General features: G+C 35.1%; 8 protein-coding genes, 2 non-coding genes and 5 pseudogenes across 26 annotated transcripts; 6 read left to right on the forward strand and 9 right to left on the reverse strand.

Moving 5' to 3' along the window:
- Positions 1–90,444: 90,444 nt before the first annotated feature.
- Positions 90,445–90,777, forward strand: LOC118600427 (60S ribosomal protein L27-like). The gene has a single exon (XM_036218194.1). The coding sequence runs from the start codon at positions 90,445–90,447 to the stop codon at positions 90,775–90,777; it is 333 nt and encodes a 110-aa protein (XP_036074087.1).
- A 5,879-nt stretch (positions 90,778–96,656) lies between these two features.
- Positions 96,657–141,968, forward strand: MIS18BP1 (MIS18 binding protein 1). Of its 7 annotated transcripts, none has more exons than XM_036238377.1 (18): positions 96,658–97,035; positions 99,196–99,390; positions 100,781–101,415; positions 105,236–105,343; positions 105,619–106,103; positions 108,397–108,470; positions 110,103–110,233; positions 112,994–113,081; positions 114,450–114,604; positions 117,277–117,428; positions 117,887–117,986; positions 119,929–120,778; positions 127,893–128,065; positions 128,791–128,951; positions 130,863–131,008; positions 133,612–133,699; positions 140,805–140,856; positions 141,035–141,968. In XM_036238377.1, the coding sequence occupies exons 3-18, from the start codon at positions 100,872–100,874 to the stop codon at positions 141,133–141,135; spliced, it is 3,408 nt and encodes a 1,135-aa protein (XP_036094270.1). In that variant the 5' UTR covers positions 96,658–97,035; positions 99,196–99,390; positions 100,781–100,871; the 3' UTR covers positions 141,136–141,968. The 7 variants fall into 7 exon arrangements, with proteins under 7 accessions (XP_036094273.1, XP_036094270.1, XP_036094271.1 ...); XM_036238378.1 differs by having other exon boundaries at positions 99,196–99,366; XM_036238376.1 differs by lacking the exon at positions 99,196–99,390.
- Positions 105,038–105,156, reverse strand: LOC118600505 (annotated as a pseudogene).
- On the reverse strand, positions 116,841–116,959 carry LOC118600773 (annotated as a pseudogene).
- Positions 141,969–143,767: 1,799 nt separating the features above from the next.
- On the reverse strand, positions 143,768–188,297 carry FANCM (FA complementation group M). Of its 2 annotated transcripts, none has more exons than XM_036238375.1 (23): positions 187,672–188,297; positions 187,383–187,555; positions 184,743–184,820; positions 183,567–183,686; positions 180,813–180,944; positions 179,032–179,164; positions 178,578–178,703; positions 178,005–178,085; positions 175,351–175,535; positions 171,310–171,516; positions 170,522–170,735; positions 166,818–166,975; positions 165,637–165,792; positions 162,080–163,985; positions 157,756–157,847; positions 157,583–157,651; positions 154,819–154,944; positions 153,916–154,072; positions 151,799–151,902; positions 150,518–151,072; positions 146,661–147,036; positions 144,776–145,067; positions 143,768–144,281 (listed from the first exon to the last, which is right to left on the reverse strand). In XM_036238375.1, exons 1-23 carry the CDS (start codon positions 188,189–188,191, stop codon positions 144,143–144,145), a joined length of 6,099 nt encoding a protein of 2,032 aa, XP_036094268.1. In that variant the 5' UTR covers positions 188,192–188,297; the 3' UTR covers positions 143,768–144,142. The 2 variants fall into 2 exon arrangements, with proteins under 2 accessions (XP_036094268.1, XP_036094267.1); XM_036238374.1 differs by having other exon boundaries at positions 183,567–183,725.
- On the reverse strand, positions 161,242–161,360 carry LOC118601361. The gene has a single exon (XR_004950286.1). It is a non-coding gene; the product is annotated as a 5S ribosomal RNA (ribosomal RNA).
- A 1,297-nt stretch (positions 188,298–189,594) lies between the features above and the next one.
- Positions 189,595–202,388, forward strand: FKBP3 (FKBP prolyl isomerase 3). Its single transcript, XM_016154642.2, has 7 exons — positions 189,595–189,749; positions 192,023–192,124; positions 192,713–192,820; positions 198,622–198,757; positions 199,237–199,304; positions 200,745–200,842; positions 202,043–202,388. The coding sequence occupies exons 1-7, from the start codon at positions 189,642–189,644 to the stop codon at positions 202,095–202,097; spliced, it is 675 nt and encodes a 224-aa protein (XP_016010128.2). The 5' UTR covers positions 189,595–189,641; the 3' UTR covers positions 202,098–202,388.
- Positions 202,389–202,698: 310 nt separating this feature from the next.
- Positions 202,699–232,079, reverse strand: PRPF39 (pre-mRNA processing factor 39). Of its 6 annotated transcripts, none has more exons than XM_016154638.2 (14): positions 231,945–232,079; positions 221,360–221,706; positions 220,800–220,925; positions 220,033–220,151; positions 215,566–215,733; positions 211,032–211,197; positions 210,460–210,567; positions 208,897–209,061; positions 208,458–208,584; positions 207,837–208,105; positions 206,800–206,984; positions 204,045–204,119; positions 203,710–203,830; positions 202,699–203,437 (listed from the first exon to the last, which is right to left on the reverse strand). In XM_016154638.2, exons 2-14 carry the CDS (start codon positions 221,675–221,677, stop codon positions 203,381–203,383), a joined length of 2,004 nt encoding a protein of 667 aa, XP_016010124.2. In that variant the 5' UTR covers positions 221,678–221,706; positions 231,945–232,079; the 3' UTR covers positions 202,699–203,380. The 6 variants fall into 6 exon arrangements, with proteins under 6 accessions (XP_016010124.2, XP_016010126.1, XP_016010125.1 ...); XM_016154640.2 differs by lacking the exons at positions 221,360–221,706; positions 231,945–232,079 and adding exons at positions 220,280–220,442; positions 220,546–220,614 and having other exon boundaries at positions 220,800–220,926; XM_016154639.2 differs by lacking the exons at positions 221,360–221,706; positions 231,945–232,079 and adding an exon at positions 220,280–220,614 and having other exon boundaries at positions 220,800–220,926.
- Positions 207,700–207,779, reverse strand: LOC118601171. The gene has a single exon (XR_004950254.1). It is a non-coding gene; the product is annotated as a small nucleolar RNA SNORD127 (small nucleolar RNA).
- Positions 232,080–236,948: 4,869 nt separating the features above from the next.
- On the reverse strand, positions 236,949–305,895 carry TOGARAM1 (TOG array regulator of axonemal microtubules 1). 2 transcript variants are annotated; one of them, XM_016154632.2, is made up of 22 exons: positions 303,622–305,895; positions 292,434–292,590; positions 289,611–289,742; positions 283,483–283,788; positions 282,114–282,373; positions 279,960–280,192; positions 277,357–277,457; positions 265,910–266,062; positions 262,364–262,462; positions 260,976–261,151; positions 260,326–260,479; positions 260,022–260,156; positions 259,402–259,555; positions 253,533–253,638; positions 253,014–253,249; positions 252,446–252,604; positions 249,042–249,168; positions 247,711–247,829; positions 242,866–243,055; positions 240,901–241,120; positions 238,806–238,892; positions 236,949–238,081 (listed from the first exon to the last, which is right to left on the reverse strand). In XM_016154632.2, the coding sequence occupies exons 1-22, from the start codon at positions 305,665–305,667 to the stop codon at positions 237,828–237,830; spliced, it is 5,604 nt and encodes a 1,867-aa protein (XP_016010118.2). In that variant the 5' UTR covers positions 305,668–305,895; the 3' UTR covers positions 236,949–237,827. The 2 variants fall into 2 exon arrangements, with proteins under 2 accessions (XP_016010118.2, XP_016010119.2); XM_016154633.2 differs by lacking the exon at positions 238,806–238,892.
- Positions 305,896–306,117: 222 nt separating this feature from the next.
- On the forward strand, positions 306,118–332,584 carry KLHL28 (kelch like family member 28). Of its 2 annotated transcripts, none has more exons than XM_016154634.2 (5): positions 306,118–306,247; positions 317,966–318,864; positions 324,462–324,905; positions 326,735–326,943; positions 328,101–328,737. In XM_016154634.2, exons 2-5 carry the CDS (start codon positions 317,966–317,968, stop codon positions 328,262–328,264), a joined length of 1,716 nt encoding a protein of 571 aa, XP_016010120.1. In that variant the 5' UTR covers positions 306,118–306,247; the 3' UTR covers positions 328,265–328,737. The 2 variants fall into 2 exon arrangements, with proteins under 2 accessions (XP_016010120.1, XP_036073854.1); XM_036217961.1 differs by lacking the exon at positions 306,118–306,247 and adding an exon at positions 312,810–314,658 and having other exon boundaries at positions 328,101–332,584.
- Positions 332,585–338,601: 6,017 nt separating this feature from the next.
- CUNH14orf28 (chromosome unknown C14orf28 homolog) lies at positions 338,602–347,979 on the reverse strand. Of its 3 annotated transcripts, XM_016154630.2 has the most exons (6): positions 347,732–347,842; positions 344,295–344,819; positions 342,622–342,711; positions 342,280–342,366; positions 341,366–341,500; positions 338,602–340,563 (listed from the first exon to the last, which is right to left on the reverse strand). In XM_016154630.2, exons 2-6 carry the CDS (start codon positions 344,816–344,818, stop codon positions 340,380–340,382), a joined length of 1,020 nt encoding a protein of 339 aa, XP_016010116.1. In that variant the 5' UTR covers position 344,819; positions 347,732–347,842; the 3' UTR covers positions 338,602–340,379. The 3 variants fall into 3 exon arrangements, with proteins under 3 accessions (XP_016010116.1, XP_016010117.1, XP_016010115.1); XM_016154631.2 differs by lacking the exon at positions 342,280–342,366 and having other exon boundaries at positions 347,732–347,979; XM_016154629.2 differs by lacking the exon at positions 347,732–347,842 and having other exon boundaries at positions 344,295–345,092.
- A 15,082-nt stretch (positions 347,980–363,061) lies between these two features.
- On the forward strand, positions 363,062–363,184 carry LOC118601465 (annotated as a pseudogene).
- Positions 363,185–444,299: 81,115 nt separating this feature from the next.
- Positions 444,300–444,418, reverse strand: LOC118601400 (annotated as a pseudogene).
- A 63,336-nt stretch (positions 444,419–507,754) lies between these two features.
- Positions 507,755–520,324, forward strand: LOC107515628 (annotated as a pseudogene).
- The last annotated feature ends 40,519 nt before the right edge of the window (positions 520,325–560,843 follow it).

The following is a 560,843-nucleotide window of genomic DNA, read 5'->3' on the forward strand; positions in this document are numbered from 1 at the left end:
TGCCACCTTCCTGTAGCTAGAAGCTGATGAAGGACTGCTCTGAGTTGACCCAGCTGCTACTACTACGCTGCTCCGATGGGTGGGAAATGGGGAGGAGTGGCGAGGAGGGGGAAGCAAGTTGGCATGTCTGTAGTTCTGCTTTCCTTTGTGGGTGTAACAGCAATACTCAGACCACTTCAGCTGAAAAGTTTTGTTTGTTTGTTTGTTCTTCCCCCAGCCATTTTGTGATCTGCTTGAGAGAGGGTTTTTGCTGCCCGGTGGACCACAGCGGGGTGGGGTAGTGAGAGTCCCTGCCTGCAGGATTCTTCATTTGACACTGGTGGGCTTTGGAGTGCTGCAATGTTGTGTTTGTTTTTTGTTTTTTGGTTTTTTTTTCGTTTTTTTGTTTTTTGTTTTTTTTGCAGTTTCTCTACCCGTGACCCTGGGCCCAACCAACCTCAATGTGTGCCTGCCACCCAGGTTCAATTGTTGTCTCTGCCCCTCTAGGCTGGTCTAGTCTGGGGTGTTCCCGCCCCCACCCTCTCCCCAGACCTTTCATTGATATCGCATCTGCTGGGGCTGAGGTGATTGTGGACTGGCTTCTGGCTCTGTCCTTCCCTCTCATCCTATCTCGCATTTTTACACCATACTCCCACCTTCACATGTCTTAATGAGCAGATCTCTCAGACGTGTTTGTGTATTGAGCAGGGAATCTTTTGTTAATTTAAAGCTGTCAAACTTGTAACTTGTAACTTTAAGCGGAGAGACTTGGAGGTCCTCTCAGTGGCTGAGACAGGAGGCTTTAAAATTGGACTGCCTGAGTCAAATCCTGCTTCCAGCACTTACACAGCTGTGACTTTTGACAAGTTTCATAACCCCTTTGAACCACCACGTCCTCATTTTTTAATGTACATTTTTAAAATAATAGTACATATAGATTTATACATATACAAAACAGAACTCTTGATTCTTCCTCTTGCCCCTTTCTAAAAACGTACCTCTCCCAGTCTTCCTGGTTCAGTGTCTCTACCACCCACCCAGTTGCTCAACCAAACTCTAGTTCACTACTTTCCCTCAGATCTCACAACTAATTTATCAGTCATTTCTATCTTCAAAAAAATAGCATCTCGATCTTACCACTTGTTATAGACTAAATGTTTGTGTCCCCCTAAAATTCACATATCAAAACTTAATCCTCAGTACAATGATATTTGGAGATGAGACCTTCGGGAGTGATTAAGTCATGAAGGTGGAGCTCTCGTGAATGAGATTAGTGCACTTATAAAAGAGACTGCAGAGAGCTGCCTCACCTCTGTCACCATGGAAGGACACAGAGAGAAGATAGCCACCTATGAATAAGGAGCAGGTCCTCCCTCTCCAAATGCAAAATCTGCTGGCACCACAATCTTGAACTTTCCAGCCTCCAGGACTGGTAGGAATAATCTTCTGTTGTTTGTAAGCCACACAGTCTATGGCATTCGGTTACAGCAGCCCAAATGGACTGATACCACTTCTGAATATTTTCACTGCTAAAGCACCGTGCATGCCCCTTTTATCAATCCTAGGCTACTGCAACTGCTTTTTAACATTTAATTCTTCCTTCACTCTCAGTGCCTAGACTCTTTTCTTCATACAACAGAAAAAAGTGATCTTTTAAAGGCAAAACGCAGATCATATCCAACCTTACTTTTAACTCTCAAATAAAATCCCATTATATACAGAATAAAATTAGTCTCTTTATCATTGTCTGTGAGACCCTAATGACCAAATCCTTATTTACCTCTTTGAGATGATCTCTGGACTTCTTTCTTCCTAGAAACACTCAAAACTCTATATTGTCTCAGCTTTCGTATTGGCCACTTTCAACTATCACCCTTTGCCTAGAATGCTCTTCTAATTCTTTCCTAGTCTGCTTTCTTCTCATTATTCAGTTCTCCATTCAGATGTCACTTCCACAGACAGTCCTTTCCTGATCATTCAACTAAATTTCGTATCTCTCTCAGTCTCAGCTATTTTTAAACTATTTGGCCTTGAGACCCTTTTGCACTTTTAATAATTATTAAAAACCTCAAAGAGCTTTTGTTGTATGGATTATATCTATTAATATGTAATTTAGAAATTAAACCTGAGACATTTTTTAAATTATATGTTTGTTGAGTCATTTTAAAACCATAAAGGTCCAAAGTAATAACTTACCATATGGAAAATAACTACAAACAAAAAAACTGGGTAAGCGTAGGGACATTGTTTTACAGTTTTAAAGACCTCTTTAATGTCTGCTTAATAAAATAAACTGGAGTCTCATATTTGCTTCTGTATTAAATCTGATATAAAATGTTCCTTTAGTTAGTAGTATCTTAATAAAACCCAGCCTCATACAGAACTATAGCTGGAAAAGGAAGGAATATTCTAATTTTTCTTAGATAATTGTAGATATAATCTGATGCTATACATAACTCAACAAGTGGAAGTTTCTTAAAGGTTAATTGCAATAGTAATCTGAAATTTTTATGTTACATTAAAATTTATTGATCTGTCTTACACTTTGAATTTGATACCGTAACATCATACACTGGTCATTTAGAAAATGCTGGTTCACTGAGTTATAACAGATTTAAATGTTGACTGTTATATTTTATTATACAATATCAAAAACACACTTATTACTATCACCATCAATATCATCATAAATGTCTTTAAGTACTGGAAAGTTTTCAATCTCATGGCGGTCAATGAAAATTTTCCAAAATTATAATTTTTTTCTTGAGATCTCAAATTTTATCCTTAGCAACAAATACTATCAGTTATTTTCCTTAAAGAGATGGATTCATTTTGCCCATATTCTAGAAAATATCTGCCAAAAAAAAGCAATCCGAATAGCTATAGTTTTTCTGTCACTTGTCTTTTAAGAAAAATAAAATTCAAACAGGGTTATTCAGCTCACAATTCAAACAATCGCCCAAGTGTTTTCCTCAAGACAACCATCAAATGGCAAATTTCTTTATGAGTATTTTATATTTAGTCATATAGAATATTTTAAAAGTATGTATTCACAGGTTATTGTTTTATAAAATTAATAAATGTACTGTTTTGTCAGTGAAGTGAAATGGGCAATTTTTTTTTTTTTGCTGCTGGTACCTGGAAGTGAAAAATACAATGACTTACTTAAAAGTTTGGTGACATTGCCTCAATTTGTGCTAACACACAGCAGGTTTTTAAACATTGCTAATGCAACACTATTACTGAAAATGTCAACAGAAGAGTAAAAATGGTAAATTACATCTTAGTGTAATTATGAAAATAATTTTAACCTCACAGACCTCCTAAAGGTTTTCAGAGATCTCCAAGGATCCACATTCTACACTTTTAGAACCATTGTAGTAAACTATAAGAGACTAGAGACAGTTTGATGTGGGGACATGGGGGGAGAATATCTATAAAATTACATGCTTGAGACAATAGGGAAATTTTAATATAGTCTGTATTATATGTTATTATTGAATTGTTAATTTTATTAGATGTGATCAAGGTATTTTGGTTATGTAAGCAATCGTTCTCATTTTCAGGAGATAAATGCTAAAGTATATATGAAAAAAGTGTCATAATATCTATAACTTACTTTCAGATGGTATGAAAAAATAGTGAGTGTGTGTGTGTGTGTGTGTGTGTGTGTGTGTGTGTTGTATGTATGTCTGGAGAAAGAGAGAGAGAAAGGAGAGAAGGAAGGAAGGAGCTGGAGGAGTTAGGGACATGCCACTCCAAAACATGCTGCTTTGGCACAGTGATTAATTTTTGAGCTAAAAGCACTTGAAAAATAAGTACCAAAAGAACAGCTGACTTCCCCATTCCTTCCTGAAAGCAGGAAATGGAAATCCCATGTGACAGATGCCCTCCTTATATCAAGAGGAAAAAAACAAGAAAATTCTTATCACCAGAGATGGGAAGTTGAGACTAGAGTAATACGTACAAGCAGACTTTGTTAAATTACATTTATTTTCCTTAGTTTCCCATATATTTTAGTTACTTTTCTACATTTGCCACTCTTTCTTCAACCTAATGTATAAGCCCTTAGGCCTAATCACTTTTGGGATCTTCATTTTCCTACGAGAATTCCCATAGACATGTAAAATTTTATTCAATATAATTTGTATGCTTTTGCTACTGTTAATCTGTTTTATGTCGGTTTAATTCTTAGACCAGTCACAGAACCCAGAAGAGTAAAATGAAGTTTTTTCTCTTCCTTACAGAAGGAAAGAAGGAAAGGAAGGAGGGAGGAAGGAAGGATCATACACCACATCTAAGTGGAGGTTTTACAGGTGTTCATTGTGCTATTATTTCAACCTTTCTGGGTCTTTGAAATTTTTCTTAACTAAAAATGGGGAAGACAAATCAAGGCTTGGTTAAGTTTGTAGCATTCATCAGACACTGAAAAGGTTTATGTCCCAAAAAAGGCTGTAAAGTATTCACCCTCTACAGAAAAATATAGGCTATACTTGATCATATAGTACATGATTATTGTTGTTGCCATTATTATTTTTTTAATATAATACATTTTCTGCTTTGTTCAATATGTGTGATATATTTCATAGTTGAAATATAATTTAAAAATAGCAATACAGTGAATGGTTACATGTAGAAATCATAAAAGCAAATAGGTCCTTTAAGCTTGGGATAAAATTTTTAGTGACTGCTGCATACATTGATTCAAAAAGTATAGATCAAACAATTTAGATTTTTTAAAAAAAAATCAAAAGAAAAAAACAAAAAAAACCAAAATAAATAAGTTAATAAATAAAATTATGTGTGCAGAAAAACTATCGTCAATGACTCAAAGGACCGCTAGAAACAACAATGACACTGATATCAAAGCTGCATGAAGAGTCTGAATAAAAGAGTTTTATAAAATTAGAGGAAAAACATTTTTAAATAAGTTATTTCAAATGTATGTGTAACTAAATTGATATTTTTAAAAATAGACTTTGGAATATTTCATCTGTATCCCTAGAAGTTTATATACCCACATTTCTATTTGAGGTTGGCAGTATTTATATATATATATAAAGGCTTTATAAACTAACTTTTGGGACCCCACCAATATAATCTAGTTAGTGTGGCGGGAAAAGAGCATAGTTTAAATAAGTCAGAGTAAATCTATATGATGGACTATCATGTAGCCATTAGAAACTATGGAGAAATTCATATTTGTTGATATAAACACCCATATATTGGTAAGTGGAAAAAGCAGTACCTTGCACCATGTATGATAGAGGATTATTTATATAAATTTATTATATACATAAATATATAAATAGATTTCTGGAAGGATTTCTGAGGGATTAACCTGACAGATTCTCTTTTTCTACTATGAAGATATCACAGGCAAGGAAAGGACATAAAAGTTAACAGTAGTTACCTCCTTGTGATATATTAGGTGACTTACATTTCTTGCTGTATTTTTCTGTATTACAATTTTTTAAATGACCCTGCATCATTTTACAAAAGTGATATTTTTTCAAAGAGAAAATAAAATTGCATATCTTTCAGATACTTAGATTCTTACATAACTAAAAATTCTCAAAGACAGGAGAACATTTGCATCATGGTAAATATCACTGACCTTAATTTTCGTGACCTTTATATTTGTTTGCAACATCAAAGAGAAGAGAGAAAAAATAAAATCTCCTATGTCCTAACACTCCACTGAAGGATCTTTAAATGCATGAGATTTTGGTCCAGTGAAGCTCCACATGAATCTGCTGCATTACTTCAAAATGCTCTTAATATCGTTATACCCTGTGCTCACTCCCTGATTTATTTGGCAAATACCAATTGACTTCCTACTATATTAGACATTGTGACACTTTCCACCATGCATATACCATGATTGCTGCTTTGATGCCGTGTTCTCAAATAATCACAATTCAATGCAGGAAATCATAGTATCCTATGAGAGAATTTACATGCTGTAGAAGTTCCAAAGAGAAGATCATTTCCAATCCCGCTGAGCAGAGGCATTTGAGGGAGGTAGCGGTAGCTGAGCCAGACTGAGAAGGATTAGAATTATTCCAGGACACTCCTGATGCACACACAAAGAAAAGATTTCCCAGCAGAGAAGGAATGAAATGCAGTTCATGTATTCAGCTGTGTAAGAAATATACCCTTATTTTCTAGAATTTTTTATTCCAAGCCCTTGCACCATCGGACTAACAGAAAACTCAAAGTTAGTACTACCCTTTTTCCAAATTTGTGTGAGTGTTGTAGGTGTGCTGGTTAAACTTGAGTGGTCAGTCCACATAAGTGGGTTGCCTCTGCAACAGCCATTATATCTGATGACATACCCCCTTCAGTTTTTATGGCTCTCTGCCATTTCTATTTCACTATTGTGGAAGATAAATCTTTTATAATGCTGTCAGGTTCCATCTGCATAAAAGTAACGGGCAGATACTTCCTCCCTAGACTCTTGAAGCTGCTCTAATGGCATCAGCAGCCAGCAGACCCCAGATCCCTCTTTCCTAGATCCCACAGGCCTCTGCCCCTTTCCCTTCTTCCTAACCTGAGGGAAGTTCTTTCTAGTCTCTTTGACTAGGTTAAAGCCTTGCTCTCTTCCCAGCTTCTGGTGAAGCACTTGTTCTATTCCCATAAATTCTCTTCACAAAAATATATTAGGATTTTGAAACAAAGTTCAGAGACATTTACAACATGTCTATTTCTTGTCCAGGTACATGTCTCCTCCGAGGCAATGGGCCCCAAATCGACTGCTTGCTTGAATAGGGAGATGAGAAAGGGAAAAATACTGTGAGAAAAAACACGGGAGAACATTTCAAATATAATGCAAGCCATAATATTTCTAAAAGCTTTCAGTTAAGTCCATGCACCTCAAGTAAAAATAAAGGCTCAGCTATATATCAAGAAAACCTTCCCCTGAGGGATTAACCTGACAGATTCTCTTTTTCTACTGTGAAGATATCACAGGCAAGGAAAGGACTCATCTATCTGAAAGCACACAAAAAAGCAACTTACTCACGCATCAGTCTTGACTTCAAGTTATGTTGTTATTGTTACAGTTATGGGAGAAGTGAGCCCAATAAATCATTAAGTCACATTCTCTAGGAAGGTTCAGAATAAAAGTCATAAAAACTTGAGCTATATCAGTATTAAATTACCTCCTTACGGTATCACCAGGAGGTCCTAGAACTAGTATCCCCAACTGTGGCCACTAAGCAAATTCAGCTACAGGAAAGAGCCCATGTTGACAGAGAAAAAGCTTTATGTAGAGAATGCACCGTTAGCACCACCTAGTGGTAGAGTTGAATAAAATCCTGAAATTTGGGTCTCCTGTTGGTGAAATATGAGCAGTGAGGGGACTCCAGGGAAAAGCACAGGTACATCTCCACATGGTCCAACCAGGGAAACAGAGAGCTTGGCAGCTGGCAGCCTAAAAATAGCACCAAATCTGATTTTCATAATGCTCAAGCATTAGAACCTACCTCACCATAAGTTTCCTCTGAGGTTTTTCTAACTTCGTACAATTTATATTCTTCAATGTCATTTCATTCCTGAAATTACTAAAATTACTCTGTGTCTACTTCAGTGTCCAGATTTACCAATCAGAATCTCCTTACCAACACTAATATCACAGATAAAGAAGGTATCAAGCTGGGAATATATATGTTCTCAGATCCCCGTTGCAAAATATCAGTCTGAGACCTCTGATATGCCCCATCTACTTGCTACAAGAATTTAAAAAACTACAGGCAATCATGGTAGAATTTTGTAGCTGGAAGAACACTCATCATTTTACTGATGAGAAAACTGAAATCTGAAAAAGTTTTTATATTCCCAGTTTGACATACCTAATTAATGATACAGTTCAAGCCAGGCTTTTAAATTTCCAGTTAGGTACCACAGTACCTCACTTCCCTCTGGAACATTTTCAGCATTGAAACCAGCGTGGCCTAGTGGAGTGAGAACAGGTTCAAAAAAATTTGCTGTGAGGCTTGGCCCAGGTCCTAAATATAAGTTTGCAGGATGGGATAACATTTAATTTGCAATCAACAAAGCTTGCCTCCTAATGAAGTTTTCATCATTAGGCAATGTTTCACACTGCTTTTCAGCCCTACAGTTATTGGACCATGTACCACTAAATTGTATTTGATGTTGTTTTGTTAGTTTATATAGTGTTCAGCACCCAGGCATGTTCCCACGTGTATCTCCCTTCTTCTCCTGTTCCCAGCACATCCTGGATTGGAGTATACTGTTAGTTTGTTGTCAGGAGCTTATGATTATCATCTTAGATGTATTTTTCCATAAGTCCGACTTCTTGCTTCAGAGGAGAAAATTCTGCAAATGTAATTATTGATTTTCATCTTGCAGAGGACATAATTACAGATTATCTCTTACATGAAGAAAGCATCATAAGAAGAACAATATTTTGCTAATATCATTATACTATATACACAATGCTAAGGCAAAATCTCATATCTTAATAATATTTATTTTCTGATATCTATTGTTCACCCTCCTCTAAAAGTCTTCATACCAAAAGAAAATAATATTTTACATATTTTTTAACCAACCTTTCATAAATGTAGGTGGCTTTCTAATGTTTGAGAACAAAGTTGATTTTTATTATATTTTAATTAAAAATAATAAAATAAATATTTTAAAGCTAGTTGTCCTTTTGCTCTTACTTATAATTTGTTTTTTCAGTTTCTAATTGTTCTTTTTCTGAACTAACTAATGCTTAGCTTTACCATTTTGCCTCAGGTAAAGCTCATTTGAAATTCTACTTATTTTCTGTTTCTAATCACACATTCAGAAAAACAGACGTAGTTCAAAAGAAAAATATTGAGTCCAATATTACAATCACTGAAACTTCCTAAAAAATAAATGCTTTATGCTCTCTATAAACATGAGTACAGGGCCTTTTACACCAGGGTGAAGGGTGAAAATTTACAAGTCATGATCCTGACAGCCCTGAAGCTAATGAGGGCAAGAATTCATGCTGATGTAAGCCAGTCAGCATGGTACTTTCCTATAGTCAAGAGTCATTATTAAATCTCAGTTGTTATAGCTGGAGACTTAATAGCCTCACCCCAAGCCATTTTTATTTATTTTCCTGGATTTTGTTAGAATTTTCTCTGCTGTGAAGAGAAATTGCCAATTAGTCAAATGCGACTTAAGCCTTCCTCTACTGGTCTAGTGAATAGGGTTTCCTGGCTATGTGCCTCTCATCCCCTCAAGTGTTTCTGGGCACAATTTCTTTCACCCAAGGACCCTCAGCATCACCTCTCTATAGCCCCACCTGAAGAAATGAAGATGATGATAGACTGAATTATTAATTTGTAACTCTCCTATAATTGAGGTCACATTGAAGAATGAGAAAATATTTGGCTAAAAAAAAAAAAATCAGATTTCTAAGTACCCTGGTCTTTCCAGTACATACTATGTGTTCTCAAATTAAGCTAAATAAATGCCATTTTCATGAAGCTCGTACAGAGTCTACAGCAGCTTTAAAAGCATTGTTGGCCTTCTTTGCCTCACCACCCACCCCGCCCTCACCAGCACCACCACTACCACGTAAAATTCCGAGAGATTCAGGCTCTTATGAACAAACACTTCACATGACGAAATTTACTAAATTCCAATTCCTGTTCATTTTCCACGTGGACAAAAATAACTGCCAGAGGGATCACAAATTTAGAAGTCAACAGTTAGAAATTTCTTAGAAACAGAGGAAGATCATGAAAGAAACTGAAAATGTTGCTAGTATTTCATCTCTGTCTCCATGGTAAAATGAGTAGTTTCTGAATCAGTTGGTGGAAGCAGAGGAAGCTGGGCATCAAATTTCCTGTGTATTTGATTCACCCATGCAGTCTAAACATTGAGTACAGCAGAGAACAAGAAGTAAGAGAAGGGACACGTATGGTTCCAAATGAAGAATGCTAACCTCTGTTTGCTGGTATAAAGGGAATTTCAAGATATCTTTTTGGCACAGTATAGAACCCAGTTTGAATACAAAGTAGAAATGTTCAAAAGAAAGATGCTTTAGGCTATATCTAGAAAACTCTTCATAGGTAGCATATGTTTGTAGTTAATGTAATCTATCCAAACAGGAGAGCTCTGTTTCATCAGACAAGTGTCTGTTCTCATGACCCAGCCACTAAGCTAGCAGGGAACATCTCTGTTAAAAGAGGAGGAGAAAGCTTTATGCCTGTTCAGAAAAGATATTTTCCTCTGGACAGAAAGGAAAAGAACACGAGAAGGAGAAAGCGTCCTTACTAAGCCAGTCACCTCTGACTCGCTATCTCTGCAGGTGAATTTCTTCCCTTCTTTGCCTCTCTTTGTTTCTCACATCCCTCTGCACTTCTTCACTTGTCATCTCTTTGAACTTTTGATGAATTTGCATATGTCTCAGTAGTGATTTGGCTGCACCGTGATTAAGGACATACTGAAATATTTACTATAGCCTCTTCTGATAAAGAAAACATTTGGGAAGTAAATCACACATGTCCATGAGGGACATTTTATCATAACAGCCAATGTAAAGTTGTAAATCTAGACCTGCAGAGAGACTCCAATTGCCTTATCACATCTGAAGCCTTATATTTGAGAGATACAGCCAAGTAATAACTCTTCGAACCTAGAGACTCACCAATTCGTCAGCTAATTAGTTTCAGTTATAGATCAAGTATTTATTAAGCTGGACTTTGTATTAGGCATAGGATAAAACAGAAGAAAAGGCAGATGTGGGCCTAACTCTTAGAACTTAAGAGTCTAGGGCAAGTGTGCTCTGCAGCTACTACAGAGGTCTCTCTTCACAGGCTTCTATTAAAACACAGGCCACTCAGGCTGTGCCTACTAGAGGAGATAAGTAAGGGCTGAAATCCACCTTGTAATCTGCTTCCCAAAACCCAGCACAGAGGGGACACCTTTTAAAAAGTCACACAAATGCAGCACCAGGAGCCACAGCCCTGCATTAAAGTGCAGTTTCCCCTTCCATACAAGTTATTGCACCTTTCCTTGCCCTGGGGTTACCCAGTTCGGCAGAGGTACACTTACTTGTTAGACCTTGGCCCTGACCCTATGGACTAGAGCTAAGTTGAATTAATGTAGACAAGAGTATTCAACTTACAGAAGAATGCAAAACTTTATATGTTAAGTAGGACAGTAATAGTGCAGCCAGTCTCAGATTTCTTAGAGGTTTTGACCTAAGCCACTGTGTCTTAGCTGTCATTTTATTTTAAAGTCTCATTCCAGCTTTTCTCTCTGAGCTAATAAGCCCTCTGAAGTCCAGAGTTCTTTGTCCAGAATGCATTCACTTTATTATGTATTTTCTCTCCTAATTAGGGCAAGAACCTTTCTCCAACTGACTTACAACCTCCCAGACTTGTAATTAGTAAATATGCAACAAAGCAAAACATGAACAATGGCTATAAAAGAAGCCAAGTTTGAGTGAATGATCAGTACATAAAGATAAGTACTTTACAGACTTTCATACAGTTCATCTGCTGCTAGCAAGTTCTGCAGATTATAGGGGATGGAAATGGCACATTTTATTGCTTGTCTGCTGCCTCCATTGCGAAGATAAACCCTTAATTGGCACGCCTTTAACATCCACTGGCATTGTATGTTATGGTCTGATAGAAATAATCTATCCAGGCTTTGGGGCATAGTTGTTTTATAAATCCTTACTAATAGTGGAGAGAAAGACCTGACAATACACATGTTCTTATTTTGATATTAAAATTTTACACTGGCTTTAGTCAAAACAAATTCTAATCCTGTCACTTGAAAATGAAATCCTTAACATTCTTTCATTTGTAAAGGTTAGTGGTAAAAGCTCCTGAAAGTTAGTTTTACGTATAGCTCTCTGGTGGCTTACTGATGGTTCTTTCATGAATTGTTTGAAATCTGTTGAGCCCATAAAGATATTCCATCCAAAAAATTCTGGAGTATTTTGTGTTTTAACCTAAATCTTGGATTGCCTCCCACTGCCCTGTGATTGAAAAACAACTAGAAACTGCCTGAATCCAGTTTTCATCTATGATTAAACACCAGTTTCATATAGACAAGCAAGCAGCAGTTGGACACATGGATTAAATGGTGCCTAATAACCATTAATCTTTCTGATTTTTTCATCAAATAAATTACCCTTGTCATTCTTTCAACACAACTTTGCCTCACTGCCACAACAAGCTTTAAATGGTATCATATGAAGTTGTTCTATCTTTAGGAAACTATTCCATCCACCGACCAATAAAAAAAACCTTAGTCTTATATATAAGGAAAAGAGTCTTGAGAAGGATGTAAATTATGGCATAAGTTAAGCTTAAATGTATTCCTATTATCTAGAGCAGCCCCCTCAAAGATGAGACCCTCCCGCGCCCCCCCCCCATAAAACCAATTAAAAACTTTTCTCATGACCCTTCTTCAGTCCCTACCCAGTTTCAAGCAACCACAAAGTAAAGTCTGGACCCAAACTTATGGAACACCTGCTTTCTCTTCCTCAGCAGGTGGTCTCTCTGGTCCTTCAAGAGTTGCTTGACTCATTTTCTTCTCCTAAATCCTTTACCTGACCCACCAACTCCTCTTTCAGCCTGGATAAGGTGTGGCCGTATCTTAGCACTTGCCACAGATTCATAAACATCTGTTTAGTGGTCTTTTTCTCCACTAGAAAATGAATTCCTAGAGGCTAACAACTACATGTCGAGTCTCTATATTCCTAGTGCCAGCCATACAGCCCAGAACATACTCAATGCTCAATAAATGTTTGTTGAACTTAAGAAACAGGAATATAAGGATAGAGCAGTGCATTTCCTCCAGTGAAAGACTAGTTGGGAATTCCTGCTCTACCCTGCTCTCTGCATGAGCTTCCTGAAGAACTAGCTGACTCACTACAAAAGGTGGGCTTCCCTTCAAATTTTCAATCATTTTCAACAACTTCCACAGCATAGTTATTTCAGTTTCAAGACGAACATGCAGAAATGCAGCACGTTCTTTTAGTTCATTCAATAGTTATACCTCTCACATGCCAGGCTATCCAAAAGAGCCACGGAAGGAGCTAGCTAGCTACAGTACTAGTTACCAATTAACCATTTATCTGTAGATTTCTCAAACCCTCTATATCATTTTCTCATTATCTGGCTTCCATACTCTGAAAGTCCTAAGAATTTTGCTTATTTGGCATGCAGATAAAATTGTCATTTCAGTTCCTTTGTCATTCATGTTAACCAAAAGAATTATATGTTTCAAAAATATTGCTTCCTAACTATTTGCTTTCATTTAACCACAATGTATCCTTACTTTGTGAAGCTCTCGAATGAGTCTGCAATTCAACCTCTGAGCATAAATCTACCCTCATGAAAATGAGCAATCTTTATGTTTCTGAAAATTGCATTCTTTTACTTCTTTAATGAAAAAAGATGCATATATTGCCTTTGACTAGATTGATGAAAATTTAGCAACTCTAAAAAGCTGAATCTTAATGTGTCTGTCTTACAAACCCACACGGGCCTTGGATCTCAGTTTGAATCACTAAGGTAAGCTGCTCGTGAGCTGAAACAGCAGGAATCATCTCTCCATCTGCTGCACGGCACCCCGGAGATGCCATGAGCCCAAGAAAAATAAAGACAGGAAGGGAAAGAACTGTTCTCTGTTTACTTTGTAACTTAAATACCTGGAACAAATCAAACCTAAGATTCTAGCTGCAGTGGTAAAGGTAGAATCACCAGCATCCTTAGACACCGGAAGAGGGGAAGTGTGGGGAGAAGAGTAAAATCAAGCACAAGGCAATTCTATCAGTGTAATGTTAAAAACCTAAAGTAATAAGTTAATCTTTAGGAAGACCTCTTTTTTAAGGGCTTTTTCTCCCTTACTGGGCTATAAAATCATCCTTCCTGAGAATCTCTGCAAGTGGACCAAATCGTGAGAAAAATATATTCGATTTCATGTGATGTGAACATATCACTTGACACGTTCCTCAACCAGATCATTACACTACACAAAAGTAAAATCCTAGATATCACATGTTCACATTACAAAAAAAAATCAGCCTGCTGACTCCTTAACCAAGGTTGACAAACTCTCAGTGCTAAAGCCCATGGCTATTAGAACTGCAACTACCCACCGGTATCCCTTCTTTTGGTTATTTTATTCTTAGCTGGCAGAGTTACTCTGTCAGCATGAAAGCATCAGTCAAACTTTTGATTGACCAAAAAAACATCGATTAATATGGACACAAGAAGAATTCTGTTAAAACTGCAGCATCTTCCTTCAGTCAGTGCAAGCACACAGAGCCAAACTGTGGTAACCAGCTTAAGCAGCTTGTTATTTTTAATTACATCCCTTCCATAGTTAAGTCTCTCCTTAGGAACAGTGGATTATCATTCGACATCTTCTGAATAAGAGAGGTGTGCACACGATCCAGCAGGGAGCCAAGAGGGCTCTCAGTGCCTCTCATGTTAGACTTGCTGATCAATTCACTGTGGCTAAAATGAAAGTCAAGGTACACAGTGGGTCTTAGGATCTTAATTTTAGGCAAACAGCATTACCCAGACAACATAACATAACACATCACAAATTTAAATGCAGGGGTGCTGAGAACTTACATTTCAAAGCCCATGGGCTCTTAGCAAACTGTACGTTTCCAAGTGAACTCTAAATGCTTTTGATATGTTGTTATCAACATTTGGAAAGCTCACATGCCTCTCCCTATCTTTTTTTGGTTGTTTTAAATGTCAGTGTTATATAGGTTTAGGGCAACGGTTCACAACAAGGGGTCAATTTTATCTCCTAGGGGATATTTGACAATATCTGGAGACATTTTTAGTTGTTACGATAGAGGGGGAAGGGGCAGAGAGGGGAGGAGTAGGTAGAGACCAGGGATGGTGTTAAACATCCTGCAATGCACAGGATGGTCCCCACAACAAAGAATTATCTGGCCCAAAGTGTCAATACTACCATGATTAAGAGAAGAGTGGGTGATGTGGTTCCATAGTATAGTGGTTAGCATGTCTGTTTTACACATAGAAGGTCCTGGGTCCCAGTGGACCCACGGTCCATGGTCTATGGCCATACCACCCTGAACAAGACTGATGTTCGATCTCAGAAGTGAGATCAGCTAAGCAGGGTCAAGCCTGGATAGTACTTGAATGGGAGACCACCTGGAAGACCAGGTGCTGTAGGCATAAATAATAATAAATAATAAATAAAAAGAGAGAGAGAGAGAGGAGTGGGGAGGGAGGAAAAGAGAGAGAGAGAAATAAGAGGGAAAGAAGTAAATACTTTATTTTTAAAAAATATTTTCATCCAATTAATATCTATTTCCTAGTTTCAAAACTTACATAACACTAATAAAACTTTTCATGAATATTAGCAGCCTTCTGCACTGCTTTTTTCCCTCTTTAGTTTCTCTTCCTAAACATTTCATTGTTTCATCTGGCTCTTATTTCTAAATAACTTATCTCAATAGTTGTCATTTCAGCAAACTTAGATACTATTATTGACACTTTATTTTGCAATGGGGAAATTTAGTACTATTTTTAACACCTCACTCCTTCAATTCCCTAATTTTATCCTTTTTTTTTCCTATTTTCCATTTATTTCTGGCTTTCTTAATTTTATTTCCAATCTTTTTATTGAACTTTAATTTTTATTCCCAAAGGATTTTTCTTGATATCTTTTTCAATAGCAACTTGTTTTTGTTTCATGGCTATATCTCCTTACATTCCCCTAAAGTTAAAAACTACATTATTTTTCAAATTTTCTTTTGCTCACCATGTTGTTTCTGTTTCCTCTAAGATCTATTTTTTGTTTGTTATGGTCCCTCTCTTTAATACAGAAACATTTACTTAAATATCTGGTGATCTTTTGCTGGCTGTTTATGTTTAAATATAATAAGCTAGAAGACATGCATGCATGATTAGGGCTTGTCCCCCAAGGACTTCATAGAGCACAATCTGGTGGCAATCAAACTATCGATGGTAGTTCCAGCTGCAGGTATCTGTGTCAGTCAGGATAGGCTATGCCTAACAAACATCCACTAAGTTTCTGTGATTCGACACACTAGGGCTGTGTATCTACTGCAGGTCATGTGGTCTGCCGGCAGTTGTGCTCCTTGTGGTGGCTTAAGCATCTAGGCTGCTTCCAGGTTGCAGTTTCTTTGTGCCAACACACAGTTTCCATGGTCACCACTGAAGAGTGACCCCTATTGCTACCCTTCACAGCCCATTAGCCAGAAGCAGTCATCATCTGAGTCCATCTAAGTGCAAGGGGGTGGGGAGTATATAAATATTTCCTGAGGATCCATTTAACTCCTCCATTGGCCTGATTCACGTGTCAAATCTCAAAAATAAGTAATGCATGCAAAAATTATGCTTTGAATATTAGGAATGTTTAAAACATTCAACAGAAATATATTTGCCTTTATTCTCACCCAATATGACATTTTTTTTTCTTTTTGTTCTTTATGAATGGGATTGCTCAGAAGAGGGGAGAAAGGAGAAGAAATCTGTTCCTCTTTCTTTTTTATCTTTATTTGTATCTCTATGCATGAAATTGCCTTTAGAAATTCAAATCAATACAGAGATGTGATTAATGTGACTGGATAATTAATAATCCATCAAACAGATTATTAAAAAAGAGGGAAATTATGTTTTTTTAAGTTTTCAAGCATATATTTTTATATTTTAATGACTACATTTACAAAATTCACTACCTTTAAGACAGAGGAGTAGACATCTATTCCAGTTATATATTTCTTAATAAATCACTCAAAACTTAAGTGTCCATGATGGTTAGTTTTATGTGTCTACTTGACTGGGCCATGGGTGTCCAGATATTTGGTTAAACATTATTCTAGATGTGTCTGTAAGGATGTTTCTAGATGAGATTAATATCTGAATCCTAGATTGAGTAAAGCAGATTGTCCCTTCCAGTGTGGGTGGGCCTCATCCAATTCATTGAAGACCTAAAGAAAACAAAAAGGCAGGGTAAGGGAGAATTTGTTTTCTCGGTCTGACTACCTTTAAGCTGAGACATCTGTCAGTCTTCTGCATTTGGAACCAGACTTACACTGGATTTCCTACATGTTGCTTCTCCATGCACCTGTATGGACTTCCTCACCATCTGGCAAACATTCCAAGAGAACAAAACAGAGATGTGTTGTGCATTTATGACCTAACTTCAGAGCCATCTAGCCTCACTTCTGCCATACTCTGCTGGCCAAGGCAGTCACAAAGGTCAAGCCAGCTTCAAAGGCAGAGGACATAAACTCCATCTCTTGAGAGGGGAGTGAAAAGGTTCTAGGAAAGCATGTGAGATGGAAATACCGTTGCCTAATATAGGGAAACAAGACTTTACCATTACAGTTCTGACTAACCACTCATACAGAAATTTACTAATGAACAGACTTCATTATCATTTATGCAGCCTCACCATGTCCTGCTGAAGGAAATATCCTCCAAGGATCAAAAACTCAGCAATTCAGGGGAAACACAAAGCCAAAACTCACGAAAAGTAAGCTGCAGCATGTAATATTCAAAAGGTAGCAATATTATTCATAATCTTTTCACTCTGGCAGTATCTAGGGGCATAGGGAAAGGGAAAGACAAACATGTGTGGACCCCAAGTATAGATAATGACTTCCTCAGGACAGATATTTAGCCAGCTGTTTATAACCATTATCCATTCTGACTGGGATGTTCTCTGTTTTGATTGTTTGGTGCCCATGCGACAGCAGGTGACAAATATTTTCAATAGCACCCTTGGTGCTACTATAACAGATGAGAGGAGAACCTGAGTCTCCAGCCTATTTGGGGAGCTGCAAATAATATACTAGAGCTGTAGCCTAGAATGTAAAGTAGAGAGTGACAATGGAGAAGACTGGAGAAATAAACTGTAGTCAGGTCATAAGGGTCTTTGATGTTATTTTGGAAGAGTTATTAAAGAGATTTCAATCAAAACAGCAAGCCAATCATACTGGCCACTATTTACATGGCCATATCCATTCTATTAAATCAAAAGATCTCTCTGAAAAGAGATCATTTCTGAATTTGCTTTATACCCCTAGGACCTAACACAATGCTTGGCTCAGTAAATGTTTATTGAAAGAAGAAAGAAAAAGAAAGAAAGAAAGAGAGAGAGAGAGAGAGAGAGAGAGAGAGAGAGAGAGAGAGAGAGAGAGAGAAAGAAAGAAAGAAAGAAAGAAAGAAAGAAAGAAAGAAAGAAAGAAAGAAAGAAAGAAAGAAGAAAGGGATTTCAGAACAACGTGCAGGTTCTATAATACATTATTTTATGCAGCAGAGTAGACATTAAGATCATAGACATAAAGATCACAGTTTCCTCATCTATAAAATAGGGATTATACCACTATCATCCAGTTCCTGTGAGGATTAAATGGATAAATGTATAAAAAAGAACCCAGAAGGTAACTGGAATCTAGCAAGGACTTACTACATGTTAGTCATTAGTGTAATCATCCTATCTTTTCTCCCATATTGTTCTCTCTGCCTGATGACTCCCCTCCCCAGCATATCCTTCCTTTATTTTTTATCTAGCCAGAATCTTGTCTTCTTTTAAAACTTATGTAGGATTTTATCTCCTCTGGGAATCTTCTCTGACTTCCCTCCATCCCTTGTGATTCAGGTGGTATTCTTTTTCACCTTTCTCATAGAACTTTATACCTTCTCTCCCACAGTACATATCATATACAGCAAGTGTCTATTTACTTGCCCAACTCTTGCACTAGACCATGAGCTTGATAAAAACAGGAGCTATGCATTTTACTCCCAGAACATAACAATAGACATACAGGTACTTTGTACTCAATAAATGATCACTTAAAGGAGAAATACTGTCTCTTAAAGTATCATAAATGTGGTGGACTCACAACTGTTTCTTGATGATGTGATGAGGTCAAATAGGTGATTTACTGTGCCCTATAATGGCATTTGGAGTAGATTAAATTAATTCTAGATTGAATTAAATGGTGCCACCTAGAACAGAAAGAAATTAAGTAGCCAGCTATTATATTTCATTTTAGTCTATATGGAGGAGTTGTGTGTAGCATGTGGTATCAAGACTCTTCATGAAAAAACTGTTGTTTCAATACATTTACAGCTCTACTTTATAGCTAAATTCAATGAGTAAGCAAAGAAGGTTAAAACAAATGAAGTAGGATAAAGATGAACAGTATACTCTTAGTCCCCAAAGCTATTTCTTTCCAGGCTTTCTATTATTACTATTGTTGTTGTTGTTGTTATTGTTATTGCTATTGTTATTATTATCATTATTATTATTTTAAAAGTTTATTGCCACCCTGAACATGCCCTATCTTGTCTGATCTTGGAAGCTAAGCAGGGTCAGGCCTTGTTAGTACTTGGATGGAAGACCACCTAGGAATACCTAGGTGCTGTAGGCGTTAAAAACAAACAAATAACAAAAAAAAATTCAATGGCTTAAAAGTTTACTGCTTTATTCTCCATTCTAGTTAGCACAAGAGAATTAAGACTATGAATCTTTGCTTTAATTTCCACACTGAAATTGAAAGTTTTCCACAAATGAAACCTGAAGAAAATTGCAGATTTGGTTTATGTAATTTAAAGTTTGATTTGTATTTTACGAAGACAAATTCTTCCCTAAAAACAGCATGGAATCCTAAGATAATGGTTTAAAATATCTATTTATAATTGAGAAGGCAGACAGACTCTTAATCATAACATGGCTTAATTATAGTAGCGTAAGCATAATTAGCACTGTTGTAATATATTAGTAATTCATAAGATAAATCATCATGCTTTGGTTTTCAAAATAGAAAGAGTTCTACACATTATTGTATGAATACTTGTTTTAAATCATTATTCTTCTGAATCTCATCTGCTGATAACTAAACATTAAATTTTTTATTTCTTTCTCTACACATTAATTTTAATATCTCAAAGTTAAAGTAGAAAAGCCAAAAAATACCAACCTATTAGCCATTTTAATTTGCATTATTCATCGGGCACCAACTTTCATTATCTAGTCACCAATTTTTAAATTTATTTCAAATAGTTCTCAAAACTTTTATCCTTGTCATTGAAGAATGAGCAGAAATCAACATTATGAATTTATGCCTAAGGTGTGGTGAGGTGTAGTGAGAAAGACAGAGAATGCCTTGAGATTATACAAGTTAATGGTTAAAAAAGTACTTCATAGTCGTTTTTAATTCTCCAGAAAAAAATATCATTTGGTATTACTATAACAATGCCTTGCTTTTATTTCTCAGTTTAGTGTTTAGAATTCATTTTTAAAGTAGCATAATTTTCTTTTAGCCATCATTCTTTAGAAAAGGGACCATGAAAGCAAAACATCATTATTTTTAATGTCACCTGCTTGCAATAGTATTTTCCCTTTATTACTTTGCCATTGACTGTAGAGTGCATTCCAGTAATAAGCTCTAGGCCAGACATAATTGCTGGAGAAAGATGGCTATTTTAAATTCTTTTTTGAATATGACTTTTGCCACAAATCTTAGGCATTCTCCACCCCTCATCCTTTTTTTAAAAAAATAAAAATAAAAGGAGAGCTTGGGAAAGAACAATTTGACATTGTTGTATCAGAAGCCAAAAAATCTCTATAAAACTAAATAAGGCATTAAAACAAACTCCAGGATTATCTAAGTTCCAGTAAATCCAAGCCAAGTGGGTTTAAGGAACTTGAATTCTCCTGAAAGTTGACTTAGTTCTCCAATTCACTTTCAGATTGTAGGGAAACACACATTGGGAGAGTTTGCACATTTAAGCCTTGAGAAATTCAACATAAAAGTCCATTTATGAGGTCATTTTATGAGAACAGAGATGTAATCATCTCATTGTGGGGGAGTTTTCATTTTCAGCCTGCCTCACTGTGGAACCACTCATCAGCTGCAGAACAGCTCTGCATTCAGCCTTATGTACAGGCTCATCACAAGTATCTCTCAGATCAACATTAATGAGACATTTGCCTCTGCCAGGACTTCGAGAATCCAGTCTCTGTGACACAGCACTGAAATAATTTGCTATTGTGAAAAGCCCTGGAGAATCAAAGGAGAAAAACTGATTTAAAATTCCATTTGAAATTAATTACATAAATTACAAAACTTATGGAGATTAACCCAATTAGATATTTTCTTTGACTTTTTCCCCAGAGTAATATAATATGGTCTAGCCTAATTCTTCTGTGTATTTCATTATAGGGTAATACCTTTCATTTATTGTAAAAAAATTTTTTTTTTAATTTAATTTAATTGCATCACAAGGTACAAATATTCAATTAAATATTTTCATTTAAAAAACAAATTGAAATGTCCAATGTTATTGGTCTTTCTTTTACTTAATCTCCTCCTAAACAATCTAATGGCTTCTTCTTGACAGTACCACTCTCAACATCAGTCATAACAATGGAGGTCTAGCTTACATGTGTGAGGGAGAGCATCATTTAAAGCTGACATAGTTATATCATCGACCTTGAGCTGCTCCTGAAAAAAATGAATTGCCTTACTGAGGCAGTCAAGTAGAAAGCAGAAACCATCATTTTGTAAAGGTTTTCAAGGTAGAAATCCTCAGGGACAATATTTTGTCAATGTCTAAGTCTTGATTAACTGTCCTAATTCATTATGATTAATGATTTTTAAAACTCTGGGACACCAAGATTTTTTATATGTTGTATTATATGAACCTTGTAAGTGGGATGTTCTTCAAATGAACATCATAACCTGCACACAAAACACATCAACAACTGTAACAGATAATTATGCCACCCAGTATAAAAGACATTTATAGGTAAGGGCTCTCACTCATTTAAATAGAAATGTCAATTTCTCATTCAAAATGCATACCTCATCATATGGGGAATTTTTCCTTTATCAACAAATGACACCCCATTCTTTTTGTTTCCACAAGTGACTATTACTGTTAGAAAACCCACTGATTATTCATTTTTGTCAAGCTCAGATTTGTCATATCACTTAAAAATCTTTATTTCTTAACTGTTGATGACCAGAAAATATGAAATAGAAGAAATGAATACGAATGCATATGGACTGTTAAATCTGCATATTCTTAGTGATAATGAAGTTCAAGTTGCAATATCCAATGCAAATTATATAACATTTGGTGGACTGCTACTATCTAAAACGAATAATACAAAGGCTTCCATTATTAATCAAAATAGTATCAATCACAAATATTTGCCACACAAATTGTAAAAGTGGTAGAAAAGTTGTATTGAAGTATCAAAGTCTTTCTCTGCGCGATGGAGAGATTGTGAACCGAAATCTTTCTTCAAAACCCAGGATGGTCTTCAAACAGATGCCAAAGATGACTGCACTGTGGTGGACTACTTGGACTTCCACTTTAGTCTCATTTACCCTCAAAGCCAATGTACCTCATTCAGGTCTACAAACATCCAGGAAAGCAGACATGCCTCACACTTCCAGATTCTCCCTATGTGTGTCAACAACATGCAACTCAAACTCTTGACTTATTTATTTCTCTCTGTCTTTAGGATAAAGTCATATCATGACACACGACCAAAACTAGCCAAGCACCAAAGCACTACCTCGCTGACACAACTGCCTTAAAGGATTTGTTCCAAAAGTACACACTAACTTTACAGGAAAAAGGGTATGTCACACTTAAGATGAAATTGTTATGATCATATGATCACACAAACCCCTCAGAGGTTACCAAAGTTAAAGAATAAAGACAGGAAATAAAGCCCTCATTCTACTAACCTCCTTCTCTTAACAAACTTGAATAACTCTAGCTAGTGAAACAATTATAAATTATAATTTTGATCAGTCAAGAAATTTAAATATATATTACCTCTTCTCTAAAGTTTGTGCATTTCATTCTAGATACAGAATTCAACATTTCAACTATTTTTTCTTCTTCCAGAAAAAAATGATATGTTAAATTTCATGTGGTCGATATGTGTTTAAGATAGCTTTTAAAAGAATACTATAGGAGGCCTTTATTCATGGAAAATAAAATTGTTCCAGAGAATACATTGGATGGCCATTAGATTTTTTTCCATACATATCTTTTCCATGTTAAGCTTACTTGATGATGTAGCTCAGCTCTTAATAATGTAAAAATTTTTTTGGCATCAATTTTTAAAAGATACAAATTAATTCACAGGGGAAAGAAATGAATCACAGACACATGATCTTTAGGGCGTTGATAGGTGGTCATTAATCATTCCAGAAAGGTTAAAACAATAGCCCCCAGTAAAAATCTGCAACATTTTCTTTAGCATAGGTCTGTGATAGACAAAAAATCCATTCTATTTCTGCCCTTGTTAATAAAATGCACTACTTATGCCTCTAAAAAGCTTAACATCTAGTGACTGACTCTATACTGTAAATCAAGAGAAAATGTACAGAAGTGAAGCTTGGGGAGCAGATAACCTTGAGATGTTTATTCTTTGGATTATCTCACTCTTAAAGTAGTATAATTTTGAAGAAAAACCCCTACTAAATAAATGTCTCTCCCTTTGTGCAAAAACAAGATTATCATGTTTATATCACTTAGCTATTGCTGATTAACAGACATTTAAAAAATACTGGAAAATTAGACATTTTTTTCTTTTGTTTCTTACCTTATTTGTAACAACAGCATCACCAAGCCTTGCTTGTTGATATATGTGTGTGTATATATACATACATATATATGTGTGTATATATATACATACATATATATATGTGTGTATATATATACATACATATATATGTGTGTGTATATACATACATATATATATACACACACATATATATATACACATATATACACACATATATATATATATTTCCTTCCCCTACTGGTATGAGTATACACAGCACCTTCCACACCACACCCATACAGACCTCAGTACCTTTGTACCTCTTTGAGGAAGAACTTCTTTCCAAACCCACTTTCACAGAGAATTCATCTGTCTCTTCATTGATTCAATTATCGCAATATTGAAGATCACTAAATTTGCCTCTCCTACACTGACTACAACTAAGTTTCAACCCAATGTCTTCAGAACATCTCCTCTTATCTTGAACTCATCCCACCAGTCCTTTGCTGCCAGTTCAAACAGTGATTCTCTGCCACTTCTGAGATTTAGATAACAAAGGACACTTTTACCAATTCCCCTCTACCCTGATGATTTATCCTTGGGGAAGCCTGGATCTATATCTTGACTGCAACTTTGTGAAAGACCCTGACAAAGAACCACCCAGCTAGGCCTTTCCTGGATTTATCGCCCTGAGAAAGTATGTAAAATAATAAGTAGTTGTTGTTTTAAGCTGCTCATTTTAGGAATAATTGCTATGCAGTAATATGTAATAATTACAACATCCCTTCATTCTCTAAAGTGTTTTAATCTGGATAAAAAATCATAAAGTCACCTATATAAAGCTGACATCTAATTCATGAATTTAGAGATTTTTCTCTTCTATTGCCAGTTGGAGCTTTCACTATGACATTAACATGCAGACACAAGGTTATCAGGATGGGAACATTTGATAGTGCCCACAGTCTAAATCTGTAGACTCAGAATCATGAAAGACAGTTTAGTAGAGTAATTAAGAATATTGGAGTTTTGAATAAAATTTGCCTGGATTTGAATTCTGGCCCCACCTTTTACTGGTCTTAAAGAGTTAACTTTTCTCTGCCTCAGTTTTATCATGTAAAAAATGGGAATAATAATAATAGTACCTCTCTCGTATGATTTTTTTTTTTTTTGAGGATTAAATATGTGTAAAGTTCTTACAATGATGCTTGGTATATGTAAATATTCAATAAGAGTTGCCCATTATTTTTGCAGTAAGAAATTAAGTCGATATTTTTCCTTTGTTCCATTTTTACACAAATAAATATTTCTTTTCCAATAGCATTCTCAATGATTTCTTCCTTAAATATTTGTATGTTCTTAATGTGTGCCAGGAATATAAAGTACTTTATAATTTAAAAAATCTTGATAAGACTAACCCTGAAATTACAACCATATTTTCTATGACAGATCAATCTACTGGGAGAGGAAAACATTAAAATCTAAATGAGATTTGCTAATAATTATTGGTATTTCCTACCCTGGGCATTTTTCTTCAACAGTTAACTTGAACATTATGTTATCAATAACTTCCAAGTGAACTCAATTGTGGTGCTAAAGTCACTTTCTAAGTCTTTAGAACAAGAACTAAAGCAGAGGCAACATGTCTAGGTTAAGAACCTGGTTATTAAGGTTAATTAATTTTTTTTTGTTCTGGGATATTATACCAGATATTAAGCAGATCTATCTATATCCTAATATAGGGCAAAAAGAAAAACGATAGTGAATGGTACTGTATTAGAATTAAGTTAACCAAGCAAATCAGAGAAACAATTTTTACTTATGATAAACATTAAAGGCAACAACAACAAAAAAAAACATTGACATTAGAATTATTTGGGAGTAACTAAAACTATTCTTTTTTACCCTGTGCATATTACATAAGACGTGAGCTCATTAAAGCTGCAGAAGGTGATGGCTGTCTCAAATATAGCAATAACCATCATATCATAGTCAGAGTGGTAATTCAGAAGTCAACTTAAAACCACAGAGTCCACTCATGATTCAGTACCATTGTTATGTTGATATGCTGAAGAGAGAGAAAGAAATTGGGATTGAGGGAAAGAGAAAGAGTAAGCAGACACTATACCTCCTTTCTCTTAATTGATTGTTCAAACTCATGAACAAGGAAGTCAGAAGGTGACTATGTGAATAATGAAAACAACTGTAAACCTCCAATTTAAGTCAAGCAAGAAACAATGAACAAGTAGAAACAGATATAAAGCATTTCACCGATGTCTATCATGATTCATTACTTACATTCATCCAATTTCCATAATGATCTTGACAAGCAAGCCCTGTTACTAAGGATAAAGAAAAGAAACTGCTTGACCAGGATACATTAAATTGCTTTCCTTCTTCCTCCTTTCAGTTGTAGTGGGGAAACAAGTTAGTTGTTACTTTCTGTTTTTTTTACCCTTGTTGATAATATATCGTCCCATTATTTGTAAGCCTAGATTTTTTTTTCTCCTTTCAGTTTTAAAACAAACCTCCTGCCAGTTGAAGCTGACTTTGCCTTGCTAAAGGCTGTGTAATTCCTCTAGGCAATAGAATATCTCATTAGTCACTTGAATGTTGTTTTCCTTAGCGGAGTGCTGTCACCTAATTTTTTTCTTGCTCGTCTATTCCCCTCCAGTTCAGGGACCACTATTGATTTACCCTAAGTTAAGTCAATTTACTCCCAGATTTTTCTAGCTGTGATTTGGGAATATTCATTCAGGTACACGGAACACCCTCCGTGAATCACATTTACATGTGTCTTTAATCTTAGACCTTTAAGCATCTGCTAGAGTTATTCTTGTTTCTCTCTTGTTTCTGCAACACAGAAACAAAACATTATTTAATGGAGAAGTAAACTATAAATCTTCTCTTTGTTTAGAACAGGTCATAAAATAGATATTCCCACATAAAGAGAATGTTTGTGTGTTTATAAACTGCATAAAAGAAAAAGTATTCAATCTTATGAAACTGCAAACTAACTTTATTCCTAGATTGTGTTTTCTAATCAAACTAAGTTACTTTACTAGTCTGTTTTAAATTGCCTAGTTTTTCTGTCTGAATTTCCTGGACTTTGTGATAATATAGCTGGTCCTTAGACTGAATTTATAATTGCATGCACAAATTCAATAAAATTAGTTCTTGCCCATCAAACATCTCTACTGGTTATCACAAGCTATATAGAATTGAAACCAGGGCATATCAACACAGATATGATACCTTGGGCCTTTGCATTTCCTTCTCACATGCACATTACAATTATTGCATTCATATAACAAATATATATGGAGTGCCTGGTATGTGCTAGATAGTAAAAAGAAAATGTCCTTCCTCTCCAGGCAAATACAATTTTTGTAATGTTATTTTATTTCTAATCTTAACCCAGTGGTTTTCCAACTTTCTTAGCTAGATTACTATTTTTTTTTCAATCTAATATGACTTAATATATGTAACATATAGAAAATGAAAAGCCGAGTTAGCAGTAGGCTCAGTGGAAGGCCAGCCAATCTGAAGCCCTGATATTCAGCCTCCAAAGCAGATGATGAGGCACCTCTGAGAATCTTGGGGCCTCATGGCTCCCTGTTGGGACATAGCTAATCTGCTTATTTTTTAGTTTAAAAAAAAAAAAAAAAAAAACAAAGAACAAAAAAAAACAAAAAAAAGCAAACATGAGTTAGAAGCACTGTCAACTTGCCCCGAGTCATCAGCCAGCCAAAAAGATACCCAGAATTATCCATGTCTCCTGACAATCAGGTTCTGGATTCTTTCCAGGGAACCATACCCACTTCTTACTTGGAGTAATGCTGATACTTTGTCAGAAATATTTCTGCTTCTAAATATTTACCTTTTAAGGTTTGATGAGTTCTTAAGATAGATTTGATTACATCCTAGAAGCAAAAAAAAAAAAAAAAAAAAAAAAAAAAAAAAAAAAAAGGTTCCAGAATTGTTCATCTCTGATGTTAGACGTTAAGTCGATTTTTAAGTCGATTTTTAAAAGCCTTACCTCGCCCATAAAGGAGATAGATGAAAAGACAGTAAGTAGTTCATCAGCTCCTCATCAGTTAAAGCCTTAACCACACAGGAAAGATTTATTCACATTCAAATCACTGAAAGACATTCCAATTACTAATACCTCTCCTAGCAAATAGCAATCTTACATACCTCCAGAAAAATAAAAAAAAAAATGAAATAGTAAACGCTGTTGCATGGCCAAGGCTTCTATTTTTCCCAGACTATTCCTCTTCTGTTGCTTTGCTCTTTCATACTATTGCCCCTAGACACTTCTCACATCCTCTTTCAATACCTAGAGCGAAGATGTTTTGTCACAGTCTTTGCCCCTGTTTGCTTATGTCATGTTGCCCCACTACTAATAATACATTCCCATTGTTAAGAATATAGTGTCAGCTGGGACACAGCAGTCAGGGCAGGAATAACTCCTCCCATGACATCATTGCTCATTATTGATCACGGCTATGCATATACCTGAACTACTCGAAAAACAAATCTCTAGCTCTTAATAAAAATAAAACATTCTCTGTCACCTCATCAATTAGTAAATATTCATAGCCAAGAGTCTAGCACTTTTTTAAAAAGTCACTTTCAATCTTTTATTGAAAATAAAACAACTGTTACCCTATGCTACGCTGGTAAAACATTAAAATCAAGCCCCTGAGGTATACTGCTTTTATATCTCACATATTGAGATGTGACCCTTACCATTATAGACTGATTAAAAGTGAAATTTTATGGCAACCCAGCATGCAGTCTGCTGTTAAAGATTTTTTTAAAAATGAAAAGAGTGAATAATAATGAATTACAAAGGCAGTTGTAGCTATCAAAACATGCTTAATTTAAAAGCATTTCCCATGGTCATGGTTCAAGATGTTGATGCTCATGGCAAAATTAGTGTACAACTCACCTGCATTAAATTCCTTAATTATTCAATTATTTCCATGTAGACTGTTTAAAGAGGCCAAATGACTTTAAGAATAATTGCTTTCTATTTTGTTTTTAATATACACTTAATTCTTTGAAACAGCCAATCAAGTATATTAACATATTTCTTCAAAAAAGAACTTAGCTTAATGTTAGACAGGAAATATGTTTTGGAAGTCTTCCCAACAATATTCAGAAGTCATGTACCTTGACACCCTTGATTTGTTATCCTCATTGCGCAATTATGTGAGGTAAGGGCTAGCTTGTTAGTTTTCATATTTGTATAAAATAAGTAATTAAATCATTTCACTCTATTAATGATTTTGTTTTAGAATTGCACACTTAATTTTTCATGATTTTGCTACTCCTACTGGTTTAATTACATCTTTGTTTAATGTACAAATCAGGTCTCTCTAAATGTTAGGATGTGGAAAATGAAGATATGTAAGTTTCTATTATAACAGTTCAAACAGACCTAACCTATGTTAAGTGAAGTAGCCTTATAAAAGAAAAAGATTAGTCATCCAAATGCTTTGAAAATACCATAGACCTTTCTTTGTCACACACAAGGATATATCTTAAGACCATGAATCCCAAATCTGTGAATATACTAAAGCATATAATTCCCTCCATGTAATTCAATGAAATACAACTGGAAACTTTAGATGATTACTTCAGACTCTTAATGATTCCATCAATATAAGACTAGAGTCCTTTGTAAAACTATTAAAATGAATTCTGCCTCTAAAATAAACTCACCACTACATTACTTCATGTCATTACTGTAATAATGTGACACAAAATTAACTGATTCTCTACATTCTGATAGTTTAAATTGGGCCCTGCCCAGACAAGCATAGACAAGTGCTTCTGTGGGAGCTGAAGTCCATTTACTGGCTGAATATGACATATGAAGCTATATCAGGCCAGGATTAGCCCAGCCTTTTTCTAATTCTCACAAAAGCTCTATACATCTACTAATGACCCTACTTTTATTAACTCTGGACAAGCCAAAGTTGAATAATAAATCATATAGTTAGAGCTCAGATTATCTTTCCTAGTCAACCTGTTAGCATTATTGTTTAGAAGGAAACATCAAGTACCTGGAATCCTAGCCTAAGAGAAGATGACTGCTGACAGACTTACTGCAATGTAAGGATTCAGAACAACGAAGGCAGGCAAATGCTTCTATTGTTCCACTTCTCCTTCCAACCCAAAGGGAGGAATACCTCTGGTATTCCTCTCTTGAGTAATTTCTGGAGTACCAGGTAACATAGCGCACTGACCTATACTTGAAGAGGATGGCAGAACTAGAATAGAGCCTGGTATATTCTCTGGGATGGAGTTTCTCAAAAAAGATGTTGCTAAATACAGACCAGATTATATCTGATCTATTTGAAAAAATTGACTGGTGAAGGAATAAGAATATAAGAACAAGAGGGTCTTCTCAGGCACCCATGATACTGGCCAAAAAGATAAAAGTATGAAAAGCAGAAAACAAGGAGTCCTTCTGCAAGGCTTGGATACCACAAGAGACAGGATAGCTGGAGAATTAGAATAAGCACAGAAAACCTGAAATGCAGTGAAGCTGGGACAGATCATCTCTGTCCACACTTGACCCAAGCCCTTTTGGCAGCAGGATTGAAAAACAAAGAGCTAACCCTGCTAAAGAAACTGTGCCAAACCTCAAGGAGACCAGGAAGGACAATACTAAAAGGAGCTTCCCTCCTCTTTCTGTTCAGTGGAGAGGGTGTCTATGAGCAGTATGGGTACTGGGATGTCCAGGGCAGATTTCCAGGTGTGGCCCTCTAGGGGCTGCCAAGTATACCGGGCCACAGGCCCAAGGTTGTTAAATCACTATGCCAGGAAAGATGATATCGGTCATATTAGAAGGCAAGTCAGGAACTTAAGCTGGATTTCTTGAGGACCGATTCCCAGGTTCTGGGTCCAGGCTGTGATCAAGGAGGAATGGGAGAAGAGGGAGACTAAGGGTGGCAAGGCAAATTTTCTGATCTTTTTCAAGTAACTCTACCCCCAGAGACAAATGGGAGACATCTCTGTAAGCATTCAGATATAGAAGTCTCAAAAGAGCATTGAATGAATGCCAAAGGTTTCAAATGGTGAAGGGAATACAATTAGGAATGAAAAATAAGAGCTCTATTTTCCTGGGCTTTTTTGAAGAGGTAGCTAAGTACGAATGAAGTTTCTAAGTAATGTTTTTATCTATGGGTCACTGTATTAAAATGCAGGGGCCAAATCTTTCTCCCTGAGTCTCCGAGATATTACTGAAAACCAATTGATCCAGAGGTTCTAGAATTTGCTTAATTGGGAATATACATTTTCTTTGATAAAATTAGAAAAATATTTTTGAAATTTCTGCCTGAAATAGGTCTATGTGGCATATAAGGGCCTGACTAGATGGACTGGTTAGCTATTTGGTCTAGATGTATGGAATAGTGAAAATCTCTACATTTAATCATTTCTATGATGGTGCAACATTCCCTTTATATTCAATTTAGCACCCTCTCCTTGAATTAATTTGGCTCTATCCACACATATCCTCTCCTATTTTTATGAAATTATGCTATTAACAAAGAGTTCAATAGACTAATATTTTAATACACAGGACAGAAATGCAACTCCCATTCATGATATGCATATGTACCTGTTTACCTCCCAGGTAATCTTCTCTTTTCTTATTAATAAGTCAATACAGTAACAGCTGATCTCCTAATTCCTTCTGCTTCTATGATGGTTAGATATTTTACAATGGGCATATTTTATAGTCAGTCTCTGACTCATGACGATTCGTTCAATTTACAACTTTTTTACTTTACAAGGGTGCAAAAGCAGTACACATTGAGTAAAAAACATACTTCAGATTTGGTCTTTTCCCAAGCTAGCAATATGTGGTACCGAATTCTCCTATGATGGAGGGCAGCAAAAGTGAGCCACAGCTATTTAGCCATGCAATCACAAGGGTAAACAACCCATACTCTACAGTATATTGATTGTGTTAGATTAGTGGTACCCAACATTATTAGCACCAGAGACTGGTGCGCCTATGAGAATGTAATGCCTGATGATTTGAAGTGGAGCTGAGGTGGTGATGCTAGCGCTGGGAAAGGCTGCAATATAGATGAGGCTTCACTGGCTGCCTGCTGCTCACCTCCTGCTGTGTGGCCGTATTCCTAACAGGTTACAGACAGTTATCCTGGTCCAAAGGTTTGGGAACTCTGTGATAGATGATTTTGTCCAACTGCAGGCTAACGTAAGTATTCTGAACACATTTACAATAGGCTAGTCTAAGCTATGATGTTCAGAAGGTTAGGTGTATTAAATGCATTTCAGCTTACAATATTTTCTAATTAAAATGAGTTTATTGGCACATAACCCCATCATAAGCCAAAGAGCATCTGTACGTTTATAATCAGAAAAGAATCAAAGATATTTCAATTTTAACTCTAAGGACTTTAGAGAAGCAATCACCTTAGAAAAGCAAAAAACCTTTGCTAGGAAGCAAAGACAAAATCTGCCTAGTCGAAAGTTCATAACTTATATCTGTGCAGCTACATAAAATTCAATGACATATCAATATTATCAGGAAAAGTTGCTGATTCCTTCTTTATGGTAATAGACAAATAATAATAATGGTCATTAGTAAGATATCTAGTATAGGTCTCACTATCTTCAATTCTTATTTAACCCCAAATGGTAGACTTTATTCCCCCCATTTTTAGCAGCAGAAATTGAGACTCAGCTGTTGTGGATTTTGGCCCATGTACCCGGAAGAACCAAGCAGCACTGAGCAAGCTAAGAATCAAGGGAGGTTTATTTACAGCAGCGGGCTCAGAGGAGTCATTCTCCAGAGTCTGAGACCCGAAAAAGGCAGGCAGGTAGATTTATACATTGATTACTCCCACTTACCTGGCGGTCTTTTGTTTCACATGTGCGGGAAAGGTAGGGTTCCAGGAAGAGGAAGTTGGAAAAATTCCTCTGGGACAGGGTGGTCATCTTTTCTTTACATTTCCCCTATCACAGCAACATGAAGGGACTTACCTGCTGTTGCTCAGCCAGTTATGGACAGAGCAAGGATTTGAACTAAGTTTATCTAACTTATACTCTATCCATAATGTCACCATGCCTCACCGTGTGTTGATATATTATATAAGAAATTCTCTGAGTACTCCAGGCCCTCTTCTATGAGGCTCCCAAGAAAAGAAGCAGTTTCATACAAAAACTCAAGAATTAGAGTAGAATTAAATTTTTTAAGTGTCATATTGAAAGCTAAACCTCAATGACACAATGCCTTCAAAAATATTTTCTAGAATTTATTTATTATTTCTTAAAACTATTTGCCAGAATTCTATAGCAGTTAAACAATCAAGTATGAAGATAGAATATATTTGCAACCTTTTTGTAGGCCTTCTTGAGAAGATGCAATAGATGAAATATTTGATGTTTGAACATATTAAGAGAAGATAAAAGTACATAAAAAAACAAAACAAAAAAGACAATTATTAATATCCAGGTAAAAAAAATTGTGCATACATGTCTACTTAATGGTTCAACTTTTGATTATATATACAAAGTCATAGCAGTGTAAACACTGAATTTTGAAGTAACCAAAATTACAATATAGCTCTACTGAGACGATGAAGGACAAGAAATATATGAGAGTTTATGTACATACTAGTGACCACATATATTGAGGGTAGGGTATGGGGAAAAGAAGCTCAATACTTCATTGAAAAAAGTTATAATCTCTCATAGGAAAATATAAGGTAAACACTGGACACGCTGAGAGAAGTTTTAAAATTAAGCCTTTTTTGGGAGAGGGCTCTTGGGCGAGGTTCACTGGTCCCGAGAGGAGAGGGGCCAGAGAAGTCACGCCCCGGGACAGGAGGGCATAGTTTTTATAGGGTTATGTGGGGGTAGGGTATAGAATGGGGAGTGTCAGTTGAGCATCTGGGTTGGGGTAGTGGGCCTCTGGATTTAGGGTGGGCCTTTATCAGTTGGGCATCAGGATTCCGATGTCAGGCTGGGAGGTCTCCAGGTAGACATCTGGCTGGCCCTCCCCCGCCGACCTAACAGGAGAAAGTAAATAGATAATGCCTAAAATTGAAAAATTAAAAAGTAACGATATAAGCTTATTCAGTGATGAATGATCAACAATGATTAAATTGCTGAACACGGTTGTCTAAGAAAGCAGTTGGGAAGCAAGAGGATAGGAGAGTCTTCCCTTTTTTGAAACAAGCCTTGGTTTATCCAAGGCCAGCACTCCCAGAAAAGGCCCCAAGGCTTTCTCAGGAGCAGGTGCCCGCCCCTAGCTCCCGCCTGCTAGCCACCTGAGGCCCACGGACCAATCCACGGGTGCCAGGACTACACTCGTGGCACCAAACTGCTGCACCAATCAAAGAGCCCCATGCTATGCTTTTGCCTTTTTTGAATCTTCCCCTTCCTGAACGCAACCCTTAAAACCCTGCCCCAACCCCACCCAGGTGCGACTTCTCTGGCCAATGTGCTTGACCTGAGAACCTTGCCCAGGACCACTTGCCTTTCAATAAAGGACGCCTGTTACTTCTGAGTCAGACTCTGTCTCTTGAGTGGCTGAACCTTACATTCTACTATTTGACTTTTTAATTGGTGCGATTAAAAACAAAAACAAAACTGATCTAAGGAAGGAAGGAAGGAAGGAAAAGAAAGAGTGGTTGCTCTCAAGATGTCTATGATTAAATAGAAGACATAAAATGGTAATTGGTTAAGTAATATTAGAGACATGTACAAGATGTAGGGAGTATGGGGCATAAGATACAATCATTCTTCTTTGGGCAAAAAGAGGTGGTGAGAAGCTGCACATATTAAGTCATCTTTGGTTAAAACTTTAAATTTTTACTTAGTAGTTTTCCAGTCAGAATAAGAGGGAAAAGATATTCTCATTAAGCCAGGGAAAATGGCATTATCAAAGGTGTGGAAGCATGAAAGTACTATCAATCCTCAGGAAGTCTGTGTCATTAATTACTATGGCTAGGCTATATTGTAAACCAGATGAATGGCAGGATAGGACTAGAGAGTTTATTTCGGTATAGATTGCAAACAGCCTTATATATCAATCTATAGAAAAATATCCTTAAAGTCACAAATCCAAGCGAATATAGTGAATGATGTCACCATCTCTCCAGGGTTTTAGTCCATAATCTAGGTGTCATTATTAACACTTTCCTGTCTCTTAACCCACATTTCTCATCTGTCACCAACTGGCACTCCCTCTTAGTGAAAAAAATCCTGTGGGCAAGAGAGCTGGGAGCTTTCGCACGATGCATTATCTATACAACAGTACGCAGCAGCCTTGTCCACCTTAGTCTAAATTCTTACCTTCTCCTACCTGTTCTCTCACAAAAGCTTCCTAACTAGTCTCTACGGATGATTTCTTCCCTTCTGGATGATTTCTTCCCTTCCGTTCTCCACTGATAGCCAGAGTGAGCTCATCAAAATGCAAATCAGACCATGTCAACCTTCCTGTTTAGAATAGTCCTGTAGTGACTTTTCATTTCTCTTAAAATGAAAATCAGCATTCATAACATACTCTTCAAAACTGCGTGGTCAGATCTGAGCATCATCTCCATGATGTCCCCCGGTGACATGGGGCCATTTCCTTCCTCCAGCCACAATTGTCAAGGGTGGAAAATTTTCAAATGGCCAACTTCTGCTTCCATTGTTTAATGTTAAACAGGGTGTAGTTCTAGGAGATATTCTGTGCAAAGATATGTTAATGGCCAGCCTCTGCTTCTGTAAACCTGCTTGCTTGCTGGAGGGGGCTTTGGAGCTTTTTAAGCTATCCCTTCTGGAGGCTCAGGACTGATCTCTTCTAACCTTGCGTGGTAGAGAGTCAGTTGCTGGCCAGCTAATAAATCCTCACAATTCATCTCAATTGGCTGCGTGGGTCTTAGATTTGATCGCATCACAACAAGAACTTCTCTGACTACTGCAGGCCCATCTTTTATGAGGCTCTTAATTCTCTCTGGTTCCTATTTGTATCTTTTTAAAAATCAGTGCTATGGTGAGAACACGCTGAAGAGTTGGATAAAAAATGCAAAACCTATTCAATAAGTAGTCTCCTCTTCCATTTCCTTTCAAGTGAAAAAAAAGTGTCATCCTCACAAAGCTTCTAGCCATCAGTAGGTCAGATAATCCATCTGTTTTTTTAATTAAACAGACTGAATCCTGCTTTACTTGAATTGGACACTTTCCAATGTTTCGAAAGTTTTTCTATCCACAGAGCAGCTTATCTGTTTTTTAAAAATTTCAGGAATGGTATCTAATTTTCACTTTTACTAAAAGTAGATCATTATTTATTTGCCAAGTTATTTATTTCCTTAACCCATTTTTAAACCAGATGCTATATCTCCTGAAAAATAATAATTAATATTTTAATTTAACTATGGGTGTTTAAATGCAATTATGTATTTTCTTTTTACATGAGTAGCAAGAGCAAAGTTACAAAGTTACCAGTAAATAGTTAGTAGGAAAATTATTTTATTCTATTAAAAATAAGTCGTCCAACAGCTGTCATGTTCATAAAGAAATTAATTGCCTACCTTCACTCATTCATTTGTACAACAAAAGTTTATATTAAATATTAAATACTTGTCAGGCATTCAACTTAACTAGAGAAAAAAAAAGATGAAAGTTATAATACCTGCCTTCAAGGAGCTCAGAGTCTAGTCAAGAAGAAAGAAAATTAATACATCTTGATAGGTACCAAGACAGAATTGAATTTAGTCTTACCAGGTAAAAATAAAGAGAATTCTCTTAACAAAGAAGAGGGCAATTAGGCTGAGGTAATTGCATAAATGTTTGAACATTGAAGGGCTGTAAAAACTGTTAAAGATGAAAGTGAAGGCTGAAAAGTGAGTAGGATTTTTTTATTTTAACTTGAATACCATGCTGAAGAGTTGGGATTTTATCTTGAAATGAAGAGAAAAGGTCGTTTAAAAAAGAATGTGACATCAAATTCCTCATGTGACATCAAATTCCTCATTTAAAAAAATTACCTTGGCAGCGATACGGAAGATGAACTTGAAGGGAGAAAAACTTTCCCTAAAATCTAAAAACAATAACTCCTAAAATAGAAGACAGCTTCATATTACCATAAAAATAAAAGGAATATTACACCTAAGCTATCTAGAGAGGTGTGAAATACTCTTCCTTGCAATAAAAATTATTCATTATAAAGATTCAAGGACCCCAGCTATTTAAAGATTAAGATCTTAGTCTCAAAATTATCAACAGTTAATATCTGACTTTATTTTTAATGAGACCAAGACAGACTTAACATTTCCCTAGGCTTCCCTAAAGCTTAGATAGGTTTCTTACAGAATTTAGGCCCCTAAACCTCCTTTTCCTTAGAGCATTTACTTTAGAAAATTTGCAATTGTAAATTCTCTCTCTGCCCCTTTGAGGTGTAAATCTTCTTCCAGCCTCTTTGCCAGTTTTACAACCAAGAAATGTTTTTCTCAAGGATATAAAGGCCATTCCTTGAAATTTGATCTGTCTCTCTGGGAGGGTAGGATCCCAACTTCTACAAGGGCCAATTAGCAAACACAGATGACCTAATCACACTGATCACCCTCTCCTCTAAAATCCTTCAGTACTTTTCCACTAGCTCACCCCAATGTTTAAAAAACTCTCTCACCTTTTGTTTCAGTGGAGTTGAGTTCAATTTTTCTTCCCTATGGCTCTGCCTAGGGCATCCGTCCATAACTTTTTCATCTTAACTAATTCCTTTTCATCTTTCACATTTCAGCAGCTTAAATGTCACTTCCTCTAGGAAGTCTTTCTATGCTACCAGCCCTGTAAGTCTAGGTCTAGTAGCTTCCATCAGTTAATCTTGTGTAGTCGTTGTTATGGGCTAAATGTTTGTGTCCAACCCCTTCCCCCCACCTCGAATTCATATGTTGAAACTCTACTCTCCACGTGATATTAGGAGTTGGGGCCATTAGGAGGTAATTAGGATTAGGCGAGGTCGAGGTCGCTTGTAAATTCTTAATATTTTAGCAGGAAATAAAATGGGACATCTCTTGCAGAGTTAATCTTTTTAGTAAACTTAGTTAAATTTTCTTCCCTCCTTTCTTTGGAAAAAAAGCCTTCTCCCTCAAATCTTGATAATTGCCCTGTGACTCAGATCCTCTGACTATAGATAAGGGTCATCAGCTTATTGTTAAGCAGAAATGGTGTTAAGCCAGGCAGGGCCCTTAGAGTCTGGGGTGGGGGTACAGGGGCGGCTTTAAGCCAAAGGTCTTTCTTTTTACCTTTAAGAAACATATTGTTATGGGTGGACAATTTTCCAGTAAGCCAGCATTAAGTATTTACTTCTGATTCTGTTAACCAGGGTGTGGTAATCTGATCAAGGAGATGCTATTAACCAGGCTAATCTGATCAAGGATATGCTAACGACCAACAGTTAACCAGGGTGTGGTGATCTGCTCAGGGATGTGCTTGTGGCTATATAAACTGCCTCTTCTGGGAGTGCAGGGCTGATCCCTTCTAACCCTGTGTGGTAGAGAGTCAGTCGCAGGCTGGCTAATAAAGGCTCACAATTCATCTCAATAGGCGCTGTGGTCTTGGATTTGATCGCACCACAACAATATTAACTAAGCCTGTTGCCCTTTGTTCACTTAATAGGCAAATCAATAATAGAAATTAATAGATGAATGATTTAAATAATGAGTTTTACTTTCTTTTCCTGTCTAGGGACTGAGGTCGCACTTCAGCAGGAAACCCAAGTCCCCACCCTGACTGAGACAGAAAGAAACTCTGACCGTTCTCAGCAGGAAGCAGATATGGAAGCTCCCATCCCTCAACATCCATACTAATAAGGGGGTTTATGGCTCTTAGAAAAGAGGTAGGCAAGAGAGTTAGTTAGGCGGTTTCTAGTCTGCCTGCAATGACACTGAGGTCATCCTATTTTACAAGGGGTCTGCCCTAATCTGCCCACAAGTAAGCAAGCCAGAAGGCATTTTTTAATACAAAGAAACCAGTGGAGATTTAGGTACCAGTCTAAGCCTGTCACTCGCACTTGCACAATGAAGACCCCAATGACCTTCAACTCACCTGAGTCTCATTATACCAGATTATAATACTATGCATATGCCCGGAAGTTCATTAATATCATTATAATAGACTGAATTCTGGGAACATGCACAGAAAGCAAAATGATGACTTACTGAGTCCTGTCAATCTTAGTTGTCAATCAAGGAAGCCCACTCCTCTAAGAAAAGTAGCCACCCACAGCAAAAAAAGTATTAAAACCCTGAAGTCTTTGTTATCAGGCCTTTTGAGCCACACTTCTCTTGCTCGGACCTGCTTTTATATTTGGAAATGTACTTTCCTTTTAATGAAACTTTCCTTTTCTACTGTATTTCAGTGTCTTGCTCAATTCTTTGTTCGAGACATCAAGAGCCTGGACAACATGCCAGGAGAGGACCCCACTCCCTGGTAACAGCAAGAGCAGAGCCCTCTTAAATGGGATTAGTGCCTTATAAGAGTTATGAGAGAGCTTGCTTCTCCTCTGCTCTCTGCCATGTGAAGATACAATGATAAATCAGCAGTTTGCTTGCTACCTGGGAGAGGACCCTCACCGAAACTGTATTTGTTACATTTCGTTATTTGCCCATTTAGTTGTCTATCTCCTACTAAATTAAGAACTCCTTGAGGATAAGGAGCATATTAGTTGTGTTCTTTATAGTACATAGAATATTCATAAATATTTGTTGAATGCAGTAATAAATGATTATGAAAGTGGTCCAAACTTCCATTCAAGCCAAAGAATCGATTAGGCTTCTGAACTTTCAAAACAGGATGTTGACCAGGTCATTTTCCTTGTCTGTTTTCATGCTATGTAGTCCTGCATTCAATCCTTAATAAAAAGCATTCTATGCCTTGTCAAAAGCCACAACCTCAGATTGTCTCTTTTCTTTCTTTAGAAACTTAGCCAAGAGAATTCAAGACAAATTGCCATAGGAGTAACAATCTATCTTTTCCTTTACATGCTCTAAACCATCTATAGAATCTAAGGAGACCAAGCCCTGCACCAAGAGAAGAGGGTCCTTTGGCGTAGAATATAGAAAGAATTCAACACACAGACCAAAGTTAGAGTCAAAAGGAAAGCTTATTAGAAAAGGGATAACACTCCACTGCAGAGTGTGGTCTCACAGAGGCAGAGAAGGACACTGAGTCGGTGAGAGAGACAGTAAGGGCTCTGAGAAGTACCCAGAGTGTTCAAGGAATTCAGTTTATATGTCATCCATTAATTCCCATTTCTTTGATATGGGCATACAGTGAGGAAGGAAAAGGGTGTGTAGCCTGAAAAGATAAAAATATGTGGAGCGAAAGGCCTGCTGGCAGTTTTCAGGCTTTAATTCATAGATTCCCCATTGTTTTAGCCATAGGGAATGACTCTTGGTGCCTGTTTCCCCTTCACAGCTGTAGGGAATAGGCTGGTAGCAATTCCAGCAGAAATCTTCCTTGGTTCTGAAGGTGTCCTCCTGGTCTGGCTGCAGAGCTGATCAACACATTGCAGTCTCTGAATATGACTTGATTAACATTTTCAATTCTCTTGCCTCCTTCCTACATTATTACTATAAAAATAAAAAGATGCATCCTGTTGAACCACCAAAAGTCTACATTATTTGTACCATACTACTTTAGCCCCTCAAAGATTCACCTGAGGCCACTACACAGGAAAACTCCATGGGCATTATTCCGTGTGAAAGGCACACTCCCTCCCACCAGGCTCCTCTCACATACTTTATAACATTTAAATTTTATATTGACTAGCAACCTGTGGAGTAACAAAGCAGGGGTCCTGAATCACTTCCTTTGAGTTGCTCTTTTTGTTAAGCCTCTGGCTTTTATAAATAGCTGGAAACAAACACAAGAAATTCACTCCTGAATTTTCAATATGCAATATACGATAATCAGCATCCTCTATATGAATTTCCACAAAGAAATGTATTTTTAATTTAGTATTTGCACAAATCCAAAGCTAGCTTCTTCAAAGAAAAGTAGTAAAACAGAACACTATCAAGTCTATAGGACTAGTAAGTCAAATTCCAAAGTAATCTTTGAGTTATAGTACTATGTATCTTTTGGGAACGTCTAACTTCCATGATGCTGGATTCCTGATATAAGGGCCTAATGTTTCACTTGCTTGGGAAGAAAGTACACTCCCCACCTATGCCTCATTGCTTTCTTCCCCCTTAGAAAGCCAAGTTGGAACTAGAGTAAACTTGGGGGAAAGGAGTATACTTTGATCTAACTAGGGGGAAAAGAAGTCCTCCAAAACTAACTTAACTCACCAGTACTAGAGACTCTACTAGGTCTTAAGTAAAAGCTCAGGTTAGGGGGAAGAAAAAAATTCTCTATCTATCTATGTACCTATCTGTCATTTATACACCTTTTTCTTATCTTGTCCCCAATATATATATTTCCCCTGAAGGGCAGCAATGCAATGGTATGATGGATTGAATATTTGGTACCCTGCTTTATTTCCACAGAAATGCCCATTTTGACAGATTTAGGAATAACTAACTATGTTTCAAAAGAAGAAATTAATGAGATTTTAAATACTGAAACATATTATAAAGCTATAATTGTTAAAATGTGGCATTTCTGAAGAGGAATTTTCCACTAAAATGGCTAACCTTGTATTAGATTTGTTCTGCTTCTATAAACATGCTTGCTGCATAGGCCAAAGGGCAAAGTAATCTCAAAATCAACTGAAGACTCACCATAGCCTTTGATTGTTCTATCTCATGCTCTGTAATTGCCTGTAACACATAGCAACTCCCATGATCTGTAATCAGCTGAAGACAAATCAACCAATCAGCCCATGCCAACTGTAACAGCTGTAACAGTACAGATATGAAAGCAAAATTGCCCCTAAGCTCAGGGCCCAGATCTCCACAGCACTAGCTTCTTTGGGACTACAGGCGTAATACGCCTGAGTTCTCCAACTCTCCGAGTGGTGCTTGGTTTCTCGCCAGTCTTGTTTCGCAACATTTCTGCAACATTTCCGCAACATTTCCAGAAAGATAAATTGAACAGAATAGTTTTAAGCAAGAGAGTGGCTTAATCAGATTTGCATTTTGAAAGATAATGTGGAGAATGGATTAGAATAGGTTAAAAGTGGACACTGGCATACACTTTGTAAGCTTCTGTGGTAATCCAGGGAGAAAGTAATAGGGGCGTCAATAATGGAATTAGCAGAGGGAATGGAGATAAATGTACCGATTTGAGATATTTAAAAATTAGAATCATCATATCTGGTTAGTTGATGAGATAATATAGTTAAGAGAGGGGGAAAAAAATGAGAATAGTGCTGAGCTTCCTAAATTTACCACCTGGTGGATAATGGTGCCATTCACAGAGATTAGAAAGATAATAAGAATAAAAAGTCTAGAAGGAAGGTATTTAATAAGATTTATGATTTTTTAATGTAAGATAGCTGCATGATAAATAGAAATAAAGTATTGTTGGTTTTGACTTAAGTGAGAATTGTGGCATGGAAATACAGATTTGAGAGTCAGCATTATATAGGTAATTATATAGGTAATTCTTAAAGCCATAATAGTGCTGAATAACATCCAAGATACTGTGTAGAATAAGAAAAGATGTATGGCAAAATTTTGATCATTACCTAAACAATGATATAGACCGGTCAAAAGAGACTTGGAAGGGAAAAAACTGAGAAATAGGATGAAAAATGGGAGAGTGACATATCAAAGCAACTAGCAGAAGAAGGATTCTCCAGAAAGAAGTGAGTATGATATTGGGTGAACAGTGTCAAATGCTACTGACAGATCAAGTAAAAATAAAAAAGGACTAAAAAATGTCCACTGGACTCAGCAAAAAGAAAGTCAGGACCTTAACAGGAGTAATTTAGTAAAATGAAAGGATGGTGTCAGGCCAGAGATTGAGAAATAAATGCAAGTGAGGGAACAGTAAAAGAGAATATAGACAACAGTTTCAAGAGTTTAAATTGTAAAGAAGAGAAAAAAAGGAGGAGAAAAAAGGCAATATTAGAAGAAGTTGCACATTACAGGGAGATTTTATTGATATTATTGTTTCTTTATTTATAGTATAGAAATAATAATGTGATTCCTGAAACTAAATGATAAAAGACATTATGACTTCTACCTTGCTCTCCTGAATAAGTATCTCTGAAGGAAGCCAGTTGTCATGTTGTGAGGACACTCAAGCAACCCTCTGCAGAGGTCCATGTGGCAAAGAACATTTATCCTGCACACAGCTAGCAAGGAACTGAGGCCTCCTGCCAATAGTCATGTAAGTAAGCCATCTTAGAACAGATTTTCCAGCCCCAATTAAGATTTCAGATGACTGTCAGCTGAGGCTGACATCTTGACCTCAACCCCAGGAGAGATTCTGAGATAAAATCACCAGGTTTAGCCACTCCAAGATTCCTGACCCACAAAAACTGTGTGAAATACAAAATGTATGTTGTTTTAAGCTGGTAAATTGTTGTACACCAACAGATACAACTAATACAGAGGTGGTAGATTTAAAATGGAGTGGTTAAAAATACAAAAGAAGGAGGAGATCATTGATATACAAGGTGTCCGGGGAGGTAGAAGAAAGTGTTCCTTAAGTGAAATGGTCAGCTTCCAGTAGGAGAAAGGATGCCTATTTCATTTCATAGGAGGGAAATAAAAATATATGAGGTCAAACTATTGATCAGTAGCAGTGAATGAGGAAGTGTGCATCTGATTTTCTCAGTTTTCTCTGATAAGAAAAAAGTGGGGTTATCTGCTAAGATTGATGAAGGAAGTGAAGAGGTTTGAAGTTTGAAGACAATAAAGAAATTTTACACAACTGCTGTAGAAACTAGAAAAGAGGTGACTAGGGAAATATAGAAGGATTTCTCAATAGCATTGAGAGGCCACTTGATGCCAGTTGAGATCACAAATTTTTCATGTAACCAATCTGTGAATTTTCTCTAAAATACAGGTGTGCTACAGGATTACACTTCAACTTAAGAGAAAGTTGACTATACTGTGGTCTAACCATAGCTTGCTGATTAAAACTGGCAGGTGTGATTGAAGAGAAGAACAGGGCTTTACATATGAAAGAGATGAGAAATGGTGTACCGAAGGAAATTCAGACTAATCCCCCAACCATTATTGAATAGAACTATGGCTATGTAACAAGTTTTTTAAAATAGCAACCAATTGAATAATACAAGAAATTACTAGACATATTTTCTGAGTATTATTAACAATTTATTATTTCTTATTTCTCCATTTAAATATCTTTCCCTTCTCTTCCAGTCTCGCCTATTCCTTTAATAGTCAATTTAATAGAATCTAATGGAACTCTCCCAAAAATAACCAAAATTACCCTCCTTCATGCTTATATGTAATAAACTGCATTCTTCAGAATTGCCTCATCAGATATGTTTTACCCATTGAACACAATATATACCTAAACTTAATCTAACAAATAACTTGGAAATAATTGCTATGATCTAACTTACAAACTTTCTTTCTAAAATAAATAAATACCCATCATTGGAATTCAAATAGCAGAGCAGCAGTATACAAACCAACTTCAATCTAACTAGTTTTAATTTGCCTCTTTAAATACTTTATTTTAATTCCAAGATAAACCAGATTTAGAAAGATTTATACAATCCCACCATGCATTAGCTGAACAATAAGCAATGATATCCTAAATATGAATATAGCTCCCCTGGATTAATAATATTCATTAAAGGATAAACTGTTTCATGCAGATAAAATTTTTTAGGCCCCAAGGTATGAAATGCAATATTTTTTAGCCATGACTATTTTTAAAGAAGCATCTTTCTGAAAATACTTTGGGCTTTATTTCAGTAAACAATACACACACTAAATGCAAACAGATACACTGCCAAGTCATTATTCCCACCCTTATTAAGGCAAATAGTCAACACCATAGACTAACCTGAAGCTCTATAAATAATGAGAGTGTTAAATTGAATCCAATGAATAATTCATGAAACCTAATTCTTCCAGTTTCTTTGGCAGTTCTCTCACAGCCCTCTGAAACAATACAGAATGATTACAAAGATGTATCATCTTTGTAATTGTTGGGGTATATGCCTTATCTATTAAACTAGCTCATTTATTTAAAAAATAATAATCATCTCATGGCTACTCTGCATTCTAAATTTTGTTTTTGTAGGATAATGTGATGCAAATGTACCTTTCAGGAGATTAAAAATGAGATAATGTCCAGGGGATGTCTGTTTCACACTTGAGACCTGATTTAGGGATAAAGTGGAGCTCCAAGAGTAAAATGGTACAGTTTATGACTCTCTGAGACATTGTGTTACATTCCTGGTCCAGCCCTTCATCAACATAAAGGAATATAGATAGTGTCATCAAAAAGGGTCCTGGGAGTTAAGTGAGCTGAGACACTGGTTCTATTTTTGGCTCTGCCATTGACTTGATTTGACCTCAGCCACAAAACTTGTCTAGACTCTCTTCTCTTACTTTACCACATTAGAATATGAACTGGAATATCTATGAGATTTCCTCCATTCTTCATATCCGGCCATCTATATCACCAACAAACTAATCTCCCAGGTTCCAACCATATTCTACTAGATTATAAGAATCATGAAGGCAGAGATATGTCTGTTTTGTTCACCAAGGTATTCTCAGCACCTAGCGTATTACCTGATCCATTGTAGTATTTCAATAAATATTTATTGATGACACAAATGAACCTACTCTAATTGAGAAACATAATACCAATCCCAAGTTTGTATTCTTTCATATACTATTTGATACACCAGAAGTTCAGAAAAGCCAAAACCCCAAGTTACTGACAGCAGCTAAAGATAAGAGAATTATTACATTCAGTAACAAGTATCTTAGTATTTGGTTTTCTCACCAAACTATCAGAGCAACATATTTTCCAAAGTTTTTTGTGAAGCAAGGATTGCAACATATTTTTCTATTACTCAGGTATCTAGGTTTAGGACTAACATTCTGAATAATCAACTCTCCTTTTTTATAGTAACCGTATTGTAAAGGAAAAAATATTCAACCTCTCCTAATACACACACATGTACATATATGCACACTTAAGTCTATCTCTCCTCAAAACACAAACTCAAAGACCAGACATACTGAAAAGAAATTTAAAGCAGATACCATGGAAGATTCTAGAACAGAATACCTTCTGTGGCTTCTGCCAACTTCATGCTTACCTGAGTCTATTTTGCATTTTATCTCCATTGTTTGATTCAACATCTGTTCTATGGAATTTTAGCATTGTATCCAAGAATTAAGGATTAATAGTCTCACCCCTTCCAGGAATCCTTCCTGACTTAGAACAGCAGTAAATGAGAAAACGATTTCCAGTTTTAGATTCCAATATAGCTGAAATGTTTTCAAGCCAACTATTATAACCACTCAAAATATGGAAGAAAGACATGTGCACTGTCCTATATTGTGCTTTGTAAAATAAAGATACAATATGAAAGATTTTAACATAAGCCATTAAATATAACAGATAACCTCAGAACCACTTAATGAAATAATTGTGGTGTCCCTTGTAACAGACATCCAATATTTATTCTTCCACCATCCCATTCAATTGTAGAAATAGTGTTTCAGGAATTTATCTAAGCTCATATTTGCCAGCAATGGTGAGATAATTGTTATCAATTAGATATAAAAAGAAAAGTGCTAGAAGAATCTAGAAACATTATTCTTTCTTTCTAAGACAGAAGCAAAAATCTGCCGTCTCTCTATAGCTTGATTTGAATAAGAAAATATCCTAAATTGCAGCCAGTTAAAATGACAAAGGGAACCAGCCTTAGTTTGAAGCTTGATACTACTAATAGCATAATAGAAAAACAGAAAGAGCCTAGGTCCATGACATTAATGAGCTACTAAAACAGTTAAAGCTGCGGTCTACTCTACTTCTGGATTTTCTTCTACCTGAGATTATAAATTTCCTTATTGTTTAAATTAGTTATTATGGCTTTGTTACTTGTAGCCTAAAGAATACTAATATACTTAGTTATCTGTTTGTAGAAGTCATCTACTATGCAATTTAAAATAAATATATAATTAAGGTGATTTAAAATGATTTAACAAAACAGAATTTAAAAATTAATAGTAAACCAGTGAAGCTTTCAGCCATAAATAACATTTAAAAATTACACGCGATAGCCCACTCTAGCACATAGTATCCTAAACAAATATTTCCTATTTGATTAATCCAGTTTTTTATTTGATTGTTCACAAGGCATTATTTTAGAAAAGTTAAACATAAAAGGCATCCTAAGCATAAAACTTTACATGTCTGTCTGTCACTGCAGAAAGAACTTTATGGAAGTAAGAGATGGAACAGGCCTGTGTGGTTTGCCTCTTTGCCAAGGCATGAGTTTCTTACGACATATTTTTTCATTAAAATTATACAAAGGGTCTCAATCCTAAGGCTTTAGTGAATAAATTGACTTCTAGCTGGGATTAAAATGAGATTTTACCCCTAAGGAATAGTACTACAAATGTAATCAAGTGAATTACTGAGAGATTTCACCCAAGTCTATAAGACTCCTGGTCTGTTCCAGGGTGATAATTTCTAAATACAGAAAATGGAGAAAGGGTAAATGTTGTATATCTGTATGAGAAAACTGGAAACTCAAAAGAGAAATTAAATTCGACAGAAAGGGTTGCTAAATGCTCTCAGCTTCCACAACAGCCACAGAGTGATATAAATTTCGTGTGGAAGTAGACTTTCTAAAAGATCATTCCTATTATAAGGGCCATAAAACCACCTCAATAATCTAAATTCAGCTTGACTTCCTTACACACATTAATCATACTAAAATAGACTTCACAGTGTCTTAAAATATGTTTATTCTTCCATGTTTTTGTTTTTACCAACTGCTTTGCTTGGGGTGAACTCCTCTTCCCCCACCTGCCTCATCTCTTCCAGCCTTTTTTCCTTCCTCCCCTCTATTCTTTTCTCACCAATTCCTCTTGCCTTCCCAATTCCCACTCATCATTTCAAGTCTAATTCAAGTCTGACTTTCTGCAGAAATTCTTCCCTGAGCTTTCCTCTCTGAATTCCTACGAAGGAAAGTCCATGCCACACAATTCCAACAAGTTCTAATTTAATGAGGTAAAATGGCGTAATAAGCAGTCTTTAAGAGCAAACAAGAATTCCAAGGCCAGCTCTGACCCGCACTAAAATAGTACTGATTATTATTATTAATAGCAAAAACAATGAATAATTTTTAAAAACTGATTCTGCTATTTAGTAATTTTATGATCTTGAGCAAGACATTTAACTTACGAAAACCTCAGTTTCCCTATCTGTAAAATGAAAAACATCTTTCCCATTAACCTCATGAAGTTGTGCTAATTGAAATGAGAAATTGTGTGTGATAGTGCTTGTAGTAATTATACAAATGTCTACAGTGATAGAATCTGAGAACCATTAAATATATTAATAAAAAAATTATCAATAACATGGGGAATGGTTATATTGACACATAAAATGAACAGAAAAAAACAGACAATTGTTCAACTATATAATTAAAAACTGCATAAAAAGTGCATTTTACATCAGAGTCTAACGACATGTACCAAATCTGTAACAGTTTTCAGGGCAGGGACTAGAGTGAGGATAGTGAGAGGTGCCTAAGGCAAAAAAATTTAAGGAGGCACTCCCTTATTCCCTGCAAATGCAAGGTTAGCCTCCTTACATTTTGTGCACAAGATAATATTCTGGATACCCAGATAAAGTTGTAATGCTGGGGCAACTCTGACTTGAACAGAAAACAAACAGGAAGGGAGCAGTCACGTGTCCCTACCTCCTGTCTTCCCGTCTCCTGCTAACGTCCCCACTGGCAGAGCCTAATAACTGGAGAGTGGCTGGTGAGTCCCAGTCTCAGTATTACCAGTTACAGAGCATCAATTTCCAGCTGAAAAACAAGAGCTAGATAAATGCCACAGCAATTAACTTAAACTTCCATTAGGAAGGTGATGTCTTGACTTTTTCTTCTAATCAAATTGTTTATAAATTCTGACCAAAAGCAAAGTCCCAATGCCCAGCTAGAAGAGAACATAAAGCAAAGGCACCTATCATAAATTTCAGCACAGAGAAGGCTTGAGATAGAAGGCATTGTTTTAGTCAATATATGATTTCATGAATTAAGAATGATCAGTTTTCCAAAGAAATAATTCAATGACAATGCTGGTAATATAATGGTGTGGTGGACAGCATGAGTGTTGAAACCAAATCACCCAATTTTAACTTGCAGCTCGAATTTTGAAGCTGGTGATTTAAAAAACAAATGTCTTAATTTCTTTGTGCTTTAGTGTTCTCATCTATAACACAAATATAATAATAGCATGTACCTGATAGTGCTACTGTGAATAAATGAGTTAATCTACATGCAGTGATTAGGGTAGTGCATAGAACAAAATAAATACTTACTAAATCTTGGTCACTATTGGTGGCTGATGATTTAAATTCTTCCTTTAGTTTAAAAAAGTATAAATGTCTTAGTGTTATCTACTGATTGGCTTTTTATGCTAGTGTATAAATTAAAAATATGAGGGCAGATTTGGAAGGAAAACATGAGGAATTGGGGTGGAGATTTAGGAAAATATGAGAGTATTAGGTTTATAAAAAATAAATGGTAGCAATAATATACTGTAAAGTCCACAATATTTTGCTCATGGTTATATCCCTTGCATAGTTTCTGACATATAATAAATCTCACTAATTATCTATGGAATAAATTACTTAAATAAATTTATTAAGAAGCATTGAAAGTAAACTTAATGTAAGTGACATTTCTGCCTCAGTTTAATCTAGAAAGAGGTTGCTTGATGCTTGAAATGAGTCTCTAACAGGTGCTATGTATCATTGTAGGTTGATTGGTTTAAATGTGGAACAGGACTTTCTCTCCCTTCCACTAAATGAAACAATAAAAAGTATTTGGAAGAAGTCTAATTGTTACCTAGAGTGACATAAAGCCTCAAAAGATAAATAAAAGGTGTTAAGAAATGCACTGGAAGAGACACAATTCATAATCATGAAATAATTAGAGACTGTCATCAAAGAGCCTACAGCAAAGAACTAAAGTGCCTGAAATAAAGTAAGTGCCATAGAAGTTTAGAGGTAGAAGAGGCAAATCATCTACCTTATTGAAGCTATAAGGATCCATCTCTCCTCCCTCACACAATGGCTCCAGAGGTCCTGGGTTAATATAAATTAAGGCAGAGATAATTTGACTTATCTTTGATAATTTTTTGATCTTTCAAATAGGCCATGACAAGACTCCTTGATCCCACAGGACATGCCTCACAAATCTTAAATGCATAGATAAAAGGAAATCAGTCTTCACCATTCCACCTTAGCTTTGTTTTTAGACAAAGTAACTGATCATAAGAAAATGAGCCTCCAGATCTCAGCTAACTCGTTTTCAATTAGTAAAGTGTTTTTCAAACTGTACTTTGCAACTGTTTAGTGGATCATGAAATCACAGTTTTTTAAATTACATTATATATTTGTATTCAGGTTTATATGTATTGGGTCATGGTATAAAATTCTTTCTTACTATGGGCCTTGAGCAAAAATGTTTGAAAAATGTTGGTTTAACCTGTTAACAGGAAATGAGATGAAAAAGGAAATCTACCATATTGACACCTAGCCATACAATGCCATATTGATATAATTTTCAGCAAATGAGAGGAGGGGATAGGTCATGTGATTTGCCAGACCTCCTTATAATATCAGAACAGTATCAATTATTAGCATGATTATTTATATTATCATAGAAGCATCTGGAGAGAACTCCAGACTTATATGTTGGGTTTACTCTCTCTTACCATTTACTATACCATGGTTGTCATTTTCCCAGGTTTGTAAATAAAAGCATATGCCTATGGGTGCTGAAGACTTTATATGTCTATGTATAAAAGAGGTAGATGTTAAAGTCATACATCTATGTACAGGACATGTAAATGTAAAATGGTATTTCTTATTAATATGGGCGATACTGAATCTGCTCATAATAAACTTTGTTAAGGTGACTTTATCTGGTAGAACACATGCAGCATAGGCAATCACCTTATAGAGTGTGGGGGAGAATGCCCTAAAGAAACAAGCTGCAAGTTAAGATAAGCTGTCTGTGAGCACCAGACAAGGGCCTGCAGCCAGGTAGCCAATAGGACAGCTGACAAGGAACACACAGATCAATGTATGCGTGAAAGGGCTTCCTTCTTTATTCCTATCCTGCTGTTACTTGCTTATGTATCCTAGAAAGTTCAGCCCCGCTAGTGCCAAAAGTGCCCTGAACATTAATCCAGGAATAGGTAGAACAGTTACCTTCATCACCATTAATGCTTATTATTTTATCATTCCTCTTTTATCCCTTTTTTAGATGAAATGCATTATATCTTATATGGTATATATTCTAAACTGACAAATTCATAAGAATGATTGTTGGCTATACTTCCAGGCTGTGTGTATACAGTTATTTAGGCATCTTCATAATAAAATCATTTCATCATTCACACAACCTCTAAATCTAAAAGAAATGGAAAGGCTAAGGGAAGACAACAGAACTTCCCACAGAACAGAATAAATCAATTTTGCATTAGCTTCACCTCTTTATCCACAAATACGGTCATTATAGTACCTAGAATTGACATAAATAGGAGAAAGAAATGCATGAGGGAGAAGAGACTGGGTAGAAGTACTATTAAATTCCATTTTCATAGCTCTTAAGAATATCACTAAAGCACATATACATTATAACGTTTAATCCAGACTACGTTTTGGTGTTGAAGACAATTCATCTTCATTTTTCAAATAAGGAATAAAGGTTCAAAAAGGTAAAAACAAAGCCAGGATGCAAACACAGTCCATCTTATCCTTCCATATACCTATCACACTGCTCCTCTGTTTTTCCCAACTCTTGTGAATTTGTTTTTATTGAGATATAGGGGTTGGGAAATGTCATGTGTGGGTGATTCTATCCCACCAGGGTACTACTCATTCTAATCTTTTGGGGATAGCTTTTGTAGCTTTTTTTCTTGGAGCTACTGCTCTTGCTGCCAGAAGCCTCTTCAGGTCCACTGCTGGTTAGCTTCTCCTCAGAAAAGAACTTCCTCTTTTTCTTGTAGACAATCTCATCTCCTGCCTTTTTTGGGTCACTGTCTGGTTCCTCTTTGGAGAAAGATATCTTCCTCTTTGGAAGACTTCCACTGCCAGCTGTCTCTCCAAGATCACTACTAACCAGCTCCTCCTTGAAAAAAGATTTCTTTTTCTTGGGTTTGGATAAAGAGACAGGTGGGTCTTCCATTCCATTCACCTGAGGAGACTCCTAGAGCTTTTGCCTTTTCTTCTTTTGGGGACTTTCACTAGTCTCCTCTCACTCTTCCAGTGTACCAAGTCTGTTTTCTGAAGATGCAAGAGCAATTGCAGATAATTACTTCTTTTCCTTCTTCAAGCATTTCTTCTCCTATTTCTCCAGCTTCCTAATCTCAGCAGCCACTTCCTCTGCCTGAACCATTGCCCCCTTCATGACCTCTAGGTTCTTTCATGGAATATCTCTGGTCTCATAGACAATCAGACACTTGACTTGTTCTTGAAACTTCTCTCTAAATACACTTGTGTGCACCTCAGAGAAGCAACCAATTCGTGCATCCATACTTCATTTGTTTGCCAGGTATCAGGAGATGCAGGCTTTGTTATTGGCATCCGGCTGGACAATGAAGGTATAGTAGAAAATGAGTCCATATTTTGTTACCCCTTGTCTTCAGAGCTATGAACAGGACCGTTTTAGCCCCAAGGATCTGCAATGCAGATGCTAGATACTTAGCTGGATTGGTGAGGCTGCCAGCATGCACGCTGCTCCTCTGTTGACTCAAGATGCTCAGGACTTGTTTGAACTGAATGAGTTTAAATGACTTTTTTTTTAAGTGTAGGGTGGAATATTATCTCAATCTCTTTTGACCTTACATAACTGCAGTTCTATACAATGTTGCAAAGACCTCATTAACATCTGCTTTGTTCACAGGTCTCTGCTACTAATTATTGTGTTCCATGGCTATCCAAAGCAGTAGAGACAACTATCTCGAACTGAACAAGTACTCTACTTGCCCCCATTCCCTCAGAGCAAACCTAATTTCTATATCTGAGCCTAAGAATTAACTAGATACGATATTCAAAATTCAAGGTAAAAATCAAGAAATTTTGTTGTGTTTATTCTACCTGTGAAATATAAATACAGGATAACCAAAGAGCCCAAGTTAGGGTAGTCTGAGGATGTTCACCCAATTTACATGGGTGTGTTTACTGAGAAAATCAGTGTAGATGTGGAAGGAAACAGCTTCCCCAGCAACTCTTCCCAATCTCTTATGTCCAAAAAAAAAAAAAAAAAAAAAAAGATGGAAAATATGTTAAAACTATTGAAAGGAGATCATTTTGATGGATATGATGGATATAGCATTTTGTTTTAAAAAATTATTGAACATCTCTAATACGTGTGAAAGGCTGTGCCTGCCACAACCACCAAAAAACAGCAATAGTGGTAGAGCTTCAGAGACCCCAGAACCTGGCAAATGAACAAGTTATTACTTGTCCTTTTTTTCCCCGAGTCTGGTTAATCTCTGTTTTTCTTTTTTGTTTTGTTTTAATAAAATTATTGGGGTGATATTAGTTTATAAAATAAAATAGGTTTCAAGTGTACAATTCAGTAATACGTCATAGGTATATTGTATTGTGTGTTCATCACTTGAAGTTAAATTTCCTTCCGACACCAAATGTTTGACTCCCTTTTCCCTTATCTACCCCCTCCTCCCACTTCCCTATCTACTGTCTGTGTCCATAAGTCTGCTTGATTGTCATGTATGTTTGTTGCTTTCAGTTTTATATCCCACATATGAGTGAAATCATATGGTTATCAACCTTTTTTGACTTATTTCACTTAACGTGATAATCTCAAGATCCATCCACATCATTGCTAATGGCAGTATTCCATCTTTTTCTTATGGCTAAGTAATATTCTATTGTATATATGTACCACATCTTCTTTATTCAATCATCTATTGAAGGACACTTCAGTTGCTTCCATGTCTTGGCCACCATTAATAATGCTGCTATGAATATAGGAGTGTGTATATCTTTGTGGATAAATGTTTTCATGTTTTGGGGGTTAATACCCAGAAGGGGGATTACTGGGCCATATGGTAATTCTATTCTTAGCTTTTTGAGGAAACTCCATACTGTTTTTCATGGTGGCTGTGCCGCTTTACAGTCCCATCAGCAGCGTATGAGGGTTCCTTTTTCCCTCATAACCTCTCCAACAGTTATTACTTGTCCTATTGATGATAGCCATTCTAACAGGTATGAAGTGCTATCTCGTTGTGGTTTTGATTTTCATTTCCTTAACAGCTAGCAAAGTAGAGCATCTTTTCATGTCTGTTGAACATTTGCATGTCTTCTGGGAGAAGTGTTTGTTCAGGTCCTCTGTCCATTTTTACTTTGGGTTGTTCATTTTTTATCATTGAGTTGTAGGAGCTCTTCATATATTTTGGATATTAAGTCCTTATCGGAGGCATTGTTTGCAAATATCTTCTCCCATTTGATAGTTGCCTTTTTGTCTTGTCGATGGGGTTTTTGTTTTTGTTTTTGCTGAGCAGAGGCTTTTTAGTTTGATATAGTCTCATTCATTTATTTTTGCTTTTACTTCCCCTGCCTTTGAAGTCAGATTTATAAAATCCTCTCTAAATCCAAGATTTATGCATTTAGTTCCTATGTTATCTTCTATCCAATTTATTGTTTCAGGTTTTATATTCAGGTCTTTGATCCACTTTGAGTTAATTTTGGTGTGGTGATAGATAACAGTTTCATTTCATTCTTTTGAAGGTGGCTTTCCAGTTTCCCCAGCACCATTTATTGAAGAGGCTTTCCTTTCCCCCATCATATGTTTTTGGCTCCTTTGTCAAAAATGATTTGCCCATCTATATGGGGTCTTTTTTCTGGACTCTCAATTTTGTTCCAATAGTCTGTGTGTCTGTTTTTCTGCCAATATCATGCTATTTTGATTACTGTTGTTTTGTAGTATAATTTGAAGTCATACAGAGTGATGTCTCTGGCCTTATTCTTTTTTCCTCAGGATTGCTTTGGCTATTCAGGGTCTTTTGTGCTTCCATTCTGATTTTTTTGTTCTATTTCTTTAAAAAATGCTGTCGGGATTTTGATGAGGATTGCATTACATCTGTATAATGCTTTAGGTAATAAGGTAATTTTAACTATATTGATTTTTCCAATCCAAGAACATGGAATATCTTTCCATTTCTTTGTGTCTTCTTCAATTTCTTTTAATAATGTCTTACAGTGTTCAGTGTATGGGTTCTTCACATGTTTCATTACGTTTAAACCAATAATTGTTATTTAATATCTTATATCGATACTCTTTTGCTTTCTTCCTCATAACAAGCTATAAATCTGACTCAGAACTAAAAGTTCCTAATTGAAACCATTTATTTCCACATAAGTATCACAGAAATAACAACTGTGAATTTCCCCTTGCCTTGATTTAATAGGTAACATCTTCAAAGGGTTTTTAAATTATGTTCAGTTATCTCATTTTATGGAGAGGTTTTCTGCTTATTTCTTTGTTTTTGTGTTTGTTTGTTTTTGCTTTGATATATTCAGGTTTGTTGTTGTTATCATTTGTTTTATTTTACAATTAGAATTCTATCTTATAGAGTTTAATAATGGAAAAAAATTCCAAAGAATGACATCATGAGATTATATTTAACACACAAACATACACACACACATGCACACCCTCTCATCTCTCTCTCTCTCTCTCTCTCTCTCTCTCTCTTTCTCTTTCTCCCCCTCCTCTCCATAATTCATATCTAAATTCAAAATAGTCAGGATCCAAAGGAAAAAAATGTAAAAAAGACATCAGAAAGTAAAATAGACTTATTGCAATTAACAAAGGATTTATCTTTTCTTTCTTATGTTGATATTTTTATCATATTAGCGATTATTCATTCTATAATATTATTTAGTCTTTATACTACTATCGTTTGAAAACAGTTCTTATTGTGCATCCCAAACAAGTCTTTTATTTTAATCATTTCAAATGAATTAGGAAGACAATGCTTAAAGTTATCCAGGGGTAAACTTTTTGTCAAGTGAATATTTGTAGTAATGCAAAAAATTGAAATTTCATATATTGGGTTTCATGTTGGCTGTGTCCATAACTGACATGGGTCATTTTGAAGTTCCATATTCACAACCAAGTGCTATATTGCAAATAAGATTGACTGTGCGCCCATCAACATTACATGTTAAAATGGCTGAAAACACCACATAACTGTCTTGATCTATCTCATTATTGCTCATTCCAAATAATCCAGTAATGCTACAGTGCAGATGCAACAATGACTTTCAAAACTGTAGTGTCTGGTTCTAATAGATAGTATTTCTCACAATAGAAACTGATGATCTAAGTTAGTATGAAAAGACACAACCTAGTGGTCTGAGATACCACTGTCTCTTTTTAACCTCAGTCTATCATCCAATAACATTATGTTCCATAAGTAAACCGAGACTGAGATTTATGCATACGGACAATTGCTTAGCATTTCTATAACAGAACATGACATGATGATATGCATAAAATTTCTCTGATTTATAAGGCTAAACTTAGAGAGTAATTCTAATCAAGCTTAGGTAAAGTGAATATAACCTAGCCACACCTTATTAACTGAAAGTCTCAAGGAAAACAGCCACTCATTTTCTTTCCTAGTTCTTTCCAGAGAGGTGATGACAAACAATATAAAGAAAAGGGAATTGGCCATCAATCTCTCCCCTGGGGAAGTCCTGAGCAGTCTAAAAAGATGATGATTTTTATGCTTTAAATTCTGTTTTCCCAGTGGCTTAAGGGAAAGTAGAGAGAGAAACTATAAAGCAGAATAAGAGGGAGCATTTCAGGAGAAGATGGGAAAATTCAGAATTCATAAAATGGTTTTCTGTGTCTCTAGGTCAAGTTCAGATTAATAGAAATTTATCTTAAATTAGACAGAAAGGGAGGCTCCAACTCCAAAGGAGAATACTCCTTCCGTTGTCCAGCTCTTCTCAAGGTCATGGCACATGCATAGTCCACGGGGCCATCAATGAAGCAACAACCCAGAGCTCATCTGCATGGGGAGTCAGGGCTCTGACTTGTACCTGAACTTGCCTCAGCACCCCAACCATTTGTCTCCCAATCTGAACTGAGCTAGACCGGTATTTCTTACTAAGTAGCAGTCTCATTTCCCCAACTGGTGCCTAAATCACAGACACCAGATAAATGACAAATGTCTTCTTTCTCTCTGTTCTGCAGACATGACATACATTTCAATAATTTCATAAGAACCTTTCAACCTGTCTTTCAGTGAGACATAATTATAAATTTGACAAACAGTTCTAATCAAATAGATTAGACTCTCAAACTTTTTGTTCAAATAAGGAATCCAACGAGTTTTAATTTTTTCCTCTGCATATAAGATTTGAAGGAAGTACCAAAAATTCCTTTCTGATTTAACCTTCTTAAGCTTTTCAATTTTCAATTATTTTTATCTTTCGGGAAACAGAAGTGTTGGTTTACATATTATTTTCAGAACAACAAATTATTATGTAAGATGAGAAACAGAACTGCAGATTTTTTAGAGGTTACATGTTACTTTCCCAGAACCTAGCAACGATACATAAAATCCAGGTATCTTACAAGACTCTTTTGTTAGAAATAAAATTTGTAAGGATAATTTGATGACAAAAATAAAAATGTGTGTATGTTTCTACAGATGTAGAGGAAGAGGGAATATTTTATCCTTATTATCTTGCTGAAATTGTCATTAGCAGCTAAAAGTCCCTACAGTTTTATTGATAATACCAGAATTTCAATCATTTGTATCAAGATAAAAACAAAGACTAGGATGAGAAGCTTAAAACATGAAAAATGGAAAAAGGAAAGGGCCAAATAAGATTATTAGTAAGTGAAAATTTGGGCATGTAATGTTTTGCATCTTCATCTGACAACTTAATAACATTACAGTTAAAGAAATAATAATAATTGCTCCCTATTACATGAGAGAATTATGATAATTTGCACAAATATCTAAAGCTTCAAAAATCTGACTTAACTACAACATTCAAAGTTAACATTAATTCTAGACATTTCTTTCATTAAAAAGATGGTAAAAATATATAAGTACTCTTATTTAAAATTTCAATTAAATGAAATTTTAATTCCTTAAAGGGATTTTGCCTTATACAAAAGAAACTTAAGAATTTGTAAACAATTCTTAGACTCAAGACCCTTTCTAGATGCATAAAATATTCAATCTTGCATAATTTTTAATTGTGACATTGAAATACTAAACAGAGCATTAACATCTATTATCCTTTATAAATTAATATTTTCCAGGACTACACATACTGTCAGTTCTATAAGAGCACTTTAGGGCAGTATTTAAGGTTTTGGTTTCAGTTGTTAACCCATATTAAAAGGTAAGTGTTTAATTCTGCCTAATCTACCTTTCATAACCAATGAAGCATGTGTCAAACCAAGGAAACATATTTGCTTAATATAAAAGGGGAGTATTTTTTAATATAGTAGGACAACTTCTTACATAATTTCAAAATCAATAAGATGTTCTAAATTCCCAATGCTGTGCTATAAGGAATTATCACCATAATGTGCTTTTTGGCCCATTTCTTTCCTATTCAAAAAAAAGCAACAAGTCCTCTATCCAACTTTCAGAGAACAAGTCAGCTCTGCATAAAAAGTGTAATTAACACAATATTGAGGTACTCTGAAACAGAGTGTTGTTGACATCATTAAAAAGTTAAATGAAAAGAGCTGATACCAAAAGGTGGTGAAGAGCCTGGCTGTGAAGTCAGAAATTCAGAAAGAGCTTAACTAAATATTAGCACCAACTTACTAACTATATGACTTTGGGTAAGTTTATTTAACCCTCTTAAGCTTCAGTTTTTTCATCTGTAAAATGAGCATAACAATAATAACCTATATCATAGGGCTTCTGTGAGAATTATGAGATAATGCAGGTATAACATTGACCCAGCACCTGGTCCCTATGGAGTGATTAGTAGATGTTTTACTTCTATTACATTAAAATTCTAAGCAGTCATCTGAGCATTTCTAAGTTTAGTGTAATTCTAAGATAATAAGCATATTTGAATTTGTCTATATCTCCAATCAATTGGCAGCAGCTGCATGCAGCATTGTATTAAGAATAACCAGTGACAACTTTCAGTCAAGATGGAGGAGTAGGTAAACTCTGTGCTCACCTCCTCCCATGGTCACATCAAAATCACAAGTAAATTATAGAATGGCCATCATTGAGAACTGCCTGAAAACCAGCTGAACAGAACTATAACTAAGGATATGAATTAGAAGCCATGTCTAGACTGGTGGAGGTGGGGGGCAGAGGTGTGGACAGGGAAGGTCCTACACCCATGCTGTGTCAACTAAGAAATGGAAGGGATATCTTGACTGCAGAAGTTCCCTACACCAGGCTTCCCAGCCCAGGGCACAAGTGCCAGAAAGAGTTCCCATAACATCTGCCTGTTAAAACCAGTAGAAATTGTTCCCCAGAAACACAAAGGGCTGCTAGAAACGGATATGTTGCTCATAAAGGGCCTGCGCACAAACTTACTTACTCACAAACTCAATCACTCTAAGCTCCAGCAACAGGGGCAGCAGCTCAAAAAGCACCTGGGACATGTGGAGAGGAATTAAATCAATTAACTTCAGGGTGAAGACTTGAATGGCAGAGGTTGGGGCAACTCTCTCTGGGGATGGAAGTGCTGGCAGGCACCATTGTTTTTGGTTGAGTTTTCCTCCCACCCAGCCAGCCAAATCTGTGATCTCCGTTAACCTGGCTAACATTGTTGTGGTAATAGGAGATAGAAAACATAAAAAAAGAACCAGTCAGAACTGAAGAATACAATAACTGAAATGAAAAATAAAGTAGCAGGAATCAACAGAAGATTATATGAAGCAGAGGATAGAATCAGCGATTGGGAAGATGAGGTAGCAGAAAACAATCAGAATAGCAAAAGAAAAAATTAATAATGAGGATAGTTTAAGGGACCTCTGGGAAAACATTGGCATAATTATATTCACATCCTAGGGGTACCAGGAGACAAGAGAAACAAAGGAATTAAAAGCATATTTGAAGAAATGATTACAAAAATTCCCTGAAGAAAAAAGACATACAAGTCCAGGAATCTCAGAGAGTTCTAAACAATAGGAACCCGAAAAAGCCCATACCAGGACACATCATAATTAAAGTGCCAAAGTTTAAAGACAAAGAGAGAATATTAAAAGGAACAAGAGAAAAACAGTTAGTTACCTACAGGAGAATTCCCATAAGACTGTCAGCTGATATCTCCAAAGAAACTTTGCAGCCCAGAAGGGATTAGGATAGAATATTCAAAGTGATGAAAAGCAAGGACCTACAACCAAGATTACTCTACCCAGCAAGGCTATTATTTTGAATCAAAGGAGAGATTAAGAGCTTTCTAGACAAGAAAAAGCTAAAGGAGTTTATCACCACTAAACTAGTATTACAAGAAATGTTAAGAGACTTTAAGAAGAAAAGATCAAAAATACAAATAAGAAAACATAGGAAAGAAAAAATTTTTCACTGACAAAGGCACTTAGTAAAAGCAGTGGAGCAACCAAAAATAAAGCTAGTATAGAGGTTAAAAGACAAAAGTAGGAAGATTGTGTGTAATTACGATAATAAATTAAGGGATACACACACACACACACACACACACAGAGAAAAGAATTTTTTAAAAGGGCAAAAACATAAATGTGGAAAAGGGGGTAAATAAAAATTATAGTGATTTTAGAATGTTTTGAAACTAAAGCAACCATCAACTTAAAATAGACTGCTATAAACATAAATTGGTATAATGAAGCACATGATAACCACAAACCGAAAATCTATGAATATACAAGAGAAGTAGCAGGGGAATAAGAAAAAAACAGAGAACTACAAAAAAAATCAGAAAACAACAGAGGGGCAATACCTGCATGCCTATTAATAGTTACTTTAAATGTAAATGGACAAATGCTTCAATCAAAAGACATTGTTTGGCTGAATGGATAAAAAAAAAAAAGACCTGCATATGCTGCCTACAAAAGACCCAAAGGCACACACAAACCGAAAATAAAAGGATGGAAGAAGATAGTTTATGTCAATGGGGAAACACACACACACACACACACACACACACACACACACACACGTTAGGCCACAAACCAAGTTCCAATAAATTTAAGAAGATTGAAATCATATTAAGCATTTTTTCTGATCACAATGGTATGAGACGAGAAATCAATTATAAGAAAACTGAAAAATACACAACACATAGAGGCTAAATTACATGCTACTAAACAATGAATGGGTTAACAAAGAGATGATGAAGGAAGAAATCAAAAGATAAGAGAAATGAAAATGAAAACACAACAACCTCAAATTTATGAGACACAGCCCAAACAGTTCTAACAGGGAAATTCATAGCAGTGCAGGCCTACCTCAAGAAACAAGAAAAATTTCAAACAATTTAACCATGCAGCTAAAGGAACTAGGAAAAGAACAGCAAACAAAGGCCAAAGTGAGTCAAAGGAAGCAAATAATAAAGATAAGAGCAGAAATAAACTAAACAGAGACTAAAAGAAAGCAAAACAAAACAAAACAAAAACAATAGAAAAGATCAATAAAACCAAGAAATGGTTCTTAGAAAGGATAAACAAAACTGATGATCCTTTAACCAGATTCATCAAAAAACAGAAAGAGGGCCCAAATAAATAAAATTAGAAACAAAAGAGGAAAGGTAACAACCAACACTACAGAAATACAAAGGAGTATAAGAAAATGCTACAAGCAATTGGACAATCTGGAAAAAAAAATGGATACCTTCCTAGAAACATACAACCTTCCAAGGCTGAATTAGGAAGAAATATATAATCTGAACATACCAATAAGTGCTAATGAAATCAAATCAGTAATTAAAAAACTTCCAACAAACCAAAGTTCTGACCCAGATGGCTTCACAGGTAAATTTTACCAAAGAAGAATTAATTGATCTAGCTTTCTCAAACTATTTCAAAAAATTGTAGTGGAGGAAAGCCTCCCAAACTAATTGCACAAAGCCAACTTTAACCTGATACCAAAATCGAATAAAGATACCACAAAAAAAAAAAAAAAGAAAAAAAAAAGAAAGAAAGAAAGAAAAAGAGAAAGAAAATTATAAGCCAATATTCCTGATGAACATAAATGCAAAAATTCTTGACAAAATATTAGCAAATCAAATTCAGCAATACATTAAAACATCATATACCACAATCAAGTGGGATTTATTCTTGGGATGCAAGTTTGGTTCAGTATCTGCAAATCAATTACCATGACACACCACAAAAACAAAATGAAGGCTAAAAATCATATGATCATATCAATAGACACAGAAAAACCATTTGACAAAAATCCAACATACATTCATGGTACAAACTCTCAGCAAATAATAATAAAGACCATACATGACAAACCCATAGCTAATATCATACACAATGATGAAAAGCTGAAAGCTTTTTCTGTAAGTTCAGAAACAACCAAGGAAGTCCACTTTCACCACTTTTATTTAAGATAGTATTGGAAATCCTAGTTACAGCAATTAGATGAGAAAAAAAATGAAATTCATCCAAATTAGAAAGGAAGAAGTAAAACCGTCATTATTTGCTGATGACATGTTACTATATAGAGAGACCTCTAAAGATTCCACAAAAAAATCTGTTAGAAGTGGTAAATAAATTCAGTTAAAGAACTAGGTGATACTGTATAGAGAGAACCATAAAGATTCCACCAAAAAACTATCAGAACCGGTAAATGAATTCAGAAAAGTACCAGGACACAAAATTAACATTCAAAAATTGGTTGCATTTTTATACATCAATAACAAACTTCAGAAAGAGAAATTAAGAAAACAATGCTATTTATAATTGCATCTAAAAAACAAAATCTAGGAATCAATTTAACCAAGGAGGTAAAAGACCAGTACTCAGAAAATTATAAGACACTAAAGAAAGAAATTGAAGAATATACAAACAAATAAAAGTATATACTGTGCTCATGGATAAGAACAATTAACACCACATTACCCAAAGCAATTTATAGATTTAATGTAATCCCTTTCAAAATACCAATGGCATTTTTCAGAGAACTAGAACGAGTTATCCTAAAATTTACATGGAACTACAAAAGACCCCAAACACCCAAAGCAATCTCGAAAAAAAAGAACAAATTGGAGGTATTCACACTACCTGATATCAAACTATACAAGTCTCTAGTAATCAAAACAGCATGGTCCTAGCATAAAAATAGACACATAGATCAATGAAACAGAATAGACAACCCATGACTATATTGTCAATTAATCTACAATGGAAGAGATGAGAATATACTACAAAGGGTAAAGACAGTCTCTTCAATAAATAGTGTTGGGAAAACTGAACAGATTCATGCAAAAAAAAAAATGCATAGAGACCAATTTCTTACAGCATATGCAAAAAAAAAAAAAAACTCAAAATGGATTAAAGACTTAAATGTAATACCTGAAATCATAAAAATTCTAGAAGAAAACATAGGCAGGAAACTCCTTGACATTGCTCTGAGTAATATTGTTTTGGATATGTCTCTTTGGGCAATGGAAACAAAATTAAAAAATAAACAAATGGGATTTATCAAACTAAAAAAGTTTCTGCACAGCACAGGAAATCATCAACAAAATGAAAAAACAACCTACAAAATAGGAGAAGATATTTGTCAATGATATATCCAATAAAGGGTTAATATCCAAAATACATAAAGAATCATACAACTCCAAAGACAAAAAATTCAATTAAAAAATGGGCAGAGGACCTGAATAAACATTTCCTCAAAGAGGACATTCAGATGACCAATTGACATATGAAAAGATTCTCAATATCACTAACCATCAGAGAAATATGCACATTAAAACCATAATGAGATATTCCCTCCCACTTGTTAGAATGGTTATTATAAAAAAAAAAAACAAATATGTGTTGGCAAGAATGTGGAGAAAAGGGAACCCTTGTACACTATTGGTGGAACTGAAAATTGGTGCACACACTATGGAAAACAGTCGAATTTTCTCAAAAAATTAAAAATGGAACTACCATTTGACCTAATGATTCCACTTCTGGGTATTTATCTGAAGAAATCCAAACACTAATTCAAAAAGATATATTTGGCATTATTTACAATAGCCAAGATATGGAAGCAACTTAAGTATTCAATGACAGATGAATGAATAATGAAAATTTGGTACATACATACAATGGAACACTACTCAGCCATAAAAGGAATGAAATCCTGCACTTGCAAGACATGGATGGACCTAGAGGGTATTATGCTAAGTGAAATAAGTCAGACAGGGAAAGACAAATATTGTATAATTTCACTTATATGTGAAACCTAAAAAACAAAATAAATGAACAAACGAAAGAGAAACAAATCATAGATATAGTGTCAGATGGGTAATATACTTACCAGAGTGATCACCTCATAAAATATGTACATGTCTGATCACTATGCTGTACACTTGAAACTGATATAATATTGTACAGGTCAACTATAATTAAAAAATAAATTTAAAAAAATAAATTAAAAAAAGAATAACCAAAGGAAGATTATATTTGTTTAATAAAAGTGGAGGTATTTTTAATATTTTAACAATATCATATAAAATTTCAAAATCAGTAAAATTTTCCAAATCTGAGTCTGGACCTGGGAGGAAAAGTTATCAACTAATACTTTTTATAATAGGATCAGATTGGGGTAACAATCATGTTTTCATCCCTGGTAGAGCTATGTATTTGAGTAGTATTTTCTGTTCATGAAATTTTTTGCCTTTTACTTATTTTACCTTCATTTGAATAGAAAAATCTATCTACAGATGTAAAGAACACAATGAACAGATCCACAGAAAATTATTAAAACAGTTTTGTCCCAGAATATCCCAATTTAAACTACCAGTATATACTACCAAGAATGTTCAACTAAATGGTAGATCATCAGTATAAATGCATGTTTTAAAATAGATATTTATAAACATTAGATAAAATGGTTTTACATATTTAAAATTAATGTATATGTTCCTTTTCAAAACTTGTGAGAGAAACTGGAGATCACTTGTATAAAGGCAATTTTTGAACAGCGATAATTTTTTTTTTCAAGAAATAAAATAAACATTGAAAAGATGAGCCATAAGCTCCATCTTACCACTTTATTGTCAACTTCCTTAGTTTAAAAATAGGTATGATTTTAGAAAAGCAAGCAATGCGGAAAATAAGATAATTTTTTAAACAATTTAAAAATAGAGCTTGTCTGCTAAACTCATATTATATAAGCTCATGAGATTTACAAAAGATGTTTTCAACAGTTCAGATTGAATTCTACCCAATATTTATCTTCTGTTATGGAGAATTTATCAAAATATGGATTTCATTACTATTAAAGTAGAACAGTTAATTTTAGCATCCAGTAAAACATGAGAGATTAAGCCCGGTTCTCCAAAATATCTATATAACCAAACACTCCCATGTTTAATTTGTCAGCTGAAAGTTACTGCTAATCCCCACATCCAGTATAATAAAGGGGGTTTTTACAATATAATCCTACCACTCATAGGTTGGCTAATATGCATTTTCTTTTAAATTTTCTTTATGTTGTACCACAACTTTTTTGGTAGATGAGAAGAACATTGCTACTATCACCTACGCATTTATATTTTCTTTATGAATGGCCCTATGAAGTACTTACCGTAAAGCAAGTGCTCTAAGGGAGTTTTTATGGAATGCTTTTAACTAGATTATTATTTTAAATAAAAGAAAATCCCTGTACATTAGCATTAGAAAATCGTATCTAAGAATCATACAGTCTTAAGGTTGGAAGACTAAAGCAGTAGTTGCCAATGTTTTTACCACTAAAGAACCCTTTTAATTTTATCTAATATAACTCATGTTTTGAAAGTTTTCCTGTATCCAAAACAAAAGCATTTAGAGAAGTGATTATTTTCCCATTCTTAATAAATATATGGAGATATAAATGCCCACATTCCAACAGGCTTTAGGAACACTGAACATAGTTCATGGGCCAGTGTGAGCACAGTGTACTGAGAAAGGTTGTGATTTCTGGAAACAGATGCCTAGGTTCAATCCTAGATCCACCGCTTACTAGTTTTGTGATCTGTGTTTATTTCCTTAACAGTATAATGGGAATAATAACTACCTCATAGAAGTAAATACTATTACATGTGAAGCCCTTAAAACAATCCCTGGCAGGTAGTAACTGTTCGCTGAGTGTTAATTACTATGTTAATATTACTATTTTAGTCCCTAGGAAGAGAACCATCTTTGGAACTTATCTAGTCTAAGTGTCCACCTAAGTGTCCTTTTCTATAACAATCCTGACTAATAGCCATCCATCCCTTCTTGAATATGACCAATAGAGAATGCCAGCTATCTACTGCCACAATGATAGTGTAAAACAAACTACCTAAAAACACATTGATTTAAAATTGTAAGTATTTATTTAGCTAGTAATAAATAAATGGGCCAGCAATTTAGACTGGGCTTGCCTGGCCAGTTCTGGACTCAGTTGTATTCAACTCAGATGTCTGGAGGTCAGCTGGCCTTTGGCTGATTTAGGAAGGCCTCCACTGGGATGACTAGGATGATTTACCCTGCCCATGAGCATCTCATTCTCCAAAATTCTAGCCCAAGCATGTTCTCATGGTGCTGGCAAAAGTATAGGAGAAAAGATATCCCAATGTGCCAGTCTACTTTCAGCCTATGCTTGTGTCATATCTGCTAACATCCCATTGGCCAAGCAAGTCACATGGTTCAGCCCTGCATTAAAAGGCAAGGCAAATCAACCTAGTCACAGTGGGAGGCACTCCTAAGTTACATGGCAAAGGATGTAGATATAGGGAGGAGTGGGAAGTTGGATTATCACTGCTATCACACACAAGTTGTTCACTAGATAAAAAGGCAGCCCTTTGCAATTATCAGACAGCTATACTTGGGGCTGAGCCAAAACTTCCCTCTCCTTAACTTCTCTGACTTGTTCGAGTTAATTCTCTGGAGTTATAGCTGTATAAGTCTAATCATTCTTTCACATGACATTAAGTGCCATTAAAATATTTGATTAGGCTCCTCATAAATCATGTCTTTTGCAAACTAGAAAAACACTCACTCAGTTCCTTCTATTGTATTTCACGTCATTTGAAAAACGATCTTGCTTAGACTGTCAATATTCCCTTTAAATCATGGTATTTTATATGTGTCAGATACGGTCTGATGTTCCTTTTATTATTCTCATTGTTCAGGGTACTATACATCTATTATTGCATTTTAAAAATAGCTTTTTTTGGTTGTCATCACACTGAACTCACACTGGCTTGAGTTCAAATAAAATACCTAGGTGTTTTGCATGAACCACTGTTCAGAGAAGCAACTCTTACTATAAAGTTCCCATAGATTGACCCCACAACAGATTTTCCTGAGTATACACTTTAGTTGACAGCACATAAATATGGCATCATCATGGTTTTCTTTTTGCCAATTTGAATTGGCATGTTTATAAACTCATTGATCAGTCTATCCCAAATGTTGGTCCCTAGTCAACTGCCCTCCATCTACTGTCAAAGCACTTACCATGTTGTATTGTGGATTTTTTGTCTGTATGTGTCTCCTCTACCAGAATAGGAATTCCAGTGGGTAGGAATTACATCTCATTCATCTTTAACCTCCAGTACCTAGCATAAGACCTCATACGTGGCATTTTGTTGAGTGAATGAATTGAAGATATTCTGCACCCTCCTGATTATCCCCCTAATCTTCCTCTCACTTCCACCTACCAAGCAGGCTGACCCTTGCTAACCATTGCATCGGCAAAAGTTTGACTTGGTGTTGTGTCTTGTTATGAGTATTTCTCCTTCTGTCACTTTTCTCCCTGACTGCAAGCACCTATTTGTGTCCCACTATTGCTTGTACCTTAAACTCCTTTAAGATGGCCATTAACACAATAGAAAACATTAAACATAGAATACCTTCTACAAGATCCCAAACTAGCAGTCGACAAGTCTCTTCATGAATACTTTTAGCGATGACAGACGTCCTCCTAAAGCAGCATCTCCATTTTCAGATAATTCTTTAACCAAAGTATCCCTCTCTAACACTGTTGTGCTTCTAGGTCTGCCTCTGAGGCTTCTCAGGATAAATTTAAATCTTCTGTGTGACAATCTTTCAGCTATTTAAAGATAGAATCAAGTCCAATTAAGTTTGTCTCCTCCATTGTATACATTTTCCATTCTCTCAAATATACCTTGTACGATGTGGCTTCAGCTCACTCTTCTCCAGCTGGTCAAATCATTTTCAAAATGTGATACACAGAACCAGAACTAAACACAATCTTCCAAATGTGTTTTACAGGGAAGAGAGGTTCTTATTTCCTTGTGATAGAACCAGTGACTGCATTACATTTTATTTTTTCTACATCACAATATCAACTTATTTAAAGTTTATAGTCAATGATAACCCTAAGATGTTTTCACACATACTGTCTTATACGCAAGGTTTTTTGTTGTCTATTTTTTAAACCTAAGTGCAGCACTTTACATTTAGTGTATGGAAATTTCATTTTCTTAGATTTAAACTTTCATCTCCCATTCCAGCTAGTCAGGATCACTTAGATTTTAATTCTCCCAACTTCATAATTTTCCAGTTTAATGAGTATGTCATTTTAATAAAATGATTTTTAAATGTTGAACTCAATATTTCAAAAGACATTACTGGAGACATACCTTATGCACTATTTGAGCACAGACTTCGAGCCAGCTACGAACCTAATTTCTGTGTTTTTAATGGACTGTGCCTTGAAAATATATTTGTATTTTACTATGAAACCTTTAAAAGACCAAAAACTGCAAAGTCAATAGAAATTAATTTCTAATGTTGAAATTTTAGGGTTGTAGGAGAAAGTTTTCTTCCAGGAAAGTTCCTCTGTTGTAGTTGTCTATCCATTCATAAACCTATACTAGCTAATAGCTTCCTTGCCTAGGTTTTTAATTCCTTCTTTTCACAAAGGTGGTTGAATTGTCCTGACAGCTTGTGAGAAGTATTGTCTTGAGTGAGACTTATTTGGGGGAGATATGATCTGCTGACTTCTTTTAAACATAAACTATAAAGCATCTTATTCCTCATGCTAATATCTGTAGCAAGCAGTTCCACGTAAAGAATCTCTAAGGATTCCAGGTAATCATAAAGGCTGTAACAGTAAAATATTAAAACGATTTTCTCATGCAAAATCGAGAAGTCGAATTTTCCAGATAGTAGGTTTGATTTTTAGCATGTACAAGTTACTATGATCATCTTCTAAGTTCATTTTGGATTCAGCAATTTTATTTCCATTTTTACAACTCTCTTATGTTACTAGAATTATCCCTAGAATCTACAGCCTTGACTCACTGAAAACAAGGTAAATCACAAGCTATACTTGTTTTATTTTTAGTGTATAGCACAATCCTGAGGGAGTTGCAGATGTTCAGAAACAAAAAACATTACAAAGCCAAAATGACACTCCTTTGCACCATCGAGAGCGTCCTGTTGCCTGAATCTTAATACATGTAGACAGAAGGGGGCAGCATGACACATTCAGGAGAAACTGTGACTGCTGCTTTTCTGATGCCTTTTTCAATGTGACAAAAGGCATAAATGGCAAAGGAAGAATACCACGTTCATGAGCCAGGTAAGGAGTGTACACACAATTTCTCCCAGGCTAGGTGTGAGATGCATGGGGAAAAGAGGCTCCTTTCCAGCCTCTTTTACCAGAGATGAGAAAATTAAGAAGAGATCATGCTAAATTAAAGCATGTCAAAAATGAATTCCAAACTTGACTCTAAATCTATTTTTAAACAAAGTGGTAGCTACTCACTTGGGTAACAAAATGTTTGCCAATAATTATTTTTACTTTTCCTACTTTCTATTTGCTTTAGAAAGTTTTCCATTTAAACCAGACTGATGTAAGAATAGACTATAAATTCAATCTGAACTTAAAACATTACTTCACAATTCAAGTGGTTTTTTTCTTCTAAATGAATTTTATGTTGATGAAATAATATATCAGGCTTTATTTTTACTACACACTGTTTATCCATAGGTACCCTGAGACAGTTACAGCTCAGTAAAAATACTAGTTTTTCTTAAACTTAGTTAAATATGTGACTAGAAGGGCCTAATTATGCATGGGGATTGACTCCCAAAAAGGTAGCCTCAGCTGTCAGAGAGTGACAGCACACCATGACATTGTGAGGTAAAAAAAAATGACGTAGTATAATTAACTTTAGTGTGACTTATATAAGGCAAATATAATACTCAGAAGAGAATGGTCTAGTTTTTATTTAAATAACATATTATATCAGTAGCACTGCCTGAGCTTTCTGATAGATTCATGGCCCATCTGCAAGATGTGGCCAAATAGAAAATTATAAAATTACAAATACTTATTATATAATTATAGGAGTAGAATATTTGGGTATTTTATAGTACCTCGTTACTCTAAGTGTGGTTTGAAGACCCGTAGCATTGACCTCAGCTAGGAGCTTTTTAAAAATGCAGAATCTTGGGCCCCACCCCTGACTTCTGAGTCAGAATCTGCATTTTAAACAGATCTCAGGTGATTACTTAGCACATTAAAGTTTAAGGGACACTGTCACAGTAGACTTTAAACATCTCTTTTAACTATGATCTTCCACAGCCAGAACTCTGCACTCTCATTTAAATTACTAGAACACATTAATAATAGATGTACCGTTGAGTCTTGCCTTCCTTTTAAATTAACTGGAATAAATATTTGTATGAATTTGCCAAATTATAAACAAATAACTGATTGTGGTGGCAAGAATAAGAGTTACATGAAAATTTTAGTTGACCAGTGAAAACAAAGCCAATGGACATGATAACGTTCTTTCAGTATGCTTACTGTTTATAAGATTGCAAAGGATGCTACTAAAAAAGATCAAATGAAGCAGTTATACTGAAGTCAAAGAAGCACATCAAAGACAAAGACAAGAAGAAAATGGTAAAGTCAAATGAAAAGTTTCATTTGAAACAAGAGTGAAATTTTTGTGCAGATTGTTGTGGAAATGACAGTGTCATGAGATATGTCTCATTAACATCCTTCCCTTTTGTCTTTCATTTCCCAGGTTAAACCCATCAATGGTTAAAACCCCTTAGCAAGTACACAGATCCCTTCATGAGCTGCTTATGACTTTCCAGGCTCAGCTTCTGCCACTTCCACATGAACCACCACAGCACCAACTCATATTGCCAAGCCTTTGTACTTTGTTCCACATTCCTAGAAGGATCTTCTCTGTTACTTTCCTATTATCTTCTAGGTGCTCATCCTCAAAGTCTCGGGTTTCAGTAGAATTACTCTTTCTTCTTTTCTACCGATGTAGTAGATGTAGTAGCACTTAATACACTGTACTCAAATTTATTGGCATCTCCTTCTCTTCCACTAGGCTAAGTTCCTTGAGGACAGAAAAGGCTCACTTACCTTAAAATCCCAGTATCTAGTACACTGCCAGGCACTTGATGTGTTATCTCCATTCCAAAGTTCTCCATTTTTTAAATTAATTTCTTGATTAGCTGGACTCCATTTGATGAGAGCTTAGTTTTGTTTTTTTTCTTTTTCTTTTTAATAACTCTTAAAAATTTTTGTTCCCTGATACCTTTGTATTTGAATAATAACATGGTCAGATATAATATTTTGAGTCTATCTTCCTTTGTCTAAGAATGTGGTAGGCACTCTATTTCTTTCAGCATTAAATGTTTCTGTAAAAAGTCTGACACCAGCTTGAGTTTTCCCCTTTGTAAGTTACTTGCCTTTTCTGTTTGATTTCTAAAGAACTCTTTTTAATTCTTGAGGCTGAATAATAACCAGGGCATACCTCAATACTGATAATTTAATATCAACTTTTCCTGTTAGAGGTATGCACTTCTTTATTTTCTATTATTATATCTCTGAATACTTTTTTTCACTATCTATTGTCTACTTCAGAGATACTAATTGTCTTTGTCAATCATCCACATCTGACATTTTCTTCCTAATTGCTTTCATCTCCATCTTGCTTTGAATTCACTGGCTCTTATGCCTTTCTTCTATCACATTAATTTAAATTTCAAATGTTATTTCTGTTCCTTAGTCTTTTAATATGTTTATTAGGTTTAAAATGCCATCTCAGTTTGACCTTGTACTTCTTTTGTTTCATTCTGTTGTTTCATATTCTTGTCTTTAAATTTTCATTTTATTTAATTTGTATTCATACAAAATTTTTTTACAGCAAGAAGCATTCGCAAGGAAACAGTTTCTGTTACCAAAATTATGATTTTATATGTATGTATGTATGTATGTATATATATACACATATATATGTATTTCTCTTCTATAATACATTTCCTTTGCAGAGTTTTATGTCATTTTTCATCTTGCATATGCTTAAATAGGCAACATTGTGCAGACATTATTTGCTTTAATATAGTGCTTTGCAATCATTTTCATTTATACACGGTCTTTAATTAAGATCATACTAGAAGATTTAACCCTTGAGGAGGACCAAAGTTTTACCACCTTGAAGCTGCATTTCGGAAGAATGATTTAAAGCTATTTATTAAGCAACAAAAGACTTAGAAAGAACGTTTAACTCTCCCCCTTCCTAAGAGATTCAGGTAAAGAGAAAGGCTTAATCCAGGAGGGGATCTTAGAATGTTGCCTTGCCTAATTTGAATTAAGTATAGCAAATAGGTCTTCAGGCAGGAGCCTGTTAGCTAGGTACCCCGTTTCACATTGCTTTTTAGTTGCTCAGCAAGAATTTGCCCTCCATGTGTGTTCCACTCTTCTTCAACTACCTGGAAATTGCCCATTTTCACTTTTAAAAACTAAGATGCTATCACCCCACCCTTTTCTCCTTTGTCCAAAGTGACATGTCTAACCAATGTTGCCTCAATGTCCTTAGAATTTTCATGCATATGTGAATTCCCCATGAGCATATAGTAAAATTTGATTTTCTCCTGTTAATCTGTCTCTGTTAATTTGATTATTAGCCCAGCTAGAAAAACTTTGAGGGTGAAAGGAAAAGTATTAATATTTTTCTTAGCCCCTACATCTGTTAATATTTACAACAGAGAAGAAAATGGAAACTAACATTTTAAACACTACTACGTGTCAAACACTGTGCTAAATATTTTACATTGATTTATTGTAAGACACTAAGATGTACTAGTTAGACTATGCTCTGGATCAAACTGTCTAGGCTTAAACCTAGATAGTTTATCTTGGGCTATTAAATTACTTAATCTCTCTAAACCTGTTCCCCAATCTCTAAAATGAGTAATAAAAATACCTAATGTCATTGTGGGGAGGTGGGGAAGGGGGACAGGGAGAGAAGAAGAAATAAAGTATGAGAAACACATATGAGGTACTTGGTGTTTGCCAAATGAATGAATGCATATTCTCTAAATAAAACTTTTAAACTTTATATTTTCAGTTTCCATTTGAAAAACTCGATTCTAAATTTGACTAAATTTGTGAACGGTGCCTTTATCATTTTTTGATACAAGTGCAGCTGTCTCGTGCAGAGATGTAGGTTTAAAATAGTAACAATTTTTTAAGCTTGATGTCTCTGGAATTGAAAGAGGAAGCTTGCCATCTAGTGGAAACCTATTAAATTCCAGTGCTGCTTCTGAGTTCTGGCAAATTCTTAAATTCAAGTGAATTGTTAACTTCATAATATCTTTTGTGAGAAACTTTCTAGACATTGTTTTGTTGTACACATTTATGGGGGAAAATGCTCTGTGGTAGTGAAAAATAATAATAATAATAATAATAATAATAATAATAAAATCTGCCTCAAATTATCCTCTAAACAAAATATACTTTATGAGATTTTATATATATATATCATATATATATTATATAATGATATATATATACGCACTGAGCTGACCCATCCATAAACCAGTTTTGAGTTATATATATGTAATATATATATATATATATAATACTGTAAGAGATATATATATATATATCTTACAGTATTTAAGTCAGGCTTGAAAGAAAATTACAGAAAATAATTAACAATAGGAAAGACACATATTTGTTTAAGGATATGTCAGAATTTATTCCACAGTGCCTATGCAGAAGGGCCAAGAATATAAGTAGTTTCATGCTTTCAGGTTTCTATCTAATTTTAAGGTCTAGTTTCTCTATAAGTAGTCTCCTTTATTTCTCTCTGCTCTGTTTTGTGTGTGTGTGTGTGTGTGTATGAAAGTCTAATTTTGAAGTTTTGACCTATTTTGTCTTTCAAGAAACCATTTCCTTTTACCATCAAAACTTAGAAGGTAAACAATTTCCTTTTTCTTAACGGGTTATCATATTTAATAAAACTTCTTGATTTGAATTTAATATTACTCATTTAATAACCATAGAGATAAAACTCTGAAGTAGCATAGCTTATGAAACTAACTCCTATCTCCAGAAACAAATTACAGTGGTAGGGTCATGAGCTGTGGCAATGATGTATAGTTCTTGGGTGAAAGAGGTAACTAATTTACATGTCGAATAAGGTTCCTTCTCTCTAAAAATGAGGAAACTTGACAAAGTTATGGATAATAATTCTTAAAAGAAGCAAGTAAATGGATTCCATAACATTACTTGAAAGGTTAATAGTTATAAAATATAATGAGGCGGGAGCATGGTTAGGAGAAAAAATGTTCCAGTGAGATAGGGAAAAATGCATTTGTGCAAAGGATAGGATAGACAATGGTTCCCAGGACCTTCTGTCTTTCAAGGCCATCTTTGACTTTCATCTATGCACTGAGCCGACCCATCCATAAACCAGCTTTGAGTTTTTTCAGTTACTCTTCAGGTAATAAGAGACAATCCCCCATGGAATCATAGGCATGAGCTGAGGGAAGGTCACAGATATAACTGTGCCACAGGCATCTGGGACACCCGCTCATGAAGCTTGTTTGTGCCATCTGCTCATGCTTGTACTTGCTCCCAAATGTACCACTTCCATCTTGCTATACATTGTTTCTGAGCCTGTCTGACCTTATTATTTGTGGAGTCTGACAGGACCTAGTTCATGATGGGAATTTCTAGATAGATAGTCACTTAATGCTCTATAGCCAGGCACATCAAAAAGCATATAATTCTCCACTGAAAATGGCATGGTCTTGCTCTAGAATTTAAGGGGCTTACATTATGATTTACCCACTGGTGTTTGCCACAAACTCCATGCAGCATTTTTGTTCACCAACACCTTTAATATCATAGATCCTGCCGAACTGTAGGGCCCAAGTGGCAGAGGCATTGGCACTACATCCTAGACCTGTTGCTGAGCTCTTTCCTACACTAGATCTCATTTAAAGTAGTCAGCCTTTTATGTTTATGGGCTAGAGAAGTATCCCTAGGTATCTCGGGGGCCCACCAGTATTGTGCTTCTTTTTTAATGTAGGTGATACAAAATGAAATAACTTCTCTTTTACTTTGGAGGAACTATCCAGGCACAATACTAACCAATAAACCACCAAAATATTTATAGATGTGGCAGACACTTGAATCTTCAGAGTTTTTCTCCCACGCTCTAGATTACATGTCTTACCAGTACCTCCACTGTCCTAGTAATCTCTTGCAAATCCAAACGAATTAATATAACGTCATCAAATAAATTGGTTAAAGTAATATAGTGCAGAATGTCAAGATGGTTCATCTCTTCAAACTTTATTATGACAGAAGGCAGGAGACTAAAACAAATCTACAAATGAATATTGTTATCCATTCCATGTGAATATTATTATCCACTCCATAGGATTACGAACTGATTCTTATTCTTTCTAATCGAAATAGAAAAGAATGCATTTTCCAATTTTATGGCCACAGACCAAGAATCTGTTGGCAAACTAATTCACTCTAGGAAAAGTTCCTCATCAAGTAGTGCAACCAAGGATATATTTAACTGAGCTTGTAGTAGTCTAATCATTCTCCAAGGTCTATTGGCTTTTGCAGGAGCGTGGTAAATTAAATGGAAATATGATAGGGACTACCACTCCAGCATTCAACTGGGAGTTGGCAAACATTTTCTACAAAAGGCAAGATTGTAAATTTTTTGTATATGACTTTGTGGGTCAGACAGGTTATGTGGCAACTACTCAACTCTGCCATTGTAGTATAAAAGTAGCTATAAACAATATATAAATGAATGGGCATGGCTGGATCCTAATAAAATTTTATTTAGAAAAACAGGTATCAGGCCAAGAACTTAGTAACAGCCAACCAATCTTATTCACTATACATGTATAATAGGTCTTTTTGCTGTAAATCTCAAATATCTAATATATTTCATCTACTAGTTTACTCTCCCAACACAGTAAGAGTGAAAATTTAACAGTGAAACACCACTTTTGCCAGAAGCTGTTTGAGCTCTGCATTGTCTTCCATGTAGTGAATGATCCAACTATAAAAACTCATCTTATCGACTGTTTTTCAGCTTACGCCCAGTACTGGCAGCAACTTGAGTTCTCTAGAACCAGATGGACTAGAGTTTGAGGTACAAGGTGTTGGTTAAAAATGAAAGGAAAGGGGAGAAAATAGGATTTGGAAGAGAAAGAAATCAAACTACGCCATAGACCAAACGAACCCTCAACCAATTTGGCAGGAGCAAGTATTTCTCATCAAAGCATCCTGGGCTGGGTCAAAATGTCTTTCTACCTATGTTTTCCTCAGTCACCAGATGCAAGAAGCCTGAAAAGGATGTAATTTCAGGTACAGTGGTTCTCTACAACCAAGGGCAGACACTTAAGAGATAGGTGTGGTAGGTTAAATAACGGACACCAAATATTTCCATGTCCTAATGGAACCTGTGAATGTTAACCTATATAGAAAAAGGGATTTTGCATATATGATTAAGTTAAGGATCTTGACAGGGAAGAATATACCTTAGATTATTGTGAGGAGGTGGAGAGAAGCAGCAGGAGACCTGGAATAATCACAGTAATTCTTAGAAGAGGGATGAAGGAGTCAGAGTCAGAGAAGTCAAGGCAATGTGATGATAAAAGCAAAGACTGGAGTAGTATGCTTTGAAGATGGAGGGAGGAGCCATAAGCCAAGGAATACAGGTAGCCACTAGAAGCTGAAAAGTGCAAGGAAACAGATTTTCCCTTCAGAGCCTCCAGAAGGAACCAGCCCTGCATACACGTTGTCCTTAGTCAAGTGAAACTGAATTTGGACTTCTGACCTCCAGAACTATAGCAAAACAAATTTGTGTGGCTTTAAATCACTAAGCTTGTGGTAATTTGTTTCAGCAGCATAGGAAAATAATATAGCTGGATATCTGGTTGACATATATCCCTGTCCACCACACTGTGATAAAGCCATGAAGTATCAGTCTCTGGGTCTTAGAGGAGATGTATAAGCTCCATGAGAAGACCTGCACTCAAGAAACCACTTTACTGGGACGAAGTAGAACAGGAGGAAAATATGATTCCATGAAATTAAATACATTCTGTAAATCATGACAGATCAGAGTCATAGTCTTCCATTCATGGCTAGTGATCATCTAGAAAGAAAAGGCAATGTTGGTCTTGGATAGCAGCAGCCAGACTTAAATGTCAGGAACACCAAATGAGACCAGCTTAGACACTAGATTCTAAGATACTAGATGCTAAAATACAAAAACCAGTTGACAGCTAGAAATATCACCTATTGATGAGCTAATATAAAGGTCCTTTGTCTTATGCTTCATAGAACACCAAACCAGGAAATAGCTGTCAAAGACTTCTATAATCATGGGAATGTCATATTCTATAAGACTGCAATGGTACAAGCACATTGATGGAGTTCTGGAAAGTTCTTATTCTACCATGTCCTGTATATTTAGGGTATATTGGTCCAAAAAGTAAAACTCAACCAAGAATCACAGATATTGGAGATTGGTAACCAAGTTTAATGAGACACTGGTTGGTTGAGATGAACTAATGCCTAATGCTCAGTTCTAGACAAAGTTGCTCCTTTCACCCCCTCCTCTATATTCCCCTTCTGACCCTTTCTAGTTCTTCTTCCTCTGGTAACCCTTCATGTCTCCTCCTCTTTCCACATCCCCACCATGCTCAGTTCAATAAGGGTATGCAAAAGTGAAACTAGAAGACAGCCAAAATACTCCTGTCTACAGGTAGCAAATGCTCATGTCGTTGGCATTTGTTCCTTTAGAATCAATGTGCTTGCTGTATGGAAGACCACAGTTTAAGGTACTGCTTTCCTTCTTTCCTTTCCTCAGAAGAATCAGAAATGTAGGTTTAGTTCTGAGAAAATCATCCTAATAGGATAGATATAAGGCTAACTACAGCAACCTCAGACTGTAATAAAAATTGTGAGCTCATCACCTCATTAACGACTGTGGGAAAGGGGGAAATTTTCAAGACTTTTTCATCTGGGACAGAGGGATTATCTCTTATTGCATATTTTCTCCTAAGACAGAGGCAGAAATGAGATAAAATTACTATTAGTTCAACTACCAGAAATCAGTACATTTGTAATGACTGAAAAATGACTGCTAAAAATTTATTACTTGCAGGAAAATTACTGCTTGGCTGTGTCCATGGGAACATGGCTATGTCCATGAGAACATAGGCTGTCACCCATAGGAACATAACATTCTAACAACAAGCTTTCTGCTTTTGTATCCCAGCTTACGCACCTGACCTGTGAGTTGACAGGTAATGAATAGAAGAAAGATAGACCTTTGTGTTTAGACAGAATGAAGAATGAGATTTTGGGCTTAAAAAACCTGTACCTCTACATTTTGGGGCTGCTTAATTTGGGGTCTGCGTACCCCTGGCAGACCCAGCTGGCTGAATAAAGAGTGTTTCCTATAACTCACTGAGTTCCAGTGGTCCGTTTGTCTTTTGGAGGCTGGCAGCTACAACACATTCATCTCTGGATGATGTTGATAATCTTTATAGTATGCGTTGAACTAAAACATACTCACTATTTGACCCTTGGACATTAGTTGGCTTTGGCTTTCATTTTCCAGAGGAAGAAAAACATCCGCAAAAGAAAGTCACCAAATCCTAGTTAAAATAAATTTTTCATTTGTTCTATTTTCAACATTTTACAAAGATTCTTCTTTAAGGTGACTCAGTTTGAGAGAGAGAAAAGAGAGTCTTTAAAAAGTAAATCAGCAAAAGACCAGATGTATTTAAATATTTTTTTTAAGTGCACAAGAGCGCTGATATGGCTTAGTGGGACTGTGTTGAACAACTATTTGGGCATGGATAGATATGACAGCCATTGATATTTTAATCTCATCTATTAAACAGATATAAACTATTTTGGAAAAAAAATTCTCTTATTTTTAGACTACCAAAAGAAAAAAACTTGTATGTTTCATATCATCTGTCAGGAAGCTTCTTTTTAAATAAGGCTGTCCATCCCTTTTGTCACTAGAAAAGGGTACACTAACATGCCTTAGTCTGATCCCAGAATATAGGTATCATCAGGAAACAGAAGGGTCCCTCAGTTGAGATTTGAAAAAAAGAGACTATCTGCAAATGTGTGAAAAAACTTAAGAGATTAAAGGGGACTGTTGCCCCTTCTAGGCCTGGGGGGACAAGTTGGAAATGGAATGATGGAGGAGTTAGGGGGATGAAATCTTGTAGTTAGTTGTACTGCTGCAGTCACAGCCAGAACACAGAGACCAGGCAGGGCCAGCAAGAAAGAAGAAATGCCCTGATCTCTCTTCTCTTTCTCCTCACACATTTCAACCCCTTTCTGGTACCTACAACTACCTGAACCAACTGGAAGCCAGAAGACAAGAAAGTCTACACAATATAGTTAATCAAGATCCACACCTCCAGGGGAAAACAGTACAGAAGAGAAGAGTGGAATATATGTCTGGGGAAGAGGAGTAGGAGAAAACAGAAAATAACCAGCCCAGCACTCAAATACCTTACTTATTGATGACTCTTAGTAGCAAGTGCAAAATAACCCATGTTTCTCTAAGAGCCTCTTAAGAGGTGTTGCCGAGGAGCTTCATCTCCAACATTCAATGATGTATGACTCAACAAAGAGTTTCTCTCTCTCACCAGAGCAGATACAAGCTAAGTCTCTAAAAGAGCATTCTAATATCCTTGTACTATTTCAGTCTACCAGAATTGCCGTACCGAGTACCTACTCTGCTTCATTCAAGGAACAAATCTTCTCTTAATTTCTACATTATTTAGAATATTACTAGGTTTTAACTAGATACTTTGTTGCAAACTAATATTTTATGACAAAGTAGTTATATTAGTTTTGGAAAGACAAATTTAGTATTTTAAGATGGTAACTAAATCCAACTGACCTGTGACAACACATTAACCAGAGATATATATGGATGCTGCAATAATTACATCATTGAGGAAAGAGTGAAGATAGGGAATAAAATGTGGTCATTTTAACAAACTTGCTGAAATAGTTAACATTATGAAGAGTGGGGCATAAGGAAAGATCTCATTCTTGTTCTAACTAGCCTGGACTTTTATTTTTTAAACTTTCCAGTCCTGTGTTAATGCTTGGGTATACATGTGGACCTCCAGATAATCCTATAATTATCACTCCCGCCCTGTTGCAAAGACGGTTAGGAAGAAGAGTCCGGAGTCTGGAAATCTGGAAATACATTAGCTCACATGGATAAGGGAGAGGGGATGAATGGCAATGCTAGCATCCCCCAACCCTGTCTCCAGGGCTTTTTATTCTCTCTCACAAAGCTGGCTTTGTTATTATTATTAGTTACCATCAGATTAGTAATTACAGATTACAGCCAACTCCCAAATTCAGCCTCAAGGCCACCACCATGTTATTAGCTACTCCCTCTCTTTTTCTTATCCTTTTGCCTAGAGCAAGAAGTCCCAGAATAGGTAAGGCTGTGCTCCCTTCCTGTAGTGTGACCTTGTTGCTCCAAGTACCAGGCATCCTGTCAGGACTGCAGGCTTCTCTCACAACACTGCCTCCCCCACCCCAGCGGATCCTAGTGCTAAGAATGCAGGATTGATAATTCTCAAGAATGTATTTTTTGCTATAAGAAGTTCAAACTTTTCTGTCTTCTTTGTAACACTTTTGGGTTTTTTTCCTAGCTGTGTTTCTAGTATCTAACTCTAAGACCCTTGAACAAATCTTTCTCATTTATTTCTAGCAAAGTTTCCAGACTCTTTTTGAGTTTTTTCAAAAGCACGAACTAAACATATAATCAGTTCTTAAAAATCCCTTGACCAAATATAAACATCTAATATCATGTGAAACAAAAAGACAAAAAAAGAGCAATTAGATAGAAAAACGAATAAAATAAACTTTAAGGTATACTTACTATGTAAAATAACAGGTTTTGACTTTCCTATGCAAAAATTGCACAAAAAGATAAAGTCATTGCCATTTAAGCTACATTATACATTTGAGTTATTTTACTCTTCATATCAAAACTAAGTATATCTCATTAACCCCAGACCAATACTTTCTCTATTATTACCTATTTCTATAAGTGGTGCTATTACCCATCAAATTTTCCAAACCAGAAACATGAAGGTTTTACTTTAAACATTTCCATTTCCCAGGTCTCACATTAAACTGGCCATTTAATTCTGTCAAGTATATTCCCTACTCACAGTCTGTCTATCCCCACTTCCAAAGTTTTGGGTTAGCCTCTTATCATGTCTTACTGTTATGCCCCAACTCGTATCTCCACCAACCACCAAGAAGCCAACACCGATGCAAGAGCAAGAGGGAGTTTATTTCAGACTCGAGTCCGGACCGCAGTCCACACACCAACGCAGCAGTGAGTAGGAGGCGGTCCCGAACATGGGGCTCCAGGGGTATTTGAAGGGAAAAATTGTTAGCATGGGGAGCGATGTCTTGGTGTTACAGGATTGGTACGAGCTTGTCGCTTAGCAGGATTGGCTGGGTGATGGCGCCAAGGAACAAGGCGGGGAATTTGGAGAGTTGCTTTCCATAGTTGCTCTGATTGGCTGAGTCTAGGGTGGGGTGATCATCTTGCTATCTGCGGCTTTTCCAGGAACTGGCCTGTGCTTAAGATGGAGTCTTATACCTAAGATGGAGTCACTTAGGCTGTTCATTCCCCCCTTCTACTAGTAAATGAAGAAGCTCAATCATGAGCTTCCTCCGTTTCTAGGTAATGGTACTGTGAATGCATAACCATGAGCCGGATGGTGCCTAACTGTTTCCTGATAAGCTTAAGCACCCAGTTAAGAACGCAGGGGCCAATAGTCAGGATCAGTAAGAAAGCAGTCAAAGGGCCTAGGAGCGGCAAGGCCCATGTCATCCAGGAGGATCTAAACCAACCGAACGCACCTCGAGCCTCTGCTTCACCTAGGCGGTTCTTGATGGACTCTCGGAGTTCTTTTACCTTGTTCTGGACAATGCCTGATGCATTAACAACAACAAAAAAAGCACTTCTCTCTTAGGAACTGGCAAGTACCCCCCTCAGTGAGGCTTAGGTGAGGCAGGTTGCGGCTGAGCAAGAGACCGAGCTGGGACTCCGGACACGGAGACCAACTGGTGAGCCCTTTGCTGCACTAGGTGGAGAGCCTGCAAGGACCCAAGAAGGGAGAATTTACAGACCTCTGCGAGCCCACCCTCCCTAGTTTGGGGAGAAGTGGAGGTCGTCTTTTAAAACATGAATTTACAAGGTGTGATCTCCCTACAGTAAGGAGTGCACTGTGCCCTCAATAGAGGGACAGGAAGGAGGCTCACCCAGTTCTCACCAGTTTCTTCAAGTTTAAACTTGGTTAAATTCTCTTTTAATGTCCTATTCATCCTTTCTACCTGGCCTGAACTCTGAAGCCTATATACGCAGTGCAGTTTCCAATCAATACCTAACATTCTGGCTAAAATTTGACTTGTTGTGGCGATGAACGTCGGGCCATTGTCGGATCCCAGTGTCAAGAGCAAGCCAAATTGAGGCACTATTTCTGATACTGATTTCTTAGCTACTACCTGAGCAGTCTCTCTCTTAGTTGGAAAGGCTTTAGTCCATCCTGAGTAGGTGTCAATGAACACAAGTAGATACTTAAATCCAAAAGTTCTAGGGCTTACTTCTGTAAAATCTAACTCCCAATGTTCTCCTGGGGTTTGGCCCCTAAGTCTTGATCCAATTTGTACTTTAACAGGAGGCCCAGGGTTAACTTGGGCACAGGTATGACATCTTTGGCCGTTCTGTATAGCCCTGGGATATAATAGTCTCTTTTTAAAAGTTCAATTAGCTTTGTCCCTCCTAGGTAGGTGCTCTGATGGACGAGTGAGACTAGTTCCTGACCTAGGGCACCGGGCACCAGAGTGCACCCATCCGGGAGGTAGATCCATCCAGTGAGTCCCTTTGACCCCTTTAGCTTACTGCTCAGTTCAAGTTCTGCAGGGGTGTAGACAGGCAAGTCTGAGAGCGTTCTGGGGGGCAGGACTGGCAAAATGTCAATAGGCCCCACTGGTTTTCGGGCAGCTTCCTTTGTGGCCTGGTCGGCAAAGGAGTTGCCCCGAGCTATCTCAGACACAGGCCTCTGGTGACCTGGGCAGTGTATGATGGCTACTTTCTTAGGTAGCCAGATGGCTTCAAGGAGAGCTAGGATCTCTTCTCTGTTCCTAATTTCCTTCTCTCCTGAGGTGAGTAATCCCCTCTCTTTATGTAGTGCCCCATGAATATGTGCAGTAGCAAAAGCATACCTGCTATCGGAGCGCTTGGGTCAAGGCAATGAGTTCGGCTTGCTGAGCTGATGTTCTGTGACTCAGGGCCTGAGCCCAGATGACAGTCTCTCCAGTGACTACTGCCACCCCAGCATACCTGACTCTGAGACGAAGCTGCTTCCATCAGTGTATAGGGTGGCATCTGGTTGTGGCCACGGGACATCGGTAAGGTCTGGTCTGAGGCAGGCGATGTTATCCCAGAACTTGAGACAGTCATGCAGTGGCTGTTTGGGGTTATTATCTGGTAGCAGGGTGGCCGGATCAAGAGCAGCAGTTTTGAGGAACTGAATGTGGGGCTTATTGTTGTAAGTAGGACTTAAGTCATTTTCTTAAGCTGGGTGGTATTAACTTCATCCCGGTCGTTGAAGATGTGCAGGGCTACCTCGACTTGCTCAAATTCTTATCCTTAAACCTTCCTATCCCTTGTTACTTTTTTCCCCTAATATCTGGGGCCGACTGACTGATAAAAGCAAGATTTTATCAGAAGCTGGCGATACTGATCAAGAGCCTCCTGACTTTGTTCGGTGTTGGGGTCTCAAGGTGGACAGGTGGACGAGAGGACATGTTGAATACGAGCTGGGTCTGTAGTGGGCTGTCTGTTTGGCTCTAACACAGCCTTGGCGCTCTTCTGCAGGATCCGTTCCCTTTCTTCTGAAGTGAATAAAACCTGTAAGAGCTGCTGGCAGTCATCCCAGGTGAGCTGATCTGATGAGTGAAGAAAAATAGTCTCTAAAAGAGAGATTAGTCCTTGTGTTTTTCTGAGAAAGAAGGGTTTTTATGTTTTTAGTTATACAGATCTTTTCTGTTATCCAAAATTTCAATTTCAATATCAAGACCACGTATTTACTTAAATTACAGCTATCTAATTATTTTAATAGTTGTATTGTCATGGGCCAAATCAGAGCCATGCCCTTTGCTTCTTTACAAGTCTTTTGTTTTTGAATAGTTAGGTCTATTTTTGATATTCATGACATACAATAATTTATAATAACTGAAATTATGACTGATACCATTATACAAGGACGCATGAATAGTAAAAATATTGACAAATTTTTAGGAACTTTATACAATTTTTGAAACACTTGTATTGGTAACATATTCATAACCTTTGTTTCTTAAATGTATCATTCACAGGTAAAGAAAAATCTTTTAAAATCTCTTATTAGGAACAGACCAATAATGCAAACTCTAGTTTTGTGTCAATACATTGTTGACATTAAAGTTCATTTTAAAACCTTATGATAAATACATTTAACTTTAGCCAACTTGACTGTCTAAAACAAGATTTTCTCTTTCTCTTTTCCTTTACAACTTCGTATGTTTACTTATGTTCTTGTCTTTTATTTTCCTCTCAGGATTTCTCTTCACAAACCTTCTACTACTTTCCTCATTCCTTCAGTTTGCCTCTTCTCATTCACTCAGAAATAACCACTTTAAGACAAACACCTTTCCTTCAATTCCCTTCAAAATAAATCTCCACACTTTATACTTTCTTCTGTGCCTCAAAAAACCTTTAAATAACCTGAAACTATTTTAGGATAAAATTACTCTTTTTCTTAAAAACACATCCTTTATATCTCAAAACACATCTTATTTTCCTTACATACTTTGTATACAGAATTTTTTCCTTTACTTGTATTATTCTTAGTAATTCATTTACATATACTAGAATTTATAACTCTTATTAGCCTTAATTTCTAGAGAAAATAAAGTAAGCAATTGTAAACTGTTTTATATATCAGCATTCAATAGATTAGCAAATTTATGAATGTACCAATTTTATAATTTTAAAGGCATATTTTTTTAGTATAATTTTAGGAAGACTTAATTTATCTATAAGTGCTTATTTCTTTTTAAACTAACCAAAGCAGAGTTCTTTTATAAATCAACCTTTCTATAAAAATAAACTCCAACCCAAACCGAAGAACGAGTTAGAAAGGAGACTCTATCTACACTCTGTGAAACTTCTAATCAAATTCACATTCAGTCATAAAGAAGGATTAGCCTAACAGGCCCCTATTAGCTTCTTCAACTCTTATATTTTTAATATCAAAAACAAACTCACTTCTATCACTGGGTAAATTATTTAAACTTCCTGTACCTCAGTTTCTTCATCTGAAAGGCTGTTTTCAGGTTTAGTGACCCTTCTGATGGCCCTTGTTCCAAATGTGGGCCAATCTAACTGGCAGAACCTCTGGAGAGCAAAGGGGGTGACGCGGGACCCATAACCTTGAGCCCGCTGTCTAAAGTCTTTGAAATTACTGAGGAGACACTGCAGAGGAATGGGTCTCTCTGGAGGCTGCAAAGGTGTGGGTCTGGAGGAAGCTTGACCCATGGTGGTCAGAACAGTGGTGAAAGGAAATATAATACCTGTAAAAGTTAAATAAGTTAGAGAAAGAGCCACGCGCTGTCCCGAGGACCAGTCCGGCGGGGCAGCAGCAGCTATACTGAAGGGAAAGAAAGATTAATAAGCCTATGAGGATAAGAAGGATAAAGACATAAAGACGTGTCCTCCGACTACATCTTAGAACAAAGAGAGAGAGTAAGGAAATTACAGAAGGCAGAAGTTAACCGTTAATGTCTTTTACAAAGATAAATGTATCTGGGGAATTGCTAGATCAAACAAAGCCTGGTAGACAGTCTTGTTATCTGTATCTTGGAATGTTGTGCCTCTTCCTGGGACTTTGGTGCCCCGAGGAATCACCTCCTTGTTACTGATTTACTGGGAAGTCTGCACTCTTACAATTTCAAAAGAGGCAGCTCACAAAGCCCAAAACTACATTAAACAAGTAAGCAGTTTACAGAAAGCAGAAGTCAACCATTAATGCCATACAAATATATCACCTAGTCCTACACTCTGGATAATAAGTGAGCAGATTACAGAAGCAAACACTGGCCATCTTCATATCCTATACATTTTCTAAACCCACACCCAAGCAAGTAGGACAACTTCTGGTATCTAAAGATATTTCTTCCCTGTAGCTGACTTAGCTAGTTGGCTCCCTTTGAAAATTTTAACAAACAAAAAAACTCCATTTAAATATTTATATTCAAAAAAGACATTTAAAACCAGGAAGAGTCCCAAAGGGTAAGAGGTTGTCCCATAAAGTCCGTCACAATCAGATACTACACAACCACACCAACAGCACGGATACGACAACACAGGAACACAAAAGAGAACTGATGTGAGGTCTCGCTCCTCACCCGAGATTCAGAAGGGGTCCGGAACGTCTCCCGGGCCCCCCGCAGTCGTGGTTAATGGGTGCGTCCACCTGAACCACTCTTGACCACCAAAAATTCAGAAACAGGCTACCGGTAAACTGAGACTGAGGTGCCGAAGAGACCAACAGACTGGACAAACCTATAACCACTCACCGGCCGGCCGCAGAGGTCCCTCCGGGTTGGGTGCCTTGGGGCCGTGGAGATCCCGGACGAGCCCCCAAATGTTATGCCCCGATTCGTATCTCCACGAACCACCAAGAAGCCAACACCGATACAAGAGCAAGAGGGAGTTTATTTCAGACTCGAGTCCAGACCGCAGTCCGCACACCGACGTAGCAGTGAGTAGGAGGCAGTCCTGAATGTGGGGCTTCAGGGGTATTTGAAGGGAAAAATCGTAAGCACGGGGAGCGATGTCTTGGCGTTACAGGATTGGTACAACGAGCTTGTCTCTTAGCAGGATTGGCTGGGTGATGGCGCCAAGGAACAAGGCGGGGAATTTGGAGAGTTACTTTCCATAGTTGCTCTGATTGGCTGAGTTTAGGGTGGGGTGATCATCTCGCTATCTGCGGCTTTTCCGGGAACTGGCCTGTGCTTAAGATGGAGTCTTATACCTAAGATGGAATCACTTTGGTTGTTCATTACCTTGAGTGCTACAAAAGCTTCAGAGATGGACTTCCCATCATTTATTTCCTGCATTATAAAATGATCAACTCTACATTGCAGCCAAAGCTATATCTTTAAAACAAATCGAAACTTGTCACTCTCTTACTTAAAACTAATCAATGTCTTCCCTTTGGCGTTAGAGTTCTTAATAAGCTTCTTCAAAACAATCTGACTTTTCTTTCTCTATAACCTATTCATCACCATTCTTCTGCTAGCTTTTCTCCTTTCATTTTTCAAAAAAAATATTGTGCTCTTTTCATCTTAAGGTCATCATCCCAGCTGGATCTTTAACTGGAATTATTCTCTTCCTTCACCTAGCTAACTCCTAACATCCTTTAGGCCTCAGCTTAAATAATAATGCCTCACAGAAGGCTACCTTGAGCCATTAATGTAATAAATTGATCTGTAGTATGTCTTTCATATTGCTGTGGGAAATGAAATCATTTTAGTGGTCAAGCTTTTAATCTTATTTCTGTTGTTCAGATAGCAAATATGAGGTTACCAGATTAGGACAGACCATTATTATAGCAATAACCACATTATTTTCCCAAGCTCTATTCTCTTTCCACGGGGTAATGTGACAAGAGCCAGAGGGTTATGTCTGCATGTATAAAAAGGGGTTGTTGCACCACAGAGGGCCTCTGAAATCATGACTCTGAGAGCTTGCATAGCAACTGTTATATAGATATATCCTCTTCTCCTGAGAGAGGAGAGAAACCTTACCTCCCTAAGGTAAATAACTCATGAGAAATAGAAATAGAAACAGATGGCTCTAGCTTTCACCCCATTGGAATGTGAGGAGCAAATAGATCTGCTAAAAGGGTTTATTGCAAGTTAATTTCCTTTACCCAGAAAGCCTGACCAAGTAAAAATGGCAAAATAGATAATTCCAAGAGTCCATTTTTTAATATCAAAATATCAAACAAAAACTATACCATCGGCTTAATCAGAACTATGGGAAACAATCAAAGCTTTAAGCAACCAAGAAAATGCTGAATCAAGAAATAGGCAACTTAAAAGTAGTAAGAAAGCTTTGTGAGAGGAATTTTTAGTTACCCTTATTGTATTGCCCTCCCTGGCTTGGTGGCAGTCTTGAAGATAGCATCTTCCATTCTTAAAGTGGGATCTTGGTCCCTGGTTCCAGAGGGAGCAAAGCAGACACTGTCAAAAAACTGTGACAATGCTCTAACTTTACTGGGTACTACCTAGAAGAATAACACAACATGCTTGCCTTTGTTTTGAATAACTTGAAACCCAGTCAGCACACACACACAAAAATGGCTATACAGAGGACATTGCTAAAAAACAAACAAAAAAAACTGTAAGACAAATGAACAACATGCTGCTGCCTGGGCAGAAGAGTACTGTTGAGGCAAACAATAGATGCACTGATAACCTGGAAAGAAAAACTAGAGACAGTTCCTTTGGGAAATGAGGGCATTTAAAGTGCCTGCATATACTGGGAAATTTAGAAAGCCAGATATCTACCTAGGGCAGAATGTATATTTAGAAACAACCTTAGAAGACCTCTGCTAATTTATTTTTAATTATTTATTATTGATCAGCCGGAGGAGACGAAAATGAGGGTGAGATTGAGCCAAAGCGAAGTATAAAACAGGCTTTATTAGAGTCTGCGGGCGAGGTTCACTGGTCCCGAGGACAGGGGCCAGAGAAGTCGCATGTGCCTGGGGTATAGGCACGGTTTTTCGAGGTTCTGGCCCAGGATGTCGTGGGGTCACAGGGCGGGGACTCTTCCGTTTGGCTGACTTCAGGATGTCGGTGGGGTTACAGGGCGGGGACTTTTCTGTTTGGCTGATCTCGCCGCCCAGAAAGTCTCTGCTGTAACTTTGCTGGTGAGCCGCCGGCCATCTTAGGTATTGAGTCACCTTCCCGCTGGTGTAATGGCGCCTATGAGCAACCGAACAATTATCTTATCTTATTTTTCTTTTCTATTCTAGTTTAGCTCCTAATGATCAAGGAACTCTCTGTCAAATACTAGCTGAATGCAATCTAGAAGAACAAAGATCTCAGAGGCCACACAAAACAAAAAGTACACACTTTGCAAATTTGTGCAGAAAAATTACTAAATAAACAAATGCTATAGACTACAGCAAGTAACAAAAACCAATCCTGACAAGGAAAAAGACTCTGTTTCCAGATTTAGCACACTTTAATGTCCAATTTTTAACAAGAAAAATTTTACAAAGCATGCAAAGAAGTATGAAAGTATGGTCCGTTCACAGAAGAAATTAACAGAAATTAATTCCTTAGGAAGTCCCTGAGGAAGCACAGACATTGAATTTACTAGACGAAGACTTTAAGTCAACTGCTTAAATTGCAAAAGAACACCATAGGCAAAAATTTGAAGGAAATCAGCAGAATGATTTCTCAACAAACAGAAAATATCAATAAAAGATATATAAAAATTACGAAAAGGAACCAAACAGAAATAGTAAAGTTGAAAACTACAATAACTGTAATGAAAATTCACTAGAGGGTTACAATAGCAGATTGAACAGGAAGAAGAATGAGTAACTTGGAGATAGGTTAATTGAAAGTTTCCAGTTTGAAGATACATAAACAAAAATAATGAAGATAAATGAACAGAAGCTAAGATAACAATGGGAACCATTAAATGTATCAACATATGCATTATGGGAGTCCCAGAAGGAGAGGATAAAGAGGAGCAGAAACCATATTTCAAGAAATGGCCAAAAACAATACCAAAATTTAATAAAAGACAAAAACAAACACATCCAAGAAGTTCAAACACCTCCAAGAAGGATATACACAATTTTCCAAAAGACAAAAATAAAAGGAGAATCTTAAAAGCCATAAGAGGAGAGATATATCACATATAAGAAATCCTCAATACCATTAACATCTGATTTCTCATGAGAAACTACAGAGGCCAGAAGGCAGTAGGATGACATTCAGAATGCTAAAAGATAAAGACTCTCTGTAACAAGATCTCTATATCTGGTGAAACTATCCTTTAAAATAAAGGAGAATGTAGGTCCAAGTGGCTGCTGTCAAAATGGGCAAGTTTATGAAACTTGGGAAGGTGTTGTTGGCCTTGGCCAGATGCTACTCCAGACACAAAGTAGTCATCCTGAAGAACATTAGTGATGGCACCTCAGACTGCCCCTACAGCCATGCTCTGTTGCCTGGAATTGACCGCTATCCTTGCAAAGTGACATCTGCCATAGGTAAGAAGAAATTTGCCAAGAGGTCAAAGATCAAGTCTTTTGTGAAAGTTGATAACTACAATTACCTCATGCCCACAAGGTACTCTGTGGATATCCCCTTGGACAAAACTGTCATCAACAAGGATGTCTTCGGATCTGCGGATCTGAAACACAAGGCCTGAAACACAAAGCGAAGGTCAAGTTTGAAGAGAGGTACAAGACCGGCAAGAACAAATGGTTCTTCCAGAAGCTATGGTTTTAGATCTTTTTGTTTCAGTCATTAAAAGTACAAAAATAAATAAATAAATAGATAAGAAAATAAGACAACCCATATAAACAAAAGTTGAGGGAGTTTCCTCTGTAAGGAATACTCAAGGGAATCCTTCATGGAGAAATGAAGGGAAACTAAGTAGCAAGTCAAAGCAATAAGAATAAAAATACTCAGATAAATGTAATGACATAGGTAAATATAAAGCCAGTATCACTGTAGTTTTGATTTTTAGCCCTTTTTGTTTTCTATGTGACTTAAAGGACAAATGCATAAAACAATAATTATAAATTTATGTCAGTGGGCATATGATAAAAGAGGGAACAGAGCTTTGTACGAGCAGAGTTTTGTATGCTACTGAAGCTAAGTTAATAACAATTAAAACTTAGATTATTATATGTTTAGGTGGAAACAACACAACTGTCAATGGAGGAATGGATAAAAGTGATATATTCATGTGATGGAATATTACTCAGCCATAAAAAGAAATGAAGTACTGATACATGCTACGACGTGTATAAATCTCAAAAAAATTGTGCAAAGTAAAGGAAACCAACAAAAGGCCACATACTGTATGTGAAATATCGAGAATAGGTGAAGTCATAGAGACAGAAAGTAGATTGGTGGTTGCCAAGAACTGTGGTTGGGAAAAATAGGGAATGACTGTATAATGGGTAAGAGATTTTCTTTTGAGGTGATAAAGAAATTTTGTAGGCAGTGATTGCACAACATTGTAAATGTACTAAATGCCACTAAATTGTATACTTTAAAATGCTTAATTTCAAGTTATGTAAATTTCATTTAAAAAATGAAACATGAAAATATTCACATTGTCCTACAGTTTTACATAGATATTAAAAAACAGTAAATATGAAAGGAAACTATCAGCATGGATAGCACACAGAAAGGGTAAGTAATGTTTTAAAAATTCTTGTTTTTGCCATATGTATTTTTGTATTTATTAGGTTATTAGGTTACAATGTAAAACATATTTATTACTGTGTGTTACAACAAAAAACACTGAAAGCCACTTAAACTTCTATTGGAATAGTTTAACTATCCTTCTGTGGTAACCATGGATGTGCGTAATTCTAAATTTTCATGAAAGAGTGTCACTACTTTCTGAGGAGTGCAGTTAGTAGACAGCCTTCGATGATATTACCTTTGTGACTTGTTAAAGTCTATGACTTCAATAAATGGTGCTGAGAAAACTGGACAGTCACATGTAAAAGAATGAAATTGGACTACTACCTCGCATGATACACAAAAAGTAACTCAAAATGGATTAAAGACTTGAATGTAAGACCTGAAACCATAAGACTCCTAGAAGAAAACATATGTAGTAAGCTCCTTGACATCATTATTGGCAATGATTTTTTGGATTTGGCACAAAAAGCAAAGGCGACAAAAATAACACATACAACTCAATAGCCAAAAACAAAAAAAAAAAAACAAATCTGATTTTAAAACGGGCAGAGGAACTAAACAGACATTTTTTTCAAAGAAAACACAAATGGCCAATATGTACATGAAAAGGTGCTCAACATCACTAATCCTCAGAGAAATATAAATCAAAACCATAATGAGATGTCACCTCACAACTGTTAAAATGCTTTTCATCAAAAATATGAGATACATGTTAGCAAGGATGTGAAGAAAAGGGAACCCGAGTACCTTGTGGGTGGAAAGTAATTTGGGTTAGCCAGTATGGGAAATAGCATGAAGACTCCTCAAAAAATTAAAAATAGAACTACTATTTGACCCTGCAATTCCATTGCTGGGTATACATCTGAAGGAAATGAAATCACTACCTCAAAGAGATATCTGCACCCCCATGCTCACTGCATTATTTATCTAAGACATGGAAACAAGTGTCTATTGAGGGATGAACGAATAAAGAAAACTTGGTACATATATATAATGAAATATGATTCGGCCATAAAAGAGAGAGAAATCCTGCCATTTGCAACAAAATGGATGGTCCTTGAGGCATTATGATAAGTGAAATAAGTCGGAGAAAAATGAATACTGTATAATCTCCCATGTATGTGAAATCTAAAAACAAAACACCTGAACTCATAGATACAGAGAACAGATTGGTGGTTGACAGATGGACGGAGGTTAGGAGAAGTGGGCGAAGGTGGTCAAAGGGTAAAACCTTTCTAAATCTTGAAGATGTAATGTACAGCATGGTGACTATAGTTAATAATATTGCATTGTATATTTGAAAGTTGCTAAGAGAGTAGATATTACAAGTTCTCATCACAAGAAAAAGAATTACAACTATGTGTGGTGATGCATATTAACAAGACATATTGTGATAATTTCACAATATCTATCAAATTATTCTTTTATATACCTGAAACTAATTCAATGTTATATGTTAGTTATATCGCAATTTAAAAAATTTAATTAAAAAAAACTTTTTTAAGCCTTTGAGCCAAGGCCATGTTCTTCCCAGGCAGCATTTAGCATGATAAATTCCAGGGCCTGCTCACTTCTGCCCACTGCAAGACTTCTTTGATGAATTACCCCAAATTTCCCTATTGGGTTAGCCAATACTTTGTTGATTCTACACTGCAATCTTGGGCTCCCTCTGTCCAATTGTTTACTTCTCCCTTTTTCTTTCAAAATGTCAAATCTGCATCAGTCTCTGATTTACCAGGCCCAATCTTTCTTTTCACCTCTTAAATTTTCACAGACCATATCTCCCAATAAATCTCTAGTACTCCTAACTCCATTTTACCATCACCTTACCACAGAATCTGAACTGTTACATCCTCATCACACTTACTACAATTTTTAATGTTATCTTTATATGTTTTTGTGTTTGTATATTGTCTCTATCACACTGTAATCTCCTTGGCAGTCTTTACCATTGAAGGGTTCTCTTCTCACAAAACCTGCATAACCTCCACGTTGACTCCAGCCTCATCTCACCTCTAGGCCCATACAGGACAATAGTGGTTTTGTAATTGTATCTTACATAAGAAAACACAGCTGAAAGAGTGAGCAGACACTAAAATCCTACGCCAGGACTACATCTTCCAAGTGTAGTGTCTCGACCCGCGGGACTTGTTATTTGGTGGGGGCGAGGGAGACCCAGCCTGTAAGGAAAAATGGGCGGAGAAAAAGGAGTGGAGGCAAGACAGTATTCTGATCAAGCCTCAAATTTTATTTTGCAAGGCAGCTATATTTATACAGCAAGAACAAAGGGGGGCAGGCAAAAGGGACTTGTCACAATATAATTGGTCTTCAGCTGGTGCTGTGGGGAAGGGGCAGTGGAAGGAAAGAAGAGGAAAGGGGGTACTGGTCATGTGCTGATAAGCAAAGATAAAGGAAGTTCTCAGAGTTATCTGTACAAACAGGATGTCTGTGGCCGGCCAGTCTCTGGAATGTTGGTGTCACGGGCTGCTATTTGTCTTCTTTATCTTCTGTTCTTGTGAGGCCCAAGCCCAGCACGTTTTATCCTTAACCCTTAAGGGCCCGTTTAGGTTGTGGCGCCCCTAACAGTGTAGGATTTCTCAACCTTGGCATTATTGACATTTTAGATTGGATAATTCTCTGTAGTGGAGTGGCTGTCCTTCACATTATAGGATGTTCAATAGCATTCCTAAACATCTAGTCTTCTACTAGATGCCAGTTACACCCTTTTCAGTTGTGACATTTATGATTTAAATGTCTTCAGACATTGCCAAATGTCCCTTGGGGGAGGGGAGCAAAATCACCTCTGGCTGAGAAATATTGGCCTTGAAGTATCTTTTTCTCTAATTATCCCCAAAATGCTGTATGGTAAATTAGTGCCCCTACTGGAACTTACCATGGTCATAGGAATATTCCTCCAGGCTACACAGACCCAGATCCCATAGCAGCAACTTCCACATACTGTAAGGCTTCTAGTCCCTTCTGTTAGGTCTGTGGGGGTCTGCCTGGAGGCTTCCCAGCTTGACATGGGAATCCAGACAAGGGCCCACCCTAAAGCCCTGGTGCCACCGACCTAATCCTATGTTTAACTCACTTTCCCCTTTCTATACCCTACTCCCACATAACCCTATAAAAACTACACCTTCTCATCCCAGGGTGGGAATTCTCTGGCTCCTTTCTTCTTGGGACCAGTGAACCTCGCCGGAGAGCGCCTTCCAAATAAAGGCTTGCTTTTAAAACTTCTCACGGCTTGTCACAGGGCTTGTCACGCGTTTACCTTACACTTTACTCCTATGTCTGTCCTTTGGACCCTAAATGGGTTTGCATATGTTCGCATGAGTTACAGATGTAGGATTGGACAGATTAACCCAAGTGGTTGACTGTGACTAGGAGAAGCAATCCCTTCCTGGTAGATAGAAACTTAAAGGAGGGCCCATTCAGGGCATGTTGAGGTTCCGATGGATAGATAAACATTGTCCCTTTGCCTCTGTGACTTTTCATCACACTTTGTTAACCACAAACTGTTTTATCCAGTTTTTCTTGGAAAATCATTAGCCATCCTTATGTAAATTCCTGTCGTTCACCCAGGAGCAAGCTACGTACTAGTTACTTCTCACATGAGAAGTGGCTAATCAAAAAAATAAATGTCTATAACTTTCGAGTGTCTGCTTTTAAATATCTCAAGATTCCTATTTTGGCTGAATATATGAGCGATGGCTATCTGTCATTAGGCATAAAAACCTCTCATACCTCTATTTCAGATGCTTTTAAGTATGAAATCTATCTCTTCAAAGTCCCTCTGTTCCACAAAGTGTACTTCATACATGTCACTTAACATGTATTTTAAGTCTGGCTTTTCCAGCAAATATGGTGCAAATCCATGTCCAATCATTTCCTCATTATGCTGCGCAAGCAGAAACTTTGTTTTCTCTCTAGATTTGCTTCCCTTCCCTCCCTCTCCCAATTGGTTTCTTTTCCTTACTTGCATTCATTTGCATAATTTAAATTTATACTTTGGATTCTGAATATTCGGTGTGCACAGATTTAAAAGATACAGGATTTAGAAGTGGCAAAAGCCACTTTTAAAAATTAACCCATTACAACGATTTCAGTCCAGGCGTAATGGAGAAATGCGGTATATGACTAGGATGTTGAGGGCTTTTCTCGGATGTGGCTTAAAAATAACTCGTCCCAAATGCTGCCTGTGGCGGGGGAGGGGAGCCGGAGCGGAGTTCATGGAGAGAACATGCAGGATTGGAGCTGGAAGGGCTTTAGGGTTGAACGCTCTTGTAACTCCTCTAGCTCCTTTTCCTCCGCCCGGAAGACTGAAACAAGGCACCCTGCACATTTCCACCCAGCATCTGACTCTAGCCGGGGCGATTAGGCAGGATACATGGTATTTCGCGGTGGTAATCAGAGCAGAGCATCACTGGCTGCATCAAAGGTGGGGCTCAGTTTAAGCGCCACTGTCACAAACTGCATCGCAGCCGAGTCTTCGGGATTCAAGCTTTTAGGATTCGAGATGAGGTTAAAACACATCACGTTCCCTGAGGGAACAGCTCGAACTAAACACTCCACTGCAAGTATAACAGCATTCAGCCCATTAACCTCTCTAAAACAAAACATTCCTTCTCAGTCTCAAACCTCTGATGGCCTGAGAAAACTAAAGGCTCTCTCAAACATGACCAGCAAACTGTTTCCTCAGATACAAAAGCAACAGATAACCGAACGCCACAGGCGAGCACACCAGTAGCGGGGGCAGGTAGCCGGGAAGGGCCAAACTTAGAAACCGCAATAGCGCCAGAGCACGCAGGCGACGTTTGACGTAGGCCTTCTTGCCGCAGAGCATAGCGGGAGGAGTGCCGGAGCGCTGGTGCCGGCGCAAGCCGTTTGTAGAGGAAACTCTGCAGACTACTGGAGGGGGTGAGCTCGGTGCCTGTGGCAGTTTAGGATTACATACTTTTTGTGGAAACTGTACGGCCAACGCGGCGCGGAGACCGCTCCCACTTTTCACAAGTCCTCGTGAAACGCACGGTGACGCAGTTCCTGAGCGCGCCAATCCTGGGAGGACTGGAGGGCGGGCTCTTCAAATTTGAATCCTCACACTGTTGTGAGTGTTAGGGAACTCCTGGCGGCGGGCTAGGGCTGGCGTGTATCCGCAGCGCGACCCTTGAGGTTCCTGACCCCCAATCAAGCAAATCCGAGCCGAGACCGCCGCGGTCTCTCCCAGTCAGGACCTTCACCCAAGGTACGCCTCCTCGCCTCCTCTCCTCGACTCCTGCCCGCGGGTCCCCTTTGGCTGTTAGTCCCTGCCCTTCAGAATTCTAGGCCCAGGCGGGCTTCTGACTTTGGCGGTGGTTTCGCAACTATCGATTCATTCGGTGTGTATGTTTGTTGCATTTCTACTTCAGTTATCAACAGTGTAGATCACTTCGTTCAGATTCGTTTCGATGGTGAGCGCTCTAGGCTTTTGTTCCAAAATTACCTGTAGGGGAAAAAAACAAAAAGACAACTTTATTTTAGAATGATTACTAAGTAGGAAACGTGTGTGCGTCATTGCCTGATTTTTCATCTTGGAACCCAAGATGCACAGGGCTATGAAAACAGTCGATCCAACCAACTTATATTTTCTTGTGGTTAGATTGCATTTTGGTTGCACACGTTTTCAAATATTAATAAAATTTAGAAAATGGAAGGCCCCTTCATTCTACCCTTCAAAAAAACAGCTTTTTACAAATTGTACATTTCCAGATTTTTTCCTTATGTTTATGCTTCTGTGCCTGTGTGTTACAGAAATGCAATTTCATGTTCTGCTTCCTTTTTTAATTTAATATATCCTAGCCACCTATGTTAATTTACATATATGTTTTTATTGAATGCACAAAATATAATTGTGTAGGTGTGGCAAAATTCGTCTGAGATTGCTGGACACCCAGATTTCTTCTAATTTCCTCAGTACCTCAGTGAACGTCCTTGTATAGTGCCCGTTTAAGAACTTGGGCTTTGAAATCAGATAAGCTTGGGTCCCGCTCTTATTTTTCAGCAGTTGAACTTTGGGTAGGTTATTTAACTACTCTATGCCTTAGTTTCCTCTTCTTCAAAATGAGAATAACAATGCTTACCTCTTAAGAATTGCTGTAAGATTATGCAGTATCTGGCGTATATACAGTAAATGTTGGCCATTATCACATATATATTTACATTCACATGTAGATGTTTCAGCAAGAAAAAAATTTAGAAGTGGAATTTCTTGATCAAGGGTATGCTCCCCTATATTTAAAAAGTAATCTTTACCAATCTAGTAAGCCTCAGAAGTCTAACTATTTTAATTCGCATCTTTTCATTTTTTAATAAAATAGAATATCATTTCACTCATTTATTGGCCTTTGTATTCTTTCAAGTCTTTGTCCATTTTCTGTATTGATCATTATTTTAATTGATTCATTTGGTCTCTTTGAATGTTACCTATTTTAGTTCTTTGTATATCATGTACTGTGTTTTTTGTTCTTGTTGTTTTGTTTGTTTCCAAATGTACCATTTGCCAGTTAACTTAGAATTCCTCTCACTTTTCCCACATCCACCTCCCAGTTTTGGTTAGTGTGCTTTGAGATTGTTGACCCATTCCATTATAATGGACTATGATTAGTAGTTGTAGTACTACTACTACTACAATAAATTCCTAGAAAAAGTATTTGTGTCTTTTTGGGAAGAAGAGTACCAGTTACGTTCAGTATCATCCGTGATAACACCAGTTTCTTAGTTGCTTAGCCTTCTGTATTTACATTTACTGTACATGCTCATAGCTAGATTGTTCATGTAATGGTTTTCTCACCTGAGTTTTTATTTTGAAATAATAACAATTTTTTTCCTAGTACATCAGCATTTGTCAGTTTTCAGAATAAGTTATAAGGATTAAGTTTTCCAAATAGCTTTAAGCAGTTAATGAAAACACAGGCATACCATTTTAGAATTCACCTTCTGTTCTCCGGTCCAAGAAGGGGCTAACAATTTCTAGTTCATGACCTCAGATTTTTTTGTTTGTAACCTCTGTTAGGTCAAGCATGCTTGACTTTCAGGACATTCTGTTTTTTCCTCAGCTTGAGGAATGCTGATTACTAAATTCCCATTGTCTAAGGTCTGTTCGTTTATCTATCAGAGTCTGAGTAGCATAATTTGATTTCTTTGGTTTGCTCTTTTAACTTGAGGAGAAGGGTCTTTATGTGTTTCTTAAGTGGCCTCGATCTAGTGGTGTTTTGTTTTTATTCTATATCTATTCTGCAAAGCCTCTATGGTCAGAGAAAATCCTAGGTGATATTGTTCATCTCTACATTCTCGTTTGTTCCACTGAAACCACTGTCAACTATTGGCAGCTTTAATGGCTTCCATTGCGTTGGTTTGTTACATATAGGAAAGAGGGACTCCTAGAAGAACTCTGTGGCTTCCTGAGCGGAGAGGGGACTTTGAGGATCTTCAAAATCTTGACTACTCACCTCTCCATACTACATGCTTGAGTTGAGAGGGAAGAGGTTGGGCAACATGAAAGAAAGATGTTATGAGCTGGTTCTTGGAGCCTTTCAAGGTGACCATAATTATCTGCTTTTAGGTAAAAACAGTTCTATATGTCTGCTATAGACTGGGCTTATTTTCAGTTTTTCTAGTTTGAAATTTATACTTTTGAGCATTTCATTAGGTTCTGGGGAATTGAGATTGTGCAAACCTGCACATACTTTGCCAGTTTTCAATTGTCCCAGTTTATTTTTCTTTTCTAGAGTTTAAAGTGGATAGCTAGTGAGTATTATAACTCTTGGCATGGGATTCCTGTCACTAGCACATTGCCACGTAATTGTATGCGTTAGTACATATTTGCTGATTCTATGGAAGAGTTCAGTAGTTTTTGTCTCACAAGGCTAGTCTTCCAGGATACCCTTTATCAGCTCTCCTTATTGAGAAATAGTTCCTTCTATTTTCTCCCATAAACTGTTGGATAAATAGTAGTTTGTATATGAATTTTTAACTTGTATCTTTATTTCCTACAAAAGTCACTGTAGATAAAGATACTTGATGTCTTTTGTCTGACTGCATTTTTCTGTGATAGGCTTTTTATGTTGATATGTCAAAGACTTATTAGAATAGTTATAAATTCAGCAATAAGAGATGCTATAAATCTAGACTAGTAAATTCTAAGCTCCTTGGGTCAAAGTATTTTATTTACCAAGTACTACAAAAGGCAACTGTATGGCTTATCACCAAGAGTCCTAATTTCTACGTGTCGGATATAAAATTTGTACATAACAATCTAAAAAGTCTTATGACCATGTATGCTCAAGTACATGAGTCCCTTGAAAAATTCTAAATAGCATTAAAATTTTTAAAAATTAGAATGAATATAGTTTACTTTCGATTTGAAGGTTTTTCAACTAAAACCCGAAAATGTTCTGCAGCATAACAAAATCAGGATTGGGGATAATTTAACTAAAATATTGAATGGAATTTTCAGCTTTCTTTAAGATGTAACATTGTAGCTGCTGCCTTAAAATTTACATGCCTGATGGGAAAAGCCTATTTGTGAAACTTAATCTTTTATAACTTAATATACTGCCATATGTAGATGTCATTTAAAGCTTTTTGATGCAGATATTAGGTTGGAACTTCCAGGACTTGAGGTTCAAGTAAATTTCAAAAAAAAAAAAAACAGATACTCAGATTCATTTCTTAGAACTGTTAAATAGATGATTTGGTGAATGCTGCTTTTTTTTGTAGGGAAGTAAATTTAAAGACCAAACTGCTCATCTAATGAAAAATAATAATAAAATGAGACTTCACAAAATATAAAATCTTAGTCAGACTTGAGAGCTATAGGTTACCCAGTATTGTTGTGAACCAGTTAACCAGTTAAGCCTTTTGATTGAAATAATGTTGTTATGGAAAACAAATAAACTTAACTTTTTTTTGCACCAAAGCGTGATAAATGTTGATTTCACATTGAACTACAGGTTTCTCTGGACCCTCGCTGAAGATCTGTCCTGAAAATTGTGTCTAAGTGAATCTTCTAATAAAGGAAATCTGTTGCTCTTCTTTATTAATATGATTACAACACCTTTGAAATATCCAGGGATTCACTTGTCTTCAGAGACATCTTCCCAAAGGAGAAGAAATATACCTGTTCATGCAGTCTTTTTTGACAGCATTCCTTCAGGTACGCTTACTCCTGTGAAAGATTTGGTGAAATATCAGAACTGTTTAAAATCGAATGACCATAAGAAGAATCAATTTGTAGAAATGACAGTTTTTAAAAATAAAAATATATTTCAATCCACCATGCTAGCAGAGGCTAACACCTCTAACAGTCCTCTTGATATCAGTGCTATAAAGCCCAACAAGGATGGATTAAAAAATAAAGCAAACTATGAATCACCAGGAAAAGTGTTTCAAAGAATGAAAGAGAAAGTACGGCGTAACAAGCAAGAACAAGCATCAATAAACAGTAATTTGCTGGAACCACCAAAAAGTGAAAGTAACAAAATTTTCTCTCCTAATGGAGCTGAGAAAAGACTATTGCAGCATACATATCTCTATGAAGAAAAGGAAAACAACAAATCATTCCAATCAGAAAACAGCTCTCTGAGAGGTTAGTTTTATTATGTATGTGTTGGTTAAAAGGCTGTAATATGTTGTTTATTGTGCTTGGCACTGTTTTAGGTGCTCTGGATTCAGCAATGAACAAAAATCCCTACCCTCATGTAGCTAGCTCACATTCAGGTAGTGGGAGACAGATACAGTAATTAAGTCATTTTATTGTAAAGTAAAAGAGAAGTGCTATGGAAAGAAAAAGCAGAGTAAGGATGATAGGGAGAGTTAGAGCAGGTTGTTATTTTCAGTGGGGTGGGTCAGAGTATACTTCAAAGGGAAGGTGGTATTTGAGCCAAAAAATTGAAGGTGATAGATGTAGATAGGAATCCTGGGTAATAGGGAAGGATGATCCAGACAAGTAACAGCTGATACAAATGCCCTGAAATAGGATCATGCCTCACAAATTCAAGGACTAGCTAGGAGATTAGTGTATCATGGAGTGAGTGGTTAGAACTAAAGAAGTGAGGATAAATAAGAAGGTCGGATAATATACGGCCTTATAGATTAAGAGTTTGGGCTTTAACTATGAGCAAACTAGGGAGCCATTGGAGGGCATGGAGCAAACGAATGACAAGACCTACTTAAGTTTTAAAAATGTCATTTCGGCTGTTAATTTGAAATAGTTACTGCAGTAATCCAGGTGAGAAATGATGTCGGCTTGGTTCAGGTGATAGTAGTAGAAATAAGTAAAAGTGGTTGAATTCTGGGTATATTTTGAAGTAAGAGCCAATCACATTGGCTCACAGATGGGATGTGGAATGTTAGATAGGAAGGATGACTCCAAGTTGTTTTTTTTTTGTTCGTTTTTGCCCATGCAACTGGAAGGATGGAGCAATTTAACTGAAATGGAGCAGATTGAAGGAAGAGTGAGCTTGGGGGCTCAGTTGTGGATTTTGATATGTCAAAAATTGAAGTGTAGATGTGAATTAGGCTGTTGAAAAAAATGTAGTTTAGTGAAGTAGTCCAGGTAAGAAAAATATATTTGGAAATCATTTGCACCTAAGTGGTATTTAAAGCTATGAGATAAGATAATAAGATCACCAAGGAGTACTTGTAGAAGGAGAAAACATTCAAGAAATCCCGAGGCATCCCAAAATTTAGCAGTTAGAATAAAGGATAGAAAGTAGTAAGGCCATTTAGAAGAAGATGAGGAAGGAAAACCAGGAGTGATAACTTTGGAAGCCAGAAGAACAAAATGCTTTAAGGAAAGAGCTGTGTCTAATGCTGTAATTGGTCAGGTAAGATGAAGGCTGAGATTCGACCACTGAATTTAGCAACATGGAAGTCATTGGTGACTGACGAGGGCAGGTTTGGTGAGGTGATAGAATCAGTAGCGTGATTCAAGAGGGATCAAGAGAATGTGAGTAGAGAAATTGACAGTGGTCAATATACACAAGGGAGCCAAGAAATATGGGAGGTATAGTTTTAAAAGATTTTACTGTTTTTAATAATTGGTGAAATAGCTTTTGTGTGCTATTAGGAATGATCCAAATAAGGAAGGAAAAACTGGGATCAGAAGTCTGATACTCTTGAGTAGTTGAGAGGGAATAGAATCTAAAAGTGAAGGATTGGTTTTAGTTAGAAACTTAATCAAATAAGATAGGCAGTATTTATGACTTCAGAAATAATCTGAAATAGGAAGTGAAGACATCAGCTGAGAGTGAGTTTGGGAAGGAGGTATTGAAATTTGAGGAGATGGAGGTTTGAATAGTGTAGGAGAGTGGAAGAGTAAATGGTCTTAGGCTTAAATTTCATTCCCTGGGTAAAATTCCTTAATTGAGATTTATGGGCATGAATTTAAGTGAGACCAATCAATATGGTTGTTAAGTTTTCCTCTAGCTTCATTTAGCTGCATGGGTGATGATGGGGAAGAAGCAGAGTGTTGGACTTTATCAGAATTGTAATTTTACAAAACATTGACAGTAGGGGGCGGTGCAAGTTGGTAACCATAATTGGCCATGAAATTTAAGTTGGTTAGGCAAAGAAAAAAGCACAAAGAGACTGAAGAAGTGTAAGTCTTATTGGTACAATTAGTGGATTTGAAAGAACGATCTAGAAAGATAGAAAGTGGTCAGAAACTGGGACACTTGAAATTGAGATTTTAGTGAGTTGAAGCAATTAATAAAGATATTTTACATGTGTTATCATTTAATCTTTTCAGTAGACACTATGAGTAGAAGCTCATTTAAAGTCTAGGAAATGTGGCTTATAAAGAGGTCTTGTCTCTTCTGTGTCTCAGATAAGTGATCGGCAGAGAATTAAATACAGATATCTATTAGAGAGTGCATGTTCTTTACTACACAGTAGATTGTGGGTGCATTGTTGGGTTTCAAAAACAGTTTTCTAAAGGAGTTTAGGATGGAGGTGAAGAAGTACACAAAATAATCTGTTTCTCACACAGTCTGGAAAAAAATGGAGAAGCAAATGAAGTAATGCACCTTAAAGCACATTTAAGTGTAGAGTGGAATTAGGAAGAGAGTGATGACTCTTTCCCCAGAAAACATTCATGTATACAAACACAACTTTTGAATGTAATTTCAGAGATCTTTTAGAGTCTGTTCATGGGCTTTGGACTCAAATATCAAATAACCCAGGTTATATAGCATGTTTTATTTGATTGAATTTCCTACTTGTCACTGCATTGCCTGGCCATTACTAGTAGAATGAGTTAAAGAAATAGAAATTCACTCTTTTATGATACGTGTCATTATAATAAAATCAACATTTTTTTTTTTTTAGTTTATTTGAGCCCAAACTGATGACATTGCCAGGGGGTAAGATCTCAAATGCTTCTGGAGAATAAGTTTTGCAGCTTCTGTAATAAAATCTTTATAGTAAGGTTTCTAAGGCCAAAACAACATACTTAGAACACTATCAATTTGTTTCAAGTATAATATTTGAAATTAAACAAAATTATTCAATTTTTCCTTTTGTGCAGTTTTTAAGTCTATTACCTTCCTCCTTTTTTGTGAAAGAAACTTCTATATTGAAGAAATAAAACTTTAATGATCTAGGACGTAAAGCAGAATAAAATGTGAGCAATACTAGTAGTTTTTGTTGTCTAGTTAATAAGCCTACTAGATTTGTGCCTTTGAAGGCTTGCAAAAGAGATGTCAGAGGGGTATAAATTATGATTGGATCTGCAGTTGAGTCTCAGCATTTTAATTTGTAAAGCATGAGTTACAACTCTTCAGCTGTTCTTTCACATTTTAGTAATTTACGGCAGCCAGAGGCAGAATCAAAATTTTTGAGACTGGATGGCACTTTATATATAATCTTAACACCTATATACGTGATTTGTGACAGCACCAGAATTTTATTTCAGATCTCTAGGTTTCTAAGTCCCGTAGTATACTTTTGTCTAGAGCTGGCAAATTATAAGTTTTAAAAAATTCTTCTCAGCATAATGTAGATACAGAGAATGGGAAGAAAGAATGAGAAGATAAAAGGAAAAACTCATATATTAAAGACGTATACTATGTTAGTCTGATAATCACTGAACATAAGTCCTTATTTCAAGATTTTATTTTATTATACATTATTTTATTTTAGATGAAGCAACCCTTGGTCGACCTCACAAATTGCAAGAACCCTGTAATTTTACAATCCCTTATTTTTTATGCCTACAGCACTTGGTCTTCCGATTTGGTCTCCTATCCAAGTATTAACCAGGCCCGACCCTGCTTAGCTTCCGAGATCAGACGGGATCGGGCTTGTTCAGGGTATCATGGCCATAGACTGCAAGATTTTAAAAAGATATTTCTTTTCTCAGTGGCTAATACAACTCAATTTACTCTTTCTTTAAAAAAAAATCTCAGCCTCAGTCCAAGAAGTTCCTGTAGAACCATCAAATATTTTATTCCCGGACAAGCAAAAGAGGCAATGTCAAGAGAAAAAGAAAGCTCCCCTGCATAATTTAACTTACGGTAAAATGCTTTTTGTTTTTTTTTTGTTTGTTTATTTTAATGTATAATGAAATGCTCTAGATAATTATTTTCCCTGTGTAGGCATATAGTAAGCATTGACTGTGGATAAAAGATTGAATCAAAAAAGCCAGAGGCACTCAGAGACTGTCAGAAAGGAGGGTGGAGCATTCCTAACCTGAAGACCGCTTTTTAATGTAAACAAATTCAGTTGTCCTGTTTCTCTTTTATTTCACATGATTCTTCTATAAATTTTGTTTGGTTTTGTATTTTTGCAGAGCTTCCAGTTCTGAACCAAGAACATGACAATGTTTTAGCTGCAGGAGTCTCAAACCGGGCATTAACTAGAGCTCAGTTGGCTAAACAAATTATTCTTCATTCAAAGGAGAATACAGTTGCAACTACTAAGTCCAAAAAGGACACCTTTGTTTTAGAATGCATTGATTCAGCCTATGAAAAGTCCCCAAATACTACTTTTGAGACTCTCAATACCAACTGTGTTCCCGTTAAAAATGGCAGTCAATTAATCGTTTCTGATAGTGAGGTGACAACAAAAAGAACTTCACAACAAGAAATTAAGGAAGGAAATGAGAAAACAATGCCCAGAGAGACTTATCTTCCAGGTTCCATAAATGATACGTGTCAAATTGTGCTTGCAACTCCAAAATTTCATGTAACAATACCTCGGAGATCAAAAAGATATGCTGCAAAGCCTCCTGCACCAAGTATGTTTCAAACTACCATCAATGGAGTTAAAAATAAGGTAGGAAAACTTTTAATGCAGATGAATATTTCTGGCTTTACCTCCATTCTTCAAGAACTTGACCTTCTATGCTCTCCATTAAAGTAACTTTATTTTTGTGTTTTATTGCTTTAGAAGCAGTGTGGTTTAGTGAAAAGAGCAGTGTGTTCAGAGTAAAAAGACCCAGATGTTAAGTCTTATCCTTAGCCTATTACTAGCTATATAGACTTCAGCAATTTACTTAACTCCCTTTGGGGATGAACAGTGAGTTCATGTTTTTTTCCCCCCCTAATTCTTGAAGTAGTATTAACAGTAAAAGAAAAAGGAATTACACATAGCGTTTGAAAATTTGAAAATTTTTTCTATTATAAAGTAATATAGTGATTAGTAAAAAAAAAAGACTTCAGACCATTAAACTATATTACATTGGGATGAATTCTCTGAAGAAAGTGGAATGGAAAAACAAGTTCAAGAAGGGTACAGTGTAAGATTTCCAGTTGTTAATGGTTTGTCTATTAATTTTTAAAAGGATGATGAGTGTTTTCCAGACAAGCCAAATCTTTATAGTCCATTTTCTACCAGCAGCTCCTTAAAAATGTTAAATCATGTTATTCCTCTGCTCAAAATCCTCCAGTAACTTTTTATCTCAAGAGAAAACACAAAGCCGTTGCCACAGCTTACAGTACTCTATGTAATTCAGTCTCGGAGATATCCAACCTTATCTCTTATTCCCTCTTGCTTAGTCCTTTCAAACCTGTGTTCTCCATGCTACCTACTTAGGATATTTGCATTTGTTCCCTCTGCTTAGATTCTTCTGGGAAGATAATCCATATAGCTCATCCCTCACTTCATTCAGTCCTCTGTTTCAAGACCTTCCCTAACATCCTATTAAAAAAGCACTTCCAGTTATCTAATGACTTATACTTACTTTAAGTAGTAATTATCACCAGCTGATATTTTATTATTTATTTGTCCATTTGTTTGGATAGTAACACCATCACATGACTTGCTTCTACTACTATCCCCCAGCCCCCAGAATGTTTGCTCTTAGAGGGCAGCCATTCTGTTTCTTGCTGAATCCCCAGTGCCTAAAACAGTGTCTGACACGTAGATCTCAGTAAATATTTGCTGAATGAATATGAATGCATAATGAACATTTTGACATTTTATTTAAACAGTATGGTAAAGGAGTCTAGATCCAGAATTCCTAATTTGTAACCGATCTGTGCCACCAACTAGCTATGTGTGCCATGGGAAAGTTATTTAACTAGACCTTACAGAGTTTTCTATAAAACAGATAATAATACCTGCCTCCTAATGTTATGAGGATAGCATGAGTCAATGCATCTAAGGTGCTTGGAACACTATCTGTTTTTAGCTTTGATTTCTAATACTGTCTGACTGATTCTTTGATATATATTGAGTAGTTCCAAATGTGGAAGTAGAGAAAAAAAGGAATTTTATTGCCTCTTCCTCAAGTACTACATATAGTTTTTTAAATGAACATAATTGAGAAGTGCAATAACTAAGAGCACCCTTCCATTTTAACATTTTTTCCTAACTCAAACAGCCACTGGAGAATTTGTCTTTATAAATGTACAATTTTACATGTAAAGGGCTAGTCAAATTATTTTATGATTTTGGGCTATATTTCTCATCAGAAATAGTTCAATATTGTTACATAATAGAATAATTTCTTAGCACAGATGTTCGCAGAAATTTTACTTTATAATGGAATTTTACTTGTCCTAAAATAAGGAATTCTTTGAGCTTTTCGGATATTTGCTTTGGAATACAATGCTATTAAATATAGATGACTACTAGCAGTCACTTATAGTTTATAGAAAATTGAATGCAGCTTCAAATCAACTTTGCAAAAAAAAAAATAAGCTGTAATTTTTTTAGGAGTAAGAGTGATAGGGACATGCATACTATACAACTGACTTTTTTCCTTCAAGTTACTGGGTCTTTGTAGGACATAGTGTTTTAATGGCTACCTTAGGATTTTAGGTGATTTTTTTTTTTTTCTTTTCGTGGTTGAAATATTTGATACTAAGAATGTTTAAAGTATAATTGATTCTGGGTTGTAGAACAAATTATGCAGCACAACTTCAGTTTCTCCATCTTCTCTGTATCATTGTTTATAAGAATTTTTAACTTATTGCTATTTGAAATAGAATGAGATTTTTATATAAATGAGCACTAAAGAGTCATATGGATTATGTATGAGTTTTTGTTTTTAATTTCATGTATATTGATTTTGTAGTGCTTATGCAATAAGTAATATAGGAAATATTATTTTATGCTTGATTAGGTAGTCCAGCTACAGGAATGGATGATTAAAATCATCAACAATAACACTGATATATGTGTAGAAGGAAAATTGATGTAAGTATAATACTTGAATATTCTTCTAATAAAATGTGTAATAAAATAAGATGCCTGCGTGTAAGAGCTGAAAAGGAAATATATGAGAAATAGCATCTTCCTACAAAATGAAGACTAAGTAGGTTACAAACTGAAGACAAAAAAGTAAGTTGACTATATGTGTTGACTGTAACCAGCCTTCTTGCTTTTTGCCTGTTACTTTAAAATAGTGATAGTTTAAATTTGTATACACAATGCTTTATTTTTTTTTTCAGAGGTTCTGATAAGTGGATTGGTATTATCTGCTTAATTATATATGGTTAGTTAATATTTATTACATGCATTTCAGTCCAAATTCTCAACATCTAAATTGGGACAACCAGATAGAAACTACTGATCCAGAAAAGGAATCAAAATTAGTTAAAGTTTTTGCCATACAGCTGTATATTAAGTAATTACTGGCACTCTCTGGTTCTCCAGAGGTAGGTGGGCTTTGTTTAATTCTGCTAATCTAGTAGCATCATTCCTATTGTTCAAAATCGATTTCTTAGTGGTTAAAAAAAAAAAAAAAAGGTAATGAAACCTTGTAAAAAAGCTAATAAAGGATATCACTGTTCAAAGTACTTACCTGGAAATTTTAAGTATGTAAACTCTGTCTTGCCCACTCTCTCTCTTCCTGCCCTGTTTCCGTTTCCTGAATATTCAAGAGGCAGTGTAGATTGCCTTGGTTGGAATCCCATTGCTGCTTATTCTCTTTGTCTTAGTTTTTTCATCTGCACAATGGTGATACTAATACTACTACCTTTTGAGTTATTTGGAAGATTAAATGAGTTATACTTTTAAGTATAACTTGAGAACAGTACTTTTAGAGTGCTATTTAAATGTTTTTAAAATAAAATTAATAAAGCAAAAAACAGAGGATGAGAAGTAATATTGTATTAAAGTACAGTGTCTGAATTTTTACCTCATTTGACCAAACTAAAGGAACTTTCTTATTTTTTTACACTTAGATTTAGTATGTTATTAGTTATCTCATGAGAATGTTCAACATTTATCTAATCTTCATATTTCATTCTATTTTATATTTATTCTTAGCTTCATTTAAAGAAATATGAAGAGTACATTTATGGATCAGTGATTTGATACTGCAGTTTGTTTTTTCCCTGGAACATCTTTTTGGTACTTATGAAAGTACCATTTGCTTGTATAGTGAGGGTAAAAAAAAACACAAGATTAGATGGATCCAAACTATAATTGCATGACATCTAACATAGTATAGGCCTTGAGAAGAGAACAGAGAAATCATTCTTTGTAAGCTTAGTGTCAGTTAAATGAAGTTGCAAGCATTGTCAGAACCAGATATTTAGAGAATTCCCTGCTTCCTTGCCTACAATGTATTTTATACAAGGAATGTGGTTTGGTCATAGCATAGCTTTTTGGCACATACTCTGATGGATCACATTAGCCAAGCAATTGAATTATGCTGCAATGTTTGGTCCTCATATGTTTTGTAATTAGATTAATGATATTGTTAATATAGCTAGAATGCAAATTTATTACTTTATGTTATAAATGTATGTACTTATCTATGTACATTGTGACTAATGATAAATGTGAATATTTTGGCCTTAACTAAGCTATTTTTCCTCTTAGAGACATCACTGACATATATTGGCACAGTAATGCAATCATAGAACGGATTAAGCACAACAAACTTAGGACATTATCAGGCAACATTTATATATTAAAAGGAATGATAGACCAGATTTCCATGAAAGAAGCAGGTAATGGCCCATTATTAATTGATAAATTATTTTAATGAAGCAGTTAGCCATATTTCTAACAGTAATATACATGTTTTCTAATTAGGTGTTTTAAAGTTATGATTCAGTCAAAACTAAAAACAGAATTGACCACACTATGTAGGATGATTATAAGCTGATCATTTTTCTCTGATTTATTCACCTTATTTGACAATTTAAGTAAGTCCAGTGATTGAAAAACAAAAATAAAAACTGAAGTGCTGCTTATTTGGGAGGAATTACTTTCTAAGAATACAGTGTAACTCCTAGTTGCTCCTCTGCCCAGCATACCCCCAGTCCTGGTATAAACTAATTTTCTGCCTGTGCCTTGTGTATAGCTAGCTAATCTGACTGAAGAGAAACACATCTGGACAGTCTGTTTTTAATTTCTGATTACCAAAAAGTTGCGGTCCCTTATTGCCACTTGCTAACCTACCACATTTCCCTTATCCATTCACTCTTCTATCCTCCTTGATAACTGCTGCATATTTTCACAAATCTCTAATATCTCTTTCTACTCTCTCTGGGGGGTCGGGGTGAGGGGTGGGTGGAGGACAGAGGGTATTATATGAGCAATAGGAACAATTAGAGAGTATTATACCGTATCTACTCACCTGCTTGCATCTCTCTCTTTTTATTATGGGCTAACTGTTGATGTTCCTGTCTTTGTCAGCCTCTCCATTTGTACTCTTGCTCCTGTTTTCCCTCTTTTATTCAAAGATATCCCTTTTGTGAAAAAGTCTCTTGTTTAAGGATACTTCTTTCAATCACTGTTGTTCTCAATCACAGCAAAACAACTCAGCATTTATTATAATCGAAATTCCTCTTGAAATTTTCCCACTTTTTTCTTGGAATTCTCTTTAAGCATGCTTCGATTCCCAGTTCTTTAGTGAAGCAGCCCTTATAAATATCACTAGTGGCCCCCACATTGCTAAATCCAGTATAATAACACATTTAATCATACCTACCTCCTTGAAGCACCCTCTTTACTTGACTTCTGGAACACCATATTCTGATTTTCATGCTGCCTCACTCCCTGTTCCTTCATAGTTTCTTTGCTCATTTTTCTTTTTTTTTCCTTTGCCTCTAAATAATGGGGTAGACTAGGGCTCTTTCTTCAGTCAATCTTGTGCCGATTTCTTTTAGGCTTTAAATCTTATCTGTATGGTGACAAATGAAAAATTTATATCTCTAACCAAGAATACTTTCCAAGCTGCTCATTTTCCACTGCCCATTTGACATCTCCATGTATGTCTGCAAGTATCTCAAACTGAATGTAGTCATAAATCACTTAATGAGAGGGATATGTTCGAGAAATGCATCATTAGGCAATTTCGTCATCATGTGAACATCAGAGTGCACTTACACAAACTCAGATGGTATAGCCTATACCTCCTAGGTTACAAACCTATACAGCATTTACTCTAGTGAATACTGGAAACAGTATTCACAGTAGCACAATGGTAAGAATACATGTATCTAAACACAGAAAAGGTATAGTAAAAATACAGTATAAAATAATGATATAACTGTATGGGGATTTTTTAAAACTTTTTGACTTTTATAATACTTAGTTTAAACATATTAAACAGTTATATAAAAATCTTTATATTCTTATTCTATATTAATAGCTGTGAGTAATGCATTGTTCTGTGATATCATGACACTAGGCAGTGCAAATTTTTCAGCTCCATTATGAGATTATGAGACTACCTTTGTATATACAGTCTATCGTTGACCAAAATGTTATTATGGGGTGCATGACTGTATATCTAAAACCTGATCTTCTCAAATCTGCTTAGCTTACAGTCTTCACCTCTTTTCATGATTCCAGTGGCTAGCCAGAATCTTTGGAGACATCCTTAAATCCTCAGTTTCTCTCATACCCACATCTAGTGTGTCATTACATCTTACTGGCATTATCTTCAAAGTATATCCATAACCTAGGCCTCTATTGGCCACTGTAGTCCAGATCTCCCTCTTTTGTCTGAATCATTGCAGTAACCTCCTAACGGATCTCATTTTTTTCCCCCCTTTTTTCACAGACTCTTCTCAGAATAGTGGTAAATTTTTTCCTATTAAAGTCAAATCCTGTTGCTCCTCTGCTCATAATCTTTCCATAGCTTCCTCTTTCACCCAAATTAAAAGACTAGGTCTGTAAAATGACCCCGGTGTCTTAAAATCGCCTATGCTCCCCAGTTGTCTCTGTTACCTATGAGTAGCTTCCTAGCTACTAGCCTCGTCTCACTTCACATCTATTAAGTTGATTTCTTTGTTCTACAAACAGGCCAGGCACACTCTTGGCTCATATAGTAGTCTTTTGTTTTGTTCTCTCTGCTTCCAGTGTTTTAACCCCATATTGCCATGTGGCTTACTTGCTGATGTCCATCCTTCAGGGCTTTACTCAAATGCTTTTTCAGTGAGAACATCTCTGACTACACTTTTTAAAATACTGCCTGCCCCCCTATTCCCCCTTAATTAATAATTTTTCTTCATAGCATCAATGACCATCTAATAAGACACTTTACTTATTGGCTTCCTTTTTGTTTCACACTAGAAGGCAAGTTCCATGAAGTCAGGGATTTTAGTTTGTTTTGTTTATTGCTGAATCCTCAGTATCTGCAGTAGTGCCTGGGACATAGTAAACAATAAGTATATATTTTTTCATCGATACAATGAATTAGTGACATCTCTTTAAAAATTTCGGCTTTTAGGTAATTTTGTTTGTTTATCATTAAATAGGCTATCCAAATTATCTCATAAGGAAGTTTATGTTTGGCTTTCCAGAAAGATGGAAAGAACACATCGATAATTTTCTAGAACAATTAAGGTAAAGTACTTTTTAACTTAAAAAAAAAAAACTTTATCGAAGTCTAACTTAAATTTGATAAAATGCATGCATTTTAGGTTTACAATTTGATGAGCTTTTACAATAAATACACTCATGTGAAGTGGTTTTAATTTCTTTTTATGGAAATGCTAATTTTTAAACTCTTTGATATTAGACTTTCAGAAGACAGTGACACTTTTCTAGAATTTCTATCATACAAAATAAAAGGAAAATAAAACCTTTGTCATTATTTCAAGGAATCATCTTCATCTACCCTTTAAGAGGCATGTAGCAGTTAAATACATGCCTGAAGTTTTTGGTCCTATCTCTCTTATTTGTTCCTTCTATAGTCAATGAGTGACAGCTGCTTAGTAGGTAATTGTGTTGGTACTAGGAAAACAAAGAAGAAATTAATTCTTGCCTTTAAGGAACTCATAGGGGATACAGTGATGTAAGTTAATTAGTCACAGTACAATGGAAGAACTTATAACAGTTTGGCAATTTTTTTCTATAAAGGGCCAGATAGTATTTTTATAGGCCTTCTGCTTCTATTGCAACTGTTCAACTCTTCTTTTGTAGAAGAAAGGCAGCTATAGACAGTACTTAAATGAATGTGGTTATGTTTCAGTAAACTTCATTTACAAAAATAAGCAACTAACAGGATTTGTCTGATATTATTTTTCTAATAATAACAGTTTAAGTAGGAAATATAAAAGCATAGTAGAAAGTATTTAAGAGGTTATGTTTGAATCTTTTGCCTTAAGATAGGATGCTTGAGTTTTTTTTGTTGGAGAAGGGATAGAAGCCACAAAGCTAAATAATGTAAGGTTAAATAAAGATAATCTTTGCCAGCGGCAAGAAGGCTTTTTAGCTGAGGGAGTGACTTTTTTGTTTTTTGGTTTTTTTTTAATGTATCAAGTTATGGTTAAGTTTGGGTTTGGGTGGAGTTTAAAGTTAGGTTTATGGTTAAGGCTGGGGTTAAAAGTTAAGTTTAGGGTTACTCTTTGGTTTAGGCTCAGGATTGAAAATCAGGGTTAGGTTAGGGTTACTTTTAAGGTTAGATTTAATATTTAGAATTAGTGTTAGGGTGATGGCTGAGTTTAGGATTAATTTTAGGGTTAGGGTTAAGTTTTAGAATTAGGGTTAAGGTTAGAGTTAGATTTAGGATTGGAGTTAGGTTTAGGGTTAGGTTTAAAATTAGGAACAGTGTTAGGATTAGAGTTATGGTTAGGATTGGTATGTTAAGGTTAGGGTTAGGGTTACATTTAGGGTTGAGGTTAGGTATGGGAGAGTTTCATTTATTTGTGGGTTTAGTTTTTTTTGTTTTTTGAGAACGAACATTAGAGGAAAAATACTATATGTTTTTAGAGCTTGTGAAAAAAAGAGAAAGGCCAGGCAAACACAGAAAACTGGAAGATTTGTCCGTGACACACAAAAATCAGTGAAAAATGATGCAGGAGAAAACCAAACAGATGCCCTCCAAAGAGCCAGTACCACATATGACCTTGATTGTGATCACTCAGGTATGTTTACTATTTTATTCTCTGTTGGTATAGTGATAAATTCTTATATGAGCTCCACATTAATTGTTTACAGTACATATAATATTGAGTTCTTATCTCATGCTGTCCTAAAATTTCAATTTTTTTACTACTTAAGGGGGGAAAACTGCAAAACAGATTGCTCATAGTCAACATCTAGCTTTCTTCTTTAAATATTACCTTTTAATAGAATACCAAGAACACTGATAAACATATCAGTGAAAGATGATTGTTCTTTCATTTCCTAGACCGAGGGTACTTAAGCTGCCAGCTTACTTCAAACCTATATTAAAGATGCCTATCTATTTGTACTAAATTTCATTCTTATTAATTGACAAAACCAATTTGCTTTCCTAGAGGAAATAGCATGTATGTATGTATGTATGTATGTATGTATGTATGTATTTTTTGGATGACCATTGCTATAAAGATAGCTGGCAAAACTGTTTCAACTCTTTGCCCAGACTATAAGCTGCCTCACATTCAATCCCATCCCCATCCCCTGCTGGGAAAAAAGTATGAACATTACAGTCTTTTTTAGGTAATATAGATGACTAAAAGTTACTAGAAATCTGTTGGATAAATTTCTGCCTAGACTGTATAAACAAAGCTTTACAGAACTTCAATAGGAGTTCAGGACTGCTTCTGCCAAAAACATGGCGTGATGCTGGATATGTCCTTCCTCCACCCCAGCACACCCTTCTTCTCTGTGTCCTAGTTCCCTAACCACTTTGAAACTTTGCTTATCATTTCTAGTACAAAGGAATGAATTAAATATGCAGATGACTGCTTGCTTAGAGCTAAAATTTACTCTTTATTATTGCTCCAGTTTCTTCTCAGCCCTTCCTCATTTTTCAAATGTCATCCTATTTCCTGTAAAATAGGTATTGCTTATTGTTATTGCTAGACCATCTTTATTATTCAAGAGTCCTGAGGCTACAGCACTTGCTGTATACTTTTTTTACTCCTAAAATTAAAAGTCCCTGAACACATATCTTACTTTCAATCATTTTTTTTAATCTTTAGTCTTAGATCTTAACATCTCCTCACACCTCATTTTTCAGAAATTTGCCCTAAATTATAAATGTTATTGGTAAAGCATTCGAGGATACAAATGTAAAAGACTAATTTGTTAAACTATTTTACATGCCAGCTGTGTCCATAGGAAAATCCTTCAACAAATATTTTTAAAGTACCTACCATAAACCTTGATCTATGTTAGCCTTTAGGAACTTAGAGATGAATAAGATGAGATGCTCCCCCTTTGGGAAGCTCAGTTTAGGGGCAAATATTACCTATGTCTTTTTGGATATACTTTTTCTGGTGTGATTCATTAGGTCTTTGTTTTAGGAAACTATTAAGACATTGTTTATCCTTCTATTACATAAGTTGTTTTGAGTGGTGGTGGCTGGTGCTGTTGTTGCTGTTGTTGCTTTTATTATTATCATTACACTTTTCATGAGAAAACTACTAAAGTAAAACCATGTCTCACATTAAACAACTAAGGTTATGTTAAAGTGTTAACCAATGATAATTAAGATGATGTGATTGTGTGTATATATTTTAATGATATGCCTAAAATATAGTTTTTCATATTTAGTGCTATAATCTATATATCCTAATATTGCTCTTAAAATACTTTCTCTGTTATTATACTTAACAGAGTATGTTATAAATTATCTTTCATAATATTAGCCTCTTTCACTATACTGTAATAATCTCAGGAGTAAGGACCATCCATTATGTATCTTCAGGTACACCTTGCAGAAAAATAAATGTTTTTATACTTTAATTGTCTTTTTTAACTTACCTAGAATTTCAGCTCAATAACTGTTTGTTGAGTTTATATCATATTCTGTATAATTTGGTTTTTCTTAAAATTAATTAGCATGGATTTAGTTATACTTTGGAGTGCATAAACTAATTAAAAGATAAGAATTCAATCTACCTGAAGAAATTTAGAGGGAAATAGTTATTACATTTCTGTCTAATTGATGCGGAGTTAAAATGAATAGGAATTTATATTTACAAAATGATTTGACATTTGTATTTTGCCTTTACATGTGACAAAGGAGATCCAAAACAGATAGTAATAAATAATATTGCTGTTCAATTCCTTTTTCTTTTTATTAAGGTAAGACGTTACCTTAATAAACGTCACAGATTGCAAGGACCTTGTCAGCTTACAATCCCTTATTTTTTTTTTTTTCATTTTTTACACCTACAGCACCTGGTCTTCCTAGGTGGTCTCCCGTCTAAATACTAACCAGGCTCGACCCTGCTTAGCTTCCAGGATCAGACGGGATCGGGCTTGTTCAGGGTAGCGTGGCTATAGACTGGTCTTTGTTTTTTGAAGGGAATCAAAGCAATTTTATTATTTATTTATTTAATGATGACATTAGCTAACGAAATCCAATAAGTTTCACCTGTACATTTTGACAATAAGGCATATAATAAAAGTAATTTAAACAAAACATGACCCTATGCAGAGTGATTCTGTCCAAATAAAACTGCTTTATATCATAGTCAAATTTTAATAAATATTTATGATTTTGGATTAGACAGATTTTTTTCAAAGTGAATTCTTTAATGTAGAAGGGCAGCTTTATCTTTTATATAATCATTAACTGAAATATCCATCTTTGTACTCACAGAGCTGAAGAATAGTAAGCATAGTAGGTCATCAGGAACTACAGATTTAAACATTTGCCAGAGTGATCATCAAAATAAACCACCATTAAGGCTCCCAGGTGACCAAATAAATAATACTATTCAAAATGGAGAAGGATATGATTTATCTAATCAGGTAAGCTTTTACTGTGCACTGTAGAGGGGTGGTGTGATACTACTGAAAAGGTTTGGGGACAAATCAGAAATCATAGGTTCTGTTAAGTGTCAGCTTTTCATTAGTTTGGGCATGTAGATAGATATCTTGATATTTATTTCCCAGAATCTCATTGGAAAAGTACAGGCAACAGTAATAAAATTTTAGTTCTTTGAGTAAAGTTTAAAGTATGTAAATATAAAAGTACTTGAAAAATGATAGTGTTAAATCAGTAAAGGAAATATGTAAGATAGTGGATACCCACATGGTGCTTCCAAAGCTCAAGCTCTGATAAATGAGTTTCTGAATACCTCCACTATGAAATTTATGGAAGTATAGGTACCTAGAAATTTATATACTTGATACATACTATGAAATGCTTGAGGTCTTGTTTCTAGGTAGTAGTTGTTACAGTAAAGAGTTATCTTTTTGTTTTGAAGGATTTGATTAGAAAAAAAGAATGTAAAAAGTTGTCTTCAAAGAAACTGAAAAATTGTGAAAGAACAACAAATAAAAGGATAATTAAAAGTCAGGAACAAGGTAATATATCTCTATTGGTTTTATAATAAGTGGAAAGCTACTATTTGAAAATTTTTAAAATAATGTGATCTTGTAGATTTTCAAATCTAACATAGTAGACCAACTATTTCAGTAGTTATAAATGTTTGGTTTTATTTTTTTACAGATGATTTTCATAGTAAAATAATTCATTACTTAACATTTATTTACAGGTTTGCCTCCTTTAATCTAGGTACTAAATAATTTTGTTTAAATTACAAAATTATATATCATTTTAAAAATGCTTATAGGAATGTTTTAAGACTGTGAATCCTTTTATGAAATTAATACCATAATTTAGTTTTGTGTGTGGATTTTCAGAGTGATTTCATTGAAATCCCGGATACCAGAATTTGTTAAGTTTTTTCTCTATGCATTAGCAAATTTAAAATAAGTGAAAAAAAATGAAAATGGAGAACATTTATAAGTGTGTAAAGAAGTAGAGAGGAAATCAATACTGCTTAGGCTATCAAGTTCATGTGACTTAGGTCCAAGTATCCAGAATAGGCTAAGTCCTTATTCAAATTAATTAATGAAATGAATAAAAATATTCAGAATAAAAATGCTTTCCTCAAAATTAGAATGTTCAAAAATTTTTAATTGCCAGTTGAACATTTGAATATATTTATATGAGGAATTAGAAGAAAACACTTTACATGATATGAAGATAAATGATTCCATTGAAAAGTCTTGTAGAAACTTTCTTGATTACTTTTGATTAGTACCACTCCTTTATGAATTAGACTTTTTTTCTCTCCAGCATTCAGTATTACCCATCATTCTTTTATTTTGACATTCATCTTTAATTTGCCGCATAATATATATAGGTTATTGCAGTATTTCACTGTGATGCCTGATGTGATAATTTAAAATTTATGCCTATTTATAATTACAACTGGATAATTGAAAGTTAGAAATTAAATTAGTTTGGCTTCTGGTTTCTTAAGTTTCAAATTGGAGAATTATCCTCATTTTGATTTCTTTAGCGATGTGGTATTATAAAGATTTCCAAGTTCTGTTTTGGTTGAAATCCTATGGTACTTCATGGAGTTTTGGGGGATTCAGCAGAAGGTTGTCTATCGCCACAGTAAGGGATGAGAATGGTCCTGTAAATGGAGTTCCCTGTTCTCCTACTTCCCTCCTTAATTAGGACAGCTTTTGTTTTATGTGTTACATACCTAGTAAGGTTTTAGCAACCCTAATGGTTTTCCTATGTCTCCTAAATATTTTAGCTCCAAGGAATTGATTTAACATATTTATTTAGCATCTAGTGTATATATGAAAGACTCTGAAGTAACTCCAGTCAAAAAAATCTAAAAATTAAGACAAGCATTTTTTTCTGTCTAGTTGAAAGATAAGTGTGTAATTATAATGCAGGGCACATTGTCAAACATGGCATTATTGAAAAGTATTCTGAAAATTTGATAGAGCTTTCAGTTGAAGGAATCAGGACAAAATTTGTGGGCTAGGTAGGTTAGAGAATAGAACTGAAACTGGTAGTGATTTGGTTTGTAAATTAGTGAAGGAAACTTTCCAAGTAGAGTGAATGGCGTTACTGAAAGTTGAGAATCAAGAAAATTTAAGAAACAGTGACCTCATAGACATAGAAAGAATATGGTTCAGATGTGAGTACAGTGAAAGATTAGAACTATATTTGAAGGCCAGATACAAGAACTTGTATGCACTCTAAGTAGACTGTAAGAAGTCATAGGCAGGTTGGTATAGAAAATAGTATGTGTTTTTAATCAAAAGGGTGGTGATCTGAACAAACTGGTGCTTCAGAAAGATTAATATGACAATAGTATGTAAAGTGGGGTGGAGAAAAAACAGTATATTTTATTCGTGAAAATAGTTTTTCTATACTTTATTTTGTTTGTAGCTAATTTGAGATTTTGATGTTTGTTTTGTCTTATGAAATTAAAAGAGAGAACCGAAGAATCGAATGTACCTATTGATATTATCATGAGGGAACCAGTTTTCTCAGGCAAAGAAAGAAAATATACGGTTTTTAATCAAAAGGAAGTTTATATTGTAGTAACACCACTTAAATCTAAAAACGTGATAGAGCAAAAATGCATGAAGTATAATCTGTCATCTAGTACCATTAAAGCAGTAGCAGATTTTATAATTCCAAAGCATCAAAAAGAAAGTGAGGCACGCTTAAATGAAACTACACGTCTGATCAGTAAGCCCACAAAGACTTTTGAAAATGCATTTGAGTGTGGTGTGGGTCATAAAAGTAAAAACAAGGAAGATTGCAGTGAACGAGATTTACTCACTGTCAACCAGAAAATAAAAATGTCTAGTCCTAAAAAGGAACAAACAGTCACCTCTGATTTCAAGAAAAATAAAAGGTTGTTATCAAAATCGAAGAAAACTGATAATCAAGTAACTATGTCATTTCACGAGCATCAGTCCTCATCAGATTTGTCTGACAAGAGTGAAACAGAAAAGGAAATTAGAATAAAAGCTGGACTTGCTAAGAAAACCACAGCAAGAAATACCAAAGAAACAGTGGCTCATCAGAGAAAAAGCTCAAGGAACACCACAAGGAAAATCTCAGTTATTTCTGAACCTGAAACTGAAGAAAGTGAAAATGAATTTCATATCAAACAAAAGAAAGCTAGATGTTCTGCTAAAAAAAATCTTCAAAAATCTGGTATTAGGAATGAGTTTCCAGTTGATACAGTGGAATTTGGTCAGACAAGGAGGCATTTACCTGGTTTAATTCAGGATGTGGAATGGAATGAGAATGAATTACAGAAACTGCATTGGTAAGTAGGTAGATTTGACTCTTGTAATATCTGGAGTGGTCACAAAATAGTTGAAGACATAATGGACTCCAATAAGAGTTTGATTTAATGACTTCTAATGATTAATATGGAAGATATCTAAAAACACATGGAGAGAAATTAGTTTATATAGAGAATGAAGGGAAAATACAAATAACTTCCAACTAGGTACTTTGTGGCTATCTAAATGTGAGGAAGGTAAAAGTGACCTGCTTTTCCTTCCCATTTAATATTTCACCTTCCCCTCACCAAAGGTAACTATGCGAGGGGATAGGTATGTTAATTGAGTTGATTGCGGTGATTATTACACAGTGTTTATAATCAAACAATCCTGTAGACTTTACATATATACAATTTTATTTGTCGATTGTACCTCAATAAAGCTGGGAAAATAATTCAACACAGACAAATGCTGCGCTCTCACAGCTTCACATTTTAAGAAATATTTTACAATTAAATATTATAAAACCTTCAAATTGTAGATGATTTAATAGTTTTTTCCACCTTCATTTATAGAGAAGAAAAGATTCAAAAATTAGGTGATTTTTCCAAGGTTTTATAGTGTTACAGATAAATCAGGTATGATAAGAATTTGGTTTGGCTACATAGAATTGACAAGCAGTTTCAGTAGTTTAGTAGTATTGGAAGCCAGATAATAGTTAAGCAATGAAGAGTGAATGGGAGAGTAAAGACAGCTAAGGTGGACAGCACAAGAAATTTGGCAATGATGGGGACCAGAAAAATGCATAGGTAATAGAAGAAAGTATGAGGATAAGGGAAGATGTATGTTTGGTTGCTTGCTTACTTGTTTGTAAGATGACTCATGACAGAATATGGTGGTATGTTGACGGAAATGAAAGAAGAGAGATGATTGATAGAAACATACCACATTCAGTGTTTCACTCCCTTGTATACCCCCTCCCCCAACCTTATAACATTTGGAATTTATTTTCAAATCTGCCTTCTTGAAACACTCTTAAGGATCTGTGCCACTATATCCTCCTTTTTCAGTTGCATAAATGTTCCTTTTTCAGGCATAGAAGGTAATTTTCCTTCTTATTCTCCGAAGTACTTGCTTTGGCTGCTTTCTTGCTGTATTGTGCTCCTTGGTCATCTTTTCCTCTCAGATTTCTAACTTTCTTCTTTGTACAGGGACTCCCAAATCTAGATCTCTGGTCTTGAATTCTTGTATTTAGATTTGTATTTATATTTCCCATTGCCTGCTGGACACCTCTGTGTAAATCTCACCTACTTAATATATCAAAAACCAATAACTTACTATATCAAAAACCAAACTTAATTTCCCCTGCCTGTCCACTTTGCCTGACATTCCTGTTTCTCCAAATGTAATTCTTCCAGTCAACTAAGTTTAAACTCTTTATTGATTTTTTAAAGAAAATCTAATTAGTTCCCAAGGAGCTATAGGTTCTTCCACAGAGTCATTCCGTCCGCACTTGTTTTTGACACTACTTTTTCAGACCTTAAATACCTTTTGCCTGAACTATGGAAATAGTCTTGTATTTACTTTATTTTCATCTGTGTAATCTGTTTTATACATCTCCAGATTAATCTTAATGTATAGTCGTGGTTCTGACAAATCAAAAACCTTCATTGCTGTCTTACTAATCTTCAAACCATATAAAGATTCTCCTGCCTTGCATTGAGTGCATGTAATGTTTTGACCTCAATTATCTTTTCCACCTGTATCCCCCAACATTTCCTTATAATAAAGGTTCTCAACATTTGCTGTATGTTCAGATCATCTAAGAACTGCAGAGATTCCAGTTCCAAGATGGACTAAGTTACTCCACTCTGTTGCTTCTGTGCAGCTGTAAAACCTGGACAGAATGCATGGAGTAGCTTTTCGTTGACTCAGGAAGGTAAATAAATAATATAGCAGGTTGGTTGGGGAAGACTGGAATCTTAAGTACCATCAAATTGGCAGCAATTTCCTGTTTGTCCTCTGGTATCCCCCACGCTAAACTCAAGGCTGCCTAACACCTGGAAGTGGGCATTGGGGCATGACAGAGAGTGAAGAGAAGCCCTCCAGTTCTGGCTTGAGGAACAGTAAAGGGGACTACCGACTCTCAGAAACAGTAGAGGAAATGCCCCAGTTCTCTTTATTTTTTCTCTTATACCACAATCCCATGTAATCCTGCAGGAGTGAAAATCACAGCAGCACTTGGGACTCATGTGCACCTAAAACTCTGAAAGTAGGGCAAGTAAAGGTCTCAAGAGGGTGGGGCAAATGTTTTTTTCTCTTTCTGTCCTCTTTGCTTGGCACTGGAGAAAGGTGCATTTGTAAAGAGTATGCAGCAGAGCTAGGTAACTAAAGCCCCCAGCTTTTTCCAGAGCAGCAAAAATGGTAACCCTAGGGTAGCAAATATTGCAGAGAGGGAGGAGCTAGGTAAGAACCCTATAAAGTTGTTTATGAACTTTGGGTTTACCCCTGAGTTACACATGTGAGGATCTGATCCTAAACTTCATTCCAAACACTGACAACTGAACGAAGAGGTAGACCACCACTGAGTTGCCAGGCCAGCCAAGCCACTCAGTGTCCCACACACAGGATATCCTAATATCACTATAAAGCTTTAGAAATGGTATTGACATTGAAACTGCAGCCACAGAAGACTGACTGGAATTTATAGCTCAGGTTACAGTGAGGTTGGTTACCTGCGCAAACAAAATTAACATCCATAGGATGTCAACAACACCCAGAGTTTTATAATAAATTTCAGAATGTCTAGGAAATAATCCAAAATTATTCAGCATACAAAGAACCAGGAAAATTTCAACTCTCGTGGGAAAAAACACACCAATGCTGATATTGGAGTTATCTGACAAGATTCTGAAGCAGGTATATAAAAATGCTCTAGGAACTAAGAGCAAAAATTCTTAGAATAAATGGAAATTAGGAATCTTAGCAAGAAACATATAAAGGTTTAAATGGAAATTTTAGAACTGCAAAATAAGATAATCAAAATAAACTCATAAATAGGCTCATAACAGAATGGAGATGACAGAAAAGCAGAATCAGGAATGAAGGAATAGCAAGAGAAATGTTAACTATATAGATTAAATATAATAGACTATTCTCTTGAGTTCTTTAAAATGTTTAATGATTGAAAGCAAATGTTATATGGTGGAGTTTTTGGTATATGTGATATACTGATTCTAAGTAGACTGTTAAGAATGTACATATCAATCCCAAGGGGAACCAATAAAAAGCTATACAGACATCTTCAAATATATAAATTAAAATAATTAAAATAAACTCAAAAGAAGGCAGAAAAGGAGTAACAGGAAATGGAAAAAAGCAGGAAACACATAAAATGGTCGACCTAAATCCAGACAATTCCATTAAATGTTAGTGGTCTTGTCAAATGAACTCAAAAAAAATCTGGAGACTTTGGTAGAAAAAAATGAGTGATTTATTCAAGGATCTTACAGTTTGTAAACTAGAATAACAGCTAGGAAGAAACTCAGAAGTGTTCCAAAGAAGACAGAAAAGTTAAAAGTTCTTATAGCAAAAAATACATTCATGAGAATTATCAGTCCTGCATTCTTAGCCCTAGGAGTGGCCTACGGCAGTTATCAGATGACAGGCAGTCAGGCTGATGGATGCCAGGTGGCGTAATCACATCTGGTGGTCTGGATAATAGACTTCAGGTGGTTGTATTTGTGAGTCCTTCATGGGGTAGAGGGTTACCTGGAGGTCCAGATGCATATCCAGGGAGTGATGCAGGACTAGAAAGTTAAAAAGAATTAAGTACCAGACTAGTTAGAGCAAGAACGGGTTGTTTCCTCATGCCTCATGTTCATGATTTTAGCAGCTTGGTTAAAGTGACTCCATTTTATATATTTCCTATCTTCACTCTTTCCTCAGTCTAAATGCACTAAAAAGACATTGTCAGAACAAATTTTTAAAGATCCCACCAATGCTATATAAAAAAACAAAACAAAACAAAAAAACCCTCCAGATTTGACGTGGGTAAGTTAAAAGGATAGAAAAAGAAAGCTGGTGTAGCTATACTAATATATATATATGAAAGGTTTCAGTAAGAAAATTATCAGAGATGAATGAAGTACATTACAAAATGATAAAGCGTCAATTCATTAGGAAGGCATAACGATCCTAAATGTATATGCACCTTTCAACAAAACCTCCAAATACATGAATCAAAATCTGACAGAACTAAAAGGAAAAGTTAGCAAATCCACAATTATAGTGGGAGACTTCAGTGCTCTTCTCTGTCATTAACAGAACTAGTAGACAAAATTATGAAAGATATAGAAGAACTGAACAACAGTCCTAATTGACATAGAACAGTCTACCCAATAATAGTGGAAAATGTTATTTCCATGGTTAGGTGGATCATTCACCGAGATAGAACATGTTTACTAGGTCATAAAACAAATCTTATATTTTAAAATAACTGAAGTCATACAAAGGGTGTTCTTTCTCAGTATAACTGAATTAAAGTACAAATAGAAAAAACAGGAAGATTTCTAAGTGGTTGACAAATAACACATTTGTAAATAATCAATGGGTTAAAGAGGAAGTTTCAAGGGAAATTATTCTGAACAAAATGAAAATCATCAAATTTTGCAGTGTAAGCCCAGAAGTTCATAACTTCATAGGGTGTTTTTACTGAGCTCTTCTCTTCCTGATTTCTACCATACCTGCTCCATAAATGAGTTGTGGTACATTCTTACAATGAATGGACTACTAAGTAACAAAGAAAGAACTACTGGTACTTATAACAATTTGAATGAATTTCAAAGGCATTATGCTGAGTGAAAAAAGCTAGCTTAAAAGATTATATATGATTCCAGATATATGAAATTTTGGAAAAGACAACTAGAAAGCAAACAGATCAGGGATTAGCAATGGTTGTATGGTAAATGACAACAAAGGTAGTGCTTTGGATTTTTCTTGGTGTAATGGAACTGTTCTGTGTCCAATAATGTTAGCTAACTTAAAATTTACAAAGTGTCTGGACTGCATACTATCAATATTCTTAGGTTTGGGATATGCTTCTCTGTTTTTTTCAAAGCTCTTGACCTGCAGCCATTCCTTTGATATTTACTATACTATAAAATGTGAACTATTTTTCATTCCTTAACTATGTCATTTCCTCATTTTCATTTCTTTGTCTCATTTTCACCTGTTATATTTTTTATCCATCCTTCAAATTTCAACTCACATCACTTTTTCCCTATAACTTTTCCTTAATCATCTATTCCTACCACCCACTCAATTAGATATGTCTCTCAAAAATGTGCAAAATATTGCCACTCCAGGCATACTGAATTGAAATCTTTAAGGGAAGAGTTATATATCTATTGTTTGCTTATTTGCCTCCAGTCATTTTTGCTGTAAGCTCCACAAGTGATTCTTAATTGCAGCCAACTGCTTTGTACTCATCATGCTTATAACCTAGTAGACAGATATTTAACAATCATTGTAATCACTGTAAGAAATTCATGAGAATATCAGAGAAATCTGACTTAGACAGATACTTAAACTAAGATCTGAAGGATAAATAAGAATTATTTAAGCCCAAAGTTCATGATAAGTGCATTTTAAATAGAATAGTATGTAAAAGTAGAAAGTATATTTAGAAATATTGCGAGAAGGCCAAAATGACTGCAATATAGAAAGCAAGGGAAGAACAGTACAGGATGAGACTGGACAGTTAGGCAAGGAACAGTGTAAGTCATATTAAATATTTTGGTTTTTATGCTAAAGATAATGAAGCGAGTTTTAAGTTAGACTGAAGTGACATGATTAAATTTACCTTTTAAAATTTCAGGGAGGACATGAGTTAGTTACAGATTAATTATTAAGTACATTAAGTATTTTTATTATAACAAAAGAGTCCTTTCGGCAGTTCTAAACTTGCAAGTTAGCTATATACACAAATACTGGAGCTTGAGCCTCCAATTCCCTTCAGTGTTCCGCCTTAGAACACTTGTGAAGAGATTAATTATGCAAAAGAATAGAGCATTCATTAACAGTATTTAACGCCCATAAGTGTTTGTTCTCCTTTTATGCATGGAATGGTGTTCTGTAGTCAGCTTGTACCTGTTAACAAGAGCTGATTTCTTAATTTTCAGGAATCTTATACATTGTTTACCAGTCATTATTAAAATTAAATAAACTTAATTTTAAAACAATACTCTGAATTCATCACTTCCTAATTATTTTAGTACATTTTATTATGTATACCCTTTATGTACTTTGCATCAATTTTATCTGTATGGTGGACATTCCATTTACTCGTGTGCCATGGCACAGTTCTTATTCCTCATATAGTGACATCATGTTGGTAGCTTGAACTTGGCCACATCAGGGATATTTACAATTGTGGAAATTGGAAAACATTGCAAAAAAGGGCTTTTTAACCCCAGAAAGCTGGTTGTTAAGAATTTACCAGCGTGACATTGCATAGGTTAAATTGGTGAGTTATATAGATCTTTTCTGGCTAAACTACCAACCTTACCACAATATGTAAAATCTATTGGAGGAAGGGGGGGATGGGGGGGCACTGGCGGCAGTGCAGTAATATGTGTACCAGGTCTTAAATAATCATTTACAACTGAACTTTTAGGATGTAACTCATTTGTTAGAATTGGAGAACTACCTTATATTGAATTTTTTTTCTACTTCAATTTTTTATTTCCCTCAAGTATTATATCTCAAATACTGTGTTCTATAAAGTATAATGAAAGCAAGCATAACACTTTTTAATAAGTTTATAACCTGTAATATTTAGGAACTAAGAGCACATCTTCCAGTATACTTAGCATCAGTAATACTGGAGCAACAGTGTAGAAAAGTTAGTCATGCTGGAGTCCCCCAAAAGATGAAATCAGAGATTAGTTAGACTTAGGAGAAAATGTTTTAAGATTGGGAGTGATTTTTCAGGTTTAATAGATTATAACACACTAGAATGCATCTACTAGATAAAAATTATTGTGGTAAAATTCTTCAGCACAGTAAATATAGTTGATTGGGTGGTATGCATTTGGGAGGTTATTTTTATTGATTTAAATTTCTTATTCTTTAACTGGTTTTGGTTTTCCATAGTGCTTTTACATCTGTTCCTAAGCATAAACCTGGTTTCTGGTCAGATGTAGCTATGGCTGTAGGTTCTCGGTCTGCTGAAGAATGCCAAAGGAAATACTTAGAAGATCCCCGAGGAAAAGGATCCCAAAAACATGTCACTAAGAAAAAGCCAGTCAGTCTCAAAGGCCAAAATGGTAACCTTGCAGAAATAGTTTTTTCTTAGTTCTCCGTATCAATTTCTCTTCACTTATTAGATGTATTTTATATTTATCCCTGTGTCTTATGTATGTCTTCTTAAAATTTTAAAGCTCCAAAGATCATGTTTACTTTTTACGTCTTATCTAGATAGTTACTTCCATCAACATTAGCCTTAGCAGCCTTATGCTTTGAGTTTATTCTGGGATTTCAATATCTAGATGGATTAATGTTGGGTCTAATTTAATTTGAGACCACCTTGGTAGAGTCCCTAGTAATTTATAAGAAAATTCAGAATAAATTTAGTTTTCTTGGTTCCCAGGAGTACATACTTCTGCCCAAGTTTTATGCCAGAGAGGTTCTATACTAAGCTTTAGGGAGTATCCAGTATCCGAATCCTAATTCATTGAGGTTTATATTTTAGCAAAATCAATAATAAATTAGGCATTCAATAAGAAGTGTGGGAGATAGCTTTCTCACAAGGTAATGACCTTTTCAGCCTTGCCTAATTTTATGTAGTTTCTTCATGAGTATCTTGAGGGCTAATCATATTTCACAGATCCCAGTGTAGAAAAAATCACTTGTTAAATAGGAAACTTTAAATAATAAAGGCTGAGTTTACATAATATGAATATACAATTTAGATTTTGCAAAGGTTTTTAATTTTATAGGACAGTAACTATAAATGTCAAATTCTCACCAAAATATTTTGCTGACTCTTAAGACGAGAAATGTGATGCTGACAAGAAGCAAACTATTAAGATAACTGCCAGAGTGGGAACTCTTAAAAGGAAGCGGCAGATGAGGGATTTTCTGGAGCAGTTGCCAAAAGATGACCATGATGATTTTTTCAGTACAACACCTTTGCAGAATCGAAGAATACTGGTAAGACTCTTAAATGCATGAAATCGTTTTCTTTATATTGAATTTTATCTTTCATTTTTACATATGGTTAGTGTTCATAATATTTAGGCCAAAGATCGATAGTCTCCACAGATATGACCAGAGTACAGTGTAGGAAGCAGTCTGCCAGTACAGGCCAATCTCCTCGTCACTGGAATTCAGAGGTAATATCTGTGGAACCAAATAGAAAACCCAGAAATAGGCAAAATGTATATATTTGAAATTTCATAAACAATGAGGTGAACTTTTTGAAAGAGTGATAAGATTATCTACTGTATAGGAAATTTGGGGTAGGAATAGGGTGACAGCACAAGACATTTGAATATCTAAAAATTTTTATATTATGAAAAACCACATTAACTAAAACCTTTAGTGATTGGGATAAAATATTTGCAACAAATAAAGCCAGTAATATTTATGAACTCATTCAGATGTTACTTGAATAATAAAATGTGCAAGATCACAGAAAAAGAGGGCAAGAAAAAATTAGACTGAACAAACACTTGGGAAAACTGGTCATTTTAGCTAGTGATCAAAGGAAAACAAAGTAAAGTATAAGTGAACCTTTCAAGTTGTAGAATCTTTTTAAAAAATAAGTTAAAATATTCACTAACAAAAAGCAGTGGATACATAATTGAATCATACCTTCTGGATAGCATTATGACAATATCTGACTTCTGTAAAGATGAATCCTACTCATGGGAGATTTTCCTAAGAAATTGAATAGAAGCCAAAAATCTTCTCACAGGTATTCATTGCAGATTTATCTTTACATCAAAAACTGGAATTAATCTACATACCCTTTAAGGATGTTCTTCATGAACATGGTGAAATAGAGTACAACTATTAAGTGCATATTTGAGACTGTTTCTAGAATCTAAATTAAATATTAAAAATATTAAGGTTAAAGTAATATAAAGATAGATGAATAGATAACTGGACTAAGTGTAAACATGAGTTTTAGTGAGCTAGACTTAAGAGTAATTTTTTCAGTTACAAATTTCTTAAAATTGTTAAATCTTTTCCAATGTGAAAGGCTACACAGTGCTTTAATAATTTAGTAACATTATGTGGGCCCCTTTTTTGCCTATACAGGTTGTAAAGGGAGGTATTTTAAGGGAACCAGCTGAGGCTCTTATGTTCTCTGCATAATAATCAGTCCTTTAGGTGTTGTACTCTTTATATTATTCCACCATCATTTCAGGTTTAATATGTTTTGGCCTAACTGCAATAGTAGCAACATTTTAAAAACAAAGATAATGAAATAAAAAGAGAAGGCAGTGAAGTAGTTCATTTTCTGTAGTATAAGTCCACTTTCTCTAAGGTTTTAATATAAAGGTAAGTAAAATCTTAAGGATTAAATCATTTATTGGAAATACACATAAAAATTTAATACTACTTGAGTTCATATGAAGTATAATAGTAGGTGAATTATAGTTTTGTTCTTTTTACACAGAGGTTAGTAAACTATGGCCCATGGTCGAAATCTAGCATACCACCTTTTTTTGTAAGCAAAATTTTAATGGAACACATACGTGCCCATTGTTTACGTGTTGGCTGTGGCTGCTTCTCTGCTACAGCAGCAGAGTTAAATAATTGGGATAAAGACTGTAATAGACCACAGAGCCTAAAATATTTACTCTTTGACTCCTTACATAAAACTTTTGCTGACCCTGGGGGTCTACACAACTTTTAGAAGCAAATGTCATTGTTTCCATTTTACACAACAGAAACTAAGTTTTATAGAGGACATGGCTCTATTCTCTACCTATGAGTATTTTTCCTTATCTGAGAAAATTATAAGGTGGAAAAAACTTATCCCACAAAGAACATTTTGTGTTGAGAAATTTTACTTTTAGTGGTGCTTACTGATAATAAATGTTTGCTTTCTAGTTGCCGAGTTTCCATTACACTCAAGAGGATGATATTCTGCCAAATATGGACAGAAATCCAACAACTCCATCATCAGTTATCTTTCCTTTGGCAAAAACTCCTCAGTGTCAGCATGTCAGTCCTGGAATGCTAGCCTCTATAGATAGGTAAATATTTACACATGATACTGTAATTCTCTGTATCAGCATTTAACATTTCATGAGTTGAAGAGAGTAGATGTCAATAATGAGTCATCATTATTAAAAATTCAAGAAAGAACAGTTACTAGAAGTCAAGAATGGACAGTTTTGATGAGTAAAGTTGTTACTCAATAGTGTTGAGACACAGCTCACACTTTGTATCAGGATAAATTCCAAATGGATCAAAGTTTTGCATGTAGAAAATTTTAAAATATACCTTAAGAAACCTTGGACAATTTTTTCGTAATCCTAGATTAGTGGTCTTTCTAACTATGATGCCAAACACCCAGAAGCCACTAAGAAAAAGAATGAGCAACTATATGAAGTTTCATCTGATATACCAACCAGCCATAAATAATCAGAAGACTAAGAACAAGGAAATAACAAGTATTAGGATGCAGAGAAAAAGGAACCCTCATACACTGCTGGTGGGAATGTAAATTGATACAGCCACTATGGAAAACAGCTCCTCAAAAGATTAAGAATAGAGCTAACCATATAATCCAGCGATTCTTCTGGATACCTACTCAAAAAATTTGAAAACATATAATTGTAAAGATATATGTGTACCACTATGTTCATTGTGGCATTATTCATGGTGGCCAGGACATGGAAACAACCTAAGTGTTTTTTGATGGATGATTGGATAAAGACATGGTACATATGTACAGTGGAATATTAGCCGTAAGATGAAATACTGCCATTTGAGACAATATAGGTCTTAAGAGTATCTTGCTGCACGAAGTAAGTCAGGTAGAAAAGGAGAACAATCAGGATTTCACTCATATGTGGGGCATAAAAATAAATGAACTCCCCCCCCCCCCCCCGCCACACACACACAAATGTTGACACAGAAAATAGTATGGTGGTTACAAGAGGAGAAGAGGTGTGGGAGGAGATTGAAAAGGGTAAAGAGGGTCAAATATATGGTGATGGTAAGAGAATAAACATTGGGTGATAAGCACATAATCCTATATACAGATGATTTATTACAATAGCATACACTCAAAACATATAATCTTATTAACTGTTACCCCAGTAAATTAAAAAGACAAACGACAATGTGAGAAAAGACCATGTGGAACTCATCATAAGAAAATGGCTAATTTCCCTGATACAGCACTCCTAGAAATTAGGAATGCCATTTGCATGCATTATTAGTGAGAAAGTAAATTAGTTCAATCTCTGCAGGCAGCATTTTGTCAATGTCTATCAAAATTATAAATGTACATGCTCTTTGACCTAGCATTCCTGCTTCTAGATTTGTGAATATTCAGCTTACTCATTGCCATAACAGCAAAAGACTAGAAAAGCTCACATGTCCATCAATAGAGACTAATCAAATAACTTCCGGTACATTATGTAGTTATAGAAATTAATGAAGAAATTCTTTATGTGCAATTATGATAAAATGCCCATGATATATTAAGTAAAAAAAAGACACAGTAAATTATGTTACCATTTGAGTAAATTGGGGTGATATATATGTGCGCATGTGTATATGTATATACTTGCATGTGTTGATATATGCATATATAATAATTGCCTTATTTAAGTAGCTCTGAAAGGATACATAGAAACTGGGAACACTGAAGATCCTAGGGAAAAGAACTAAGATATCTTGGGAGACTTTGAATTTGTAAGTAGGTGAATATAGGAACTATTCGAAATATAAATAAAGAAAAACAGGGGTGGTCAACAGTAAAATGTCACAGAGAAGAGATGGAAAGTGAGAAGGCCTAAAAATAGGCTATTCCATTTGGCAGTTAGGCAGGTCAACAGCAGATCTTGTAAACAATTTTTGTGGGCTGTGAGAGGCAGAATCCTGATGATAGTGACTCAGAAAAAAGTATTCAGTACTTTCATGAAGCTTGGTGAATTTTAATTTGCGTTTATTTGACAAAACCAGTTTTTTCTTAGTCTTAGCAATCTACAAATTATTTTTTATTTAGTATTTAGTGCAGGTGAAAGCATATTGAAAGTATAATTTCGGACGAAGTTTTTGATAAGCATTTTGGTCAAATCATTAAAAGCTTTAAAATATTCCTTTGGCCCTTGAATTTTATTAGTCAATTCTAAGGAAATAACTAGAAATAAAAGGCTTGTGAACTGAATTGAAAACTCTAAGACAGCTGGAAATGATAAATTGAGGGGTTTTCATCACCGAGTGTATCCTTAAAGTGATCAACGTTAAGATTCAGTCTTGACAGGGAAGGAAGTGACTAGGAGAAAGGATTGTAAGTTGTGACAAAAGGGAGGGAGTCCAGGGATAAGTGTTAGTGAGTTTTAGAAAAGAGGCAGCAAGAAGAGATTGGAAAGAGCATGAATGGGTCAATGAACAATAAGCAAAACCATAATTTCCTAGAATATACTTATTTGGTATTTCTGTTTCCTTTAAATACTTGAAGCTTTTTGTCTGTCTCCCTAGGTACACCATTGTCATTTTAAAAATGGAAAAGAAAGCACATTTTTTAAATACTGAAACATCTTAATTTCGTCAATTGCTGTTCAACCTGTGGATAAAAGTATGGTAGTTAATGTTGACTTGGAATTATTTTGTATTTAAACAGGGATGATTGTGATAAATATGTTTTTCATATGCAAAAAAACCATAAAAGTAAAGGTGGTGCTGTCTGGGGGATTATCAAGAAAAAAACAGTAAGTATGTTTATTCTTCACACCAGATTTATTCAGGGTATATCGAACAACTATAAATCGTGAGAGTTACAAAGTATGTCACAGTCCTTACTCAAGGTACTTACAGCCTAATACAAGTAAATAATAATATGGGGCCATGAGTTAGGTAAGTACGTAAGTGCTGTAGGATTACAGATGGCAGTTGACAGACTAAAGCGTTTGAAGAAAGTAAGAATGGTAAAAAATTTTCATTCAAAAAGGTAGGGTGGGAAAAATACTTATGGTTCAGGGAAGGACATTTCAGGCAAGACACAAAAGCGTATCTGTTCAATGACTGGGGAATAATCCAGACTAATTGAGTTACTTTCATAGAATAAGAAACCATGAAATACCATGCATCTTCACAATGACTTCAAATGTTCAGATTCAGCTATTTAATTTCATATATGCATATATATGTATTTAAAATGTAATTACACAAAACAATTTTAACTTTGATATCTCCTTTGATAAAAGATTCCAGGAGAATCCTTTATCTTCTTGAATTTTGGATTACTTGTAACCAGATAAAAGAACAAGTATTCTGGAAAAGCTGATTCACCTCAGATTTCCTCAAAGTAAATAGCTAATTTTAGAGAATGGTAATTTATGGGGTAGTGGAATGGGGGACTACTTTATCCACTGAAGGTATATTCCTTCTGACCAGATTATGGTCATCTCTTCCTTGCCTATGAAATATTTATATTACACACTAGCTACAGTATAATCCCTCTCAGGATTATATAATCACATCCAATCTTCATGGGCTTCACGTGTCCACAGCAAATGGTAGCTACCTCTGGGGACCTTGATTGAAATTCAGCCTGGAGACTAGATTCTCCAAAAGATATCTCTGTTTCATAATTGAAAATGTAGGCAAACTTCCTCCTTTTCTTATAATCCTTTTGTCCAGTCCCGCATTCCTGATGAAAATGAAATTTTGGTTTATTGCAAAGGACCAGAAATCATCTTATAATAAGGTTTCTATTCCTCGTTTTGCCAGTAAGAAGCTGGGTTGCCTTGACAAGTGTTTCTCAAACTTCAGTTTGCATGAAAATCACCTAGGGAATCTAGGTGATTCTAACCCAGTAGATTTGAGATTCTGCATTTCTAACAGCCTCCAGGTGATGCCCCTGCTGCTGATTCATGGACTATACTGAGAAGTAGCAAGACCTTAATCTACTGTTCTCTGCAAAATAAGGAAAAGTTCAAATAAATATAAGGGCCCTTTCTGTTAAGAACTTTTATTTCTCTATGTTTCTGATATCACCTTAACTACTATTGACCTTTGTTTTTCTTAATGGATTATAATTTGAGCCTTTCCACCAAACTAGTATCTTTGTGACCTAGCCCAATTTTGTTTTAATTTTTACATTTTATTTTTTTAATTAAGTTTATTGGGGGTAACATTGGTTACACGATCACATAATTTTCAGGTGTATATTATCATTTGACATTGGTATGTTCTACTGTGTGTGCAAAGTCCAGTTTCCTTCAGCTACTATATATTTGATCCCCTTTACCCACTTCACTCCCCCACCCCACTATATTTGACCCCCCCTTAGCCTGTCTACTCCTTTACCCACTTTACCCTTCCCCACCCCACTAGTAATCACTACTCTATAGTCCTCTGGTAACTACTAGTCTATAGTCCATGTCCATGAGTCTCTGTCCTGCTCATTTGTTGCTTTTAGGTTTATATCCCACATGTAAGTGATATCATGTGATTTTCAACTTTTTCTGTCTGGCCTATTTCACTTAGCATGGTTATCTAGAGGTCCATCTATGTTGTCACAAATGGCAGTATTTCATCTCTTCTTATGGCTGAGGAACATTCCATTGTATACATGTACTACAGCTTCTTTAGCTAGTCATCTATCATAGGACACTTTGGTTGCTTCCATGTCCTGGTCACTGAATAATGCTGCTATGAACATCGATGTGCAAATATCTTTTTGGATATGGGTTTTCAAGCTTTGGGGTAAATACCCAGTAGAAGGATTGCTAGATCATATGGTAGATCAATTGTTAGTGTTTTGAGGACCCTCCATACTGTTTTCCGTAGAGGCTGTACCAATTTGCAGTTTCACCAGTAGTGTATGAGAGTTCCTATTTCTCCATATCCTCTCCAACATTTGTTATTGCTTGTCCTGTTGATTATAGCCATTCTAACAGGTGTGAGATGGTATCTCATTGTGGTTTTGATTTGCATTTCCCTAATAGCTAGTGATGTCAAACATCTTTTCATATATTTGTTGGCCATTTCTATGTCTTCTGGGGAGAAAAAGTGTCTGTCCCGGCCCTCTGCCCATGTTTTGATTGGATTATTTGGTTTTTTGTTATTGAGTCGTATATTGTGGATATTAGGCCCTTATCGTAGGTGTTGCTTGCAAATATACTTTCCCATTCAGATGGTTGTCCTCTTTACCTTGTTGATGGTTTCTTTTGCTGAGCAGAAGGTTTTTAGTTTGATGTAGTCCCATTCATTTATTTTTGCTTTTACTTCTCTTTTCTTCAAGGTCAAATTCATAAAATCCTCTTTAAATCCATGGTCCTTGAGTTTTATTCCTGTATTCCTGTTTTCTTCTATGCATTTTATTGTTTCAGGTCTTACATTCAGGTCCTTAATCCATTTTGAGTTAAATTTGGTGTGTGGTGATAGAAAGCAGTTTATTTTCATTCTTTCGCAGGTGGCTTTCCAGTGTTCCCAGCAACATTTGTTGAAGAGGCTTTCCTTTCTCCATTATATGTTTTTGGCTTTTATGTCTAAAATTATTTGCCCATATGAATATGGGTTTACTTCCGGACTCTCGATTCTGTTCCACTGGTCTGTGTGTGTGTTTCCCTGCCAATACCATGCTGTTTTGATTACTGTCGCTTTGTAGTATAATTTGAAGTCAGGCAGAATGATGCCTCCAGCCTCATTCTTTTGTCTCAGGATGGCTTTGGCAATTTGGGGTTTTTGATGCTTCCATACAAATCTGATTTTTGTTCTATTTCTTTAAAAAATGCCAATGGGATTTTGATGAGGGTTGCATTAAATTTGTATAATGCTTTAGGTAATGTGGCCATTTTAATTATGTTGATTCTTCCAATCCAAGAAGATGGGATATCTTTCCATTTCTTTGTATCTTCTTCGATTTCTTTTAATAGGGTTTTGTAGTTTTCATTATATAGGTCCTTCACGTTTCGTTAAATTTATTTCTAGGTATTTTATTCTTTCTGTTGCAATTGCAAAAGGAAATTTTTTTTCAGCTTCTTTTCTGACACTTTGGTATTAGAGTATAGGAATGCTATGGATTTTTGAATGTTGATTTTGTATCCAGATACTTTACTGTATTTGCTTATTGTTTCTGGTAGTGCTCTTGTGGAGTCTTTAGGGTTTTCTATATAGAGAATCATGTCATCCTCAAATAGTGACAGTCTGACTTCTTTATTTTCTATTTGGATGCATTTTATATCTTTCTTTTGTCTGATTGCACTCGCTAGGACTTCCAATGTTATATTGAATAAGAGTGGCAATAGTGGTAAGTGAACAACCTTGCCTTGTTCCTGATTTTAGAAGGTTTTTAGTTTTTCACCATTAAGTATAATGTTGGCTGAGGGTTTGTCATAGATGGCCTTTATTATGTTAAGGTACTTTCCTTCTATACCAATTTTGTGAAGTGTTTTGATCATAAATGAATGCTGTATCTTGTTGAAGGCTTTTTCTGCATCTGTTGATCATATGATTCTTGTTTTTTAATTTGTTTATGTGGTGTACCACATTAATCGATTTGTGTATGTTGAACTATCCTTGTGGTTCTGGGATGAAGCCCACTTGATCTTGGTGTGTAATCTTTTTAATATGTTGCCATATTCAGTTCACTAGTATCTCATTTAGGATTTTTACATCTGTGTTCATGAGAGATACTGGTGTGTAGTTTTTTCTTTTTGTGTTATGCTTACCGGGTTTTGGTATCAGTAATATAGGCCTCATAAAATGAGTTGGGAAGTATTGCTTCCTTTTCAGGTTTTTGGAAGTTTGAGAATAGGTACTAAATCTTCTTTGAATGTTAGGTAGAGTTCACTGGTGAAGCCATCTGGTTCTGGAGTTTTACTTTTTGGTAGGTTTTTGATGATTGTTTCAATTTCGATACTGCTGATCAGTCTACTTTGATTTTCCAGTTCTTGATTCATTCTAGGAAGGTTGTAATTTTCTAAGTACTGGTCTATTTCTTCTCCGTTATTAAATTTAGTGTTATATACTTTTCTAATAGAATTCTTTGTATTTCTGTGATCTCAGTCATAATTTCCCCTTTCATCCATGATTTTGTGCCCTTTCTCTTTTTTCTTTAGTGAGTCTAACCAGGAGTTTGCTAATTTTATTGCCCTTTTTAAAGAATCAGCTCTTTGTTGCATTTATTTTTTCTCTTGTTCTTTTGTTTTCAATTTCAGTTATTTGTGCTCTAATTTCGATGATTTCTTTCCTTCTGCTGACTTCAGGCTTGATGTGTTCTTCCTTTTCTAGTTTTTTAAGATGAAGTGTTAGGTTATTTATTTGGGCTCATTCTTGGTTTTGGAGGTAGGCTGTAATGATATGACCACTTTTGCCATGTCTCAAAAGTTTTGATATGTTGTACTGTCATTATCATTCATTTCTATGTACCTCTTGATCTCTGTTTTTATTTCTTCTTTGACCTAGTTATTTTCAGTAGCATGTTGTTTAATCTCCATGTATTTATAGTTCTTCCTGCTTTCTTTTGGCAGTTGATCTCTACACTCAAAGCATTACAGTCAGAGAATATATTTGGTATGATTTCAGCTCTCTTATATTTGTCGAGGCTATCTCTGTGACCCAGTATGTGGTAGATTCTTGAGAATGTTCCATGTGCATTAGAGAAGAATGTATAAGCAGCTGTTTTGGGATGGAAGGCTCTATAAATGTCAATTATGTCCAGTTGAACTAAAGTATCATTTAAGGATGTTATATCCTTATTAATTTTCTGTTTGGATGATCTGTCCATATCTGACAGTGGGGTATTTAGGTCCTCTACTATGATGGTGTTTTGATCTGTTTCTCCCTTTAGTTCTGTTAGTAATTCCTTTGCATATTTCGGGGCTCCCTGATTGGGAGTAGAGATATTAATAAGTGTTATTTCTTCTTGGTGCATGATTCCCTTTATCATTATGAATTCTCCCTCAGTATCTTTCTTTACCTTTTTAATTTTGAAGTCTATTTCATCTGATATTAGTACTGCTACTCCTGCTTTTCTCTGAATGCCATTCGCTTGAAATACCATTTTCCACCCTTTCACTTTGAGTTTGTCTTTGGAACCGAGATGTATTTCTTGGAGGCAGCATATGATTGGATTTTGTTTTTTGATCCATTCTGCAACTCTGTGCCTTTTTATGGGAGAGTTCAGTCCATTTACTTGTAGGGTGATTATTGAAATATGAGGTCTTCTTATAGGCATTTTATCTTGCTTTCTGGTAGTTCAGTATTTCCATTGCTTCTTTGGCCATGTGTTTATTTATTTTGGTTGGGTTTAATGGGTTTTGCCTCTGGTTCTTCTTGTTTTACTTACATATTTCAGTTCTGAATCTTTGGTGTGGTTACCATTACAAATATATAAAGGATAGTTATATATATACATTTGCCTATTTTCTTCTGCGCGTGCCTCATCTCCATTCCTCTTTGCAAATTTGGATCTTTGAATCCTCCCCTTTTCAGTCATTGTTGTCTCAGTTTGTCTCTGTATGCTGAATGTTCATTACTATCTTGCTATAGTAATTCTCTTATTATTTAAGCTTATAATGCACTGTTCTTCATAAGGATTGCAGTCCTCTGCTTCTATTTGCCTGATAGTGACTTTACCCCTAATTATTATTTTTTTTGTCATTTTGTTTTAGGTGAGCTGACCCCTTTCAGTTTTTCCTGTAGTGCGGGCCTTGTAGTGGAGAATTCCCTTAATTTTTGTATGTCTGGAAAAGTCTTGATTTCTCCTTCATATCTAAAGGACAGCATAGCTGGATACATTATTCTAGGCTGGTAGTTCCTTTCACTTAATAGTTTGGATATTTGGTTCCATTCCTTTCTGGCTTGTAAGGTCAGTGCTGAGAAGTCTGAGGCTAATCTAATGGGTTTTCCTTTATATGTTACCTTTTTCTTCTCCCTGACTTTCTTGAGAATTCTCGTCGTTGATTTTTGATAACTTTAATACAGTGTGTCTTGGTGAAAGCCATTTTGTGTTGAGATAATTGGGTGTTCTGTTGATTTCTTGAAATCCAAGCTCCAGCTCATTCCTTAGATTTGGAAAATTCTCATCAACTATCTGTCTGAAAATGCTTTCTCATTAAGTTTTTTCAGAAGTACTATCCTGAAGTCTCTGTCATTTAAGTTGCACATTTCTATGTCCGTAACCTTATTTTCTGGAGATTTTTCTCTTTCTTTCTGAGATACCTTGTCACCTTGGTTGTTCATGGTGTTTAGTGGACTATTTCTACCTGTATCCCAATTTTTTATAGAGTAATATTCTGTAGCTAATGTGAGGATACATCACAATCTGTAAACACAGGTTTGTATCTCAAAACTTTCAAAAATAGTTACCCTTAGCATAGCGAGTATATGCTGTCATATTTTCTATTTTCATTTTTACAGGTAATTGGTTATGGCCAGTAGTTTAAAAAGCACTTATGTACGTAAGCATATATTGTACACTTAAAGATTACAATATAAGTTACCATTTTAGCCAAGATTTTAAAGTACAGAGAATTTAAATTTTGCTAGTGTAATGTAATAGAATAAGTAGTAGATTTGGACAGTTTTCAGAGGCCCATAGACTGTTTACTCTTAACCGCTGTTGCATTAGTTTTTAATGTTTTCTTATAGTCATGTTTACCAGTAGTGTGAAACAACATTGAAGAAGTCATGGTTCTTGCCACCAAAAAATTCAGCTTAAAAAAGAATTAGACATTTCACATATAATTATATGTGATCAGGTGGTGTTCTAAGTACTCTGGGGATAAAGCATACTTAATTTTGTCTAGGTTTGAGGCAAGCTTCATAGGAAGTACCATTTAGCTATTAATATGAACTCTCTTGTAGGTTGAAAATGATTCTTCAAGTCCAACATCAAGAAAAACCCCATTTAACAAAGGTAACACACTTGTATTCCATTTGTAGCTCAATTTTATTATAGGGTCATCTCTTTATTAACATGGTATTAATTGCTCTCAAGTGGGCATATCTACCATTTGGTTTCTTAGTTATTTTCAATTTCATTGAAATGACTTTCAGAAATATACTAATTTTTTTTATTAAACTTTTTGTTTCAGAATTAGAAAACTCTAATATTGGAAAACTTTTCACTGATGCTATGGACTCTTTAGATGAAGAAGAGAAAGATTATTATTTTTCAAACTCTGATTCATCATAGTAAAAATGAGAAATTTCCAGGATTTATATGAAGAAGACAGTGTATTTGTATCTTCATTTGGAGTACATATATTTATAATGTAGTTTCATGTGAAATTGTGGACTCCTTTTCAAACGTCTTATGTGTTTATTATTCAAAGTTTCTCATTGTTTTAGCTTACTAAAAATATAAGGAAATTTATTTTGCTTGTTATATAGATGTTTCTGAATAAGTCTCATAAGTGTCTGAGTCTGTTAGGAAAATCATGTTCCAAATGGGATTTTAAAACAGCTTTCAAGAAAATACTGCTATGCTTAAGGGAGGAGGTTGGGGAGAATAAGTTAGATTGTATTGGTAGCTACTGAATTCGTGAAAACTTTGAGGTAGCATTTTCCACCACTTGGTATACAAGCTGGAATTGATATGTTTAAATTACATGTTGTCGAAACTTTCATATGCTTTCTTTTCTAATCGTTTTTCTTAAAACTTGTGATGGGCATATATATGAAACTGATGTAAACTTTTATTGCTTTTTCAATATTTTATTAAGTGGAACAGATTTTGCTGCAGTCTTAAGCCTTATTTACATATGCAGACACAGCTTAAATTTGGTCTCAATATTAAAAAAAACTGGGTTAGACATACGTTCAAGATCTACCATTATCAGGAGTTAAGTTAATATGTCATAATAAACATTGTTTTCCTTTTAGATAGTAGCTCTTTTAGAAAACTTTTTAGCTTATTCTGCCATTGTTTTAAAACTTGACATAGGCTGTTCCCCTCTGTTTACAGTACATATTCTCCCTACCCTTTCTCTCTAGTTATGTTCAAATAAAGTTAGTTTGCTTTTATAATATTTGTGTGTGTGTGTTTTAATTGTAGGACCACAGAAACAAAACAGATAGGCATTTTATTACTGGTTCAGTTTGTTTCCTCAAAAAATCCCAGAACTTTTAGTTAAAAAATACATTTTCTTGTGTCCTAAGAATTTAGTCAATAATGATCGGTTATGTAACTATAGGATTTGTAGAAACACAAAATTTAAAAAAGAATAGTGCAGTTAGACTAAGATTATTCTCCTTTAAACTATCATGCTTGTTTATGCCACAAAGACTTGACAGGTGTATGATGGAAAACATGAGAGGGTTATTTTAGAGTGGCTTTAAAGAAAAGAGTTGAACTTAAGTTGCCAATATTTAGTATAATACCATGGTGCTTGACGTTAATAGTGGTTTAGAAATTATAAAGTAGTTAAATTCCTTAATGAGAAGCATAATTTTGAAATAGCACAGACTTGACACAAACTAAAAGTGTGACATTCCTCGCTGGTAGGATAGTCCCTGTATCTTACCAGTGTCCTTCCTAGTCTATTTTGTATCCCGCCTACCAAGTTTCTGGTTAGTCAGTCCCATTTCTTCCCATTAGGCCATAAGATAAGCTAGTAACATTTAAGGTAACATCCAAAGAAGACTTAAAAGTGGAAAAGACCTTAGGGCTCAAAGGAAAACAATAAGATGGACTGATAATAGGGTTTTGATAGTTAAATGCTACCAATGAGAGCTTTTGCAGCTTAAATATGGACAGCGCTCTCTATGCAGCAAGCAGAAATAAAATCCTCTAGTTATGTCCCTTATACCATGTTTATTTATGAAATATTTTGTCTGCTGGAAAGATACGGAATCTGAGCACACTGGTGTCTGAATGGGAGGTGCTGCAATGTGGTCATTGGTCCTAGTGGCTGTTGAAACTGCATGCTTCCGACATATAGCGGGGGGCAGAACACTACTACATGTCCCTGTCCACACGTACTGCTGAAAGCCCTTTTCTTCCTTCCATGGACAAAGCTTAAATCAAGCTCACTATGGGGAGAAATGCTCAGAATGTCCAGTCCATCATAAGCAGAGCAAGGGTGAATTTGAACCTTAGAGATAATATGTTCATAACTGCATATCAGCCAATAACTTACAGAACGTTTTTTTTCTCTCTGGCTTTGACAGTTACTGAAAAGCAGAAATATGAGATCAGTTGCTTTCAGAAAAATTGAGAATTTCTGCTACCCCAAAGGAGCTAAATTTACAATTAGAGTAACTTTTTAGTGAAAGAGGATAATATCCAGTTCCTGGGTTTTGGTTCTAGATTTCTGTAAGTCACTTTTATCATCTGATAAAGGAAAAAGAAAAGCAATTTGAATTAGATAAGCTCTGAAGTCTGTTCAAGTCCCCACAATGTAACAGAGGAAAAAAATTGAAGGCAACCAGAGAATAAAGGACTTTAAATGGGGAAAGTGGGGTTCCATAATTAAGGGCTGCTTTAGCACTAGACTAGAAAGAAGAGCCTCAGCTGATGCAGATAAAAAAACAAAACAAAACATGGAGCCATTGTAATAGCATCACAGACAGTAATGGGTCACAATGAAAGTCCACATTCAATAGCTAACTTATACTAAAAATTTTCCAAGTCAAGTCCAACAACAGAAGAAGTAATGTAGGTTGGAGTTTATACTAATAGGATTTGAGTACTTGATTGGGTTAACTTTGGTAAGATATACACATTTAATTATACTTTCTACTTTCCTAGTTACTGGGACACTTATCTCAATATAGCTACCGCCCACACCTTATCCAATATGTATATAGACTCTGGACATTTTAAATACTCGAGATATTACTGTTTATATATAGGAAAAATTGTTTATAACCATTAAGTTGGCAACAGTCAAATGCATCAACATATGTTAACAAATGGCAATGACGGTACTAAAATCTTGGGGAAAATTCCATAATACATCTCTAACTAGTTTTTACTTTCTTAATAGCACTTTCAATAAGCTTTCATTATTGAAGAAAAAAGTTTCATAGTTGGATCGAATGATTATTGAACATCAGATTTTTTAACATATATATATAAATAAAAATACAAAAGTAGATATGTTCTTATTTATATATTTTTAAATTGATGATCACGGCCCATAGCAATGATTATTGAAATGCATGAGAATTCTTTGATAACCACACCTTGAGCAGTCTGATCATACATCAGATTTCAGTCTACCTTTGTTAAGACCATTTTCTAACATTTGAATGTCAAATATATAGTGAATATATCTACAGATCTCCTCAGCCTTTTGATGAGTTATTTGTGCACGCATGGAGATTTCTTGAGGTGAACTGAAAAATAAATTAGACAAAACATTACACTAGAACTTTTGACTTATAAAATTGAATATTATCTTGCTTAAAGAACACTAAACATAAAAGCCTTTAAGAAAATCATTTATTCCTAAGTATTCTACATCCAGTTAATGTCTTTAGCTTAAGACAAAAGCTTATTTCCTATATTTAAAATTGTATGTAAAAACAATTTCAACATCTTACATAGGCCTTTAGTTTAACCTATTTTCTAAAATCTTCCTTTTCAAGCAGTATAATCATGAAAAAATAGCAAATGTTCAATGTGAACATTATTCTAGTTACAGAACAGTCCAGAAGTGTTAGAATGCAAGATTCAATGTAAGTGCTATCTGTCTAGTTTGCGATAGGGCTGTAAGCTTCTCAGAGGCAATGCCAATAAAAAACACTGTACCCCTCTATTTTAAAGAAATACATTAAAATTTCTAATAAAATGCTTCTAAAATCACTTAAAAATATTGAAATAGACATACCTGTTAGTCATCTTCTTCACAGATGAAAACTGGTTACACATATTTAGTGCAGTTATATAACTTACATTGGGAATACTTAGATAAAATTGAAGTGCCTCACATTTATTACTGTTCAGCACTGTTGGAACATGAATACCAACATTCTTTCTTTGTTCCACTAAAGACAGTTCCTTCAGCAAATCTGCAGTTTCTTCTTGGCAGGAACTGAAAAGAATTCGGATTCCAGCACCAATTAAGGTAGTCAGCAGGTTGTCATAGCACTTTGTTCTCCTAAACGTCCTGGATGTGTCTCCTAAATATTTCATATTTAGGAAAATGCAAACCTTAGTAACTTACATTAACTAGAATTATTAATATCATACTTTTATTATTAAAATCCCAAGATCTATACTATTAAGCAAACTAGTGCCACATTATGCTAATGAAAACCCTACAGCCAAAGATTTAGAGATTCTCAAATAGCTGAGATAAAATAGAACTGTCTTTATGAACGTCTTGAATTGGAATCAACATAGGAAGGTGAGTAGGCAGGGAGGAGCTTATATTCTTAGATAATTCATTCCTAAAAGCCAAGACTACATTACTTGTCTCTAATAAAATTCTTCATAATGCTAGCACCAATGAAGAGTTCATTAATTACTGGTTTAACTGATATAAAATTCTTATATATTTATTTCAAGAGTAACTTAATACCCTGCACACCCATTTTAATGTAACCTTTAACTCTTGGCTATTAATTTACTTCTCTACCTTTCCCTTTCATTTTCTTTCCATATTCTAACCCTATATCCTCTTTTGGGCATTTTTGAAATGCCAAAAAAAAAAAAAAAATTTTCCCAAAACTTTTGCCATATTACTTTCATCTTTATTCCAAATCTATTTCCTTTATAAAGGATATGTTGGTAGAGAGGAAATGATAGCCTTTTCGCACTAAGAAGATCAAAGATATCATGTAATATGAAGGCTTCACTTTGAAATTAAAAAAAAAAATGGATTGTTGAAAGATAAGAGTGACTTATCTAAGATTACATTGTTCACCAAGGGCTGGACAGTGATGAAAATGTACACTGTTCAATTACCAAACCAATGTTTTACATACATTACATTATTTCCTTTTACATAATGACTGTATAATTCTTGAATTTTTCCGTAGTGGCTTTCACCTACATGATTTCACTTACTCCTCAACATCACAAGATGAATAGGACAAGTATATTATTAACTCTTTAGAGGGAATGATTTATCAATGCAATGTCACATAGCATATGAGACAACAGAACTCAGTGCATCTTCTGATTCCATATCCCCTGATTTTTTCACTATTCTCAGGGGTTCCCCATATAATTAAAAATTACTCATAGAAATCTCCCACCTTAAGCTTCAATCTTGCATTCTCAAATGCATCCTAGGTATCCATTTCAGTGACCCATTGAGAACTTATCTTAATGTGTTCAACACTGAACACCCCTTGTCCCTCAAACCTACTGCTTCTCTTACAATTTCAATGAAAAGCACCACTACCTAACTGCCCAATAACCAAGAAATCGGTCAACTCAAGAGTAATTCTTGACTCCTCTCACCAATTCCACTTCCTAAACTTCCTGGATCCTACTTTTCCCCCTCCACTGCCTTACTTAAGGCCCTCATCTTTTCTGGAGCTTCTGAAAATGACATGATAAGGTTCACTTGTCTTCAGTTTATCACCTTTCAATTCTCATAAGCTGCAGTTAAACACGATAACTAATGAAAAACATGGCATTAATATGAAATGATATTCATCAATCAGGTATTACAAGAGCTTCCCACATCCTGACAATAGAAGAAAACTAAATAATAGTCAAGCTCCTTTACAGCCTTATAAACAAAAATATTTTAAAGTACAAACCTGTTTTTTCTCTGTCTTTTTCCACAATCACACATACTCTTTCAAACATGCTCTGCAGGTACTGGATCTGGTCAATGAACTTGTTCTTATTTATATTATTTAACATTTCAGATTGAGACCTTCTTTCTACCACCATGCGGTTACTCACAATGTAATCACAACCGTTAAGAGGAATGACCTCTACTTGAAAGCCATGAATTGCTCTTAGGGAAGAAATTATTTCTGAACCAGAAGTGATTTCACGACTATCTACAAGAATACAAGTTCTCTGGTTTTCCTGTGGATGTCTAAGAGAACCATGTATGTCAGCCAAACTTGGTCTTGGATTGGAAGAGGATGCTACTGAAGTGCTAGAATCCTCCGAAGTACTACCAACCTGAAAAATTGAAAAACATTGATCATGGTCAGGTTAGTGTATATTAGGGCCACAAACCTGAAGTTGATTTTCCTTACTGATGCTTTTTACTTTCTTTTTACTTTTTCCTTCAACATAACCAAAGGCACTACGTAGATGGAGGACCAGGCCACCACTTCACACCTAGTAGAATGGCTATGAAAAAAAAAAAAAAGGAAAATAAATGTTGACGAGACTTGTGAAATACTGGAATGTACATTGCTGGTGGAAATGTAAAATAGCGCAGCCACTGTAGGTAATGATTTGGTGATTCCCCAAAAAGTGAAACAATTACTATAGAACCCAGTAACTCCTAGGTATTACCCCAAAGAAGTGAAAACAAACTCATTAATACTAGACAATCTCAGCCACTGTCTGTTGAAATGTATCTTTTACCCTGTTCTATTATTAATGCCAATTACAAATATCTTAGACTACTGATGCATTCCCAGAGCTCTTAAGTGCTCCATTTGTTTTTTCGCTTTTTATTTTTCAGATTGGGTAATTTCTACTGACCTTGCTTTAAGCTTGTTGGTCCCTTCCATGGCTGTTAAGGAGTCTACCAATGAGCCCACTGAACACATTCTTCATCTCTCTTACCATGTTTTCCATTCTAGCATTTCCACTTTGTTGTTCTTTATGTTTTCCATTTCTCAGAAAATATTCCCTATCTGTTGATGCATGTTTTTTACTTTTCCTCTAGAGTCTTCAACATATTAATCGCAGTTATTTTAAATTCCCTAATTCTGATAGGTCCATCATCTGAGTCATATTTGAGTCTAGTTCTTGAGAATGTGTTTTTTTCTTTCTTTTATGTATCTTGTAACTTTTAGCTCAAAACCGAACATCTTGTGTAAGACAGTGGTAATTCAGGTAAATAGTATTTATGCCTAGAAACAGATATGCCTTTCTTTTGCTTGGCCTTTAGTATGTGGGGCTGAGTAAATTTAGTCAAAGTTGAGTTGGGTTTGGGTTTTCTTATTGCTATGATTACTTTAGGTACAGCCAGAGACTTTAAAGTTGGTAGTGTCACTTTGTATTTAGGGTGGGGGCTGGGTTGCCAGATGATTTTTCTAAATGTTCTCTCAGCTTTAGGTCTTCTCTGTGAGCCTGAGCATCATGGAGGGCCTCTTCCCAGACAATTGTTCCTTCCTCAGCAGAGATTGCTTTTATTTGTTACTTAGTGCTTGCTAGCCTGCTTGGAGGGAGCACTAGGAGCACCCCGTTGGTGGTGTGGAGAAAGGGGTTCTATTCTCCTGGTTCAGTCTGTCTTGGGTAGGACTTGTGTCCCTGAGCCTCAGAGGCAGAAGCTTCTCAGTGACCCTCCTTCCCAGTGGTTGGAGATCTCTAATGTTCTAGGCCCAATATGTTTTCCTGTGCCTTCTAGTGCATAGAGCATTTTTTTTTCTTATCCCCTTCCTCCATCTGCAAAGGGTCTTTGCCTAGGCCCTAATGGCTATAGTGTTTGCTACTCTTTTCCTAGTGGCTTAAAGCTTTTTGTTCCACAGGGGAAGTAGGGCCGGAGGAACCAGATGGGTTTGGTTTCTTTTCCACAGTAACTGCTGGTCGCTTCCACAAGGCCTGCACCAGGAAGGAGGCTTTCTCTGATTCTCAGTCTTTCTTGTAAACACCTGATGAGTCTGTGGAGATAAGCCTGTGAAAGGTTGCAAATTCCCTTCTGTCTGCAGCATCCAGGGGTTCTAAACTCCCATGCCTAGTCCACTGCCTTCTGTAATTCATTAAAGTTTTAGCTGAATTCTTCTTACCAGATTGTATAGTACCCAGTGACTGTCCCAAATCAGCAAGTCTCTCACTGGAAGCACTGGTCTTTCCTTAGATATCAGACTAATTGGTTGCCCTGCAACTTCAGCTCCATAAGAATCAAGTAAACTTATGATTTTGTAGATTACCTGGCTTTTTTGTTGTTGTTATTAAGGATGGGAACAATGCTCTTTCCAGCTTGCTATGTCATAAGCTAAAGATGGAAGTCCTAATAACTCAAAAATAATCTTTAAAATATATTCAATTTCAAAAAACAGAAAAGAATAAATGTAATGAAGGAAGAAATGGCCACTAAAAAAAAAATACTGGAAACATGTAGTTATCTTGGAGTAGAAAATGGCTTTCTAAACATGACACTGAAGTCAGAAACTATAAAGAAAAAAATTTGGACTGTATAAAACAGTGACCTCTTCCTATGGCAAAAACCACTAAAAACAAAACAAGAAGGTAAATGACAGACAAGGAATACTGTTTGTAATATACATGACAAAGTAAAGGTTTTCATTTTTAATAACTAAAGGTTTTTGACTGGATATTTAGTTTATTTTCTGCCTTCTGAAATTCTTTCCCTTCATAATTTCAAGGGAAGAAAGAATCATACTATATGGAATATTAGATGAAAATCTAAAACACATTTCTGTTAAAATCTGTATATATTTTTTCATAGTCCTCAAAGTATTACTAGCCTGTGTCAATTTTTTAGTTAGAACATGCTAAAGTAGAAATGTAGAAAGTGCATACTGGGTTTTAAAGTATTGTGCATATATTACCAACCTGGACTCTTAGGGTTACTATCTTTATACTACAGCTGAGGATACTAAGGCTCAGAGAAATTAAGTACTTTCTTGATCGTCAATCTATTATAAGACTTAATCTAGTCAGCTTTATCCTAATTAAACCTTTAAGAAATAACTTTGGGCAAAAAAAAAAAAAAAAAAAAAAAAAGCCTGGGGACAATTTAAAACTGGAAACATCAATTTGAGAGCTATTGTGTAGACATTGGAGCTTGGTGCCAAAGAGGATGGACTGGAAAATCCGGAATAAAAGAAATAGAAGTCTAGATCTAGATCTTACTCTCAAATGACAAGAAAGGAAATGAATCTATATTTACAGTTCCTATTACTATGACTTTAACCCCTATTTTAGTAAATGCTGTAACTATAAACTCTTAAAAACTGAAAATGGTTTTAGGGATTGTTTCAGCAATAGGGAGATAGAAAGAAGCTGGAAACTGGACTACTTAGCCATTCTAGAAGGAAAGAAATCTAAAGTAAGGAAATCAGGTGAACCACTCTTCTCTCCAAGAAAGAGATAAGAGTTACATACCTTAAGTCTTCAGGGGAAAGAAAAGTTAATCTGGGATGTAACTTCTGCTAATTTTGCCTTGCAAGAAGCCCACTTTCCAATAGTCTTTTCATAAAATTAGCAAGTTTCCTTAAAGAGTGTTATTAAGAAAACTATTAACACATTTAAAATTATAAAAACTAAGCATCTACATATAAATTATCTATGTAATTTAGTGTGGTGTTTTCTTGTTTGAAGAATTAATTTCATCACTAGCTAATTTTTCTTTGAACTGGTTATTTAACACAAAACACAAAAGAAAGCAAAACAAAACAAAATAAAAAAACACCTTTTGGTAAATGTATGAAGGTTTTTTTCCCTCTACTTTGATCCATACCTTTAACTGAACTGGAAAGTCTTTCTTTGACTCAACAGTAGTGAATGATGTTGAAGTACATTCAATTTTATTACTGCTCTGTGGTTTGAAGTCCCAGACATCAGAAACTTTATCTTGTAAATTAAGTGTTGTTTGCTGTCTCTCCTTTGGCAATCGATTAACAATTAAATTAGAATGGTCCTTGGACTGCAAGGAAGATCCAGAAGGCACTAAATTCAAACAATGGTCCTGTTGTTTGCTCTTTTTAACCATGCTTCGGTTACCCACCGTATTAGATTCTCTTTTATCATTTACATTGTTCTCTTCCTCACTTGAATCATCTGGTAAAATAATTCTGGATAATTTCTTTTTTGAATGTGCACAATTTTGTCTCATCTCCACTTGTCTTAGCTTTACTGCACGTCGGGTTTTATATTTTTTACTCCCATCTGCAAAGCAATCTTCATTTATTAAATTAAAATCAACACACACTTCTTGACTTGATTCGCTTTCACAAGATTCTTCCTCATCAACACAAAAACTGTCTTCTAGATAGGTTTCATCTTGCTCAGGAATCTAAAATAAAAATACAAATAAGACTATTATAAATTTCTTTCATAAAATCAGCACATATTTAACATATTCTTTTAAGTATGTAAGATCTTTACGAATATTTCATTTACTTTATTAATTCAGTCACTTGCTCAACTAACACATACTGAGTAATTCTTTATGGAGAAAAGGGGGTACTTTAGGGATTAAAAAAAAAATGACTTACCCTTTAGAAATTAACAATCTAGTGCAGGTCCCCAGAAAAATAAACAGTAATTTATAAACAATGTGATTTCCATAATAAACACAATGGAAGTACAGAGATATGAATGACTATATTACCAGAGTGAACACAGCAATTTATAAATTTAGACTAATATAAAAATGTTATCATCAATAACAAATCTGTAATTTTTAGAATATAACATTTTTATGAAAAAAGCAAGTTTTCAAGAGAAATATAACATAAGAATTAAAAATTTCATGAGTAGATGGTGAAGTTTTATTCACTTCCTTTAAACATTCTTCTAACTGAAAAATAATAGTATATTCTAATTAGCTCAAATTAAAGAAAGGATAATTTGATCAAATTAGTACTAAAAGGGCTTTCAAGAATTCATTTAGTCTACCTTCCTAACTCAGGAATGATCTCAATTAGCTCTGATAGTCCAATTTCAGAAAACACATGAAGGTTTCATTAACAGGAATATATTTCAATATCACCATTAAGAAATTCTCTGGAGTTCATACCTGTGAGAATATGTTCATGTTATGTTTCTTATGGATCATTTTGTGCCGACTGTTCATCAGTGGACTGCGCAAAGATTTCATGTAAATAGCTCTCATTTCAGAATCTGTGTAAAGATAATAAAATTTCAAATAGCAACATTATTTAAATGAAAACTAGCAAAGTATTTAACTTTGACTTATTCCTAATTCACATAATTCCAACCTCATGGAGTTGTAATATACAAAAGATAGTTAAAATATATTGAAACATGTCTAAAAACAATTATTCGAAAAAACAAAGTTAAGAATTTTGCCTTTGAAATTAGACCATCTAGTTGGGCGATCATAAACAATTTACTTAAGTTCTCTAACTCAGCTATCTCCTCCTAAAATAAGGATTAGGATAGTGCCTATTCATAAAAAATAAATGTATATAAAGACTTTTGGACTGTATCTCATTCATAAAAAGTATTTAATAAAATACCAGAAATCTAGGCAAAACAAAAAACAAAAAACCAACATGTTTATAAACATCAAAAGCCACAACCAATATTATATAGGTTTCATAATTTTCAGTCAAGCCAAAACTAGAAAACATGCAGGTTTTTATTTATGCCTAACTTTTTTTAAGGTTGTAATCAGAAAGCAACTTTATTTTTGTCTCTCATTTTCCCTTAATTTTGGGGTGATTAATTAACATGTGTTAAACTGAGAGATAACACTGTTAATTTAATGACTATAGTGCTTGGTACAAGATGTATAAGTTTTTCTTGAATAATATTTCCCTTATCTTCAATTCCATACCTAGCTTCCTATCAGATATCCTCTTGACCTAACTATCCAGTTATTACTCATGCTAAATCCCTATAAACTTAGTGAGACCTTACTTACAGTTTACTGATTAGAGGGACTCAGAATCAAGGAGCTTTCAGAGATTTTTTTTTTTTAGGTATAATGTACATACCGTAAAATTCATCCTCTTTAGGGTGTAGTTCTGAGTCTTAACAAATGCATAGTTATGGTAACCACTAATCTATTTGTTGTCCCTATAGCTTTACCTCTTTCAGAATGTCGTATAAATCAAAGTATACAGTATATAACTTGTTAAATCTCACTTTTGTCAGTAAGCACAATTCATGAGATTCATATGCCTATCATTTTTTAAAGTTATAGCATAGAATACTTAAGAAATGAGCATCAAGGGCATAATGCTGACACCTTGTCCTGCAAATCATATCAGTATCAATAACATAGCAATGAAAACTTCAGGACCTCTTCTTTCAGAGTCATGGACCTTGGGAAACTTTGCTGTCTTATCATATCAGAGACTGCAAGAACATCATAAATGGCAAGATCTATAAAAGACCAGAGCACTGAAGAGCCTACCAGATATTTCCTATTTCTATTACAGCCAATCTGAATCATCTTCTCTTAACAGATTATGTATAAGATGTACTCAAGCATTGTCTGGAGAGACTTTACCAAAAGTCGATCTCCTTTACTTGGAAAATTTAATAAATTTGGCTTTTTGTCTTAGCTGGTTTTAAAAATGCACATTGTTAAACTCTTCATCTCATTCTAGAGTGTGATCACATGAATGTCATTTTCTCAATAAGGTTTAGCCCTAAATACCTTATATAATATTGCAACTTATCCATGATTAATACCTGTAACCTCTTCCACAACAAATCCTCATCATTTTCATTTTTTAATAAATTTTTTATCTTTTACTACATAATTTAGTTATTATATCTATTGTTTGTCTCCTTCCATTTAAATGTAAGCTTTCTAAGAATAGGGATTTTTCTGTCTATTTTTTTCACTGATTAGCTTTCTCAAGAACCTTACATAATACCAGGCATGTAGTAGGCACTATAAACTTGTTAAATGAACATTTAACACCGAGTCAGCCAGGTTGTTCTGGAGAGACAATCAAATTAGCAGAAACCTATAAACAAACATGTCTAAAATAAAGCAAATACTATAGAATTTGAATGAAAATGACCAAAAATTTCATACGAACCAAATGTAATTCCCTTTAGAGTCAAGGCTCTTTGAAAAGTTGCTAAAATATTTAAATACAGCCACATTAGAAGCATTGAAAATTAAAAGAAAAAAGGCGTCATTATATCATTTACCATCTATGGCCTGTGAAAGTTGAGTCTCATCATTTAAGAAGTCAAGTAATGAGGAATCTTTTTCATTTTCTGATTCATCATTTTCATCTGATGAAACACATTCCGCATCTTCTTGGGTAAGCTCTGCTTCATTATCTAAAAATTTCCTAGCTACAAGCTAAGATAAATTAAAAAACAAGATACTGTTAAGAAAATCATTTACTTCTAGTTTTGGAAAATAGATTTCTTGCCAATACGTTTAAGACCATAAAATAAAAATAGAAAACTGCCAGAAGAATTTATAAAGTAGCACATCTAAATTTCTTATAATTCTTATAAGTAAAATAAAGTACAAGTCAGCATGTCAGCTTAAAGAATGTTTTTCTTTCTTTCTTTCTTTTTTTTTGATAAAAATAAAATCACCTGAGTCTTTTGGCTATTTTAATTTCTGCCAGGAAAATACTGCACCATAAAGGTACTGATCAGAAAAAAGCTGCTGAGAATTCTTTTCCAAGGATTTTTTTTAAATGCCAAGGATTTGAATATTGGATAGAGATAAGAAAAATACTATAATGATTGTAAAAACAAATACAATAAAACTGATTTCTGTCTCTATGTTTTCTTCAATTTGAATCTTAAATTCTCAATACACTATAGTTTCTTTATTTAGAAATTCAAAGTAACATAGCACTACAAGATAGTTTCAGAACAAACACACAAAAAACCAAAATACCATACCTTGAGATTTTAATTCCAGTAAAAACGGTAAAATTTGGGTAAAAATACTTAATTTGGAGATTTTTTTCTATAAAGAAATTATAGACAGAAATCTACTTCTATGTAAAATCTAAGGTTCTTTACTAATTAAATACATATATAGTACATATACATATGTATAGAAATTAAAGACTGGAAAAAGTTTACCTTTAGGTGACTCTGTCTGGTTTGGACTTTGATGCCTCTTTTGATGTTCCTGTTCTGACCTTTGAAGTCTTCTAATTGTGGATGTTTGTGAAAATTCTCACTCTCATCACTAGATGATAACTCTAACTATAATAATTTAATAAAATTCTTGAATAAGAAAATATAATTGGATTATTGTATCTTAATGTATTTCTCAAGGGTTATTGCTTTTACTTTCATTTTTTCTTTTAAAAGTTGGCCTAACATTTTTTTGTTAGAAAAATAAAATGCTCCCACAACTCAGAACCATGTTACAAATACGTAATACTTAAGAATTGAAAAATTAGGTAATACGAAGTACTAAGATATACGATTAGGTAATATAAGCAATACTAGGATAGTATTTGATGAAACTTAAATTTTCAATTTAACAGTTTCCTTTAGAACATCCTGAAAGGGTTCATAAAATATAGTTATCTGTAGATACAGCTATCAAAATCAGTTTGACAAACAAACAGAGACTCATAGACATGGACTATAGACTAGTGGTTACCACAGGGTAGGGGAAGAGGGGGGAGGTAGACGAGGTAAAGGAGGTCAAATATAGAGGGGTAGGGGGAGGGCGAAGTGGGTAATGGGAATCAAATATGTGGTAGCTGAAGGAAACTGGACTTTGGGTGGTAAACACACAACAGAATATACAGATGTCAAATTATAATGTACACCTCAAAATCATATAACTGTATTAACCAATGTTACCCCAATAAACTTAAAAAAAAGTAGGTTACAGCAGGACTTCTCAAACTAAGGTACAGTTTGTTAAAACACAGATTCCTGCTCCAGAGGTTCTGATTTTGTATCCATTGCTTGTTCCACTGTTGTATGTTGTGTTCACTTCATGGGTCCTCAAAGCAAGTATAGCAGATATGAGTGGGATCCAGGCAAACTCCTACTTCAAGTCTTGGTCCAAGGTGGCTCATGGTTTATATCTGCTGGAGCCATTAGGGGACATGAAAGACCCAAATCCAATCCAGATTTGCTAATTGGAGTCATTGGCAGCAGCACCTCTCTGCTTTTGGGAAAACTGCCCCATTGGCAAGAAAGTACATCTCTCCTGAGATATACAAGGCAGGAGCCATGGATCCCTGAATCGGTGTCTCCAGCCCACTCCCCTCCCCAACCTTGTTCTGGTGGACCACAGAAAAATGAAATTAATTTGTAACCTAAAACCCTTGTATCTGGCCTGAAAATATGTCAGAGTGCTAGATCTACAAAGAACATTTTCTCTAAAACGGACATCTGTAACTCAACTGCTGCTATCTGATTAAATAGCAATTAAACCCCTCAAGACTCTTTGGAACTTTCAAAGATTATTTGAAATGTAATTGTCTTGTATTGATTAAATAATTTTAAGCTAATTAGAAAGTTACTGCATTGCTTAGTCAATTCCTTTGCAAATAAATTTATCTTATTTATAGACAACAACAACAACAACAACAACAACAACAAATTAGTCCAAACATACAGTACTCCTTTCAAACCAAGAAAATCAATATAAAAATAAGGAATTTGGATGAGGGGGCCTATCACTACATCTTTTACAGAATAATCTAAAACCAGTCAAAAGAATCAAAGAAAGTTAATAGGAATACTTTCAGAGTGGTTTGGTCATCATCATTATCAATATTTCAATTCACTTCTGAGAAGTCAATCAGACATTCAAGTTAAGGCAAGTTAAAATAATTTTTTCTAGTCTATTAGTATAGAAAGTTAACATGGACTGACAGCATTTTTAATTAATTTTACACAAATTAACAGATTTTATTAGAGAATTAAAATACAAGATTTCCTCATCTCAAAACTTACTTATCAGCCATGAGCTGATGATAAATGAATACATTAGGATTAAGACTTGCTCCCCTCCCCAACCCAAACTTGATATTCACATGGTCGCCAATGCCTTCCAGACGGGGACACTTCACTGTCTCATCAAAACCTCAAACTCAAACATGTTCAACAATGAACTTATCTCTTTCTTGTCTTCTCTAGATTTGTGATGCATCTGCCTAACAGCCCAAGCCAAACACCAGTCCTACTAGAAAGTCATCCTTTCCTTCTTTCAAACCCGTTCAGTAAGCAAATGAAAAAAACACAAAAAATGGACCCAGATTTTTCTCCAATGTTACTTCCTGGCACTCTTTGTCTTTACAATCTAATAATATGCTGTTTCACAACTTTGTGTCCTTCTTTAAAATGTTCACTCGGTTGGCAATGCCTTCTCTTCTCCCTTCTCTTGTCTATGCTTTAAGATTTAATAAGGTTTTATCTTCAAGAAGCTTGCCAGAACTCCCAAAGTCTAGGCTAAGGGCTGATTATCTTTTCTTAATGCTTAACTCAAAATATTACATTAAATATATACATTTGCCCCCTCTAAGAAAAAATCCATTTACCTATCTTTCTCTCCTATTAGATTATAGGTGATTTAAAACAGTATCAGATATAATCTTTATAGTATCCCCAGCACCGTACACTGTATATACACAGTAAATATTTAAAAAACATTCGTTGACTTGCTGATGTGTACTGACAAAAGTAGGGATAGTTTCTAAAAGGAGAATAAAATTAAAATAGAAATTCCAGTCACATAGGATGTACTATCTATTTTTCTGTTAACTATATACCTGTAAGATCAAACATACCAACATTCACCTTTACAATTATGTTTCTTGTAATATTTGCTCCAAAGGAATCTGAACTACTATATGTTATTTGTTTATCTACTTACTTTGTTTAGAGGAACCCTGCGCTTTTTTACAGCATGAAGAGGAGAATCAACTTCACTATTTTTCTGATCCTAGGTAAAGTAGATAAATAGATAAAGTAAAAGGTTAAAACAAAAAGGTAAGGAAAGAGAAGATGCCTTAATGATCATACTACTGTGAGTACTGAATGACTCACCTCAGGGGATTCTAAAACATTTCTCTTTTTTTTTTTATTCTTTCTTCGGAAAATCTCATCATCTTCACTTTCATTGTTTGTTGACTGTTCACCTAGAATTTATTTAAAAATAATGAATCTAGTTAATAGATTCAAATTTATCCAGCCACACTATTTTATAGATACAATAAGAATTATTTTTGTAAATATCAACACTTATTCACACTCAAAAAAAGATCATTTTTCAGAAGTTTGGTCAAAAAATCAGCAGACAGAAAAATAAAAGTGCCACTGAAAATTAAATCAGCATAGGAAGAGACAGAAAAATAAAACAGTGCCAGTGAGAAAATTAAGAGCTAACTTTTGTAATAAACATATACTTGAGTTCAATTTTACAAATTAACTGAAAAGAGGCTAGAAGAATATAAAATGTAATTTTATTTGTCAAAGTTTCAGAATTCAGCTTTAAAATCTACTATAGTCTTTCTGCCCTTTGTGTCTTATTCTCTAAGTGAAAAAGTGAAAGAATGATAATGCAGTCTACAAAACAATATATAAAAAAATTTTTTCTATGTCTCTATATATGTACATATACATGTGTGTTTGTGCACAAGCATGAAATAAAAATTGGTAAAATATTCGCCAAAATGCTATAACTAGAACAACACATTAGGAAGGTGGAAAAAATGCTAGAAACAAAACTCTCATGTATGAAATTGAATGCTTCAAATGTTCAGGTACTTAAAGCTCTATTTCTGCACTTTCATAAAATTTTGATTGAAGACACTTCTTTGTGTCTTCACGAAAAATTCTGTTAAGAGCCCTGTGATTGTTTTAGGATATGTTCATAAATTCTTTGATATGCCTCCCTTCAAGAGGTGAATCAGAATTCCTTAAGTGTGGGGCAGATTTAATCACTTGCTTTTAAGAAAAGAATATAATGGAAGCGAAGGTGTGTTACTTCAAATTCTAGAACATAAAATTCACTGCAGCCTTGCTCTCACTCATATCATCCACTTTGGAGGAATCTAGATGCTATACTGTAAGGATATAAGAAGTAACCCTATGGAGAGGCCCACGTAGTAAGAAACTGAGGCCTCCTACCAACAGCAATGTAATACTCTAAGCTTATTCAAACCTTCAGATAACTCCAGCCCTGGCCAACATCTTGGTTGTAACTTCATGAAATATCCTAGGCCAAAACCACTCAACTAAGACACCGTTGAATTCTTGGTCCATAGAAACCATGAAGTAATACAAGTTTATTTTTTAAGCCATTAATTTTGGGGGATGATTTGTTCTACAGCAACAGATAAATAATGCAGATTTTGGTACCAGGAAATAGGGAATTGCCATACCAAAATCCTAAAGTGTGGAAGGAGTTTTAGAACTAGGCTGAGGGCAGAAGCTGAAAGAACTTTTGAGGAGAATCTTAGTGAAAGCTTGAAGAGACTCGAAAGAATTGCTTGTAGGAATAATTTCTTGGAAGATTAACGACCATTAAGGAGGCTATGGGTGGGAGGTTAAAGAAAATAAAATCTTATTAGAAATCAGAAGAGAATCCTTTTTGTAGTGCCAGAAAGTTCAGCAACATTGCAATAACATGGAAAGTAGAAAATGTACCTAAACACAGGTATCACCTGTGTTTCTTGCTGTTAAAGTAAATTGCAAAAGAGATAAACTAAAGGTTTATTAAGTGTGAAACAGCTGAGTCTTGCTGGCTTTAAAAATGCCCAGCTTCTCCAGCTGGCAAATAATGTTAAATTAAGAAATCTTCCAGGCAAAGATCTAATCTAGAGGACTGCCAGGAAAACACTGTCCAGATGAAGCTGAGGGTATTACTGTAGAGGTTTTAAGACCTCAGAAAGATCAAAGATGGTGCCTCAAAGTACCATTTAGTTCAGATAAAAGCCTCTCTAAATATTTTAAGGGTGTCTCTCACAGATCCTCTCAAATAATGGGCCTTCTAAGAATATTAAAGAACTATCTTTAGACATCTCAGCAAAAGTTCATGTTAGAAGAGTTACTCCAAAAGATTTGTGGGCATGAATAGTGTCTAATAAAATGAACACTACTAACTTTCACAAGATTCATGAGAATTATATGGGAAGAAACACAGCCAGCTACAACTGAAAGAGGCAGAGAAAGGAGAAAATGAAAAGAGGCCTTTGGAATCTTAAATTTTTACTAAAAGCAGCAGGCTGAAAAAACTCCACAGGTGCTACCTGTTATGAAAAAAGATCAAGTACCCAGAAGACAAAGCCAAGAACCATGGAGACTTATTCTCAGGGTTTGAGTTCTAATCAAGAAACTTCTAATCTTGGTTCTGCTGGATTTTAGAAATGCTATGGACTAGAGATTTCTGTGTGCCTTCCATCAACCCTCATTTTGAACAAGCCATCTTGAAAGCAGATTCCCCAGGTCTTCAGATGACTGCAACCCCAGGTGAAATCTTGATAATCTCATGAGAAATCATAAGGTAGAACCAACCAGTTACACAACTCTCGAATTTCTAAACCACAGAAATTGTGAGATACATATTTGTTATTGTAAGCCCCTAATTTTGGGGGCAATTATCTGTTACACAGCAATAAATAACTAGTAGAAATTCATATAGTAAATTCCTCCTCACATCTCTGCCAATAAAACATCTACCCAGACAAACTTCAATAAATCCTTTCTTGAAAATAAGCACAGTATTATCCAACCAGTTTTCTTTTTTTCAATATCTTCTAAGAAAGCTAGAGTTAAATGTGGGGTTCGGCTATAGTAACCAACCGATTCCAGGAGGCTTTCCTTTTAACTGCTTTAGTAGTATTTTAATGAACTATTTTTGTATCCATGTAACATTGGAAATGATCTTAGGTGTAATAAAAAATACTAAATAAGTATTCTGATAAATAATTCCCTAATACATATGTATTCATAATTATATTGCCCATGGTTAGTAGTTAAGTGCAGTGCTAGAAAAAAGTTTTAATGCAAAGCTGACACAAAGACAAAAAAAATATTTGATTCCAATTACAAACAATATAAAGGTACTAAAGCAAATATTGAAGGCTCACATGCGACATAAACATTTAGTAAAAATACATATGTTGGAGTATGTCTAAAACTATGCAGAATAGCCTGCTTTTGAAAATTAAATATATTTTCAGAATTTACTTTAAACAAGTTTATTGTAAATAAAACATTCATGAATCAAACCCTCCATACTACTGAGAACAACATAGAAAAAAGATTTAGAGAAACCTTATTTTATCTTGCAACTACTCTTTTTACATAGCCATAAGGAGTAAAATCCATAAATGTCCTGCTATAGTAATCCATACATAAACTAGAGTTCAGGATTTAAGGGACACTTAAATCATTTTATTTTTTATTTTTTTATTTTTATTTTTTATTTTTATTTTTTTTTTGGTGAGGCAATCCATGGTTGACCTCACAGATTGCAAAGACCTTGTCAATTTATAATTCCTTATTATGTTTTTTTTTTTTAATTTTTTACACCTACAGCACCTGGTCTTCCTAGGTGGTCTCCCATCCAAGTACTAACCAGGCCCCACCCTGCTTAGCTTCTGAGATCAGATGGGATCGGGCTAGTTCAAGGTGGCATGGCCATAGATGACACTTAAATCATTTTAATATCAAATATCTATCATTATTTTTCTAGTTTTTCTATAAATTAGATCATAGAAATGCAGAGATTCCTCTTCATCTCCCATGGTCTTGTCTCAATCCTCCAAATATAGTCCTAGTTCTCAACTGTTTTTGCTATATAAACCCTCTACTTTATTCTACCCTCCCCCCAAAAATATTACATTCTCCTTCTTACTCTTTGTTTTCAACATTTTATAACATCCATAGTCTCTATTATTTTCAACATAACCCAACAATAAAATTTCCTGGGGAGCCAAAATAGAAATCTACATTTAATGAAAGCAAATCTACATTTAATAAAAGCCTATAGTTCCAATCTAATCCAGTTCAAAATTTTGAAATTTTCTGAACCTCCTAAACATCCACTATCTTATTATTCCTTTAGTAGTTACTTACACATTTTATGGGTTATTTTTTCAAACGTGTATTTGTGGTTTACAATCACAGGCTATGACCAATTCTTACACTTCTACTATATTTCAGTGTAATCCCTTTCACATGTCACACATGCCATAAATATATATGTAGATAAAATAAACTTTATATTAGTAAACATCAACTTAAGAAATATATATCAATTATCTAATTCAATACACTATATACTGAGAAACTACATTTTGAAAAATGAGTTTATCTAAAGTAACTATTCTAGAAAGATTTGTGTTTTATAAAGATGAAATCTTACCTTCAGTAGAATGACAGGATTGCTGCAGATTGATTTGTTCCTTGCTATTAGCTTTTTCTATAGAAAGTCCCGAATCATGAAAAGTTGAATTCAATGTTTCTTTGAAATTTTGTAGATTTACTTTTCCCTTATTAGAATCTGGCGTCCTAGGCATTTCCTTTTTCTTTTTAGAAAATGAGTTCAATGTGTTTGATTCACAAAGTGGTGTACTCATAACTTTTTCTCCTATTGGCCAAAAGAACTGAGTATATCCAGGAGACATAAATTGTTTATTTTTTGCTGTACTCAATGGAAAATGTGCAGAAGTAGAACTCTGCTTACCTTCACTGGATGAGATAATAATGGTTTTATTTGTAGAACTATCAGCATGATCTCTTGGTATTACTGATTGATTTGAAACATAATTTGCATCAGTTATCTCCTTAATAACAAAACACCTTTCAGATGGGTCATCTAAAAATTTATTCTTATTTGTATCTGATGCATGTCTCAGTATTTCATCATCAGAATCTGGACTACAAAATCCTAAATCAAAGGTAACAGAAAATAAGTCCTTAGAGCAGTCAAAAACATATTCATCATTCTTCAGTTTTTCCTCACCTACACCTGTCAAATCTTCATGAGATTTCCAACAATTAGTATCACAGAGAATTTGATCTTGGGGTTCAGAATTATTGTCTAACAAAAGTTCATCAGAAATTAAGAACTGAGAGACCAGTGTCATCTCACTTATACCAATTTTGTCTGACAGACATAAGGATTTGCATTTACTGTTTGAGGGAGAAAGGCTTACATCATTAAATTCTGTATTAACATCCTCAAATAGTAGTAAACTTTCATCCTGATCAGTGAGCAATGTTGAGAGGCCATTGTTATCAACGCCGTGATTGTTTTCAACAAAATACTTTGGAGGGTCTATGTTTATTTGAGTATGATTGTTTGATACTAAATTTTCATTTTTATTATCTTTACATACTTTATCATCATAATCATGGAAGCTTGGCTCGTCAGAAATCTTATCATTAGTTTTACTATAAAGGCAACTTTTTTCAGGATGATTAATAAATTTAAGTGAATTCAATTCTAAATTCTGTTGAGAATTTATAGCTGAATGTGGTATCAAACAGGTAGTTTTATCATTTTGTAAATACTCTGTGTAGGGTAGGTAAAGCAAATTTTCAAGAGCAGAACCCTTAGCAATGTCAAATTCCAAATTCGAGAGTTCACTGAGAGGTGGAGGAGAATGAGATAAAAATCTCTCTACATTAGTAAGAACCTCTTTTGTTAATGAATGACAATAAAATTGGTCATCTGTTCTAGCTCTACAGAGCTCTTCCTCAAATGGAAGAAATAAGCTGGATAAAACAGATTTCTCATCACTGAAACTGTTATAACCAGAATCTAAAAAATCTCCAGCAAATGAATTAGCAGATTTATTTGCAAACTGATATTCTGTTAATAATCCACATGGCTGATTAACATTTTCATTGACAGCACATATGGCAGCAACTTCATCTGTATCTGATGCTCTTTTATCATTTAGGTCTACCCAAAAAATATTTTCAACAGTAGAATTGCTATCGGTATCTAAAGAATCCATGACAACATCATTGTTTTCTTTTTTAGGCTGATCTTTCTTCGGTTCTTTAGAAGATTTTTTCTTTAGAGAAACAATTTTAGTAGGTTTGATATGAGTTTGTTTAAAAATTTCAGCACATTCTTCATCAGATTCTGTCACCAGGAGTGAACTGCCTTGATTTGTATTCTTTGTAAATGAAGATTTCTTGCTACTAGTAAAGGTGCCATTTGCAAGATGATTGTATTTGCTCCTAGAATCACTACATGTCAAGTGAACATCTTCCAATTGTAAATAGGATTTAATTTCCAATTCATAGCTGCATTCTCCCTGTAAGGAAGGACAATGAAAAAGTCACAGAAAACAAAACAAAAAAGCCAATTTTGGGAGGTGGAAAATAAAACAAAATGTTAAAAAAAAATTATGTATTTATAGTATGAAAAAATAATAAATAAACTGGCATTTAAAAAAAAAGCCAATTCTAAGAGTTGAGTTTTATTCTATGTTAAAATATTTTCTAAATACTATTACATTATTTAAATGATTTTCTTTTAACTTAAAAATTATTCTGATAAACAAAATTATAAATGATACTATTATGAAATTATCATACATTTTTTAATCAGTTAATACTTTTGTATCCCCAGTACTTAATACATGGATGACCCATGATAACTATTTGTAGAAAGAACAAATTTAATGAATACATAAGGTTATAAACACTAAGCTTTTCCACTTCTAAAATTTAATTGAACGATATTTTAATTTTCTAAAAATATTTAAGAAATTTATACAAAAGAAAAGCACAAATACATATGTTAAATTTACTCTCTCGATGAAGGTAAACGAAGAACAGCTTTTAGAACACCTGAAATAGTGGTACTTGTATGTCCATTAGGCTCCAGGCTGGAAATAGTATTTTTAACAAACTTCCCAACCAAGAACTCTTATAGTGAAATTCTAAGACTTACTTATCTCTAAATCTAAAACTACAGTCCCCACCACTCCTGGCTCATCCGTCCCTCCTACCCTGAGAGCTGCTTTAGACAAGATCCCTCTACTATTCAGGAACGTAAGCAGTTAACTCTCAGTTTGAATAATAAATACAATAAACATTAATGTGAGAATATCTGTTTCTCTGACAGTGTATGTGCTCCCACAGACAAAGTATTTTATCTGGCTTTTTCACTGATGTAGCCACAGGGCCCGGAACAGATAATGGCATATAGAGGACACTGAATAAATGTGTTAAATTGATGGCACAAGTGTTGCTTAGATTCACAACTAATTCCTATATTTACATATATTTGTAAACAATAACTAGTAAGAAAAATTCTAGCTACAATCTACTGAGTACTTACTATGTGCCAGTTAATATTCTAAGTGCTTTACATGTATTAAAGTCATTTAATCCTCACGACAACCCTACAAAGGTTTCATCATCATCCCCGTTTTACAGATGAAACTGAGGCACAAAGAGGTTAAGTAATGAACAGATGCATAATTAGTAGAGGTAGTGTTGGGATTCTAACTCAGGCATTTTGGGCTTCACTCTCATAATAGGTTCATCATTCTGACTTTCTCAAGGAATAATAATCAAGAAACTGCTGAGGGAATAAATAATTCTCTAACCTACCACCAGGATATAAGAGACATACCAAATGGCCTATGTGATAGAGGATATTTCAATACATTGCATCTAACAAGAATCTTTACAGTTTATTTAAATCATTATGTATATTAAAATTTAACTCTAGCCTATCAATATTTACGGAAAATATTCTTTTAATTAAGCCTACTTCTCCTAAGGTAGAAATCTAGATCCTTATTGAGATCACAAGGATCTATACAGAAAAACAAAATATTCTAGTTATAATTATTTATAATATTTCTTATAATAATGACTTCAAATTAAGGATAAAAATTAAATATTATAGTTTCACCATCATAACAGCAAAATAAAGTTACAATAAAACCCTACCTCTTCATGTCTCATTCCTTCTATCATTTGCATAATGCTTATGAAATGGTGGCATCGATCTGAATGGTCAACTTGATATGTAGGAAAAGGATGATCCTGCCATAGTCTCCATTCAGAAAGAGAGAGCTGATGAATTCCAAAGGTTGGTTCTTGAATCTTGATTAATGATTTTAAAAATAATAAATATGATAAAAACACACATACTCTGATTTCACAAATTAATTAAAAAAAAAAAACAACACTTAATACACAATCAGCCCAACATAAATAATTTGAATTCATTTAGGTACTTGCAACTAAACTCTCAGGGGAAAAAAAAATAATTTCATAAAGTAAAAAGATGACTTTTAAATACATTTTTAAAATAAATGAGATATGAGTTACTACTTGACCATATTCCTATTTATATAGTTCTATGTTAAGAGCAAATACTTAAGAAAATGTATGGTTTCAAAACTAGTATTCTGCTTGATTTATATCCTATAATCTAATATGAAGGCATTCACAATCTCCCAGTGGTACTAATCCCAATTCTTCTTGCCTGCTGACATGTCTTACTTTCCCTGTTAGTGAATAAAATACAAATTCTAAATAACTGTATATTTCAAGCACTATAAACCTTCTAAAAGGAATCTTTTCTGAGGTGTTTTTCCCACTCTTTAGGCACATAAATAACCTTTAACAAATTATTTTGACTTTCATTAAGTTCACCAATAATTTATTCATAAATCAAAATAAATACTAACATCCAAATTAAAATTTTACTGTAATTTCAAAACAAAAAATAAAATGTTTTTACAAAGATGCTTGTGACAGCATAATTTTAAGTTAGTAATATATTGAAAAGAATTCCAAAAAACAACAGCGATATTGTCAAACTGTGGAATACTGCAGAGTAATATAACAATCGGGTAAATTATGCCTATACAGAAATTTTCATATGGTAGAAAGTCATGAAGAAAAGGCAGAACTTATAAAAATATATCTTACAGTATTACAAAAAATATATATAAAAGAATATAAAAAAATTAGTTTTACAAATTTAGACTTAATTTAATATTATTTTTTAAACTGTTTACATTCTTAATTTTTTAAGTTGACATTGTGATCATGAGCATTCTCTTTACTCCCAAAGCTACTGTATCATCATTATAAAGAGTGTCTGAAAATATTCAACTTACTGATTTGTTTTCCTCATTTTGTAAAGATAGAAACTGAACTTGAGGCAATGTTATTTCCTTAATTTCATCACTGTCTTTTAATCTATAAAGTTTGTTCCATAATTTAAATTCTTCTTCTGATAAGGACCAATCTTCCTTGGAATTACTTTGCCTCATTCCTATAAGTTGAACAGAGATTTAAAAGAGGTTAAAAACAATGGAGAGGATGCAGAAAAAAAGGAACCCTCATACCTGCTGGTGGGACTGGAAATTAGTACAGCCACTATGGAAAACAGTATGGAGGGTCCTCAAAAAACTAAGAATTGATCTACCATATGATCCAGCAATCCCTCTATTGGGTATTTACCCCAAAGACTTGAAAACCCATATCCAAAAAGGTATTTGCACACTGATGTTCATAGCAGCACTATTCACGATGGCCAGGAAATGGAAGCAACCAAAGTGTCCTATGATAGATGATTGGCTAAAGAAGCTGTGGTACATATATACAATGGAATATTAGCCATAAGAAGAGATGAAATGCTGCCATTTGCGACAACCTGAATGGACCTCAAGATTATCATGCTAAGCGAAATAAGCCAGGCTGAAAAAGTTGAAAATCACATGATATCACTTATATGTGGGATATAAACCTAAAAGCAACAAATGAACAGGACAGAGACTCAGGGACATGGACCATGGACTAGTGGTTACCAGAGGGTAGGGGGTCAGGGACGAGGGAAGAGGTAGACAGGGTAAAGGGGATTAAATATAGGGGAGTTGGGGGAGGGTGAAGTGGATAAAGGGTATCCAATACATGGTAGCTGAAGGAAACTGGACTCTGGGTGGTAATCACACATTAGAATATATAGATGTCAAATTATAATGTACACCTGAAAATTATATAATTGTATTAACCAATGTCACTCCAATGAACTTAAAAAAATCTTCAAAAAAAGGAGGCTAAAAAAATCTGTTAGGCAAACATAAAACATGCAACATCATCTCTGTCTATTCATTGCTGCTAAACTACCGATTCTATTCCTTAAAAGTAGTATTCTTCACATAATCACTCTAGCTATCACTTTCTGCTTCTACATATCTCCTAACTTCTCTCACCTCTTTAAAAGTACTACCATGCCTTTTTATCTAAGAGCTAACCTTTGTTAATGACTTCATTAACAGAATAGAGCCAGGTAGCTAGGCTCTCAGTCTTGGTCTCTTTTGGACTCTCTCCATTTTGTTGTTTAAGACTTGGCATGAAACAGATAACATACAAATAAAAACTAATACCATGATTCTATCATAACATTATTGGAAGGGCTATCTGAAGCTTGGGGATGGCGGGAACCCCAAGAGATTTTAGCTTAAGTCTTAAAGGCAGGGGGTAGGGGGTGGGGAGTGAAGGGTGATAAAAAAAGACCTACTGTTTTAAAAATGACATAATAATATACTTTTTAAAAAACGATAAATTAACCTTTTTTGACTTCCATAATCTCTATAAATGAAAATAATTGTCAATTTGGAAGGGATAAACATTATAAAGCAAGAACTCTGGCCTAATACAGATGAGGGCAGAAAAAAAAATCATAAAGACTACTGAAATAGGAAACAAGAAACTTCTGTCTTAGCTATTCCCAAATACTATAAGAAGCTTTTGTAAAATAAGGGATTTGGACTAAGTGATCTCTCAGGTCCCTTTCAGATTTAAAAATCTGAGGCTCTAAGACTTTTGAATTAGGAAAATATTCTACTCTCCTACTCACTTTAAATAAATGCAGACCTCTAAGCCCCAATGAATTATATACTGATATATAGATTACATTTATACACACAATCTTGGCAAGATGAATCGGTGACACTTGAAAAATCTGGGATAATGAGAAAAAAAGTACTGAAAAATGAACATGAGCTAATACCTCAATTTTTAAAAAAGGACAGGTTCTACAATTTTACTTAAGAAATTTGCCATCCATTCCTAGTAGCATTTTAGAACAATTATTAAACATATGGTTAATTAACATTTATAAAAATACAATGATCACAATTTATGCCAACCTTATCAAGTTTTGATGCTATTATTAGTTTAATAAATTCAAGAGAATTCAGAATACATATTTTCTTTTCATTTTAAGCAAATATTTGGCAAAGTCTTCTAAAATGACAGGTATATTCCTATTAAGTGGATTTGTATTAGGTTTAATAGGTATATCCAAAAAGCATTTATTAATAGCTCTGAGTTAAGGGAAAGAACATTAACAAGTTTAAGTGAATCTAAAGCAGGTGACTCAGAGGAAAAGAACCTTAAAATATCATGGTATGAAAATCAGTAGGACAAACAGTTAAACAAACTTGCGAGATACTGTCTTCAAATATACAAACAACTGCTACATAGGTGAACCAAGGATCATAGCCATTCTTTACATTGAGAAAACAAAACTAAATCAATGAGAAAAAGGTACAAAGATTTTTCAACATAAAAAAGAACCTTCTTCTATACAAGGATATTCAACAATAGAATGAACCCTCAAAAAGAAATATAATTTACTTTAACAGATATTCAAGTTGAGGCTAGATGTGCATGTAACAAGGATGTAGCAGAAAGCATTCCTAACAATTACACCAAATGATCCAAAGATTCCTCCCAAATCTTAAAATACAATTACATGGTTTTATGATTCTTTAAAAGCCCTCCTTAAAGATTAAAAAAAAAAAACAAAACATTTTAGTTTCTCATTTTCATAGTGCTAATATTTCAAAATAATTTCTTGTAATCACCAAAACCTCTGCAGGCCTTAAGCTAGCAACAACCTCAATACTAACTATGCCCCCTGGCACCAAAGCATTTGTTTCTCCCTGACTCAGTATTACCAATAACCTAGTCTAACTTTGTCACTATTGTTTCTGTTAAAAAAGAGAACAGAAAAAGAATTATCTCCTTTGCAGAAAGGGAAAGAAATCATTCCTCCTCCCTTTTTTAGAGCAATTCCAAAGACACTTGAAAATGTTTGTAAACTCCTTCTTTAACCCTTGGATATGTATGCAAATCTCTGTAAAAGTAAACAACCCTCTAGCCAGCTTTTGATCAGATCTTAAGGGTCTAGAAGCTGTCTCTTTGAAATATAAACATCAAGGAAGATTAGTGTCCCCAAATCCCAGTCAGCAGGGGACTTTACCTTAGGTATCAGTCTCAGAGCTGTTACTATCTGCTTGTCATAGAGAAAAGTTTTGTCACTTCATTAAATAAAGGCAATTAGCTAACACAAATGGCTACCTTGATTACCAGGTGAATTTGGGATGAACTATGAAAGAATGTCTAGCAAATGGTGCTGTCTTCTTATACCAGGACAAGTTACTGTTAATCTTGAGAATATATATGTAAAGTATCCTAAGTATTTAGGGTAGTGAACAGGGTAGAATTTCTCTTTGTGGATTGCCTATAATGCACACTGCAATCTGGTTTAATGCTTATTCAATAATAAAACTTTTATTTTTTTCTACATTTTGTAAAGAGGATATTTTAATTTTCCTAGCACTGAGTTTCTATTACACTATTATTGCCAATGTCTCTTGCCCTTTACCACACATCCTTTCCCTCCTGAGAATACCCATAACATTGTAGAATGAATACACATTGCACTCTTCAAAGAACAAATATATCATTATATGACCTGCTAACTAAAAGGAAAAATGTGCATGTTTTAAATGCAAAATTTTTTATTTACCATTCCTATAAGAAAAGGTAGATGACTTTTTCTTCAAGTTTCGAGAAGGCTTCTGTGGTTGATAGATACCATTTGTAATGGACATTTTATGTAATTCTGGATTGATTCCATCAGGAACCATTCGTGGACTTCGCTGGTAAAAATGAAGGGCCTGCCTGTTACCTGAAATAGCTCTGTAAATACTTCTTTTGTTGGACTGACTTTGATTATAAGTCTGCAAAAACAAACATTAGATTATATTATTTCTATAATAATCACTTAGCCACAACAAGTAATTATTAGTTTGGGTTTATTCTACACAGTAAATTAAACTCTGATCAACTTAAATACTTAGAGAATAGAATATCTGTTGCCTTGAATTTGAACCCTGTTCAATTAACCCTTGATGAAATCGTTTCAAAGTCTATTATTATAAAAGCCTACTTTAGTAACTATATTGCAAAAAAGAAATCTTATTTAGTATCTTGCTGTTTTTGAGTAAGGCTGATATTTATAAGTGTTAAGTTGCTTTTTAAAAATACTATTCCCTTATTTCAGCTTCTTACTTTATCTCTCTACACTTGTTTTCTTTACTATATACAAGAAAAGCAACACTCCCCTTATAGGATCGTTAACACAGAATTAAATAAGATACTGCATCAATAATATTGTGATAAGTTTGCATGGTGACAGATAATTATGAGAATTCGTGGGTAATCACATTATAAGGTATAAAAATGTTGAATTTGTCTTTAGACTGTATTTCTCAAGTTTAAATTAACAAATTGTGTTTCTAAAAGTCTACTTACACGTTCTTCTCGTCCTTCAGCAAGGATAACAACAATCCTGCCTTGACGTTTTCGGCCAGTTCTACCCATTCGTTGTATAAGACGAATTGGGCTCTTCTGGGCATCAAAACATATTATAAGATCGACTTCTCCTATATCCAAACCTTCTTCACCAACACAAGTAGAAACCAATGTATTGTAACCACCACTACGAAATTGTTTCACCACCTAAAATAAAAGTGACTTAAAAATAACTAGATGCAAATATAAGAGAATTGTAGCTCAAAGCAAACTTTTCCTGCTCACCTCAAAATGTTGAAATCAGATTAAAAATCTCCATGAATACTACTGAATAGGAAAAGTGTGGCAAAATGTCAATATAAGCCAAAAGAAACTGTGGTAAAATGCAAAGGGCAGTCTTAACCCTTGCCTTCATAGGGGTTGTAATTCTGAAAGGGTCTGTTAACAATTTACCCATGAATGAGAAATCCCAGATGCTATTTTTAGCATCACTAAAAAGGGCATATAAGGAAGGTAAGTAGCCCAGAGAAATTACTGCTATTTATTATATCCTAGATCTAAATTTATTGTTAGGTGTATGCAAAGTAAGAATGTTTTATTACTCTTAGAATTTATGAATGAAAAAGGGGCATTGTAAGAAATCTAACCTAAAGTACCTGAGTGATCTGATCACAAATTCCTAACTAGGCAGGTGAAGGTAGGCAGTCACATCTCAGGCCTATAACTTCTTTAGTAACAGGTTTATCTTTGCCTTAAGCAAGCCCTGCCCATTGTTTCTGTGCACCTAGGTTAACATACCTTTGAAATGTGTCTTTTTCAGAGGCCTCAAAAGAGCACATAATCTTAACTATCCTATAATCTAATCCCCCACCTCTTTGTAATTGTCCTAACCGCTTTCTCCCTAATTCCAAATGTAGAAAAGAAATTGCAAAACTGTCATTCTCTGAAGCATTTGACGTCTTGCCTCCTGGCACTGTCGTCAGTTTGGCTCAAATAAATAAACTCCTATAAAAATTCTCTATAGGTTTGGACATTCTTACAATAACAAATTCACCTTACCTTTTTTACTGTTATTCCAGTGAGGGGAGTAGTAGAATATGCCACCCAAAATATGACTGTAAGAGTTGTCAATGTAAAAAACGTCCAAACCTATAGAGAATTTCTGAGTTTATTTGAGCCAAACTGACGACACATGCCAGGCAGCAAGATTTTTCTTGCTCTTCTCACTCCATATTTCTCTGACTATAAACTCTGACACTGGTTATATCCCACTTTCCACCCTCTCTGAGTGTACTCATAAAGTTGAACGTGGCTGGAGAAAAACATCAACTATGTTAACTGGTTTCACTTTAAATTAATAATTTCTCACCTTGAATGGGCCCGTGGTGCTACATGAAAATCATTTCACATTTCCCTAATCCATTCACACTCCCCATTCTCCCAGATAACTGTTTTCTACTCTCTCCTATCTCATCAAACTTCTAATACTTCCTCTCTATCCTCACTCTCAGCTGGTGCCAGAACAAAATTTGAGCAATCAAAAAGACTTTCCACAAAGTATCGCTACCAGGTCAACTCACCAACCTGTACCTGTGGCTACACAGTCTACCTTCCCCTCTATTGTTTTGAATAAGTTCCATGTTAACAGAGGTCAATCCCTCTATTTTTGTACTACATCCCATCCCTTTCCCTCATCTACTCATAGATCATTCCAGCAATACTCTCCTCTACTCTATCGTTTTCTTTCACAACCCAACATAAGACAAACAAAAAATCACTTCCATCTTTGCTCTCCTTTACAGCAAAAATCCTTGAAAGACTTGTATACTTGCTATCTCCAGCTCTTCGCAATGGTGGCTTATCTCTACCATTCCACTAAAACTGTTTTTTCCAAGCTCATTTGCCTTTTCACCCCTTTATCCAATGGTCAATACTCAGTTATCACCTTACATGACCTACTAGCAGCATTTATACATTTAATCACTCTTCTTCCTTGTTTGTCCCCAGGATACCATACTCTCTTGGTCTTTCTCTGATTATACTAGCCATTTATTTTGATTCTGTATGGAATCATAATCACTTCTATCTCATAACAATAAAGTACCCTAGAGCTCAGTCTTTGGACATCTTCTCTATCTCCTTTCAATCAGTTGGTAATTTCATGCAGTCTACATGATGATGACTCCCAAATATATACTTCCATGGATCCATGAACCTATGAAACAAGACTTACATATTCAATTGTTCATTCAACAACTCTATTTGATGTATAAAATAGTGTTACTCAAAGTGCAGCTCATGAACTGTTTATTACTAGTCCCAGTTACAAACTGTTTATTACTGGCCAACAAGAAGTAGAAAAATTAAGAGGAAGAGTTTAGAAGTTTAACAGAATAATTCTGTTTGTTGACTCTAATAATAAAAAATTTGAACATGACCTTTGTTTTACATAATTTTACTTTTCTCATAATCCATGTTTATTGTAATGTTCAAAAGTATCTGTCTATGAAGTATTTGGAGGAAATAAACTAGTCCTCCAGTTTTGATAGTTGGAAAACCACTAATCTCATGGTTATGACAGTTAACTTGTCTAAAACCAAACTCTTGATGTTCTCTCCAAAATCTTTATTTCCTGCAGTCTTAGCTATTTTAGTTAACAGCAGCAATTTTTAGTTGTTTAAACCAAAAACCTTGGCATTAGCCTTCATACTCCTTTATCTCACATCCCACTCTAATGTCAATAAATTCTGCCAGTCCGACCTTCAAAATGTATCCAGAATACAATCATTTCTCAAAACCTTCCCTGCTACCTCTGTAGTACAAGCCACCATCACTGTTAGCTTGAATTATTATAATGTCTTCCAATATGTCTTCTTGTTTCCACTCTTAGCTCCTTATAGTTTATTCTTAACCAGAGTGATTCTTTTAAAATATAAATCAGGCCATGACCTTCTTATCCTCCAAACTCTCCAAGGGCTACTTTCCCATCTCATTCAGAGTTAAAGCTACTACTGTCATTAAGATGGAAATTACCTATAAGGCCCTAAAGAATCTGGCCCTCCAGTTCCTCTGTGACTTATCACCTGTTCCTAAATAATTTAATTTCAATTTGACCCTTTTAGGTAAAAATTCATTTTATTTTTCATTCACACACAAATGTTAAGATTAGTAATAATCACCTACTAGATGTGTGAGCCCTTTAAAGTACTTAAAATCAGACTTGAGATAGGAAAAGGTGTTATAGTCAGACTCAGGAAAAGACCCCCTTGACCACCAGATCCCAACAGCTTAAACAGACTTCTGAGTGCAGTGAGGGCTGGTATAAAAGTTATTTAAAGAAAGAGATTCCTCCTCTACTGATGTTGAAAGAATCAAGAAAGGATCTATCAAAATGAATTTGACCTTAAGGACACACCTAATTGTCAGCGATTACTCAGTGTAGACCTATAGCTAATTTGCAAAAATCTGTTAACAGTTTATAAAAATTAAGAGTCTAAAACTTTCCCCCCAAACATATCACAGTATGTAGAAAACTTATGACCTCTCATTCAGAGCATATGGCTACCTTAAATATCACCATGGTTTCCTCTGACAATATTTTTAAATTAAGATTTTTAAATAACAGAAAAAAGATATAATTGTTTAAAATAACTAGAGTGACTTAAATAAACAGTAAACATTTATTAAAGGCTCTACCGCACAATTTCATTTAATGCTTACAACTCTAGAGAGTACCTTTGCAGATAAGGATAACTGAGGTACAGGAAGTAAAGAAACTTGGAAGTAAAGAGCCAGGATTCCAACCCAGCAGTATAATTCCACAGACTATCTGCTTAAATATTACACTTTACATTACTTAAAAATGTTTATGTGTATGTGTATATGTGTGTGTGTGTATATACCATCTTTTTTTTTTTTATACATGTTTTACTATAAAATTACCTTTAAGAAGTACCCAACTGACCAGTGAGTTAAAACAAAATGCATAAGTGCAAAGCCAACCAATATTATTTTTACTTCATCGTCTCTAAAAATAATTACCTCCAGTTGCTCCTTCTGGGTAAAACCTTTCATGCTCTTCCCTGAGGCATGGCCAACAAAAGTCATTACTCTAATAATTGGCTGGTGCTGTAAAAGCATTTCTGCAATTTCTTGAACACTATCTCGAAATGAAGAGAAGATCATAACTCTGGTTTTGTCACATTTCTTTTCAGATGTGTTTTGAGCTATATAACAACAAAAAAAAACTTAATTAAAACTTTTGAAAAAGAATATAGATAAGGACTAGTTCAAAAGACAAGCCCGAAACTATGTAGTAATGAATGATAATTCTTTCAAAAGAATAATTTAAGATATCTTAAACCTTTGCTGGTTTCCTCACCTTTCCTAGTAATTTCAATAACCTTAGCTCCTTATCTCTCATTGGCTATCATAAAACAAAATCCCATACAAATCAAATAAAAATTACCTGAATCACTTTTGACCAGGCCTTCATTTCATGCATGATGCCTATTATTCCCCTTTACATTCTAAGTCAGAAGTACAGAAATGTAGAGTTCCTACTGATTTCATAAATCTTCCCTTTTCTTTCTATTTACTAAAGGCACTATCTTAATCCAGGCCATGGAATTCGGTCCCCATATCTATTATACTTTCAAATTCTCCAGTAACTACTGAGTATACCCTACAAGCCAATTGCAAAGTTCCTCCCAATGTCTCTGTGCTTCAAAGGCAGTAGAATGTATGAATAAGAACATGATCTTGTAGGCTGTGTCACTTACTCTCTGGGTGACGTGTGGCCATGGTAGTTATTTTATTTCTTTAAGCTTTAGTTTCTTCATATCTAGTATGGATTGAGGGGATGATTAAATGAACTAGTAAATATAAAGTATGTAGACTTGCACATAGCAATTGGCTAATAATTGCAAGTTGTATGGGGTTTTCTGTTATTAGTTTTCTTGTTTTTAAGCTTGCTTGGGACTTTGACAATCCTTTCTTCCATATCATTTATATAATTACCATCTGTGTGCCAGGGACTACAGTAACTATTTATATATTCATTCATTTAGTCTTTATAACAACCCTAAGGACTAAATGACTTAATACATATAAAGCTAAATTCTCAATATATAAAGAAAAAGTAACAGGAGCTGCAAGAAAAATTATTTTAGGCAAACCTCCTTCGAGTCACCATAGCACTGAGCTTCTGCATCTGACCAATCCCTAACCAATAGCTACTTTCAATGCAAAGCATGTCTTCTTCGACCAGCCACCCATTTTTCTGCCTTCATTACACTGAAGCTCCTCTATCAAAGTTCTCAATAACTTCCGTATTGCCAAATTCAATGAATACTTTTCAGTTCATGTAACCACACCTCTTAGCAGTATTTAATACAGTCTGCTCCTTCCTACTGAAATAGTCTCTTCCCTCAGCTTCTACGATACTTCATTTGTCTAGTTTCTTTCTCAATTGCCTTTGTGGCTTTTTCCATCTGAATTCTAAATATTAGTATTCTTCAGAACTACATTCTGGGTGCTCTCTTGTCTCTAAACTATATTCCTGGTGATGTAATCACATGTATTCCTAAGACTTTAAATACTGCCTTTATGCTGATGACTACAAAATCTATTCATGCATCTATAAATAGATAAAAATAGCTCAGACCATTCTTCTGAAATCCAGATTCACTTTTCCAGTGCCTACACATTTCCACTTGGATGTCTCAAAAGCATCCTAATATGTTTGCTCTTTCTTCTCTATATTGTTGTTAACTTTCTCTTTGTTTATATGATCATCCATAAATACACGCACACCCATGTGATTCCTTTTCTTCTTATATCCTATGTCCAGTCCATCAACAAATACTGCTGGCTCCAACTTCAAAATATACCTAGAATCTATGACCACTTCTCGGCACTTCCACCATTAAAGCCACCATCTGTTATCATCCTAGACTGTTACAATAGACTACTAATTCATCAATGTCTACTTTCCACAGAACTACCAGAGCAATCTTTTAAAAATGTAAGTCAGAGTATATCACTCTGTAGCTCCAAATGCCTCTGGAACAACTGCACAAAGCACACACTTTCAAAGAATAAAATCCAAAGTCCTGACTTTGCTTCCAAGCCCTAGGTCTGCCCCTGGCTACCTTTCCAGCCTCCTTCTATACTACCCTTATCCTCATTAAACTTATTCCAGCCAAATTGGTTTGTTTACTGATCCTTAATCATATCAAGCACTCTACTGCCTCAGGGCCTTTGGATCTGCTATTCTCTCTGTCTGGAATGATCCTCCCCTAGAAATCCTCAAGGCTTGCTCCCTCACTTCCATCAAGTTAACAGCTCAAATATCACCCTATATAGACAGGCTTCCTCTAATACCCTATTTAAACAGCCTCTTTCATGACTATCTTCCTACCTAGTTCGCTTTTCCCTACCATTATATTATATATTATTTTACTATCTGCTTCCCTTATATTGCCCAAGACTAATCTTTTCTTTTTCACATATCTAACAGTATTAACATTCCTACCATTCCCCTTGCCCCTATCCTCCCAAAATTTGGTTTTTTATATTCATTCTGCAAGTAACTAAAAGCACAACTTCTCCATAAGTAAAGCTAGCACAAACTAATGAGTCGGAGTTTTAGCTTTTTCAATAGTCTTGCCCTGAGGCTATTATATGTGACCTACCATTCCATGACTTGAAGTGTTCAACTACGATTTCTTCTAATTTCTTTAATTTTGGGTGACTATAGAAAAAGTCTTTATCTCCTGCAAAAATAAAAAAAAATTAACAAACTCTATTTTTCCATATTCAATTACATTAATATATTTTCATTACCCTTTTCAAAATGGATTTGTTAAGTAGGATAAGTAGCATCTGGATAGCACATAAACCTTAAAGCAAAATAAATTTTTATATAAATTTCATCCTGAGAGAAAATCCAAAAAGGAATCAGCAGCAACATAGAAGAAAGAAAATATTAAGTAAACTATAAATCAGTTTTTGGTAATTCTCAGAATTTTTTCACTACCATAACAACTATTAACTTGTACTATAAACTGCTTAAGTATACACATTTGCCCTGCTACTCCTTTTCATTGTATTTTATTTATTTGTTCTATTCTATTTATCCCTTTTAGCATTTAACAGATCTATTGCTATAGAAATACAAGTATAGAAAGACGTGTATCAATGAAGCAAAATTTCCAAATTAATCTTGATGAAGAAGAAACAATAATATTTTAAAAGAAAAAACAGACCTTTTTCGATAGTAGAAATGCCACTTGCTGAAGTACTACGTATATGTGCAAACATACACTCTAGATGATTATAGAGTTTCATGAAGTCCTCATTTCGCCGAAGTTCATTTTTTGCTCGAGTCATTCCTTCAGAAATTGAGAAAAAGTTTCCCCAATAAATAAATTTAATGGCAAAATTAATTGAATTTATTATGTATTAAGAAGATATTAATCTTTAGAAATGCAAATTTTTAAAACTTAAACATGAAAACCGTCAATGTTTTCTAGTTCTGCATTCACATATATATCAATCAATGGCTTGCTCATTTCCAGCAATTTATCAAAAACAAAGAAATATTGCCACTTGTTACAAAACCACTTCATTGCTTTTTAAAAGCACTTTTAAGTAACCAAACTGTTCAACATTTGTCTTTAGCCAAAATTATACATGTCAGTATTTCTTTAAATAATTTACCTTTAGTTCCATCCATAATTCCACGAAGAAAGAAATATAATGATCTCATTCCCATTTGCTGTAATAATTCATAACCATGATATAAACTAATACAAACAGCAAACTCTCCCTCGATTATGCCTTGTTGCACTCCCTAGAAAAACAAGTATATATCAAATTTGATGAGAGAAACAATTAAGATACATGTTCCACGTCGAACTTACTGGTTTCATTGAATGTCACAGGATGCTGCTATGGAAAGTAGCAATGTATTTTCCATATAAAATCTGTCCCTTCATATTTTTTCCTTAATTCAACATGAAATTTAAGTTTTAAAGAGAATAAGTGAAGGAGGGAAAATACTTCTTATATACTGTTTTTCTTTATAGGTAAATTATTAGCAGTACATAGATTCATTTGTCTTTCAAAACTACTTAATATCTATTATGTGTTAACCACTGAGCTAGACATTTGGGATACAATGGAAAGTCAGTCAGATATGGGCTTTATCCTCATGAATGTTATGGAATCAGGACAAATATTTAATCAGACTGTTTAACACTAACATTTACCACCAATGTTAATAACATCGGACACTGAGGAGACACTGTTATAAGCACATTACTTGTACAAATTCATTTAATCTTAAAATATAAGAAGTGGGTACTATTGTTATGACCACTTTACAGACGAAGAAACTCATACTGGTGGTAAGCAGCAGAATTATTATTTGAAGCCAGGAAATTTGGCCCAGTGTCCTTGTGCTTTTAGCCATTACTCTTAAGGAAAAGTGAACTACACATTCCTTATAGGGGAACATACAGCAGGTGTATCTATTTAACAAGATAGTTTTAAAAGAAGACCATTGAGGACATATTTTAATTATTTTCCTTTACTAGAAATAAAGACTATTATTCTCTAGCTTACATTTTAGTAGCATTTAACATCAGTGATGTTAAATGTTAAATGTTTAAGTGTTTCCAAGATAGTGATCAATGCCCTAAAATGGCAGTCTAATTATGTGAAAGAGTAAAAGCAACTCTCTGTAAAATATAAACTGTCACCAGTAAGATCAAGTTTTAAATTTACTATTTAAAATTTCAATGAATCTTTAACTCCTAACAAAAATTTAAAGACATTTTATAAATATACTAATATACTAATTGTATTATTATATAATTTCACAGAGGAGTTTTCCTTAGTGGTTCCCCAGATACTAGAGAATAAAGTCCATATTTCTGGTGTGACAATTAAAGCTACACCCATGTGGTCACACCTAGATTAATTATCACCTCTGACTTCCTCAATCCTTTACCTTAGCCAAATTGGCTTGCTCACTATCTCCCTCATACTTTTGTTCAACTGCCTCTATTCTTTCGCACATGTGTTCCTTTTCAGTTTCAAGAAAAACTTAGTTCCTTTTTATGCTTGTGAATATCTATTTTTTTTCCTATGAAGATTAGAAATAGAAGCTTACTGTGATGCTTCCTCCAACCTCGAGATCAAGACAAAATCTATGGATCTAAAAGTTATTTAGAATCTATCCTCTCATAACTCTGCAAAACAAAGATAAACTAAAAGACCAACTCTTAATTAAAAGTTATAAGGTAAATTTATCTTAATTCGAAGAATTAGGCTGTATTCTTGTTAATTTTTTTCATGCTTTTATAAAGTATACAAATCATATCTGAATTCTTTACGATGTAATAATATATATACCGAAAAATAATCATTATTTACATTTCATCCTGGCTCTCAGTAAAAGCTTAATCTATCATCAAAATTTATTTTAAAATACCTACCACAATGTTTGGAGATGGATTTTTCCTAAATTGATCTCTTGCCAGAATTATCTGGTATTTTGTTAGATTGGGGATATCCTTTCTCATCAAAAGATTCCTCTGAATCAAAGAACTGGCAAATGCTTCCAAAATCTGCACATTAAAAAAAAAAAAAATGTAGTTTAAGCTTGTCTTAAAGTCCTTTTTCAAATACAATTATTTCATTACATACTAAAGTAAGACATATATAAAACTGTATATTAAAGTTTGTCCTAAAACGAATTTTTAAATAAAACACAGAAAACATAATGATAAAATTTTAAAGTACTTGACATTTATCCCCAGATAACATCCATTTGAGAGTCAGCACAACCATTAATTAGATCCAACTATAACTGAAAGACATATGTGTTTTTCTGTTTATTTCTTAACTTCCCTTCTCTTTCCCAGTTTAATTACAGTGAAAGGATGGCCTTGATTTCTGTTGCATCTTCAGTGCCTACAACAAGGTAAATATTTGCATACTGATGACTAAATCAAATGCCTTGAAAACATTGAATGATGAGGTGTATCTAGTATGTGAGGTTCTGAAGATAGAGCAGTTCAGGTAGAGAAAACAGGAGACCAAAGATCCTGATGAAGGAATGAACTTGATGACAGAGTGAAAAAAAGATCTTCAGTGAAGACCTACTATAGTAATACATAATGAAATAATTCAAATTTTTGCCTAATTTTTATTTCCTAAAGTTGAAGTATTTTAGTACATTTATGCCTAAAGAAGCACTCTAAAATTATTGACAATATTAAATTATTATATGTAATTATACAAATTACATTGTTTATATTCTTGTAAGTGGAACCAGATGTATTTGTATTTAGGAGCTGATTACTGGAAAGACTTTGCCATACCTTAATTATGCTTAGAATTTTGTTACAAATAACTTAAAAACCAAACCACAGTCCTATAAAATTATCTTTAATAAAGACTTATTAAAGGTTAAATGATAAATGAATGTTTTGGTTGCCTATTCCTGCATAACAAAGTACTGCAAAACATCATAGATTAAAACAACCACCATTTTATTTGCTCACAATTCTCATTCTGTGGGTGAGAACTCAAGAGATCTCTCAGAGGGCCTAGGAGATATGACACCACAGTAACAATGAGAATATCTAGTACCCAGATCCTGGTTTCTTAATACCATTCTTCCATAAAAGGAATAAGGATTCCTTGGAGAGATGGTTGATTCCATGGCTGGGACAAGAAAAATACCAAATGAGCATAAAATATCTTGTAATGCCAGGAACTTAACATGTCTGAAGGACACAGGAGCCAACTTAAAGGAGCTCCCAATGGCCAAAGCTGGTACGATCTGAGTAACAAAATTAATAATGATAGTACTGGTTTTAACCCACAGGAAAAAAAAAATCCTTTAGTCCATACTGATATAAAGAATTGAATTACTAGGTAAATATGGGAGAAGAAACAACCCTTCATATTAGAAGAATTCAAATTAACAAATGTAAAAGAAATGAAGGAAAGAGTTAACAATGATTAAGCAAACACTACCGAAATAACTGTTGTATACAAGAACCATCATTATTACATGCTAACATCAGTGAACAAAATGTTGATAAACAGTCATATTTGTACTCTTAAAGTATCTCCTCTAGAACTCTCTATACTATTTCTGCAAATTTCCTGAAAATCTAAAATTATTGTAAATGTTAAAAATGAAAAAAGAATTCTGTTAGTGCACAACAGCTTGTCTCTGCACCTGATGTCTGGAGCCTCAGATGGCTGGGGGAGCTGAAATAGCTCAACTGGAGCCATCTGTCTGAATCTTCAATTCTACTTGGTTATCTACTGGTTCCTCCTTTCTCCTCAACATGGATAGCTTGAGTTTCGTCACATTCTGTTGGTCAAAGTCAGTCACAGGGACAGCCTAGATTCTAGGGAAGAGGAAATGTATCCTACCTCTCAACTAGAGGAGTGGCAAAGAATCTGTGGCCATCTTTAATCCATGGCATGAAATATGAAAATGAGGTATTCTCCTAGCATGACACTAATTATTAACTACAGAAAAACAATGTGTCATCTCAAATTTCTTCCACTAAAAGTGATAACTGTCAAAGAAGATTCTCAATAGCTACAATTGGACCAAATAATTCTTTATTGTCAGGGGCTCTACTGTCCATTGGAGAATGTTAAGCAGCATCCCCAGTCTCTATATACTAAATGCCGGGAGCAATCTACCCCCTATCCTCTCCAGATATGACAACCAAAAATGTGTCAAGTAATTGCCAAATGCTACTAGGTAGGCAAAATCACCTCTCGTTGAGAACCACTGCTATATGAGGGATCAGGGAGGAACATCCTGAAAATACATTTCCTTATAAAGAAATTTCTGATTGAATCTGGATATGTGTTATGGGTATGTTCACTACATAAAAAGTCACTGAACTGCACATATATTTTGTGCTCTCTGCTGAGTGTGTGTATGAGGAGAAAGTGTTATACTACAATTCAAAGGTTTACTTAAAAAAATATAAAACCATATAAGACTATTATTGACTTTAGAAATAGTCAACTTCTTTAAGTTTGTGAGTACATTTAAAACATGGTGCTCATTCCAAAAATTTTAATTTCAAAAAATTTTTCAACGATTGTATAAAATGTTAACTATATATTCTCACAGCCAGATTCTGTTAACTAAAATAATTATACTATCAGTTCATTTATTAAAACCCTGAATTATGATCAAAATGGCTTACCTGAACATATGCCTTTTGGATAGTCACGAGTTCTTCACCAAGGGGTACGACAAGCTTTTCAACTCGTCTTTCATGAGAGTATGGCAAAATATCTGGAGAATCTTCAGAACGAAGTTCTATCTGCCCAATTAGTAGGTTAGTAATAACCTGCTGTACGGCCTACACAAAATCAGTTGTGATCATAAATTATGTTACATATTAAATATTCACTTTGTCACTAACAGAAATAGTAGTAAAATTTTTGAAAGAAACATTAAAAATTCATCATTAATTTAAAAAAAAGTACTATAAAGTACACAAGAATTGGCACAATAGAGGAACAAGGCTTTTGAAGCATCTTTCTTCCACATAGCCCTTCAAGCCAAGCATCCAAGAAATAAGGATATCAGTAAATGTCCAACAAGTCAATGAAATATATTTTGCACTTTCAAACAGCAGTGATATATTCCATCAACATTTCATAAGGACTCAAAACAGAAGTTTTAGATCAGTAAATTAAATCCCCCCAAAATTATATAACAGTCAAGTTTAGAGCCAAAAAAGTGTTTGCCAAGAATCAGGAAATCTGCATAACCTCATCCAAATATGAGAAAATATCAAACCCAAACTGAGGGATATTCTACAAAATAATTGGCACCCACTCTTCAAAAGCATCACGGAAAACAAGAAAAGGTCATGGAAGACAACAAAAGACTGAGGAACTGTCACAGATTGGATCGGACAAAGGAGACATGAAAACTAATGCAATATAAGATCCTGAATTGGACCTTGAAGCAGAAAAGGACACTGGTAGGAAAACGGGCAAAATTCAAATATGGTCTACAGATTAGTTACTAATATTGTATTAATGTTAATTTCCTGGTTTTGATAATTTTATCATAGAGACTTCAATTTTTGCAAATTTTCTGGAAGTCTAAACTCATTTCAAAATAAAATGTAAAAAGAACTGAAAACAGTAAAAATTTAACAAACAGCTTTAGATGATTCTTCTGCACACTGAAGTCTGAAAATTACAATGTATAAAAACTAACTGCAAACAGAAGAAAAGGTAGTCAAGTTGTAGGAAATGTTGTAGTCTTAATGTCAAACTAAATACTAAAGTGGAAAACTGATCTGACCACATACAAAAGTTCTTATTTTCCTAAGTGTTAATAAATGGAAAGACGTTTTACTTACCTTTATATCACTACCTGGTGTGGCACTAAGAGCCAAGATTCTAAAGTGATTGGTATATTTGACTAGTTCTCTTACAACCTTAAAAAAAAAAAAAAGTTCTTTAATTTTATCTATCCAATACAAAAATAATAATTATTTTGTTAAATAGGCTATTATATATGGTCCATTATTATTCCTTTATTCAGAGTATTGATAAACCTAGTATATGAAACAATCATTAGTCATATTATATGAAAAGCAAGTGATTTAGGTCTATACACCAATCAAAAACACTTTGGGATTTCTTCTATATATAAAGCTATGACATCAAGGCCTAATACAGAGGCAAATCAAAATACTCAGGTGGCTAACTCAAGAGCAAATGAAAGAAAAGAGTCCACTCTCCACTGCTTGGGCCACGGTGTAGCCTTACAGCTATATACATATGCACATTTACCAGATTAGGATAAATCATAGCATAAAAATAGAAAAAAAGTGAATACCGTTATAAAATTAGATTTGAAATAAAAAAATTATTTTGAGATTTTAAAGAAGTTAGATTTTATGCGGAAGGCTCACAATTTTAAATTAAGTTTATTTGTAAAAGATTAAGGCTAATTTGGGGTAATTTAAAAAATCTTAACTTTCCTTTTAAATTCTAAAACATTTTCTCAGTGGCAACAAGCATCATTCCAGGTTTCCCAGTTTAAATTCAACACAACTTCTGGTATGATTAATACTGGATAATTTTCCAGATTCTCAATGCCCCTTCATGAGGCCCCAACATAAGAAAAAAGGACCCCTGAGTAAACTGAGTTGCAGGAATTGCTCTCAGTATTCCACAGTTCCATATTAGATATAGAAAACAGTAAAACTAGATTATCTAAAAACTGTTCTAACTTCAACCCATGTCAAGGATGAATTCAATGAGATTCACACTGAATCTTCTTTAAAACTCAAAAAAATTATTTCTAGAGCTTTTTTTTTTTAAAAAAAACACGATATAGAATGCATATAAAGACAGAATATTATACTTAATGGATAGTTAAACAGAATTGTTCTAATTAAAAACTGATGCAAGACAAAATGTCCCTAATACATGACTTTTTTCCAAGAGGGAGTCTCAAGCATTTTGTAGAAGAACTAGTAGTGTGTTTGTAACCCCTGGAGCTAATTTCTTCATTGAGTTGGTATGCCTGTTAGAACCTATACCTGAATATTCAATTAGCATAAACTCTCAGGGCTGTTTGAGAATTAATTAAGTCAATGCATGTCTCATAGTACTCTAAAAGCATAAGCCCTGTTGTTTAAAAAAGAAATCACCTATTAAAAAATTTTTTTTAAATAAAAATCACCTAATACCTAGCAATTTTTTGGAAATAAATGAGTTAAAGTTGCTAAATATAAGCTTAATCTACAAAATGAATTCCATAATGAGAATAAAAATTTGTAACTGCCCCTCTCAAGTGGAAAGCTTAACACATTGCGTATCAATTTATCATGAAAAAATACAAATAAATGGAAAAATATACCCATTTTCTAGCTGAGATCAACTCTGAGATGATGATTCTCCAAAAGATAATACTGATATAATACAATAATACTTAAAGTCCCCAAAAGATGCTACTTTACGAATTCACAAAATGACAGTGAAACTCATCTCTTTGCACTACATGAAATTACCTTTCTCTTCTAACTTTACAAAATACCCTCTCCCTAGTATCACCAGCTATTAGTTTTAATACCTACCACTTATAGGCTGATGATTTCCAAACCTGTATTTCCAGCTCAGAACTCTTTACTTAGATCTATACTTCTATCACCTACTGCCTACTGGATATCTACAGCTAGATTCCTCACAGATACCTCAAACTCAACAATCTAAAACTGTACTATCTTTCCATAACACCCCAAATATTCTCTATCTCCAGAACTTTCCATCTTGACTAGCAGCACCAACATTCTCACAATCTTCCAAGTCAGAAACCTGGGAACCATCTTGAATTTCTTTCTTTCATTGTACACTTGCTTTTAGCCCTCTCTCTAATCTTTTAAATCTTAAATATCGCCCCAGCTAAACATTTTTCAATGAGTCTCCACTGCCTACATCCCTTATGACCTACAAAGAGCATTTAAACTACTAAGCATAAAATACAAATGCCTTCATGACTTGGCCCTTAAGTACTCTCCAGCCACAGCCCACCTTTTCACCTTTGTACTTTATATTACTATAGTACTTGACTGGAAGGCACTGTGTTAGGTATGTTGCATTATGTCATTCAATCTCTAAAACAATGCTAACAGTTAAGTATTGTTTTACCTACCTATCAAGGAATTACACTGAATATTCACTACAAATCTTTGAATTATCTTAGTTCTAAAACTCCACCGTACCCTACTTTGGATCCCTGCCTCAATGATGACTAGGCTCTCATTTCTACATCTGACACTAATGGCCTTGTTAAGCAAAGTAAATAAATAAAGACAGCAGACACTGATTTTAATAGATGAAGAAAAGTATTTCCTATCTCTATCTGTTCCAAGATAATAGATGTTAAGGCTTTTCATAATACCACCAATAATTTCCATTATGAATAATTATTCTCCAAAATACCCTCTAACAATGTTTACACTACAAAATACTTTTTAACAAAATATTACCTGGCAATAAGCATAATTTCCAAGAGCTTTATGAGCTTCATCAATAACTAGACACTTTATTTCAGCAGCGGGACAAGCTCCTCTAGAAAGGTCATTTACCATGACTTGAGGTGTAAGGAAAAGGACTCTCTTACTGCTCCATATTTCCTTCCTGGTGACAGCGTGGGTAGATCCTATAAATAAAAGTGACACTGGGTAACCAATGGGAAATACACAAACACTTAATAGCTTCAAAATGCTATGACAACCCAGCTCTTAATTTCAAATTAGTCCATTCTTTTTAAAATACCTGTCATTTCCGCCATGTGGAACTGCGGGATACCCATCACCCGGTAGCAAGCCTCGATCTGCTGTGTCACCAAGGGTTTCGTGGGGGCCATGAAAACCACCTTGCCAGAAGGGAACCAGCGGTAGAAATTGTACATGACCACGGCGGCAATAAAGGTTTTTCCCAGCCCGGTGGGCAGACACACTAGCGTGTTACAGAACAGAGCGGCCCGGGAGATGTGAAGCTGGTAGTCTCGCACTGGGCAATTAGTAGGGTAAATCCACAGGGCTCCCGCTGAGGTGCAGAACCCGCTGTTCTCTAGACTCAGCTGCCGCTCTGCCTCGGTCACTGCGACAAGCAACACATCATCATCATCTGACTCCGGCTGTGCCACCGCGGCTTCTGCCGCAGCAGGAAATCGCGCCTTAGAGACGCCGGGGTTCTGAGGCCGCTCATTTCCAGAGCTACAACCTGGAGCCCCAGCGGATCGGGAGATGCTCGAGCCCCATGTCTGGAAAAGCGTTCTTTGCCGTCCGCTCATGAGGCCGACAACCGCCAAAGGTTTTTCTCAGATGCCAGCAGCTGCAGCAGCTCAACCGCCACCGTTTCAGCCCCATCGGTTTATCTTCACCCAGAACAGTGGAACCAGAGGCGGGGCTGAGGTTAGTTTATCCAGTTGAAAATGCCGCCCCTGAGTTTGCGTTGAAATGATTGGCTAGCTTCACGGAAACCTTCGAGGCCCTCCCAGAGACGCATGCGCATCGTTTTGGAGTTACTTCAAACTTGGTCCCCCTTTCAGCTTTTCAGTAGACTCTGAATTTGAGTTCCGCGTCCAATGGCTGCCGTCATTGCTAAAGTGATGTCGTATAAAATAATAAACATAAATAATCTTGAGATCCTGAGGACAATCCATTATTATAATCTAACATGCCTTATTTGTTGTTGTGTTTTTAAATCAGAAAATGAGGTGAAAACCGAAACTTTAGATTCAATTAAATATTTCTCCACCCAAGCTGAGAAAAAATGTCGAGTCTCTTTTTTACAGTATTAGGCGTGGCAACCCATTATCTTAATATTTTTATTATTAACATGGAAGTAAATGGTTTGGTCCTGATAGTCTTTGGACAATCCGAAAGGAAAAAAAATGATTCTGATGTTCCTCACATTTTCATCTTCATAAATTATATGGAATGATAAGCATCTTTGTGGTTTTACTCTAGCGATAGCTTTCTACCTCAGGCTTGAATACGATTCCCATCTTCTCCACTCTAATCCTGGCGACTTTAAGTAACCGTTGTAAATTTGTTTCCTCTGTATTGAGGGAAAGTACACACACATCCTGAAATGTTCTGAGCATTAGTGTCACTTTCATCGCCATCACCAAACGGCTTCTTGCCCGTAGCTTTGTTACATTGTTTTATTGGGTTAAATTCCTGAATTTGCTTTTAGATAATTGTTTCTCTTGTGTTTGTATGGGGGGGGGGGAGGAGCACAGGTTGTATTTTAGTTTCATTTGTGTGTTTTAAAAGGGAGATGGGATATGGGTTGTTCTGATGGACGAAGACAGCCAATTTAGGTGTGAATTTTTAGGTTAGAATTAGATAAAATGAAGTTAGCTATCTAAATGCTGTTTTCTTTAAATAGGCTATAGACTTTAAAGGCACAGCAAACCGTCGGTAAAAAACAAGTGTGGGTAATGGCCAGTAAATATCACTACCTTCAGAAGTCGCACAAGGGCTCCAATTAAGAGTAGATTACAGTTTACTCTGCGCAATTGGCCGCTAGAGCCACATCAGCTGGATTTTCACCCGGACTCAATAAAGAAGCCCTCAAAGCACAGCTTGACGTCACTCAAGGAAGCGCCCCAATCCCGCCGGGTAGTGTCATGATCCCGCCCCATGGAGCTCAGTGCCGGTCCACGCCACGCCCCGGGGCGGAGCGATGCCGAACCGAGGCGGGCTGGCTCAGTAAAGCAGAGGCAGCGGGGGAAGATGGCGGCAGCGGTTCCACAGCGGGCCTGGACCGTGGAGCAGCTGCGCAGCGAGCAGCTACCCAAGAAGGACATTATCAAGTTTCTACAGGACCACGGTTCAGATTCGGTATCAGAGGCGGCGGGGCGGCCGGGCTAGTGCGGCTGAGGGACGCCTCACCCCCCCCGGAGATGTCCGTACATTCCGTATCCCTGTGTGCCCCCGCCCTCGTCCTCTCGCGGCCCTTGGCCTGGAAGGCCGGAGAGGCCTTGTGTGAGCTTTGGAACCACGCTCCCGCCCCTTAGGCCTGCCCTGCTTGGGCGGGTGGAGGAGTAGCGTTACCGTTTGGGGCTCGCTGGAAGCAATCGCAGAATTAGAACCTTACTGGGAGCTTTGAGTGAGGGTGAAAGCCATGAAAAAAAAGAACCCAGGAGATATGGCTGAGGCCCGGGGCCGAGGAGTGGGGCTTTGGATGAGACCTCTAGAGGAGAGTGCGGGCTGTTAGGGAAATGGGAAAGAATATGAAGATTCTGTGGGAACAGTGTGTGCGGTTTGCTTTTCTCATCAATTACTAAATACTGAACACTAGTACGTGTCATTTAAAAAAACAACCCGTAAATTGTGGTTTAACTTTTTAAAATGTGGAACCTTTAAATGACTTTTTCACCTTTATAGTTGGCGTTAAGTGCGCATTTCATATACAGTGGTCTCCCATTGTTATACATTAATAAATCAATTTGGCATCCTTTACAGATACGTCCTGCATTTTTCAGCATAGTCTCCATCTTAACCACTCACCTGTAGTCACAAGTTATTTTTGTCAGACTTTTTTCTTCGGAAGTTAAGATCATTTATACCTCTCTTATTGAACGACTGTACAATGTTATGCACGAGGCATCGCCTACTATCGGAAAGAGAAGCAGCAGTCTATGTGGTTTCTCTATAATTTTTTTTAGGTTCTAAACTAGCATTTAGAAATATTGTTTCTGGGTTCCTTTGAGAAGATTCTAAGATTTTCACTTTGAACTGTCTTGAAGGAGAGAATTATTCTCCACCTTCCAGCTCCATACTCCTAAATAATTATCCTGACATCTACAGCAAGAGCTATGCTCAAGTGTTTGGGGATATACAAGGATGAAAAAGAGACCTTGCTTCAGGGATACCATTTTATACCAATTTAGTGGAATTATTTTAAGCCAATTCATATTTCAAGTGGAGCAATAGAATGCCTCAATATTGTACTTCAACAAATTCTTATAAAACAAATCAACCCATTGCGGAATCTAATGTAAAACTGGCCCAGGTGGGACAATTTTGAGACTGATAAAATATTTTTATATACATGAATCTTTCAAGTGCATATTCTATAGTGTGTAGTCACATTCTTAAACCTATATTTACAGTCACTATTGATCATAAGATATCAAAGAAATGTTTATATTTTGGATATTTTCCAGAAATCTTGCTAAATAAATCACAGGAATACTAAAGCAATGGATTACTTTTATATAATCAAGATAGCCTTTCCCCATCAGCCTTTATTATTTAGAACATTTCTCTAGGAAGGAGGAGAGTAAAACAGAAAAAACAATAGTGACAGTGTTAGGAAAACTTTATCAAAAGGTTAGAAGAGTCAGAGGACAACTGAGAAAGTGAAAAGAACCAAGCAAGGTCCACAAGGCAGAAAAGGAAGCAGAATAAAGGAAACAAAGAAGTTATTAAAATCCCTGTTACATGATTTTGATTGAAGTTACATGATTTTGATGACTTCATATTTCAATAGTGTTTTGGTGCCCATCTGCCAACTTAGTCTTGTATTTGAATTTTAGTATATGTGCTGCTGAAGCAAGCACTGGTCTTATATTTGAGAGAAATGTAATTCTATTGTGGATTATCCTTACAACAACCCTCTATTGACATAAATGCTGTTTTTAATCTTCCACTGTGTTATAGAAACTAAATCTTCAGGGAAGCTTAGTCCCTTGCCTAAAATCAGCTAGGATTTTAACCCAGGTAGTCTGACTCCACAGCCCAGCCCATAAACTTAACCATTGTATATCTAGCATTATGTAACTGTTTTTCCTAGTCTACCAGAGTGGATTATAGATGTGTCAGGATAGCTGTGCCCAACATGGCTGGAGGCTCTGCCAGGGCCAAGTAACATCCTGCCAGGAGCAGCTTCGTCCAGTTACCAAAGTATACTTGCTGTACAAATGTGCTTTTCTTAGTTCTGTGATGGAAAAAGGGTTGGTATAAAATACATTTATTTCATTTTTGCCTATCAGTAGTATTATTGAAAACATAATAGCTAACATAAAAGGGCATTTTGTAATTTTAGACCCATTTTATTTGAGGGAAATTTTTTTGACTAACCAGTATTTTTTTTTTTTTTTTTTTTTTAGTTTCTTGCAGAACATAAGTTATTAGGAAACATTAAAAATGTGGCCAAGACAGCTAACAAGGACCATTTGGTTACAGCCTATAACCATCTTTTTGAAAGTAAGGTGAGTATTGTATTTTATTAGCAGAATATCATTTTAGATGTTATTCCCCAAAATAAGTTTTGAATGCATTTATTTCCAGAATGTGAAGTTTTTACATCTGCAAATTTTCTTAACTGTAATAGATGGGCTGGCTGTCAGCTCTGTGGAGGCTAATCTACAATATAACTGGATGTTTTGATATTTTGAAAAGGATCAGACCTTTAAAATAATTCCCTAGTAAAGACAACAAATTTTTAAGTGCATTGAAAAGTTAATTTTAAGGAATTTCCCAATATGTGTTCACTATGAAATGACCATCTTCCACAGAAACATCTTTATTAAGGAGTTGTTTGAGTAGTATTTTTATCTCTTGAGTCATGGTTTTTGTTACAGAACGTATATTGTGAGATGGTTTGAGGGTCATAATAATTTGATTAAAATGCTTAGCATATTCCTTTGTTCTTAGGCAGTTTCCATTTATTTATATTTGACTTATGTAGCCGTTATTCATGGTGCAGATGTTCATTTAAATTGAGAGGCTGAAAATCTAAATGTCTTTCCTAACTTTTAGCCAATCCTGAATATGATGTTAGAATATTTTCCTTACAGCGTTTCAAGGGTACTGAAAGTATAAATAAAGTGTCTGAGCAGATGAAAAATGTGAAGCTTAATGAAGATAAACCCAAAGAAACCAAGTCTGAAGAGACTCTGGATGAGGTTTGTATATATAATAGTTCCCTATTTAATTCTTATGTGAATTGGAGAATAGTGTTTGTTTTACATCATTGATTTCTCACAGTAAGGGGTAGCTGAGTGTAGCCACCTACAGGTACTAAACACCAATTTGGAGTGTATCTCTTAGGTATACTGAATCAGGAGGAAAAAAAAAAAAAAAAAAAAAAAGCTAATGGGGCAGAGTTGGGAGCTTAAAACCAGTGCTTTACAGTTGGGAAGCCTTTTCTGTGAGGCATCTCTAGCTATGTCTGGCCAGAACGTCTGAGCTTTCAAAGCTATTTTAAGGTCCTGACTCTATAGCCAAGTTGGACTGAGTGAAAGAAACTACATTTTGATTATTTTTAGTTTTTTCTAATGTACATGGTGTCCTTGGCAATAGAAGTAGTTAGTCCAGGCCTGGCTGTAGGGTGTGGGTTCATTTGTCTCATCTTTCTCAACTCAGGTAAAACCATTTCTGCAAATGGATAGCCTTTGTAAGCTAAGGACACCTCTTAGAACAAACAGTCTCAGTAGAGCTGAATTGATTATAACCTTGCCACTTCTGATAATAGCTTGCTAATAACTAAGCTCACTCATTCCTAGCTTAGTATTAGTGATAATAATATAATAATACTAGTTCTTTATTCCTTATAGAGGTGTAGCCTATTGATAAGGTATAGCATTTGGGCATTTGTGGAAAAAGTCTAAGTCAAGTATAGAAATATAAATGTTTATATGACTAAAGCTATGTTGGTTGAAAGCACATATTAATGTTTGTGTGTGTTACACAATATAAAACTGTTTTGAGATTTATCATAACTGTATTATCCGATGTTATACTGTGCAAATATTGAGCAGCTAATAAGACAGGTAGAGGCATGCTAATTACTAAAAGGGTTGCAAAAGCAATTGGCAACAAAGTTTACCTTCCAGAAAATTATATTAGGGGAGATATGAGGCAACAGATAGCATATCATTAAGAAGTTAATAAAAAGAGAGTTAAAAATAAAAAACTGTAAAGGCTGGAGACTGGAGAGATACTGTGATGGTTCTAAACTATATTCCTTTATTTAGAGCCTCTTCATTTCATTTAACTGGCTAGGCTGAGCCCTGTTATGTGCTCTCATTGTTTTCCAAGCACCTGGAGTCCATAGCCTCTTGAGCGATACTTTGCTGATTCCTGTCTGCTTTCTCTGTTAATGCTTTGGTACTGCAGAGCAAGTACTGTGAAGAAAAATAATCAGAAAACTTGTTTATTGGGCTTGATATAAATTCATGCTTAATATCAGCCATGCATGTTTTCTAGTTTCACTGCTACTCAATCTTTTATACTCTCCCTCACTCATCATACTACTCATATAAACTACTTGCTGCTTTCTCATAAATTCTCAATCCTCTTACTCCTTTCTCATTATATATTTTTGTTCTATTTTACCAAGATTGTTAGCATACATAATTATAATCATTTTCTTCTTCCCAGCTTAAAAGTTCTCTGAATCTGGCTTTTTCATTCTTATGTCTCTTTTGGGACTAGTGCTTACAAATGTCTCCTTTCTTCAAATCTTTATTCCTTTTTGATTCTCAGCATTTCAAAGCCTCAGAACTGAGTGTTGGAAAAGTCATTAATCTCTTGTCTTCATTCTTTCATCCTTTCAGCCCCAAAATGGCTATTTTAGTAAGCTTTCTACAATATTTTGCAAACTACAACCTGTTCAAAATTTTCAGTAATTTTGTACTATATAGAACTACTGTGTCCAATACAGTGGTCACTAGCTACTGAGCACTTTATGGCTACTCTGAATTGAAATGTGTTTTCAGTGTAAAACATGACCTTAATTTCAAAGGCTTAATATAAGTTTTTTAAAAGAATATAAAATATCTTAATTTTTTTTATAATGATTACATGTTGAAATATTATTTTGAATGTGTTGCTTTAATGCAGCAACTTGACAACCTAAAATTACATTTGTAACTCATTTTATTTCTACTGGACAGCATTCTTGACATATAAAGTCTCTCAATATCTGGCCCCTGCTCAGCTCCAGATTTACTTCTACAGAAATATTCTTCAACCACAAATGTCTGCTCATTGTCTACAAAACTGCCCATTCCCACTTTCATACTTTTATTACTTGCTTAGTGTATCTTTCCTCTTTACTTCCCTGTTTGTTCTGTGTCTGCTTTAAGACACAGGTCTTGGGCTCATTGCTTCCTCTGAAGTTTTCACCATCCCAGACTTGACTGTATACTTAACTGCATAAGTTCCTGTAGCAGATGGTACCTGTATTATTTATCTCTTCCTTACTGATTTTAAGGTAAAGAACCTTGTCTAATTGCTCTTAGTGGATTTTAAATAAATGGGTCATAGTCAATTTATTTTTTATTTTTTATCTATTATGTATTAAATAGTGATGAAGACAGTTTTCAAGTATGAATGAATATTAGACAAGAAAGAAAGTACACATTGGGACAGGAATTCACACTCAGTAGTCAGGAATCACTCCGAAAAGTACTCGGACAAAACACTTGCGATTCTTGCGATTCATCCTTTAGGGCTCCTTCACATTTAACCATCACTAAATTCTGTTGATTCTGCATACATATATCTCAGAACCATTCATCTTTTGTTATCCTCAGTGTTAGCATCCTAATGTAGACGTAGACTGCTATCCTAAACTTTCCTAACAAGTCTCCTCACTTCTACTTTTCTCTGTCCATTCCTCACACTGCGTGACAATGATCTGTTTAAACACAACTCTGATTTTGTAACTTGTTTAAAACTCTTTAGTTGGCTTGTTAATGATCTGAAGATAAAAACCCAGATTCTTCACATGTGCTACATGTCTTTCCATCCTTTATCTTATTACCATTTTCTCCTTTCCTCCCTTGCAGATTTTACAATTTTCATGCTCTTCCTAACCATGAAAATGCTATTCTTTGTTGTAAACCTTCCCCCATTACCTGAGTAGCCTTTGCTTATCCTTCAGCATACAGTTTAAACATTACGTCAGAGAAACCTCTCCCATCCTATAGCCTCTACTGGGTTAGGTCACTGTGTCATTCCCTTCTTAGCATCCTGTGCTTTTTTACTTCTTAGCATCCTGTGCTTTTTTTGGCTGATTACTCTCAAAGTCCTTTTATCTCTGTGTCTAGAAGTACCTAAGTTAGATCCAATTTTGGAAATGTTTTCATCACTTTGGACTAAGAAATTGCTGTAAAGCCAATTACCTAAATATGAGGTTCATTCAAGCACGTAACTCCAGGATCGCTTTGGAACTGATGTGACCTCACCATGAACCAAACAGATTCTTGCAATGAAAACCAGCATCAGTTCAAATAACCAGAGTAGCATTTCTGGTTATATAGGTTACAGAAGTTCCAGGTTGTTTTGTGGTGTCATTAAAAACTACGTTGTGTCTCCTACTTGAAGATTCACAGTGCATTTTAGCTAATGACAGCTCCGAGAAGTTGTGTGGAATAGAGTCATATGTAACTTTAAAGTAGTATTTCTCAAACTTAATTACATTAGACCCTTCTAACAGTGTTAACGATGCCAAGGAATGAGTGATCCATTAAAGACACTAAATAAGCCTCCACTGATGGAGGCTATCAGTGGGCAGTTTGGCACTTTCACCATTAAGACTGAACCATAACCACCAATTTAATGTATGTTAGCATTATTCTAGGACCTCTAGTGTAGATAACACAACATGCCCAAGCAACTTGAGACAACAAATGGGAAAATGATGGCATAACATTAAAATTTAAAATATGGTTATTGTTCACTAATCATACCATATCCATTTAAATAATTATATGTAATTTCCTTAATGTTAAAATAGTCTGATACTCTCATAATAAATATATGTAGTCATTCTCGTTTTCTAGCTTTTAAGATTTTTTAATTAAAATTATTTTCAAATCTGAGATGTTACTAGATTTTTGTCAACATTTTAAAACCATTTACTTTTCTGATATAAAAATCATGTTATTTTTAAAACAGAAAATAAGGATAGATAACACAGTAATTCTAACACCTAGAAATGAACACGTTCTAGAATGTTTTATTTTCTGTGTATATTTAAATAGTTGAGATTTTACTGTAGTTAGAACTTTCTATTATTTTTCACTTAATGTTAAAAGAATTTTTCTATATTATTGTCTTATATTACCATAAAATGTGTGGTTATTTTGCCAGTATGGATAATAGTGTATTGGATAACTGCATAAAGGTTTTTTCCTAAGTTCTATAAATAGAATTATTAATCACACTTTTAACATCTTTAAATTGCATTTCAAAGAGATGGGGCCAGTTCGCACTACCACCAGTAGACACCTGACCATTTATAGTAGCATTTCTCAATAAAACAAGCTTAGAATGGAAATGTCAGGGAAAAAGTTAATGTTTAGTTTAATAATGCAAATTGTATTAAAGCTATAGATGTGACTTTCTTTGGATTTAGGGAGGCAGCCTAGCTTTAGTTCAAAGTCCTAATCCTTACTCTGAATTGCATAGGGCTTTTTACCCTATCCAGGCCTTACTTTATAAAAGATGGGGAGAAGCCTGCCAGGTTGCTGAGGTTAAATGAATTGATGTTAAGAAAATGATGTGTATAGTACCTGATGTTCCACATGTGCTTGAGGGCTAGTAGCATGGTTAAGAGCATGCACTCTGTATCCAGCCTGCCTGGTTTCCAATCCTACTCAGCCACTTAGGAGCTATAGGACCTTAAGCAAATTACTTAACCACTCTATCCTTAGGTTTCCTCATCCATAACATAGGGATAACAGTACCTACCTCATAAAGTAGTGACTATTAAAAGTTAATTTATGTAAAGAATTTGGAATAGTGGCTGGCACATTAACTATTAACATCAATAGAGGTTAACTATCATGATCACTATCATTTGGGGTATTTTGGAAGAGTGGAAAGAACAGGGTGTTTGGATTCAGACAAACCCAAGTCCTTGTTCATTCTCTACTAATTTGCTCTGTTGCATAAATTCTCTGAACCTCAGTTTCCTCATCTGCAAAAACTCAAGTTGGTGATATACCTTCTTCAGAGGATTGTTAGGATTAAGTGGGTGGTATGTGTTAAGTGACTTAAACAATAGGTGTTTAGTATCTCTTTTTTCCTTTGCCATTAGATGTTCTATACTGTAAGATTTTATTAAATTTGACTAAGAAACTGCTTTTCTCACAATATATGAACCATAATTGATTAGATTAGCCTTTAGCTTTTTTTTTTTTTTAAAAAAAAAAAAAAAGGTCAGTAATCCTGCTCTGTTTTAGGAAATATGCCTGTTATAACTTCTATAGATAATTACATTCATTGTGTGAACTTCAGGAACAGGTACAACATGCCTGTATTCATTCTAATTGGATATAATAAACATATGTAGTAATGTCAATTACTGGTGCTAAAACCACTCAAATGTTTGAAAAAATGTCACAATGCTTTATTTAATGCCTAATGATTTTGTAGGAATTGAATAGTAATGATATTCCTAACACTGGGAAATAACTGGATTCATTTTACGGTTTGGAGAATAACAGAACATTGCCAAAGAACATTGGTTTCCAAAGAATCTGGAAGTTAATCTGAAATTAAATTATAGATATCATAGTTACTAATATTCTTATCACAGACTTGAAATGAGAGATAGTGACTTTATTAACTCATAGAGGTGAACCACTGTGACCAGCCTTAGGTCACAGTTGGCTGTATACATATTCTGTCATCCTTTATCCTTCTAAAAGAAGGACATGAGTTAATAATTATGTGTGTGTTGTCTTGTTTGTAGGGTCCACCAAAATACACAAAATCTGTTCTTAAAAAGGGGGATAAGACCAACTTCCCCAAAAAGGGAGATGTTGTTCATTGCTGGTATACAGGAACACTACAGGATGGAACTGTTTTTGATACCAATATTCAAACGAGTAAGTCTAAACATAATCTTACCTTTTTGACTTTAAGGCATTAAAAGTCTGTAGTTGAACATTTGGCAGTTACCTTTTTCTTGGCTGTCCCTTTTTTCTAGAGGTCATTTGCACCTGTGATTTACTTGGAAGAGGTCTTCAGTTTACTACTTATTGACTTGGTGAATAAAGACCTCTTGGTCATTGGAAAGCCAAAAAACAAAGAAGTTAAGTCTAAATGTGGTTAATGTCCCAAAATGAAGCTTTAGTACGTTAATACAAAAGGCAGGATCGTGTGTTACTTTAGTGGTGTAAATATAGGTCCTTTCCCTCTCCCCCATTTAGACCATTCTTGATAAATTACCTGGCTTTCTGAATTTTTATTTCTTTTCAAATGTATAGTATGGTAAGTTCTAAAAATCAATGTCAACATTTAAATCCATATGTTTTCCATTGGAACTTAATTTCATCATTAATTATAAGGAAAATCTGTTTTACAGGCTCAAAGAAGAAGAAAAATGCCAAGCCTTTAAGTTTTAAGGTTGGAATAGGCAAAGTTATCAGAGGAGTAAGTAAAAAATGGCAGTGAATCAAGAGATTCTGGCACATGCTACTTGTGGCATGGTGCCATAAAGAATTAAGATTGGGGATGTGATGAAAACAATCTTTAGAGTCTGACAAATTGGTGCTATGGTCACTAACTGATATGGCACAAGTTCTCTGGGTCTTGGTTTCCCCATCTATAAAATAAGGACAGTACAGCCTACCTCAAGTTTGCTAAAATATTAAATGAATATAACTTAAAGCATGTAATATATCAGAGACTCAGATATTTCCTTCCAACCTACCTCTTTTTAGTATGTTTATTTCTTAGAATGTTTTGCTTTTTAAGTTTGTCTTTAAGATTCTTATAAGATATTACATAGCTCTTGATCAAGAAAGGTTAAAATATCTTCCTCTAAAATACTGATAAAAACAAATTTGTTCTCTAACCTTCTTAACTCTCAAAATCTAAGCTCAAACACCAGAAATCTTTCAAACATAAGCATGCCTTTACACACCTTTACCTAAAAGAGATAATGGAAGGAAACTTTGAGAAAAGGGGAAGTTAGGCTTCAGCTGTACTTACCATTCCAGTGTACAAAAGGAGATAAAAGACCAAGGCTGATTATCAGCTTCACTGAATCAGTTTGTCATGCTAGGGCCCACTTATTGTTTTAAATGGTCTTTACTCAGGACATCAAACAATAACTCAAATATCTATTTAAATGCACTTATGAGAACCCTCAATGTTACCCCTTGTACAATGGGTAAGTCCTAAAATATAGTTCAGTCATATCCAGAACCTAGAAAATATATCTCGAAACTAATAGCAACTATATATCAAGTTGAGCTATTTTTCTATTCTGTAATTTGCTTACTGGTAAATTCCTTCTAGTTAACCATATGTTTAATTTCCAGTATGTGACAGATCTGTCTCTATCCCTTGAACTCTATGTGATTGTTAGATTTCAACAGAATATATATTAGTAATATATTCTATATTCTTGCATCATGTTGATTAAACTGTTTTTGGTAACTGACTTTAAAATCCAAATTTTGACAAAATGGAGTGGCAGCCCAGAAACCTCTATCATTAGAGTGAGTACTTACTAATTTATCCCTATAAAAATAAATTCACAAGTTTGTCCTGATAGAAAAGTATGGCAAAACTTTTATGATACTGCTAATAAACTGGTTTCCATACTGTTTAACATGTTAGTTTACAAAAGTGTTCGCACATTATATCATTTGAGACATTTGAGTATTACACTAAAAAACCTCGCCCCCCCCCCCACCCGCCGGAAATAAAGGACAGTGATTTGGGAACTCACCTAAGGATATTACCTTAGGACATAATGAAATCCAGTAATGTTTTTTTTTGTATATAATTTTGCCTCTCTTCTGGTTTTGCATGTATTTTTTTTGCAAACTATCATTAGTTTTAATTTTATGTTCTTGCCTTTAGTGGGATGAAGCACTCTTGACTATGAGTAAAGGAGAAAAGGCTCGACTGGAGATTGAACCAGAATGGGCTTATGGAAAGAAAGGACAGCCTGATGCCAAGTATCCTTTTTTCCCTTGTAATTAAAGAAAAATCACTAAAAGATCACCTAAAGGTATGAAAGATGCTGTCTAGGTTAATCTCCAGGGTCAGGAATCCTGTCCAGACCAGTCTTCCTGACGTTTAGAGGCTTTTGTGTCAATAACTCCAATACAGACAATAGTTAATATTTTCTGTTGGTACAAAGTATTCAAACTTGAGGTAGAATCTACCTTTTTCACCTCTTCTTCAAGCTCTTACTTTTCAAGACTTTAACTGTGAGGTTTACTTTTTCCACTTTGAAAGGCAATTGTTAATGGTTGAAAGGTTTACTTCAAGGAGTTAAGCTGCTCAATACAATTGTAACAAACTGCAGGATGCAGAAAATGGTTCATGGTAATTTTATACTACGGTATAATTTTAGGTGATTATAAGTAAGTATACAAAGCACAGAAATGGAAAACATGTTAGGGATTACCAGTTGTGAAATGAAGGAGACCATGGATCCATCATACTGTAAGCATTTGTGATTACTACTAATGACAATGTTTTTTTGATAGGTCCAGTTTGTAAACATTAATAGTCATGACTCCAGACCATTCCAACCAGAACAATCCAGTAGATAAATGGTGAGATGTTAGTTTTCTGTTGTTGGTTCCATTCCCATTAGACTAGTTGGACCAATTAAAGTTTGAAAAAAAAGTTTTTTTGGAAGTCTTTTCTAGTCTTATCAGTTAACATTTGAGAATAGAAGTCTCTTCTAACCCTTTCAAAATCTGATGGCTCCCTCATGTGAAGCATCTCAAGACCAATCTCAGATAAGCATCGAACTCTCCTCTAAACTGAGCATTTTTAAATCCACAGCAAATATTAGGAACTACCTTATATGAACTTTAATATATACCCAGCTATACTGAAATCACCTTTTTTTTTTTTTTTCAGTACTGAGTAGCAGTCTTCATTAAGTGGTTGCTAATCACGAGACATCCCAGGAAGGAAGATCTTAGTCTATGCTAAACTTCTCTAGTCAGTCTACGATTTCCATTCACAAAGATACCTTTATTAGGAACCACTACACTTACTATTCACTTCTGAAGCAACTATAAAGCCCTTTTATTTAGTGTTATTTACCAATATTCAGTACACATAACTGATTTTAGATTAACGTTATTGGGAGTGAGGGGAGAAGCACTTTATCATATTTACCTTGACTTTTTCAACAGAATCCCACCAAATGCAAAACTCATATTTGAAGTGGAATTAGTGGATATTGATTGAAATAACAATGCTTGAGATCTCAAGACATCAGCAATGGCCTTGAAGAAACTTATGTAACTAATTACATCTGGTTGCTATTGTTAAGGGAAGAGTCAACTGCAAAATTCAAGGAGTTAAGTTAGAACTTGTTTACTTGATCCCCAAACTTTTAAAAAATGTAATCTGTTATAGATTCCTGAAGTTTAAAATATTTTACTACAGGTGTGTAAAATACAGTTAAGGAGAACTCATTTTTCTTTTACCTCATGTTGTAAACTAAAAGGCTCAATAAAAATTTATCCAGTGTCTTGATTTGTTTGGTGTTAATATATTAACGCTCTGATTAGGTTAACCAGAATTCAGAGTTCACCAAACCAGGGAGTATAACAGTAAAACTGTCTAGACAGCTTTTCCAGGGCCACTCATCTTAAAATCTTTAAAAGAAATATTCTTATATAGTGAGAGGGCAAAAGTAGAGATTGAGAGGAATTCAAAAGCTAAAAGGTTTAAGAAATGTTAGTAAGAAGGTAATAGCTGAATTCAAGAAAAGCATACTTCAGAGTCAATGACCCGCTAATAATAAAGTTAATATTAGGTGATCTCCCAAATAAATTCATAACAATTAGTGGATGGGTCTTCAATTTTATTACAAAAATGAAGATGATCAGTTTGATCAAAATGAAGGCTTGTTCACAAGTTTACATGAATATTCTAAATACAAAGTCCTGAAACAACATACTTTTGATATGATTTTCATCTTTTAAAGGGATGCAAACATTACATTTTCTGATTTATAATCTATTTCAAGATACAGTATTTCAATTATGTGTATTTTCTGCAGTTAGATCAAAATTCACAAGGGTAATTGAAACACGCGGACAAAACCTGGTCAGCAAAGGTTAAAATCCTTTTTTTTTTTTTTTACTGGAGGTAAATCCTTAAACCAGCCCTTATTAATGTATTTTCAGAATCTTGTACTACACTGACATGATTTGCAGTCAGGTTTTTTTTTCCTACCTTTAAGGCTACAAAAACTCTTGCAAATGCATTGCAAAAGAATTCTAGACCACTTAATGCAAAAATAAAAAAAATAGTTCTCCAATAAAAAGTAAATTTTATAAATGGTAGGAAATAGTATCTGTAAGCTACTTAGTGACATTTTCCCCTATTACTAAACAAATGTTACACAGAACCAGGGAAGACAAGTTATCAAATACAACAAGCTTATGCTATGTTTACATCCCTCATTTAAAAAAAAAAATTTCATACTGTCACACATTCCATCTGATATTTACATTTTTCCATCAAGTTGGAGGAGGAGGATAATATTGTCCATAATTCCAAGGATTCTGGTAATTGTACTGAAAGGAAAAAGCAAACATGTTGGCATGCTAGCACTATGGCTGAATTCCATGTAAAAAAAATTATATATATAAATTATATATATATAAAGCAACTATGTGTAAGAAAATAGGCATGTGTTCACTGCTGAAATTCTAAGACTTGACCACAAAAGAATGTACTGTACAATCTGGAACAGAAGCAGAATTGCTTTTTCTTTAAAAAAACAAAACAAAAACCTTTTTAAGAACATCTATGAACCAAAAATTCAATTATAATTGTGTGAACTCACTTGATACCAGGCACTATAGTTATATGCAGCTTGATTTGCCTGTAAATCACCATCAATCATCTGTGTAGATGATGAAGTTGTATCTTCTGTATGTGCTTTCTTTTCCTCTGGTTCTTCTGATCTAAATAAAAGGACAAATGGAAACCTTCAAAACTACAGATAAGTACTTTAACAAACAGATGCATGTTACCAGAGTACATCCGCATATTTTTTCAAAAAATTGTCTAAATTACCACAACATAAAGGTAACATTTAAAAATATTTGTCTTTTACAGGCATTACCACAATGAAATGTCTTTTAAGCCTCCCTTTCTGATTCAACAAAAGTTACTTACCCATTTTCTGCTTTCCTTTTTAAAGAATCCTGCTCTTTTAGGAGTGTTTGATGTTCGTCATAAGCATTCAATAGCCTGAGAGGAAAGAAAAAAAATCCACTGGAATATACAAAAACCAAACTTAAAATTCTTAAAGTGTTTTAACTTATTTCTACTTAGGAAAACAAAAGTAAATTGAAATGAACATCCTTTGATTATCTTTTTTTAATGATCCAGCAGGCAAATCTGCTCCCAGCTACGTTTTCTGGGGAACCACTGCCCTGCACTTTCCTTCTCAGTCCATGCATTCAAATGGGGTTCCTAATGAGCCTGGCTAATTACATTATACTCTTGACCAATAATTGGTTTAGAGATGAGGATACCACCCAAACCAGGACGTTTAGTAGTCCCCGGGTTTTTGAGCTAATGAAAAGGTGCCTGTTCTCTGTATTAGTTGGCTAAAGCTGATGGTCAAAAGCTACCTGTCCTTATCATTTCTAATACATGGGGAAAGCCTGCCTAAGAAGCTATGACACAACTAAGACAATGACCGATGTTTTTGTCCAATGCAACCATGTAGTCCTGACAACTATACAATCTGTATACTTTAAAATTGAACTTAACAATGCTAATGAAGACACCTGCCACCAGTTAGGATAAAGTGTATTTAAAATGAAACTAAAATACCATGTAAAACTACAGTATAGTTGGTTATCATTAAATAAAAAGTTTTAATAAAATTTAATAAAATTTTAATAAAATTCTGATATATGGAACTTATTGTTTATGAAGTTCTAAGTTCCATATGTCACTTGAAGCCAAACTCTGTAAAATCATGATTTTGTTTTCCTTTTACCATTTTCTGAACTATTGGCTTTATTTTTAAAAGTAATCATAAACCTGAACACAACATTTCTGTAGAAATAACCTTGAAATTTTACAAAGCGTGCACAACTTCCCTGGGCATCTTGCATATATACACATTTAATAATATTTATAATTACATCGGTCCCAAAATGTTCAAGGGCTGTAAAATTGTTAATAACAGTCATCTCAGGTTGAGTGTTTACTCAATGCCAAACTTTAAATGGACTAATTACCTTAAAGCCCTTTCACAACGTATGGATTGAGTAATAAGAGACTCAACCTTCATGTGAGAAATTTTGAAAAATGAAGAATATACAAATCAGCAAGTGACTTAGCATTTAAGCCTGTATTTGTCTGACCTCAGCATTCTTATTAATTCATTATACTGCTATATAAATTTCTAAATGGCTCATTTATTTTTCAATTCTTTTTTTTTCCATTTCAACTACAATATATTACCTGATACTAAGACCCTCCTTAATAGTATTTGCAAAGGCCCAACTGGCATCTTTGCATTGAGACTCTTTGCAGGCATATTACTGCCTAATTAAAATATGTCATTTACTCTCAACCAAAACTCTAGCTTCCTACTGTCAACAATAGCTTCCTGCTGTCAACTGTGTACATGTTCTCTGAACTCAGTCTAGCTCTCAAGACCCAACACAATCTACATAACTTCCACTACTTCACAAAACTCTCCATGAAGCAGATGTTACTTTTATATGAACTTTAACTTCCACATTTTATCCTCTTGGCTTATCAGAATCTTGTATTTAAATGAAGCCCCACTTACTCTATGAAGGATGACAAATCCATACTGACCCACAGCCTTAAGTTTCATATACTTATGTATTTCCTCAATTACCATACCATCCAACTAGACTAAAAGCTAGAATTACATATACCATTTCTTTCGAATATTTTTTTCATTGCAAAACAAACAGAAGACACTAGCTATAGAGGAAATGAGGTGGTTAAGAGCAGACTCTGAAGTAGGTTCTAATCCCAGCTGTACAACGTAATAACTAAGTGACCTTGGAAAAAATGCCTAATCTCTCTTTAAACCTCTTCACCTACTGAAGTGCCTGTACTCATTAGACTATTAATGTATTTTATATTAGATAATTAATATAAAACATTTAATGTAAACCAAACACATACAGTTGTATTAAAATGTAACTCATGTTAAATATTTTTGTTTGAAATTTTACTCATCAAAAATGTACACATCACATATAATACACACAGACACACAAGTAATTCTTATTTTATGAACAGCTGTTTCAATGGAAATCACTCTAAATTAGAATTAGAGAAGGCACATGCCTAACAAGAACTGGGATATTTCCTTACTAGAAATGGAATTGCAGCTCTAATCAATTTCTACTCTTCTATCATACAAATTTAAATCTTAAACTTGTCCTTTTCCCAAATCTAGATTTCTACCACCCTTACCTTTCAGCTTTTTATAATGCACAAAGATAAGGCTATTAGGCGTTATCTGTAGAACCATATCCATCCTCTTTTCCAATTTGAGATAAAATGGCATTCCAACCCCACTTCCCATCCACCTTCTGTGGCCTATATGTATCTGTGTTTCAGGGTTCAATCCCTAACCCATTTCCTTTCTCAAGGGATTGCTGCTTCCTTCCTTCTCTTATCTACTCACTGTTCAAATTACCATACTAAAATTTTGAAAAGTTTTGAAGGAAAAACAAACCATGTCCTCCTGTTAAGCACATATACATTTACCAAACTGAATTTACCCCACATCTACCTGAGGGAAAAATAAACTAGGCAAACATTTTAAATTCGACAATAGAGTAATTTGTACTGATCATCAAATTCCCATCAAGAATTATCAATGCTCATTTACTATTCAAATATAAATATATAATTAATATCTTACTTATTAACATCCGAACCAAAATCTTCAAGAAATTCCACTTTTCTCTGAGAAAATGTAATTTTCATTTTAATAGGTAATGAACCATGTATAGCTTTGTCAAAACAATTTAGGATATTTTCTTCGTTTTGTTTGAGGTCCCCACTATATTCCATTTCAAGTAAATTAAGGTATAACTTTGTGTTCTCCTGTGTAAAAAGTAGCATCAATTAATAATATTTCTAAGTTTTAGACCACAAATATTTATATTTAAAATGCCCTAACTTTTATGTCTCAATTTGAAAAGTCAAGTATTAAAAATTGTATTAAAATGTAACTCATGTTAAACGTTTTCAGCATATATCAAAACAGGTAAAAACTGATTAGCGCACTGACAAGTAGTGAGTGACATTATCCTAGTATTTCCCAAACAACATGAAAATTGTTGAATGTCAATAATTTAAAACCCAATATCTTGTCTTGAGAGTCAAGTGGCTTACCTACCATGACTATTGGAACTATACGGTTCCAATAACTTAAATCTTGACAACTATAGATAATCATCTTAAACTGCAGTGGGAAGCAAACTGTTATAAACCTGTGTCTTAAACAGACATGGCATTAGCTGAAAATTGAAAAAATGAGAACCTACCTATCTACTAAATCTTATCAATTGATATATAAAAGGAAATACTTTGAAAAAAGGAGAATCTCACTGCTACATTTGCTGCACTGTAAACAACTGCCATGCTTTGGGTTTAAAAGGCATTCTCCCAAGCCCTCTACCTAATCATCAGTAAATTTACCGTAAATTTTCTAAATGTGGGGAAAATAGTGCCACAATATCTGCAACACTTTTTAATCCAATCATCTTGATTTTTCAGCCTTTTAGTTGATAATAATTTAAACTTTTTCTTTAAAAAGTGGCAACATCAGTTTAGAGGGACTGTTATCTTCATTTAGTAATATATTACATACAGACCAATCTTTCATCATAGTTGCCAAAATTTTAAAAAAAACATTTTTTTTATGAAGACATTCCAAAATATACGAATACATACTCTGTCTCTTTCAATGGCTTCCAAAAGCACCTTTCTTGATTTTGCAAAGTTTTTTTGTATTTTGAAAAGATGGCGGGCTAGTTTGATAGCATAAAACGATGACTCATTATTTGATTTGGCATTCTTAATGGCATCTTGAAGCAAATATTCAGCTTCTTCCATATTTCCATGTCGTCGTTCTAAACTTACTCTTCTCAAACGAACCATTGCCAATCCTAGAACACATTCTTCAAATGTTCTCAAGATATTCCTGGCTTCATTAATATTACCTAGAAATAGTAATTCATTGTTTACGCTTTGGTTTAAACTTCTGAAATATCCTTCACATGAGGTATTGCCAAGAAACAGCTCAGAGGTTAAATTCAGCTGTTTTATTTTTTAAAAATGGAACATGCTCATTTGTTTATGTATTATCTAGAGCTACTACTGGACTATAATGGCAGCATTGTTAGGAAAGAGACCATTCTAACCTGCAGAGCCTAAAATATTTACTATCTGGCCCTTTATAGAAAAAGTTTACCAGCCTCTGCTTTACACCATCCCTTAAAGACTCAATTCCTGTATCTTTATCCTGAAGTAACTTAAAATCCCAAAACAACAACTGAATTTCCTCAATCTTACCCTGCTGTTCCTCAAAAGCGGCCCAAAGCATATGCACCATGGGTTTCTTTGGGAGATGAATAGTGCAAGCTCTGCTGAAGACATGCCTCACTCCTTCAGTGCTATGGTTTTCCATGTACTTGGCATACTACACACAGAAACAGAGGAAATACTGAATAATTTACAGTTGAACAAGCCATTAAATATGTGACAGAACGATAAAATTCTATTTGTAAACCCATTCAGCACCTTTATTGAACCACTAGACTAGTTTCTGTAAGGAAGGACGAAGAGAGGCAACGAGGTTGGCATATGCAGCAGTCAAATCTGGTTGCAAGCAGACCATCTCCTAATGCAACAGATATAGTTATATGAACAACATTCAACAGAAGTACAAAAAAGGTTAGTCACTAGATCAATGTTTATAATATTCAAGTTTCAGAGCATATAATTTTCTTACCTTAATCCAAAACTCCTCATAGAGGGCACATGATATGACACATCTTTCAAAGAGAACCACAACTCGTTCATGAGTCCCATTTTCAATTTCAAATTCTAAGTATTCTTTCCAGTTTTTTAGTTGTGCCTTTTCCAATGGTTTCACATGAAAATAAGGTCTTTTAATCTGTAATAAAAGTATGACATGGCAATAAAAGTAAACCAATATCAACACCAAAATATGCATGAGTACAGTAACAATATAAATTATTTAAATTATAAATATAATTGCTAATGAACCAAAAATTTTAATCACCATCTTTCATGTTGAAAAAAAAAAAACTGTAAATTATAATCCTTTAAACGACTTAGGCTTTACAAACTAAGGAAACAATGTATTTCATTTATTCAGTTATTTTAACATAACTACAAAATTTTTAAATATTTTAGAAATCTTATTGTTACTTTTAAAGTGAACAACTATACCATAATAACAGAAAGCAGATCAATGGTTGCCTGGGGCTAGGAGTGAGGTGGGGGTTACTGACTGAAAAGGGGACAAGGGGACTTTTTGCAATGAAAGAATAATTCTATCTCCTGACTTCTGTGGTGACTGCAGCACATATACATTTATCAAAATTCATTTTCTGGCCAGTCACAAAAACCCCACATACAGTTGGCCTTCCATATCTGAGGGTTTGCATCTACAGATTTAACCAACTATGGATCAAAAATATTTGGGGCGGGGAGAAATCCCAGAAAGTCCCAAAATACAAAACTTGACTTTGCCACACTCCACGCACTATGCTGAATCCACATGAATGAAGTGATGTGTTGGCATACCATGTTTACATAAAAATACAGAGTACATGAGAATACTATGCCTTTTTTTAATATAAGAAACTTGAGCATCCACAGATACTGGTATCCATGGGGGTCCTGGAACCAATCCCCGGATGATACCAATATTATGCTATACAGTTCCACTCACACAAAAGGCCAAAACAGAGAAATCTACAGAAAAAGAAAGTAGATTAGTAGTACCATAGGGCTGGGCAGAAGGGATGGATTAAGTAGGTAAGGGAATACAGGGATGAGAGGTAAAGGGTAAGGGGTTTCTTTTTGAGGTGATGAAAATGTTCTAAAATTGACTATAGTGATGGTTGTAGTTGCTATGAACTACTAAACTTTATACTTTAAGTGGGTGAACCATGCGGTCTGTGAATTGCATATCAATAAAACTGTTAAAAAAATAAAAAATTAGAATTGTGGGGGAAATCCCCCCTCATTTTACTGTACATCTAAAAGGGGTATATTTTGTTGTATGCAAAGTATAATTCAACATTGATTTTAAAACCTGAACAAGTGTAAAAAATGGTTTGGACTAAAGAGATATCTTACAATTCGAATAAGTCTAAATTGAATAAGATTCTAAATCTGATACTAGTAGCAACAGATGGGACAAATGTCTTATTACTTAAATAAGAAAAATAAAATGCAATTGAGACAATACTCAAAAATGAAAGAAAAATACATTATTCCTATCACTGTATTTTTGAGACTATTATAAAATAAAAACACTTACACCTTCTTCAAATGTCCACCTTTTACTAACTTCATGCTCATTATAATTAAACATTTCTTGATGAATTTCAATGATTCTATGTCTCATGTTTTCTATTTCAGTAATTAGCTTGGAAGAAAAAGAAAAAAAATTTAAATCACACAAGTTATATATTGAAATTTTCAAATATAGCTGCTTACATTTAAGTATTACCCATATATACTTTAGTCTTAGAATGGTGAAGGGTTTTAAACTGTTAAAAATTATGTGCAAATAAAATTAATTACTAAAATTTATAACAATTTCCTAAGAAACTACTTAATAAAAATGCTTTTTATCTTTTATTTATTTATTTAAATAGGGCTAGTAGATTACAACGTAGCCAAAATATTCCTTCTAGGCTATTTCTAGATGTCTCATAGTAAAATATATTCTCTACCTAAATCTGTATTTAAATTATACCAGCTAAAGAATTTTCACTTGCCTTAATCAGGAATATTTTATATGAGCTACAAGTCATACCACACATGCAGTCAAGGTATATGAAGTCTAGTTTTTCATGTATTGAAGGATTTTTTAATAAGTCTAATTACCTTTGCTGGATCAGTTATGTCTTCAATTCCTGATGGTAGATCATCACCAGGAGGACCATCATCGCCACTATGTCCATTTACAGAAGCTAATTCCCTTCGCAGCTGAATAAACTGTTCGCCAGTTAGAAGATCTCTAGGCAAGTTATTCTGTACATGTTCTTTAAATCTAAAGAAAGACAATAAAAATACATGCTCTACATATGAAGCATAATTTCAGATCCCATGTTAATTCCCACAACACATTATTCTTACAAAGAAACTGACTTAAAGAAAGAAAGCAAAACAGCATTCCCTTTCTCTTTCCTTTCTGTAGTAAAAACCTACCACTTGATAAAGCAGTCTACAGACATCTTCATTTCCTTCCTGCCTTTGTAATGGAATGGAGAAGGCATAGACAGGCATAAATTCAAATTCTAGTTCTGTCTATTATTAGTTATTTGACTTAAGGAAAGTTTTCCCCTTCTTTAAATCTTGGTTTTCTCATCTGTAAAAAGGCACAATTCTATCTTGAAAAATTACTGTAAAATTAAATAGTTATCTATACTTAAATTATAAATGATCACTTGTAAATGATCAAGAAATGTTTGCAGTTCCTTCCCCAACAATCAATTACTCCTGAATCCATGTGTCTGTATCACACTCTAATGAAATTGCCCTAAAGTCACAAAGTACCTCTTACATACAAAATTAAAAGGACACATACTACAGCCTACCCAGATGTCTTCAGTACTTAAGGCTAACCACACCTTTCTTTTAGAATCTTCTTTGCTTTCGGCTCTGACTTACCACTTTCTGGGTTTTCCTCGAAGTCTAACTGCTTCTTGATCACCTTTGATGGTTCCCTCTTCCTACCTGTCCCTAAATGCAAGTATTTCTAAGGATTCTGCTCTGCATTTTGTTCTCATCTATTTTTACATATTTCTCTGGCCAATCTTATTAATACAGCTTGAAATAATAAACATACTATGACAGCTCACAAAACTATAACTCAAGCCCAAACCTTCCTAAATTCCAGATTAGTATATCCAATGTCCAACACTCTCTACAAAGAAATACAGCTTAATTTCAAGCAGTGTTTTGAAAAAAATGTCATTTCATTTTATCCACACACACTAATTTATATACATACAAATATTAATCAAAAACACCAAGTTGAGGAGCTCAATAGCTATACTATCCCAATTTGGAAACTTACATACAAAATATCTTAAACTGTGTCATCTTCATCCACAAATCAACACCTTCATCATTTCTAATCTGTCAACCACTAAGTTTTCCAATCTCTTCCATCTTGTTTATTTATATTCCAGTGGATATCAGGTTGTATTGATTCTACCTTCCAACATTTTCATGTCCTCCTCACTTTTCCCCTGGACATAGTATTCTAGCCCCTAGTTTCACAACTCTCATCCTCACTCAATACTATAAAAAATGTTATTAAAAAGTAATTAGGTAAAACAAAACCATAAACATGATCATAAAGCCCTCCTGTCAAAATCACTTCAGTGCATTTACTGTGTCAGGCTAAAATCCAATTTCCTTAAAGTCTTTCATCTTCTGACACAACTTTTGACCTTAATTTACCTCTTCAATCTAACTATTATACATGCTCCAACATTATAAAATTTCCCCCCAAATTTCTTAAAATTGATTTAGGCTATTTAAACCTGAATTTTTAGACTTCCACAAATGTATATAAATAACACTGGAAACTAATTTCAATTTTGCAAAACTCAGTAGATATAGAGAACTAACTTGACCCACTTCACCACTGGGAGGGAAAAATACAGACTGCCTTGTTTAAAAAAATTAAAAATGAGGTAACTCAAATGTGTAGTATGAAAAGGAACAATTTAATATTCAGGTAAATATTAACACTCAAAATTGAGACCAGGAAACAAATAAAAAACTTGAAATAAGATAAAATTGAAAAATAACTACTTATAGAGCATAAATTTAAAATTGCTACACTGTGTAGAAAATTCTTTCAAATGGTGATACAATATGCGTAATATTAAGCAGTAATTTTTCATCGGCTTTTTCAACTGTAAAGCTAATTTACTCAATGAAGAATGGTTAAGTGTCTAATATATAGTGAGCCCTATTCCTAGCTATTAAGAATAAAAAGAATAAACCCCAGAAACTGACAGACATGTAAAAACTACAAGAGAGATAGCAGCATTAATGCTAAGATAAATGTAAATAAGTAGGTAGAGTGATAGTACAAATGACAGAAAGATACTTTCTATTTAGGTAAACTGGGAAAGTTTCACAGAGAAACATTAAGCTGTATGTTCTTGAGGAATGCGTATTTACCAAACAAATTGGAAGTGACAAAAGTAATACAGTCACAAAAGTATAAACCACTACCACCCTATGGGAAGTTACCAGTACGTGGGTTTGGCTAGAGCTTAGGAACAACCAGGCACTGGGTCTGAGATGTTAGGTCACATCACAAAGTTCTCATGTTAAGGAAGATTTTAAATTAGATATTTTCTTAGAGATAATGTTCAGTGTATAGCCAATGGAAATTATTTCTACTATAGCACTTAGAATCTTTTTTTTAAACACATCATTCCTTTTCTATAGTTTTATGGTTACACTGGTCCTTTATTCCTACAACTTAAAAGGCATATCATCTGTTGCATAGCAAGTGCTAACATTTTTAAGTAGGGAGAGTGTATTATGCAAAAGAAAACACTTCGGAAGTTCTCGAAGCAGCTAGTCATATGAATTTTTTATATAAACTGTAAGATTTACTTAAAATAAATACTACTTGTGAGTTTGCTACACACTGGTAAGAAAAGTGGTTCTCATTGTATTACATAAAAAAGAGCGTATTAATGAGCAGTATGTATACTGCAATCAACTAATTTCTGTTATAAGCGTATATGACTTTAAAAAAGCCTAGTGGGATATTCATTAAAAAATAAATAAAAAGATTGGGAAAGGACTAGTTCAAGGACTTTAGGGTCACACTGTCTAGCTTCCAACACTTACTAACTCTGTGACCTTACAGGAATATTTTAATCTTCCTCTAATTCCATGAAATGGGATATTACTAGTACCTATACCATACCAGCTTGTTGTGAGGATTAAATGAGTTATAAGGCACTCAGAACAGTGTCTGGCATATGGCAAATGCTATATAAATGTTTCCTAATTATATTTTCTTTTTCTTACCAATAGTAAAGTTCTCATAATCATATATTTTACATATACTTTAGGTCCCAGAAGAATCGGTTTATGAAAAGCCACTTTCATTGTCCCAACTTTCATATTAATTCGTTCAACAAATACTCATCAAGCATTTCCATATGTCAAGCTTCATGTTAATAATGTCTTCCAGCAAGTGTCTCCCTAGGTGATTATACCCTAGAGATATGTCTATTCCATATGTATATTCAGATCTACATGCTTCCTATTTCTAACCTGAGTAGTCTAAATAACCTCTTTAATTTTAGCAAATTGATCCATAGAAATTTCAGATGCTTCATAAAGCGTTCTACATTCAAAAAAAAAAAAAAATTAGAAAATCACCTATTTAAAAAGCCCCTAAGTTAATAGGCTCTAACACAATACTACTTATAAGAATTATGACAAAAATATAGAAAATATTACAGTTGAAAGAAACTAAATACTTATCAACACAGTCTCAACACTTCCTTGTTCAGAAAGACAGATCTCTCAGTCTGTATTAGTAGGAGACTTTGAGTATATAATACAGAATGTGGAAATCACAGTACACAGAGTTAGTTATTTTAACAGTACTAATTAAAATGAAATTATACCAATCATCATGGGAAATCACAGTGTAAATTTTAAATGAACGATTTTCATTGTTGTATACAGACAGGGCTTACTACACAAAATACATACTTTATTCACTGTTTTGGATACAAGGAGTTGCATGAACACAAGAATGTACCTGTAGTAAATCATTAAGTTTTAAATAGCATCTATTATATGCCCTGTACAGTGTTAATTTAGCACATAAAGAATAATTAAACTTAAATTCTACTTTCTCATTCCTTCACTATTCTGAAATACCTTAGACAAAAGGCTCATCTATAAAGTGGATAAGAACCTTATGTCTGAAAACAGTAAAATTCCTAAATATTTCACAAGACATATGGGAAAATGTCTAAATTTAAAAGTGTATAAATTGTGTCTACGGCCATGCCACCCTGAACAAGCCTGATCCTGTCTAATCTAGGAAGTAAAGCAGGGTCAGGCCTGGTTGGCACTTGGATGGGAGTCCACCTAGGAAGACCAGGTGCTATAGGCGTAAACAATAAAAAATAAGGGATTATCAGCTAACAAGGTCCTTGCAGCCTGTGAGGTCAACTAAGGGTTGCCTCACCTAAAATAATGAATGAATAATAATAATAAAAGTGTATAAATTGTGATTATCAAGCCTGCTTGAATCTAATAGACTTTAACATGACGTTTCAAGAGAATTATGATCCGGAATAGTAGGAATTAATTACCTGAATAATCAAAGATATTTTAATGACCTGATTTTTCCACTTACCTCTGAAAATGATGACTATACAGCTGTGTTGGAATACCAAGAATACGATCATATATAGCTGTAACTTCTCTCAGGTTTCCCTGTTCATTCTCCCAGTTTATATACATTTCCCACAGTCTGTCAGATCGGAAATCTGTTCCTGCAGCTAGAACGGCATGCTCAAAAGTTCTGAAAAATTAAATTACCTTTAAGTTATCTAAGATAAAATCACTTTTAAAATATTATTTCTGTACTTTGCAATATATACAAATATCAAATCATTAAGTTGTACACTTCAAACTAATTTATGGTAGTTCTCCCTTATCTTCAGTGGATACATTTCAAGAATCCCAGTCTTGGGATGACTGAAATTACAGAGAGTACCAAATTCTATACATACTGTTTTTTCCTATCGATACCTCTGATTAAGTTTAATTTATAAATTAGGCAAAAGTAACTAATAGTAAAATAGAACAATTATAACAATATACTGTAGTAAGAGTTATGTCAATGTGGTCTGTCTCAGCAAACTAGTATGAATTTCTTTTCCTTCTTCCTAATTTCATGGGTAGATTCATTCTTACCATAGATTCTAGCAACCTCACATAGGACTTTTTTTCTTAAGTTGAGAACTTTCATCTTTTCACTTAAAGGAAGCACTTTACAGCTTCTCTCTGGCACATCTGAATTGGCAGAGTTACTACTCTTACGCTTTGGGGCCAATATTAAGTAAAATCAGGGTTAATTAAAAACAAGCACTTCGATACTGTGATCATCGATCTAATAACCTAGATAGCTACTAAGAAACTAATAGGCAGGTAGCATGGATATGCTAGACAAAGAAATGATTCATGTCCCATAGCAGGTAGGCTAGGGCTTTCATCACACTATTCAGAAGAACATTCAATTTAAAACTTATGAATTGTTTATTTCTGAAACTTTCCAATTAATATATTCAGGGTATCTGAAACCATGAAAAGTCAAACTACAGATAAGGCGAGGAGGACTACTGTAATGTATGTAAATTAAACCTCAACTTTAAACAAATTAAAAATAAAATTATTTTTAAATTTTAGAATACACTGCTAAATCCAAAATTATATTCAATTGTTTTCTATACAGGTAGAGATTAAAAAGTAGAAGGAATAAGAGGAGTGTATAATAGCTGCTCAAAGAGAAAACATAAAGAGAATATTGATAAATGTACTTTTATGTAATTTTACCTTACACAAAACTATAATACAAAACGTATTCCCTAGAAACATATAAGAATAATACAGTAGATACCTAAATATTTGCTAAACTTGAAATGTTTGTTGAGGATTCATTTAGAGCAGAAGACAGAGACATGTTATATCAATTTAAGTAAAAATTTTCTAGCAAAATAACTCTCTAATAAGAGATCCAGCTGCCTTGTAAAGTAATGAGAAGTACCCATATATTTTAAAACTCTCATAAGTCTTTCTAGATTCTAAAATTCCACAACTATAGTTTACTAAAAAAATCTTATTTTAAAATACCTAATTCATTTAAAGAGATTTCTGTAAGCAATTTTAATCATTATATTTGAAGTCCTAATGGGATAAAACCGTTAGATACATATTGTTAAAATAAATCTTTTAGAATTAAGAGGCATTTTACCAATATAAAAATGTCTAATCTACAATTTAAACACAATCAAAGCTCTAACAAATTTTGGGTGGAACAGGAAAAACGAATTCTAACATTCATCTACCATACAAAAAATTTTTTGTATAAAGACAATGCAGGTGGCGTTTTCCTGAAATATATCAAAAGAAACTAGGAAGTTATAGTATTAAAAGTATGGCATTGGCCTGAGAACAAAAAAAATGGATCAACAAAACAGTTCCCAAGATAACAAAACATATCAATGTCTGAATTTAGTACACGCTGAAGAAGGTATTTTAAATAAATGCAGAAAAGCTGGACTATTTGATAAATGAAAAAAATAAAAGTTTAATCTCTATCTCACAAAAGATACAAACTAAGGACCAGATGAATGATTTCTGAAAAGCTATTAAAATTATTAGAAGAAAATACAAGATATATATATTCTTGACAAGATAGATACAAAACTCATAAACCAGTAAGAGATTGAATACTGAACCACATTAAGGGGGAGGGAAAACCCTCTATATGATAAAAAGACACTGTAAACAAAGTTAAAAGATGGCCAAAACTGCAGGAAATGTTTAATATGTATAGATAAAAGATTCAGAGTGTGTGTATGTGCACACATGTGTAGTGTGTTAAGTTTTCAAGAGAGTAAAATATATGTCACTGCCCCTGCAGAATCCCAAAATGATTCAGGAAATTAACACACCAGACACTAAGAAAGATGGGGGAGTTGGCAGAGAAGGGATGATAAGGCAATAAACTAAAAACAGAATGTTTGAAAGAAGGTCTGCTTAATGAATGGTTGAGACCTTAATCCTCATTTCCTGCCCACGTATGGGATTTTAGAAGCTAGGTATGCATTTCCCAGGCAGATCAAATGATCCTTCAATGAAGATGCTGCTTAGCATAGGAATAAAATATGAGTATACCAACACCGAGAGTTCCCAACAAAATCTGAGTAGCCACCTATTCACTTTACTGTAAAGCCCTCCAGTCCAATTAAAAGTGCCCCCCCCATACAAAACACAAGAGCGTTTCCACTCAATTTATTAATATCTAATCTTTAACATAAGCAGAAATCCAGAAATCAGACATGTCAGAGATGAAAACAAGTAAATAAAAAAACTTCAGAAGAAACAGTGCTGGGAGCAGAGAAAAACTTTAACTATTCTTAATACCCTGGAAAAAATGATAAGATATACAGCATATAACTAGAATAGGAGGATATAAAAAAGGAACAAAGAACAAGAAAGATTCTTGGGTAACAAAAACGACAGAGAAAACCAAGGGAAGGAAATTATCAAAATAAGAATATACACACTAATAACATTTCTAAGAAAAGAAGGATGTAAGCATCCCAGATTGAAAATGTCTACTAAACAATAAGCACAATGAATTAGAAAGTCTATTCCAAAGCATATCTTATAAAATCACATTAAATTAAAGGAGAACATTTTCCACGAGGAAAAACAAGTCATAAAAAGAGAATCCAGAAGAAGAATGGTACAGTTTTCAATAGCAAAACTAGAAGTTATAAGAGAATGAAGAAATAAATGCTTTCAAAGCCCTAAGGAAAAATTACCTTCAACTCAAAATCTATACCCCACTATACCATCAGTGGATGTTTCAGACTTTTAATTTAAAGCATCCTTCATCGGGAATAATAGGATGTACTTCTCTAAAAGGTAGGCTGAAAGAGCAGGATTCAATATAGTCTTAATAAAAACAGCTGGAAACCCAGAAATGAGGTAAAGACATCCTATAATCATTATAAGGAGATTCCCAAAACAACTGCTGTACAGCAGAAACAGAATAGAGCAACCAATCCAGATTACAGAAAAGAAGGTTCCAAGAGGGTTGTCTCCAAGATGGAAGGGGAAAATTGGAATTTACGGATTTCAGAGTGTAATTCTCTTTTACAATTTTCAGCTTAAATAGAATTTTTTTAGCTTCAAAAAATAACTTACATAGCACTTGTACATTATGTAAAGTAGTATTAGTAATGACTAGTGAAATTAGCTGTTAGAGGGGGTGAAAATTTTTAAATGTTCAAAGAAAATCTGGCAAACGAAAAAAAGGGGGGAGGGAAGTGAAACAGTAATTAACTACAAGAAAAACAATAGTCCATGACACCCATCCATTTTGGAAAGATCAGGAATGAAAAGATAAGATTCTCTTCCATTCTCAGCTATCCTAACAGAATTACAATGTCTACAGCTAATGAAGAGAGAGAGAAAGCAGTAGAGAGCTACTATTACAAATTTGTTAGAAGAAAAAAAACCAGAAGACAGTCAAAATACTTGAATAGGGATGAAGGAATCACTTTGTGTACAAGCAGTTTAACACTGATTATTTAAACCAAATGCACATAGTTTGATAAAAATAAAAACCAAACAAAAATAAAAACCAAAAACACTTAAAATTTCCTTTTGGATTCAAAAGTAAAATGAGCAAATGATATGAACAGCCAATGTAAAAATGGCTTATATAAAAATATGAAAAGATGGCAAACCAAGATGAATAATCTAGAAATAAGTAAATTAAACTAATGTGAAATCACTGGAGGTTTAAAAAAAATGTGGCATGGTTATGAGAAAATGACTACTCTCATACACTGTGGGAGTTGACAATGACCACTTTTGAAGAAACATTTGATAAAACTTAGCTGTGTATTCCATTTGACAGAGTTCCATTTCTAGTATGCTCTACAAAAACACTGACTCAAACAGAGATAGTCACTGCAGTAGTGATTATTTCCTACAAATAAGGACTGGGTCAAATAAAATATAGTACTTCGATACTATAAAATACTTTTGCAATGGTTAAAAAAATATGGTAGGGTTCACATACCCTCTTATTGTACTGTTTGTTTCAGAATCACCAGGATCCAATGTTTCTTTTAAGAAGTTTATATAATGTATCCAAAGGTCAACACTAAGAGGTATTGCCTGAAGCCCCCGCCGATAAACCTAAGAAGAAAACAACAAACTGTACTTCAAATATTTAATTACTTCTTAACAGAGAGGCAACACTGTGTTATCCGGTGAACCTTAGAAATACTAATTACTGGAATTTTGTTTAAATAATCTACCATTACCATTTGGGTGGAGGTTGGATAGAACATGGCAATGTTCTGATCCCCACGTGCAGAGTCTTGATCTTCAAAGCGCAGCAGTCCCTGCATTCTGACCGGGTTGTGTGGGCAGGCTTTGGGTTACAGACCATAGGGCACAGACCCATTAGAGCATCAATGACAGCGTCTGACCAAAAATGCAATAAGACGTAGCAAATGTGACTAGCAAACCAACTATATTGTTTGGAAAATGAGAAATAAATGTAAGTGAGAGAAAAGCCCTGCCCTACTTGTTAAGCTGCAGTGTAATACAGAGGCTTGCACTGCAAAGCTTGACAAACTGTAGAGGTTTAACGCACCTGCCAACAAAGAGAGAAAATATTAGCTACAAATGCCACAAGAGTGACAAATGCAAATAAAATACCCTATAAAACTGTTTGACCACAAATCGTAGGTACTGCCAGCCAAAAAAAAAAGTCTTTATTTTGTTATTATTTGGCTTACAGTACCTAATGGAGATAACTTTATTCAGTGATGTACGCACCTCATCTGATTGTTTAATGTTGTCATGCCGCTTTTCAAGGTCTGCATACTTTTTCCAGTAACCATAGCAATACGGATAGTGTATGAAAAATTTGTCAAATGCTTTCCTGGCAGCCATCAAGTGATTCTGATGAAAATAAAATGAAGTGTTTAAACATCTTAGAAGTTTTTGTCACAAAAATATTTACTATTCCTTTCAAATGTATTATCTCAAATAAAATAAATGGCAGGTTTAAAAACCACACTCACAGCAGCCCTTGTCCCTGCAAATGCAATCTTATCTAGAAGGAACTAATTCTGTCAAATAGCAAGGTAACTTTTTATTCAGTAATTTTATACATAGATACACACACACACCCCCCAATACACTTCGACTCCATTAATACAGACATTCACATGTACAGATGCCATAAAAGTCATTTTTTGAAGATAAAAAAGTATATATCCAATGTTATTCAATTCAATCTGTAAGTATAAAAAAGGCAACTTTAATTACAAAACAATTAAGTCTGATATAACTTATTAATTTGTCCCGTTAGTCTCATTTAAATAGTTACTAACCTCCTGTTCTACATACTGAAGCAAATATACCCAGCCTGTAAAATCCTGAGGATTATTTTCTACAGTTTTCCAAAATTTTTCATATTCTGGAGGGAAATTTGCTTCTGTTTCTATCACTGGAAGGTCCACGGCATTTGTTATTTCATTTTCTTCTGTAGTTGCATTCACACTAGGAGATCCATCAGGTGACTGTTCCATTTCTGTAACATTCATAATTTCGGTACTAAAATCAGCAGACTGTTCCTCTACTACCTCTGAACTGTTGCCTGTGCTGCCATTACTAGAATTTCTGTACTCATCCATGTGATAATTTTGCATAGTTCTTTATTTTGTCTTCAGTAGATGATCTGTAGAAACAAAAATAAAGAGAAATGTCTTTCGAATGTTTATTTGGCATTATCAAAAGCACCTTTTTAATAAAAAGCCCTCATTAGCTATTAAAGAAATATATTAATTTGATTCTTGATCTCTCCTATAACTCATAATTTAGATTTATTAGTTTCTATATTATGAAAAATTCTGTAACATATAAATTTTCTAAAAATCTGCCATTTTACTGTTGGTGTTTAAGCAAAATGTAAATAATTGAGGATTTAGTTCCTTTATCCATAAAACAAGTGAAGACTATGCCTGCTCCTTAAAGAGGCAATTATACTTGATTTCAATGCTACTTAGCTAGTTAAAATTCTAAAATTCAGTATCTGAATGCTATCTTGCTACCAATCCTGGAAAATAGCATTATCTTTATTGTTAAGGCCATAAAATAACGGATTATTCTTTTATCTTATAAAGTAGTGCCACAATATATTTTCAGAGTTGACTTCATCTCTTCCAGTAACAGTTTAAATGAAAAGTGGATCATTAAATTGGAGGGCATGTCTTTTTTCCTAAATGAGTGATTATTCTCAAAACAAAGCAGATCATAAAACTGATTTACTCTTAAAATATACTCAGAATACACAATTAATATAGTATAATATAGTTTAAAAATAATTTAAAAAATAAAATTTAAATTTAAAAATATGATTAAGATTTTAAAGATAGTAATGCTAAGAAAGAAATACAAGTGACCAATAAATATATGGAAGGATCATGATCCTTTTCAGTCTTTTCATGAGACTGAAAAGGAGATCTGCTGAGAGCTCTAGGAAAGATTCTGCTTTTCTGATTAAAAATAAAATAAAATAAAGAAGAGACAGTTAAAAATAGTATAAATTCTATTACTTTTTCTTACCTTGAATGTGAACATATCTGAAACATGTATACATGAAGCAGTTAATAAGTGACTGGCCACGAAAATGAAGGAATGCCATCCCTGACATCATCAAGATGTTAATAACACATTACCAGACTCATACTGTGTGGGAAATTAAATCCCTAGTTGTTTAAACTATTAATAGACAGGTTTTCTATTACTTGCAGACAAATGCATTCCTAACTGATTAACGATGCATAAGAATATCCATTCTTCATCTCCCATTGTCAGTACTTGGTACCATGAAAACTTAAATTTCATTCATTTGATTTAAAAATAAGAGCAACACTTCATTTTGATTTTCATTTGTTTAACTATGAAGAGGTTGAATTTCAATTTCCTTTATTTTTTCTTCAATGCTTTTTCACATCCTTTGTCCATATTTTCTATTGCATCACTAATTTTTAGTCTTACTAGTTTGTACAAGTTTTTTGTAAACTAAGGAAATCTGATCTTTATGATATACATTGTGAAGCATTTTTGTTCATTTTACTTAATAGCTTTAAGTTATTTTGTGTATATAGAGGGCATCTTTCAAATTGAGTACATATGAAACAGATTTTTTTAAATGTTCATTATTTCAAAATGGAATATGAAGCAAATTTTTTTTCAACAAAGGAGAAATTTAAAATGTTAAATTGAGACCTTTTGAGACTGAATGCTACTGAATTAGTTATATAACCAGGTAAATCTAGGGAAAATAAAGGAGAAAAAGAATAAGGGAAGTGCAGGGAGTTAAGGTGGGGACAAAAGTTTTCAATGCCTGGTATATATTCAGCACTCCACTAGTTCCTGGTCCAAAATACATAAGTATAAGATAAGGTCCTTACTCTAAGGGTTCTTAACTAGTTGGAGAGAGATTAAAAACAAGAGGAGGAAACCAGGAGAGAGAAAAGAGAAGGGGGGGGGGGATTTGAATGAATTTCAAGTGAAATAAAAGAGATTAGAAAAATCAACTGAAAATTACTGCCAGCTAGAAAAGCTTCATGAAATACAGAACACGGTCTAAACTTTGAAAAACTACAGGTTTTTAAATAATACAAAGAAATAACAGATTATTACAGAATAGGGAACAGCCTATTAGTTTGACAGAAGTACAAACTTTTACAGTAGACTAAAAGGCAGAAATTAGGACTGGTTCGAAGACAAGAAAATGACCATAATGAAAAGGGTTTGTACTAGGGAAGTGGGAGTGTAAGCAGCAGAATATGTAGAGCCTGAGAGATTTGAGAATAGAAGAAAATTTACAGAGATTTGAGAGATTTAAAATATGACAGAAGAAGAAATTCTACAGAGGAATTTAAGAAGAAAAAATACACGAAGCAAATCTAGTTCGTATATAATAAAGGAGAATCCAAAGTATTACAACTACCAGGAAAAAGTTCCCTTCTAAGAGAATGACTATCACAAACTTTCCCAGGTTTAAACTATTTAAGGCTCTAGAAAAAGTTAGAGAAGCTTTTCAATATATTTGGCTTTCTTTATCCCCAACCTTTAAAGACACACCTGAAGGTTAATTTTCCGAATGCAAATTAGTCATTGCTTTGTGTGTTGGCTGATATATTCTGAGTCATTTACTCCCTTCCCTGTTCTAATTGCATACTTAAATGGGACATAAGGGTTTCTTCTGTAATCAGGGAATTTACCACACTCCCTCATCTTCAGAGATTATCAATTACTCCATATCCTGCAATTAAAGTGTTATAAAAAGAATTAAGAACATTGGCCTTGCTCTTAGGGAAATCTTTTTTCTGATTACTTCAAAAATCGCTGGGTCAAAAGAATATACTAAAGTTACTTTTAATAAGTTATTCCAACAGAATCTTCATAATACAGCAATTGCTAGTACCAATTTATCAAATTTAACTAACAAAAGGAAGAAGACAACAGAGATCAATAAAATAGAACAGAGAGCCCAGATACAAATGATCTTTGACAAAGGTGCCGAAATCCCTCAATGACGAAAGGGCAGTCTCTAACAAATAGTAAATGGTAATGGGAAACTGGACATTCACATGCAAAAGAATAGAGGTAGGTCCTTATCTTACATTGTATAGGAAAATTAACTCAAAATGAATTAAAAATCTAAATGTAAATCTAAAATTATAAAACTCTTAGAAAACATAGGAGAAAAGCTTTATGATATTGGACTTGGCAATGATTTCTTGGATATAACACCAAAAGCACATGCAAGAGCAAAAATAGACAAATGAGGCTATATCAAACTTAAACTTTTGCACATCAAAAGACAGGGTGAAAAGGTGACCTACAAAATAAGAGAAAATACTTGCAATTATGTTACCTGATTAGGAGTTAATATCCAAAATACATTAAGAATTCCTACAACTCAACAACAAAAACTGGATTAAAAAATGGGCAAAGAACTTGAATAGACATTTCTCCAAAGATGACATATAAATGGCCAAGAAGTATATGAAAAATGCTCAACATCACTAATTATCAGAAAAATGCATATCAAAATCACAATGAGATATTACTTCATACACATTAGGACCGCTACTAACAACAAAATAACAAGCTTTGGTGAGGGTGAGAAAAAACTGAAACTCCTGTGCACTGTGGGTGGAATTGTAAAATGGTGCAACCACTGTAGAAAATAAGGATTGAGGTTTCTCAAAAAATTAAGAGAACTACCATGTGATTCAAAAATCCTACTTCTGGGTGTGTATCCAAATTAACTGAAAGGAGGGTCTCAAAGTGCTATTTGCAAACCCATTTCAGAGCAGCAATATCCACAACAGCCAAGTGCAAGAAGCAACTCAAATGTCCATTGACAAACAGATAAACAAAATGTGGCATATACATACAATGAAATATTATTCAGCCTTTAAAATGAAGGGAATCCTGTCATATGCTATATGGATGAAACCTGAAGACATTATGCTCAGTAAAAGCCATTCATAAAAAGATCAATACTGTATGATTCTACTTTTATAAACTATTTAGAGTAGCCAAATTCAAAGAAACAGAAAATAGAATGGTAGTTACTAGGGACTAGAGAAAGGGAGGAAAGGGAAGTTACTGTTTAATGGGTGAGTTGTGTTTAATGGATATAGTTTCAGATTTGTAACATGAAAAAGTTCTGGAGATATGTTTCACAACCATGTGAACATACCTAACACTACTGGACTGTACACTTAAAAACAGTTAAGGTAAATTTTATGTTAACGAGGTTTTGCCACAATAAAACAAAAAGGAAAACAGCTAAATCATAAGTAAATCAGGAAATAATAAGGTACAAAAGACTAGGAATTAGAATTCCCAGACCTTTCATTATAAAAAGATAAAGCATAGAAAGGAAAGTATGACACAAGGTGGGGGTTGGGGCTACTTCTCTCCCTTAATAGCACATGATTCTAGGTTGCTCTGGCTTTTCTCACTTCTAAATGGGACTAATGATACCTGCATTATCTGCTTCATAAGCCTATCAAGATCATCGGATGAGATAAAAGCTTTTAAGTCTTGAAAACTTTAAATTCACATAAATGAAAGTATCACAGCAAACAATGAATTTCTTGGAAAGCGTTATCCAAATTTAAGATGTTATACTTTAACTAAGGAAAACAATGAACTTCATGATGCAGTTAAAATCTTTTTGTAGAAGTTCTAAGAGGAGGAAAAAAAGCTGTTCACTTTGACTTCAAAAACTGGCAGTCAGCAGAATTTATCTAGAGGTATATCTTATTACATTTTTTTTTCCATTTTAGAAATTTTTTGTAGTCTATTGGAGAAGATTCAAATTTAACTATTATACCAAACATATGTACAAAACTTCCCTCTCACGTGCTCCCAACACAGTTCTATCAGTATGGGTTTAAAGCAATATTCAGGTTTACATCAGTGTGCCTTATGTAAACACTTCTCTCAAGCTAGCTCGTATACTATAATTATATTTCCTTGCTTCTACCTCTTTAAATCTTTCCTCATTGTTTTCACATGCTTGGTTGTCTTTGGAAACTGATCCTATACCCTATACCCTTGAAGAGCTGTTTAAACAGTCCTTCGAAAACAACTGGCTCTTATCAATACTTATCAACTCCATTTTCCCTTCTGGAGACATCCATTCTAAGACCATCAGTTTCTAAAACTTTCTGCAGCAACTAGGACTGATTTCTCTTTTTTAGGTTTGTCTGCTCATTTTGATCCAAGGAATTTCTTTCACTTATCTCCTGGGATGAATCTCACTTATAACAGCCCAAATATTTTTTTTTCCTGACTTACTCCCTCTTTTAAAGAATCATTTCTATAACTTTCTAAAAAAGGGTATGTGCGGTGAAAAAATAAAGATTTTCCAAATCTAAAATACTCATAACTGAATGAGATTGTCTGAGTATAAAATTCTAGAATGCAAATATTTTTTTCTTAGAGTTTTGAAGGAAATCTATTCAGTTTCCTAGCATCTGGTGTTGCCGCTGAAAAAATCTGATGCCATTTTTATTCCTCATCCTCTCTGTGTTACCTGTTTTTCCCTCCATGAAAGCTTTTAGTACCTCTCTTCATCTCAGGTGTTCTGAAATTCCACAATGATGTACCTTAAGATGAGTACCATTTATCCTGCAAGGCACTCACTCGGAAAGCCTATTTTAATCTAGATATTTATGTCACTCAATCCTTATGTTCTATATTTATTATTTATTTGATAATTTTCTCTTTGGTTTTCTCTTTTATCTCTCTGTTTAACTCACAGTACCCAGGTGTTGGACCTCTTGGATTGATCCTCTACTTTTACCTTTTCCACATTTTTTCTTATCCCTCTGACTCATTCTATTCTTGAGATATCCCCTCTTACTGGGTTTTAAACATATGAATCAAAATTTTAACTTCCATTTTTAATTCTCTGAATAATCCATTTTATAGTCTCCTATTCCTGTCTCTCTGGTGCAATTATCTCCTGTTATCTTCCTATAATTTACTTTAAATTTTATTCTCTTCTTAATGCTTTTTAATTATTTGGGTCTCTCAAGTAGAATGATCTTCAAATTCTGTTAAAGAAGTGTGAGGCATCAAAAAACAAATTAGAAACTAGACAACTTATGGGCCTCAGTGCAGGATGGCATTCTGTTGGAGGGATCCCACTAAATGTCAGTGTTTTACATCATTTCCTTTGGGTTAAATTTCCTCAAAGAGAATGCTTCAATTTAAATATACATAAGGAAGGCAACAAGCATTCTGGGAAAAAAAGAAGACAAACAGGGCTAGTGATCTCACTATTCAATATATAAACTTTCATTCGCTTTCCTATTTTAATTAAGACACTTCACCCCTGTGCAATCTCCCAACAGCTGCACCAAAACTTTCATGGTTCCACTCTCTTCAAATAGTAAACATCCAGTTTTTTGCTGGCTATAGTAGATGAAGAAGGAAAATCTCAGGTCTAAACTATGCCAGATTTTCAACTAATCCTCCAATTTTTAGTTCCACTCAGCATTCTCATCTTCAGAGGCCTTTGGTACCTAAAATCCCTGGGCCTCTCTGGGGTTTTGTGGGAAGATCCATCATGTTCCTTACTAACTTTCCTCTCAGCAGACACAGCTAAACACAGAAAAATGAAAACCTAAGTTAATCAGTTAAAACTGGTCCATCCATTTTCTTCCAAAATGTTCTCATCTGTTGATATCTCCTCCTGTTCTTTGGGTTTATCCTTTATTATTATTTATTTTACTGAAACTAGGCATATAAATTACTGTATGCTAAACTTTCATTTAACATTTTCATTTCCTTGTGTAAAAATATTCGTTCAATACAAAGATCGATTTCTGTGTGTCAGACACTACTGTTCCAAGCACTTGGAAATTTAGCTATGAACAAAATAAAGTCCCTGTTCTCAAGGAGCTGACATTTTTGTGGGGGGATAGAGATTAAATGACAATAAGCTTACAATATGTACATGGTATCAAGTGCTAAGAACAAAAGAGTGAATGAGGTAAGAAAGCCAGTCATGCGTATTATCTGGAAAAAGAAAATTCCAGGCAGCAGAAAGAGCACATTGAGATAGTGCTTGTTTGGCATGTTCACAGAAACACAGATCAACAAGAAAGGCAGCATGGCTGAATATGCTTTAAAAACCCTCAGTTTGGTTTGAGTTCTAAAATTTGGCTTTACTAAGTATATCCCAGTAAACACCCTCACGTAAATTTTTTAAAAGCTATTTCCCTTGGGTTATATTCTCGAAATTCAATACACCAGCATGTACTATAAACCTGAAAATTAACCACAGCTTTGAGCTACCAATATCACTTCTAGAATTTTCTCTTAAAAAAATAATGATGACTTGGCAAATTATTAGAAGTATTAGATTAACAAAGTTGCTGATAAGAGAAATATAAAAAGTGACATTTCTATAATTAGAAATAATTATTTTTAAAGGCTATTTGAAAGAATCATGAACAATGGTGTTCTCCACAATTTTTCTTAAGAAAATAATCATTATGTTGGTACACCGTGAAATCCAGCCCATATCACTCCAATGAAAATATTAATTTCTCATAATGACCTTGTTGCCACAACTAGGTCTGTCAGTCTTTATCCTACTAGATCTCTATTAACCCTCCATTTCCTTTTTTTAAATTCTTTATACCTTGAAGTAAATATCTTATGTACCAACCTCCCAATCCCTTCACCTCATTTCTAATTTTCCTTCCTTTTTACTGTCAAAGTTTTGTTTTGTATCTCTATTACAGCACTACTTTAGTCGCTGAAATACATAACCATTATCCTTTCCTTAATCACAATGGATGAAGTAGCTCAGCTCCTATAAAAAGTCAAACCCTGAATTCTTGAATTGGATCACTTCTTCCAACCATTTTCGCAAGATAGTTGCTTCTTAATCTCTGTTCTCTACTTTTTATAAGTTTTCTTCTCAGGCCCATAAGAATTAGTAGCACCCAAGATTTTGTCCTCAGCTAACGATTTCTCATTCAACACACTCCTAGAGCTGATAATGTACTCCTCTTTGACTTTCTTCACTTAGTTTCCAGATCACACTATCTCCTGGTGTTAACCCCACCTCCCTATCAGTCCTACTCTTAAGTGACAGCTTCCTGACAGATGGGGTACTCCCCTTTCACATAATCTTTTAATGTTAGAGTGTCCCAAGACATAATCTTTGGTCATCTATTATTCTCTATCTCCATTAACTCCCAATCTCACATGGTTTTAAATACTAATTATATGCCAATTCCAAATTTCTATCTCCAGCCCTGACCTCTTTTCCAAATTCCAGGTTCATATATCCAATTGGTACATGACATCATCTGGACATATGCAGTCATTTCAAATTAGAAAATGTCCCTAAGTGAACTCCTGATCTCTCCCAAAAAACCCATTCTACCCATGATCCTCCCCATCCTTCCTTCCAGTTGCTCAGGTCAAAAATCCTGGAGTCATCCTTGACTCTTCCCTTTCTCTCACATGCAAATATATTCAGAATCCTACTTCTTACAATCCTGTTAAACCCACTCATCTTTCATCTAGAAAATGGCCACAGAGGTACTCAAAATCATACCAGTGGTTATTCTTTTCATAAACAGAGTAACACATAAAAATATGAAGACATCGCTATGGACTGAGAGTTAGGAGTTTGAGTAATACAAATCAACCAGCTTTGCAATCTATAAGTTACTCTGTGCCTCATCAGATAAGTCAATTTTTAAGACTCAAGCTGTTAAGAAAAGAGACTATCATAACCACTTGTTTTAGCAACTGTATTCAGAGGTTAAGTAGAATGGTTACAGACAGACTTTTTTTAAGTTTTCACACATTAAAAATTTATTAGGTTCCAGGAACTGGGATGGACAGATGGATAGATAGAACAGACTAGATAGATAGATAGATAGATAGATAGACAGACAGACAGACATTTGCATAAATGTCTGCATCACCTTCAGGTTTTTTTTTTTTTTAAAAATCATCATTTGGCTGGAACTACTACTTTCTCCTTTGGCTATTAAAATAAATCCTATGCTTTATGCAGAATTGTTAACATACCACAGAAGGTTGTTCTTTCTCTTGAAAAACACTCCATTTTTGTTATTTGATTTACAAAATTCTTTTTCTTATTCAACTATAGCTAAGCAAGTAAAAAACAGTACCAAATACCAATGACACTAAAAATTTTCTGCTTTTCAATTCTCACTTTAAATATCTCATTGCACCTACTAACTAGAATTTGATCAACGCCCAATTATTTTCGAGTTCGCAGTCTAACAACTAGTCTTCTTTAGTAGAATTCCTTTCATTCTCCTTTTCCCTACCAAATGCTGAAGAGTGTAAGAGTGGAAACTTTTGCAACTCTACAATGAAGCTATAAGGGGGAGGGTGCGGGGAATACGTGACAGTAGTTGCCTGGGTTTTTTTAATCCACTTAAAGGCTCACAAAGCCCCAAACACTTAAGTTCCAACAGAAGCTTCATACTTCCATCTACAAGGCTTGCATTCTTAACCTTCAACCTTGCCAGATGTAGGAAAGTTTTAAATATTTCTTAACAGATTAGATCAATTGCCAAATAATCTTAAGACCTTAAAGAGAAGGCAACATGAATATCAAACTAAAAAGTAACAGTTTAATAGCATGAAATAATGTGGTATTATGGTATCACCAATCATACATTAAGAGCAGTACTACTTATTAACTTAAAGTACTATTTATTAACTTAAAGATGTAATTTTACTTCGAGAAAAACATCAGTATTGGTTTCTGTCCACAAAAGGTAAACATTATTCTTAAATAAATTTCATTAAAAGATTCTACTAGGATTGTTAATGTTTACTCTTTCTGCTTTTATCCTATCTTGTCAAAAGCTCTGGTAGATCTTTGGGGTGTTTGACTCAGGGTCCCAAAAGAGTGGCTTATGCAGTCAGAACGCAGAACGCGTTTCACAAGGAGCCTAAAGGCTTTAACAGAATTTGTATTATATTCTCCTAGTCTTCTGGCGGATACTACTGAACCCCTTCCACTTCCAGACGTCCCAGCCACAATGATTTCCAGGTTTCGGGAAAGCGAGTGCTTCAGACTTACTCCCAAATCGCTTCCTAAATCAAGGTGTAGAGGCCCACATTTCCCCGCCAGTCATAAACCACCCATAAGAGAAATGTCTGGTCTAAGAAAAGAATCCTCGCACTGCTCCACCCAACAGGTGGGAAGGAGAAAGGAATGGACAGCTGGGCGCTGAGGCCAGGCAAGGCCGCAAACAGGGCGGGAGAGAGAGGCCCTGTGAGGCCCAAGTGAGGCCTGAAACAAGGCGAGCCCCTTCACGCTCAGCGTATCACCCTCTTCAGCTAATTCCAAGGCGCCCACCCACCCCAGCTGACCTGACGATGGATGCGACTCAAAGACATGAGCCGCAATCTGGGCCAACAGAGCCGACGATGGCACTTCCACAGTCTCAGTCCCCACAGCCGCCGCAAGAAAGCCGCCAGCGCCACGGCCGCCTCGTCGAGAGTGCGGCGCGCATGCGCCGGTGTTCCAGGAGGCGAAGGAGTCACGTGGCTGCGCGGCGCGCAGGCACGGCCTCCCACAGGGTCCAAGGGACAGCCCTGTCCTGGCCCCGCCCCGGCCCCGGCCCGGCCCCACCCGCCGGCACCGAAGGCGGGGCCGCAGATCCTGCTCAGTTTCCGGGCTGTGTGTGGACTTCCCAAGCCTAAAGAGTGTTTAGGGCCCTGATCACAAATGCAGACAGCGCTCAGCCCCCGCCCAAAGAAAACTATTACTGGGAAAATCTAAAGTTTCCTAACAATTGTTGAGGGTTTACCCCTTTACCTAAAAATGAACAGAAATTCATCCTTAAACCCCCAAATCTCAAAATAGTATATGGACACAGTCTACTCAGGCTACCTGAAGAGTAAACAATAGTGGAGTTAGGGGCTTAAGGAAGTGAATATTAGAGGGATATGTAAAATCATCCTCTGGAATTCTGTTGACAGTCTTAGCAACCTTCTTAAGTTGTACTTTTATCACTTAAAAAATAACTTCTTCCCCCCAGTCTGGCCTCTCCTGTTTCTGTTGCAAGGTTCTGGAGTTCACCCAGCACTAATCAGGCCCTCTTCTGTTCAAGGTTCAGTAGTATCAGAGCTGGGCTGTAACTTCCTCCTCTGGAATCTGAGTCCAAAAGTATTTCTCTGCATAATGATGTTTCCTGTCCACAGCCCTGTTAATCATAAATTTCAACAACCCTTGCTTCCAATTATCAGAAGTAATCTTTTTACCCTCCACATTCACTTTCATCAATCTGCATCTAGTTGCAGGTTTCCCTTTCCTGTTCTTCAAGCTAAACTTTTTGGATTCTCTGACACTTCAGCCATGTTATCTTTACTGGTTTAACCAGCAACTTTTAGATGTTTACTACAAGAAGGAGTGGGCTATTAAGAGTGATATATTGGGATGACAGGTGGAGTTTGCGACAGACACTGCCATTTAATGGCTCTGAATGTCACCACCTTCTTCACTCCTTTACTGATTCTTTTAACTTTTCCTAAGGTGATCTCAAATTCTTCATCAGTAAATAAGATGAACTCCAAGATCCCAACCTCCTGTAATTAGCCAGGTTACAAAAATTCATCTGCTTCAACTTTATTCAGGGCAGATTCATTGTTTTCCTCTAGTTTTCTATATCTTACCTTTCAAGCCAGTGCTATTGCTTCCACTCTCCTGGGTTTCCCCATTACTTACAAGAAAAATTAAAATGTTTTAGCATTGAAAATACAGTCTTTTATAATCATGCCAGCCTTCATACTAGCATTAGCTTCCTGTTCTCCTGGATGTCACCATTCATCAATAAAATAACCAATATTTCTCTACTATTTTCGGTGTTTAGTGTTTGGCTCTGCTAAGGGCTGGGTGGATGAACTCTTTCTGTCCTATAACTACTATTTCTCCAAAGATATCTTTGGATACTTATCAAGGTAACTTCACACTGGAAAAAATGTGCTGACTTTTCAGAATTTATTGGACACTAGTTCTAAAGTAATATGAATTCCTGGGAGCATAGGCTGCCATTGTGGTTTATCAGAGTGGGGGATATAGAATATAACAGATTATAGGTAGGACCACTCATATGCATTCCTACTACCTTCCTTATTATCTTCCTCAACTATTGAGGCTAGGAATTAACATACTCAATTTCTCAACTTCCCTTGAATTTAAGTGTGGCCAAAGAAATGTAGGTAGAAGCACATAAGAAGGACCTTCTATTCTAAATAAAAAAGCAAAGCCTCGCTAGAGAAATTCACTAGAGTTGCAAACTTCATTAACTGCTGACTTCTTTATCTTCCAAATCTTTATCATCAATTCAGTTCAATTCTACCACCAGAATACCTTTCAAATCCATTCTTTTAATTCTCACTGCTTCTACTGTAGTTTAGACCTTTACTACATATAGAGAGTCTGGCTTTAAACCCTACATAAATCACGACACTCCTTCCCATCGAAACTTGCTCCAACCTCACAATCTTTTTCAACACACTGCACAGGCAGATGTTATCAACCCTTTAGGCTGGCATGTTTAATGAAATCCATTTGCTGAAGGTGGGCTATGGATCAGTGCTTCCAAATTGACTTCCTTGCCTACATCCTTTTCTTACTCCATCTAACTAATCCTTTGCTACTGGTTATTTTAAATGCACCACTTACAATCTTGAAAACATTCCTGTCTCCAAAATAAATTTCAAACTTATATATCATATACCATTTTTTCAAGTACTATGTATTTAGCACTCAGTATAAGTCAAGGTACTACTCTAAGCACAGTGGTGAAAAAGTCATTCAAGATTGGTCATAATTTGGTACCACCAGATCTTTCTATTTTTGAACTATGTCTTTCTTGCACATTCTATGCTCCAATATTAAAAAAAAAAAAAAAGGTACTTTGCTAAATCTGCAATTTACTTTAATGCCTTTAAGTTTCTTATCCCACCATTCTGCCCAAAGAGTTTATGTATGAATTAAGAGTTTTTCTCTTTTATAGTACACAAGACAATAAATTATTAATAATACTTCAGTGATTAATTGATTTTGCCTTCATTTGACATATTCAGCCAGCTAACTAGCAATAAGTAGGCTTAGCTTATCCTAGTACTAAAGATTTCTGTAAGGTTTCTGCTCACCCTTCATCTTCATTTGCTGCTGATAATAAGTTACCTATAGAGAATTCAAGGTGTACAAATGTTTTCTTATACTGAATCTCATTTTAATTTTTGAACTTACAACTCCAGGATGTATGTAAGGCTTGGCAGGTTAATAATAAAGCTGGGTTCCAAATCCATGCTTTCTGAATCAAAGTGTTTTATGCTCTTTACTTTTTGAATAGCTTGCTTTGCTCACTTATCCTCCCTCTAGTAATATGTGTCTATATCCCTTAGCACTTTATATTCTCTACTGTTTCTCCTTTTCTATTACCATATTTTTTCTCTTCACATTGCCTTTATTTTCACATTCTCTTCAGATTACCTTCACTTGTTGTAATTTAAATTTTATTACATAAGCAATACATGTTGCTTATTTCTGAAAAAATATAAATTGCAGAATAGCACACTGGAAAAAAACTACTTTACCCATGGTTTACCACCATTAACATGTTGGTGTATATAATTCTAGTTCTATTTTCTGTGTGCATATATATTTGACAGAGACATTACTTATTTTGTAGTCAGGCTCTTTTGACACTTTATGAACATTTAATTCTGTGATTTAAGTATTTCACATTTTAAAGGGGTTAGGCTTTTATAATTATCAATACTTATAAAAGAACATCCTTTATTCCAATTTACTCAGGCTTTCAGCTTTTCTTTGGTTCTTTTTTTTGGCCCCCCTGCCCCTTCTACCCCTGACCCAGGGATGTTGCTGTCTCCCTTGAGAGCTGGATCTCCGAAGGTGGGTGTCTCCTCCCAGGCACTTGCAGCACACACCCAGAGCCTGGCACACCTGGGATATGAGCTGTGGCTCCACTGGGGCTCGAACCCAGGACCTTCTGCATGTAAGGCAGACGTGCTAACCACTACTCAATGAAACTACCCCTCTAATTCTTTCAATCGGTGATCAGTCTCCAATTCTTTGCTGACTTCTGGGTTAATAATAGTTCTTGATAACACAGTGCTAGGCTTCTGAATGTTAAATATCAAGTTACTGAAATAGAGACCATCTTTACAGCTTGGGACTCTATGTTACATTATGGCTAATTTCTTTATAACAAAAGCAAGCATACAGACTATGTGAAAGAAAGTCTCCACCTTATTAGTAGTGATTGTATTTATTGTACTTTTTTCAAGGCAAAATTCAAACTACATCTATTTAAAATAAGGGACAATTAAACTTATACATTAAGTAATGGTCTTCTTTTACCTTTGAAATTTAAAATTTACCTTATCCTTCAATCAATGCAAATTTAGTAGTCACATTTGTAATGACACAAGGTCAGTGGTCAAAATTAATAAAACCGGGAATCTATAACTATGGTTTCAGTGATACACATTGTAAAGTGTTGAAACAAAATTTAATGACGATTTCAGATTTATAACTGAAGTTAAAGAGTCTACACCAGGTGTTGGCAAACTATACTAGAGGTCTGTTTTCATTTGGCCTGAGTTAAGAATGTTTTTTACATTTTTAAAGGGTTGCTAAAAAAACAAAAACAAAATACAAAGAATATGCCACAATCTGTCTATGGCTTATAAAGCCAAAAATATTTACTTTCTGATCCTTTTCTGAAAATATTTGCCAACTTCAGACCTAAAGTATAGAAACATAATAAACATAATAAAATACACTTAGGAGAAAAGATAGAGTATATTAAAAGTATATATGCAACTATAAAACAACATATATAAATAGAAAAAGTAATTAAGTCTTTACTCTCCTTTCATCTTAGCTTCTAATGGATTAAAATCTTATTTTTTTTTTCTCCTCAGAAGTCACAGGTTAATACAAAGACTCACAATTTAAAAAGCATCTAAACACATTAAAAAACTGGTCAGCGACAAAGTAAAAAAGAATGATAATAGTTCATAATTGTAATAAAGGGATCATAGAATAAACTGCAACATAGAATCACAAAAATTTTAGAACAAGATGAGACCTTAAAAATCATCTAGTCCAACTCTCACATTTTAGATGAGAAAACTAAGGCCTAGACCTGGCATGTGACTTGCGTAAGGTCACATAGTTACTTTCCCGCAAATCTAGAATTATAACCCTGGTCAATAAAGATAAGTAAATGTTATATCAAGTATATTGAGTAAAAGTGATAGGTTAATATTACAATATATATTTTTTCCATTTTAACATATATGGAAGTTGGAAAAATAGGACAGCACTCACACATCTACAGAAATAAATCCTTTTATTTTATAACATTCCTTCTTTTTTAAGATGCATACAGTACTTATAGCCCAAGAATTCTGAGAAAAGCTATAGAACGCCTGGCACTATTTTTGAGAATTACATAACTGGGCAGCAAAATAACACCTTTATAAATGTCAGGGCATATAGAAATAAAATTTAGTGTCTGCACAAAAAATAGGGAAGTTACATTCAACACGTTTTCTTAAACGTGCATTTAAAATGTTTAAATGTTTCCTAAAACTTTGGTCATCATGCTTTATAATAACTTTTTAAATTTCACAATTACGTAGATAATTAAACCCAAGTGGTAAGCAAATATATCACATTAACACAAAACAGCAAAAGCAAGCTAATACTGCACAATCATATTAGCAGACTGATTTGAGAAATACATATTTTTCACAAATAGCACGATAACATAGTTCAATGACTTTTCTTCCACTTCATAAAATAAGACTGAGTAATGAGACATAGAAGAACATGATTACATAATAAAAAGTATATTTTTAATTACAAATCTAATTGTACATATAGGGCAACAAATTGCAATTTTTATAGGATAGTGCAAATGAGCAGGACTTTTCTCAAAAATATTAAAATTGAATTAATTCCATGTGCCTCAAATTTCAAGAATATTAGGTTACATTAATTATTTTAAGTTTTTGTGTGATGGGTACAAGTGGTAGGGTTGATATAGGACAGATGTGTACTTACAGGCTGCAAATAAACATAGCCATTGACTTAATTTACTGGATGAGAAGTGCAGGCACTGAAAATGTAACTTTAAAAAAGTTCCATTTGTCATCATGTAAACAGTTTTGTTCATCATACTATATTTCATGAAAGATTCATAATTCATTTCAAATTGTCATATCGAGCAATTCCTCTAAACTCTTTTTGATATGTGGTGGCTGAGATGCAGCCTGATTTAACAGATTCTGGCCCATCTGTGCAAAAAGTGCTTTTGATAACTTAGCTGTGGCTGTTCGTATATTTCCTCCAGCTCCAGGTAGAGAGCCACTATTTGTCATGTTCCCTAAGAGATGCCATAAAACAACCAACACTTTTTGTTCTGTGGCATGGGGCTTTCTTTGATAGAGTTCCATAACAATATCTGAAATACAAAAATATGGTAAACATTAAGGTTTTTTTAAAAAACAAATTCATACAGATGATGTATCATTAAATTGTATACTTGAAACCCATATAATTTTGTTAAGCACTGTCACTCTAATACATTTAATAAAAAAGAAAAAAGTAATAAAAAATAAATTCAAGTTCTGCTAATTAAAAGGCGTATAAAATAGCCTCTCCCCAATGCCATTTTTTCTAAAATGTTAGGCATCTTAAAAGAAGTCAGAAATTTTCCTCCCAAAGATTAGGATCTTCAAGTATAAGAATTCCATATACAACAATAGTTCAGGCAAAAATAGTGAAGACAGGAAACAAACTCAAAATTCACCTTAATGTTTTTCAAATGCAGTTAATTAAAAATTTGTATATTTTGACCCATGGACCTTTTAGTAAACAGATAAGTTAGAATAGCAGTTTTATATGAATACTAATATTTGATTTTAATTCTTTTTATTTATCCTGTTTATTTTTACTAACAGGAAGGCTAAATACTTACTAGAAACAAAAAGGATAAAATCCTTTTGAAGAAAATTTTGGAAATAAAAGTCTTAAAAGGTCCTCGAGATCATTATACAATTTCTTGCTACTTCATGGGTAATGATACTGAATTTTGGTAGCTATCCTAAAATTAAAATTTAATACTCATCGATTTATCCTTAATTAATAAAATATTTCTTTAGAATTAACAATATAAAAATATTTACCAGCAAGCTTTTCAGTCATATCCTGTTTTGCTTTTCCATTTAAAAACTGAGCTTTTGTGCAAAATGGCTGTAGAAGTAAGTAATTGTCTAAACAAAAAGAACGACATGGAGATGTGTTTAAAGAGTTATGAGACCTTAATTATTTTCCATTACATAGCAATAAAAGAAAAAAATATGCAAATGATTGCAAATGTATTTAAAAGACTTTAATTTACCTAGTTAATCACTATTTAAAATTCTCCATAAAACCTTAACAGTAACATTTTCATAGTAAATGAGAAATAAAAATATAATAGATTATTAAAGAAACTATCATATGGTATAAAAAAGAGATAGATGCCTATCTCCTAGGCATCTTATTCTATCTAAATGATACTATGTAAATTTATCAAAAAACAGAAAAAAACTACTTTTACAGGGTATTTTTACCTTTACTGATTTTTCTACTCTATCACCACAAAGATCTCCCTAGTTCTACCTCTTTATTGTCACATCCAGTCCTCCTTTCTTAACTGCCCCTAAACTCTGACAATTGCTAATTCACTTTCCATCTGTGTAATTTTGTCATTTTGCAAAGGTTATACAAATGGAATCCTACAGCACATGATCTTTTGGAAACTGGCTTTGTCACGCAGAGTAATGCCCTTGAGATCAGTCCAAATGTGCTGTGTCAACAGTTTATTCCTTTTTATTGCTAAGTAGTAGTCTATGGTATGGATGTCACCTATTTTGTTTTACCATTAACCCCACTGAATTACATACAAGTTGTTCCAGTTGTTGCCTATTATAAATAAAGCTGCTATGAACAATTGTGTACAGGTTTTTGCATGGACAGAAGTTTTCATTTCTCTGAGTTAAGTGCCTAAGAATGTAATTGATGGGTTATATCATAAGTGCATGTTTAATTTTTTAAGAAACTGCCAAAGTATTTTCTAAAGGGGCCATAACATTTTATTTACATTCTCACTAGCAATGTATGAGATATTCAGTTTCTCTGTAACCTTGTTAGCATTTGGTGTTGTCACTTTTTATTTTAGCTATAAGACTGAATGTTTGTGTCCCCGCAAATTCATACATTGAAACCCAATCTCCAAAGTGATGGTTTTTAAAGGTGGGGCCTTCGGGAGGTGATTAAGTAATGACTGTAGAGCCATCGTGAATGGGACTGGTGCCCTTATAAGAGGTCTTAGGAGCTCCCTTGCCCCTTCTGCTTTGTGAGATGGTAGACTATGAACCAGGAAGTGGGCCCTCAACTGACACTGAATCTGCCAGCACCTTGATCTTGGACTTCCCAGGCTCCAGAACCTTGAGAAATAAATGTTTGTTGTTTGGAAGATATCCAGTCTGTAGTAGTTTGTTACAGCAGCCCTAGCAGACTCAGAAACGGGTATAGTAACCATGGTCTAAATTTGCATTTGCATTTCCCTAATGACTAGGGAGGTTAAATATCTTTTCATATCTTTCTTTGCCATCCACATAGCCTCTTTGGTAAAATGTTTCTTCAAGTCTTTTGCCTATTTTCTAATTGGAGTGGCTTTTGTTTTTTTAAATGTTGAGTTTTTAGAGTTCTTTATATATTCTAGATGAGTTTATTGGTCACATATGTGATTTGCAAGTATTCTGTTCCAATCTGTGGTTTGTCTCTTTATTCACTTAACAGTCTTCTGCAGAGTAAATGTTTTTAATTTTGATGAAGTCCAATTTATCAACTTTTATGGATCATGCTTTTAGTGTCATGCTAACAACTCATGACTCTTCACCAAGCTCTAAGATCCTGAGGATTTTCTTCTATGGTATCTTCTAAGTTTTACAGTTAAGTTTTTCATTTAATCTATGGTCCATTTTGAGTTCATTTTGCCTAAGATGTGGGGTTGAGGCAGGCAAAATGAACTGAGATAAGGGAAGAGAAAGTCAACTTGATGGGATAATATTTAATTACTAAAAGTAATTAAAAATGCTAAATAAATGAAAAAGATTATGACATTAAATGAAAAAAAATTAAATAGCTAGGATTTCAGCAGTATAAAAAATATGTAGAATTAGGAAGTACAAAAGTAAAGTCAAAAAAATTAGAGTGCCAGATAAGGTTTCTTACCTACATGCTGACTCAGTGCCTGAACAACATTTGTGGCAGCAGTGTAGATGCCTGGATTCTTGGAATTCAGATTGTTATCTACTATTGCTGGAATTAGCATGTTGATTATAGGAGATAAGTTGTCTCTTAGCAAAGGAATCATTTTGTGCATTGTTTCTAAAGCCACCAGATTTACTTTACTATTAGAATCATGAAGTCGAGATTTGAAAGCATCAAAAATCTGAAAGTAAAGTGGTAAATTATTTAAAGTGAAATACTGTTTATACCTATTATATGTAAATTCCCTTTGACATTGCAAAGTATTTCTCCTTTAGTATAGTTTTTATACACACACCCATCTTATTGAAGCTGAATTTCCAAAACAGGAACTTTATAAAAATTTGAATGATAAATATGTGTCAAATTTTCTTACAGCAAAAAGAGAAGGCTTCAAAAATCATCTAAAAGACATCTTAATAACTTAAAATTGAGAGATGTGGCTTGTGAAGAAGATGACTAACACAGTAAATGCGATAAAAATGCTGTTTTCTGGAAGGTGCAGGTTTAGCTAAGTTAACTCTAAGAACTTAAAAGTTTCTATATTTATCTATTTGTAGCAGAGGTAGACATATGAGTTTTAATGCATGGATTTCAGTTTAGGTTTTTCTGAACATTTTATTTTTTCCCCTCTTTAATCCCCCGTTGCCCCCCTTGCTCCCCTTGCCCCCTTTGCCCCCCTTCAACCCCTGACCTATGATGTTGCAGTTTCCCTTTAACAACTGGATCTCTCAAGGCAGAGCGTCTCTTCCCACATGCTCGTGGGATGCACCGGGCCTGGTGCCTCTGGTGCCCCCCGCCCCACCACTTGAAGGACCTGGCATGCCCAGGGTATGGTCCGTGGCTCCACCTGAGGTGCGAACCCAGGACCTTCTGGGTGTAAAGCAGACCGCTAACCACTACACTAGACTACACTATGGAACTACCTGCTCCTTTGAACATTTTAGATGCAATTTCAGAGTTAAATTTTTATTATTATCTCTTAACCTGATTAACAATTATTCCTTGCTCTTCAGAATTCTTAACTTTCATAAACAAAATATATAACAAATGTTAAGCAATTCTTAAATAATGTCAGGTGAGGCAAGAGCTATTCTATGAAGGTGAGACTATTAATAACTCATATATATATATAATATACATAGATTTCCAATAAAATTATATATATGTAATTTTTTTCATGTTAAGAATAGTCTTCCCTAGAGTTTATTTTTACTCAACAAATACCAGAAAATGTAAGTTTCTAGTTCCCATGATATGATAATGTGGTACTTTTCTTCTGAATATTAAGAAACATCATCACTGGAAATAAAAGAGTAATTACAGTATGTTTGCCAAGTTTAATGCATGTAATACAAATTTCAAATGGAATTTAATAAGTGACTAATATTAATTTGAATTAACTGAACTCTGATGAAATATAAATAATCTATGCTCTAATACCACTAACATTTATTACTGCCTTTTTATTGCTTCTTGTTTTCCCCTAAAGGTAGGTATATAAATTAGTATATTTAGATGCCTAATCTATATATGAATGACTTTAATATCTACTCTATAGTAATACCAAGTTTCTTAAATGATCTGGTTTTAAAAATAGTTATTGATTTACTCGACATATATTTACTGAATGCCAAGTTTTTTTTTTTTACTGAATGCCAGGTTGTAAGAGCTTTTAAGGAGTTACCATCTAGTGGGAGGTTCATACAAATAAGCAGCTATTTTCTTATTTTTTCTAATTACTTTGAATTGTTCAAAAATGTTTTTAAAATAGCAAAACCTAAGCAATCTATTTTTTTCACTAAGCTTATTTTATACTTTAAAAGAATATAACATATATAAAGTGTTAAGATTTAGGACGACTTTTTACATTAATATACTTTATTAACCATAGATTGAAAATTAAAATTAATTTTGACATGTGCTTACCTTCACAAGGTTTCCAACAACAAGCTCTTGATTGTTTTCAGTATCAGATAAAAGCTGCTTAATCCCATTAATACGATCACGAAAGTCTTTTGCATTTAATAAACCTGTTATGACTTTAATGTACTCAGCACTTTCTAAGGAATTACGAGGAACTGATTTTCTGGTGACTTCACGAATTTCTGTTACCTCTCTAAAGTAAAAAAAAAAAAAAGTAAATTTAATTTCATTATTAATTTCCTATTAAAAACACAAACATAATAAATAATTTTAATTACATATTCACTTTTTAAAGATTCATAAAATGATCTAACCTAACCCATAGCCATAACATGCTTTGGGATCTTATAAGATCACCCTTGGGTTTGGCGATTTGCTAGGAGGACTCAGAGGGTTCAGCATGCAGTTTTACTTTCAGCTAAGGTTTATTACAGCAGAAGGATACAAAGTAAAATTAGCAAAGGGAGAAGATGCATGGGTCAAAACAAAGTCTAGAGGAAACTAGATGCAAGCTTCCAAGGGTCACACAGTACGAACTTAATTCCTCTAACAATAAACTGTGACAACACATGTGAAATGCTGTCTACCAATGAGGCTTATTGGTTAGCGTCAGGGTTTTTATTGGCAGTTGGTCCTCTGCCTAAGACATACCAAAATTCCGGCTTCCCAGAAGGAAAGCAGAACTTCAGCATAAACTATATTGTTTGCCTAAATAATTTAGGCACAGTAATCTATGCTTGTCATTTAGGGAATGGTGGGAATCCTCTTGAAATCCTAGTTTCCAGACACCAGTCCAGGGCTGATCTTGTCAGCAGGCCTTTCTAAGGATTGCAGTCTCAGGCCTTTGTTAACTCTTTTTTATTAAAGATCCATGTGAACATTCAAGAGAAAATTAGAAATTTGAGACCAGAAAGATTTATTATTTCCATGACTTAGTATTAGCAATACAATGTTTTCCATTCTTATAAAAAGGTGACTCAATGTGGCGGATGATAACCCCTTTGAAACTAAAGAGTCCTGTGAATTGACAGGTCTTAAAGAGAACGGTAACAATTGCCAGTTACCACCATTTCACTGAGGAACAGTGCAAAAATCAGCACAAAAGTTACACAGTAGCAGTGATTTAAAAAAAAAAAAGAGCAGTGATTTAATGAATGACTCAGAATCATAATAAAAATCACAGGATGGTGATCAGAAAATATAGATCCTAGATGTATCTATTCATTACTTTTAATTTGTTTAAATAAATTAATTTGAGGTTAATTTGTGAAATGATTAATTCGATTCTAATTAATTCTACAATGAGAAAATAAAGAATTAAATTTATATTTAAACTGAGGACTATATGATACATAAAAGGTGAATATGAAAAGGGTAAAACAGAACACCTCAAGAAGCCATCTAATTATTAAAACATCTTTAAAGATGGCTTTTTTGTTCAAAATAGGATGGATTTGATAGTAAAATAACATTTAATATACCTTAGAAGAAAAAGATAATGTAACATGGAGGAATTCACTAGGTATATTAACATTACAAAATTTTATAAAAAACGAGAAGACATTAAGAATGATAATAGAACATAGCTGCAAACATTCTCGACAAAATATCAGCAAACTAAATTCAATATGTTAAAAGAATCATATCCAATGACCAAGAGGGATTTATTTCAGAGACCCAAGGATGATTCAACATCCACAAATCAATCAATATGACATACCATATTAACAAAAATTAAGGATAAAAAAATCATATCATCACCTCAATACATACAGAAAAGCATTTGATAAAAACCAATATGCACTTCTGATCAAAACATTCAACAAACTGGATATAGATGAAACATACCTCAACATATTAAAGGCCATATATGACAAGCCCATAGCTAATTTTGCAATCAACAATAAAAAGTTGAAAGATTTTCCTCTAATACCAGGAAATGACAAGGATGCCTATTCTCATCACTTTTATTCAACATACTACTGAAAGTTCTAGCTGGAGCAATTACGCAAGAAAAAGAAATAAAAGGCATTGAAATTCAAAGGAAGAAGTATACTGTCTTCAAGGTCCATCCATGCTGTGCCAAATGGCAGAATTTCCTTCTTTTTATGGCTGAAAAACATACTGTTGTATGTTTTTTACATTATACCTAAACTGGTTTAATATTATTTGAAAGTAGACTATGAGAAGATAAAGAAAGATGCATACTATAAAGCATGTATATTATGAAGTCCTAGATCAACCACTAAAAAAAAAGAACATTGAGGAAATAAATGAAATACAAAAAGAAACACACACACACACATCAATCTATTTGAAAGGGGGCAGGAAAAGAGGAAAAAACATAAAATATATAGAATTGATTAAAAAATAATATCAATAGCTTAAACCCAACCATATGAATAATAAACATCAAATATAAATGGTCAAATACCCCAATTAAAAGGCAGAGATTGTTAAGATCGAACACAAAAGCAAGACAACTATACACTGCCTATAAAAAACTTTTTTTTAAAAGACACACGAGAAACTGTAAGTCAAAACCATAATATGTTAAAAATTATTCTGACACTTATAAAATGGTAAGACTATTGCAATAGGGGTCATGACTATTGCAACAGGGGAGAGAAAGTGACTTTAACTCTGAATATGGCAGAGACAAATGGGGATTTATAGTCAACATGCATAGTAGAGAGATCAGTGGATGGGAATTACTAAGAGGAGACATCAATGGTAAAGGGTTTCTTGCTAAACTTGCCTAGTAAGATTTTTGCTAAAGGCAGCCCAGATACTTACACATCAAAGGTGGAAGATGAGAAGTCTAGATAACAAGGGATGGGAATGACTTATTAGGATTCTTTGCTAAGACTGGCTTAGGTAGGCTAAGAACAGGGCCCAAGGAGGAGATCAAGCACAAAGGAGACCTCAGAGAACCCTGTCTAAAGTCTGGTCAAAGACAGTCAACTTAGATAAAAGTTTATACCCACTTCAATAACAACAAGCATTGATGAGGATGTAAAGAAACTGGAGTACTATTTATTGCTGGAAGGATTATAAAATGGTGCTATTCTGGAAAACAAATCCAGCATTTCTTTAAAAGGCTACACACAGAGGTATCATGTGAATCAGCAATTCCACTCAAATATACCCAAGAGAACTGAAAACATGTACACTACAAAACCCAAATATCTATCAACTGATGAATAAACAAAATATAGTACACCTATATTTTGCACCTATATATGCAATGAAATGTTATCAAGCCATAAAAAAGAACAAGGTATTGAGACATGCTATAAACCTGGATGAACCTTAAAAACATAATGCCAAGTCTAAGAAGTCATTCATAAAAAATCCCCCATCATATGAATTCCTAAGACTGGAACAATTTGAAGAGATGAATAACAATAGTATTGAATTATAATCCACAGAATAAAGTAATAATCTGGTAATCCACAATAATATAAACATTTAAATAAATATGTAAAGGAAAAGTGGCAGTTTTTCTTTACAGAACAAGCCAACTAATAAATATAGAAGGAATAAGAGAAAAAGACCACCATTAGGTTAAAGAACCCACAATTGCTGCAGGCAAGATCAATGATTGCTAAAATTAATGGGTAAATGTATGGTCAGAAATAAAATATCTCAAAGTACGCCAAGATACCTATTATTTAGAAAGGGAAAAATAATAATTTCATAGTGAAGAAACCCAGGAGAAACCACCTCAACCTAGTGACCAAGGTTAACATTATCAGTAATAAGACATAATATCATCTACTTCATGAAATGGTGTACTGAGGCACATCATTTTTGCGGTATTCTTGTCAAAACTGCAAAATCTTGACAAACTAATATCAGATAAATCTAAATTGAGAGAAATCTACAAAATAATTAACTGATTAAGAAAAGTGTTTGGAAAGGACCTAGAATACAGTATATACTCTCAATAAGTATTTAAAAAGCATTTTTGGTTGGATGTGAAAAGATTTTTGACCAAAATATCTGGTCCAGGATCTTATGTGATTATATCTTAACGTGAAAAAATGGCAGGCTTTGATTTAGTAGGCCTGAAGGGAGAACAAGATTTTTCGTTTCTAATAAACTCCTAGGTTATACTACTGTGGCTATTCCGGGCACAGTACTTTGAATAGCAAGGTCCTCAAAGCATATTTTGTAACATGAATTTTCATCCTTTATTTAATGTATTGCTTTAGTTTTATAAAATATTTCAAAGATATGCAAATATAAAACATACCTATATATCTACTCAGTTTGAAAATAATGTTTAACACATACTTAAAAATATACGAGATATTTTTGAAAGATTTTTAAAATTATATACTCAATATATTAAATGTTGTTAGTTTAAACAGGTGAGACAACTGCATATACAATTACATTTATAAAATTTTTAAGAGTGTTTTTTTTTAACTGGTTGGTAGTATTGTAGGTAAGTAGTTAAATCTTCTTTTAATGTTTGTAGTTTCTAAAGTTTTTTTTTTTTCTTTAACCATAATTATGTATTGTTTTTATAATCAAGGGGAAAAAGTAAAGGCTATAAATTTTTAAAAAATTACTCAGATTTGTCCAACACGTGCCTAATCCTGACAGGTTCGGCAATGCTAAAACTTTATTAATGTTTAATGCATGTAGAAGCAAGTTGTTGTGAGTATATAATTGCCTTACTGCATCTAATTATCTCACACTTTTTAAATCCTTAACAACTTTTAAAACTCCATTAAATTTTGACAAATACCCTAGGGATAGCTCATGGAAACATCCAAATGAAACTACAATCACTGGGGAGTAATTTCTCTAATGATGTGGGCTATCGAATGATGCTACCTTTCGGCTGAATTAAAAACATCTCTTGAAGCAGATGATGATCTTGTGTTTCCAACACTGCCAGTATGAGATCGTCTTCCTTTTGCTGAAGGAGTATCTAGTGGTAAATCTCCCAAGCCCTATAAATAAATAAAAAGAAAAGCAATGGAAGAAAAGTCTTAAAACAAGTGAATAACTTGTAAAATGTAATTTTCATAGAAATTATTATTGATCTTTTTTATGATTGAAAGCATTTTAATAATCTATGTTTATGCTTTAAAGGGTATCAGGTATATAAAATACCTTGTAATTAGAAGTAAATTAAAAGAATATGTAACCAACTAATAGGAAATGATATTGGCTTGGTAAAAGTGTTTAAAATTATAAAAATTAATATGCTATATTTTATAACCACTCTTATTAAAGCTTAAAACCTATATAGAAAACATAAACACACTATACAATAATGAATTCCTATGGAACACCAATGTGAGAATAAACATTTTGGTAAGAACTATTTAAAACTTTTTTTTATGATACTTGTATCTGAAATGACTCACAAATGCAATCTGCCTCATTTGAGTAAGATAATTTTTTTGCATGGTTATTTTAATAAGTTCTGTATGAATTAAGCTGAAATCTTTAACATCAGTAGCCAGAAAAAATGCTCTAAAATGTATATTAGCATACATATTTGAAATATCCTTTCATAAATTAATCCTTTGCCCAAGATTATTAGAGGAATAACATAAATTACCATAGAAAAATTTTATATTATTAAATATATTTTTGCAAAAATAATATGTAAATGAAATACTTTTTTACAAGACAATTTTACGTTTTATTTCACTTAGTATTCCCTCAGTCATTAATTTCACAGACATTTCTACATCATTATCTATCAGAATAAGTTAAGACATGGGGCTTCTCTCAAGGAGCTCCTATCAGTCAATGCTCTGCAGTGTGGCGGGAGCTCTAACAGAAAATACAAGGTAAATAAAGCAGACACCCAGCATGATAAGCATCACCATCCTCACTTTATAAAAATAAAATTCTGGTTAAAGAAATGATGTGCCTAAAATTATAAGCAGTCACTAATTCTCAGAGTTGTGATTCAAACCCAAGTCTATTCCAATAAGCCACATTATGTTCTACCAAATATCTCCTGTTCAATAAACATTTACTGACACTATGAATGTCTACTTAGTACTATAGTTGATGAAATGCTACTACAGATATATTCTAAATAGTTAATAGAAATAATTATAGAAGTAATTATTTCTATCCTTTACTTTCCTAGACAAATTAATTTTGCTTTGAAAGTTGTTTATAAAATAAACTTCTCCACATACCTTTTGCTGTATGCTTTTAACGGATTCCTTAATATAGGGCAAATCTTTAGATGGGACATACTTTTCAAGCATTTTATCAAAGTTAGGATGACACATCATGAGGAAAAGCATCTTTCGACCATAGTACCTATAGATATTTGAGAAATATGTAAGTGATTTCACATATCTTAACAAGCTCAGTTTCTGCCTGCCCTTACCTTGGTTTTTCAACAGAAAAAAACCTATCAACATCAAGATTACTATCTCTATTTGAAATCACTGAAATGTAGTTACACTAACTGGACTTGAGAGTATAGATTCTCCTGTTGCACATCTTTAAAAAGTACTATAGTTTTGAATCTTTTAGCTGTGTATCAGATGAAGAGCCAAAAGCCTTGATTCCTTTTTTCAGGTATCCTAAGGTCCATATCAAGGCTGGCAAGTGGCAGAAACGTGAGTTAGGAGAAGTCTTAACTTAGTTATGGGCTCCTTGACTAGTGACCTTTTGCTGTTCATCTGCTTGCCAGATGTTTTGGCCTGAGTCAACCTTCCCTAGGTTCTCTATTTCTGACCCTCTATCTCTTTTGTTTTCGCCACAACTTACCTGAGTTCCAATTGTTCAAATACATATTCTCTGCTATCTAAATATACTCAAAGTTTCTTGATAAATTGTGGATGGTATATTAATGAATGTGTTAATACTCTCCAAACTAGGTTTTTTATATTATATGAATTTTAAAATAATTCCTTTAGGATAATATCTTAAGCCAAGGGTCCCTAACTTTTGGGCTGTGAACTGTTAGGAACTTGGCTGCATAGCAGGAGCAGGGGCTTAGCGGTGGGCTAGCGAGTGAAACTTCATCTGTATTTATAGCCGCTCCCTAGTGCTAACTTTACAGCCTCAGCTACATCTCAGATTATCAAGCATTAGATTCTCATAGGAGCACTGGTCCCTGGTGCCAAAAAGGTTAGGAACCACTGCTTTAAGCCAAGCTATCATTCTAATGGTAGAACCTCAGATAACATGAAAGTGTACACCGAAGACATTTTTGTATAGAGGGATCTTACTTATAGTATCTAATAACAATACCATATTATTACTCTTCAAGGAGTCTTGAACCTAAAATAATTACAATTATCCTTTTGCTATAACTTATTCTATAAATATGTATATGTGTGTGTCTGTATGTATGTGTGTATGTGTATGTCTATATGTCTATATGTCTAACTAGAAAAACCAGAGAAGGCAAGGCTTTTGAGAGGGAGGCATAGAGGATAATCTCAGAATCATCTGTATCAACCAGACTCTCATATATAATAAATTACAGAAAGGGAGATAATATTGGAGAATAAAAATTAATTTTTCTCTCCCCGCAATCAGAATAATGTTTACACCCAGATAGGTAGCTCCTTATCAGTTATAGTTTCAAAGGGAACTTTAACTTTTAGACCAGAATGTTAAGGACTATAGGTCTACCAGAGGCCCTAATGATACGAGAATGGCTAAAACCAAAAAGTAAGCAAGCAATAGGACACAAAAAATGTAAGAAATATTAAAACTGGAAAGTTGTAACTATAATTTTAAAACTTCAAATAAGAATCTAAGAAGTGACAAATGGATTATAAGAATTATTATGCCATTAAAGAATGGTTAAGACACAAAACAACCCTTATGAATCTCTTTGTTCATAACTAGTCTATTATGATCCAATTCTATTAAATTGTTTGGAACATTACTGTCGTATTCAGAACTTCTAAAATGGTTCCCCAAAGGTGACCCGCTCTTCCAGGATTATTATGTTATGTTATATGGTACAGAGGACTTTAAGATAGAGAGGTTATCTAGATCTAATCTAATAATCACATGAACCCTTACAAGCAGAGAGCTTTTCTGTGGCTGGTAGCAGAAGAGGAAGTCAGAGAGATTCTAAGCATGAAGAGACTTAAAATGCTATTGGCTAGCTTGAAGTTGGAGGGGCCTGCCTGACAAGAAATTCAGGTGGCCTTAGGAGCAAGGAAACAGGGATCTCTCTTATAACCATAAGGAACAACTAAATTTGGCCAACAACCTGGATGTGTACAAAAGCAGATTTTTCTATAGAGTCTCTAGATAATGGTCCAGTACTGTTATCATCTTGATTTACACCTTGTGAGACCCTAAATAGAAGCTAGTTGAGCTATGTAGACAGTTCTCCCCCCACCCATCCTTTAATTCCCCACCCCTTTCACCCCTGACCTATGGTTGTTGCTGTCTTCCCCTTAAGAACTGGATCTCTGAAGGTGGGGTGTCTCCTCCCACACGCTCGCAGAGTACACCTGGGGCCTGGTGTCCCCCAGGGTCTGGTACCCCTGGCGTACTCGGGGCCTGTTGCACCCAGATTATGGCCTGGGGCACAAACCCAGGCCCTTCAGTGTGTAAGGCAGACATGCTAACCACTACACTATGGAGTCACTCCCATGCAGACTTTTAACCTAAAGAACGGTAAGCTAAAAAAAATCTGTGTTGCCTTATGCCACTATATTTGTGGTGATTTGTTACACAGCAATAGAAAATGAATACATTTACCATCTATATGAGCTTTCAGTATAAATGAATTTCACAAGATTAACTCAAATTACCTAAAGTAATGGACATCTTTACTTTAACTGTAAAAATCTGATATCCTTCTTTACTTCAGTCTCTATGAACTCAGGATTCTCCCTCTCTCCTTTTAATCTAGCTTCATATACAACTGCCATAAATTTTTAGGTTTGGGACATTATCAATCACCAAGTCCAACCTTCCTACTTTTATAGACAAGGAAAGAGAGGTTCAATGGCAAACACGGACTGGGGCTAGGAATTGAATCTAGGCTTCTGACTGTATCCAAAATATCACCACTACTGTACCAACCATATCTTAATTATTTTGTCTTCTTTCTATGACTGTTCTTAATCTTCATAAAAATGTTCTTCAAGTACAGACAGCAGTCAGAAACTCATAGAATTTTCTAATTGCAGACATGTCATGTTTCAAGAGATAGTATACTATCCATTTCGCTGTTTTTTCTTGTGTACCTATTGCCTTGATTTTACCTGGCTGCTTGGAAAATATATCATTTTCCCCTAAATGCATTACCTTACAATTGCCCACAATGAAGTTCTTCTGCCACTTTTCTGCCCACTCATACAGTCTTGTGCCGTTTTCATGCAGTTCATCCCTGTGACATGGCATCTCACTACCCAGAAGTATGTAGTGTCATCTGTAAATTTGGAGAATTCACTGTGCACTCCCTCAAGATCATTTACAAATTGGCTAAATAAGAGCACCCCCCCAGCACCCCACTTGTCCATTTAGAAAAATGTTCATTCTTTTTAAACCTTTCTTTCTTTCTTTTGAGCCCCTATACTAAGAGATTCAGCAAATATTATTAGTAGCTATTCACCTAGTTTCTTGTGAGCTGTCCTGAGTAAACTTAGCAGCAGCTGGTAATATACGGTCAGCCATATCTTTTGTTCCAGATAAAATACGCTCTGGTTCCATAAATTCCAGTACATCTGATAAGTGCTGGGCTGTACATCTTCTGACCGCAGTGTGTAAATGGCTATGAGAAAACATGGTCAATAAAAACAAAGTTGATGTATGAACAATTGCTCAAAGACATACTTTTAAAGTTAAATAACTGAACTATTCCTAACCTTCATCACCCCTGAAAGTAAAAATGACAAATTATTTGAGTTAGCTATCCCTCCCCCAAGAAGTTAAAAAAAAAAACCAAAAACTTCAATCATTAACATATATTTAGTTCCAGATCTATGAAGTAGGTAACATTACTAGAATAACAATATTATTATCCTTTGTATGCTCAGTATCTAATATGTTTTTACTGCAGATTTAATAAATGTTTTTCAGTTGAAATAATATTGAAATCTGCTTGTTTTTTTCCTACACCCCAGATTATAAACAGCTGCATTTTTATTTTAAGGACATATCGAGATTATTCTGAACATTACCTTTGTCCTCCATTAATAAGAGAAACAACTGCACGTGCGGGAGTTACATTACTGACCATAGCTCTCAATGCTTTGTCAACATCTTCTCTTATAAATGTATTTGATTCTCCTGCCTTATGCAACAGAACTTTTACTGTAGTATCTAGTTCTTGATCCATGCTCTTTTTTAGATAAGTGAAAAGATCACTCAAACAGACCACAGCAGCACGAGAAACTCCAGAGCGTAAATTTTTCACCTAAAAAAAATCCAAAACGCACGTTTTGCTAATATTCTGAAAGAAAATCAGCAATGACTTTGAAAAGAAATTTACTATTAAAGTAACATACTATAATATGTATTAGCTTATGTTCTAAAAATCAACATTTAATAAAATTTTTTTAAATGTTGCAAAGGCACTAGTTACTTTACATACAAGCCTACTCATATTATTTAATAGTTTTTTTTAAAGGTCAAATAAATGTAGCATATTTATTCTCTGTTAGTCAAACAATCCTTATCTCAGCTGAAAATAAGTTTACCTCTTGAACTACTGCAAAATTTGTTTCATGCAACTTTGTGTTCAATATTTCAGAATGAAAAGCAGCTAAGCATCTAATGAAATTCAGTCCCTCAATTTTCTTCTCCCTATGGGAAAAAGAAACAAATGAGAAAATCACTAATTAAAATGGGGTTCAATTGGAACAGGATGTTTTCTTTTGTGTGTATGAAATATTGCCATTGAGGAGACCTTGCCTATTTTCCCTTATCATGTATAAATCAAATAAAAAATGTGTTGATTTATTTGCTCCAATAGTTTTCCTTCATGATTCAAAAGATATTTTAGAAGCCAAAACCACTATTGACAAACTAAGTTCATGCTTTTTAAGTAAATAGGAAAAATTTTCCCCTAGGAGAACATAGGGAAAGAATGGCATATAAAAGGTGAGGGAAGCAATAAAACAAAAATGTTAGAAGTAACTACCTGTACCTTTTCGGTGAATATATAAGAACAAAAAACCACCAATATGTGGTTCTGTAACTTGTATTTCTTTTTCATTATCTAATGTAATGAGCCAGATTAAGAGTAGGTGGATACTAACTAAGTTCAAGGGGGATTTAGATATCATATTTCAAACATGATGGTGTTCATTTTGTGGGTTTGGAAAATGTGAGCTAAAATGAGTTTCCTTAGTTGGTAATATTGATAGTAATTAATTTTTAAGTATTTAAATCCTCTGAATAAGTTATGGAAAACAGAGAAAAGACCTGAGGTTCCAAAGTGGTAAGAGTAAACGTATTTAATAACTATCTGGTTCAAAATTTTCATTTTTTGGATAAGCCTGAAACAGTTTATAGTTACAGTTTAGATGTAGAAACAACCTTATTCTATACACATAAAAGTAAATAAAAAGTAGTCAAAAGAGAGAGAGATAAAAAAAAGAAATTAGGAAATAGTGGCTGAAATTTTCCAAATTTATTCAAAACTATAAACTCTTAGATCCGAGAACAAACCTCAAGCAGGATATCCAGAGAAAAAACACAACATCTGAAACAACATAATCGGATTGCTAAAGAGTGTAAAGGGAATATTCTTAAAGGTAGCCATAGGAAAAAAGGCACATTATGTACAGAACAAAGAATAATTGCAGAAGACTTCAGGTCAGAAATATGAAAGCCAGAAACTGACTGAACAAAATCTAAACACGAAAAGGAAACAAACAACAAAAAAATCAACTTAACAAATTCTCAATTATAGGTGAACATTTCAAAAGCCCTTTTCCAGTAACTGAGAGAAGAGACAGGAAATCAGTAAGAATACAGAAAACTTAAAAAAACACTGTCAACCACTATTACAAACTTAATCTACTTAACATTTATAGAACACTACAACAAACAAGAGCAGAATGCAGATGCTTTTCAAAATGTATGCAAAACAGTCATATGAAAAAGATAAAAATCTCTGTCCTAATGATCTTATAATGAGAAAAAGATAAAATATAAGCAGCATAAGAGGACTGGGGAAAGAACACTTTTAAGTTAGGGTCATGAAAGAAGGTTTTTCTGAGGAGGTGACATCTGACAGATATCTGAATAAAGTGAGAAAGCAAGCCACTGGGAACGTGTTCAAAGAATGAGATACAAAGATATTAAGGTAGAAATGAGCTTAGGTGTTCAGGAAACAGCCAGGTGACTACAGTGGATATGTAAGGCAGAGCATGGTAGGGAGTGAGGCTACAGAAAGAGGCAAGAGATAGATAATGAAGGGCGCTGTAAGCTACTGTAAGCAGTTAAAGTTTTTTTTTCTTTCTAGTGTTTTAGGGAGGGAGACACCAGAGGATTCTGCGTGGGGGAATCACATGGTCTGATACATATTTTAACAGCATACTCTGGTTGTTGTATGAAATGGGCAATAATAGAAGCATGGAAACTAGTTATGACACTATTGCAGGCAGATGAGAGATAATTAATTGTAGCTTAGAGGATCAACAGCAGAGACTGCATAAGTAATTGGGTTCAGGATATGTTCTGTGAATAGAGAAACTGATAGAATGTGAGAAAATGAGAAAAAGTCAATACTCATTTAATATGAACAATTAAATGTCCATGGCAGGGCTATTAACTAAGATGGTGAATACTGAGGGAGAAGCAAATTTGCGATTAGAGGAAGGGAAAATTAAAAGTTCTGTTTTAAGGATTTTTGTATCTACATTGATATCAAATATAATGAATGTTGGGTATCATTCTGTAGTTTTCTTGTCTTTGTATTGTTTTGATATCAGGGTAATACTGGCCTCAAAGAATGAGATGGGAAGTACTCCTCAATGTTAGAGAAGTCTGAGTAGAATTTATTTCTTCCTTAAATGTTTGGTATAATTCACCTGAGAAACCATCTGAGCCTGGAGTTTTCTTTGTGGCAAAGTTTAAATTCAAATTCAATTTCTTTAATAGCTATTGTGTTATACAGATTATCTCTTTTTTGGGGGGTGAGTTTTGGTAGTTTGTATATTTCAAGGAATTTGACAATTTCACTAAGTTGTCAAATTTATGGGCCTGAAGGTATTTATCACATCCATCCATTATTTGTTTAATAGCAGTATGTTCATTAGTGGTGTCCCTTCTTCCACTTCTGATGTGGTAATTTGTTTCTTCTCTCTTTTGATATACCTGAATAGAGGTTTACCAATTTTACTGATCTTTTCCAAGAACACACTTTTGCTTTCATTGTTTTTTAAAAAATTTCATTGATTCTATTTTCTATTTCATTGATTTCCACTTGATCTTTATTACTTTCTTTCTTTGCTTATTTTGGGCTTTATTTACTCTTCTGTTTCTAGTTTAAGGTGAAAGCTGAGGTCATTGACATAAAACTTTTCTTGTTTTCTAATATAAGTGTTACAGTGCTATAAATTCCCCTCTGAAGTAGCTGCATCCTACAAATGTTTATATGTTTCATTCTTAATTCAGAATTTCTAATTTAATTCCACTGCAGTCAGAGAACAAAATTTGTATAATCTGAATTCCTTTAAATTACTTGTTTTATGTTCTAGAATATAGTCTTTCTTGATCAATGTCCCTTGTGGACCTGAAAACAATGTGAATTCTGTTGTTTTAGGTGGAATGTTCTATAAATGTCAATTAGATCAGGTTGATCAACAGTGTTCAAGTCTTCTTGAACACTAACCTTACTGATTTTCTTTTTACTAGTTCTATCAATTAATGAGAGAGGATTATTGAAGTTTCAACTATAATTGTGAATTTGTTTATTTCTCTTTGCAGGACTACCAGTTTTTCCTTAATATATTTTGAAGCTCTGTTATATGGTAAATAAATGTTCTCGATTGCTATGTCCTCATGATGAGTTATCCTTTATTGCTATAAAATGACCCTCTTTATTCCTGAAATGATACAAAATTCTAAAATGGCACACACGATTCCTGTCTCCTGGTGTACACACCTGTATAATACCCTCCCCATGAGAGTGAATATGATGGGATATCACTCCCTCAAACACGTTACATTACATATACCAAAAGAGATTTTCCAAGTTGTCCTACAGCTCGCTGATTCTCTTTTCATGTCTTACTCTAGCTTTTTAACACATGAACTAGAATTACAACTATAGTTATAATGTCCTTATCTACTAATTGTATCATCTGTATCATTTTTTAATTACTTTCAATTGTTTAATTTTTCTTCTTCTCATTATAGGTCATATTTTCCTACTTCGTTGCATGCCTGGCAATATTTTATTGGATGCTAGGCATTGTGAATTTTACTTTAGATATTTCTGTATTCCCATAAATATTTTTGAACTCTCTTCTGGAATGAAGTTATTTGAAAAGTTTGACCTTGCTTTTCTCAGGCCTTGCTTTGATGCTTTGTTAGGCAGGGCCAATCCAGTCTTTAGTATAGGGTTTATTTATTCTATAGATGAAGCAAAACTCTTCTGAGTGTTTTACCCAAAGCTCTGTGAATTATGAAGCTTTCCACTCTTCGAGTGGGAATAGGACATAATCCTGGCCTTGTATATACTCTAGAGATTGTTCCTTCTAAGTTCTTTGAGGGACCCTTATCCTGGTTTCAGGTAATTTACGCACATGCATGCTCTAATCAGGACTCAGCTAAATATTTGAGAAGAATCCTCTGAAGGTTTCTGGAGTTCTTTGAGGAGCTCTGTCCTCTCTAGCATTCTGCCCTGCAAACTCCAGTGATCATGGCTTCCCCAAACTCCCATCTCCACCTCTGCTTATATCTAGATGGTTTTCCCCTTCTTGAGCTGCAACCAGGAAACTACCTGCAGGAAGGAAGCCAGTGCAATTCTAGGGCTCACCTTGCTTCCTTCCCATCTCTCAGAGATCACTACATTTCATTGCATGGTGAATAATACTTTGAAAACCATTGTTTCATATATTTTGTAGGATTTCTTTAGTTCTTTCAGATGTGAAGGTAAATCTAAAGCCTGTTAATCCATCTTGGCAGGAAGTGGAAGTTCCAGAGTTCTATTTTAGACAATGTTATATTTAACAATGAATTAAAAATTTATTGGCATCCAAGTGGAAATGTCAAGGAGGCAGCTGGATCATAAGTCGAGAGCTCAAGAAGGTACCTGGGATCCAGATATATATATTTATGAGAAATCAGAGTATGCATGGAACTTACAACTATGGAATTAAATAAAACCATTTAAGAAAAGGCTTGGCAAACTATGGTTCACAGACCAAATCTGGCCCCATCAGATTGTTTAAATAAGTTTTTATAAGTAAAGTTTATTGGAACACAGCCATACACATTTGTTTTCATATCGTCTAAGGCTGCTTTTACACTACGCAGTGAACATGAGTAGGTGTGACAGAAGCATTTGGACTGAAAAGTTTAAAATATTTATTATCTGGTTCTTTACAGAAAAAGATTACCAGCCTGGAATGAATGTAGATGGAGAACACCAGTGGGTTGAATTCTGGAACCCTCTCGATTTTGAACTAAAACAGAAGAGAGGAAATCGAAGTACTAAAGCATAAAAAAATCAAGAGACACTGATTTTTCCAAGGATAACTGAAAAAGTATATCAAGAAGAAGGGAGTGTCAATTATGTCAAATGTTGCTAAAAGGCTAAGATGAGGACAAATAAATGACCAGTGCAGATTTATCAAAATGGACACTTTTGTAATTATAGTGAAGTGATGGTCACCATGAGGAGGGTTGAAAGCCAATTAAAGAAGCTGAGAAAAGAACATGAGGTGAAAAAGTAGAGACAATGAGTTAGTCTTTTTAAGGATTTTTGCTCAAAAATGGGAGGAAAGAAATGTGAAAAAGATATGCAATTTAGACAGGTTTTAAAAAATAAGAGATACTATAGCACATATTAAATTGATTAATATGATCTAATAAAGAAGCAAAACTGATGATAAGGTGTAAGATGGGGATGGAGAGAGATGCTGAAGGAAGAGGGGAGGAAATGGGACAAGGGAAGCCAGTGGATGCTCCAGCTAAAGCAAGTAAACCACTGTCTTTTTGTTTCCCTTGAGTTATTGGCTGGGCTGGCTAGGTGGCTGCTACAGCTGTTGTAAGAACTGATAAGTGTTTCCAGAATTGTTATAGGATATATTTCCCAGAAAAACACTTGGAGAAATGATGACATTTATACTCTAATATCAGACTGTTTATGTAAGCCACAATAAAGCTAAACTACGTCCTCGTGATATATAAGTTATAATATAACTGGTAATACAATTCTATTAGAACCAGAATCCAGCTACCTTAATAAGTTAAAAAAAAAACTGTAACTAAGAACTAAAATAATCATTTTCTAAGACATTTTAATAGAAAATGTTTCAAGGTTTTTAATTAAAAATTTACAGTAAACTTTTGGAACTCAGCTTAGTTTTAAGTTAAGAATGGTGATCTTACCAATCCTCATCAGATAAAAGCTTCAGAGCTTCTGTCAGTGCTATTTCTGGTTTGGAAAATGGCTGTAGTTCTGATGAATCCATTATTTCTGGACTATGAGTGACAGAAGGCATCCTTTCTTTATACTGTGGAATGGCTCTAGGAGATGCTTCACCTAAAACGAACAAACAAAAAATATTAAATCAGGGAACTTTGATACAAAGATAGAAATGGCATTCTCATTACAGATTCTAGGAATATTTCTTATAAAAACTAGTACTAATAGTTTAGTGTCCAACAACAGGTATACTCTCAACAATTATTACTTTTGAGAATAATGTTTTCTCTTTTTTTAATACTAGTTTTATTTTTATTTTATTTTTAATTGAGGTATAACTAACATATAACATTATATTAATTTTAGGTGTACAATATAATGACTCAATATTTTTAGATACTGCAAAATAATCACCACAGTAAGTCTAGCTACCATTGTTACCATACGTAGTTACAATTTTTTTTCTTGTGTTGAGAACTTTTAGGATTTACTCTCTTAGCAACTTTGATCTGAACCATATGTAGTCTCTTCAGTTTAACAAGCATTTGTGACATTACTCTTTACATTTAAACAAATGACTTACCTGAATCTGAAAGCACTAAAGATGGTGACCTTTTTAAACCGACCCCTCCTTTCAACGGAGGGTTGAATACATTGTTTTCTAAAGAGGAACCCTCATTTTTTGATATTCCCACCTCATCTCCAAAAATATTTAAGGCTAGAAGAGAAAACAACGAATCAACTTATTTTTTTATGAGAAATAATTAATATTTATTATAATAGAAGCTACTGGGTCTTGCAGATTTCAGCATTACAGTTCAACATAGTATACTACCTTTAGAATATTACTAGTTGAAAAAACACACCAAAAACTAAAATGCACTTACTTTCAGATGCCATTTTCTCAGTTCCTGTATGTTTCATTCGTTCCCAGGGATTCTGTTCCTTCTTTTCACAATCTTTAATGTCAAAAAGGTCCTTTTCCTCTTTTCTCTTTTGTCTCATCTTATCAAAAGTAGATTTTGAAATAGAAACTTTGATCTGAATGAAAAAATTGAAATACTTGAAAGTATTTAGGGAGTTTAACATTTAAAATAACTATCTTCATCTCAGTCAATTGTAAAGAGCCATTAAATGTCTATGTACAAAATAAACTATGTATTTCTTAGTTCTTATTTCAAGAATTCTAAAATAGAATTATATAGTACAAATAACCAACTAAATTTGTGCCTGAGGACATTAGTCTGCTACTCCTTGAGTGTATCCTGGAAAATTGTTATATATGTACATATACATGCATATATGTATATAAAGAACATGTATGGTGTAAAATACACTAGATGCTTTATACCAGAATAAGAACATATTTGATGGAAAAGGAGAATATTATTTAAATGATTAAGCATTAGAATTTTCAATTACATTATGATTTAAAAATTTTTGATCAAAACACTTTTATTACTCCAAATCCAATATACACAAAACAATGACATATTATAGGCTTAAATTTACCCTAATAATTAGCAAATAACCTTACATCTTTTTCATTTTCAACATCAAGATATGATGAAATACTTTGCTGGACTGCTCTTCCATAAATTCCTGATGGTGGTTCAATACTTTGTTTAACTGAAAATTTATCCCCATTTTCCACAGAAGATATTATTGATTGGTTGCAGGTTGCTGGTGCTGAATTTGGACTTCCAAATACACCTAAAATCAACCAACAATCAAAATGTCATTAAGGATTTATGTGATGTTACTCTGGATAAAAAAAAAGTTTAAGACACGGTTGATGCTTTCGAGAAATAAAAATATAGTTAATAAGAAAAACATGTTAAATAATCATAAAATATATAAGCAAATACCCTAATAGGATGATGATATTGAATGAGAACCACATAATTTAAGTGCTAAGTTCACAGGAAGGAAAGGTTACTGTGAGCTGTGAAACTATTTAAAATAGTTTCAAGGAGCAAGGATTTGAGTTGGAATTAGAAGACACAATGTATTTGGAAACAAGTCAGGAAGAAGAGGAGGACATCCTCTGAGATGAGGATGCTTATAGGCAGAGTTGAACAAGTATAAAGCATATATGTAGAGTCCATAAATTAGTTTGGTTCGGCACAAGGCAAATAGAGGAATAGAAAATAAGTTTGGCAGAAGTTTGGAGCCAATTTGAGGAAGACCTTAAATTAATTTAATGAGACTCTGTCAAGCAAAGAAATTAGGAAAGCTTTCCAGGTGTTTCATTCTATTTACCAAAAACAAGATGTACACCCTCAATGATTATCATCATATTCTAGTTTTTCAATTAAAAAAGTGAAGTTTGGATGTGTTAACTTCATAAGGGAATCTTTTCTTCATGTATATGAATATCAAATCATCATGTTTTACACTTTTAAATATCTTATAAGTTTGGTAATTACACATCAATAAGCTAAAAAACAACCAAAACACCTAGTTTTAAAGGATATTTGCAAATATCTTGTTCAAGGGTCCCCTAATCACTCTAAAATAGATGAAAGGTGTTCATTTTGATTTGTGTAGACTTTGTATGGGAGTAAAATTATATTAATTTATAATGATTACTAAGCTGATATATAAGGACAATCATTTGAATTTGAACTTTGTAAAAACTGTCTTAGCTATCGTAAAAATGTCTTAGAAGTATCCAAACTGGTGCTGTCATGTACATAACGCACATCTCTCTCTCTGAAAATTAGTGACATGAATTTACTGTAGTTTTGTTAGAGGATGAAACATCAAGTTAAGTATTCACTTCTAAGTCTTCCAATTTAATAACTTTTTAAAAATAAAGTTTTATTCAACACCCGAATCACACTTTTCTCTATTCTCTATTGATATATGCTGCTTATGTGTGAACAACACATACAATTAAAAAGCTAAATAACTTTGAAATACCTTTTCCAACAACTACTACTGAGTCTTCTGATAAGGTATTCGTGGATGCGAAGTCAAAACTGGAAATTTGTTGTAAATTTGATGATGACCCTATAAATCCTAAAGGGGGAAAAAAAACACATTAAAAAAACTTATTATATATTATTTTAAGATATCATAATATGGTCTTTTAAAACTAAAAAATAATTTTAAACAAAGAATTTGTAATTTTTTTATTCACACATTCATTATTCAACAAATATTTATAATTAGAATACCTAGAATGTACTAGACACTAAAGAGAAAAGAAATCTTCCTTCCACTAAGAAGTTTACACACGCCAGAGTTAAGAATGGGAAAGATATACAAGAAAATAATCACAGCATGATAGTCAAGTAACAAAATGGTAACCATGAAGGAAAGCCTATAAATCCTGGAAACAGATCAAGTCAATCTCACAGCAATCTGTACTTTTCTAGGTTAACTTTTACCTCAATGTATGATTATTTATTTAATTGTTCTGTTTCTCACTAGACTGTAAGCTCTATGGAGAGAGAAACTATGCCTAGTTTTGATTACCATTCTTTTCCACTGCTTGGCACACAGTAGGTCTTCAGTAAATAAATCTATGTTAGATGAATGTTACAAGGCAGAAAAAAATGAAAAGCAAAATATAATTAATTTATGGCCTGTGAAAGAAAATCAGTTAACTACTGATTTTAAATTTAATTAAAAAAAATTAAACATTATTTTGCTAACTTGCTAAAGCTAATAACTTGTTTTGTCTATGTGTGAACATGGCAGAGATTAAAGAAAGAAACCCATGTAGGTTATCATTTTTCATATTTTCCTTTAAGCATAGTTTGGAATAATCAAAATTAATGTGCATCCTGACAGTATACACCAACTAACAGAAACATCAGATAGCCCCAAAAAATGTTCTGGAACAAAGAGAAGCAAATTTCAATAAATTGAACAATTTACTCAACATTTACTCTCAGGAGGAACTATATAAAGAACATGTTATCTTTAAGTAATTTAACTTCACTTATCAGAGAGGCTGACATAACTAATAATTTTTAATATCATTTTTACTTTTTATACTATATTTTCTTTTAAACAAAGATATATTGAGAGAAATATTGCTCAATTCTCAATTCTAGAATACAATGAAAAAATATGCTTAAAAGGTCCTTCCCATATAAACTACTCTTACATAATCTCTTTGTTACTTCCATCCAATCAGTCAAATAAAGAGAAAATTTAACTCATGGAATCTAGCGTGCTAATATTGTAAGCATCTATCATTAATCACTTTCTCAAGTCACTAATTAGGGCTCTAGATTGTTACTATATTGGAAAATAAAAACTGCCAGAGAGGAGAGGAATTGGAAAGAAGAGGTGGTTCTAAGATCTAATCCTAAAAATGTCTGAGGTTTCTTGCAAAATGAATCCACTCATGTATCAACTCAATGCCAAGATTTCTTATGGAAGTATTTTCATTCCCTTCACCACTGTACTCAGTGTTTACTTTAACCTGATTATTTGAGAATGCAGTTTCTGAGTGCTTTTGCCCAAGACTACACTATTAGTTTTGGTTGGCTCATCATCACTTCATTCCTTTAACATGTGGCACTTAACACCTTTATATAACACAACAGGGATATAAAACTAATAGTACCTTTACTTTTAAGTATTTTGTCCCACTCTAAACAAGAAAAGTGGGAAAAGCTTTCTAAAGAAATAGCTTTTAAGCCAGTATTCAAAAAGGGAACATGATCTGCACTCTAAGATTAAGAAAGGGAATCTAGGCAGATTATACATCCCAATTAAGAAAACTACTAGTATTAAGAATGCTAGAGCGCAGGGCATGAAAAAAGGTATAGTAAGAGGTAATGCAAGCAACTTAAGGCAAGATTATTAAGGATCTGAAAAATTAAGCTACAGAATGGGTAATGGAACTACTCAAGATTTCAAGTATGCAAGAGAAGATGACTATATATAAGAAAGACAATTCTGGAAGAGTATTAAAAAGGGATGAAAATAAGAAGCAAGATGTCTTATCAAAAGGCCTTTGTAATTATCCAAGGAAGTGGTAATGAAGGCCCAAATTAAACTGAGAACTAACTGGTAGGACGGGTCAAGATGACTGAACTTGGAGGGTAAGGAGAAGACAACTCTCAAGTTTTAAGTTTCCATAACTGGGAAAATGCTGATACTACTAATAATAATGAATAAGAAAGGAAAAGGAGAGGTCTGCAAAGGAAGGTAAGCTTGGTTTTGAACGTGTTTATTCTTGTTGACCAAACAGATCTACCATGTGTTTGGTTTAGAGTTGGAACCTGAGCATGAAGGAATTTTCCAGAGTAGAATTAGTTTCTGGTCAAAAGATATATTTTTTTATGATTTTGCTGTCCAAAAAAAAGGATATGACTAGCAGTGAATTAATTTATTCAGCAATTATTTCAAAACAATTTAAAAAAGAAAATTTAAAAATTATATGTTAGGATATGAGTTACCTTTAGGAATAAAAGTATATTTTGTGCTTAATTTTCTTTCCATGAGAAATAAAATATATAGGTAAATATGAAAAAACCCTGTCATTCTCTTTCAGAAAAACAATGAACAACTGATCTCTTCCACAAAGAATAGATATTGAATTATATTATGGATTGAATTTTAAGAAATTTATTTTTAAAAACCCACAAAACGAAACAAGATAGGTTTCTAATAAAGTTCACTCTTACCCAATGAGTTATTTCCACAAAAAAAATACATTACATAAAATGCCTGATTGCCTGTATATATGGCTTAAGATGATCAAAAATAACAGAAGTTGACCTTATTACAACCATTGTTGCTATACACAAAAAATAACAGTTCCTTACACTTACTAGATGATTACAACATTGAAACACAAGCGACTTCTAATTAGTCTTTATAAATATTTAGACCCTTTAAAAATCACTTCTTTTTCAACCTAAGAGAAATTTTTAAACAGCAGCTGTAACAGAAAAAATGAACAGAGCAGAGAGATGTGTGTCTTGCCGCTAAGTCCAAAAAGAAAAAGGAATGTAAATTGTTAATGATAGCTAGTGATAACAAAGAAGCCTTCCCATGTTCTACCACAGGGAAATTATATTCCTGTTTCCAGTTTTACTCTATCGTTACAACCTAAGTAGGCATTTTGAAGTCATTTACTCATATGATTTCTCCACCTCAGTTTAGTAGTAAAATGTCTTATAAAAAAAGTGTGTGTGTGTGTGTGTGTGTGTGTGTGTGTGTGTGTGTGTCCGTCCCCTAGGAGGCAGAGGTCAGTAGGGATTCTGTACTTTTAACCTGTTGGACAGTCACTTTTCTGCACTGGCAAGCCCATACGCCAAATTATGAATCTGTGTGTTCTACTTGGCAAAATTATTTAAGCAACAACATATCAGCAGAAGGGTAAGAAGAAAAATCTCAAAACTGAGAAGCCTCAGTTATTGTTTTATTATTGGTATGCTCAGAGAGGATTCTGATTTAAAGTCATTCAATCTTAAAAATTAACTTGTCATGAAATTTACTAACCTTTTGTATGCTTGAAATGTCTTGGCTGCTCTTTATTTTGTATTTTTAAAACACTAGGTGAAATGTCATGTGGACTATCATCTTCAAAATCACCACCTCCAAATCCATAGTTCATACGTTGACCAATTATGCTTACATTGGATGTTGTAATCCCTATAAAATAAAATGCATAAAAATATTAATTTGAATGATTTAGGTAATATTATAAAGAGGTACATATCTCCCCTATAAATCTATCTTCTAGTCTTTTAAAAATGTCTGTAACAAAACAGTAGAAATTATAATATTAAAGTAATTTTAAAAGTTTTATCTTATTTTAAGTTTTGTTATACTGTGTACTTTACTAGCAGATAAAAATATTCATTATAAATTATACTACATTTTATAAAACAGGCTTTAAAATTACAGTGAAATGCAAAATCCAATGTTTAAGATAATATATATATTTTAAAACGACGACAAGCATTTAATGTTTAAATAACATTTAACCTTTACAGCAAAAAAGAAAAAAATTTTTAATCTAGAATTTTTAAATTATGACTTAAGAGACACGTATATGCTTCAATTCTCTTTCTCCCATTCTCATGTAATGGGTCTATATTGGTCTGGCTAGAGAGACGGTAAACTACATAGCAACTAAGAGCTCAAATCTGGAATTTTGCTTCCTGGATTTAAATCATAGCCTGCTACTTAAATTACTGACAGAACCTAGGGAAGATACTTAACCTTATTTGTAAAATGGGGATAACAGTAGAACCTCTTCCAGAACTGTTATGACGATGAAATGAAAACAATATATGTAAAGAGCTCAGTACAGTTTGTCTAGCATACTCCAAGTACCCAAATATTACTTTCATAATTAAAAATAAAAGAAATCAAACAGTAATACAGGCATCCTTTTAATACCAAAAATTTAATCTATATGTTTGAGTGTTTAAACTGACCACCCTATACTAATACTCTGCAGCTGTGAAAACCACAAAATGTCTACTAAATGGAAAATCCTAGGCAATATATATTTGAGACACCATCCATTTTTATATAGCTCCTATGTAAATCATTAAGTAGTATAAATAACATGTAATTTATTTTTAATATTATTGTGGGTATTTCAATAAAAAACAGAATAATGAGATGAGAAATGGCTGGTGGCAGCTGGGCTAGAGAGGACTGCAGAGTTAAGGGCACTAAATCAGTTCGCATAGAATATTTTTTAAAATAACTGAGATAAAATGATTGAGAATTTCCAGAAGTAACATGGATATCTTTCTAAATTCTTAGTTTTGATAATTCACAAAGTAAGCCTCATAAAGATATTCACTTTGAGTGAAAATGCTTTTTATTTAATGTTTTCTGTTTGAATGGAAATGAGACTAATCACTGAAACTAAGAGCTGGTTGTTTAAAAAGTTAAATAAAATTGACAAACCTTTAGCATCACATTCCCTGATTTCAAACTATATCACAAAGCTAGAGTAATCAAAACAGTGTGGTATTGGCATAAAAATAGACACATAGAACAATGAAATAGAACAGAGACCAGTAATAAACCCATGCATATATATGGTCAATTAATTTACTACAAAAGAACCAAGAATATACGATGGGAAAAGTACAGTCTTTATAATAAATGGTGTTGCAAGAGACACAACTAAAAATGGCATAGATGACATCAAAGTTGGGTCAGAAACACAGATAAAACAGCAAGAAAAGTCAACTAGAATCTAGATGAACAGAAGCACCACAAATAGAGAGAGAAATAATTAATCAATCTGCAATGGTAGAAGGTAGGAGGGGGCAAAGACGTAAGGCTGCCCGGTTTTGAGCGGCTAAGTGGGAGAGAGGCCATAGCAGCAGCGGTGGCAGTTGGCAGCTGCAGATGCCTCTTAGTGGCTGTATCTGCAACTGGACCTTCATTGTGATGGACTTGCTCACTCTGAGCACCAGCACCCAGTCAGCTGCTCAGGAGGCACCATGGACTTACAGGGGTACACTGACCAAGGGCCAGAGGCGAGACTTTCTCCCAGGCAGAAGTACTAGAGGTATCCATTGTTCCTCTGTTGAGCCCTCCCCACTCCCTGTGTGTGAACTCAGTGCCTCCACAGCTGAAATATCAACAAACTGAGTAACAGAGGTCACTCCGCCCAGAGGATACCCTGAAATTCCATCTCTCCAACTTGTGGCCCCACCCAAGCCATATCCAGTTGTATCTTCGGTGAGTCCAATGCTCCTTACTGAGCCAGGTCCAAGACCCACACTGGTGGTAGGTTGCCTCAGTTTCTGGTGTACTTCTTGAGGCAACTATAAGCACAGCATCTGTGGATTGCTTGCTGAATCTTAACAGGAAGTCCTGGAGGGGCAGAGGCTGGGGCTACACTTGGCCTGCTGCTGAACCCCTCTAAGGACTGTGCCGCTGGACACTGAGTACACAAAGCTAAACTAATAAGACCAGGAGACTTAGGAGCTTGGCTTAGTACATAGAAACAGACACAGAAAGGCAGCCAAAATAGGAAGATAAAGTAGCATAAGCCATGTGAGAGAATAGAACAGAGATGCGGGAATAATGGAATAAAGCTATCTAGCAGATGCAGAGTTCAAAATACTGGTTATATAGACGCTCAATGAACTTAGGGAAAGTGTAGATGAACTCAGTCAGAATTTTAACAAAGAGATAAAAAACAAAAAAATGGAAATGGAAATTATAAAAAGGAACCAGTCCGAAATGAAGACTACATTATCTGAGATGTAGAGTATTAGAAGGAATCAACAGAGTAGATAAAGAAGAAAATTGAACTACAGATATAGAGGATGGGGAAGCCAAGGACACCCAATTAAAACAGCAAGATAAAAGAAGCCAAGACTATAATAATTTAGGGGCTTATGGGACACAATTAAATGTAAAAACGTCTGGGTCATAAGGGTACCTGAAAGGGGACAAGAAGTTGAAGAGCTATTTGAAGAAATAATGATGGAAAACTTCCCTAACCTGGTGAAGGGAATAGACATCAAACACCAGGAAGCTAAGAATCCCAAGAAAGAGAAACCCAAAGAGGACCATACCAAGACACATTATAATTAAAATGCCAAAGGTTTTTACAAAGAGAAAATCTTAAAAGCAGCAAGAGAAAAGCAGTTAGTTACCTACAAGGGAGCACCCATAACAACGGAAGCTTATTTCTCAAAAGAAACGATGTAGGACAGAAGGGCTTGGCACAAAATATTAGATGTGATGAAGACCCAGAATCTACAACTGAGAATTCTTTATCCAGCAAAGCTATTATGTAGAGTTGAAGGACAGATAAAGAGCTTCTCAGACAAAAATAAGCTAAAGGAATGTATCACCACCAAGCCAGTATTACAGGAAATGTTGGAGGGACTTCTTTAAGAAGCAAAAAACATGTATCAAACACATGAATAAAGAGACAAGCAGCCCTGTATAGTCTAACATGATAAAGCCTTCGGTCTTCCTGCCCAATTAGGGCTCCAGCAAAATGATTGTGCTGTGCAAGATGGACTGAAAGAGAAGGGGTTATTTAGTCTATTTCTCTCCACGAGGATGGATTCCATGAGGAGAGGATCTTCTGCAGTTCATTGCTTTAGCCCCAAGTGGAACATATGGGCATTCATTATACATTTGTTGAATGAATGAATGTGAGAAGAACACAGAGGGAACAGCTGCCATAGTCTGGATAAGCAATATTAAGGGAGGAATTAAGGAGTAGCAATGCAAGTGGAAAAGAGGAAATGTATTGAAAAGACACGGCAGAACTATCAGCAATGAGCTTCACAAACAGATGTAAAGTAGGAAGAATCGAAAAATCGAAAGTGATGTCAAGATTTATAAAGTAGAGGGGAAAAAACAGTGTAGATGATAGAGGCTCTGTTCATCCCTCCGGTGACTAAATCAAAGTTGTGACAGAAACAAGGAGAAAGCAAGGAAAAATTACCTGGAATCTACATGAATAAGTCTTATAACTAGAGAAAAATCCAAGAAATCACCCTGCAATGGCAGAAGGTAGGACAAGGCAAGGACCCTCTAGCAGCTGAATGGGACTGAGGCTGCAGGAGCCACACATGCCTTTTAAAGGGGCCACATCTGTGAGCAGATAATCCCGGCGATGGACCTGCTCACTCTGAGCACCAGTGCTGATGAGGCTGTGTACGGTAGGCACCAGGGACTTGCATGGAGAAACTGTCAAGAGTGAAGGCCAAGGTGAAACTCACTCTGTACAGAAACGTTGGCAGTGTCCATTGTTCTCTGTTAAGCCCTCCGCTCTCCCGGTGAGCAAACACAGTGGTACCACAGCTGAGATGTCATCAAACTGGCTAACAGAGGTCGCTTTGCCCAAAGGATTCCCTGAAACTCCACCTCCTTCAACCTGCAGCCCCACTCAAGCCATATCCAGGTATATCCTCGGCTCATCAGGTGCTCCTTGCTGAGCAGAGTCTAGACTCACACTGGAGGCAGCTGGCCTCGGTTTCTGGCGTGGCCTCTTGAGGTAACTATAAGCACAGCATCTGTGGATTGCTTGTTGAATCTTAACAAGTGGCCCTGGAGGGGCATAGGCTGGGGTTAAATTCGTCCTGTGGCTGAATTCCTCTCAGGACTGTGCCACTGGACACCTACTTCACAAATCCACACTAATAAGACCGAGAGACTTAGGAGCTTTTGCTTAGTACATGGAAAGGCAGCCAAAATGGGAAGACAAAGAAGCAGAAACCATATGAGAGAACAGAACAGAGATCCAGATATAATAGAGTCAAGAAATCTAACAGATGCAGAGTTGAAAACACTGGATATAAAGATGCTTAATGAACTTAGGGAAGTGTAGATGAACTCAGTGAGAATTTAACAAAGAGATAAAAAACATAAAAATGGAAATGAAAATTATAAAAGAGAACCAGTCAGAAATGAAGACCATATTATCTGAGATGGGAAATATATTAAATGGAATAAACAAAGGAATAAACAAAGTGAACAAAGAAAAATGTCAAATGACCTATCTAGAGGATGGGAAAGCCAAGAACACTCAATCTGAATGGCAAGAGATAAGATGCCAAGACTATAAACATAATTTAAGGAGCATATGGGACACTATTAAGGGTCCAAATATCCAACTGATCGGTATACCTGAAGAAAATCAAGATGTTGAACAGATGAAGACATAATGAAAACTTCCCTAACCTGGTGAAGGAAATACCTAAAACCCCAGGAAGATCAAAGAATCCCAAAAACCGGGGATCCAAAGAGGCCCACACCAAGACTCATCATAATTAAAATCCCAAAGGTTAAATACAAACAAAAAATATTGGAAGCAGCAAGAGAAAAGCAGATACTTACCTACAAAGAAATACCCATAAGACTGGCAGCTGATTTCTAAAAAGAAGCTATAAAAGACAGAAGGGCTTGGCACAAAATATTCAACCCAGGATCTACAACCAAGAATTCTTTATCCAGCAAAACTATAATTTAGAGTTGAAGGACAGATAAAGAGCTTCCCAGACAAAAATAAGCTAAAGGAATTTATCACCACCAAGCCAGTATTATTGGAAATGTTGGAGGGACTTCTTTAAGAAGAAAAAACATGTATCAGAAACAGGAATAAAGAATGATAACAACTACATTCATATCAAATGGAAAAGAATAAGTGCTCTAACCAAAAGATAGAGTGGATGAATGGAAAGGAAACAAGGCCCCTACATGCTGCCTACCAGAGACTCACTTCAGATTTAAAGACACACACAGACTAAAAAAAAGGGAATAGAAAAAGATATCGTTTTGATGGACCTAAAAGGTACTTAAGTCAGACAGAGAAATATAAACACTATATGATTTTACTTATATACAGAATCTAAGGAATAAAAAGAGCAAACTAATCAAAAATAGACTCACAAATAAAGAATAATAATAAGTACATTTCTATCAATAAGTACCTCTAATGGAAAAGAATTAAGTGCTCCAACTAAAGGACAGGGTAGATGAATGGATAAGAAAATGAGGCCCCTACATACATTGCCTTTAAGAGACTCACTTCAGATTAAAAGACACACAAAGATCAAAAGGAAGAAGATGTAAAAAGATATTGTCTTGATGGACCTGAAGGTTTTTCCCTGAATGAAGTTGGTCAGATAGAGAAAGAGAAATATTACGATTTCACATACATGTGGAATCTAAAGAACAAAACAACCAACAACAACAAAATGGAAATAAACTCATGGATACAGAGAATATTTTGAGGGCTTCTAAATGGGAGGAGGGTTGAGGGGGTCAGCGAAAAAGGGCAAAGGGATTAAGAAGTACAAATGGATAGTTACGAAATAGCCATGGAGATATAAAGTGCAGCATAAGGTAAATAATAATATGTAGGGGGAAGAAGGGTACTAGATTCAGTGGATGATAATTTTGTGAGCTATATAGATCTCTAATCACTATGCTGTACAAGTGAAACTAATATATTATTGTATGCCAACTATAACTGGGGAAAAAAAAAAAACTCCTTGAATTATACAATGTAAATACGAGGAACTAATTCTCCATAATATTTCAGTAAAGCCAAAAATAAAATAAATGGTGTTGGGAAACCTGAAATTCCATATGCAAAAAGCTGAAGCTGAACCATTATCTTACAAAATACACAAAAATTAACTCAAACGAATTAGGTGATAAACTCCTTGACATTAGTCTAGGCAATGATTTTTTGGACTTGACATCAAAAGCAAAGCCAGCAAAAGTGAAAAAAGGGGGATTACATCAAACCAAAAAGCTTCTGCACAGCAAAGGAAACTATCAATGAAATGAAAAGCTAACCCACAGAATGGGAGAAAATATTTGCAAATCATATATCTGAGAAAGGGTTAGTATCTAAAACATATTTTAAAAACTCACATAACTCAATAGCAAGAAAGAAAGAAAGAAAGAAAGAAAGAAAGAAAGAAAGAAAGAAAGAAAGAAAGAAAAAAAGAAAGACAGAAAGAAAGAAAATACAATCCAATTAAAAAATGGGGAGAAGATCTGAATAGAAATTTTTCCAAAGAAGACATAAAGATGGCCAACAGGTACATGAAATGATGCTCAATACCACTAATCATCAGGGAAATGAAAATCAAAACCATAATGAGATATCACCTTATTCCTGTTAGCATGGTTATTATCAAAAAGGTAAGAAATAACAAATGTTAGTGAGGATGTGGAGAAATGGGAACCCAGGTAGGAACGTAAACTTGTACAGCCACTATTGAAAACAGTATGGCGGCTCCTCAAAAAATTAAAAATAGAACTACCTTACGATCCGGCAATTTCACTTCTGAGTATATACCAAAGAAAACAAAAACACTAGCTTGAAAAGATATCTGCACCCTCATTATTTACAATAACCAAGATATGGAAACAAATGTCCATCTATAAAGGAATGAATAAAGAAGATGTGATATAAAGATTATTCACCCATCAAAAGGAATAAAATCTTGACATTTGTGACAACATGGATAAACCTTGAGGGCATTATGCTAAGTGAAATAAGACAGAAAAAGACAAATACTATATGATCTCACTTATATGTAAAATCTTTAAAAAAAAAAGGCTCACATATACAGAGAACAGATTGGTAGTTATCAGAGGTGGGTGAGGGGATAGGTTAAACGGGTGAAGGGAAACAAATGTACAAACTTCCTGTTATAAAATAAGTAAGTCATGGGATGTTATGTACAGCATGGCAACTATAGTTAATAACACTGTACTGCACATTTGAAAGTTGCTAAGAGTAGATCTTAAAAGTTCTCATCAGAATAAAAAAAATTCTGCAACTGTGGTGACAGATGTTAACTACACTTGTGATGATCATTTCACAATATATACAAATACTGATTCATTATGTTGTACATCTGAAACTAATATAATGTTGTATATCAATTACACCACAATTACAAAAAAAGAAAAATAGGTGATCGTAATCTAATGCCACAGGAAAAAGGTTTACTAGAACATCATTCAGGAAATTTAGCACAATATGGCATAATAGTGGTGAAATATATGTGAAAATGTTTATTGAAAATGCCATTTAAAGACAGATTAATTTATATTTTTTACATAATTATTTCTGTTTTTGCCTTCAGATAGTCTTTATTCTGAGCATTATCATTTTTACATTTTATTAATGAAATAAACTTGGAGGGATCATTCACTTCCTGAAAATAAAATAAATCCTATCCCACATAAAAAATATAAACCCATTCGTAAAACCATAAACCATTCGCAACTTTACATTTTGAGAGTGTACTACATTTAACCAAGGCTATCTCACAGTGAATTCAATAACAGTGTTTCCAAAACTTGATATAGAAATACTTAAGTTCCTTGTTAAAAATACAGATTTCTAACCCTGAAGACTGATTCATTAAGTATTAATGAGGCCCCAGAATCTGTGTTATATGAATTCATGGTGATTCCTAGGATTAGGCAAGTTTGAGAATCACTAGATATTAAACAACTTTGGGAAACAACGAATATTGCATATAGAAAGAAGAATGTACTGTTATAAGAGCTATCTAACAAAACCTAAATGACTCACAAGATCATACAACTAGTGTCAGAGGTAAACTCAAATCTATGTTTTCTTAGTCTATTTTTTCATAATTGCAAAGATATTCTTCAGAAAGAGGGCTCCATTTTTATAAACTAGATACAATCTAGCACTAGCATGTCTCGTCGACCTTATATAAATATTTGTAAAGTTATAAATAATTTATTAGGATGATCAGCATTAAAAAAGGATTAAAGAATAAGTTTATATATTTCTTTGTATCTTCTACTTTAGGGGAACAAATACAAAGCGCCCACCACACACCAGGTGCTTACGTAAGTTATACACCTAAATCTTTACTATCCTTCTCAAAGTTTACATTATCAAATGAGGAAAGTGAGTTTCAAAGCAGTTAAATAACTTGTATAGCTCATGAATATGGTTATTAAATATCAAATTGTGATTCTAGCTGGTGTCTCTCAGACTCCAAAACACATATACACTGTCCACCTGTGCCTGGTAGAGTAATAGCTCTTTGTTGAATACTACCTTTGTGGAAGCCAGTATACTAAGCACACATGGCTGGGCTAGGCACTCGAAATTATAATAGAAACTTGATAGGCAATCAGAGGTAAATAATCTCTGGGGATCAAGAATCTGAGAGTCCAAAAACGTAAAACTGAGATACCAATATAAAGATGTTAGTACACTCAAAAATAGAAAAGATCAAAAATCAAATAGAAAAATGGGCAAAACATAAACAGTTCACAGAAAACAACATACAAAATGCAGTTAATATATGAAAAGGTGCTCAACTTTACTTGTAAATACAAATTAAAACTATACTGGGATACCATCTCTCACTTATTATGTTCGCAAAAACTCCAAAGCTTGACCGTGCATCCTTCTGGCAAGACTGAGGGAAGCAGGCACTTTCTGATGGGAACGCAAAATGGCACAACCTCTAGGGAGGGGAGTTTGTCAACAGCTAAGAAAACTTCTAGAAACTAGCCCTAAAATATACATCTACACAAACATATGCCCAATGTTATTTACTGCAGCATTATTCGTGATTGCAATAAATAAGAACCTAAGTGCCCATCTATAGGCAAATTAAATAAACTATAGTATACCTATATAATGTATTCTGTAGCCATAAACAGGAAAATATTATAAAGTAATATAGAGTGAGTTTCAAGATATATTTTAAGTTAAAGAAAGTAAAGTACAATAAAGTATATAGAGTATTATACCTTTTGTGACAAAAGAAGTTTAAATAAGAAATACACACACACACACACACACACACACACACACACACACACACACGAAGATAAACCAGAAACTAATAAAAATAACTATTAGCCTAGAGGCTGGTGGATGGGAAATAAGAATAAGTGAGAGGGATGTGAATGAGAATAAGAAATCTCTACACTTTTTCACATAGTTTATCTTTTGAGCACGTAAAAGCTAAACATTTAAAAAAATAAGTCAAATATGATAAAACTGGAAACCCATAGAAACAAATGGCCCTAAAGGCATAGCAAAATGATAAGGCAACTACACAAGAAGGTGAACACAAGTAAATTTTTAACTCAGTTCTCTGACTATTCACTCTTGGTTATATAGTCCACGGACAAAAATTACTGCAAAAAAAATCTTGAATTTTTTTACAAGTTTGTTGTGTAGTAATTGAGTTTATACATGCTATTGTATAGACCAAATTGGTGAAATAAAATAATCTTCAGAAAGCTCAGAGTCTGATCATGAGAAGGGGGAAAAAATGTCAATGCAAGATATAATGATTTTACAAATAATCAATTTTGTTTAGGAATAAGGGAAGTCTTCCCAGAGAAAGCAATTGAGCTGTTTTCACAGCTGAATGGGGTGTATTGTGAATTCTAAACTTCATCTAGAAGAAATAGTATGTGCCACTGCAAAGAAATAGAAAATGGTAATGAATGTAGTCTGATTTAACTGGAGCACAAGATACAAAGAGGGTAGTGAAAAATGAAGCTGGCGAGGTAGGCAGAGCCAGAACATGGAAGAATTCCATGAATAAATTTAGGCTAGGCAATCTAGTCAGATTTAAATCATATAGGGAATGGGACTGAAGCTGGAGAGAAATATTAATAGGCAAAGTAGATAGGAAATGAATAAACTAGTGGGAGATAAAATAAGATAAATTTAAGATGTATTTATGAGCAAGAAATTAAAAATCTTAGCAAATAATTAGATACATACATAGCTTTTAAGGAACGTAATTCTGATGTACAGTAAGGTAGCTTTAAAGTTGTTAGGACTTTTATATTGAGGTCATATAAAAATATATATCATATCCCAATTTGTTGCAATTCATTCATAATTCAATAGTTTTACTAATTATAAAGAGAATCACATGCAGTTCCCACCCCTAACAGATCAGAATCCAAATATTTTTCTGATTACTAATAAATTATTTTTGTGAAAAGTGATGTTATCAATTAGATTTCCAGGTTAGTTCACAAAATTTTTAATACAAGATACGCATGCACTTAACTACTAAATATTTTTTAAAGAAATTATCTTTTGTGATGCCCAATGGGTCTCAGACTAAGCTGCTTATTAGCATCATCTGGAGAGCCTTTAAAATTCTGATGGCCAAGTCTCATTCCATATCAATTCAGTCTAAATGTCTAGACATGGGAGTGAGGCATAGGTATACCTATGGGCTTAGAGGGTGTTCAATTATTTAGGTAAATATTTTTTCTTCTAAGAAGAATACAGCATTTATTCTTGCCAAAACATTCTTTCAAGAAAATAAAATGACTATTAGTCTTAAATAGTAACTACAAAAATTCTAACTCTGAAATGCATCTGTTATCATTTTTGACACCATTTAAAAATCATACTTTCTATAAATTACATTTACTAAACAGTCATAGAATACCTGTCTTGGGGCTTTGTTCAGCTATCTGAGAGATTTTATTCTTCGCAGAAGAATGTCTTGTTGGACAAGGTTTGGATCCAAATGTTGGAAATATGTCTGACCTACAATGAAACAAAGTAATTTCAATGAACATTTAAGATCTAGAGTGCTTCAACATTCATATCAAACATTCTATATAAGTCACTAAACTAATGCAGCAACAAACATGAAAAACTATGGATAAGAATATTTTTTATTGATATACCTAGTTTACCTTTTGAATTTCCAACCTTTTTAACATAAGGTCAATTCTAAATTATTCATGGGAAGATTGACAAAGGAATTGAAAACTCTCCAACTTGTGCCATATAATCTTTTGCGGGGTCAAAAAAACACAACTAATCCAAAGAAAATATATTCCAAAACTAAACCAAATTATTCTAATTATCTAATATACTGTCTACCTTCATATAAAAATATACTATTTACCTGTAATATAAAAAGAGACTTAACTACATTATAAATAAGAGGTCAGAAGTAAGTGAGTTTCATAAATGCTGCTTTCTTCTCGGACTATCACTTACTGTACTCTCCTGCCTTTAAAAAGGCCTTACAGGCCTTGTTTCACAAAGAAAGCAAAGTGAAGAATGTTAAATATTACTATGAAAAAAAAAATTTTAAATCAATAAGTGTTATAATGTCAGTTCCAATGATAGACATTATAAAGAAGAGATTTTACAAAAAAGTACAATTCTTAGTAATTGGGTAGGCATAATTGTTAACTGGCCTAGTGAGAAATCAATGTTAAAGCTTTTAAGACTAATTTCTCTAGAATAGATTATTGTAAATTTACATTTATTCTAAGTGTATTTGACTTGGATGAAAGAAAATACCTGTTTCTAGAAGAGTAGTTCTCAGCAATTTTTCCTCCCCAACCCACTTAAGGATGAAAGTCCTGCATGAGGTAGCACTGGCTTTCTTTGGCCATGATACTTAAGTCAGGATGCAAGGCTGGTTGAAAATAATTGCTCTAAAGCTATTAAACTTAAATGTAGAGATACTAAATTCATTAAAGATAATTCAGTCCATAAATGAGGATATACTGAACTCCCTTCACACAGAGTTCAATATCTGAAGCGTTAATTACATGAGACAATATATGGAAGAACGTATTCTAAATGTTATAGTAGCAAATGAAATTTTCTTCCCAACTGGGCTCCAAATTACATATAGACCTTGCAACTGTAGCAGTATATAATATAAAATTTCTCATTCATGGAAGATAAAGGAAGGACCTTAGGTTTAAAAGATAAATATATATATTTTAAATGTCTTGTAACTTAATGTAAAAATAGTTACTCTACCAGCCCACATATCTATTCCAAATTCATTTTGTAAATATATTACGTTAGTCTATCTAGGTAATTACAATAATTTCCAGTAAGAGAAAAATTCCAGCTGCGAAATAAGCTGATATTTAAATTAAAAATATGAAGGAAATTACAGGATGAGAAAAAACTTAAAACGGGACACAAAAATTCAGTTTAATTCTATCAACTGCTAAAATAAAACACCCTTTTTCATTAAAGTTAACAGAATACCATCTCTCCTTTGATTATGCAATCTCCTTTTACCTCAATTATTAGAGGTTCTAGTTCACTTAAGTAAAAATTTTAAATATTCACTTTAAACAGCTGTATTATAAACATGCTTCAGGACAAAATCAAAGAAAAAGAAAATTAAAAAGATTGACAACACCCAGTATTAATAAGTATGTGAAACAACTAGAACTCTCGTACATTGCTAGTGGGAGTGTAAAATTACACAAGCATCTTAGAAAACTGTTTAGCAGTTATTTAAAAAAGTTAAATGTACATCTACCCTATGACCTAGCAATTCTACTCTTTGGTTTTGTCTAAAATAAAAAATTCCCTAAAATCCTCAGATAGGGTCAGAGAGATTCCCAGAAATCAAGGTGAGAATCACTGCTTAAGATGTAAGAGTTTATTGAGGTAATCTGGAAAAGTTTATCAAATTGCTACGCTAGAAAATATTCTGTCAGTACTGGGTGTCCAGGACTCTACTTTCAGCACTATTGATGTAAAAAGACTCCTAAGAGGGCTGTGACAGGTATGGCATGGAGTCCTAAGTTTCTACAAAATGGAATAACAAAATATAAGAAATAGTAGGGTAACAGTTAGGTGGAGTTTATCCCTAACTTAGAGAAAATTGATGATGAGTTTTAAACTAAAGCAATAAAATCAGCTATAGGTCAACTGCCAGAGTCAATTATCCAGAAAAGAGGTAAAGGACAAGGAATATTAGGATACATCTTAGGCAAAAAAACAACTGGGGCTTGGGGAATAGACTTTATATATATTCATTTAGGTGCTCTAGATTACAGTTGGGGTTGTGTTTTCTCTCTCCACCTCTATAAGCAAAACCAAAGCCAAACATGGTAATACATGTAAACTTTTCCACTGTTTTTTAAATGTACTTCAACATTTAACAAACTAGAAAATAAAGTGTTTTAAAGATTTTGTCTTGTTTTCAACTATGATCGTAGGGCTTCAGGCTACAAATGACAAAATAGCATTCATTTAACATGTGAAAAAATAAAATACATTATTCTCTTCCCCTGGGGAGTTGTAGACAAAGAAGAAGTCAATGACTCTTGGCTGTAAACTCCACTTTCACTGTAAGAGCTGATGTTTGGAGAGGAAGATCGAGATGGGGAGTCCATAGTCAAGTCAAGCTTAATTGCAGAATCAGGGCTTTCAAGATCAGAAGTACTGCCACTCAGTTTTGCTCTTTTCTTAGCTGCGCTGTTACGAAGGGACCTAAGAGAACTGTGCATCTAAGAAAAAATAAGAACAATGAACTTTAAAAATTAATTATATTAGTAAAATTTATCCTTACATTTTAAAATCCATTAACTATATCTAGCTATCCAGTCTTCAGTCCAGTACTAATAAGATAAATGTTAACATATTTGTACATAGTATAAATACAGATTTCATTACTTAGGTATTTATAAACAAACCACTAGGTTGTAAACCCCTTAAGAGGAAGAATCTCAAGCTGTTATTCATCACAGTATTTCCACCACTAGGCACAATGACTACTATATAGCAATAATTTAATTAATAAATGAATCATTAAATCAAATGATAAGACAGCAGAGTGAGAGTTAAAGTCACAGACTAATCTTAGGTCACCTGTGTGCTTATGTGGCTATTTAGAAGTTCTATGAGAAGGTTAGCAAAAAGTAATCAGTTTTCTATTTAAAGTTCATGTCCAGCTTGCCAGTATTACAGTTGAGAGACTAATAATCATTTTATGTAACTTCTGACGCCAATTTTTTCTAGAAATGCAGAGTATAAACTACTATTTCAATCAAATACTTTAAGGTTGTGAATAGAAATATGAACAAATTAAAGACTACAGAAACTTACATAAAAAAGAAAAATGAACAAATTAAAGAATACAGAAACTTACATAAACTATGTTTTGTTTACATTTTGATTATAACAATTGTAATGGTTGATTCAATAATATAGGCACTTCCTTAGTAAATTCTAGGAGGGGTCAATAGTATACTTACTAATAATTATATAAAAGAAATTACACTTTCAATTATCTACTAAAAGAAAAAGGGTTATTTTTAAGTTACATAATAATGTAAAATATATGTAATCAGAAGAAATTAATGAGCTATGTAGGAAATGCCTCTTCTGTAAGTTTCTCTCCTTTAAATAAATTCCCTTCTGAGTACCACTGAAACACAATTAGAAAAAAAAAGGGAAAGATTTTTACAAGCAGTTATAAGTTGGAATGACTAATTCGTTAAGAGCCAATTTTGGTACTTCATTGGTTTACAAATGTTTAACGTTAAAGAAATGCTTTTAAAATGAACATGCATTAATATTTGTTTTATTGAGTAAATGATCTGTACATGATGCTAATATCTTAAAAATCAGTTAAAACAAGACCACAAAATACCAACATTGAGTCCTTCAGTTTATATATTTAATGTTAAACATTTTTTTTAACCTGACATCAGGCAAACTGAAATGATAAAAAAGAAGCATCTATGAAAATAGTGCTCTAAAGCGAAAGAAACATAGCAGCCACATTCCTTCTCTGGCATAATTAATATGGACAGTTATCATATTGGCAATACACTTTTATAAGTATAAATGGAGTGACCTAGGATTCAAAAATGAGTATCCAATATGATCTCAATTCCATAAAGATAAGTAAACTTGCATATATATATGCACAACTGACATGCTCAAGAATGGGGAGGGAACTATATATGTTTCACTTATTTAAAAAACAGAAAATATATGACAAATTGTTCATCTGGGAGAGGTTGGTGCAGGAGTATATTCCTATATTATTCTTTTATTTAATACTTTTAATTAGAATTTAAAATAATTAAAATATTTTAAAATAATTAAAATACTTAAATACTTTTAATTAAAAAATGAACAATATATACATAGAAGGAATACTTGAAGGAAACACATTAGAATGTTAATAAGTTGTCTCTGGTAGTGGGATTTCGTGATGAATTTTATTCCTAGTACTTTACTAGTTTCCATATTTTCTATAAGAAATGTGAAATATTTTTTATAAATAAGAAAACATTATACAATAATGTTATAAATAAAGACATGTTATATAAATGTAAAAGTACTTGATTCTTCCTTAAATAACTACTATAAAAAATTACGAGCATTTTAAAATTATTAAAAATGATATTTGATTCTAACCTCTTCTTGATCTAAATCTTTATCCCTGATATTTAATTCAGAAAGAACAATTGTAAGACTATCTTTTTCACTCTTCCAAATATCATCAGGCTCTTTCTTTTTGGGTCCCATTGTGCTTAAATCAGCTTTATCAGGCAAAAGGCTTATTCCCCTTGGTATGGGAGGGACAGGCTTGGTCCCATTCAGGCCTCGTCGGGACGATGGTGATCTTGCCAAGGCAGGTGTAAGTTGAACTGGAGGTTTTTCTTGAGAATTTTCTCCTGCATGAAAAATACATATTTTACTTTTTTTCTTTTTTTTTTAAATTTCAGGGAAGTGGAAGTTTAATCACAAGTGTTTGGAACAGTGTTTTTAAATTAAAAAATATATGATCTTTTCTCAGAAATAAAGATTACTACTAAAAATGAGGTAAAAGTATCAATGTCCCCTAAACAAATATAGCAAAAACGAGCCATGTGAAATCCTTTCATATTAAATACAAATATTTTATACCAAGTTAAATTTCTATCTTCATACATATCACCATGACTAATATTTGCATGGTAGAGTCCATAATAAGTGACAAGGGCTACTTTAACTACATTACTATATGCAAAACAGTAATACTGGTCATTGGAGAAAACAATAATAATGTTTCAGTTTTCAATACAATATTTGATCTTGTAGGAAAGGCAAATATAGAAACAAATTAACAGAAGGGAATGTATGCTAACGGAAGGTAACAAAATTGACTGACTATGCACTGAAGTGACCTTATGATTAGAAACCGGAACATTAGTGTTGTGGGGTAGTTTAAAGGCAGAACATCTTACATCAGAGGCTGGGGATAGAAAAGCATGTGGGACACAGGGGTTGCCTTTAACAGACTTTTTATTTTGAGACTGAATCTGTCTTGAATAAACTTATATACTAATTTCATGATTTTGGTGTAAGCTATTACTAAGACTATTTTAGTTAAAAACAAATAATAGAAAACCCATCAAAATAATTTTAACATTTAACATTCGATAAATGTTGAATACTAAACATTAATTATAGTAAATATGTAAATAATATTTTATATCTGTAAAGCTAAAATTTGTTAGTAGGCTCTCAGGCTATTTACAGTGTTCACATTCATTATAAACCATCATATTTGCCTAGTTCCCAAAAACAATTTTGAAGTGGCAATATTAGGAGAAAAAATGACAATTTCAATTTAATTTTATATTGCACATATGATCTATTCAAAATACCATTAAATATCTTCCTAAATATTTACTAATGGACAGAGATAAAATGCAATTTACTAGCTTTTAAAGATCTAACCCTGACTTCAAAATAATAATTCAAACATACAAATAAATTTGAACAAAGTATTAATTTTTACCATCATTTCTTCCTGTAGCGCCAGAAGATTTTTGGCTGACAAGCTTTATCTGAGGACTTGGCTTTGATAGTCCTTCAAAGCTTTTAAGAGGCCAGGAACTTGAGAAATTAACAGAATTATCTTGAGACTTCTTCGGGGATACAGTAAGAGATGTGTGCTTTGGGCTAGTTCGAGGTGATGAGAGAGGATAGGATGGAAGGATGAAGGCAGCTCCTGAACTTGGATTTGGACCAGAGTACGATGAAGTACGTTCTGTTTGACCAAATGTTTGTTGCGTCTTACTGCCAAAATTCAGGCTAGCATACACTGTAATAAAACAAAAGAGAATATGTTATTTATATATACAACTTCTAAGAGTTTCAAGTTTTTTGCTTTTCACATTAAGGTTTTTATTCCATCTGGCATTTTATATTTTTGTACATGAGGTAAAGATCTAATTTAACATTTTTCTATACAGATAATGCAATTTTCCAACTGTCACTTTTTGAACTGTCCATTCTTGCCTTTTTATCTATAAATCTATCAGCAGTCCCCAACCTTTTTGGCACCAGGGACCAGTGCTCCCAAGAATCTAATGCCTGATGATCTGAAGTTGAGCTGAGGCAGTGATGCTAGCACTGGAGAGTGGCTGCATGTTCAGATGAAGCTTTGCTCCCTGGCTCACTGCTCAATTCCTGCTGTGCAGCCCAGGCAGTTGGAAACCCCTGTTCTATATATTATTTGGAGCTATTCTTGGAGCTTCTTATCGGTTCCATTAGTCTATTTGTCTATATCCATTACAATGTTTTATTTATAACAGCTCTGATAGGGTAAGTCCCCTTCCATTTTGATCTTTAGAATTATCTAGGCCATTCTTGGCCCTTTATTCTTTTATGTGAATTTCAGGATTGGCTTGATAGCCTCCATACAAGATTCTGTTGGAATTTTGGTTGAAAAGACATTAAACTTACAGATTAATCTGGGAATACCTGTTATTTTCCTGACATTGAGTGTCCCTGTTTAAAAATACAAGATCTCTTTTAATTTATTCAGGTCTTCTTTTATGTCTCTCAAAAAGCATTTGAGCTTTCATAATAAAGGATATGCAATTTTTTGTTAGATTTCCAGATATTTATACATTTTGTCGCTACTATAATACCATTCTTAGGCACTAAATTTTCTGAAAGTTGCTGGTGTCTAGGAACTTTATTGAGTTTTACATTCTGGTATTATATCTGGCAACCTTACTAAATTATTTAACATTTTAATAGTTTTCTGTATAACCTTTGGGATTTTTTATGTAATCTAATAATAATAATGATAATGATAGTGACTATAATGATAATAATGATGAAAGCTAATGTTTATCCAGCACTTACTAGGTGCCAAGTGGTATTCTAAGTATTTTATATGGATTAACTAATTTAATCCTCATAACAATCCTGTGGGAGTAGGTATTATTCCTATTTTCCAGGTTAAAAGAGAAATAATAAGTAAAAGTCACACACTAGAAAACTATAAAACTGGGATACCAACCCAGGTACTCTGGCTCTTAAGCCTGCATACTTAACATTGTACCATGTTTAGTCTGGGAATACCAATGATTTTTATTTCTTCCTCTTCAAATTTTATATATTTTTTTATTTTGAGCTAAGAACTTCCTAGATAGGTAATAATATAATGACTCCCAAATTTTTAGGACTGCTTTTCTCTTAAACTCCAGATTCAATATCAAAATGCCACTCGACATCTCTCAAGAGACAGATGTCCCAAACTTTACGTGCCCAAAACAAAACTGTAGATTTTCCAGTCAAATCTGCTCTTCTCCTAATCTTCCTCCTCTTGGTAAATGGAAGGTCTGCTTGTCAAGTCGTATAGGTCAACTAGCGTTGGACTCATCTTTGACTCCTCTCATTTCTCATACTTCACATCTAATCCATCAAAAATTTTATTGTCTCTACTGTAGCAATACAGGGTAATCACTAAGATTGGAAACTTGGTGAATAAGGAATAGCTTATTCATAGTACATTAATATATATGTAAGATAAAATGACCTAAGTTTCCAAACTTTACAACCACCCTTTATATCAGAATCCAACCAGTTTTCATCACATTTATTGCCTCCTCTCTAACATAAACCATATCATCTCTCACCTTTACTATCACCACACCTTTCTAACTCATTTGCTTTTCACCCCACCCCCACTCTTGTGTAGCCTACATAGCAGCTCTGATCCTTTTTAAAGGTAGTCAGATCATTCTATTTCTTATCTCAAAAACCTCCAATGACTTCTCATCCCACTCAGAATAAAATTCCAAATCCTTACCATACCCTACATGGCCACATGTCATCTCCCCTATCATTATTCTCCCCCTCTATCATTTCACTTTCTTGCTATTCCTCTAAAAGGCCAAATATGGCCCTACCTCAGATCACTTGTACTTTGTTGTTCTCCCTGCTTGGAATGTTCTTTCTGCAGATATCCACATGGCTCACTGCTTCATTTCACTTGGGTCTCTATTTAAATGTTATCACTTAAGAAAGGCCTTCTCTGTCACATTCTGTCCCCTTACAATGCCTTAGTTTTCTTCATAGCATTTATTTCCATTCTTATTGCTTATTTATTATTTATCTTCTTCTCTACTAGATTTTGATCTTTAGATTCTATAAGTGTCTGTTCTTAATAATTAGATGAATTAGTAATTAAATACTCGACAGCAATGGTAACAATGAGCATTTGTGTCTTCTACTTGACTTTAAAATGAATTCCAGTATTTTACCACTAAGTATATTCGGTATAGGTGTTAACAGATATCATTAATCAGGTTAAGAAAGTTATTCTTAGTTTGTTATGAGTGTCTAATTGTGCACAGATGTTATATTTTTATCAATTACTTTTACTGCATCTCTTGATACAATTATATGTTTTTTTTCCTTCCATCTGTGATAAGATTAAACCACAGGTTTTTTTCTGGAAAACTTGCACTTAGACATAATATATAACATACAAATTTTAAAAACACATTGCTAGATTTGGTTTGCCAAAAGTTTATTTAGGACTTTGACTTTCAAAAAAGTGAGACTGGACCACCATTTATTTTTCTTTATTCACTGACCTTCTCTAATCATGGTATTAAGGTTATATTTATTTCATTAAACAAATTAAGGGGGCTTCCTTCTTTCTTCAGTCTCTTAGTTTGTATGAGATAGGCTTTACTGCTGCCTTGAAGTTTTGACAGAATACTAGGAAAGCCACCTGGGCCTGGGAGTTTTGTTTTTGCGGGTAGAATTTTAAACCTAAAATTCCTTTAATGAATATATGTCTGTTCAGTTTTTCTATTTCTGAGACAACTCTTAGAAGCTTATTAATTGCATCATTCAAATATTCTGTATCATCTAATCCCAAACTTTTTAATGTCATTAAACTTTTCTACTAACATTTATAGATTTGTTAATTTCCTTGGAATTTTGTCAAAATACATATATATAAACTCACACATATATGTACACACATTTTAGAAGTCTTATCTCCTTAGCAAATTGTTCTTTTTTATTATAATGGCCCTCTTTAGCCCTAAAAATGTTATTAGCTTTAGTGTGCGTATTTTCCTTAACATCAATATGTTTATACCTGCTCTGAGTATTTGTCTAGTACAGTAGTTACCCCTTATCATGAAGGATAGGTTCAGGCATACCAGTGAACGCTCCAAGTCAGATAGTACCGAGCCTTATATATACTATGTTGTTTTCTATACGTACATACCTATGATAAAGTTTAATTTATAAATTAGGCACAGTAAGCGATTAATAACAATAACTAAAATAGAACAATTATAACATTGTACTGTAATAAAAGTTATGTGAATGTGGTTTCTCTCTAAAAATATCTTATTGTATTGTACTTATCTTTTCCCTTGAAGGACGCTTTTTACGGCTTCTCTTTGGCATATCCGAATTGCCAGCATTACTACTCTTGTAATAAGGGATACCTGAACACAAGCACTGCAATATCATGACAGTCAGTCTGATAACCAAGAAAGCTACTAAGTGACAAATAGGCAAATAGTGTATACAGCATGGATACATCAGACAAAGTGATGATTCACATTCTAGGTGGGGCAAATGAGACAGCTCAAGATTCCATCACACTACTCAGAATGGCACTTAATATAATACTTACAAATTGATTATTTCTGGAATTTTCCAATTAGTATTTCCAGATAGAGGTTGCCCGAGAGGCAACTAAAAGCGCAGAAATCAAAACCGTGAATGAGAGGGAACTATAATATATGTTTTCCATGTTTTACTTTCTCCCATTCTATTTTGATCGATTTTAGGTGTGACTCTTAAAAATATCATTTAAATTTAAAAGAATAAATAAGACCTGATCATCTCTGTTATTTAAAGTTAAGTTCTATCCATTTATATTTATGGCAACTACAGATATTGTTTTAATTCTACCATCTTATTTTGTGCTTCCTATTTATTGTGTTTTTTCTTCATTACTTTTCTCTTGCCTTTTATTGACCTTTCCTTTTTACTCCTCAACTAATACAAAAGTCTATTTGTAACCTTTTAGGGGTTCCCTTACATTTTCCTTCAATATTTTTTGGAAGATTTTCCGCAACGAAAAACCTAGCTTATATATACTAACAAATACAATATTCTTCTAAAGAATTAAACAACTATATGTACCACTTACTTTCAATTCATATCTGACATGGTTAGAACCACTACTTCTACTGAAATCTTATTTGGCTGCAAAATAGACTACGGTGGTCACAAATTTACATAAAGAAAGAAAACTTTCAGTTTCCAGATTTTAATTACAGAATTTAATTCTATTAATAGATTCTGATGTTTCCATGTCAGTGTCTCATTATATATTTTCTTAAGAGATTTAAAAATATTTCTTACAAAGAAATCACAAATAAAGTCTTTTTATGCACATAAATAGAACCACTGTAGTGCAACAAAATATACCAACATTTCCAACATTTGATGTGGATCACTGAAACATTTAAAATTGGGATGGGAACTTCTAGATGATTTGCCATCTGTCATTTTACCCCAGAAATCCCAAGGAGAATATTACTTGAGATAGTGGTGGCCCTGACAGAAATTTTAATGTATAGCCTACTATTAAGTTAAATCTTGACTTTAGAAGAACATGATATCCCTATAGTAGCTGCTCTAATAGGTATTCTAAAAGGTCATAGAAAACCAGATGCACTACGAAGATCTGATTAAACACAGAGTGAAGGCAGTTTTCAAAGGTAATGTAATCATTCAGGAATATCCTAAACAGGAACAGACTAAGCAATACAGAGAATCCTCTCTGCTTTTACTAAGTACAAGTCTCAAAGGTATCTAGTCAAAATTTAAGAAATACTTGTATTATTAAGAAATATGGACTATTTTACTGGAAATACCACCACAAAGAAACACTTTATGGCCCTTTGGAGTGGGTAGAGAAAATGACAGCTAAAATGTAAGTGCTATATTAACTAAATCTTCTTTACTAATTTCAAATGAGTATTACTTTTTCATCAACAAATACAGACTGAAGTACACCCCTTTCACTAAAAAAAAATTTAGTAAAGGACATATAACAAAAACTAAAATATCTCTAGAAATATTTGATTTGATCCTACCTCTAAATAATCGATAAAGCTATTAATTAGCATAGAAAATGAAGAAACCTCTTCAAATCCAAAATTCATATGACTGACAGACTTAAACCCTTCCTTTTGTTCTATAAGATATCTGAGACAATAGCTAGTCAGGAAGTTATGGTTACTGACAGGGGACATAATTAATCCTAAATAGCCTTAAATTTTAAACAGTTATGGAAAGAATTGCCTTCTGCTAATGCAATACTCCTTAATGGATAATGTTACTTTTAATTATGTTCATTTCTACCATGAGTTTCTAAACCCTAATTTTAATCAGTCATATTTATATCAAGATTATGAAATCTAACATTTTAGGGTAACAGTTATAAAAAATGTTATGAAAATTTTTACTAAAAAAATAACACATTTTTGTGATGAGTATATAATTACACAAAATAACATGTGAGCTAGATTTGGAAACCCTACATAATATTTATAAATCCTCTGTATCCAAATAATTTGAAATGTAAACCTTTATCATGATGACTGTTAGTTGTCCCCAGGTATTGTAAGTCAGAATCCACACTTCCAGTTTTACCACAGATCTGTGAAAATCCAAGTTGTCCACATTTCCCAGAAAGATTTGTCTGAGTACCAGTAGCGCCTTTGGGAGGAAGGAAGGAGTAAAAGTTAGCTTTATGTCATGAATACATCTAATTTCATAAATGTTGCTGTCATTGTGTGGGAATAAATACAGAAATGTGTGAACAGTAAGCCAGGCAGGCAAGAAACAGATAAAGCTTTTGCTACTGGCAGAATTAATTAATGGCAGGGTTAAAGGACAGAAAATAGACTGGTGAAGTACAGAGAAAAGTATATTGAAAAATACAGGCAAAGGCAGTTTCTTCCTACATGCTCCCTTCTCTTACCATGGAATGTTCTTTCAGACCTGGCTTTCCTTCTTCCTAGTATTTGTAGTATACACTCTACCCAAAAAGTTCTACTGCAGAATTCTTCTACCTTCTTTTCTAACATATAACACAGCATTCACATAGCTCCCAAGCTTATTCAGGCATATTCTCCAGATTGTTTTCCCTATACTGTGGCTGATTAAGGTTATTCCTGGGCAGGGAAATAAGTCTGAATTACAGACAGTAATAATGACTTCTCTGGCATTCAGTTTATTCACGTTTAAAATGAGCTGACCCCTTGTAGTTCTGAAATTCTATAATTTTTTAAATTCTCTTCCTGTGATTTCAAGCCTTTTTATCTTCATGTACTGGACATCTTCTAAGTTAATTCTCACCTTTACACTTTGGTTATACTTTTTCCCTACCTGCAATAGTCCCTCTTGCCTCACTACCAATCACAAACCCTTCCCTTCTTTAAAGTCCAAACGCTTCCCAGGAGTTTTTGTAAACCACTTCAATACCTATGATCTTTTCCTTTCTTGAATCTCTATAGTACTCGTAATTTGTATCATCCAATCCAGCATTAGGTTATATGCTGTCTCATCATCCAGTTATTTAAAATCTGTACTATTAGGCAAGAGCTACTTAATGGTACAGAAACAATGAGCCTTATAAAAATCCAAGGTAATGGTACACGCATAACTGGGTATCTCTTTGCATTTCTTTTTCTCTGTTAAATAAACATTAAACTATATAATCATTATAACACTTCATTTATTATAAAAATATGGAATATTATTGTGTAAAGATCTATAAATTCTCCTAAGGTAATGTTTTCTAAATATTGTGTCCGAACTCATAGCCAACAAATTTCAGTAACTGGTATCATTTGGATATTAAATAAATGTTATTTACGACAAATAAATGTTATTTATTAATCTATGACAAATTCAATTTTTACTTTATAAATCATTTCCCCTTCCTATTGGTTTCATTTAGCACATTATCATTTTTCTAATTTTCTAGGTACTAAGTCTTGAGATCTTTCTCTATTCCGCTTCTTTTATATCCAGTCATCACATTTTCCTATTCCCATCTATTCCACTTGTAAACAACCTTATCACCCTAGCTTTTTTCCTTAATTAAAAAATCTTCGTTAGCTGCCTATAGCTTATAAGTATGAGCTCAAATCTTTAAGCCTAGCACAAAGGGGTGCCCCATATACCAATTTATCTTTTATTATCTAGAATGAATCTTCCTTTACACAATCTCAAGCCCATTCCTAATGCAAGCCTCTGCTCTCCTCCACACTACCTCTCTATGTGTATTGTATACATCCCCAAATGTGATACAGTTCAAGTACTATCTCCTCTTCAACACCTTTTCTAGCTAATATGGCCCATAACAATAGTCCTCTGAACTACCACAATACTTACCTTCTGTAACATTTACTTAGGCAATTAAACATCTTTCCAGTTGCTGTGGCCAAAAAACCTTACAGCACTCTTGACTTCTCTCTGTCAAACTCCACATCCAATCCATCAACAAATCATATCAACTCTACCTCTGACATACACAATCAGAATCCAAACACTTTTGACTACAGTTGCTGCTACCCTAGTCAAAGCCTCCAGCAACTCTAGCTGGGACTACTACAATAGATTCCTTGTTTTTGCCCCTGCCCACCTTGTCTACTTATATATAATGCCCAAGACAACACTGGAAAACATAAGGCAATTGATATTGCTTCTTTCCTCAAAATGATCCTCACTCAGAGTAAAATTCAAAGTTCATTCAATAGCCCACTAAGCTTTATAAATAGGAACCACTAATATCTCTTTAATTTCATTTTCTACTTTTCTTCTCCTTAACTCATTTCATTCTGGACTTACTAGCCTCTTTGATTTTTCTCAAACATGCCCCATACTCTCTGCACTTACTTCCCTCTTCCTGGAATCATTTGCTCTTCTCTCTTGATATCTATCTGGTTTACTTCAAGTATTCCTTTCTGAATATGCCTATTTCACTATATCATTTAAAACAGCCCCCTCTCCATATTCCTCTTTTCTGATTTACCTTTCTCCATTGCATCTCTTACCATCTAACCTATTATGTTTCGCACTGCTTTAATGTCTGCTTTGCTCCAAATAGAATGCAAGATCTATTAGGCAGAAAGTTCTTCCTCTTTTGTTGAAAATACATGACACAGGAGAGACTCAATAAACAAATTGTCTATTAAGCAAATACTGATTTACATTAGGACTTAAACAATTTCTGTGAGGCCTTCCAGAGTCTTATGAGACAATTTATGTCAAAGTGTCCATTCTTAACAGATCTTCAACAAATATGTATTGGATCTGAACTGCAGCCTTTGAATAAACTATGAAGTTTAGAGAAATCTTTAATTTAGTTCAACATGTCCATTACCTGCACCTGTTACTTACCAGCAGCACATGCGGGAAGAGAATCTGAGTTAAAATCCCGACTATTCTGAAATAAGTTTCTTGACACTCTTTTTCTGCTAAAACATAAATCATCATTGACTGGCATTCCTTGAGAAGGCTTTAATTTTGGAGATGGGATGAAATCATATGATGAAAACTATAAGAACAAAATAAAAAGTTAGCAGATTTGTGTTAAGTGTACTTATAATAAATGAGACAGAATTTAGACTCAATTATGATAATCAGATTGAAAGGAAAATATTAAATTTATAAAATATACAATGATATAAATAAATATTCACACATAGTATGGTACACTAACAGTATTTTTATTCTATAATAGAAATAGCATTTTTTTCCTCTTTCTTACTACTTCACACCAAATCTTTTCTGTATCTTACCTCGCCTACAGTACATATCTGGCACTTAGGAAGGAAAGAATAGCAATAATAAAAAGAGTTCAATGACAACTTGAATAGAAAAAAGAACATTTTTGATTCAGCAGCATAGCCTGCCACACTATGCCATCTGTATTTTAGCATTAGACAATAAATTGATGACTAAAGGTCACTGAACGAGCGAGCATCCCACTTTACTATTCTTACTGAGGCAGATTTATTATTCATAATCTGCAATCCAGATGTAAATTACAGTCCAGATGGTCATGGTTCCCTTCAAAATAGTTTATGATAGTATTGGACCAGTGTTAGTTTCTTACTGTTGATAAATGGTTATGTACGATGGCAACATTAGAAGCTAGGGGAAGGGTTGTGTAACAAGTCTCTGAACCATCTTTAAAATCTTTGAATAATTTATTTCAAAATAAAGTTTTTTACATGATAAAATAAATAGTTTATGACAGGCCTTTCAGTTAAAAAAAAGTACATAAAACTTTATATATATCCGGTACTTGACAGTTTCCAATTTTTTTTCACATACCCCCTTTGATCCTTAAGGTACAAAAGTGCCAGGATAGAATTTTGAAGTTCTATCTAATCATAGTTAAAGAACTAGATGAGAGCATGAGTCAAGTGTTCAGAATTCTTCACCAATGACAACCTCAATTGTTCTGGATCACTTCACATTCAACATGGCTGCAGAACATTTAAAATATTGAGTAAACAGACAAGAAATTATACTTACTGTCTACATATTTATTTGGAGCCTAACAGACACAATCAAATCTAGACATCTGTGGCAACCTATAGCCTTCTCAATAATGCTTTTTCGCAAACTTTGCTAATTATCAAATAGCATTAAAATGTAATAAAATTAAAGCAATGTCTATTTACAAACTTTTTAGCTACTTGACAATTAAAAGATTATAAACTACCAAATATGCCTTAGGGAACTTGTTATTCCTCATCAAATTTTGTGTAAAACCTGTTAACCCCTTCAAAAATTAACCCAGAAAATACCAATGGTAAAAAAAAAAGGAATGCCCCAGATAAAAAGGCCTGACTTTACTTTCTCAAAATCTAATATTATAATTTCTATGACTGTTATAAAGTAGTCAGTATTAAAATGACACATGGAATAAAAATGAAAACAATTATAGCCAATTTCTGATAGATACATTTAAAGACATGGTTAAAATAGTGAGTATTCCAGAACTAATTCTCTAGCATCAACTACATTTTACATTAGATTTACTCTGTAACTAATTTCTGCTTAGAGAAGAGAACATTAATAGGTATGCCCGATACAACAACTAGAGGCAGTGGTGATGGGGATAAAGGGATAGTGGTAGTGTTAGAGAATGTGTGTGAGTGTGAAATTTTCAAGAATCTAGGAGAAATCAGTTGGGAATTAAATTTTGCTACAGAAAATTCTACAAATATTTGAAAGCACAATATAGGGCACACCAATTATTATTAACATGAGAAGCCCTTTGTGATCTCTCCTAAAAGTAGTCAAATGGTTTTTCATCAGGATAAGCTTTAATGAACCAAACAATGAATAAAAGGAAAGGGAAGTGAGTTAAAGAAAAAATTAGATCTAAATTTATAAAATGTGAAAGTCTGTTTAGAGCATCTTTTGACTCTTTAGGAACATGAGACAGAGTTTGTGGTCTTTAAAGTTAATATCTAAAAATTTAATTCCTTTAATTCCTTACAGTTATAGTAAATAAAAACATTATAAAAGGTGTCACACTTAATATTAACAATGATTTGAAATTCAGTCTTACCTACTATTTTAATCTTGCTGCTTATTATTCCTTAACCTTTGCATTTGATTCCTCGTATATTTTTCATAAAAAGGTCATAAAATGAACTAATGCATTTTATTTCAGCTTTTGGCAAGGGGTCTAAAAACACAAAAATAATTTAATTCTATTTTAGTAGACTTAGTAACAAATTATCAGGAAAAGGCCTTTTAATAGCTAATGCTCTCAGAAATCACCTACACTACTGCCTTTATTGAACTACTACTAAACTTGATCTCCAGTTTCTGGAGGCTTTGCTCTTCTACAAGTTCTTTCTGGTTTTACCTAGACTGCAACCTTGCCCATTCATTAGCAGTGGCCATTGAAAAATTTCTTCCAATTACCTAAAGTCACCTTCTGGAATATCTTTGTGTGCTTTTTTCCAAATCGCTTTCTATGCACACTTTAAGAAAATATAGTTGTGAAACTATACTTAAAGTTTTATATGCCACTTCTGCACTTAACATCATAGGAAAAGTATTTCCCAAGTGTTACAATCTCTCATAAGAGCTATAAACTTTAATTGCAAAAGTAGTAATTGCTTATTGTGAAAAAACGAAAACAATATAGATATAAAATATAAAATGAAATTCTTCTTTGGCATCCCATTTCACTAGAATCCTATTAATAAACTCTGTCAAACTTGTCTTTCTCTACATGTAAGCATTCTTCAATAAGCTATTTTTAAAAAGTAAAAATAGGTCACAAAATACTCTGGTACATACTAAGTAATCAGCATATTGTAGACATCCTTTCATGTTAATCCACACATATCTTATTCTTTTTAAATGGTTGCCCTGTATTCCACATTATCGATGGACTCATAGTTCCCTACTAATGGACATTTTCCATGTCACAACTTTTCACTATTACAATCTTGTAGTGAACATTGTTATGCACATATCCTGAATTGTTAGGTCTAAGGATATAAACTGTTTTTAAAGGCTGCATGATAGTCTTTTTTTAAAAAAAAAATTATTGTATTTACTTATTTATATATATATTTATTTATTTATATTTTATTTATTTTTCCCCCCTCTCCCCCTCTCCTCTGGTAACTACTAGTCCATTGTCCATGTCCATAAGTTGCATAAAATTCTATTGACTAGATATGCCATTCTCCTATTATGGAACATTTATTTAGGTTGGTTCCAAAAAATTTTTAACATTGTTGAAGAAGTTTCAGTGAGAGAAATGGCATATGTCTGGCTTAAGATAGTAGTGCTGGAAGGAGACCAGCAGACCTGAGAAAGACTGTCATATACATTACACAGCTAAAATATATTTTCTTAAAACAACTAAAATATTCTCCTTGATATCCTTAGGCTTCCTATACAAGGGCAGGATACCCAGATTGCACTCTTTGCAACTGTCAGCTAAGCATTTTACCCATAAAATGTGCAAACAAGACTTATATTGTCTCTAATACTTTTTCCTTTTCTCATTTCTGGCTTTTCCTTAATTTAGTCTATTCTCTGACTCTCTTACATGTAAGAAAACAAACTGCAAAATAATAAAGCAAATGTTTCTGACTCCTTGTTTGATGTTTATTTCTGCAGGTTTCACTAATATACTGCCCTTCTGGGTCCTACCATGAGAATCGAACACATGGCCTGAAAGTGCACCTTTTCTGAGACTTGGATGGACCCTTGAGTCCTCAGTTAACCTTTCCTCGTATAATTAAATAAACAATATGGCTCATACAGTGAATCTGATTCTGGGCAAAGCCTGCTTCTGGTTCTGACTTTGAGCAACATGGACAATAGTTTGTTTACACACAGATAGCAGCAGTGGTGGAAATGAGTTTTCATTTTATAGTCTAACCATTCAGTGATTTCTGCTGGATGACATTACCCTGTTCAGGAGGCAGCTGACACAGAATCTGGAATTTTGTTTCCTTATTGGTGTGTTCTATTTATGTTTGTTTTAAACTTCTTCCACCAAAAACTTAAGATTTCTTTCATGTTCACTTATTATAGGCCCAATACCTGTCAATATCTACAAAAATCAAAATCTTATACTAAGGATGAAAGGTAACAAAACTTGTAACATTCAATGACCAGCTTTCTTCAATTTCTCTAAATAATTAACTGCAAATTAACATTACCTTAGAATTCTAAAGCTAAAGATAGTAAAGAAACTTAACTATAAATTAAACAACCTTAGAAAAATTATAGTTTCCAAAAGCCAAACCAAACAATATTTAATAGTTTTTAATATTAGTATGACATAATTATTTGTGCAAACTTGAACTCTTCCCTCAGGAAAAGCCTAATTAAATTAAAAGTCTTAAATTTCCTATGCAAGTTCGGAAGTTACAAGTTAGATAAATTTAACATCATCCCTTTTCAAAATATAAAACTATAAAATTGTGTCATCAGTTAAATTGTATAATAAATATTACTATGAAAAGAATCAATTCTTATAATGCCAGAAATCTGACAATGGTTAATATATTAGCTTATGTTGTAATTTTCAGACCCTTAGTTATTCATAAGATCTTAAGCTAATATATAATGAAATTAATAAAAAATCTTTAGAACCCGAACAATTTCTAATAATAAAAATGCAAATCATGGGTCACCAAATATGTTTTTAATTTACTCTTGTCTCATACATTATAGAATAGCCATCGAACAGTTTAAAGGATATATAAATACCTTTGGATGTTATATATATGTTTATTTTGTCACTAAAATCACAATAAAAAAGATAAGAAATGTGTACTCATGAAGAGAATGAAAGGATGGTGCTTGGTTACTGACTTTTAGTTTTTTCTGCGTCTGTGAGGAAACAAAAGTTGGTTTCTTTAGGTTAGGTTGTATTTAACAGCTACAGCTAACACAACCTTAGGTAAAAAAAAAAGTTACAGAGAAAAATACGTAGACAAGGTAATGAGTATATTTTGTCCATTTATCAAGGAAATGGTTATAATTTTTTAAGATAGTAAAATCAATATAACATATACATTGTTTTGTTTAATATGCTTTTAAGGTTTTTTAAAATGTATTTAAAATTATTTTTAAGTTTTTAAATAGATCATCTACCCAGAATAGATATGCTTTGGAGTTGCTCATGATTTTGACAAGCATTAAAAATAAATGTTTTTCAAATTCTTCAAGCAACCCAATAAAATTTTATAAAAAGAAAATTAATGGCCACTTATTGGAAACAATCCAGCATCTAAGGATAATCTCACTTTTTAGGATTAAGTTCATACCAAATTCATTTGTGAGACTTTATTTTAACAAGATCCTGAGGCAATTCATAGGCACATTAAAGTTTGGTAAGCACTGTTCTAAAGCTGGTATCTTCTGTCTTTTGACTTACAGACACACGCATCATCCTTTTTGCTATCTCAAAATTTTTCTGTATCTTAAGTCATCTTTCTGTTGTTTTTTCCTTCAGGTCCAGAGGAAAAGTCTTCCTCCTTTGTTCCAAAGCTAACCTCTCTATATACCTGTTTTCATGACTCATTCGGTCTTTATTTAGGGACATTCCTTGCCTTTCTCTCTCAAATATGATTCTAGAGTATGATTATTGGGAATAAATCATATATATCTTGCACATCTAACATCTACCACAGGACAAAACACAGAGTAGGCATGCTGAATTCACATGGGTCTCCTTTCTCTGCCTCTTTCAAATCAAGTGTTTATTTTAAAATAAAACACAAGAATCATTCATCCTGCTATATCTCGCTTGGTCTTTTCTTTCACTGAAAAATCCTTAGCTATTTTCTCATTTAACAGATAGTGTTGATACTGATTGTGGACACAACACCATAGTACTATTACAAAGATGAAAACAAAACAGTCCCTACTATCACAGTGCTTACCATCACAGAAGACAAAGAGATATGGCTCACATGTACTAAATACCAAAAGAAGAAAAAATACTGTGTAGTGCTTTAAAGAGTAGTCTGTAAACTCACACTTGTTTTTGCACATAGCGAATGATAAAAAAGATGTCGAATAAATGCTTATTGCCTGTGTTTCCTTATCAATTCACCTCATAAACTTTTAAATTTGGTCTGTCTATAACACTCTTCTAAAACCACTCTTTTCTATGTCTCAATGACCTTCCAATAACCAAATCCTCTTTCTTGAAAAAAACTACAGACCTAGTAATTACATACACATAAAGCTAGTATGCTCCTTTTTAGAGAAAGTTACTGACTCTTAACTACATTGTAGAAAATCTGTTAGGAAAAGTATAGCTAATATGATAGCTAGCTAGCTACATCTGATTGCTTGATCTCACTAACCCATTTAAATACTCACAAAAACAAAGAAAGAGATGCAAAGTTAGAACAACATCACAAGAATCTGGTTACCAGTCGATGCGATGTTAGGGACCAAAAAGAATTGACTAAGTGGTAGAAACAAAAACAGAATTAAAAAGTCTAAATATTCAAAAGTAAGAGAACAGTTAAACAGACTATGCTATTATACGATCTCATATTGATCAGTCATTAAAGATCCTGCTACAGATCATTTGACGTTAGAGAAAAAAATGTTCATGCTAAAGTAAGTAAAAAGGAGAGACTTTCATGTATGGAAAAAAGAATCTATACCTATATACATAAATTGAAATGATACTTGAAGTACAAGCAATAAAATATTCACTGCAGGCCTTTCTTAGTAGTAGGATTGCTGAAACATTTCAACTTCTCTTGGTAATTTTTTAATATTTTCCAAATTTTCAATAATAAGTACATATAATATTTTACAATCAGAAGGATTATCAAGAGGAAATTAAGAAAGATAAAATTAAAAGTACCAAAAATTATTTTATAAGTAGCAGGTTGAATATATAAGAACAAGTCATGCTTTTCAGTTTTTGTTCTCTTCAATCTGTCCTGCATTTAACAGTACTGATATATTTCCTAAAACTCTCTACTTCACTTCTAAAACCTTGCTCTGTTTTGGTTCTCTTCCAAATCTTAGGCATCCTTTCTCCTTGCCTTGTTTGGTTCTATCTCCTACTGCGATTCCCCCTACATGGGGATGCATGCATGCCAAGATTGAGTGTTCAGCACTCTGCTCTTCCCTATATGCTCTTCAACAAAGAGTCCATTCATTCTCACAGTTTCAGCAATTACTTCTCAGGACATGACTTCCAAGATCTAAATCTCTAGTTCTTTCCTTTACCTCTTGAATAGTTTTCAAACTCAACTGGAATAGTTTACCTTTCTACACCTAAAATTTATTTCCCCCCAAATTAACTTCCTCTTTTAGCATCTTCCCATGTATATCCATGAACTATTATGCATTTTGTCAGCTCATTCAAATTTTAGCTATCCCTCTTTCTCTCCCTCTCTTCAATACTGTCACTAAATCTTTTGAAATATCTCTTACATTCATCACTTTCTTTCCAGTCTCATCCAGCCGCCCTGCCAATCCACATAAATATCAGCACCTCACACCTAAAGCAGTCCAATAAAAGTATAATTGATCCTGTCTCTAGTCTCTAGCTTCTCTAAGAAACAGCCCCCCATGCATTACTGCCATTAATTTTCCTAAAACACTGCTTAAAAAATAAATAAAACAAAAAAACATATAAACAAATAAATGAACATAAGCAACCCTGTAGTCACAAATCACTGTCTAACAGGCTAAACTCTTGAGCCTGGTATTCAAGAGTCTCCAATCTAGGCACTGCCTGCCTCCCTCTTCTATAACCTTGTTTTCTACTACTACACTACAAAAATCGTACTTCTAAGCAAACTAGTCTATTTATCTTCAGAACAGAAGTATGTAATTTAAACATTTATGAGTTTTTCTGGAAGCTTTGCTATTTAATGTCACCAACCAATGTTACGTATGAACAAGATTAATGGTAGACTGCAAATGTTACAGCAGAGCCTGGTCAATAGCCAGTGCAAATCAGTCTGAGGGCCACGACATTCTGGAAAGGGCAAACTATGGAGCCAGTAAAAAGATCACTGGTTGCCTGGACTTAGGGAGGGAGTGAGAGAAGGATTAAAAGGTAGAGCACTATTCTCTATTTTAATGGTGGATATAGGACATGGATATATTTGTCCAAACTCACAGACTGTAAATCCTAATGTAAACTATAGACTTGGGTAATAATGATGTGTCAGTCCAGGTTAATCAATTTTAACAATGTACCACTGTGGTGTTGGTAGTGTGTGTGTATGTAATGTGGAAGGCTGTGCATATGTAGGGGCAGGGGAGTATATGGGAAACCTCTGTACTTTCTGTTCCAATTTTGCTGTGAACCTAAAACTGCTCTAAAAAATGTTTATTAATTTAACTATATGTATACTTTATATGATTTACTCTACATACACTTTAAAAAACTGCACACATAAAAATATTTAAATATTTAATACCTGTCCTTTAAGATAATTTCTAATGCAGTTCTTTTACAGCCTATTTCTGAGCAAGAAGCTATAACTTACTTTATGGGATGTTTTAATTTCACCAAAGCATCTTTCAAAAGCAACATATGTCTACACTGGAATTTCAGAAGTGGACTTATTTTCAGATTTCTGGTGCTTTCGCCAGCACCAGAATCTTCTTAATACACCAACATTTCGGACTTGACATGTAACAGGCAGTGCTATGATCGATGTTTAAAGACAATCACCCACTGCCAGCTAATGTTCACAACACATGAGGAATAACCATAAAACTAGGTTATGTGATTTTTTAAAAATTGACAAACTCTGAGAGGGAACACTAAGTTCACCTCCATCCCTTTGTGGTCTATCACAAAAAGTCTTAACTACTTATTTGTAAAAATGATCTCAATACTCTGCTTCTGCCTACTTTTTCAGTACCACCTTCTGCTACTTTCTACCAAATACCTTGTTCAGCTATGCAGAAACTCACCATTTCTTCTTCATTTGCTAAGTCCTTTCATAATTCCGTGTCTCTAAATATATATTATTTGTTCTGAAATTCACTAGGCCTCCTCCACACTTAGCAAACTCTTTTTCATTTTTCATCAAACTATTTGAATCATAATCGTCCAGAAAACAATTAAGAAAAGTTTGAACACAGAACTTTGACTGCAAGATAATTCTAAACAGAAAAGAAACTGCAAAGAAATCTTGAATTTTGTCTAATAGGTAGTTAATTATTATTAGTGTAATTATTTTCCGTGTATTGTAGGATACAACATATGAATAAATATAACTGATGTTGGGAACCAGAGTTTTATTCTGGAAGAATAGAGATACAAATAAGAACTAAAAAAAGATAGAGAAGAATCACACAGTGCTGAATTTGAATCAGAGGTATCAGTTTGAATTCATCAAAAGAAAAAAAAAAAAAAGGTAATCTCTGGTTTTGTCCCATGAAAGGGCCAATCAGCAATGGTAAGCAATAGCAACGATCACATCTGTATCCAGATTTTGGCTTTTAAATTCCACTCTTCATTAAAAAGCAATTCTAGGGCTCTTGAAAAAAAAACGATCAACGTCAGGTCTGGAGCAAGAAAAGTACGAGGTAAGCCTGGGCATCATGTTATGTTTAAAAGAAGTGTTCAAACACTAAAGAGTCATGTCAAAAGACATAGGAGCCAGCCATCAAATCTGAGACTATTTTAGCATCAAAAGGAATACTGATTTAAATATTTACACATAGAATTAAAAAGAATGCTGGGTAACAAATATAGGAGAAATGCCAGAATTAAAAAAAAAAAGTTACCCTTTTTTGTACCTCCTAATATAATAAATGATGCAGGTAAGAATCATTGATGGATGCTAAGAACAGTGGGTGAAAGGTTATTGGGGTATTCAGAGGGTCTCAAAGTATCATCCTACAGATTATGTGCTAATTATAAAGAGGAAGATAAATGACTAAAATAGAATGATCTGGCTAATCACCAGCTTAATCGAAGTGATAAAATTTAGCATCACCAATAGTGGAACAGCCTGTTATTACATACTTCATGATGTGATGTAATGTGAAGTTAACAATATCTCTCTTATGCACTATTTCTGCTAAAACTGTTTACGCTGAATGTAATCGTAAGGAAACAATCAAATAAATTAAGAATGTGGGAAATTCTACAAAACTACCCCAGACTCTTTTCAAAACACTCTATCTAGAAAAACAAAGAAACAAAGAAACATATACTATTTTACACAGAAGAGATATATTATCTGCATAAACTTTGATTGGATCCTAGATAAGATGAACTACTATAAAAATTGGAGAGATTTAAATACAAGCTTTATATTAAAATATTACTGAATTACTATTTACAATATGAGGTGTGATAATGGTGTGATGGCTATAAAGAAGAATGTCATTCTTAGGAGATATATCCAGAAATATTTAGGAATGTAAAGATCTCAACACTACTTTCAAATGGTCTGGCAAATATAGAGTACACATGGCAATATAACAACTGGTAAGTATAGATGGAGTATGTGGATATTCATTGTACTATTAAGTTACCTGTAGACTTAGAATTTTCAAAATAGAAATGGGGGCGGACAGGAAAACTCAATTCAGACGTCACACCTTCTTAGAAGGCTTTTTTGACTTTTCTAAGAACTTTTTTTTTTCTAATTTCAGTATTCCCACAAGACTCTTTATATTTTTATTTTAGCTCTTAACAAATTTGTAACTACCTTTTCCCTGAACTTTGTGGAACCAGTCTCATCTTCATTCCCAGAACTTAGCTCTTTATCTGGCACCTACTAGGTATTCAATGTATGTTGTATAAAGGAGATAACTGATATGCCAAAGTGATAGGCCAAAACTGAAATCCAGGCATGGTCTATATCACATTGTTTTTAGAATTTAATCAAATCCATCAAGCAGAAACCCTATTAAACAATCCTATATGTTCTGTACCATTATAGTAGATACATTAGAATTTGAATTGATTTAAAAACCAAGCATAACAATCCTAAGCAGCCTCGCCCTTAACTCATTACAGGTATATTTTCATTTTAAATTTTTTCAGTTTCAACTCAAGGAAATTAGAGAAGGTGCATACCTGTTCTATATCCTTGGAATTGGAGGTCTGGTTTTCGCCCATGACTCCTGGCTGCTCATTTTCCCATGGCAATTTATTTTTTCCTTTTCCTGCACTTAATACCCTTCGGGTACAGACAGTTGGACTGTACGATCCATAAATTTGCATGCCATCCCTCGTGTGGTCACCACAGTGACAGTGTGCACTCTGAGTTCTGTTACCAGCCAAAAGCCAGTCTGTATCTGCTCCATGTGCCAAATGGCTTGACCTACCCTGGGCAGATGATGGCATGAGCATTGCATACTCCACAAATCCCTGTTCTGTTAACCTTGGGAGGGTTTTCCTAGCCAATCTGGCCTGCACCGCATTCATCACTCCATCTCCGTTATCTTGCAGTTCAACAGTATCCACAGCTTTGAAAAGGATGCTGGTTTTACCTGAGCCCAGAGATGATGCCAACACAGCAAAGGCTTCAAGAGCAGCTTGGCGTACCCTGCGTTTGCTATCTACAAGAGCTGGGGCAAGATCAAAAGACAGTTTGGGTAGGTCAAAATCCTCACTGGGATAGGTCAGGAGGGAGCAGATGCAAATGTTCACCACCTCCTCTCTTACTCTAGAATGCTTATGTTTGAGATGTTCCAGGAGTAAACAAAGTACCTGTTGAGGACCTACTTCCTTCATTAGCTTGAGGAAGATTTTCATGTATTCCTGTTTGATCACCAACTTGTTGTCTGCCAGCACTTTGACAGAAGCTGCTATAACTGGTCCCAAGAAGTGTTGTACCTGCTCTCCAAGGCGAATAACCAGTAAATGTAGAACCTGAAGCGTGCCATGGACCACTCTGAAGTTTGAATCGTCTAATAAATTATACAGCAAGCTAATGAAACTGACAAGGCTTGAATGAGGGGTAGAACTAGGGTTAAATCGTCCCATCACCTGTTTCAGTTCCTCAACCGCCTGAGTCCGGTTCTTATAGTCTTCCTGATCTAACAACCTTGAATGCAGTTCCTGAGGAATAATCCCAAATTTAAGATTGCTGTTGGAAAGAGTCACTGCACAGGGAAGGGGATCTTCAGGAAATCCAGAGGCTTCAAGTTCCAAGTAGTAAGGAACTTGACTGCCAAACTGGGACTCCAGGCGGCGATTGTACTGTCTCCTCAGGGCAGACGGAAGTCGAGAGATATATGATTGAAACCTCTCTTGGCCAAGTCGCTCCCCAATTTGCTGAAGTGCAGAGAATGCTGTCTCAGATTCTTCTTCTACCTCCTGATCACCAAGCTTTCTGGCTAGGGATATTATCACCTCGGTAAGATCTAGGCCGAGCAACAAATCCTCAGGAGTAAGCAAGATAGGGAACAGTAGTGCTGTGGAAGCCCTGAGCCGGGCATCGGTACTTTCTAGTCCTTGTTGTATTAGCGTTCTCAGCACTTGTCCAGAACTACGTTTCAGACATACGTGTAGGATCTGCAGCGCATCTTTCCGCAGGGCTGGATTTTCTTCTCGTAAGGAGACAACTAGTTGAGGCAGAAGGGCTATGCTAAAGGCCTCTTCCAACTGGCCTGCCTCCCCCTGACCCCGGAGAACGTCCGAGAGGAGTTGCAAGCAGAGTCGCTTCTCATCACTACCTCCTTCCACAAGCACTCGGCCCAGAGCACGATACAACGCTTCCTTACGTCGGGGGAAGCCCAGCCGACCGCCCCGCCGCGGCAAAGCAGCCTGCAAAGCCTGGAAGGCCTCAGAAGGATCTGGCGCGGTCCGGAGGAGTTGAAGGAGCCGAGTCTCCTCTTCATCTCCCCCTGACGAACCACTTCCAGACCCAGACCAACTATTTGAGATTGCCTCCGCGGGCATCAAGAAGGTCGCGGCCAGAGGTGAAGGTGTCGGGGGGCAGGAACCGTGGTCTCCTGCAGCTCCACGGCAGCAGTAATTTTTCTCGCCTCTCATGGTGCCCCTACCTCGACTATCATCAGTCCCTGGGGCAGAAAGACGACTGCAGCTCTGGAGGCGACAGGAACATTGGGCTGGAAGGGGCGGCAGTAGGAGCAGCGCGGAGGGCGCAGCCGCCATGCAGGGTCGTTAGGTGGTGGAGACTAGAGGAAACCATCGTCTCCGAAGGGCTTGATGGAACCCACCCTTCTTGTTCCTCTCCAAGCCCCAGCTGCAGAGGAAGAAAAGAAATAGCTTCAGTTAGCTGCCAGACCGCCCCCAACTCCAGGAGCCTTCGGCAAAATGGCCCCCGCCTAAGCCCCAGACCCCACAGCTACCACCGGGCGTAACCAGGGGCGCCACGTGACCAAACCGATCGCTTCCATGGTGATGTACCCAGCTTGGCCCTTTTGACCCGGAAATCAACCTGCTGTGGTGAATGCTGGGTCTTGTAGTCCACGTCAGGTGTTAGGGCTAGGCAGATGGCTCCTGGAAAAGGAAGTGAGAATGTTGCGAACGTAGCAAACGTAAGGAACGTATCTAGAGCTGGGAGGAGGGAAAGGCATTAGGCGGAAGTGACGCTCTCCTCGCTCAGGGCGGAAGTTCTCTGCCCCACCCGTAAAGATTGAGATTTGACTAGAGGCAAGAGAGGATCTTGCCCGGGCTCCAGTTGTCCACGGCTCCTCCTCCTGTCGCTTCCGGCGCAATTCCTTGGACTCAGGTATTTTTCCTTTAGCTGTCCACCTGCGGCGCAGGCATTGGTTCAGTTTTGCCGGAGTGCTGCTGGTGCTAGAGTGGGAAGTAAAGAAATGAACGGGAGTAAGCAGGGCGAGAGGAGACATCTTCTTGTGCAGAACTCGTTAGTAAACCGCGTTGCTCTCTACAATCCTGAGGAAGTGCGATCCTTTCCCCCTGCCGTCCGCTTACTGGGGCAGAAGATCCGGATCAAGGCCGAGGTCATAGCCTGCGTACTTTTGTTCAGATCCTGGTCTTTAAGACCCTTACCACCCCCCCCCACCCTTCTCTACTTTGCTTAACCTCCAGCCGTGGAGGGTTAATGATTTTGTGTCATCTTCCCTTGTCTTCATCACTTCAGGTTCCTTGAAAACGTACTTTATCTGGAGATAAGTCTGTTTTTCCCTGCAGCTAACCGCCTCTCCCTTATACGTTCTCAAAGTCTACTGCAGTTCCTCTGTGGTACTTACCCCTTACCCGCTCTCTCCCGCGCCCTAACCTCCTTGCAGGATCCTCATGATTCTCTACGTTCTTTCTGTCTCCTGGAAATGGAGATTGCAAGAAAATTTCAGTTACGGTAGAAGTTCCCAGCATCACGGTCCTAAGAGAATTCTGTCCTGTAAATTTAAGGCCGATAATAGACATTTCCTTGTTTTAGGTTAACTGTGAATTTGGCGAACATTTTCTTCCTGTAAATGAAACTTAAGCGGACACAGTTGAATTGAGATGGAGTGTCTGATGTAAGGCTGGTGTAATTCTTTGGAGTGTAGACGAGAATTTTCTTGTTGTTTTTTTGAAAGAATAACACAACTGCTTTTGAATGACCCAGTGAGAAAAGTGTGTTATTCTTTGAAGTCTCCAAGTTATATACACTTCAAATTCAAGTTTTCTTGCCCTGCTCTGTGCCACAGGGCATGTCTCTTCAGATACATTTTTAAGTCTTAGAATTATTGAGTCACATGTGCCAAACCACTTTATAAGTGATGTTGCTGGAAAATGTAAGTTAAAAAACAATTTCTGGACGTTGTCTTAAAGCACAATTTGAATGTCATACGTTTCTTTTTTTCTTTTGGGAATAAATGTAAATGAGGCTTGTGTAAACGCGTTCTTGTTTGGATTTTAAGTTCCGGATTTCTTTATAAATTATTCATTTGCCTAAATTTGGCTTGGTTCTGTTTCAGTAAACGAAAGAAAACCATTTTTTTTTTAATTTCTATTTTTTACTTTAGGGAGCAGGGTAAGTAAGGGAAGGGGGTGAAAATCAAGAGATGGTTGTAGCAGTTGTCAGCGAGAACGAAAGTCTCATATTTCCAATGTAAGAAATTCAGATTTATACTGTTACTCATGTACGCTCAGATTTCAAGAACCCAGTGCAATCTAAACTAAATAAGAGAATAATATACTCATTAGAATGTGCACATTAGAATGCTGGTTTATGTTGGAATAGAAGATAACCCTTTCCAGTGATCAGAATTTTCAGATTGAAAATCTGGCACACTCTTTCCTGTATCCAAGAATTTTGAAATAGTAAGTAGAGGTTGTGTGGTTATCATGGAATCAAAGAAAAGGAATTTGTAAAGTCTTGAATGATATTCATCATCAAAGTTATGGTAGAAGCTTAAGAATTATCTCTTCTATAGAAAACGCTTCTCAAGGGGCTTGGATACTTAAACCAATCAATTATTGAGTCCTTTTCTTGGAATAAAACAAAACGAATCTTCATTTTGACCACTTTTCTCAGGGCCTTGTTGATCACTATGTTATAGGTTGCAATTTATTTTATATCCGTTACATTTAATTTCCTTGATGAAGACTTGGAAGATGCATTAGTTTCCATGGTGGATATTTAGGAAATGGGATCTTAATAGCATCATATATCGTACTAATTATCTTTTAGGGTTATTTTGTGGAAGATAAATCTCATCCATTTAGTGTATACTCTGTTTATTTCTATTACAAAGCAAATTTAAAAATTTTTATTCTTGAATTCTAGGAATCCAGGGAATTCTAGCAGTTGTGTTGACTAGAAGAGTCTTTTATATTGAACCGTAGATATAGGATAAAAAAATTAAATTCCAGAATAGTGAAATACACTATTAAGTGTACACCGTTGAAAGTTGAAAGAGGGTAATTAAGGATACATTGAAAATAGTAAATTTAGGTAAAACAAGTTAAAAATATCAAAGATTTCAAAAAAGATTAAAATATTGGATTACAGGAGTGTTTGTGATATATAAACTAGTTCTGTGTTCTTAGTCAAGTTTTACAGATATCCAGGAATTTTGGAAATCAATGTGATTTCTGTAAACTATTAAGAATTTTGTATAGTTTAAGAAGTTATTGCGAAGAAATGGTATGCAAATGATGGTGCTATGAATATTAATAGGTAATTATAATACTACCATTTATTGAGTGTTATGTGCCACACACTGCTAAGTACTTAATGAATTTTGATTCATTTAACCCTTAAAACAAATTTTTGTACCATGGCACATTTTATGGATATTTCCATTGGAAGTAATTGGACAGAGAAAGAAAGTAAAATTCAAATTAGTCAATTTAGCTACTTAGAGTTTTGGAAAAGTTTTGGTGGGGGAGAGTATTGAAACTATAGGATAAAATTAGCTTTTTCCATTTTTAGTCATTCATGTCTTTTATTATGTATTATTTAATTGTATATATTTTAATCTTAAATTTTGAGTTTCTGTTCTGAACCTTTTTTAGTTTCTTGACTCCAAACTTTAATAAGATTAAGAAATTATGAAGTTATTTCACACATGTGGGATTAAACAGGTTTTCTTGATATATATCAGTGATATAATTTAAATTACTTAGGTTTATGTTCCAAAGGCATTGTGCATTTCTGACTGAGTTGAAACTATAATTTTAAACAGAAATCCAATTTTTGTTGCATTTTAAGCACTAATTTGCATAAGTTAAAGGATTTCACATTCATTGCAACAGTTTTTCAGTGGATGGGTTAATTATGTAATTAGAATTTTTACTAGATATAGTTAGTAATGGTTGGGGGATTTCTGTATTTTTCCTGAATCCGTGATATAATGATTCATATTATAACAGGCTCTAATTTTACTTTGTTTCTCCGGATATAATGAAAGTCAATCTCAAAAGGAAAATGTCAACTTGTGCCATAGGCTCTCTGATAAAATTAATGCCATCATTAGTTGAAATCTATAAGGAGAGTTTAACTGTGGGAAAGAAATTTAAGAAAACAGTTGATATGATACAATATTCTCTTAAATTTAAAAATCACACTTTCTACAGAAAAGTATATGTGTTTTTTGTTTTTTTTTAAACCTCATTTCTCTTCATTTATTTGCTTTCCTTGTAGCAAATAATTACCTCCCAGCTGATTTCAGCATCACTGTTTTGTAGCTTAGGTGTCAATTAAGTAGTTACTAAACTCATAGCTTGACCTTTATTAGCTTTGCTTCAGAACCTAAAATTGTGAAGCTGCTGTGTAGACTCTGGAAAATTTAATTTGTATCTAATGTTGCCTTCATGTTGTAGATCTTTATGTAACAAGAATGTGATTAGAAGCGAAGCACAATACCATTATCTTTTAAAAACTTTTCAAATAGATGCCATTTATTCAATATTGATTAAGCCAGTTACTTGGGTTTAGAGTACTCCTAAATATTGTTTTATGGTATTAAAATTAAAAACAAAAAAAGTATGACAAGGATATGGGAAAAGGAGAATCAATCCCGCTATGACATAAAAAACAGAAGGAAATAATTGTTTCATGGATCCCTCTTTATTTCATTTTAAAGCTCCAATGTACTTTTGTAACTGATCTACATAGTATGTGTATATTTTACATGTGTATATGTATATATGTGTGTATATGTATGTGATCTATCCTTTTTTGTGTTTATATTCTGTACCTTTTTCGTTTCTTGTTTGAGTTAAAACTTTAATAAGATTAAGAAATTATGAGCTCATAAGAGAGGCAGTATAATGTAGTACTTAAGAACTCTGGAGACACAGTGCCAAGGTTGAAATCTTTCCTTGGACTTCATTTCTCTGTTAATGAGAATAGTAATGACAATCTCTATTTTATGGTGTTACTCTGAAGATGAAAGGAGTTAATACATGTAAAAAACTTAGTACATTATGACAGTGAAACAAAAGTATTTTAGATGCTCTTTATAGCGTAATTTAGTCTTGCCAGGAGTGGTAACCATTATAGATAGCTTCAATAAATATTTTAAGCAGGTCAATGCTGTTCAGCATTGTAATTTTTTAAATGTAATATGTAGAGAACATTGTTCTCAAATTAAGAAAATATAATCCCAGTAATGTCTGTTACTAATTTGTGATCTTATTCATTTACACTCTCTGAATGTCAGATTCTTCATCTGTCTGATGCCAAGTTTAGTGCCTCATATATATTTTTTCTTTTTCCTGAGTAAATTTTAAAAACACGAAAAAGTAGTACGATGAACCCTCATGTATCTGTAACACTGTTATTGACGCGTGACATCATCTGTACCTCTTTCCACTTCCTCATCTCACATTAATTTGAAGCCAATCTCAGATTATATTATCTGTAAATATTTCAGTCTGTATTTGTAAAAGATAAAAGCTTATATATATTTTATACATTTGTATATCTCTTAAATATTTCATGTATATATATATCTAAATTATATATTAGTACATATAAGTAATGTTGTTTCTATATATTTTTTTCTGATATTTTTATTTAAAATTAGACTACAGGGTTTATATTTGATGTTTCAGTCTTACATCTTTATCTCCTTTCTCCCATTCTGAGAGTCCTAGATCATAATGACCCTAGGGATGACTGAATTAGAAATGTCTTGTAATCATGAATTTGTGGCAATCCTCATGTAACAGTTCAGAATACAAATAACATTTCCACCAATAATGTGGTAACAACAGCCTCACCAACAGAGTATATGATCAAGAGAGAATTAACTCTACGTAGTTTTAATTTATTTGATTGTAAGCGAAGTTGGACAATTTTTTATATAGTTAAGAATCATTTGCATTTTTAAACCATGTGTTCCTTTCTTTATAGCCTGTTTTTTTTTTCTGTAGGCCTAGACACTAGAGTATTTTAGAAATGTTTTGTGTATTACTATATATGTACATATGTTGCAAATATTTTTCTCAATCTTATATTTTTCCTTTGTTTATGATATCTTTAGCTATTCAAAATTTTAGTGTAATAACTTGATCTGTCTTTTTACTTACTGGTTCTGTATCATAGAAAACTGTGTCTCTTTTTAAATGAGGAATTCACCCCATTTTATTCTATTACCTGTATGATTTTATGTTTTACATTTATATCTTTGGTCCATTAGGAATTTATCCTGGTGTAAATATGTGGAATGGATCTAATTTTATCTGTTTTCATTTGGCTATTTAGTTATCCCAACATGTTTATTTAAAAGTCCCTCTTTTCCTCATTGATGTTAAAATGTTGCCTTTATTATAAATTAAATTTGCATATGTTAAATTATCTATTTCTATGTTCTCCACTGATTTGTTTCTCTAAAACAAACATTCTATTTAATCCACAATGAATTTCACAAATGACAAAGTTCAAGTTTAGAATAAATTATTTGTGGGTGGCTCCATAGTGTAATGGTTAGCATGTCTGCTTTACATGCAGAAGGTCCTGGGTTCATGCCCCAGGTCAAGCCACGGACCAGGCCACATGTGCTCTTCAGGGAGAAGACGGCCCCACCTTCAGAGATTCAGTTCTTTAAAAAAGAAAAAAAAAACGGGGAGCCAGTCAAGGGTGGATGTGGGGTGGAGGAGGAATTAAAGAAGGTGGAAAAAAGAATAAATTATTTGTTCAAAGTCATATGGCTATTAAGTAGTCAAATAAAGACTTGAACTCAGATCTCTCTAGATCTAAAATTCATACTTTTACTTACTGTTCTATTTTTCATGGTACTTGCACTTCCTTCCGCACAAGATTGTTATTGAGATAAATGAAAAAGTATAGAACTAAATAAGATTAGGTTTTGAAGATTAGAAATTGTTTCTTTGAGTTCTTTTTAGCTATTTATGGGTAAATAGCTGAGAACTAAGTATAGTTACCAAATAAAGCTGTAATTTGTAATTTTAAAGAAGTTTCAGTTATAGTTTATAATAATTTTTAAACAGTTACACTTGTGCTGGAAATATTTTAACTGGTTCTTAAACATTAGCACACATTAGAATTGCCTGGAGGTCCTAAAACACTGATTGTTACTCCTTCCTGTTTATGTAGTTTCTAATTCTTTAGATGTGTGTTTGGGTTCAAGAATTTGAATTTCTAGCATGTCTTAGATGATACTGAAGCTGCTGGTAAAGGATTATATTTTGAGAACCATTGTTTTAAAGCTCTCTGAAGAATTAAAGTTCTGTGAATTTCTCTTAAGTCAGATTTCTTGAGAGGGAAAGAGATCAAATTAAAATTTTTAAGAATGATGGTAAGCAAACCTCTAGTGTAATTCATTTTAAGTTTCCTCTTTTTACTTTGCCCTTTTAAAGTTTTTAGTTTGAATTGTTTGGTTTAAGTACTAAAAATATAATCTCTTTACTTAAACTTTTTTCTCAATAGTTGTGTTTGTTTGTTTTTTTAATTTTAAGAGTTTATTTGAACAAAAATCTACTCAAATCAGGTAGAATCCAGTCTAGCAGATAGAAAGGAGCCATATCTCTTCTCAGTACTTCTTAAAGAATGTGAAGATTATTTCAGTTGTATCCAGTACAGTGATAGAAGTTATGTACAGGTGTTCTTTTACAAAGTCATCTTTACTGGTATCCTTTCTTTGAATGGTTTTTAAAACTTTAATCATTTTTTTCGTGTGTGTTTGGGGGGGGGGACATAGAGGAATGTGAGATAAAAGGGAAATATTATAGAGGGTATAAATGTAGGGGAACAGCTTCATCATGGCACCCTTATGACCTTGCACGTGTCCACACAGGCAAGAGTTTAGACAGGGACACAGCTTACCCGTGTCTTGGAACATCTTGTGATGCTCTCAACTGTGAGAGGATCGGAGGCCTTTAAGGAGCTGCTACAAGGCCATCTCCTATTTGCCTCTCAGTCACCCCTGAGAATCTGTTTTGAGACAGTTTCTCTTTACCTCTCTGTTGTGATGAAGTATAGGGCTTTTGTTTCCCCCATCCAGCAGAATAGAGCTGCAGAGTATAAAGCTGCCTAGCTGTAGTCTAATTTGGGTTCTTTGTATTGCTGTCATCTGGGCCCCTTTGTTTGTTGTTAACTTTTTTAGAGTGTGGGACAGGAATCCAGGGAGCTTAGTCTTCTACATACTCTTCTTTTCACTGTCTGTAATTAATAAACTGTCTAAATTTAAAAGTGGGTAATGGTATTTTTAATTGGTTAAATTTACCTTGCCCTAGTTGCATATATTCACTTGATAGTAAGCTTCATTTCTTTTTTGGTAAACATGGAAGGGAGTCACATGGGTTTTGCTGGCAAAAATCAAGCCTTTTTAAAGACGATAATGATAATGATAATAACAAATAGCATCTAACAGTTATTGAATACTTATGTGTACTGTTTTGTCTTTATTTTATAGATGAGAAAACTAAGACTTTAAGATCATTTTTCGAAGGTCACATAGCTGTTAAATAGCACAGACAATATTGTAACCCTAGGAGCCTGATTCTAGAGCAAAGTCTTAAAATTATCCAGTCCTCCATATCTGAATATGTGTTTTATATATCTAGACATACATATGTGTGTGTTTTGTATTTTGTGTGTGTACATAATTTGTGTATGTATACTTGCAAATCAGTATTATATCATGCTCTCATATGTTAATAGTAATTTACCAGTTTTGAACTGAATATACAAAAATGAATTTAATATAAGGATCTATCACTGTATGTTTCCTATTTATGCTAAAAATAAATCTAACCAACAACTAATTTGATTTGAGAATCAACAGTTCTGCAATATTTTGTGTGGTCTAGGATGTCAGTGGTATAGTGTGGATTTCCTACCTAGTAGTGGCAGATGGTGCAACATAGAAAGAATATCTTTTAAGCAGACAACTTAAAAAATTCACTAGTAATAAAATAATTTAGCAAAAGCTTACTAAGTGATAGGCACTATTCTAAGCACTTTATCTGTATAAACTCATTTAATCCTCAAAACAACCGTATATTATAATATTATTATTATTGAGTAACTTTCACCTCTTGGTTTTTCGCATAATAACTTTGAGATTTCTTTTTTTTTCTCAGAGTCAGCATCCTCAGTTCCATTACCCATAACAGGTGTTATACTTTGCTTAGTTCCCTCTTAAGGGATGGTACCCAAAATCTGTACTCTAGATGTGGTCCGACATTGCAGAGCAAAGCAAAATTCTCCTCTCTAGTTCGGTATGTTATGGTTCTATTAATGCAACTTAAAACTATGTAAACTTAATATACTAAAGTAGTACTAAGATTAAGTAAAATCTATAAGCCCTTTAAACACAGCCTACAGATGAGTTTTTTTTCCTTTATTTTATACTTGTATAATTATTTTGGAATTGTATAGTCTTTTTGGAATCCACTATAGAATCTTAACATTTATTCCTCTTAAATTTCTTCCTGTTAGATGTGAGTTCTTTTGGATCCCTGTTTTGTTATCCAGTGTTTTTGCTGTCCTTTGCAGCTTCATGCCAACTGCAAAATTAATACATATTTCTTTTTCCTTCTTTACAATTTCATGGACAAAAGATTGATTCTTACAGTAGAGCTTAGCAACCTGTGCATACAACTTTTTTTCTTTCCTTATTAAGGTGAGAACTCTCACTTTTTCACTTAAAGGAAGCACTTTATGGCTTCTCTTTAGCATATTTGAATTGCCAGTATCACTCACTACTCTTGGGCCTTGGAGCCATTATTAAGTAAAATAAGTGCTACTTGAACATAAGTACTGTAATACCATGATAGCTGATTTTGTAGCCAAGACAGCTACTAAGTGACTAATAGGAAGGTGGTATATAAAGCATGGAGACTTTGGACAAAGGGATGCTTCACAACCCAGGTGTGATGGAGCAGGACAGCCCAAGATTTCATCATGCTACTCAGAACAGCAAGTAAATTAAAACTTATGACTTGTTTATTTCTGGAATTTTCCATTTAATATTTTCAGATTGTAGTTGACTGCAGGTAACTGGAACTACAGAAAGTGAAACCACAGATAAGGAGAATTATTATATACCCTGCCCAAACACAATAATTTCATCCTTTATCAACATCCCCTACCAGAGTAATACAGTTGATGAGTCTACATTGACACATCATTATCACAATTCAGTATTTAACTTAGGGTTCACTCAGGTTGTGTGGAACTTTGTTCTTTATAAAACCATTTTCATGTAACCTTTTGAGATCGGTGGAGGTATTTTTATTTTACGAATTAAAAAACTTAATATTTAGATTAAGAAATGTACCAATTCCTTATAACAATATGTCACTCAAGACTAAAACTCATCTATATTTCCAAGGTCCCTGTTCTTCACTGATAACTGTTAAACCTCTGTTACCTTACCATAGTACCTTAAACTAGTAACTCTCACAGTTTGTGTTTTCATGTGCACTGTCTGATTTGATTCTCAAAAACCTTGTGAGTTATGTAGTTTAGGTATTATTATGATCTCATTTTACAGATAAGGAAAACGAAGATGAGAGAAAGTAAAGTTAACCAGATTTAAAGTAAATCTGTTTTTTAATCTCATCACTTATTTTGTGTATCTACTTGCCTTTGTTCATTTTTCACTTTTCTGTCTAGATATTAACTTTTTCTGTTAAATCAAAGCTAAAAGAAGTCAAATAGGTTTAAAAGGTCAAGACTATAATAATTAAAAGAACAGATCCAGAGCTAATCTTACACCTCTAGTTTCTATCTTACCAATTTTCTGTTTTGGAAGTTTCTTGATATTTGTTTATACCATGATTGAGAATTTTTCTGATGTGTGTAGGATTATTTGCAAAGATCAGAAATAGAGTTTGGTGATATCAGCTGTAAAGTGGTCATATTAACACAATTTGTTAACAGACTTAAAATTTAATTAAAAAGTGAAATGATGAAGTTCTAGATGAAAATAAAAGTTTCAGTATTCAAATATTTCCACTTAAAAATGCACAGGAATGAAGTGCTTTACTCTCTGTCCTACCAATATTTGTATTATTTAATAATGTTTGGAATGTTTTAATTTAAGGATAGTACATTAAAAATAGGAACCAAATCTTCTACTTTTTTATTATCCCCATAACTTGTATTTGAGGTGTCAATGAAACAGGAAGGAAACAGTTCATATTGCATAGATGTCTTATGTTCCTTTTATCTACTCTAAGCAGCTGCTGTGATCCAGTTTGAGGTATCATTGTGTAAATTTCTTATGGCCGATGTAACAAATTACCACAAACTCATTTACTTTTAAAAACTCTCACAGTTCTGGAGGCCAGAAGTCTGAAATTAGTTTTCACTGGGCTGAAATTGAGGCATTGGAAGGGCTATGCACACTCTGGAGGCTCTAGGGGAGAATCTCTTCCTTGCATGTTCCAGCTTCTGGTGGCTACCAGTATTACTTGGTTTGTGGCCGCATCACTAATCTCTTATCTTTGTGGCCACATTACCATCTTCTCTTCGGTCTGTGCCATGTCTCCTGCCCTCTTCTTATAAGGTACCTCTGATTGTATATAGGGCCCACCCAGATAATCCAGGATAATCTGCCCATATTAGAATCTTTAATCATCATATAAGCAGTCTTTTATTTTTATTTTATTTTATTTTATTTTATTTTATTTTGCCAACTAAAGTAACATGCAAAGGTTCTAGAGATTAGGATGTGATGTCTTTTGGATGAGCCATTGTTCAGCCTACAACAGTCCTTATTGCCTTTGACTTTTTCTTTTTTCTCTCTCTCTCATTTCTCCTATTTTTACTCTTTTTCGTCTTCCAGAAACACATAGTGGCAAATCAATTGAGTGGATATTTTAAAGTTATGATCAAGAGTTGAGTAGTTAGTGGTCTATATCTGTGAGTGTACCTGTTGCCCTCATTTAAGAACATCAGATTGTGTTCATACTAATTTATCATCGTCATTGAATTAGTTGACAGTAATGGTACCTTTGTTAAGTTTAACACCATTTATTAAGATAACTATTGAATTATTGAATACTTGAATACTTTGGGTAAAGTATATAAGTTAACGTGACATTTCTTTCCCATAAAAGCATCTGTTGATTAGATCGACAGGCATTGTTGTTATTATTATTGAGAAAATAGTCAAAAAGCTGGTAGCATTGGTTCAAAGCCAATTTTCCTTTAAGGAAAGGGAAATTTTTTTTCAAATTTGCATTTGTTTCAGTGAATTTGTTTCACTGAATTGTTTCAGTGATAGCTCAACTTGAATTTAATGAAGGTAACCAGAAGAGTTGGCAGAGTTCTGATCCCATTGTCAAGAGACTTGTAGTTTGGGGCATAACACATAACCTTTTTCTTAATATCTATACTAAAGGACTTGAATTATATGATTGGTAACATCCCTTCTGACTCTAAAAGACTGTCTAGTATTTAGTATAAAGTATTTAAAAACCAGCAAACAACAAATCCTCATTTATTTTATTCTATTAGAAAAAGGAATCATATTGGCAAGATTATTTTGAAATAATTGTTTGTGCTTTTTTTCTGTAGATGGACCACACATCCCCGACCTACATGCTTGCTAACTTAACCCACTTGCATTCTGAACAACTTCTGCAGGGCCTGAATCTTCTTCGTCAACATCACGAACTCTGTGACATCATTCTTCGAGTAGGTGATGTTAAAATCCATGCTCACAAAGTGGTACTTGCCAGCATCAGCCCATATTTCAAAGCTATGTTCACTGGAAACCTATCTGAAAAAGAGAACGGTGAGGTTGAGTTTCAGTGCATTGATGAAACTGCTCTCCAGGCCATTGTGGAGTATGCCTATACAGGGACTGTTTTTATTTCACAGGACACAGTTGAATCTCTCCTTCCAGCAGCAAACCTACTCCAGATAAAACTTGTCCTGAAAGAGTGTTGTGCATTTCTTGAAAGCCAACTTGATCCTGGTAATTGTATTGGAATTTCTCGTTTTGCAGAGACATATGGTTGTCATGACCTTTATTTGGCAGCCACTAAATACATATGCCAGAATTTTGAAGCCGTTTGCCAGACTGAAGAGTTTTTTGAGCTTACACATGCTGATTTGGATGAAATTGTTTCCAATGACTGTTTGAATGTAGCTACCGAAGAGACTGTTTTTTATGCACTTGAGTCTTGGATCAAGTATGATGTACAAGAACGCCAGAAATACTTAGCACAGCTACTTAACAGTGTGCGATTACCATTGCTGAGTGTTAAGTTTCTCACTAGACTGTATGAAGCAAATCATCTCATTCGCGATGATCGCACTTGTAAACATCTTTTGAATGAAGCCCTAAAGTACCACTTTATGCCTGAACATAGACTCTCTCATCAGACAGTCTTGGTGACACGACCTCGTTGTGCTCCCAAAGTACTTTGTGCAGTAGGAGGAAAATCTGGGCTGTTTGCCTGTTTGGATAGGTAAATAGAAGGATTGATGTTAATAGATTTTAAACTTTATAAATATGCTTTCTGTACTTTTAAATATTTTGATTTTCATTTTTATTTTCTCTCTTCTTCCTAAACACTTTTCTGGTTGTTTTAATCACATTTTCATCCATTCTCTACACCATTCTCAATTATTAACACCCTCTCCCATCCCAGTACACAAAATTTATCTCTCCTTGTTATTCACTAAATTTTCTTCAATTTTATGTCTTTTGTTTTTTCTTTGTGAAACTGTTTACATCTTTATTTGAGTCAGAACAGGTCAGAGGGATTTATTATTGCTAGCAATATCAGAAGATGCTAAAGAGGAGAGCTAGGAATCTGTGATAAGGAAGACTAGGGACAAGAGTGGATCTGAATGAAAACAGTTAATTAGAACCACCAAACAAATAAGAAAAAAAATCAGAGACTAATACAAATCATGGACTTTGTGTGCAATTTATTTTCTTTATTGTAAACATTTTGTTGTAAAAAGTGTTTTTTTTTTTTTGTAATAACTTAGAGTGTGAGTTGTCAGACTTTTTCTATTAAGAGCCAAATAATAAATATTTTATATAATAAATATTTTAGACTTTGTGGCCATATGGTCCGCGTCATAACTACTCAGCTCTGCCACTGTAGAGCGAGAGCAGCCAGAGACAATACATAAATGAATGAGTATGGCTGAGTTCCAGTAAAACTTTATTTATAAAAGTAGCTGGTGGTTTGAATTTGGCCCATTACCATTTTTTGCCAATCTCTGATTTAGAGCATTACATAAATAACTTTTATACATTGAAAATATAGCTGGATGTTACCTTTGCTTTTCCCTTGAATGGGATTGCTTCATGAAAACTTTTGCATTTGATACATTTCTTTGATACTATGGATTTCTTCCTAGCCATTTCCAAAAATTTGGTAGATTGCTTTCCCTCCTCCAATGGTAGGAAACTATTGATATTTTATCAGTGTTAGCTGATATATCCCACATCTTTTTAAAAAACCTCAGTGTACATCTTAATTATAGTCTAAAACCAGTATGGTTGAAATCGTGCTACTGATAAAACATTAGTTATGGTGAGTACATGAATTGTTTACTATTATTTTTAAAGTCATTGGCATGAAGTAAATCTTATTAGTAAAAATGTCATGACAAAAAATTCCAAATATTAATTTACATTGTAAAAATTCTTGAGCAGTTGCCTATTGGTCTCTCAAATATTAAAAATAACAAACATAAATTATTGAAGTCATAAGAACTTCATATTTTTAGACTCAAATTTTTCATCTTAGAAAAAAGATTTTAAATGTCATTTGCACAAAGTTGTTTATTGCAGTATTAGTTACAACTATGGAAAAATGTGATCAACCTGAATAATTGGTTTAATTCTACCAAAAATATTAAACACCTGTACATCAGACACACTATGCTAGCTAATTGTTCTTTAATAAGTTCATAATTTAGTAAAGGATACATTTAAATAGATAGTGTTAATACAGAGATATAGATAATTCAATGGAAGTATTAAAGGAGAGGCATTTATCCCATTTGGGGGATTTAGGGATGATATGGAAAAGTTAATGTCCAAGCTGAATGTTGAAGACTAAGCAAGAGCCAAGCACAAAACGGTGGGAAGGTCACAGAAGTACAGAGACACAATAGATGTCACAGTATAGGGTATGCAGAAAACACACCCTATACTGTTTGGTATTCCGAAGTATAAAATGTTTACCAGCAAATGGCAGGCCATGGTCAATAAGGGCCAAGTCAAAGAAGGTACTGTGTGCTGTGATGAAGAGAAGGAGTTCACTGTGCATGCTGAAAAACTATTTTAAGGAAGGTAGTGAAATGATCAAATTTGTATATTAGATCACTCTTGACTGTATTATAGAGAAAGATCAAGGAGGCCACAATTAGCATCAGGGTGATTAGAAAAGAGGTTATTGTAAAAGTATAGGCAAAAGATTATGAGGTCTTGAATTAGAGCAGTAGTAGTAAAGGTAGAGACTGGGGCATTAATTTAGAAATTTTTTTAGAGAGCAAATTGATAGGATTTATTTGAATGGATAGAAAGGGATGATGAAAAGGAAAATCAAAGATGAGTGAGATTTTTTTGGTTAGATAGTGGATGAATGGTTATATACCTAGGGAGAGGGAGAATATAGGAGGAGCCGTTTTAAGGGGGGGGAAATAATGTGTTTAGTTTGAGACATACTGAGTTCGAAGTGCCTATTGAATATCCAAGTGAAAAATGTCCTACAGTTAGCTGGATATGATTGCAAAACTCAAGGAAGCGATCCTTGAGTTTCTTGGAATTTTGGAAGTTAGCGTATAGTATAATTTAGAGAGGTAAATTAAAACCATGACATTTCTATTACTCAGGAAATTGCAAGGAATTTAGGAGCTCTGTGCTAGGAACCAGGGGTGACAACCAAATATATTTTTTATTAAAGTATTATTGTGTGGCCTCATGTAGTACCTAATTTAACTTAATTGCCCAGTCTTTTTATTTACTTATTTTTGACTCACATCTGTTTCCTGTGTCCTCACATTCTATCATAAGAAAAATCTCTTTTATTCTCAACTTCATCATGTTCTAATGAAATAAGGCTGATGCTTAAGGATACTGTTTTGTTAAAAACCTTTCAAAACCGTTCCCCCCCCCCCATGTCTCATTAATCGCAGGCCCTAAAGATTGGATAAATGTTCCTTTGTTCCTCATAGGCATTTCCAAATATTGTTATCTCCCCTTCCTCAAAAACCTCAATTCATTTCAAGCATTGGCCATGAGACTGTATTACTCGATATCCCTTCTGTCGCCATCATTTGCTGTTTCTTTAGTAACTTCATTCATTGAAGATTTTTATAGCTGGCTTACTGTATTTGTCATTTTACATAAGTAATTATTCTTATTAATTTCAACATCCACATAGTATAATTCACAATTATCCAACTCCTTTTCCTCTCTCTTCGATCTCACTTATACCAATCTTTTCTGTCTTAGCTTAGGCACCCGTTCTCATGATCATATCCTCAATTTTGTCATTACCAGTGACTTCAACACTGAAAATTTTAGTTTCAGAAATTCCACTCTCTGTTCACCACCTCCTTTCTTGCCAGCTTATTTATTTCAGTACACCCATTATAATCATTCTTTTTTTTTTTTTTTGCGTGTGGGAATCTTCTCACTAGTCCCCCAACCTGTCCCAAGGCTTCCCAACTATACTCATTCTATACTCATTCTTTGTTCCCTTCAAGACTTTTAATTTTTTGGCTCTCTCATAGTTAGGAAAACTTATTGTTCACTAACCACCGTATGTCCTCACCTTCACTCTTTACCCAGGAACTTAGATTCAAGAACATCAGTGTTATCATTACTTTGAATACACCCATGGCTCCCTTGCCCTTCTTTCCTTCCATCATACTCATCTAGTTAAATCCGATTCTCTTCTTAAGCCATGGCTGCACCTGAGCAATAGAATGTGGCAGAGAAACATGTACCCATCTTAACTGGTCTCACTTGGGGACCTCAGCTCCTAGCCACCCCTTTACTTTTCCCTCATTAATTTACTCTTTCACCTCCTTGGAGTACTGTTTCATACCTTCTGCTCCATAAAAACATCCAAAGCCCCTTACCCTCACCTTCCAACTCTCAGTTAATGAGCTTTTTTCTTACTATATTGAGAAGATAAAGGCAATCTGAAGGGAACTTTCTCATCATCACCAAATCTACCAAGTTATTTATAAGATACTTTTCCATTTATGCATCAGTTTTCAGTCTCTCTCCTCTACATAAGGAGTTTGCTCTTGCAGTTATCCTGATATTCTCCCATATTATCACCTTCTCCCACTGTACTGCATCATAGCCATCGGCATGCAAACATGTTCTGGTTTAAGCTCCCAGATTAAATTAATCTATCTTGGATTCTGTGGTCTTTCTCTGCTCATCTTAATAGCTGCCTCCTTATATTTCTTTTACTCTTTGTAGTAAAATCCTTGGAAAAATTATCTATACCTGCTCTTTTCACTTCCCATTCTCTCTTGAACCATTCCAGTCAAAATTTATCCCCACCACCTCACTGAAACTGCTCTCCTTGTATCGTTCACATTGGAACAAATTCACATTTTTAAAACAATATAACAAAACTACATAAGCATTCAGTAGCTATTGAATGAATATACTTTCATCATACTGCATAGAGAATATATATTTTTATGCTATCCATTTTTGAGTCTGGGGACATTGGCTCCTTTTACCTAATCTTTCTTCGTAATGAAATATCTATACATGCAAGAGACCATGTATAATATGCATGCTGGGTAAAAGAATGTATACCTATCAACCAGCTTAAGAAATAGACTATTAATAATACCTTTAATAGTTATGTCCCTCCATGATGCGTACTCCCATCCCTCAAAAGAAACCACTATTCTGAATTTTCTGTGTATTTTTTCTTTGCTTTTTGTTGTAATTTTGCCACTTCTTGTATGTGTCCCAATATATTATTAGGTTTTACACATTTTTATTCAAATGCAATAATACTATATATATTCTTCAGAGATGTGTTTTCTTAATAGTAAATTTGTGAAATTCCACTGTGTGACTAAGGAAATACTTAATTTAGTTTCATTGGTGTGAGGAATAGCATATGGACATAATTCAATATTTTCTACAATGAACATGTTAATTATAAAAATTAATTGACATGTTATACACTGAAAAGTTCACAAATTACAAGTGTACAGCTCAGTGAATTATCACAGAGTGAACATTACAAACCAGTTCAAGAAATAGGAAACATGACCAACACCCAGAAACCACCCTTGAGTTCCTTGCCTGTCCTCCCCAAAGGTAACCACTATCCTCATTTCTATTCCAGAGATTACAAATTATTTTGAATTTATATAAATTAAACTATACCGAATGTACTCTTTTGAAGGCTTCTTTCCCTCAATATGACATGTGTAAGATTCACCTCTGTTTTATGTAGCTATAATTTATTCATTTTCATTGACATAGTGAATTCTAATGCCACAATTTATCCATTTTATGGTTCATGAACATTTGGACTGTTTCCAGTTTTTAACTATTGCAAATGCTTCTGTGAATATCCTTGTACATATACATATACTTATGTGTGCATTTCTCTTGGGTACATATCTAGGAATGGAATTGCTCAGTCATAAGATGGTTATACCAATCTTATTTATCCATTCTCCTTTTGACAGGTGATTGTTACACTGCTATGAACATTTCCGTATATGTGTCCTGTTGGAACACTGACTGTAATAGGCATTTGATAGAGTAGGTACACAGGAATGAAACTGCTGAGACAGAATATATGTATATCTTAAATTTTACCAGATAATGTGAAATTGTTTTCAGATTTTGAAATTTTGTACCAGGTACATGCTCCACATTCTTGTCAATAGTTGTTATTATCTGACGTTAAATTTTCCCAGTCTGTAAAGTTTCATGGTTTATTATGGTTTTAATTTGCATGTCCTAATGAGATTAAATTATTGGTTTTTTTTTTTGTTTATAGGCCATTTTGATTTTAAAATTTAATTTTTTCTGCTTATTCTTTAGTGTGGAGATGTACTTTCCTCAGAATGACTCTTGGATTGGTTTGGCACCCCTAAACATTCCTCGCTATGAATTTGGAATATGCGTTTTAGACCAAAAAGTGTATGTTATAGGTGGTATTGAAACTGATGTGCGTCCTGACTTCACTGTCAGAAAACATGAAAATTCAGTAGAATGCTGGAATCCTGATACAAATACCTGGACTTCTCTCGAGAGAATGAATGAACAGCGAAGTACTCTAGGAGTAGTAGTACTTGCCGGAGAACTTTATGCTTTAGGTGGTTATGATGGACAGTCTTATTTGCAATCTGTAGAGAAGTATATTCCCAAAATAAGAAAATGGGAACCTGTGGCACCAATGAGTACAACACGAAGTTGTTTTGCCGCAGCTGTGTTGGATGGAATGATATATGCCATTGGTGGATATGGGCCTGCCCACATGAACAGGTATTTAACTTAAGCTTGTAGATTTTTAAAGTGTTTTTAACAATGATTTCTGGTTTTTAAACAATTTGTGTATATAAATGAACTTCCCGTTTTAATTTTTAAAGCAATATTGATAGACATTTGAGAAATTTAATTTTCATGAGTATAATTGTAATTGTTTTACAGGGATTTAATACAAACCTAAAATAAGACGAAGTTAGACAACTTTAGATTTTGAATGGGTATGTGTGTGTGTGTGTGTGTGTGTGTGTGTGTGTGTGAATGGCCTGTTACTGCACTGCAAAATAGAATAAAAAAGTGAAAAATGTAATTCCTATAGACTATATTATAATGCATCATAAACGTAAAGCCTTATTTAAGTATTTTTTCTTGAGTCTTTTTCTCTATTCAAAATATATTATTTAAGTATCTGAGTTGTATTAGAGCCTGAATTTCAGGTTTCTGTATTTTGTAGTATTCTCTGAGTTAAGGAGAAATATATATAAGAGAAAAAAACATAAAGTGACTGCTTCAATGGAAAATTAATCATAATTCCTAACCTTTGTTAAAAATTAATGTTCCAAAGATTTTATATCTAATAGTAATTAGAGTGGTATATGTTTTATTGATTGTGAGCATTTTAATGAAAGATATATTGTGGTTTATTAACTGACTGAGAAAGTAATGGTACAACAGCATTTCATCCATAAAATGTTATTTTTGTGTAAGCTAAAGTAGTCTCCCTTTTATTGGTCCCTTAGTCAAAGGAATGGCATTTGGGGCCCAGGCCCCCAAAATTTCTATTTTTGAAAAGTTGCTGGCAGAAATTTATAAGATAAAAGGTTAAGTATTTTAGTTTCGAGATAATGCTCTTGAAGTTTAAATTTTTCCTGCAGTTTATCAACTTTTCTTGTCCAGTGATTTTGTTCTAATAGTTTATATCTTGGTGTCCTTTCAGAACAATTATGGTTTAGTCTATATTCTAGTCTACTCTGCAGTCTGGTCTCTATTCTGAACTTCAGAATTATGTCACCGACTCTCAAATGCTTAAGGCGTTTTTGAGAAGTTAGATTAAGACAGAACAAACTCAACAAGCATATCTTTGTGTCCCTACAGGGCAAGGTTTAGGCTTAAAGGCCTTCTGGGATATTGTAGGGAAGCTTTTTTTGGAAATTCTGATTTGATTTGGATTTCCATAATACAGCTTGGAATGTCAAGAGGTCCTTGGAATGCAATTTGACATAATCCTTGAATTCTCCTAAACCACTCAGAGATTATTATGATTAGCTAGTTTGTGTTATGAAATCTGCAGTGTTTGCTTTGCAGTAAACCACCACGAATTCTCCTGTAAGAAAAGATTTTTCTTTCTTTCCTTTTCCTTAGCTGTGTAGAAGACTCTTGTTATCTTTATTCACATCTATATTCAGTTTGTGATTTTCAAGACCTATCATATACATTTTCATTTGACTGTATTCTTTCATGAATCCTTTGAGGTTGTTCAGGATTATACAAATCTAATGTGTTAGGCTAGGATTTATCCACTTTAGATATGCTGCATTAGTACTTGAACCCAGGTTTCCTGACTTCAAAAGTTCTATAACTTTAATATGCCTTGCTGCTTATACAATATAATGGACTAGCATATGGCTATTATTGCACCCAGTGCACAAATAAGCTTTTATCCCTACAGTCTTTTCAGCAAAATGTAAACATTTGGAACAAACTACACTGATTTAATATCTATTTGTTTGAACTTTTAAAAGTTCAGATGGTGGGGTTTAGTTCTGCTTTACTAGGAGGAGTGAGACAAAGGATGTGAATTAATTTTTTTCTTTTGTGAATGTTTGCAGTGTGGAACGTTATGATCCAAGTAAGGACTCCTGGGAGATGGTTGCGTCTATGGCAGATAAAAGGATTCACTTTGGTGTGGGTGTCATGTTAGGCTTTATTTTTGTAGTGGGTGGACATAATGGTGTCTCACATTTGTCAAGCATTGAAAGATATGACCCTCATCAAAATCAGTGGACTGTGTGTAGACCAATGAAAGAACCCAGAACAGGTAATAATAACTTACTAATTTCTAACATATAAGAATATTTTGTATAGTGGTGATCTTGAAACAGTAGTTCCTTGGCATATAAAAGTTATTACTTGTCTAGAAAAAAACTTTGTGGTAAACTTGGGAGACAACTAGATTAGACAAAACTGTATTGACTTCTTTACTGGGGTTTTAATATGGCAATGTACATATTATCATTTCTTAAATTTGGAGAACACATTTGAGAAATGCTGGTAATGAAATGTATCTTACAGATGTCATCTTTTTATATGTCACACACACAGAATCCTTGGATGTTCTGTTTTGTTTTTTTATTGCACATCAGCTGCCTGTATATGTTCACTTTCAAATGTTCTCTCTTCCTCAAGGAATATAATTGATCAAGGAAGGGTTAAATTATAGTGTTCCTAGAGAGACAAATACATCAATGGGAAAAAGTTATCTTTGCGCTCAAACTCAAATCACATTATTTTAAGGGGAAGGTTTTAAATTACTAATGGAATCCCTTAGGAATATTCCTTGAATTTGTGATTAAAGAAACTCCTGAAACATAAAGACGCAAAAGCAATGAAGGACAACGTGGAATTAACTATTTTAGTTGTTTCTGTGGTGTCATTGAGAGAAAAAGCCATGAAACAATGAGAATGTGAAATATTTGGGTAACCTTGTTCTTTTTAGACCTACTCGGATTTATGATTGAATGGATGTTGGTGCCCCAAACACCAGCATTTTTTAAGGGTCAACTGTACCAATGTAGCTCTTTCGCAAAAATGAAGTAGTGTAATGTGAACTTTTGAAAAGCTGGGGATACTTGTATTTCAAAACCTGATAAAAACGAATAATTTTTTGAAGAACATGTGTAAATATAAATTGAGAAGAAAGCATATAGAAAGATAGATACTTTATTTTTAATGGTATTTCCTGTGGTGGAGATGAGAGAGAGTAGGATTGGGGAGGAGAGGTACAGGAAGATTTCAACTCTTATATTCAGGGATATTTTTTCAGTTAGCACATAGTGCTGTATTGCTTATATAATTAATAATAAATTGTTGAAATGTATTTTAAGAAAACATTAAAGTACAAATTTACTTATTTTTAGTGAGAAGTCTACTAAATAGTTAACATGTTTTTTTCCTATTTTTATCCACCTTTCTTAGGCGTTGGTGCTGCAGTCATTGATAACTACCTTTATGTAGTTGGTGGTCACTCAGGGTCTTCCTATCTGAATACTGTGCAGAAATATGACCCCATCTCAGATACATGGCTAGATTCAGCTGGCATGATATACTGTCGCTGCAATTTTGGATTAACTGCACTTTGACAAATGTGGACTCATGGAAAGAGTGAGGTGATGAACCTTGTGCCACGTGGAAGGATGCCCAATTATCTGAAACTCAGAAGCTGCATTGCTTCCTTTTTAACTTGAAGTGGCATGAAGACTCAAAGTTTTGTTGGGTACTTTGAACTGACAGGTAGCTTCGGTTGCTCTTGATTACATAGTGAATCAATAATCAAAAAAAAAAGAAAAAAGAAAAAAAAAGATCTCACCATTTGAATCGTGTACTTCTCCCCCCCAATACTGGGATAAAGTAGTTTTATGTTCGTACATGTACATGTGGAGAAAACCTTGCTGCTCTTTTAGCTCGCTCCCTTTTATGCACCATGATTTATTAGGGTAAATGATGCTTAGAGGTTGGAGTGTATTGAATGACTGGACAGAGTGCTGATATTGTCTGTTGGATGTAAATTCATATGCTTCACATTTTAAATAAAGGGCTGCTCTCTTTTTTGGTACTTTTAAAGGGGTATAAATTATATACCATAGTGAGTCACCTGGATATTCTTCCTGCTAAATGGTTTTGGAGCTGGGGATGTAATACGTTTGCAAGACAAATACTTTTACAATCATGATATTTGAGGGCTTAATTAAAGAAGTCAGAGATTTGCTGTTTATTCCTTTTTTATATGGGCAGGTTAATGCTGGATGGATTTACTTTCTCATCTATGCTATGCTGAGCATGGATACAAAGAGTTAATGCATATCAGTTTAATATTATTTTAGTAGGATAGCAGGCTTTCCCATGTTGATGTAAATATTTGACAAATGTGTAGTACCACCTTTAGTGCATATTGATTTTTTTCATATAATAATTTTAGTTTTTTAAGACCTTTGCTTTTTCAAAGTGTTCAGATATAAAAAATGGTGCTAACTGTAGGAGCTATAACAAGGCTATCATGATATTCTTTTGGATGTTCAGTATGAGATCTGCATGACATGTTTTGATAGTATTTTTCATTTTTACTGGCTTGATTCATTTCCGCTTATGAAAAATATTAGTAATTATACCAATGTTAACATCCAAAAATTATCTAAATGCCTGTTATGGTTTTCATGGTTCCTGAATAGTGATTTAAAGAAAGACACATTTCAGATCTTCCTTCCTGCGCTAGATATTACATGTCCTTAAAACAAAAATATATTCATTAAATATAAAGCACTAGTCAGTTATGCATTACTTTGTACATTTCTTAGGTAACTGAGTGTTTTAAAGTTATTGAGGAAAACTGGAACTCATTTACTTGAGTAATATTCTAAATTTGGTTCTACTTTGACTAAAGAAATAGTCTTTTAAAGCAAAATTGTTTGCTATGGCCAAGTGACATTTAAAAGAAGTGACTGGCTCGTTTTGTTTTAGCATGTTTTAGTAAATGTCTGTTAGTCTTAAACATATTACCCTGTATTTTATTATGATATCGGTACTTTTATTTTTGGTACTGTAGTCCTTTTTCTTTTCCATGATTTTTTTTTTTTTTACCTGCCCACCATCTCTTTATAGTCTCTGCAAAACCAGTGTATATTTGTTTTATAAGAAAAATTCATACTGCATTCTTAAGTGCCATAATGTTCTAAACTATTGTTAAGAAGCCATTTGTAATTATAAAGTGTAAGTTCATTTGTTAGCATATATGTTACTTCTTGAAAACTATAGCTGGGCAATTTGCGGTTTTTCTTGTTCTTCCATAAACTGCCAGTTGTAGATTGAAATATATACTATAAAACTATGTAAAAATCTTCCTTAACCATAAGGAGTATCATGCTTTATGAATATTTGCACATATTATAAAAATTTGCAAGTGATTTTTAGTCTCTTCTAATTAAGAACTCAGCAGGAGCTACTAATAAAATTGACAGGCTGAGTATTTTCTATGTTGCTTATTTAACAATGATACATAGCAATAATTTTTTAATTGATTTGAATAAATCTATTGAATAGAAACAAGGTGCATTATTATGATTGGTCTAAACTTTAAAGAAAAGCAATTTAAAATAGATTTCATCACATACTTAATTATAAATCCCCAACTTGATTTTCTTTCTATTTATAACAATGAAATTGTTAAGTACATCCTATTACTCTATTTTTTAATTCTTTCTCCCCAGAAAGGAATTGGAAAGATTAGAAAACTATTTTAATTGTAAACAGATCTATACTATACATTTTATTTTAACAATGTTTTACTCAGTGTATCGGCCTCACTATCAAATTAGTATAAAATAGATAATTATTAGGTAAATTAGATCCAAGGGATATAGTGGTCATTGTTTTTGGGAAAATCTGTATTTTGTGTTGAAGAAGACTAAATGTGAAATATTTTGGGCAATAAATAGTAGGAGCCATACCAGAGAACAACTTATGAAAGCCTGTGAAAAGAAGAGAAAAACCAAATTTAGAAATTTTTATTTCAGGTTTGCTAAACATAGTCTGCTGTTCATAACAACAAGAGATATTAATGCAACCTGACAACTGATAACTTTACAATAGAACCGCCTTGTACAGATTTGTGAGAAGTTTCATCATGAATATTCTACTGACAAAAGCCACACATTTCTTATGTTAAAAAGGATAAAGATATTTGATTATAAATTCCCAGGGTTAAAAATAATAGAAATAATTTTATATAATCAGGCAAAGAGGAGACAGCTATTTAAGATTGCCTAAAAATATTTTTGAAAAAAGCGACAGTGAGAACTAGTAATTATCTAATTAGTGAGAATATTATTGCCTTCTATAGTTATTTTATGAAGACTTAATCTATTAGGAATGTTTGGCTATTTAATAGTTGTCGAATATAGTAATAGAATTTAAGTGGTTTTTAATGTAGCCCAAAGGATATTTATGTAGTTCTGTATGTTATTACTAATATTGTTTTAGATATGAATGAATATTAAATTACAGGAAGTGGTATCAAATGATAGGAAAGTGATATCCATTAGGTTTTTAAAAATTATTTTGATAACTTGACAAATAGGGCAGGTCTACTATATGTGCAAGATCCTGTGCTAGATGCTATAGGGGCTAGAAATAAGATACAGTCTTATCAAAGAATAAAATATAGTGAGGGAGACCTGTACCCAAGTCATGGTGGAGTGTGAATCTAATTCCTTATCTCCAACATCATAAGAAGTAATTAGAGACCCAGTTTATATATAGACTTTTGTGTTCTTTAGTGTTCAGTGTTTTCTTGACATGACAATTAAAAAGAATCTAAAGTTTATAGAATTCCAGATTTCTTGGAATTGGATAATATATTTTCTAGAAGAAAAACAAGATATAGAAACTTAAACTACTATATTATCAAGGCTCTGGATGGCATTAAAGGAAATATATGTACATATAATGGTGTGTTTGTTTTCAGTTTTGGTGTTGGATTTCTGGTATTGTCACCTAAGTGCTCATTTTCAGGAAAATCAAATTCTATAATAGATACCGCTTAAATTCAATAAACTTGTGATAACCTCTGTAACCTCTGTAGTCTGAAAATTATGAAATTATAAGTTGTCACATGTCAACATCCAGTTCTATCTTAACCTTTTTTTCCCTTTGTAAACAGCACTTTAAATTAGACATGATTTAATTAAATACAGTTATTCTGTGGCTAGATATATATTGGATTTTGCTTACAGTATATTGATTCAGTGTTGAGACACATTTGAGAAGACTGAGGAGTACAATAGGTTTTTAATACCATAGGTTTACAAGTTTTCTTAACTGGTGTGGATATGGAGTCAAATAAAAATCCAGTTTACATCTCTGCAGAGAGAAAAATTGTTATCCATATGTCTTTTATATTTAACATTTAACTACAGACAATTTATTGTTAATTTTGTCAAGTTATCATGTGTAAGTCCCATTTATTTTAAAATACCAAGCAAAAAGTTCCAAGCTTGCCTTAAAATACAAGTGAAATTAAAGAACTGGATGATAATGCCTATATTTTTGCCTTATGAATTGTGCTGTATCATAAACCAGAGATGGTTTTGATTTTAACAGGATTCTGAAATTTTGTAAATGTAGAGTACTAATATATGTACTCTCTTGCAAAGAATGTGATCTAGCTGTGGGTTATGTTAATGTTTAATTATTTTTATGTATGTATTTTACCTCTCAATATGTATCTTTTTAGCATCAGGATTTCATTTTATTTTTGTTTACATAGTAAAATGGCTATTAACTCATTGAAGGTTGTATTCTTTTGTCTTTAAAAGTTATTTGTATGCACTATTGTGGTAATGCTCTGTAATGACTATGGTTAAATTTCATTAAATGTGAAATGTTTAGAATAAATTTGAAAAACATAACTTTTTGTGTGTCAATTGTTGTGAACTGACCCAAGCTGACTTCATCATGCTCAGCTCTGAGGTTCTTAGTAGATGGGTAGTGGCCACAAAAGGTGAGGTGGGTGTGGTATACAGCCTCACGCTCACTTACTAAAGAAATATTCATTAGCAAAGTGGGCACGAAAGAGTTTAGTAGGTAAGTTCAATGGTTTCTTCCTTTTAGAGTCTCTACCCAGCCTTATAAGAAAGGTTTACTTGAAACAGACAAGGCAGCATTCCAGAGGGTGGTTACCTTTAAGGCCAGCATCAGGTAACCAGGAGTCCTCCTAATAGAGAAGGACTGTAAACAGGGATTGAGCTCCAGGTTGCTGTCTTTAAGGAAGTTGTAAACTACAAGCCTGAGTGGAGTCAGATAACCTGTTTATGCAAGGATTGGAAATGTCTCATATATTTAGACAATCCACAAACTTAAAAGGGGCTTTTATTTAAATTTTTGGATTTTAATGTTTTTTTCCTTAGCCTGAAAATCTTGGTTTCTATAAACATTGACATCATTGCCTATTTATCTTACAACATATTTATAATAGTTTAGAAATAGCAGTATAATATACATAAGAACGATGAATACAGGTAAGATTCCTTTGTGATTCCTTTTTGTCTTTGAGTATATTTCACAAGGATAAACAATAAAAACTGGTTTTATAGTCAAATGAAGTAATATTTTTATTTGGTTAAAACAGTTGTTATACACTTAGGTTATTTTAATTCATATTTTAATTTCTAGGGATATACTTTTGATTTTTAAATTATGTAATTCACTTGACCCCAAAGCTGAAACCATATGAGAAGATGCATTCACAGAAGTTTTGTCTGCATTTCCATTTCTTCCACTCTGTTTATTTATATTCCTCTGTAGGTAATCATATTTATTAAATTTTGGTTCCATTGTTTCATTTGAAAACATGAGTACACTCCTTCCCCATTTCCTTAGAAAAGAAGATAGCATACTATAAAAATACTTTTTTAACCTTTTTCACTTAATATACTTGGAAGATAATTTCATATCAATATATGAAGCTAACTCTTATTTTTTGCAGTTACATAGTATCTTACGGTATGGATATACCATAAAACTTTTAAGTCTACTGCTGACGGACAGACACTTAGGTTGTTTGCAGTCTTTTTTATTTACAAATATCCAATGAATAGCCTTGTGCATTTTTCATTTTGGTTTGTGGCATAGATTTTAAGAATTGGAATTGGTGAGTCAAGGGATAGATGATATATAATTTTGCTATATCTTGCCCGTTTTAGTCATTTCAGGCTGCTGTAACAAAATACCACAGACCGGATGGCTTATAAACAATAGAAATTTATTTCTCAAAGTTCTAGAGGCTGGAATTCCAAGACCAGAGGGCCAGCATGGTCAGGTTCTGGTGATACCTTCCTCAGGGTTATAGACGGCTTTCTCATTGTATCCTCAGGTTGCAAAGAGTAGAGAGAGAAGGAAAGCTCCCATGTTTCTTATAAAGATACTAATTATTTTGAAAAACAACTTTTTATGTGTCAGTTGTTGAACTGACCCAAGCTAACTTCATTGTGCTCAACTCTTAGGTTCTTGGCCAAAAGCTCCACCTAACACCATCACAAGGAGGTGGGTAGGGTTTCAATGTACTAATGTTCAGGAGACACACTCAGTCTAATAACATTGTCCAGTTCTCCCAACAAGCGTTTCCATCAGCAAAGGCAAGAATACCTTGTAGGCTGTTTTTATTAGTCTACCTACCTAGGGGCTTGATGAAAGATTAACACTTGGCCTCAGGCTTTGTTTTGTTTTGTTTTTGGTTAAATTATGTCTGACATTATAAAGAAAAGTTTCTAATTTTTAATGTACTTGAAAAGCTGCTTTAAATCATTTATTGAGTAAGATAGAGTCTAAATAAGGATGACCGGTTGGTCACTTTTATCATCATGACCAGGAAGAAAGTCTAAGAAAGGATATTCCTGTGTGTGCCCTGAGGAGAGTTAATAAGTAACAGTGGTCCTAGAATCAGAGTAGGTGGTTGCCATGGAATAGAAGGCTTTATATGTCAAAAAAGTTTTATCCGAGCCAGATTTTAAAAGATTTGGAATAAATTACTTTGGACAGTATCTGATAGATAATTGATTTTGAGCAGGAACAAAATGGGATACTTCATTATTATTTACTATGTAGGGAAATTTAAGCTATTCACTTTTCAACATTTTAAATTGTTTTTGCATTTCAAACTAATTCATGAATTTAACATTTTTTTTTTACTGTTTTAATGTCATAATTTGTTCTATGACCTTAATTGCCACAGAAATGCCAGCAATGGTTTTCAGCCAACAAACTCGAAATATTCACACAGCATTTAGTTCATTTCCTACAGCAGCACTACTTACCTATTAATTTTATTTCTTAATAAAATATTGAAAAAAACAATGGTAGTGAACACTTCCATGGTGCTTACTGTGTACCATACACCAAGTGCTATACATAATAATTCATTTAATCCTAACCACAATCTTGTGAGATATATCTATTATATACAATTATATAATTATATATAATTTCTATTACAGTTAGAAACTGGGGAATAGAGAGGGTAAATAATAGGGCCAAAGCCACACAATCAGTGATAGTCTGGATTTGAACTCAGGCAATCTGACTTTGGAATCCAGGTATGTAACTGTCATACTCTTGTCTCTTCTTGACAGCACAAAATTCAGTAGTCTAGGACTGCTGATAATGTAGATAATAATCCAGTGGTGTTGATCACATATCACAATTCACCTCAAATGTCTGCAATTCTTTTTTTTTTCCAGAATCAAAAATGTCAATCCTGAACCAGGTCTTCTGGCATTTTCATAAACTCTCTAGGGAAAGGAATTCATAACCCTTTTCAAAAGAAAAAAGAAAGCATACAGTAGTCCAGAAACCATGAGAGTTGGGGAAGCAGATGAAGAAACACCAATTTACAAATATTATTTGAACTGGGGTGTTGTTGGCAAAGAGCATAGCTAACATCGTCAAAGATGTTACCACAGAATGTTATCTCCAATCTATGAATGCATATAGTGTCATAGAACAGAAGGAAAATTGGGCTTGCCCTACCCAAATTATAAAGCAGATTAATATTTTAAAGGCCAGAAAGTTCTCTCTGCAGTTCCTTTGCGTTCCATACTGGGGCGCTTCTGCCACCTACTGTTCATGTAGAAGACTGCAAGAGTTGGGAATCTACAATGCTATATCCCTAGCCAAATCTGGTTGATAACTCATTCGCCAAATATTTAAAGAGCACCCAACCCAACGGCCCTCTCAGTTTCTTCTCAAATCTCTTCCCTCTTACAAAATAGAAAACATTTGATATTACTGATCTTTGTGAATCATTTTAGCTACAATACATTTATTTTTAAATTTGATGATGCTTGAATTTTTTTTTTATCTTGAGTTTTAGAATTTTTAGCTTTCTAATGGAAATTAAAGGTGGTTAGGCTTTGTGGGTAAAAGTAGAGGCAAAGGATCTGACAATTACCCTTGAAATCACAGGCCCAATGATCTTTCTCCACAAACCTCTGGGAATGCTAGGCAGCAACCGTGAAAGGCCTGTTTTTAAAGACCTCATAGCAGTTGTCTGCTGAGCTGCTCCTCTGTACTCCCAAAGCCTCAGGTGCTTACCAGGCCATAGTACTTCCCTTTGTAAAGTCTTCATTGATTGACACACCTTTCCCCTTTTCTAGATGTGTATTCAACAAGCAAATAGTACATTGTATTAAGTGAATGCTGCAGAGAAAGTATGTCTTGATATTAATGTTCTGGCTTATAGCCCCCAAATCAAACTTAGCTTGCTTAGGCAAAGATATCCTTAGCTAGCCATTTCCTCCAGCCCTTACCCTGGTTGCTCTTGACTTAAGCACAGGTCAGCTTTCCTGCCATCTTCTCTCTTCCTGTCCTTTCCTTCGGCCCTGAAATTCTCATATGTTGAATGTGTAGAGCTGTTTGTGTCTACTTCCATCCTCTTCACAAACTCTTTTTCCTACTTTACCTTAGAACAAGCTAATTATGCTCAGTGTGTTTTAATATTTGTTAATATTTGACATTAATAGGGAAACGATCTATCGTTGCATCCCTTTGGGGACAATTTATACCACAGGATATTATTGCTTCCCAACTCCAGCACCTGGAATACTAATTTTGAGATGTAGGTAGAGGAATGTAAAAGAATAACATTATTCATAAAATAATGAGTTCTGGAAGGTTCGAGAAGATGGAAGTTTCTGGAAGCAAGTGTCCAGGTATAAAGAAGTGTCTTTACGGGTGACCATGGCAGTTTTCTCCAGAGGTTCATTTGCCTCTTCAATTTTTCTCATGCTATTTATTTCTATCACCGCTATGCCAGCCCTCTAGGAGTATACACATCTTTCTTCAAAGCCCTAACTCCTTCATTCTTGGTTCTCGTCAGTACTAGGGAGCCATGCTGGATTTTTACCAGTATGAACCTGATTATCACTAGGTGATAAATCATGATCATTTTCTTCTTTATATATTTTTTGGACTTATTGAATTTTACTAATTTGTTATTTTTATAATTCTATTTAAAAACTAGACTACAAAATTCAAAAGGAAAACAAGTAATGAAAATGAAGGTACAAGCATTTCTACTTCTACCGTGGATAACTTGTCATTTGCTCCCCAAGCTCCTGCTGCATTCCACATCCTCTTTGAAGCCCCTGCCAGAAGAGCTTACTTTTTCATTTTCAAGAGATATTCCTTTTGGTACCTTGCAAAAGATCTCACTGAGAAAACAATGGATAGACTATAGAACTGATTGCTCATTGAGGGTAAATAATCTGATATACATCCTCAGGTAGATATCAACAAATAAAAAAACTATAGACTGCGCATTAACTTCTTCAATTTCCCAGAGATAGAGTGAAATGTTGTTTTCCCTGGGATCAAATTAAAGGCTGTCCAGGTGACCAGACAGTAAACCCTGGGCTACCTGGGAGGGCTGGAATCCCTATTAGTAAGGCATCAGGTCATTAAGATGAACTTCATAAGCTGTGATTTTAGCTTTTAATGCAGAATAATTTGATGCTGATTTTAAATGTTACAGCATCAACAGGATGATGAGAATATAAATGTTTGCTTTGGTTTTAATTTAGTGGTACTTAACTGCAGTCCTTTGTACATAAGCTGCTTTGCTTATAGTGCATTACAATAATTCTCAAATAATTAGCTTCAAATAATTGTAATTAAACATATAATTATAAAACTAAACTTGATATGCTCAACATGTACAGCTTGTTATGTGTCATAGTAGTTATCTACTTATATAGCCTGGTTGTTCGCTCAAACTCTAGGAATGATATTGAATATGGAATTCACCCTAGTAAGCATGCAAAGCACACTCATAGTCAATTACCTTTAAGTCTCTCTTCCTCTTGGGTCAGATCCAGTGAGAAGTCCACAGATATTAAATTAACTCTAATAGTTAACAATGAAAAGTCACTTTGAAAGATAAATCTAAGATTATTTGCTAAATTGGGAGGGAAAAGCTTTCTTTTGCTCAAACGAGTTGGAAATTCCTCCTTAAATTTGCTGTATTCTTTATCCCCCTGAGGCTAGGATTTTAAAATCACTTTTGCTCTCCCCATTGGTATAGTCATGGTTTGTGGCATTTTGATTGAAAATGATTCCCTCCTATCTTTTGTCCCCTTCACCCCAATTTCTCTAAGTATTGAAGGTAATGAATTTCCTATACCCTCACTTTCACATTCTGTACCCCTTTTCTAATCACTAGTTTGTCAGCAGGGAATAAATTTCTTCTACCAACCAAGCAACCACCCACCCACCCACCATTACAACATACCACCTATTATCCTTAAACCCCAATAATTTGGGGTTGAAGGCATACTTAAATTCTATTACATATTCATTACTGATATGAACTACTGCCTAAATTTTAAAAAAATCTGAAAAGTTCATTAGTAAGATAATCTGGGAGACTTGCCCATACAGGAAAGAGGTAGAAAAATGTTTTTTTATTAGCATTTTCAAAGTAGTCAAGATTTTAACAATTATCTAAATCCTCACAACAACCCTGTGAGGTAGGTAAGTCATTGTTTCATGGCAAACTAGTATTATTCCAAATAAAGTGCAATTCCTAAAACGTAAATAAATAACCTGCATTAGGAATAATCTTGTTAATGATATCATTTATGTATATGCTAGTATTTGTGTTTTTGTATAGTTTGATTCATGCAGTAAGGTGTCCTCAGAAGTTTACTGTAAATCAAATCCTGTTTAAATACATGCGGGCATCTATTTAAGCAAACGGGGTGATTTTGTAAAATAAATCACTATTTTTTAATTTTATGTAAGTAAAACAGGAATTTTCATACTATTCGCTCAAAGTGAGGCATTCTCAGCAACGCTTCACTCACATTTATCCATTCTTCAGTAAGTTATCTAAACATGGCACCAAGCTATTGTAAGACTCAATTTATTGAATTAAACCTTAGCAATTTGGTATATGGCAGTGAACTGTGTTGTCATGTAAAAATCTCCAAATATATTGCGCTCAATCTCAACCTAAAACCTAAGGTGAACTGTTTATTGAAATGTAAACACTTAAAAAATGGTGATAAATTTTAAAAAGTATTTTTCCTTGAGAACAGTATCTAATTTTTTCCTTTAAAATACAAAAGGAAGAGAGATCTTAGGGTCTTTGAAAAGGAACATAATATTCTGGTAACTATAACTTTCTAGTGATTTCTATTGCAAATCAAAGCCTCATGCTACTAATTTACTACTTACAAAGGAACCAGCAGATGTTACTCCAAAAGTTTAAGTTTTTGTTTTTCTGTGTCAATATGACTTACTAGGAAAAGAAATATTCCCAGGCACCCATTTTCTCTTAAGTATATATTTAAAGTACATTTCTATTGTTAATCCAACATTAATAAACATCCAGTTGCCTAATTTTTTAGTTGTCTTATCTGCAAAATAAATTTTTACAGGAGAATTTCCATTACATTTAATTATGAGATAAATGTTTAGATCAGTTATGTAACTTATTTAACAATAACTTTAATTAAGCTTAGGAACTTAGTTAACATAAAATCTGCTGGTAGTTTTTAATACTTTAACAAGTGGTTAAAAGAATTTGCCATTAGGAAGAAATAATTCAAGCCAAGAAAAACATTCTCACCACAAAATGTTTAAAATTGCTTCAGGGGAATTAGGCAAAACAACGGGTAAAACAGACTAAACCATCTATAAATTTCTACATTCAAATATATACTAGATTCAACAGTGCACTTTGGATTATAGTGAGGTAGGGAAAAGAAATATAGTCAGATACATTTTGAACTGTTAAATTTCTATAACTAAAACACTGACTTGTATCAGGTTTTATTTGGTTATCCAAAATAATAATAATAATAATAATTGAGAATTCAACTAACTATTTTCTTGGATTCAAGGATAGAATTGTAAAAAATCTTTGAGGTACATATAAATAAAAAATACAAAAGCTACAAGATATATTTTCCTTCAACATAAAATATGCTTGTATAAAAATAATCCAGGATACAGAAAAAGAAATACAAACATTTTTGCATAGTTCTCTATAAAAAATATTTACCTGGGGCTAAACAGGGGAAAATATACCTCTGAAACTAGTATAGTTGAACTATTGCCTTGGATACCAAGTATACACAAAATAAAAGCCCTTTATCTTGGGGAGCATGGGCAGGAGGGAAAACAATGTAATTTAGCATCAGTCTATATTTATTTCTCTGTTGCTCGAATATAAACCAATGATGACAAGAGGAGAAACTCTGGGGGTTTATTTAACAAAATTAAATTCACATTTCTGAGGCCATCATAGTGCATCCAATGTCCGTGAATCTGGAAAGCTGCAGAATAGTGATGTTCCTCTTTGTTAAATAACGTGGCACCTTCCAATAAGTACCTGTAAAGTTAATGACAAAGTGTAGCAGAAAGTTAAAATACTTTGTGTTCTTAAGATAAATATTTCGTAAATTCTTAACTAAGGAATAAAAATTGATGATTGTTTGTATTCTATTCCTTAAAAAAGAGATATTCATCTGTAAAATTCATGTAATATAATTGGTAATTTGGAGTAAAATGTTTAAGAATTTTTTAAGTTGACAAAATTTAAGAATTTTAACAAAATACATCTTAACTTATAACCTGTATGTTTCTATTAAATAAGAGAAAACACAAACACAAATAAAGCCTTTAAAGGCACAAAGTTAAAAGAACCCTGAATGTTCTAATTTGTATGCAAATATTTTTATCTACAATGATGACAGTAGCATTTTATTTTTAAATTATGACTTCGTACTATACACTACTTTGACTTGAAATAGCCACTTTACATGTGCCATCTCCTTAATTCCTCACAATAATGAGACCAGATAGATACTGTCATCTCTGTTTCATAGATAAGAAAACTAACATGTAAGCTGGTTAAGTTACTGACCCAAGGTCATACAGTTTGTAAAAGGTGGGGCTGGATTTGAACCCAATTTTGTTTATTGCACAGTCCAAACACCTAACCGCTAAGCACACTACCAGTGGACTGACGCCCTGTAGTAGATTCTGATCTTAGCCAGAATACATAAGTTCATAGATAGATATGATCTTTTCAACAGTATTTCCTTAAGGGCTGGTCAAAGTCAGAATAGCAGAAAAATATAAATTTATTTTTTACTAGTTTTATAAAACAAACAAACCAAAAAACCACCTACTTGTGATCAGATAAATCCAAGTAATAGGGTACATATGCCAGATCTTCAGATTTCCAGTGCTGCATATTTAAGACAACAAAAGGGGGTGCCCCATGGCAGAAAACTCGTTGGGAAAATTCTCTTAAGCCACCACACCTAAAATTGAAAATAGACATGAACTTTATTAAACTTGGAACAAGGCTCCCTTTTATTATTTCTGGGTTGTCTTTATTACTTCATTTCATAATAAGCAAAATTATCTATTTTAGGTATGAGTAACGGTGTGGCTACATTAATACTTTATATGTCAATTCTCAAAAGTTTACAAGCTGTGAGAGCCTATCTACAAGAAATACTTTTAAAACTCCAGGAAAAGCTATTTTATCTATGTTTATAAAAGCATGAAGTTTTTCAAACTGATATTTATTTGAAGATACATTTTTCTTTTTCTAAGAAAGGGAAGCAATGGCAGAGAGGAGAATAATAATATGATTCTTATAGACCTCTTTAGATTGGTCAAAATTTCCTAATTGCTTCCTTTTGCCATTAGGATGAAGCAAATTCTGTTTATTTAGTGATATCGGATATTAAGCATATGGGTCAGAATATGACAAATACAATTATACAGTAAAATCTCGATTAACCGGAATGCTCAGGGTACAGTATTTTGGTTAACAAACATTATTGACTAAAGTTAACCAGAAAATCATTTTGTTTCAGTATTTGTTGCTAAAATACATTAGTTCACTTTCTAAACTGAAGTACAATTAACTGAACATATTTTATTCCTTCCTTCTTTTGTGATTAATTAGCTGTAAGATTATCCTTCTAATACTATATATATAGAAATTAAGAAATTGTGATGAATATATTCTTTCTGCCCTTTGGATTTCTTTTCTTTTTTACTATGTTAATTTTTTTTGGTTTTAAGTTACCTCTTTCTCCTAAATGAGTGCTGAAAAAATCCAGTTAAATGAGGGTCCCGATAAGCTGGATTCCGGTTAACCAAGGTTTTATTGTACCTACTCAGCAGTGGGGAAAAAAAGAAAAAGCATTTGCTTTGTTTTCATCAATTAACTATAGTATTACATTCTATCTGATAATGACAACACAGCATAAGATAGCATAGGAAACTAGAAGGTATTAAGATTCCAAAACGATGGCTTCCTAAATATGAATTGAGATTTCATAACGATTTAACATCAAACAACATACCAGTTCGGGCTTCTTCAGGAACACAGAAATACTTTCGTCTTAAATGTCTATCATATACTCACCCATGTTCTTCACACAGCTCAATCCTGGAACAGAATAACTCATCCACAGCCAGTCGTATTAAGTTTCCATGTGGAATTTCTTGGGGAGGACTACAACAATTGCAAAATACATCTAAGAACTGTTTCAACATTTTACAGGTAAAAAACACATTATCAGGACATCGGAATTTACAGGTCAATTCATTACTAGAAAATCGAAATATAATCTGTGATTCATTTTTGCATATAGGACTCAGAATCAGGACAACAGCCAATTAGCTACCAGACTAAATGTAAATTGTAGCCATTGTTGGCCTCAGCTACCTGATTTGTTAAAAAAGTTTTTCAGAGGTTTTAAATACAGGATAAAAAAAATAAGCAAAAGCTTTAAAAAGTTATGTAAAGTATGATAAAAAATATTTTTTAAAAAGTGTATTAGTATTAATATAGGATTATAAATATTCATTATTTACTATCAAACAAAACATATACAAATTAAAATACTAGTAAAAAAAGACAAATTTCTGAAACATTTTTTAGTTCATTATGATTTAGAGTAGCAATTTTATCCCTGATGGATATTTCAAAGTCGACATCCTCATATGAGCAATACAGGAAAACGGACAAAGCGTATTTCAGAAAAAGAGACATTAATTGCTAGACTCTAAAAAGAATAAAATATCTTCAGCTTTCCATAAGTAGCACGATATCATAATATTAAACTAAATATGCTATACAGAAATGTGAATTTAATAACTTAGGGCATGTGATTGTACATTCCCAAAGGGGAACAATCTATTAGGCTATTTTTGTGGACCACAGGGCCAAATACACTTTCTGACAACAATGTGTTTGTTGAGTTTGTTTTTCTGCCCTGTTTTGTTTCCACTAGCAATTATCCCTTTTCTAGCTCATGTCCCGTGGGGGCTTTGTTTCCCAACACTCCACTATGGCTTGACAGTTTGGCTTTCCTCCCTGTCATTTAGCAGCGTGGAGGGAGGTCTGCCTCCTTTCTGAAAGCCAAAAATACTTAGCAGGCTACCAGCTCCTTTCCTATCAGGAAAACTGCTCTGCAGATCCATAAGCTCCCCAGGTGTTAAGATTCCAAAATTTGGGGTTTCTGTCTATAATTATGACCTGGCCATAATATCAAGGAGTACTTTCAAACTTCTTATTCATGTAGAACTAGCCCACTCAACAGAGATCCATTTAAGGGGTAAAACATTACATAGGACACATACATTGGATGCAGTACTAAGTGTTCTTCAAGAGGTTAAATCTGTGACACAGGAATTCATTATCTACATAGCCACGTAACTAAATTCAACTCAAGAACAAAGTATTTTGCACAGTGAATAATTCATTATTTTGCAAGTAAAAGTTATCAGTTGGTTTTGTAAATTTTTAGAAAAATTTTTCAGTTACAGTTGACATTCAATATTATATTAGTTTCAGGTGTACATACGGCATAGTGGTTAGACTGAAGTAAATTCTAAGATGTCTGGATGTTTTCGTCATGGGACCTACTAAGTTTTGCATTTGTGTGGTTGCTTTTCATGTAAGTAATTACACAAGGTCTGTACTTTAAGAAGTACTTTGATTATATGTATGTATATATATACACATATTCATAGCACTTTGTTTAAAAAATTATTTCTGCTAAAAGTGACAAAACGGACTTTAGAGCAACTTACTTTATATTAATTGTGCGCTGCTGATCTTCCTGCACTCGAGTTGGGCATCGCCAGTTGGAACAGTAACTCTCTTGTATGGTAGACATGAGATTATCGAGATTTTTTGTAAAATTATCATGCTCATTCCCGAACAAATCAATTATTAATGAAGCTTTATGAACTTCAGATTTGTACTGCTGTTTTTCCATCTTGTCCCAAATCCAAAGTAGCTTCACAGTTGTAAAACTGTAGGTGTCCATTAAATAAAGAAAACAGTCTACAAACTCTCTACCTAGATGAAGAGAGAGTTCTCTAGGAAAAGTTTCATTTTCATTAAGAATGACGTATAATAACATTAAGAAACCATCTATAGTGCAGGTATTTTTCAGTCTTATTTCAACATAGAGTGGTGTACAGGACACTGCTTTGCGGCCAGCTTTGATAGTAAAAACACCTCCCCAAGGAAGAACAGGCCTCCAAAATGAGCGATCTTGGTTATAGTTATTTTTAATTGATGCTTTGATCTCTTCAAACAGTGTCTTCATCCTGCATATTAAAAGTTAAAAATAAAACATGTAGATTGTGACTTCACATGTTAAATGCATGGTATGTTTAAATGAAAATAAATATACCTAAAGATTTAAATTTGGTTAGATCACCTCCCAATGTAACAAAAAAATTTAAAACAATTTAAGTTACTAGCCATTTCGGGAGCAATATGTTTGGTCTTTAGAAAGACCACTTAAGAAGCTGCAATCTGGGGGAGGTAGAAGAAATAAAAAAGAGTCAAATATGTGGTGACAGAAAGAAATCTAACTAGGGTGGTGAAGAGTGTGAACATATATATGCCTTACTGTTAAAATGTACAGCTGAAACTTACTGGATTTTGTTAACCAATGTCACCATAAAAAATTAATTTTTTAAAAAAGAAAAAGATACAATCTTTTTTTGAGGAACAGAATGGCCATTTGATAGGCCTTTATATTAAATATACTCTGTAATTCTAAATGAAAGTAAAGCTATTTAAAGATACTATCTAAATATGGTTGGGTATGTTCCTAATGTAAACCTCTTCCACCCTGCAAAATACAAGCTGTCCTTCATTTTGTTAATAAGTGTGGTTTCACTTATGAAACCGATATACTATAATGGAAACCTTGTTTGGGCTACAGAATGGCCAATTAACTTTGAAAGACAACATTGAAGAGTAATCATGAGAACCGAATAGTAGTACAGCTTATACAAAAATCATTTCTATGACCTTTGAGATTTTTACTTGCAATTAGGACAATACTAGATAGTCTATAATTTGAACTATAGAAGCCATGCTGTGAAGCTCTGATCCAGAACTTGGTAAGTATCTTGATTCCCTTCTCTGCATGTTTTGGGAATGAACTGAGGCGTCCTCCTTATTAAATAAGGCACCTATCCTTCTCCCACCCTTAAAGACATCTAAGTATTTGGTTTTTAAAGTCAATGACAGTGTCTAATAAACCTGTTTATGTCATATGTATGTTACATAAAGCAAAAATCTAAAAAATTAAAGAATGATGCCCTAATGAAACTGAATTAAAAAACTGCTTTACTTGGGACCAAAAAAAAAAAAAATGTCCAAACTAAAAACATAAGGTTTTCAATATATTAATTTTATGGAAAAGTATATTTTTATTAAAAAAGGGAAGCGTCTGAGGAATAGGAAAAGTGAGTGGCTGAGGTGTCTTATTTTGACCATCTTTTTAAGTGCCACTCTCCCAAGCTCATGAATCCAACAACACTCAATACAGAAGACCTGTTTTATTTGTGAGAAATTTAGTTCAAACCGATTTAAGCAAAATTAGCAGACTAAAAATTCAGTTCTATGATATATTAAACACACACAGTATTTTTAGCTTGAAGAAAGTTACTGTGCACTCTAAAACATTTAACACTATATTTAGTTTTAAGTGTAGATGTTTATATATAGTTGGTAACAAGTTGGCTTAGTCAACCAATCAGAAGGCGTGGCAAATTTGGAACCTAAGAAAACACAAACTCAAGTTTCTTCTTAGTAAGAACTGACATTTCCTGAGATTTTAAAAACCATAAAGCATTCAAATACTTTAAAAATGGTAATAACTTTCTTCATGGCTTGATTTATTTCTGTTGAATTTGAAAGAACTTTGTAGTAAGGTCATAAGATCAAGAGCTTGAGTTCTTTGTTTTTAAAGTCATTCAAAGAAGTCTAATAAAAATGTATATGTCATATTTATGTTATATAAAGCAAAAAAATTTTTTTAAAGAATGACACCCTAATGAAACTAATTTAAAAACTGCTTCACTTCACTTGGGACCAAAAAGTCTAAACTAAAACCATTATTATAGTTTTCCAGTATGTTACTTTTAGGGAAAAGTATGATTTTGTGAAGAAGAGAAGTATCTTTGGAATAGGAAAAGAGAGTGACTGAGGTCAGTGTCAGTATCGGATTCCTAAATATTGCATTGGGAAGGAAACAAAAATCTCCGTGTTTTCTTACAAATTATCTTTTAGACGTGACCAAATATAGTTCCAGAAAGCAAGAGTTATACTCTAAGAGAATTAATTACACACACACACACACACACACGTAATGTAATTACATATATATGTGTGTATGTAATGAAACTTTAGTCTTTTTCTAAGAAAAAAAAAAAGTGGGGATATAGAGAGGAAGAACTAGAGAGCACTTAATCCAGTTTCAGCATTAACGTGGTGATTTGTCCCAAAATCAATTACAATAAAAATGATCAAGAAAGATGGAGAAACGCCTGCAAAGAGAATTCCTTACAATTGTCTTAAGTTTTCCTCACACCTTCGAATATTGTTCGTTAGGCACAGTATCAGAAGCCCTGGAAGAAGTATCCTACTCTTTTTTCCTGCCTCAACAAGCCCTCCAGTTTGAATAAACCTGCAAAACTCCCCCGACCTCTTATTTCCTTGGCAAAACACTTTTTTTTTTTGCGATCATTTCCAAGGGTGTCAATCTGTACTCCACGCCAATCGCAAGGACCAGACCAAAGCACTGAATGACGGGCGCCCTAAAAGCTCGGCAGTCCTAAAGGTCCCCTCTTGAATCCACGCTCCGAAATAACCTGAAAAAACGCCACGCGCTCCCCCACGAAGGAGCACGGGGCTTCGGGGCCGGGACGTGCTGAGCGCGCGGTGGACACCCCCTCAGCCCCCGGCGCTCCGGGCACGCCCACCCTGCCCCCGGCCCGCCGCACCCGGGAGGGCCTGGCACCAAGGGCTGGCCCCGCACCAAGGGCTGGCCCCGCACCGCGGGCGGGTCCTCGAGGTGAGACAGCTGGGCGCCCCTATCCGCGTCCGCGTAATAGCCCCGCAGGGCGCCTGGGACTGTGGGCAATGGGCTGGAGGTGCCGGGCCGCAGAGAGCGTCCCCACATCCGACAGTCTCAGTTCACTAGGAAGCCGACTCCTCATACCTCCCCGGGGACCGAAAACCGCTGGTGCCGCCGCACCCGTCGCCGCCGCCGCTTGCTCATGGAGAGCCCGTGCTGCCGCCGCCGCCGCCGCCGCATCTACTAGCACCGCCGGCTGTCTCGGCCTCCCCCGGCGTGAGTGCTGGGCTCCGGCACGGCCTCCATCGCACCCGCCGCGGCGGGAGCCACAGCAGCTCCGGCGCCCAGGCCCGATCCGACCGGACCCACGGAGCCAGGACCGCAGGACGCGTAGCTTCTTATTACGGAGGAAGATTCGGCCTGACCTCCGCCCCCCTCCCCCCAGCCCCCAGCTCCTAGCCGCCTTGACGGCGCTGCTGCGCAAGCGCGAAGACGCCCAGGCCAAACGTGCGTGTGTCGGGTGTGTGTATAGCATTCAGCTTAGCCCAATGGGAATCGGGATCAGGTGCGGGGGGCAGGACCGCCGAGAGAGGGGCGGGGTTCCACTGTTAGTGGGTGGGTGGATCAGCCGGAAGTGGGCCGGGTTTGCACGGAGGCGGGGTTTTACTGGGAAACCCGTTTGGCTTTCTGAGGTTTGTACCATTTTTGGATCTTACTTGATTTTAGTTTGCTTATAGGGTTTGCCCTCTCAAATCCTAGCTCAGAAGAGGAAAGTTTTGTTTTCTCGATAAGTTATAATTATGCAAGCTTTTGATTTAAGTATATACTTAGGAAAAAATTGAATTAGTATGTTAAATGCTATCTTTATTACTGAAGGTAATGATTGGCCAAAATGCTATAATTTATAATGGAAGTTAGTTTTATTTAAAGAAATTAGATGGCTTTAGCCCATCGCAGAGATGAAAACTTTTTATTTTGTAGATGGTAAGGCACCACACTTTAAATGACAACTGGAAACTTAAGATAGAGTTGCTAAATGCTAGAGTCTTTGGGGTCAACCATTATTCCTGTTCAGTAGGCCCTAGTTCTTGTGTCTTCCATTAAAGAGTCAAAGCCCGCATGTCTCTACTCCTAAAGAACACAGGCCGCCTTTGAAAACTACCTCCATCCACAATTAGAAATAAAGTACTGTTGAGACTTTCCCCCATCTCACCTTTCGATGAATTGTGATTATCTGGAAAGTGAAGCTCAACTTCCAGAATACACAACTTGGAGAGAATGTCAGCCAAGCATTCATTGTGGTCCATCACAGCTGAGTCTGAAGAAGGGTGGACACCTTTTTGACTAGTGTGATGGTAAGCCAGGCCAATAGCAGTGACTTTCCTCATGGATCTCTCTCAAGGGGTCTAGTAATAGAGGGATGTAGGCTGGGAGAGAAACTTGACTAACTGAAGGTAATTACTGCCAGTTGAGTTGGGAAGAAATAGACCTCAGAGCAGAGGGGAAAGAAAGATGGCTCTGCCCTCTGCCCCAAAAGTATAACTGTCAAAGTCTTCCCTTTTTAGTTTTCTGATTTTTCTTATTATGGTATTTCACAGATGAGGAGCTGAGGCTCTGAGAAGTTAAATAACTAGTATATCTGTACTGGAATTCACACACAAAAACTTCACTGTCAATATTAAAACTATCCTTCAAGTAGAAAGCCCTTTAAAAATGTTTATATATTAGTTTATATGTTTAATTGACAAGCTCTCAAAGACACTGAATTCATTTTATACTCCTCCTGAAACTAGACCCAATAGTGGTGATTGTCCCCATTTCTGGAGAATAACAGGGAAATTGCTCATTAAACTCTGCTGAGGCTTAGCTAGGCAGAAGAAGCATGGATTCCTTGCATACTTGGACCAACTCACAAACCTCATTGAGGCCTTTAACCGAGATTTGCATTCTGCTTCCTTTCTGTTCCCCTCAAAATCTGATAGCTGTGTTGCAGGGTTTTTTAGGCTGCTTTATTGAGGTATAATTGACACAAATATATGAAACATATTTAAACCGTCACTGCAATCAAGTGACTATATCCGTCATCCTCAAGTTTTCTTATGTTCCTATGTAATTTCTTCCTCTCATTTCTCCTTTCTTCCCACACCTAAGCAACCACTGATCTACTTTCTGTTATTATAGATTCATTTGCATTTTCTAAAATTTTATATAAATAGAATCAGACAGTATGTATTCTTTTAGGGGTTTGGTTTCTTTTACTCAATATCATTATCTTGACATTCATCCATGTTGTTCTATGTATCAATAGTTCATTACTTTTTGTTTCTGAGTGCGTTCTATTATATGGATATACTACAATTTATCCAACTATCTATTGATAGACATTTGGATTGTGTCTAGTTTTGGGCTATTACCAATAAAGCTGCTATAAACATTTGTTTACAAATCTTTATATTTTCTTTTTGGGGGGGGTAAAAAATCTGGAAGTGGAATGGTTGGATCACATGGTAGCTGTATGTTTAACTTTTTAAAAAAGTGCTAAATTATTTTCCAGAGCAGTTGTACCATTTTACATTCCCATCAGGAGTGTATTCAAGTTCCATTTCCTCTGTATCTCCACTGGTACTTGGTATGGTCAGTCGTTTTTAATTTTAGCCATTTTAATAGGTGTATATTCATATCTTGCTGTGGTTTTAATTTGATTTGTATTTTTCTAATGACTGATGATGTCGAGTATCTTTTTTATATGCTTATTTGCCATCTGTATATATCTTTGGTGAAGTGTCTGTTCAGATGTTTGTTCCATTAAAAAAAAATTGGAAAAGATGATGATAGAAGGTAAAGACTGTACATGCCTCCTCTAGCAACCACACCAAAATTATAACAAAACTGTAGAGCAACCAGTATGTGGAGTCACCAAGGGTTTGGCTAAACAGAAGTCCTACAACTAGGTCACCTCAAATAACAGATCACCTCAAGATGGTAGGAGGGGCAGAGATGCAAAACAATCTGGTGCCACAAACCGCGTCTGGGGAGTGAGAATCGGGAGGGCTGTCTTGGCTGTAGAGCCCCCTCCCCCACTTGAAGAGCATGGGATCTCCGCTACATACTGGGATCTCCAGCCCAGGGTTCCAGTGCTAGGAAGAGAAATCTCTACAACCACTGCCCTGCAAAATGGTGGAGGTTGCAGGTAAATGAAACAGAGGGCTGCTAGAAGCGGAGACCTTCCTCTTAAAGGGCCCATGCCCGGCTTTACTTGCTTTCTGACTCATTCACTCTAAGCATCAGCACTGGGCAGCTGCTTGAGGGGTGCTAGGGATGTGCAGGAAGGTGCTGAGCCATCGGGCTTCAGGATAAGGGCTGGAGGGGTGGCTTGCTGGAGGAATTCCCTGAGCCTCTACCTCTCCCAACGTGTGAGCCCATCCAAGCTGCTTCCAGTGATTTATTCCATACAAATGGGCTATCTAGGCTCCTGCTGCAAACTTTCATAAAACCTCTCAAAGGCTCACAAAACCCAAAGAAGCAGCATCTGGCCTTGGCATACCCTGTACCTCTTGCAGACTAGCCACAAGTCCTGCACCAGTGGCAGCTGTTCTCAGTTTCTGACTTGGCCCCATGAGGCACCTGTCAGCCTGGAGTGGGTGGCAGCCGTATGTGGACTGCTTGGTTACTTTTACCAGGTGGCCCGGGAGGTGCACAGATTATGGCTGGAGTTGGCTTGCAGCAGATCCCTCTAGGTCTGTTCCAAGGGGCCCCACAGCACACTTATTACACTAAGCCATTCTACTAAGACTGAGAGACTTAGGAGTCCAAGCTAATACACAGAAGCAAACACAGAAGGCAGCCAAACTGGGGAGACAAATATGTCCTACTTGAGAGACTAAAACAAAGTTACAGAAAAGGAATTCACCAAAATGGAGATAAGCGATATACCAGAAGCAGAGTTCAAAACACTGGTTATAAGGATGCTCAAAGAAGTTAGGGAAAGTGTATATGAATTCAGTGAGAACTTTAGCAATGAGATAAAAAAAAAAAAATTGAGATGGAAAACACAATAGGGAGCCGGTCAGAAATGAAGAACACAATATCTGAGATGAAGAGTACATTAGAGGGAATCGACAGAGTGGATAAAATGGAGGTTGAAATCAGCGACATAGAGAATGGGGTAGCAGAAGACACGCAATCAGAATAGCAACAATTCAAAAACATGAAGATAGTTTAAGAAGCCTCTGGTACAATATTAAGCAAAACATTATTCACATCATAGGGATATCAGAAGGAGGCGAGAAAGGGCAAGGAATTGAAAATCTATTTGAAGAAATAATGATGAAAAACTTCCCTAACTTGGTGAGGGAAATAGACATACAACTCCAGGAAGCTCAGAGAATTCCAAACAAGATGAACCCGAATAGGCCCACACCAAGACACATCATAATTAAAATGTCAAAGGTTAAATAAATTCAAAGTGTGACTTTTAAAAGCAGCAAGAAAAAAGCAATTAGTTACATACAAGGGAACACCCATAAAACTGTCAGCTGATTTCTCAGCAGAAATTACAGGTCAGAAGGGCTTGGCACAAAATATTCAAAGTGATTAAAACCCAGAATCTACAACCAAGATTACTTTACCCAGCAAAGTTATCATTTAGAATCAAAAGACAGATAAAGAGCTCCTCAGACAAGAAAAAGCTAAATAGGTTAATCACCACCAAGCCAGTATTACAGAAAATGTTGAAGGGACTTTTTTAAGAAGAAGAAAAAATATGCATCAAAATTCTAAATAAAGAATGACAATAACTATATATCTATCAATGATTACTTCAAATGAAAAAGAATTAAATGCTCCAATCAAAAGATAGGGTGGCTGAATGGATAAGAAAACAAGACCCATACATATATTGCCTATAAGAAATCCACTTCAAATTAAAAGACACACACAGACTAAATGTAAGGGAATGGAAAAAGATATTTCATGATGAACCTAGAGAGTAGTGTGCTGAGCGGAATAAGTCAGATAGAGGAAGACAAATGCCATATGATTGCATGTATTTGTGGAATCTAAAGAACAAAACAAACAAATTGGGTAGTTCACTTTTTTAGAGTTCTTTATATTTTCTGGAAACAAGTTCTTTATTAAATAGATACTTTGCAAAAATTTTTCTTAGCATGTGGCTTTCGTTTTCATTCTCTTAACAGTATATTTTGAAGAGCAGAAGTTTTAAATTTTAATAAAGTCCAAAGTTTTTTTTTTTATGGATTGTGCTTTCAGTGTTATTTCTAAGAAATCTTTTTCTACTCTAAGCTCACAGAGACCTTTTCGTTTGTTTTCTTCTAGAAGTTTTACATTTTAGACTGTATATTTAGGTCTATGAAACATTTGAGTTACTTTTTATTTATGATTTGAGGCATGGATCCAAGTTCATGTTTGTTACATGTGGATATCCAATTCTTCCAACTTTATTTATTTAAAAGCTATTCTTTTCCCACTGTGTTGCCTTTGTACTTTTGTCAAAAATCAATTGTCCAATATCATTTTATAAACATTTTATTTAATGTTAATTCATCATCAACTATATGTCACATAACGTGCTAGCACTGGATATATGTAGCTGTAAGTATTCTTAGATTTCAATGGCTAGAGACCAAATATTGCTAACTTAAAATAAGAATTTACTGGAAGGATGTGAGGTATGATAGAATTAAAGAAAAAGCTGGAAATTGGGTCTCAGCTACCTTGATTGATCAGAAGGGAGATAGTTTCACAAAGGACAGTGAGATCCCATTAACAGAGGAAGAGGAAATGGTGCTGGGTAGATATCTCATAAGAGTGCTTCCTAACTTGTTTTTACATTTACACATGATAAACGATTAGAATTGTGAGGGTAAACTGATGGAGATCAGGAGGTGTCTATGTGGCGTGTGGTGAAAAATTCATTACATTTTCTTTACGTTATGTAATTCTAAGAAAAAAAGCGAAGTATTAGGGAGATATGAAATAAAACCTCAATAAAATTTAGTTAAAAATTTAATGAAAAATTTGAGCTTGTTTCCATGATATGATTTTTATTTTCAACTTTCATTCAAACCTAACTGTAATATATATATATATATATATATGAAAGAGTGTATATATTATAATTATGCGTGCATCTGTGTGGATTTTCACTTAAGTGTTCCAGTTATGTATACCTGCATAACAAATCATCCCCAAATTTAACGGCTTAAACTAACAACATTTATTTTGCTTATGAATTGCAATTTGGTCAGGGCTTGGCTAAAATAATTTGAAGGCTGAGGGCTGGAATCATCTGAAGTTTCCTTCATTTACATGCTTGAAGGTTAATGCTACCTGTTGACCAGGACCTTGACTCCTTGACTTTCTCATAGCATGGTGGCTGGTTACCAAAGGTGAGCATCCCAAGAAAGAGCACCAGGTAAAAGCTCTAGTGCCTTTTCTAACCTAGCATTGCAAGTCATGCGGTGACAGTCCCAGTGCATTCTGTTTACTGGAGGTGAGTCGCGAAGGCTAGCACATATTCAAGAGGAGAGAACTGAACTTCACCTACTGATGGGAAGAGTTCCAAAGGATTTGTGGATATATTTTTACACTACCACACTTATCTAAACAGCTCCCTGATCAGGAAGCAGAACATTACCAACACCCAAACCTTGCCTTCCTATCATTATCTGCTACCACAAGGGTGATCACTATCCTGATTTCTAACGGCATATGTTAGTATTGACTATTTTTGTACTTTATGTAAATGGAATCATATAATTATGTACTTTTCATGTCTAGCTTTTTTCATTTAACATTGGTTATGAGATTCTTTCATGTTGTTCCATGTAGATTGATGTTATTACTGTTTAGTATTCTGTTTTATTAATAGTACATTTTTTTTTGTCCTATTTATTGTTGATAGGCATTTGGGTAGTTTTCAGTTTGGGGTTAACATGAGAGGTTTTGATCTGGAGTCTTGTACATGTCTTTTGTTACTTATGTATGTTGAGAATATGTGTAGGAGTGAAATTACTGGGTTTAGGGTACGCATATGTTAAACTTTAGCAGATACTGTCAAACAGTTTTCCAAACTCTGCCACCTGCAGTGAGTAATCATGAACATGATTTCTTAATATTAGGTTTTATGCTTGAAATGATTACACAAATCTTTTTCAAGATGTATTAATAATGCACTTCTCAGATTCTGGCTAGTTACCGTTGACAGAAGAAGGCTAGGCTCAGTTGGCTCTGTTGACCAGAATGTGGTTTTTCCAGCATGGTATCTTCTCTCACAGTGGCTCAGGTCTGTAAAAGAAAGTGTGTCAGTGAACAATGCAAATTCTGCACAGCCTTCTATGACCTAACCTCAGAAGCCTAGCCCAGTTTTTATACACATGTAGGCGATGGCAAATACTAGAAGAGACTTCATTGTTTTTCTTCCATTCATAGAACATCTTTTATTGTCAATAAATTTAGATTATTAAAAAAAATCAATTTGATTTTTAGAAATTGTACTCTAAATCTCATAGCTCTTTCACCAGCAAGAGTTAAAGTTGAAATTCCTTGTAATAATGAGAATAGCTTTATAAAACATTATGTCTTTCTTTAACATACACATATGTTGATCTATTAGTTTTAATATGTTTTCTTTAGGACTCATAATATTAGTATTAAACTATTTTTACTACAAAAAGTTGATTTTTCACTTTGAAGCTATAAATTTTGTTGGCAGATGTTAAAAGAGGTCCAGAGTGTACCCCAAGGGTTAATGAAGTGAGTAAAATACCCTGGGGTAGTGCAAGTGCCAAAAAAGTGAGAGTTGAACATTAATATCTGAACTTGGAGACAGGCTGTTTGAGGAGCCCATCTTAAAGACACAACCAGCTCTTGGTGACCCTTCAAAGAGACCTGGGGGGAATAAAAACCTCAATATTATTCTCCTTTGCCCCCTGATACTCTGATGTGTTGTCAATACTTCTACTACTGTACTATGTAAAAGTGGCACTTTTTCTATGACTCTTGCTTCATGTTGACAGTGTTGACAATTTCCACGCTAGTTGATAAAATAAGTGATTCTGTAGTTGCATAAGGCCAGATCCATTTTATTAACTCCTGTCTTTTGTGTTGTGGTTGTCATATATTTTTAATGCTGCATGAGAACTTAGAAAAATTTAAAAGATATGTCCTTTTTATTTACCTACGTGTTTACTATTTCTTTTACTATTGCTTTTTATTCTTTTGTATAGATCTAAGTGGTATTATTTCATTAATGTGTCTTTAGTACAGATCTGCTATGTTGTTTTTAAAAATGGCTGTACATTCTTTGACATTTTTTTTCACTGAGACATAGGGTTGCTGCCTCTTCGTCTTGAATCTGGGTAAGCTAGAGATTTCTTTGACCTAAACAACACAGCAGAAATAAAACACTATGACATCTGAGGCTAGGTGAGAAAAAATAAATAAAAATGAAGTTTGTGCCTTATTCATTTGGACACTTGTTCTTTGAGCTCTGAGCCACCATGTGAGAAGAATACCAGGCTGGAGAGGCCACATTCTGGTCAACAGAACCAGCTGAGCCAAGCAATCTAGTCATCCCTGCTACGTTGCCAGTGATGTGAGTGAAGTTGTCTTGAACCTGCTAAGCTTCCCATTCACCAGGTGAATATCACTGAATGACTTCCCTTAATGCCACAAGAAATAGAAGACCACCTAGCTTAAACCTGCCTAAATTCCTGATTCTCTTAATTGTGAGATATAATAAAGTCATTGTTTCAAGCAATTTTTTTTTGAAGTAGTTACACAGCATTAGATAAGTAGAACAAAATTTGAGGTGCTAGTGTAACAAAAACCTAAAATGTGACATTGTCATTGGGACAAGATGTCAGGCAAAAGTCAAAAGGACTTCGAGGACTGTTTGTGGAATCCTGACAGGCATGGAGGAGGGTAATCAATGAGGGCTTAAAGGAAAGTAAAAAAAATGATATTGGAAGATAGAGGAAGGAGGATCTTGTTATGCCACTGTAGATGGTTTAACAAATGTGATAACATGGAGGATTATAAAATGTACTTAATGAACTGATAAATCTGGTTTAGGAGATTACAAGGCAGAACACTGAAAGTGTCAACTATTTTTTGTTTCTTCTTAACTGTATTTCATACAGTGTAACAGACAAAGCTGTACCAAAGAAGGAATTATTCTATTTTCAAACAGAATTTTGAAGAACTATATAGGAACAGATCTGAAAATGAAACTATTTCTCATCCATAATTTCTCCCAGCATAAGATACTCAAAATAAGATAGAGTTACAGGAAAAAGATCAAATCCAATGTCTTGTTAGAAAAGCATGGATTCAAGACAGCAATGAAGCCAAGATTGTGACTATGAAACTTTTGTTCAGAGTTCAGAAACAGATGAAAGAGCTTTTAAGGTTCTTCAGGGCTTATAGTATAGACCCTCTCTCTTTGACACTAAGGCTTCTAAGAATCTTTAGGACACTGTTCTACAGCAGACTCACAGGGAGCCCAAGGTAGAAAAGGGCTTATCTAGAAAATATTTATGGATGTGGCTTTTATCTAATGGAATTGACTAAAATTGATAGCAAAAAAACCCACAAACTTTTTATAATAATTATATCAGCTTGCACACACACATACACGACACACAACACACACAACACACACACCAGACTGTATAAAATATAAAAAGACTTTTGGACCCTCAAACTTTTGTGAACAGGAAGCAAGCTGAGTAGGCTACTTAGCTGCAGAAATAGTTCATTCTATGGGAAAAAAAAGAACGAACAAGAGGTCAAAGCCAAGATCTCATAGGAAAGAGCCAAAAATCGTGAAAAATTATTCTTAGGGAGCCTGATGGGGCCCCATTCATCAACTGGTAACATATGCCCAGTTGGATTTTATAATTTCAGTGAATTAGTGACTTCTTATTTTCTTCTTTTATCAAATGGAAATTTTTTGTTGCAGTTGTTCTATACCTTACACACCATCATATTTTGGGTATATATGGAACAGATAAGTTGTCTTTTTAGTTTGCAGGTTTTCAGATCAAGATCTGAACCCAAGAAGCCGCATGGAACCTCATCCAAACCTGGACTTGATTTAGATGTTAAGATCCTGGACTTTGAACCTGAGTTTGATGCCATGATGGGATGAGATTTTGGGGGAGTCTTTGGAAGAGGTAAATATATATATATAAAACTTGAGGGAGGAATGTAAATATTTGGCCAGAGGGCAGATTGTGACAATTTAAAATCACTTCCACAGATTCTTTGGCATTCTTTCCAAATAGAGTCCTATACTCTTTCTCCTTCAAATGCATGAGATTGTGATTACTTTAACTAATAGGGTATGGAAGAAGAAATGCTTTGTGACTTCTGAGTCTAGGTCATAAACAACCATGTAGATTCTATCTTATTTGCTAGAACTCCTACTCTTGAAGCCACTAGGTAAGATGTTGGCCTACCCTGAGGCCTCATGTTTGTGAGGCCACATGTAGGCCATTTGGTCCACAGTCCATGCTAAACCTTGCCTTCTAGCCATCTCTGCCAATGTGCTAGATATGTAAGAGAAGCCAAATATATGGAGGCAGGTATGTGAGTGAATACTACCTAGTGAACTCAACTGATGCCACAAGGAAAGAAAAGATCACCTAATAATGTCTTACATAAATTTCTTGACTAAGAATATTGTAAAATATAACAGAAAGTTTGTTGTTTCAAGTCACAGAATTCCAGGGTAGTTTGTTACCCAATAATACACATAACTGGACATATGTTGATGATGAATTATCTCTGCTTTTTTATTTCTGAAAATATCTTCATTTTTGCCTTCATTTTTAACCATTATTTTTGTTAGACATAGAATTTTCGATAGTCTTTATTTTTCTTTTAGCACTGAAATGTTATTATTTCTGACTTGCATTCTTTCTCTTGAGGAGACAATAATTCTTAAAAAGCCTGAATATGCATTATCTTTTTTTTCCCCCCCTGGATATGTTGAAATTTTCCCTTTAGTTTTTAAAAATTTAATTACCATTTGCTTTTCCCCCTTAATCTTGCTTTGCTTCATTGAGCTTCTTGGATCTATGGATTTACATTTTTTATCAAATTTGGGGGAAAAAACTCCCATTATCTTTAAAAAATATATTTTTTCTGTGCCAATGCCTCTCTCCTTCCTAATTACAAATATGGTAGTTACTTAATATTATCTCATAGTCCATCGAAACTGTTCATTTTTTTATAGCTGTTTTTCCTCTCTATGTTTACTAATGAGCATTTCTATTTCCTGTCTCCAGTTTTATTTGTCTTCTCTTCAGTAGAGTCTACTTTGCCATGAGGGTCATTCAGTAAATTTTTCATTTCAGATATTGAATTTTCCAGTTGTAGAATATCTTTTTGTTTCTTTTATATTTAACAATTTTCTTTTTTCGGATGGTCTATTCTTCCTTAATTACTTTGTTTTCCTTTAATGTTTGACCATATTTATAAAAGCTATTATAAAATCCTTTACTAATTTCACCATCTCAGTCATTTCTAGGTCAGTTTCTATTGACTGATTTTTCTTTTAGTTATATGTTATATTTTCCTGCTTATCTACATGCGTACTGATTTTTTAAAGTATGCTCTACACAATGGATGTTATGTTATTATGAGTCTAGCTTTTGTTGTCCTCAATGAAGTGTTTCTTCTGGCAGGCAGTTAATTTACTTACATATCGGTTTGATTCTTTTGAAGTTTTTTTTGTTTGAGTTCAATCGAGATAATTCTACATTCACATGCAATAGTAGGAAATAATACAGAGAAATCTTATGGACCTTTCACCTAGTTTCCCCCAATGGTAACATCTTGCATGACTATGAAACAGTATTACAAATAAATTTACATTGATACAACTCAGTGATCTTATTCAGACTTCACTAGTTTTGCATGCATTCATTTGTGTGTGTTTGTGTGTGTAGAGGCACTTAGTTCCATGCAGTTCTATCATATGTAGATTTTGTGACCACCAACACAATCAAAATACACAATAGTTTCATTATAAGAATCTCTTATGATACAATTTTATAGCCACAGTGAGTTTTTAACTCAGCGTATTTCTCTTGAGATTTATTCAAATTGTTGTGTGTATCAAGAGTTCATTTCTTTTTATTGCTAAGTAATATTCCATGGTATGGATATACCACAGTTTGTTTAACTATTCATCTGTTGAAGAGCACTTGAATTATTTCCAGATTTTGGTAATTATTAATAAAGCTGCTATGAACATCTGTGTATAGGTTTTTGTGTGTACATAGTTTTCATTTCTCTAGGATAAATGCTTGAGAATACAACTGCTGGGCTATATGATAACTGCGTGTACAGTTCTGTAAGAAATCATCCTACTCTTTCCAAAGTGGCCGTACCATTTTACAATCACACAAGCAATGTATGAGTTACACAGTTGTTCCATGTTCTCGCCAGTATTTAGTGTTATCACTATTTTTTTTTTATTTTAGTCATTCTGATGGATATATAGGACTATTTGTATTTCCCTAATAGCTAGTGATATTGATCAGCTTTACATGTGCTTATTTTCCATCTGTATATCCTCTTCAGTCAATTGTCTATTTATATCTGTTCCCCATTTTTTAATTGGACTTTTTTTTTAACTGTTTTTGAGAGTTCTAGATAAAAGAAGTTATTGGATTAGTGGTTTGAAAATATTTTCTTCTAGTCTTTTGCTTGTCTTTTCATGCTTTTAACAGGGTCTTTCACAGGGCAAATATTTTTAATTTTGATGTGTAACCCAGTTTATCAATTTTTATGTTATAAATTATGCTTTTGGTATCAGATCTAAAAATTCTTTACTTAGCCTTATATCCTAAAGATTCTTTTCCTTTTATTTTCTAAAATTTTTGTAATTTTATGTTCAACATTTAAGTTTAAGATTTATTTGAACTTAATTTTTGTATTAGTCATGAGGTTTAAGTTGAGGTTCATCTTTTGTGTATATATGTCCAATTGTTCTGGCACCATTTGTTGAAAAAGGCTATCCTTCCCCCACTGGATTGCTTTTGTACCTTTGACATATTTTTGTGGCTCTATATTGGAGTTCTCTATTCTGTTCCATTGATTTATATGTCTGGTCCTCTGCCAATACTATACTATTTTAATTAGTGTAGCTATATAGTGATGAAACTATATGGTATGCAAAAAATAGTTAATTAATATAGCTGACCTGTCACTTCTATCCTTAGAAAGGTCAGCTTTCAAGGATGATCCTTGGCTAGTATCTTAGAACTAGAATTTCAGGAGGACTTCCACCACCCTAACTGTGTTCACTATGTTTAAACTGTGCAAAGGATACATGCTAGGCAGTGTGTGCCTATATGACCAGTCGCCGATAAAAACCTTGGGCACTGAGTCTCTAATGAGAGTCTCTGGTAGACAACATTTCAAAACATGTGTTACAATAATTCATTATGGGACGAATTAAGCAACTCCTGTGACTCAAGTGGGAGAAGACTTTTGGAAACTTGTGCTTGCTTTCCTCCAAAATTTTCCCTATGTAACTTTTTCCTTTGTTGACTTGACTTTATGTTCTTATGCAGTAATAAATCATAGCCATGAATATGACTGAATCCTGTGAATCCTCCTGGAAAGTCACTGAATCTGGGGTGGTCTTGGGGACTCAACACAGTAAGCCTTAACATTGGTAGAGTGATTCCTCTCACTTTATTCCTTAAAAAGTTTGTTTCTACCTATGTTAGGTCCTGTCCTTTTCTGTATAAATTTTAGAATAAACTTGTCTACATGTTTTAGGACTAGGCTGGCCCTATTCCTCACGCGTAGTCTTTCTGAGGTCTCTACTGAATGCTGCAAGATTTTCAGAACTGGAATGGCTCCCAGACTTGAGTGAACTCCAGTAGGTGTTCGGCTCACAGCTGCCTGGTAATTATTCTTTTTTTTTGAAATAGTAGTTGTGTGTGTGTGTGTGTGTGTGTGTGTGTGTGTGTGTGTGTGTGTGGCTTTGTAGATTCTCTCTCTCTGAGTGCACAACTTATTATTTGAAAAAAGACTCAAGAGGACCCAATGAAGATTTCTGGATCTTTTTCTCTGGGCAGCTCCCTTGTCTCTCATACTCTGTCTCTCACTTTGATCATCTTAGTCAATAATACCTTGATAAAGCTGGAAAAATAGATAACACTACAAGTCATATATTATCTCTACTGCTTTCGTATCCCTTCCTCCCTCTCCTGCTTATGAGATTTCTCTACTTGATTTTTCAGGGGTATACGCAGAATTAAAAATACCCCCTCATTAGTCTTCAGTTACAGAAGAGGTGGACTAAAAGACATATGATCATGGTCAAGCTCTGGAAATTATCTAGTTACTGCTTGATCTCTCCATGGTGATCTGTCTCCTAATTTTATACCCAAAGCAATCGTCAGCGAAGACATTAGATTACTAGTTTACCTTCTCATTAGGGACCCTGAGAGGAGACTTCTTCACAGATGATAATACAAAATAGCAAACATGTAAAGATTCTCATAATTGTTAAGGATAGAATGACTATAGAACATCTCTTGAGTTTGTGCTCTTCCATTGGCATAATGTAAATTATTGTGTGGAAATATATTGACTTAAACTTTGCTTACCATGCTTTCATAGTGGCAATTTTCAAATGAGTATATTCAGATTTAAAGGAATAATTATAACATTGCAAATGGCTTAAAAGTGCCCTGCCAGTCCCATCAATCTGCCTCACAGGACTGTCCAAGTTTTCGTTGGACAAACCTGGACAGAGGTTTCTATATCATGAACTTTAAACTGAGCCTTGATGTCATAGTTTTAAAAAGATGCTTTTTCTTTGCTCTTGCCAAAATATGAGAACATAAGATTAGTTTACTAATTTGTTCAGGTACAGCTGTAAAAAGATGTAGGAATATGACTTGGCTCAGAAATTTGCATTAGAAAGCCATTACTGCCCATTCTGGTTCTTATGCTAGTTTTAAGATAAAGAACTAAAGGAGCATTAAACCAATACACACACACACGTATATATATTATTTTTACCACATCTGTGATTATAATACTCTTCTGACTAGCGATGTCTATCAGTAGAATTAAAAAAAATCAATAAATGTTATAAAAGTATTTTTAAAAATATTTCAAATATTTCAGTGATTTTTCTGAGAAACAGGGTTTAATGGTGGTCAGTGTAGGGAAACCTACCTGTTTCCTTTGCAAGATTCTAGACTGAAAGTTCCTGTCTGCAACTCAACTAGGAAAAAGTCATTTTATAATTTGGCGTTTATCCTTTTGTGGATAGATTCATGGTTGTTTGTACTGATTAGGCTTCTGAATCATTTTGTGGAATTAAAAATATATATATGGATATGAGGAGTCCATCATAAAGATTCCAAAACAGTAGGTTTTATAGGGCCTAAAAATCTATATTTAAAAAAAGCTATTTGGATCTACAGCCATGCCACCCTGAACGCGCCTGATCTCGTCTGATCTCAGAAACTAATTAAGCAGGGTCGGCTCTGGTTAGTACTTGGATGGGAGACCACTTAGGAATACCAGGTGTTGTAGGTGTTAGAAAAGAGAGAGGAGAGAGAGAGAGAGAGAGAGAGAGAGAGAGAGAGAGAGAGAGAAAGCAAGTAAGCAAGCTTTTTGGGTAACTGCTGTGTTTTCTGGTTTGAGAATCATACAGAGATGGAATATACATATTAATTAGTAAGAATAGTTAGCTGGAAACAAGCCTGTATTAGTCAGGACACTTGTGGTTATAAGCAAATGTCAGAAACCCAACAAGCTTAAACAAAATGGGATTTACTGGCTCATAACTGGGAAATTCAGAGTGGAACTGGTAAGCGTGTTCCTTGATGCTTTATAGGGGCTTAAATGATATCGTTAGCTTTCTCTCTCTGCTTTATCAACAGGCCCTTTCACGTGGTGGGAAAGGTGGCTGTCAGCTTTTATTTTTATTGTTCATAATTTAAAAGTGAGAGACTTTCTGCTCCCAGTATCCTTCTACCAAATGGCATGGATGAACTGGCTCTGCTTGACTTTTGTACCTGCTCCTTTGACTAATCACTGTGAAAAGAATGATGGTCATGTGATTAGCCCGGGGTCAGAAAGGGTCCTGTGATTACATTTCATCACAACCATGTATATAGTCATCAGTAGAAAAAGGTATAGTGGGGAGATGAAAACACTGATATACTCTACTCAGGCCCGGCTATCTGAGTGTGATGTAAAGACCTCTGGTGGTACAGTGATTTATCATGTAATCATTTAATCTTTAATTCTTTAGCATTTAATTTTTTAGCATTAAATGTTTAATCAAATGATAAACAGCTATTAGGGCCACCGAATTTCAAGCAGGGAAATTTCTGTTTGAGTTATTTTACAAGGTAAGTATAAGATATACCTGTTACTATTTGAAAAAAATAAATCTTTTCTTAACCCCTATTTTCATGGGTGCGGTAGACAGCCCCTTTAAATGGCTTCCAATGATCCCTGCCTCTTGGTATTCATATCCTTGCATAATCCCCTTTCCCTTGTATGTAAGCTATACCCAGTGACTTGGCTACTAATGAATAGAATATGTAAAAGTGGTGGGATATCACTTCCAAGACTGGGTTTTAAAAAACTGTGACTTCCATCATGTCACTTTCTTGCCTTTTTTGGTTTGCTTACTTCAATGAAACAAGCTGCATATTGGAGAGGCCCAAGTAGCAGAGAACTGAATACAGCCTCTGACCAATATCTAGCAAGGAAATGAACCTTGCCAATAACCATATGAGTGAGCTTGGAAGCACATCCTTCCCCAGATGACTCAACCCCAGCTGACATCTTGATTGCAGCCTGTGAGGGACCCTAAGCCTAAGGACCAGCTAAGGAGTGCTCAGATTCTTGACCCAGTGAAACTGTGAGATCATAAATGTTGTTTTAAGCTGCAAGTTTGGGGTAATTTTTATGTAATGATAGATAACAAATATAATGAAAGACTTAAAATACAAAAATGTAATATTCTCTAGACATACTTCATGAATTATTGCAACATGGCAAAGCATACTAGTTCTCTTAGACCTGAGTTCTACTTACCCAGTGATGACTACTGAATTGTTGCATTTTCTCCTGAGTGTCCTTTGTTAGTAAGATCTAGATTTCTGTGTATCCTTTGTATTCATTCAATTCTGAATCACATTGCTTTCCACTCTACATGTTAATTGAGTCTAGGGCCAGGACTAGGGTGAGGCAAGTGTAAGCTTAGGCACAAAATTTAAGGATGCCCTAGGCATCACACTTAGCTCACTCTAAGTCTGGCCCTGATTCAGACAATAAAGCTGGTTTTGTGTCTTATGAAATTATCTGTTTAGCTGTAATGGTGTCCTAATGCTCTGGTAGAAATTAAATTTTGTTTATATTCAAGCCTAATTAGATACCTAGTATGTGTATGTCTTTGTGTGTGGTAGGTATGTGTTTGTATGAATCTATTTTCTGCCCTCTGTTTATCTCTTTTTTAGTGTTCTCTCTCCAAGGGAGGAAAAGTTGATAATTTGGTTGGCTATGGCCCAAGGACATTCATTGGGCCCTGTATTACTAATAGTCAGGGTACTGTGCTTTAAATGTCAGTACCTATAAGTGGTGTCCTATTTTATTCTTCCTACCCTCATGTAATAAGCACACCCAAGCAGGTCCTATCTTTTTAGAACAGGCATCTTCCTCTTCTTTTGCATCTTGAATTGTCATGTTGAGCTGTCTAGACAACAGTGTCTGCCTTTATTTCTCTCCCCTTTCATGTCTGCAGTTGGGTGGTTACATAATGCCTGAGTCTGTTTTCTCTTCAGGCTTTGCTATTTTCCATTTGGGTGAAGCAGACAGGAAGCCCCATTTAAGCCTTCAGGACTAAGCCACATTCTTCAATCCCATTTCTGTCAGACCTCAGCATAGAGAGTTATTGGGTGCTGGCTTTGCTGTTAAAGTGGTTATTTCCTTTTTTGTTACTTTTTCTTAACTATAGCTCTTGTGGTTGGAAAATGTGTAGGCAGAAGAGGTGAGTGATAGGGCAGGATCTGAGTTTAATACCAGCCTACTGTCATCCAAACCTCACCTTGCATTCCTAAATGTTGCTGTTCATTGTAGGGATGAGTGAGTATAAACAGAGAGCCTGGAATTTAGAGTCAAAAGTGCTGTGTAGGAAGATTGGCTTTTGTGTGATATGTAGCAGCTGGCTTAAATTGTGGCAGCCCAGCTGCAGCAGATGGTATTTCTGGCATGGTGCCCTGACTGGGTTTGGCAAGAAAAAGAGTTCATTTTGGGGTCAGAATAGGTTTGACTGAGACCAAAGCCTGAGTGAAAAGGGAGCTGGTCTTGGTAGGGAAGAGAAGTACTTTCTCAGGGTGAGGCGAATCTCTTTAAGGGCTCGTGCCAGTGAGGACTTCGGCACACCACCTAATGGCTGTTTTTTTTTTTTTTCTCTTCTCTCTCCCCCGCCTTCCCTCTCTGCCTCCCTCTCTTACCACCTAACTACTATTCTTTCATGAGCGACTACCGATGGGCTTGTATATAGCACTAAATATATTGTCTTTCCCCTGCGAACTTTAAACTCTGTCTGGTGAGACACAACCAGTTGGTTACAGGATAAGAGACTTTCCGCAGAGCCTAGCATCAGTCCCAGCTCCATTCTGAGATGCATAGATAGGTCTGGGCTGAAACACATTTACTGGTCAGTATTCGATATCTGGCATTTAGGGAAAGGAATACAGTATATTTTTCTTATCTTTCTCGCTTTGCCCTGGGAGTATACAGAATCATTTGGGGAGCAGAAGGTATGGAGACAAGATGGAATATTGGGATTATAAACCTCCTCACCTGTTCACTGATGACAGAAAAATCATCAGCACGGCAGGCCAGGTTTGATAGTAACTCTGTATCTCCTGATTATTCCTCGATTAATGAATCCTTTGGGATGGGAAAAAGAAATAACAGTTTTCGAAATTCTGACAGTTCTGTGTTAAATATTCTGTATTTGAAAATGTTAGCTTACTGGAGAGCCTTCAATAAAGTCTTTATTTAAAAAGAACCTCAAATAAGTGGTTCGTTTGTGGAGATCTGGTAGCCTATACACAGGCCTTCAAAGGACAGAAGAACATCTGGTCTTTTGAGGTTTGCTTTTGGAGTAGGGGAGATGGGAAGTGAGAGATGGAGTGGAGGACACTGATGGCAACAGGATCAGGGGTAGATGAAGTAAAAGCAGTAGTAGCAGCAGCAGCAGCAATGGTAGCACAAAGGCAGTGCGGATGGAAGAAGAGAAATGCTTATTACAATCTGCTTTCCCCAGAAAGTAGAACCAGAGACTGGGACTTGGATGCAGGTAGTTTATTCAGGAGGTCATTTTGGAAGCAAGAGGAAGAAGTGTGGTGTTTGCTTGAACTGGCAAGCAGTGAGGCTAGAGGAGACTAGAGGTCATGCAAAGCTGTCTACCCTCCGCAGTTATGGCAGAAATTAGAGGTAGAGGCCTTGAGGATGAAATGTAGATGCACTGGCGGCATTTACTGTTGTCCACCCCTCACATACCTTATATTCACAAGTATCTCATGTTAAATCCACTTTTCACTGAGTCTTTAAGAAGATGGCTTGCCTCAATATCTGTGTGAGACTTGATACAATGGGTTAAAAGAATAAGGTTTAGTCCTGGCTATTACAGTGGGTCACAAGGCCCCGAATGATATTTTTTCCTCTCCTCTACCACCCATTCTAGATTTCTCTTAGCACTTTGTTGAGTGTATTCTGCCTGTCTGGCTGGGTAATCCAGACACACTCTCATCCTTGAGGGGTCTGAACTCTTGATTGTCTTTCTTTTATCAGGTATTGGTTGCTACAATTGCCCATTTGTTGTTATAATTAGACATGAAAGTACCAGAAGACACAAGTTGCTATCTTGTGTACCAATATACCTCTCCGTGCCCCAATTATATAGCAGCAATCTTAGTTCCTGGTAATGATCAGAGCTCACTGCTCTTGCAAAACACTAATATTTTTTGTTGTCTGCTGAGCCACTGGCATAAGAATCCCAATGTGATCAGGTCACTATTTGTAGTTTTGGATTCAGTGCAGTCTTTGCCATGACCCCTGGTGAAAATAAACCCCCCTGAGAACCAAGATATCTAGTCAGAGAATCCAAGGTGTTGAGAAGGAAAGCAAACATTCTGTGCAGAGGCACTAAGAGTGAGGGAGAGATGGGCCAATGTCGCATTCACCTCTCAGTTCTGTACTCATTTTTTCACCTATTGGGTCTTAGATCTCTATATCAGTCATTGGTTGGCTTGCATGTAGTGAGCCCTGGAGGACAGTATCCCTGTCTTGCAGAGCATCAATCCTGAACTGGTGCCTCAGCTGACCTTTAATAGGGTGTTCCATCTTTCTATTAGTCCAGTCACTCCTGGTTGAGTCTAAGCTCACCCAGAACTGTCTTCCAAAGTTTCCGCTGAGATCAGGGGTAGGTTGAGGGAATGTGACTAGGCTTCAGAGGCATCTGCTGTAGGGGAGTAATGATGATATTATTTAAAATGACAAGAGAAGTTGTGAAGGCTGCCTTAATTTTTGCCTGAGGAAGTGAACTGATCTAGCCTAACAGATCATATATTATTTTCTAGCTTTATTGAGGTATGATTGACAAAGATTGTATGTATTTCAAGAATATAATGTGATGTTTTCATAAATGTGTATATTGTGAAACGAGTGCCACAATCAAGCTAATTAACATGTCTGTTACTTTACATGTTTACTACTTTGTGTGTGTGTGTGTATGTGTGTGTGTGTGTGTGGTAAAAACACTTAAGATCTACTTTCTCAGGAAATTATAAGTATACAATACTGTGTTATTAACTACAGTCACCATACTGTATTTAGGTCTCAGAACTCATTCCTCTTATAACTGAAAGTTTATATCTTTTAACCAACATCTCCCCATTCTCTCTCCCTCCTCACCTGATCTTTTGGACTATCTTTTGCTATTCAAGTCATTAATAGTGCTTGCCTTCCAGGCAAACTTTTCCTTTTATTGTTCCCTTCCCCAATTTCTTTTTACTCATTTATATATTGACCTTCACACTGCTTCAAGTTCCATTGTTAATTTACTTGCCCTTATATTTCAGATTTCTGAGAAAATGTATACCTTGCAAAATGTCCTTACCTTTATTTTTGGTTCAGAGCCATTTCTATTTCCTGTTGAGACAGGAGTTCTTTGGAAAGATTATTCTAGATTTTCATGCATTTTCTGTTTTACCTTAATTGTACTTGCATTTGTTTTAGATTTTTCAGTTTTAACAGTTTTAACCATGCTGCATGTTATAGGAATTTGCTGTCCCTCCAGATGGCAGTATAGTACCATCAAAGAAACTCATAGGTTTTTCTGCTATACTTGCACAACTGGTGTTCCCGCGTCTATAAAGATGACCTTCATTTGCCAATGATAGCTTCTTCTCCATTCATTATTTCCCCTTTGACCCAATCTTGAAACATTTGATCACTAATTATATCTGGCATCAAAGTAAAATTTGCAAAAGATCAAGGTGGTTACAGGGTGCTGGATCAGGTTGAGGGTGCTGCAAAATCATAGTATCCATTAAACTTGACATTTTAATGATAGCAACAATAAAGACAGCCTATAACATGAAGGATTCTTGGTCATGACTGACATATTATTAGGGCAGCTGGTACAGAAATTGAGTGCTATTCAAATTAGTACCACAAGTCTAAATTTTCACAATACATAAGTAACATTTCTTGTTTCTCAATTAGCACAGATCATTACTTACCATCTGCATTTCAATGTTTTCCTATTATGGGAAATGCCATCATGGGGGCAGGTTCAAGAAGATGTTAGTCAACTTGCCATCTCTTCCTCTGTCCTGGCGTTTAACCCTCCTGACATGTGCCCGTGACCCTTTGTCTCCGTTGGTGAATTTGATTCCCTTATGAGCTAGTTAACTTTGTTTATTTCCATGACTTCACCCTGGACCCTTAACACCAGACAGCCTCTTTGAAAATGCATTACCCTGGCCTTGAGGGGGATACAAAGTGGGAATTCATATTCTCAGTGCCAATCTTTCGTTACCAGCAAACAGTCAAGCCAAAGTCTCTCCAGCAAGGCTTTACTGCTGTTTCAGAGTGATTGATGGATGGGGTGAATGCTTGAAAGGTTATGGATTGTCATCTGAATCAGTGTGCATTTCTCTGAATTCCCCCTGCTACAATTCTAGCTCAGGCAGAGATTATCGCATGTGATCCCATGATCCTTTCCTGCTTGCCTCAAGCCCTTGCACAGCTTGGTGTCTCTTTCTAATTCGCAATTCTCCAGTGCTTTCCTACTGTCAAATGAACAGTCCAAATTCTCTAGCTACCCCTTATGACGTTTAGCCCCAAGACATTTTCACAGTTCTCCTCCACAACAGTGTATTCTCCAGAAAATTGGACTACTCAGTATTCCCTGAAGAAATGTTAGGCTTTTCAGTCTCTGCACCTTTACTCATGCAGTTCTTGTCTGTGGAATATGTATTCTCTCACCTCCATTTCACACTGTTGAGGTCTCACCAATACTTCAGAATCTGGCTGAAATTTAACTTCTCCTGAGGAATGTTCCTGTATACTTCACACTGGAAGCAATCTTCCATTTCTGTATCACCTATAATGCTTTGTTTTTGTCACTTTTATGGGATTTGTAATGCTTTTTATTACAGTTATTTATTCATATGTCTTATCTTCCCTGCTGAATTGCAGGCTTTCTAAAGGATGGAGATTTTTATCATAGTCATCTTTTTATTTCTCTTAATATACCAAGGATATAATAGATCAGCAATACATTTTGAGACATAATGCTTATTAATGTATACATAAAATTCCATTTCTGTAAAAGTATATGTACATAACTGGGGAAATGATACTTTTCTGTTGCCATAAAATTCTGGCTAAATCCTGAAAGCTGAAGACAATGGACAATAAGTTCGGCTACATTTTCAAAAGAGGTGCTAAATGATGTGCCAGAGGACTTGCTATAAGATATTGGGGTGGATTGGCTCAGTATCCATCATCATCATCAGCTTATTTAAGTAAAGCTTGCATATTTATTTGGAGGATTCTTTGAAGGGAGCTTATATTAAATGGGTCTTTGAGTTTTCCTTACAAGCCAAATGGAGGGAGTATTTGTAAAAAGGGGAACCTGCATTTTGCTGCTCTGCTAGAGATCCGCTGAATGGCACAAGTATATATAGATGTGGAATATGAGAGGTTTTATGGGAGAATTGGATACCTACGCCCTGGACTTTGGGAAAAATATAAGGAAGTTTGAAACTGGTGACTGATTCTCATTTGGACATTTCTGACTCTGGGAAGCTGCCTGAGATAAGGCAGCAATGGGAATAGGTGGGGACAAAGATTTGTGAATTCTTTGAGCCAAGTAGACATTGAGGAGGGTGTTAATGGTCTTTATAACATGTCTTACCCAAAAAGGCTGCTGGCTCTGGGGAGGGGCTCCAGTAGAATGAAGCTATGCGTGAAACACAAAAGGCAGACACCAATGGGAGTGTTTGTATCCTACAGAACATTGTTGGTGTTAGGGGATGGTAAAAGTGGAGGTGCTCCTGGAGGTGTGCAGCTGTCTCTAAAGAGGTATGAAAATAATGCTCTTCACCCCATGAGAGAGAATTAGAATTTGATTGCCTGTTGTGACAGAGAGTAATTGATACTGGGCATCAGCTGAAGAAAAAAAAAACTTTTCTTCTCATCCCTTTTGCTGGATGAACCCAACCTCCTGGCTGAGCCAGAAGGAGAGAGAAGGTAAGCAAGGAACATGAAAGAACAAAATGCTTTCCTTCCTCTGACTCCTGCCCCTGTAGGTCTCAAATCCTTGGATCAATTTTGAAATGGGGGAGAGGATAAATTGTTCTTACAGCTGAAAATGACTTGCAAAGTAATGGAATCCACTCAGTCAAGGGGAGGGGAAGAGAGAGTTGACAGATCCAATCTGAAGGGGGTGGCAAAAAAAACAAAAAAAAGATGTTTCCTGATTGTACCCTATCAGGTTTAGCCCATTAAATAAAACATTATATACACCAATTTATGTATCTATGTATCTATCTACCTATCATGGGATTGTGTGTTTAAATCTTTTATTTTTATTCATCTGAATTTTCTAATTTTCAAAAAACCGAATGTGAGAGAAGATGTGCTATGCATATATATACAAGTACACACACAATGAACTAAAGGAGGCCATCTTTTCATTTATGACAACATGAATGGACCTCGAAACCATTATACTAAATGAAATAAGCCAGACAGAGAAAGACAAATACTGCATGATATCACTTATATGTGGAATATGTATTAAAAAAAAAAAAAAAAGGAAGTCAAAATATTGAAATAGAGTAGAAAAATGGTTGCCAGAGGAGAGGTAGGTTAAAAATAAATAAATAAATAAATAAAGGGAGAGACTTGAGTCACACATCAATTAAATATGATGTATGAATCTTGTTTACATTCTGATATGAACAAACCAATTGTTATGAGTTTGTTTTGGGTTTTTAGGAGGTAATAATTGGGGAAAACAGAACATAAACTTAGTATTCAATAAAATTAAGGAATTGTACCATTATAATGACATTGGGAATATATATATGTACATATACGTATATATATATATTTTTGTTAGAGATTTATTCTGAAATATTTATGGTGAAATTATAATCTGAAATTGGCTTTAAATTTCTCCATACCCACAAAATGAAGGTGGGGTAGGAGAAAAGAAACAAGACAGGCAGGATGTTGATAACAGCTGAAGATGGTTGTTGAAGACAGAGACTTATTATACTATTTTCTCTACTTTTCATGATTAAAAAGGTAAACAAATGAATGTGTATTGCACAAAAATATTTATAAAAATAATCTGATTTTTATTAGAAAGTTCAAAAACTAAATAAGTTTTAGAAGAAAATGAAATTACCCACACTTTACCATCCACATACAACTACTGTTGATTTTTTACTTATAGTATATTTTCTGTTCACATGGTTATTTTCATTTTTTAATTTATTTTTACTTATTTATTTATTATTTATTATTATTATTTATGCTTATAGCACATAGTCTTCCTAGGTGGTCTCCCATCCAAGTACTAACTAGACCCAACCCTGCTTAGCTTTTGAGATTAGACATCAGGCTTGTTCAGGGTAGCATGGCCATAGACCATGGACCATGGCTCCACTGGGGCGTGAACCCAGGGCCTTCTGCGTGTAAAGCAGATGTGCTAACCACCATACTATGGAACCACGTCCTCATAGGGTTATTTTTAAAACACAATTACAATATTATTTATGTAATTTTGTGTCCCGCTTGTTTAATATAGTACTCTTACACTTTAACTATCTTGGAAATCATGGAAGAGATGTTATGGAGGAAATAGAATATATTTAACCTATCTTATTGCTAGATATTTTGTTCTAATTGTGATATGGATATCCCCATATGATATATCTTTGTATGTTTTATATGCTTCTCTGATGATTTCCTTCATCTAATCTTTTAGTATTTTCTTCTTTTCTTGAACTTATTTTGTGCCAGTTATTATGTGAGAGGCTAGATTATAACTGTTAAGAAGAGGTGGCCCTGTCTCTGAAGAGTTTACAGTGTAATGGGGAGGAATATACATAAAAGAGAATTTTGTATATGTGATGATAATGATATGAACAGTATTTCATGAGAGAACAGAAGAAGCATTCGTAATCCAGCTTGGGCGGGCATGGAGAGAGGTGGGCAAGTGGTAAGGCAAAGGTTATGTGTAGGATAGAGTGGTGAAGATTAGTGGAGTATCTGTGAGCAAAGCCAAGGAGATAAGAAACAACACTGTCTGAGGTAAGAAGATGAGAAAAAAGATTACAAAAACCTCACAGTTAAACAGTAACTATAATAGAACCTACTTTATAGGGTTATTATGAGAATTAAATGACAGCAAATAAATTGCCCAGCAAGGTGCTTGGCACATAGTAAGCACTCACATTTACCTGATACTTTCACTGTCATTCACATTGTAATTTTCTCTATTCTATGTTTATATGTTAATTGCACAAAATCTAGCTTTCTCTTAGACTATTTCTTCGTGGCCATAAGGAAACCCCCATCATCACAGCAAAACCAATATTTATTTTCATAACTTGTCCTGTGTACATGGCACTGTTCTAAATGCTAAAGCACCGAGAGTTTAAGAAGTTGGCCGGCCAGCCTGATTCCAGAGCATGTGCCCCAACCTGGACATTATAGTCTCTTGCCACACATCCTTGCTGTGTCTTTTCAATCCAGGAGATAAAACTGTCCAATTCTCCCCTTCCAGAGGAGGCTGATTTGAACTGAAACAGATCCACAATCTGACTTTGGTAAACCAACATGAATAAATTGAGACATTGTAATTCAAAGTTGGTAACTGAGTCTCTAACTAAGGTCCTACAGATGCTAAAGTAGGACCTTTTATCCACTGTGGTTTATCTTTGACCCTGTAAATTTTCCTGGACCTTTATAGTGTCCCTCATTTAGTACTTTTATTGCATCTATTAACTCTTCCACAGTGATTAGCAATACAACCCTTTAAAATTAAAGGCGTCTGTATCCATTTTTTTGTTGTTGTTGGGAGCAATATAGTGGGTATCTAGGCAGACAGGTTCATCCTTTGCAGTTGAACTACTCAAAAACAGAGTAGACAGAACAAGTGTGATGGGCAGAATGATGGCCCCTGAAGAGAGAGATTTGAAGATGCTATGTTCCTGGCTTTGCAGATGGATGAAGGCGCCATGAGCCAAGAAATGCAGATGTCCTCTAGATACTGGAAAAGATAAGGAAACAGATTCTCCCCTCACAAATAACGCAGCCCTGCTGCCACCTTGACCACTCAAGTAAGATCCATTTAGGACTTCTAATCTCCAGACTGTAAGAGAATACATTTGTGTTGTTCTAAGCCACTTAGTTTGTGGCAATTTGTTACAGCAGCAATAGGAAACTAGTACAGAGAGTGAGAAGAAGATGTGGCAGCAGCACTCTGGGATCGAGGCTGGTCACAGGCTAGGGACAGAGAATGTTTCAGGGACTTGACCATTGTGAGGGTCCTGTGCACTCCAATCCTTCTAGTCCCTGTACCAATGGTTCGCATTAGCACTGGGTGTGTCAAAGGCCAGATGGACCCATAGATCTCTGAACTTGGCAGACACATTGGTGAAAAAGCTTTGATTGGCACATTAGAACATAAGAAGGAAAGAAGGAGGGTAAAACTATTTTGTAAAGTAAAAAGTTTTTTGTCATAAGGAAAATTATTTATGCTATTGAATAAGGCAGAGTTGGAAAAATGATACATTATGTTTGTATAGCAGTTTGTAGTTTATTTAGTATTTTCATAAGTAATTTATCCCTCATTTTAAAAACATGGTAGAAATGGGAAAGAACTGTTGTCTTATCTTCATGGTTGAGGCAGAAATATTATGTCATTTGCACAGTAGTACAGATGGTAAATCACAGTCAGGATTTGAACTCAGTTCTTATGTTGGCCAAATCCAAGTGCTTTTTTCATTACTCTTTGCTGTCTCAGATGAAGACATTACTAGTTGCTCAATAAATCACTAGTTTATCTCTCTAAGAATGACACTACCAAAGAGAGGAATCCTTTATAATTATATGCAAAACTGGATACTGGCAGCGTTTTCCATTTCCAATTTCTAGCTATACTCCTGAATAGTTTAACCATTCTGTGATAGAATGCTATTTAGGAAATGAGAACCTTTTGTAATTTTATTATTTTTAAAGTTTATTAAAGGAAGTACACCAGATAACTGATCTTATTATCCAAAATTTGAGCTTCTCTTCCCATTCTCACTGTTTATTTTAGGGACTCAATGGTTTGTACAACTAAAATCAAATTCTAAAGATATTTGGAGATTTAGGAGAGATCTATTGGAATGATATCAGAGATCCAGGCACTTACATTTATTTAAAAATAAACTCCAGGTCTCCTGATCCCCAAAGTAGACCTGTTTCTATTACTATATGCTGAGAGTCTGGGTCAGTGTTATATGTGAGGGACACAAGTTCTATTCCAACGGGGGCAGCATGGTGACTTCTGGGTTTAACAGTCACCTTCAAATCTAGACATTCTATATGGAATAAAGACCCTTGGGACAGCCCTGATGACTTAGAGGCAGTGTAGTTTAATGAAGGATCTCTGAATGGTAAATCTAGGCATTTGGTCATATTGGCTTCCTTAGTGCACCAGTGCCTTTGCTCTTGCTAGTCTATCTGGGATGCTTTTCCCCCAAGCATGTCTTATCTCCTTGTTTCTATTACTTCTCTGAGAAACCATTCCCGACCTCTTTGTCAAATGTGGCACTTCCCCTCTTTTTTCATTCCCTAGCCCCTTATTCTTGATTTCTTCCTAGTATTTATCACTAGCTAACATTACATCATTTTTTGTCTTCATGATAATATGACAAGTGTAAGCTCCATGAGGGCTAGGACTTTATGTTGAATAAACCTAATTGTCATCTGGGACAGCGCCTGGTAAACAGGAATCAATAAACTTTTATTGAATGAAAAAACAAAACTCTTTAGTAGCAGTTGTGTATCTAGAATAGCGTTTTAGAGATGAATAGTTTAAATAATCTTATATTATGTATTATTTATAAAGTATATTAATAAAATGTAAATATATTATTTATATAATAAATATAATGTATGTGTAATATAGTACATATATCCAATATTTTTCCCATTTAAATGCTTTATTTGCAAGGCTAAATTTGAAACATGCTTTAAAAACTTGAAATAATTGATCTTTTAAAGGGGAATTGATGAATCTCACTCTTGCAACATGAGTTTTTAAAGACTCAAGCACTGTTTAAAAATTCTTTTATTAACATTTAAAGTATTTGCATGTGAGAGATGCAATGTAAGTTCAAGATTCCTCATTAAGCTACTTGTTATCTTCTGAGGATTACTTCTCTAATACTGGCCAGCTTAATGCTTCTAATTTTAATGTTCAACCCTATGTAAAATGAACTCAGAAGATAACCTAGTGTTAAAGTCTTAAATCATTACTTTAGCCCAGGGTGTCCCAATTTGCCTGATTATTAGAATTACCTGGAACACTTGTCAAAAATAAAGCCCACTTCATCTCCAGTCAGAACCACTGGAGTTTAGGTCTAGGAAACTAGATGCTTTATCTCATTAGGTAATTTTGAGAAATTGCCCATACCAGTGATTCTTATATAGAGTATGACTAGGGAACTTATTAAACATGTGTTTTTGGATTCCATCCCTAAGGATCCAGATTTTAGAAGATGCGAGTGGTTTGTTAACCACCCCTGGAAAAGCAGGGCCTCAGGAGGGTCAATGTCAAAGACCTGGCTTGGCAGAGTGGAGTCTATGGTCATCAGAGATTGACAGCTTATCTAGCTTAGAAATATGGGAGGGCAGGCAAGTGCTGAAAGGTCAGAATAGGAAAAAGCCTTAAGCCGGGAATCATGGCATGTGGATCAATTATGTCACTAACATAACTCTCATAGCTTGAGAGCAATAGGCTGACTTTGACATGGAGTCCATCTAAGCCAAGATGCAATTTGCATACCTGTTGAGAAAATAGACACTTGTGGGTCTGGATTTGCAGAATGAGCACAGGATAATTACAAAGAGTTAGGAAATGAAATAACCATAATTGCAAGTAGAAGGTGGTGATACTGGTTGAAGAAAGAGGAAGGAAGCTATCGCTGTTGGTGGTTTCTGATAATTGAGACTTCCTTAGACCCCAAATATATTTCTCTACACTTCCTCTAAAAGCGATCTTCAGATCACATCCATACGCATCACAGGAGTGGAGATTGTTTGTTATAAATGCAGGTTTCTGGGCCCTTCCTTAGATTTATGGATTAAAATCTATAGGAGTGAGGCCAGAGAGTTACATTTTTTAAAGTTCTTAATGATTTTTATACATACTGAAGCTTAAAAATCGTGACCTTATCAGAGGCCATGAAGCCTGAAATATGTCTAGACAGGCCTTTTACCTGGTAAAAATGCAAGCCCACTGGGAAGGATAATACATTAAATAGATTACCAGACATTAAGTGAGTTAGCTCCCTGGAGGAAAAAGGAGCTCAGATAAAAATTTAGGGGAGGAAGATGAGGAAATAAATGAAAGGCAAAGGAAAAGAAACTTTCCTGGTTAGGTCTACCTGAGCTGGTTTTATATTTAAACGGCGGAGAGGCATTCAGAGGCATTTGCAAATGGGTTCCAGCAGCACCAGAGGCATGGTGGTGTGGCCAGAGCAGATCAACAGGGCATTTCTATTGTAAAATGAAGAGATGTTTTATGGGAGAGTATAAACACTCTCCCCGAAAGCTTATGGCTGTACTCCAGTGTTTCTTAGTTCTTTAATAACTGCTATAGTTCTATCATTGATTACTTTAAAGACCCCTGTGACTTATTATACTTGCAAGCTGAAAGGATGTTTTAGTTCTAGTGACTAGTTCTTTTAAAAGAAATATTCTACAAAAAGGAAAGGATTTAAAAATTCAATTCCCATAGTTTGTGGGCATATTTTATAAGACTATCTAATGATATTTTTCAGCTTTACCCTCATGAAACAATAATTGGATTTTAATTCAGTCTTTTGAAAGTGTACCTAACATTCTGAACAATGGCTGGTCCACTTCCTATTGTAAATTATTAGAACGGCATTTTGGGTTAAGAGTAACACTGTTGTGAGTTTGATATCTAGTGGGCATGATTGATCTCCTCATATATTTTGAGGAACCTGATAAAATTGAGTTTGCTAATTTGTAAAGCAAATAATCAATTTCTTCTGATCTCACCAAGATGTAGATGTCCTGTGTCAGGACAACTATCAGGGTGACGAGGCCAGTTTATTAGTTATCTATTGCTGCGTAACAAATTACTTAAAAACTTTGGCTCTTTAAGCAATAAACATTTATTTTATGGTTTCTGAGGGTCAGAAATTTAGTAGCAACTTAGCTAGATGATTCTAGCTTAGGACTCTCTCATGAGATTGTAGTCAAGATGTAAGCCAGGGCTATAGTCATATGAAGACTTGGTCGAGACTGGAGGATTTGCATACTAAGTGATTCACTTTTTTTTTTTTTATGTTTTAAAACAAAACAAAACAAAATAAAACAAAGAAAAAGAGAAAACAAAATGGTTCGCTTATGTGGCTGGCAAATTCGACCTGGCTAATGGTGGTAAGCCTTAGTTTCTCCTCAACTAGGCTTCTCAATGGGCTGCCATAGTGTCTTCATGACACGGTAACTGGTGATCTAACCCAGAACAAGACTGCAGCAGTAATATCTTTTATTTCTGCAGTGTTTGTCACATGGGTTAGCCGTGATTCAATGTGGGAGAAGGCTGGCTACCTAAGGGCAGAGGAGTACCAGGAGGCAATGATTATTGGGGTAATCTTGGGAGGCTGGCTATCACAGTATTGATGTCACAATGTCACAAATACCATATTTATTACATTATATTTATGTAATTTATGCTTCTTTAAATTAAAATCATATGATTTTTCAGGCTTGATTTTCTAAATAAGAATACTATTTACTTTTAGCTTCTTATATAATGGAATCATTATTTTTTTTTTCTCACTTGGGGGTGGATTCCAGATGAGAATTTTTTGGTATAAGAAAAATCATAATTTCTCTCTTATTTAAAAATATTTCATGATGATATACTTGGTCTAAAGTCCCTGGTTCTGTTTCTTTATATTCTCCACTTTTCACTTTGTTCTTTGGCTAGCAGTGAGACTTAATGGATTTAAAAAAGTCATAACAAATATTTTTTCCAAGACCTTACATAGTACAATTTAAAACTATAAATATGGTTTATGTTTATGCATGTCTTCTCAAGTTGTTCAAATAAGAATATTTATGTAGTGTTATTCCTATTCTTTCAGAAATATATTATAGAAATTATCATTGAAGAATTTATTGTTGTTCTGACAGCAACATCTTTGCTGAATCATTCTTAGAGGAAATTTTCTTGACAATAGTATTTGTATCCTATGTCTGAAAATATCTATAAAATACATTCAGTTCTCTGAAAATCTCAATAGAAGAGTTACTGCGATAAAATTTTTGACACAAATATTTCACGTTTCTAGCTCTGGCAGCAGCTCCACAATTCTATGGAGAAAAAGTGAATATGCATATATATGTAAGAACAAAATACCTCAAATATGTGGATGATGACTTCTATTTCATGTAGATAAAAGGAAAGACCTTTATTCTAATTTGTATTTTCTAGCTTTAGAAACATATTTCCCCTTGCAGGTGTGGTAAAAAGATAACTCACTGACTATTTATAGGTAGCAAAAAGTTATGATCTTTTAACTCTTAGTCCATATGCTTGCTGACTCAGACTTTGTAAATGCTACTAGGAAAGGTGAGAGAGAGGGCTTAGAACCTGTTGCTGTGAATCTAGGAGAATTCCTACTGAAGCCAGAAGGGAAATTGTTAGAACCTCAAGATCTTATGGACAACAGGATATTTATGAAATATCGGGCAAAAAGATGAATTGGGCAAAAGGTATTAGAAAAATTTGGTTTTTATTCATATCACCATATCAACATAATTCCTCAGATCATTCAGTTGGTAATTATGACATACATATAAAATTAAATGAAATATTTCCATGCGACTCAATAGGTAGGATTTAGAAAAAAGAGTGAGAAAAAGTTTAAGGTTTTTATTTGACAACCGACTGTTATGAACTTATATTTGAATTGAACTCAAGTCTGTGGATCTGCTAAGCTGATAAATCAGATCATAGATTAGTGAAAAAAAAATGCTAGACATTTCTTAAAACAGCTTTCTTAACTTTACCCTCACTTTTTGGTATACAACACAACATAGAATTCTGGTGGGTCCACTGTGCATTGGATTTTAGTGAAACTCAAAGTGAAATAGTCATGTTATAGAGGCCATGAAGGCTATATGAAAATGGAGTGGCAAGTTACAACTAACACATGCATTTACTTACTTTGCTCATATGCACACACCATTGTCCCATTGAACTTATAAAACACATGCCGAAGAGAGAGAAAAAAAATGGCGTAGATGATAGAGGCTCTGTTCATCTCTCTGGTGACCAAAACTAAGTTGTGACAGAAATAAGTAGCAAACAGCAAGGAAAAATCATCTGGATCTAGATGAACAAGCCATACAACTAGGGAGAAATCCAAGAAAGCACTGTGCAATTGCAGAAGGTAGGATGGGACAAGGATGCGGGGCTGCTAGGTCTCCAGTGGCTAAGTGAGATGGAGGCTGCAGCAGCTGCAGCGGCAGCAGCAGAAACTTCTTAAAGGGGCTGTGTCTGTGAGTGGATTTTCTTATGGACCTGCTCGCTCTGGGCACCAGTGCCGATTAGGCTGCGCACAGGGGGTACCGAGGAGAATCTCACTCTGCACAGAAGTGCTGGAGGGATCCATTGTTCCCTATTGAGCCCTCCCCTACTAGTGTGCCGGATACAATGCCATCACTGCCATGACACCATCAAACTAAATAAAAGAGGTTGCTCCACTCAGAGGATTCCCTAAAACTCCACCTCTCCCAACTCAGGGCCCCACCCAAGCCACATCCAGGTATATCCTTAGCAAGTCAGGTGCTCTTTGCTAAGCACCGCCTAGACTCACACTGGAGGCAGCAGGCCTCGGTTTCTGGTGTGGCCTTTTGAAGCAACTATAAGCACAGCATCTGTGAATCGCTTGCTGAATCTTAACAGGTGGCTCCAGAGGGGCAGAGGTTTGGGCTAAATTTGGCCTGCAGCTGAACCCCTCTCGGGACTGTGCCACTGGACACCTGCTTCATAAATTCACACTAAAAAGACCAGGAGACTTAGGAGCTTTGCTTAGTACATAGAAACAGACATGGAAAGGCAGCCAAAATGGGAAGATAAAGCAGTAGAAGCCATGTGAGAGAACAGAACATAGATGCAGGAATAATGGTCAAGCAATCTAACAGATGCAGAGTTCAAAACATTGGTTATAAAGATGCTCAATGAACTTTTGGGAAGTATAGATAAATTCAGTGAGAACTCCAACAAAAACATAAAACACATAAAAATGGAAATGGAAATTATAAAAGGGAACCAGTCTAAAATGAAGACCACATTATCTGAGATGAGGAGTATAGTAAATGGAATAAACAAAGGAATAAACAAAGTGAATAAAGATAAGGATCAAATCCCCTCTCTAGAGGATGGAAAAGCCAAGGACACTCAATCAGAATGGCAAGAGATAAGATGCCAAGACTATAAAAGTAATTTAAGGAGCATATGGAACACTATTAAGGGTCCAAATATCTGTCTGATCAGTGTAACTGAAGAAAACCAAGATGTTGAACAGTTGTTTGAAGGCATAATCATGGAAAACTTCCCTACCCTGGTGAAGGAAATAGGCATAAAACCTCAGGAAGCTCAGAGAATTCCAAAAATCAGGGATCAAAACAGGCCCACACCAAGACACATCATAATTAAAATGCCAACAGTTAAATACAAAGAAAAAATATTAAAAGCAGCAAGAGAAAAACAGATAATTATTTATAAGGGAAAACCCATAAGACTGGCAGCTGATTTCTGAAAAGAAACTATTAAGGGTGTGGTTCTAGGCAAAGATTTGCTAATGGCCAACTTCCGCTTCTGTAATCTGCTTGCTTGTTTGATGTTAACCAGGGTGTGGTTCTAGGCTTTATAAACTGCCTATTTTGGGAGCTCAGGGCTGATCTCCTCTAACCCTGTGTGGTAGAGAGCCAGTTGCCGGCCAGCTAATAAAGGCTCATAATTCATCTCGATTGGCTCCATGGGTCTTAAATTTGAATACGTCACAACAAAACTATCAGGACAGAAGGACTTGGCAAAAAATATTCAATAGGATGAAGACCCAGGATATACAACCAAGAATAATTTATCTAGCAAAGCTATCATTTAGAGTTGAAGGACAGATAAAGAGCTTCCCAGACCCCTACTCCCCCCCCCCCCAAAAAAAAAATAGCTAAAGGAATTTATCACCACCAAGCCGGTATTACAGGAAATGTTGGAGGGACTTCTTTAAGAAGAAAAAACATGTCTCAAAAACAAGAATAAAGAATGGTAATGACTACATTCTTATCAATAAATACCTTAAATATAAAAGAATTAAGTGCTGCAATGAAAAGATAGAGCGGCTGAAAGGATAAGAAAATGACACCTACATATGCAAAGGAAGGGGAAAGGACCTAGAAGGTATTTAAGTCAGACAGTGAAAGAGAAACACTATATGATTTTACCTATGTGTGGAATCTAAGGAATAAAAAGAGCAAACTAATCAAAAGCAGAGTCACAAATAGAGTGGACAATTTGATGTTGGACAGAGGGGAGGGAGGTTTGGGGGCCTGGGAGAATGGAGTGAAGAGTTAAAGAAGTACAAATTAGTAGCTGGTCGGCGGTCACTTGGATGGGGAGCACAGTATAGGGGATGCAGTTAGCATTAATACGTTGGCTAGGTGGAGGGTTGGGGAGGGAGGGAGCAATTGGGGGTAATGTTTTATGAACTATACAGATGTCTAACCAATATACTGTATACTTGAAACTAATTAAAATAAATAAATTTTTAAAAACACATGCTTAAAACGAACAAACAAACAATGCATGCTCAAAGATAAAATTTTTAAAAATTTCAAGATGCTTTTAAGCAAGTGCAGACCCTTCTCAGAGCAGGGCTTTTTATGTGATTGCACTTGTCATGTGCTCATGAAGCTGGCCCTGTACCTACTTTATAATATTGTAAATTCCCTAGTACATAGTAGGTGCCCAATAAATGTCCTTACTTTTATAAAGAAGACATAAGATTCCTTCAGAATACACATACGTGTAGGCCCAACCTTGATGCCCAAAGGATCATGAAAACTACTCACGTTCAATCTATTATTTTTCTAAGAGAAAGAATTACAGCATATTTTTCAGGTTCTTCAAAAACCAATTGAAATCCTTCTGTACTTTTATCCTGATTCAGCCACTGTAATTGGCTTGGTCAGTAGATGAAAATAAGGGAATAGTTGCTTGCTGTGATGTGGTAGGCCTTATAATGCTTTCTCTCTTCCTCAGATCTCTCTCCACTATTTACTTGACACCGTGTTTCCAAGTTCAACATTAGAAATTCATTCCACTGGGTTAAAGTGCTGTCCTATTTTAAAGCACTGTAGGTAAAACTATTGCACAACTGAGCATGAAGTGGTTTTGTTCAAATCCCATAAAGTATTTAGAAAAAGAAAAGGATAAGGATCCTATGGGAAACATTTTGGTTTTGACAGTCATATTTAGTCAGAATTTAGTGAAATAAATAGGTTCCTTTAGGAAGGGACCTGGAGGAATCACTGATAATTCTGACTGAGTCCCTCTGTGTTTCCAGGATATAGTAATGCTTCTTTCAAAGGTCAACTTGAAGAATTGTGAATTAGGCCAGAGGCTTTGTTAGTAGCAAATGCTTAATGCTAGGAAGAGCTTATTAAGGCTTATCTCTGCTATGTAAGTAAGGAGGGTTAAAATGATAGGATTTTAGTGAAGCTACTTATCTTATTGGAAACTGTTTAGCCTGAATGCTTGTTCTCCCAAATATATTTGCCTCTCAGATTTTCTAAGTATATGCTCTTCTGTTTTCTCTTTCTTCTTTCAGCTATCCATCCCTACATTTTTCTATGCTTTTCCCCTTCCCAAACAGATATTGTGGCTTAGTGGGCAGAGAGTACCTAGGAGGCCTTAACTAGAAGCTGTACTTATAAAGTCAACCATCTTGTTTGGGGAAACCTTCTAAAAAACCAAAAAGTAATGGATTAATAAAATAATCTCAAAACTTCTATATATCGTGGTCTAACCCCTACCTAAGGGCTTTACAATTGTTATCTCATTTATTCCTTGCTATAGTCATTGGAGTTAGGTTCTTATTTCCACTTCACGGATAAAAACCTGGCATATGGGAGGAGGGTAATATTAAACATTATCGCCTTGGTGAATAAATTGGTTTGTTAGATGTTCAGTTCTAGGCACAATAATTCTGAATAACAAACAATCTCAAAAACCAAGTGTCCTACAAAGACAGACTTTATATATTTTTGCTTATGGGGCTGTGGTTTGGCTATGACTCTGCTGGATTTGGCTGAGATCAGTGCATTACATCTGGTACCTCCCCTAATTTTTTCATTTTCCTTGGACCAGGAACTACCTGGGGCTGTTATTTTTCTCATGGCAAATCACAGGAGCACAAAAGCACAAGCCAAACTATGAAGACACATTTAGGGTCTCTGCTCATGTCACATGCACTAACATTCATTAGCCAAAGCAATGTCGGGTATCAAAGGTATAAGAAAGTATATTTTAAACATGGTGGGAGGACATTACAAAATGACATGGCAATCAACTTCTAGTTGGGAGCGGGGAATTGAGAAAGTGTGAATCATGTTGGGCAGGGTGGGAGGGAGGGAGAAAAAGAGAAGCTGGTGTGTGGTGCATAGGTCTTGCACAGAGCAGCAAGGGTGTCCAGATCAGATGGCAGGCATGCCAGGAAGGAAAGTAGCATTCTCCTCTCCTTTTTCTGAGCCCAAACCAGATTACCTACTTAGCAAATTTATTTGTGATTGTCCCCCAAAATAAGTGGACCATTCTGCAAGAACAATGGCAGTGCAAGACCCCAGGGTCTATTTTGAACCATTAAATGATCCCAATGCAGGGGAATAGTGTAGTAGGGTTTGTAGTCACTACTTATTCTCAGCAGATTTTATGATGTTATTAAAATCCTGGCCAGAATCTCCTCATTGTGGCACAAATAATATTCTAAGTAGCTTTCTTAAAAAAAATCTCACTGCTCATAGAAATGAGGATACTTCTTAATTTAAAGGCTATATTTTGAATCAGAGTCCAATCATTGGTTCCTTTGGAGTTTTGACAAGACTGTTTCTGGGAAAAAGCTTTGACAAGACTGTTTCTGGGAAAGAGCTACTGCCACAAACAATATGAAGTTATAACAAAACTAATAGCATTTTTCAACTGTCTTCTAGTTTGTAGCTTGGGGAGATATTCTAGCCTTTGCCGAGGAGGGGATGAGATTGGAAAGAGGGCTCAGAATCAGATGATAAAGGCTTGAGAATCCATGATAAGAAGTTTGGACTCTATGGAGGATTATTGAGGAAAAAAAAAAAGAGGAGAAAGTGAAATGCTAAGATTGATTTTTTAGAATGATGGCTCTGACAGCATGGGAAAATGGATTTGAGAGAAGATAATGGATAGGAGGTAGAGACACCAATCTAGAATTGACTGTGATGTTTTAGGTAAGAGACAGTAAGAGTAATCACATTCTCTTTCTTGGAAGCACCTTGTTTTGGACATCCTTTTGAGACTATTTATTCCTAACATTCTCTAGTACTTTAAATTCTAAAACAACAAATTCTGAAGGGCTTTAGTTGAAAGTATCATCTGATTTTCAGATTGATGCTATCTTAAAAAACTCTTCTTTAAAATACCTGACAAAAAGTAGGCACTTATTGTTTGTTAGATTAAAAAAAAAATTGAGTTCTATAAGCAAACAACTTGCTTTCTCTCTCTTTTTGATTGTTGTTTATGGAGAGAAAAAAGAAGTGAACCCTGTAGTATACTCACAAAGAAAAAAGCCTTGTTAAGACTCAAGTCTACAAGGGATAAAAAAAAAAAAAAGTTCTTTGCCTGCTGTGGGTATCAGCTTCTTGTCTATAAAGGCCATGTACCACCCCTATGTCAGAGAAGGGAGGACTCATTTGCTGGAAGAGAGAGAGTGTATCTTCTCTATTTAATGCACCTGTTCGAGGACCTGAGGTCAAGCCTGAAATTTGGCAGGGATCTTTTCTTTCATTTTTAAAAGGCAGCTCCCCTCATATTTGGTAGCACTGTCCCAGAATCCGTAACCCAGCTTTGCCCTGGGATTCTGAGCTGTGCCCAGTCTGCAAACGCTGTTGAGGACTAGATTACGGTCTGCTGAAGGGTGCTTGCAATCACTTTATATCTAGAGGTAGTGGAGTTCCTACATAGACATGGACTCCCATTTCAAATCGTCTCGTGGTCTATTAAGATCTTTTTCCCTTACTTTTGATTCCTTAATGTATCTCTTTCAACCACTCTTAGAGTTTAACTGATTAATCTCATATTGGGTATTTTGGGGAAGTAGACTCTGTGCCCCAAATTGGAACTTTGGGGGCCTTGGAAGTTGTGTTCATGCTTTATCACTTTGCCTCACTTTAGTTTTAGTATCCTTTGCTAAGTAATTAAAGAACCCACTCTTATGAAGCAGAGCTGTTTCCATCAGTTCCACAAAGTTTAGAAGAGTATTGCAAAGCATTACCTTGATGGCCCTGCCCACATCTTTGGCTGTGTGTTGGAAACTGAGAAAGGGATTCTAACTGATGAGTCTTACTCTCTATACTCCTAGAAAAAGATTGAAAATTCCACAGCTATGGCAGGGTTGTTAGAACTGGTTTTAAACCTGTCATTGACAATGATCACTAATGGGTAGTGGACTCACTCCAGTGAACACACTAATAAGGCTGACATCAAATTGCTTCCTCTGTTATCAACATAAAACATGCTTTTAAGGTCCATGTCAACTTACTATCACCTCTGTAATCAATAAACATTTCCCAAGAATGCTCTATAAGATCAGAAGTTTGCTCTGCCTGCCCAGCATAGCTCTTCGGTTTTAAAAATAAGCATTAATTTTATCATTGTGTTTTTGGTTTCAAATTTTAAACAGTGATCTTAATCTTTGACAGGGGATATAAGACAAATACTGCTCATTTATTCATGGCAATAACTTCAGACATTAAAATACAGAGCTTGTTTTCCCTTTTTAAAAGATCATTTTCTACTCAGGATCTCTGAGGACAAAGGCAATGTCTAGACAGGATGTATACCTTTCCAGCTGCAAGAAAATCTGATTGATCAAATAACAAGAGGATGCCTAAGGCAAGTGGATGGATAACAGAGATTGCTGTGGCAGGGAAGAGTTTATGGAATATTAGTGCCAGGTACTTTATGCTTTCCTACCACCTCATGCAAGGAGGGGAGAATGTGCTACCTCTTATCTTGTTATGAAATTAGGGCCCTAAAGAAATTCTCTTTTAGAATTAGGGGTATTTAACACAGGCACTGGTGGTAGCTTTTTGTCTGGAGCTCTTTGAGAAGCAGAATATATAGACATAACTAACCCCTAAAACTGAAAGGAGAACAGCTGAAAATCGGCAGAGTGCATAGCCTGTCAGTAGAGCACAAAGATAGCCCTTAGATTCTTGTGGAACTGAGTCTGGTGTGGTTGATATAAATAGCTTTCCGTAAGGTATAGAGTAGGCTAAAGAAAGTATCTAGGTCTGTAGAGTGGCTTGCTACCTCTAAGGCAGCAGGCTTTGTGCAGAGACTGTGGAGGGCACAACCAACTGGGTAAAGTGGCAAACTGCAGCTTTTCTCTTGACATTAAGAGGTTATGGAGATACTGTCCAGCTGGATACTCAATGACTATCAAACCTGCCATAAAATAGAGCCATCAGCTGGATGCCACCAGCACCATAAGCCAGATCAGTGGGGATGCCAGCAGCCAGGACCAGAAGAAAAGGGACTGAACCAGCTGTGTGACCTGTCTCTTATAAACAAACTCTCCCTGTCTTTACTGACTGGCTGCCAGGAAACAGTGGGCTGGTTCATCCGGGAGTTTAGAGTGAAAAGGGTACAGGGGAGAAAGCTCAAAATAAAATCTTTGAGCTGTGAATGGTGACTGAGATAGTACTTGAATTTCAGTAGAGAAAGAAAAGAACCAAGTTTTAAACCAAAAGTGACTTAAAAAATTATTGTATTTGACTGTATTTATCAGAATGAAATAGACTAAATGATATGTTTAGGGTTGACTAGGAGTTTAGAGCCAAAAAATTTATGTATAGTTGTATAATAAGGATAGTCTCATTTTGGGGGTTACTATCTTGTTGATGACTATTTAATTCATATCTGCTACAATAGTCACCTGGAGGCTGAGCCTGTCATGATTACATCACTGTCCCATATCACCTGGCAGAGCTCTTCTGTATTTGCTTCTATGCTGGAGGTCCCACCAGTCCAAAAAGAAGGGGTATGGAGTGGTAGGGGATAGCCTCAGAGTGTCAACAGGCTGAGCTCAATGATGTTCAGGACTGGCTGAGATATAAAGAATGAGGAGCTTGGCATGTGGAAAGTCATGTGAAGAGTGAAAGGAAGGAGTCATCCTTGAATCTTTCCTTTCTCTAATATCGTTCAACATGTCTTCAAATATATATCTAGAAAGTTCCCGAGGTGGGAAAGATCTTGATGAGCTACAGGAGGAGTGACTAGAGGTTTCAGAGCAAGGTGGAGTGTCAAGACGTAGGTGGAGGTTTGATATTTTAAGACATTGTGGGAAGGTTAAGGAGTTTAGATTTTATTTCAAGTGAAACAGGAAGCTCCAGGAGGGTTTTAAGAAAAGAAATGGCTTGTTTAAAATATATGCGAGGAATACTTTTGCTGCCATGTGTCTAGTGGATTGGAATAGGGTGATGGTGGAAGAAAGAGTAGAGAGGAGGCAGTTGTAGTAATCTAGCTAAGACATAATGGTCATCTAGTATGCACTGGTACAAAGAAACAAAAGAGTTGTGGGTAGATTCAAGATTAATTTTGGAGATAGGTAGAGAGGCATGAGAAAAAGGGGGAGATTCCAGGATGATTCCTAAATTTCTGGCTTTAGTAACAAGATAGAGTCAATTGAATAGGTGCCATCCTATTCAATTTGATAGATGAAATGGCAAAGAGTCCCATTTTGGCTGTCTGAGATGTTTATAAGACCTTCACATAAAAGTTTCAAATGGCTGTTTGATTCTGGTGCTCAGAGGAAAATATCTGAGCTAGAGGTGTAAATTTGGGAATCACTAGCATACAAATAGTCTATAATTCTATGAAAATTGATGAGATCACTTAGAGAATGAAGACAGAGAAGAGCACCAAGGAATGAACACTGGGGCACTTTGAAATTTAGAGGTAGAGGAAGAAGAGCCAGGAAGTAGATAAAGCACATATGACTAGTGAGAAAACCTGAAGAAAGTGGAGTCATGGAAACCAAGAGAGAAGACAGAAATTGACACCGAGAAATAATACTGAAAGTTTGAATAAGGCAACAGAGAAAAGTTCATTGAATTTGGTAGCCCTGGTTTTGGTACTTAAATGTGAGTGATTGGTTAATTTTTGCTTATATAGCTTTAAAAAATTGTTAACCGAAAGGTAATCCAATAGATACAGCTTATTATAATATTATCTATTGAAATATAAAAGTTTAGACACTTTTATTAAACATAAGAAATTATTTTTATAAATGAGTGACCTTATATTGTTTAATGACTAATCCTTGGGAATTAGTTATTAATTAATTATAATACTCTCCGAGAATGTTCCAAAGAGGCTTCTGGATTTAGCATTTTTTTTTTCAAAAATTTAAATTATTATTTTTTTAATTAAAAATTATTTTTATTTATTTATTTTTAAACAATTTCAGTTACCATTGATAAATATTATATTAGATTTACATATATAGCATCATGATTAAATATTTATATACCTTCCAAAGAGATCACCCCTTTAAGTTTAGTACCCCCATCTGATATGATACATGGTTATGACAATATTATTGACTATATTCCTTATGCTATACTTTACATCCCTGTGACATGTTTATAATTGGCAATTTGTATTTCTTAATCCCTTTCACCTTTTTCATCCATCCCCTCAACCCTCCTTCTTCAATCTGGCCACCATCAATTTGTTCTCTAAGTTTGTTTCTATTTTGCTTGTTTATTTACTTTGTTTTTTAGATTCCACATATAAGTGAAATCATATGGTATTTATCTGACTTATTTCACTTAACCTAATATCCCTTAGGGGCATCCATATCATCTTAAATGACAAGATTTACTTCTTTTTATGGCTGAGTAATAATCTGTTGTATATATGTACCATCTCTTCTTTATCCATTCATCTATTGATATACACTTAGGTTGCTTCCATATCTTGGCTACTGTAAATAATTCTGCAGTGAACGTAGGGGTGCGTATATCTCTTCCAATTAGTGTTTCAGATTTTATCAGATAAATACCCAAAAGCAGAATTGCTGAGTCATATGGTATAGTTCTACTTTTAATTATACTGTTTTCCATAGTGGCTGCACCACCAAAAGTGGATTTTGAAAAATTGGGCCATTTAGCATACTCTTCATATACCAGGTGGCAATGCTGATTTTATCCAAGAATAAAGTCAGCCCTCTTTATTGGCTCAATCTATTAATAACAATATAAAAACATACATGAAGGCGGACAAGTAGACATTAACAAAACAGCATTTATGTTGTACTAATGCATTTATGAAAGCAGTTTTGTTGGACTAAAAGGAAAAGGAAAGGATGAATTATATGTTGAAGTCCATTTAATGATGAAAGAAAATTGAATTAGAGGAAATTACCTTTCAGTTCCTTCTGGAGGTATGGCTTGAAGATCTCTTAGAGCCATGCAGTAGAAACAGTCTGGCATTTCTGCCTCATAGCTAAAATAACAACTGGGGACAATCTCTGGATGACCTGGGGCCTTACAGGTCTTATTAATTCCATATTAAATAGAACATGTAACAAACATCTACCTCTAACAAAAGAGAGGCCAGTGCCTATGTTGTGGTTTGATCAAATCTAAGACCCATGGATCAGTGCCGAGCTTCCAAAAGAGACAGTTTATAAAGCCTAGAACCACACCCTGGTTAACAAGTAAGAAGATTGCCACACCCTGATTAACATCAAAACAAGTAAGCAGATTACAGAATCAGAGATTGGCTGTTAGCATATCTTTGAGCAGATTACCACACCCTGGTTAACAGAATCAGAGTAAATCCTTAATGCCGCTTACTGGAAAATTTTCCACCCTTAACATCTATAGATCTAATACTTCCTTCTACTTCATGGACTCTTGAATTCCTGAACCCTTTGTTTCTGAATTCTTTGGTTACTGCTACTATAAAAGAGTAATGGTAGAAATCTTTTCTCTTTTTGCGTATGTGGTCTTTCAGATTACAAATAAAGCTTCCTTTCCTTTTTCTTTATTGTCAAGTAAGCTTAAATAGTAGCACTGAAACACTCTCCTTCATTTTAGATGTTAGCTACACTTGTGAATTTATAATTGCTAACATTTAAATACTGAGACAATACAGACCCACCTAGAGCTGCTGACAATTAATTACTTTAGACAGCTGGATTCAGTCTTGGTTTTCATTCGGAATATTGACCAAGACTCTGCTTTCTGGAATACAAAAGTTCTCTGTTGGTAGCTTCTTTCTTAATTCAAAGTTTTAAAATGTCTAAAATCTGTACAAATACACATACATACTTATATTTTAAAATGATCATTGGTTATGTGTTTCTATAGTTGGATTGTGATAAATTATTCCTATGACATTCAATTGAGTCTTTCATTTAGCTTGTTTGGTGAATAGAGGAATGCTTTTGTAAGGGATAGAAACAAGAGGAGCAATATATGAATTGGTATCTGACCTTGTAGATAGGGCTTTGTGTGCTTCAGACAGGATGAAAAATAATTAAAAATTGTTTTTAATTTTAATCTGGAAATCTTCTTGATTTTGTGAAATGGTAAGGTTATATGAGTAGAGAATGTGCTGGTAATTCAACTCCCTAATCTTCAGTCTTTTACTGAAGAACTGAGCAAGGCAGCAGAGTTGACCACTGTTTAGGTACATGGGTGGATTAGGCAATGGATAGAGTACGGACATGCTTAGGACACTAGCAAAGAACCATCTGCCTTCACTACGGAAAAGAAAATTCTGAACATGAACTTTGTAAGCAGAACACTTAGAGGCTATTTTCATTTTAGCGTGCATGTGATTTTTGTCATTTAGAAAAATTACACGTGAAGTATTTAATCTCTTTAGTGTTTAGGCCTCTAAATAATGTAATCTGACTCTTGATTGGCAGATGGTAGTCCTTCATAGTGAAATCTGGAGGGATCTCGAGGGTATCTTACCTAAAAGTATCTAAAAAGACTTTCAAGTTCAGACATTACCTTCCAAATTTCTCTGTGACATGTAAGTGTAAAGAAGTAGAGAATTTAATTGTTTATATTCGGGTGTGTGTGTTGAGAGTGTAGGGGAAGGGGTGGGAGCTTCTGTTTCTCAGAAGAATAACAAACATATTGAAATGAATTACGTTCTCCAGGAGTCTGTAAGGTTTACATTCTTAATACCCTAGATTTAGTATTTATTTAATCTATATGGAGCTTCTTTTTGGTGCTTAGGATAAGTATGCTGGATTAGGTAGATATTTAGAGAGTCGAGATGACTTAAGTATACTTTTATGTATGTGATTACCAAAGGAATATGCAGTTATTGGAGAAATTTTATAAATGCCTAAAGCTAAAAAGAAAAAAATAAAAATCACTCATATACTATCGCACAGAGATAGCTGCTGTCAATTACTATCTCTCTTTGTGAGTATAACTGAAATCATATTTGTAGCTATCTGTGTATCTAGAAGATGCTGTGTTATGCTGCTTGGATTCCCTCTTATGACAAATGTTTTATATTAAATATTAAAACCATGTTCTGCTTCTTAAATTTCTGTTTACATTTGTGCTATAGTTATATTTTGAATCAAACTTTAAAATTTTTGTATTACTGTAGTGTCTGATACAGTGCCAAACATGATTAGGACTTCGAAAAATTGTGATGGATTTAAGGATGACATCTTTCCCAGTATAATATTATTTTAGTTTTTATTGCCCCCCAAAGTATTCGTGGTTATAAATTTGTTTTACAATGAATTTTGTTGAGTAGCTCATTTGCTACCCAAGGGCTATCTCTGGTCAGAGCACTTAAAACTGGGAGTTTGGCATAACTAAATAATGCCATCTCTCATTTGCAATTTGTTTGTTTGTTTGTTTATCTATTTATCTATTTATTTATTTATTTTTAAGAACTGGTCCATCTCTGGGTACATAACTTAAGAATTATTAATTCGTAGAATAAAATTTGCTTTTTCTCTTTATGATTATGATCACTCACAAATGTAAATGCTTCACTCATTGCTTTCCTTATTAAGTGCCTTTTTATCTTATCCATGCTATTATAAATGGAAAGATGTGAAGTGCTTCCAAAATTGCAATTCACTTGAATTTTGGGTTAGGAGGGAAAAAAGGGTCTTTTTAGGCTACTATAACTAAAAATTAAAATGAACAAAGTGCTGAGGAAAGAGAACAATAGAATAATAATAGGAGCATTTATGGTCTTTATTAAATTGAAAATGAAAGGTTTTCTCAGAAAACAATCCAATTAAACTGTGAGATGTGAGATAAGCTCTTTAGAGGCTGACAGTTATTGCGATTCTAGACAATCCAATTTTAGTTAGGAATAAATGGTAAACCTGTTGGATTTGTCACATAAAATACAAATGGGTAGAATATTCTACCAGGATGAATTTCAAACCGCAATAACACTTCTCAAGAGATGTAATATAAAATTGGATTTTAAAATTCATGCTCTCTTTCAGTGTGCATCTGTGTTCCAACAATTTAGCTAATTTATATTAGAATGTAATAACTTGAGTCAACCAGCCTGATGAATACATGATAAGTGCAACCACACAGTGGTAAAGACACTTGACATCTTTTTTTTGTGTGTGTGAAATAGATTTCTTCCTTTTTCTTCTATAGATAAAAGTAAACTAATGAGAATATATATTTTCACAGACATCTTTCAACTATTTCCCACTTACTGATCACAACTTTTATATAATTTCTATGTATTTTCTTCCTTTAATTGACTAGTTTTCACTGTTTTGAATAAGAAGGTTTTCATACAACTTACCAGAATCCCATGATATATCGTAATGGTTGAGAAATAATAAAAATAGAGCATAAACAGCAATGTCAGGAGCCCTTTCTCTTTTCTTTTTCCCTCCTCCTCTTTTCTTTTTAGGTTTCTCAAATTTCTTCCATTGCATTGTAGGTCCTCAGTCCTAGAACAAATTAGCTTCAGGACAATGTAGGTACTTCATGGAGACCCAAGGCCGCATAATAATCATTTATGTTGAAGGCATATGTAGCAAGATAAGAACATTCAGACTATTTTAAATAAGAAAACATAACATTTTATTTTCCTTTTATTTGGTGTACTAGATAGATGGGAGACAAATATTTTCCTTTGGTTTGATGATTAAACCCTCCCTGCTCACGAGGACAGGAAAACTAGCTTTTGGTAACTAAATTGTGTGTTTAACACTTTTCCAACAACTTTTTATCAAGTGTCCATCAAGTATCAAGGCATTATTCTAGGTAGTAGTTTTACATTTTGTGTAAATGAATCAGGAGATGCTAGGAAGAAATGTATAAGGAGAGCTATATAATTAGAAAGGCAAATACCTGATTTCAAAAAAGTGCTATGAACAAAATAAAGCAAGTAAGGAAGTAAAGTTTGAGGGATGGAGGGCTCCTGAGAAGGAGACTATTTTAGACGCCTTAGGCTCTAGATTTAATCAGCCACTGTCTTAGTCCACTTATGCTATAACAAAAATACCATAACCTGAGAGGTTTATAAATGGTAAACATTTATTTCTCATAGTTCTGGAGGCTGGGAATTCCATGATCATGGCTCTAGAAGATTTGATGTCTGGTGAGAGCCCACTTTTTAGATAGCTATCTATTTGTTGTAACCTCACATGTTAGAAGTGACTGGGGAACTCTGTGGGGTCTCTCTTGTAAGAGCACTAATCCTATTCATGAGGGCTCTACCCTCATGACTTAATCACATCCCAAAGGCCCCACCTCCTGATAGTATCACATGGGCATTAGGTTTTAACATATGAGTTTGAGGGGGGTGTACACCAGACCATAGCAGCCACCAAAATGTTTTGTTAAAAAATAGAGCTGATAGGGTTTCAGGGAAGAGGTAGGGTGTCCTGGTGAAGCTGAAGGGAGCATGAGGACATCATCCGAGACTGAAAGGGGAAGGAGATCTGTGGGTACTGCTTGTAGAGTATAGTGCCCTTGGCTGTATTTCAAAGATGTAGCCAACTATAGATGGGAGGTTGTGTGAGCAGGAACGTAGCACCTAGTGCTGGGTATCCAACCTCAGTAGACTGTCATGCCTCATGTGTGGCAAGGAAGCTATTGAGGGCTGTTAGATTTGAAGTAAACCATGGAGACTAGCTTACAGGCATGGCCTGTTTGGGCAGAAGGCCTGTTTGGTCTTCCACTTGCATTGGTGTTAGGTAAGACCATGGAACCTTGGCTAAATCCTGTATATGCGTGAGAGCACCAAGATACCTCAAGTTTTTTTGCTGAACAAAAATTATTTGTTGCTTTATAGTAAATGGAAGTGTTTTTTCTTTCACGTGTGAATTTATTGACTGAAATTAATATTGGCTATATTTAAATGAGTTTTCCAAGCTGCATTTCATCTCCTTCTATCCACTCCAATCTCATCCTGCTCAAATGATAAGCACATTTATTTTGTCTGTGTCAATCATACATTGTTTGACCAGTCTTGCTCTCTGGAGTTTACCAAGGATTTGATCTTTCATGGCAATATTTCAGGAGCTTAAGGAAAGTTCACTGAGGTAAAGTTAATTTTGTGACTGAAGTTTACGATCTATTTTGTGTTAAAGTGCTACTTGTCTTTAAGGAAATCTAAATTTAAATCTTAATTTTTTAAATAATAACTATTTCCTTATAAGAGACTGTGGAGAAATAGATTGCTTTTGATGTCTCTCTTTTTTTTTCCATTCCAGGAGGTCAAGGTATAACCATTTTTTGGCAACTGAAATTTGAGAAGGAAAGGTCTAAATGATGACAATTCTTGTTTCCCCTTCAGAAAAATGATCGTGAAGAAGTTTCTGTTCTAACATGTACTCTTTTATCAAAAAGACGATGGGTTATGATTCATTGAATTCCAGTGTTTAAAAATCTGTGACTAGAAATATTGTGTAACAAAACAGGTTGATATTTTACTGAACTGCTGTGAAAAATTTTCTCTGTCCTCTTTTCTTGCAAGGAGATGATAGTGTTCCATTTTGTGTGAAACAGGAATCAGGCAGGCTCAGATAATGTCATCCCCTTCTTATTCTAATTCTTAATATGTGGACTCAGGAATGAAAAGAGTCAGACACGGAGGGATACTCTACTTGAGAAAATTTTTCCTCTTTCTCTCATAATAGAAGTCTACTTATTTTAGGCCCCAGCTGAAGCGAAACCTCTTATGTGAAACTTTTTCCAGATCTCTCAGCTACATTTATCACTCTATATTTGGTGTTTCCTCAGTTCTCATTTCACACTCTATGGAGGGAGGAATTGCCAAATTACCCCCCTTTCCCAATATTTCTACCAGAAAGAGACTCAACTCAAAAGGCTACAACCTGAGCTGGGCCATTACCTGGGAGATAGCATGCAGCTGTGTGACTCGGCTTGGTCTCATCCAAGTTAAACGGAACTGCAGTTTTCCCGTTTCTTTCTCAAATTTCAGTTGCCTGTTGTTTCTCCACGGCAAGCCAGAGCCTTACTATTGGTGAAATGTTTTTTCTATACGAAGACTTATTGTCTCCAGGGAAAGCTGATGTTTGTCAATGAGAAAAGTGCTTATTTAATTGGTCCCCTAGTGAAGGAATCAGCAGGCTTGCCGCAATCGCAGGAGGGAAGCTGGAACTAGAATTGGGGGACACATGTTCATTTTGGTTAAAGAACTGCAATAGAGAAGGGGTAATATCACTGCTCACCATCTGATCTGAGGAAGAAATTGAGACTAGTCACTTTTATGTGTGACATAGAGAGTGGGTGGGCAGGAATATCAGTCAGGGCAGCAGAGACACTATGAGTTTTACATAATAAGGGCTTTATTATAGGAATTAGACTGTATATTGTTGAGGGCCTGGGCAAGTGAAGATATTGAAGGAGAGTTGCAGGATCATAAAAGAAATGACTCCATTTGAGAAGCCAAGCATATAGTTATATTGGTATCTAATATAATTAGCTTTCTGGAGGCCAAAAGGACAAAGGGGAAAAGAAAGAAGGGCTGTGTATTAATTGCTTATGATTTTGATAGTAGCAGAAAACCCATCTGAGTAGCTTAAACAAATAAGGATTTATTATTTGCAGAGGGTAAGAAATCTGAATGAAGTTCACTCTGGGCTGGAGCAGAGGCTCATAACACCATGTAGGACGCAGGTTCTTTCACTCTTTCTACCTACTGTTCAGAGCACGCTGGTTTTTTGTGCTTGTGCTTGTTGACTCACGGTCTCAAGATACCTACCTCAGCTCCAGACATTACATCTTCTTTTAAGACAGGAAAAAGGAGAAAAGAGCCAAAAGCTTTCTCCTATCATGGAGTAATATTCCCAGAAACCCACTCTCAGACTTCTCCTTCTAGCCTCTTTGCTAGAATGGTATCATGGGTTTACCTGTAGTTACGAAGAAGTCTGGGAAAGACCTTATTGGGCAAATGGGAAGGTATTACCATGACCGTTTTAAATTGGTTGTGATTTAACTCTTGGACCAGCAGAAGGAAGCCTGACTTCTCTGGTATTTACCTGAACACAAAATCGATATTCCGGTTGCACAGAAGGAAGAAATGGTAGTGGTGGATAGGAAGGATATCTATGGTATCCAAAGAAGAGTGAATCCCACAGGGTGTTTGCTGTTTCTCATATCCTTCTGGGTCTTGGGAGGAAAATGAGTACTATTTTTAGAGTGGACTGTGATGGAGAGTAGATGTTGGTTTTTCGTTTTTTTTTTTTTTTTTTTTTTTTTAGTTTTTATATTTTTATTTTTTTCAAATTATAGCAGACATACAATATTATATTAGTTTCACATGTACAACACAGTGATTAGATATTTATATAATTTATGAAGTGATCACCCTGATAAATTTAGTAGCCATCTGACACCATGCATAGTTATTACAATACTACTATATTCCTTATGCTATACTTTACATCCCCATGACTATTTTATAACTACAGATTTGTACCTCTTAATTCTGTCCCCTTGTCATACATCCCCTACACCCCCAGTCTAACAACCATCAAAATTCTCTGTATCAATGAGCTTGTTTTGTTGTTTGTTTATCCTGTTCTCTAGATTTTACATAAGACATTTGTCTTTCTCTGTCTGACTTACTCTACTCAGCACAATACCCTCTAGGTCCATCCATGTAGTTGCAGATGACAAAATTTCTTTCTTTATATGGTTTAGTAATATTCTATTGTATATATGTACCACCTCTTCTTTGTTCATTCATCTATTGGAGAACACCAGGTTGCCTCATATCTTGACTATTGTAAATAATGCTGCAATGAACGTATGGATTCATATGTACTTTCAAAGTAATGTTTTGGATTTCTTCAAATGAATACCCAGAAGTGGGATTACTGGGTCCTTTGTCTCTTGTTGTAGCCTTTGTTTTAAAGTCTATTTTGTCTTATGTAAGTATTGCTACCCTAGCTTTTTTTTGTTTTCATTTTCATGAAAAGTCTTTTTTCAACCACTTACTTTCAGTCTGTGTGAGTCTTTTGATCTAAAGTGAGTCTCTTATAGGCAACATCTGTATGGGTTTTGTTTCTTAACTACTCAGCCACACTATCTTTTGATTGGAGCATTTAATTTGTTTCCATTTAAAGTAATTGTTGCTAGATATGTAGTTATTGCCATTTTATTGTTCATATATATATATATATTTTATCTTTTCCCCCCTCCTTCTTCTTAAAGAAGTCCCTCTAACATTTCCTGTAACACCAGCTTGGCAATGATCAACTTCTTTAGCTTTTTCTTGTCTGGGAAGCTCTTTATCTGTCCTTTGATTCTAAATATTAGCTTTGCTGGATAGAGTCATCTTGGTTGTCAATCCTTGCTTTTCATCATTTTAAATGTTTTGTGCCAATCTCTTCTGGCTGCAAAGTTTCTGTTGAGAAATCAGCTGACAGTATTACGAGAACTCTCTTATAGGTAACGAAGTGCTTTTCTCTTGCTGCTTGTAAGAGTCTGTCTTTAACCTTTAGCATTTTAATTATGTTGTGTCTTGGTGTGGGCCTCTTTGGGTTCATCTTGTTTAGGATTCTGTGCTTCCTGGGCTTGTATGTCTATTTCCTTCACCAGGTAGGGATGTTTTCCACCATTATTTCTTCAAATAGATTTTTAATTCCTTGGTCTCTCTCTTCTCCTTTCTGGTTCCTATGATGTGAATGTTGGAGCGCTTGATGCTGTTCCAGAGGCCCTTTCAACTATCCTCAGTTTTCTGAATTCTTTTTTTCTCATTGCTATTCTGATTAGGTGAATATCTGCTACCTTATCTTCTAAATTACTGATTCAATCCTGTGTGTCATCTAATCCACTCTTAATTCCGTCTAATATGTTCTTCATTTTGATAATTGTAGTCTTCATTTCTGACTGGTTCTTTTTTACGTTTTCTATCTCCATTTTTATGTTTCCAACCTCTTTATTCAAGTTCTCACTGAGTTCATCTACTCTTCACCTAAGTTCATTGAGCATTCTTATAACCATTGTTTTGAGTGCATCTGGTAGATTGCTTGTCTCCATTTTGTTTAGTTCTTTTTCTGGTTTTATTTTTCTTTGTTCTGTTCTTTCTTTTAGCACATGTTTCTTTGTCTTCTCATTTTGGCTGCCTCTCTGTGTTTGTTTCTATGTATTAGGTAGGGCTGCTATGTACCCCAATCTTAGTAGAGTGGCCTTATGTAGTAGGTGTGCTGTGGAGCCCAGTAGCACAGTCTTCCCTAGTCACCGGAGCTAGGTGCTCCAGGTATGTCCTTGTATGGCTTCTGTGTGCCCTTTTTGTGGTGAGTGAGCGTAGTTGTTATTTTCATGTCAATGGGAAGTTGACCCTGGGACTGACTGGTGGTGATGACTGGTGTAACCAGTGGAAGAACTGTTGTGCAGGGGCTGGTCCTACAGAGCAATATTTTCCTTAGCAGGGCTCTGGCGCCTTCCCTGTCTTTCCTTGGATATTTTGTCCTCAGATGTGACCCTAGGTAGTGCTCCAGATCAGATCGAAACTGGGCCACTGGGCATGCAGGTTGGGGCCTTTGGGGAGGGACTCTGCCTCAGGCCAAGTTCGGTTGTAGCTTGTGCTTTTCCTGAGGCCACCTGAAATGAGCTACCAAGCAATCTACAGATGGCTGCCAACCACACTGGGCTTGGAAGTGCCTCGAGAGGCCAAGCCACAAACCAGGGTCAGCTGCTGCTAGTGCTGGGGTTGAGGCTATTCAGCAACAGGTATGGGGCACACCAAGGCCAGATGTTGCTTGCTTAGGTTTTGTGAACCTTTGAGAGATTTTAGGAAAGTCCACAGTATGAGTCAAGATAGGCCATTTGTATGGAAAAGCCACTGGAAGTGGCTTGGGTGGGCCCATAAATTGGGAGAGGTGGAATCTCAGGGAATCATCAGGGAGGGGTGACCAGTGATAGTTATGTCACCCAAGAGACTCAGATATGGCAGCTGCCTGAGTCTGCAAGCTGGATGGGGGAGGGTTCAACATAGGAACAATGCCTGTGCCAGCACTTCTGTCTGGGAGAAAACTGCCTCTCCAGCTCTCATCCTGAAACCAGACAACTGAATTCCACCCCATATGTCCCTGGAACCTTTTGAGCCACTGCCTCAGCTCTGGAACTCAGAGCAAGCAAGTCCATCACCAAGTAAGTCTGTGTGCGGACCTTTAAGAGCAATGTCTGCTCCTCCAGAGGCTCTCCGTCTCACTCAGTCACAATGTCCCTGGTTTTCACAGCCAGAAGTTGTGGGATTTCTCTTTCTGGTACTGAAACCCTGGGCTGAGGAGCCTGGTATGGGGCTAGGACCTCTCACCCCTCAGAGGGGAATATCACAGCTGAGGTATTTCTCCTGATTCTCAACTACCATACACAGGTGTGGGACCAGCTCGTTTTGCATTTCTGTCCCCTTACTGGTCTTGAGGTGGCCCCTTCTCTGTGTCCACAGTTGTAGGACTTCTGTTCAGCTAGACTTCGGGTGACTCCCAGTGATGGCTGTTCTGTAGTTTAGTTGTAATTTTGATGTGATTGTGAGAGGAGGCAAGCACGGCATTTACCTATCTGCCACCTTGTCTGGAGTCCCTCTCTGTTGGCTCTTAGTGGCAGGAAAATCTATTGAACCACAACTCTGGAGGCCTTGGAGAAAAATTCATCTGCTGTGGAAAAAAAATAGGATCAAATATTCTAAGCCTTGATATTTAACAAATGGCATCTTTTAAATTGGAAAGGGTGATGGTAAAGTTGGTATCTGGATTATATCTCCATTAGGAGAATTATTGAAGATATTGTAAATGTCTGTTTTAGATCTGGCCCTTTCATGAAGACAAGCTTTTTGAGTTAGAGATCTTGTCTTATTTTTCTGTGTCCCAGTGTTCAGCATGGTATCTGCTTGAGTGAATATTGACTGTTAAAGAATTAACTTTTCCAGAGAACCATTGTATGAGTCTCAGGGGCCAGTGGCTACACATTTGAATAACTTGGGGAAGTTTTAAAATTCAAGTGCACAGGCCTTCCCTAAGACCTACTGAATCAGAATCTCTGGGGGGTAGGATCCAGGCATCAGTGTTTTTAAAAGCAATATTTTTCAAGCTTTTCAGGTGATTCCAGGGTGTAGCGGAGATTGACAATCACTGTAGTAGAAACTTTTCAGTTTTTTTTTTTAAATACTCTTGAGGGAAGTACAAAGATCTCCTAGCAAATATCCAGTGATATTAGCTCTTAAGGAAGTTCTGTGTATGGAATTCTTGAGGGGCTATTTCTTAGTGGAATTCAAGGAGTAGGTAGAGATTACAACCCCCACAAAGACAGTGTGTGCCATTGAAACTATCTTAACCATGCCTGTGCTAGCCTGTTAAAAATCTTCATAAGGGAGACTTGTGGGTTCGGATTGAGGTGAGATGATACTATCTGAATTATAGCAATATCAATGATATTACATAAATTAGTGATCCCAGTTTTATCTTCATGGATTTCTAAGAATGGCATAACCATAACTGAGGTGCAAATCATGCCTTTGTTCTCTCTTTCCTACTCTCTAATATGCCATTTCGTCATTCCTTTCCCCAACTCCTGGTTGCTCTAGGCAGGTTAAAATTCCTAGACATCTCTAAATTTTCATGTCACTGTACAGAATTGGCAATTCTAAAGGCAAAAAAGGGCCTTTCTGGTGTGTGCTAGAGAATTGCTTCTATTTCTATGGAGGATTATCATCATATATTATGTACTGAATCTGTCTCCAACCCTAATTAGATTTGAATTATGCCATTGCTTTTGCATTTAGTTAGTACATAATCGATATTTCTTGAGAGGCAGCATGGCAAAGTGAAGACAGACCTGGCTTTGGGACCTGGTTTAACCACATATTAGCTGTATTATTTAAGACTAATTACTTAATCTTTATGATCCTTGGGTTCCTGATCTATAGAACCAAAACATCTTTCTTTTAGAGATGGTGTGATTTTCACCAGCTTTGAAATATATTCCTGTATCTCCCACAAAACCAAATGAAACCAATCAAAAAAAAAAAACAAACCCCAAAACCTACCTCCTCCTTCCCCCATGATCTTAATCAGCTTGTACTACTATAACAAAATACCATAGACTGGGGGGATTAAACAACAGACATTCTTTACACTTCTGTCAGCTAGGAGTCCAAGATCAAGGTGCCAGCAGATTTAGTTCTTGGTCACAGTCCTCTTTGTGGCTTGTGGATGACTACTTTCTCACTCTATCTTCACAGAGTAAAGAGAGGAAGCTCTGGTGTCTCTTCTTGTAAGGGCACCAATCTTATCATTGAGGCTCCACTTTCATGACCTTCTCTATATCTAAAAGTACCTTCTCTCTTAGTCAATTTGGTCTGCTATAACAAAGTACCATATACCGGATGGCTTATAAACAACAGAAATTTCTTTCTCATAGTTCTGGGGACTGGAAGTCCAAGATCAGGGTGCCGTGGTCAGTATGGGTTGTAGACTACCACATGATGGAAGAAGCAAGGGCACTCTCTGGGGTCTCTTTTTTATAAAAGAGCACTAATTCCATTCATGAGGGCTCTGCCTTCATGATCCAACCATTTTGCAAAGACCCTGCCTCCTAATACCATTACATTGGGATTAGAGCTTGAATATATGAATTTTGAGGGACACATTCAGTCCACAGTACCCATAAAGCCCTAGAAACTACACCCGAAACTTTTCATTGACCTCACAGGTATTTTTGTTTAATTCTAGGAAAATGTCTACTTTTATTATTTCTATTTTCCCATTCACCTCTCAGCCAGATCCTGAAACAACTCACATATCTTCCTAAATTGATCCTAACAACTCAGCAGCATTCTACCTTGGTAATCCTTCCCTTATTAGATCTATGACACTGTGCGTCCCTGGATTTTCTCCTGTCTCTCCATTCACTCCTTTGTCTTTGGAGTGCCTTAAACTTAGTCTTAGGCCTTCCTTGTCTCACTTTATATTCATTGCCAAGGTATTCCTTCTTATATCCATGGCTTCACTTACCACTTACATGTAAATGGCTCCTAAATCCAAATCTGTAGCCCAGATTTCTTCTCTGGGTTCCAAACTTGAGATTCTAACTAACTTCTTGACATCTCTACTTGGATGTCCCAATGTTGAAAAATTCAGACTCAACTTTAGATTAAACAAATTCAAAATAAAGCTAAAATTTTTTCTTCTGAAAATCTTGTTCTCACTCATTTTTCTATCTTACAGGATAGTACTATTATTATCTATCCATTTTACACACCAGAAATCTAGAAAGACCTTTTTCCATCACCCTTCATAACTAAGCTATTATCATATCTCTCTGGCCTTATCACTTAAATATCTCTTGAATCAATCTATATCTTTCCATCTTCACTGATAGCACTTTCCTTCAGTATATCACTCTTCTCCATCCAAGACACTGTAATAACATCCGAATTGGTCTTTTCTTTTCCTTTCTTGCTGCCTCCCAATCTGTTCTTTATAATCCCATTGAAATAATCTTGAAATTTAAAATTATATTATCCTCTGCTTAAAACACATCAATAACTTCCAGTTTTCTCAAGATAAAGACCAAAATCTTTAACTCTTGTCTAGTAAGTATCTGCAAGATCTTGTCTCTGCTTCCTTCTTCAGCTTTGCTTCATAGCATGCCCTCCACCTCCTCCTCGCCCCTCTCTGCTGTATTCTAGCTATATTGATGGTCCTTTAGTTCCTGGGAATATGCCCTGCTTCTTCTCGCCACTAAGGCCTGTGCAAGCTTTCTATTCCCCCTAGAGCATGCTACTTCTCTCTTTCAGACTTAATAAACTCTACTCTTCTCCAGAGTTCATTTTTCTTTGATTCTTTGACTAAGTCAAATATTCTATTGTATGCTTAAGAAACAGAAATCGATTTCTCACAATTCTGGAGACTAGAAGTCCAAGATCAAGGTGTCGGCAGGTTTGATTTCTCCGGAGGCCTCTCCTTTGCTTTCAGATGGCCACCTTTTCACTGAATCTTCGAACAGTCTTTTCTGTGTGTGTGTGTGTGTGTGTGCGCGCGCGCGCGCACGCGCGTGCACACGCGCGTATCCCTGTTGTCTATATCTGCATTTCCACTTCTTATAAGGATACCAATCAGATTGGATTAGGGTCCATCCTAAAGGCCTTGTTTTACTTAATTACCTCTTTGAAGGTCCTATCTCCAAATATAGTCACATGCTGAGGTACTGGGGCTAGGGCTTCGATATACAATTTTTTTTTTTTTTTTTGGTGGGGGATACAATTCAGCCCATAAGACAGTTATAAGTTTATATTCAGTTTGGTGATTATTATTGTCTTCTCCAGTGGCTTATGACCTCACTGAGGACAAGGATTATATCTGTTGTGAGCCACCATTGTTATAACATAGTCTGGCAGCACCATACACAGTCTTTTTGTTGAATAAATGAGTGATTATGAATTAGAAGAACCTAGCAGAGTGTGAGACATAATAAATACTCTACAAGTAGCAGAGGCTATTAACAATGATGATGATAAACTTATAGTTCAGCTGACTCAGGGGATCAGTCTTAGTTTTGTTCTCATATCTGGTTGCTCCTATTAGCATTCGTAATTAGCATTTCTAACACCCTGCTGCTGAATTAAATCTTCAAGCTTCCTTGCAAAGGTTTAACCAAGTGACTGTAACACAAGGCAAAATAGTCTAGCACAGCTTTAGTAAATATAGATCAATAATGACGGATTTCTTGTGACTAAACTAACTTCCTTATAAGAAATTCTCTTAAAATTCTTTAAGTGATTGATGTGTAAACTCTTTCCTGAAACATTAATTTTCCAGGTCCTATTTGTTAAAGAAAAATATAAATGAAAAAGAAAAAATCCCTGTTTGGTTGTGTTTTATTTAACACAATGGTTTTAATTCTCTCTAATCTTTGTTATAAAATTGTGTAAAATGAATTCATAAATTAATATGTATTACTCAAAGCTTATAAATGTATTTTTTGCCTGCTGTATTATGTTGGGTTAATTTTCATTACTTTTCTAGACTTTTATATATACTTTGAAAGAAAAATGAACACATATTAAGATTTCTCTTAAATATATTTGTCTTTTTCAGAATTGTAAGATAAACTAAATTTATTTAAACAAAAGAACAAAGGTTGGTGCGATGGATAATGTCAATTTCAGTTGTTCTGAAATTTGCATAGGCACTTTCTATGCAACGAAAGGATGAAATATAGCCCACATAAAGAGCATAGGCACAAATTCGCCTAGAATTTAATTCATTTTCTCCTAAAATAATAGAAAACCTTTTTGTAATTTATTTTCCTGACCACTAGATGTCAGTATTGTTTCATTGCAAACATAATGGCTGCGATGACTGAACCCAAGAGGATTTTTTGCGACTGCTAATCAACACTGCATCCTTGCTGGCTTCTAAGCGTCATGAAAGTTCTTTTAGCATCACAGAGACTAAAAAGACCTTACATCCACACAGGCTACACAGAATGTACATTCTTTTATTAAGCTGATGAAAGATGAAGGGCAACAAGTTTCGAAGAGCCAAAGGCAAGTTTTGCTTACTTATAACAATAATCAAGAGATATTAAATGCTTATTATGTGTTAGGCATGGTGTTAAGCATTTTACACAAGTTTCTCTTATTTAATGCTTGCTTAGAACAACTGCAGGAAGAATTTCACTCTTATTATACTCAAATTTTACATATGCAGAAATTGAGGCACAGAGAGGTTAAATAATTTGCTCAGGACCACAGAACTAAGAAATGGCAGGAATAAGAATCTGAATACAGGGAAGCCAATTGCTGAATTTAACTTTGCCTTTAACTGCTGTACTATGTGAATTTACCTTTAAGATCATCACAACTAAAAAGAATCTTTGTGAAAAACAGTGTGCGAAATAGTTTTTTAAAAAAAGTCTTTAGGAGTTACTCTAAGTATAAATTGGGTATTGAGACATAGCATAGAATTTCCTGGAATATGAAACCCTTGTCTTTGAAGTACTTTTAGAAAATGTAATAATTATTTTCCCCCTTTGAATGCCACTCGATCACAAAGAAATGATGTTTACATACCCCTTGGGGAAGGTGTATGCTGATGTTAGAGAGTCTTGCACAGACATTTGTTGGTGGTGGCCTCTCTGGGCCATAGCCAGTGAAAGTGGAACAATAGCACATGAACAATAATGTTTTTTTTTTTTTTTTTTTTGGTTTACTGGAGGTCAGCACTGTGAAAACCTTTGAATGAACCATAAGAATATTTTATTTTATTTTGTTTTGTTTTGTTTTGTTTTATTTATTTTCCCCTTTTTAATTCCACTCCCACCCTTCCACCCATGACCTATGGATATTGCCGTTTCCCCTTGAAAACTGGATCTCTAAAGGCAGGTGTCTCCTCCCACATGTTCACTGTGTGCACTGGGGCCAGGTGCCCCCAGCATGCTCAGGGAGCCTGGTGCGCTGGCGTATGGTCTGTGGCTCCACTTGGGGCACAAACCCAGGACCTTCTTCATGTAAAGCAGACATGCTAACCGCCTCACTATGGAGCCACCCAAACCACAGGAATATTTTATGTGACTATGATTTTTACTGATCTAGCTAGCAATTCAGTCAATTAAGTAAAACATGGGACATTTAAAATAGAACTTACCAGAGGCAATTGGTCAATATATGTCAAAACTTTAAAAAATAACATATAACTTAATATGACAATTTCCTTCTAGAAATGTTTTCTAGGAATGGAAAACAGTTTTTGATGAATCTACTTAGATAACCAAAGTATCATTTACAGTAATAAAAAGTAAACCACTTGTAATCTCAGGGATGTGTTAAATACAATTTAGTGACTAAAATAATTAGAAGAATATTTGATGATGTGAAAAAATGTTTATATCACTAAGTTTGAAAAACTATATTCTTTGGGATCCCAATATTATAAAAACTAACATTATATATATGGTTGTGGAATGAAGATTGAAGTATGCACCAATACCCCAAAATGTTAGCGTTTAGTTTTTTGGGGGCAATGGGATAATAGATGACTTTTGTTTTCTTTCTTTGTATTTTTGTTTTTTTTTTCTTTTTTTAAAATACATATGTAGTGTGTTACTTATAAATTAGAAAAAATTTCACAAGCTATTTATATTTTTTAAAAAACACAATTTTTTAAAAAACTGGGTTCAAACTTGGATTTGTTATTTAGCAAAGCTGATTATTGCCATTTGTTTTCTAATATCTTCAGTGTTGTTAATAATTTATGGTGTATGTGTGTGTGTAGGACAGAAAGGAGCTCCAAAGGGTTAACTCAATTTTATCTCCAAAGGAAAGGTCAGATGATTAAAAAAATTGGGGGATACTCTTTTATGCAACTGATGAGAAGTGAGGCTTTGGTCAAGTGTTTCTCAGAAAAGTTCCAATTTAATATTTCTAATAAGGGTCATCGAGGTTTGTATAGGCCAGCATATTTGAAGTCACTGTTCTTTGTGGTTAAAAGGGTTTGTTCCATTTAGATCATATTTAGCCTATTTTCTTGTTAACATGAAAGCAAAGTGATGTATGGGATACTTTAGAATCTGTCGTTGCTTTTAATTCGGCTTCTTTACCATCTAGATTGATCTTTTTAGATTTGTTGTTTCTTTTTTTAATGCGAGGTAGCACAGAACAAGGATCCTGATTTATTTTAGGAATGTTGAACATTATTGAAATCACATAATTCTAATTATACAGTGAATTCTCAATTAAATCATTCAAATGGTCTCAAACTTTTCCTTTGGGAATTTTACTTAGCAATTTCTTCACAACATACTTATTTGCCTTTAAAATAGCTTTCATGTTTTGTGAAATAAAAGCTTTTACCTTGAAATTATTCTTCTAAATTGCAATGATATCAATCAACATGTGTCTTTAACATGCTGAATTTTGTGAAGCATCTGTACCACTGTCAGGGCTTTAGGTAGATATCACTTCCTTAATCATGGCTTGAACAGGAGCAGAGGATGGACAGAATCATGACTTAATAAACGGTAAGTCTTGTGGCAGACCTTTGATCTTTGGTCTCAAGCTCACCAAAGCTGTTGGTGACAACTGCTGCTAAATTGATTAGTCTCCTAAGGTTCGAAACTCTGGCTCTAAACTTATATTCTGTTGAAAACTTTAAATGCCTTGTTTCCAGGAGTTTTTCTTATTTTTCATAATAATAAATAACCCACATTTTTTTCCCTTAAGTTTTTGCTCTATGCTTCCTTACTGAGCAAGGTCACTGGACTGACTTCCTTCTTCTTCTTTTTTTTTTTTTTGCCTCTGTATTTTGTTCTTTGTTTTTTTTTTTTAGCAATTTATTTTTCAATTACAACTGGCATATAATATTATATTAGTTTCAGGTGTACAACATAGTGAATAGACATTTATATAATTTATGAAGTGATCAACTTGATAGATCTAGTACCCATCTGACACCACACATAGTTACTACAATATTATTGACTATATTCCTTATGTTATACTTTATACCCCCATGACAATTTTGTAACTACCAACTCATACTTCTTAATCCCTTTCCCTTTTTCACCAACTTCTAACCTTCCTCCCATTTGGCAACCATCAAAATGTTCTATGTATCTATGAGTTTGTTTCCATTTTGTTTGTTCCTTTATTTTGTGCTTTAGATTCCACATGTAAGTGAAATTATATGACATTTGTCTTTCTCTGTCTGAATTACTCCATTCAGTACAATACCCTCTAGGTCCATCCATGTTGTTGCAGATGGCAAGATTTCATTCTTTTTTATGGCTGAGTAATATTTTATTGTATAAATGTACCACCTCTTCTTTATCCACCCACCCTGATGGACACTCAGGCTGCCTCCATGTATTGGCTATTGTAAATAATGCTGCAATGAACATATGGATTCACATATCCCTTTTAAGTAATGTTTTGGGTTTCTTCAGATAAATGCCCAGAGGTGGGAATACTGGGTCCTTCTTTGCCTCTTGTTATAGCCTTTGTTTTAAAGTCCATTTTGTCTGATGTAAGTATTGCTATCCTAGCTTTTTTTTTTTCCATTTCCATTTTCAGAAAATATTTCTTTCCATCTCTTTTCTTTCAGCCTGTGTGTATGTTACAATCTGAAGTGAATCTCTTGTGGCACCTTATGTAAGGGTCTTGTTTTCTTATCTACCTTATCTTTTGATTAAAACATTTTATCCATTTATATTTAAAGTAATTGTTGCTAGATATGTAGTTATTGTTATTTTATTATTTATATTTCTTCTTTTCCCCTCCTCCTCCTCTTTCTCCTTCTTCTCTTTCTTAAAGAAGTCCCTCTAACATTTCTTGTAATACTGGTTTTAGTGTTGAACTCCTCTAGCTTTTTCTTGTCTGGGAAGCTATTTTTCTGTCCTTCAATTCTAAATGATAGCTTTGCTGAGTAGGGTCCTCTTGGTTGTAGATCTTTACTTTTCACCATTTTGAATATTTCCTGCCAATCTCTTCTGGCCCAAAAAGTTTTGTTGAGAAATCAGCTGACAGTCTTATGGGAACTCCCTTGTAGATGACTAACTGCTTTTCCCTTGCTGCTTTTTAAGAATCTCTCTTTGTTTTTAATCTTTGGCATTTTAAGTATGATTCATCTCAGTGTGGGCCTTTTTAGGTTCCTCTTGTTTGGGATTCTGTGCTTCTTGGGCATGTATGTCTATTTCCTTCACCAGGTTATGTAAGTTTTTCATCATTATTTCTTGAAATAGGTTTTTAATTCCTTGGTCTCTCTTTTCTCCTCTGGTAACACTATGATGTGAATGTTGGTACACTTGATGCTGTCCCTGAGACCCCTTAAACTAACTTCATTTTTTTGATTTTTTTTTCTTTTTGCTCTTCAGATTGCTCTTCAGTAGTATTCTGCTACTTTATTTTCTAAATCACTGATTTGATTCTCTGCTTCATCTAATCCACTGTTGATTCCCTCTAATGTATTCTTCATTTCAGTTATTTAATTCTTCATTTCTGATTTTTTATGATTTCTATCTCTATTTTTATGTTTCCTACCTCTTTGTTAGAATTATCACTGAGTTCATCTACTCTTCCCCTAAGTTCATTGAGCATCTTTATATGTTTGAACTCTGCATCTGATAGGTTGCTTGTCTCTATTTTGTTGAGTTCATTTTCTGGAGCTTTTTTCTGTTCTTTCATTTGGCACATGTTTCTTTGTCTCCTCATTTTGGCCGCTTCTCTCTTTTGTTTCTATGTATTAGGTAGGGCTCCTATGTCTCTTGGTCTTAAAGGAGTGGCCATATATAGTAGGTGTCCTGTGGGGCCCAATGGCACACACTCTTCCTTGGATACCTGAGCTGGCTGCTCCAAGCTGACCCCTGTATGGATTGTGTGTGCCCTCCTGTTGTAGTTGAGACTTGATTTCTATTTGTACTTCAGTGGGAAAGATTGACCCTTAGGCTGATTGGTTGTGAGAACTGGCCAGTGAGGGACTGACCCTGCAGAGCAGGACTCACTTTAGCAGGGCTCTGGTGCCTGCCAAGTCTGTTCTTTGGTGTGTGATTCTCAGATGCAGCTCCAAGTAGTTCTTTGGCTCAGTCTGGAGGCAGCCACCGGGCATGTCCCTTCTCCCTGCTGCCTCTTGGGAGGGGACCAGCCACAGACCAGGTTCAGCTGCAGCCTGTGCCCTGCCTGGGGTCACCTGACAAGAGTCACCAAGCAATCTGCAGATGGGCATCACCTGCGCTGAGCTTAGAGGTGCCTTGAGAGGCCAAGCCATGAACTGAGACAGCTGCTGCTAGTGCTGGGCTTGGGGCTGCTCAACAAGAAGTATAGGGTATACTGAGGCCAGATACTGCTTGTTTAGGTTTTGTGAACCTTTGAGAGATTTTAGGTAATTCCCCAATATGAGCCAAGATAGGCCATTTGTATGGAAAAGCCACTGGAGGTGGCTTGGGTGAGGCCACAAGTTAAGAGGGGTGGAATCTCAGGGAATTATTAGGGTAGGGTGACCACTGTGAGCCAGGTTGATAGAGACTCAGATATGGTGGCCATTGGCATCTACATGCCGGGAGTGGGGAGGGCTCACCAAAGGATTATTGCCCTCTACCAGTACTTATATCTGGGAGAAAGCTGCCCCTCTAGCCCTTTGCCTGAAGCTAGACAACCCAGTTCCTCCTTGTATGTCCCTGGCACTTTTTGAGCAACTGGAACTCAGGGAGAGTGAGTCTGTCCCCAAGTAAATCTGTGTGTCTGCCCTTAAAGAGCAATGTCTGTGAGTCCAGCCACCCTCTGTCTTACTCAGCTACAATGTCCACTGCTTTTTATAGACAGAAGCTATGGGGACTTCTCTTTTTGTCACTGGACCCCTGGACTAAGGAGCCCGGTATGGGACTAGGCCCCTTGGTTTCTCCAGGGGATCTCTACAGCTAAGATATCCCTCCTGATTTTTAACCACCACATGTGGGTGTGGGATCACTCTTGACCCCTCTTACCAGATTGAAGTGGCCTCTTCTGTATGTCCCCAGTTGTAGGACTTCTGTTCAGCTAGACTTCAGGTGACTCTCAATGATGGCTGTTCTGTAGTTTAGTTGTAATTTTGAAGTGATTGTGAGAGGAGGCAAGCACAGCACTAACCTACTCTGCCATCTTGACTGGAAGTTCTAACTTTCTTCTAAATATGTATGAGATTTTGGCCATTGGCCTGTTTTGGTCCACACTACTCTAATTAAGAATTACAACAAGTGATGTGAGTGTTCCTGCTGGAAATCAGGATTCAAAAGAATTTTACAACAGAGAAAAATCTGAAGTTCATGATGCAATGCATTGTGTAGCTAATATTGAACCTGGTTAAATCAAATTACACTGAGTCATGGCTGTAGCCTATAATACAGTACTGCTCACACTGGCCTTACCTTCCATTTTCTTCCATTAAAGCACCATCCAAAATTGGAAGTATCACAACGAAATGCATTTAAGGTAGCTATTTTGATGGAAAATGGCACCTTTAGCTGCATCTTTTTGTACTGGCATATAAGGTTCAGTAACTGAAGTCATTTTTTTCCTACTTAGTTGTGTTTATGCTTGGAAGCACAGCCTGCAAATGAAAGAACCATAGGGAAATAACCTAGACTATATAGGTTTCCTTATGTCATTTAGAATGGGAGAGTATGTTATTAAGAAAGTCAATTTTTGGAATAATCCGGCTCTTTTGCTAGGTACTGCAGTGTTTAGGGAGAAAAAAAGAGACAAGATGCTTATCTAAAATATACAATTTTGAATTTTATTTTATGTTGTATAAAGTAGAAAAATGGGAGCCAAAGGACTCTAATGCCAGGCATGCAAAATCCAAAAACGTAAAGTAACAAAGGTGACCGATTATGTTTTAATCACTAATGGAGGTGATGCATAGATTACAATTTAAATTTTAAAATTAATTTATTTTGACAAACCTAATTTTATTTCGACAAGTCATTTAACATAGCTTACGAGCCAGGCACTATTCTAAGCACTTCGAATATTTGGTTATTTAAGCCTAATAACAACACTAAATATTGGTACTATAATTATTATCACTAATCTTATTTTACAGGTGGGTACTTGCTCATGTCGAAGTAGTTTGTACTTAGCAGAGCTGGGGTTCAAGCCTGTAGACTGACGAGTCTGTAAGCCACCCCCTTGCTCTCCAGTGCTGATGACTGTTGTCAGATCTCCCGGTTGGAGGTGAACCTGAAATTGCACCACTCACTGGACTTGGTTCAGGGTTGCAACATAGGGTGACTGCATCACCAAACCTAATGGACACTGATCACAAGCACACGCAAGAAGTTCTTTTGAGGTTAATTCAGCAAAGTAACTACTTTGTTTTTGGGAAGCAGGGAGGGAGAATTTCCTTTAAAATGGGTGGGGAATGGAAGTTAAAGAAGTAAACTAAAGAGCTGGTAATTTTTCATATGTGTATGTTTTCTGTATTTTTCTGACCTTAACTTCCTTTGAAGTGGAGTTAGCCGGGGGGAAGAAGAAAGGATTTGAGTGAGGGAGGAGAGCTGATCGATTGGTAGGTAGGAGAGGAAGAAAGGATCAGTGAGTTAGGTAGATTAGTAAGAGGTGACTGACTAGCAGCCATCTCTATAGCCTGTGAAAGCAGCTTCAATTCCTTTTTCAAAGAAGTTATCCCATTTATGTGCTCTTTCCTACTCAAATCTTACATGGCACACCCCTTATTTAGCCACTTATTTCTGAATGTGACTCTTGAGAGGCTTCATGGAAATTTTTACAATTGGGTGCCTCTTGGGTTAGTAGTTTGCACAAAGGTAGTCAGTAACCTGATTCCTTTTAGACAAGAATTAGTGGAAGGTAAGAGAATGTCATTACACACTTAAACTGCTGTTTCAATAGCTTAAAAGTGGATAATGGCAAAATTAGGTAGGCAAACTACTACAGTATTAGAATTCAAATTAGTCAACCAAGTACTATTTTCTCATGCTATTGTCTTTTGGCAAAAAGAAAAGCCTTTGAAAGTAAATTCTTGTAACCATTACCATCATCATGAAGATATCTAGAAACCAAATTTTTCATGATAACAATGTTTATACTGTTTTAGAAAAGGGAAGTTCTGGCTCCAGAGATTTTTCTAAATTGAAGCCAGGACACAGAAACATTGTCAAATAACAATCTCAAAGTATTGTAATTTAAATTTTTTTTATTTTACACATTCAAAATCCTCCCCCCACCCACCCATGGAAGAGTCAGTAATAGTCAAAGCATTTAGTCTCTGCTATTTTTGTTTTTCTTTGAGTTATCAGTATGTGGTAAATAAAGCTCAAAACACTATTTCTTTTTTTCTCTTAGCTGAAAAATTTGGCTTTAGGTGAAATAGACACTGCTGTGCTGACCCTGGGCTTTTTAAAACTCTGTTGTGCAAGCTATAAATGGCTTTTTAACATGCTCCTCACATCTCATATATTTTTGTCCACAAGGACTCCAGAATAGCAAAATGTGCATCCAAGGCTTTGACACATACAATGAAAAAAATAGAGGAGAGGGGAGTTCACTTCTTTATTAGGTGGCTTAAGCAAGAGAGAGGAAGAGGCAAAGGGATGAATGGCCTTGTTGGAGTTGGACATCTATAAAAGAAACGAGGTGCTTCTTTTTCTGGTCTCAAGGATTCAATTGCACAAGTTGTGACTGAAAACACATCCAAATGGTGAAGCAGTTTTTAAGGGATTCTTTTCCTGTATATGCCCTTTGTCCTCTTAGTTCTTATTTCAGACAACCCCTTTCTTACGAGTATTTCCTTTGGATTTTATGAGGGAAAAAAGGAAACAAATTCCCTCCCATGAGAGATTACCAAGGGGCAAAGGCAAGAAGGGAAAGCCGGGAAAGAATGGGGAACCAATGGACAGAGGAGAGCAATTAGTGCAGTGTATTCATCCTAGAAAATATTTTGTCTCAGGTCCCAGTGGGATCAATTTTAGAACGATAGCTTCTAGCCTCTGCGTGGGAGAAAGGTAGGAAATAACTAACTCATCTGAACTCTTGCTTATGACTGAATTTCGGGTCTTCTCTGTTTGATTCCAATTTTACATGTAAAACGTGAGTGTAGTCTTTATTGAAATCCTGCTTCAGTATATCCCAGTGGCTTATTGGGCTACAGAGGAAAATAGAATTCCAAAAGACTGTAGCTTTTAAAACATATCCTAGTATAAGAGACCCTTGACACACAAGTCTTGATCTCACAGATTCTATTAGTGAGCTCCTTGGCAAAATTGATTACAGTTACTTGTATAAGGTCTGGGGCTATAACCCTGAGCTCATGTGGCGCTGAAAATTTTTAATCCCTAGTTTCCAGATGTCCCTTTTAGCATCAACAGCAGCAATAAAAAACAAACCAGCAACTGTAATATGTAATGTACTTAGAAAAAAAATAAATCTCAGTAAAACATGATTCAGTAGAGTGCTGCTTATTTGGCTTTATTCCCTTGGCATCCTCTTTCTCCCCAAGTCCTGAATATAGTCAGTTAAGACCAACTCACTTAGGGCATGGAATGGTTTCTTTATTCTAAATTTTAAGGAAAACATAAAAAGATATGTTGAAAATTATAAAAATTGTAACATGATAAAAATATACATTTTATTAGGTATACATATATCTATCTATACACAAATCTTAAGCTTAATGAAAAGAGTTGTTATGGTATAGGGTTCATCATTGAATACTTAATTCCTAGCACAGTACCTGACACTGGAAATGCAATATATGTTTGTTAAATAAATGACAGAAATAGTGACTTCTGATGATAATTTCTGTGAGAGTATCAACTTAGTGCCATTAAGAGAATAGTTCTGAATATTCTGTTCTTTTCGGATTTCTCTTTCTCCCCTTCCCTTCATCTCTTCTCGTATCAATTTTTCTTTCAAGTCTCTCTCCCAAACACTCTCCCTCCCTCCTTTCCTACCTTTCTTCTATCTTTCGTTTGTCCCAGGGTATACTCCTACATTTCTCGTGCCATCAGTTCTGGATTGTTAACTTCTTGTGTTAAAACCCTAATCATAATCGCAGACATGTCATAGTGTTTGCTTAAAGTACGGTCTTTCCATAATGAGACTTTATCACTTGATATTTAGGGAGAGTCTGCTTTCTTTTAACATGTTCTTCAAAATGCCGGTGCATCACTTGATTAGTTTACTCCTGTTGGGTCTTCATTATGCAGTTCTTTGCAAGCTTCTGTAGCACTGTTAACAATCTTCACACTTGAAGTAACAACTCACAAGAATTAATAGCACTTTAATTATTATACACTCTATATTATGTAAGTTACACTGTTATTTACTGAACGCTTACCATATGCTGAGGACTTTTGGAATTACAATGAAGGATAAATTATAATTCCTGGGCTCACCAATTTTGGAAGCCATAAAAATATATGGAAGAAAAAAAAGGTTTAAATAATTTGAGATAATAAACTATCGATATTTCCTGGTTCAGATATACTAACTGAGGAAATATAGTGTTAGAACTAGGTCAATTAATTTTACTTCTCCAACTTTGTTAAAAGACTGTTTTGATTTTTTTGAATGAATTTTGTTTCACTTTGTATTTTTCTCTTTTTAAATTAGAATTTCTGAATTGTGGATCGGAAATTATTTCTGTTACTGCCATTCTGATGATGGACTATGTTTCTCAGTCCCATGTCTTCCTTTGTTGTTTTTGTTTTATTTATTTTATAAAAAGAAATTCTTAGTAGTTGCTTAAGAAAGGATGTTTGAGAACTAAATTTTTATGTTTTTTCATATCTGAACATATTTTTATCTTGTCTTCATATTTAGTTAATAGTTCTGTTTTATATAGCACTATTGATTAAAAGTGTGTTTCAAAATAGGGAAAACATTGATTTCTTATATTTTACATTCCAGCATTACTGTTGAGACTTGCCATTCTGTTTCCTAAGCCTTGTACATTGTGTGTATACATGTAAATTAAAAAATATATATATTTACTCTCTGGATCCTTTTATGATCTTTCTCATCAGTGTTTAAAATTTCGTAATGATGAATCTTTGTGTGTGTGTGTGTGTGTGTGTGTGTGTGTTTGTGTGTGTGTGTGTTGTTCATAACATTGGGCCTTGGTCTGCCTTTTTAATCTGGGATGTATCCTTTAGTTCTGGGAATTTTTCTTGAATTATTTATTTTATTAGTTCTTTCTCTTTTCTCTATTTCCAGAGCTACTATTAGTCAGATAATGAATATCCTGAAAGAATTTTTTGTTTCTCTCTCTCCCTCTTTCTTTCTTTCTCTCTTTCTTTCTCTCTCTCTTTCTCTCTTTCTTAGCTTATTTGCCATCTCTTTCTTTTCTACTTTCTAGGAGAATTCTCTAGCATTATCTGCCAGGTCACTTAAAAAATTAAAATTTCTGCTATCATGTTTTCATTTCTAAGCACTCTTTCTTTTCTCTTATTTTACCTTTTGTTTAAAAAATTTGGCATACTGTTTTTTGATTTAAAAAGTTCTATCTTTCTTTATCTCTTTTAAGATATTACTTACAGAGTATTAATTGTTTTACATTCTTCGTTGTTTCTTCCAGGCTATTGTTTCCTCTGTTTTCTGCTGGTTTGCTCTCTTCTCTCTCTTCCTTCTTTTTTTAAATTTATTTTTTTCTCTCTCTTCTCTTTTATGTTGGAGATTTTCTTCAATTTTAGGATCATCTTCACATGTCCATTTATGTTTCCGAGAAGGGCATTGGAAGCTTCCTCTTTGTGAGGCCCAGGCTTACCTACAGTGGGTACCATTTGAGGGCAATCAGGAAGTGAGTTGGATTTTTAGTCAGGGTCAGGGAGGGTGGGCCACTCTCAAATGTCAGCATTCGTAGGTCCTTTCTCTGAAACTGCTCAGTTTTGTCAAAGAAAACTCCAGTTTCTCATCAGGAGCCACAAACCACCTGACTGCCAGTATTCTGGAAACAGTAGTAGGTAAAAGGTTAAGTGGTCCCAGGATGAAAACTTTTGTTTCTAGCAGTTTGCTTAACTCCCCTTCTCATCTCTATCCCATAGTCTGATGCCTCTCAGATTTATTCTATAGAGAATTAACCTCTGGTCTCCTCTGGTGAGTGGGATGTGGGTGAGATGTGGGTGAGTTAGAAACATGGCTGCTTGCAGTGTGGGAATGTGCCTAGGAAAGTTCTAACTCCTTCATATATAGATTTCAATTATGTTCCCTATTTTTAACCCTCCACCTGGACCTTTTCTCTCCTTGTCTTTGTTTTATTCCATTTTTTATTTTTGTCATTTTAGTGGGGTTGTGATTTAGGGAGCAGGCAAAAGCAGGTGATTGGTCTTCTATGTTCAATAGTACGAATGGTAGGTTTTAAAGAGCTGTGTTAACGATAAAAAGAGATCTTCTGATGGGCTTTGGATGAAATGGGGAGGAATGGGTCTTCTAAGCTCTGCCCAGGTTGGGCCAGTGATGTGAGATAGAAGAGGTTTGGGTACACTTGTCTGAAGTGGAATGTATAGAGGGGGTAGTTAGGGATATAGAATGAAACAATGAGAATGAAGTGGTTTGGGTTTTATGAGCACAAAAGTGAAATGGGAAGATTTTATTGTAAAAGATATTTTGGGTTTTTTGATCAGGTGTCTTGTATAATATCATACCAGAGTAAAATTGGATGTGTGTAAAGAGCTATTGTTTTTATCATAACCCAGAAAACTTAGTTGGCTATAGTAGAACTGTGTCAAAGCCAAAGTTATAGTTCATTCAGGTCAGCTTTGTACTAAGAAACCTTTTTCTCATATTTATAGGCTCATGTCTCATTGTGGCTTCTGATCCCACTGATATGTCAGTATTCACAAGAGGGTGTGGATAGATGCCACTGTTACTAGGAATGTGACTGAAACCAGTGTTCCACTGACAATGAGCCATGATACTACACTCATATAGAAAAAACCCCACCCCATTATTTATATTAGAATATTTTTCATATAGTTGGAATCGAAAGGATGTTGGTTGACATATTTACTGACTTGTATCATCTTTACAGTGGTAGCTATTGATATTCCAAGTATTACATTTCATTTTCCAATCAACTTCATTTTTTGAAGGCATATAACCTAATGAGGAATAGGCATGTTTTCCTAATGGATATAATAGCAAAATTCAAATCTATTTTACTTTCATTTTTCATTTGAATTTTTGAGTATTGAGGCCTTTCCTTCAATTTTAATTCTATAATTTCCAAAATTCTACATGAGCAATTTCTGTGTAACAAAGGATATCTGCATAATTTTTTGGTTCCTTTTATGTATTTGAACATTAAAATGCAAACTTATAGTTTTAATCTCCAGTTTTGTCTTATAAGCAGTTATTATATGTGTCATTTTCAGATGTGTACTAGGCTTAGTCTGTCAGAAGTGGTTTAGGGATTATCAAAATGTAATTATCCCTAACTTTTTAATTTAAAGAAATGACTAATAAAACTAAATGAACTTAGATTGCTAACAAGTTTTTGCCTATGAACAAATTGTGCATTCAAATGCTGCAAACTGACAATCTAGTATTAGTTTGTGGCAAACTCTCTTTCCTCATATATATAGATATTATAACCCCTGAGCAAAAAATAACAGTCATTGTAAGTGTATATGTGGATTTTAAATGTGTTACTATGATAGATGAATATGTCCTGAGCATGGAACCCCAATATGTGAGCTGAGTAGTTGATGGGCTATAAAGGGCACAGAAAGCTTTGATAAAAGCTGTAGGTTGAGAAAAATAAGAATGTTAAGGTCTACCAAACCCATTTTGTAGAAAATATGAAAGAGGAGAAAATAGTTTGGAGGCACTGGTTTCCTCCAGCATGTGCTTTGAGTCACTTTTGTCTGTGTCCATCTATACACTTTAATTAAGTGATATTACACACAGAACTGAGGAGTCAGATAGTTCTGGCTCTGCTACTTCTTAGCTGTGAGATCTGACAGGTGTTTAACTGCCTTACTTCTCAATTTCTTAATCTATAAATTGGTGTAATAATACTTATCTAATAGAGTTGTTATAAGAGTTAAGTGCAGTGATGTATATGAAAAACAACAAAATGCTGCACAGAACAGACTCCATAAATGCAAGGTAGCCATTAAAATTTTTTTGCAGCTATTACCATTAAAGAAAGTTAAGAACCATAAGGAAAGCTTTAAGTGTCCTCAAGGAAGTAGACTAAGAAACAGAATGATTTAACTAAGAGAGAATTATAGCTTAGGAGATAGAACGTTGATCACATTGTAGGCTGACCTGAATATGATGGTGATTACTACCAAATCTGAGTAGGTAGAATTGACTACTCCAGTAATTATGTGAGCCAGGAAAGAACTGCTACTTACTTAGATGGGAAAGAAGCAGGACTAGATTGGGGAATAAAACAAAGAATGAGCATGGAGGAGAAGGACTAGGTAAAGTGTGGGTAAGAGAAAAGAATTTCTGTCACCACATGTTTGACCCCTTTTACAAATCTAACTATGAGAGGGGTACACAAAATGCAATATATATATATGCTTTATTATTACATTGTACATCTGAAACTTACTGGATTTTGTTAATCAATGTTACCAAAAAAATTAATCGATTAAAAATAAATTTTAAAAAACGAGAGAGAAAAGACTTGACTAGGAATCAAGATAAACAAGTAAGGAAACTTGAATTTACTTGATTAATGAGTTCAATTAGGTCTGCTTTTGTTCGGATAACAACATACATGTAGTGAAATGGTCTCCAGAAATCTTTTCGTTTTAGCATTAAGTGAAAGCATTTTTATTAGACATATGTCAGCTTTATAGAAAGAAAGAAACATATGAAAGCATGTGTTAAGGATATAATTTTCAAGATATTTTATGATTTCTTTTCCCTAGAGCTGATCTTTTGCATAGCAGTGTAAATGTGAGATTATGGTTTTAGGGGACAAGCCACTTGTTTTTATATCTCCCATTCATCTGGCTAATGATACTTGAAATCCTAACTCTGGTGGAGCCATTTTTTAAAAAAAATCGGTGATTGATTTCTTTGTCAGTATGATCTGAAATATTGCCTGTATTCTCCACTTTATTATTCCTTTGTAGATTCAATTTAAAAATGCCCGGAAGCAACCTCATGCCACGTTAGAGGGTTGGCAGGAGCAGAACTGGGCTGGTCTAGGAGGTGACTGTGATTGTGAGGGCTCTAGAGAGAGGAAAGGATCCTGAATAAACTGAAGCCCAGGGAGTTGGGAAGTCAGTAGTCAGCTCCAGCTAAGATTAAGCAAGTAGAGTACTTAGCAGTGTGGTCAAACTTAGAGCAGAGGTGCCTTCTCTAGTGGTTATTTGAAATGTGCTCATTGTCAATAGAAAGACAATGCAAATCTCCCCTCCAGCAAGCTAAAAGTTAAAATCAAACAAAAAGGGAGAATTAATTTCCTGTCTTTAGATTGTTTGGGATGTATAATTTCATATTATAAGCCTTTTTTTTTTTTTTCCTACTTCTAAGTCAAGAAGGATGTACTGGTCGATCTTAAGAATCCCTTTAAGGTTTGCATGTGTACACACACTGGAAAGAGAGACAGGAGAGTGAGAGACATGCTTATTGAGAGCCTACTACAGCCTAGCCCTAGTACTGATACTCAATGAATTATGGACATTATCTCATTTTAATTATACCAGCATACCAAATGAAAGAGAGATGCTATTCCCCCATAGCACAGAGAAGGAAACCAGAATTTAGGGAGTTTAAATAATTATCAAACAAGTAAGAGTTAGGGTTGGTTTGGATCACAGGTCTGACTCCAGTTTTCTGATTCTGTAATTAAATGATCTGGAAGCCAAGGGTTTCAATTTTCAAGAGAGCCAGCAATTTCTCTGACTTATGAAAATGAGAATTGGGTGAAAGAAAAATCCATAAGGAAAAGTAATAGTAAAATTAAATACTTACTTTTTTGTATTTTTAAAGTAATTTTTTAAAATTTTCAATTATAGTTGACATACAATATTATATTAGTTTCAAGTGTACAATATAGTGATTAGGCATGTATATAATTTATGAAATGATCACCCTGATAAGCCTAGTACCCATTTGACACCGTGCATAGTTATCACAATAGTATAGATTATATTCTCTATGCTGTACTTTATATCCCTGTGACTATGTTAATAACTGGTAATTTGTACATCTTAATCCCTTTCCCTTTTTTAGGCATCCTCTCAACTCCCCTCCTATCTGGCAACTATCAAAATGTAGTCTGTATTTATGAGTTTATTTCTGTTTTGTTTATTTGTTTATTTTGTTTTTCAGATTCCACTATAATTGAAATATATAGTATACATCTTTGTCTGACTTAGCTCACTTAGCATAATACCTTTGAGGTCCATCCATTTGTTGCAAATTGCAAGATTTCATTCTTTTTTATGGCTGTGTACTATTCCATTTATATATATGTTTCAACTCTTCTTTATCCATTTGTCTATTGATTGACACTTAAGTCACTTCCATATCTTGGCTATTGTAGGTAAAGCTGCAGTGAACATAAGGATGCATATGTCTTATCCAATTAATGTTTTAGATTTCTTTGGATAAATACCAAGAAGTGGAATTGCTGGGTCATATGGTAGTTCTATTTTTGAGTTTTTGAGGCACTTTTATAGTTTTCTATAGTGGCTGCACCAATTTGAAAACCTACCAACAGTGCATGAGGGTTCCCTTTTCTTCACATCCTGCCAACACTTGTTTGTTGATTTATTGATGTAGCCATTCTGACAGTTATGAGCCGATATCTCATTGTTGTTTTAATTTGCATTTCCCTGATGATTAATGACATTAAACATTTTTTTTTCATATGTCTATTGACCATCTGTATGTCTTCTTTGGGGAAATGTCTATTCAGGTCCCTGCACAATTTTCAATAGGATTTTTTTTTTGGTGTTAAATTGCATGAGTTTCTTATATATTTTGGATGTTAACCCCTTATTTGATATAGATACCTACTTTTTCCAAAATGTCCAAAGACATTGCATGCATATATACATAAATGAACAAATCCTTAACTCATTAGTTGATGCTGGTGAATCCACTTCCCAGCCAGTTGGTGTATTTGCTGTTAACAATCCTTTTCTTTTTTTCCCTGCTCCTTGCTCAAGCTGGCTTTTTGTGCCTCCTCTTTCTCAAATTCTATTCTTTTATTTTCAATGACACCTCAAATCCAACTCTCATTTGGAACTATTTGCTAATAACCTTGATTTAGGAGTTTTTCTTCTAAAGTATATGGAATTTCTATCACTTGGCGTGTTTAATTATTGTTTACAGGTTGGTAGTGTTAGATGTATTTTCATGGATATATGTTCACATTACCTATCATCAGTTAACTAACTACCTTGGCTACTTTTCATCTAGTAGTGCCTTACTTTATGCATAATTGCGTATCTGTAGGATAACAGATTCACATTTTGTAGACATAATTCACTTGAAGAAAATATGGCACTAAGAATGTAGGTTAAAGAGCATAACATTATGGTTAGAAGTATACTGTTGAGTCTGAATGAATCCTGGCACTACTGCTTACTAGTTGCGTGATGCTGGGCAAATTAATTAGCTCCATGTTGCTTAGTTTCCTTGTCTATACAATGATAATGTCACTTACTTCCTAAGGTTGGTTGGAGGGGCAAATGAATTGATAGTTTTAGAGTATTTGGAACAGTAGCTGCTATTACAAGTACTATACAAGAGTATGCTATAAATATTTTTTAAGACAACGATCTATGAAAGAGACAATTGTCATTTATTTATTTAGGATTCTGTGACTTGTAGATCTATAAAGCAGATTAAATTAAATAGTTTTAATACTAATGAAAGTTCTAAAATCTAATTGGATGTGTGTTAATTAATATGAATATTGAAAATGAGTCAAAGCAACACAAAAGTTTTTTGAAAATAAGCATAAACATGCTAAAATCTATTCTCTCATATTCTAGGGTGGTAAATTCACAAATGCTAGAAGTACGTGAAGGAGATGGCAGGTAGCCTTTCCCCTCTTCTTTAGCTGTGAAGAGGTGATGAAGGCCACCTCAGGCCACATTCAGACTCCCACTTTAGGTAGGACAGCTCTTCACAGATTCTTCTTTGATATCAGCTTTTCCAAAGGTAACTGAATTCTCCAACTGGGTAGCTTGAATGCAATCAAATTCTCTGTAGGAGAATAAGAGGATAAATGATTCACCCCAAGCATGTAGGCGGTCAAGATACATTCATTTTAGAGCAATAAGTTTAAAATTTTAATGCAGCAGATTTTAGTGTTCTTATGTCTACATGTCAGCGGGGCAATTGGAATGATATAAAGTCTATCAAAATAAAATTTCCATTTGGTTGCATTACAAACCTCAATCTACTATTTCTGACCCCTAAATATATAACCCTTTTAAAGGATACTCTTGAAGACATACTCCAAAATGGAGAAAGATAGTTAATTTTCTTCACACAAGCAATAATCTTTCAGAAAATTACTTGTATTACAGGATGAAAATTTTCTAAGGGTTGAAACTTTATATTTAATATGTGCAGCACATTTTTAAAAATCTAGGATTTACAAAGTGCAGGAAATATTTGCCATCACTTTTGAAAAATTGATAGCAATATGAAAATATAGTTCCTTATGATGAGTTGTTTAAAAGCAAGTTTTCTTGTGCGATATCAATAATTCTATTGTTTTTATTATTTTATAAAATATGAGAAAAACACCCAAATATCATTTGTAACAATGAGGGACAAACATAAGTTTTTTTATGTTATTGATGAATGCTGAGCAAATGGATGTGGTGCCTGAGGTGTGACACAATCATGTTATTCTAAAATTGGTACTTACTCCCCTCCCACTGGCCTCCAGCGATACTCTGAATATGAAAAGTAAGCACTCCAACCTCCTAACCTTTGCTTTTGCTCATCTCCTCTTCCCTCTCTGGAACGGAAAGTTCTTTCCCTAGACCAACGTTTTCCTCATCTCCTCTAGATCTTTACTAAATGCCATCTTCTCAGTGAGCCTTCCTCCTTTATCCCATCTAAAATCATACCTGCTTCTGACATCTCACACCCTTTCCCTCCTCTTTTCCTCTTCAGTACTTACCACTGTTTCACTTGTTTGTATCTGTCTCCCTCCCCTGCAAACTGTAAGCTCCTTATCAATAAAAGCTTTGATTGTCTTGTTTACAGTCACATCTTCAGGGCTTAGAATAGTATCTGGTGTGTAATAGGCACTTAAAACATAATTAATGCATGAGAAAATGAATCTAAAATCTTTTATATATTATTTAGCATTTATGAGTATGTCTGATGTCCTGGGAATTTCAAACAATATAATGAAGCCACAATGTAAAGAATAGATATAAAGAACAAATCATTATTTTTATAACATTCTGCATATGTCAAAGACTATGCTGTTCATAGTCTTTTCCTTTCTTAGTTTTTTTTCTTTTTTCTTTTTTTAACATAGCCATTATTTTCAGAAACAGCTCTGTTGGACTCTGCCTAATTCTTTTTCAGTGCTCTGTTGTGGAAGAATCTGTCTCTGAGGATGCTGACCTTCCTTTCTTTCACTGTCTTGCCTTTTTTACTATATACTGTGCTCTTCTTTTAGTACCCACTCTCTTAAAATTTTTCACAGATAGACAAAATTGGATTTGTCAAACAACTTAAAACTTAACAAAACCCATGTGTGAAAAGCAGTGCCATTCTTCTGTGCAGATAGGTACGTAAGGTGATTCTAGTAACTGACATTACTATGTTAGTACAGATTTCTCAGGGGTTTATTTCTGCTGCATGACACAGAAAATTCAAATAACTTTTTTCTCTAAATGTAATATTAAGTCTGGATGCTGGTGTTGGCTCGATGGCTCCAGGTGTCAAGGCTGCGATGTCTGCAATTCTTTTGGTCCTTTTCTCAAAGTTTAAAAAGGAAAGAAAAGAGCAAAGTATAAAAATGATTGTGTTGGCTGAGTCAGGTTCCCTTTTTTGGAAATTCTCCAGAAACCCCAACAACAATTTCCACTTCCACGCCATTGGCTTGTTCTATGTCTCATGGCCATTCTTATCTGCAAGGGAGGCTGGGAAATATAGGTGCTTTTTTTTTTTTTTCCTAGAGCACATGGATACTGCCAACAAAATTGGAATCCCATTAATGGGATATAAGGGGAGAAGAGATCTTGAGTAGGCAACAAGCAGTCCATGATAAAGTAAAATATACCTGAAAGATAGATAAAATTTCTGTTCATGTTTTTCACAGAAATGAAGTTGACCAGGCTGCTTCATCCAGAGGAACAATGTTGGGGAAATTACCTCCAGAATATTGAATTTCAATTTTTTGGAAAGCATGTAAATAAAAACTCTTTACAATATAGGGTAGTTGATAAATGTAAATTAGAGTTAAGAAGATATGTTAAGCTCTATAGCAAAGAACAACGAGTATTATATCCTTATGGTTCTGTCTGTTGAAAGACATTGCTCAGAAAAAGTCTTAAATGTAAGTACAGATTTAATTTGTAGTTCAGAGTAATTCTGGATGGGTCAGTGTGGATGATAAAGATCATATCATTTAATTAGAGATTGTCTAATAATTATATTACATTATAATTTAAGGTATATTTAATAAATACAATTTAATATTTTATGAGGCTGATTATATAATAATTAAAACAATTATTTTGCAAACATCAATAGTTTATAATATTTATAGCTTATCTGATAACTAAAACAGGGAAGAATATTATAAATAATGAGCTTATACATATATCTATAAGTCGTTATTAATTCATTTAGAATTACTTTAAAGCAGAATAATTTTTAATGTTTTCTATCATAGAATTTAATTTTTTAACTAAAGATTATAGCAACCCAGGAAATTCATTGCGAAGTCATGGGCAGTGATGATTCAATTCCTAAGGAAAAACTTTAAGGTATTTAATTTAAATTTCTTTTATTCTTGTAACTACTTTGGAAATGACTTTAGGAGACTTATCATACATGCTTTAAAAATAGTAAATGGAATGAAAGAAATATAATCCCCAAAGAAGCAGCATACTTTCACTTTTTTTAAATGGGGTCTATAATTATACAATAATGTGTTTTAATCCTAGGGGAAATGGTTTTTGAATTCTGTTTCTTCTTGATTTTAAATGAATAGGAACCTTACTGAGTTTGAATTAACATTGTACATTGAATTGTAGTAGTCTTTGTTTTTCTTCATTTGAAATGATGGACAAAGAAAGCTCTCTTATTTTCCAGAATTCTGTGCTTTAAGAAATGTATTATAGATGTAACGATATTTTAGATTAAGTAAGGCTCGTGGGACTTAAGTACTCCAACTCACACATGGTCTTTGCATCCAAGAAGCTTCTAGTTTGATGGAAGAAACAGAGGTGAGCCGTTAAATACTTTTGTGGTTGAGGGCCATGCTAGAGCTATGAACGAAGTGTGATGGGTGTCTGGAGAAGGGAGAAACTCTACTAAAGGAATTCAAGAGGACAGATGACATTTGATGTGGGTCTTGAAGGCATTTTATGAGGTACAGAATTAGGGGATGGGTGTTTCAGAGAGGGAACAGCTGGTATGTAAGGAGAATTCTCGGAATGAATGTTCAGGGGGAGGGAAAATGAGAGGTGGTGATTGGCAAAAAGTTGAGGCTAGCTGCAAAGGGTCCAGTATGCCTAGCTAGAGGCTTTGGACTTTACTGGTGGCCTGAGAGTTTGTAAGCACCACAGTGACATGACCAGATTCAGTTTTAATAGATATGATAGTAATGACAATTAAGGAGACAGAGTGGGGCATACAGTTGGTAGAGAGGTCACCAGTAGACTGTTATTGCAGCCCAGGTAAGGTGATGAGGGCATGAACAGAGTGGCCATAAAGACATACTTGAGAAGTGGTTTTTGGAAATGTTTCTATTAGGATTAGTACGTGGGTTCGGATATATGAGTCATAGGTAACTAAAGTATAACTCTCATATTCTTAGCTTGAAAAATGATACAGCTATCATTAATGAGATTAAGAATTTAGGAAGCACAGCAGGTATTTTGGTAGCTTTGCAACACCATATAAGACCTTGATTAAGATCTGTAAAATGTTAGAAATAAAATGTTCAAACTGTAAAAATGTAATGATTAGACTAATGGCATAATTTGAATGGTCAGAAGGAAATGTTAATTGTATATAGGGCCCAGTGAGAACAGAAAAGGACAGAGAACAATTGGAAGGCAGAGCACTGCCTGTAAATATTGTGCTTTAGGGCTCCTGCATAGAGCTTGAGGCAGGAGGCAATGCAGAATGCATACTGTCAAGAGGAAAAGGAATACTTACTTCCTAAGCTCTAGTTTACTCTGTGCCTTTTAACAAGTGGGCTTCTCCAATTTCAGGTGCAAAGATAATCAAGAATTAAACATGTATCTCAAGGTAAATGTTTATGTATGGTTATTATCAGAATTAGAACTGAATGAGATATTAAAGATTAATTTAATATAAAAAACATACCTGATACTTTCCAGTCATAATAGTTGTTAACTGAAAAATAAAAGGCCTTTCAAAGTGATAGGCAACCAACATTTATTTGAGATAAAAAAGAATAGCTATTGAGGAATCACTGGTTCAGGCAGAAACCCAAATAATGTTCTGATTACGGGACAAAGGCAAGAGGTATTTATGAGCAAGAGAAGGGGAACCATCACATATCAATAGAAGGAAGGCATTTCTGTTGGTGCAGATAAACTAACATGGTGATGCTAATACTAAATAATTTTCAGTCCTGTAGTCATAACATCTGATTTCTTGTTATTCTTGCAAACAGTTCTTTGGGACCCAATGTTGCTGTAGGCCTAAGGCAAAAAGGGTTATTTTGCCTCATTTTAACATTCCAAAGGTTTGAGGCATAAGATATGCAAAGCAGTTTCTCTGGGATGGCAGCTCCAGCTCCATTTTAAAGTGGCTTTGTTTATATTAGTTTTTACATAGTCCCATTATGAGAAAATAAGTTGCTTAGAAAATAATTTAATCAGTACCTATATGTGTGATTTTCTATGAAATACAAATCTTGAGGACAGCAGTAGGTTGGAATTCCTGCTTTATTCTTACTGGCTTCATAACCTCAGCAAGTTACTTAAATTCTCTGAGTTTGTTTCTTCACCTGTAAAGTGAAGACAATTATATAGATGTCAAGAAATACTGTGAAGGTGATATATTTAAAGTGACTATCACAGTACAAGGTTTAAAAAAAATAAAATTGAATTTTTTTTTTTTTTTTTTTTTTTTTTTTTTTTTGCTCTCTTTCAATTTAAGATGTCATCTGGATAACTTTGTCAGATTTCTGGTTTTTCAATAACCTTAGTCAAAAAAAAAAAAAAGACAGAAATAGTCAATCCTCTACTCTTAGCCAACTATGCTTTTTACCTTGGCAAAAGACAATTTAACTTCTGCTGGTGTGCTGGTGTAGGGTTAGAGGAAAGGTCTGCCAGACACGCTCATAATGGAGTGTTGAGACTTCTCTAAGCCACGGGTGATTTTAGAATTTATTCCGCCTCCATCTCTTAGCTCTTGAGTTTCTTTCTAGTTGTCTAAATGCTCGGATTTTTGGCTGGCAATTGCCTTTTAATTTAAAACATCTCTTATTATTTCCTTTATAAACCCACAAAAAATACATGTAGAAAAGTTAGAAAACATAAACAAGTACAAAAATATTTTCCTATGCATAGATATGTATGTTTTAATAAAAACTGAATCATGCTATGTATAAACTTTTTGATAACTTACTCTTTTCTATACTTTTTTTTTTCACATATAGGCATTTCTGGCAAAATGCAATGTGTGTTTTTGAAAAACCTTGTATTTGGCAAAATTGCACAGTAAAAATGACAGGGCTTAACTAGAAAATAAGGTTAGGGCAGAGTATTCAAAAATCCAAGTAAATTTATAACCAGCCCTAGCAAAAACAATCATTGGTACCTGGGGAGATAACTAGGACTGCCAGACAGACAATTTAGCATGACTGCAGACTGGCATGTCAGTTATATCTAAAAATAAAGTCAAGAACAACAGAGCAGCAATGCCATCAACCCTTTAATTAGACCTGAAGAAGTGTATTGAGCAAGAGCTCACACAATACAATGGAAACAGTACTCTGAGCTCATGGGGCTACGTAAAGGTAAGCATGGGTGCCAGTGAAACTGTCCACAAGCTGAGAGCTGCGCCTGTCAGGGAGTGTGCCTCTCTGAGTAGAAGGGTGCTATGGACTAAACTGCAAATTCATATATTGAAGCCCTAACCCCCAACGTGATGATACTTAAAGATGGGGTCTTTAGGAGAGAATTTGATTTAGATGAGGTCATTAGGGTAGGCCCCTCATGATGGGATTAGTGTCCTTATGAGACACCAGAGAGCTTGCTTTCTCTCTACCATGTGAAGACAGTGAGAAGGCAGCCATGTACAAACTAGAAAGAGTCCTCACCAGAAAATGATCATGCTGGCTGCTTGATCTTAGACTTCTAGCCTCTAGAGATGTCAGAAAATAAATTTCTGTTGTTTAAGTCACCCCATCTATAGTATATTTATGGCAGCCTGAGCTGACTAAGGCAACATATACTATGTTGCTTTAGGCCCAAGGGATGGCTTCTTTTAAGTTTTATTTATTTTTCAACTTTTTATTGTGGAAAATTTCAGGCATATCTGTAAGTAAAGAAGATAATAAAATGTATTAAAAAACTAACTTTGACAGTTATTATTTTTCTAATCCTCCTCCATCTGTCTCCCCAACTCTACCTCTCATCCCTTTTTTTCCTCTCTGAAGTATTTTGAAGCAAATTCCTAAAATCATATCATTTTACTTTAATAATTCAGTATATGCTTCTATTAGATAAAGACGAAAAACCATAAGCATAATGTCATTATCATACTTAACAAAATTGACCAAAATTCTTTAATATCATGTAGTATCAAATTCATGGACAAATTTACCCAGTTAAAAAGGCGTTCGTAGTTGCTTTCTTCAAATTATAATTCAAGAACAGTTCACAAATTTAAATTGGTTGTTTTGTTTTTAATTTTTTTTGATATCTTATATAGTTTCTTTTTGAAAATATTGACAAATATGTATATATTAGTATTTCCTCTTTATTACACACAAGTCTTACTGTTTAGCTCCTTGCTGTATTTTACTTAATAGCTAAATCCTGAGGACCACTCTACATTAGGAAAATGAATTGTCATCGGTTCTTTTTATACTACATAGTACTTTATTGGTGAGTATAACATAGTTTATTTAATCAACCTTATATTGATGAAATTTGGGTTGTTTGCAGTCTTATTATAAACCTTGCAAATCATGCCATAATAACATTTTTTGTATATTTTATATTCTTAAGCTCCTGTTTTAAATTTTCTTAATAAAATGACCAAGGGGTTCCTATTGTCCATGCAGTTGCCGAGCAGATGGTTTTTCCTTTCCTAATGATGGCTAGAAGTGTACCCCTCTTATTCTGGCTCTACTTACCTAGAAAAAAAGTCATATGTGAACTAACATATGTGTACAGAAACACGTATTGTAGCAGGACAGACTACATGTACATACATCCACAGCCACGCCCCTCTCCCCTTTCCCTCTCATCACATACCACATATCTGCATTATCATTTGTAATAGCTGCTGCATTAGGTATCTGTTGCTGCATAGCAAATTATCCCCAAACTTAGTGACTTAAAGCAACACACATTTATGTAGTTTGAGCCTGTAGAAATATCAAGGCTCGACTGTGGCAAGATTTGCTTGCACACATGCTTTTGGCAGAATTGCACTCTTTGCAGGGCATTGGATTGAGAGCTCAGTTCCTTACACATTGTTGGCTGGGGGCCACCCTTAGTTCCTTGCCACATGGGCTTCTCCATGGGAAAGCTCACAGCAGCTGGCTTCTATCAGAGGAAGTGGAAGACAAAAGGGGTGACTGAGAAAGAAGCCAGAGTCTTTTTATAACCCAATCTCAGAGGTAACATCCTATTCCATATTTTTTTGGTTAGAAGTCACTAGGTCTAAGCAGTGCTCAAGGGGAGGAGATAATACAAAGGCATGGACACCAGGGATTATGTATTATGATTATTTTAAAAGCTGTCTATTACACTTGCATAGCATCTTATTATGTGGATTATATTATAAATTATTTAATCAGTCTTCTATTGGTGGACATTTAGATTGCTTCCAATCACATTACACATCCACAACTTTTCACTATCTTTCTCTTGCTTGTTCCATGCCTGAAACTTCCAAAAATTCAAACTCCCAAGCAACCACTTCTTCGTGTCCAGACTACAGAGAAATATACTACTCTCCTACTAACTCTTCTAGAATTTTAATGAATAATATTTTCTTTATCCCGTTGCAGGTGCTTTAGATCAAAGAGATATTGGTCATTTATCACTTAATATATTCTCAAATTTAGAATTGATACTCTGTACATAAAGTGCTCTTCCTATTCACTAAAACAAAGACAGTGTCCTCAATATAAAAACAGGCAAAGAGCATAAACAAGTGAAAGAAATGACAAATTATTGATATGAAAATATTACATTAGAAAAAGATACATTATAACAAAGTACTATTTTTAACTAATCCAATTTTAAAATTTTTAAATAGCATAATACCTGATTTTGGTAAGGATGTACATAACCAGGTATTCTCAACATTCTTAGAAGGACTTTGCATTGTACCCTGTGATTTGTCAATTCAATTCACCTAGGTCTTCTGTGTCTTCTTCCACATCCCATAGCTAAAATTGGACTGTACAATTTTTCTAGTATTAGCTGTCACTGTGGGATCACTGTCACTATATTCAAGACATCAGAAACTATCTGTCAGTGAAGTGAGAACAGTTTATCAACAAAGGCCACGCCATGGCCACTTTATGGGTGCAGATCCTGACAAAAGGATTCTCAAGTTGCCAAGGAGGTTAAAGGCAGTCAAAACAACGGTGACAGTCATAACAAACAGACTTCATTGCTTGCCATGAGGATATGGGTGCTATGAAGCAGAACCATTGATATGCACCTGGGAATACATGAAGTACACTGTATAACACAACAAACTCCATTTTGTGGCAAAAAAAATGTTTTTGTAAAACTTATTTATAGAATCTGAAATTTCTCCAAGTCAACTTTCTGGAAAGAGGCCACATTGTTATAAGCTAAAAAATCCTCATCAAATCTTTTGTCCTCATCTTAATAATCAGCACAATGAAATAGATTAAAACTTACTGATTTCCAGAATACTTAAAGAAAATGCCATATTGTTAAGTGGCCATTTCATTCAAAGAAAGTATATTCTTTGCTACTCTATCTTGCAAATAGGCTTATATATATCTTATGACTATTTCCCAAGTATGTGATAGAACTGGGGCCAGAAGCCTTTTCCATCTGTCTTTGTGTTCTAACCCTTGACACTTATATAATATAGTAATTAAGTCACTTGACATTTGTATATCTCTGAGAGAGATTCTTTACAAGATTAGTTTGATGATTAAAAAGGGAGAGATTAATGTACAAAAGCACCTTAATTTATAGGCCATGGTTCTCTTCCCATTGAAGATATCTGCTAATTGCCCTCTTTCCCCAGTCAAAACAGAGGAAATTATTGATTTTTATTATGTATTTCTTATAAAAAACAAATCATATGAGTGAACGTGTGATGCAGAAAGTTTAAAGAATATTTTTATTATAATTCTCCAAAGCTTGATATCTGAGAATCCAATTTACTCTTAAAACTGGAAAATTACACCTCTTCTGTTTCTCCAAGTCTTCTTTAAAATGGAGGTGAAATTTCTTCCTTTCATGTCTCGTAGGAATCAGATCAAAAGGCAAACACAAAATATATTAATTCTCACATGTTTTAGGAGTATGATGACCAATTACTCAATATGTGTTTTACTTACTGTAGGCTCTTCCTCTTTGCATTTTTCATATATAACTCCAAGTAGGTCAATATAATGAATTAGTGGCATATTCCCTGAAACCTTTTTATTTGCCAATTTTATTAATATAGGGCACTTTTTTTGGCTTCTACCATTTTAGCAATGTTCCACTGACCTTTCCAAATTTCCAGTTAGCACAAGATATGTGAAAGTAATAACCTCTTTAATCTGAGAGGCTCACCCTATTTGTCTTCATAGGTGAAAAAATGTTCCAATTAAATTAAATTTTAATTTAATTTAATTTAATATCCCTCTATGATCATATCTTGTGTAAATGGTATAGTCTCTGATTTCTGATTATTTGAAAAATTTCCCATATCTTATAGAAAATTTACAGACTTTCGGTCTAACTTATTAACAATTGATTTAGCATATTCTAACTATAAAATCGTTAATTTGAACATTCTTTAGAAATCCTTTTCAAAGCAGCTTTACCTTATATGTTGCCTTTTCTTTTACATGGAGACCATTCTACATGATTAAATCAGCAAGCATACTCAGTATGTCCTTACCTATTTGTGTTTCAAGGTCATAGAAGTCTACGTCCTTGAAAATCCAAGTGCGTACTCTATCTAGATGGCCTGTGGGTAAACTGTAAGTCTCTAAATGGGCCAAATGATTTAAATAATGGTGAGCTAATTAACATTTCATATATTTGTTTAAGTGAGTAAGATTATAATTGTTTGGTATGGCAAGCCATGCTTCCGTAAATATTGAGATTATCGATATTCCAGACAAAGGGGCAAAGGGCCACACCAGGATAGTGTGATATTTTAAGTGGCACATTGATCGATTACAGGTCTTCTGAGGGGATAAGTTTTAAAATTCTTACTATAGGATCTGGAAGAGGTGATGCGATTACTTTTTATAGAAAAGCATGAGTAGAAAGCTTGTAAGGAAGAAAAGTTGATCATCGTGACTTAAATAGAGATTCTATATAGAGTAAGCCAATTTTTAAAGATCTTTTAGTGCTTTAATTTTAACAATTATCTATTTTTTTCTGTTTGATCTTAGCTTATATTGTGTGGCTGGGAGACAGAAGAGCATGATTTAAAGTCCTGTGTGACTTAGGGTAGAACTTGTAACTTCTTCCAACCTCTCTCATTCATTAAATTAGGAAGTTGTACTAAATGATCTTTCAGATGACATTTGGTTTAAAGCCCCTATGATCATATCTTGTGTAAATGGTATAGTCTCTGATTTCTGATTATTTGAAAATAGTACTAATTAGATTTAAAACATAAAGTAAACAAATGTGAATGTTTAAAAATTTTCTATGCTATTGATATCATTTTAATTGGGAAGCCTATTTCTCATTTATGTCTTAATCTTTGAGAAAGCTAAGGTTGGCTTTTAAATAGTTCCTCTAATTAGTATGAATGGTTGTAGCATTTAAAATCCTTGTCTTGCCTTTGATAAGATCAAAATTAGAGTGAATAATATGCCTCCATTGAACATTAGCATGCAAACCATGTAGCTTGAAAAGATGTGTTTAGGCTCTGAGAATAAAGCAGAAACCAGCACGTTCTGACAGCTGTGAGAAACACAAAAAATATTAATGGTGGCAGTTAGAGACTCAGACAGAGAATAGCAATGCACAGGTGCATTTTCCCTAGTGCATATATTTCTTCTTTAGTATTCATGATAAGTTCTCAATACTTTCACCTTTACACAGGAATTAGAAAACAGTTCAGATGTATTAGGTCGGCTGAGCAATAGCCTAGGACAGCTGAAAAAACAATATCTAAAGTGGTATATATATTTGTAATAAAGCAGTCTTCTGTGATTATGGTTTAAATACCATCCTAATTCAATTTTTCTTTTCTAATATAGGCAATATCATAACAGTTTTAAGATTTTTAAACACTCTATTCTTAACCTTATATCTGAGTGGAGTGAAAAATTCCATTAATTGCAAGCTGTCCTACATGCCTTATTATCCACTATCTTTTAATACAAGTTTCCTATATTTGTTTTTCAAAATTTTGACTTGAAAGGTTAAAGTCTCACTTATGGTTTAGGATAACAAAGTGAAAAAAATTTTAAGTGAATATAAAAACATCACTTCAGAGTAGCAAAAAATACAGAAATGGGAAGCATAAATTGTCACTTGAATATGCCTGAGAACATGATCATATCAAATCCCTCTACACATTTCACAAAAACTTCAAACAAACCAGAAATAGGTATTCTGAGTACTCTGTTCTCAGAGTTATCAGGAGATATGATGCAATGTGCACAAGGAATGCTCCTAGTGATGTTGTACATTTCTCAAGTTCACTGTCAATGAACAATGTGAATTATTTGGCTCTTGAATATCTTATACAGATGTATTCCTTATCAAACCTCTAGTCAACTCAACTGCTTAAAGAAAAATGATGGAAATAGTGTCATGCTGCGATAGTCACATGAATAGTAGAATTCAACCAAGCTATTGAAGAAAATTTTCTTTTTGCTATAAAATCCAGAATGAAAACTTGCATGTTAGTTTCCCTAAATTAATACTTTAGGGAAAAGTGTCAGTTTACGAATCATTTTTTTATAATTGCAGCCACATATCTTAGAACATGTACAAAAAGTGCTTATTTAGAAATTGTATTAAAATGTAAATGAGGCAGACAGCTCTAATTTTAAATTCTGTCTCTTTAAGACTATTAAATGCTATTCAAAAGCTTGAGCCTGGTGGTATTTTGACATTAGCAAGATATTTGACAGTAACTGACGTTATGATAGCATCATATGACACTTTTGGAGTCTATAATCCTGGGATCAGTATGTTTTATAACTTTGGAGAAAAGAACATATCTTCCTTGAAGTCACATTTTTTCTTGTGTATTCTTTGAAAGTATCTCCTACCCACCTATACCTGCCCCACATTTCTTTTTTTCTTTAAGTTCTTCTGAAATCTTCCTTTGCTTATTTATGATGTTGCGATACAGGGTGATGCAACTTCACCAAATTCCAAATTGCCAGATGTGATTTATCAAGTGAGACTTGAGATTGGTTATGAGATTAGTAATGAGTACACACACACACAATGTTAAAAATAACAAAATTATTCCAAATCTATTTAGATCGATTTTGAGTATCAAGTTTCAAATGAGATAATTTTGTATCTTATATAGCAAACTGTATATTGCCAATCAACACTACCAAGTTTTAAGTTCCACTCTTAGAAAACAAGATATTAATTCACAGACTAAAGATTTTTCTTAGGTGTAGACATTTTGATTCAGTTATGTTTTTCCAAATCTGTAAATTTTTCTTTTGGTGTTTCCAATTTGAAATCTTATCTACTATTATTACGTTATGTTCATGAGATAATCTTTTTTTAAAAAAAAAAATTCTGCTAGAGTCGAGTGCAGCATAACAAAATTTATTATTTCTCTGACATAAAACCACTGTGAATGAGTTCACACTCACATTCCCCACTACCCCCCAGAATTTTCTCTGACCAATAAAATTTTAAGAAATTTCAGCACAGGTTTATAAAAAATATTTTTACTGTATGGATTTGTCTGAGGCTTTGAACAGTGTGTTGAATATTATAAAAGTATTTATATGTGATGTGTAAAATAGATAACAGCTCTTCTGTCTTTTAAATTATTTTTACAATTAAAAATTGCTCTGTAGAACACCCTAAAAATTCCACAAAAACTATTAGAACAAATAAATGAATTAAGTAAAATTTCAGTATATGAAATTAATATTCTGAAATATGTTGCGTTTTTATATACTAATAGCAAACTATCAGAAAGAAAATTAAGAAAATATAATTTGCAACTGCATTAAAAAGAATAAAATGCCTAGGAAAAGACCAGTACTCTGAAAACTGTGAGACATTGATGAAAGAAATTGAAGAAGACACGAATAAATGAAAGCTATACCATGCTCATAGATCAGAAGTATTAACATCATTAAAATGTCCACAATGCATATCAATCTACAGATTCAATGCAATCTCTATCAAAATACCAATGACATTTTTCACAGAACTAGAACAAATAATCCTAAAATTTATATGGAATCACAAAAGATCCTGAAGAGCCAAGAGCATCTGAAAAAAAAAAAAAAAAAAGAACAAAATTGGAGGTGTCATGCCTCCTGATTTCAAACTATAGTACAAAGCTGTAATAATCAGAACAGTATGGTACTGGATAAAAGCAGACACATAGATTAATGGAACAGAATAAAGAGCCCAGAAATAAACCCTATCTTATATGGTCAGTTAATCTATGACAAAGGAGGCATGAATAAACAATATAGTCTCTTCAATAAGTGGTGGTGGGAAAACTGGACAGATACATGCAAAAAAAAAAAAAATGAAACTAGACCACTTTCTTAAACTATATACAAAAATAAACTCAAAATGGATTAAAGACTTAAATACAGCATCTGAAACCATGAAAGCCCCTAGAAGAAAACATAGGTTATAAAATCTTTGATATCAGTCTTAGCAATATTTTTTGAATATGTCTCCTAAGGCAAAGACAACAAAAGCAAAAATAAATAAAACTACATCAAACTGAAAAGCTTTTGTACCACAAAGGAAACCATCAACAAAACAAAAAGTCAACTTACCAAATGGAAGATGATATTCACCAATGATATCTCCAATAAGGGGTTAATATGTAAAATGTATAAAGGATTCATACCATTCAATATAAAAAATAAACCAATCGAATTATAAAATGGGCAGAAGACCTGAATAGACATTTCTCTTAAGGGGAAATACAGATGGACAAAGCAAAAAAAGATGCTCAACATTACCAATTATCAGAAAAATGTAAATCAAAACTAACAGGGAAATGTAAATCAACATGTGAGATATAACCTCACATCTGTCAGAATGCTTATAATCAGGAAATCAATAAATAACAAGTGTTGGCAAGGATATGAAGAAAGGGAACTGTCATGCACTCTTGGTGGGATTGTAAATTGATGTAGCCACTATGGAAAACAGTATGGGGGTTTATCAAAATATTAAAAATAGAACTACCATATGACCCAGCAATTCTACTTTTGGATATTTAGCTGAAGAAATACAAAACACTAATTTGAAAAGATATAATGCACCCCTATGTTCATTGCAGCATTATTTATAGTAGCCAAGATATGGAAGCAACCTAGGTGTCCATCGATATGCAAATGGATAAAGAAGATGTGGTACATATTTTATATACAATGGAATATTACTCATCCATAAAAAAGAATGAAATCTTGCCATTTGTGACTAGGGTGGATCTAGAAGGTATTATGTAAAGTGAAATAAATTCAACAGAAAGACAATGCCATATGATTTCACTTAAATGTGGAATCTAAAACAATTAAACAAAATAGAAACAAACTCATAGAACTTACCAAATGGGAGGGATGAGGGGATGGGCAAAAATGTGATAGGGGATTAAGATGTACAAACTGCCAGTTATAAAATTAGTTATGGGGATGTGAAGTACAGCATAGGGAATATAACCAATAATATTGTGATAACTATTTATGGTGCCAGGTGAGTACTGGACTTGTTGGGATGATTACTTTGTAAGGTATATAAAGGTTGTACACCCGAAAATAATATAATTGTATGACAACTATAATTAAAAATAAATTTAAAAAATAAAAAATAAAATAAAATTAGATACAGAATTTGAGTTTGTAGCAGAAAATGTTTAAATTTTGAGTACATATGCATTATTATGTATTTTTTGCACAAAATTTGATTCTGCTGATATTTTGTTATATATACGCTTTTTATGCATGTTAATAATTGTGAATATGTTTTCCTGACATTAAATCAGCTATCATACCATAAAAACACAAAAATACTTATTCTTCAACCTCACTGATCCCATGGTGATACATTGTTAAGATAGCATAAACAAATATTTAGATCGTACTGATGCCTTTTCATTTAAGGTCTATGATGTGAGCCAAAATACCAGTTATGGAGCTGCAGTGGCCAGAAAGGTACCTCTGACAGCACATCAGGTGGTTGATTTCTTAGGTTACTCAGGACCCATAAGAATCAAATCTTTGTATTTTACCACTGCTGGATTCCATATCCTCATTAGTCCTTCATCTGGACAAATAAAATCAGTTCTATTTCTCAGTCCCAAACTATTACTAAGAACATCACAACCTTCACTTGTGTGATAGGACCTAGAATCCATGCTACTGGCCTAAGGAAACTGTTCCCACAGACATTCTCTTTCTTATGTTAGAGCCTGAAAATTCTTCATTTCAATTAAAGATAAGAACAAAATTAAAAGCAGTTTTTCAGATAGCCTGAGTTAAATTATTTATCTCTAGGGAAGAGAGGGTTGGGTAGGAGAGAGAAAACTAAAGGCTTATGGATACAAACTGTATCTATAATGGTGAATGCTGGGAAAAATGTAGAAGTCTGTAATTTATTAATAGGAACATAATGTATAAAACTCTAGCCTCACCACAATGAGTTATCACTATATACCTATTAGAATAGCTAAAGTAAAAAATAAAAAAAAAAAGTAATTCTAAATGCTGATGACAACATGGAGAAACTGGACTTCTCATATATTGCTGCTGGGGATGTAGAATGGTATAGCTTTTCCAGAAAATAATATAACAATTTCTTGTAAATCTAAACATGCACTTACCATATGATCCAGCAATTGCACTCGGGCATTTATCAAAGTCAAATGAAAACTCATGTTTACACATAAACATATGAATGAGTGTTCATAGCAGCTTTAATTGTAATAGTAAAAAACTAGAAACAACCCAAATGTCCTTTAATAGTTGAATGGTTAAACTCTGAAACATCCATACAATGGAACACTACTCAGCAATAAAAAGGACAAACTATTGATACATGCAACAACCTGGATGGCTCTCACAAGTATTATTCTTTGCAAAAAATATCTCAAAATGTTACATACTGTGTGACTGCATTTATATAACCTTCATGAAACAATAAAACTGTAGAGGTAGAGAACAGATTAGTAGTTGTCAGGGGAGAGGGGAAGGGCAGGGATAAAGTGGGTGGGTGGTGTGAATATAAATGGTTGCATAACGGAGTTCCTTTGTGGTGATGGAACAAATTCATATCTTAATTGTGATGGTGGTTTCACAAATCTATACATGGGATAAAATTGCAAACTACACACACATACCTATATAAGCACATTCATGTAAAAATGGTGAACATGGAATAAATTCTGTAACTTAGTAGTTTAGTCAACAATATTTTACCAATATCAATTTCCTGGGTTTGATATTATACTCCAGTTTTCACTATTGGGGGAAACTAGGTTAAAGGTAAAAGGACTCTATGTTCTAATTTTACAAGCTCCTATAAGTTTATAATCATTTCAAAATAAAGAGTAAAAAATACCATCACCGACCTGATTTTATTTTAGTGACATACATCAAAGATCTCTTTGCTTCTATAGTGTCAATACTTACTATGTTTTTGGTTATTCACAAATGCATCTTGTACTATTTTGGAGGATTACATTTACTTGTTATTATATGAGAAAAAAGACACTTGATTACAATGCTGAACTGAGTTGTCAAAAGGCTGTTGAACTGAAATATAGGCTAAGCATGACACTGAAGAAAAGCAACTTTCTTCAATGGAGCTTTATAAAGCTGGATTTCACATCTGTACCATGTTCGATCAGTAGGCAAAGGCATAGGGACACATACTTTTTTATTCTAAGGGAAGTACGTGAGACATGGAACATAATTTCCTATGTATAGAACATTGTCGATCTATCTGCACATAAAAAAAAAACAGAACAAGGGCAAGAAATGTGCAAAAAATACTGTAATAGTGAAATGAAGCTAGCCAAGAGAGACAAGTGGATCTTTAATCACCATTGTCAAAGTTTATTTTAGGGAGAAAGAGTAGATTATCCTGAAAGCAGAAGGATGAAATAGGAAGGTAAGCTCCAGAACATTCTGATGGGCATGAACAAATGGAAGCCAAATAACGAAATGAACTATGCAGTCCTTCTATTCTCTGTTATGTAGTAAACACCTTAACAAGCTGGAAGCCCCATCAGACAAGATATTGGAATCAATCGACGGGAGTTTCCTAATTGTTTTGGCTCTGGGTATGTCTCTAGGATTTTCAAATTGTTAAAAATCCAATAATTCCTTCCAGATGTTGCATATCCAGATACCCCCACCATCCTTTTTTCTTTTTGAGCAATCATGTGTTCCATCAACTAAGACAGATATTGCTTATGTATGATGAACTATGGCTAATTTCTTTTTTACAAGCAAATAAATAATTTTGCGGCTCATTAGGCTGATCATTTCTCTGATTTGTTCGACCTTTGCTGTGCTTTTTTATCAGCTGTTTTTTCTCAGACCTCATTTTCCCCTGCAAAGCTTCAGTAATCAAATGAATTGCTGGACCTGTCAATCTGATGCCATGACCTGTTAAAATGAGATTCATCAGAAGAATTTCATTATGTTTTTGTTAGAACAGTTGTCAGAAATATTTCATTCCTGCCCTCTAGTCCCACTGAGTGACAGATGACGGATACACACATGAAGGAAGTGAAGCATTTATTAAGAATTTTAAGTTGGGAGGCAGGCTGAGTCAAAGCTTCCTACATATTAGTCTCCTTTGCAGGAAAGATTTTCTAGTAGTCATGTGTCGACAATTAAACTTGGGATCTTCTCTTGAAAAATTAACCTGGGCGGGCTAATACTTTCAGTTTAAATACTAAATGTGCATTTGGGGAGTAGCAAGTCCCCAAAAGAGATTTAAGTTGAAAGTGGAAAACAGCATTTTCAAAGAGGGTTTTACTGTGATTCCTGTTTGCTTTAAGAATAAGAATAATCATTCATTGAAGCAATTGACCTGCAAAATAGAATCATGAGGCTGAACTAGAGAAGAAGAGGGGATCTTTATTCAGCTAGATGCAAACAGTTTTCAGCATGTCCATTCCAAGGTCTAAAATAGTGACCAAGACTACAATGTACCCCTCAGCTTGACTAAACTTTAGACAACCTTCTTCTTGACAATAGACCCCTGAACTCTCTTTTCTTAGAGCATTTACTTTAGAAAATTTGCCATTGTAAATACTTTCTCTGTGCCTTTGAGATGCAAACCTTCTACAACCTAAAAATGTTTTCTCATCCCTTTGAAATGTAATTATGAAGAAAGATAGAACCCCATCTTCCAGTCTCTGTGGGAGGGTAGAAGCCTAACTTTGATAAGCACTGAATAGCAAAAGCGGATGACCTAGTCATATTGACTAACTTCCCCACTAATATCCTTTAGCTCACCCCAGCCTTTAAAAATCCTCCTGCCTTTTATTTCAGTGGAATTGAGTTTCATCTCTTTCCTCTATTGCAATGATCTCTCTCCCCTATGCAAGAGTCTTAACTAAAATCTCCCTTGACTGTCTAACTGGTCTAGTGCAATTTTCCTGTTACCATAGATCCAGATAATTTCTTTGGCTTTATTTTTACTTTTTATTTTATTTTTATTTTTTAGGAGAGGCAAACCGTGGTTGACGTCACAGATTGCAAGGACCTTGTCAATTTACAATCCCTTATTTTTTTATTTTTTATGCCTACGGCACCTGGTCTTCGTAGGTGGTCTCCCATCCAAGTACTAACCAGGCCTGACCCTGCTTAGCTTTTGAGGTCAGACGGGATTGGGCTTGTTCAGGGTAGCATGGCGGTAGACTGACTTTACTTTTAACACGTGTGCTGCCAAAATGAACACATTTTAATTTTATTTTTAATCTCTATAAATCTGTTTGGATATATTTTAAGAATATTGTGTATTTGGTTTACCTAGTTTTCACTCTGTGTCATTATTTATTCGATCTCTTAAAAAGACATAAATGTCATTTAGTAGCTAAGCACCCCTCCCTTTTTAAAATAATGTCAGGATCAATTCTAGGCAAAATTGTGTAGTATACTCACTCCTCTATTTTCAGCTTATCTCTTTGTGGTTGCCAGATGACAATTAACTCTCCCAGGAAGGAGAAGCCCTCCTTACAGAGCTGGGTCTACAAAAGCAGTTGTGCCGGCTGCTTTCTGTTCTGGGTTTGATCCTCTGCTCTTACCTTTGATATTTGGTTACATGTCTCATTACTGATTTGGCTTTGTCCAAAGAATGGCCTGTGTCTTTTATAGATAGCAACTGCCACTCATCACTGGAATCAGGAGCCACTGACTTCTGGTTCAAACACAGCCTAATGCCCACAAAACTAAGATAGTGATCTGGACTGTCCTCTAGAGTTGGTAAGTGTTAAGTTTCATGTCTCAGAGAGCAACAGTGGCTCTGGAGACCCAACGGGTCTTGGTGACTCAAGATTTGGGCTGATAGTCACTAACTAGTTACATTTTCTTATTGGGGTTCATATTTTGGGTCAGTTAACCAGGTTCCACATGCCCTTAAATTACATTATGTAGTGAGCCATATCATTAAACTAGGCATGGGGTATATATATATATCTCAATCAAAAGGGTCAGGAGACACGAAGCCTCAGGTAAAAGGCAATAATAGCTTTAAGCTATCACAAGAGGTGTCTGATAAAGGGTATTTTCAACAACCGTCTTGGTTATAAGATACTGTATTCTGGAGTTAGATTGGACTGGCCGAGTCTTCTCAAGTTCTGTTTCCTCTGCTCATTTGCTTCTGCTAGTTACTGCTCTTGGCTGTTGTTCCTGATCCTTCACTTTGCATTTGAAGGCTTATGTTCTGATATCTAGGTAATGATTCTGGATTTTACTCATTGCCACACAAATTGAGTTTGACATTTGTTGAAACTTTTGCAGAAATGACCTTACTATGTTTATTATTTTGGCCTCACCATAACTTGCCTTAGAAAACTCTGGAATTTGGCCACCTTGGAAGATAGGAATTTTAATTAAATGATGAAGATTTTAATGTGAAGACTACAGTAAGACCAAAATTTAGCTTTCAATATTACTAAATGACATCGATATGTCAAATGATGCTTCGGTTGTATGAATTGGGAAACAAATGAATATGTTTTAAGTATAACATGATATCCTAGACTTCATCAGCCTGTGACCACAAAATATGGCTACATATTTACTTTTAATAACCAAATTATGGGAGTTAGAACCCTCGGTCATGAGTTGCTCCAAATTAGCTCCTTCCTATTGTGTACTGTGAGACCTTCAGATGCCCACAATCCAGTTTGCTGTTTGGTCAGGGCATCTTATTGACAGTGCCTGTTATCAGAATGCCAACATCCATGTCAAAAATGGGGTTTCTAAGTGCTTCCTGTCCTTGGCATGCCAGAAATTCCCTGGATTCTCTGCTGAGATAAAAAGTCTAACTTCTTTTCTGCTGAATGTCACACTTTGTGAATAGGACCTTGAAACTCTTTTTTGAACAGTTCTGTATGTGAGCCTCTGACTATGATCTTAACAAATCTCATGAAAAAAAAAAAAAAAAACTCTACTCGTTTCTGTGGTATTTATTCTTTCCTTTTTCTCAACTGCCCTTTTTTTTCCCGCCAGCCTGCCCAGCTCCGCAAAGTAAATGCTCTTTCTGCCACAGCTATAAAATGAGGCTCTTGGGGGAAACACAAAGAAAATATATGTCAGGAGAAACTTAGAGTGTAGGAGAACAAAGGTGGGATATCGTTGGTTTCAACAGCATCTGGGTTCCAACTCAGTGAGGCAACAGCGCCCTGGTTAGCTAACGTAAAGAGACTTAGTAAAATATAAACCCTCACCTACTTTGAAAGGCCTTTCCTCCATTTATATTCAACTCTCCTTGGTTGTCCTGTTTCCTTAGAGCTGCTCTCCATAGGAGATAGGCTAAAAGTCACTGCACAGCAGCTCTGGAAGAGGCTGGTGTCAGGGAAATAGACTGACCTGGTGTCTGGGTCTCTGAAGTGAGGGGCACAGTTAGTAGATGTTATTGACAGTGCTTCTGCTGCTACCTCTGCCCCTGTAGAGATAGAAACCAACCAGCTAAGAAAAGGCAAAAATTAAAAATTAAGGGAATAAAACCAATAGGGGCAGAGGACTTTGAATTATCTGTCTGAAGCAGGGCCTCTCAAGCTAAGATGAAGCATTTTTCTGTAGGGAATCTTAATTGACATGATTTGAATCAGCTTGTTTTGTTTTGTTTTCCTTTTTTTTGCTTATAAAAGGTGAACACCAAGGAGACTGCTTGTGAATCCTGTTTTCACAGGGGGTGGATGTGCATATATAGCTAATCTGGTAACTCTAACCTGGATGATCTCTTTTCTTGGGACTGGAATTTCCGAATTTTGACACCTGGTGATAATTGAGGATCTGACTATAAAAGATAATTTGGAAAACCATTACACTTCTCTATGTTTTATAAGGTTATCATGAGTCATTCATAAGGTCCTGCAGTTAAAATTCACACTGCACTTTAGAAAAGTTTAACTTGAAAGTATTTTTTAAAATTCACTGAAAATTTCCATTTTATATATTGCAGTTGAAATTGTGTCCTCAATTCTGAAATATATCCGTGACACCTACAACTTTAAAAAAAAAATCCCAAAAGTTTTGCAAATAAAACATAGCAATCACAAATTTAATACCTAAATACTCCCAACATCGCACAAAGTTTATAAAGCTCATAAAATGTTCTTTTATATTTTTAAACTCAAAAATTAAGCTGTAATTGTGATAGAAATAATCTGTAAAAGACTGACAAAATTTATTAGTATTGGTGGCAATAATAGTATCCTATTATATGCCTAGCACTCTTTGTCTTTTAGACTTGTGACAAATGTAAATGGCTTTCCTAAAAGAGAGAGTAGACTGTTCTGTGGCTAACAAGACTGAAACTCATCTTGACTCTGAGGAATAAACAAATCAATTGGGTTTTAATTATAATTATGGATTGTCTTTTTTCTTGTACCAATACTTAAATTATTTCACTCTAAAACTTTTATAGAAGAATTTCAGGAAAGGCCTATAGTTACAAATTATATGGGTGGCCATAGACCATAGTGGTTTAGAACATAGATTTTTACAGACTTCAGACCTGACTTTGAAACCTGGCTCCATAACTTACTGTTTGATATAGGTGATTTTTTTTTTAAATTTCTGAGTCTCAGTTTTCTTATTTATAAGTAACATTTAATTTAGTGGAGTTTTGTAACTAAGCTCTTGTTAAATGGTGGTCATTATTTTTATATGACAATTCAGCTCAAAAATAGGCCACTAAAATGGGACTGAAAATTATTTTATTAAATCTAATGTAGTATGCAGAATAAATACAATAGAGTAAAACATCATTAATTTCGATTTTGAATAATTGAGAGGAAAGTTATTCTGATTTCAAAAACAAACATTTATTGGCTCTTATTATGTTCCAAGTGCTGTATTTCACAAACATCTCTTTTTGCCTCCTTTGGGATATTGATTCAGTACTTACTTGATAATTTTAAACACTTACTTTACTGGCTTCTTTTTTTAGCTTATGAAATGGTGTTCAGATCTCTCCCATCATTAGAAAAAGAAAGTGAAAAAAGAAAAAGAAAATATCCCCTTACTGTTTCTGTAAGAATCCTGAGAATTTCCTAGCTTCCAACTTCTTTATCATCTCCCACATCTAACTAATAAGCTCTAGAAATATCTTTGCAGTGCATCCTCTCCTTCGGACACGGCATCTTTCTTTATTGCCTAGATATGGCAGAAGCCTCCATTACAGTACTGCTAGAATGACTATTATAAATGCATATCTGATTCTCATCCTTCTTAAAATCATTCAGTTCTGTCATTGTAGGCTAAGATCCAAACTGCTGAACATAGCTTAATGAACTCTTCGCAACTTGGGTGCAACCTGCCAATTGCTTCTTGGTCTCAGCACTACTTCTTTCCCACTGGCTATTGAACTTCTTACTATGTCCAGAAAAAGCCTGCTAAGGAGATCTGATAAAATCAAAAGCAACCTCCTTTTTTGCTTATTCTTTCTGTTTTGCATAAGACATCAGCTCTGCTTCAATCTATACACATGCATACATTACAAATTTAATCAGTTAGCAGGACACACATTCTTTATGACCAACATTTAAAAAAATTGGAGCATGAAATTTAGGGTCACACTGCTCTCCTAATGTGGCATATTCATGTATTTCTTTCAACAAGGCAATGCCTTCCACAAAGAAATTCTGATGACTGAAATATTCGTTTGCTTACATAATTATTTTCTTTATATATTTCTCCAAGAGTATGTTAACATCATTGTGGGGAAAATTGGGTCTTATTTATCGTTATACCACCAGCGCATTGCTTAATAAAGTTTTGTTGAAAGAAATAATAAATGATGTATAGATAAATGAACAAAAGGAAATCCTCAGGAAATATAACAATGTTACATAATGACTCAAATTTAGAAGTTTTTTTTTTGTAGGGCTTCTTGTGAAATTTCTTATCTTATTCCCAATATAAGAGAAATGACCATTATAAGAGAAAAATAAATAATAGAAAATAGTCAATAACTATGAAGTAAATCTAACCAGTCTAGGATTACAAGCCTTGCTCATACCTCACTGATGATGGTGTAGTGAACATTCCCTTAATGATAAAGACTAAAACAACGACGGTATAATACTACAAGGTCTCGATGTGATTGAAGTAAAATACTACTATTTTACCAGTGTTTATAGTTGACAGATATTTTATATGATTGCTATCCTATTATTTTAGTAACAGAATTTTATTTTTTTAATATGTGACATTAATAATAAAGAGATAAAAGCAAAGTTGGAACACCCAAAATTTAATTTAAGGTGGTTGCTAGGTAAAAAAATTACATCTTGTTTTAAAGAAACTGCTTAGTATAGCCACTATGGAAAACAGTATGGAGATTCATCAAAAAACTAAGAATTGATCTACCATATGATCCAGCAATCCTTCTACTGGGTATTTACCCAAAAAACTTGAAAACCCATATCCCAAAAGATATTTGCACACTGATGTTCATAGCAGCATTATTCACAGTGGCCAGGACATGGAAGCAACCAAAGTGTCCTATAATAGATAATTGGCTAAAGAAGCTGTGGTACATATACAATGGAATATTACTCAGCCGAAAGAACAGATGAAATACTGCCATTTGCAACAACATGGATGGACCTTGAAATAATCATACTAAGCAAAATAAGCCAGACAGAAAAAATTGAAAATCACATGCTATCACTTATATGTGGGATATAAACCTAAAAGCAACAAACAAACGGGACAAACAAACAGAGACTCATGGACATGGACTATAGATTAGTGGTTACCAGAGGGTAGGGGGTGGGGGATGAGGGGGCAGCTGGTTAAAGAGGGCCAGATATAGGGGGATAGGGGGAGATGAAGTGGATAAAGGGTATCAAATATATGGTAGCTGAAGGAAACTGGACTTTGGGTGGTAAACACACAATAGAATATACAGATGTCAAATTATAAAGTACACCTGAAAATTATGTAATCGTATTAACCAATATTACCCCAATAAACTTAATTAAAAAAAAAAGAAACTGCATTCGAGCTCCAACTTCAATTTAGTAAACATCTCAGAATGTGTTAAGAGATAAGCAGGTTAAATGATAAGCAGTAAAATGTAATTAGCACCTGAGTTTTAAAATTTTTTTCCTAATGGATCCCTGGTCTAGATTTTGTGTTTTAACAGAGGCATTTATCAGCCACATGCCAACTTTTTAAGTGATCTCAGATAAATTATAAGCAGGACAGTCCTAAACTGAAGTAGTTTGTAATATTTTATTGATTAACACACTATTTGGCTACTTTAAGAGAGGTCAAAATAAAAATGGCTTAAACAAGATAGGAAATTTTTCTCTGATAAAAAATCTGAGTTGGAAGGCAGGCCAAGGTGTCAAGGTAGGCCTACTCCACAAGACAGCTCAGGGACCTGGGCTCTGAAGGTAACCAAGATTTTGCCACCTTTAAGCTGCTTTTGGAGATATTGATTTTTAGTCATTTATTAAGAAACAAAAGACTCAGAAAGAGCCTTTGATTTCCTCTCTCCTCTGCTCCCCACTTGGCTCCCTTCCCACCATTCTCCTGCCCAAGAGATTTAGACAGAAACATGCTTCAGGAAGCAAATCTTACAAAAGTGTCTCAGTTTAACTTGAATTAAGAATGGTAAATAAGAGGGCATCAGACATGCTAGATAGATACCCACTATGTCTCATTCTTGCCTAGCAAGAATGTTCTTGCAGGTATGTTCCTCAACTACCTGGAAATTGCTCATTCTCACTTCTGAAATCTAATACCCCTTCCCCTTCTTTTTTCCTTTGTCCAAAATGTCTTACACAACTAATGTTACCTCACTGTTTCGGAATTTTTATGCCTATGTGGATTCCCATGTGCTTATATTAAAACTTTAAGTTTCTCCTGTTAGTCTGTCTCTGTTAATTTGATTATTAGCCCAGTTAGAAGAACTTGGAAGATGTGAGGAAAAGTATTAATTATTTTTTAACCTCTGCAGCACCTTCTAATTTACTGCTTCATGATCTCCCTGGGCTGCATGTTCTAAGCTGATTTATCACCAATGCAACTGGGTTGTAACCTTCATAAATGGAAAAAGAAGTGGCTTAAGTAGCTCTCATATCACTTTAGGTCATCCTATTGGCTGCAAAGGATGCTGGGGAATATCAAACTCACACGAGGGGGTTGGGGAACATAGCTTGGAAGCAACATGCCCACTTAATATTTGAGAATGGTAAAACTAAAAGAAAGAAAGCAATAATAGATATTGAGGAGCAATGAACAGTTTTTATCACAAATGTGCAACCTCGAAGATATAAAATTTTTCTGTAGATAAATAAATCCTCACTCTGTACTTCTTTGGGATAAATCAATGAAAATGTCAAGGAAGAGTGCTGAAAAACCTGGAGTTATTTTCTGGCAGCAATTGACCCAATGAGGAGGATATAAGCATTTTATTCAGTGTTGCATGTTTCAATCTAAAGTTCATACATAGTTCAATGATATGCAACATGAAAAAGAAAATAGAGAAGAAACATTAGCAATGTTTGGATTGTTAAATCTTGTTTATACACAGTACACGTCCTTTCCTTTAGAATGCTCAAATGGTAATGCCAACATGAATTCCTTAGCAACTACCCACAATGCTTAAAAAACAGGAAATCAAATCTCTCTGGAAGTGTGCCTTGAAGAGAAATGGCCAAAGTTGTTTTGCATTACTCATTGTCTATTATAGTCACTTTCTAATGAAATTTCATATCTGTCTTAATTTCATTGCAGTTGCTCCTTAGGAAGAGAAAACAACTTCTGGGAAAATTAAATTCTTTCAAGTTCTCTAACAGGCTTCTGTTGATCTAGCTATCATTGACTTAAAAAAATTTTTTAAATAATATTTTATTTTTCAATTACAGTTGGCATTAAAAATTGCATTAGTTTCAGGTGTACAACATAGCAATTGGACATTTATAAAACTTACAAAGTGACCACCCCAATAAATCTAGTACTCATCTGACACTACGTATAGTTATTACAATATTATTCTCTATATTCCTTATGTTATACTTTACATCCCCGTGACTATTTTGTAATTACTAATTTGTACTCCTAATTTCTTCCCCTTTTCCACCTATTCTCCCATGCACCTTTTCATCTGGCAACTAGCAAAAAGTTCTCTGTATTCATGAGTTTGTTTCTGCTTTGTTTATTTTGCTCTTTAGATTACATATGTGAATAAAATCATATGGCTTTTGTCTTTCTCCCTTACTCCACTTAGCACAATACCCTCCACATTCGTCCATGTTGTTGCAGATGGTGAGACCCTATTTATTTTTTTATGGATGAGTAATGGTCCATTATATATATGCACCACCTCTTTATTCCTTCATCCATCGATGGACACCCAAGCTACAATATTTTGGCTATTGTAAATAATGCTACAATGAACATATGGATTCTCATGTCCTTTGAAGTAGTGCTTTCAGTTTCTTTGGATAAATACCCAGAAGTAGGATTACTGGGTCCTTCTGTCTCTTGTTATAACCTTTGTTCTAAAATCTATTTCATCTAGTATAAATATTGTTACTCTAGTTTTTTTTTTTCATTTTTGTTTTGATAAAATATCTTTTTCCATCCCTTTACTTTCAATGTCCGTGTGTCTTTTGATCCAGAGAGTCTCTTATAGGCAGCATATGTAAGGGTCTTGTCTTTTTATCCATTCGGCCATGCTATCTTTTGATTGGACATTTAATTGATTTACATTTAAAGTAACTGTTGGTAGATATGTAGTTATTGCCATTTTATTATTCATATTTTTAATCTTTTTCTTCTCCTTTTCTTTCTCCCTTTCCTCTTCCCCCTCCCACTTCTCATTCTTCTTCTTCTCCTCCTTCTTCTTCTTCTTAAAGAAGTCCCTCTAACATTTCCTGTACCGCTGGCTTGGTGGTAATGAACTCTAGCTTTTTTTTTTTTTTTTTTTTTTTTTTTGGTCTGGAAGCTCTTTATCTGTCCTTCAACTCCAGAAGATAGCTGTGCTGGGTAGAGTAATCTTGGTTGTAGGTTCTTGCTTTTCATCACTTTAAATATTTTATGCCATTTCCTACTAGCCTGAAAAGTTTATGTTGAGAAACCAGCTGATAGTATTATGGGAGTTGCCTTGTAGGTAACTAACTGTTTTTCTCTTACTGGTTTTAAGATTCTCCCTTTATCTTTAAAATTTGCCATTTAAATTATGAGGTGTCTTGGTGAGGGCTTCTTTGAGTTTATCTTATTTGAGACTCTCTGCACTTCCTGAGCTTGTATGTCTATCTCCCTCACCAGATTAGGGAAGTTTTTCATTATTATTTTTTGAAGTAGGTTTTTAATTCCTTGGTCTCTCTCCTCTATGATGCATGTGTTGGTACACATGATATTGTCCCAAATGCTCCTTAAACAATCCTCATTTTTTTGGAATCTTTTTTTGTTGTTGTTATTGGTATTCTAATTGGGTGTTTTATGCTGTCTTCTGAGTTGCTGGTTTCATTCTCTGCTACATCTAAGCAACTATTGATTCCCTCTGATGTATTCTTTTCATTTCAGTTATTGTATTCTTCATTTCTGACTGGTTATTTTTTATGATTTCCATATCTTTGTTAAAGTTATTGCTGAGTTCAACTACTCTTCCCCTAAATTCATTGAGCATTCTTATAGCAAGTGTTTTAAACTCTACGTCTGATAAATTGCTTGTCTCCATCTGATTCACTTATTTTCCTGGAGCTCTGTTCTCTTTTTGCATTTGGGACATCATATTTTTGTCTCCCTATTTTGGCTGCCTTTCTGTGTTTGTTTTTATGTATTAGGTAGGGCTGTTGTATCTCCTGGCCTTAATAAAGTGGTCTTATGTAGTAAGTGTCCTGTTGGGCCCAGTGACACAGTCTTCCTTGATTACCTGAGCTGGGTGCTCCAAGTGTGTCGCTTTTACGGGTCGTGTGTGCCCTCCTATTGTAGTTGAGCCTTGGTTACTGTTTTCACTTTAATGGGAGAGATTGATCCTCAGGTTACTTGATTGTGAGGATTGGCTGGTGAAGGTCTGACCCTACAGAGCAGGATTCACTTTAGCAGGGCTCTGTTGCCTGGCTAGTCTGTTCTTTAGTGTGTTGTGCAAGGATGCAGCCCCAGGTGGTGCTCCAGCTTGTTCAGAAGTCAGCCACAGAGCATGCCAGCCCCTGGGCTCTCCTGGGAGAAATCCCACCACAGGTTATGTTAAGCTATAGCTTGTGCTTTGTCCTGGACCACTTGCAAGTCATCAAGCAATTAACAGATGGCCACCACCTGTGCTGGTGGTACTGTGAGAGGCCAAGCTGTTAGCTGAAGCTAACTGCTCCTAGAGCTAGACTTGGGGCTGCTCAGTAAATGGTACAGGGCATGCCGAGGCCAGAATTTGCTTGTTTGGGGTTTGTGACTCTTTGAGAGATTTTAGGAAAGTTTTCAGCATGAGCCAAGACAAGCCATTTTTTTGATAAGCCAACAGAAATGGCTTAGCTGAGCTTGCAACTTGAATGGACAGGATCTCAGGGAATCACTAGGGCAGGGTGACCAATGTTAGCCTGGTTGATGCAGACTCAGATATGGTAGTCACCTGTGTCTGCACTTTGGGTCAGGAGAGGGCTCAACAAAGAGAGAATGGATTCTGCTCGTACTTCTGTCTGGAGAAATTTGACCTTCCACACTCACTCTGAATTCAGACAACCCAGTTTCTCCCTGTATGCTTTTGGTGCTTTTTGAGGAGCTGCTCCAGTGCTGGAACTCAGAGCAAGTGAGTCTGTCATTAAGTTCATGCACAGACTTAGGAGGAACCTCAGCAAATTCAGATGCTTTCTGTCTTACTCAGTTACTATCTCTGCTGGTTTTCACAGCCAGAAGTTGTGGGAACTTCTCTTTCTGGCACTGAACCCTGAGCTGGGGAGCCTGGTGTGGGGCTGGAACCCATTGCTCATTCAGGGGGACCTCCACAGCCGAGATATCCCTCCTGATTTTCAACCGCCACAGGCATGTATAGGGACCAGCCCTTTTTGCATATATACTCCTACCAGTCTCGAGTTGGTCTCCACTGTATGTCCCCATTTTTATGACTTCTGTTCACTTAGACTTTAAATGACTCCCAGTGATAGTTGTTCTGTAGTTTAGTTGTAATTTTGATGTGGTCATGTGAGGAAGCAAGTACAGCATTTACCTATCCCAACCTCTTGACCAGAGCTTCTGGCTACCACTGACTTCAGATGAACTAGATTTCCTTGCTTATTGGTTCCAATTTTCTATCACATGGTGACTGAAGTATTATCTTCTGACACATTTCATAGAGATCATTAGAAACACCTTGAGGCAATGAATGACATTAGAATAATTTGCATTAGAAAACATGCTATTCACTGAGATTAATTAACCATGTGGTATTTAGGGGATTAGTAGTACAACTTCTCTTGATGCTAGTTGTGGTTTGTGTCCCTGCAGGGATGACACTGAATTACATCTAGCAAGTCATTTCAAAATAAAATAACTCTTTGTGAGAAGTAAATGTACACTAGCCAGTCTCAGAAAATACTTTTAAAAAATTGCTTGCAAAGCTACCTTGTTTTTATATGTTAGATTTTGGTTAACTTTGCTCTAATTATGTTTACAACCAACCTGAAAGTGAGAAAAGCTTAGCAACTAGAGCTAAATAAAAAAACGTTTTCTCTCAGACTCTCTGAACAGTTTTATGAAAAGATTGGTTCTTTGTGCTCTTTGGAATATAGGTGATATATTTAGTTTGATTGTATGCCTCAGTTTGCCTTGGTCAATCCTGGTGTATGTTTGTTGCCTCAGTTTAATTATTAATAGTGCCCCCTTTCACTTCTCAGAAGTGTCCATGATTAAATGATAAATTATATAGTGCCTCTATAGTGAACTTGAAATCAGACATTTTTCTTTTTAAAAAGTACACATACTTAGATGAGGTTAGTAAGGATTGGATGTAATAATAGTAGGTTTAATACTTTGATGAGGAATATAAAATTGGAGCAGTGGGAAATACCACTTCTTTTCTCTATCCTACAAGACAGAGTTCAAGTCTGTCATTGTGAATTTAGACTTTAGACATTTATAGATGTGACATTTAAATATCCATGGCATGTTGAAATTTATAAATTTGGCAAGACACACATTAGAATCATGCCACTTCAAGCCCATTACACTGCAACCACATTTCAGTGGAACTTTGTTATTATTTCACTCTCCTGAAGTCTTAAAACACTGATTTCTGATGAAAGAAGCTAATGTCTGCATTCTCACTCAACCCCAATATTTATACCTGAAAACTCCAGAACTTGAGAATTAAGGCACTGTGCCTTGAACATGCTAGATTTTCAATAAATCTTTGTTTAGTTGAAAGTCACCATTCTTCTGAAGTGTGCTTATGGTTCATAAAGTACTTAACTTTTAAGTAATGCCTTGTCAAAAACTGTGAAGGGCCTGAGGTGTTACCTTACTTGCAATTTAACAAGTTCTCCTGTTACACTTTCATGGATGCTGATCAAAGACCCGAGTCTCCTGGATCAACAAAGAAAACTATTACTCGTGGCACAACAAGCAGCATACATTTCATGTTCACGTTGATACTCTTGCTCCCTAAGTCCAATGGGTACACTGTGGAGTGGTTCAGGTGGATGATGATCATATAGTGGTTGTGCATCAAAACTGAGGAACTCTGTGCTTACAGAAGTCCAATCTTTCATAATGGGCTATAAACAAAACTGCCCAATTTTTACCCTGGAGACATTATATTTATTATACTGGTTAGCAAATAAATCTACTCTCTTCTCCCAAGAAAGATATATTCATTTCTCAAGGTTGTTTGCTATACAAATATCCTTGAAAATGTAGTCTAGAACAAAAGCTGCCAGTGCCTCTGCTTGTAAGATGTGTAGAACCATGAGGGACACATGGAGAATTTTCTCCCAACATGTCTTTGCAATATAGATTTGAGTATCTAGATTCATATGTCATTTTATGTATAACATTAGCTGTCTAATTTCTAAATCTTCATTTCTTAATCAGTGGCAGTGATAGACTAAGGAGATATTATTCTTGTCTCTTGACTGTATTCTCATTTTACAAAAAAAAAAGTACATATAAAAAAGCTTGTTAGAGTATGTCTGTTCCCATTTATTTTTTTATTATATTATATACCTACTGTTTAAAGTATTTCATAGATATTTAGAAAACATGGGTACTGTTTTTGAGTAATTTGTGTAAGCAAGAATACAATAATAACAACTGCAGGCATTTATTTAGCTATGGAGCAGTTTGCCTTGCTTGAATAGTGGAAAAGGAATGTTAAGGATGATTATGATATTTTATGCCTGGAAGAAGCCTCTAGCAGTAACCATAGCTCAATGAATATTTTAATTTGATGACTGGGTTTGCCAGATGTCTTTGAATCCTTCATTTCCTTATACATTTTTCACTTTATCATGTTTCTGCTTCCCTTTCTTTCATTTCCTTAAAATGTATAAACTCCTGTTGATTTTGAATTCGAATAATCAAAAGCCCAGATGCTGATTATTATTATTATTTTTTTTTTGCTGGGGTAAAGTTTATAGTATACTTTTAAGAGAAAGAAAATAGAAGGACAATACATGAACAAAGTCCTAACAAGGCTTAGTTCAAAAGCTAACTTCCACAGCATGTTTCAGGGTCAGAGTAGGTTCAGTTCCACTTTCTAATTCTAATGATAACAAGTACAACTATAACCATAACAACTACTATTTGCTGCAAGCAAATTATTTGCAAGGTATGTATCAGGTGTTTTATATGTAATTTCTAATCCTCAGTACAGTCTTTCAGGGTAGGAGTTGGAGTCTCCAATTCATAGGTCAGAAATTGAGGGTCAGAGGTTAAGATAACTTGCTATAGGTAACAACTCAAGACTTTTATGGTCCTTCAATTCTCTGAATTATCAAAGGTAGAGGTCATCATTTTAAGGTGGCTTTTGGAAATTGATAAACCTAAATTTGCTATGCTTTACTATTTTTGTTCTAAAATATTCATTTGCACAATTTTTTAGATAAAGATATAAATTATGATTTTAAATTTTCTAACCTTTAATCGTATATGTATATAAACATATGTATGTATGTATTTATTTATCTCTCACTACATAGATGTATATGTATATGATATGTATATATACACACACACGCATATGTGTGTGTGTGTGTGTATAAAATTTCAGCAGCAATTAATGACATGGATTTTTTTTCTCTGACATACTTTGTTTCTTATTTTCTTCTCCCTCTATGATGACCTAAAGCTATATTTATCCCTCAACTATAGCACTTAACTCATTGTCATGTAAATCATTTTTTAGATGACAACTCTCCCTCTGTTAAGACCTTGGAGGACAGGTGCCATTTCCTATTTATCTTGTATCTGTGAGGTCTTGCCTAGTGCCTAGAACTTTATTAATGATTAATACATGCTTTTGAATGTATTTTGAATGAAAAGAAAAATGGCTAGTTTGTATGTTATAGGCACTGCTGGAATCTTAATTTTTCCAAGTAATTTGTATAAAAACTGTTACAATTCACCAATTTTACCTTAAGAGCATTGAAAAGTCACTATAAATCTTAAAATAATAAACATATTCTATAGAAATTGCTGGCTAACCCAGAATATAAACCATATTGTTTCTTCTCTGTAACCTATTTCTTTCCAGCCATGGCACTATACTAAAGAGTGTAAAACCAGAAGACTGGGAGGAAATTTGAGTGGTTATATTATACTGCCTTATCATTAAGCAGTTTGAAACCTGAACTGGATTAGACACAATCCTCTTCTCAAACACTGCCTGAAAAGACAATTCTATAGTTTTACTTGGCACCACATTCTGTGATTTTGTGTCACTGAGAAAATGTTTCTGAATACATAATCTGTATCTCCCAATTTTGAGTTTAAGCACTGTAGGTTAGGTCAAATATTCTATAGAAATGAAGAAACTTTTTTAGTGCCTTTGTATTAATTAAGGAAGTCCACCACATGATCATTCGACAATAACCTCCAAGTTTCAGTAGCTTAAAACCACAAAGGTTTTTTTTAAAAAAAATATTATTTTTTAATTTAGTTTCCAGTATACAGTACATTGGTCAGACATCTATATCATTCATAAAATGATCCCCTCAATTGCACCCTTCCTCTCCTGACCCTCCACCCAGCCAACGTATTAATGCCAACTGCATTCCTTATGCCGTGCTCCTCGTCCCTGTGACCCTCTATCAGCCACTAATTTGCACTTCTTTAGCCTTTCACCCCATTTTCCCAGCCTCCCAACCCCTCCTCCCCTCTGTCTGACACCAAATTGTCCACTATATTTTTGAGTCTGTTTTTGATTAGTTTGCTCTTTTTATTCCTTATATTCCACATACAAGTGAAATCACATAGTGTTTATCTTTCTCTGTCTGACTTAAATAACTTCTAGGTCCATCAAAGCAATATCTTTTTCCATCCCCATCTTTTTCATATATAGAGATCTTCTTTTCTTACCCTTTCAGTCACTCTATCTTTTTATTGGAGGACTTAATTCTTTTCCATTTGAGGTACCTATTAATAGGAATGTAGTTGTTACCATCCTATATTTCTGTTTTTGATACATGATTTTTCTTCTTAAAGAAATCCTTCCAACATTTCCTGTTATACTGCTTGATGGTAATAAATTACTTTAGCTTATTTTTGTCTGGGAAGCTCTCTATCTGTCCTTCAACTCTAAATGATAGCTTTGCTGGATAAATTATTCTTGGTTGTATATCCTGGGTCTTCATCTTGTCGAATATTTTTTGCCAAGCCCTTCTGTCCTGCACAGTTTCATTTTAGAAATCAGTTGCCAGTCTTATGGGTGTTCCCTTATAGGTAATTATTTGTTTTTCTCTTGCTGCCTTTTTTGGTAATAAATTTGTTTATTTAAATTAGTTTTAAGTATATAGCACATTGGTTAGGCATCTATATTGTTCATAAAATGATTCCCCCAATTTCTCCCTCCCTCCCCTGACCCTCCGCTTAGCTGTCATATTAGTGCTAACTGCATTCTCTGTGCTGTGCTCCCCAACTTCATGCCCAATTATCAACCACTAATTTGTACTTCTTTAATCCTTCACCCCATTCTCCCAGCCCCCAACCCCCTCCCCTCTGTCACCAAATTGTCCACTATATTTGTGAGTATGTTTTTGATTAGTTTGCTCTTTTTGTTCCTTAGATTCCACATATAAGTGAAATCATATGATATTTATCTTTTTCTGTCTGACTTATTTCACTCAGCATAATAACCTCTAGGTCTATCTATGTTGTTACAAATGGTAGAATTTCTTTTTTTTTTAATGGTTGAGTAATATTCCATTGTCTATATGAACCATAATTTCTTTATCCAATCATCTATTGATGGGCATTTAGGTTGCTTTCATATCTTGGCTATTGTAAATTGTGCTGCCATGAATATTGGAGTGCATAGATCTTTACGAATTATTATTTTGGTTTTCTTTGGATAAATACCCAGAAGTGCAATTGCTGGGTCAAAAGTTATATCCATTTTTAATTTTTTGAGAAATCTTCATACTGTTTTCCATAGCAGCTGTACCAATTTGCAATCCCACCAACAATGTATGAGGGTCCCCTCTTCTCCACATCCTCACCAACACTTGCTGTTTTTTTTATTTATTGATAATAGCCATTCTGACAGGTGTGAGGTGATATCTCATTGTGGTTTTAATTTGCATTTCTCTAATGGTTAGTGACCTTGAACATCTTTTCATATGTCTGTTATCCATCTGTATTTCCTCTTTGGAGAGTATCTGTTCAGGTCTTCTGCCTATTTTTTAACTGGATTAGTTTTTTTTTGTTTTTTGTTTTGTTTGTTTTTTCGTGGGGTTTTTTTTTTTTTTTTTTTTTTTTTTGCTATTGAGTTGTATAAGTTCTTTATACATTTTGGTTATTAACCCCTTATCAGGTGTATCATTAGTGAATATCTTCTCCCAAACAATTGGTTGTCTTTTTGTTTTGTTGATGGTTTCCTTTGCTGTACAAAAACTTTTTAGTTTGATGTAGTCTCATTTGTTTATTTTTTCTTTTGTTTCCCTTGCCTGAGGAGATATATCTGAAAAGAAATTCCTGTTAGCAAAATCAGAGAGTTTACTGCCTATTTTCTTTTCTAAAAGTTTTGTGGTTTCAGGTCTTATATTTCAGTCTTTAATCCATTTTGAGTCTATTGTATTTGGTGTAAAAGATGGTCCAGCTGCTGCTGCTGCTGCTGCTGCTGCTGCTGCTGCTGCTGCTGCTGCTGCTGCTGCTGCTGCTTCTTCTTCTTCTTCTTCTTCTTCTTCTTCTTCTTCTTCTTCTTCTTCTTCTTCTTCTTCTTCTTCTTCTTCTTCTTCTTCTTCTTCTTCTTCTTCTTCTTTACATGTTTCTGTGCAATTTTCCCAATACTATTTATTGAAGAGACATTCTTTACTCCATTGTATAGTCTTATCTGGGCTCTCTATTCTGTTCCATTGATCGATGTATCTGTTTTTATGCCAGTACCATGTTGTTTTGATTACTGTAGACTTGTAGTATAGTTTGAGATCAGGTAGTGTGATACCTCCAATTTCGTTCTTTCTCAAGATTGCCATGGCTATTTGGGTTTTTTTATGGCTCCATATAAATATTAGGATTATTTGTTACTAGCTCTCTGAAAAATGTCATTTGTATTTTGATAGGGATTGCATCAAATCTAAAGATTGCTTTGAGTGATATGGCTATTTTAATAATGTTGATTCTTCCTACCCACGAACAGGGTATATGCTTCCATTTATTTGTATCTTCTTCAATTTCTTTTTTCTTCGACTTCTAATTTTCTGAGAACGGGTCTTCTATCTTCTTGGTTAATTTGATTCCCAGGTATTTTATAGTTTTCGACGCAACTGTAAATAGGATTGTGTTCTTAACTTCTCTTTCTAAAACTTCATCATTGGTGTATAAAAATGCCACTGACTTCTGAATATTTATTTTGTAACCTGCTACTTTACTGAATTCATTGATCAGTTCCAACTGTTTTTTGGTGGAATCTTTAGGGTTCTCTATATATAGTATCATGTCATTGGCAAATAATGAGAGTTTTACTTCTTCCTTTCCAATATGGATGCCTTTTATCTCTCTTTCTTGTCTTATTGCTGTGGCTAAGACTTCCAATACAATGTTTAAGAGGAGTGGTGAAAGTGGGCATCCTTGTCTTTTTCCTGATCTTAGGGAAAATGCTTTTAGCTTTTCCCCTTTGAGTGTGGTGTGAGCTGTAGGTTTGTCATATATGGCCTTTATTATGTTGAGGTATGTTCCCTCTATTTCCACTTGGCTGAGAGTTTTTATCATAAATGGATGCTGGATTTTGTCAAATGCTTTTTCTGCATCTATCGACGAAATGATCATATGGTTTTTATCTTTTGATTTGTTAATGTGGTGTATCACATTAATTGATTTGCAGATATGGAACCAACCTTGCATCTCAAGAATAAATCTAACTTGATCATGGTGTATGATATTTTTAATGTATTGCTGAATTCGGTTTGCTAATATTTTATTGAGGATTTTTGCATCAATGTTCATAAGAAATATTGGCCTATAGTTTTCTTTTTCTGTAATGTCTTTGCCTGGTTTTGGAAGCAAGGTAATGGTGGCCTCATAAAAGGAGTTAGGGAGCTTTCTCTCTTGAAATTTTTGGAATAGTTTGAGCAGAATACACGATAATTCTTTTTTGAATGTTTGGTAAAATTCGCCTATGAAATCATCTGGTTTTGGATTTTTGTTTTGGGGGAGGTTTTTGATTACTGATTTGATTTCATTGGTGGTAGTCAGTCGGTTCAGATTTTCTATTTCTTCTTGACTCAGTGTTGGGAGATTGTATGTTTCTAGGAATGTGTCCATTTCTTCTATATTGTCCAATTTGTTGGTGTATAATTGCTCATAGTATTTTCTTATGATCCATTGTATTTCTGTGGAGTTCATGATTATTTCTCCTCTTTCATTTCTAATTTAATTTATTTGAGTCCTCTCTCTTTATTCCTTGATGAGTCTGGGTAAGGGTCTGTCAATTTTGTTTATACTTTCAAAGAACCATCTCTTGGTTTCATTAATCTTTTGTATTATTTTTCTAGACTCTATTTCATTTATTTCCACTCTGATCTTTATTATTTCCTTTCTTCTATTCGCTTTGGGCTTTGTTTGCTGTTCTTTTTCTAGTTCTTTAGTTGCAAGGTTAAATTATCAGAGCTTTTTCTTGTTTCTTGTGGTAGGACAGTATTGCTATGAATTTCCCTCTCAGGACTGCTTTCACTGTGTCCCATAAATTTTGAGTCATTGTGTTTTCATTTTCATTTGTCTTTAGGTATCTTTTGATTTCTTCCTTGATCTCATTAATAATCCATTCATTGTTTAGTAGCATGCTATTCAGCCTCCATGTGTTTGTATATTTTCCTGTTCTTTTTTTTTTCTTGTAGTTGATATCTAGTTTCATACCAACATACCCTTGTGATCAAAGAAGACAATTGATATGATTTCAATCTTCTTAAATTTACTGAGACTTGATTTGTATCCTAACATGTGGTCTATCCTTTGAAAATGTTCCATGTACACTTGAGAAGAATGTATATTTTGCTGTGTTGGGGTAAAATGCTCTGAAAATATCTATTAAGTCCATCTGTTCTAGTGTATCTTTAGGCCCATTGTTTCCTTGTTGCCTGGAAGATCTGTCCATTGGTGTCAATGGGGTGTTAATGTCTCCTATTATGAGTATATTGCTATTGACCTCTCCTTTTAGGTCAGTCAATAATTACTTTATGTATGTAGGTGCTCCTATGTTGGGTGCATATATGTTTACTAGGGTTATGCCTTCTTGATTTATCGATCCCTTTATTATTATGTAATGCCTTTTAAAAAATCTCTTATTATAGTCTTTGTTTCGATGTCTATTTTATCTGATATAAGTATTGCTACCTAGGCTTTTTATTTCATTTCTGTTTGTGTGAAATATCTTTTACAATCCCTTTACTTTCAGTCTGTGAGTGTTGTTTGATCTAAAGTGGTTCTCTTGTAGACAGCATATGCATGGGTCTTATTTTCTTATCCATTTGGTTACCCTAAGTCTTTAAATTGGAGCATTTAATCCATTTACATTTAAAGTGATTACTGATAGGTACATTGTTATTGTCATTTTATTACTCATATTTGTTATTTCTATTTTCTTTTTTACCCCTTCTCTCTTTATAGAAGACCCTTTAACATTTCTTGTAATACTGGCTTGTTGATGAATTCCTTAAGCTTTTTTCTGTCTGGGAAGCTCTTTACCTCACCTTCCATTTTAATCAAAAGCCTTTAGCAGTAGAGTATTCATGGTTGTAGATTCTTGCTTTTCATAACTTTGAATATTTCTTGCCATTCCCTTCTGGCCTGCAAAGTTTCCATTGAAAAGTCAGCAGACATTCTTATGAGGGTACCCTTGTAAGTAACCAGCTTCCTATCTCTTGCTGTTTTTAAGATTCTCTCTCTGTTTTTGACCTTTGGCATTTTAATTATGATGTGTCTTGGTGTAGGTCTGTTTGAATTTCTCTTGTTTGGCACTCTTTGTGCTTCTTGAACTTGTATGTCTAATTCCTTTGCCAGATTAGGGAAGTTTTCTGCCATTATTTCTTCAAATAGAGTCTCAATCCCTTGCTCTCTCTCTTTCTCTTCAGGTACTCCTATGATTCAGATATTTTTACACTTCGTGTTGTCTCAGAGGTCTCTTAAACTATCCTCTTTTTTTTAAAATATTTTTTTCTATTTGTTGTTTTAATTGGGTGTATTCAGCTACTTTGTCTTCCAATTTGCTGATTCGATCTTCTGCTTTGTCTAATCTACTGTTGAATCCTTCTAGTGCATTCTTCATTTCAGTTATTGTATTCCTCATTTCTGTCTGATTCTTTTTTGTGATTTCTATGTTCTTTTTAATGCATACTGTCTCTCTTTTGAGGTTCTCATTGTGCTCATCCATTCTCCTCATAAGTTTGTTGAGCATCCTTATAACCACTATTCTGAACTCTGTCCCTAGTAGGTTGCTTGCCTCCATTTCATTTAGCTTATTTTCTGGAGTTTTCTCTTGTTGTTTCATTTGTGGCGTGTTTCTTTGTTTTCTCATTTTGTTAGCCTCTCTGTGTTTGTTTCTATGTGTCAGGAATATTTGTTTCATCTCTCAGCCTTGGCCAGATGGCCTAATGTGGAAGGTGTCCTGTGTGGCTCAGCAGCACACTCTCCCTTGTGCCAGGAGCTTTGGACGTGACCTTTGTGTGGGTTGTGTGTGATCTTCTGTTGTTGTCAAGGCTTTATTGTTGTTAGTAGATCAGTGGATGGGATTAATGTTCAGGCCGAGTAATTATGTGAATTGGCTGCACCATCGGGATAAGAGTTGTTGTGTCGGGGCTAACCCCACTGAGTGGGATTTGCCCTAGCCAGCTTGTGTACTTGTTGCAACCACCCTTTGTGTGTACTGCTTATGTAACTAGTCAGGAGTTGCAGTCTGTTGTGGTCTGTTGCCAGCCTGCAGATGCATTGGTTTTGTGGCCCCCTGGGAGGGGCTCCCCTATAGACCAAGATCAGCCACTGCTTTTGATTGTTCAGGGCTACCCGGTGAGAACTACAAAGTGATCTGATTATGGTTATTGTCTATGCCAGATCGATAAGTAAGTGGAAGAGACAGTGCTGTAGGCAGCTTTCGGTTATCCCTGATCTATGGCAGTTTAGCAGAGGGACCAGTGCTCCTCAAGGCCTGATACCTAATCGGATGCCTGTAAGTCTCTGAAACTGGATGAACCTCTGAGTGATATGTGTGTGGGTGGTGCAGGGACCCTGGGAGTCTTCTCAGTCTAGTGAATAAATTTCCCCCTGCCACTGCAGTGTCAGTTTACATGGCCTTGCTGTATCTGTGGCTCACTGTACAAGTTTCCACTCATAGCAAGGTCAACTATGACCTTGCTACTCTAGAGCAGGGGCAGCTGCCTATCAATGAGCACTTTGTGTACTGGATGGGACGGGAGCTCAGGAAGTCAAGGGCCATCTGGCCAATACAGACCCTGCAATCTCCTTAAGAGATATCACAGCTCTTACAGGCAGCAGTGGTCTGTCCACAACTGTTTTCTTCCAAATGTGCTCACTGTGCTGGCCAAGGTCTGTCGTTTGCGCTACCTGCTCAACCAGGGCACAAGAGGCTGCTTGTCAATGGGCTACAGGCACTTTGTGACTTGGGTGAAGTGTGATCTCAGGAAGTCAAGGTCTGTTTTGCCAATACAGCCTCAGTTTTGCAGCAACTTCTGTGCCTAGGCATTCCTGCTGTAGACACAGATAACAATGAGACCAGCTGCTGTCTGGGACTGGCCCACGGGTTCCCAAAATCTGCCCAAGTTTGCGTTGGCAGCAGCAATCTGCCCAACCCTACCTCTGAAATGTGACTCACAGCGCTGGTCGCCCACTGGGAATGGAAATGTAGCTTACAGCTCTGGTGCTGTAGCTGGGATTGAAAATGCCTCACAGTGATGGCCGCCCCACTGTGAATACTTTTGGTTCTGAATCACTTGGTGTAGGGCTTGGTAAACATCCAGCAAGAACTGTTCTGGGCAGTCTGTAGGTTGGGTGAGGCGGGGTCTCAGAAAGACAGTAGCAGTCAGACCAATTCAGCTTCAGTCTTGTTGCAAATTTGGTAACTGTTGTGAGTTCTTGGAGAAGACCCAGCTCACAGCAAGACCAGCTACTGTCTGGGACTAGCTCACAGATCACCAATATCTGCCCAAGTTCATGTTGGCAGCAGTGATCTGCTTGACCCTATCTCTGAAATGTGGCTTACTGCAGTTGGCTTCTGTTGCTGGGATTAGAAACGCTGCTCTCAGACCAGAGGTTCCTAATGGCCTTGTGGAAGGGGTCTGCACAGTCAAGCTGGTGCGGTCTGAGGTTGCCTGGTAGAGGGGCTGGACCGAGGCATAATGGTGGCTGCCTTTCCATCCCTTGTTCAGACACAAAGCATAGAGACCTTTTCAGAATGAATCCCACATGAGCCTCTGACCCACTCCTGGTGTCCCAGATGAGCGTTTGCAGATTAGAAAGCCCTTGAGCGGGTCCTTCAAAGGGATGTCCAGGGGTTCTGTCATCTTCCGTCTCACTGAGCCGGCCAGAATCCCCTACAGTTTCTGCAGTTAGAATTATTGTAATATCCTCTTCCCTGGGCTGAGACCCTGTGCTGAAGAGCCCCCAGATGAGACCAGGACCCCTCTCTCCCTCAAGAGAGCCTCTGCAGCCTCAGTCTCTCTCCTGGCAATCCTCCACCACCTGCGGGTGCAGGTCCAGCCCAATTCGCAACTTCATTCCTCCTACCAGCTTCGATGTGGTTCCTTTATATTGTCAGATGTAGGTGTTATGATCAGCTGGACTTGTGATTCTCCATGTTGGTTATTTTATAGTTTGGTTGTAATTTCAGTGCAGTCCTGGGAGGAGACGAACCCTGCTTTTACCTAGTCCGCCATCTTCCTCCAACTCTTCTCTTGTTGCTTTTAATATTCTTTCTTTGTATTTAACCTTTGGCATTTTAATTATGATGAGTCGATGTGGGCCTCTTTGAATCCCTGATTTTAGGAATTCTCTGAGCTTCCTGGGGTCTTATGTCCATTTCTTTCACCAGGTTAGAGAAGTTTTTCATCATTATTTCTTCAAACAGCTGTTCAACATTTTGATTTTCTTCAAAGATCATGCCAATCAGATGAATATTTTGAGTCTTAATAGTGTCCCATATCCTCCTTAAATTATGTTTATAGTCTTGACACCTTTTTTCTTGGCATTTGGATTGAGTGTCCTGATTGGCTTTTCTGTTCTCTAGATAGGGCATTTGATCCTCTTCTTTATTCACTTTGTTTATTCCTTTGTTTATTCCATTTAATATATTTCCCATCTCAGATAATGTGGTCTTCATTTCTGACTGGTTCTCTTTTGTAATTTTCATTTCCATTTTTATGTTTTTTTTATTTCTTTGTTAAATCCTCACTGAGTTCATCTACACTTCCCTAAGTTCATTAAGCATCTTTATATCCAGTGTTTTGAATTCTGCATCTGTTAGATTGCTTGACTCTGTTGTTCCTGGATCTCTGTTCTGTTCTCTCATATGGTTTCTGCTTCTTTGTCTTCCCATTTTGGCTGCCGTTCCATGTCTATTTCTATGTACTAGGCAAAGCTCCTAATTCTCCCGGTCTTTTTAGTGTGGATTTGTGAAGTAGGTGTGCAGAGGCACAGTCCTGAGAGGGGTTCAGGTGCAGGCCAAATTTAGCCCAAGCCTCTGGCCCTCTGGAACAACCTGTTAAGATTTAGCAAGTGATCCACAGATGCTGTGCTTATAGTTGCCTCAAAAGTTCACAGCAGAAACTGAGGCCAGCTGCCTCCAATGTGAGTCTAGATGCTGCCCAGCAAGGAGTAACTGACTTGCTGAGGCTATATATACTAGGATGTGATTTGGGTGGAGCCATGAATTGGAGGAGGTGGAGTTTCAGGGAATCCTTTGGGCAGAGTGACCTCTGTTATCCAGTTTGATGTGTCTGCGCACTGGTAGCAGGGAGGGCTCAATAGGGAACAATGAATACTGCCAGCACTTCTGTGCAGGAGAGTCTCTCCTTGGCCTTAACTCTGACGATTTCTCTTTGTAAGTCCCTGGTGCCCCTGCATGCAGCCAAATTGACACTGGTGCTCAGAGCAAGCAGTTCCGTCACCGGGAAAATCCTCTCGCAGATACAGCCCCTTTAAGAGGCGCCTGCCACTGCTGCTGCTGCAGCCTCCGTCTCACTCAGCCTTTGGGGACCCAGCAGTCCTGCATCCTCACCCTGTCCTACCTTCTGCTATTGCAGGGTGCTTTCTTGAATTTCTCCCTAGTTGTATGGCTTGTTCCTCTAGATTCCAGATAATTTTTCCTTGCTACTGCTCCTTGTCTTCATCACAACTTTGATTTGGTCACCAGAGGGATGAACAAAGCCTTTATCGTCTATGCCATTTTTTTCTCCCTTAAAACCACAAAGGTTTATTCCTTGCTAACGCTGTATGTTTAATGGAGAATTTTGGGGGCTTAGTACTGCTTTGTCTGGAACCTCAGCTGAGGAGGAGCCACCATCTGGAACTTTGCCATGACAAAGGGTTAAAAAGAGTTGTGGCAAAGCACACGCTAGCTCTTAAAATTTCTGCGTACAAGGAACACATGTCACTTCTCATATTTAAATGGCCAAAGCAAATCATATGGCTACACTTAAGTTCATGTAGGCTGGAAAGTGAAGTCATACAACATGCCTGAAATGAGAGAAAGTCAGGATATTTGTGAACAGCTCTCATGATTACTACAGCTTCTCATAATATTTTCTCCAGGGTGGCATGAAATAAATTTAGAACACAATATTTTTGTCTGCCTAGGCACAATGGCTAGTTTTAAAAATAAAGATTTTTATAGTACATTTGATTTATTTTGATCTTAACTATTCTAAGGACTTGAACAATATAGAGTAATAAAATCATAGTTTTTCTACATTCTCAAATTTAGTGTCAAATTCCACTCCATTTCAGATATCTATGAGTGTATGTTCCAAATAGACCCACTATTATTCAGAATCATGTCACCCCATGATTTCAAACAATAACCTTCCCATTGACTATAGCTTTCTGTTACTCATTTATCAAGTACATATTGAGTACCCAATACTAGGGGTTCAACAGTGAACAAAGTAGATTGCCCTCAGGGAAATGTTTCAGCATTTTAGAGTTCCATCATAATGTGTCTAAGTGTAGATCTCCTTTTATTTTTTCTGTTGGGATTCGTTGGACTTCTTAAATTTGTTGATTCACATATTTTATAATTTCTCAGACATTATTGCTTCAAAAATAGACTCTACTCTTTTCTTTCTCCTTCTAGAACTTATTAGACTTTTGTTAAACTTTCTCCCACTATCATCCAGATCTCTAAATCTCTCTTTTATGTAGTCTATCTCCATTCTAATACTGTTTTTCAGATCTATTTTAAAGTTTACTAGTTATTTCTTTGGCTTCTGTCTAATATGTTGTTAAACCTATTTGTTGAGTTTTTAATTTAAATTATTATTGTTTTCACATCTGGATATTGTATTTGGTTGTGTAAAATTGTCTTAGTTATTCCTCATAGTATCTTGTTTCTTGCTTATATTTTCAAGCTTTTATATTAGTTTTTAAAATAAAATAAATTAATACTCTCTTTATACTATGTTAGTTTCAATATCTGAAATATTAGAAGTCTACTGATTCTGTGTTGGTGCCTCGTTTTCTTTATGTCTAGTAATATTTGAATGTGAGTTGTTTATTTTTCTTTGAATTCTAGGAATTCTTTTGTTTGCACATCTACTTGCACTAACAGTCCAAGACCACTTTAAGCTTTGGCTTAAGTTTCTTTTTTTTCCCCTCTCCAAATTGGCAAAACTGATGAAAATAAGTTATTCCTAGTTTTATGTAGTAGTTTCCTCCTTTATACAGAATTGTAGTACTGCACTTGATTTTAGTAAAAGGGCTGACAAATAATACAGAATTGTGATAAACACATATTTTAAGTCTATAAATAATATCAAAATAATTTTATCTTTGAAATCTTACAGGAATATCTATTTTAAAATCCACTCCAAATATCAAAACTACAAGAATGACAGTTTCCTATATGTAGATTTTTTATAACTTTATCTAAAAAATGAAAAGAAAACCACATATGCTTGGTTAAGGGATAAAGTTACCTGAATATTCCAAAATAAAATAAAATTTTATTTTATTTGAGAGAGAGAGAAGATAGGGAGCTCTTTTAAGGAAAGAGCTCAAATGAATGTGGGGGTTGACAAGTAGAAAATCTCTAGGGCAGGTGAGCAGATTGGAAACTCAGGCAAAAGTTGATGTAATCTTGAGTCCTAATTCCACAGGACAATTGAATGAAAACTCAAACAGAGCTTCTATTTTGGAGGTTTAAAAAACATTTCTTCTTTTTCAGGAAATCTCTGTCTTTACTCTTAAGACTTTCAAGTGATTGAATGAAGCCCATCAATATTATAAAGAGTAATTTGCTTTACTCAAGGCCTACTGATTTAAATGTTAATCACATCTAAAAGGTACTTTCACAGCATCTGGTGTCTGACCAAACAACTGGGCATCATAGCCTAGTCAAATTGACACATAAAATTAACCATCACAGATGGCCAGCATCCTGGAAGGTATTTGGCACTTCCATGTGGCATAGCCCAAGAAGTCTGCCTTTTTGAAACCAGCCTGTCAATTATTTCATTTTTTTAACTTAAATTATTGTTTCTGACACTTTCCTAAATAGAAGGAAGAGAAATAGAATTGGTATTTAGTTTAAATTAAAAAAAAAAAGAACTATGTGTTTATCTTATTCAACTTCCTTGTTGGATAGTTATTTGATGGTGCTTAAACAGACAATATGTGGATATTTGCTAGGTGAGTGAAAACTTGAAATAATAAGGCCATAGGTAATTAGACAGCTGGGCTCACTGAGACAGTGATGTCATCAAATAAGAAGATACACCAAGAGATGTAAACTTGGGAAACTTTCATGTGATGAAGTCATTAAAAAATCTCATTATTCCTAATACCACAGCTGCTAAATATAATGTGCATATATGTATATAGAGTTGTTGAAAATTTAAGACTATAGGAATGAGGCTTTTTGCTCCATTCAAGTGGTATGAATTTAGGCTGCAAACCAGCAGAAAGGCCAGCTTATTGTTACAAATATATTTTAGACAGGCAATTTTCTTTGCAGGTCTCAGTGGAGATTAGGAATTATTACTAATTTATCCTTAGATTGGAGGTGTTGTCCTTTGGGATTTCAGCTTTATTGGCACAGGGTCTCCTGTTTGATGTCTCATTTTTAGACAGGTCTTATTTCTCAGGCCCTCAAGGTTATGAAAACAAAAACTCAGGTTCACCTGGTTTGGCAAATGGACTCAAGGCTAAAACCAGTCTCAGTGTTCCATAGTCCCCTCAAGATTTCAGTTTCACCAAGTTTTTTGTTTGAGCATCCTTACTTTCTTGCTAGCTTATAGATGCATTTAATAAGATTTAAAAACATTTTGTTCAGCATTTTATCTATTTTCAGTACAGTGTTGGTTGAGGTACTTAGTCTACCATATTGCAATGATATGTGTGTGTGTGTGTGTATACATACACACACACACACATATATAAATTATAGAGAAAAATGAACAAATCATCTCAAATTTGAACTTTACAAATAAATCTGTAAACGTCAATATTAATCTCAATATATTAACCTGTAAAAACTTCATGATAATAATGAGAATATTTATTATAGTCCTCTCCTATTGTGCCAGGCACTGAAATGAGCATTCTACATTTACTAAAACATATAATCTTTACAATAACGATGTGATATAGGTACTATTGTTATCTCAGTTTTAAGGATAGGACACTGAGGCACAGAGAAAACTGAGATACAATTCAAGATACAATCCATGTCCTTAATGATACAATTTAAGATAGGCTATTGAGTGATTGAATGAGGATAGAAATTAAGGTAGTTTGAATCTCAAGCCTTGTAAACAATAGTCTATGCTGATGTACTTTTAGGTAAATATATAAGAAAGTCTAGTAAAAGCAGCATGGGATAGGACTGGAAGAATTTATATAGAAATTATAACACTAGTGATTTAGTGATTTGGGGAAAATGTGTGTGTGCTTGGAAAACATTAGGTAGAAGAATATTAATGGAAACTTTAAATTTCTTCATCATCTCTAGGAGAGCTCACTTCCCCTAAAAAGAGTTAGATCATTGAGATACAGTTCCCTCAACCTTCCCCTTTTCCATCTATATCTATTGGCACCTTTATTCTTTATCTTATTCCCTGCTCCTGGCTCCAGAAGGAGTCTCTGTTCTTCCATTCCAAGGGCAACCTTCCATTTGGGCTTTCTAGGACCTACATTGTCAATATTTTCTTCCTTAATTTTTCTTCTCCATCTTAACTAACTCCTTTCTTTTTGCCTATCAAAAAACAAAACAAAACAAAACAAAACAAAAAAACAAAACAAAACAAAAAAACCCCCAAAGCCCTAAAAAACCAAAAAACAAAAAAAAACCCCAAAACCTTCCATGATACTTTTTTCACTCAAAGTATTGTAGGCTATTTTTTCCCTTTCTTTGTTAAATTTTTTGAATAATTATTTTTGGTAGATACAATAATGACCTCTCCAAAGATGTCTGTGTCTTAGTCCCTGGAGCCTGTGAATATGTCACCTCACATAGCAAAAGGGACTTCATATATATGATTGGATTAAGAATCTTGAGATGTGAAATTCTGGATTACATGGATGGGCTCAAGGTAATCACAAGGACTCTTAAAAGGTAGAAGAGGGAGGCAGCAGAGTCAGAGAGATAGATTTGAAGATGTTACACTGCTGATTTTGAAAATGGATGAAGTAAGGAAAGAAGATGGCCTATAGAAAGTGGAAAAGCAAGAAAATGGATTTTTTTCCTAGAGCTTCTAGAAAAAAAGCAGCACTCCTGAGTTCTTGATTTTACCTCAGTAAGATACATTTCGGGCTTCTGACCTCGAGAGCTGTAGGAGAAGAAATTTGTGTTGTTTTAAGCCAGTTAGTTTGTGGTAATTCATTACAGCAGCAATGGAAAACAAATTCAATAGTCTATAACTTTCCCTTCATATCTCACAACCAGAAATCCTGCCCTCTACACTCACCGCTCCACTGTGTCCAACCTGCTCTCTCAAAGGTCTCTGTGATTTACCCATCAATCACCAGCGACTTCATCATATGTGACATTTTACTGTCTCCAGAGGAAGATTTTCTTTGCAGACAAACTATTCAGACTTTGAACTTTAATATTTAAATTATTACACAATTTATTAAAATTACAAGTGAAATAAACTCAACAACGACAACAACAACACAAATGAAACAATAGTTCTTTTAGCTTTCAGATTCACCTTACAAATCTTATTCTGTTAATAATTATGTTCAGCAAATTTTAGCTATCACTTTTCAAGGAGCCTTTGATTAGTATTTGGGAACAGTTACAAACTTAGTTAATTAAACTCAGTCAGGCCATTTAAACTAAGTGGCTTAAAATAACACAAATTTATTCTCTTATAGCTCTAGTTGTCAGAAGTCCAAAATCTGTCTTACTGAGATAACATCTAGAACTCATCAGGGCTGCTTTTTTTTTCTTTTTCTGGAGGCTCTAGAGAAGAATCTTTTTTTATCGTTTTTATAAATTACATATATTTGAATTGTCTCATAAACACTAAAGTGATTTAGTTTTTGTCAACAAAATCTTCCAGGCTCTTAATTAATTTTTATGACTATTAAAAAAACCCTGATAAACTTATTAATATAGTGAAATTTAATTTCTCTTAATAAGATGCCAACTAAAACCACTAATCTAAATCAAATACTCAAGTACACTTTAAAAAATCATGCCGTACAACCTAAATATGTACAATTTTTTATGTTAATCATACATCAGTAAAGCTAATTATACATTTTAAGTTACAATGATAAGTTTGAACTGTTATTTGTATAGGCCAAATATTCTTAAATTACACATGTATATAAAATACTAATAAACCAAAAATACTAATACTAAGGTTTTAACTCTCTTAAACATTCTATATTTAATTTTAAATCTTACCCATTTAGGAAACAACTACATCTTCCCAAACATTTTGGAGAGACCTTCCTACTGGTAGAAATGGAATAATAAGAGAATTTTGGGAAGGACACCAACTAGATCTTGTTATTGACGCTGATGGGGAATATGACTGTGACTTTTAGTCTATAATTGAGGTGTTAAAACAGACCAAGTCTTTCCTACACTTAGACTTGTGAATCTGCAGATACAATTTTGACTTTTTTTTCCTTCTTTTTTTTCCATATTGGTACAATCGCTCACAGAATTCTTCATAATTATCATGTGTTTGACTTGGCATTTTACAATGAGTTTTTCTACAAAAACTTAACTTGTTGTTTCATTAAAAAAAATTCTCTACTTAAAGCACTTTGGACAATGCCGTTATCTCTATCTTCCTCTGGGAGATTGTTAATATACCTTAGGATAGTAAAAGTTCTCAGATAGCGTATAGTGAAGACATTTGTTTATCATGGTTTAATCTAGCATTCCCCAAATTAAATGAACAAGAACCATTTCTCCCTTTACATCTTTTATTAATATCCTGAAGAACTAGTGGCTTGAGAAATGCTACAGAAATCTGTCTGTTCCTTTCTATTCTCATTACTTTCACTTTAGCTCAGGCCCTCATTATCTCCCACCTAGACTAGTCTTTTTAGTCTTCTACATGGAATCTCTGCTTTATCACTTCAGTCTGTTCTTTGGATGCTGCCAGGGTGATCTTTGCATGACACATTTATGAAAACGTCTCTTCTCCACTCAGAAGCAGAAAAATGGAAGGATTGGGAGATCTGGAGACTAATTCATATCTTGGCTTTGCCACTAACTAGCAGTGTAATGTTGGAAAATTTATGTTATTTATCTAGGTCTCTATTTTCCAACTGAAAGATCAGCAGGCCGTTCTAGATGGCTCTTTAGCTCCTTTCAACTATAACATTCTATAGTTATAGAATAAGTACAAATTTCTTCTTTCGCTTCCCATTTCATTACCTTGGTCTATCTCTTTCCAACTTAATTTCCTATCCTATTTCTCTTGAACACTATAGTTCAGCTAAACTGGACTAGTATTTATTGTCCTCTCTGTACTTTATGCCATTTCAATGCTTTTCTTTTTATTTCTTCTTCCTTATAGCTTAGATTCCTTCTGTCTGTCTCTACAATTCATAGACAACTTTTAAGATGCATCTCAATTATTTTCTCCAGGAAAGTCATAACACTTCCCTAATCAGTTGGGATTTCTCTCAACTTTGACTTGTGTAGCATTTTATACCTCCATTTTAGCTCTTATAGTTCTGTCTTGACTTATATTGTGGTACTTGTCCTGTTTGCCCATTAAGCCATATGCTAAATTAGTGACTATTATCTTATTCATAGGCATTTAAACAGAAGTCATCATTTGCTATCTTATACATACACATTCTCCCTAGGGCATCTAATGCCAGCCCTTAAGATAGTGGGGTGCTCAGTTTATAATGTTTAATTGAAAAATAAATTTTAACTCATTAGAGATATGCTTGAGTAAAAGCAGACTGTAATAGAAATACTGGTTTTTCATTTGGAAATAAGGTATAATATGAGGAGGAATTTTTAAAACTTTGTAAGGTATGTATCATAAAACAGTGAGCTTTTATTGTCAACTGTACATGAAAACATGTTTCAAAAATTATCCAAACCCTCAGGACTTAGGCGCTACTGTTTCTTCTTGTCCGAATGACAAAACGATTGATAGGAAAAACAAAGGCTGGAGTAATCTTGTCAATCTGGCTATTTCATTACTTCCCAATTTGTCTTTGTCTGAGATCTGAGTCTTTCATTTGAACTTCATTTTGTAGATGTTCCTTAGACATTATACTCTAAGTCTCACAGTAGTCAAATTAAGCCAGAATAATTGTAATTCAGTACATAAATCCTATATATTGCTTTTGTAACAAAACAAAACAAAAAAAAGCTTCAAGCAGCAATTTCTTTTGCTTTTTATATCTTATCCACATGTATATACATTAGATAAATGAAATCCTGTCACCTTAAATTTCTTCTCATAGATTAAACATAATTTTTTTTTCCCCAAGAGCCTTGAAATAACTTCTGTTAGGGGATGCTGCTGTGATTAGAGAAGGGAACAGTGTCGTGCCTGCCATTTGAATAAAGATTTAGTGAGGTCTATAATGCTGAGCTAGTTAAAGGGGAAGCCTGAAATATACATCAAAAGGAATTTAATCTAAAGGCTAAAAATAAAAAGGTCCATTTCATGGAGGAGTGCGAATAAAAAAATTGTGGAGTGTGAAAAAAAGACATCATCTAGAAAAAAAGTCTGAAAAAGGAGACCGTCATATTAACTGATGAAGAATACCATCATCCAAGATTTCATATGCATCAGAGGACTAGTGTTTACATTGAAATATGTGCTAGTTTAATGATATTTTTAGTTAACTCTTTTAGAAGCTGTCAGTGTTCACTGATGACTAGAGCTATGGAATTTAATGTTTAAGTGAGAACAACCATGATCATGATATTGATATCACTGAAGGCATTCATCCAGTTTTACTTCTGCATACATGTTTTGCTTTGTCGAGTTATGGTTAGTTATCTTTAAGTTTAGCTAGGTTGATTGGTTGAAATCTACTACTCATGAGGCTGAAGTCAAGCTCATCAATTTTTTAAATGCCTTTTACATTACACAGAATAAACCTCTATTATGGGACTATAAACAATGCTAGAATTCCAGGTGGTCATCTCACATACACTTGCTGCTGATCAAAATATGGGTGGCTAAAGAAAACCTATTATTCCTGTTTGGAAAAACTACTAAAAATGCAAGTCACGCTGATAGCAGCTCAATAGTTTAATTTTTTATTATGTAAAATAATAACATATGCTTTAATATGAAAGGCATTTCAAATCATAATATGGAGAATCAGCTAATTGTTCATGAGGGTTATATGATTTATTCAAATAAAGGATTTTTCTAAAATTATAATATTTATTACTAGATATCATGTTATTAGCATAATATTCCAGAAGAACACTTTTATGTTTATTTGGAAAAATATGTATCTTGTATTCTTGCTTAACAATATAGAGAAAGGAATATTTTCATTTTGTGGACTCACACATTAACTTTGTTTAAATAATTGCCCATTAAATGCAACTTGCACAAATAATCTTCAACAAGTGAACATATTGTACACCTTTAGAAGATTTAGCTTTGCAGGACATTTTATAAAATTTCTATATATTTTACAACGAAGATCTCTGAATTTGGAAATATTTAGCTAAATTACGATTTGACAAAAAAAAAAGATGACTTTCATTGTAGTTCCAACTGAGTTTGGGTTGGAGTCTGGGATCCTTCCATACATTTTGTTTTAGAAATCTTGGAATGGTTATTTTGGTATAATTAAGATGGTTATTTTGGTATAATTAAGCAACTATAATTAAGATGGTCCCTTGTAAAATGAGTAGCATGCAACTTAGAATTAATACTGGCAAAAATAATAAATGTTAAGACACCAAATGTCTCAGTATCAAAGCTAAAAGTCTTTATTATTATGTAAGCATCCTTTATTCACAGTGCAAAAGAAATTAATGTTCATGATCATGCCTAAGAGGCATTCCAAAATATAAAGAAGGTGTAAAATTAGTAAAAGTTAAATTATATTTAATGCAGTCTTGGAGTTAGTGTATTTGATTGTATTTTGTTTGACAATTGATTATTCATGTGTGGTATACAGAGTGACTTTCAATTTCCCAGAATAGAACTGTAAAACTTATGAACAGATTGAGTTCACAAAATATATCTGTATACCAATTTGTTTGGAACTAGGAAAATATGTTCCTATGAAAACAATGCTAGATTATTTATACAGAAAAACTTATTATGTACCTATTACGCACCAGGCAGTACAGAAATAAGAAAAAAAAGATGACTAATTCTCTCTCAAAAACCTTACAACAGTTAATGAGTGTGATAAAGGTAAATGTAGAGTGCTTTGGGTACAAATACTGGGTATATAAATCATTCTAGGACCTAAAAGGGCTCTCCTTATAGGGAAATGCATGAATAATTTTAAAGAATAAATGAATATTAGCATATTTGTGTGTGATGAAGAAGGTGGGTAACCCAGGGAGAGAGAACAGCATATGTAAAAATATGATGGCATAGAACAATAGGATCTATTCAGGTAAGTACTAATGGTTTAGTGTTGCCAGAACATGGGACTGAGGGGGAGAAGAGGGTAGAAAATTGGACATATCATTTTAAAGTTATGGGTGGCTTTTGATGTTTCATTAACAGAGAAGTAAGATCATTAAGTTACTGCTTTGGAAAGACTATTCTAGTAGCTCTGAGGAGGGCCAACTGAAAGGGTATCACAGATAAAAGAAAGCCAGGTAATAGGTGAATGCACATGTCTAGTGGCGAAGTGATAGGGCCAGAACTATGGCAAGTATTATAATGACCCTCATTAAGAAATCCCTTTGGCTTCTACCTGCTTCCCATTCTCTATAGAGAGTAGACCAATTTTTGAACTGGTTGGGACATAGATATCATCCTGCTCTCCATTTCCATACTACTTCATTATCTCTCTTGAATCCTGCAGGCCGATTTCCTTTCCTTTTACTCTAGCCAAACCAAACCAAACCAAACCAAACCAAACCAAACCAAACCAAACCAAACAACACCTAATGCTTAATAGATTCCTATGTATATAGCTGGTGAGACCATGGGGACATAATTAAAGAGGTCTGCAGATTCTCATGACATATTTATGCTGGGACCTTTATGAAATAACAAATCCATAGGATTTATTAGATTGATTAGATGCTTAGAGAATGGGAGAAAGGAAAAAATTTAGGATAATTCTTGTTTCCAGTTCATGTAATAGAGGTGTCATTTATTGGGATAAGGCTTACAGGAAGGGAAATAATGTGTGGGGGGGGGTGGGGGGAAAGATAAGTATAGTTAGGAGTCTTTGGGACATCTAAGGAGACAGCTGAGTAGACAGTTTTATGGTACAAAGACTAAGGAGAAATGTGGCTGGTGGTGTAGACTGGGGAGTCATCTGCATATTGGAACTCATTGAAAATGTATTTTAAGCACCCAAATACATAAAGAAAATACTAACTGACATAAAGGGAAGAATTAATAACAATACAGTCATAGTAGGGGTCTTTAATACCCCATTGACATCAAGGAGTTGATCTTTCAGACAAAAATGTCAGCAAGGAAACAGAAACCTTCAACAACATGTTAGCCTACATAGATTAAGTTGATATTTGTAGAGCATCTTACCCCAAAGCAACAAAATATACATTCTTTTCAAGTGCATATGAAATATTTTCCAAGATAGGCCTTATTAGGCCACATAACAAGTCTCAGTAAATCTAAGAAGATTGAAATCATACCAAAGAATTTTCTCTGACCACATGGTATGAATTAGAAATCAATTACAAGGAGGAGGGGAATCTCTGAAAAACACACAAACACGTGGAGGCTAAACAACATGCTATTAAACAATGAATGGATTAACAATGTGATAAAGGAAGAAATCATAGCAATATAGATGTACCTCAAGAAACAATAAAAATCTCAAATAAACAATTTAACCTTACACCTAAAGGAACTAGAAAAAGTACAGCAAACAAAGCCCAAAGTGAGTAGAAGAAAGAAGATAATAAAAGTTAGAGTGGAAATAAATGAGATAGAATCTAAAAAGAAAAAAAAATACAAAATATTAATAAAACCAAGAGCTGGTTCTTTAAAAAGATAAACAACATTGATAAACCTTTAACCAGACTCATCAAGAAAAAAGAGAACCCAAATAAAAAAAATGAGAAGTGACAGCTGACTCCACTAAAACAAGGGACTATAAGAAAATACTACAAGCAATTATATGCCAGCAAATTGGACAATCTGGAAGAAATGGATACGGTCCTAGAAATACACAATCTTCCCAGACCGAAAAAACAGTCAAGAAGAAACAGAAAATCTTAACCTACCAATTACTACTAACGAAATCGAATCAGACATCAAACAACTCCCACAATACAAAAGTTCTGGACCAAATGGCTTCACAGGTGAATTTTACCAAACAAAGAATTACTACCTATTCTCAAACTATTCCAAAAAAATGCAAGTAAAAGGAAAGCTCATTCTATGAGGCCATCTTTACGCTGATTCCAAAACCAGAGAAAGACATGACAAAAAAGAAAATCAGAGGCCAATATCCCTGATAAACATAGATGCATTGCTAAATTCAGTTTGCTAACAAAACATTAGCAAACTGAATTTAGCAATGCATTTAAAGGATTGTATACCATGATCAAGTTGAATTCTTTCCTGGGATGCAAGTTTGATTCCCAGGAATCAACAAATCAATTAATATGATACACCACATAAACAAAATGAAGAATAAAAATCATTTGATTATATCAATAAATGCAGAAAAAGTATTCAACAAAATCCAGCATCCATTTATGATAAAAACTCTCAGCAACGTCTGAATAGAAGTAATATACCTCAACATAATAAAAGCTATATATGACAAACCTATAGCTAATATCATACTCAGTGATGAAAATCTGAGAGCATTCTTCTTATGGTTAGGAACAAGACAAGGATGTCCACTTTTACCGCTTCTATTTAGCATGGTATTAGAAGTCCTAGTTATAGCATTTAGACAAGAAAAATAAATACTCAGCTGTCTCCTTGGATGTCCCAAAGACTCCTAACTATACATTTAAATTTGAAAGAAGTAAAACTTGTGTTATTTGCAGATGACACGATACTATATATCGAGAATCCTAAACATTAGAACTGATAAATGAATTCAGAAAAATAGAAGGATGCAAAATTAATATTCAGAAATCAGTTGCATTTCTATATACCAATAACAAATGATCAGAAAGGGAACTTAAGGAAACAGTCCCATTTATAATTGCATCAAAAAATACTTAGAAATTAAATAATCAAAGAGGTAAAAGATTTATATTTGGAAAATTATAAGACGTTGAAGCAAGAAATTGAAGGAGATACAAATAAATGGAAGCATATACTGTGCTCATGGATAGGAAGAATTAATGTTATTAAAATGACCATACTACTCAAAGCAATCTACAGCTTCAATGAAATTTGTATCAAAATACTAATAGCATTTTTCATAGAACTGGAACAAATAATCATAAAATTTATATAAAGTTGCAAAAGATTCCAAATAGCCAAAGCAATCTTGAGAGAGAACAAAATTGGAAATATCACAATATCTGATATCAAACTATACTACAAGGCAATAGTAATCAAAACAGCATGATACTGGCATAAACAGACATATATATCAATGGAATAGAATGGAAAGTCCAGAAATAAACCCACGAATATGTGGTCAATTAATCTATGACAAAGGAGGCAAGAATATACAGTGGGGTAAAGACAGTCTCTTTAATAAATGGTGTTGGGAAAACTGGACAGATACATGCAAAAAAAAAAAATGGAACTGGATCACCTTCTTATACCACATATAAGAATAAACTCGAAATGGATTAAAGACTTGAATGGAAGATCTGAAACCATAAAACTCCTAGAAGAACACATAGGCAGTAAATTCTCTGACATTACTCTTGGTAATATTTTATTTCTAATATGTTGCCTCAGGCAAGGGAAACAAAAGAAAAAAATCAACAAACGGGACTACATCACACTAAAAAAGATTTCACAGCAAAATAAACCATCAACAAAACCAAAAGACAACCTACAAAATGGGAGAAAATATTCACCAATGATATGTCCAATAAAGGGTTAATATTCAAAATTTATAAAGAATACATGCAACTTAACACCAAAAAGCTAACAGTCTAATTAAAAAATGGGCAGAGGACCTGAATAAACATTTTCCAAAGAGGATGTACAGATGGCAGATAGATATATGAAAAACTGCTCATGGTCACTAATTATCAAAGAAATGCAAATTAAAACCACAACAAGATATCACCTCACACCTGTCAGAATGCCTATCATCAATAAAAAAGTCGACAAACAAGTGTTGGCAAGGATGAAGAAAAAAAACCCCATGCATTGTTGTTGAGATTGTAAATTGATGCAACCACTATGAAAAACAGTATGGAGGTTCCTCAAAAAATCAAAAATAGAACTACTGTATGACCTATCAATTCTATTTTTGGGTATTTACCTAAAGAAATCCAAAACACTAATTCAAAAAAGATATATACACCTCTATGTTTACTGCAGTGCTACTTATAATGGCCAAGATATGGAAGCAACCAAAGTACCCATCAATAGAGGGCTGGATAGCGAAGATGTGGTTCATATATACAGTGGAAAATTACTTGGCCATATAAAGAATGAAATCTTGCCATTTGCTCCAACGTGGATAAATTGGGAAGGTATTATGGTAAATGAGACAAGTAAGACAAAGAAAAACATACGGAATCTAAAGAACAAAATAAACAAAACAAAACAAAATGCATTTCGTATTCACTCACTGAGAAGAGAGTAAATTTGGTAGACTGAGGAAGACATGAACAACTATAATTTAAGAGGCTATTTGGAAGAGGACTCCATTTAAACCAGAGGGATTACATATATACAATGGAGAATTAGTCATAAGAAAAGATGAAACATTGCCATTTGCAACAACATGAATGGATCTTGAATTACCATGCTAAGAGAAATAAGTCAGACAGAAAAAGTTGAGAACTATATGATTTCACTTATATGTGGGATATTAAACTGAAAGCAACAAATAAATAAGACAAACAAACAAAACTCATAGATACAGACAACATTTTAGTGATTATCAGAGGGAAAAGGGGTGGGGGGGCAGATAGATAAGGAAAAGGGGGTCAAATATATGGGGTAGAAGGAAATTCGACTTTGGATGGTGAACACAATGCAATATATATATGATGTATTTTTGAATAGTGCACTTGAAACCTATATAATTTTATTAATCAATGTCACCTCAATAAATGAGAGGGCTTATTAGTCAATCCTAATCCAAATATCTAAAACTTGTTTCCTTGAAAGGAAGGAATGAAATACCCTTTAAAAACATGACTCACTGGTCTCCCTGGTAGAAAGAACTGTACAAGCACGATGTTGTGCTTACTGAGAATTTACAAACGATTTGTAAAATACAAAGTAGAATTAAAGTGTAAGCAAATAGTCATGAAAGGGATGGAATAAGTATGTATAGTTTCTTCAAGGAGCAGTGTTATCCGGTACAGTCAGAACAATTTCGGCTAAACTGTAGATAAGTATGCCAAAGAAACAGTCAAATGTCAGAGAATTCTACAGAAAAAATTCACTCTTTCTTAAAATATTTTTTCTAATGATCACAGGATGGCATGAAATATTCTTATGTAAGCAATTCTGAAGAAGCCTTGCTTTTCTGAAGGGCAGATTTCTTCTTGTCAAGTACAGTGGAACAAAGAAATATATAATAAAAAGAAACCAAGGATAACAAGTTTTCGTTTGCAAGAGCTGCTGTTTGTGGAAATTCTCCTTAGTCCTTTTCTGTTTGGTTACAATCTTTTACTGAGTAAACAAATGTGAATGGCTGTTCTTAGCAGAGAAATTTGACCTCTTACATGAACCAAGAAATGAAATACTTAGTAAGGTTGAGAGTCGACTAAAACTCTGTTGCTGCAACCTGGGTTTTCTAAAACTTCTCATTTTTAGGCATCTGCAACACAAGGCTAATTTTAATTGGGAAACAAATATATTCTATGCATTTTTTTTTTTTTTTGGTGAAACTCAATATTATGGAGCATTTGTTCATTTTCACACATTTCAATATTTATGCTTGAAGTTTGTCATTCCGTTGGATGGACAAAAGCTATTTACTAAATCTTTCTCACAGAAGGCTAATCATTCATAATTAATAGATAAACTTTGTTGAATGGGCAATACGATCGATAACTTCTTTTTATAATCACCTCCCATGATTGTGACTGAATCTTGTTCCATGCTATTGAGTGATAGGATTCAGTACTTTGTACTATATTGCTTGGCATACAATATTCTCCTGCCAAGCTGACATCCTCCCTTCATGAGATATGACCAGCCTAGAAAAATATTGCTGACATTAGGCTCTATTCTGCTGATGTTACACAAAACTGCAGGATTTCAAATGTGGCATTGCTCCAGAAATGTATGCTATTTTTCTTAGGCAGCACAAAGTAATACAATAAAAAATTCACGTCTGGTGTTAGTTGTTATCTTATTTATCAGTTCACACCTTCATTACCATGACTTTTCAGGTGTTTTTATAACCTAGAATTCCATAGGTCAGAGCATTAAGGAGTCAAAGTAGTCCTGCTAATTTAGGTTTGTGTTTTTCAGATTATTCACAGATTAACTGTTTGGCACTTGGAACATATTTTTCTATTGAAAAACTGTATTATAAATGATAGATATATTTTTCAGCCTATTTAAGCTATAATGCAGCTAAAGTTCCCAAACATATTAAATAAAATAAAAAGTGACATCATTTTTTAATTGTCTTAAAATGTAAGTAAACATAGAATATGTTAACAGAATTTAGAGAATATTTTCCTGATAGTTTCAATATTAATAATGAATAAGATGTGTAAAAGAAACATAAATGCTTTAAACATTTCCAAATGGTAGTGCTTATGGAAAAGCAGGTTTGATTGGAAGATGAAGGAGTGAGTAGACATGTTTGAGGAGATTCCGAAAGAGACTTTTGGTATTTTAAAGAAATTTGGAGGTAAAAGGAAATGTATCTTTTCTATATGTAATTTAACTTTAATTTTCACTTTTTTTTAATAAAGATAAATAATTATCACCTCTGTGTATGTAAACTATGACTAGATCAAATTTTTTTTTATTTTTTATTTAGTGGGAAGAAGGGAGTTCATAATGAAATAAATTCGCAAGACTTTAGTTCAGGAACCAACATTTGTTGTACAATACTTAAAGCAAAATTTCTCTATTTAATTTTAAATTCTTTTTATATTAAATTCACGTGCTCCTTTCTTTCAGAAGGACGACTCTCATTGTCTTTATTTTGTGGCCCCTTTCCCATCCTTGCTTCCCTAGACCCATTTCCCAGAGAGAACATAAGAGATTTATGATTTAACTTTTTTATACTAATTACCCATCTTTATTCTTTTTCTCTGCCCAATAGCTATGTCACCACAGTATTTTAAATTTATTTTTTAAATTAAATTTATTAGAATGACATTAGTTAATAAAATTATATAGGTTTCAAGTGTACAGTTTAATAATACATCATATGTATATTGCATTGTGTGTTCACCACGCATAGTTAAATTTCCTTTTGTCACCTTATATTTGACCCTCTTTACCCTTATCTACCTCCTTCCCACTTCCCTTTTCCTCTGGTAACCATTCAACTGTATTGTCTACATATTGTCCGCATCTATGAGTTTTTGTTTATCTTGTTCATTTGCTGCTTTCAGTTTTATATTCTACATGTAAGTGAAATCATATGGTTCGCAAATTTTTCTGTCTGACTTATTTTGCTTAGCATAGTAATCTCAAGATCTATCCATGTTTTTGCAAACTTACACTTTCATTTTTTGTAAACATAAATAATATTTCTTTTTATTTTGTAACTATTTATACCCTTCTCTTCAGTTCCCTTCCCTACTTTCATCTTCTAAGCTCCATTATTTATCCTTTTACATTGTCAAGGTTGATAACTGTGGAAAAAGAGACAATTGTCACCCAATATTCATTCTCCCTCTGCTCGAGTGATAGAATCTATATTTTAGCTAGAAAAATGGCTGCCACAAATAGAAACTGCCTTTCCCAGTCTCCTTGTGAATGGGTATCACCATGTGGTTGGCCATTAAGATGTAAGCAGAAATGTCAAGTGTGACTTTCAGGAAATGTCCCTAGTGGAAGAGGCCCCATTTTTCTCTATATATTCCTCCTTACTGCTATCTAGAATGTGGACATTATATCTAGTGCTTAAGCAGCCATCATGGGTCTTGAAGTGGAAGCTTCGTTTTAGTGGAAGGAGCCTGGGTTTCTCCTGATGGGTAGCACCCTAGCAACCCTAGTCTGCTTATTTATAGACTGTTTGTATGATAGGACAATAAGCTTCTGTCATGCTTAAGACACTATTATTTTTTTAAAATTTGTTTTGCTTTTAATAAACTCACAGACAGATAGAGAAACAAAAAGTTAAGCCATAATTATAATAATATATTCATGGTTCTCAAAGTGAGGTTCCAAACCAGCAGCATTAGTGTCACAAGGGAACCAAGACACTATTGCTTCTGGTTTGCTCACAGCTGAACCTAATTTAACACACTAGTAGTTACACTCAGTTGTGTAACCAAAACTAGTTCTTCTGTAATATAGTTCTATAGGTTGATTCAAAAAGTTGAGAGTCATAAATAGTATTCACATTATTATAATTGGGTAAATATTATTCAATATAAAGTAAAGAAATTCTATTTTTTAGGGTAGCTTTGAAAAATTAGCCTGCATTTTCTTTTGCCCCAGTCTCCAAATTTCTCTATAATATCATCATTTTTGTTCAGGTTCCCTTTTTTTAATTCTCCGTGGAGACATGGAGACCTCCTTCCCGGAGTCCTGTATCTTCCTGTTCTAGTTTTGGACTTGATGTTTTTTAGACCTGCTGATAGCAGTCCTATGGAGACTTCCATTTAGTACTTTTAGGGAAAGTCTATTGGAAAGGACAATTGTGAGAAGTGACATCTGCCATTCTTCATTTAACAGGTTAGTTGTGGGGAAGAAGCTGTTATCTATAAAATGCTTTTATGGGCAACCATCCCATTCCTTTCCTTTAACATTATCCAGCATTCCTATTTTTCATATCATTTCTAGTTCCTAGAACAGTGTCAGGCTAATTCAATTTATAGATTTTCATTTTGGTTTCTTCTTATCTTAGATTCATGAACTTTTGCGTTTCTTCGTAGGTTTTTCTCTTTTACTCTCTGTATTTCTGAGAGTCAATAAAACGAAGTGGCCAAGTGCATTGTCCCTTTAGTTAAATTGCCTAGGTGTTACCCTAACTCCATTACTATTTGGCCGTGTAATTTTTAACAAGTTAATAAGTACTTACCCTCTAAACCTCAATTTTCTCATCTATAAAATTGGAATAATAATAGCAATGATTTCACAGTTGTGTTGTAGAATTAAGTGTCTTAATCTATGTTTAGTGCTTACCTCAGTATGCCTACAACATAGAAAACATCCCATGTTACTTATATTTAATACTGTTAATAGTAGCTCTAGAGAGTGAACTGGCCAAGGTCACACATATAAAAGCCTGAGTTCAAACCAACTTGACTCTAGAGCCTGAATTTTTAATGCCCACATGGTGCTGTTCTGTGTCGAATATGTGGAATTATGAATGCTTCCACTGGGGAACCGGTTACCATTTAACGGAATGGTCTGCAGTTATGTATGTGTATGGTGTGTGGGAAGTAGGGGCTTCATATGAGATGGGGAACAGAACACCATGATCCCTTGAGGAGACTTTTCTAAGTACATATGCCTAAGACCCCTTTTAAGAAAGTTTAAGATCTTCAGGTGGGCTGTGGCAAGGATGCATATTTCGAATTTGCTTCCTTGGTAATCTGATGTCCCCTCTGGTTGAGAAAACTGATTTAGAAGAAGTCGCTACATTTTGCTAAAGTAGAATGAGTCTACTAAGAGAAATCCTAGGAAATCATCCAAGAAGGAAGCCAAATGAAAAGAAAGAAAATTGTTCCTAGACTCAGTATGCCCTGTGGAAATATTCATAACAATCAACACATGTAAGTGCTCAAAATACTTTTCCTCCCACGCATCATTACTTTTGGAAGTTATTTGAAGACATATTTCATCAAAGAAAAGTGTAATTCAAAAAAAAAGGAAGATATCGGCTTCAGAAAAAAATAAGTCAACATGGAAGAAGTGTTAAGGAAAGGCATCAGTAGAGGTGTGAGCACAGTCCAAGTGTAGCTGGTTGTATTCACATGTCCAGGTACTGATTCAGTAGTGCAGAAACAAAACTGTCAGTTCCACTGATCTAGGATTGCCAGTTTTGGAAAATAAAAAAATATCCCATGAAATATTTGGGACATACTTTTACTGAAAAATTCCTCATTTATCTGAAATTCAAATTTAACTTGGAGTCCTGCATTATACCTGTCAACTCTATACTAGTCTGAAAGCACTCTTTCTTGTGTTTATCACCTTGCACAATGTTTAGCCCATTGAGAGGCACTCATTAAGTAGTCAATGAAATGTCATTCAGAAAGTTTCTATGCTGTAGGGATGATGGAAAAATAGAAAAAAACACTACCCCCCCCCACCTCAAACACAACCAATTAAGAAACTGTAAGGGACTCTTGAGGAGCTCAGGATTTTTAGCCATTTCACTACTTATGCATAATTTTAGAGACAGAGCATGTGACACATATCTCACAAAATTCACATTTGTTTGTTCATGAACATTTACTTCATCAATAAATCCTTTAACACAGGGGTCCCCAACCCCTGGGCCTCAGGATGGTACTACTACCTGTGGCCTGTTAGGAACTGTGCTGCACAGCAAGAGGTGAGCAGCAGGCTAATGAGCAAAGCTTCATTTGTATTTGCAGCTTCTCTCCAGCACTAGTATCACTGCCTTAGCTCTACCTCAGATCATTAGGCATTAGATTCTCATAGGAGCACTGGTCCCTGGTGCCAAAGAGTTTGGGGACCACTGGCTTAACACACCTAAGGTCCATAACATATTATAGTCATTATTTGTTCTAAATCTAACATTTATCTTTGCAACATATACTTTTTTGGGGAGTTTTTGTTTAATATGAAATTTCTTGTATTAATTAATTCAATATATTGTAAAAGCTTCTTGTGCTGTTTTGATACATGGATTTGGAAGTTCTGCATAAATTTTTATGCTACTGAAACAAAATCACAGAAGCAAAACCTGTTGATTAGTAGGGCCTAGTTTTGGTGGACCATTTGAAATAATTACAGTTCTACATTTTAAAGATATGTATTGTAACAGAAATCTTATTGTGTTTATCCTTCAGAAAAAAAAATTTCTTGGCTTTTTGTTGTTGTTGTTTTGAAGATGTATTAAAGTGATAAATTAAAATTCACAGTTTACCAGTGTGACAGATGATTAAAAACAGAGGAATTTTAAAACAAACCTTTATATTTCTAAAAATATAAGAAGTGCTTCTTTATGAATTTTCCAGTTTGTTTTTTCTTTGGTAAAAAAACACATTCGATCTGCATTTGAATGACTGCAAGACAAAAGTCAAATTGCTCAAATTTAAAGTGATTTGCTCTTATCATACAATGTCATCTCTTATTTTCAGAAAGATAGAAGACATTGAGTAAGAAAATTGAAAATCATTTTAATGCTCCCCAAAGAAATTATAACATGAGCTGAAGCATATGGGTAATTTGTGAGGTAAAGTCAGCTACAGAGTCATCATTTTCCATGTAATTTTTGTGGCTGAAGTGTTCTAAACCAAGAAAAGCTTTCTCTTTTTTTGGAGACAAAACTCTGATCAGACTGCTTCAAACTTTCTGTTTCATTTTTAACTGAAGTCTTGAACAATAATGACTCATGAGATATGATAAAAATGCATCTCTACTTTTGCCCCTTACTGCTCTTTTAAAATTTACTCAGTGGAATAATCTATCCTTCCCCCTGGATAGAGGGCTGATTCCATTACATTTTTGCTCACATTTAGGTAACTGACTGTACTAATGTCACTTTTGGTCAAAACAGTCCCAATTCAAACATTAGAATGTCTTATTTTCCAATAATGATCAAAACATTAATGTTAGATTTCTCATCTTCCCCAGCAAGGCTCATATATTGGCCTTGTCCTTTTCACCTCATCAATATTTCTCTTTCTTTCTTGGCTTGCTAACTGTGTTTTGACCCTCTAATGTTAGACCCAAGGAAAGAGGGGTTAAGGGGAAAGAGTATAGTCTTAAGTGGTGGGTGTGGTCAGAACTGGCTACAGAATTTTCAAGGCCCAGTGCAAAATGAAATGTAGGGTCCCTTGTTCAGAAAGCAGAAAAAAAGTGTCTTAAAAAATTCTAAAATATAAGGCTTTTTTCTTTCTTTCATAATCTTTCTCTTGACTTGTCATGATGTTTTTATTTGCTATTTAATGTCATTCTAAGAAAAAAACAGAATTATCCTAATTTTATTGTTTATATTTTGCAATGCCAATTTTCAAAGCAAATATAAGAGCATTTAAGATGTATGCAAAAATCTCTTAAATCACATAGCTTGGATTTTGTAGCTGGAACATATATGTACAGAACAGTAAAAATGGTACATAAAACTAACTCAAATCTTTTTATTCAACTTCTGGATACATGTACCTTCTACTAACATTCTGCCTTGGGCTTTCTAATAAGTAAGAGAAGACCGAAAGGAAAAGAACTGTCTTTCTCTTTCTTCCTGTCCTCATTTTAATGTAAGTGGTTCATTAATTTAGAGAAGTAAAATGAGTGAGAAAGAATATGATTAGAATTCGTCGGCGTTTTGTATTTCTTAGAATGTTACTGCCTGATTCTTGTGTTTGAAGCAAGTTCTGACTCATATTTAAGACATGGCCTCTGGGCCTGTCTGCGACTTCTGCGCATTCGGTTATACACATAACACATTTACCTTGCACTCACTATGAGTTTCACTGAACTCCCATACATCGTAGATCCATTGGAATTCTGTGCTCATGGGTCATCACAAATGCTATATGCAGATGGAGCAGCAAGGACTGACAGGCACACATTGTCCCACTGGACTTGCAAAACACTAGTTCAAAGACATTATTATTAAAAATGTGAATACACAGAGCATCAGATCAAGCATGGGGTCTTTCTGAGTGTAGGGTCCTATGTAATTGCACAGGTTAAATTCCATGAAGCAGATCCCAAGTGCTAGTTGTCCTTCATACACAGTCTCTTGCTGTTAGAGTCTCATTGACACTTTGAGTTAATTGACTTAGGCAGACTGTCAACTGACTCCTGTGAGGCCCTCATCTGATCTATTCACATATGATTTGACCACAAATGCAGCTACATTTCATATGCAGCAACAACTCATTTTAGCATTGCCACCAAAACAGCTCTCTAGTTTTTCTAAGGAGACAGTTGACCTTTGTATTCTAAGATGCTAGAAGATGCATCTCCTATGGTCTTATTGAAGCACCTTCTCTCTAAGCTTCAGGTAAAGGAGCAGAAACCTCTCCATCCTTTTTTATTAGTGATCTGATGACTTGCAGCTCATAATGCAGCATTCTCATCTTTCTTACAAAGTCCTCTCCCCAACTCTATTTTTTTGAATCTTATATCTCTCTATGCATACAAACCAGATTTGATCTGGTTTTTGAATACTGTCTTGAAAACCTGCATATGTTTTTTTCTTCTCAAAAATCACTTTGGTATCTCGTATTTATCTTATCTCAGTGCCTCAGTCAAAACTTCCAAATTAAACATTCTGTTTCATATAAATTTTATACTGGATGCTAAGTATGACACGGGCAGAGGGATTGGAGATATTAAGTGTTTGATCTTTTTGAGTTTCTTTGAGGCCATACAAATTTGAGTGACTATAAATCTTCTTCATGAGAACAATATGCTGCTAAGCTTTCAGTCTGTATTGAAGCTCATTAAATTGGGTTCCTAGACCCAATTCCAATGTGAGGAGAGCCAGGGTTTCCCACACCAACAAGCAATTCTCAGACACCAGCAGGATATTCAAGATTTCAACTCAATTCTCACACTGTCTACTCCGAGATAGCATCAGATTCCATAGGTTAAGGGTTTATTCTCCCCACCCCCATGCCCAACATACACATTTGGAAGCCAGCTACAAGTCCAGGATCTTACCCGTACTTCTGACCAATTGGCTGTAGGTCGAAGGATCCAACAACTCCCTTCAAACTCAGAATACCAATGGCAAGTCCAGGTTGTCACCTGCACTTCTCACCAACTGGCTATAAATTAGAGGTTCCCACAACCTCCTCTTGTGTTCAATTAATTTGAACTCAGAGAAACATTTTACTTACTAGATCACTGACTTATTGTAAAAGTATTTAATCAAGGAGTAGTCAGATAAAAGAGATACATAAGGCATAGTATGTGGGAATGGGCTTGGAGCTTCCAAGCCCTCTCCAGTTGTGCTGCTTTCCCCAAATCTCCATGTGTTTGCCAACTTGGAAGCCCTCTGAACCCTGATTTTTTTTTTTATGGAGACTTTATTACATAGTCATGATTTATTAAATTATTGGCTGATGGCAATTGATTCAACCTCCAGCCTCTTTCCACCTCCTAGAGGTGGGGGCTGGTGAAGGGTGGGTCTGAAAATTCCAAACCTTTAATCACATGGTTGGCTCCATTGGCAAGCAGACTTCTTCTGTAGGTCCCCAAATCACGTTATTAACATAACAAAAGGCACCTTTTTACTCTCAATGCTTGAGAAATTCTCACTGAGATCTGTGAACTGGGGACTATGGATGAAAACCAAGTATATATAAGAAATATATTTTGGTCATCTGGATGACCAAATATATATTATAAATCACAACATCACACTAATAAAATAGGGGCACTGATCAAAAACAGGCTTATTATATGTTGATCTGAGGAATTCAAGCATTTTCTATATATGTATATTGATAGCTCATTGCTAATGCTTCAACTACAACCAAGCTATTTGTGGGGATAATATGCCATAGGGGAAAAAGCAGAGCTCCAGTATCAGAGAGATCTGAATATAATTTGTGATTTTTCTATATCTAACTTTATTACTTTGTGGAATTTACTTAACCTTCTGAAGCTATAATTCTTCATCTGTAAGATGGGAAAATAATACTAACTTTCTAGGGTTATTTGATGATATGATGTATATGAAAATTCCAGAATAAGCAAAGTTACTTGCCTTGATGAACATCAGTAATTTGGTGGAAGGTTTTAAGTTTACTTGATAGAGAGTAACAATTGTTATGGAAATAGCCATTGACAGCACTTTTATAGGAGTGGTATATATTGCCTTTGGTTTAGCAAACATCTTTATGATAGGGCTATTTGTTTATGGAAATATAAGGAATGCTCAAAAACTTGAAGAAATGAGAGGAGTAAAACTAAAGTGTCTGGTATAATAAAGTAAGAAATTTGGAGGTTAACCTAAACATGGTTATAGTGTCACACCTATCCCTGTTCCTGGCCAAGGAAGCATATGTCACCAGGTTGTAGTGAGCAATATTAATTTTAGGAAGGTAGAAGTGTTATTTTACATCTCAGGTGAACAGTGTTTCATTCCAAAAGCTCATCAGATATATCTTTTATCTGCAAAGTTGCCCTCCTTAGCCTCCATGCAGTCTCTACCTCTTGGTTCTAGAATCTTCCTAACTCCTAATCTTCTCTATAATAACAGGCATTTCATCATTTTTTTCCCCCTTGTCTCAGGAGTTTTCAGGATAGCTTAGAAGTAAGAATAGGGGGCTTGGAAAGCAGTGTGAAGAGTGCACAGAACTTCAACTAGCCTATATGGCACTTTATGCAACTTCAGAGAGATGTGGCCCCACCCCAGGACATGTGCCTCAGATTGAGGATGAGAATATGAGCTGAATTTCAATCCCCAAACTCATCCCTTTATCCAAGCACCCTTGTGCAGTGAACAACTGGCATAATCTGCGTGGTGGCCCTGGAGAGGGAGAAATCAAGTGGCCCAGAAAGATGACCTGTTGCCAATGCCTAGAGGGCTAGAATAATTTTAAAGATAGGATTGGCTAATGTTCAATTTTAAAGCTATCTGCTGAAAGGCAGTTGATAATTTCAGTTACCCTGGAGCGATCAGTAAAGCTGTCTATTAACAAAGTCTTGAGTTGGTGGTACTTTGAAGAGCGAAGGGGTTGAATCTGAGTTCAGCAGATCAAACGGTGACTTGAGATAAAAATATAATTGGGGAGTAGAAGCCATCTGTACTATGGGAGTGACTCAGGAGCAGGCTTCAGCCTAACCATTTTTTCACAAATATCCTAGAGATGTGTGCTCTGATTACAGGGGAAGGCTGGTGCTTGGATTCTATTTCTATGAATGGAATCTACAACTAGATCAAGGGAGGCAGAGTATAGTGATGAGCATCAACTCAGACTATGGGAGTCATATCCCAGTGTGGTATACCCAGTGTAGGGGAGGGCCCCCAATGAATAACCCCCATTTCTTGCCATTCAGACCCTCATGTAATCTCCTCTCCTTAAGTATGGACTGTAATTAATTACTCACTTTTAGGAAATGGAATATGGCAGATTGAATGTACTGTCCCTTCTGGGACTAGGTCCCATTTGGGTACCCTCCTTTTATTTCTCTAAGTTGCTCTAAGGAAAGACATCTGTTGTGAGCTGCTTTATGGGGATGCCCACATGGCAAGAAACTATGGGAGGCCTTCGACCAATAACCAGCAAAGAACTGAACCCTGCCAATAGCTGCATGAATGAGCTTAGAAGTAGATCTTTCTTCAGTCAACCCCTCAAATGAAATTTTGGCCTTGGCAAATATACTGACTATGAGAGAACTTAAAGTAGGGGCATCCAACTTTACTGCTGTATCAATAATCAATTATAGTATAACAAACTACCTCAAAAGAGTGGCTTGAGAAAACAACATTTATTATCTTACAGTTTCTGTGGGTCATGAATTTGGGAGTGGCTTACCTGGGTGGTTCTGGCCTGGATTCCCTAATGAGGTTACAGACAAGATGCTAGTTGGGGCTATTGTCACTTCAGAGGTTACTAAAGCTGGAGGATTCACTTCTAAAATGCCTCAATTCTTTGTCACATGACCCTCTTCTAATGACTTCTTGCATGTTTTCACTGTGCGCCATCAGGTTTCCCTCATAACGAGTGATCCAACATAATGAGTAATCCAAGAGAGCAAGGTAGAAGCTTAAATGATTTTTATGATACAGCATCAGAAGTCACACACCATACTTTTGCCATAATGATTGACTCAGAGATCATTCCTTAGGTAACTAACGTAAGAAGGGACTGCCCAGGGTTATAGCTATCAGGAAGGAAGCTATTTGACCTTGGATTGTTGCTTAACTTCAGTCTTCTGCTTTGAAATGGGAATAATAATAGTAACTATCTTATAGATTTGTTAAAATTAAACTTAATATTACAGATATTAGTGATTAGTAATCTATACATGAAAGTTCTTTTTCTCACTCTAAAATTAAGTATTCTGAAAAGGAGTGTGTGTATAAGTAGAATATAATGGACATTTCTAGTATAGCCATCTTGAATTATAAGAGAACTTTATGTGTGTGCTTAATAAATGTTAGCTATTTTCATCATTATTATTACATTATTATTATGAAGGAATTATTGCTTATATTGCAGAGCTGGCCCATATTTTGAAAAACTATTTCAGAAAGATTCTATAGATAATTTGTTATGTGATCATCTTACATCCGAAGTTCATTGGGAAGTTATCTAATGACAGTTCTTTATTAAACCACATTTAACGCATTACAACCTAATAAAATATTCTGGCTAGTGAGACTGCCTCATTACATATCACAGAAATTAAAAGCGTAGCTTCTAAAATAAGTGTGTTGCCCTTAATGTGCTGGCAAAGAGTTTTTTGCTGACAGGGTCAGCAGAACAAGTACAGAACATGCCTGATCATCAATATCCACAGGTCAGTTCAGACATTCTGGGTTTTGTTTAGACCATGGAGGAATGCATTTATTTGCTTTCAGTCTAACAAAAATGGAGTACAAACTCTGCAAGAAAATGGGTTCCAATTATAGGAATAATTTGGTTGTATGGAACAGAAACTTAATTCAGGTCACTTAAGAGTACATGTATTTATTTTAAGTGTCAGAGAAATCTCACAGATTACAACTATTAGAAATAGTCAGGCCTAACAAGACTGGAAATTTATCAGGTGATCTTTCTGTTGCTACATGGTCTTCGTCTCTCAATTTGGAGTCTCTGGAGTAGGCAGCTATTAAAATGGTCTCTAATGACCACCCCACCTGGTATTCATGCCCTAAGGTAATCTTCTCCCCTTGAGCATGGTCTGGGTTTATGGGCCCACTTTTAAAGATGAAAGTAATACATAAACTCAAAATGGATTAAAAACATAAATATAAAACCCCAAATCATAAAACTCCTAGAAGAAAACATAGGCACTAAACTCTTAATAATTTTGTGTGTGTGTGTGTGTGTGTGTGTGTGTGTGTGTGTGTGTGTATCCTATATATTTGATATTTCTACTTGGGCAAGGGAAACAAAGAAAACATAAACAAATGGGACTACATCCAACAAGAGGTTTTGCATAGCAAAGGAAACCATTGAAAAAAACGAAAAGACAATCTACTGAATGGAAGAAGATATTTGCCCATGATACATCTGATAAGGGTTTAATATCAAAAATTTGTAAAGAAATCATCCAACTTAACACCAAAAAATCCCCAAACAATCCAATTAAAAAATGGGCAGAGGACCTGAATAGACATTTCTCCAAAGGAGGACATACAGATGGCCAATAGATATATGAAAAAATGCTTAACATCACTAATCATCAGGGAAATGCAAATTAAAACCACAATAAGATATCATCTCATGCCTTTCAGAATGGCTATCATCAATAAATCAACAAATAACAAGTGTTGGTGAGGATGTGAAGAAAAGAGAACCCTCGTGCACTGTTGGTGGGATTGTAAATTGGTATGGCCACTATGAAAAATAGTCTGGAGGTTCTTCAAAAAGTTAAAAATAAAACTGCTCTTTGACCCAGCAATTTCACTTCTGGGTATTTATCCAAAGAAATCCAAAACTAATTTGAAAAGGTACATGCACCCCTATGTTCATTGTAGCGTTATTTACAAGAAGCAATGTATAAAGCAAGCTAAGCATCCCAATGATAGACAAACGGATAAAGAAGAAGTGGTACTTAAAATGGAATATTATTTGGCCATAAACAAAAATGAAATCTTGCTATCTGAGATAACATGGATGGACCAAGAGGGTATTATGCTGAGTGAAATAAGTCAGTCAAAGTAAAATGCCATATGATTTCACTTACATGTGGAATCTAAAAAAAAACAAAAAAACAAAAACAAAATAAATGAACAAACAAAGCAGGAACAAACTTATAGATACAGAGAATAAATTAACATTGTCAGATGGGAGGGTGGGTAGGCGAATGGGTGAAAAAGGAATAGGGATTAAGATGTACAAATTGCCAGGTATAAAAACAGTCATGGGGATGTAAAGTACAGCACCAGGAATATAATTAATTCTATTGTAATAACTATGTATGATGTCAGATGGGTACTAGATGTATTGGGGCAATCACTTCATAAGTTATATAAATGTCTAATCACTATGTTGTACACCTAAAACTGATATGATATTATATGTCAACTATAATTGAAAAAAAAAATAAAGTTGGAAGTAATGGGATGTCACTTTTAAGATTAGGTTAAAAAAAGATAGTGTGAACTCCAAGAAGTTTGGCAGGTGACTTCAATCTTGGATGTGTATATTCCCTTTCTCAGAACACCCGTACTGAGGATAGCAAAATGTCATGTTTTGAACAGCTATATGGAGAGACCAAGATGGTGTGGTGAAGAACAGAGGTCTTCAGTCTAACAGAAACTATTAGAAACTGAGGTTCTCACTCTAAAAACCCTTGAGTAACTAAAGGCTGCCAGTAATCATGTGAACTTGGAAGTGGATATCTCATCCCCAGTTGAGTCATTGGGTCCTGAGATGGTTGCAGCTTGACTGTAACCTCACGAGACGCTCTGAAACAAAGTTACCTAGCTAAACTGCCTCTAATTCCTGACCCACAGAAATAATGAGATACTAAATGTTTGTTGTTTTAAGCTGCTAATTTTGGGTGTAATTTGTTAAGTAGCGAAGGATAATAAATCCAGATTTTGGTGCCTAGAAGTAGGGTGCTGCCATGATGAAAATCTGAAATGTGGGAGTGGTTTTGAAATGAGAATTGAGAAAAGTGTTAGTGAAATTCTAAAGTGCCTTCAAGACACTGTTAATAGAAGATTCTTGGTCTTTTATTAAGCTGAGAGTAAATGCTGGCAGTAAATTGAAGGAAAGGGGAATTGTTAGGTAGTGGCAGAAAATTTAGCAACATTGTTGCTTATAGTAATATGAAAAGTAGAATATGTACTTTATGAACTGGACGATCTAGCTAAGCAGATTTCCAAGCAAGGTGCTGCCTGATTTTTTCTCGTTGCTTATAGTAAAATAGGAGAGGAATGAATTAAATTGAGATAGGCATGTTAAATAAAAAGAAGCCAAGACTTGATAGTTTTGAAGATTCTTTTTTCACTTGGTAACTGGTATCAAAATAAAAAAAATGGCTTTCGATCAAAGATCAAATTCAGGGCAGTGCCTGGAAATCAGTGGTCTGCAGATGAAGCAAAGGATAAAACTGTCAAAACTTTGTTAAGATCTCAGGACTATAAAAGATCATGCGCCAGGGTACTATTAGTCACACAAAGGTCCTTTTAAAGAGATTAATGATGCACTTCACAGATTCTCTCAAAGAAACTATAGTGTTTCTAGGAAGCTTAGAGCACTGTGTCTCAGCTATCTTGGCCAAGGCTCAAGAGAGAGAATTTATCTCAACATTTGTAAGTGGGGCCTTTGTCTAATGGCATGAACTCCAAGATAATTGGCAGGAGATCCACGACATTCTTAAAAGAGTTACATATACAGAAATATCACCAGCTTGGACTCAGGGGTCAGAGACCTTAGAGAAAGAGGAGAGGCCTTTGGAACCCAGAATTATATTGGAAGGAAGGAGGATATGATTGCTGCTTAGCTATAAACACATGCTAATTTTCATAGCAAAAGGAAGACAAGGAGAGAAGAGATAATAACTGAGAAAGTAGGGTTGAGAGCTAGGAAAAATTATTCCCAGCCTTGAAATGCTATTGAAGAACATTCAACATTTGCTCAGCTGGATTTCATAACTGTTATGGACCAGCGACTCCTTTGCATACCCTTCTTCCCTTTTTCACAGGAATGTGTATAGCAGTTTTCCAATTCCTGTCCCCGTTGTATGTTGCGTGTGTATGTGTGTGTGTGGTGGGATGGGGGAGAAAGATAACTTTTCTTTTTAATTTCACAAGTCTATATATCAAGAGGAGTTGTATTTAAGGAGCTGTACTTCAGGAACTACACCTGAGAAACCTCATCAGCCCTAGACCTAATTTAGATGACAAGATTCTAGACTTTGAACTGATACTATAATGGGATGAAACTCTTGAGGCCGTGGGAGGGATGAGAGAATTTTGCATGTGAAAGAGATGTGAACATTAGGAGCCACAGGGGGACTGTGGTAGGCAGCCTCTAAGATGGTTCTCAATGATCCTCCCTCCTGGTGTTCATGCCCTTATTTAATCTCTTCCCGTTGTATATGGGTTAGACCTGTGGCCTCATTTCTGATGCATATAATATAGCAAAAAGAGTAGGCTGTCACTTCTGAGATTAGATTTCAAAAAAAAACCTTTGGCTTTCATCTTATGTATGTTCTCTCTCCTACTCTTGGATCACTGGTACTAGGGGAAGCAAGTTGCCATAGAGTCAGCAGACCTATGATGAGGTCTACATGGTATTGCAAGGAACCAAACTTCTTAAGAGCTTTCTTCCAGGAGGAGTTGAAGCCTGCCAACTGCATGAGTGAGCTTGGAGACAGATTCTTTAGCCCTAGTCTGTTCTTGAGATCCCTGCAGTCCCAGCTGTTAACCAGGGTGTGGTAATCTGATTAAGGATTCTGTTAACCAGGGTGTGGTAATCTGATCAAGGAGACGCTGTTAACCAGGGTAATCTGATCAAGGATATGCTAATGGGCAACCGTTAACCAGGGTGTGGTGATCTGCTCTGGGATGTGCTGGTGGCTATATAAACTGCCTCTTCTGGGAGCTTGCGGCTGATCAATTCTAACCCTGTGTGGTGGAGAGTCAGTCGCCGGCCAGCTAATAAAGTCTCACAATTCATCTCAATTGGCTCCGTGGGTCTTGGATTTGATCACACCACAACGTTGATGAGTTATGTTCTTATGAAGACAGTAGAGAGGAAATGATGGGCCTTCTAGAATTGCTGCTTTGAGAAAGGGTGCCCTGGAATTGTTTTTGTATCTGGCAAAGTGAGCTGGATTATTCACAACTGAATCTATGGGCTGTAACATAACCAGAGGAGTGCCATAGGATACTATGGCATTAACAGTGATACTTTTAAATAGTTGCACATGCTAAGTGGAAGTTATTGCTGGTTGCAACTCAGCAGTAATTAGTAAAGGTATTTTCACAGTATTTTCACTAAGGTAGTTGAGCTGACCATACTTTTTCAAGGTGTAACAACAGGGATGGTAACTGGAGCTGTCGTGAGTACATTGAGTGACTCCTTCAGGGCGATGTTCTCATTCATCGGGAATGATTCAGAAGTCCGTTAGGCAGGAACTGGCTCACACCATTTTTATGGGAAGGACTGCTACATATGCCTAAGGGCACAAGGAGCTACAGTTAATGTTTTATGTTTCATTGGAGCTTTCTAGTAACAAACTGCACAGATTTTTTTTTTTTTTATTTTTAGAGTAGGTTGAACTCAAAATTGTATTACAGCGATACAGGACTGTGTTGTCAAGTTTTTTTTTTCTTTGCCATTTATTAATGTTACCCTACATAGCACAACGCCTTGACTGGTCTAGAGGGTATTGTAAAGTATACCCTAAAAAATTAAAAAAAAAAATCCATGAATGTGTTTTAGCATCAGGGAAGTTAAGGTGAAAGAAGCCTTGAGTAAAATATTTAGAACAAAGAAGACTAAATGTATCATAGTATCGAAATGGTTTTGAATGCAAATATGTGTAAGGTGATATTCACCTACTAGTTGTATAATTTTAACAAAGAAGCTTGTATACTAAAAGGCAGGAGCAGGCGAATTTGCATATCTGCCTCACGAACTCTGGGATGTTGGGCCAGGCACTTAGTCCTAGTTCCTTGAGGGCTCCTACGAGTCTTAATAAAATTAATATAGTGGGGAGGCAAGTGAACTAAAATGTTAAATTAAGCTGTTTTCAGAGACTGCAATATGCCGATTGGCCCTGCACCCAGAGGAGAGGAAACCTGAAGAACAAAGGAAGGTTTCTGCTGGGATTGCTAACAACCTATTTCCCCAAAAGTGAAAAGAAAACAGGAAAAGCAGAGTCTTTAAGTGACACCCTACACAAAATAAAATCTTTCATTCCCCATGGCTAAAATCATAGGAACCTATTGATTAAAGGCTAGGAACTGCCAGCAGGCTTTTCATGCTACATAGTCTTACCTTTTCATACTACATATTCTTATCCTTCTTCATTGTATGTCCATATCAAAGAAAAATGAGTAAAGAAAGTCTTTAAACTGTAACTCACTGGTACTAAAGAATGGTGTATAAACTGGATACCCAAACACTCTGGGTGCCTCTCATGGTCTTTACTCTGTCTTTCATTGTCCTCGTCTCTCTATTGTCCCTCCGAGTCTTTCTTAGGCTCTCTCACTCTCTGCTTCTGAGAGGAGACCACATTCTTTCTATGGAGCATTACTTTTTCACTAATAAACTTTCCTTTTGACTCTAACTTTGGAATGTGTTTGATGCTTCCTTACATTGCACCAAGAATCCTCTTCTTTCTCAGGGGAGAGCTTGAGTTTCCCTGCCGACTCGAGAAAATTTGCCCTGTCCTGCATCAAGGTGGCTGTGGGGACATTTGGACCTGTGGGTTTGGCTCCCAGACATTAGATAAAGGATGAAAAAAGGGCTGCTCTAAATATTGATGAGAGAGTTCTTGAGGACAAAAAAGTTGCTTTGAGGTCGGAGGGAGTTGAAGGAATGAGTCACTTTTCAAATATGGGAAGGCTAAGAGTGTGACACGGGACGTCACTTAAACGAATCCCCGGTCCTGCTGCCTGGGAAACTTGGTGGTAGTTTTAGCACAGAGGGTTTTGTAAAAGTTAAAGAGTGGGGCTACTTAGGACCAAAGTAGTTGTAATCATGTAGATCAAAGACCATGTATGAGTAGTTGAAAAAGTCATCTTTTCTGCTGGTCATTTGAGGTAGAAGATACAGCAAACTCTCAAAAGTCAGGCACCTTTTATTGCTTCAAAAAAGAGCTGGCCAAGACAGCAGCAGCCTGAGTTTCTTACGGTCACATTAAGGGCACATTAAGGGCATGGGGGTAGGGGATTAACCAACCATGCAACGTCCTTCTTACTATGGTGGTATGATCCAAGTCCCTTCCAAAAAGCTTTTGTGTCAATTTCAGCTGGAGGCTGGAGAGAACAACAAATGAGTGAGCTGAAAAACCCAACCTCTTGGGGTTGACATGTTCTGGAGAAAAAAATGGTTAGGCTTGCCCTGTGAGAAGTGACTGTTTCTAATTGGAAACCTTGGAGTCTCATTCAAACCACTAAGATCCTGTTTTAAGATGTTACTGTAAGTGGAATTCAACTGCTATGTTGATGTCTGAATTTGCATATGAAGCAGTGATAGGGGGAAAACAAAACAAAACATGGTCTATCTGTGCAGAGCAAGCAGCTCTTAGGTGTGCTAAGTCAGCCACTTTTACACAGGTGGGAACAGTTGTCACTTGACACCCAATCGGTTGGCTTCTTTGAAGTCTTTTCTCATTGCATGGGCTCCATCGGTTTGCATCCAGTGGCACCAAAATTCTCATTTTTTTCTCTTGCCATCATTACAAAATAATTCCAGTTCAGGGTAAAGAGTAGAAAGTAGAGATAGAGTGCACAGTCCACATTTCTGTCTATAGATACCAACACAATGAAATTTACTTATAAGTGAAATTTACTTATTGCATTGTCCAATAAAAAGTGGATGTATGTTAAGGCAAGACACCTTTATTAAGACTAGGAAGAAAAAAATACTCTAGCATAGTTCAATTATTGTTGTTCTTATATTAAAATCACCAAGGTAGCTTCAAAAAAAACATCCCGATTATCATACCAATTAACCTAGAATCCAAGTATCAGTATTTATTAAATTTCTTCAGGTGATTTCAGTGTGAAGTCAAGGTTATGGTTACTCAATTACAATCTCAATGCATTTTAGAACTCAGAAGTATGTATATAAAGCCACCCTGACTAAGTCACATTTCTAACCCCTGAGGTAAAATCATCTTGTCTTGGTGGCTAACAATTTAATTTGAGTCAGTCTGTCTGTATACCTCTCTCTGTCTGTCTACCTATCTGTCTGTCTGTCTATCTGTTTATCTATCTGTTTATTTGTCTGTCTATATCTATCAATCTATCTGTTCCTCCATCTATTAATCCATCCTGGAATGAGGGGTTGTAGCTATCCTGTGGAGAATCTTAGATAAAAGAGTGATCCAGGCATAAGTAACTTAATAGGCAATTAGTTATTACAGATTTTTAGATAACAAAGATATATAATTGAACTTATTTTTAAAAACATCTAGTAGCAGTGTTAATGGTGAGTTTCAAAATTAGACAGTGACCCAGATCAGGCCAGAAAAGAGGTTATTTTGGAATAGTAAAGTGAGAAGGAAGAAAGTCTTTAGGATTTTGATGATGAAAATGTAGGAGGCTAATATGATAGACAGAGCATCTAAAAAAAATAATGGTATTTGCCTGACTGAAAAATTAGAATGATCTATGAAAAATCTTTCAGAATGAATACTGGGGAACAATTTGAAGCTTTCTTCTGTCAAACCTACAATTCTTTTTCAGGGCCAGGCTAATTTCCCCCTTCTCCTTTTCCTACTTGCTGCATACTCAGGATTTCTGTTTGGTTTCCTTTCTTCTTTCGAGCTGCTGCCATTCAATTCATCCCTTTGATTTTCTAAGACTGATCTTGGAGTGGTACATAGTCCTTCATTCCTAACTGCATTAGAAGCCAGCACCCAGGCCCTTGATACTTTTAATGTTTTACTGCATATCACTGTAGTGTTTTTCACCAACAAAGATCTGGAGTATCATTCTTTTCATTGTTTCCACTCAGCTCAATGTAAATTTCCATACCAGTTATCTACTACCACAGTAATGCTGGATGACAATCGTCCAAAACTCAACGTAAAATAATATATACCTTTTGAGATTTCAGGTAAACTGGGTGGTTCTTTTGGTCCTAGGCAGAGCAATTTATGTATTAATCAATCATGATTGGGATCTCATGTGTATTTGGGTGTTGGTTGGCTTGTTGTCTGGTCTATAAAGGCCTCTCAGCTGGGACAGTCTGTTCTATGTCTCATCCTCCAGCAGGCTAGCCCGAGTATGTGCTCATAGCAAAGGCAGAAAAATAAAATAAATGGAAATGTGTAAGTGCTTTTTCAAGCTTCTGCGGGCCAACATCCCACTGGCTAAAGCGAGTCACTTGGTCAAGCTCAGAAGCCAGAGTGGGACAGAGCATCCTGCCCAGAGTGGGAATCACTACAAAGTTATAGAGCACTACACAGTAGGTGTACAAGAAGGGGGTAAATAACTAATGCAGTGAATTCTCCACAGTCTTTTTTCTCATTTCTCCTTCCACCCCTTTTCATACTCAAGAGTCTTCATGGAAACAGCCCAAAGGGACATTTTGTTAAATTCTTTGTCTTTATTTCTAATTCATTAAAAATAACAACCATAGATTTAATAATACTAATAATAGGGATTAAACTCTATGTAATAGACATTCAGATTTCTTTACTGGCATTAAAACATTATTTTGTCATAATTAATCTTTTAGGAATTGCTATCCTTACATAACAACTGAGGAACTGAAGGTGAAAGGATTAAAAATCTTATACAAAGTTAACATTTAATATGTTTTATTATTCAAGGAGTAATATATTTTATTGTACAATATGTGATTTAGCAAAAATAAGATATAACAGTAATAATCATTCTCATTTTGATGAATGAATTATTTTATTATATATTTTGAGAGCAGATACCAAGGAATGAATATTTTAATAACTGAGAAGTGAGAAATTAGCTTTGTTGATAATATATGCCTACTTTATGTGAACAGCACAAGCCCACGTTAATAAACTACATTTATATGGAGCTGAAATCAATAAGATAATCTTAGCTTTGCCCCAAACTACAACCCACCTCCTTCTCCCAACTATACACTTCTCTATTGACTTAACTTTCACTTTATTTTCTTATATTGATAAAACTTTTTATAAATTTCCTAAGATATGCACAACAGGGTGTATAAACAAGAGTGGAGAGAATTCCAATTAGAAAATTATGAAAAAATTTTTTTCCTTCATCATCTTACATGAAGCACACAAGGTGGATAAAGATACATTTTATTCACTTACAATGACAAGTAATATGTAAGTATATGAAAATGATGTTTTGTTCCAACACATTTCAATTCAGAGCATCTGTCAAAATAAAATGTTACATTAGAATTCATGTAAAAGGTTTTATAACTCTGCAATACCCCAGATTTTCTTCTAGTATGGGATTGTGAAATGTGGTTCAAATGAACAGAGAGCATTGATGGACATCATTAAGAGAGCCATAAATGTGCCACTGAAATGAATGTTCCAGATTATTAACTTTTATCACTTTTAAAAGCCAAATTAATTATTTTTATTCTAATCATTTTTGAAGGAAACCTAACACAAATGTACTATTTTTCTGCTTGAACTGAACATACAAAATATTTTATCCATTTTGTGATAACTAAGTCTCAGGTTACCATTATGAATAATTTTTGTTTTATATGTTAATACAGTGTTTTCCTCAGGGGCTAGTGAGTCATGTCAGTTTGTTTGATTAATTACTTTAGGTTTTAAATAAGTTCTGGTGATTCTCTTTCTTATGCTGAGCTGTTTCAATTCCACAATTCCCTTTCCTTCATACTTTTAATCTAGTTTTTTTTTCCTGTAACCCCTTTTTCAATATAAATTGGATAAACATTCAAAATCATTAGATTAAGTTATATACTAAATTATAATTCAGTAGCCTTTTGCTGAAGAGCCTCAGCTTAACACTTCTAAAAACATAATAAATGGGATTTACTTATTCATTCGAAATGTGTTTTGAATGCCAATACCATTTTTCTAAGATGTTTATGATAATACAGACCACTGTTACATGAACTACAAGATGCACCCCTAATTTAGAGATGTAAAAATCTCTAAAAATACATCTTAGAAGAGATGAAATATGATATGAAAGTGAGATAATGTTCTGGGTGATAGGCATATATCAGTATTGAAAGCAGATAATATCCTTACTCTAATGGAGCTTACGTGCTAATGGGGGGGGGGTTGCAAATAATTATGTCAGGTGGTTGCTAGTGCTCTGAAGGAGAAGCAAAACCAGGTAAGGGGTAGGAAAGAGAAGGTAACTCCAGGTGGTGGGAACGGTGAGTACAAAGGCTCTGAGATGGGAGCATATTTCAGGTGTTGGGGGAACATTACACAAGCCAACATGGCTACAGCAAAAGAAAGGAGGGAGAGAGTAGTAGGAGATGACATCAGAGATAGTGAGCTCCAAATTAGCCCAGGCCTTGTAGACAGAGTAATAAGAACTTTGGATTTTACTGTGATAGATAGAAAGCTGTGCAAAGATTTTGAGTGGAGAAATGACATGATCTGACTGCATTTTAACACAGGCATTGTGACTGCTGTGTGGAAAGACACTGTTAGAGAACAAGGGAGTGGAAACAGGAAGATTAATTAGGACACTATTTCAATTATCTAGATAAGGAATGATGGAAACTTAGACCAAGGTAGCCGTGATGGAGGTGGTAAGAATTGGTCAGATTCTGGGCATATTTCGGGTCAAGCAAATAGAACTTGCTGATGAATTTGATAATGCAGTATGAAAAAAAGAGGGAGTCAAAGGTGACTCTAAGATTTTTGACATTTATTGAGATTGGGGAAAACTGAGAGGGAGGGAACAGGATAGAGGAGAAAGAAATGAAGACTGATTTTGTTCATGTTAAGTATGAAATGCTTTAGCTGTCAAGTGAAGAAGTGAGATAGGTAGTTGAATACATGAATCTGGTCTTCAGGTAGAAGCCCAGACCAGACAAAGAAATTTGGGAGTCAGAAAAAAGAGTGAACAAATGTGTCAATTGATACAGGCTGAGTAAAATAAGGACTAAGAATTGACATCGGATTTGTCAACAGAGTTTGTAAGAAAGACAGAACGTATTGGAGTATATCCAGGAAAGAATGATAAGAAAAGAAGTGAAGGCAATTCTTTCAAGGTTTGTTTTTTTTTTTTTTTTTTTTTTTGTAAAGGGGGTTAGAAACATGGGATGACTATACCTTCTTAACATAAGTTTGAAACCTTTTCCAATTACTGTTATTATCTACTTGGAAGGCATAGCAACACAATATTTGGGCTGCAGAGTATATTAATTCTGTGATTTCGTATCTCAAAAGACTTGGTCAAAAAATCAAGTAAGCTCAAATACATTTTCATTAAAAGCAAAACTATATGTTCTTTATAATTTTCATTGTTTTTTGAAAATTTCGGGTAGCAGTGAAGGTAAAAGGACAAGATTTACAAATACAGGGTCCAAAAGGGTCAATCATGTTAGTCTAAGAAGATATTTGTGTTAACAGGTGCCTAGATAAATACTAACTTGGGCTTCAGATAGTATTGTATACATCAATACTTCAGACACTAACTATCTGAAAGGATTGTTGGGAATTCAACAAGAACTCAGAACAGCTAAAAATATAGGAAGGCTTCTATATGAAATTCATGCTGGGAATTCACGTAGCTATTATATTTCTAGAGTGGGTAGCTACAACTTTTTAGAAATAAGTATTTGCAGATTGAATAATTGTGCTTCAGTAACCTGCAATATCCAGAAGATATAAATATGGTACTATTAAGATGCAGTTCCAGATTTTTGCTGGCTGGATAACCCCCAACACTAATTTGAGTTTCTTCAGACTCTAGTCTCCTCAGTGGGTCTGTAGGTGGTGTTTCACAAATGCTTATGGGTCAACGACTGCTGTCACTGCTCTAGTAGGTACCACACCATCCACTCTGCCCTGGATGGCCATGGTGCTCTGCTGGATCTCTAGGCTGATTTTCTCTCATTTTCTTCTGGGTACAGGCAAGTTTCAAAAGCTGTTTTGAGGTAGCTATAATTGCCACTTTCCTCTAAATTTTAGGCTGTTGATAAGTCTTATTCATCATGCCAGATACCTTCTTCACTTGGAATCATTTCTTTCCTAGGGACTCTACAGTGCTTCTAGGTAGTTTCTCTTATCTGTCTTCTCAGTTTTATTTTCCAGGCAATACCATTTATGTCTAACTCTAATCTTGGACCATATTTGAGTTATTTGCCTTTGAGACTCCCATTCCTTCATGTAAATCAGTAGAGGTAAAGAGATACTAGGGTCTGTGACCCAACTCCACGACAGATGGATCCAAGTCTCACCTGTTTCTAGGCTAACTGGGAACCCTTGAGAGCACATATTGGTTTCAGAGAAGGGGAGAAATGGCTGTGGGTATGAGGTCTCTGCATTTTCTCTCCCTTACCCGTGCTATAGTAGCTCAGATCTTTGGAAAAGCAGAAAGAGATGTGGAGTTCAGATTCTCTGAACTACCATAAAAACCTATTTTAGGGGCTTAAATTGATCGTAAGTATTGCTGAGATCTGGGAAAACAATCATATCATGTGTGTGTGGGGGGGGGGGCGTGGGGAGCGCGGGGAGTGACGGGGAGGGCATGTGTGCCTGCTAATGTGCCTGCTAGTTTTCAAAATGCTTTTTAGTTGCTTTTTCCTTTATTGAGTGTAGGATTTGTCTTAAAAATAAATCTCCTAACTGATTTTGCTCTTGAAACTCCAGAAGTTCAGGTGGGTGAGGAATGCGTTGGAGTTTCACTTAGAATTGCTATTAAAAAGCCTTCGTGTATGGATGATGATGCTACTGCCACATACTGATGACAAACTAAGTGTTCAAGTGGCTGTTTTTGTTCTTCCCAGCAGCAGGGATACGTCTGAGCTGAGCCCTCCCTGCTACTCTCCAGGTCCCCATTTGTGAAATGGTTGGTTGCTTACAAGGAGGAAGCTGGTGGCTAGGAACCATTTTCTCCATCCAATGTTAAGTGCTCCTTGTGGCTGCTGTTGCCAGAGGGGATGATGAAAACCTGGCACGTTATCGTTTATCTCAAGCAGCTCCTGATGTGTTTTCCTACCGAGGAAAAGAGGTGGCTGCAGCAGGCAGGTGCCGAGCCTGCCTCTCTTCGGCCAGTCCCTGCTGTTGGGTCTTGCTTTTGTGGATGTGGGGTCCATGTGAGCAAAACAATCCATGTGCTGGTGACAGCTGCTCATAAACCAGCAGAGGCAGCAGGCAGGTGAAACACTAAAACGTTAGGCTATAAAATATTTAAAGAAAGCTGTGAATTTGGTTTTCTTTTGATGAGTTCTCCAGATCTATACTTCAATAGCTTTGCTGAAGGGCCAGAATCAAACCAGAGGTAACCCCAGAGCCCATTTAAGTACTTTGCACTGTTTACTTAATATTTCAGAGATTTAAAAAAAAAAAAAAAAAAAACTACTTTGGAATATTGAGCACTCCAAAAGAACAAAACTTATTTATGGACCCTGAGGGCATTTCATCTCTAAGACAGCAAAGCCAGGAAACTGTAGGAGTCTTTCATTCTCATAACACTAGATAAACTATAAGATGAATCAGCTTCAGTGGGGTCTTTTAACTCTTTGTGCTCTGGTGTGGTAAGCATAACCACTAGAGAAAATATTTCCTTTTATTTTAGTATTTTCCATACCTTTATTTTAGAATGGTTTAACAAAAGATACAGAACTTTGATACAGAGCTTGAAGTAGAAATAAAAGAACAGTAATAGATTTACCCGATTCAGAATCAGAAAACCTGGATTCTAGTGTTGGCTCTGCTGTTTAGTGGTTTTGTAACCTCAGGAAAATTTTGGCTATACCAGTTACTATCTTTGTGATACTGGGAAAGTTACCTAATCTTGCTAGAGCATGTGTCTTCTCATCTGTAACTTAAGTGGAGTTGATAATGCCTACCTCTCTGGGCTGTTGTGAGAATTGAGAGTGCAGATACAGTACCTAGCACAAAGCCTTGCTCTTTACAAGTGCCTAATAATGTCAAATGTTACAGAACTGGTAAGAAAGTATTTGATTTTAACCTTTTTTTCTTTATTTGTAAAATGGTGACAATACTATATATTTCATAGGGTTATCATAAGGTTTAAACGATGACATGTGTGAGTACTTATATACTAAATGCCATTTAAATATAAAGTGTATTTATAATCATAATAGATTTTGAGAACTGGTAAAGAAAATGGGTAAATAAGAAAGAATATAAAAAATTAGACTGCGGAAAGTTGGAAACAAACCTGTGAACTGGTTTGTACATTAGAAGTGAAAGAACAGAAGTAAAACTGCCACCCTAAACAAATCAAACCAAATCCAAACCAAAATCCCAAATCCGAATGTAACCAAAGCATATAAGAATATCAACAAACAAGACCAAACAAAAACAAAAACAAAAACAAATAAGCAAAACAAAACCAGTCTGCTAGTGTGCCAGGGGCACATTAAGTTGCTCCTCTCCGTGTTAAGAATATCTTCATTACTGCTTTCTTCTCCAGAGAACCTGCTGGTCAGCGCTTCTGTGTCTGAGATAACTGTGAGAAGAATGTTGTGAATATAAAGTGAACCCAGTTACTGGAGAACATCCCACACACCTTCCTGTTTTAGTCTCAGAGTCCCTCCTCTGGCCAAGCCCGGCTCCTCCTGACCAGGCAGGCTCTGCACATCTCCTCTTTCTTTCTCTTCTTATGACTTTGCATACCAGGAGTAGGTCTTACTTTCTAACTTTTACTTTTCTACTTTGCCAGAACACAGGCAACAAGTTTTTTTATTTTGAGAATTTTCATGCCGATAAATATGTAGTAATAAACAGGAGATATTACAAATAAAAAACAGCAGTCATGGAAATATTACAAAGCTTATAAGTATTTTAGTTGTTCCACTAGTAATAAGAATGTCAATATTTTCATTAAATCATAAAGTACAAATGGAACTAAAGCGTTAAATTCGAGTCAGGCTCACTAAAGTTTTTCTCTTAAGAAAGAAAGAGAAAGTTAATATTCTCTCTTGTATGCTACAGACCTTAGCATATGAGACCTCTCAGGCATGTGTGCATATATGTGAATCTTTTCCCCCACTCTATCATGGCTGGGCAGATGTTACTTTGGTCTCTCTTAAAATCAGAGATGGTTTAGCATATGTGAATTGATTCATGCGATATCGTACATAAACAAAATAAAAAATAGAAAAACCCCATATGATCCTATTAATAGATGCAGAAAAAGCATTTGAAAAGATATAGCATTCATTTATGACTAAAACAATTGATAAAATGAATATAGAAGGGAAGTACTTCAAAATACTATAAGCCATATATGATATACCCTCAGCTAACATCATACTTAATAGTGAAAACTTAAAACCTATCAGCTAAGATCAGGAACAAGACAAAGCTGTCCCCTATCACCACTGTTGGAGGTCCTGGCTAGAGTAATCAGGCAAGAGAAAGAAATGAAAGGCATCCAAATTGGGAATGAAGAAGTCAAATTGTCACTTTTTGCAGATGATATGATTTTTTATATTTAGGGAAAACCTAAAATCTCTATTAAAAACTATTAGAAACAATAAACAAACATAGTAAAGTTTTAGGGTACAAAATCGACATACAAAAATCTGTAGCATTCCTATACATAAATTTTGAGAAAAAGATATGAAAAAAAATCCTTTTTTAATTGCAACAAAAGGATAAAGTACTTAGGAATAAAATTCATGAAATGTGAAGGACCTATACACTGAAATCTCTGAGATTTTTTTTTTTAATTGAAGAAGACACAAAGAAATGAAAAGATATTTCATGTTAATGGATTGGAAGAGTCAACATTGTTAAAATGACCTTATTATGGAAAGCAATATACAGATTTAATGCAATCCCCATCAAAATCCCAATGGCATTTTTTAAAGACACAGAACAAAAAATCATCAGATTTATATGGAAGCACAAAATACTATGACTAGCCAAAGCAATCCTGAAGAACAAGGCTGGAGGTATCACTCTGCCTGACTTCAAATTATTTTACAAAGCAACAATAATCAAAACAGCATGGTATTGGCAGAAAAACAGACACACAGACCAATGAAACAGAATCGAGAGCCCAGAGATAAATCCCTGCATATATAGGTAAATAATTTTTGACAAAGGAGCCAAAAACACTCATTGGAGAAAAGAAAGTCTCCTCAATAAATGATTCTGGGAAAACTGGAAAGCCATATGCAAAAAATAAAAATAAAAATAAAACTAGACTGCTATCTGTCACCATATACAAAAATTAACTCAAAATGGATCAAAGACCTGAATATAAAACCCGAAACAATAAACTGTATAGAAGAAAACATAGAAACTAAAATCAAGGACTTTGAACTTAAAGAGGATTTTATGAATTTGACCTCAAAGGTATGGGAAGTAAAAGCAAAAATAATGAATGGGACTGTATCAAACTAAAAAGCTTCTGCCCAGCACAGGAAACCATCGACAAGGTAAAGAGGCAACAAACTGAATGGGAAAAGGTATTTGCAAACAATGCCTCCTATAAGGGCCTAATATCCAAAATATACAGAGAACTTATACAACTCAACAGTAATAAAAAATTAAATTAAAAAATGGGTAGAGGATCTGAACAGACTCTTCTCCTAAGAAGACGTACAAGTGGCCGACAGACATACCTGAAGGTGATCAACTTCACTAGCTATTAGGGGAACACAAATCAAAATCACAATGAGATACTACATCACACCTGTTAGAATGGCTGTCATCAACAGGACAAGTAATAACAAGTGTTGAAGAGATTGTGGGGGAAAAAGGAACCCTCATACTCTGCTGATGAGACTGCAAGTTAGTATAGCCACTATGGAAAACAGTATGGAGGATTATCAAAAAATAAGAATAGAATTACCATATGACCCAGCAATCCCTCTTCTGGGTTTTTACCCCAACATTTTGAAAAATTTACCTATAAATAATATGCAACCTGATGTTCAGAGCAGCATTATTCACGATGGCCAAGCCATGGAAATAACTGAAGTGTCCTCTGGTAGATGATTGAATAAAGAAGATGTGGTACATATATACAATGGAATATTACTCAGCCATAAGAAAAGATGAAATACTGCCATTTTCAGCAACATGGATGGATTTTGAGATTTTCATGCTAAGTGAAATAAGTCAGAAAAGTTGAGAACCATATGCTTTCACTTACATGTGGGATATAAAACTGAAAGCAACAAACAAAGCTGACAAAGAAACAGAGACTCTTGGACATGGACAAAAGTTTAGTGGTAACCAGAAGGAACAGGGGGAGGGGAGAGATAGATTAGGGTAAAGGGGTCAAATATATGGTGATGGAAGGAAATTTAACTTTGGGTGATGAACACACAATGCAATATACATATGATGTATTATTGAATTATACACTCGAAATCTATATAATTTTTTTAACCAATGTCACCCTAATAAATTTAATTAAAAATATTTAACATAATACAAATAAAATCATTTCTTTCCTCTGTCATGCACACAAATCTGTAAAGAAATTCAAAGGAATGTTTGCATGAATAGAGAAGTTCATGAGAGCTGATGTGAAGTAAACTATCAGGAAGGTTGGGGTTGCTTTTCAGAATCAATAAAAACATGAATGATGAATTAGTCACTATAAATTACCCTAGGCTCACAGATCAGGTTTCAAGTAAATCAAGATCACACAAATCAGAAATTAAATAACATGTAAAACATGGCCCACAATGACAGTTCATATAGTATTTATTAAGACTTCTGATTTTCAATGCTATAAAATATAAAGGCTTAGAGGGGCTGGGTAAAGGCTTTTGGACCTGTAGGAATTTTTGTGGAGTAGAAGTTTCTGGACTAATTCATATGTTTTTTATTGTGTCATTCTCTCTGAAATATTGTGATATTTGCATAGATATTGTTTCTCCTTGTATTTGTGGATGCTGGTGAGCCTGAGAAGCAAGTCACTTATCTGCGTGCCCATCATAGTATATACATTGTCATTCCAGAAAACTTGGGAGCTCTCTAAATGCCTCTGTCCTTCAAAATGGCAGGGCCCTCTGTGGGGGCTTAACTGAACCACATATAGGACTAAAGACACCTATACGATGCTTAAATTTAAACATAAATATTATGGACTACATTCTTTTTTATTAATCCTCAACATTATGTTCTCTGCATTCCCAGAGAAGCCAAACACATAACTCACAGCATCAGACACTGTTCTAAAAGATAAAGGTAAAGTGAAGATATCTATAGACTAAAGAATAGAGCTATGAAAGAATTGGAATGAGGGAAGGAACGGTGCACCTTTATTTTCCTCTGTGTTTTTGTTAGTAACAAGTTGTCAGTGGGAGCTTTCCAGACACATTAGTTTGAAAAATAACAAATTAGACAAAAAGATATGATGTTAGATATAAATTAAAAGTTGTTTCTATATATTGAGAGTATTTCTCTCTTACAAAGAGGATTGTAGATTATTTTTTTAAAACCACAATTTGAAGTTTGACATTTGTATCTCCTAATTCTCAGATCATTTATTATGACTTTTCTTTATTAAGGTGTTAGAATAATTCTCTGAAGAATGGTGATAACGCAGATACTTTCTAAGCCTCTGGGGACCAGGCAGAGTTTGGAGTGATTTAGGGGCAACCAGACAATGCTTCATTACCCAGGAAACTGACCCTTCTCCCATCTCCTGTAAATGAGATCTGAAAACTTTCTCCATCCTATTATCTTGTCAGTTCCTAGCATTGGTTTCTAACAAGAGAGTTGAAATGCAATATAGCTTCGTCTGGAAAAAAAAAGTACTTAGGATTTAGTGGACTGTAACTGGGCTGCAAATACAAACGGGTAATATTTAGCTTGTAATACAATTTTCTTCATGCAGATTGCAATGTTTGCATCTGGTAATGAAGTCCATGTTTCTTTGTATCAGTGGTTCTCAAATGGAAAACATTGAAGAACAGCAAGATAGACCTAAAGGGGTATCTCGTGTATTCCCATGCATGAACACTGACCCTTTACAGAGTGAAGTTGAATATGAACATAGACATTCACAGGATTTTCTTCCATTAAAATCAACCTTATTTTGTCACTTGCATATATTTAATGTACAGTACTATTTTAAAACCGTATTCTCAAATTCTTGCTGTTTCCAGTCACAAATTTCATTCATGCATTCAAAGAAAAATGCATTCAAAGAAAAAAAAATTTAGAATCGTAGGTGAGTGGGTAGCATAGTTCTATTTATAAAGAAAGAAAGAGAAAAGGAAAATATTGCACATACATTTCTCATAAACAGATCTGGTTAGACTTTTGGTTGCAAAGAACTCAGCCTGAATAAAACTGTGCCTATTATAGGGCTATGTATGAATTGGAACTGAGATTGGAAGACTGAGCAGAAGTAAAACAGCTTAGTTTCAAGCTTCTTTCTCCATCTGTCTCAGGTTTTTTCTCAGCATTTCTCCCATGGCATCTCTATGTCATTCTGCATCACAAGAAAGGTATCTGAGCCATTTTTTTCTCTATTAACTTCCTCTGCTTACTTAGAGCTTTAGCCCCGTTATAATTTTGTTTGGTATGGGGACTGTTGTGATCATCCTCCTTGACTCCTTTCAGCTTCAGTTCTTAGGCTTTATTGTTCAGTCTTAATGTGTTTTCCCATTTAGGTTCATAAAAGTAAGTATCTTATCATCCTAGCTTACCTCATGCTGTAAGTTACTGGCTGTCCAATAAATGGTATGATAGATTGCAAAAAGAGCCGCAATTCCCTGTAACCACACACTTTTGATTTTGTAGCTCCCTCCGTCAAGTGATGGAGTCTATTTCTCTATCCTTGAATCTGGACTGGTTTTGTGACTTTTTGTAGCCAGCAGAATGAAGCAGAAGTGATATACAGTTGTACATTTGTTCCTCTAGAGATCTTGGAGCATTTCCTGTATTCCTCTTGGGAAACTACTATATGAATATGCTTGGCTAGGCTGCTAGAGACTGAGAGACTAAGTAAACAGAGACAAACTATTTTAGACTAGCCAGCAACCAACCAGCTGGCAGTTGACTGCAAATGCATGACGGAGCCCAACCAAGATCGCCCATGTCTGGTCTGGATTAGTCAGATCGGGCAGTCTATTCTAGCACAGTTTACTGCCTTATTTAATCATGAGATAAATAAATGGTTGTTGTTTTAAACCACTAAATTATATCTTGCTTCACAACAAGAGGTAATTATGAAAGATCCTCCTTTTGGTCTAATTAGCTATGGTGCATAGTATGATGGCATTATGGTATAAAAAATGGTTCCCTGCTTTTTCTCAGTGGTTATGGGCAAGACATTTTTATATAGAAAGGACATAAGGTTTCATTTATTCAATAAATACTTATTGAGGGCCTTGGCAGTGGAACTACAGCGTGATTAAAAAAATACATAGTCCCTTTTATCAAGGAGCTAATAGTGTTGACTAAATGGAACTTTCCTTAGTAGGGGAGAAGACATTAATCACAGTCACCCTGAAGAATATTTAATTACAAATTGGGGTAAAGCTCTTAAGTTAAGATATGCATTTTTATGGGAGGAACAATAAATACTTAGGTTGGGTCTTAAAGGCTTACTGTGTAAGTGATAATTGAGCTAAGATCCAAAAAAGAGTAGGATTAATTAGAGGAAAGAGTAGGGAGAAGGGCTTGTGGATGGAAGGGAGACATTTCAGCATGTGCAAAGGTCCAATCGTGAAAAAGAATATGGTACATTTAAAGGGCTGAAAAGGTCAGTGTGAGTGTGACTGGAATATAGACAGAGGGGGTAACTGTGAGGAGATGCAGGTGGAGAGATATGTAGGAACTTCAACGCATGGGTTCTTGTAGTCTGTGTTATACATTTTGAAAACATGGAAAGCTATTGAAGTGACTGGAGGAAGAGATGAGGCATGGGCACGTGATTGGTTTTGTGTTTTGGAAAGATCATGCTGTATGCAGTGTTGATAAATGATCTAATTGAATTCAAGCTGAGTGAATGTGAAGAGATCAGCTAATAGGTTGTTGTGATGGTGAGAAATGATGGTAGCTGGAATTAAAAGAGCAGCTGAAAGGAGAGGGGAGATTTGAGATGTGCTTAGGAATTAAGACCAATAGGGTAAGACCAAGATGCTTAGAAGATAAGACCATAGAGTTGGATACGAAGGTTGAGATAGGGAGTTATTCACAGAGACGTCTAGATTTCTGGTTTTGACAAGGAAATAAATGATAGTGCTACTCACTGAACTTATGAAATCTGGAAAAGGAATAGATTTGAGGAGTGAAATCATGAGATCTATGGACATGTTGAGTTCAAGGTGCATTGTGGTCTCCAACTGGAAATGTTGATTATGAGATTGGATATGTGAATTAGAGGAGAAGTCTAGGATATAGATATAAATTTAGTAAATATTGGCTTTGAGTTGGCAATTGAAATTGTAGAGGTGGAGAGAATTTGGGGCACACATGGTATATAATAGTTCATAGGCCTATCATAGTCTGTCTGTCTAAGATAGCATTAAAAATAAAAATTGAGCTAACATGTAAAAATAACAATATTTCACATAAATATTTGAATTTCCAACTTCTCTGCAACTCTGAAACTTTGACAATCTTGGATTCCCATTTCAGCATGGTAAAAACTCCCTGAAACAGGGTCGTAGTCACAGTCTAAATGAATTATGAGCTTTCTAGTGAGAAACCCTTTCCCTTGACACATTTTCTTCATTTTTGTCTCCTCCTTGACCACTGTAGGGTTTGTAAACACAGGACTGAGCCTTAAGAAACTTCAACATGTAATAGCACAAAAGAAAAAGACAAATTTGCCAAGGAAGTTGAAAAGAATGAGCCACAGAGGTAAAAGGACAATTTGGCAGTGATGTGAAGGAAGTATTTGCAGAAGAGTAAAGTGACTTTGGAAAGCCAGCTCCAAGCTACTCAAGCCATTAGAAAACTGCTTTCTAGGGAAAAACAGCCACCTATGGACAACATAATCTGGGCTAGTTTGATTCCAAAATTTGTGTCCTTCTTGAGCAGAACTGATTGTAGTACCATTCAGTTTGAATCCGCTTGGGCCTTCACTAACATGATGACTTCCAGAACATCAGAACAGACCAAGGCTGTAGTAGAGGGGGGTGCTATCCCAGCATCCATTTCCCTTTTAGCATGGCCCCATGGTCACATCAGTGAACAAGCCATATAGGCTTTAGGAAACACTGCAGGTGATGGTTCAGTTTTCTGAGAGTTGGCTCTTCTTGTGGTTCCTAATATGTCATCTTTAGCATGTGGTTACTTACGTAATGTTACCTGGACACTTTCAAACCTTTGTCTCAACAAAAATTCCGCACTCCTGTTAAGTGCTGATGAGCAAATTCTTCCTATTTTAGTTTGTGTTCTGCATCATGATTAACCAGAAGTAGCAGAGGGCTGCTGGACCATTTCCTACTGACTGATGTTCTAAATGACGAGATGGAAATGGTCATGAAAATAGAAGTTGTGCCCCAATAGGTGAAGCTCCTAGGAGCTACCGAATTGCCAATGTGACTCCTACACTAAGAGCCATAGGAAATATTGTCATTGAAATAGATGAACAGATGCAGATTGTAATAGATACAGGGGCACTTGCAGTCTTTCCTAGCCTCCTAATGGATTCCAAAACTAATATTCAGATGTAAGCTACGTGGGTAATATCAAACACCCAGCTGGCTGCCAGGACCAGATACAGCAACTTGTGAATTATGGATTAGTCCTAGTCCTCATTGATGTTCTCTCAGGTAGACTTTAAGACACAAAAATAAGTTGTATGGGCTGTGACCAAGTACACATGTGGTGGGACAGTTGAACAGATTGTATTCCTCATTCGTTGTGGCATAATAGAACCATTAATGAACCCCTTAACTTTAAAAGCTACCCAAATTATTCTGGTTATTCTGTATGTTATTTCAAATATCTTTTAGGCTGCTGCAAAATTAGGTGAAACTGAGAAACAGTATAATATTTGACAAATGTGGAAGTTTGGACAAAATTGAAGCTCTGTAAAACCATGAAAATAAGTCTATGTGCAAAGCTTCATTAAACTTGAGGGAGAAATATTTCTCTCTAAAAAAAGATCAAGATGTGCCAGAAACTACCTCAAAGGCTATACATTCTAAGTTCAGGATGGCACTCCTTGGACCTTTAATTTTTAGGTTAGCTGAGGCATAAATTGTTTGTTGTGTACTATGTTTGATATGTTTGTCATACTATTTCTCTACTAAGAACTTTTTAAAATATGGTCTGTTATAGCACTTTTACAATGAAATTATACTTGAACAGTTCCAAACTGTACATACTATACAAAGCTTCTCCTATCAATGGGTTTCTTATTTCTACGTGGAATTTCATGTCTTGCAGTGTCCTGTTAATAAAGATTAAATTCCACCCTAAAAAAAAAAGAAACTGTACTCATTAGCAGTCACCTTTCATACTTTTCTCCCACAATCCCTAACAACCACTGATCTACTTTTTGTCTCTATAGGCTTGCCTATTCTGGACGTTTAATGTAAATAGAATGATACAATATATGGCCTTTTGCGTTTGGCTTCTTTCAGTGAGAATTTTTTTTTTTTTAATATTTATTCATGTCATAGTCTGAATCAGTACTTCATTCTTTTTTTTTTTAAGTGAATAATATTCTGTAGCATGAATGTACCACATTTTGTTTATTCATTAGTTGATGGACGTTTGAGTTTCTGCTACTTGCCTATTGTGAATAATGCTGCTGAGAACATCTGTGTATAAGTCTTTGTGTGGACATGTTGGTTTTATTTCTTCTGGGTAAATACCAAAGAGTGGACTTGTATCATATGGCAATTCTATGTTTAATATTTTGAGGAACTATCACACTCTTTTTCAAAGTGGCTGTACCATTTAACATTTCTACCAGTAATGTACAAATGTGCCAGTTTCTCCTTATCCTCATCAATACTTGTTATAGTTTTTTTATTTTTTATTTTATTTTTTTATAGCCATACTATTGTATGTGAAATGGTTTGATTTGCATTTCCCTAATGATGAATGGCCTTGAAATCTTTATATACTTATTGGCCTTTTGTATATCTTCTTTGGAGAAATGTTATTTAACTCCTTTGCCCATTTTAGAGGGTTTTGTCTTTTTCTTATTGACTTTGAGAATTCTTCATATATTCTGGAATAAAACTTTTGTTGAATATTTGACTTGCAAATATTTTATCCCATTCCATGGGTCATCTTTTTACTTCCTTGATGGTATCATTTAAAGTATAAAAGTTTTTAATTTTGATATTTAATTTGTCTATTTTTCTTTTGCTAGCTGGAATATCTAAGAAACCATTGTCTAACCCAAGGTTACAAAGTTTTACTCCAAAATTTTCTTCTAAGTGTTTTAGCTCTGACATTTAGGTCCGCAGTTCATTTTTAGTTAACTTTTTGTATGTGGTATGAATTAAGGGTCCAAAAAATTTCTTTATTTATTGTTTTACATGTGTGTGTCCAATTGTTTCAGTACCATATGTTGTAAAGACTATCCTTTTTCCATTGAATTTTCTTGGCATCTTTGTTAAAAATCAATTGACCGTAAAGTACAGTTGTTTTCTTGGGGAGCTCTCAATTTTGTTTCATTGACCTATATGTCTGTCCTTATGCCAGTACTACACTCTCTTGGCTATTTCTAGCTTTGTAGTAAGTTTCGGATTCAGAAAGTATGACTCCTACAACTTTATTCTTCTTTTTTAGGATTGTTTATATTGGATTCTTTGTATTTCCAAATAAATTTTTGAATCGGCTTGTCAATTTCTTCATATTATCCAGCATTTTGATAGGGATTGCATAAATCTGTAGATCAGATTGAGGAGTATTGCAATTTTAACAATATACTTCTCCTGAGCCATGACATGAGCTGAATTTTAATTTGTTTAGACTTTCTTAAATTTATTTCAATGATGTTTTATAGTTTTTGGCATGTAAATCTTATAATTCTCTGGTTAAATTTACTAAGCATTTTGTTTATTTGATATTATTAAGAATGGACTTATTTTCTTAACTTCATTTTTAGACTGTTCATTGCTAATGTATAGAAATATAATTAATATTTGTATGTTTCTCTGTATCCTGTGATTTTGCTGAACTCATTTATTAGTTCTAGCAGGGTTTTGTTTGTTTATTTTTTAGTGGGTTCATTAGGATTTTCTCTATGTAAGATCATGTTGTTTTTCGAATAAAGACGATTTTATTTCTTCCTTTCCAACTGAATGCCTTTTATTTTATTTTTTAATTTAATTTAATTTAATTTAATTTAATTTATATTATTTATTTTATTTTATTTTTTATTTATTTAATTTTATTTTTTACTTACCCAATTCCCCATGGTTGGAAGATTTAGTACAATGTTGAATAGAAGTGGTGATAGTAGACAGCTTTTTATACTCAATGAGGAAAACAGAACCTAACAATTAAGAAGTATTTAATATGAACAGCACCAGGAAGTATAGTGCAGCGGTTAAGAGAAAGTACCTTGGAGTTAGAGACTCCAAAATTCAAATCTTAGTTCTTTCATTTATATATGTATATTTTTTGTAAATTTGGCCAAGATACTTAATCTATAAGCCTTAGTTATTGTATGATGTAATATGGGAATTATAATAGCATCTAATGAAGGTTAAGCAAACTAATACATATAAAGTATTTAGCGGAATGCCTGATAGTACTCTTAGTAACATTAGATAAATATAACCCATTTTATCATTATTATCCAACTATATAACTTCTTAAAACAATTAAAGATATTATTAACACTATGTTTTACTATCTTTTCCTGAATTATCTTATTTTCAACTGTGTCCAAGAACTTTAGGTTACTTATTTAGATCATTATTGATATTCTTCTTCTTTTGCTCACCTACTCCCCACTTCCTACTGCAGCAATAAATGAATTAAATAGTGAAGCGGCTAAAGCTGACAGCATGTATATATTTATACTTAATTTTGTCATTGCTTTAGAAGAGTGAGTATAGTAAATATTGAACACTTTCCTGTTTACACATTTCACATTGAAGAGATAGTATTTTAAGAGGAACTAAAGAAGAATATTTAATATTTTATACTTTACATGCTCTTCCTAGGCAATTTTATTCAGCAACGTTACTGCAAGTACCATCTATTTTCCAAGGGCTCTACAATTTGCATTCCTAACCTGAACTCTCTTTACCTGCCCAGCCCTTCACTTCTTTCTCCTGAGCTTACAATTCCCTCATGAATACTAGGACATTTTCTCGATTAACATCACTACATTTTTTCTTCCCTCAAAATACACTTCTTTTCCAATCTTGGTTATGACATCCTCATCTCAGAGATTGTTACTTCACTTAGCCATTTAAATCAGAAAATTTGGTATTACATCCTCCTTTACCATCTATACCTACTTACTAACTAACGGTTAATTTACTTTGAAGTCCTGAGTTAAATATATTTTGAATGTATTCCTACCTCTCCTCCCGCAATGCCTTAGCAACAGTCACTATTTTTATTCAGGCCTTTGCTGGGGCTAATTCAACAGTCTTCTCTGTCTCCAGTTTTTTTCTCGTACAATCCATTCTCCACATCAGTCACAATACTTTTTTTTTTCCCCTTAAAGTATGTGTCTTATCATGCAGTTTACCTGCTAAAAACTTCAAACGGCTTCCCATCATCTGGATAAAGCTCAAATCCTCTCAAAACTCCTTAGCATAGTGTACAAGGCCATACAAAATCTGTGCCAGGTCTATTTTTCTAACTTCATTTTCTGCCACGCTATTGTATAGTCTTACCTTTGCCATTACTTAAAAAGAAAGAGAGGTGGAGTTTGTCATGTGTTTCACTTGAATTGACTGTTACACACAGAACATGAGTATAACATGCCTCCGTGTAACACACCTTTTTCTTCTTGGTTTCTTTGTTTTTGTGTAGGAATGTCATTCCAGACTGCTGCCAAGACCTCTAACTCTATTCATTTCTGTTATAGCCTATTGGAATAACTATCTTTTTTTAAAACAAGATCTTTTTACCCTAGAGATTGTGAATGTTTTTAGAACTGGGACTTAGCCTTTTTTCTCTGTTTCTTTACTCCAATAGTGTGATGCCTAGAACATTGACATATTAATAAATATTTGTTAAATGAATGAATGAATGAACATAAAACATAAGGGCTAGCTAGCAATCTATATTCTGCTGATTACATTTGGTTTTAAGTGAAATATGACCAAGGTTTGTTAAGCTTCAGAAACCTATTATATGTATTCTTGTGATATTTGACGTGTTAATCTTATAGAAATGGATTACAAATGCTATTTCAAAGGGCTTAATTTCTTATCATAAGGTCATTGCTAAAGGATAAAGTTGAGATTGTGCTGAATAATAATGTGCAAGTCACATTTCTCTGGACAATCAAGCTGTGAATTACAATGAAAAAGAGAAAGATTTGATGTATGCTTATTGGTAATGCCAGCTATGGTAGCATGTGAATATGCTGCAGATTAAATTTTTCAAGCATTTAATAGGTAAAGTTGCTCATGTTTTTTTTTTTTTTTAATCCCCACAGGAAATGTCACATTTACTATAAACACTTGACATGCACCAAAATTAAGATATGCATGTACACATAAATCATTGTTTCTCTTTGATGTTATTGAATGATGTAACATAGGTGAAGCATGTTTTGCAAATGTGGTAGTTGCTTTAGGTGGAACATGGAGGGAAAATTTATATTCAAGTTTAGTTTATAGTCCATGTTCACAATCATGAGATGAATTATAAGATAAATGATACTGAATGGTGGTGTGTTAGACATGACCAGTTTTGGGTGAAGAACAGAAACATCGCTATTGAAATATCATGAATTTCAGTATTTTAAATAATATCTGAGCAGAAAGAATTGGCACAAATTTAAGTAATAATGGGGAAAATAGACTGATTTCTCTTGCATATAGAAATTGTCCTAATGTAGCTGATTCTGGAAATTTACAGTAAGTATGTGGCTTCAGTCATAATGAACTATCTCATATTCTGCATACTTGATCCAAATCAGATTTTCCCTTTCCTTTGTGATGAGGCGAAAGTTAAGAAACTTAATAATGGATAATAACCATCTTGGAAAGGTATAGGGAAGACTCATAGTGTGCTGGCTGAAAAATGGGAACATGATGCTCTAACAATAAGCTTTCTGCTTCTGTACCCCCACTTGCACAACTGACCTGTGGGTTGACAGTCAAAAGAAGAAAAATAGACTTGTGTATTCAAACAGGATGAGAATAGGGGTTTAGGACTTAAAAACCCTGTAACTCTACATTTCAGGGCTGCTTGATTTGGGGTCTGTGTGCCCCTGGCAGGCCCAGCTGGCTGAATAAAGAGTCTGTTTCCTATAACTCACTGATTTCTGGTGGCCTGTGTGTCTATCAGGAGCTGGCGGCTACAACATTTGGAGGCCCCAGTGAGATCTCAGGGAGTGGCCCTGAGATCTAAGACTGGACCAGCCTCCGAAGCGGTTGCTGTCTCTGTTACAGACTCAAAGGGGTGGCCACCCTGAGACATTCCAGGGCCCTTGAATGCCATGATGGAGTCAACGCAATCGTCAAGGACGCAACCCCTAGGACACACTCTTTGTTACTGATCCCGCTGGGAATCTCTGAGGCTTTGGTGTCTGGATAAAAAGGTACGTTCCTGTTGATCGGTAGTTGGGGGTCCATGGAGAGACTGGATGCAGTCATATCTCCTGGACCATGGCCAGGCTGTGGTATGCCACCTCCTGTGTCCTGTCATCGGATTCTGTCTATTGTCTTTGTTCTTGTCTAGGTTGTAGGTGGCGGACCTCTCCAGGTCCACCTCCACCCCAGTAATTGTTCTCGTCTGAGTGTCTGTCCTGTGTTTTTCACGCAAGCTATGGGGAGAAGCCTGAGTTCATAGAAGATACCCTTGGAGTGTCTCCTGTGACATTTCAAAGAAGGGTTTGTAGAGGGAGCTGACTATGGCATAAAATTTTCTCCAGGCAGGCTAAGAACATTGTGTGAAGTTGAGTGGCTATCTTCTGGTGTAAACTGGCCTCCGGGGGGTTCTTTTGACAGGGGTTTAGTGAGAAATGTTTGGCAGATTGTCATGGGAGACCCGGGACATCCCAATCAGTTTCCCTATATTGATCAATGGTTAAACCTTGTTCAGAAACCCTCTCCTTGGCTTCAACAGTGTGCTCTTTCTCTAGGGGTATGAGTCTTAGCTGTGGGTACCCAGAAACATACGGTAACCGAATCTCCAAGACAGCCTAGTCCCTCAGTCCTCCAATCTCCACCTTCCCCGACCCTATAATCCAGGACAACAGAGGCCAAATAGCACCACCTCACCTCCTTGGACACCAGCAGGTAACCCCTATGGGCCTCCTGCTCCTGCTCTGTGCGAGGCACCAGCCGATACCACCACCCCAGCCATCCTCCCCATGCGAGAAGCACCACCCCAGGGACATCGTGCAGACAGATCCTTTATGGTTTTTGTGCCTTTCCCAACTAGTGACCTGTACAACTGGAAGTCACAGAATCTGCCTTTCTCTGAGAAATCCCAAGCATTAATGGGACTCTTAGAAAGTGTCTTTCAGACTCACTGCCCCACCTGGGACAATTATCAACAGCTTTTAGTTACCTTCTTCGCTGCGGAAGAACATGGGCGCATTCCAGCTGAAGCACAAAAGATAGCTCTGGGAGGGAGGAAAGTTGAGGAAACAGAGGAACAGATTGAGGAGGAATTTCCCTCCACCTGCCCAGATTGGGGACACAATTCTCAGGCAGGGAGAATGGCATTAGATTGGTATCGTCAGATTCTAATTGGGGGAATTAGGATGGCTGCTCATCAGCCAACTAACCTTTCTAAGGTAACTGAAGTTATACAGGGAGGGAGCTCAGGAATCCCCTGGAGTTTTTCTTGAACAAGGCGTACCAGGTATACAACCCCATTGATCCTGAGGCCCCTGAGAACCAGCAGGCAATTAATATAGCCTTTGCTACTCAGGCAGCACCTAATATCATTCTAAATTACAAAAAAAAAAAAAAAAATTGAAGGTTTTGCAGGGATGAACCTGTCCCAACTTGTCAAGATAGCCCAGAAGTTGTTCAACAACAGGGAGGCACTGGAAGACCCCAAAATGTATGGCTAAAATCCAAAGCTACTGTCATCAACCCAGCCAATCTGTTGCCAGACCCAGACCCTGAGACCCCCGTTCATGACTGCATAGATTTCACTGATGCTGTGTGTTCCTCATGGCCAGACCTCAAAGACTCCCCTCTGCCTGAGGCCAATGAAGTTCTGTTCATGGATGGGAGCAACTTCATGCAGGAAGGAAGAAGGTATGCTGGGACAATGGTTGTAACTCTAACGGGCACCATCTTGTCATAAGCTCTTCCCCATGGGATTTTTGCCAAAAGGCTGAACTCATTGCCCTCACTGAGGCACTAAGACGGGGGAAAGGATAAGGCAGTCATAATATACACTGACAGCCAATACTCCTTTGTTTCTGCACAGGTACATGGAGCCATCTACAAGGAAAGAGGGCTTCTGACTTCAGCTGGGAAGGAAATCAAGAACAAGCTTTACTTGAAGCCATATGGATGCCTAATGCCCTTTGCTATTATTCATTGTAAAGGGCATCAAAAAGGGAATATTTCCAAAGCTGAAGGAAACAGACGAGCCAATGCAGAGGCAAGAACAGCATCCTCAAGGCCAGTGGGGTCCCTACCACATCTACTGACTCTTGTCCCTGACCCAGAACTACCTCTGTCTCTGACCTATACGGCGGAAGAGAACATGTATTTTCAAGATTAGGGAGCCACTAGGAACCAACAGGGGTGGTGGACAACCTCAGATGGAAAAATTGGGCTCTCACGGGCCGTTGGAAGAATTTTCCTCCACCAACTACACCAAACCACACACCTAGGGCAAGCTTTAGACCTCTACTTTCACTCGTTAGAAAGGAGAAGAACCACAAAGGAGATTGCCTCACAATGCCCGGTTTATGCCCAAGTTAATCCAAAGAAGGGGAAGATAGAAGAACCTAGGCATAGGGAAAGAGGAACTTACTGGGAGACCACTGGAAAGTCAATTTCACTGAGGTAACCCCAACTGTGGGGAGCTACAAAAATTTATTTGTTTTTATAGACACCTTTTCAGGACAGGAAGAGGCCTTCCTCACCAGGAAAGAGACTGCCTTAGTAGTTACTAAGAAACTACTGCAAGAAATTCTCCCTCGATTTGGTTTCCCCGGGACTTTAGGGTCAGATGACAGGCCAGATTTTGTAGCAAAGGTATCACAACAATTGGCTAGCTACCTAAATTTGCAATGGAAACTTCACTGCACCTACCCAAAGGTCGGGCCAAGTAGAGCGAATAAATCGGATCCTAAAAGAGACATTAGTCAAGTTAGGATTAGAAACTGGTGGGACCTGGGTAGAACTTCTCCCCTTTGCTCTTCTCCAAGCCAAGTGTACTCTATATATGAATGGATTCACCCCATTTGAAATTTCTTTGGAAACCCCCCACCTTTAGTATCTAGAGTAGAAGATGAGAAAAGGGCAGAACTACATAACCTTGTCTTACTTAAGTCTTTACAGGCCCCTCAAAGTGGACAGAAGGAGATTTGGTCCTGGGTTCACGCTGCCCACTCAGCCCCGGGAGACAGACTTCCCTATCAGTTTCAGCCTGGGGACTCTGTGTGGATCCGGAAGTTCACTTCCAAAGGATTAGAACCCAAATAGAAAGGACCCTTCACTATCTACTTGATGACGCCTACTGCATTTAAAGTAGATGGCATCCCATCATGGATTCATCATTCCCATGTGAAGGCAGCACAAGAGTGGGGAGCTCAGGAAGACAGGCCCTTAAGACTAAGACTCAAACGTACATAAGTCTAACCCTCTGTTTCTTCCTTTTTTCCTCTTTAGCCCAGGCATACAGAAACATACACCGGCCTAGTGTATAGGAGCTTCTAGTAACCAACACCAGTGAAATCACTGCCCAGAACATCACCAGCCATGGTACTCCAAAGATCTGAGTAAACTTGTGCCAGCTTGCCAGAGATCCCCTCGCCATTGTAATGGCTTGACGCCGCCTTGGATCGGGATCCTTCCTAAGTGGAAGAGCATACTTAGGTTATGGGGGGAGGGCGGGGGGTGGACCAGGCTGTGGCATATTATGGGCTGAGAAAAGGCTCTTAGAGATAGGACTCTATATTTGTCCTCAAGGACATTACCCAGGGCTATCTGGCTACGTGGGTAATATGGAACTTGGCTGTGAGGGCCAAGGCCAATTTTCTTGTGCTAATCTGTGGTTGTGACACTATCTCTGCTATAGCTAATTATAAGAAACAGAATGGTGATCATATTAGATTAATAAGAGGACCAAGCCCCTCCACATGGTCTCTTGGGTCTTGCAATCCTATCATAATCACCATCAAAACTGGTAGCCCTGGGGGACAACACTATTGGCTCACAGGGCAGGCATGGGGTATCAGATTAAATAAAACTGGGTATGATTTGGGATTATATTTTACTATACAGGTTAAGGACTTTCCTAGGAAGGCTAAACCTCTACGACCCAACAAACCACTTCTAGTTCCGGGACTACCCCAAAGTCTTACACCTAAGAAAACTTCTGTTTCTGGAGCAACTCCAACTCCAGCTCTAGCCCCTCCAAGCAGTAGCCTAACAGCTATTAAACTCCAGGCATTCGACCAGCCACAACCAGAACCAGAAGGAGCATTAATAACTATGCTAACAACAATACACAAGGTCTTAAATAAGATCACCCCAGACATAGGACAAGATTGCTGGTTGTGCCTAAACCAAAGCCCCCTTACTATGTCGGGGTAGGAACTCCTCTAAACTTAAGTGACCTCAGCAGCACACGAGGCTGTGAATAGGAAACTCCCCAACTCACCTTAGGAGACATAGAAAAAGAAGAAACCTGCCTAATTTCAAAGAACTATTCCAAGCTGTTGGCTCAGTCACCCTACTTCGATAACTGTAATCGTACTATCGAAGTACCTATCTCAGGGAATAAATACTATAAGGCTCCAAATAATACTTGGTTAGTATGTGATAGCGGGCTCACTCACTGTGATGCATCTGCTCTTTTCAACTCAGGTGAGACTAATATTTATATCCTAGTCTTTGTATTCCCCCAAGTGTCCCTTTACAATAGGCCAGAAGACAGACTCCACTTCTACCAGGACAGGCTACAGAAATGGGCCGTACCAGTCTTAATACCCCTTCTTGTAGGACTTGGAATAGCAGGCTCTGCAGGTGTAGGTACTACTGCTCTCATCAAGGAAGAAAATGAATTACTTGAAATTGAAATACAGATGGATAAGGATATCAGGACCTAAAAAGACACCATCAGCAGGCTAGAACCTCAAGTCGATTCACTAGTAGTCCTCCAAAATAGAAGTTTAGATTTATTATTCTTAGAACAAGATGGATTATGTATGGCTCTAGGTGGAACCTGTTGCTTCTATGCCAATAACTCTGGAATAATTAGAGAAAGCTTACTACTAGTACAGAGAAATTTAGATGCCAGGGAAAAACAAAGACTAGAATCAGATAACTGGTTTCACAGGATGTTCAATTGGTTGCCATGGCTAACAACCCTATCTAATGTAGCTGGACCTTTAATCCTCCTCCTCCTCCTGTTAACTTTTGGCCCATGTTTCCTCAATTTCTTGTTTAGATGTATAAGGAAAAGAATTAATTCTATTAAACTTTTAGTAATACAAAATAGAGAATATGAGCAAATTCTGCATGAAGAATCAAGGATTTGATTTTCCACTAAGGCCAGCGGGGAATGTGCTGGCTGAAAAATTACTACTTGGCTATCACCCGTGGGAACATAATGCTCTAACAATAAGCTTTCTGCTTCTGTACCCCCGCTCGCACAACTGACTTGTAGGTTGACAGTTAGTAAAAAGAAGAAAAATAGACTTGTGTGTTCAGACAGGATGAAGAATAGGAGTTTAGGGCTTAAAAACTCTGTACCTCTACATTCGGAGTTGCTTGATTTGGGGTCTGTGTACCCCTAGCAGACTCAGCTGGCTGGATAAAGGGTGTATTTCCTATAACTCACTGATTTCTGGTAGTCTGTGTGTCTATTGGGGACTGGTGGCTACAACAATAGTGATGTGGAAAGAGAGCTAAGCTAGAGCTCAGAAGACAGGAACTCTAGTTTTGGCTTTGACCACAACTTTCTGGCTCTGGACAATCTCTTGAACTTTGTGTTTTCCTCTCTGTATGAAATGAGGATGATCATGATACTTCCCCTTTTCCTTCCCTCCCTCAGTGTTCTATTGTTGGTATCAAATGAGATAATATAAATTTATTTTATCCTCTCCTACATCTTTTCTCAATAATGTCAATAGGCACAGCAAAGAGATTATAGTGACCACCAATGCCTTCAGGCTTTGCAGAAAAAAATTGAATTTGAATAATTAGGAAGATGGTGCATGATGAAGAAAACAAGGAAGAAAGTAGGGAGAAAATGAATGGAATCTCCCAGAAAAGTTTAATGCTATGAAATTAATAATTACTCTTTTCCCAGGCTTTATGAGCTATTGTGTCTTTTATGTATAAGTGCCATTTGTGAAATAGTCTGTTTCCGTCAGTTATACCCATAAGAGCACTTAATTTTTTTAAAATGGTAGGAGGATTTCTTATAGAACAACCACAAAATTATAAATGAGAATCAATCCCATTATAATTTCATTGATTTGGGAATTGTGAATGAATAGCTAGGGCAGAAGATAAGAAATAGAGAAGAAAAATGAACAGTACCCTTAAAAAGTCAATAATGTGAAAATTTTCTTCTCTGACTTCAAGATTTTGTCTTTTGAAGCATTATATTAATAGAACGTTAATGATCAATTTAAGCATTCGCATCTCCTAAATCATTAGTGAGGGGGCAAGTTAGATTTCAATAGGATAGATACTACTGGGAATTGTCAAAAGGAAAATTATTACTTAAATAAAATGAGTAAGAATCAAAACTTACCCTATTTTTTTTCAAAATATATTAGTGACAGATCAAGTTTTATTCCAGAATAAATACTCTTAGCTTGTTTAATCTCTTCACATCTCTTTACTAGAAGAACTGAGGCATAATTTTTGTGGAAAGTATGAGAGTAACACTACTTTTAGTTTAGGAAATTGTGAAACTGGGTGACTCTAAATCGGACAGACACTAATATATATAGTTATTATTAAATAATAGAATGATTCAATTTATTTTCACTAAGTACTTCTGTTTATCAGTGTCTACTTGGGTATTACTATTAAGGAAGAGTTTTATATTAAGAACGAACAAAGAATCTCTGCTGTTGTAAATGCAAAGAATCATAGACACTTAGATTTCGTTCTGCACCTTGACACTTTAAATAGTTCCCAATTCTCTCCATGGTAGCATTTAAATTGATTGCTCTTTTAGATTATTTTATAGTATTCTTATTTCATGTTCCAGAAATACTGATATAAATAAGAATACTAAAACCTCAGTGATTCTCCAAGAGACAAGGTAAAGGGAGGGAGAACGTGAAGGCCAAAGGATGGACTTTAATCCTGTGACTCCCAGATTGTGTGCTCAAAGCTAAAGGGTGGAATAACCATAATTATCTGACAGCTGAGTTGCCCTGCTTTGCCCTGAACCAAAAACCAGAGATTGAAGGGTGAATGAGGCCACCAATGTACATTTTGAAATATTTTGATGGTCCATTCCCTTTACTCCCCCCCCTTTTTTTTTTGTCTGTTGTCCTTGTACACAATGTGTTATTAGAAAATGTGGCTGAAAAATGAAAATAAATTTGATTTCTTAGATTTTTTGTGGGGGTGAGTATATCTAAGAACCGTGATTTTTTTTTTTTTTTTGTAAGCGAAATCTAAAATCGTGGTTATGTGAACATTTTTCAAATGTGGGAAGCTCATTTTGGATTCAAAGAATACTCTTTCTATATAAGACAGATAAATCTTAAAAAATAGAGTTCAATAATAGTTTAGCTATTCATCATCAATCCAAAAGTTGATCTAATTTAGCAAAGACTTTAAATAAATCCTTTGTCCTTTTCTTTTAAAAACATTTAGCACTAAATTATTCCTACTAACCTTTGCAGAAAATATAGAAAAAAATATATTCCTTAATAATTCACTTTAAAAAATAATTCAAAGTAACTTTTGCTTATACAAATCCAGGCTATTTGGGCATTTTATGTTATATTCACTAAAAATATCTCCTTATGAATGAAGACCCAAGGATTTAAGTTTTCAGGAATCTGATATTTAAAAGCTATAAAAAGTACATTATCTCCCTTTCTTTGATTTACCAATCATTTTTTCTCATTTTTTTGATCTCTATTTTCTTTCATTGTATTAACTGACTCATATAAGATGAGCATCTGCACATAATAAATTTCCTTAGAGTTTTTTTTTAATGATTTGAGACTAGATAGCCTGCAGAGGCAAGGTACCATGCTAGTTGCATACAAACATTTAGATGGCAAGCAGTAAGGCTTATTTTTGCAACTCGACCAGGCACAGGACCAATGAGTGGGATATAAAAAATTTTATGCAACTCTAGACACCAGGTATAGGACTAATAGATAGGAGGTTATGTTAATTTAATATAAGGTATAAATGTTTAAAAAATAGAATTGGCAAAAAGTAGAATAGATTGTCTTGGAAAATAATAAATTTCTCAATACTGAAAGTGTCAATTGAAGCTGATTAATCATTTCTTCTAATATGTAACAGAGAATAAGACTACAGGGCCTCTAAAATACACAGATTCCAATATGATGTAATTTTTTAGAGTGAAAACACAACAAGAAAGTGTTAAGTGGAAGAGCAGATTAGAGTTTCTTTAGAACTACCATCTCATTCCTAATAAGGCTATCTCTATTGCTCATCCAAGCACGTGGTTAACTGCTTATTTTCTAATCCTTTGAGGTTTTTTTTTTCCTGAAAATTATTGTTGTATTTATTGTTGAAAATATTTGCTATATTGCTTATAATAAAAATTCACCGAAAATATATTTCTTTTTTAATGTTTTATTTCTATCTTGTAAAAATAGTGATATATGTAGCAGTGGTTTTTTTTTTTTTTTTCGTGTTGATTACTAGAAAACTGTTAAGTTTTGCTTCTGTCTTATGGAGTGCATTTGGTGTTCTAAACTGATTTCTGTCCTTATCTTGTCTTTTCTATTTTTCTACCTGCTCACCAGTAATTCTCACTTATCCTAATTTTCTACTTTCTCCTCTTTCAAATTTTATCTTGTATTAAATATATTGTAACATCTTTGGAACATAGAAGAATAACAAGAATATAAATAAATAAAATCCAGATATAAACTTTACTTAAAATTATCCCATCTTCAAAACCTTTCTGAGGTTTATATGTACTTCCTCAGTTCTCATACAAAAAAAAAAAAAAAAGGAAAAAGATAAAAAACTTCCCCAAATTGTGTAGTTTATTGTGTGTGTAATTTTTTGCTTTAATATGGTAGATAGAGCAATGCACTTATTTACCTTCATTACCCAAATGCTACTGAAGTGAAGTTATACATATAGGAAGGGAATAAATTGAAAAATAAATGCAGAGAATGAGGTATAAGCATGAGAATGGTGTAGAGCTGGGACCAGTGGACTACAGATTTGAATTTCTGGTGGATTGAAACTAGAAGGAATGGATAATACAAAGGGGAAAGTAGCTGCCCAGAATTACTTTTCTAGGAAAAGGCTATAGCCGAAATGGTAGCCTTTCTCTTTTCAGGAGTCATGAATAGGTTCCAAGTCAGTAAGAATAAGAGCAAGATTGTGGTGTGGGGCACTTCACAAGGCAGTCAATTAAAAGGCTATATACAGAACAGGTGGGCCAGATCTGTTATCTACTGCTCACTTACATACCCTCTTCTCTCTTTCTCCTACAAAGTACCTCTTGCTAGAGCACGTTATCCCCGACCTCCCAGATTGGCAACCACAGTGCTGATCTGCTTTTTACTACACAGCAATTGAACTTTCTGTCTAGGGAGGTCTACTTTGAGTATTTGTGCTATAGAATATAGTCCTATTTAGGTTAGCATAGAGAATGGTATCCAGCTGGTGTGATGAATCCTCATTTATTCATCTTTAAGTGAACTTGTTAGTGGACATACCCTGACCACAATCACAGAACTTGGGATCAGCTATTCCATCCAGGGGAAAGATTTGTGGTAGGAAAGCAACCTGTATAATGGCAGAGAAATTGCCTTTTGGTAACTGATAGTAATTAATCTAGTTATCACTCAAACATATTAACAGGCAATCAAGAATCTTCCCAACATGTTAAGTGAGCCAATAACACATTGAAGAGAGATTAAATAAATGTAACTATCAGTATAATTCAAGAAACAGGATAATTTTAAAAGTTGTAATTTACTTCTCAGAGGGATTCGAAGTGATATAATATTCTTAAATACTGAGGATGCTGCTATAGAAAAGAAGTAATTAGAAAACAAAGAGGAATAAAATATTTTAAAAATAGGCTTGTTTACATGAAAACAATTGTTTAGTAGAAGGGCTGGAATTAAAAAATCAAGGAACATCCCAAACTATGAGCTAAAAGCTCAAAACAAGGAAAATGAGAGATAAAAATTTATGAGGCATAGAGGACATGAGTGCTCCATTATGTCTATGGACAAGGTATTTCAGAGAAAGAGAACAGAGAAATTAAAAATAAAAGTCTTGGGGCTCTTAAAGATTACACAAACCTTCAGGCTGAAAGGGTGGGGCTAACTGAGACCTGATGAACTATATCTTGGTGAAATTCTAAGTTATCAAAGAAAATAAGAAGGTTCTCAGAGAGAACAGGTTATCTACAAAAGAATGACAAGCAGGGTGGTTTCAGACTGCTCATTGCGCACATTGGATGCTGGATGACAAAACAAATCTATATGGTTTTGAGAAAAAATGACAAACTGTCAAGAATGAGGCATCCTAGAGGTATTTCTAGGAATAGATGGGTTTAGCAAGTTTACCTTTTATGTACCTGTTATTTGAAAAAATTATGGAAGAATTAGTTTCTCTAAAGAGAAATGGAGTACAAGAAAGAAAATTATGAAGTCTAAGAATCAGTGAACCTAATCTAGGAGGTCAATGGAAAGAAATCTTAGGGTGTCAGTTGCCCTATAGGCTTGGAAAGCAATTGATCCAACTGGAATTGGAAGTTAGGAAGGACATTTGTATTAACAAAGAAGGTAGGTGTCTTTTTTAACAAAGGATATGGTAAAGGTGAAGTAAATAATGGATTTGGCCCATTCAGCAGATTCTCCTTGAAGCAAATTGCTAGTGATTTTCAAATCTTCTCAGCCCCAAAGGCCTGGACCTCTTGGTGATGTTCACCTCACTTCTAGTTCTGGCTTCTTCCTTTTATCATGTTATTTCTTGCTATTCTTCTACTAAAAATTCCATTTTTAGGTAGTAATGCATGCTTATAGTATAGTTGCCGAACAATTGTATTAATTCAAAAAATTCTTTTAACATATAAAGATATTTACTTCTTTTGTGCGATCGTTTGTTATAGAAAGCAAAATATTTGTTGGGTAACTTAGTTTTGCTGTTAAGGACTAATGTCTGTATATGTATTTTAAAACTACAAAGGTGAGAATCATTTCTATTACTATCAACTTATTTCTGCTCATCTTAGTTTTGTGACTGCTACATTAAATCCAGAAGACTTCTGATTAATGAGCATGACTAACTCAACCTGATGTGGCCTATAATGTAAAAACGGGATATAAAAATTTTTTTGAGGTTTAGGAAATCATTACCACTAATTTTGAAAGCTCAAGGAAGGAAGTTTATCAAGGAAGTTTATCACAGTCTCAATAACCTTATTTTAAAAGGAGGATCTGTATTGTAAAATATAAAATACTTTACGAGAGAGCAGTTTTCAAATAAATATATCATAGGTGTGGTCAGACAGGCATCAGTACTAAGCATTCTCCTAGTCTAGAATTTGACCCATCCCTAAATTTGACCCTTTTGTAAACTCTTATTAGTGGTATAGAAGAGAGTTGAGTTGGTGGTTTCGAAGTCTCATTGTTTTGGCTTAGACTTTTATCTTAATTTGAATAGAGAAAGATTCAAAGAGAAATGAGATATAAATACTGATCTTTTGGATCCTCTATATTTATGAGAAATTCTGAGAGAATTCTTGTTGAGGAACCATTTTTACTTTATATCAATGAAGACTAATGGGACCTTTTCGGAATTTAAATTGATTACTTGATAGGACTGTAATTAAAAACAATTTTTGTAACAGTTTTGTTGAAGTATAATTTACATATAATAAATTTGCTCAAGTAAACAATTCAATGATTTTTGGTAAATTAACAGTGTTATTCAATCATCATCACAATCTATTTTTAGATTAGATTTATATCACTTCTAAAAGTAACCTCCTGTCCATTTGCAGGCCCTTCTATTCCCACCCACCAGGCCAAGGCAATCATTAACCTACTCACTGTCTATAGATTTGCTTATTGTGGATATTTCATACAATATATGATCTTTAGAATTTGATTTCTTCCCTTAGCACAATGTTTTTGAGGTTCATTGATCTTATATACTTCATATTCAACATACATTCAACGTTATGTTTCCAAGTCTCTTTGTTGAAGTTCTTATCGAGTTCATCTACTCTTCTCCTAAGTTCATTGAACATCGTTATAACTAGTGTTTTGAACTTTGCATTTGGTAGATTGCTTGTCTCCATTTTATTTAGTTCTTACTCTGGAAATTTGTTCCATTCTTTCATTTGGGAAATGTTTTCTGTTTGTCTCCTAATTTTCCTGCCTCTCTGTTTTTTTTTCTATGTATTACATAGAGCTACTTGTGTCCTGGTTTTAATAGATGTCCTGTGGGGCCCAGTGGTGCCATCTTCCCTGGTCACTTGAGCTGGGTGCTCCAGATATGTCCTTTATGTGGTTAGTATGTGCCTTCTTGTCGTATTTGAGCCTTGGCTGCTTTTTGCATGTCAATGGAAGGGAGAAACCCTGAGGCTGATTGGTTGCAATGACTGGCTGCAACAACAGTAGAAGAGCTCTTATGCAGGGGCTGACTCTACGGAGCAGAATTCACTTTAGCAGGACTCTGGTGCCTGCCCAGTCTGCTATTTGGGTGTGTCATTTGTGGAGATGGTTGGATATTGCTCTGGTGTTGTACGAAGCTGGCCACCAGGTGTGTTGATTCTGGGGCCTCTTGGAAGGGGTTCTTTTGCAAGCCATGGTCAGCTGCTGCCTGTGGCCTGCCCAGGGACATTTGGTATGAACTACAAAGTGATCTGCAGATGGTTGTCACTTGTGTGGGACTAGGAGGTGCCTGGGAGAGGCTAAGCTGCTGAGGTTGGCTTCCACAAGTGCCAGGCTTGGGGATGCTTAGCAAGAGGTACAGGGCACACTGGGACCCAGGGATGCTTGTTTGGGGTTTGTAAACCTTTTAGAGGTTTTAGAAAGTCTTTGACTTGAGCCAAGCCAAGCCATTTGTAGAAAAAAACCACTAAAAGTGGTTTGAGTGGGCCTGCAAGTTGGGTAGGGCAGGGTATCAGGGAGGCACCAGGACAGGGCAACCTGTGTTAGCTAGGCTGATGGAGACTGAAATATGGTGCCAGCCTGTGTTTGCATGCTGAGATGGAGAGAGCTCAACAAAAGAACAATGGACTCTGCCAGCACTTCTATTTGGGAGGAAGCTGACCCTCCTGTCCTTGCCCTGAAGCCAGACAACTCAGTTCCTCCCTGTACATCCCTGGCACATTTCCAGCAGCCGCCCCAGTGCTGGAGCTCAGAGCAAGTGAGTTTGTCAGTAAGTCTGTGCCTAGGCCCTTTAAGAGGAGTGCCTGGGACTCTAGCTGCTCTCCCTTTCACTCAGCTACAATCTCTGCTGGGTTTTACAGCCAGAAGTTATGGGGACTTCTCTCCCTGGCACTGGAACCCTGGGCTTGGGATCCTCGGCTCCTCCAGAGGGACCTCAGCAAGTGAGATATCCCTCCTGATTTTAAACCGCCGCATGCAGGTGTCTGGCCTGCTTGTTTCACTTTTTGCCCTTCTTATCAATCTCAAGGTGGCTTTTTCTATGTGTCTCTAGGACTTCTGTCAACTAGACTTCAAGTGACTCCCAGTGATGGTTGTTCTGTAGTGTAATTGTAATTTTAATGTGGTTGTGATGGGAAGCAGGCACAGCGTTAACCTACTCCACCATTTTTACTGGAAGCCTTGAGAGTGTCTCTCGGTTAATTTCTGTGTGTGGACATAACATAACTAATTGCTGAGGAAAGTGGAAATTACTTTGCTATTAAAAATATTTGAGGCATTTTTTTGTTTCATCATTTGAGCCCATTTATCAGTTTCTTTTTCATTAATTTTAACTCTGCTAGCACTTGTCTTATAATGAACATTATTCAGAATCTGTAAAAGCTTTATTTATTTGTTTGTTTGTTTATTTGTTTGTTTGTTTATCTATCTATCCTAATCATTTTGCTAGGTTGATATGCTGAGATGAGGTGGAAAGAAAATAGTACCAAAGTTAAGATACTGTGGAGAACTAAAACGAAAAAGAGAATAACACATTTCTGCTCTAGCTTTCCAGTTTCCTTTTAGTACTGCCTTATTGTCCTAAAATGTGCAAATTGTTTCCAAGTATGAAAAAAATATAGTTAGAATTTTAGAAAATTAGTAATATTTTAAATAGGAATTACTGGCTTTTTTAGTGAAAATGTATTTCTCTTTAATCAATCATATGTTTGTACTTCTTATTTGCCTAGGGTACTTCAATTTTTATATTACCTTGTAATTATTTACAATATTTTTCTATTTATTTTGAAGCACTAAAGCCTCTTGGTAATTGTCTTTCCTCGCTTCACGGAAATTGTTCACAAAGGGTATTAACTGACCCCTACTTTAGTCTTTCCTTCATTTATGTCTTAAATAGCCATATTCATTTTCCCTAAAGTTGTTGGAAAAAATCATTTAGCATTTACTACAAATACTTTCTAGCTTATGTGATTTTGGGCACTTTATAATTTTCAAATCTATTGTTCCTATAATCAATAGAATAAGAAACCTATTGCATTAAAAGTAAGTAATTATATTGAAAGAACTTGAAACTTACGGTTATTTTGAATGCTTCCTACCTCTCTAGCTGTATAACTATAGAGAAATATTGTGAGCCTTAATTTCTTCATTTCCAAGATAGAGCTAATGCCATCTCTCTCACAATGTTAATGAGAGGAATAATTAAAATATTGCACTTAAGTAGAAATTTAGCTTTTGAATATAGTAAATATTCAGCAAATATTATTTGATTAATTTTTGATTGAATAAATATTTTTTTCTTGGTATATTTTGCTTTACCTTCCTTTTTTTCAATGCCTTATATTATATTGTTTTCAAATTTATGCCATGCTATATAAACTTGGAGCCATATTTCATTCACTGTTATTGCATAAACCAGTGGTGATTATTAGGAGGTATGTCCATTATTAGTCAAATAGACGGAATGGAATAGTTATTGTAAATTCAAATTTAAAGGTAAATAAAAGTAATTTAAAAGCCATAAAAATACTGACTTCTAGATCTTGTATCACAGAAGAAATTTAGTGACTTTTTTGGTAATCTGAAATAATAGACAATGTTCTTAGGGGAGTGGTATGGATTCCAAAGGCTTTTGGTTTAGCTTATTCTTTTAAGTTCTGTCTTATCATTTTGCTTCATTATACCAGCCACTTTCCAGAATTATTTCCTCAGTGTCTTTGCGTATTGACTGTACTGTTTGTTGCCTGTCTTCAGTAGTCTATTCAGTGTAGTGTGTCACTATGTTAAAAGAATGGTTAACAGTTGCTCTGACTTTGAAGGTTATTTTACAAATGTAGTTTCTAGCAATTTACATGTCACCACTTATTTTTCTGTGAATTCTTTCTCTCTGCATTCATTTTCTTCACACAGACCTTTGGAACTCAGAGCTTCTCCAGATTTGGTGTAAAGATGTGCTGATAGAAAAGACAGAAAAACAGACTACAAAGGAATCTCTGTAGTGGCAGTTCCAGAGAGGCTGAGAAATCAGAAACAGGTAGCATCCTTCCTTCCCAATATTCTTCATACCACCCCCAAGGGGAAGAAGAGAAAGAAATGAAGATGCAAGAGGAGGCAGAACGGATTTATCCAAGGTTATCCTTGGGTCATAAAGTGTTATCGGGAGCTCCACATTTTGACACCAAGCAGGAATTCAGAAAAAGTACCTGAATTTGTTGTTAAGTATAAAAAGAATCCGATATATACAATATATATTATACCTTTGTATAATACTTATGATAATCAAAATGATTTCACTTACATTTTCTTAGTTGATACTCACGAGGATCAAGATAGGCTGTGGTTGGTATATTTTCAAAATTTTATTTATAAGAAAACTAAAGCTTAGAGATGTAATGTGACTTGCCCTCCTTTCTACTACAAACAATTTCCTATCTTCCCTAGTGGAAGCTTCTTGTGAAATAGTATCTGCATGGCCAAGTTTTTCCATGGTTCTATCTCTACTCCTGGCCATTTTCTTTTTCTGACACTATTGTGATATAAAGCACATATTGGTGTGCCAGGACATCTCTGCGGGCTTGGAAACTAACCAACTTAGGAAGGAGGCAAGCTCTTCTCAGTGCTCGTGCTCTAGTTTCACTTCCTTGGTTGTTCCCTCTTTTATAACTGTCTCTCTTCTTTTAGGCTATAATGTCTCAAGTCCCAATTGAAGAACTCAGTTCTGATAAATGATTATTTTAGTGAAAGATAATAAAATATGTAAACTTTTGGAAATTATTTTCTACTTAAAAATGTAATACAGGATGAGTTCCCAGATGTGAAATTTCAGAGATTGAGAAATCGGGGAGACAGTTTTAGGTTCCAAGAATTTCCTGGACCACTGAAAGTTCACAACTGAGATGAGTGTCTATTCTGTTTATACAAAAGACCAGCTTTTGTATTCAGGAATTGTGAGCTGGGATATCATATGTTTAAAAGGATCAGAATGATTCTGCTAAATGTCTGAGACTACTTAACATTAGTGTACATTTCTGATGGTGGGACTCCTGGAACTATAGGATATACCTTACAATACAGAAATTAATCAACAAGAGTATGACAGAGATTCCCCATCCTCTACAACTATATTTCTAGGTACTTGGTGTGTGCCTCATGTAATTTAATTAGCCTTTATGTTATAGTGACTCACTGGTAATCACTGAAATGGAGATACCTTGAATTTGGGTTTCATAGCCTTTATCTCAGTAGATCTGTATTCCTACACCACCACTTCTGTGTGGCAGTGTTAGATTATAGTCAAATCATGTTAGAAATTTCCACAAAATTCTTGAAACTTTACAGTAAATTTATTAATTAAAATATTTTAGATAACAAAGACAACATTTTATTTAGAAACTTTTAGTGCTTATATTTTTCTCCTACTGTGGGCTTTCCCACTTTACCATAAGGGCAGGTGACAGGTATCATAAGCATTAGTCATAGGGGTACATCATGGAAGTCCAGAAAATACACTTATAATAAACTTTAGAATGAATGTGGTTGAGAGAATTTTTTATCAGAACAGAGAAGTGACCTAGTACAATGATAAAGCAGTCTGTGGTTGGCAGACTTTCCCACATAATACCAAACAGCAGTCAACCATAATAGATAGGGTAGTAGGGCAAACAATGGCAGGCCCCACAGACCTATCAAAACCCACCTGAAGCAGTCTGATTCTGACCAAGTACATCTCCATGGGACTCAGGAGACTCTGAGGAATCAGTACAGGTGTTATATATGGTCATTTACTGTGCAGATGAACACAACTAAATATTTGTTTCTCTGTGCCTTTTTTTTTTTTTGGTGAAATACAATTTTTAAACCTTACAGTGTCAGCTCAAAGGCATGAGTGGAAAAAAAAACTCACATTTTTTTCTTATATAAAAAAAGGAATTTTATAACTTCAAAACTTAGAAAAGTTGTTGGTCATGAACTCTGAATTTTTACACCTTAAAGCATCAAAGATATTACTTCAGACTGAAAATATTCAAGGCAGAGTATTACCTTGCTTTAATAGAACTTGGGTATGATCTCTGTAGAAGACCAAATTTTTGTATAAATCTATATTATTGGCACTACTAGGATGAATTAGCTGTAAAACATACTCTTGAAAGAGTGAGTTTATTGGATGAGACTATTTTGGTGTTGTTTACTTAATTAGAGGACAATATCTGACAAATACAATATTTAGGTTAATATTATTTATTTTTTATGATAATAATTAGCCAAGATATTGCTTCTTCCTCCCTCTCCCAACTAACCACTTTTTATGGGAACTTTTAGTTTGAGATAATAAGGGCATAGCAGGACTGAGGAGAAGACATAGTGTTATATTTCCAAGAGATTTACTATGTTCACAGGTGGGAGGGGAAGTGAAACATCTTGGGGTGGAACTCACTCATTTCTATCACTAGTATCTGAACCCTCGTAAATGCTCAATAACAGTTTTACTTGCTATTTCAGCATCTTTATACCCCTGTAAAATGGCTTCTAAGTTAATGGAAATCTTCTAGAAATATTTTGTGTTCACAGTACCCCTGAGCTAGTCCTTCCAATGATTACATGGCCCTTGTTTTTTCCTTCTTGTTTTTGGTTTGACTTTTCTTTTGATCTATTCTCTAGCACTTGGGTAAACTATATCTGGTTGGGTTTCTCCATCTTCTACTGATATTACGAAATCCTTTAAGAGCCAAAACATATTTGTATTCTCTAGTGTCTTCAGAATTCCAGAATTCATTTTGTTAAGAAGCAGGAATAAAACACACTTTTGCTTTTAGCTGTGCATTTTCCACATGGGTACTGAAGCAGGGTTGCACATAGATCTATTCCCCTCCAACTATGATGCTTTGTTAACTGAAAGCAACTTGTCTGCCCAATTACTTCGTTGCTTTGGGTTAGTTGCCCTCAGGAGATGCCTCATTCCTTAATCCTATCAGATTTCTGGTGAGGAGTTGAGACTTGTATAGATCTATATCTCTCACTCATGATAGAGTCAAGCTACTTCCACCACGAATCTCCTTCTTGCTTGCTTCTCTCTTCCCCATACGTCAGTGCAAATTGAGTTTCCAAAAATAAGAAGCTGTGCTGGATGAAATCAATTTCTTATTGTCAAGAAGAGAGTCATTTTAATTAGGTGGGGCAGCAGTGCGCATTCAATTTCATGAATTCTTGGGTGCTCATTAGGAGAGCAGTGTAAGGTCACCACTAAGCAGGTGGGTGATGAACCAGTTAGACTTGAAGCAATGTTATTGCTGGGTGAGTTAGGGCTAGAATTGGATGGGGACAGGCCTGGTAGAGTTGAGGAGTCTATGAAGCAGAAGAAATGAAACATTAATTTTCTTTCATTGGTGGTAGTAGGTGAATCTTTTTCATAAAACAATGAAAGAAACCTAACGTGAACTTTCCCGAAAGGAAGTTTAAAAATTGTAGAAACTATATTTTAAATTATTTCATTTTAAAAATAAATTTTTAAATTTTAATTACAGTTGACATAGAATATTATATTAGTTTCAGGCATACAACATAGTGATTAGACATTTATACAACTTATGAGGTGACATCCTAATAAATCTAGTACCCATCCAACACCATACAGTTATCAAAATATTATTGACTATATTCCTTATACTATACATCCCCATGACTATTTTATAACTACCAATTCGTACTTCTAATCCCTTCCCCCTTTTCACTCCTCCAAATACCCTTCCCATCTGGCAACCATAAAAATGTTCTCTGTATCTGTGAGTTTGTGTCTGTTTTGTTTGTTTCTTTTGTTCTTTAGATTTTACATGTAAGTGAAATTACATGGCACTTGTCTTTGTCTGTTAACCCACTCAGCACAATACCTTCCAGGTCCATCCATGTTGTTACGGATGGGAAGATTTCATTCTTTTTTATGGCTAATTAATAGTCTATTGTATATATGTACCACCTTTTTATTCATTCAACAATTGATGGACACCCAGGTTGCTTACATATCTTGGCTCTTGTAAATAATACTGCGATGAACATATGGATGCACATGTCCCTTTGAAGCAGTATTTTAGGTTTCTTCAGATAAATATCCAGAAGTGGGATTACTGAAGGATCCTTCTTTGTCTCTTATTATAGGCTTTGTTTTAAAGTCTCTTTTATCTGGTATAAGTATCGTTCCCCAGCTTTTTTTAATTTTAATTTTCATAAAATATCTTTTTGCATCCCTTTGGATTCAGTCTGTGCGTATCTTTTAATCTGAAGTGAGTCTCTTGTAGATAGCATACATAAGGGGCTTATTTTCTTATCCATTTAGGTACCTCATTTTTTTATTGGAGTATTTATTGATTTACATTTATAGTAATTGCTATTTTATTATTCATATTTTTAATCTTTTTCTTCTCTTTCTCCTTTTTCTTCATCTTCTTATTTTTCTTCTTCCTTATTTCTTCTAGAAGTCCCTCCAACATTTGTTGTAGTGCTGGCTTTGTGGTGAGGAACTCCTTTAGCTTTTTCTTGTCTGGGAAGCTCTCCATCTGTCCTTTGATTCTAAATGATAGCTTTGTTGGATAGAGTCATCTTGGTTGTAGATCTTTACATTTCATCACTGAATATTTCATTCCAACCCCTTCTGGCCTGCAAAACTTCTGTTGAGAAATCAGTTGACAGTCTTGTGGGAGCTTTCTTATAGTAACTAATTGCTTTTGTCCTGCTGCTTTTAAGATTCTCTCTTTATCTTTAACCTTCGTCATTTTAATTATGAGGTGTCTTGGTGTGGGCCTCTTTGGGTTCATCTTGTTTAGGACTCTCTGCACTTCCTGAGCTTGTATGTGTATTTCCTTCACTGGGAAGTTTTCTTTCATTATCTTTTCAAATAGGTTTTCAATTCCTTGCTTTCTCTCTTCTCCTTCTGGTACCTATATGATGCAAATGTTAGTATACTTGATGTTGTCCCAAAGGCCCCTTAAACGATCCTCATTTTTTGGACTCTTTTTTCTTGTTGCTGTTCTTATTGGGTGTCTTCTGCTATGTTATCTTTCAAATCACTGATTCAGTCCTCTGGTTCTTTTGATCTACTGTTGATTTCCTCTAATGTAGTCTTCATTTCGATTATTGTGTTCTTCATTTCTAACTGGTTCTTTTTACGTATTCTATATTCATTTTTATTTTTTCTATTCCTTTGTTAATATTCTCACTGAGATCATCGACCATCCTTATAACAGTGTTTTGAACTTTGCATCTGGTAGATTGCTTTTCTCCATTATGTTCAGTTCTTTTTCTGGAATTTTGGTCTGTTTTTTCATTTTGGCCGTGTTTTTTTGTCTCCCATTTTGGCTGCCTTCCTGTGTTTGTTTCTATGTATTAGGTGAGGCTGCTGTGTCTCCTGGCTTTAGTAGAATGGCCTCATATAGTAGTTGTCCTGTGGGGCCTGGTGGCACAGTTTTCCTGGTCATCCAAACTGATGCTCCAGATGTGTCCTTGCATGGCTTGTATGTGCGTTCCTGTTATAGTTGAACCTTGGTTGGTCTTTGTACATCAATGGGAAAGATTGAACCATTAAATAATTAGTCGTCAGGACTGGCTGGTGGCTATGGTGAAGGAGCTATTTTGCAGGGGCTGAACCTACAGAGCAGAATTTGCTTTAGCAGGGCTCTGGTGCCTGCTTGGTCTACCTTCTGGGTATGTTATCCTCCAATGTGGCCCTGGGTTGTCCTCTGGCTAGGTCCAAAGCTGGTCAGGGCTTTCTGGGAGGAACAGCATCACAGGCCAAGTGCAGTTGCAGCCTGTCACCTGTCTATGGCCACCTGGCATAATTTACCAAGCAATCCACAGTTGGCCATCACCCTCCCTAGGCTTGGAAGTACCTCCAGAGGCTAGGTTTCTGAGGCCAGCTGCTGTTAGTACTGAACCTGGGGCTGGTCAGCAAGAGGTATGGGGGCATGCAGAGGCAAGATGCTGCTTGTTTGGATTTTGTAAACATTTGGGAGATTTTAGAAAAGTCTGTAGCATGAGCCAAGATAGGCCATTGGAAAAGCCAATGGAGGAGGCTTGGATGTGCCTGCAAATTGCCCAGGATGGAGCACGCAGTGTTAGGCAGACTGATGGAGACTCAGATATGGTGGCTTCTGGCATCTGCATACTGGGAGGAGAGACAGCATGATAGAGGAACAAGGGATTCTACCAGCATTTCCATCTGGAAGTAAGATGCCCCTCTATCCCACACTGTTAAGCCAGACAATTCATTTCCTCTGCGTATGTTCCTGGTGCCTTTCAAGTTGCTATCCCAATGCTGGAGCTCAGAGTGGGTGAGTCTGTCAGCGAGTAAGTTCCTATGCAGGTTTTTTTAAGAGGAGTGTCTGTGACTTCAGTTGTCCTTCACTCAGCCATGATCTCTGCTGATTTTCACAGCTAGAAGTTGTGAGGATTTCTCTTCTTAGCACTGGAATCCTGGGCTTGGAACCGAGTGTGGGACTAGGACCCCTCATTCCTTCAGGGAGACCTACACAGTTAAGATATCTCTCACGATTTTTAACAGCCACAGGTGGGTATGGGAACAGCTGGTCTTACTTCTCTATCTCTCCTACTAGTCTCGAGGTAGATTCTTCTGTATGTCCTTAGTTGTAGGACTTTGATTCTGTTCAGCTAGACTTCAGGCAATTCTCAATGATCATTGTTTTATAGTTTGGTTGTAGTTTTGATGTGGTCCTGAGGGGAGACAACCACAGCATTTCCCTACTCTGTCTTGACTAGAAATCAAATTGTTTCCTTTGTATATAATTTAAATGCTAAGCCAAATATATGAAATGTTTTAAATATATATTCATTTTACTTAAAATATTTTATATGAGGGCTGTCTATGTCAGCAAAATATTAGATTCATGGGAAATAGCAAAGTAGTTTGTATTTGACTCACAGTAAAGATATTTGCATCTTTCATAAGAATCAAGGCCAAAAATTCAAGCTAAATGGGGCAGATATAACATGAAAATAAAATGCAGTAATTTAACTTCAAAAGACTGTTTTCTTGACCAAAACAGCACTGTCATCTTTCTTATACTGAATATTCAAGAGAAAAAGGCAGGTGGCAAAGGTCAATGTTTTAGAAGTGTTTCCACACAGATTAAATCTCTCACGGGAGCTCAAGTACCATAGTCTTTATACCCAAGTTCTGAGTTTTTCAGGGTTTTACTTGAAGGCCTGTGCACACAGTTTTGTGGATTGCTTTTAGTCTTTGAAGCCTGCTCCCCATTCAAAAAATGAAGGGGTAGGACTAAGCTATTGATCCTCAACTCTGACTATGGATTGGGGTTTTCTGGTGCCAAAACTCTTTTTTGGGAGGTTCTGATTGGTAGTTCTGGAGGGGGCTTTTGTAGTTTGTATTTTATCAGGTGATTCTGATATGTTGCTAAAGTCTGGAACCACTTGATAAACAATATCTTATTCCTTTAAGAGATGGCTGTGGATCTGTCCCAGAGATAAATTAGTCACCTGCAGAGACTTCTCTGCATTTTAGGGTAAGAATTCACAAATGAGAATGAGACTAGAGGAATTTTTCTGACCTAGTAACCTACTTAGCCCAGCTCAATGACCAGTTCAATATTACCATGCTGCGACATGATACTCTGGAATAAAGCCTTTGATTTATGCTCATTAATATGAATAAAACAAGTGCTCTTTGCTTTCAAATAAAGAGTTTTATAAATTGGTTTAGGGTTGCAAAGGGAGGGCTGCTATTGCTCTGATGGAATTACTGATTAGAAATGAATTAGAAATGGAGTTCTGGTTAGGGTTGGGGGTTTGGGCCAAGAGAATATGTGATCTCCCCTTCATCTTCCTTTCCAGCACTAAATTGTAAAAAAAAAAAAAATTCCACTTGCGTTGGGTGAATGTGGTCAGTTGGTGGCAGCAAAGTTCTGTTACATAAAATTCTGTGAGGCCCTGGTCTTAGCTATTTTGGAGAGAACCAAAGAGAACAAAGCAGCATGTATAATAACATACATGTTTTTTGTTAACCTGCAGAGCTTTAAATTTGTTACATGTGCTCAGAAAAAGGAAAAATATGTAAAAAAGATTTCTTCCTGCCTCAGTCTAAGTCTAATCCCCTAAATATGTTCTTTGTTTCCAAATTCAGTAGTGTAGCATCAGCTTCAGATGAAGGATTTAGTCAGGTTGTGATCCAAAAAGGTGGGCATCTGAGGATTTATTGTTGGTTGTCATGTAAATTTATTAAAATTGGAGCTTTGATCTTGAAATACATCCAGACAAGATTAATGATTTAGCATCGGGGGAAATCAAGTTTTCGATGCAATGAATGGATAAGGAAGGTTTTATAATTTCATACTGGCGACGATAAAAATTCCTTACTTAAAAAGCCATTTCAGAGTTTTTGTTTAATGGGAATTGTAATAAATGCCAAAGAATGTTAGGTGGTATCTAATATATTGACTAGAATGGTTTGTAAGCAATAAACAGATGGAAATAAATGAACAAAAATGAAATGATCATTAGAAAGCTATTACCGTGGATACACAGTGACATTTCGTGATTTGTGCTAACAGTTTTCTCTCTATGCTGTGGTGGTGGTATTAATCATCGCATCTGTAAAACTGGGTGTTAGTTCAAGGGGAGATGGCAAATGGAACCCTAAACTGGCCCACTGATCGCCTTGTAGTTGTGCTACTAACTTTATCTAAGTGATTGTCATTCAAAATGATTCATGCTTTTGGACCAACCGTCACTAATACTGACACCATTACTGGGAGGTGTTAGGGGTGGGAGGAGAAGCCATATGTAAATGGAGAAAGCAGAGACTCAGGAAGGGGCTTCAGCAAAACTGCATATTTATTATCAGTAGAATACTGACCTAATGAGAGACTACCAACTAGAAAAATGGTTAAAATGTGAAAACATTCAAGGTTAGCTATTTAAGTACTGAACATAAATGTTCTGATTTGGTGTTTTTATTATAATGCTAAGCATGAAAACATCAGATGATTATTAATATTTTTAAGTTCGAGTTCAGATTGTAATCCTTTTAAATCTCCTTTTTAACAATGTTTTGATTACATAAAGGTTTTTCAGGAGTAATTTCGTGTTTTGTTATTAAAATAATTTTTACTTAGCTTGATAATTATGTTAAAGTTGATTAAAAGCTTAAAAATATTAGGTGGTTATTTCTTAACTTCAAAGTGCTTGAGTGTTGAAATCGTGAATTATAAAAAAGTTATCCAATATGAGCTTAAGTCAGATAGACACCATCAAAGTTGAAATTTCTAGGTTAAAATTTCAAAGTAGTTTGGAATGTAACCATGTAAATCCCATTTAAAGTAATGGGATTTTCCAAACTGGAAATATCATTCCATGTGCACAATTTTGAAAATGTATCCTAAAAATACTCTTCCTGTCCCTGTCATCATATTGTCAGTCAGATCAAAGTTTATTTCTTCTTCAGTTTTCAGTTTTGGAAATATAGCAAGGTAACAGAATATTGTGAATATAGATTTTTCACTCACGAGAATTTTACAAATATTAGAAAAAATTACAAGAAATTTTGTAAATGAGATGCCTTTTTTATTAAAGCCAATTCTAAAAAGAATATGCTGCATATAATTTTTCTACTTAAACACAAAATAGATTATAACATGTACTTGTTATATTGGTTAATATTGTTGTGGTAGTTACCTAGTTTCAAGATCAGCTTTCAGAGATAGACTCTAATGTGAATTGGTAGACACAATTAAACAGTGAACATTCCAGGTTAAAATTTCAAAGTAGTTTGAAATGTAAAATCACTTTAGGAAATTCTGGTTTAGATGGCCCTGTTACGCATGTGTATTCTGTGTGTGTGTGTGTGTGTGTGTGTGTGTGTGTGTGTGTGTGTGAACCACTGGCCCATTGGTTTTAGAGAAGGCACTATGGCTAGTAACCATGGCCTGCCATCAATTAGTTGATTTCTGTCCTATTTAGGATTGTGCTGATGAGTTGCCACTAATATAATTAAGTAATGGGCATATTTGAGAGAAAGGTCGCAGATAGATAAAAAAGTTTTTCTACATATTTTCTTTTTACCACAGTCTCCTCTTTTCCTCTCCTCCCATGGCATGGGCTATCTAACCTATTTTGCCTTGCCTCTTCTCACCTGTGCATTGTAAGTACATGTAACAGTGGTTCTAACTGGCTTGTGAAAGTCAGTTGTTAAACTTTCAGGAATATTGTGAACCTGTTGTTAAACAGAAAATTAAATTATATAAACTTACAATTAATTTATATTAAGCCAAAAGTACTAAATATTCAAAACTCATTACTTTCTAATTTTTAAAATTATTTTTACCATTATGTCTGTTCGTGGAGTTTTATATATCAATAATCGGTTGGAATAGACACTATTGTACATCTCTTGCAAACTTGGCCCTCAGTGGTATCAAATTGGTAGTTTGAAATTAGGCAGTAGGGCTCTTTACATCATAGAAATAAGCAAAGGGTGCAAATTAGGACTTGATTTAATGTCTTGTTGATGGTTTAAGTTTTAAAAATTATGGAAAATATGTTAAATACTGATTAAACAAAATGTGTCATGCCTGTAATTATTAAATTGTGATGCATAAAAAACAAAAAGAAATTATCTCCCAGTATTCACAAACTATTACCCATTTTAGCCAAGAAGTCACTGACATTGATGACAAGTCAATAAAGTTCCTACATAGTCCTTTTTTATTCCACTTTAATCTTTCTCCTTAATGTAAACAAAATTATCAACCAAGTTTTATCACAACTACATTCATTTATTAATGACGTGAGTGACTTCTCACTTGAATTGGATATTAATCAAGTATACATTCGTATTCTCATTTCATGACACTTGTTCAAAATAGAATTATAAAAATCGATGGTAGATTTTAAAAAAAAAAAAAGTCATACTAAAATTATAGGTATGTGTATTTATAATAAAGAATATTGTCTATTTTATTATTAGTTGTAAATTGTATATGATGTATCTTTTATATCAGCAAACTTTATAATTAGCATACACACATCATACATCTTTTCCCAGAGATCTGGTTTTTAAACATTTACCAGCTTATCACTGCATGTAATCCTTGAAGTGGGACTGGAAAAGTCATTTAGTCAAAATTTCTGTATTTGGACATTGGCTAGATGGAAATTTAAAAGAGTCCAACCTGGTTAGATTTTATGCAAAGGTAGCTGCTAATATGCGATTTCTCTTCCAAAAGTTTTATTTCCATTGCCTATGTATTAAGTTGTAGTATTAGAGTTTTATTATGTTGGGTTTTGATCTTTTTGATCTAAGTAGTGATTTTAAATGACAATATATTGGGAATACCAATTAAAATATAGTTTTCTGGAAACTATATATTTTTGCCCCCACTCCCCACCCCACCTGCTGAATCATAGCTGTACATAGCGTGATCCAAAGAAACTGTATTTTTAATGTTTCCTAGACCAGCATTCAAGAACCATTGCTTGAATCTTGTGTTAAATATAAATAGCCCAGAGGAGCAAAATGTAATTCAGCTGCTTCCATAGTTCGGCAAGATTAACGGATAGCAGAGATCAAGGCCTTGTGAACACAGCCCTTCTCCCCCACCTTCTTCAGGCACCTGAAACTGAGTGAGATAATGAATCCTGGTAGGAGGCAGGCCAACCATAGCAAAGCTAAATGTAAATGGAAATTCTCTGGACACTCACATTTAACTACCCAGAAATATACTAGAAAGGAGTCTTTCCTATTTCTTATTCCTCAGGCAGGAAATAATGCTGTGTCTTCAAGTGCAGTGTTATGAAAATCAGATCGTTCATTCGTTTTGTGTCGGCCAGCTATATGACTTCCCAGCATGCATGCCCATCTGTCCAACAATAAAAACTTTAATTTTCTGTTCCTGTAGTTTTTACAAAACTATTGGCAGAAAATGAAATGACCATGATTCCGTGTATCTGGTTGGTCATTTTGAGCCCATATTGCTCTTTCCTGATACTGGTACAGTCATCCTAAGGGCTTACCAGGTGTCCAATCTAAATCGATAAGACCAATCATTCTCTTTCTAACCTGACTCATCCAGTTTGCCTGGAGATCAGGAGGTTTTTCTTCAGCCATCCAATGAACACCTAATTGCTTTTCTTCCAAGGAGAAGGTGAAGGTTACTAAAAGTACCAGGTAGAAAGTTTATCTAACTTTTGCTTTTTAGACATAGGCTTGGAGTTATAAAGAGGGGTTTCTACACAAAAATCTACTAAATAATGGGTAAGTGGTATAAATATATATTTCTCATTTCTTCAGTGGCTGGGCAAGTGTAATTTTAAGGATAGAAACTAAGACAAAATTCTATTATCATGTGACTGTCTCCTTTCTCACTACCCAAAAGAAAAACTGGATATATACATTTTACTTTTAAATTATTAGGTATGTGCTTGATATAATAGTTATATTAGTTAAATTACCATTTTTATGCTTTTATCTGCAATATTTATTTATTTATTTTAGTTCATAGACTTTTAAATAGTAGAGACTATAACTATTCAAACTATTTTGTATATAGGGTGGCCATAGCATTTGGAAATACAGATATTATTTCAGTGCATATTGTAATATGATATTAATAAACTTTAATTTGTATTTGAACTTCTAGACTTGATGGTCACCCTTTAAAACCCTGAGTAAGTTACATGAAGGGGCTGGTTATGGCTAAAAACAGGAGACAGTGTTTCTATCTCAAGGCAGCTATCATTCAGTTGGGGCAGGTAGTGGACTTACATGTACGTTCTAGAGTCACATCACCTGTGGATTTAACTTGGGAAAATTCAGCAAGATGGAGCAGGGAGAGAAAGTGAGAGGAGAGAGAAAACTTTAAATAATAGGGGTGATTTCACCATTCTACTGAGGGGTTCTATTACCCAAAATACGAACCACATGTGAAAGGGAGGTGTTAATCTGCTGCTCTTCCTCAGGTGTTCGCAGTTCTTTCATGCCTTTCATAGCATGGAATCTTAGGATCAGATTGTGATTGCAATGTTTAATGATAATGATTTATTAATACAACTTGGACTCCAAACATAAGCTAACTCTTTCCTCTAGTGTTAAACCAAAAAGGATAATGTCATTCATCCCTAGAAGGAAAACTGTGATAGATTAAGAGATGGTATATTAGTTTCTGCTGAGGGTCTTCTAAGAGACTTTTGAGCACAATTTTGACCATATTTGACTCTTGTCTTAAGAGTTAAATAAATCTAAATTCTAACTGGAGAAGGCAACTCCACTGTAGTTATTTTCCTTTTTACCACATAGCTATAGCTAACTACAGTTAGTAATGAAGACAATTCTTAATCATGAGGATCAGAAATCCTAGATAAGTAGGATTTCTTGAGGGAATTGTCTTTTTTGTGCCATTGTCAGGAAAACAGAATTTCTAAGAGAAATAAATTGTTTTTTGTTTGTTTGTTTGTTTTTGTATGTGTTGGGCAAAAGTAGGGAAGGAGGAGTTATAGAGAGGATAGAGAGCACCAGGGTCTAGTGGAGTATTAGGAGTACATAGTGCAGAGGATTCAGAAATAAACTTAAAAAGAATAGAAAAAGAAGAAAAAGGAAGAGATAGACAAAGGAAAGTATGGAGTATTACTAAGCACATAAGAGGTATTTGCTAGGAGAGGCAGAATCACAATTATGGTAATTGCGATGTTTGAGCACTGAGCTTGGTACAGTGGGAGTGTGTGGTGCCTTTTAATATACAGCTGTTTGGAGTTAAGGTATCAGCTACGTAGGAGAGAGAATTTGAGATGCTGTGTGACGGAATAAAGGAAGGCTAGAGAGCGACTGACCTTTCGAACTAAAGTAATTTGGCTAGAGAAATTAGGTGTGTAAGAAAACTGAGTTTTTTAGGTTACTTATAGATGTTTCTATATTTATAACTAGTATGGGATGTTTTATTAAAATGTCTATAAACTTTAATTATATTCCTGCCTATGTTCTAAAATGTTCAGTGTCCTTTCTTTCTTAGTGTTTGTAGTTATCAGCTATTCCATAACTTTTTTAGCCCCTCTTTTATTCCCTTGACATCATGTTTTTCCTTGGCTTATAAATTGTAAAGACTGTGAGATCAGATTGAGGATGGGTTTACGGGTTTATGGAATAGAAAAAGACCAGTGTGGAAAGTGAAAAGACAAGAATTGCTCACGTAGTATGCATTGTATTATAGGTGCAATGGGTTACCACCAACTGAATGACCATATTAGTACTGTTCACTTTGCTTTGGATATGTTAAATATAAGTAGCAAAAGGAGTCACACAAAGTCAGAGGGATTTTAAGTTGGAGAGTAACATAGTTTTATTTACATTTTAAAAAGTTCACTCTTCCTGATATGTGAAAAACAATTTGGGGAAGAAAACTGTGGAAGCAAGGACCTAGTTAGGCCACTGAAGTTGTCCAGGTCAGAGATGATAGTAACAAAGATTAGAGTAGTTATAACAGAAGTAGAGAGAAGTAGGCAGATTGAAGTGTTCTTTAGAGGTAAAGCTTTATAATTTCAGAATAATAACTCCTACTTGGTTTAAAAATTATTTTTAATTAAAAAAATACTTTTCCATGTTATTATAAAACCAATCTCTCAAAGTTGTTATTAGGATTAACTGAGGTAATGTAGGTAAAGTCTCACAAATGAATGGTCTTTTAAGTAAATATTGGAGACGCAGTATGGAAAAGCACATCCTTTAGCAATCAGAAACCTCACTTTTTAATCCCTGTTTTACCATAACTGACTGAGGCCTATGTGTATTAATTATTTCTGTTATAAGTTACCCCCAAATTTGGCAGTAGCTTAAACAACAAATATTTAAGTTCTCATATAGTTTTTGAGAGTAGGGAATTTCAGACAGACATAGCTAAGTGGCTCTGACTCAGAGCCTCTTATGAGGTGCATTTAAAATATTGACTGAGCAGCAGTCATCCAAAGGCTTGACTAAAGCTGGAAGAACTGCTTCCAAGTTGGCTAACTAGCATGAATGTTGACAAGGGATAGTCAATTTCTAGCCACATGAACTTTTCCATGGAGTTTTGTTATGAACTGAATGTTTATGTCCTCCAAAATTCTACATTAAAGTTTGAACCTCCCATATGACTGTATTTGGAGATAGCACCTGTTCGAAGGTAATACGTGTTAAATGATATCGTAAAGGTGAGGCCTTAATCTAAAAGGGCTGGTGTCCTTATAAGAAAAGGGAAGAGTCACTAGAGCTTTATCTCTCCACTATGTGAAGACACAGAGAGAAGGCAGCTGTCCGTCGCAAACCAGAAAGAGAGCTCTCACTAGACCTGAATCAGATGTCACCTTGACCTGTACTTCTTGTCTACCAGAACTATAAGGAATAAATTTCTGTTCTTTAAGCCACCCATTCTATGGTATTTTGTCATGGCAGCCTGAACTGACTACTATGGGCTGCTTGAATATTCTTATAATGTGGAAGCTAGCATGCCTCAGAATAAGCCACCCAACAGGAAGTTTCAATTGCTGAGTCTTTTAGTCTCAGCAATCACAAAACAACACCTTTTCTTTATCCTAAGTCATTAAGTCCAGCCCACAGTCAAGAGGAAGAGAATTAGACTTCAATTTTGCAAAGAATTTGCAAATATATTTTAGAATTACCACAAGTCCTTTATGGAAGCTTCTTTTTTTATTTTATGAAGTGAGGCTAATAGTAAAGTACATTGAAAGGATTAAATTAGGAAAAGTGTGTATTATATGACTGGCTAGGTGGCCGCTCAATAAATGTTTTCTTTCTTGATAATTTAGAGATCATCTGGAAGCTAAGAGATAAAACGTAGGACAGTGCCATTCTTTTGGGTGGCCTCTAAGTATGTGCTTTATCCTTCCTGTATTCATGATAACAATTTTTGTATCAAATGAACATATCTTAAATCCTACTTATCTAATTAGGCACATAAATTTAATCATGACTGTATATTTTTTTCTCTCTGAGATGAAAATACAAACCTCTCAGGAATTTTCTGAATGTAGAAACTATTACATATGTCAGTGATTTATTTTCTTAATTTTCTAAGAATAGGAATTTTACAGAATGAAAATTTAAATTAAAATAGTGTATCTTTAATACAAGTAAGCAGAGATCAGTACTATCTAAAAATAGAAAAGAAATCCATAATTAAAACAACATTTCCAACTGTAGCATTATTTTAGCATGTTTCCAGCTGTGGGTGACTTTACATATCTTCAGGCATAATCGCATATCAGTATGCATAGAATGAATTTCTTAATGTCCATTAATTCTTGCATAAATTTTACATAAATCTGAATCAATTAGGGCGTGATTAGAACCATATTGTCTTGTAAAATCTAACTATATTAAAGTGAGATTCAGGAGGAAGCTTTGACTTTTGCCGATTTTTTTGTTTGTTTTTACTTTTTAAAGAAATCTATTCTTTGAACGATAGCCTTTGAATGAGATATGATGGTAAATACCTTCTGAAGTGGGACACTGACCATGTCAGGGGTCGCTTTTCTAATTTTTTTGAACATCAGCATTTATTTTTTGAAAGAAATGTTTAAAATATTTAAAAAGTTGGAATGACTATAATAGCTGAATATCATTTATTTCAATGCATGACATAATTATTTCATTTTTTAGTAAACAATCTAAAAAATCTAGAGTAGAACAATGCACATTAGACTGAAAAAAGTACCCCAGATCTGAGCAAGGTTGCTTTTGCCCATGATCTCAGGATTAAGGTCTGGACTAAACTTACGCATTAGCAATTTAAAAAGTTTAATTCATAAATGAATGGAACCTAAGAGAACTGAGAGAGGTTTTGATAGACTGCAAGGTTAAGGAAGATAATATAGTTTCCCTTGGAAGAATTATATTGATTCATCTTATCGGAAGACAGAGTCAATGCCTTCGTGACTCTAAATGATTCTTAATGTTAGTCTCCATTTGGGAAAGGTTACTTTCTAAGCGTGATACTATATGTGTGGTTTCTATTTCGAGTGGTGATTTGGGAAGAAGTTTTACCTAAACTATGACCTAGATGTCTTACTTGTCCTGACCTTTCTCCTGAGATCCCATCCTATATAGAGCAACCTCCTGTTTATCTCCAATAGGGTATCCCACAAGCTATTCAAATTTGAAATTTTCTTTTTTTTTAAGTTTATTGGGGATAACATTAGTTAATGCAATTACATAATTTTCAGGTGTACATTATAATTTGACATCTATATATTCTATTGTGTGTACTAAAGTCCAATTTCCTTCAGTTATATTTGATCCCCTTTACCCACTTCGCCCTCTTCCTCCCCTCTATATTTGATCTCTTTTATCCCATCTACCTCCCTCCTCCTCCCCCACACCCTACCCTCTGGTAACCACTAGTTCATTGTCCATGTTCACAAGTCTTTGTTTGTTTGTCCTGTTCATTTGTTGCTTTTAGGTTTATATCCCACATATAAGTGATATCATGTGATTTTCAGCATTTTCTGTCTGGCTTATTTTGCTTAGCGTGATTATCTCGAGGTCCATCCATGTTGTCGCAAATGGCAATATTTCATCTGTTCTTATTGCTGAGTAATATTCCATTGTATATATGTACCACAGTTTCTTCAGCTAATCATCTATCTTAGGACACTTCAGTTGCTTCCATGTCTTGGCCACTGTGAATAATGCTGCCATGAACATTGATGTGCAGATATCTTTTGGGATATGGGGTTTCAAGTCTTTGAGGTAAACACCCAGTAGAGGGATTGCTGGATCATATAGTAAATCAATTCTTAGTTTTTTGCGGAATCTCCATACTGTTTTCCAAAGTGACTGTTCCAATTTGCAGTCCCACCAGAAGTGTATGAGGGTTTCTTTTTCTCCACATTCTCTCCAACATTTGTTATTACTTTCCTGTTGATTATAGCTGTTTAACAGGTATGAGATAGAATCTCATTATGGTTTTGATTTCCATTTCCCTGATAGCAATGTTGAGCATCTTTTCATATGCATTTTGGCCATTTGTATGTGCTCTAGGGAGAAGTGTCTGTTTAGGTCCTCTGCCCATTTTTTGATTGGATCATTTATTTTTTTGTTGTTATTGAGTGTATGAGTTCTTTGTATATTTTAGATGTTAGGCCCTTATTGGAGGAATTGCTTGAAAATATATTTTTCCATTCGGATGATTGTCTTTTTACCTTGTTGACAGTTTCTTTTGCTGAGCAGAAGTTTTTTAGTTTGACATAGTCCCATTCATTTTTGTTTTCACTTCTCTTGCCTTCGAGGTCAAATTCATAACATTTTCTTTAAGTCCAAGGTCCTTGAGTTTAGCTCCTATGTTTTCTTCTATGTTTTTTATTGTTTCAGGTCTTATATTCAGGTCCTTAATCAATTTTCAGTTAATTTTGGTGTGTGGTGATAGACAACAGTGTAGTTTCATTATTTTGCAGGTGGCTTTTTAGTTTTCCCAGCACCATTTATTAAAAAGGCTTTCCTTTCTCCACTGCATGTTTTTGGCTTCTTTGTCAAAAATTATCAAATTCAACATTTTCAAAAACGAACTTCATTTTAACTTTCAAACTTTTGCTGCCCATCAATCTTTTAACACAATTGAAGATGCTGCCATCATAGACTTCTCTTGCTGAAAACCTGGATATCATGCTCTACTTTTTCTTTTCTGGTACTTCTTTCTTCTCCACATACAGATTAATCGTCTGATCCTATTGATTTTATCTCCTAAATGTCTCTTCTAGTCTGTCTCCTTTGCTTCTCATCGTCTTGCCACTGCTAGAGTCAGGTTTGCATTATTTCTCTTACTTGGTCATCTAGTTTCTCCTCTTACCATGCTCCAATTTTTTCCTGTAGTATAGTCAGTGATTTTGTAAAGTGCAGATCTGATTAGGTTACCGATGTGCATTAAATCCTTCAATTGCTCTTCATTTAGCATTTCAGGTTAGAAGCCAGTTTCTAGCAAGGTATGCAAGGTCATTCTGGATTATGCTCTTACATTTCTTCTGAGCCTTATTTACTTCACTTTATTATAAGCACCCAGTCCTCTAGATATATTGTTACATTGTGCTTCCATGCTTTGGTGCTTTTATTTTTAACCATCCATTTCATAGCTCCTTTGCTTGTCAAATTTCTGCCCATCCTTTAAGATATAGCTCAGAAGTCATACTTCATATAAGGACTTTTCAGATCCCACCTGGCAGAGTTAAATCTTCCCACCTCTGAGTTTCCACTGAGCCTTGTGTTTGTTTCTGCTATGGCATTTATCAAATCATATAAAAATTAGTTGTATACTTACTTGTTTCCTCTATTGACTCTGTGTTCCACAAGAAGAAGGGCTATATCTTTCTTATCTTTATATTGTAAGTGCCTAGCAAGGAGCTTCAAAGATAATAGAAACTGACAAATGTTTATTACATAAATATGTAAATCATCATGTTTTAGCAACACAAATAGCAACAATGCATAGAAAAATCATTTTGCACAAGCCAGACATATTCATCAGAAGTCCATTTCTTATATCCATTCTTAATAAAATCATAGACTTGCAAATTCCTCAGTGTTGGAA

This window comes from Rousettus aegyptiacus, unplaced genomic scaffold (genome assembly GCF_014176215.1).
Source record: "Rousettus aegyptiacus isolate mRouAeg1 unplaced genomic scaffold, mRouAeg1.p scaffold_m13_p_3, whole genome shotgun sequence".
NCBI lineage: Eukaryota > Metazoa > Chordata > Mammalia > Chiroptera > Pteropodidae > Rousettus > Rousettus aegyptiacus.

Coding starts and splice junctions, on each gene's coding strand:
- LOC118600427 (XM_036218194.1), top strand. CDS start 90,445: ATGGGCAAGTTTATGAAACTTGGGAAGGTGTTGTTGGCCTTGGCCAGA.
- MIS18BP1 (XM_036238377.1), top strand. CDS start 100,872: ATGATTACAACACCTTTGAAATATCCAGGGATTCACTTGTCTTCAGAG. Junction 108,471..110,102: donor TGTGTAGAAGGAAAATTGAT/GTAAGTATAATA, acceptor TTTTCCTCTTAG/AGACATCACTGACATATATT. Junction 131,009..133,611: donor ATGCTAGCCTCTATAGATAG/GTAAATATTTAC, acceptor GTATTTAAACAG/GGATGATTGTGATAAATATG.
- FANCM (XM_036238374.1), bottom strand. CDS start 188,191: ATGAGCGGACGGCAAAGAACGCTTTTCCAGACATGGGGCTCGAGCATC. Junction 178,704..179,031: donor AATTATGGATGGAACTAAAG/GTAAATTATTTA, acceptor CAATTTCTGAAG/GAATGACTCGAGCAAAAAAT. Junction 151,903..153,915: donor ACTTTCACAGGCCATAGATG/GTAAATGATATA, acceptor ATCTTTACACAG/ATTCTGAAATGAGAGCTATT.
- FKBP3 (XM_016154642.2), top strand. CDS start 189,642: ATGGCGGCAGCGGTTCCACAGCGGGCCTGGACCGTGGAGCAGCTGCGC. Junction 192,821..198,621: donor CTGAAGAGACTCTGGATGAG/GTTTGTATATAT, acceptor TCTTGTTTGTAG/GGTCCACCAAAATACACAAA. Junction 200,843..202,042: donor AAAGGACAGCCTGATGCCAA/GTATCCTTTTTT, acceptor CTTTTTCAACAG/AATCCCACCAAATGCAAAAC.
- PRPF39 (XM_016154638.2), bottom strand. CDS start 221,677: ATGCAAAATTATCACATGGATGAGTACAGAAATTCTAGTAATGGCAGC. Junction 211,198..215,565: donor TATAGTCATCATTTTCAGAG/GTAAGTGGAAAA, acceptor GTCTTTCTTTAG/ATTTAAAGAACATGTACAGA. Junction 208,585..208,896: donor ATGAGGAGTTTTGGATTAAG/GTAAGAAAATTA, acceptor TTCTGTGTGTAG/TATGCCAAGTACATGGAAAA.
- TOGARAM1 (XM_016154632.2), bottom strand. CDS start 305,667: ATGGCGGCTGCGCCCTCCGCGCTGCTCCTACTGCCGCCCCTTCCAGCC. Junction 292,591..303,621: donor ATTCCAAGGATATAGAACAG/GTATGCACCTTC, acceptor TTGTTCTTATAG/TTTTCATCATATGATTTCAT. Junction 253,250..253,532: donor ATTTTGCAGTAGTTCAAGAG/GTAAACTTATTT, acceptor GATTTTTTTTAG/GTGAAAAATTTACGCTCTGG.
- KLHL28 (XM_036217961.1), top strand. CDS start 314,611: ATGTGGTCCGACATTGCAGAGCAAAGCAAAATTCTCCTCTCTAGTTCG. Junction 314,659..317,965: donor AAATTCTCCTCTCTAGTTCG/GTATGTTATGGT, acceptor TTTTTTCTGTAG/ATGGACCACACATCCCCGAC. Junction 324,906..326,734: donor GGGCCTGCCCACATGAACAG/GTATTTAACTTA, acceptor GAATGTTTGCAG/TGTGGAACGTTATGATCCAA.
- CUNH14orf28 (XM_016154630.2), bottom strand. CDS start 344,818: ATGAAGACACTGTTTGAAGAGATCAAAGCATCAATTAAAAATAACTAT. Junction 342,712..344,294: donor CAGCGCACAATTAATATAAA/GTAAGTTGCTCT, acceptor CAATTGTTGTAG/TCCTCCCCAAGAAATTCCAC. Junction 341,501..342,279: donor CACTCATTTAGGAGAAAGAG/GTAACTTAAAAC, acceptor TTTCAATTTTAG/GTGTGGTGGCTTAAGAGAAT.